Raw genomic sequence first — 512,195 nt, forward strand, 5'->3', positions numbered from 1 at the left:
TTTCTCTGGCTCTTGAGAGTCATTCCCACTACTGGCTTCACTTTGTACTGATTGTGCACGTGTTACCACTAGGGCACTCTTGACATGCTTTGTTAAGTCATTACCAATAAGAAAAGGGGTAGGGATCTCAGAAGACACCCCCACTCTCCACAATCCCTTCCACCCTTGATATTCAATTTTCAAGTCAGCTACAGGTAGTGAAACTAGTTCTGACCCAATCCCTTTCACAGATAGAGTCTGGTCAGCAATCATACAACTTTGTGGTACTATGTCTGAGTGGCATATGGAAATTTCAGAACAGGTGTCTCTCTTTTTCTAGGGCCCTTAATCTAAATTCGTGTTCCTGGGCTAATTGAATTTTCTTAATTTCTGATAACTGTTCACCATTAGCTTCTTCCTGCACTGAGGCAACTCTTCCCTCACCATTTGACTCATCCCCAGACCAGTCTGACATTGCTTGGTCTCTTTGTTCACTCACTTCTGCCATTTGACTGCGCGTGAGAGGCATTTTAATCACACAGAAGGCTCTTTTCTATTTTCAAGCCTCTGTTTAAAACGTCACTTTTTCCTTTCCTGTGCTAAGGTCTGACACTCTTCAACAGGGTATACCAACAGATATGGCTAGGCTTGTTACTGTAGTCTCTAACGGCTTCTGCCCCTTCACTGGGCCTCTTGCCAGATTTAGAGCTACTTTAATTTTCTGCCCTTGGCTCTACTTCTAAATCCACCACAGCTTCACCCTCTCTCAGGTTCTGTAGTTCACCAGAGAGATCCCAAATCTTCGCTGCCCTTGGTCTGTCTGTCCCTTCAGAGTTCTCCCAACTCTGGACTCTCAGACCAAGTCACAACAGCCTTCTACTTTGGGTCAATCTCCCTCCCAAAATGGAAAATGGACCTTCTAGAGCTCATAAGTCAGTTCCCTCACTCTGAAGTTTAGGTGCCTCTCTACTCGATCTGCTCCCCCCTGGAGACAAATCCTAGAGAGTTACCCACACCCCACTTCAGGTGCTCCTAACTGAAATCCTTTTGCTCTGGTCACACTAGCCAAGGCTTTTCTGGGCAACTGGGCAACTGGACAACTCGTATCCCACACGCTGGCACCAGTTTTGTCGCGACTGCCACCTCCTCCTACGTCACCACAAGAGATGACAGGCCACGATCCTTCACTCACACACACACAGTACTTCGCTGCCACCAACCACACATAAACCTGACACCTCAGACTATGTATGGATTTTAAAATAAAAAGAATGATTTATTGAATACAGGAATAAAATGAAAATCACTGATTAAAAGAATCACTTATTTAAACTATATTTCTCAGACCTTCACCCTGCACAGTTCTTTATTTCTTAACACACAGTTTCTAAATCACCTAACCTATATCTAACCCTGTCACTCTCCAATTCCCCAACAACCACTCCCTCAACAACCTTCTCTCTCCTTGTACACCCCCCTTATATACACAAGCTCCACCCCTATAAGACCCACCTCCTGCCTTGCCATAGGCCAGGAAACTCCAGCCTTAGCCAAGACAGGCAGGTGACGTCATGGCACACGTCACAGACTCCAACTCCACTTCTCCACGTCAGCTCTCTTAACGATGGACTTCCCCCCAAATATATATACAGTACAGCTCCTCCCCCCTGATGTCCCGCCTTCCACTCCCCATAGGATGGAACTTTCCCTCCAAACCCATGACAGACAGGTACCATCAGTGCTGTATGTGACAATGTGAAATTCTGATATGGAATACATATTTGCATAGATTGTAAACTGAAGCCAATATAGTGTTAGGAGATCATTTTGCATCTATATAAAGACACTAAGCACATATGAAATATAATATGATTTAAGTAGCCAATATTAGATATATTACGTATTTTGTGGTATTGCTCTGTTTTGTCTTTCGTATGGTATTGTTCGTTGTTGAAATGAGGTTTTTTCATGATGGTAGTATGGATATTCTGAGGAATAAATTGGAAGCCAAGGATGTGAGAGAAATAATTATTAGAATTAGTACAACTTTTAGGATGGATCATATCTGGAATTTTTATAGAGCAATAAGGTTGATGCAGTCAGACTTCTAAGAATGGATAATATTGTATGGAAATGCTTCCCCCCGGCCTATATATGTGGGGTTTTCTTTTGTTCTTGTTTTTGATTTTGATATTTTTAGTATTGTTTTTGTTTTTTGGGTTTTTTATGTGTGTATGCTTTGTGTGTAGAAAATAAAATAAAATTATTTTTAAAAAATAAAAAAAATGGGAGAGACCATGATGTACCGCCTACTTCCAGGCTGAATGCTCAGATTTTTATTATTATTTATTTTATTTATATCCCGTCTATCTGGTCGGTTAAGACCACTCTAGGTGGCTAACAACATAAAATAACACAATAAATATATGTAAAAACAGTTTTTACGTAGTAGAAAGCATTTGAACAAGATGGGAGCAAACAATGGGAGAGGAAGAAAAAAGGGCATCATGAATTGACTGGAGGGAAAGCCTGCCGAAACATCCATGTTTTTAATTGATTTTTAAAGATACCCAACGAGGGAGCCGCACGAATCTCAGGAGGTAGGTTGTTTCAGAGGCGAGGAGCCACCGCCAAGAAGGCCTGATTTCTTGTCTTATCCTTCTGGGCCTCCCTCGGCATTAGGCTCCTCAGCCTCACCTCCTGGCTTGCATGAGTGACATGGGTAGATCAGATGTCAAGGTTTCTCATCTGTTGAGGTCTATTCCTAAGGCCTTCAGATCCTGCTTGCAGATCTCCTTGTATCGCAGCTGAGGTCTACCCCTGGGGTGCTTTCCCTGCACTACAGTAATTCTCCATACAGGAGATCTTTTGGAATGTGACCATCAGCCATTCTCACAACATGCCCAAGCCAATGCAGACGTCGCTGTTTCAATAATGTATACATGCTAAATGTATACATGCTAAAAATTCCATCTCATTCTAGGACTAATCTGTTGGGAACTTTGTCCTGTCAGGTGATACCAAAAATGCATCGGAGACAAAGCATTAAGCTTCCTCTCCTGCCATGCACAAATGTTCCAGGATTCACTGCAGTGCAGGAGTGTGCTCAGGACACAGGCTCCATAGACCTGGATCTTGGTATATGCTGTCAGCTTCTTATTAAGCCATACTCTCTTTGCGAGTCTAGAGAACATGGTAGCTGCTTTGCCAATGCATTTATCCAGCTCGACATCTAGGGAGAGAGTGTCAGAGATCATTGAACCAACGTACACAAAGTCATGAACAACCTCCAATTCTTGTGTGGAGATGGTAATAGAGGGAGGTGAGTTCACACCCTGGCCCATGACTTGTGTTTTCTTCAGGCTGATTGTTAGTCCAAAGTCTTGGCAGGCCTTGCTGAAATGATTCATGAGTTGTTGGAGGTCTTCAGCAGAGTGGGCAACAATGGCTGCATCATCAGCGAAGAGGAGGTCCCGCATGAATTTCAATTGGACTTTGGTCTTCGCTCTCAATCTAGAGAGATTAAAGAGTTTTCTATCTGATTTTGTCCAGAGATAGGCACCTTCTGCTGCAGTTCCGAAAGCATGCCTCAGCATGACAGCAAAAAAGATCCCAAACAGGGTTGGTGTGAGGACACAGCCCTGTTTTTGGATGTCAAAGGGATCTGATGTTGAGTCATCAAAAACTACAGTGCCCTTCATTTCCTCATGAAAGGACCTGATGATGTTAAGGAGTCGAGGTGGACATCCAATCTTGGGAAGTATTTTAAAAAGGCCATCCCTGCTAACCAAATCAAAGGCCTTTGTGAGATCTATGAAAGCCACAAAGAGTGGCTGTTGTTGTTCCCTACATTTCTCCTGCAACTGTCTGAGGGAGAATACCATGTCTGTGGTGGATCTGTTAGCTCAAAATCCACACTGTGATTCTGGATAGACTGTGTCTTCAAGTACCTGGACTCTCTTCAGCACAACACGGGCAAGCAACTTCCTTACAATGCTGAGAATAGTGATGTCACGGTAGTTATTGCAGTCGCCCCGTCTCCTTTGTTCTCATACAATTTGATGATGTTTGCATCCTTCATGTCCTGTGGTACTCCACCTTCCCTCCAGCAAAGACAAAAGATTTCATACAACTCAGTGGTGATGATCTTTTTACGGCACTTCAGCAGGGGTGTTATCCTTCCCAGGTGCCTTGCTGGAGGCGAGGGAAGCTGCTTAACAATCTTGAGAAAGGGAAAGTTTCTTTGCTGCTCACTTTTAGTGAGGAAGAATAAGGAAATTGTTGCTAACACATCAGTGATGTTTTGAAAATGCTTTTATTTTTAAAGATAGCCCTTTGAAAGCATCACTGATGTGCAACCACTAAAAAGAAATAGAAAACTTCCTCTCCCTTTGCTTTCATATGTGAGCAGCAAGAACTCTCTCCATTGCTCAGGATTGTTAAGCAGCTTAAGGAAAGCAGAGCAGAGCAGAGGACACAGAAGGGGGATGTGTTGTTGTCTTGGCTGCTTCTGTTCATCTAAGAACGCTTCAAATGTTCCCTGGGAGGCAGAGAGGTGCCACGGAGGCATTCACATATTCCAAAACAATTCAAATCAAATTGATTTTACAAGTGAGTTAAAATAAATGACCTTCTTACCATCAGTAAAATAATTTGTTTTGCTTTCCAATCAAGAGCATGATTTCCAAGGGAAAAAAGTCTGAACTTCTATGTGCATTGCGTAGTCACCTTTTTTTAAAAAAATCAATTTAAAACATGCAACCCAATTCAAATGTTTTTTCCAAGTCTAAGTACACTCTTAGCTTAAAATTCCAGCCTAGCAGTTGTGTCCTTTCCCCAACATATGCAATCCCATTCCATCCTAGTCTTAGACAAGGTCAGGACCAAGTCAGTCATTCAAAAACCTGTTAAGCTTGGTGATATGCTGTAATATTACCCCACTGGAGCCTGGATATTTTACTTTTTGGGACTACTGCTCCCAGAGTTCATAGCCCGCGTGGCCATTCAGGCTGGGGATTCAGGGGAAAATAACATTTCCAAGCTCTTCACCCCTTCTGTGCATTATGCCACCATAGTAGCTGGAAAGATCTGAAGCAGAAATATAGTTGCACTCCACTGAATAAGACTGCAACACTCCTCACTCTTTGGAATGCTGACATACCAGGATTACAATTGCTCGTGCAACTGGAATAGATCAACAATGTGGTTCACTGCTTTGGCAAAGAATACATAGTTGGTTTCTTGATTAAAAGAATGTATGCTTTGGTTTGGTGTGTGTCTTTCTCATGGGACAGGAGCAAACCAAACAGTGGAAAGCATTCAGATTCAGATAGCATGCAAAACAAGCTACAAAGCAAAGCAGCTATCTTCTATTTTATTTACCTACTCCCGCTACTAATAGAGGCAATCAAGCAAAGCACACCAGCACACTGTGTGCATACACAGCAAGTTGGGTGTTCTATCAGTTCCCTGGTGTGTCATGTTGTCTAAATCCAGCTTGTAGATTGACTGGGGCAGTGTTTGCTCTTGCTGCTGTTATTTTACTTGTGTCATTCTCTCACCATCAACTTCACAAAGTTGCTCTCGGTGCAGATAGTTGGTTTAAAAACAGGCTTTCAAATTACATAATAAGGCAACCAAAAGAGATTGACCCCCTACCTCGGAATAAAGACACGAGACCAGAATTAGGGATTAAACACAGGCCACACTTTATTGAAAACAATCAATGTTGCCAATCCTTTGGGAAAGGGGGGTCCTGCGGTAGTGCAGACTCAGCTTTGAACACATGGGTCTAAACAGACCCTTTAACAAGCAAACAACTGAGCAAGTCCCTGGTCCAAGTTTTTGCAGCTGTGAAGACCACGATAAACCCAGCCGGCCAAAATTTGACTACCCCCGGACCTCAAGCCACCCTCTGCCTGTTGACTGTTGGTCCGGGTATGACCCCAACGCATCTTACCCTCCCCCCAAGTGCTGGGAGTTCAAATGAGCTATAGTTATCTGATACTGCTATGGGACTCACCAAAATACTTGTTTAGTCCACACTACCCACCACAGCATAGGGACTAGCCAAGTCCCATGCCTGCCATCAAGCTCACCAAGCTTCAGCCAGCAGCAGACCCTCCCCCCTTGATGTCTTCCAGGAAGACATCCAAACTTCATTTGGATAGACGTACGCCATCTGACTGAAAAAACTCTGGCCTATTCATATGGATACTTTGGTGACTAATCACTGATTCTAGGCTGCTACAGACAGCTCTGCAGTCTTCCCTGTTAACACTCTTTCAGGCAGTGTTTATGGGCAAAAAAATAAAATAAATCCTGCATCCCTCCATACCAGCCAAGGGATGATGTCTGACCAAACAATATGCATAACTGGGTATGTGGCCCCAACCAGGTGAAATCATGAATCACACCGATGATCAGGGCCTTTCCACTGTGCCTGGTCAAATCATTACCACCCAGGTTTATCACCAACACCTCTGGGGGTTGATGACCGAAGGTGGCCACATGGTGAATCTGGTTCCACAGCACCCCTTGGTGCCCTCTCCACTCGATAAGGGCCCTTGCTTCGAGTCCAACACAACTCCCCCATGGGGACATGGCAGCATAACGTGCTGCCCAAAAAATATAACTGTGGCCCACAATCACAATGTGTCTTCTGGCCACCACTCTGGTACCTGTAAGACATAAACAAACCCAGGCCCCTGCCTAGACATTAGGAAGTACCCTAACATACCTGCAATAAGAGGACGAAGCCCACCATCCTATTTGTTTGATATCCCCTGGGAGTAATCAAAGGCCGCCGTCGTAGATGCCGCACCAGTTCTAAACGAGTGCATCCCAAATCTCAGTCCTTGAACTCCTTAATTTATGTAGAGCTAAATCAGTTAACTTCCAAAAACTCAGAGGGGAACCATCCTCACGTATAAAGATATATCCTGGGCTTGGTCTTCTAAGGATCAAGTATGCTTCAATGGCCTTCACTGGACAAATTGGTTCAGTGTGACAATGTGACGGGGTGATACCTGCTCCTTTGCTCCACTGATCAGCCTTGGCTCGTCGGACACAAATCTGCATCATCTCATCCACTGCCCTGACATCCTGCCATTATAAAGTTACCCTGGTTTCATCCCCCTTCCCTGAGGCAACTACTTCGCTAATCCTAAGGGCTCCAAAGAATGTTAATAAGGATGCTGCCCTGAATAAAGCAGCTTTGTAATCGTCCCTACAGAGAACCTCCCACTGCTCACAAATACCTTATAACAGTTCTGGTGATATGGGAGCTCTAGTGACCTTTACTCTGCCTCTTTCCTTAGACCAGCCTTCGATCATTTTTCTAAGGCAGTAGTCTGATGAATATCCCTGGTACCCATTGATTTTCGCATAGAAGGTTGATAGCTACTCTGTATAGCTCCTGGTGCCAAACCTTTCCTGTTTAGATACACTATAAACTGCTGCAGATGTTCAACTGGGGCAGGCCACTTTGGGTCCAAGCCCACCAGGCTTCTAAATTCCTGAAAATCCATACTCACAGCAGAGTATCCCTTTCATGTCCTTGGTGCCAGGGCCAGGCCTATTGCCCTTTCTGCATCATCACACCAATTTGCCAGACCTCTGGGGGAAGAGTCTCCGGGAGTTCCTGGAGCTAACTCTCTTAACCACTTGATCTGTTGGCATGATAATGCATCTGCTAAGCTATTGTCTACACCCGGGACATGCCTGGCCTGCACCAGAATATTAAATGTCAGGGTGTGCAGTGTGAAAGCCCTGACCAGAGTCATGACCCTTTCCAAATGTGAAGTCAGGTTGTTTGCAATATACCGTATTTGCCGGCGTATAAGATGACTGGGCGTATAAGACAACCCCAACATTTCCACTCAAAATATAGAGTTTGTTATATACTCGCTATATAAGACTACCCCCTCCCTCTGCCTTTTACCCCCCCTCCCCCCATAGCGAGGCATGCCATGGATTGGGGCCCAAGTGACAGTAGGGCTTACCTGAGGTGGGGGGAAGGTCTTAAAGGACGCGGATAGATGGCGGCGGGGTGGACCGACAGGGCAAGCCCACTTTTCATACGATCCTCCACCCTCAGTCACAGCAGCCGAAGATTCACCCGACGAGGGTTCGGAGGCTGGGAGGGGCAAACGCTGCTGTGGCAGGGCAGGCTGGCCATGGCAGCCGTGCCTGAGCAACCCCAGATGGCTTGTGTTGGTTGGAAGGAGGGGTAGAGAGATGAAGCCTTGCCCCGGGGCACCCGAAGCTGGCGTTAACATGCCCAACTGGACAAACAGGTGAGAAGAAAGTTGAGGGGGGAAGAATAGCTTTGCAAACTCTTCCGATCACCCCACAAATGCCACGACAGTGCTTGATCACTGCAAACTGTTCAGGTAATGTAGTTCTCAGCTTTCAGCTTCGCTGAGCCTTCTGGGTAACGTAGTCGGCCAAAGGAAAAGGATGAAGGAAGTAAGGAGCGCACCTGGCGTATAAGATGACCCCCCCCACTTGAAGGCATGTTTTTCAGGGCAAAGAAGTCATCTTATATGCCAGCAAATATGGTAAACCACCACCTGGTTGTCTCACCAGAAACGTACCACAGAATTGCCCCATTCGCCTGCCCAAAGCCACAATGTGCCAACTAGTGGGAAAAAACACCAAAAATGTCAGGTCTATAGTGACCCCAGCGTGGTGCTATTCCTCCGGCCACTTGTCAGTGCACCATCGGCCTCTAAAATATATTCTGAACCCCAAGGAGCCTGCAGCATCTGACTGGACCTAAAACTCCATGCTAAGCATCCTCTCTCCTCTCCAAAATGAAATGCAATTGAATTCAGCTAGAAACTGCCTCCAAACTTTCAAATCCTCTCTCATGCCTTGAGTAACCCTGATCCTATGAAAAGGACGATTGAGCCCCTGCATTGTGGTACAAAGCCTATGCAGAAAGGTGTGACCAGGCACCACCACTCTGCAGGCAAAATTTACCATCTCCTGTAGCTCCCTCAGGGTCACCTTCTTCTTTTGTAGCACCGAAGCTACCCTCGTTTTTAGGTCAGCTAATTTTTCCTCTGGAAACGCAGACGTTTGCTGAACTGTGTCTAATTCAATACCCAAAAACATCAGGGCTGTAGTTGGCCCTTTTGTTTTTTCCTCAGCCAAAGGCAGACCCAATTCGTCTGCCATGGAACGGAAGATGTCTAGTATAAATTTACACTTCCCAGTGTTCCTTTCCCCACAAAAAAAGTCATCTAGGTAATGGGCGATACTCTTACATTCCACTGTACTCCTAAGCTTCCACTCAAGGAAGGAACTGAACTGTTCAAATACTGCTCATGAAACTGAGCATCCCATAGGCAACACTCTCTCTATATAAAAAAACCTTGAAAGCAAAATCCTAAAAGGTCAAAATCTCTTGGGTGAACTGGCAGAATCCGAAATGCTGATTTTATTTCACATTTTGCCAATTCTGCATACAGTACCATGTTAACTGCGTCATGAAACGAGGTATAACGCACAGCGCAAATTTCCTAAGGGGTAGCATTGTTAACCAAGCTCCCTTCAGGTAAGACAGATAGTGGATCAATCTGAACTCACCTTATGCCTTCTTTGGTACTATTCTTAAAGGTGAGGCCTCCAAGGTCTCCAAAAGAGCCATTGGAAACAGACCCTGCACTCTCCCTTCCCGTACCTCCTTGGCTATCTTGTCTTTAACCACTGCCTCCATGCCATGTACCAATCTGAGGTTTTGGGCAATCTGAGGTTTTGGGCAAAGAATGCTGTGCACTCCCCTAATGCTTGGATCCTAAAACCTTCCTTAAAACCTTCAAGCAAATAACTGGCATCATCTCAAAAGGGATAATCGTGCAACCATAATTCTAAAATTCTAACCTTAATTGGGCTGGGTCCCTTTTCCAGGGTTATCCCTGCCCCCATTAGGTTTCTTCCCACCTCCGGGGCCCTTATTTTGACTTGTGGCACTGGCCAGGAAGCATGTGGTACTGGGATGCTGCCCCCTGCACACCGTACACTTGTGCCTGAACCTGCAGGGTTTCTTGGTGGACTCACCCCTGGAGTTGTACTCCCAGCAGTGCAGGCGGGGTTGACACAGGGAGACAAATTCAGAGCAATCTTCCTAATCAGGTGCCCACTATCAGTTCTGTCACCTAGACTGGGCCTGGCCAGAGTCATAACCTGCAGCCAGAGACCTGGTAACAACATAAATTTGGGTGAATCACACTCCTCATATGGAAGGATTCATCATAGGAAAGCCATGCCTGCCCTGCAGAGTCCACATAAGCCCTATAGATGAGATCCAAATATTGAAATAAGGATTGAGCCCACCAAGGCTGTGCCTTTACTATCATCCCTGCATATATTAGGAATCCGGGTAGCCAATTTGCCCAATTCCTGTCAGGTCTCTTCCTTCTATGTCTCTCTTTAACGTTCTCATCCTCCTTATCCAGGTCTTTCTTTTCTATATTGCTGTTCATTAAATCAAATAAATCTACATAATTATCAGTCCAATTTTTTTTCTTTCATTCAGGGGTGAGGTGGTCACCCAGGGGCATTGCATGATCCCCAAATGGCAATGCTTGCAATGGCACGATATTATAAGGGTATGGCCAGACACCTACACCGGCAGCCAGAGTTACCAGGGCTGGAAATGTAGGTTGTCGGCATGACGTGGCCCAGCCACTAAACTGGGCGCTCATACAAGGCCACGTAGGACCCGACTCCCCAAAGTTCTGAATAATATATGGGATATAGCATGGTAAATTAAATTTCCCACTGCCTGGCCAAGGCCACACAGGAGACTGAGGATGTTCTGGGTGCAGTGGTTTATCCACTGCCTGAACAAGGCCAGGCTGGGAATGGTGGAGTGGTGTCAGAATTCATAGTCTGAGGCAGGGAACTGTGAAGAGATGTCCAGTGTGATGGGTGACTCACCAGGCAAAGGCATGTTGACAGTTTCCTCCCTGCTGTGCATGGTATCCATTCCAACCTCCTCCAGTGCCTCCTGCACACCTAGAGCAAACATGCTGGACACTGCCACGAGTGTGATATCCCTCAATTCATCTGAACCCATTTGCAATGCAGTTACCATTGCCTCATTTGCTTTCTTCCTGGCTGTTCCCTCTGCTTGTTGCTCCACTTCAAAAACAGTAAACCTGTGCATTAGGTTCCCTGCCAGAGCTTTAAACTTAGCACTTCAATGGCTTATAGAAGCCCTAACTGACCAGCATGGCTGCGCCTCACTGGACTGAGGTGTTCCTTTTGCTGTTCTTGCAGTTTCAAAAGCTGCCATTTTATCCTGGAACTACTGCCATATGGGCCACGACTCCTCATCTGAAGAGGACTGGGGTGGTGACACCCAAGGCGCTGGATGCTTCTTGGCCAGCTGTTTCCCTTTTTTATTACCTTGCCCCTTCTTTGAGGCCATTGTACCCCTCTATTCAAGCTGAATTACAAAAGAACAGCCCCAGGATTCCTGCCCCTTCAAACAGTCAGAAATGCCTTAATTATGATTAATTAAAGAAAACTATCATCAATTAATGAAAACTATGTTTACTCAAATATAATAAATGAACAAATTACCCATTACTTATATGTGCAATCGATTTTTAATTACCCCTATGCAAATTAACTAATTAATTATCCCTATATTCACATTTAATTGGGTTATTTCCACACAATCACCTCTCCTATGTATTAACAATTAATTAAACTAATCAATCCATTGTAAAACACTAATAATTAATCATTTGTAAACCCCTAATGAATTACCCCCTTAATATTTGAATACAATCACCCCTACTATATTACAGCAATTAATTAGGTTATTCAATCAAATATAATCACTAATGAGTTAATTAATATTCAAGTACAATAAGCACTACTCTAATGAATAAGCTAATTATAATATTCTACCTAATGAATTAATTTATTCAAATGATCCCTGTAGAGTAAGCAGCCAGTCCATTATAACACAATCACCCCCAAATTCTTTGTGCTGCCTGGTGTAAGAATGGTAGCTAATTAAATAAGCCTGCTAAAATAACTGGTCTCAATATCAAGTGCCTTCCAGTATAGGCGTGCCTAGCCGACTGCCTGGAAACCTCCACACTTCAATTCAAACGAGTCCATGGGGGAAACAGTGCAACAAACTTGAGGCGCCGAACAGCCAAGCCATGCAGTAGCAAGTGTCTTCCAGAATAGGCGTGCCTGGCTGAGTGCCTAGCACCCTCTACAATTCAATGACAAGCACATGGGGGGGGGAATGGCGTGACAAACCTCAGAGGCCCAGAATGGCCGAGCCACGCAGTAGCTGGCTTAAACAGTAAAGCTCCAACAAACAAGGAACCGAGCAAGTAACGCTCACTATTTAAATACTACTGTGAAATAATTAATTATCAGGCTAGGTAAGAGTTCCAAAGTGTATAGCCTTTGTATATTAATTTTTAAAATGAAGCGTAGCTAACGCCACAGCTCACCTCGTGCGAGTTGTGCAATCACACCCCCACCCCTCTTGGACTGTGTCTATTTTAACTGAACGAACTGGAAAAACAACCAACTCAACAGTTATATATCCTAATGAACATTGTCAAATGCCAGGCAAACCAAGGGAGGTAGCCCCCAAATCCGAGTGCTGAGAGGCCTAAAAAAACAGCTACGCAGCTAGTAAAAGAGCTGAACAGCAGGAGCCCTCCTTTGACCATTGCCATCATAGGAAGAGGAAGAGGAGGGGGGAGCGGCCCTTAAATAACCTACCGTTCCCCTCTCTCCCTCGACTTACTCACACAAGAATGTGAGGTCTCTCCTCATCCGGGGAAGAAGGCAAAGGTAAGCTGCGCTGCCGAAACATGGTTCTGCAGTGGCTTCATCAGAAGTCTCCCTAGCTGCAGCCACAAATCCCCAATATATAAAAAGCTGCAGGAATAGTTATGGGACTTGTAGGAGGGGTGAGAGCTCCCCATGTTTCCTCTCATCTTGTTAACTGGTCAAGGGGGAGTAGGAGAACATTATGCCTTCATAGAGCTTATCTTGTTGAGAGAGATAAAATATGTTCTCAGCAGTGAATTATGACATTAAAGTGTCTTTTACTAATGAATTTGTGACCTTCCCTCTCTAAAATGACATGGAAAGGTCCTTTGATGATTTCTACTGAAAAGGTGCATACCCATTCCAGGGTAAGTGCTGTGTGAGATGCATCCCACACACCCATTATCTAAAGCAATCTCTGGCCTCTATTTGTTAACAATACTTTTTAAAAATTGCATTGACAAGCCAGAGCCAATACTCCCTTGACCCAAGTAATTAACTAGAAAGCCAACCTCCATGCAAAAACACAAACTCCTGACATTTCTTTTCTCCTCTCAACATAAGCCTGCCTACTCCAAAGCCATGTCCCACTGAAAACAAGAATACAAACACAAAATGCTGGCTTCGTGGTTGCAAATAGCTGTAAAAGAATCTCCCATGCCACTGCTTGACATTAAGCATTCTAAACATAAAACTCATTATGGCAAGCCATGTTTCAGACAATTGAGTGCTTCGATGGGCTGGCAGCTGTTTAAACATTTCTCGAATGTGATGGTTGCTGCTTCCTAGCGGTTGCTCTCATGACACTCTATCCCATGTGGCGAAGATGGATCACATACATCTTCATAGCACTCTGAACACGTGTAATCTGATTTCAAAGGCTGAACAGGACAAGGGAGCCCACCAGAGAATGCCAAGGATCTCCTGCCATGGCTTAGAGGGAATTCTGCCTCAGATGCTAGAAAGCTGCTGTCAGTCAGAGTAGACAATAAAGGACTAGATAGACTAAAATGGTCTGACTCGATAGAAGGCAGCTTCCTATGTTCCCCAGTGCCAGGGACAGCCCCATCTCTGCTGCTCTGTTAGGCAAGTATTAAGTGTCCCACCACTGTCACCATCACTGTTACTGCTTTTGCTTGACCCTGGAGATGAAAGTGGTCCCTCCACAGGGAGAAAACATTGGTTTAACACACTTCCTTGTATACTGCCAACACAGAATATAAAGGCATGCAGTGTGCTATGGCAACTGGTTTTCATGTGAGCCTGCCAGTAGGAACAGAAGGAGGACAGGGGTAGTTGTGGTGATGTAGATGTTGATTATGATGGTGGGGATGATGATGATTGTGAAGAGATTAAGGTCTTGGGGAACATGAAAAATGAAAAAACACTGAAGGTACCTGTGAAGGCATGGAAATGCAAACTTTTACATCTGGGGCAATGTACCCTCTAGCTTTCAGCTCCACTGGGCAGGGCTCCACCTCTCACTTGCACAACTTTGCCCCTGCCCATGCATGTCACTCCACTACCCCTGCACAGGGTTCCATCGCAACTGGAACCTAACACAATTACTGCACAGAGGAGGAAAACAGTTAAGCCTCATGGTGCAGTGGTCAAACCGCTGTACTGCAGCCAAAACTGTGCTCATGACCTGGGGTCAATCCCAGGTAGCAGGCTCAAGGTTGACTCAGCCTTCTATCCTTCCAAGGTTGGTAAAATGAATACCCAGCTCGCTGGGGTGGGGGACAATATGTAGCCTGCATAATTAACTTGTAAACCGCCCAGAGAGTGCTTGAAGCGCTATGGGGCGGTATATAAGCAGCACGCTTTGCTTTGCTTTAAGTGAAGGGAGGCAGAGGCATGCAAACACACATGCGCTCCCAGCTTAGAGGGAATCCTGATCTGGAGATAACTTGTTTACACCTCTTCCCTATCTCCTATTCCTGTATTCCTGTCCTGGGTCATTTCAAAGAAGGATTGAGATCAAGAGGACTTGAAAAGCCTGAATCTAACACCTCAAACATTGTATATCAACGTAGTCACCGATTCCTTGTCTCTGTGAGACAGGAACCAGCTTGCTTCCTTGTCCAAGGGTTATGCAGATTTTGAAGCAAGGAAAGAGGCATGTAAGAATGATCAAAGTAGATTAAGAGTAATTGTGTGATTTGTGTTTTCAAAGGCTTTCATGGCTGGGTTCCAATGGCTGTTGTAGGTTTTTTGGGCTGTTTGGCCGTGTTCTGGAGGTTTTTCTTCCTAACATTTTACCAGTCTCTGTGGCCGGCATCTTCAGAGGACAGCAGCTAGAACTGTGAAATGATAGCCATGAAAGCCTTTGAGAACACATTGAATGCCTCTATGGAGAGGAAGCAGCCAGACAGTCCTGAAGACTGGAAACACTCCGAAGCAAAAGAGCACACTTACTATGTTCCTTAACATTTCTACAGAACACAGACAGAGTTCTAGCTCCTGTCCTCTGAAGATGCCGGCCACAGAGACTGGCAAAACGTTATGAACAAAAATCTTCAGAACACAGCCAAATAGCCCGAAAAACCTGCAACGACAATTATGTGATTGTTGGCTGAGATGTTAATGGCCCATATATTTGTATAAATGGGAACTGAGAATCTGAGCCTTTTGAAAGTTTAGGGAGGACCATACTTTGCTTCTTGGTAACACTGTTACTCACAAGGAGACATCTTCATATCATACATGGAGCCAAGGAACACATGGAGTGTCTCCCCACATTTACATACTGTATAGGGTAACTTAGTGCTATTATTTTCTGATGTGCTTCTGCTTTTGAATGCTGCAGTCCTAAAATCACATTTGCTTTTGTATCTGGAAATGTTTGGGGTTTTTTAAATTGTCCTCCCACTGACCTTTTTATTTTCGTTTTTAAAACAAGCTATACAAATCCTTTCAAGCCATTGTTTGGAAAGCGACTGAAGGAAGGTGTGGTGCTTTCTAGCCAGTCCTTAACCATGTTTGAGCTATGGAAAGTGTTGATATTATTTTTATCACAGCTGGTGGCAGCCTATTGTGGTTTTGTGTATTGAACCCCTTAGACCAGCGGTTCCCAACCTTGGGCCTCCAGATGTTCTTGGACTTCAACTCCCAGAAATCCTGGCCAGCAGAGGTGGTGGTGAAGGCTTCTGGGAGTTGTAGTCCAAGAACATCTGGAGGCCCAACGTTGAGGACCACTGCCTTAGACCATGCATTGCATCACAAGGTGAAGGTGTGTTGGGAGTGGAAGGACATATAGCTTTCCACATGCCTGCTCTCTTAGGGCACTCTCACTCAGAGAAAAGCAGGGGGCAGCTTAGTAAAGTGGCCCTAGTGAGGAGTCTGGCCTATGAGTCCCATGAAAATGATGATGATGCCTGGCTCCAAATGGTCCTTTTGGGTTCAAGGCAGATAGGAGGGATGTCCAGAGAAGTTACTTGAAAACAGCACAGGCAATTTATACGGAGATCTCTTTTATCTGCCTTGATATGTACCGAGAGGAGTCATAGAACCCAATCCCTCTATTTAATCCCTCCCATTAAGCCAGCTGTGATGAGAGTGAGTTGCCACACTACCTGCCTTTTCCTTCTCTGAGGGAGATGTGCAGGAAAGCATGTGGAGGCACCATCAAATTCCCCTGGATGGGGGCTAGACACTTCCATTTTCAGAAGTGGGCAGTTTTCTCAAATGATAGGACGTGGCACATTTGCAGCCTTAGCACTCCATCACTTGAGGGAAATGTTTCAGGGCCATTAATCACAGATTGCATAGTACATAAACCCAAACCTCATGGGGCAGGCACATAAAAGGGCAACCCATGATAAAGCACCCCTGTTGAAATTCCTTCTTTATGGAACTGTTAAAGATATAAAAGCCCTGTCCTTCTTTTTTATGCAGCCACCATCATGACATCATATCTCAGTGGCAGGCCCCAAGATTGATTCCAAGTATTTCTAAGACTTGACCCAATGTTGAAGACCTGCCTGCATGTTGTTGTTGTAGTATGCCCCAGTCTTTAGTCAAAAACACTTCCAGTGTGGCTTGCAAGATAAGGATAAGAAGATAATGGTAAGTTACATATCCTACTAATGTGTCAAGTGAATACTGAAATAATGTATACGGGATGTTCTCAACAATGTCAGATATGTGCTGTTGTTATCTGTCAACAGATGGAACAACCCTGAATTTTATAAAGGGACAAAAAGGCAGTGTTCTAGTAGTTGTGTACTAGCATTTGCCTAAGATGAAAGAACTAAAACAAAATTCATTTATTTCTCACCTTCTGTCCTAAACAAGTGAAAGAAAGAGCAGATTTTCAGACTAACACATCTGTTTAACTCTTTTGAGAATAGCCACTTTTTTGGTTTCAAAAGAGGAAACAAGCTGTTTTGCCATTTTTAACCATCTGGAAATCTTAAATATTGCAGTCCAGTTGTGTTGGGTTCCAAGTTCAAAACAAGGGTTTGGCGTGTATATTACGTCAGCAAAGTGCTTTTTGAACAACAGTCTCTGTCTGTGTCTGTCTGCCTGCCTGCTTGCCTACCTGCCAAAGCCCTCGTTTTTTTGTTTTTAAAAAACAAGCTCACATGCTTAATTTAACATAGAGAGGAATCAACACAGTAAACATTTGTTTTGAACTTGGAATCCAACACTGCTGGACAGCACTATTTCAGATTTCCAGGAGTTAAAAAATTCATTCATAAAAAAATGAACTACATATGCTGCAATTTTTAAGGAAGCAAAGACAGAATACAGTGTTTGTTGGGCCTAGAAGTTTGAAAACAACATCCAAATCCCTGCTCAGTCTAATCTGGATTTAAGCAAAATGTTATCTTTCAGCCTCTAACATCCAGCTGCACAACTAAAAATGAGGATAATTTGCTACACACAAACAAGAATGAGAGCCATTTCATCCCTCTGTTAACAACTAACCTTTCTTCTTCTGGTCAAGGTAAAACATGCCAGCCAGTCAGCGATAGAAAACACACACCAAAAATTAAAATAAAAACAAAAGCAAAATATCATAAACATTATCTGCTGTTTCTGTCTGTGCATAAGATACTGTTGCCTAGCAACTGTTGAAAACTGGTGGTGATTTAACATCCCTTGCCTCTTCTGCTTCCATGTACCCTCCATGTAACATATATCAGAAAGGCTGGGTGTCTCATAGAAAAAAGCACCAACATGTTCCCAGGCCATTTGCACAAGCTTACAATATAAATGCTTTGCTATTATTTTCTGACACCAAAGGGGATGAACATTCTGCCTCTCGTGGTTATAGAAGAACAGCCTTCTCTATAGGTTACAATCACAGAGTTAATTAATTCTATAGGAATTTGCATGGCGTACCTACTGTGACATAGTCACCTGCTGTGGTGTATGCATCATATAACCCTTTTACCTTGTCCATTACCAAATTCACAAAATATTCAGAATAGAAAGAACATAAAACCAGAACAAATTAAATATGAGGGAAACAGAAAGCAACACATTTGTCTATCCCAATCCATGACTAATAGTGCTTAACTGGGTTTGAATCCCTGTGTTTTTGCCTTTCTAGTGGTGAATTGGAATTTGTACCTCCTCATTTTCCTGAGAATTGTCTTGAACAGCTATTGGGCAGCCCAGCACAACAGGGTCATCTCCATCTTCCATCTTTTGGAAGACAATTTCATTTCAGTTCATTCTGGAAGAAATTGGCTAAACTGAAATATTGCATATCTTGAAAAACAAGGATTTAAAATTTATAAATTTTGAACACAAGAAAAATTATTGCTGAATCTTACACAAGTGGATCAATGTTTTTAGAAGAAAGATATTTTTAAAAGGGTCTTTTTTTTGTAGATATGGATAGACAATGGTCTTACTGAATGATTTTTACTGACGTACATTATTTACAGTATTTATATTCCACCTTTCTGCCAATGAAAGGACTCAAGGCTGCATGCAATGGCTGAAAAGGTATACATATACCTGTATTTAAAATCACAATAAATTAGAATATTTGTATTGAAATATAATTAAACCTATAACAATATTATGTGGGGCTCCCTTTGAGATTGATGCGGAAGCTTCAAATGGTGCAGAATGCGGCAGCCAGACTTCTCACTAGGGTGAGAAAGTATCAGCATATTTTCCCCACTCTGGCTGCCCTGCATTAACTGCCCGTTCATTTCCACATTGATTCAAAGTGTTAATGATGACATATAAAACCCTAAACGTTTTAAGACCTCAAGATCTAGCGGAACACCTCCTTCCACCTAGATCTACCCAAATCACTCATTCTAGCCAAGATGAACAGCTGGGGGGCCTAACGCTGAGGGAGAACAAGAAACTGGGCCTTCTTGGCAATGGCCCCTCGCCTCTGGAACAGTCTGCCCTCAGAGGTCTGTCTGGCTCCCTCGCTGGGTGTTTTTAAGAGCAAACTTAAGACCTGGCTCTTTAGGCAGGCTTTCCCTCCTGTCAATACTTGATTACTTTTGCCATCTTGAATTATATTATTACTATTGTCTTTATTTTATTATATTGTTTTTACTTTTATGTATTATTGTTAGCTGCCCAGAGTAGACTTCAGTCTAGATGGGCTGGGTATAAATAAATAAATAAATAAATAAATAAATAAATAAATAAATAAATAAATCACCAGCCCAAAACAAATAAAAAATTAAAACACATGATAAAAATAAAATATGCTGCACACACACACCAAGAATTTCAGTTCTGCTAAGGCATTCACAATGGAAAAAACAGATTAAACAGGAAAATTTTCACTTGAAAACAGAAGAACAATAAGGAGGAGGCCAACCTAGCCTTGAATGCATGGAGATTTAAAAGATTGGGAGCAGACACTGAAAATGCTCTCTAGAAAGCTGGGGAATTCTGACTTAGGATCAGACAATATTATATGTTTCTCATGGATTTTGCACAGGTTCTGTACTGGAGGAAGAAAGATATATTTTGCTATAACATGATTTTCTTCATGTACATCCCTTGTATTCCAGCATGCTTTGTTTTGTGATTGGTCACTGGAAGGTAAACACATTATCAAATCTTATGGCTGAGGCATAGTTTCTCTAAAGTAATCTCACTGTTTATTTACATTACAGTCCAATGCAAAGAGGAATGTTCAGAGCTCTACATTAGAGAAACTAAACAGCCATAAACAAGAGAATGGCCCAGCACAGAAGGGGCAATGGCTCAGGACCTCCATCAGCAGTGTGCCTTCATTTGAAAGACAAAGGACAGTTATTTTATGACCAAGATATAATCATTTTGGACCAAGAAGATAGGTGGTTTGAGAGAGGGGTCAGGGAGGCCATACATGTGCATCTAGAAAATCCCTCACTCAACAGGGGTGGAGGGATTCAATCTGCCTCCTATTTATCATGCTGCCCTTTCATTCATCACCAGAAAGATTAGGACTACACCCACCAGAAAGACTACTGTTAATGACTAACAACTCATGACAATGGATGGAGAAGAACTGCAGAAGTAGGATTTTCACTCACTCCCCCATCCTTTGTCCATCTAATGAGCCTATTCATATCAGGGGGAAGTGAAACCAATGTGGAGAATATATCAGGGGTCTCCTGCCAACTCTCCTCAGACTGAAGAAGCTACTTGGATGAGTACCAAAATGTTTCAACCTAACAAGAAAGACGTCCAGTTGCCATGACTCAACTTCCAGACTCACTGTGAGAGGGGAAATGGTTTAATCAAAGAAAATACACATTTGCCTTAACACCTAGCTTGAAATTCACTATTTATGTCATTATTCTTTTTGGAAGTATATTTTTAAAATGTGTTGGGAAAGTATGATTGTGTATAAATACACTTTAATAGAAGTGGCTTTGTGTATGTGGAATCCAAATTAGACATTTGGAGTGAAATGCCTCCAAAAGCAGCATTTTGTTCTCTTCAAACAGCAGAATTAGAATTATTGAGCTCATGTCATGGCAGTCCATACACCCTTGCTTCCATTTTATATTGTTACCTGTCCGTAGCCTGAGATGAGAAAAAAATGAAATGCAGACTGTTGGAGTTATTGAGAAACAGGATAATGTGACCTTAACTACACATTCAATAGAATAATGGAATAAAAGCCTGACAGTAACAGAAAGATATATGTGAATTTTCCTCCTTCTGAACAAAACTAGAGCAGGATCTGCAGGAAGTGTGGCAGGAAAGCTGAGGGAGCAGGGCATCAAACCACAGAACACCTATTCATCCATCCGCCGAACAGGTGGTTCATGCCATCTGTACTCCTTACATGTAAATGCATATTTTATACATCAGGATATAAATAGGTAATAAGAACCACAGCTCATTAAAGATTTTTCTGGATACGTGTTGCAACCAACAGGCTTGTTATAGAAGTCACTGAGAATTTAGTTGTTTTAAAAGATAAGGAGGATATCAGGAACTGCAACCATTCCCCAAGTAGTGTGGTGGTAGCAACAGTGAACACGGCAGTGTCGCGACCACTACTGCTCACAAAAAAACGCACACCTCAGCCTTACCCACTACCATCCACACCTGTGAAATACATGCATTAAAACAGACATGTTTCACATGGTTTTGCTCCAGTCTGCAGATAACCCACTGTAAACCCATTGCAGATTATCTACAAACATATTGTTCTTGCCAAGAAAATGTAAGATGTCATATAAGGAGGAGCACTGAACATAAGTGTATGGCTGTCATTTTCATTGTCTATTGAACATCCCACAGACTCACTGGGGACCACTGCCTCACTTGGTGGGCAATCTGGGAGGGGTCGGAACAGGGCAGATTGGAAGCGAGGGGGGAGGGGTTGCAATAGTTTACAGAGACTCTATACATGCCAGTAAGACTGGCTCGCTTTTGAGCCTGAGTATTTGCACTTGATTGTGGGGCACAGGGATTGATTTGGAATGGTGTTGGCATACTGTTCTCCCTGCAACCCAGCAGTATCCCTGCCAGGGCTGGCCAAGTTCATATTGGCTGCGATGTTGAGGTCACCCAGACTATTGATAGCTGGGGACTTCAACATCCATGCCAAATTAGAACTATCTGGCCCGGCTCTGGAGTTCATGGATGCCATGACAGCCATAAACCTATCCCAACATGTCCACTCTGGGGATTAGTTGGTGCCATCTGTGTTTTTTAAAGGGTTATTGCTATTGGTTTTAATATTTCTATTTTCGTTTTTTATTTTATGAGTTGTAACCCACCCAGTATAGTGCTGTGACATTGATGGGAGTGGGATACAAATTGAATGAATGAATGAATGAATGAATGAATGAATGAATGAATGAATGAATGCCCTTATGCTGAACCATGAATTTGCCACCATAAAAGCAGCAACCCCCTCAATTTCTCTCTAAATCTAGGTGCACGGAAATACTTTGGCTTGCAAACAAGATGGAGATTCCCACCTCATTTGTTTTGAAGGAGGTTGCAGGAGAAGGTGCTGCTATTACCATAGCAAATTCAGTGGTGGTTAGACTGAGATCTAAAATTGGGGAGGGGCCTGTGTATATCTCATAGTTACATGTTATGTTACGGGCTGTCAAGTTGAGATCAATTTATAGCAATTCTAGTAGGGCTTTCAAGGCAAGGGAGGTGAGTAAGGACTGGTTTTAAGAGTACCAATCCCCAATCAGTTTCCATGGTCAAATGGGGAATTGAACCCAGTCCACCAGACTGTCCACTGCACTGCACCAGATACCCCAATATACATGTTATCTACCCAGATTTGGGGTTGGAGGCATTTAAATTAGGTCTAAAATTAATTCCAATAAGGTCCAAATATGAACCACCCTATATACTAGTAGTGAAACTCAGTACTTGGGACTGCCTGCCCAAAATTTCTGCAAAAGGACATCTGCTGAAAAGGATCACAGAACAGTCAGATGAGAGCTGTTGTTGTTGTTTAGTCATTAAGACATGTCCGACTCTTCATGACCCCATGGACCAGAGCACGCCAGGCCCTCCTGTCTTCTACTGCCACCTGGAGTTTGGTCAAATTCATGTTGGTAGCTTCAATGACACTGTCAGCAAGGTTATGTCTTTGCTCTTTAAGATGCTGTCTAGGTTTGTCATCGCTTTCCTCCCAAGAAGCAGGTGTCTGTTAATGTTGTGGCTGCTGTCACCATCTGCAGTGATCATGGAGCCCAAGAAGGTAAAATCTGTCACTGCCCCCATATCTTCCCCTTCTATTTGTCAGGAGGTGATGGGACCAGTGGCCATGATTTTGGTTTCTTTGATGTTGAGCTTCAGACCATTTTTGGAGATCTCCTCTTCCACCCTCATTAAGCGATTCTTTAAGTCTTCTGCACTTTCTGCCATCAGAGTGGTATCATCTGCAAATTGGAGGTTGTTGATATTTCTTACGGCAATCTTAATTGTGGCTTGGGATTCATCCAGTCCTGCCTCTTGCATGATGTATTCTGCATATAAGTTAATTAAGCAAGGGGACAATATACAGCCTTGTCGTACTCCTTTAGCAATTTTGAACCCATCAGTTGTTCCATATCCAGTTCTAACTGTTGCTTCCTGTCCCACATATAGATTTCTCAGGATATAGATAAGGTGGTCAGCCACTCCCATTTCTTGAAGAACTTGCCATAGTTTGCTGTGGTCCACACAGTCAAAGGCTTTTGCGTAGTCAATGAAGCAGAAGTAGATATTTTTCTGGAACTCTGGCTTTCTCCATAATCCAGCGCATGTTAGCAATTTGGTCTCTAGTTCCTCTGCCCCTTTGCAATTCAGCGTGTACTTCTGGGAGTTCTCGGTCCACATACTGCTGAACTCTACCTTGTAGGATTTTGAGCATAACCTTGCTAGCGTGAGAAAGTGCAATTGTACAGTAGTTGGGGCATTCTTTGGCACTGCCCTTCTTTGAGATTGGGATGTAGAATGATCTTTTCCAATCCTCTGGCCACTGCTGAGTTTCCCAATTTGCTGGCATATTGAGTGTAGCACCTTAACAGTGTCATATTTTAAGATTTTAAACAGCTCGACTGGAATGCCACCACCTCCACTGGCCTTGTTGTTAGCCATGCTTTGTAAGGTCCACTTCACTCTCCAGGATGTCTGTCTGAAGGTCAGCAACCACCCTATCTGGGTTGTCCAGCACAGCCAGATGTTTCTGGTATAATTCCTCTATTCTTGCTGACTACTGGAGTTGGGGGATAATAGAAACCTGGATGTTGAGAAAGGAGAGGGGGAATGTAATAGAGTGGCTTGCATTGTAAGCAGACATTTTGATGCTGGTCTCATTGCAATCTAGAAACGATTAACTGTGAGTTACTGAGAGGAAACCCTCAAACAAAATTGGAATTCAATTAAATTGCCCTTGAGTAAACATTTTGTGGATTATGGCCTTAATATATTTCAATATCTAGGAAACAAAGAGGGAAATATGCTCCCAACAGAAGCAGGATTATTATCACCAGATGTAGAACTATCACTTGCATTAATTGGCTCAATAGAAGAATTAACAGAAAGACCAGACTTAGCAGAAGGTGATGATGAGAAAGAAACTGATATTCCAAATACCACAGAAATATCAATAAAACACTTTATAACTTCCTCTATCACACAAGTAAGGCGATTGTGACAAATACTCTCCAAGCAATTCAGCAAATAACCCTCTTTTCCTTTGAAAATGGTATTCTATGGGAAAAATCACGCTCTTAAAATTAATTACAAAAATAATTTAGCTGACTGAGATGGGGTGGGTGAGAAACAGACTATAAAACAATCCTTTCAAGATTTTTTTCCTAGTTAATCATAGATCAGTATGATTTTGCTAAATAGCAATTAGTGGAGACAGTCAGCTAATAAAAGTGATTGTTGATTGCCACTGAGAGAGATCAGTTTGCCCATAACAGAATTAAATTCCTCAAAAACAAAACAAAACAACAACCCCCCCAAAAAACCCTCCTGTTTATGAATGTGGTATATTGTGCTTCTGTATCCATAACTCAAAACTCCAGGAAATGGCCCAAGATTGCTGCAGAATATTGCGCCCACATGGCCAATAGGAAAAAGGATAGCAAAGGGTAGCCTGAATATTGATAACACCAATGGCATCATTCAAGATGATCTACAGCAGGGGTCCCCAACCCGTGGTCCGTGGCCTCTTACCAGGCTGTGGTCTTGGCAGGACTGGGCCACAGAGACAGATCTCCCACCTCCCCACATGCACTCCCCCCATGCATGCCCATCTGCATGCACGGCCTGCCCACCCACATGCACAGGTGCCCCACTCATCCATACATGGATGCGAGCACATCCCACTCACCCATGAGCACCCACCCACACATTTGTGCGAACACTCCCCACTAAACTGTGAGTGTGGGGTGTCCCCCCTGCACACAGACCACACCCCCACAGTCCGCAATTTAGAAAAAGTTGGGGACCACTGATCTACAGGATACCCTCTTGTGCTCACTATAATTCACAAAGTGACACCAAACAAGGGAAAATTCCAGAAGCTGTCCACTGTGCCCCACTGAGCCATGTTAATGCCTCTCAGTGCTTTGCTCCACCCTGGGGTTGCCTAGGAAATTCACAAATACCCCGATTCAGTTTGAATATATACATTTTCCCAAAGACAGTGCATATCCCTAATCTATATCAAGAAAAAATCTGCATACCTTAACATTACAACTTGAAAGAAATATCAGAGCTTGTGAAAGTTACAATTTTGGATTGCACTTCTCCAAATAGCCAAGCTAGAATGACCACTAGCCGTACTGACTGTGGTATTCTATTTATCCAGAAAAGAAATGTTTTGAAGGTATGTGTTATATAAATGTGATAATCAGATATATCTCATATGCATCTATCACTTTACTCATTGGTTCTACATGATTTGATGGTAGGAAATTGCAGAATGCTAAGACTACATTGATCCAGCTCATCCAGAGATGTTTACTCTGGCTGGCAAAACCATTCTAAGTTCTGAGGCAGAGATCTTTCCAAGGCTGTTGCTGCCTATGCTCCTGTAAAATGGATCTGCCATATGGAATGTTCATATGCCCACAAGACCAGATTGCCATCTTGAAAATATGTTGCTCAGAATTAATTGTATAATTGCATTTTATATGCTATTTTAACGTGTTTTAACTTATGTAAGCTGCCCCGAGTAGGTGTTGTCTAGAGGGGCAGGGTAAAAATCAAATAATAAATAAATAAATAAATAAATAAATAAATAAATAAATAAATAAATAAATAAATAAATAAATAAATAAATAAATACATTTAAAAGCTATGGTACAGTGAGATCAAAACAATGCCCATCACTGTAGATTTTTGGCAGCAGAATTTCTCCAGCATCTCAAGCCACCCTTCTTTATAAATGTACTCTCCTCACCTGGAGATACAAAAGATTGAATCTGGGGCTTTCATTAGGGAGTAAGGTGGCCATTTTTGAATTAATAAAAAATTGGGCATGTATCACAATAAAAAGGACAAAAGGAAGCAGACATGACCACTTAGATGCTCATTAAAAATACTGTATTTTTAAAAAAATTACAGTTTATCTGTAATTCTGCTCAATACTACAGAGTAGAAGGATGTAACTAGGTGAGCTTGGCAGGCCAGCTCAAGACACTTAGTTCTATAAGGCAGAGAACAAGGCCATAGAATGAGAAGCCTCTGTTTCAGAATGGGGCCTGTTTCACATCAGCCAGATTTCTGACATTGAATTCACACTGTGACAAAAACCCAAGGAGCACACAATATTGTCCGTTGTCTTGTTTTTAAAGGTCTTTGAAATTCCTGTTTTCATTCAAGCGTGACAAATATTTGTAGCCAAAGCCGTTTCAGTATTTGAAATTATATGAACCAACCATGTTTTTCCTTGCCAAATGACTAATACTGAAAAGTATGAGAGAGAGGACAACAAAGACATAAATAAAACAAATATCTGAACAAATCATAAAAGGGAGACCAAAAAATTTTAAGAACAGTATCTCTCTTGGAAGGATGGCATTGAACGTTCAAAATATTTTCCTGTAGTGCATTTTTTTAAAAGACAAGGGTTCTTTTCCACCTCACAGACCAATGCTGTATCCCAAACTGCTTTGAAAACTCCTCAGTTTCAACAGCATTTTCTTAGTGCTGTAATCATATGTGAGATAACCAGAAATGGTTGCTTTTCTTTCCTATTGAAGTTCATCCACCGGTGTGAGTAAGCTTATGAATGTAAAGATGCTTCACTGGACCAGTCCATACAGTGGCAGTGGTTAGAGTGCCTAACTAGGTCTCAGGAGGCAAGAAGGCCCTTACTCACATACTATGTAAGTCAAATCCCCACTCTACCATGAAACTCACTGGGTGAATTTGGGCCAGTCAGACTCTATCAGCCTGACTGACTTTATAGGCTTCTGGTAAGAATAAAATGAAGAAAGAGGCAGCCACATAATGCAGTTTAAAGCTCCTGGAGGCAAACGCAGACCTAGATGTACTGCAGGGAAAAGAGATAAATCACCTCATACTATTTTCTAGCAACAGCCAACTAGATGCTCCTGGGTACTCAAAAGTGAGACATGGAAATCTTTTGTTATTGTTTCCCTTCAGCATCTGGGATTGAGAGATCTGCTGTCTTTTTACATGGAATCCGATATAACAGTGGTGAGCAATCTACAATCTACTGTTTCCATCAACCTCAGCGAGCATAGTCAATAGTGCAGGAGGCACAGAGCTGCAGTCCAGGAACATCTGCAGGATGACAGAATTGCCCACAATCCCTGCTCTGTAAACTTTCTAATCCAGCATCTGTTCTTCTCCCTTGCAAGCTGGGTGAAAGCTCCTACCTGCCCTGTATTTGATCCAATCTAAATTGACTGTGTTAAGTGCCGTCTCCTTGTAAACATTACAGCCCATTCAGGAGACATCTGTGGAAAATTACAGTCAAATCAGCTTAGATCTACAGGTCATGTGGAGTGACAGCAGGATTTGTATTTTAGCCCAGAGCTCAAGTAATTCAAGTTAATCGTCCGCTTGAAAAGCTACTTATTGTTTTAGAATAACAGAAGTCAAATAAGAGGGGAAATAACTGTCCTTCTTAAAATCCCACGTGACAGGCCTAAACTAATCCAATATTATTCTATTCTGTTTTAGAGAAATTGCCCCCTTCCCACAGGAGGTTACTAAATTGTGGACTTATGCTAGTGCAGGGGAGAGGAACCTGCCCCTGGCCATATGCTGGCACATATCTGCTTCAGTTTCTCTTCAGGCAAACTTTCCCTTACTGACGGGCAATCTGAGAGGGCTTTTTAGTGGATTGTTGTGTTTTGCTGTTGATTTGTTTACTGCTTTTTAGTTTGGTATTTATTTGATCCTTTAAAAATATTTGTATATTTACCGTTTTTAGCTTTAAATATTGTCTGAATGAATGAATGAATGAATGAATGAATGAATGAATGAATGAATGAATGAATGGATGGATGGATGGATGGATGGATGGATGGATGGATGGATGGATGAATGAATGAATGAATGAATGAATGAATGAATGAATGAATGAATGAATGAATGATTATGGGAGGAGATGTTCATCAACATCCCCAAACAAGTCTTACACTGGAATAAATTGTAGCTGTGACGGCACTCGAGTATGGAAATCAAACTGCAAACTTTTTTAAAAAAATCCTTTTAATACATTACAGTTCCTTTTATTCCATTATTTATGTGTTTATTTAAAAGTGTTTCACTACGATATAACGTAACTGCTTTTTCAAAGAATGCAGGTTACGACTCCATAAAAACTATTGCACTTGTGATGCTGTGCAAACCAGGGATTCATCATCAGTTTTACCACAGTGAGTTAGTTGGGGATATTAATCACATCATCATGCTTGAAGCTTCCACAAGATGAAAAGTTGGATTTGGAATGGCAGAGTCTAGATTCAGTTTCCTGCTTGGACATGAACCTCTTTTCTAAGCTCAAGTTGTACTAATGCAGCTGTTTTGAGGATATAGTGGCACAGTGAGTAATGGTGGGCTATGTAGTAACCATGGGTCGATAATTCTAATGGGTGAATGCTCTCCATACTTGGACATATTAGATGGGCTAGTGGTACAACCCATGCTAGAACTGAGCTTCAACAGCTGAACAAATAGAGCTCACAGCACTTCATCACCAGAAATCCACTTTCGCATACATGGCAATATTGTCTGGCCAGTCATATAACTCACATATATTCCAGACATCTCTTGTTGCTCTGGGTGATGTGACTCAGTCCCAGGGATCAGTTCATTCCATCCAACTGGCAGGCTGAAAATGAGGCTCACCTGAATAGTTGCAGAGCTTGCTATGGTGCCCATCTGCACCTCAATTGGTTATCCATTATTCAATGGCTTTGTCATACGGTAATTGAGGGAAAGCTCTGACTTCTGAAACTAATTCAGATGGTGAAGTCCCTTATTTGGTCCATGGACAACTGCGAGAAAATCTTGTCCTCCCTTTGGAATGCTCCTCTCCTCTAATTACTACCCACCAAGGATAACTTGAACAAAAGTCCCATATGGTTGTTGTGGGTTTTTTGAGCTCTTTGGCCATGTTCTGAACATTGTTCTTCCCGATTTTTTGTCAGTCTCTGTGGCCGGCATCTTCAGAGGACTGGAGTAGGAACTCTGTCCATGCTCTGTTGCTGTTTGTTGGATAGTTGAGTATTTATAGCTGTGGGAACAGCTTTTGTCCTTATCAGGAGATAGGGTGATCAGCATGTTTTTGTTGTGGATGTATTGTTATGATAAGTGGGAGAGATTATCTGTCACTATGGTTGATGGGTGTCTTTAGCTGGTCTTTTTTGTGCAATAATCCCTGGTCCTTGTGGCTGGGTAGGGTTTGTTGACCTTCTGCAGGCTGTATTTTCCAGTGCTGGAAGCCAGGCCTTGTTCAGTTTCAGACTTTCTTCTTTTTTGTTGAAGCTATGCTGATGTTTATGGATTTCAATAGCTTCCCTGTGCAGTCTAACATAATGATTGCTGGTGTTGTCCAGTACTTCAATATTTTCAAATAGAATTTCATGTCCAGCTTGTTTTAGGGCATGTTCACCTACTGCTGATTTTTCCGGTTGTTTTAGTCTGAAACTGAACAAGACCTTGCACAAAAAAGGACAAAAGCTGTTCCCACAGCCAGAGACTGGCGAAACGTCAGGAAGAACAACCTTCAGAACACGGCCAAATAACCCAAAAAAACCACAACAACCATCAGATCCTGGCCGTGAAAGCCTTCAGGAATACAAAATTCCCATACCTCTAGTCAGAGATAATAGGAATTTCCTTCCTGGTTTTGTTCCTCCTCCCTCTGCCTTTGCCCAAAGGTGAACAAGAGAGAAGCAAAAAGTGGGGTTACTTACCTGTAACCATGGTTCTTCAAGTGGTCATTCTGTGAATTCACACAAAAGGGTTAAATCAGCGCCAGCGATGATCCTCTCGGAATGTTCTAGAGCTAAAAGAAACAAAGTTGTAGATTAGGTACACTGCGCATGCTCCTCCCACCCAGCCTCAGTTCCATTTATCCGCCACCAGAAACAGCCATAAGGCTGAGCGAGAGAATCATAAAAATCAGTGACGGACAGTGGGGAGGCAGGGTGGGATTGTGTGAATTCACAGAATGACCACTTGAAGAACCATGGTTACAGGTAAGTAACCCCACTTTCTTCATCGTGGTCTTCTGTGAATGCACACAAAAGGGTGACTAGCTAGCTGACTCACCGGATGGAGGGACGTCACTGAAGAACAGATGTCAGCACCGCTCTCCCGAAGGAAGCCTCCTTCTTAGCTCTCACATCCAATCTGTAGTGGTCGACGAACGTAGAGATGTTAGACCATGTGGCCGTTCTACAGATATCGGGTACATCAATGCCACGTAAGAGAGCTGTAGATGAGGCAACTGCCCTGGTGGAATGGGCTCTGAGTCCTTCAGGAGGGTCTTTATGCATGAGCTCATAGGCCAGTGAGATGGTAGACACAAGCCATCTCGATAGGGTCGATGGTGACGCTGGTAACCCTTTCTTACAACCAAAGTAGCACAAAAAGAGTCTGTTAGATAAGCGGTACTCCTTAGATCTGAAGACATAAAAGGCAAGTGCCCGCCGAACGTCCAGAGTATGGAGCATGCGCTCCGTGTCATTAGAAGGATTCGGGAACAACGTCGGTAGAATAATAGGTTGATTGAGGTGGAATTGGGACACCACCTTGGGAAGAAAGGAGACATCGGTATGGAGGACCACCTTCTCTCTGAAAAATTGTAGAAAGGGCTGGTCCACTCTGAGAGCAGCCAGTTCACTAGCACGCCGCGCAGAGGTAATAGCCACTAGAAAAAGGGTTTTAAGTGCCAGAAGCTTCAAGTCACAGTGCGCCATGGGTTCAAAGGGCGGTCGCGTGAGGGCGCGAAGAACCAACTGCAAAGACCACTGGGGAACAGGAGGTCGAACAGGTGGTCGTAAATTTGCCAAACCCTTCAGAAATGCTTTAACAGTCGGGTGAGAAAAAAGGCGGGAAGCCGATGAACCACGAGGTTGAAATGAAACAACCGCTGCTATGTAAACCTTCAAAGTGGGAATAGAGAGGTTGAAGTCAAAGAGATAACGCAGAAATTGGAGCAGGGTAGATAAGGTTGTCGGAGACGAAACTAACCCTCGAGAGGCCGTAAATTTCAGGAAACTTTGCCATTTGTAGGTGTACAGCTTCATGGTCGATGGTTTCTTAGACATGGCCAATACCTCCTGGATTTGCGGGATATCCTCCACGCGTGGAGATGCAGCTTGTCCAGATCCGGATGGAGCATCTTGCCTGCATGTTGTGTCAGAAGCTCCGGAAAGAGAGGAAGTGGGAGAGCATCTGTGGACATCCGCGACAATGTGTGGAACCACGGTTGACGGGGCCAAAGGGGTGCTATCAGAATGGCCTCCACCGCCTCGTCCCTGATCTTGACTAATGTTCTTTGAATAAGAGGAAAGGGTGGAAACAGGTATACGAGACCGACGTCCCAGCTGACCATGAACGCGTCTCCCAACGACCCCGCACCCCTGCCCGCTCTGGAGGCGTAAGCAGGACACTTGCGGTTGTGCATTGTTGCAAAAACATCCATGACTGGAGTGCCCCAACGGTGGCAGATGCGTTGGAAGATCCTGTTGTCTAGTTGCCACTCGTGCATCTGGCTGGTACGGCGGCTGAGATTGTCCGCCATTGTGTTGTCCTCCGAGGCAATATGTATCGCCACGGGGAAGACATGATGGCGGTAGCACCACTCCCAAAACATCACGGTGATGAGAAGTAGCGACTGTGAATGCGTGCCCCCTTGCTTGTTCACATAGTACAAGGCCGTGGTGTTGTCCGTGACTACTTGGACACCCCGACCTTGTACCAGAGGTAGAAACGTCTTGAAGGCTTTGAAAATGGCTAGGATTTCCAAGTGGTTGATGTGCAGTATCTTCTCCTGCGCTGTCCACAGGGAATGTATCTTGTGAGGACCACAGTGCGCACCCCAGCCGATAGGGCTCGCATCTGTGGTCACCTGTACCGACAGCCGGAGCGGTCGAAATGGGCGTCCTATTGCCAAATGCGGAATGAAACCCCACCATCGGAGTTGTCGAGCTAACTCCCTGGTGACTGGAAGCCGTTTGTGCTGACAGTCCGTCTCTGGGTTGAATTGTGACAGAAACCAAGCTTGCAGGGACCTGAGTTTCAATCTGGCATGAGCCAATCCTGGTGTCGTCGAGGCCATCAGACCGAGGAGATGCTGGGCGTGTTTCGCTGTGACTGTTGCCCCGGGTTGAAACTGCCGGATTGCTTGGCGTATTTTTTGTATGCGCTCTGGTGGTAGAAAGATGCGTCCTTTTCTGGCATCTATCCTCGCCCCGATGTAGTTGACGACCCGAGATGGGACTAGGTGAGACTTTTTGATGTTCACGGTAAGACCTAGGCCGCGTAGAACATGTAGCACATACGTTTTGTCTTTCAGAGCACGGCGTCTGGATGCGGAGACTATTAACCAATCGTCTATGTACGGGAATACTTGAACACCGTTTAGACGTAAGAACGCTGCTACGGGCGCCATACATTTGGTAAAGGTTCTGGGAGCTGTGGCCAGGCCGAAGGGGAGGGCCAGATACTGGTAAATGGTGTCGTGAAAAAGGAATCTGAGGTACTTGCGATGGAAGGGATGTATCGTTATATGAAAATAGGCATCCTTTAAGTCTATGACGAGAAACCAACTGTCCTTTTTCAACAGGTGGATTATCGATTCCAAGGTGACCATGCGGAACCTTCGCGGATGGAGGTAAGTATTTAGTTTTCTCAAGTCCAAGATTGGTCTGATGCCTTTGTCCTTCTTGGGGACGGCGAAATATCTTGAATAAAAGCCGTCTTTGATGTCTGAAACGGGAACTCTTTGAATAGCATTTTTCCGTAGCAGAGAAAAAACCTCTTCTTCTAGGACAGGATCTGATGATGTAGAGAGAACCTGCCCTAGAGGAGGCGATTTTATAAACTCCAAAAGATAACCGAATTGAACGATGTTTAATACCCAAGAGTCTCCTGTAATAGCTAACCAATTCTGGAGATAAGGAGAAAGTCTTGTTCCGTGTTGTGTTGGGACTGAGATGACTGGGTCAAAGGTACTGTTTTGATTTTTTTGCAGGTTGTTTGAATCCCTGACGACGCTGAGAATGCTGAGGACGGTAAGTATTGGAGGATGAAGCGGCAGTGGCAGACCTAGTTTGAGCCTGTCCCTTGAATTGCTTGTACTGCGAGCCTTGGAAGTACTGATTGTAAGGCTTCTTCCAGTGGTATCTGTTATATTTAGGCTGAGGCTGTATATAGTATGACTTGGCAGTCTTTTTTGCTTTATGCAGTTCCTCAAGGTATAGATCAGTTTTGTCACTGAAAAGTCCCGAAGCGTCAAAGGGCAGATTTTCTACTTTCGCCTTGACATCATCTAGTATGTTGGCTTCTCTAAGCCAAGCATGACGACGAAGAGTGACAGCAGACATCAAAATCCTAGCCGCAGCCTCGACAGAATGTTTTGTAGCTATACGCAGATGCTTAGAGACAGTTTGAGCCTCTTCATAAGTGTTGAGAAAGTCCTGTCTAGCGTCCTCAGGTACCATCCGCAGCCCAGGCAAGACTTTAAGCCAGAGCTGCTTCTGATACGCCCCTAATGCAGTCTGGTAGTTGGCAACTCGTAAAATAAAGGCGATAAGCGAATAAACTTTCCTGCCAAGCACCTCCAGTTTTTTGCCTTCCTTATTAGTGGGAGTGACGTGTGATCTCCCCGTCGGTTTAGTGCAACTAGTTTCCACTATTAAGGAATTGGGAATAGGATGTTTAAGGAGGAACCTGGTGTCTTCTCCTGAAATCCTATAAAGATTATCAGTACGTCGAGATAAAGAGGGAGTGTTAGATGGTTGCTCCCAGAATTCTTTAATTATATTGGTCAGAGCAGAAAGGTAAGACAAAGTAGGTGGAGGGGAGCGCTCACTATTGATGTCTCCAAATATGAGGTCCTCTTCAACTATAGAGGGCGCATCCACCTGAAGCTTGAGCACCTTAGCCAACCTGGAAAGCATCTGTGAATATGAAGAGAAATCCTCTGACGGTGAGGAGGCATGAGGGTCACCAGTGTCAGAGCCTACCTCCTCACCCATTGGCAGCTCCCCTTTATCATCCGGAGGGTGAGGCTCGTCCTCAGACTCAGAGCAAGTATCAGAAAAGAGATCATCGTCCTCGGAGGAGGGGGAACGCCTCCGTTTTCGTGGTGGTGGTTGAGGTCGCGAGGGCTCCCTAACTGGTTGCTGAGGAGTAAGTGGTGCAGAAGAAATAAGAGCCGAGGCATCCTTAATCTGCTCTGTAAGATTAGATGGTAACGGGGGTGGTTCGGCGTCGAGACGATGTCGACATCGATGCCGCCGCGGAGGAGGTGAAGAGGATGAGGACGACGAAGTATAAGCGTGCCTTGCCCTCCTTCGACGTCGACGCCTGTCCTGTGATGTCGAGGACAAGGTAGAGGTGTACCTCCGACGATGTCGACGTCGACGCCTCCTCGGCGGGGAAGAGGAAGACGAGGAATCCTCCGAAGAGGATCTCCGTCGACGTCGAGAACGCCTGTCGGGAGACCGACACCGGCGTTTCGAAATGTGCTTCCTCTTGCGCGAGCGCTTCCTCGGCGACGACCTCCGTGTCGATGCCGATGAGGAGGAATGAGCCAACGACGCCCGCCCGGTGGATACAGGGCTATGGCGCGGAGACACCAAGCTTGCGGTAGCACAAGCAAGCTGGCGAGGCGTCGGGGACAAAGCCCGAGGAACATCCAGTGGCTCAGCCTGTCTAGGAGGTAGCGAGATCGGTACCTCCGACAGGGATTCTCTGTCTCTTAGAGACTCCTCCAAAATAGGGGACGGAATAGGAGCAGGAGCAGATAGCAATTGCTCGGTTGCCCCCAGCTCTTTAACCGCCTTTTTCTTCGGTTGTTTCGCAGGTTTGGACGCCGCGGTTTTGGAGGATGGTGCCTTTTTCTTTGAAGGTTTGTCCCCAAGCTTATTTTGAGCCTTGGTGCAGGATTGACCCAGGCTGGTAGAAGTCGATGGGGTAGCGGCGGAGGTGGGGAGCTCCATAGATGACGGTTGTGAAGCAGCCAGGGCAGCGTCCCAAAGATGGTATTTCAAACGCTGCTGGCGTGCACGAAGGGCAGGTTTTGTGAACGCCCTACAGTGCTTGCAATCCTGGGGGGAATGCGCCTCCCCCAAACAAAAAAGGCACTTTTCGTGTCTGTCCTGAAAGGGGAGCTTGCGATTGCAGTCCACGCAGCGACTAAACGGGCCAGACGGGGACATAAGCTGCAAAGCGAAATCCGCCGCACCCAGGAGACCGTTGGTTAAGGCGGGAAAAACCCGGATTCGCCACAACCAGGGAAAAACCAGTGCCAAGTCCGAATAAACAGTCCGTGTCAGGATAGGAGAGGTTAGAATAGCCGAAAACCGTACAGGGTCAAAAAACCGAAGGACAAATAGCCGAAAAAAGTCCAAGAATAAGAAATATATCAGAGCTCTAGCCGAAAGGAACCACTTCGCAGAGCAGAGAAATGGAACTGAGGCTGGGTGGGAGGAGCATGCGCAGTGTACCTAATCTACAACTTTGTTTCTTTTAGCTCTAGAACATTCCGAGAGGATCATCGCTGGCGCTGATTTAACCCTTTTGTGTGCATTCACAGAAGACCACGATGAAGAACCAACCACTCTCAGCTGACATTTGCAAGACCTGCCTGGGAGTGCTTCATTCTAAAAGATCTATTGACATTTGGTCTGCCAATGCTCTGACTCATTTACATAGACTCCTAGAGACATTTGATGTGCTTAGCTAGAAGCAGTGTTCATTGCTGGGAAAATCATTCCCTTTTTTCTGTTGATCCTGCTGAGAGCACTGTTGCTTCAATAGCCGACATGTCACCGGCCATGCACAAGGGGGATGTATCAGCATAAATATCAAGAAAACTTAAGGGAGAAAAACACTGAAGCCAGGGAGCAGCAAATTTGGCAGTTCTGGGGGGACCATCACCCTCCAGAAATCTTGAAAACGCCTTTTAAATAAAACAGGTTTAGAAGAGATGGCTCTGTTCGCCTGTGCTAGTGTAACAGGTAAAAACAAAATAAATATAAAAAACAAAGAAGACAAAAATGTGGCACCTCAAAGACTAGCTGCTAAATTTGAACGTGAGCTTTTGTAGACAAGTCCACTTCAGAAGTGGACTTGTCCACAAAAGCTCACACTAAAATATAGCAGTTAATTGTTAAAGTGCCACAACGTTTTTGTCTTCTTTATTTTTTATATTTCTTTTTATATTTCTTTTAAAATAATGTTATCACTGAAGTAGAATGGACCAGAGGAGAACTTCATTTCCGTTGAGGTAACAACAGAAAAATAGAATAAGGTAATGTTGGGAGCATCAAAGAAGCCATGTATAGTTACAGCGGCTTGAGGTGACTGTGGTAACAAAAAGACAGACTGCTTTTACTCACAGAGTTCCCTGGTCATATTACTTTATCCTGGTGTAATGTCACTGTAAGTCATGCGTATATAATTAAAAGAAAACAAAGAAATTAAAGCAGCCTCTTTCTTTGAAAAAAAAGAGCACTACAGTAATGTGAACTCAGTCACAACTCAGGTAGACTTCCAAGTGTGGTTTCACACAGTAAAACAACAGTGGCCCTCAACAAAATGTAGTTTTCTTCTAATTATCTAATATTCAATATTGTATCTGTTTCATTTCTCTGCTCTCCCATTACCTTGTTTTTCAGCATTCCTTGGCCACTCAGCATGCTCAGTTGCCCCCTGAGCTATTTTCAGGGATTTCTTTCCCTTTTGGTCAACATGTACCCCAATGCGGTTTGCGTCTCAACAGACACCCCTTCCCTTTCCAGCAAAAAAGGTGAATAGCCATTCCTGAAAGTTTCCTCACTTTCCTGATTTTTCTTTCTTGCCTCAGTGGACTGCCAAAAATGCTGCTCCAAACTGACCTGCATGCGAGCAATGTCTACTCCTGGACATTTGAAAGAAGGATACCTGGGGAGTACTGAGCAGTGCAGAGGAGGCCTGTGGCATATTTGAAAGGCGAATCGCCAATCATGCAATCAACTTTGCATTGCTAGGCATTTCAAAACAGGAGGGGCTTCTTTGATTTGTTTTCTACTAATTATCTGTGTATGATATCTAGTGAAATAACACCAAGAGAAAGTCGCATGGCCAGGGAACTCTGTCTGTCTTGGTGTTTCAGATAATGGGAAACTCTGCCTTCGCATTCCATAATCTTCAGATCTCAAAGTGCTGCAAAAGTAACTACAAAGTCTACTACTAAAATAAATTGCCTCAAGCAATTGCGAACATGTATGGCTCCTTTGATGCTCCCAACACCTTTTTATATTCCATTTCTCTTTTGATAACTCAGTGGGAAGGCACTTCATCTCTGGTCGTTTGTGCTTTTAGTTACCACTGATTTTACAGAAGTCTTCAAGGCTGCTGTCTAACTCAGTCTCTGGGTTGCCAATTGTGCTCAATGTTCCAGCAGAACATCAAAGCTCTGGCAGCAGAATGCTGGCTACTGAGGATCAGCTCGTGTGTCAAGTAGAACCCACACCTATATTGTGCTCATTTAAGCCGTATTAACATCAGGAGGAGCAGTCAGGCCAAGTTTAACTTTCTCCCATTGTAATCAACAGGACTTCAACACGCACAGGTTTGTATGCATTGCACACTTAAGTTCTTCAGCCAATCTTGTAGGGCTACAGAGCAACTCTGAAATAGTAAGCTTCCGTCAGTCTATTTGGGACGCCTCATCCTATCTCTGTGTATTAGTTAACTGGAACTGTTGAAAAATAAATGGAAAATAAATCATGGCTAAAATGCCATTAACTACAATTGAATCATGCAGTAGACTGAGTGGCTGGTGCCAAAGGAGAAGCTAAGTGACAGTTGAACCCGCCACCAGAAATCAAGCCCAAGATCTCACCTAGACCCCCCCCCCAATCATGGAGGCATTAGGGAGAGCCCAGATCGAGATCATCACGTAGTTATATATACCCCTGCAAGCAGCCCTGCAAACCGTTGGAATGGAAACCTTTAGGAGGTTTGGATGGGAGGACGCTGGGTGAATATCCATCACTTGGGGAAGCCAGAGATTTCCCTCTCCACCTGTTTCTTTTTCCTGGCCTTTTTTTTTAAAACTCAGTCAGGATTCTGTGAAGGTTAGTTTATTATTATTTAGCAATGTCAGGGTTCTGAATTAGGTTATGGTAATGTCAGTGTTCTGAGTGTTTATGGAAGCAGTCAGTTAGTGAAGCAAACAATAAGCTAATCAATAGAAATATTATACTACATAATGAGTGAATATGTTTTGTTTGTATTCTGATATGATTTTTGAAAGCAAAAAAAGAAACGTTTTTATTCTTTCTTAACACCACAGTCTCTGACTGAATATATTGAGACTGTTATGCCAGTTAAAGTTGTTGTTGTTTAGTAGTTAAGTCATGTACGACTCTTTGTGACCCCATGGACCAGAGCATGCCAGGCCCGCCTGTCTTCCACTGCCTCCTGGAGCTGGGTCAAATTCATGTTGGTAGCTTTGGTGACACTGTCCAACCATCTTGTCATCTGTCGTCCCCTTCTCCTCTTGCCTTCACACTTTCGCAACATCAGGGGCTTTTCCTGGGAGTCTTCTCTTCTCATGAGAGGGCCAAAGTATTGGAGCTGCAGCTTCAGGATCTGCCCTTCATGGATTGCTGCCTTGTTGTGGCAAAGGGGCTTGAGTAATTCAGAGAAGCTATGGGCTATGCCATGCAGGGACACCCAAGACGGACAGGTCATAGTGGAGAGTTCTCACTCAACACGATCCACCTGGAGCAGGAACTAGCAAGCTACTCTAGTATGTTTGCCAAGAAAACCCCATGAACGGAAACAAAAGGCCAGTTAAAGTAAATTGAGGTAAATCTGACTAAAACTAACTATACAATAAAGGGTGAGGTATTTGAGGGAGGCTTATAAATATGCTGATCTGCTCTGTAGGTCTCGATCTGGACTTTTCGCTGCTATGAAGCTGAAGGCATTTTAAATACAGTGGTGCCTCACTGAATCCGTTCCAGAAAAAACATTGCTAAGTGATTTCATTGCTAAGCGATTTTAAAGTGCCTCTACAGTGAGGCAAAACAGCGGCGGCCATTTTTTGTGGCAGCCATTTTGGAACCGCCAATCAGGTGTTTAAAAAAGTTCGCTTTGCCATGATCGCTTCCCCGCAATCATTGCAAAGCGAATTTTAGCCATAGAGGACATTGCTAAGCGATCGCTCCAGTGATGGCCAAAATTCCATCACAAAGCGATTTCATCGCTCAACAGAGCAATCGCTAAGCGAGGCACCACTGTAATCAATTTCCCACATACTCTGTCTGATGCAAACTGTTTTCAGAGCTATATGCTGGTGACAACCAAGTCTTTTTTTATATACTTTTTTTGCATTCTGGAACATTTTTTAAATTTGTTCTCTTATTCAACTCAGTTGAACAAACCTAAACTTAGTAGGGTTGTGGAAGTATGTTAAAAGTTTTGAGCGGATTAGTCACACAAAATTAGGATATTACAGAACTCTCTAAGTCATAGATGTTTGCATTCCCTCCCTCAACTGCACAGGATTATATATAAAGCAGGGAAGCTCCAATATACATGCCATTTATTGGGTTACAGAGTGGTCAAGTGTTTCAGCAATCCCTAACTTCTACTTAGTCATTCACAAGCTCTGATGTTTTCACTGTTTAGGTTTTTAAAAAAAAGGTTTAGTTGTTTTTCGTGCCCTGACCCCTTATGTCCTCTTTTGTTTTTTGTTTGGTTTTTAATGTACCTGTCCTTTTCATTGCATTTTTAGCAGCCTTGAGTGTTCTTGGTAGGCAGACAAGGTATAAATTGAAATAAAGAATGATATATTTTGGCCGTGACCCAAACTCAGGAAGGTTACCCTTGTTGTACACAACATAAAAATCACACCAGCATTTGTGACTTTATGTATGTTTTATACATAAATATTAAAAGCAATTCAATAAACTGTCCTCTGTTCTCTCTCTACATCTATTTCTTCCTTGTCCTCCTCAAATACTATGTCCCCCCCCTTTTCTATACATGCTGCTGGTACAAGCCCACGATTGCTCATCACTGCCAATTTGAAGGTAGTTGAAATGCTGGCGGGTTCGGCCCTATATGAAAATAAGACTATATGAACCAAACTTAATTTACTTTTTGATTAGAGGAAAAGCCATGTCACATTTTAGTATCTATTTCTTACTTTAATCTGTACCAAAGTACCAGCTCTTCCCAAGTAAATACATGTGTCCTTAATTTAGAAGGCATATAATTGTGACAGTTCTAAATTATCTGTTTGTCCACACTGTTTTTTTTATTAATTCTTGGGACAACCTGCATTTCTTTACCTCCATTCCACACAGTGAAATAGTGATCATCAAATTTATCCCAAGACCATTACAATCTTAAAAGACAGAGTGGTGCAGTGGTTAGAGTGTTTTACTAAGACTCAGGAGACCAGGATTCAAATCTTGCCTTAGCCATAAAAATTCAATTGGTGGTGGCAAAAGTTAACCACTTCTGCAATATCTCATATTCCTTGATAACCCATTTAGGTTGCCGTAAGTTGGAGGTTTCTTGATGGCTCATACCAACAACTGAAATCTTACATATTGGGCAAAATCCTGTTGGTGTAACTTTGTACAAAGTAATCCAGATCAGGTGCCGGAAGCATTTAATTTATAATCATTAAAACTTCCCTTCCCCTTCCTTTTATGTTCTGAGGCTCTCTGAAGGAGCAACAACAAACAAACAAACAAACAAAAACCCACAAAAACCTACAAATCCACTGCTGGTTAACTGCATTAAAAGCTATCAAAAGCGTCTCCCCATCCGTCACAGGTCTCCCAAAGGCTTCCCAAGGGCAAAAGAAGGTCCTTAGGGACCTTGAAACCTAAAAGGAGGGGAATAGGAAGCTTTTAATTACTTTAAATTAAATGCATCTGTTACCCAATCTAGGTTTCACAAAAAGTTATGCAACCAGATTTTGCCCCTTATAAGCCATGATAAGACAAGTAGATCTAAAATCTTATAATGTGAAATTATTCATGGTTTTCTACAGACTACAAGGAATTCAGTTGATTATATAGTTTCAAAAATGGCATGATAAATACAAAGCTAGGCACATTGTTTTAATTTTTCTCCTCATAGTAAATAGGGTTGGGAAAGATACTTCTTCTGGACTACAGTTCTCAGAAATCCCAAATTAGCATGGCCCCTTTGAAATACTAATTTAGTACCTTCTTACTAAACTATAAACCCCAAGATTCCTTATAATGGAGCCTTGGTAGTTTATGTAATATGAAATAGATATATAACTGTATAGTCCAGATACATTTTTATGTCTTTTTATATGAAACCTGGGAATCCAAGCCAGCTAATTGTTTAAAGAAGTAACAGGTAGCATGGTTAAACTCAGAAAACTGGGCACAATGGCAACATGCCATCCATTCTTTTTCTTTCTCACTAGATTCTCTTTCTCACCAACAGTTCTAGCCCAATCAAAAACCAGGTGCAAAAATTTGGATCCTTGCTCTTACTCTTGAGGAACCCTACTGCTGCTGAGGAGCCTGGAATTTGCCATCTAGTTACTGAAGTGGCATTGGAGGATAGAGAGTTGGTAATTAATTAAAACTAATTAATCAGTTTTGAAACAATATGTCTGAAAATATACACCTCCACAGTCTCTTTCGTTTGCATACAATGTCTCAGATATCTAGGTTTCATGATGTTGCAGGTATGGCAATTTTTATATTTAAGTGGTCCAAAATGACCAATAACCTTTCATATAGAAAACAGCACCAAACTGTAGAAGAAAAACAGCCACCCACAAATGAAGTATTTCTGCCATACATCAAAGGGGTCACGGACCGCATGGGGAAACTTTTGAAAAAACACAACCTACAAACAGTATTCAAGCCCACCACAAAAATACAACAAATGTTACGGTCAGCAAAGGACAGAAGGGACCCCCTCACCACCACAGGAGTATACCGGATACCTTGCAGTTGTGGCCAGGTATATATTGGAACCACAAAATGAAGCATCCACACCAGAATCAAAGAACATGAGAGACACTGCAGACTAAAAGAACCAGAAAAATCTGCAGTAGCTGAATATGCCTTGAAACAAACTGAACATGAAATTCTATTTCAAAATACTGAAATACTGGACAAAACCAGCAATCATTACGTCAGACTGCACAGGGAAGCCATTGAAATCCACAAGCACCAGCACAGTTTCAACAAAAAAGAGGAAAGTATGAAGCTCAACAAAACTTGGCTCCCAGCTATCAAACATACTACGTGCAAAAGGTCAATGAACTCTACCCACCCACAAGGACAGGGGATCACTACACACAAAAGACCAGCTAATGACACCCATCAACCACAGGAACAGATAATCTTTTCCCCTTAGCACAACAATACACCCACAACAATACACACTAATCACCCATCTACAGGAAAAGACAAAAGCCTATCTCACAGCCATAAATACTGCACTCTCAAGCCAACTACACCAGAGTACAGGTTGCTGTCCTCTGAAGATGCCGGCCACAGAGACTGGCAAAACATCAGGAAGAACAACCTTCAGAACATGGCCAAAGAGCCCGAAAAACCCAGAACAACCTTTCATATCTTTATTCAATTCTGAAAGAAGCAAGCTGAGAGAAAATTAAGAAGAAAATATTAAATATGGATAAAGCAATGTATTGCATGACTTTGATAATTTATGTGTCAGAGATTAAGTATATAATGACTGGAATCCTGTTTCTTCGTATTGTAAGTGGAAACCATAAAGAAGCCCATTTGAATCAACGAAGCTTACAGAGGAGTTGACTCAACAAATCCTAGCTGATTCAATGACTTACTATACTAAGCAATAGGATTTCAGCCATTATTTTATTTAATTTTGCATTAAAAAGATATCAATTAATTAGGATTACTTGGAGTTGTGCTCATTTGTAATTATTACTGTAACAGTTTGAGCATCCTGAAAGTTGACTCCGAGCAAACATGGGAATACTGCTTGCCAACAGTGGTTTCTTGTGAGTGTAGGTTTTGCTTTACTAAACATATTCCATTTCTTCAGAGTACAGATTGCTCATTACAGACAGAAGGAATCTACATGGAGGTCTACATTATGCACACAAAACTATCTGGATCAAATTGGTGGAATTTAAGAAAGATTCATTCCCATGTTTCTCCCCATTATCTTGTGCAAGATCAAATGTTTCCAAGGTCCTTCAGGCAAAAAAGAAGACTTCACCCAAACTAAGTGGCCAAGGGAAAACTCTAATAATCAAGGATGCCTCCATCTTTCAATGAAACTTACAGTGTTCATTAAGATGTGACTCAAACAGCCAGACTTTGACAAACCTAGTATCTGATTTACATGGCATATTGCTGCACTGATGATTGCCACCAGCATGCTGAGCGAACTTTAACCTTCTAGGCCAACAATTCCCCCAGGCAGGAGTGTTAAATTTTTCATGAATACATTGCTTTAATAAAGTGCTTGGCATTAGTTATGACTCCTGAATTAAAATGAGTACAACCTCACCACATTAAATTTTAAAATCACCATCTAAAGCCATTAATTTTGGCTAGCTTCTGTTTTGTACAGAGAATGTTAGCAAGCGCTACCAAATGAAGGCATATTTCACTGGGCCGGAGACTCAGAAGCTGTACCAATAAAACAGCTTCACAGACTCCACAGAGAATAAGCAGTGTGTTTTATGCATCGATTGAACTGAAAACAAATGTCAAAAATAAAGCTGACATTCACATAAACTGTCTATCTAGTGTCAGTGGCAGCAGCCTTGAACAACACATTAATGCTCCTTATGGACTTCCAAAATACCCATCATGTACGTCTCCACATCCTTAATAGAAATAAAAGCTTTACCAATCTAACTAGCGCTGTCCCGAGAATTGTAGTGCTGGTTTCTCTGAACAAAAACAGAATGGATTGAGAATGTTATTTTTAATCCAGCAAGCTTGTTGTTGTTGTTTAGTTGTTAAGTCATGTCCAACTCTTTGTGACCCCATGGACCAGAGCACGCCAGGCCCTCCTGTCTTCTACTGCCTCCTGGAGTTTGGTCAAATTCATGTTGGTAGCTTCGATGACACTGTCCAACCATCTCGTCCTCTGTCGTCCCCTTCTCCTCTTACCTTCACTCTTTCCCAACATCAGGTTCTTTTCCAGGGAATCTTCTCTTCTCATGAGATGGCCAAAGTACTGGAGCCTCAGCTTCAGGATCTGTCCTTCCAGTGAGCACTCAGGGTTGATTTCCTTCAAAATGGATAGGTTTGTTCTCTTTGCAGTCCAGGGGGGTCTCTCAAGAGTCTCCTCCAGCATTACAATTCAAAAGCATCAATTCTTTGGCGGTCAGCCTTCTTTATGGTCTAGCTCTCACTTTCATACATCACTACTGGAAAAACCATAGCTTTGACTATGTGGATCTTCGTCATCAAGGTGATGTCTCTGCTTTTTAAGATGCTCTCTAGGTTTGTCATCCCTTTCCTCCAATTTGCTTAAACAGATCTCAGGTTTTTCCCTTTCTATTATTTTCCTCTATATCTTTGCATTGTTCATTTAAGAAGGCCCTCTTGTCTCTCCTTGCTATTCTTTGGCAGTCTGCATTTCATTTTCTGTAACTTTCCCTATCTCCCTTGCATTTTGTTTCCCTTCTCTTCTCTGCTACAGTGGTGCCTCGACTTATGACCGTCCCTACTTGCGACCATTTCGAGTTATGACCAGCTCTGGCTGCAAAATTTTGCTGCGACTTATGGCCGGAGCTTCCACTTAGGACCAGATAAAGGGAGGGGAAAGGGGTGGGAAATTCAAATCTACTAACCGTTGGTGGTGAAGAGTCTGCTCCTCAGCCTCGGCACAGGGGCGGAGGGCCCCCCGATCCTGGGTCCTGGAGGAAGTGTCCTCCTGCGCCACTGCCCCTGGCATGGCGGGGCCACACTCAACCCTTGGCCCTGCGGGGGCAGCTCCCCTTCACCAGCGGGCGGCTCCTGAGCAGCAGATGGCTCACCCACTGTTGATGCCCGACGCCATCTCCCACTCCGCCACCAGCTCCAGCGGCTGCTCACCAAGGTGTCTGCTTTGGGCCTTGGTGCTCCTCGCCACCCTCCATGGGACCGCTGCTGCTGCTGCTACTGCTACTGAGTCCCTGTGCAGCAAATGGCTCACCCGCCAGGGGTGCCCAACGCCACTTCCTGCTCTGGTACCGGCACCGGCTCCAGCAGCTGCTCGCTTGGGCGGCCACATTGGACCGAGGCGCTCCTCGCCTCTCCTCAGTGCGGGATGGAGGAGGCCCTCATCCCAGCTCCCAGAGGCGCTGCCAAAGGAAGCCTGCTAAGATGCTGCTTTTTGCTTTTTAAAAACTGTTCTGGTTGAGTTTTGCAGGGTGGTCTTGGGCTGGGGGGTTATGTTTTTGTTCTGTGTTGTTTATTTTTAGGTGATTTTTTTGCAGTTCCAGTGTGTGACTTGTTCTGTTTATTTTTGGGTGGTTTTTAAATTTTAATTTAATGTAATTTTTATTTTTTAGCAGCCCCAGGGCGTTCCTATGGGGCTTGCAGTGTTTTATTTTTATTTTATTTTGGGTTGGTTCTTTTTGCCGGAATGGATTAATCACATTCAAATGCTTCGACTGATGACTATTTCGAGTTACGTCCATCTTCTGGAACGGATTACAGTTGTAGGTCAATGCACCACTGTATTTGTAAGACCTCATTGGACAGCCACTTTGCTTTCTTGCATTTCCTTTTCTTTAGGATGGTATTTGTTGCTGCTTCCTCTACAATGTTACACACCTCTATCCAAAGTTTTTCAGGCACTCTGTCCACCAAATCGAGTTCCTTAAATCTGTTCTTTACTTCCACTGCATATTCATAAGGGATTTGGTTTAGATTATACCTGACTAACCCAGTGGTTTTTCCTACTTTCTTCAGTTTAAGCTTGAATTTTGCTATAAGAAGCTGATGATCAGAGCCACAATCAGCTCCAGGTCTTGTTTTTGCTGACTGTATAGAGCTTCTCCATCTTTGGCTGCAGAGAATATAATCAATCTGATTTTGGTATTGCCCATCTGGTGATTCCCATGTGTACAGTCGCCTCTTGTGTTGTTGGAAAAGAGTGTTTGTGATGACCAGCTTCTTCTCTTGACAAAACTCTATTAGCCTTTGCCCTGCTTCATTTTGAACGCCAAGGCCAAACTTTCCTGTTGTTCCTTTTAGCTCTTGACTCCCTACTTTAGCATTCCAGTCCCCTATAAAGAGAAAACCATCCTTCTTTGGTGTCAGTTCTAGAAGTTTTTGCAATTCTTCATAGAATTGGTCAATTTCAGTCTCCTCAGCATTGTTGGTTGGTGCATAAACTTGGATTATTGTGACGTTGAAAGGTCTGCCTTGGATTTGTATTGAAATCATTCTTTCATGCTTGAGATTATATCCCATTACAGCCTTTCCCACTCTTTTGTTGACTATGAGGGCTACTCCATTCATTCTACGGGCTTCTTGCCTACAATAGTAGATATGATAATTGTCTGATTTGAATTTGCCTATTCCCATCCATTTTAGTTCACTGACACCCAGGATGTCAATGTTGATTCTTGCCATCTCCTGTTTGACCACATCCAGCTTACCAAGGTTCGTAGATCTTACATTCCAGGTTCCTATGCAGTATGTTTCTTTGCAGCCTCAGACTTCCCTTTTACTTCCAGGTGCGTCCGCAGCTGAGCGTCCTTTTGGCTTTGGCCCAGCCACTTCATTAGCTGTGGAGCTACTTGTCCTCCGCTCTTCCTCAGTACCATGTTGGACGTCTTCCAACCTGAGGGTCCCATCTTCCAGCGTCATATCTTTTAGCCTTTTGTTTCTGTCCATGGAGTTTTCTTGGCAAAGATACTGGAATGGCTTGCCAATTCCTACTCCAGGTGGATTGCGTTTAGTCGGAACTCTCCACTATGACCTGTCCATCTTGGGTGTCCCTGCACAGCATAGCCCATAGCTTCTCTGAGTTGCTCAAGCCCCTTCGCTATGACAAGGCAGCAATCCATGAATTGGATCTTCAAAATTACAAGTGCTTAAATTGAATGTTTCTATTACATAGGTATGCCCAGCGCGCCACTTGAAGTTATTTATTTATTATTTATTGATTTGATTTATATAGAGTTGTAGGTGTGTGGCAGCCTGAGGTAGTTATGCTTGAATTTGGTGCCCACTTAAAAACAACTGGCTTACTGCAAGGAATTGTAATAACTCTAGCTACACAGTTGTATGCCATGTGAACACCCACATGGGTGGCTGTGTATATAAAAGTTGGACTACATAATTTGATCTAGGAGGTGGTTGAAACCACTATCTGTTCCCAGAGGAATATGAGCAGTACTTGAAAAGTGAAGTGGGTGCCAGCAACGTGAAACCATGCATGTTTTTCAAGAACTGTGTCACTATAAAGTCTATCTTACTGATTTGCCTCCCTCTGATTTTATTCAGCTGAAACACAAGGACATAGCATGTAATGCAAAAGAAGTGGTGATCCCTCTGTCATCCAGTGTTAAAAATTATTGTGGCTCTTGAGGTCTGATTACACGGCAAGCAATCTCCTCCCACAGTGGTGCATAGCACTGCATGTTATCACGGATTTGATACATGATCAGAAGACTGTCCCAGATTAGAGCAAGGCCCAGATATTGAACCAGCTGGGTTCTTTTGGTAAACCCACAGAATAGCACTAATATCTTCTATTCAGAGACACACCATGTCTGGTGTGGGAGACAGCCATCCTGGTTATATCAACCAGTAACAAACCTATTAATTTTGTAAACTGAGGTATTATTGTATTTAATTATTTAAGAATGCACCCACTTCAGAAACAAAGCAGCTCAAATATGTTATGAATAAGAATTTTGCATTTTCAGGGCTACAAATACCATAATTCTCCATTCTGGGAGCTCCATCCATGTTATTGTAGGCATCCTTCAGTCTCGAAAGACTATGGTAGCGTGCTCTGTATGGAGGACTTGGAACAGCGTCTAGTGTGGCTGAGGAGGCCAATTCGAGAGTTACAATCTCTTCCACACTGAAGACAAATCCAATCTGTCCCCTGTCCAGCTCCCTGGTTTTGCTTCCTTTGTGACTTCCTCTTTACCTCGGCCTGCTGGACAAGGGTCTCTTCAAATTGGGAGAGGCCGTGATGTACCGCCTGCCTCCAGGCTGAACGATCAGATGTCAGAGTTTCCCATCTGTTGAGGTCTATTCCTAAGGCCTTCAGATCCCGCTTGCAGATATCCTTGTATCGCAGCTGTGGTCTCCCTCTGGGGCGATTTCCCTGAACTAATTCTCCATATAGGAGATCCTTTGGAATCCGACCATCAGCCATTCTCACAACGTGCCCAAGCCAGCGTAGACGTCGCTGTTTCAGTAATGTATGCATGCTGAAAATTCCAGCTCGTTCTAGGACTACTCTATTTGGAAGAAAGGTGTAAATTAAAAGGCTTACCTTGGTCAAGCTTCCTGTTCTGCCAAGTCCTATCTGGGAGCATTCATTTTAAGCAAGAAGCTTGGGGGCAGAGCTAGGCCTAGCTAAGCCTCAAAGTCTTCTAATTTAGGCCTTTCCCCAGGTGCATTACATTTATTACATGATCCTCTAGGCAGTCACTCTAAGGAAGGTCAAGAAATCCCGCACTAGACGTAGGGCTTTCTTTACTGTATCTCCAATACTATGGAATCAACTGACAGTGGAACTGTGCCTGGCCCCTTCCTTCCCAGCCTTTAAAAGATCTTTGAAAACACTGCTTTGCAGAGGCTTTTTTTAAGCAATCCTGATTGATTTGTTCCTTGTTCATCTATATGTTTACATGCCTCATGCCACATTTTATTTTGATATTTCTGCCTCCTGATGTGTTATTTTGTGTTTTATTTTTGCATATGTTTTGTTTTAGTTGACTGTAAACCTCCCAGAGTGGCACATCTGTACTAATGGGGTGGTATACAAATTAATTAATTAAACAAACAAACAAACAAACAAATCAATTCAGGTATTTGTAAGTTGCCTCTAATGTTTGTAGAACTTCCAGAATGGAGAATTGTGATACTTGTAGTTAAAAAAAAAAAAAATCTTACCTCTGGTTACAACAGATTATTACATAAATTCTGATTCTTCTTTTCTGTAGGTTAGATGCATTCAACTTCCACTGTTCCTCATGGAGCTCCATGAGGTTTCCATAATCTTTGATGCCTTCCTCTGGGCATATTGCAGCTTTTTTGTGTGGAAGGCCATGTGTCTTCATCCACCTAGATTTAGTTTGAACACTAACCATCTTCCACTGTGTCCTTTACATTGACAGATTCTGTCCCCCCCCCACCATACTTTTTCAATCATATAAGGCTCAGTTCCCAAGGAACTGAGAAAAAGAAAGACAGTTTCCTGCATACCACTGCCTCATTTAGTGCTAATTTGCTGTAGCATGTGTGCTCCAATAGACATTCTGTCATGTTCAATATGGGCCTGGTCCACCTAAAGGGGGATTTATTCATTTATTTATTGGACTGAATTTTTATACCACCCCTTCAGGGTACTGCACCATTCTGGGAAGCTTATAGACAGGTAGGCTATGCCTTTGGGAGACCTGGGCCCTGGTTTACCTGCTCCCCACCAGTTTGTTAAAATTATCTCATTTATTTGGAACATATCAGAAGCACTAAGTAGAGTATTACAGTTGTGCCCCGCTTAGCGATTGCCCCACATTACGACAAATCCGCTTTACGATTATCTTTTTGCAATTGCAATTGCGATCTCAAAACAATGGTCTAAATGGGGGAATTTCGCTTAGCGGTGATCGGTTCCCTGCTTCGGGAACCAATTTTGGCTTTACGATGATCAAAAACAGCTGATCGTCGGGTTTTTAAAATGGCCACCGGGTGCTTAAAATGGCTCCCTGCTGTGCTTAGGGACAGATTCCTCACTATACAGGCAGTGAAAATGGCCACTGTATGGAGGATCTTCGCTGGACGGTGAGTTTTTACCCCATTGGAACACATTGAATGGGTTTCAATGCGTTTCAATGGGGTTTTTAATTTCGCTTTACGATGTTTTCACTTAACGGTGATTTTCCTGGAACGGATTATCATCATTAAGCGAGGCACCACTGTACTTCATTTATAAATTTGCACATTTCTACTCAAAATAATCTGTCAGACTGTGATGGTAGCGATGATGTCATCCACCTGTCATTGCTGTGGCTGGAGTTCATCTGCCTATAGCATGACGGGAGGTGGGACTTCAGAGGGTGGAGCCATGGTATTTAAGGGGGGAGTGAATGAGGTAGGGTTTAAATAGGGACTTGGTTGGGGTCTGGTTAGGGACTTAGGGAGTTAGGGCTTATACCCGTCATGTAGTACTGTGCTATATTTTGAGAGAAGGTCTGAAAGAGAGTGTGTGTGTGATACTTTATATTGATTGCCTTATTATTTCGTTGATACAGTGATTTACCATTTCTTCTGTTATTCTAAATAAACACAAGTTTTTATTTTAAAAGTCATTTATTTGCCTGAAGAGTCTCAGATGAAGGAATGGTTGGTGGCAGCGTGAACAAAGTGTGTGTATGTAAGAGTGACATGGCACCTCCTTTGTGATGTGAGAGGAGGCCGTCACACAGACAAATATGGCCATGTTATTAATCACAGTTCTGAAAAAAATTAAAATCTTCAAATTGTGTAGAATTCTTCTTTCATTATTGAAACACACATGTCATAATTATTCTGCACAATAAAAGAACCACAGCACCTCTGGTTCTTCATAATATTAAATAAAAGTGTTGGAAGAGTTAGTGTTACAAGAGAATTCTAAAATTCCTTTTATTTTCAAAGTATGTTCCATTCCTGATTTAGATCCTCTGTTTAGTTCTGTTGTGATATTTTGTCGAAAATATTATCAGTGTCAATTCTTCACACGTTATGGGGAAAAAAGTAACACTAAGAAAAACTGACTCCTGCTCTAACTACGACAAAATAGAAATTACAGCCTCAAAACATCTGAAATATGAAAAGAAATATCCTGACTGAAAGTCAATTCGATACCAGTAAAATCTTGAGAAGGAGATAGTAAGAAAACCATTCACATTTCATTAGGAATTATAAAACATAGAAAATGAGAAAGCAAAATTAAGGAGGAATATGCAGAATATTTTACATCTGTAAGACTTCAGATGCTCAGCATAAAAACATGGTTCTGGATCTGAAAAAAAGTTTCATCCCAAATAACTTTATGAAAGTGAATGTTTAGGATCATTTTCTTTACCCACTGTTTTGCGGCATTCAGCTTTATTCTAAAATAAAAATGTCACAGAAATACCAGTACTATTAATTTTTGCCTCATGTATTATCATTAGAGATGGGAACAAATATAAAAACAGATCAGTTTTTCTGATGAATATAGCCAATTTGTCATATATTCGTTGATCCATATTTGTAAAATTTTAAATCAGGATGAATATGGCGTGACGAATATTTCCTTGGTTTTATTTGTCGATCCGTTCATATTCATCTATATTCTAGGTTCCCAACCTTTGTTACTCGGATGTTTTTGAACTGCAACTCCCAGAAACCCCAGCCAGCAGTTGGTGGTGAAGGCTTCTGGGAGTTGCAGTCCACAACTCCTGAGTAAGCCAAGGTTGAGAACCAGTGATCTATATTACCCCTTTTGGGGACTTCTCTGAGCTTGTTGGCGCCAATTCAAAGCTCTGGCCAATCAGGACAGAGATCCTGGATTGGCATGTCTAGCAGCCAATAGTGCTGCTGAAAGGTGTATCTCCACTTCTGTTCATGTTATCCAGAGTGAGAACAGTTGCTGCTCGCTGGCTTGCTGGTGCCCTTGTGGTTTTGCTTTTGCGGCAGCAAAGCAAAGACTTATATTTTTCTTTTTCATCATCATTCATCAACCATCATCAACTTTACTGGGAATTTGGGGAGGGATTTCAGGTAGCTTAGGCTACTTCTTTGGAAAGGCATTATTTTCTTTCAATTTCAAATCAATCAAACCTTTTTCCCCCTGGAGGCTTGTGTGTGTGTGCGTGTGTGCGTGCGTGTGTGTGTGTGTGTGAGAGAGAGAGAGAGACTTAGCTGGCAGGGCTTTTCTTTTTGGACTTTTTTGGTTTCTCTGCCACAATGGGTCGGGGGAATTTTCCTAATTACATTGTACTGAGGGGGGAGCTTTGTTTAGGCAAGCAAGTCACATTTTAGTAAAAGAATTACACTACCATCATTCTAAAAATAAAATTTATACACACTCTCTGACCCTCTATTAGTTTCCTTCCTCATTCTCCATTGCTTTATTTGTTTAGTTGGTTTGTTAGGCAAGCAGTAGAAAATGAAGGGATTTCTTCAGGCGCAAATCAGGGGGAAGAAGGCTGTGAAGCTACGCAGGCTAGGTAGCAGCACTGTCATCAGAACCACCATGTGCACAACCATGTCTACAATAACCAGTGCCACTGTCCCTCTTTCAATGGCCTTGCAAGCAAGCATGGAACCAAAGCTTCTAGAGGTGCCAAAAGAACTGCTGCTCCTCTTCCTAGAAGGATCTGAGGAGTTACTGGTTTCTGAAGATCCCCAGTCCGATTCGGAACCAATAACAGCAGGTCAGGCTTCACAGGCCCCCCACACCCCTGTCCCCAGAGTCATCTGTTCCCTCCTCTCAGACCAGCAGCACCCCTGGGACACAGAACTCTTCCCAGGCCAGCAGTCAGGGGCAGGCATTGGATCCTTGTTTGGGCAAACATGGCAGAGGGACCATGTGGGATCATTTCACGGTGCTCAGCAATGACCCACAGCTGGCATGCTGAAATACCTGCCTTGGGGTGGTCCAGAGGGGGTCAGACCCCAGGCATCTGTTCTCCACCCCCTTCTGCCAACATCTGTAGAGGCACCACCTAAGGCTCCTGTCCAGGGAAGGCATTTTGTCCACACCATATGGGAGAGGGAAAAAAGCAGCTCCAGGAGAGGCAGGAGGAGATGCCTCCTTTCAAAAGGGCAGCCACAGGGGTTTCTGGGGCCAGGAGCATGAGGCAGACCATGTTCCATGAAGTGACACCCGTTGGGTATGCCATGACCCTCAGCTGGTGGTCAAAGGGCAAGGCCCAGCAGCCGGCCACTTGTCTTGTCGCTGAGATGATTGCCCTGCTTGGATTTCCACTGTCCATCGTGGAATCCCAAGCCTTCTGCCGGTTGCTGCATTTTTTTTTTTGCCCCCTGCTATGACCTCCCCTCATGGAGAACTCTCAGTTCTAGAGTGCTGCCTCATTCTATGGCTTTGTGAGGGAGGTGGTCTTTGACCATTTTTCACGGCTACAGGGGCACAAGGTGCACTTCACAGCAGATCTGTGGAGCGGAGGTCAGCGTGGCTACCTCTTTCTCCCAGCCCACTGGTGGCAACCAGAGGACTTGAGTAGTGGCAGGGCATTGGCGACAGGGCTGCAGGGGGAGGCCCTTGCCCTGTCCCCAGGCTACAGGTCTGTTCTGCTGTAGGCGTGGCACATGGAGCCTCAGGCAATGGGGAGGAACATCACCAATGAGTTCTTGTCCATGTTGCAGGAGTGGGCACCGGGGGGGAAGTTGACCCATGGCCACATGGTCAGAGATGCTGGGCAGATCATGTTGGTGGCATTGAACACTGTGGACTTTGAGGGCATCATATGCATGGCACACAAATTACACCTTGTGGTGCGCGATGCCCTTGGCCTGGGCAGCCATGTCAAGCCCGAGTGGGATGCAGGCATCTGGGAGACGCGGGCACACCTGGAACAATGCTGCCAACTGATGGGCCACTTCTCCTGTAGCCTGAAAGCCACCCGCCAGCTGTGTGAGAGGCAGGAAGAGTTGGGTCAGGAGACCCATGTTCTCCTGACAGACCTGCCCACCAGGTGGAACTCCACCTACACCATGGTGTCCCACCTGGTGGAGCAGAAGGCCATTTGGGAGGACATCATGTCCTCCATGCCCATTCTGCTCGGGGGGGAGGAGAGATGGGCATCAGTGCCATGGATTGGCTGGCCCTCTCCTAGATGGTGGAGGTGCTCAAGCCTTTTCTGGAAACCACAGACATCTTGTGTGGTTATACGGCAAGCCTGGGGCAGGTCATCCCCCTGATTCATGCCCTCGATCGGTCCCTAGAGACTGCTATGGCACCAGGATCCTCCCTCCTTCTATGGACCAGGGCTTTGGTGAAGAGGTTGCAAGCAGGCGTGCAGAAGCGACTCCATCCTGTCTACAGCAACAGAGCTTACTGCATGGCCTGCCCGTGTGATCCTCAAATAAGGGGGGGGGCTTGGGAGCACACACCTCAGACCTCAAGGAGTGGAGAATGGAGCTCTCCACTGAGGTCTGCAGGGCGTTGGGGGCACAATGCTTGTATGGGGCAAAGGGAACATCAGGCCACAAAAGGGCAGGGTGGTTTGCTCAAACCACAGGGAAGGACTTCACCTGGTGAAGGCTCTATTCACCACCACCATTACTGGAGCTCTGTGGTGACCTTGGCACTTGCCTCAGAGGAAAGACAGCCAGCTGAGGAGGATTCGGCAGAGATAATGGTGCAGGAATATCTGGCTGGGCCCTCTCAGCCTCACCAGTCAGATCTCCTCAATTACTGGGCTACGAAACTAGTCATATGGCTGGAGTTGTCCAATGTGGCCGTGGACCTCCTTTCCATCCCCCCCCACCAGTGTCCCGAGCAAGCGTGTGTTTTCTCATCTCGGAGACATGCTCTGACCACGCCGTTTGCATCTGGATCCTGTTACTGTGGGCTGTCCTTCATCAAGGTGAACCTTTCCTTTTTGGGCTTCCCCTCACTGAACCCAAAGAGGTAGGGTTCCAATGACAGTCTCTCCCTTAACACACTGCCTGCACCTGCCTGCCTGCCCACCTTCCAGTCCTCTTGAAAAAAAATATACCTGCCTACTTGTCTGCTGACCTGTAAACCTGCCCCTCAGTCAAAAGTCCAGCTGCCGATTCCAGTCGCCTCCTTGGGCCAAGTTCCAACTAAGTCCTGCCTGCCTGCCGGGTCACGTCAGCCCATTGGGCCAATTTTTGTTGAACTCCTGCCTGCTGCTGTTTCCAGGCATTTCACTGGGATAACTGCTGCCTGCTGGGTCACATTGGCCCAGCAAGCCAATTTTTGTAGAACTCCTGCCTGCTATTGTTTCCGTTCCACCTTCTGCCTCCCTGTCTACTTGCTGGGTTATGTAATCTCAGTGGGCTAAGTTTGTTCCACCTTCTGCCTCCCTGCTGGGTTATGTAGTCCCGGAGGGCTAAATTTTGCAGAACTCCTGCCTGGCACAGATTAAACATCAACTCTGCAATCTGAAGCTGGGCAACAGGGTGATGGGGTGATGCACAGACAGCCTTTGGGCGGGGCAGAGCCAAGCCGGCCCTCTTGGCATCCAAGCCTAAATCTCTCTTGGCACACCCAGAGCCTGTCCCGGCACCCCCGGACGTGACTAGAGTGCTAGCCAACCCTCTCTTGGTACCCATCTCCGAACGTGGCAAGAGGCCCAGCCAAGCCTCTTGGCAGCTGGCACACCCAAAGCCGGTCCTGCCATCCCAAACATCCCAAGAGGGCCAGCCTGTTTCAGACCCCCCAAACCTCTGAGGGCTATCTTTATCATATCCAGGTGGTCTCAGCAGCCAAGTTGCAATCCCCTGCTTTCTAGTTCTAAGCGAGCATTTGTTTCTTTGAAGGTTGTCAGCAAGTCTAGTTAGACGATGGTGGTGACATGTGAGTTTCCTAGGCCTGTCTCAGATCCACCCAAAGCCTGTCTGGGTGTCACCCCATCGCCCAGCTTCAGATTGCAGAGGATGTTTCCGACAGCCCTGTGGCCCTGTGGATTACAGTTGTGTTCAAAATTATTCAACCCCCACTGAAATTGAATGTTTTGGCCATTTTGACATTGATTTTGATCATTCAGTCATCTTGCTTACATTTACATGAAAGAGGTACTTGTAGGTCAGAGAAATATAACCTTAAGTTTATAATGAAATAACCACAAATGTCTTTTCTGTGCTCACATCATTATTAGTTTTTATTCAACCCCCAAGTGACATTCAATCTTAGTACTTAGTACAACATCCTTTTACAGTTATAACAGCTTTTAAACGTGAAGCATAGCTTGACACAGGTGTCTTGCAGCGATCTACAGGTATCTTCGCCCATTCTTCATGGGCAAAAGCCTCCAGTTCAGTCAAATTCTTAGGCTTGCGCACTGCAACTGCTTTCTTTAAGTCCCACCAGAGGTTCTCAATCGGATTTAAGTCTGGTGACTGCGATGGCCACTCCAAAATGTTCCAGCCTTTCCTCTGCAACCATGCTCTAGTGGACTTGGAGGTAAGCTTGGGATCATTGTCCTGTTGAAAGGTCCAATGTCTCCCAAGCCTCAGGTGTGTGAAGGACTGCATCTCATTTTCATCCAATATCTCCTGGTACTGAAGAGAATTCATGGTACCTTGTACACGCTGAAGCTTCCCTGTACCTGCAGAAGCAAAACAGCCCCAAAGCATTATTGACCCTCCGCCATGCTTCACAGTAGGCAAGGTGTTCTTTTCGTCATATGCCTTGTTCTTCCTCCTCCAAACATAGCGTTGATCCATGGGCCCAAACAGTTCTAATTTTGTTTCATCAGTCCACAGAACACTATCCCACAACTTTTGTGGTTTGCCCACATGACTTTTGGCATTCTGCAGTCGACTCTTCTTATTCTTGGGAGACAGCAAGGGGGTGCGCCTGGAGGTTCTGGCATGGAGACCTTCATTACGCAGTGTGCACCTTATTGTCTGAGCTGAAACTTCTATACCCACATCTGACAAATCTTTTTTCAGTTCCTCAGCAGTCACACGGGGACTTTTCACCACTCTACGCTTCAGGTAGCGCACAGCAGTCGAAGTCAGCATCTTCTTTCTTCCACGACCAGGTAGCATTTCAACAGTGCCCTTTGCCTTGAATTTGCGAATGATGCTTCCTATGGTGTCTCTTGGTATGTTTAACTTCTTTGCAATCTTCTTATAGCCATTGCCTTTCCTGTGAAGACAAATCACCTCTTCTCTTGTCTTCCTGGACCATTCTCTTGACTTCACCATGTTTGCAACCACACCAGTAAATGTCTAGAAGGAGCTGAGTATCACAGTCATTTTAAAGCTGCCTAATTGGTGCTTATTATGCTTGATTGGTGCTCGGTGACATCCACAGGTGTTTTCAATGCCTGATCGAAAACACCTGAATGAACCTCTCTTCTTCAGAGTGGTAGTCTTTAAGGGGTTGAATAATTGTGGCAATGAAGAAACCACAAAAGAAACATTTACTACTGTATTACATAAACAATTGATGTTATTTTAGTTGCATTTGGTTCTTTAAAACGTCCTTGTAGGATTTCATTCTGAATACAATTCCAAATGTACACTATAGTCCCTAAACCCCTTTACAGCATTGGGGGTTGAATAATTTTGAACACAACTGTAACTGCCATTTGTAGCACTTTGTGCCCTTTTCTCCTGTTGTTGCTGATTCTCTGAGAGCCGGGCTCTGCCCCCCCCCCGTGAAGCCTGCCCGGGCATCCCTGGTACCACGACGGACAACAACAGGAGCAGCACCTATAACAAGCCCAGTGTCTCAGCAGCACTGCAATTTAACCTGCAGCGGCACTGTCTACCTTGCTTGCAACTTCCTCAGTGTCCAATGGGTCCAAAAGTCTACATTGCTGGCTACATGACAACTTTCAGTCCTGCAGCTCCTTCCACTTCCAAAAGGCCTGCATGCTCGTTCCAACTTCCTCCGGTTTGATTCTCAACTGCTGCTTGCTGACTTCAGTGTCCTACCCTCCTCAGGTGTCCTTGTGCCAAGAGGGCCAGGTTCAGCCCCACCCAAACCTGACCAATGTGCTCCCTCCTGAGATGTGCTGTGTGTGACACATCCCTCCCTATCTCCAGGATCGGTATCCACTTATTCATTTATTCTGAAAAATCTTGGAAATGCATATTTATATATATTGCATGATTCCAGCCTCCTTGGATTTCATTCCAGTTATTCATGCCTATTCATTCCGGGTTCCTAGCCTTCTCTACTGCCCCAGAAGGCTGGCAGAAGTTGGGTGAAAAGCAACAGGACCTAGCTCATCCTGTTGCACGGATACAAACTGCACTGCCGATCTTCTGATGGACAAGCCCAGTGGCTCAGCAGTTTAACCCACAGTGCCACAGTCTATGTTCCTGCTATGTGCAACCTGTGCAGGCGTTCCCCCCCCCACCTCACCGGGCATCACTTCCAGCCTCCTTGAGCCATGTTGCCCCAAAATCCTGCATCCCTCTCCAGCTGCCTTGGGCTTGGGTGAAGTTGGCTCATCGGACCATGTTCTTTCCGGCCTGCCTGCCTGCTCATTCAAAGAGCTACATTAGTGCTCCAAAGTCCACTTGGGCTTCATTCCTAATTCCTGTCTGTTCATTCCAGCTTCCTACAGCCGCAGGTAGGCACAACCTGGAACAAACTATGGGAGCTCAGCTCACCCTGTTGCATGGATTTGATCTTCCATTTGAGAAGCCCAGTGGCCCCTTGGATTAACCACCATTACGTTAGTAGCACCACCCTATTAATCTGTTGTTGTTGTTGTTGTTGTTGTTGTTGTTGTTGTTTTGCAACCTCAGTTGCCTCCTGGGGGCAAACTTAACTATGCAGGCAAATGTCATGTTCCTAAAGAAGGTAACAATCTGCTTTCAAACCTGTCTGGGCATCCAAGCGCCAACCAGGCCTGTCTCAAGCCCCCCCCCGCCTGTCCCCTGTGCCGAAAAGGGCCTGTCTCAGGCCCACCCAAAAGTGGCAGGCTGTTCATTCCAGCTACCTAGCTATTCTACAGCCTCAGTAGGTAGGCAGAATTTAGAACAAACTATGGGAGATCAGCTCACCAGCAGCCCTGTGGATTAACCACCGTTACATTAATAGCACCTTGGACCCTATTCATCTGCTGTTATTGTTGCAGTTGTGCAACCTCAGTTGCCTCCTGGGGGCAAACTGAACTACCTTTGCACTGAAGAAGAGTCTTCTTTCCTTTTGCTTCCTTCCTTTTACCTCTGCCTCTTCCTTCTCCTTTGCCTCCCCCAAGCCTGTCTGGGCATTCCCATGCCAAGAGGGCCAGGCTTTGCCCCACCCAATGCCTGTCTGGCCGTCCCATTCCAACATGGTGCTCCAAACTCCACTTGGGCTACTGCAGAATCAGGTTGGCAGAATCTGGGACAAGCCACAGGAGCTCATGGATTCAAACTGCTGTGTTGATCTTCCAATCAACAAGCCTAGTGGCACAGCAGCAGTTTAACCCAGTAGGTAGGCAGAAGCAGGAAGAAGGGACAAGGGACCCATTGCATGGATTCAAACTGCTGATCTTCTGCTCAAGAAGCCCAGCGGCCACCCTGATTGACCACCGTTAGTAGCACCTTGCAGTTGGATCCTATTCTCTTGCTGTTGCTGCTTTGACAACCTCAATTGCCTCCTGGAGACAAACTTAAGTAATTTTGCAGGCAAATGTGATGTTGCAGACCAGAGTCTCCTATGACTGCCTTTTGCCTCAGGGCCCCAATGGAGCCAAAAAGCCTGCTTTCTGGCTGTAAACTTCCTCAGTGCCTGATGGGGCAAAAAGTCAACTATGTTGCTGGCTATTTGAACAATCTCCTAATCCTGCAGCTCCTTCCACTTGGGCTATATTCCAAAAGGTCTGTCTGCTCTGCCCCACCCCAAGCCTGTCCGGGCGTGGCCCATCGCCCAGTTTAAGACGGCAGAGCTCATCTGGTTTTCAACATGTGCTAAGGGGGCCGGCCTGTCTAAGCCCTCCCAAAAACCTCCAAGGGCTATGTTGATCATATATGGGCAGTCTCAGCAGCCAAGTTGCAAGCAAGCCCCAGCTTTCTAATTCTAAATGAGCATCTTTGTCACCCCATCAATCGGCTTCAGATTGCAGAACTGATCTGTTTCCGAAAGCCCCATGGATTAACCGCTGTTAGTAGCACCGACCCTATTCATCTGCTGATGTTGCTGGAAGTTGCAAGCAACCTGTTACCTCCTGGGGGCAAAAACCTTTCATTTGCAAGCAAATCTGATATTGCTGAAGATCGGAGTCTGTTCTGCTGCCTTTTGCCTCAGTGCCCCAATGGGGCCCAAAAACACTTTCCGGCTGACAACTACCTCAGTGCCCGATGGGGCGCCAAAGCCTGCTTTCCAGCTGTCATGTGTCTGAGTGTCAGATAGGGCAACACACTCTACTTTGCTGCTGCCACCTTACCCGGCCCAAACGTCTACTTTCTGGCTGGCATGTGCCTGATGGGGCAACACACTCTACTTTGTTGCTGCCAACTTACCTCAGTGTCCTGATGGGGACCAAAAGCCTGCTTTCCAGCTGCTAACTACCTCAGTGCCCTACGGACCGCCATTACTAGTACCTATGAGGTGGTACCTATTTATCCACTTGCAGTTATATGCTTTCAGATGGGTTCTGGCTCAGCACCCCAACCTGACATGTCCCGGCATGGAAGCGTCAACCAGCACCACCCAAAGTCTGTCCAGGTGTTGCCCCATCGCACAGTTTGAGACTGCAGAGTTTATCCTGTGCCAACCACCACCACCATCCCTTTTCTTCACCAATAACAAAATATTGGACTTCCGGCTTGACGTCGCGACGAGACAGCAGGAGGAGGACAGAGCTCTGTCCCCTGGGCTGAATTCTGACCCGTTTTGGGACACCGTAGGGTGTCGGAACCACCCTGGAGGGGTGGTGAACTGGGGGAGAAAGCCTGTTGATCACGGGGGCGGCAGCCACCCCGGCTCGATCCAGGAAACTCCCTAATCAGCCAATGGGCAGAAATAAGCAGCTTCGGCTAGCTTCCAAGTCACTGGCAGCCGTCTGAGAGAAGCAAGGAACAGCACCTGGCATCGCTGTTTTTCCATTGGGTGAGAATTCTTTTGCAACTAATTGCCTACGTACCCCTACATATGGAAAAAAAAGAATTGCTATCTTATCTCAGTAGCTTTCTAAAGTGGCAGAAAATCTGGTGAGAGGGATAGCTGAAGAAAGTAACTTTTTTAAACTATACTTTAAGAATATTTACAACCTGGCATTATAAGCTTAAGAGACCTTCATGCAAATTAAGTGTGGACATTGTTTTGTCTATCTAAAGTGTTTAGAATGATTCCCAGAAGAGGTGGCCTTGGACATTCTGTTGTTGCTTAAGGCTGAAAAACTATTTATCTCCTCGTGAGCTTCTCTTTGCATTTGGCCGGAATTAACCTAAAGTGGACTTTTCAAAAACTGTACCTTGGGTCGAATTTGGTTCAACTCTACATAGCCAAAGCGGAACTCCTGAAATGACTCTGGAAATTTGGAATATCTGTTTATAAGCATCTAGGCAGCAGAAACAGAATGGCACAACAAGGACAATTTTGGAATGAAATAAATCCATGCTTCAAAAAATATTAACGACCGTGACATCTCATTATGAAGAGGCAAAATTATCCAATCAACATAAGGACTATAGTCCACAAGCAACTGAAAACAACAAGGAAGGAAATGGGAGTATCACAGATGATGCATGCCAAACCAAGCAGCAGCTTGAGAAAGTTAATCTAAGAGAAACATCAGTTTTGGACCAGAGGAGAGTACCAAGGGAAGCCAAAGGGAAAAAAACAGCAAAATTAACCAAAAAAAAGCCTGGAAGCCTCATTGAAGATAGACCAAGTACAAAAAATGGACATAAATCAGATCTACAAAATGGTTTTAGAGGACATGAAAGATGACAGCATGTTTAGAGATATAGCAGGGAATGAAAAAAGAGGAACCAGAGAGGGAATTACCTAGAAAGATGAAAAAAGGGAAAACAAGGAAGGGCCCCTTAATATTGGAAACATGTTTATATTTATCATCTGGATCTGTAAAAGGGTATATTCTATATATTAAAAGGAGAACTAAATTGAAATAAGGGAGCCCGAATCAGGGTAAAGATGTAATATGGTGACTTTTTATTTTAGGCAAACTAAACTAGATATAAAGCTGGGTCATGGATCTGGAACCACTTTCAATAAAAATGTTATTAGAAGATCTTGAGAACTTTATATAATATGAGAGTAATATTATGATAGTAGCTATACTATATACTAAAATCTGTATATGAATGGTTTGAAAGAAGGTCGGAATTTGGGGGGGGATAATCGAGAAGACACTGAGATGTAAAAAACAAATAATTGTAAGCAAGTATGTAACACGATGTCTGATAAGCACAAACAATGTAGATAGATTGGAAAATTAATTTAAAAAAGTTAAAAAACAAAACAAAACACCATTGCATGGCTTCAGATTCAGACTTCAGAGCTGATCATCTGTTTTTCCAAAGCTGTCCTCCTGGCTTCCCCATGCCAAGAGGGCTTGGCCGACCCAAGCCTTTCCTGGTAGTCAAAAACAGCATACTTGATTAAATAATTATTTCTGGAGGCTTGTGTTTTATATGCCACCTTGATGGCAAACGCCCTCCTCTTGCTCATCAATGTTGAAGGTTTCTGCCACTACACACCCGATGGGCAAAGCCTACTTTGCTGCCAATTGCCTTGGTGCCTGATGCCTATTATGACATGCTTTCATGCCTACTTTGGCGCCAACTACCTCAGTGCCTGATGTGGCAACACACTCTACGTTGCTGCTGCCCACTACCACAGTGCCTGATGAGGCAACGTACTCGGCTTTCAGTCCCATGCCAACTCAGAAGGTAGGCGGAAGTTGGAACAAACTACCCAAGCAAATTAGCTCAGCTCACCAGTGGCCCCGCAGATTAATTGCTGTAGTAGCAGCGTGGCCGGGCTTTGCCCCACCCAAAGCCTGTCTGCACATCACCTGAACATGCCAAGAGGGGCATCTAACCCTCTTGGCTGGCACACCCAAAGCTGGTCCTGGCACCTCCAAACAAGCAAAGAGGGCCGTCCAGCTGTCCTGGCAGACCCAGACTGAGCAGTAAGAAAAATGAATAAATAGTTCCTCTTGTACAACTAGAGTGTACAAGAGCAAAGTGTTGGGTGACACCCATAATGTGCCAGGACAAAGGGCTGCCTGGCCATGTTGGCACACCCAAAGCTGGGCTCTGCCCCATCCAAGCCTGTCCAGGCGTCACCCCATTGCCCCATCACATGGCTTCAGATTGCAGACCTGATCTACTGTAGTTTTTAAACCCATGCCAAGAGAGCCAGCTGGTCCAAGCCCCCCAAAAGCTCTGAGGGCTGTCAACACGTTGTCAACACAATCTACATTGCTGCTGCCAACTTCCTTATGTGGCAAGCATGACTAGACATGGAACGCCAACACCGTTAGTAGTACCTTCCCAATGAGGTGGAGCAATTCATCTGATGGTGTTGTTGCTGCTAATAAGTGTTGCTTGGCTCCTTTCATTTTCAAAAACAAACAACACATCTCCACGACCACCTTTTGCTAATCCCCAACCAGGCCTGTCCCTGCCCCACCCAAAGCTTGTCCAGGAGTCCTCGTGCCAAAGGGGCTGGCCTGTCTAAGCCCCCTCCCAACTTCTGAGGGCTATCTTTATCATATCCGCGGGGTCTCAGCAGTCAAGTTGCAATCCCCAGCTTTCTAGTTCTAAATGAGCATCTTTGTCACCACATCACCCAGCTTCAGATTGCAGAGCTGATCTGTTTCCGACAGCCCTGCGGCCCTGTGGATTAACCACTGTTAGTAGCACCAATCCTGTTGGTAGTGCTGGTGCTGTTGGAAGTTGCAAGCAACCTCAGTTGCCTCCTTGGGGCAAAAACCTTTCCTTTGCAGGCAAATCTGATGTTCCTGAAGAGAACAGAGGCTGCTCTGTTGCCTTTTGCCTCAGTGCCCCGATGGGGCAAGACACAGTACTTTGCTGCTGCCTCAGTACTGGATACAGCCAAAAAAGCCTGCTTTCCTGCTGTTTTTCCTCAGTGCCCAATGGAGCCAAAAAAGCCTGCCATGCTACCAAATACCTCACCTCCTGTAATGTGCTGAGCTGAAGACAAACTCAATGCCTCATGCATGCCTCTGCCAAAGGGACCTCTCATTCTGCTGGGGCTAAATATAACTCTCTCAATGCCATGGGCTTCTGTGCTGTGTGGTAAACTCTCCTGGGGGGACCCAATTCGTGGGTGAATAAAAAGAGGTTACTTACCTGCAACTCTAGTTCTTTGAGTGGTCCTCTGTGAATTCACACTAATGGGTTAACTCTGTGCATGCGGAGAGGCCTCAGAAGATTCTGCAGCTGAGAAAAAATGCTCTAGGACTCCCCCCGGAGCCCACGTGGTCCGCCCGTCCTCGCGGTTACCTTAGTTCCTCAATTCTGCTACGCCTCAAAGAGGAGGCTGACATGATGGAAGAGGGGAGGATGGGCAGAAAGTGTGACTTCACAGAGGACCACTTGAAGAACTAGAGTTACAGGTAAGTAACTTCTTTTTCTTCTTTGTGGCCTCTGTGAATGCACACTAATGGGTGAATAACAAGCTTACCTTGACTATAGGTGGAGGAACGTCATGGCAGCATGGATGATAAGACCACACATCCAAATCTGGTCTCCTCCTTAGGCCGGACGTCAAGCCTGTAGTGCGAGGCAAAGGTAGAAGGAGTAGCCCATATAGCAGCCTTGCAGATGTCCTGAATAGGGACGCCTCTAAGGAAAGCCGTGGAGGTTGACATAGCTCGAGTAGAATGAGCCCCGATTGATCCAGGCAAGGGCTTGTGAGTGAGGTTGTATGCCATGCGGATAGTGCTGACCACCCATCTGGAGATCGTCTGCGAGGATACATGATATGCTCTATGAGGTGGATGGGTAGAGATGAAAAGATTATTGGATTGTCGGAAGGCAGTGGTCCGATGGATATAAAGGGAGTGCCCTCCGAACATTAAAAGGTGCAGAAACTGCTCAACAGGAGTCGCAGGGTGTGGAAAAAAGGTCGGAAGGATGATAGGCTGATTGAGATGGAAATCAGAGGATACCTTGGAGAGGAAACACACGTCCGGGTGAAGGGTCACCTTGTCTGGATGGAACTGAAGAAAAGGGGGATCAATGCGAAGCACTGAAAGTTCAGATGCTCTCTAAGCTGAAGTAATGGTGACCAAGATTGCTATCTTATAGGAAAGGAGCTGTTCAGATGCAGAGGCTAGAGGCTCAAACAGAGGACATGTTAGCCGATTCAGAATGGTATGGAGGGACCACTGTGGGGTTGGCGGTAGACGAGATGGATTAAGATTTGCTATCCCATGCAGGAACCTTTTCATCTTAGGATGGCAGAACAGATGGGTAGTGTCAGAGTCAGGTGGCTGGTGTGCGATTATGGCCGACAGGTACACCTTGATAGTGGACAGAGTTAAGTGACTGTCAAAAAGGTGTGAAAATTGCAGGACCGCATCCATAGAGGTCAGTGAAAGGGGAAGACCATGTAGATCAGTATATTTTTGAACACCTGCCATTTGTCAGCACAGGTAGCTTTGGTCGAAGGCTTCCATGAATGAGAGAGAATAGTCTACTGATGTACTATTCTCCAGCTGGTGAGATGAAGAGATGGCACATCTGGGTGGTAAATGCTCGTGTTGTTCTGGGTAAGAAGGTGTGAAATGATTGGCAGCTTCACAGAGTTGACAGCCAAAGACGTCAGCATGGTGAACCACGGTTGTCGTGGCCACAAAGGAGCTACAAGAATCGCATCGGCGTTGTCCTGCTGTATCTTGACAAGTGTGTGACACTAGAGGGATCGGTGGAAACATGTACAAGAGTCCGTGGTTCCAGGGCTCCATGAGAGCAACGCCCTGGGATCCCACGCCAATGCCCACTCTGGAGAAATACATCACACACTTGCTGTTTTGTTTGGTTGCACAGTTGTAAGAAAACCATGTGCTCGAGAGACCATTCGTGCATGTTGGTTGTCATTCTGCTGAGATCGTCCACTACAACATTGTCGTGAGTCGATATATGTATCGCTGAAGGAAAGATATGGTGAGCCAGACACCACTCCCAGAGCTGATTGGTGAAATATAGGAGAGGAAGGGAGTGCCTCCCTCCTTGTTTATATAGAACATTGTTGTCGTATTGTTGGTAACTCTCTGAACGGCTTTGCCGGAGATGACTGGGAGAAAAGCGCGACAAACCTTGAACACTGCTAGTAACTCTTAAGTTGTTGATGTGCATTCTTCTCTCCCTTGTGGACCACAGAGCATGGATGTGGGATCCTTCGTAATGAGCTTCCCAGCCCAAAGGACTGGCATCGGTGGTGAGACGAGCCGTAAGTCAAAGTGGCGCAAAGGGTCGACCCATGATGAGGTTGCTGGGGTCTACCCACCAAAGAAGCTGTTGCGTGAATTCTGGGGAGACTAACAACCAGGAGTTGGGAGGATCCTCCAGGGGGTAGAAGAGCGAGAGGAACCACACCTGGAGGGACCTCATCTTGAGTCTGGCAAGAGGGAGGACAGACGTGGTGGATGCCATCAGTCCTAACAACTTCTGAGAACGATGAGCTGTGACCATGCTCAGAGGCCGGAAGTGTGACATCAAAGACTGGATCTTGAGGGCACACTCGGGTGGGAGAAATGCTCGTGCTTCTGTGGCATCCAGAACTGCGCCGATGTAGGACACAAGTTGAGATGGAGTCAGCATGGACTTTTCATAATTGACTTGCAGTCTGAGAGTTTGAAGTAGTAACAGAGTGGTGTTTCTGGACAAACCACTTCTTCTTTGTGAGCCACCAAAAGCCAGTCGTTTATATAGGGATATACAGCTATGCCCCTTGAACTGCCAGATCCAGAGCAGTAGCTATGCGCTGAATGAGATTGGAATAGGAAGCAAAGTCAGCAGCTGGGGGGGGGTAGGGTTCCCATTAGGAGGTGACTCCACAGGTAGGTCAGATTCTGAATTTTCATAGTCAGATGCCACAGTCAGAAACGGATGAAAAACGGCAGGGCTCACGCAGTGTCTGCCACGCTTAGGCATTTTTGTGTAAGGCTGATTCGGTGATGGAGACCTTTTACAGCGCTTGGTACTGAGCCCGGTACCGATGATACTGTCTATAGGTACCGAGATCTTAGCTGACAGTACCATATTTCGAGATTTGTTGTTGCGATCCTTAGTTTTGCCGAGCGTCGGTACCAAGTGGTCCGTTTTGCTTTTATTTTTAGGTACCGCCACGGTATGGTGACAACTATGCCTCTTGCGCTTCACGGTACTGGATGAATCCTCAGACTAAGATGACTCTGCCAAAGAGCAATCAGTATCGACAGACGATACCGACGAGGAGTCGAACCCGAAAAACATCAGTGGGTCACAGAGACACTTCATTTCCTTCTTCCATTGACAGTATTGTTTCAGTCTGTAAGCCTTTGAAGATTTTAGGCTTTTAGAGCGCTTGGACATGCTCCCGGGATCGAGAGCGTTTGGAGACCTTCAGCCTTGATTTATTTGAAAACTGGGAATCTCCCTGAACTGGCATGTCAGTATGTTTAGTTTTTGACTTCTTAACCGTGGGCGGATCCTACAGACACGGGGACCCTGAACCTGAGGATGGCATTAAATCAGGCTGAGAAATAGGGCTAGCTGGTAAAGATGAAGCTGGAGATAGAATGTCTGGTTCAGCATCCGCCAAAGACGCGGCAAGAAGCAAAGAGGGCTCCCCACGAATAGTAGAAATAATGGTGATGTCTCCAGAGCCAGTCTCAGGAGGACACTGAGTTGCAGTCTGTTGCCGCGGGGGAGACCTTGTTTTGTGGCCGAAGTTTTAGACTTGGGCTTAGATCCCCCAGAAGCTACGGCCGTCTTAGGTTTGGACGATTTAGGCTGAGTGGACAGAGGAGACGCCATGGACGATGCTAAAGGTCTTGAGGGAGGCGAGGCAGACTCCATTTCCGGGGGCTCAAGGGATTTTTGCCACAGAGAAGCCCGCAAATGTTGTTCTCTGAACTTGAGTGCTTGTCTCGTAAAAGTTTTGCAGTGAGGGCAAGAGTGGGGCTGATGTGATTCGCCCGAGCACAGCTTGTGTCCGTCAGTAGTGAGGATCTTTTTGTGACAGGACATGCAACTCTTAAAGGAAACCTTAGGGGCCATAAAAAACAGGGAAAGGGCATTGAGGGGGAACAAGAACTGACTGGTCTCTTAATCTTATCTCTTATAGCAAAGAAATCCCAAAGGTCCTGCACAAAGCTCTGAAGAGACCTCTCAACACAGCGGAAAGAAAGGAACTAAGGTAACCGCTAGGACAGGCAGACCATGTGGGCTCCGGGGGGAGGTCAAGTGCATTTTTTCTCAGCCCCAGAATTTTCTGAGGCCTCCGCACATGTGCAGAATTAACCCATTAGTGTGCATTTAAAGAGGCCACGAAGAAGAACTAGGAGTTCCGATATCCAATCTTCACCAAAATTGGCAGGCATGTTGGAGAAAGACATAGGAAGTTCTGTTGTGATTCTGGAGTCTCTCAGTACCTGGGGGGAGATTTCCTGGGAGTCCTCTTTGTGACTTTATAACTTGGAGGTCCATGATCCAATATTCACCAACCTTTCCGAAGTTGTAGAAAAACATCGGAGGAAGCTTCCCTGCAAATTTGGTGTCTCTAGGTCATTGGGGTCCAGTGTTATAGCCATTTAAAGTGCAGACAAATTGACAGATTGATTCATTGATTCGTTGAAGAGTATTCGTATATTTGTATTCGTTGAGCCATTAACCTTGATGAATAATGGATCAAAACAAATTGCCATTTTTTTATTCGTCCCCATCTCTAATTATAATTCTCAATAAAATAAACATGTTCTTTGGTTACCAAAAAGTTTGTATCTCAAGGGAATGCAGAAAAATTGACCTAACTAGCTATAATAGGAACCTGAATGCATTTCAGTTTCCTATATCACTGAGACTGGGTTCCTATCTTATCTTGGCAGTATTCAATAAGACCCCCTCCCACGTTACCCACAGAGAGAGCACTGCACCAGCTTTAAACTTGTAAATCTGAATTAAGGGTGACCTGAAGTGTAGGAAAAGTGAGGAGGATGAGCTCCTCTCTATGGACAGCTTTGGTTCCCAGACTGCCAAGGTAATGTAAGAACACATCAAAGAATACAATGATCTAAAGTCTACTGGGAAAAGAAGAACTGTTTTCCATGACTGCATTCTGCCAATTCTAATTTTACAAAATCCTTAATGCCCCAAATGTCTGTTATATTTTTGTGTATACAAACTTCAATGTGGGGACATATGCACACACAATTTAAAATCAAACACTTTCCATGAAGAATGTTATAACTCAAATGTATTCATAATGATTCTTTTTACAGTTTTGGTAAACTATCATCATAACAAAAGAAACAATTTTGCATATTATTTCCATCCCTTTTCCAAAGACTGAAAGAATATACAGTACATATACAGGCTGACAATTTGATTTATCTAAAGCAGTCTTCACTTTGCTCAGTTCCTAGAGTTCTTTAGACTAAAAGATAATACCAACTGAAACAAAAGGTTTTTCACAAGTGAAACAGTAAAGCAAAGAACCAAGAACTATATTCAAAAGTGAAGTGGTTTAGAACATCTATCTCTCTCTCTCTACACACACACATACACACACACGTTCATAACCTTCCAGGAAAATCAACCTATATTCTATTGAAGAACAAAAAAGTTATTGTAAAAACATTTCTAATTTAACAAAATGGGGGGAAATGGCTGCTATCAAAATATACAATTTGAATTGCAGGCTAGGTTTATGCTCTTAAAAATAGTTTTAAGCAAAATTCCTCGCTTGTAAGAATGACTACTCGCCAGGTCAGTCACTGCAACATGGTAATCCCACAAGATTTAGTAAAAGATTAAACAATGACTCCCTTCGTTATCTGTATAATGTTCTTGAAAAATGTAGACAGGCAGAATTTTCCTCTCTAGACCGGAGTAGGTTTCAAAGTCCTCGATCCAAGGTTTATGAAAACAGAATGGAAGTCAAGAATTCAGAATCTCAAGTGGGATTTGTGCTTTACCATATACCTGTAATGTAAAGGAATAAATCATTATTGTAATATCTTGTGTTACACATTAGGGCACACATCTTCACATGGGCAATGACATTAACAGTCAAGGAGGCCAGAACTCATGCAAAGAAAATGGCAAGATCAAGAAGATCTTCATTGCATCTGCAACTAAATACTGTTGTTTGATTTTGTCCTCCACAGATTGCCTACCAACGATATATCAATTAAACCTGCCAGAGAATTTTTAATCAAATAGTTTTTAAATGTAAAACGTTCAGTGTGAGAAAAAGTTCAAAAGTCTTTGCAATCAAGACAGCCTGGAGTGCTATCTTTTAGTGAATAAGCAGAGTATAAACTCAACTTCAGAAGAGGGAAGATAGCATGAATTGCAGTAGCAGTTCTAATGGGGCATTTATTTATTTAGAATGTATCAGGAATTCTTAAACAACCATAGTAGTTTACAAATTGAACTATGAGATGGCAGATTTAACAGGTCACTAAAAATTCAGCATAAAATAAACACAAAAATAAAATGTGTTAGTAAAAAAGAAATTGTGTAAGATCTCCAATGACAACTACATAAACGAGATACTACAACAGAAAAGGCTGTCTCTGGTCACTATACACTTTACTTCAGATGGTGGGAGATATGGATAAGAAACTCTGATATAATCTTACTGGCTCAGCAGATTGATGATGAAGAGAGGATTTTTGAGTTAATCCAAATTTGAAAGAATTTGGTAGGCTTGACATGTTTTCCAAAAGAGGTATAAAAGGTTTATTATGATTAGACCAAAGTAACATCCATGCCATGTATTTTGCAAGACATTCTGTAAATCTCTAATAATATCTAAAAAAACACCCCAATATAAATGTGCATAATAATATAATAGTAATCATGTGGAGTCAAGTCAATAATATAAACAAATACACTGTGCAGCTTGCCCATGGCCACACAGGCTGGTTCTACTAACAGGAGACACAATGGGGAATCAAATTCCCAACCTCTGGCTCCATAGATATCTAAAAATGCAGCGCAGCCAGTAGTACTTTGATTGCAAAATATTTTCTGGACCTTTAAGCTACAGAGTTTGCTTACAAGATTCAACAAACTGCTCTTGAACCTCAAATAAAAACACAAAGGTAAATTTTCTCTTCCAGTTTGATATTTACCTGTCCAATGTTTCCCAGAAACGTAGGAACACTGGTCTGTCCAAATGCCTCTTGTGATAACTGAGTTCTAACACTGTTACATCCCATTTCTGGACATTTGGATCTAGACGAACTTCGTCGTATTTAAGATGGAAAGCTTTAACTAAAATGTGGAGAGAAGTGGTGCAACAATTAAACTGAAACTCCTAAAATCCAAATGCATTATAGACAAGACAAAAAAGAAGAAGAAAAGACAAAGTCCTCACATGGTGAATCCCAGTTGCTCCAGGAGTGTGTGTGTATATCATGAGACAGAAAGCCAGTATGGTGCAGTGAATCCATCTATTTAAACTGGTAACTCCCTGGCTATCCCAATAGCTGTGATGGCAAACTGATTTCCATCACTGTGGGAACAGTGTTGCTAACAGGCCACGACTGTTTTCAGAGAGGATTCGGAGGCAATTAAGTACACTAATGGAATGAAGGCCAAATATTTTATTAACAAATGACAAATATTTTAGTCCTGACACCTCTTACGCTGTCTGGAATTCCTCAGAAAGCATCAATGAATTACACTGATTGCAGGCTGGTTGTAGAACAACATAAGCGATAAAGAAAGGTTACTTACCTGTAACCATGGTTCTTCGAGTGGACCTCTGTGAATTCACACATATGGGTTTAGTCTGCGCCTGCGCTGACATTCTCGGAGCATTCTAGAGCTAAAAGTAACAATTTTATGGTGTGATCCCCCATGAGGCACAAGCTCCTCCCACCCAAGATTCCCCTCAGTTCCTGCAATTTGTCCGCCGGGCATGAGAGTTATACAACAATAAGATACCCGTGACGACAGAGGGGAGGATGGGTGGGTAGTGTGAATTCACAGAGGTCCACTCGAAGAACCATGGTTACAGGTAAGTAACCTTTCTTTCTTCTTCGTGGCCTCTGTGAATACACACATATGGGTGACTGGCAAGCTTACTTATTGGCAGGTGGGATGTCACGGTAGGAAGGATGCCAACACATTTCTGCCAAATCCAGTGTTACTGCGTGTACCTACATGTAGCCAGTATTGCTTTGCAAAGGTAGATGCCATGGATCATATTGGTGCACGGTAGATGTCAAGAGTCTCGATTCTACTCTGGATGCAGCCGAGGTAGACAGCACTCCGTGGAGCGAGGCTAAAGCTAATTAGACGCTGACTCGTCTGACCGCTGGCAAGCCATAGATACAGCCTGGACCATCGATCTAGAGATGGATAGGAAGAAACTGGACTTTTGAAATGAAAAGAATGAAAGCATCAAAAGAGCCTGTCATCTGTTTAGAAGCTCTGGTAGTGTCCAGAGAAAATGCTGGTGAGCATCTTACATAAATATTGTGGAGCATGTGCTCTAAAGGAGATGATGGTGATCTGAAGAATGATGGTAAGATGAAGCATAGATAAACATGAAAATTAGTCGAATACGTCAGGAATGAGACATTAAAGTAGGAAGTCACTTTATCAGGAAAATTGAATAACAGGTGGATCGAATCACAATCCAGCTATTTCGCGTGTTCCCTTGGCAGATATGACAGCCACTAGGAAGGCTGTTCAAAGTAAGTAATTTGGCATTTGAAGAGAAAATGGACTCGAATGGCGGGCACATGAGTGAATTTAGAAATCTATAGACCATTGAGGAACAATGCGTTTACATGGAGGACGGGTGGTACTGAGTCCTGTGAAAAGATGTTTGACCCTAGAGTGAGACAAAAGTCCTACCTACCAGAATAATCTGGTTAATGGGCAACAATAGCAGATATATAACATTTTAAAGCATAAACAGAAAGCCAAGTAGGCAACAGTTTCTAAGAAAGTTGGTAAGGTAGCTCTTTGTTTCAATATATTTAATAAAGATTTATTTATTTACACATCGACATCGAGTTCATGGTTTTTGAGCTCAATCAAGCACTGATGCCAAAGTGGGAGTATTTCCCAGGTTGCCAAGTTCATGGAAGTTAGGAGGTGAGGAACCAGAGGGAACTGACATGTGTCTCTCTATATCGATCTGAGACAGGCGAACTAGAACCAAGTACCTCAAGGAGGTATTTGGATCGCATTTGATTAGGAATGATGGTGATGGAAGATTCTCCGTAGAATGAAATGTATCGGAGGGAAGAGTTATGGCAAATTCCCTGTCCACTGCCATATGAATATGTCCTCGACAGTGTTTCCGTCCGCACCTGCACAGGAGCAATAAAACCTGTAGTTGGCGTACGGACCCCAGTGAACACATTGAAGGTCGATACTTTCCAATGGTGATAGAACCAAACTTGCAGTTACTTGGATTAGGGATCCTCTAGTTGGTCAAAAAGAAAAGATACCACTATTGGAGTGGTTCGAGGCTGAGTCTGGATTGCTTTAGCACTGAAGCCGTGGAGGTCATGAATTTGGGGAGATGATTGCTAGTAATTTTTTTTTTTTTTTTTTTAGAAAAACATACACTATAGTACCAGTACAGGTAGATGTCCATATCTCGCAGGGGAAGGTTATTATCAAACTGATGTCCTGTACCATCTGAAAGACCTTGCAAATGTTGAAAAACTGAATGGCATGAAACCTTAGGAATTACTGATTAGATAATAGTGTTGAGGCTGGAATCTGAAACTTACGGTAGAATACACATGAAAAAATTTCTGAGACCAAGGATGGGACGGATGCCTCCGTCCTTTCTATGTATATAATAGCACAGAAGTAGAAGCCATGCATAAGCCAGATGTAGGAACTTGGATTATGGCATGTTTGCCCAGGAGGCAGAGGTCTCCTCCTGGAGGATATAGACAAAAAGAGTGAGTCTAACGTTACTCAAAGGGGAACAAAGACAATTATATAACGTAACCTTGAGAGATGTGGTGACATTCTTGTATGAACCGAAATGTCTGGGAGGCTGAAACTCCAGATATGATTGAAAGGACTATGGGTAGAACTGAAAGAGGGATGAAAGGGCTGTCAGCCCATATATAATTTAGCTGTTTTCCTATTCTGTGTAAATAATAATAATATTTCTAGTGTCACCAGTCTAAGACTGAAGAGACTGGTACCATGTAATGGAAGACATTCAATTCTGTCCTATGTGTCCTTGATGAGCCAGTGGATCGTGACTAGGTGAGCCTTCTATAGATACTAAGGATGCGACAGTAGTTGAAGCCCTTTGCATGTCAAGCAGCAATCCTGTGTTGCTTTGCTAGAGTCGTGGTCTCAGAGCAAGAATTTCTAAGCTCTGTCTTAATGGATTTTAAGAGAGGTAGAATTTGAGACCAAAATTGCTCCAGGTAGGCGCCTATTGTGATTGATAGTTGGCCACATGGAGCAGAAGTGAATGAAGGGAATAAGTCTCCCTGCCAAAGACATCAATGTTTCCGTATTCTTATTAGTAGGGTTCAGGGAAATCATTTCTCGTTTTGGATAAATTTGTTCTATGATGATAGAAATGGAACTGGAGTCATCCCAAAATTTCTGTGTCATTTCCTCGTACCTTGTACCTGTGATACATTCTTCCTAGATCTTTAAGAGGAAGTGGCTTGGTGCAAGCATCCTTTATTAGCTTCAGCATAGTTAGTGTAAGTGCTCAGCTAAGTGATGGCTGGGTCTGGAAAAGGCGGTTCCTCCAATCCCAATAGACGGGATGCGGTGAACCGAGAAGTGAGCTGTGCAAATGAAAAGAAGCACACTGAAGGTGACAGAGAATGATAATGGATCACATCATATTGGAGGGAGATTCGTTCAAGGAGTGAGATCCGAGCTTATGTCCAGAATTGGCAGATTCGAAGCCAGGACCGGTCGCGCTCGATCATAATGTGCCTTGACACGAGATGGATTGGAATTTGGAAAGCATCTTTTCCTGCCAAAGTGTTGTATGGTAGAGAAAAAGAACAAAGTTTTTTCCATGTTGAGGTCGATCCTAATGGATTCAACGTACATCGAAGATAGTGGCAAAGCTGGTAGCTACGATAAAAAGAAGTCAAACGGACTGACTGGTCAACAGCAGAGAAGTAAAGAGCCCGCTCAGTTTGCAGTCCTACCAGCAATTCTGCCAGTCAAGGTACTGCCTCCCCACATGTCTAGGGGCGGCGGCTGGTAACTTTGGGGTTGAGGCTTTTAACGTTCCTGGAATGGCATAGGCTGATGGGAACATCTTTAGGCACTTGCAGATGTTACAGCACAATGAATGTGTCACCTTCTAGAGCCTGAGCAGGTTATCAAAAATAACAACCTTTTTCTGGCTAAAAAGCCATACACCAACAAATGGCAGGTCCTAACCTGTCAGTTGCTTAGACACTGGTTTTTAGGCGTATCGAGCAGCAGTGCGCTCGTGATGCACCTGCAACAGTGCCTCCCAGTGATGTGGAAGGCCTGAACTGGAAGCGTGCACATGAGCTACCTGCAGGGTGGGCAGAACCAAACTCCATAAGTGGTGATAAGCCCTCATGGCAGAGGAGTACGTGGCTACACGGCGACTAAAAACAAATAACGCCGACCAAAGAACTCATCTGTTGACAGTAAAGGAGTGTGACCATCTGCGACAACTGAGAGGGGTGTAGGAAGATTGGTTGGAAACTCTTCCACCCCCCAGCGACTCATGTGAGTCTCAAACCTGAATGGGTTAACAGCAGGTTTGATCAAGGCTCCAAACATTATGATGCCGGAGCTGGGTTCGAGGGAGCACTACATCTGTAAAGCGCATGTGGAGGCATAAAGTACTCCATAGCCCATGGCTCAGAACGATGCCAGGTAGAGCGGGATGGTGATGGTGGCCGAGAGCTCATAGCTCCTATCCCAAACAAAAGGGACTGGTCCTACGCAACCTTGTCAGTGTGACAGGACCTACCTGAGGAAAATTCTCCAGACTTACCAGACAGCGGCAGGGTTCTCGGGTGGACCCTTGTGAGTCCTTTCCTTATGAGCCTATGCAGGCACTGGCACCTGAGACAGGGCCGCAGGCTACTTTGTGAGCGAGCCCATTGATAAAGAGGGCTGTTTTGTGCCAAATTAACAGCCACCTGCAGGTGCTACCCCAGGCAGGAATATCACCGACTAGCAGGGCTAGTGGTGGGAGTTGCTGCAGCCCCCCCTTCCAGAGGCAAACTAGGGCTGTCAAATGCTGCCAGAAAGCTTTCGCCTCGGCACTTGGTTTTGGAAATAGCAGCCACGTGAACAAGGCCTCTGATAAATCAGGCCCAACACACCAAACACCCAAGGGCGTTACCCCAGACAGGGAAAGCACTGACATGCAGGGCTAGCCGCAGGAGCTGAAGGGGCCCATTGCATCCCCAAAGGGAAAACCCAAGCCTTACCATATGTCGCAGGCACATCTACAGCCTCGGTGTGCAGCTCCCTCCAGAAGTCGCAGCTACCTGAGCAGGCGCACGAAGGAGGGTTGGTGTGTGGCACTCACACACAGAGGCGCTTCCCATGTCAGGAGGAATCACTGACAGTCAGGGAAGGAGACCAGGGCAACAGGAGGCCCTTCTTCTCCTAGGGACAGGGCCACAGAGCCCTAACTCCTGCAGGGTCCCTTGAACAAGCCCCTTGAAACAATCATCCATCGATGATTCACCAGTCTCTCTCATGGTTGCTCAGAGAGAGGGTGTGGTGAGACATGCCTCCTTTTCACTCTCTTCTCCTCATGAGATAGAGAGACTTAAGCTCCAACTCTGGAACATCAAATGCCCGCCCTCACGTAGGGCTAAAAAGGGCCACGGCCGGACTGGACGGTAGCGCAGTCACTAAATGGCCAGTTGGAGCAGAGGCTATCAGGCGATCCCAGTCTGTGCAGGTAGAGCTGGCACGTCGTCTCCTCAGAGGCAAATTCGCTGGCCTCCGGCAAGGATTCCTCTGTTGATGTAGACTTAGATTTTAAGGACTCCTTGGCATTGTCGGGTCCCCTACTGCGGCCTGCACCTATCTGGGTAAGATGTAGCTTACTCAGGCAGAAAATCATTAATGTGCCTGAGAGTCAAAATGAGTAGGCCGAAAAAGGCGGGAAAGGAGAAAGAAGCAAACAGTTGAAGTGTGTGTGTGTGTGTGGGGGGGGGTAAGCCAAATAGTGGCAAGCAAAAAAGAAAACAACTCACGGGGGATCATAGATTAGATAATTGAGAAGGGAAAGAATCCAATTTAGAGGGAATTGATCAATAAGCTAAGGGGAAAAACCCTGTGGAAATAGCTCTATGCTCTGTAGAACTTTACAGCACGGCGGAAAAAAGGAACTGAGGGGAATCTTGGGTGGGAGGAGCTTGTGCCTCATGGGGGATCACACCATAAAATTGTTACTTTTAGCTCTAGAATGCTCCGAGAATGTCAGCGCAGGCGCAGACTAAACCCATATGTGTGTATTCACAGAGGCCACGAAGAAGATAAACGTTTGTCACTTGCTAACAGAAAAAAAGAGCAAAAGTGTGCTGCTTAAGTCTTCTTTAGTCTTCCCCTATTAGTGTGCATATAGACTCCCAATCCTCTTAAAAAAGACCCCTTGCCTGTTGACAACACAGGCAGCCTCTTATACACTACAAATTACAGAAGTTAAATCATCTGAAGTTAAAGGAATTTTCACATGAAGCCAATTGTGAGCTCACTGACATCTCCACATCTCCCATGGCTCTAGAGCTGACATGTTATAGAGGGTGTTTATCATAGACTGAGGAAATGCAGGTTCAAGTCCTCACTCATACTTTAAGATCACTAGGTGATCTCTTGGACAGATCAATTGATCTTATACAAGACTGTGCAGGGGGAGAGGGAAAGAGAAACTTCTTGCAAACTATCCTCAAACCTTTGGAAGGAACTGCATGTATGCCTCAGAGTATACAGATAAATGCAGCCACACAACCAGCAAATCTGAACACTTTCAACTAGGAAAAAATAAGCCAACATTTGTTCTATCTTCTGTGTGATTGTGTGGATACATAGCCTTGTCGTTGCAGGGAAATTTTTATTCAAGCTAAAGGCATTAGCTTCACGAGTGCTGCGGAGGTCAAGTAAGTTATAAAAATGAAAAATCCTACACTAGTACACTTTGGGGCTTCTTAAACAGATTGACAATGAGGTGAATGGTGCAATTATCTTAGATCAGAGGACAGTTTGTCATGTTGCTTTTCATGTTGTAAGAGTTTATCTTCATCCAGGTCTACTTTTCAAAGTACATCAAGCATGCCCTAAAATTTTTAGGGAGACAAGGAGACACAGATTCAATTCATACAGAATAAGAAAGCAGGAGAGCTGAAAGGACTCCGAGTGCCATCACATTCAACCCTGTGGAAGCAGGAAATCTACAGTAGAAATATTCCTTGAAAGTGCTGTTTTTAACTGCTGCAATTTAACTGCTGTTTAAAAAATTTCCAGGGAAGGAGTTCACCATCTACCAAGGCACTTCATCCCACTATCAAATCGATATTACTATTAAAAAGTTGTCCCAATTGCTTTTGTAAGTTTTCCTTTCTTAAATTTTATTTGTTTTCACACATCTTGCTTGGAGCATACTTGAAAACCCCCCTCTTTTGTTTTTAACCTCTCTTGCAACTCTGGGTTTTTGGTTTTACCTTAACAAATACTGGCTACTTGTTTGTACTTCTCCTTGGTGACTTGCCCATCTTAGCTCATCTGAAAACTCTTTCTCTGAGTACCTCCTCAAATGTTACCCACCAATCTGTAAGTTGCTGTTAATTACCTACAGACTGGAGATCCTTGGTTTGTATACAGTACAAAAATAGATTGTAAAGGACTGGCAACAGGTACTGTAAGTTGCCCACAGGTAGAATTTTGATTTATAACTTTTTTGCACTGACAAGATTTCTTTCTGTTGAGTATATCAACTGTATGTATCAAGGACATTGAGAGCATTTCTAATAAAATACTAATCTCTGAATATGTTAAGCCAATTTTTCTTTTTAAAGGAAGCACAAGAGGTATATCTATCAAGGATGTATGCATTTACAAAGAAATCTATGAATGTCAAACAGATCCTTTGAGTTAGGAGCAAAAAGTATTGAACAAGAATCAATTCACTAAAAATGACCTTCAAGTTCAATAGACTTGCATTAACATGCAATTGCAAGTAGACCTTTAAAATGGCATTCGGATAAAATATTCAGGTTGGTTAAAATGCCAAAATTCCAAACTTTCCATTGAAAGTGCCTGCTTTCTTACAGATATCTCTGAAAGGAAGGGATAAAAGAAATTATTCTCTACAGAAGCCACAGGCATAAAGTCCACAGATAAACAAATTATTTCACAGGAGGTCAAGAGCTGTAGATTGGAAAAACAGAGGATAAAGAGAGTACTATTTTAAGCTTTGTTCAAGTGACTTTATGGGATTTTAGCCAGCATAAAGTGATATTGTGAGATACTGAGAGATAGTCTGATGTGCTCTAGATGGAGTTTAATCCAGGATTTGCATGATATGTTTAGATGTCTTCTTGAATTTTATTGCAATCCGCTTTTTTCCTTTCAGAAATTTCAATCTACAGTAACCAGCTTTAAATCTTTCTTAATCTTCACTGCTGTAGAAGCTGGCTTGCCTGTACTAACGTCTGTTCATTTTTGAAGGCCAGTAGCTACATACTTCTTTCAGCATCTAACAAAGATCTGTAAAGGTACACTATCTACACTATCATCTTTCAAATGTAAGCTTGAGCTTGTATTTCTTCTTGAGATATATGTCAAAGAGTAAAATAATGTACCTCTAAGAGATTGGTGATTTCTCATGTTTTTACAGTTTACTACATTCTTTTACTTTTCTACTACACCGTGTTGTCTCCTTCATATTTTGGGCCTATTAATAATGCTTAAAATTTATATAATATTTTTGTGGATTCAGAACATTTCATATACATTATGTTGCTCTTGGACCATCTTACCAAGGCAAGTCAGTGTATTATTCTCATACTGCAGAATGGAAACTAAGGATAAGAGAGAAAGCAACTGACCTTATTAACTTTCTACAGCACTATATGTGTTAGTAGTGGCTTCAGTCCATACAATTAATGTTCAAGTCAACTAAGCAACAGTTACCATTATTTTATAAGACATGTAGAATCAAGGCCCTCTGCTCGTCCTCTGGGTTTGTGTTCCCAACCTGGACCTTCCTGCTACAAAGGTAGCTCATCTATATTCCTGACAACAAAGGAAAATAACCTGATTTCTCCCTCTGCACTATTAAAATTGTAGGCCAGTGGTTCCTAACCTTCCCCAGGTATTCTTGGACTACAACTCCCAAAAACTTTCACTAAATGGTTGTGCTGACATGGGTTTCTGGGAGTTTTAGTCCAAGAACATCTAGGGACCCAAGATTGAAAACCACTGTTGTAGGCCACTTTACATTTAATACTGAATGAGTTTTCTTCCTATTCTTCTCTACTTGTACTCAGTCTCTCTCCACCCAGACTACCCACTTTGGTGTCACAAATTACAGATCAATATAAATATACTAGATTTCATTTTAACTCAGTGAAACTGAACAGGAAGCCTGAAGCTTGAAAAAGAGATAAGGTCATTCATTTGGTGGAGAGGATGGAAATGCAACTTATGTTCTAATGCCTAAAACTTAGTGTTCAGCCTGAAACAGTGCAACAGTATAAAAATTTTAAGAGAAGATGGCACTAAATGGTCTTATAATGGGTTGTTGATGAACTTCTATAAAGAAGGGGTAGTGATGGCGGTATCTGAACCTCAACATGGACTCTGTGTTTTCCCTGCAAACTCAAATTTTTCACAGCTGCATTCTTTTGTTACTTCCAGCTTCCCAAGCCTGGCCAGACAAAATCTGCTGGGGAAAAGAAGGGCCTTCACCCACTTGCTCATGATTTTCATTAAATTACTTCTCCCTCCTAGTTTTATTGAGATTTGCCATGGCTGGCATTCTAATGGATTGTGCTGCTACAAGTGGTGTTTTTTTTTGGAACAAATGATATGTGCAAGGCAGGGAAGCCCAGCTAAAAGTGATGAATTGAATTTATGTTTAACTAGCTATGAGAGTTATTTAAAAACTGTTCTAAATAACTCAGGAAATGCATAAGCTATAAGCAAACATTCTTCAATCCACTTCTACTCTTCATTCATACAAGCAGGGAAAGTAACTATAAAGGTACTAATTAACCATTACAAGTATATCAGGTATCTGGTAACAGTTCACAAACAAACCAGGATTCTGTAAACCAGCTCTAAATTGCATCTTGAAGTTGGCTTACAAATTCTGGCTTGTTTGGAATCATGATTCTTGGTCTGTATGTCACAAGCAGTGGTGGTTAACTGTAGTTTTCTGATTAGTTCCCCTGTATGCACAAAAGGAACACCTCCTAACATAACACACTGCACAAACAAGTAGGTACCTGCAGCTCAAGAACTAGCTAATTAAATTGGTATGTGGGATTCAGTACTCATATGTTACTTTCTGGCGTACTATCCCCTTAGGATAAGTGGGATGTGGTGGTGCTGCGGGTTGAACCACAGAAGCCTCTGTGCTGCAAGGTCAGAAGACCAGCAGTCATACTGAATCCACACAACGGAGTGATCTCCCATCGCTTGTCCCAGCTCCTGCCAACCTAGCAGTTCGAAAGCACGTAAATGTGAGTAGATAAATAGGTACCACCACGGTGGGAAGGTAACATCGTTCTGTGTCTAGTCGCGCTAGCCTCGTGACCACGGAAACTGTCTACAGAAAAACGCTGGCTCTACAGCTTGGACATGGGGATATGCTCCGTGCCCTAGAGTGAGACACGATTGATCTAAATGTCAGGGGGAACCTTTACTTTTACATTTATCCCCTTAGGACTGGAAACTCAGTAAGTTACAGTGACATCTGTTGCCACATCTGGGAAAAGTCTGTTATCAGGAACGGGGCTTAAACCATAGGAGGAGGAATTGTGGTCCTCTAGGCTTCGTTAGATCACTGGTAACTGGTCATGCTGGCTGCGCTACAATTTGTTTAGTGCTCTGAGCAACTGAACATTCTAAGCCACTAGTCTAACTTGCTAGTGTCAGAAGAGGCTTTATTTCCATATGCACAATACATTAATTTACTCTACTGTGAACACATAACAGAAAATTATCTGTAAGTGGGGGAAAAGCTCACTTTTTGCAAAAATATCAACAGGTGATCCATCAGGTAGCAACCACGGCCAGCCTTTGAACTGCCAAGCAGGACCCTGTACAAACACAGCCACAACACGGTCCCTAGAAAACAGAAAGGGACACAAATACTGAATCCCTCATACACAAAACGTTCACAGCATAATGAGAGGAAAAGCTAAGGTGCTTTTCTGAACACATTCATATCTTAATTCCTATAAGAGTTCACTCAGGATAATGCTATAATTCAGCTGTTTTCTCTACAACACAAGGAAACCTGAATATATCCATATGTACACCAGTTTTGTTAAGGCCTTAACGTACTTAGAAGGTAAGGAACCTGTTTGCAAATGTAACAACAAACACAAATAATTGGAAACTTGGATTGCATTTATAATCTCAATTCACACGGGATGATGAATAATGTTGCTGAATGGTTTTAATCATAAACTGCACTCACCAGTTGCCGCTAGCACTGGACATCCACTGGCAGAACATTGAGCACCCCTAAAACCAGATCTAGAAGGTTGTGAACCACCCCTGAAGGTTGTTTGGGGGGCACAGATATGAAAAGAGATGGATTTAGGCTTTGAAAAAGCTTAACCTTGAAAAATAGTATAAACGTAAAATACTTTAAAGAAAAATCATGAAGTGAAAACAGTAACTATGACATGAGGTTAAATGATAATTGAAGAATTGTTTGGGAAGTGGTTGTCAAATTCTGATAGACGTTACAGATGTAAAATTGGAAATGTATCCTTGATACATATGATTTGGGCTTGTCCAGTAAACTATTTATTTTTGACTGAAATTGTAACCTATATTAATGCAGTATTTGGGAAATCTTTGATATTTCTGGATATTTCTGTTCTCTTAAAATTATATTCCTGTTCTATGGGTTTAACAAAGGGAAAATGAAACTGTCCTTATGGTGGCTACGAAATTTATATTCCAAGTCTGGAAGAATAAACATTCACCATCTACTACACAATGCTGAGAGACTCTGTTAGCACTAGCGTCATTTGATCATACAAACATCTTTTTCACAAGGTCATTTATCTAGATATCTGGAAGGCCTGCACTGATTTATACATGTAATAAAAACATATGCAATGTAACTATATTGCAAATTTATAATGGTAGTTTGCAGTGAGTACTAACATTACTGTATTTACCATTTTTGTTCTGTTTTTCATTTTTTTCTTTGTTTTTGCTACTCTGAATTTCACTGTGGCTTATTAAAGGCAACACCAAGAGCAACAAACTGTCCTCCTTACCAGTCTTGAGGCATAAGTTTTAGAGGCTGGTCAACCACACGATATGGCACTGTAACACTGACTGTAGTTCCACCAGGCTGCATCTGGTCTTTCCTTCTTTGTATTAAAGTTTCATTTTCTCGCTGGCAGCCTTGTTTTTTCTTCTCATCAGATGGAACAAACCTTAAATACATAGATGGTGGGAGAATTAATAGACTGTTACTAATTGATTTTGTACAATCAAAGTAAAAACATGCATTACACAGTTTAGAGATTAATCAAAAATTGGACAGGATCACAATGAAGCATTGAACAATAAATAAATAAAAGCTAATACTGCTTATAAACTGATCAAACCACTTCAGAAAATCCCCAGACCACTACAAAGGAAGAGAAATATATCATTTAAACAGATGTTTACATTAAAAACTATGTAACTAGAAATAAATCCCAGATAGGTAGCAGCATTTGTCTTTTTAAGCCCAAGCAAAGATGTCTCATAAGGTATGACCTGGGGTTCAATCCCAGGTAGCGTCTCAAGGCTGACTCAGCCTTCTATCCTTCTGAGGTCGGTAAAATGAGTACCCAGCTCGCTGGGGGAGGGGCAATGTGTAGCCTGCATAATTAACTTGTAAACCGCCTAGAGAGTGCTTGAAGCACTATGGGGCGGTATATAAGCAGCACACTTTGCTTTTTGCTTTTGCTTTAAAAGGACTAACATTTATTGCAACATTATCTTCCGTGGCCCAGATCTAGATGGAGTGTATGGATGTGTGATGTGGCCTGCAAAAGTTTACATCACAAATTTTTTTGACAGGACACTGCTTCCAATTTCTGGCTTATAAGATAATGAAGTTGTTATAGTTCTACAGCAGGACATACCCAGAAGACTAATCCTAGGAACCTTACTGGCTGAAAGTTTTCAGGGTGGCTTGTATTAACTACTGTGTCTTTCTGAGAAAGAAAATGTCTCTGCTGATAAATATGCATTATTTACTTTAGATATATTTGAATTCATTATTGTCCACAGAAGTCATAGTAGTTACAACAGTTCAAGTGATTGCCTGCATTTCAACCCTTCATGCAAAATCTGTTGAGATTTGAAATTCAATTTTGGGGAAGGTACAGATATTTACAGTGGCAAGGAAAATAACAATTCTAAGTAAGAGGAAATCTTGATTAGAAAAATGAGTCCCTGTTGAATCTGAGCCTACAGACTCCACCTCCAAAGATGTGTATTCCAATTGGTTTGTTCAGCATCAATTGATGTCAGTTCCATAAGGTTTGTGATTGGAGGAAGCTAAGTCTCCTGAATTGAAACTGAAGGAAGCCTGTTTACAGACGCAGGTATGTGCCATTTTGTTCTCTTCTCATCTATCTCAGCTTACTTCCATGTAAAAGACACCCCTTAATTTTTAGTGTAATGATTTTAGGAAAAAGTAGAATTTTAAACATGGAAAAATATGGTAAACTGATAGTTATGTCTATAACCTTTTGATCACCAAGTATTTAATATTCTATTCAGCTCCCAATCAAATTAAGTTCTATTTGCCTATATATACAAGTAGTCTTATTACTATTTATTTATTTATTTATTTATTTATTTATTTATTTATTTATTTATTTATTTATTTATTTATTTATTTATTTATTTATTTATTTATTTATTTAGGTTTAACATTAAGGTTTATATTAGTTTCAGGGAAAAGGCATATATGATGCAAATAAAACTAGGCTCCTGTAATAAAAATAAAAAAGATTCAATTATTAAAAAAAACTTCCAGTTTACTAATGTGAAATGAACTGTTGGATAGCTCAGTGGTTTAGGTATCTAGTTGCAGAACCAGAGGTAGGGAGTTCAGTTCCACACTGTGACTCCTTGACATTCGTTCACCACTTTTCACCTAAACACAAAGCAATTCTCAAGACTGTTATGTCATCTCACATTTGAAAGTCCTTTTTCTTTTTGAGATCTAGTATTTCAGCCCCAATAATCTGGATTCTTTCCAAATAAAGATGTGGGGACAACAATCTCTTTCAAGATAAGCACAATTGGTATTTTCAATTTAAGTGAGTTTTTAAAAATCTGGGATAGTTTGGGGGTTGCCTATTTCAGAGTGGAGTGTTTTACTTTAAAAAATTGCAGTCATGTTAAATAGAAAGTACACCCTCATTTTGGCTTTGTTTCTGTTTAATAAATAATGACATGTTATAATAAGTTATGTCTTGTTGTTCATTTGAGGTTGTATTTACCTAATTTTCAGACCTGCCAAGGACCAGATGATTTCTATTATGTCCTGATACCTAAAACCATAGAATTCAAAGAGGCTGTACTTCCCCCCCCCCCACATGACTGTACAGTGGTGCCTTGGCTTACAAACTTAATTGGTTCCGGAACTCCGGTCGTAACTTGAAATGGTCGTAAATCAGAGCATCATTTCCTATAGGAAATGTTCCGGCCGAAGAAAAAAATCAACCCCCACTCCCCCAAAAAATACTGCAAGACCCACTGGAAACACAATTAATCCATTCTGGCAGAAGGAAAAAGAAAGAAAGAAAAGCAAACAAACCGTGCAAGACCCTTTAGAAATGCAAAAAAGAAAAAGAAAAGCAAAAAAGAAATAAACTGTGCAAGACCCTTTGGAAATGCAAAAAAAAAAAAAAAGCAGAAATCAAACAAACCGTGCAAGATGCTTCGGAAATGCGATTGATCTATTCTGGCCAAAGGGGGTGGGGAAAGAAAAGCATAAAAACCATGCAAGACCCTTCGGAAACATGAATAATCTAGCCTGGCCGAAGGGGGGGGGGGGGAGAAAAGCATACAAACCGTGCAAGACCCTTCAAAAATGCAAAAAACAACAAACAAACAAACAAACAAAATAAACAAACAAATCATGCAAGACCACTGGAAATGGGAACCCCCCCTCAAAAAGCAAACAAACCTAGAAGACCCATCACAGCATAGAAACATAATCCCACCACCCAGCCCAAAACCATGCTACAAAACCCACCCAGAACAGTTTTTAAAAAGTAGAAAGCAGCACCTTACCTTACCAGGCAGTCTGACGCCTCCAATCGCACACTCTCTAACTGCTGGGGTGAAAGAGCTACAAAGAAGCAGCCTCTTCGCCACCAACGGTTAGCAATTTGAATTCCCTGCCCTTTTCCCCCTGCCTTTTTTCTGGTTGTAACTCGAAGCTCCGGTCACAAGTAGAAGTAAAATTTTGTGGCCGGAGCTGGTTGTAACTCGAAACGGTCGTATGTCAAGACGTTTGTAAGTCAAGGCAATACTATATACTCTAAAAACTTTTTTGCCCAAACTTTCCGAAATTTGGCATTGAGCAAAAGACAGTCTGCCACAACTGATGCTGATCTGAAGTCCACTTCAAAAGTCATAATTTTGTATTTGGACTGCTGAAATTCCTTTACTTTTAAGAAATTTCAGTGGCATCTTCTTAAAAATGCAATTTTATTTATTTATTTTTATACCTCCCATCCAATGAAAAGCCACTGTCATGGCCAGTTTACAATAATGTTAAAGACACAAGCCAATCATAAACCATACAACTGAATTTTATATATTCTATATATAAAATCTTATATATTTGCATATATTTTGCTCAGTACTGCCTGAAAGCAATTCATGCAGAAGCCATGGAATGTTTCCAACATGGGCAATAAGCACAATATCTCACATTCATAAAATTGATGTTTTTTAAGAATTGAATTTGTGACATCTGGAGTAACAGGGTTTTTCAAACAGGATCAATGTGCTCTGTTGCTTTAAATGTTTTTAGTATTGATTTTATTTATTGTCTTTAATATAATACTTGTGTACTTATTGTTTTAAGCTTTTATATATTGTCCTTTTAATGATGTAATCCACCTTGGTTCCTTTTAAGGAGAAAAGTGGGATAAATATTTTAAATATATGAATAAACAGGTTCTTATAAAGCACAAAATCACTTCGGTTTTTTTTTTCTTCCTAACTAGATTACACTATTTCCAATTTTCATTAAAAAAAAATTAAAATCCAGTTGTCACAAAAGAACATGGACTGTTTCAAGAATAAATCAACCACTTCAGCTACATCTCTTTATTGAAGTCAATCCTTCATGAACTGTATTTTAATCAGTTACTTACTTCAGATCCTGCAGAAGATCTTTTGCATTAAGCATAGTTATTAACGAGGTTGTGGCTGCTGGAATAATGATTATGGGTGTTCGAGATCCTGCAGAGAGATTTTTAAAATATAAGTAGCAGATACAATTCAACAAATTGCAATTATCATTATCCTTTGCCTTATTGACCTCCCCCGAAAAGCCAAAACTAATTACGCATCCACAACTGGAATTTGCTATGTAAGATATGAACTTTATAGTTCTATGAAGGGCCTATAAAATTAGTAGCAACTCACCTTTTTTCTGATTTGGAGGTGGCCTTGCTTGGGAGACTGTGAGACAAAAAAAGATACCACAAAATAACTGCTTCATGGAACTCATTTGTTTCCGAATGAGATTATTCACATTTACCTGGGATCTATTAACATGAATAAAAAAACCCCAGTGGCTAACAAATAAAACTACAAATCAGAAAGTCCCTGGTTTGAATTCTGCTTCTAACAAAAAATTATTAGATGTTCTTAGACAAGCCACTTTTGCTTAGCCTCAGACCTCAAAGTACAAACTGGAGATATTGACTTACCTTACATGGTTATTGTATGGACAGCAAGAAGACTGTGGATATAAAGCATTCTATGTCTTTGAAATTGCTATATGCTATTATTTTATTTATGTGACTACATCACTAATTGGAAACAGAAATGGATGTACATGGAAAAGTCCCGTGATTAATTATAGCCCTTAATATATCATGAGTAACTGCATGTAAACAACAAGTGCCACAGTCTGCTTTTCAGAGGAATCCAGAAAGTGTCCTGTTCTTTTACTGTGCTCACCTGGGTGTGTGCATAAAGGCTCTCACCTACCAGAGGCAAGTAAGAACAAGCCATGCCTGTTTCTGCAGTGCCTAGCTGGAGGTACTGTAATGCCTTCAGCTACTTATTAAAAATAAAGTAAGGCAAGTATGAAAGCAAGCAGCATCAATGGTTATTTGTTCTGGCTCTTTTTTTCTAGAAGAAGTGGTGCTCGACTTATAAACATCCCCACTTATGAACATTTTGACTTAAAAACAGCCCTGTTCGCAAAATTTTGCTTTGACTTGCGAACAGAGCTTTGCCTTATGAATGGGAAAAAAAAAAAAAAAAAAAACCAACAACACGGGGAGTGAGGAAAGTGCAAAATTTGAACTTTCAATTAATCGTTGGCCAGAGAAGAGGCTGCTTGTCTGCTACCTCGCGTGTCCCAGTGGTTAAGTGAGTGGATATGGAGAGAGACTTTGGACTGCCTGCTACTGCCTGGTATTGCCTGGGACTATACTGCCTGGTACTGTACTGTACAGACTGTAATTTTTTGGCTTTTTTTTCAAAACTGATTTTTGACTTTCTTTTTTAAAACAGAGAGACTGCCTGTTCTGGGTGAGTACACTGTGCAGTCCAGGTTTTTTGCAGCTTGGGGGGGTAGGGCTAGGTGGGGGTTATGTTTCTGTGCTCTGATGGATCTTGCAGTGTGGATTTAAAATGTGAAATTTAGACTGTAATATTAAATTAAAATTAAATGTGAAATTTAGACGGCACAGTAATTTTAAAATGTAAAATTTATTTATTTATTTTTGCATTCTGTGGCTTCTAGGGTTTGTGTACTGTGACCTCTCTTTTGTTTTAAAATGTGTGGGTTTAAAATGTGGCTCCAAAGTCTGTCTGTTTTAAAATCAGAAAATATTCTGTGAGTGGCTGTCCTGGCTGTTGATGGAGGCAGGCTGTAAAATGGAGTTTAGACTCCAAAGTTTTTTTTTCTTAAAATCAAAAAATATTCTGTGAGGGGCTGTGCTGGTTGGTTTGCTCAAAAATGCAGTTTAGACTCAAGTTCCTCCCCCCCGCCCCCCCAATTGTCTTATCTCTCTCTCTCTCTCTCTCTGTGCTCTCTTTTTGTGCTGAGGGGGGTCTGTTTGCTGGAATAATAGTTGCTGGTTATTGATGCAGGTAGGCTGTAAAATGCAGTTTAGACTCAAGTCTCTCCCCCCCACTGCCTTCTCTCTCTCTCTCTCTGCTCTCTTTTTGTGCTGAGGGGTTCTGTTTACTGGAATAATGGTTGCTGGATTCTGTGGCTCCTAGGGTTTGTGTACTTTGGTGTGCTGAACAGTACTCATGGCTCCAAAGAAAGAACAGAGCAAAGGCAAGAAGAATATCATACCCATTGAAACAAAAAAGGACATCATAAAAAAGCATGAAGATGGCATGCATGTGACTGAACTGGCAGCCGAATACAAGATGGCAAAGTCAACCATCTGCACCATATTAAAGAAGAAAGATGTCTTGAAAGACATTGATGTGGCAAAAGGACTCTTAATCCTAACAAAGCACAGGTCACCCTGATAGAAGTGGAAAAACTTTTACTGATGTGGATGAATGAGAAACAGCTGAAAGGGGAAAGCATCAGTGAAGCCATTATCTGTGAAAAAGTGAAGAAGCTGCATAGTGATTTAATGGAAAGAAACCCCTCCGGAAGTGCAGCGCAAGAAGAATTCAAAGCCAGCACGGGGTGGTTTCAAAAGTTGAAAAAGAGAAGTGGCATCCACAGTATTGTAAGACATGCGGAGACTACAAGTTCTGACCATGATATTGCAGAAGCCTTCAAGTTGGACTTTGCCCAATTCATCAAGGAAGAAGACTACCTCCCCCAGCAAGTCTTCAACTGCGATGAGACAGGGCTGTTGTGGAAGAAGATGCCCAGGGGAACCTTCATAACTCAGGAAGAAGAGAAAGTGCTGGGCCACAAACCCATGAAGGACAGATTGACCCTTTTGCTGTGTGCCAACGCCACCGTTGATCTGAAGATCAAGTCTCTGCTGGTGCACCACTCCCAGACTCCTCGCCCATTCCACCAAGAGAAAGTTAACAAGACCACACTGCCTTTCATGTGGAGGGCCAACTCAAGAGCTTGGATGACAAGACAGCTGTTTATGGAATGGCTCTATGAAGTGTTTGCACCCACTGTCAAGAAATATCTTTCCGACAACCAGCTTCCTGAAAGGTGCCTTCTGCTGATGGACAATGCCCCGGCACACACACCCCATCCTTGGTGGATCATCTCGACGAGGATTTCATCAGGATCAAGTTCCCCCCCCAACACCTCTTCTGCAGCCAATGGACCAGCAAGTGATCAGCAACTTCAAGAAGCTGTACATAAAGGCACTCTTCACCAGGTGCTTCAATATCATCAATGAGATGTCCTTGACCCTGAAACAGTTCTGGAAGACACATTTCAATGTCCTCCACTGCGTCAGACTCATTAACAAGGCCTGACAAGATGTCATAACTCGGACCTTGAACTCAGCCTGGAGGAAATTATGGCCAGAATGTGTCACAGACAGTGGCACTGAGGTGACTGATGAGCAGGTGGTGAGGGACATTGTCTCCATAGATGAAGACATAGGTCTGGATGTCAGCAAGGAGGATGTAGAGGAGTTGGTTAAAGACCACGAAGAGGAGTTGATGACAGAAGAACTTGCAGAACTGCAAACTGAGGAGCAGAAGGTTTTTGTGGAGGAGCTTTCCATTGAGGAAGAGACACCGCATGCTAGCAGTGAGGAGATAAAATCCATCTGCAAGAAATGGACTGAGTGCCAGGACTTCTTTGAGAGGCACCACCCAAACAGGACTGTTACAGGAAGAGTTATGGACATGGTGAACAACAACGTGGTCAGACATTTCAGAAAGATTCTGCAGCGCAGGATGAAGCAGACAAAATTGGACAGATTTTTCACCAGGATGGAGCCTGCAGCCAAGAGACAGCAACAGGGAACCCCTGGAAAAGATGAGCCAAAGGAGGGGACCTCTACGTTGCAGTGATGACCATCTCACCACCCACCCACCTGTACTCCAGCCAGAAGTCACCGTGATGTCCTCCAGAAGACACCGAAAGCTAAGTGACCTCTCTTTTGTTTTGTTTTTTAAGATTTTTTAAAAATTTTTTTAACATAAGGGGTGACAAACGAAAAAGGGAATTGGGATTTGTGAGGAAGAGGGGAGACAATGACATACTAATATCCAATCTATATCTATTGCCATATCAAATTTTGAATAATTCTATTTACTCTTTTCTGCCTTGTATATAAAGTTCTCATTTCAATATATATGTTCAGCTACTGCCTGTTGATTCAGTCCATTTATTAAATAAGTCCCATCTTTCTGTTGCCTTTTGCAGGGGTTGATCTTTCATGACTTCTGATAAGATATCCATTTCGGCTATTTCCCATATCTTTTCAATAAGATCTTCTTGTTCCGGTACCGTTGGACTTTTCCAGTTTCTAGCATACATAATTCTGGCTGCCGTAATAATGTATGTAACTATGTGTTCCCTTGACTTATCTATATTATCGGGTATCATACTTAGTAAAAATAATTCTGGGATTAGTGGCACTTTACAGAGCAAAATTTGTTGTAACATAGCATGTACTCTTTTCCAATATTTTTTCGCTACTCCACATGACCACCACATATGATAATAACTTCCCATTTGTGTTTCACATTTCCAACACTTATTTGATACATCAGTATACATCTTTGACAGTTTTTCTGGGGTCATATGCCACCTATAAAACATCTTATATATATTCTCTTTAAACCTCTCTTTTGTTTTAAAAGGTGTTGGTGGGTGGGTTTAAAAGGTGCTTGGTTTGTTTTAAAATGTGTTTTGTTTAAAAGTTGCTTGGTTTGCTTTAAAATGTGCTTTGTTTAAAAGTTGCTTGGTTTAAAATGTGTTGTAAAATGTGTTGGTTTAAAATGTGTTTTGTTTAAAATGCATTTTAGACTCCAAACTCCCCCCCCCCAATTATCTCCTCTCTCTCTGTCTTCTCTCTTTTTGTGCTTTAAAAAAATATTTGTCTGAGGGGTCTGTGTGCCCCAGTGATGACCTTTTTTCTTTCTTTCCTGTTTTCCCCATTGTTCCCTCCCTCCCTGCCTTCCTCCTTTCCTGCCCTTTTTTAAACCGAAGTCATCTTAGGTTAAAAAAAGAAAAAATCTCCCCTAGTGGTAGAGGATGGATTAACCGGTTTTGCATTAGTTCCTATGGGAACTAATGCTTCGACTTACAAACCGTGCCTCTACATAAGAACAAAAAACAGCCGGAATGGATTAATCGGTTTTCAATGCATTCCTATGGGAAATGCTGATTTGAATTACGAACATTTCAACTTAAGAACATTTTCTGGGACGGATCATAAGTCGAGGCACCACTGTAATAACTTGGAGGTATGTTCCTTTGTTCCGTCATATATAACACTATGTATGACTAAACAGAAGTGGTCCAATTTCACAGTTTACTAAAAATTGGAGGTGGGCACTTACTGCACTTTGGTGAAGTGGGCTCACAGGTGCTTTGTGGGCACCCCAGATTCTGCACCGTCTCCTAATGTGAGTGCTTCATAGGAAGCAGCAGTACAGACTTCCCTGCTCCACCTCCTCCTCTGAGTGGGCACCTATAGGAGGATGCAGGGCATGGAATCCTTGGCACCTGTGTAATACCTGTAGGTCCAATCTGTAAACAGTGCTGAACCGTGGTAAGTGCCCATCTCTACTAAAACCATACACTGTTCCAACTCTGATATGAAGTTGGTGAACAAGGATATAAGCTGAAATTCTGTTTGTGCAAGTTCCATAGTGTATGTCTGACAATGTTCTCAGCAAGGGCAAGGGTAAACACTCAGTCTTTTTCTGAGGCCCAACAGGTCCTGAGCAATTCCTTTCATTGCCAAGAATATTTGAAGGCCAAGAAAGAGGAGTGGGAAGTCTTTACTTACCAAAAATCCAGTAAAGTCACCATAAAACCATCCCAGTGGTGACATGTGTTACATACAGCACTGATGTTACCTGTCTGTCATGGGTTTGGAGGGAAAGTTCCATCCTATGGAGAGTGGAAGGCGGGACATCAGGAGGAGGGGCTGTACTGTATATATATGTGAAGCCTGTGTGGTGAAAAGGAGACGCTGGGATGTGAAGAAGCAGCAGCTGGGAAGAAGAAGCTGGTGTGGGAGTCTGTGTGTCAGACAGGGTACTACTGTGTGTCAGAGTACCAACCTGATAGGTTCAGGTGTCTGGTGGTCAGCCAGAACTGATAGGTTCAGGGTCTGTGCTTCAAGTTAAGGGTTCTGTGTGAACCAAACTGTATGCATGTATGAATGAGAATAAGCCACGTTACTTTATCTTATTCACCTGATCATTTTATTTTCCTGTGTGTTGTATTTAAATAAACCTTATTCTTTTATTGGTTAAAAATCCATCCCTGGTCTGTGTGACTTCTTACAGGGAATGGTTGGTGGCAGCTTAGTTAACGTGTGGCAGATCCCAGTAGGTCTGGGTTTGTCACATTGATTGGTGTCCAGCGTGTGGGATACGACTGGTCCAGTTGTCCAGCGGTCCAGCAAAGCCTTGGCAAGTGTGCCCAGAGCAAGGGGGGTCTAGTCAGGGACAATCTGAGGCGCGTAGGTAATCTTCTAGGTGTACCTCACGGGGAGGTGTGCTAGTAGAAGAACGTGCCAACTGGGGAGACTAGATTAGGGTGCTCTGAGGCAGCCTGTTTTGGCGGGAAAAAGCTGAGGCAAAACTGTGAAATAGCAGTGAGCTAGCTTGTCTGCTGAGGCCCAGCAGAGGGGGGTAGACTCAAACTCGCTACTGTTGCAAGTTAAGTGCTGAAGAACAGCAGCAATCTATAGAAAGCTGGTTCTGAGGCAAAAGAAAAAAAAAGTGGTCATTTTATTTTGAGGCTTGACTTTTTAAAGCAGCCTGTTCTGAGGGGGGATTATGCCCTTGACTCGAAGCCAGATGGCAGAAATGGGTGAAGTGAAAGACCCCCAGGTTGACCAAGGTTCTGAGGATGAATTTGGCTCAGTGCAGGGTGACAGCACAGGAGAACAGAACCCAGAACTCAGAAAAATGCTCCTAGCCCAACAGCATGAACTGAGGGTGAGGGAAATGGAAATCAGAAGAAAAGAAAGAGCTGAAATCAGTCAGGCAGAGGCAGATGCCAAGAAAAGGGGAATGGACATGAGGATCAAACAGATGGAACTGAAACTCCAAATTAGAATGGTACAATTAGAATTGAAGTTCCTAAATAAGTTTATTAACAATTTATCAGTGGAAGAAATGCCAAAGAAAGAAAAGTATGAGGCTCAGGCCAGACAAAGTGAGCAAGATCTTGAAAAATATAATCAGCAAAAAGACATTAAATTAAAGGAAATCAGAGATAAGACTGAAGAAAAAGTGAAAGAGATAAAAGCTAGGGCTGAGGAAGAAATTTTACAGATCAGGGCTGAGTTTGAGGCTAAGCAAAAGGAGCTAGAAAAGAAACCAAAAGAAGGCACACAGGTTAAGGCACAACAAAACCTGAATTATTCTGAAGAAAACATGAGGGAAACATGGGACCCTAAGTACTCCAAAGGGTTAGTTCAGAGCCCGCCAAAAATGGGAGGCCATTTTGTTGATAAAACTTCTGGGCAGAGCCAGTCCAGGAACCAGATTTTGGAGGGAAAACCAAAACCAGATGAGAAGGACTCCAAGTACAGCAGAAAATGTTATTTCTGTCAGGGAAAGGGCCATCTAATCTCAGAGTGTGAGAAATTAAAGCAGCTAAAAGGAATTGTGCCTCAGGATTCGAGTGGAACCAAGCCAAAAGCTGTGTTCTGTGTCCAGAAAGAGCAAGGCTCATTGTCACTGAGGGAGCCTGTTGCCATGGCTACTCAATCTGGAACAGCTACATCTGCTGATCAGGCTGAGGAAAATGGTCCTCTTGTAGAGGTCAGGCGCTGCCTACTGGTGAGAACAGATTCTCAGTTGTTTGAAACAGCAGGGGTGGACGTAGGAATACTTGACCGTCAGTATCGGGGGCTGCGGGACACTTGTTCCCAGGTGACCCTGTGCCATCCAGATATTATTCCGAGGGAATATGTAATCCCAAATGAGAGCATAAAGGTGGCAGGGATTGAGGGGCAGATAATCTCACTACCAGTCGCGGAGGTACCTGTCAACTTTCAAGGCTGGAGGGGAGTTTGGCGGCTAGCGATTTCATCGACTCTGCCAGCAGCCGTGCTCGTGGGAAATGACCTGGCTGAACATGTGAAACGGGTGCTAGTGATTACACGCTCACAAGCCACCACGGGGACAGTTCAGGGGGGTAATGATGAGCCAGAGACGGAAGCAGGTGGGGGGAGTTCAGAAGCTGTGGTGGAAACCTTGACCACAGACAGCAGATTTGGACAAGAGCAAAAGGCAGACGCCACTCTCCAAAAGTGTTTTGAACAGGTGACTGACGCCCAGCTAACACCTGAAACCCCAGTGAGATTTCTGGAGAAAAAGGGGGTTTTATATAGAGAGACCCTGAGGAATATCTCAAAAGGGGGAGATGGGATCAGAAGTCAGCTAGTGGTACCTGAAAAGTATCGCCCCATGATCTTACAAAGGGGACACTCTGACATGTTTGCTGCACACTTAGGGGTGAACAAAACACAGCAGAGAATCACACAGAATTTTTACTGGCCTGACATAGGGAAGCAGATCAGGGAGTTCTGTAAACAATGTGATGTGTGTCAAAGGCAGGGGAATAACCGCGACAGGACCAAAGCAAAGTTGTGCCCTTTGCCTGTGATTGACACTCCGTTCAAATGCATAGGGGTGGATATTGTGGGACCTTTGCCCAAGGCCACAAAGAGGGGGAACAGGTTCATTCTCACCATTGTGGACCATGCCACAAGGTACCCTGAAGCCATTCCCTTGACTAACATTGAAACTAACACAGTGGCAGATGCCTTGGTGGGGTATATGTCCAGGATGGGATTTGCCTCAGAAATAATCACAGATTTGGGAGCATCGTTCACATCAAAGCTCATGAAACGCTTATGGCAAATCTGTGGAATTAAGCACAAGGAAACCACTGCCTATCATCCTGAAAGTAATGGGTTAACTGAGAAGTTCAATGGGACTCTAATGCGCATGATTAGGGCTTACTTGGCAGAGAATCCAAACAATTGGGACCAGAAGCTGCAATCCCTTTTGTTTGCTTATCGATCAGTGCCACAAGCCAGTACCGGGTTCAGTCCATTTGAACTTTTATTTGGGAGAAGGGTGAAAGGGCCCCTTGATTTGATCAAACAAAATTGGGAGCAGATCACCCAGGATGACCCACAAGACGTTGTGACATACATAGACACCTTGATGAATGACCTAAAGAGAAATCTAGAGCTGGCAGCAGAAAACCTGCAAGCTCAGAAGGTCAGACAGAAAACATGGTATGACCACAAAGCTAGAGAGAGGCACTTTGACCCAGGGGAGGAAGTGCTTTGGCTTAGGCCCTGCAGGGAGAATAAACTGCAGCTCAAATGGGCAGGACCATATAGGGTCATTTCCAAGATGTCAGACCTGAACTACCTTATAGAGCAGGAGGAGAACCAAGCAAGGAGGGTGGTTCATGTGAATGCCCTAAAACCCTACTACCGAGGGGAACAGAGGGTTTTATTCGCGATAAAAGCAGCTGAGAGTGAGGAAGCTGAATTACCCTTCTGGGAGGGTAGAGGGGAAGTAAAATATAACCCAGAGGAGGTAAAGATCAGTCCTGCACTCACCCAAGACCAGCAGCAAGAACTAAAAATGCTGCTTAGTAAATATCAACAGGTGTTTTCCAACAAGCCGGGGATAGTGAAGGGAGTGATGCATCGGATCCACACAGGGGATGCACCCCCGCAGGCAGTATCCCCATACCGAGTAACGGGACCCTATAGGGACAAGGTGCGAAAGGAGCTGGACGAGATGCTTAGGGAGAACATAATCGTCCCCTCGTCTAGTCCTTGGTCCTCTCCGATAGTCCTTGTGGACAAGCCTGATGGGAGCATTAGGTTTTGTGTCGATTACAGGAAATTAAACCATGTAACCACTTCTGATGCCTACCCAATGCCCAGGCTAGACAACCTGATTGAAACCATAGGGGGTTGTCGGTTCATCTCATCATTGGACCTGGTAAAGGGATATTGGCAATTAAGAATTGATCCCAGGGATCAAGAAAAGACTGCCTTTTGCAGCCCTTTTGGTCTCTATGAGTTTCGAGTCCTGAGCTTTGGTCTCAGAAATGCACCAGCCACATTCCAAAGGCTGATGGACCAGACCTTGGCAGGGCTCAGTGACTTTACAGTGGCCTACATTGACGACATAGGGATCTTCAGTAATACCTGGGAAGATCACCTGATACACCTGGAGTTAGTGCTGCAGAGGTTAAGTGCAGCAGGGCTAACAGTAAAGGCCAGCAAGTGTCAGCTGGGTAGCCCAGAAATAAAATACTTGGGTCACATGGTAGGGGGAGGAGTGATAAAACCCCTGGAGGCCAAAATAGAAGCGGTTCGTGATTGGCCCAGACCCGACACCAAGAAAAAAGTCAAATCATTTCTTGGGTTGGTGGGCTACTACAGAAAGTTCATCCCGAGGTTTAGCGAGATTGCGGCTCCGCTGACCGATCTGACGAGGAAGAAGGCTGATGACCGCATCCCGTGGACCAGCGACTGTGAGGAGGCGTTCCAGAGGTTGAAGCAGGCGCTCATCAACTATCCAGTCCTGCGGGCTCCAGACTTCGACCGGGAGTTCATCATCTACACCGATGCGTCTAACAGCGGGGTAGGAGCAGTTCTGTGCCAGGAGGCTGAGAATGGTGACCAGCATCCAGTGTCCTACCTGAGTAGGAAACTTCAAAAAGGTGAGAGACATTTGGCAACCGTGGAGAAGGAGTGTTTGGCCATAGTCTACGCGATCCAGAAGGCCAAGCCTTACATCTGGGGAAGACATTTTGTTCTGTGCACTGACCATTCACCATTGCAATGGTTAAAGACAATGAAAACCCACAATAGCAAACTTATGAGGTGGGCTTTAAACCTACAGGACTATGACTTTGAAGTGAAGGTGGTCAGAGGGTCAGTGAACTGTGTTGCTGACGCCTTGTCAAGAAGACCTGAAGAATGAAGACGGCGAAAGAACATGGACTATGTATATATGTTGACAAAAAGTTAAATGTACCTGTTTTTTGAACTTGGTTTGTATGAATAAAGGTAAATTGATGTAATGTATATGGTAAATGTTTAAATGCCTAATTGCTATGGTTAACTTAGAATGTAAGTATAAGTAAGTATGATATGGTATGTATAACTGTTGTTGTGTGTTTTATCCAGGTTGTTTTTTTGGGAAAAAGCACCTTAGCTTTCCCCCTACAAAACAACTTATAAAGAGGGGAGGTGTTACATACAGCACTGATGTTACCTGTCTGTCATGGGTTTGGAGGGAAAGTTCCATCCTATGGAGAGTGGAAGGCGGGACATCAGGAGGAGGCGCTGTACTGTATATATATGTGAAGCCTGTGTGGTGAAAAGGAGACGCTGGGATGTGAAGAAGCAGCAGCTGGGAAGAAGAAGCTGGTGTGGGAGTCTGTGTGTCAGACAGGGTACTACTGTGTGTCAGAGTACCAACCTGATAGGTTCAGGTGTCTGGTGGTCAGCCAGAACTGATAGGTTCAGGGTCTGTGCTTCAAGTTAAGGGTTCTGTGTGAACCAAACTGTATGCATGTATGAATGAGAATAAGCCACGTTACTTTATCTTATTCACCTGATCATTTTATTTTCCTGTGTGTTGTATTTAAATAAACCTTATTCTTTTATTGGTTAAAAATCCATCCCTGGTCTGTGTGACTTCTTACAGGGAATGGTTGGTGGCAGCTTAGTTAACGTGTGGCAGATCCCAGTAGGTCTGGGTTTGTCACAACTTGCCCCTCTCATCTCTCGGCAACCATGGGTTCCCAGCTATTAAAAGGATTACTTGGGACCCATAAGGGCTTAATGACAGAAGGGAGCAATAAACAGGCTGCCTACCTGTAACTATTTTTTTCAAGTTGTCATCTATGGCAGTCAAACAGAAGGGCTTCTCTGCCAGCACAGACTGTTCTGGAACCTTTCAAAGCTGATTAGTAAAGTTTTAGGTGGGGCCCCACAATATACACTGCAGAAGCCCATAGCATGCCCTATGCTCCCACAATTCCATATCCACCAAGCCCTGGCAGAAACAGATATCCATGATGGGAGGACATGTTATACAAGTGCAACAAATGACCACTTGAAGAAACTCAGTCACAAGTAAGCAATCTTTCTTGCAAATATGAGGGACCAGCAAGCTTATTTTGGAGGCAGGATGTGTGTCAGTGCACAATATAGAACAATAGGTCCAACCAAAACTTGTGTCTTAATGGAGTCTGGCATCTATTCTATAATGTGTCATGAATGTGGAGAGTTGCTGTGGTGGCTCAGCAAACATAGGGGAGCAGAATACCTCAGAGAAAGTTGAGTAATTTAAGAATCTATATTTAAGTTGAAACAATAATTGGCTGAGCTTGTAGCATTTTTAGGATTGGGTGAGTGGATGCATGACCACATACTGTTTGCACTTATAGGTATAATCTTTAACATGAGTTGAATAAATTTAGAAAGCAATATATAGCCAATTCAAGAGTATATCTTATGTTGCAGACAGAAATATATATACAATTATGTTCCCCAAGATATAGGAATCTCTAAGTATTTAAAAGATTGCATTTATACAGTATGCCTTGACAGGCAATATCTTTTTGTGTGATTTTGTTCCTATTAACTTCTTTTTATGTGTATTTGGATTGCCAGTAATACCACTCTTCTGCTATAACAGTATAAAAAAACCCCCTACCTATAAAAGTATGTTGCCCTGAATTGGGACAATGCCATGGGATGTGTGTGAGTGAGCAGTATTGAAGATTTATGGTATCTATAACACAGAAATTATAGTTATCAGTGTCGATATCAGAAGATTTGAAAATAAAGAAGTATGGAATAAAATTGCTACTCCACATGGTTAGTTTCCTGGAATACAATATGGTGATCAAACATGCAATTATTAATAACATGATTCACTTTTTTCTTTTGATGGATCTCCTATAAAAATAGAAGATCTGTGCTTTTTGAGTCTTAGGGTGAGACTACATTTGTAGCCTGTTGTAGGCATCTTTCAGTCTCAAGAGACTATGGTAACGTGCTCTGAATAGAGGTCTTGGAACAGTGTCTGGTGTGACTGAGAAGGCCAATATGAGAGTGACAATCCCTTCCACACTGAAGACAAATACAGTCTGTCCCCTGTCCAGCTCCCTGATTTTGCTAGTTTTGGGACTGCCTCTTTGCCTCGGCCTGCTGAACAAGTGCCTCTTTAAATTAGGGGAGGCCATGTTGCACTGTCTGCCTCCAGACTGAATGCTCAGATGTCAAAGTTCCCTATCTGTTGAGGTCCATTCCTAAGGCCTTCTTATCCCGCTTGTAAATGAATAGGCAAATGGGATGTTCTCAGACCACACAGAGTTGAGGGCAGTGATTCTGTTTGAAATTGTAATCAGTGCTCACACAAGGGCTATGGATTGATTCAGTTCACCATTCATACTGGATGTGGCACAAGTCACATTCCAGTCCACAATCCCCCTCCCACGTTCCTAACTTGCTCTGATTATGCCTCTGCTGACTCTTTTGTGGTTCACTGTGAAGCCATTTTCTCATTTAAAGCTTTAGACTACATTTCTCAAAAACATTTCTGTAGAAAAATAACATGAAAAGGTACTTAAAAGTGCAAGAGTACAGAATATCAAAGGCCTGAACAGTAATTTTGCAAAATACATCATAATTTACATTTCAGAATTACTCCATAACAAGGAATTCCACCTTCCTCTCCTATCTGTTTACCATCTTCGCTTACTTCAAAATGATGCATGCAGGAATTACTTCATCTCTGGTCAGTTTAGTATGTCAATAGTTTAAAACTAGAGATGGGCACAGACTGCAGTTCAGTGGTTTGGCCCAGTTTGGCATGACACCGGCATAGGTGTTCTGCGGGCACCCTCCTCTCCCCTCTCCCATCTCCTCTGAATGCTTGCCCATTCCCAGGGTGAAATGCAGTTCTCTCCCTGCCTCCTGAGCACGTCTGCCTACTCACCGATCACAGCAAACACTTCCCTCCTCCAGCTCTTCTGGTAGCTGCCCACTCAGATGAGGAAGTGAGGCAGGGAAGCCCACAGTGCTGCCTTTGGGGGGTTGGCCATTTGAGGACACAGAGATGTGTGTGCTGCGACTGGTGAGTGAGCAGTTGTGCTGAGGAGGCGGGAACGGAAACACGCTTTGCCCAGGAGATGGGCAAGTGCACAGAAGAGGCAGGAAACCAAAATGTGTGGTGCCTGTGGAACACCTGTGCGGGTGCCACACCAAACTGCTGTTCATGCCCATCTCTATTAAAAACCATAAGCTCCCCACTGTTGAAATCTTCTCCTCATCATAGTATCATGAACAGAAGGTGAGTGGTAGGGACATGATTGCCCAACACAGGTATGTCTGAGCTTTGCTGACCAAACCAACCATGTTTTAAGAAAAAGCTGTAACCATGTAATTACTTAACCTGCTGTATGGTTTCATCATCACATCCACACCAGCTTCAAGCAGTGTAATGCCTATGAAATTTTGTGAAGACATCACAAGCATTTATGACTCTCTATAAACAAACACCTCTACTGAAGACATTAAACCATTTTTTCTGCTAAAATCATGAGGGAATATTTTATGGCATTCTCTTTATTTCTTTGTACCTTGCAATATGGAAGGTCAATCATGATATGGGTCAGTTTTTGTACTGATGAAGGCCTGTATAGGCCTTTCAGTTAATGTGTGTGAAATCGCATCTGGCAATGTGACCCCATGTGTGACGGTTTATCCAGATGTATTTCTGCTCTTGCTATTTCTACCCTTTTCATATCATTGCCTGTCAGCTCCAAACACATTCTTATTCTCAACAATCCTGGTGAGATAAATATGACAGGCAGTATGACCTTTCTAAGCACAGGTGCACAACTACAGAGATAACAAAACTAGTACAGAATCCCAACACCATGCTGCTCTAAATACATTAACATTTTATCCTGAAACATATTTTAAATAAACCTTATTTAATAGAAAAAACAATTGTTTTACACTTGATAAAAAGAGAGGAAATAAAATTATTTAGCACTGGTCACTTAAAGAGTGGTTTTCCATTATCACTGAGAAAAAGCATTCCTGCTGGATCTGGAAAAGCTGAGAAGGCTATATTTCCCACTGGGAAGGCAACAGGCACTGTTCTGACTGAAATGCCATTCAAACTATCTAATTAATGTAGAAAACCTACACACACTAGTCATCATTCTATTTTCTTCAGGCTTCTCTGTACCATATTGCTCTTTAGTGACCAAAATCTTCTTGTGTAGCTATGCAAATGGTGTATCTTTCAGAGGCAAATTGTCCCAAGTTAAGAAATCACATAACTCTGTGCAATAAAATCTACAGTGATTGCTTAATGTAAGAAAATTTCCTACTCATAGTTAAACTGTGTTACAGTAGCATAACTAGACAAGAAAACTTGCACTATTTTTTCCACAAACTATTGGCATGACACGAACCAGACCTCATGGCTATTTAGGACTTCGTAATCTTAAATGTCCCAATAGCATTTGTGTGACATTCACTTACAATATAATCAAAGGATAGCGGCTGTTCTAAATCAGCACATACTGAGTATTTTTGAGAAAACTCATACAATAAGCCTTTTTCAGCCTAGAGTGGTCAACAAGCCTAGTTCAGGGGACATCAACATCATCAACCTGAATTAGCTACAATACCATACTTCCAAGTTTTAGGTATTATAATTTTCCTGGAGTACTGAAATTTAACAGTGATCCCAATCCTCCTTTTTATGGAACTATATTAATTTTTATTAGTAACAATATTTGCAGAAGTGGATTTTGATCCACAGAAGCTCATGCTGAAACAAATTTGTTAGTTTTTAAAGTTTCACAATATTTTGTCACAGTTTTCTTCTCCCCCCCACTTTAATTTTGCCAACTTACTATTAAAGTATCCCTGAATTCTTATAACCAAGGTACCAGTCAATGAATCATCAAGTTCGTATTTATACACTCCTATAGTTTCACAAAGGAATGTGTAAATTATAGCAAATGTAATTTCCACAATTGATGTATAATAAAATCATTCAAAATCTGAAGACCAGCTAAGCAGGCTCAATATACTGTTTAAAAATAAAAGGTTAGTCTACTATGATGCATTAATGATTAAAACATTTTATACCTGGCCTTGTAACAGGCTGTGCTGCTGGGGTTTGAGTCTTCCGTGCTGAAGCTCCTTCCTTTAGAGAGAGAAGATAAAATCAGCTTTTAATATAATGTAACTTTTGTTCATGTACATATGTATGTTCATGCGTGTGTAGCAAAACAGAGAAAGAAAAATCTTTTAGTTTCTGCTTCTTCTTTTTATAGCAACCAGTTATTTTATTTTATATTTTTTACTTACAGGCGTTCTAAAATATATTAAGATTTCACTTTTCTTAACACATTTGTCTAGAGCAAGTTTATCTTAGAATCTAAGAACTGCAGAAATGGAAACCTGTTGCCCTCCAATCTGTTAGATTACAACTCCTATCACTCTAACACTGAAGTGGAACAACATTTGTGTTACTTCTTACTGAAGCTAGGCAAGATCCATGATGCATGAAACTCTTCATCCATCCATGGATTTAATTCTCCACTGCAGTAAGCTAGTTAGAAGTTGTTTAAAAAATACACAGAGTCTCTAAAGGGAACTAAAGAAGAAAAATATTTACTACCCTACTTTCCGATGTGCAACTCTGCTGGAAATTTGCGGATTAAATGAAGAAAACAGCAGTTGTAAGCTGGAGTTCTACACTGAAGATGTGGTATATAAAGACTATAGTAACTGACGGAAATTCTTTTATGTTGTTAGAATCACAGATACGCTGTTGCTGTGACAGCTATATTGGACTTCCCTTACACTGGTTGAACACTCTTTTGGGTGATGATGTACTGTACCAACAAAACAGTCAAAATACAGTATAGTGGGAAGCACAGAGTAGAAGAATGGGTGTTAAGGCAAATAATCCTTCAATAACTGGAAGCCTCCAACTAGAGTGCAATTTCAAACGACCTCCAGCTTTATACAAAGGATCCCTCCTCATATGGTGACAATCACTGCACCAAAGTCACAAGTTTGGCCCATGGCCATAGTACCGTTTCCCTGAAAAATAAGGCCTACCCTGAAAATAAGCCCTATTATGATTTTTCAGGATGCTCATAATATAAGCCCTACTCCAAAAATAAGCCCCAGTTAAGTGAAACCCCGCCCTCTACCATCGTGCTGCATTGTGCAGCAACCAGAAGATGACAGGACTGTAAAATTAAACATCCCTGAAAATAAGCTCTAATGCATTTTTGGAGCACAAATTAATATAAGACCCTGTCTTGTTTCCGGGAAACACGGTATATTTCTATGCTGAACCACAGCACAATACCACCACTGTATTAATCTCACATAGTTTAGAAGATGTGGCATTGTGATGAAGTCAAACTTTATCTACTCTTTCATTCTAGGATATGCTTAGATTTGCACAGAACCTAACTACAAATGTACAGGCAGCAAAACAAGTATTAATGATATCCCACACTACATCTCCCCTTTTAAATAACACCATGAGCCAGCCACAGTCAAACAAGTAAATGCACATCTGAGCAAATAAGGTGTGTGGGGGGGGGGGGAAGCAAAAAAATAAAATGATTATTGGCACTAGCTGCAAACCTTTCTGGCCTTCCACAGGCTTTTAAGCACATACAGTGGTGCCTCACAGGACGAAAGTAATTCATTCCGCAAGCAGCACTGTCTTGCAAAATTTTCATTTTGCAAAAAGCGTTTTCCCATAGGAATGCATTGCAATGCCTTCCTATGGGAACCTCGCAAGACAAATGAATTATTTTCATCTTGCGAGGCATAGGTCTTTCGGGAAAAAATCATCTTGTGAAGCACGGCCATAGAAGAAGCTGTCTTGTGAGGCACCAAAACCAACCAACCAATCAGATTTTTTTTTAAATGGAAGGATCATGAAGCTTCAGTTACAAAAAAATGAATAAATAAAAAAAATAAAAATGAGGTATGGACTCCAACTCTCAGAATTTTCTAAGAATTCCACAGTACAAGCCCACAGACACTTACATTTCACTCACCTGGGCTCAGACCTAGCTTCTTGTGCAAAAAGGAAATTGCCCCAATACTTCCCGGGAAGGCTAGGTCTTTCTGTAGTCTTGCTGTCAATTAGGCTCAATAGAATGTCCTCCTACAAGGAACTGCACATCCCACAAAGACCTAGGCTTCCTAAGAAGCACTGGCAGTTTCCTTTTTGAATAGGAAGCAAAGCCCGAGACAAAAAGTACCGTAAGTCTGAGTTAGGTCTTACTCCATGTGAGAGAAACATAAATGTTTCTGGATGTGTCTGTCTGTGGCTAGAACTCTCAGAATTCTGCCAGGGGATTTCTAGGAGAAGTCTGGAATCAAAGCAAAGCAAAACAAAAAAATGGCACAACCTTAGTTCCACAGACTAACATATCACATATTCTAGAGTCCAGCTAATATGATCTAATACGCCACCAAGATATTATTTGTTTACTTGAATGTAAGTTATACTTTGTTCAGATTTGTTTCCAAACCAAGGTACACATGATTGAAACTTTAGCCCCTGGTAACTGATTCTGCATAATAGCCATCATTGTCAACAGGCAGACATAATTTTACAGTGCTGAAAGCTCTGTGGACTGGATGGCCAAGTACTTAGAATATAGTTTTCTGGGAAGCAACAAGAAAAGACTCTTTCTCATAGCCCGCTTGTGAGCTTCTGACAGACAGTGGTTGGCCACAATGGGAAATTGAATGCTAGACAATGTACATCCTATTCAGGTGTTAATGAATCCAGTTTCTGTTGTTGCGTTCTTCACATGATTAATCTGAAGTCAAGAAGAGCGCAGTTTCTAGATGTGAACAAGAACTAAGGTTTTCCAGAATTTTATTTATATACAAAGTTTCCATGTGAGCAAGAACTTCTCCTTTGCAAACTCCACATTGATTGCATGAAGAAAAAGACAAAAGCAGGGGTGATCTAGGTGCTCCCCTCTAATTGTGTTTAAGAAACCAAATTCGACAATGACTGAATAAGAGTTGCAGCTTGTTTTCTGATCCAGATGACTCTTACATTGGCTCTTCAAAACTAAGACAGAGGAATTTCTACTTTGGATAAACAAAAAACAAAATCTAAAGCAGCCATTAACCACATGCAATGTTCCTGCCTTCATTCACTTGTGAAATTCTACAGGCTAAATTAGTACTGCTGATACCAATTCAAGTTTCCATGCTGAAGCAACAAATCTCTTGTCAGCCATGAGAACAATCTCCTAATACATGTGAGCCAAGAAGATGATTCAAAAATTAGCTATGAGAAAGCAGGTAAACCATTTCAACAGCACCAAAACTGACTGACAAGAACCACACACACTACTATACTGAATCAATATGTAAAAGTAATGGGAAAGCAAGGAGCATTTCACACATATCCTCCACCAACCAACAAAGATTATCTGCTTGCACACCATGACATGAAAATCATACAATCTAAATCAGCATGATTTCCTGTTCAGAACACAACATTCACAATAGAACAAATGAGGGTAGCTATGGCAAGTGAAGCAGTTTTATTTCACACAAATATTACCTGAATTTAAGGAAAATGTCACTAAGGAAAAAGGACACAGACTCTTGATGGTTCCCAACCTTGGACTCCAGATGTTTTTGGACTACAACTCCCAGAAACAATGGCCAGCACAACTAGTTGCGAAGTCTTCTGGGAGTTTTAGTCCAAGAACACCTGGGGAACCAAGGTTGGGAACTACTGATATAATATATAGACAAACATTGATAATAATAATCGAATTAATTGCTTGCTTAATTTCAAAGAACTATGTCGTGTAGGTTTGCTGTTGCAGAACTTGTATCAGTTCAGTGGTTCAGGCATCTGGTCGTGGAGCAGGAAGTTGGGAGTTCAATTCCCCACTGTACCCCCTTGACATGAGCTGGACGTGATGATCCATAGCATCCTTTCGAGCTCTGAAGTTCAAAGATTCATGATACTAGAACTTTATTAGTGTCCTTATAATTGTGTACTTGCCCCTTCATGCAGGCTTTTATTAACACTCTCCATATAGCCAACTCTCAGGTATGGAGTTCCATAACACTCCACTTGATTTAACTTAATAAGATTTAATTACAATAATAGTGTCCAAATGATGTTACTTAATCCTAGATTTAAAATTCATACAACACAGTTCTTCATTCTATTACTGTATCTCTCTTCCCTCAAACTCCCAGCTCTTTTATTAAAAACCAGCTTCTACCAGATTTTTCCAGCCAATCTGAACCATTCTGACTAAAACCCCATGTTCACACTAACCACCTCCCATCACATACTTACCAAACGAATACATTTCAGAACAATACAATTACCATTATTACATAGACAACACATTTAAACATAATCAGACATCTCAGCAGAAGACAATACCCATTAAACCTCTAAAATGAGCAGAAACTGAACAGGAGCTGTTGACTGCCACTTTTTTTTTAATTGTTAGGTACTGCAACATAAAGTGAAAAATAGTGCTCATTGACCTAAATAGTATTAATCCTACTTAGAGTAGACCCATTGTCATTAGTATGCTAGCCTAGTACAAAGAAGCACAGGAATCTGCTGTTCTGAACAGCATGCTATTGCACAACATGATTCTGAAAAGTGTGAGGACTCCCCCCCAGTTCTAAAATAACACATATCCCATTTGCCACAGTTTTGTGAATTAAAGGTAGTGAGGCATTGGCCAAGTTCTGCTGCCTTGTGCAAACTGTTACTCTGGAAGATATATGACCCCTACTGGTTGCCTGGACATATGTACAGACTTGGCTACGGTGGGATGCATGTAAGATGAAACCCCCACCCATGCTGATAGGCAAGGTTATTATTGGTCACAGGACCTCTATAAGCATACTCGACTGAATGCACTTATAAACCAATGTCCCAATCTCTGCAGTCAACAGATTTCTCATTGACTTTGGGGTGGCTTACTTGCTCATTTTTAAGACAATTATAGATTCAGAACACTTATTCAGGTTTACAAAAGATACATTCATAATCCACAGAAAACTGCCACATGCTATGATGCTTTATTCAGTGATGAGCTGTCAAGTATTGAGTAATGAGAAATCATGGGATGTCCTGTGTGAATGACCTTGACAGAAGGGGGCATTGTGTATACTGGCTTCTAAAATACACAAGAATACTGTACTGTAGTTGCTGTATCTTGCCCGACACATGAACAAGATTATATTGGGCAATAGTAGCATGGTTGGGTAAAGACAACAAAAATGCAGCGGTCCATCACTTTCTCAAACCAATGCACAAGGTTTCCCCTGAAATAAACATGTAACTCAGAAAACTAGAGTGTTCTATCATATCTGTCTCCAAAAGCATAATAACAATAACTAATCTAACAAATAATATTACCAACATACTTTGAACAAGACCAAAGGAGCAATACTGGAAGCTAAACAACTCCCCCTCCCCAATTTCTGTACAGTACTTTAAGAATACTCAATATGATATGCTTCCAGCTACTAGCTATACACAACAGGTACTAATTTTATCTATTCTAAAGTTTGCACACTTACTAAGAGACTCTCCTTTGCACTGCCCAATTGAAACAGGTAAATTCATGGGCCAGTGAGAATATTTCTGATTGTCTTTGCAGAACTGTACCTATGTGGAGTTTTCAATGCTTCCAGTAAGAAGGAAGATGTTCTAGAACAGTGGTGTCGAACTGTGGCCCTCCAGATGTTCTTGGCCTTCAACTCCCAGAAATCCTGGCCAGCAGAGGTGATGGTGAAGGCTTCTGGGAGTTGAAGTCCAAGAACATCTGGAGGGCCACAGTTCGACATCACTGTTCTAGAACTTAGGGACTTTTCCTGGCAATTCTTGCAAAGCTATCAATGGCCTGATAAAGTGGTGATGTCAGAAAATACCCAATATAGTTGTAAGTACCATATTCATTCATCTGCGTTTTGGCTGTCCAAAGAACACCCACTGCTCCATGGACCAAACAGGTCCTATTACAGACAGCATCATTTTCAGAAGCATTACTTGCAGTTCTATGACAAATATAAGGCCAACTTCATCATCAGAGACATGGATGAAAACTAAATGATATATTTTCAGATGGGAGAATGTCTCCAAGTCAATGACAATGAGAAAAACTTCTATATGAATCGACTTTAAGGGCCCAATTATACATGCACATATACAGTATTCTTATTTTTATTCTGGGTGTTCAGGAGGATAAAGCTATTATTACCCAGAATTATTTTTATTCTAATTAAATATATTTAAAGCACTTGCATACAACAAATACTGGCTAACCACAAAAACTATCCACAATAGATGAAACAGTGAAAACAATGTGAAAATATCCATACACATGGGAAGAGATCCTTGAGATAACTTGCTCCCAGGCCATTAAGGAAGTTAAACATCAGAACCACTGAACTGAACTGGAAACGGAACAGCAAATGATAAACATTAGCACTCAACAATGTTCAAATCACCCTACTTTTACTTTACTTTTATTGAATTTATACCCCACCCCTCTAGACAAAGTCTACTTGTGGCGGCTTAAATGAGTAATAAAACAGGATAAAATAGGATACATAATAAATCCTAAAAACAAGTGTCTATATACATATAAACATTATCAAGATGGGAATAGTTGAGAAACAGCAACAGAGAATAAGTTAACTGACTGGAGGGAAGGCCTGCCTAAAAAGTCAAGTTTTAAAATGGCTTTTAAAACACCCAGCGAGGGAGCCAGACGGATTTCTGTTCGAAGGGTATTCCACAGCTGAGGGGCCACAGCAGAGAAGGCCCGGTTTCTTGTTCTTTCCTTCTGCACCTCTCTCGAATTGAAGCCCCTCAACCATCCCTGCTGGCTTTGTCCAGTCCTCAATAATCTAATCCTTTTCTGGATTAAGTACTCAAAAGAGTTACACTCCCTTTGTTTCTTTTTGACCAAAGTCATACTAAAGCGCAACAAGGCATATCTAAAACCCAAACGAAATGGATCTAGGAAGATAATTTAATCCAACAGCACATGATCTGCTGAGCGATGGGGGGAAGTGAGTGGAGTACTGCTGGTTTAAGAGCCACTATGGAACTGGCCACTCCTATCTGAGATTTACAGCAAGTAGGACTAGCCCCAAAACTTCTGATTTTCTGTTTCTGTGTATCTCCTGGGAAACTTTGTCAAAACAAAAGACACACATGACATAGAAATTGTCAGATGAAATATGTAAGATGCTTCACAAAGCTTTCTTCTGGTAGCTTTTTCCGTCTGAGACTCGTGTTGAACTGTTCATTAAACAGAAAAGACTAAAAACCTGCAGAACCTGCAGGAAACAAAAGAACTATAATGTACCTTGCAAGGAACAGTATCCTGCACAAGAGTTCTGTACATTTTAATTGTAGGTCCAATGTAAGAAACTGCTAAAACTAAGTATAGCAAATTTTGGTGCCCATGTTTTACTTATAGTAGAGCCTATAAATTACAATAAGCAGAAACTCCAAAAAGATTTCTACATCTATAAAGTATACAAATCTTTCAAAAGAAGAACAATAACAGCTCAGTGTAGTTCATAACCAATTTTTGTCACTTTGCTTGAAATATTATACCAAGTAAAACTACCACTAAAAATATAGCATACCGAAATTCAAATCATATTACTGTGTTCTTCTGGGATTTAATATATCTTTAATGACTGCCACCATTTATTAATGAATTATGTATAATAAATACAATGGACAATTTACAAGCTTGAAGTAGAAAAGCAAATATGACTGCAATTCTTTTTTGTTAAAGAAGCAGATAACGAGATCCTATCTTCATATGGTCAAAATATGGATAAAGGAAAAGAAGCTGAAAACCATCAATAATTCGGTTTATAAATAATTTTCAATTCATTTGCAGGAAGTGGTCTTTCTTGCCATCTACTGGTTAGGAGAAGATTTTCAGTTTTGTACCTGAGAGGTGCATGTAAAGAACCTGAATATCTGATATGACTGATAACACTTTATGTTACATGGAAAGTTATTTATGACCCATCACAGTGAAAAGAGAAATTCAGTCTCAGTAGATGGAAAACATTTTAGTTGCAGTGGTTTTTTTACAAAAATGTAGGCCATTTTCACATGTTTGGTTCCCAAAACTGTAGTGTGACACAAATGAACAAGAGTAAGTTATAGCCAGCTTTTGCTTCACATACTCCACCCTCTTTCCCAATTACTGCAACAGTGAGAAGTTTGGAAGCATCTGCCTTTTAAAGAACAGCTTTCAATGCCCATCCAGATTTGCTTCCATGGTTAATCTTAACTATGGTTAGTTAAAACTAGCTAGCTTCTGTAACTATGGTCCGAGATTGGCTTTTTTAAACCTTACTAGCATGTTGGCCTAGTAAGCCACAGTTAAGCAAACATTAAAGCTCATGAACACCTCCTCCTGGATGTCCAAGAGGAGAGAAGTAGACAAGTTTGTAAGCTTGAGATTTCCTGGGGCTTGTTCAACATAACTTGTGAACACAGGCAACATGTGAAGCAGCCACAGCAGAGAAAACTAATTAAGGTTTCTTTCTGTTTTGAACCCCTCAGATAAAAGCAGGAAATAGGCAAACATAAAGTATAAAGTGAACAAATGCTCTGCACTTTGGTTCTAGCTAGCTGGACTTAAATTTTGCTCCGCCCTGAAAACAGCAGTTACTTACTAGAAGCTGTGATTTCTTACTCTTCTCCAGCACAGGAGAAGAGTAAGAAAGGAAAGCAGTGTGGTGAGTGGGATCCAGTGGAAGCTAGTGGAACAGTAGGGAAGAGAGACATCAAGCTATTACACATCCTGAGTGATGCCAAGAGAACCACAGGCTTTGATTTAAATCTTTAATGTCAAAAAGAAAGGGCAGAAAAATAATTCAGATGGAAAAAAGGAAAATAAAATGAAGATGGACTCACTTTTAACAGCATGTTGACAACTCCCCAACAGGGATGAATGCTTTCATAAGTGGAAACTCAAGTTATCATTAGTTTGAGCTTCATTTCTGAGTACTGTTTGTACACATGCTCTCATCATTCTTCCTAACTAAGTCCAGTTAATGCATAGACAGAACTGGGGAAACTCTCCATCAGAAAGCCATTAACAATCAATCACTTAACAGAAATATAAGGGGGTCTCTTTTCATACACAGTAATCAACAATGTTGCCTCTACGTTACCAGTAACATGAGGTGAGATCAACTGTTGTACACTTTTCTTGTGTTAACCTTCGTATCTTCTCATTACACTAGTGCAGACTATTCAGAAAAAAAGATCTATGCTTAAGTTGTGATAGTGAAGCAAAAGAAAAAGTTAATCCATATAAAACGCATATACATAAAATGTATTTGGCTTTTGGTGAGCAAGTGCTCTTTTACTAAACTATAAGATTCCTTTCCACAAGATTTCGACTTATGATAGGCCAAGTGGTCCAAAACTTATGGGAATACAGGGCCACTCAAAGAACATACTGCAGTTGCCAGTACTTGACAAAAAGAAGGTAATATTCAAATATAATTGCTTCAGAAATCTACTTAAATTTAGAAATAGCTGCCCAGGTCAAAATGTTTCTCATCTTTAAAACAACAACACTCCTTCAAGGAACAATGAAGTGTGGAATGAGAGCAAGGAAAAGAAGCAAAACTGCTACAATGTTAAGTCATGAAGTTTATGGCTTTGATATCATAAGAAAAACTTCTGAAGAACTGCAGATATATTGGGGTGCATATCAGGTTCTAAGAGATTTCAGTTGCATCAAGACTGCTAGAATTTAAAAAAACAATTATGGCAGATGTTCCACTCTTACATTGTAAAGGTCTATGGCCAGAAACAATAAAGTTTATATGTATGTATGATTACACTCTTACATACATAGTGTACAGTGGTGCCCCACATAGCAACGATAATCCGTTCTGAAAAAATCATCGCTATGTGGATTCGTCGCTATGCGGGGCAAAAAAGCCCATAGGAATGCATTAAAACACGTTTAATGTGTTCCTATGGGCAAAAAACTCACTGTTATGCGGAAATCCTCCATGTGGCTGCCATTTTCGCTGCCCGGTAAATGAGGAAAAGGCGCGAAAACACAGCGGGCGGCCATTTTCTTTACCTGGCGGCCATTTTGGAACCGCCGATCAGCTGTTGGAAAAACATCGTTATGCAATCGCTTTTGCGATTGCAAAAACTCAATCGCTATGCGGATTTGTCATTAAATGAAGCACTCATTATGCGGGGCACCACTGTACTTGTTACTTGAGTTCATACCCAGCTAGAAAATGAACACCTCTCATATCCTGATGAACATCTCATCTTCTTTGCGCATGAAAGGATAATCATATATATTCATATTCACCCCCAAATATTACAAATGACACCTTCTGGAACCAGAATTGTTGCATCTGCTGAGATGGGTTCCCAACATATATTTATTTTCATTGCATATCTGTACTTTCTAGGTAAATGAATAGAATAATGCATTGTTGCAATCCAAGATGGGATAGAGACCTCCATTCTTTTTCATTACTATAAAATACGAGTCAGAACTGGTTATTTGCTCCAATATAAGTGTAGTGGCATAAACTGTAGTGGTGGGTTGCTGCTAGTATTCCTCATCATGCATCAGTTATATTATGTGGCATGCAACAAGAAATATGTGGCAATTCCTTAATTAGAACAATTTGCTACTGTGATTTACATCACTGCACTTATGCCAATATAAACAGCCAATAGAATTCTGGCCAGCGAGAATAAAAGCCAGTATGGTCTTCTGATGGAGGAAGAGCCTGTACAGTATCTTTCTGCAAACTGTTGCAATTTCTTCCTGAAAAACTGAAGAGGAAGAAATGGAATAAAATCCTCTGAGTGGTGGTTAGCAGTTGAATTCTAAGGGCGCACTGAAGATAGTAAGAAATCGTGAACTGGTGGTGAAAAGAATTTAGGGGACCAAGATGTGTTATATGGCTCTGATCTTATTGCAGAAAAGGGGAAGGGGGCTTCATGCAGAGAGTTAAAGATGCTGCTTAGCATTCTCAGAAGCCTTTTTGATAGAAGTTAAGGATGGCTAATACAGTCAACTCTCGACTTACAAATATTGACTCGATTTACGAACTTAGATTCGAGTTATGAACCAAAAAAGTGTCTTGGCTTGTCTTGATTGAAAAGGTCATTTTCAAGGTGTTCTATTGTCTGAAAGGTGTTTGGTTTTTCCCAAAAGGTGCTTGTCTTGGCTGAAAAGGTGCTTTTCAAGGTGTTCTGTTGAAAAGGTGTCTGTTCCCTCCTTCCCTCTCTCTTTTCTTTCCTTTTTTAAAAACCTAAGTCATCTTAGGTTAAAAGGAAAAAAAAAACTCTGCCCCTAGTGGTAGGAATGGATTAACCAGCTTTGCATTAGTTCCTATGGGAACTAATGATTCAAGTTACAACCTGCCCCTCAACCTAAGAACCAAAAACAACCGGAACAGATTACTTGGTTTTCAGTGCATTCCTATGGGAAATGCTGATTCGGCTTACAAACTTTTCGACTTACAAACTTCCTTCCGGAACGGATTAAGTTTGTAAGTCGAGGGTTGACTGTACTTAGATAACTTCGTTGCTACTTCTTGCCAGAAGACTATGAGTGATGCAAATGGGACTTCTTTGCATAGGATTGCCTTTTCCAGACAAACTTAAACAGTTTAGTTGGAAAGACTGAGGACCAATTCCATTCCCCCCCTCCAGACCTCATTCTGAAGAGGTGATTTATGATCTCATAGGTTGCTGAATTTAAAAGTCCATTGCCATCAAATGGGAGATCCATTCTGGCCCTAGTATCTTCCATTTTCTCAGCAGAAGAAAGTCAGGTGCATCTCCTAAAATCAATGTAGGCAGGCATGGCTGAGTTTGTCAGAAAAACATATCTGTCATGCCACATAGGTAAGGGTTCTTGCTGAAACAGTGCAGCAATGTTTTTATAGTCATCTGGAACAGCTGCAGTGAAAGGCTTCAACTTCTTTCATACAAACTGCTGATATGAGGACAAAGCTGCTTAGCAGTAGCTCATCTTGACAATGAGGACTGGGTACAAGTAAAAGCCCCTACTCATCAAATCTAGCTTTCTCCCTTGGAGTAAATGTTCTCTTTTCCCTTAGTCTGATGACTTCCACAACAATAGAATTTTGGCCCAGGTAATGGAAAAGAAAACCAGTCTCTTCCTCTTGTACTGTATTTTATATGTTTTCAATGCAACTTGATGTCACTGACATCAAAAATCGTTCCAACCAGAATTTTTTTAAAAAAAATCGGAGAATTTTTTGAACTCTGTTGAAGACAAGCTCCAACAACAGAGGTTGGGAATTCTGAATTTCCAAATATAGTGATCTGGCCATAAGGAAATTTTGAACAACATAAGCACAGATAGTCTCAGAAAGGGACAGAAACATAACATTGTCAACTATCAGATCCAGGATTGACGGGGTTGGTAAAAGAGAACTTGGCAAATATATAGAGCCACTAGGGTCTGAGATTGAGACCTACATATGAATAATAAAAGCTTCTTCCTCTGGTATCTCAAAGCCCACGGTAGACAGAATCAAAAGGAGGGACTGTATATCCAATGCTGATACAGGAATCAATACAGCTCATGTTGAAACTGGAACAAAGCTCATGACTGATGCCAGAACTAAAAGGGCTGGTGTAAAAACCAGAGTGGCAGAAGGTAAGGCTGATGAACAGGACACCTGATAAAATGGCAAGGGGCAGTTAGTGTATAATGCCAATGTTGATAACAAAATAGTCTTCTGATGACAGGTTAAACAGAAATGGATAGCTCAGGCTGAGAGATCACAGCAGATGGTCAACATTGACAGCTGTAAGCCAATATACAGGGAGACTGCTCCCAATATAGCATCAGTGTTGGTGATCTACTCCTGTATCTGTAGTGTCATGATGGGGAGTATCACTAATACTCTCAAAAATCCAAATGCAAAGAATGGCCAGTTTCAATGTCTTCGAGATCAATAATGCCATGGAGAGTTTCAACGTAAGTCATAACATGCAGGAGAACAACAGTCAGCACAAAAAGGTGATCTTGATGGTCACTGGTGTTCATAATACAAATATTACTGAGAATGAGACTGCGTCTAGGAATCAGGAGACAGACTGGACAACTGTGAGTAATTAAGATAAGACCAATGATAGTACATCCCTTGGAGGTACTATGTCAAAGTTCCTCTTTCAAAACAGAAACCCTGCACACAATGTCATTTGATGAAAACTGCTGAACTTCCAACTAAGCTTGCCCAACATGAATGGGAGTCTCCAAGGTCACTTGAGAAGGAGGAGGAGTTTTGTTCAGGACATTGTGGCTTTAAAGTAGCTGGCTGCAGAAAGCAATCTAGTACAATAGGTGTGACTGAGGAAGTTGCCTCTCAAACTACTTTTATGTATGTATGTATGTATGTATGTATGTATGTATGTATGTATGTATGTATGTATGTATGTATGTATGTATGTATGTATGTATGTATGTATGTATGTATGTATGTATGTATTTATTTATTTATTTATTTATTTATTTGCAGCTTGTGTCCTTCAATATGGAAGATTTAGAACCTGTTCACTTTTAAGCGACGTCCATGGTCAATGCCAAAACTGAAAATGGAACCAAAGGTACCTTCAGTGGCAAGATAATTGATACTAATGGGATCAAAACAGTTGGAGATGACTCTGCAGATTTGTTGATGGTAGCCATCAGAAACTGCTTGAAGGGAACTTTCTAAAAAGAATGCAAAACAGCATACAGCAGCTTGTTATTAGCTACTAAGTCCGCCACTTGAAAAGACTGCTTTCAATGGCACATTCCACCAAGATTTATGACTTCTCAATCCAATTTTAATGAAACCTCCACAAATTGGAAAAAAACTATGATGAGGTATCTCCAATCAAATAAAGATATAAATAAATAAAAGTAATAAAAAGGCAGTCTGCATCTGAAGAGCAATTTTTGCACCACACTCAGTATATTTAAGGAACAAGGCTGAAAATGCTATCAATGAAAAATATCTAACCAATGAAGGAAATCAAAAATTAACAAGAGTAACAGGAAAAATACTCAGATGGTGAGAAAAATTGTGAAGATTCTCAGTCATCCAGGCGAGGTTATTTGGAAGTTGTGTCATGGCAACTGGAGTTCTTTCTTATTAGTTTGAAATGTTTCACTACTTATCCAAGTAGCTTCTTCAGTCTGACAAGAGTTGGTAGGAGACCCCTGATAAATTCTCCATGTTGGTTTCACTTCCCCCTGGTCTGAACAGGCTCATCAGATGGGCACAGGAGGATGGCTGAGTAGTTTGATAGGTGGTTTGAGAAAGGGGTCAGGGAGGCCATACATGTGCATATAGAAAATCCCTCACTCAACGGGGGTGGAGGCCTTAAACACAATCTGTCTCCTATTTATCATGCTGACCTTTCATCTGTCCCCAGAAAGACCACTGTTAACGACTCTTAACGGCCCATGACAATGGGTGGAGAAGGACTACAGAAGTGGGATTTTCATTCATCCCTCCCACCCTTTGTCCATCTAACAAGCCTATTCAGACCAGGAGGAAGCTACCTGGATGAGTAGTGAAACATTTCAACCTAATAAGAAGTCTGGTTGCCATAACTCCACCTGATTCTCTCTCTCTCTCTCTCTCTCTCTCTCTCTCTCTCTCTCTCTCTCTCTCTCTCTCTCTCACACACACACACACACACACACACACACACACACACACACACACACACACACACACACACACACACACACACACACACACACACACACACACACACACACACACACACACACACACACACACACACACACACACACACACACACACACACACAGTGTGCTTGGACATGCTTGCTTGGAAATAGTAGGATTCCTTCCAAAAGAACTACTTAGATCTAAAAAGTTCTAAATGGGGCGCTGAGCAGGTGTTAAAATTATATATGTGAGCAACAAGGATCAAAAAGAAAAAATAATCTGTGAAACAAGGATGTCCATGTTGATCTGTTCAAACAGCTGCACATAACTGGGAAACACAATAAATTCAACCAATGTTCAAGACCTTCGTATTTACATGAATCAGTCAACAATTAAAAGTCATGAGAGAAAGGAATCTGGGGAGAAAAATATTGATGGTAATTAAAGAAAGAGGCTATCATTGTCATCTCTCAGTGGTCACTGCAATCCTTACCCATACTTCTGTATTTCCAGCAAAAACTGGCAGTATATTTCTGGGTTCTCTGTTACCACAGGAATTAATCCATAGTTTAAACAAAATAAAAGAGACAGATTAGGATTAGAAATGGGGGTGTTTGTGTTTGTTTACGAATACCCCCACACAGCTGGATGTAACAAGACTCTTGCCCCCTGGAGCCGGAATGTCCATTCACACTTCCGTTGCTGCCGCCGGCTTTGCTCTCCCTTCCAGTTGCTCTGGAGCTCACAGTCGACTATCCACTCCTGGCAGAAGGAGGGAAGACAAGTCTCCCTGCCAGCCTGACTAGTGGATAGCCAACCGCAAGCTCCGGAGTGATTGGGAGGGAGAGCAGAGCTGGTGACAGCAGTGGACGCATGAGTGAACGGTCCAGTCCTACGGGGCCAGACCCTAGTTATGTTCAGCTGTGTGGGCGTATTCGTATATGAATGCAAATGCCCCCATCTCTAATTAGGATTCTTCTCAGTTACAATATATATTGTTTCACACACTCTCATGCTAGAACCAGCAGTAAATTCTTCAAGACACTCACACCTACTGCCAATTTTTTTCCTATATTCTTTGCATACTTAGGTGTTCAAAGGACATGAATCCAGCCTCTCCAACCACTGTCTAATATTAATTCTAGCTTAAGAAGTCTCATGTATAGAGTGGTAGAGGGGAGAAAAACCTTTCAATAATGAACAGTACATTTTATGAAGGGCATATGCGCTTCAATGTCACTTCCTGTGCACATGGGTTCAGATTTAGAATGAGTCAGAAAAATAAAGCCATACTGTTTCCTGCTGTCATTAGGCTTTCAGTGTCTGTTCCTGGCACTACTCACAGCAGTCTAGCTCCATCTTCCTTGTCCTTCCCTGGTACTAGCAGAGAGGGTGAAGGGAAGGACAGGGAGAATGGAACCCGAGGCTGTTCTCTCGGTCAGTACTCCATGAGCTGAATGAGGTGACAAGTGAGTGCTTCTAATCTAGACAGAAGCTTATGCCAGCAGCAAAGAAGAGAATCACAGGCATGAACACAGAGAAATATGGATTAAATGCAGAAATGAAACACAAGGCATAGCTAAAGAGCAGAATTACTTCTGTATAAATATTCATTAGACTTCACTGATCTACCCTTTGTGTAACTCAGAAATCATGATACTGTACTACAACATGACTGGCCCCAAACTCCCCAAAACAAACAAATGAACATATGCATTATTACTCTTAGCAGGATAAAAATTTGACAGATGTATGCTCTGGCAACCCATACTCCACCACTGCAGCAATCCCTGTTACTAAATTTTTACATTACAATATCATTTGTTTTATTTGAATCTTCTCAGTCCTGTGCAAATAGGAAGAGTTCCTATAGTGGGAATGACACTGCCTATAATTCTGTTGAGTCAAAGATGGGAAAAGCATCTCCATTCTAAGAATAATCATGTGCTGTCAAGTCAATTCTGACTTATGGCAACCCCTTTCATGGTTTTCCCAGTAGAGAGTACTCAGAAGTGGTTTATCATTCCGTTCTTCTTGGGGAGCCCTGGGACTGTGCAGCTTGCTCAAGGCCACATAGGTTGGCTCTACTCACAGGAGGCACAGCGTGGAATCAACTCTCAACCTCTGGCTGGCCTCTTCCATGAACCAAGGGGAAATGCAGCACAAACACAATTGCTCTTCACAAGCATTGTATTTACTGACTCTGCAGGAAAACTGCAAAACGATGAAAGTATCTTAATAGAGCCTCACAGTCAGTGCCATGGAACACTGATGGAGGTGGTGGAGGAATGACACTGGGTGAGGGGTAGAATGGAATGGAATCTTAATCTTAGATCTGGAACTGGAAGAGACCCTTTGGATCACTGAGTCTAGCTCGTTAAGGAGGCACAATGAGGATGAAACTCCCAACTTCTAACTCTGCAGCCTGATACCTAAACCACTGAGCTGGAATATAACAAGGTTTTCATACGTAAAATGGACAGAGAATTGTCTTATTATCTAGGTAACACTTGTTCACACTGGCAAGCTACTTCTCCAAGAAATGGAAGTGTTTCCCAAAAATATCAGAAGAGAAAACAAAGATTATAATTAGAGATGGGGATATGTGTATTCGTAAATTGGTGGACTTTGTAAATCATAATTCGTAAACTGGTGGGCTTCAGCATTGTTTCCAGGAATGCTATGGTAAATGAATATACATATCCTCTTCCCAGTCGGACCTAATGAGGGTCCAGCTCCTGGGACTAGAAGGTAGCACTGTTCCCGACAATGGTGCCCGGAGCTCCTATGTCTTCCTGCTTGGCTGGCTACTCAGCATCGCTGCAGGGAGACTCATCCTCCCGACCTCTACCTGGAGTGGCCAGCCGACCAGAAAGACAGTGGAGCTCTGGGCGCAACAGGTGGAAAGACCAGGACCTTCGCAGAGCTGGGGTGCGTAAGTGGGGCTGGACCCTAATTAAGTCTAGCTGGGACAGGGATGTTCATATTTGTTTATGAATATGAATATCCCAGTCTCTAATTATAATGTAGCTCATACTGGATACAGGTATGTCCACCTCCCAGCACCAAAATAAAATTAAAACAAAGCAAAACACCTGAGAGACCCTTCCACCCCACCCAATGAAAAGAGAATGCTCAGTGAGCTTTTCAAAACATTTTGTTGCAGGATCTCACTTGTACAAGAGAATCTCTATTTAGCAGCTCATACAATACTTATGGCTCTGCTCAAGGATCTATTTATTTCTTTTTTGGAAAGATGTGTGTGCTTTGAAAAGACAGACAAGATTCAAATCCCAGAGAGACAGTAAACATCATTGAGAACATTTGTGTGTTTTTGTGTGTTTCAAAGACTTGTGGGACAAAACAGTAAAAGCATGGAAGGATTTCTAATTTTAGAACATGCCAAGAAAGCATTTTTTTAAAAAAACAATATCTTTTCTTAACTACCCAATACCTATGAGTCAAACAACCAATCCTTCTTGCACAGGGAACTGGGGTGGAAGGTGTGTGTGTCTCAGTATACCTCTCCCATTTTACACCTTTTGCCTGTTTTCATAGAACATGATAAATAATTTTCTCTTGATACACAGTTTCATGTTAAAAACTAAAACGTGATAAATTATTTCAATATTTAAAAATAAACAGATACAAAATTAAAAATTAGATTAAGAACAGTTTAGATTAAACACACATACACTAGCTGTGTCTTTAGGAACTCCATCTTAGCCAGTCAGTTATTGAGAAAAAGGATGCCTAAAGAAAAAGCTCTTTGCTTGTGGAATCAGAACAAAGAGAGGGCCAGGCTGGCCTCCTATGGGAGGAAATTGGGAAATTTAACATACTTTTTCTCACCATCTGGAAGTTGAGTCTTGGCAACTGGACTTCTTTCTTATTAGGTTGAAACGTTTTGCTACTCATCCAGGTAGCTTCCTCCTGGTCTGAACAGGCCTGGTAGATGGGCAAAGGATGGATGGATGGATGGATGGATGGATGGATGGATGGATGGATGGATGGATGGATGGATGGATGGATGGAGTGTGTGTGTGTGTGTGTGTGTGTGTGTGTGTGTGTGAAAATCCCACTTCTGTAGTCCTTCTCCACCCATTGTCATGGGTCATTAACAGTGGTCTTTCTGAGGTATGTCACAGTTTCATTCCAAAAAGAAATATACACTGTATATGATAATATATAGGATTTATCAATCTCTAAACCTAAAAATAAGATTTAAAAATGATGTGCAACAAATTAAAGCTTATCCCATATATATATGGGCTTGAGGAAAATAACTACAGTATATGGGAAAAAAAGGGAATGAATTTTCAGTTACCGAGTTCTCCAGATTTACTTAATGGTCAAAATCCTCTTGGTTTAGCTACATGAATGGCCTACCTTTGGAGGTAAATTGCTTATAGTAAAGTAATCACTGTACAGTATATATGATCCTAGTGTGCAATTAATAATGTCTATCGTTATTGCTCACTGGAAGGACAGATCCTGAAGCTGAGGCTCCATTACTCTGGCCATCTCATGAGAAGAGAAGACTCCCTGGAAAAGACCCTGATGTTGGGAAAGTGTGAAGGCAAGAGGAGACGGCGATGACAGAGGACAAGATGGTTGGACAGTGTCACCGAAGCTACCAACACGAATTTGACCAAACTCCGGGAGGTAGTGGATGACAGGAGGGCCTGGCGTGCTCTGGTCCATGGGCTCACGAAGAGTCAGACACGACTTACTGACTAAACAAGAACAATGGTTATTTCTTAAGTTAGGGCAATTTACTTCCGAAAGTTGCAGCATATGTGCTATGTCAACATAACTAGATAAGAGGATTTGGGACATTATCTTATACCTGCACTGAGAGAGTGGACACTATTTATTTTAATCTCATGATTAATGTGAACATGGTATCCTTCTGGGATAGAATCTGGAAGCACTGTCCTTCCTGGAGGAAAGAATGTAGAAAGTGGTAGTTCAACACCCTGTCTTGTGGCATCCCTCAGGGTTCTATTCCTTCCTCCATGCTATTTAACATATATATGAAACTGCTGGGAGAAGCTGTCCAGACTTTTTGAGTTCAGTGTCATCATTAGTATGTGAATGACACCCAACTCTTATCTTTCCTTTTTATTTAATGCCAAGGAAGTTGCTCTGGTTCTAAAACCATGTCTGGTGTCAGCAATGGACTGTATAAGGGTGAATAAAAGCTTAATCCAGACAAGGCAGAGGTGATCCTAGATAGTCAGTGGGCAGATCAGAGAATAGAGTTTCAGCCAGGACTGCAAGAAGTTATAGGTAAAGGTAAAGGTTCCCCTTGACAATTTTTGTCCAGTCGTGTTCGACTCTAGGGGGTGGTGCTCATCCCCGTTTCCAAGCCACAGAGCCAGCGTTTGTCCGAAGACAATCTTCCGTGGTCACATGGAACGCTGTTACCTTCCCACCGAGGTGGTCCCTATTTATCTACTTGCATTTGCATGCTTTTGAACCACTAGGTTGGCGGGAGGCAAGAAGTTATACTTCCCCTGAAAACACAGGTTCACATCTTGGGTGTGCTCTTGGCAGAGCCTGGATGCCCAGGTGTCTCCGGTGGCCAGGAGTGCATCTTCACAATTAAAATTGGAGCACCAGCTGCACCAGTTCCTGGAGATGTCCCATCTGGCCACAGTGATACATGCCTTAGTTACTGTACATCCCATTTGGATTACTGTATCATGTTCAATGTGTGACTGCCTTTGGAAACTTCAAGAAGTTCAAAATGTTGCTACCAGATTGTTAAATGGGGCCAATTCCAGGGATCATATAACTCTGCTACAAAAGCTCCAGTGGCTGCTGGTCTGTTTCTTGGCACAATTCAAAGTGGTGGTTTTGATCTATAAAGCCTTAAATGATTTTGAGCCAAGCCATATGAACCATTACATATCCCTTTATGAGCATGCCCTGGTTTTAAAATAATCAGCAGGCCTTTGTCCTGGGATTCTCACAGCTACACCTGGTGAGGATAGAAGAGAGAGTTTTCCCCGTTGTTACCCCAATCTATACAATTTCCTCCCATGGGAGGCCAGCCTGACCCTGTCTTTGTTGTCCTTCCACAAACAAAGACCTTTCTCTTTAGGCATGTTTTTTCTCAATAACTGACTGCCTAAAATGGAGTTCCTAAAATGCAGCTGGTGCATGTGTGTGTTTAATCTAAACTGCTTTTAATCTAATTTTTAATTTGGTATCTGTTTATTTCTTTGTAAATATTTAAATAATTTATCACTTTTTAGTTTTTAACATTGTTTGTTTTAATATTATAAGTTCCCTTGAGTCCTCAGTAAATAATATTTAAGATATATGGATGTACGAGAAGCCCACTCTCAGTCTCATCCTGGATGCAAAAAGGTGCTTGAATGAGCACATAGTAAGAGTTTTCTCTTACAGTAATACAACAGGAGACATGCTGATTTGTAGGCAGCTGAAGAACACACAGCGGCTAATGATATTGAATGATAGTGGCAAAACATTTCCTGTAGGAGTATTGTTCATGCAGATGGCTCACCATACATGAGAATGGGAAATAAATCCCTCTTATTCACTCAGGGTCATACAAGCACTGTCCCTACTTGGCATTTGATTGCTTGGTCTATAACTAGTACATCCTATTTGTTGCTTATGGCATTCTATAGTGTAAACTCCGTAGGCTGCTTCTGGAAAGATTTGCCATTTAAAAGTGACGACAATGGCCTGGTGCAGATACAACATTCTCATTTATAACATACTATGGAGATCCAGCTTCCTCAGAAACAAACCATCTCTTCACTTTTCAGAGCTAACAACTACGCAGCACCGCCTCTATAACAATGTTAAAACCAGCTATAACAATGCTCAAGCCACAGTTTCAAGTGGATTTAAGAACACAGTGAAGTTAATCATATTTAGGGTTAACATGGGATAGCTTAAGAAGGGCAAATCTGTCTGTGACAGGAATGCACAACCCTATGGAAATCTCTTACCAAAGGTTTAAAAAGATCACAAATAACTTAATCTGCACTAAAACTATGAGGGATTCCTTAGGTGTAATGAAACTTGTCATCTGGGGTTTCAGAAGGATAATTCTGGCTGTCCTCCTGTGGTGCTGCAGACTTCAAGTTGGCCATGAAAAAGGGATACATGACAGTTTGAAGAGAAAACTGAAAGATCATTCAATGAACAGAATTCACACATCATTAAAGATAGGACAAAGGACTATGCTTCCAACAGGAAAACGATGCATGAATGTTGTGTTTTAATCCAGATGAATATTTTAAAAGGCACTAAAGAATGAGAAAGAATAGCACATGGAGTCATAACAACCAATGAAAGACTGCACTACTTACACAAGGAAAACATTACTGTATTGCTTGTAGAAGTGTTTACACAAAATGGAACACACAAGATCCTTTCACTATAATTAATAACTTCACTGATCAAAGCCCACTTTGAAGTTTTTGGTCACCATTCTATTTCAAAAAATCCCACCAATGCTGCTATCCCTTATGTTATCAAGCAATGTACGCAAGTGTGGCATATAAACCATCACACGGCTGAATAAGAGTTTAATTTTCTCTCACTTTGAAATGTTCAGTGCTGCAACCGGTTAGCCTCCTCTCCCCTGCTGTGCTGAATCAAAGCTTCATAAAGTCACAGTTCCTTTTAGAATGTGAGAGAAGCATTCGTGACAAGCATGAAGCACTATTACTAGGACTGATACTATACATTTGGTGGGGAAAGTGTGTCTAAACCACAATGCTGCAGAATCTGAAGGAAGCTTTCCTTCCCTAATATAACAATTAATTTACATAAACCAGAGTAAGACCCTGAAGGGATAACTAAGTGGAATAGAATTTCTATAATTCTGTTATAAATCACAAATGAATCCAAACAATTCTGTTATACCAAATCCACAGATAAATTCAAACAATTCTAGCGTTGAGATGGAGGTGGTGAATCCAGATATCGTAACTCACAGTGTTATCAGATGGCCCCAAAACTTAATAGAGGGAAAAGGAAGAGGGATGGTAAAGAATTAGACACCACTAAGAAACTGAGCTTTTTTACTATCGAAAGATATATGCAGCTTAAACTGGCATTAGTGTGGGGAAGTCATACAGTTGTTTTAAAAACAACAACACCTGAGCTACCTACAAAAGTGAAAGAAGGAAAGTCATCATCTCTGCAGGTTGTGATCTAAATCAGTGGTTCTTAACCTTTGTTACTCAGGTGTTTTTTAACTGCAACTCCCAGAAACCCCAGCCAGCACAGCTGACAGTGAAGGCTTCTGGGAGTTGCAGTCCAAAAACATTTGAGTAACAAAGGTTAAGAACCAGTGATCTAAATAACCAAAAATAACCAGGGTAATTCCATGAACAAACTTAATATTTTTAGAAAGTCCAAAAAAGTTATTATCCTATATATAATTTAGTTAGCATTTTTTTTGCTTAAAAAAAAAAGCAGGGAGAGAACCATCTTTGCTAAAATGATTATTCCATAAAAACAACCATTTAAAAGTCTGTGGTGCTGAGCAAGAAAAAAAAATATCTTCTGCTTTAAAGCATAAGGAAACCTTTTAAGAGCAATATTACCTAAATAATGTGAAATGTCAAAACGGTTCCAAAATGGCCACACTCACTCTCACACACATACCACAGTGTAACATCTTTATTGTCACAGCATGATAAATTTAAAAATGAAAAACCTGAAGAAACAGTACACTGTGTGACTTAAAAACAAGGTTGTTCGTTCTCTTTCTCCTCCCCATTAAAGAAATATACCTCATTTTATTTAGTACAGCAATAATGACAGAATGAGGAAACCTCACATGGGAGCAAGGAGGAACCTGAAGATCTGAAAACAAAAGATTCAGCTGATCTTTGATCCTTTGTTGCTCAACACCACAGCACTAAATCTCACAGTAAATAATAATAAATGGCATTTTATGCCATTTCTTCACAACTGCAAATGTGAACAATACATTAATGTGATGCAGTTTGGTGAGAAGGAGATTAAGGAAGGCAACAGCGACACTTGTGGCTATCTTTAGATTCTCATTGTGTGGTGGTATTTCTTTCCTCTAATTTTTCATGCAGTTCAGAAAATCCTTAGCAATTAAAAAACACTAAAGACATCTCTTGCAAATATTGAATATTCTCAACATGCAATATACACACATACACCTCTGTTAAACTATCACAGTGAGTGAAATAAAGGCACTCAAGAGAGTAAGTGATGTAGTAGTTTTAAATGCTGAGTACTGCTTTACTGTACTTTAAAATCTCACATATAAAAAGTACCAAAGTGCAAATGATACATGGATGGCACCACTGCTTTTGAATGGGTCATATGGCTATAAAATGATTGGGTTTCAGTGCAATAAACATACAGACACAGATCCCCAGATTTTCCAAACTGCTAATTTCATGCTTACTGTGGTTGTAATCAATACTGCTGGCTTTTTACAATTTAATGCAAGTATAATGCACCTGTGTTTAAAAAATGAATCCATTCTGTGTTGAAAATGATTCTCTGACACAAAAGAACTGTCTTGGAGTCAAAGCTGCACTACAAATACTGTATTACAAGCAGTGGTTGGCCTCAGAGTCAACCACTGCTTGTGGGTTGATTTTTTGGGCTCGTAACAAAAAAAGAGTTGTCCTGCCTGAATGAGTTTGCTATCTATGTTACAATCTGTCTCAGTTTTTTTAAACAATTACTCTGTTCAAGCAGGGGCATTTCTGTACTTTTTAAGTCTTATGCCATGAAGGCCTAATCTTGAGAGGTCAGTGTTCACTTTAGTTCTTGGAATCACATATGTGTCAAACTTCCTCCTCCTAGACTCAAGTTGGATGTAGAAAGGCAAATGCTTTGCTATCTATTGCTATGAGCTAAGTGTTGCTATAACTGACCTAGTTCAAGAAGAGTGCCAAGTCAAGATTCTGCCTCCTCAGGAATGGACTGGTTTGGACACCAGAAGTAATCACTGTGATCTAGCTTTTGTTGCTCCAGTGAAAGGGACTTTCTCATTCATCTTCCTGATTCTGAGGGGAAAAAATCCAACTGTCCCAGCTTGTCAAATATATCACACTCTATTGATGTTTAGGATGATTCTCTTTCCCTGGAAAACTGAATATTCAAGGTGAGGAAAAGGGATGCTATACCTGTACTTTCTTGGCTGCAACTACAGTGGGGTCTCTACTTAAGAACTTAATCCGTATTGGAAGGTGGTTCTCAAGTTGAAAAGTTCTTATGTTGAATCTGCATTTCCCATAGGAATGCATTGAAAACCATTTAATCCGTATCTGCTCTTTTCCGTCCATAGAAACTACAGTGGAACCTCTACTTAAGAACTTAATCCGTTTTGGAATGGTGTTCTTAAGTTGAAACGTTCTTAAGCTGAAGCAAAATTTCCCATAGGAATGGACTGAAAACCAATTAATCCGTTCTGGCTGTTTTTTTGTTATGTAGAGGTGCGTTCGTACATTGAAGCCAAAGCTAGTTAATACGTACTCTACCACTAGGGGGAGATTTTTTTTTTAACCTAAGATGACCTAAGGTTAAAAAAAGAGCAGGAAAGTTTTTTTTTCCTGTTCTTATCTTGGATTTCTGTTCCCAAGTAGAAGCAAAATTTAGCAAATGGAGCTGTTCTTAAGTTGGATTGTTCTAAAGTAGGGACGTTCTTAAGTAGAGACCCACTGTATACAAACGACTTCAGGGATATGCTTCTCAGAGAATAGGAAGATGGATCCAATTTTTGTGGGAAAGTCAGGATAAAAACAAAATGAAATTTCTCAGAATTATACAGAGGTGTGTGGTATTGCAGCTATCCCTACTTTACAGGTAGAGACTTCACAAACAAGCCTCTATGGGGAAAAACACACAGAGAGACAAGCACTGAGACAGGAGAGACAGCCAAAACAAATGCATCATCTAGAACCTAGGTTCTTAACCTTTGTTACTCGGATGTTTTTGAACTGCAACTCCCAGAAACCCCAGCCAGCACAGTTGGTGGTGAAGGCTTCTGGGAGTTGCAGTCCAAAACTCCTGAGTAACCCAAGGTTAAGAACCAGTGATCTAGAACAGTGTTTCTCAACCTTGGATCCCCAGATGTTCTTGAACTAAAACTCCCAGAAATCTTCACCACTAGCTGTGCTAGGATTTCTGGGAGTTGTAATCCAAGAACATCTGGGGATCCAAGATTGGGAACCACTGAGCTAGAGTAACCAAGAGTATGTTAGCACTGCAAGAAAAACTGAGATGGTAAGATATACTGTAGATCCAAGCTCTCCATAGGTATCAGAGAGCCATTGCTTGCTTCTCTGTATAGCATGTATCTCGGTACATGTCCTTCTCAAAGTACAGTGGTGCCTCGCTAGACATTTACCCCGCAAGACAATTTTTTCACTAGACATTGACTTTTTGTGATCGCTATAGCGATTCGCAAAACAGTGATTCCTATGGGGGAATTTCGCTGGACAATGTTTGGTCCCTGCTTCTCAAACCAATTTTCGCTAGACAACGATTTTGACAGCTTCCTCCACTCTCGCAAAACAGGTGTTTTCGGAACCTAAGCTTCACAAGACAGTGATTTAAACAGCTGATCGGCAGTTCGCAAAGCGGCTTTCCTATGGACGATCTTCGCTAGACAACAATGATTCTTCCCCATTGGAACACATTAAACAGTTCCAATGCATTCCGATGGGGAAATGCTTTTCGCTAGACAATGATTTCGCTAAACAGCTATCTCAGTGGAATGGATTATCATCGTCTAGCGAGGCACCACTGTATTGGACTTATGGATGTCACTCCATGCTCAGATTGTTATCTCTACATTTAGGAGTATGATGTGTGGAATGGGGTCATAAGATGGAGCTGTATGTGTAATTAACGAAGAACTGAAATTTTTGTACCCTTCATGATTCAGTCAATTTAGTGAAGTTAGACACCAATGAGAAATGATGGGTTGCAGCTGCAACTGTGGTTCTTTAAGTTGTTACCTTTATTTACAATATTTCCACAGTGCTGTTCAAACAATAAATTATCAAAAGGGTTTTACATAGTAAAATGACTTGAAAATTTATCTCTATTTTTTCCCCAGTCTCATTACAGAAGGTTCTCTAGTGCAGTGGGTCCCACACTTGAGTCCCCATTCTTGGACTGCAACTCCCAGAAGCCCCTGCCAACACAGCTAGTTGGGAAGGCTTCTACAAAATGCTGACAGGTGTGCTGACTTTCTAAAGAAGTCGTGGAGTGGATAAGCCTGTTAATAATTGTGATGTAGGCAAAATAAGCTTTCTGTTAAGAAAGACTGAGCTTTATAGGAAAGGAAATGAAGAAATCCTGTTCTCTCTATGGGAAAACAAGCCAAGCCCAAATCTCTGTAAGAATCAAATTATATTTCTAGAAAACTGGAGTACCAAATGTACCTGCTCTTCAGTTCTTAAAGTTCACATAAAGTATGGTTGGTAGTGAGATGTGTGCATTGTTGGGATGGCTAAGTTTCCAGATAATGAACATAAGTGAGTGAGATACCATTATTCCATGTTTTTCGGCGGATATAATAGCTGATCTCAGCTACCAGTATTTTCTTTGTGTAGTTTGCCATTAATGGTAATTCACCATTGTACTGAAGATTGGTTGTTAGATTTTCAAATGAATGGTACCATTTCTGTGGTGTGAAGTTTTAGTTGATGAACTAATCTTTTTCTCTTCACTGACTTTCCTGTGTACACATTTATAGATAATGAACATGAATACTGGAATTCTAGAAGTGAAAATATAGAAGAGAAGCAGAGAATGTTAACTGGTGGGATAGGATGTGGCTGGAGGAGACAACACTTAATCTCAGTATTTGGAAGAAGTCCTGTGAGTGGTTTCTGGAGGGAAAAGTTCCAGGTCCAATGCGATGTTGCCAGAAGGTGAGAAGTGTTAGAAACCTGCTTTACTCTGTCTGCCTCCTCCACTGCACGGGCAGCTTTGCAAATGGCCTAAGAGCAACATTTTCATGTGTTTGTTTTCATGTGTTTATTTCCTGAAGGACCGCCTCCTTCCATATGAACCTACCCGGCAGTTAAGATCTAACCAGGGGGCCCTTTTGAAAGAGCCATCCCTTAAGGAGATAAGAGGGAGGGCTTGTAGAGAAAGGGCCTTTTCGGCAGCTGCCCCCAGACTATGGAATGCCCTCCCAACTGAGATTCGTCTGGCGCCAACGCTGATGACATTTCAGCGTCAGGTCAAAACCTTCCTGTTCCAAATGGCTTTTAACTTAAATAATATCAGCTGTAGGTCTGATGGCAATTTTTAGAATATAGATTTTAATTGCATTTTAATTATTTTGCCCTTTTATTTTGCCTTTTTATTGTATTTTAAATGCTGTAAGCCGCCCAGAGACCTTCGGGTAGTGTGGGCGGCATATAAGTTAAATAAATAAATAAATAAATAAATAAATAAATAAATAAATAAATAAAATGATTTTCATATCATTTTGAGTTTATATTGATCTGAATTCATTTGCCTAAATATCAAACTTATGCATGTTTGTTGTGTGATATATAATATTCCTACTGCTTTTAATGAACATCTCCAAAGACTGTTGTGGTCAATATATGCCCTACTTAAGTTGTTCATTAAAAAAGAGAGATACAATTGGCACTTAATGAATATAAAACAGTGAAATCAAAATTCAATGTTTTATGACACAGGTTATAATATAGGCTTGGTATCTAGTATTTCATTAACTTCCAGTGTAAATTTCTGTGTACTTTTATGGCCTGAATTCATGTGTTTTTATTGAGTAGACAAATGAACAAAGCAAAAACACTCAAAAACACTGAACTGGATGGTATTGGACTCCATCAACCTTCAGTTGTAGAGGAATATCGAATCCTGTGGCAGGTTGCAGGTGCTGGGAAGATTATTTTATGTTTTTAATCATTATGGAAAGTGTGTGTGATCCCAAATATGTCAGAGAGTGGTTCCCAACCTTGGGTCCCCAGATGATCTTGAACTTCAACTCCCAGAAGTGAGGAGTGGTAGCTGAATTGACCTTCAGCAGTATGTAAATGAGAATCAACATTTAAGAAAGCAGCATATTTTGATTATAATCTGCTAGTATTATAATACTGAGAAGCAACAGCTCTCTTCCTTAACTTACCAACAGATTATATGAAAAGCATGAGAGATGGATAGATTGGCTTACTTCAGTACTGTATATACTTCAGTGCTGTATTTTGAAATTATAGACAGGTATTATTACTATCACAATTATCACAATTATTAACAAGCTTACCCATTCCACGACTTCTTTAAAAAGTCAGCACACCTCCTGTCAGCATTTTGTAAATAAATAGTGCAAACCACAAATTAAGCACATTGTGAAGTGCATTTGTAACGTACAATTTTAGTCCCCAAAAGCACACATTTAGAATTCAACTGATAAACCCCAAATATGGCATAGCATACTATATACTGTATATATTTTCAATATAGACTTCATGAGCTTTTACATAAAAAGAGGCGTTTCCTCAGATAATGTAGGAAGAGCTGCATGAACAGCATACAAGTAAATTGGAATACTTACTAAGGAATAAGAGATGAGAAACCAGACAATTCACTTACAGTATTTTGAATTTGTAGTGCTGAACTTTGTGATATCGATTCATCATAAATCAAAATGTGATGAGATATCAAGCTGCCAGGAACAGCCTGGACTCGTCTAACACCATAAACTTCCACATCACCAATTAGGGTGGAAGGTATATGGGAACTAATACAACACAAAACTATCCACAAAATGAAAAGCAAGTGCTTTTGGAGAATGCTACAACCTAGCATAATAAATAGCCTGTAGCACTTAAGCAGTGCCAAGGGGCACTTGGATTATGGTAAGCTAATATCAATGCTGAAACATGTTTACAGAGTGCTAAACTACAGTAGCAAAATAAAGGAAGGCAATTGGGGGGAAAGACTCAACAATTTGATCATCATCATGACCATCCTCTCTCTTTTTACTCTTCCAGTGCTGCACTGGCTCTGGATGTGTATCCTCGATCAAACAGAAGCAAAAGCACTAAGCTCTCTGGCTGCCTTCAGATTTAGCCCAAATGAATGCAAACCATCACGTGGGACTCAGCCAAGCAGTGACGTGGAATTCTGCTCTGTCAGAAGACAGCATCTGTCAAAGTCCACATTTAAACTGCTGCTTGCCTGTGCAGCAGCTGAAGAACTATGGATTGGATTTTGCGGAACAAAACCTTCAACTAAAATCCCCCCACTCGCCAGCTTTCAAGTCATCCCTTTTGGTTACTGCCTAGCAACAATGAAGGAAGAAGGGTAAATCCTATTATCAAATGCAAGCGAACAGCTCCAGATTCTAGCTCTTGCTGCTTTGCCTGGCATCGCCACTAGAAATATGGATACTGAAGAGAGAACACAGCACTGCATTGTCCAACAAGGGAAACACCAAGTGTAAAAGCTTCAATGCTTCCATTGTCAACATCAGACAATGCCAGCCAGAATGGAAGCGAGAAGGGCTGCTTCTGTCTCTTGAAAGACGACCAGAGAAAAAGCAAGACGAGCATGCCGGTAAGCAGGGAAGGTAGCAGAGCAGGAAGCATACAGATGGACACACTGGATACCTTGAAAAGCAGTCGCAGGCAGAAGACTACTGGAAGGAAGATGTGCGCATGGCCGATAGAATCTTTTTGGCTGAAGGGATGGCATGCCAAAACTACTATTGCGGCGAGCATAATCCTGTCACCACAAATAGCTTGACCAAGGAAGGTATGTCAGATCATTGCATGATATTTCGTTAGACTGCATGTGCTGTTAGCAACACAGAGAGCACTGTCACTGAACACCTCCTCCCCCATCTACAGAAGCTGGAGCTAATGCTTCTGTGAATGATGAAAAGGAAAAAAATAGGAAGGCTCTTTGTGCTCAGCTGAGAAGAATGCCGTTGCCTTTACATTTCTGTTAATAAATCTGTCACTTACACTCAAATGTGAAGGCGAGGACTTGGGGGAAAAAAGGAGAAGTGGGTTAATAGAGACTATGTTGCTATCAGTAGAAATGGTAAAGTCTGGAGAAATTTAACTTTACAGCCTCTTCTTTTAAAAATTAAAAATAGTTAATCAGTTCAGGTCAGATCTAAACCTTACCTGCTATGATCTCAAAACATCAATAACCTAGCCTTGGCACAACACACACTGAGACTCTTTAACACAAACCAGCCAGCCTTAGTTTAGTACCACCTTCAAAGCTTTCAGCATCTTCTTTATTCCCTTAACCCCAACACACAAGCAAACTATCATCTGATTATTATCAGCCACACCTGGTTTCCTACAACATCCTTCTCCCCAAAAAGAGCTCCAAAAAGAATCATATTGACTTGGGCTATGGGCAGCATAATCATCCAGACACTATAAATAGTACTGATATCCACCAGAATCTCTGAAGGGAGTCTCAATAGGTTATTTTCTTTAAGATGGGGTGTAGACTCCACCACCCAAAGTTCTTTCTAGCATGTGATCTTTCCATTGCTTAAACAGTGAAAAGCGGTTGGCTATCACAAGTAAATTAACATTATTTCTAATCATTTATGCCTGTTTGGAATGGTTAAATAAATAAATAAATAAATAAATAAATAAATAAATAAATAAATAAATAAATAATGACAGGAAATGCAGGTTACTTACCTGCAGTAAAAATTTAAGACCTCACTCTATAGCAGTTTAATAGTCCTTTAATGCCAGAGTGCTCCTGCTCAAAAATCTCTATAATAAACAATGCTAAATCATAAAAATACTGTTAAGCATAAATGTGCTTTCTTTGCCTAAGGCCAAACTAACGTGCAATGAAAGTACTGTACTATAAATGAAGAGGGAGCATGATTCCAGAATACCCTGCTCCAAAAACTAAATAAGAAAGAGAGAGATGCATTTTAGCTGGATGAAAACTGCACATAAATATGTTTATATAAAACTGCACATAAACATTAATTATATAAAACAAATGTGTGCAATTACTTAAAAATATCATTCAAAAACACACAATGGGCTTTTTATGCAATATCAAAACAGATGTTATGATTTTAAAATACAGTATCTAATACATATTTGTTTCCTTTATGGTAAAGTACTTAAGCAGATATATTAAGACTTGCAGCAGGCCCTTCATCATAGTTATACTCATCTTATGTCAGCTCATTTTGCTACAATAGCTTTCCTTCTTAATTTTTTCCTTCAAAATTTAAATCTCACACATTGAAGAAAATATAACCACCCAAAATAGAAGCTTACTCCCAAAACCAAGCAATTTCAATGTTGGTGTAAGAACTGAAATTCTAGAAGGTGTCTGGTATGCAAGTTTATCTTTTTAAATATATGCCAAGATTCAAAAAGGTCAATTTCAGAAACACAATCATTCAGACCTGAATTTGTAATAGTTCTGAATTATGCGAACAACAAAACTTTGAACTTACTTATGTCAACCTATATCTCATCATGCAACATTCCAAATGCACGATGGATACATAAAATATTATGATAAATTAAGCTCCACACAGTCATTGATCTGAAGTAGTAGTGTAACATACTCAAGACACTAAATTATTGCTATCCTAGCACTAAAGCTCGATCACGATCAGAATACTCTTCAATACTTTAGGTCTATGACTTAAAAAAAAATACACTACCAGAAATATTAAATGCCTTCACTGCAATATAACCAGATAACACAGTTAAGTCAACAATGACCATCAATATTAGCCTTTTGTGCAATTCTAACTCTACTGATTCTAATTGCACAATAAAACACTTTTTGTAAACAGACTCCTCAATGGAGAGAAAACACCATTGTGAGATGAGTACTATATTTTAGAGATTAAACCACTCTCTGCAACATACTATGCACTTCCAATATCCTATTACTTCATCTCAATGCACTATTAACAGTTGTGCATAAAGTGTTTAATCTAGTTTTGCAGCTATATATACACATAGCCAACTGAATAAGATATATGACCAACAGAACAAAGTTTAATCTGTCATCACATAATCAGAAATTTTTAGAACACTATATCTGACTAGGGATTCAGCTCATTTTAAAAGAACACACATAATTTATGCAGGCAGATAATTCTCTTTAAATAAAAACTCACAGCTTATTTATAGATTCAGTGATAACAATACTGAAGACCTAAATGCATAGTTCAAAAACTGTGTACCAGGGTATGCTACAAGTCAAATCTAACCCTCCACTTGCTCCTCCTAGTGGCGGTTAGTAAGATGAACTATTACAGCTTTTGTTCTGAATGACAGATAATGTTACCTTCAGGATACTCAAATATTTGCAGTGTGTCCTATACTGTATTGTGAATGCTTTAATTATGTCTACTTGAAAATAAAAAAATATATTAAATTCCCTCCCCACTTATTTTAATGTAAGCATTTTTGCTACATGTATATTTTTTAGGTTTCATATTCATAAATATACGTTTGCATGGACATCCATCTTTATAATTCATTGTTAATTATCTGCTTCAGTGTCAGTTTTTCCCTCTCAAATTCAGAATCTACATGAAAATGTCATCAGCCATTAACTTTTAAATAGATATATTTTAAAAACCTTACTGCAAATACTGGCTTTGAGAAATAGCCAAGTACTTAAATTATATATTCGTATTAAAAAGGGCAGCATTGTTTTGGGTAGTTCATTCTTATTCTTGCTCAGAATTCCAAAGTTTTAAAATAAATTAGAACAAAGGGGAGGATAGTCACAAATCAATGCATAAGGAGCTCATCTGAAAGACAATGTGATTGGGTTGTAATATGCAGTAATATTACAAAACTGTCACATTCACTCTGCTCTTGAATAGCAAAAGGGAGTAACAAAGGAAAATGTTTATAAAGTTAAGATCATAGTTTCAATGTGCAGCAAGTCTACTAACTACCGCTTCTAAGTGAGGGGTTGGGGAGAGAAAGGTTGATTCCTATTTGTATGTACATATTTAAAATTTCAATTAAATTGCAAAAGCTATACATTTTAAAATTCATTTAAAATAAAATGCTACTATACTTGAACACAATAAAACTAAACTATTTTCCACACTAAAGAGAAAGTCAAAGAGTACTCAGGGTGAATTAAAGTTTTTAGTATCTGTTAATGTATAATGATACTACAATGAGGTAACAGTATCCTGGAAATTAATTTTGACAGGTGCATCTTCTCACTGACTTTCTAAACACAGCAGGGGCCAGTGGAAACAAGCCAAGCACTGTACTGTGACTAACAGAATTCTGCTACAATCAACCTTCCACCGTCTGTCCCACTACCAATACATGATCTTTTTTGGGGGGGAAAAGGGCCTCCAACTGTGAGCCATAGTATCTACTGCATATCATATGAGTTTTAATTAGTACCAATAAACCTTCCATCTGGTACAAAGACCTTTACACTCTGCCTTCCCAAGACTCATGTATTTGCTATTCATTAGTGTGATTCAAGTAATTCTTGTCTTTGTAAACTATGCAAGTTTTCTTAAAATCAAACCAACAACACGCTGGAATTGTAAGGCGCCTAATATTAAAAAAAGAGAAACATTCATAGGCGGAAAAACAGGAGACACAGAGATGTTTCCTCAAGCCAGACAACTTGAAAGCCACACAACTTGAAAGCCACAGTGGGGGAAAAAGTTTTACATACCGGTAATAATCTTACTCCTCACTTGTAGAATTTTACTCTTTGCACTGACAAACGTTAAATGCCAGAACAGCAAACTTCATAAAAAGTTGGAAAGTGAAACATGGGTTAGTATTCCACCCCCCCCCCCGCTAAGAACCTATAAAATGGCTTGGGATGTGTGTCCAACTCAAGATCCTTTTCCTAGTTGTTAAAAAGACTACTTAGGTGTTACACAATTGAATATAGATTGTGAAGTATTTGGAACTCGAAAATGTTATTAACAATGACATAGTTAAATGGGAAAGGTAAATTTTAAAAGCTTCTCCACTAAACTTTTTCTAATTTTTGCAGTGCTAGTCATTTGCTAACCATCTGCCTACAACAGAAGATGGATTCCAAGAAATAGCATTGGATTTTTCTGAAATCAAGAACACATTTCCTTCAGTCATCCTCTCATCCCATTACTGGATAATTACAACATGCTTCAGTGGAGGAGGCGGCATTGCTGCTTTGCCAAAATGTCCTGGAATACCAAAAGGTCTCTGTTTCGCACCCACTTCCTTGGCTTACTCTCTCTTGTATTTCTTTTTGCTATATTTCTGTTTTGTAACCACCATGACTGGCTACCTGGCAGAGCTGGATTCAAAGAAAACCCTGTGGCTTACACAACACGAGGATTTAGGTCAACAAGAAGTGAAACAAACCACAGCTCTTTGAGGACCATTTGGAAGGATGCAGTCCCCCAGACCCTCAGGCCACCAACTATTACTAATTCTAACAATACAGAATTGTCACCTCAAGGAGTTACTGGTTTAGAGAACACTCTAAGTGCCAATGGGAGTATTTATACTGCAAGAGGTACTGGACACCCAACTTTATATCATTTTAGGTATATCATAAATGAGCCTGAAAAATGCCAGGAGAAAAGCCCCTTTTTAATACTACTTATAGCTGCAGAACCAGGCCAAGTGGAAGCTCGACAAGCTATCAGACAAACATGGGGGAATGAGAGCCTGGCACCTGGGATCCAAATTGTTCGGATTTTTTTGCTTGGTTTAAGTATTAAACTAAATGGATATCGTCAACGAGCCATCGCAGAGGAAAGCCGACAATACCATGATATTATCCAACAAGAGTACTTAGATACTTACTACAACTTAACAATCAAAACACTTATGGGGATGAACTGGGTTGCCACGTACTGCCCAAATGTTCCATATGTGATGAAAACAGACAGTGACATGTTTGTCAACACCGAGTATTTAATACATAAGCTTTTGAAACCAGAATTGCCTCCCCGGCATAAATACTTTACAGGCTATCTAATGAGGGGATACGCTCCCAACCGGAACAAAGACAGCAAATGGTATATGCCACCTGATCTTTATCCAAGTGAACGTTACCCTGTATTCTGCTCTGGCACTGGCTATGTATTTTCTGGAGATTTAGCAGAAAAAATATTTAAGGTCTCACTGGGTATCAGACGTTTGCACCTAGAGGATGTGTATGTGGGCATTTGTCTTGCAAAGTTACGAATTGACCCAATGCCCCCACCCAATGAGTTTGTCTTCAATCACTGGCGGGTTTCTTATTCCAGCTGTAAATACAGTCACCTAATTACCTCCCATCAGTTCCAGCCTAGTGAACTGATCAAATACTGGAATCATTTACAACAGAATAAGCACAATGCCTGTGCAAATACAGCAAAAGAAAAATCAGGCAAGTATCGTCATCGTAAACTGCACTAGAAGGGACCTCCTTCTAGAAACATTCCATGTGCAATTTGTAAAAAAAAAAAAAATGGCTGAAAGCATGTACAGTAGGGGAAATGCTGTGCTTAAGCAGGACAATATTTAAGACCAAGCACTTACTAATGTTTGAAAATTATTTTTTTAATTTAAAGGGGAAAATAATTCTTGAAAATAATATTATGATTGAAATATTAACCAAAAGATTTTCAAAACAGAAGAAAAGAGTAAGATGGTATGAAGACATTTGGTATTAATGTGCAATAATAAGCATGCACAGTTTGGTGGTACAATTGCTATTTTATGTGCCAATAAAATTAACTGCGCAAATGTTCCATACTAATTTTGTTTTTTTTAAAACAAACTTACTCTCAGTTTTTCAACAATGAACTCTTCTTTTAGTATTCAGAATGTAATAACACACATTTCACTCTCAAAAGTACTATCTACACAAATTAGTTTCTTCCCATGGACTCTAGAGCTCTTAACCAAGTACACAGTTTTTTCCTTTATGCATTTATGAGATCAATAATAAGATGGGGTTTAAAGGGGCTCCCTGTTTTTAAGTGCAGGTTTAGAGTTGGTGTAAGAAAACTTTCAGTCTAGAATGCAACATTTTGTGTTGATCATAACCTGGCTCATTAAACTGTTCTTACTGAAGAGCTACATTTGAGAACAAAACTCACCATTACTGCCTTACAGCATATTGTCATGTGGCTGCTTTACCTTTCAGTTTACTAATGTATTACTGGACTGTCAAAATAATGGGTGGAGAACTCAGTGGAAGAGCATGCACTCTGAGCTCACAGGGCCCAGTTACAGCTCTTGTCCATGCAATACACACAATCTGAATAATTTAAAAAATCTATTATACATACACAGTGTTTCTCTAAAGCCATCTATCTATGTATTTCACAAACTAGGAACAATATCCACTCACTAGTGATCAATCTGGCTGTCTAATATAGTGTTAAAAAATCTTATCATACACTCCACGATGTAATTTTGTAACAGTTGAATCAACAACTCAGGTCCTCTGTGTACTGACTTTTCAAGTGGATGGAAAAGTCGCCAGTGCTTTTGTGCTATCTTTCTGCAATACAAATCACCAGCTGCAAGACATATTCCCTGAATCACAGAATAATAGAATCATTGAAAAGTGAAGTTGGAAGGCGCCTACAAGGCCATCACAACCACGCCCCCCCTCAATGCAGGAATACAATCAAAGAATATCTGCCAAGTGATTATCTAAGTTTTTCTTGAATGCCTCCAGTGTCGGAACACTCACCAACTCCCGAGGTAACTGGTTCCGCTGTTGTACTGCTCTAACAGCTAGGACGTTTTCCCTGATATTCAACCAAAATCTGGCTTCCTTCAACTAGAGCCCATTGTTGTGTGTTGATGATTTGAGATGATCAAGGCTTTATGCCACATTTGGTGGTTATAGAGTGATTTCTGAGTATGTCACCATAACTCTAAAACTCCATTTTTCATGGGTAAGGGCATTTTACTATTTAACAACTGCACATAAAGAAAGCTATATAACAGCTGTTTTACAATGGAAGGTGGACCCCTCAAGTCTAACTTAGCAAAAGCCAAAACAAAACCCTAGTCATTTTCTCATAACCACATTTCGTTCGTATATATGAATCAATGTATCATACAAGGTACAGTACTTGGTTTTTTTTAAAAAAGCTTCCTTTGTATTGTTAACAAATATTTCAAGGAATTCTATCTAGCAGGTCACATAAATCTAACAACAATAAGTATACTAATACTAAAAAGGGTCAAAACAATACCATACAAAGAAACAGAAACAACACCAAAATTATTCAGATGATATCCTTAGGCCTCATTACAAATATGTTCAAAATTCCTTCTAATACACTGTATTCATACATGGGATGAAGCCAAAGTATCAACTAACCTTTGATCAAATTAATATGACTATCTATCACAGTAGTACAGTATAATCTTTCTCAAAAGGTGCAGAACATTTCATGAAAAATCATGAAAATCACTCTATTTCAGAATATGGATTGAACACAAGGTTCTCAGCCTTGAATTAAAAAAACCCAGTTGTATATATAAAGAGATGTGTATACAATTAATTGCTGCCTCAGTGTCCATTACCAAATGCAGATACATTTTACTGGAATAAAGCAAGGAAAGAATAGCCTGCCCATTCAGCACTGGAATTCTATCACTGAGCTGAAATTGTCATGTTGGTCCATACAGCTCAATGGATATGCTCATGTTGTAGCATCTGTATCTGAGCGTTCATGTCACAAGAGAGCAGTACACTGCATTTACATAAGTCAAATAATCTGAATATGTTTTCTTTTTCTATACCAGTTTACAGAAGTACAAAGATGGTGTTTTGTTCTTACAAAGACTGATTTTTTTAACTATCACCAAATCAGGTTGTATGCATTTTTCAAATTCTGCTTTTCAGCCTGGAGTCTTAGAATATTATCGTTACAAACAGAATCTCATTATTTAGAAGATGTATACCACAATATGGCAACCAGAATACAGGAAGAACTAAAGAAGACTGAGTTAATCTACTGTACTCACAAGGCTTTCAGATTAACTGATATGTATACATCATTTTTCTTAGGAGATCCTGCTACAATCCATTATTGTGTGTCTGCCCAAACTCAAATCTAGTTATGTATGTCTGTAGATTTCTTATTACCTGAGGAGAATCTAAATGAAAAAATCACAATGTTGTGCCCAGCTTGTGAGCAAATTATTTCACTGGTTTGAGTTGAGCATTTGTGATTCTGAATGATGAGCCTGTCAAAAGTGGCCTTGAAGTTTTTTCCCCTTAAAAACAACAACAACAACTTCAGTGTAGAAGTACTAACAGTCATTACACTGATGCAGATAAGGACCTACCTGGGAGTAAGGCTTGGTGCTACAATTGAACAGTACACTGATAAGAAACTATCTGAAACCAAATTTCCCTTTCCTTCATCATCCAAATTATAGAGACTCTCCTTCTAGTATACAAGTTATGTCCTTGAAGATGCCTAGCCACCATCTTGCTAGCTTCCATTAAAAAGAACAGTCTGTTTCTGTTTGCAACTAGACATTTCCAAAGTCTTCATGGACACCAGATTGCATAGTAAATAAAACAACATTTTGCAAGCTTACTTACAGCAAAACTGATTTTCATATATTAAAAAATCTAATGAAATATAACTGAAAACTAAGTGAATGTATTTCTAGTAACCAACCTAATGTAGCCTGCCAGACCTCTTTTAATAGCAAAAACAAAAACAAAACTAAAAAACCAAAAACAACCTCCCCCCACAAAAAAACCCAAACCTAGTAACAGTTTGGTTACAAGAGTGTTTTCATTCTAACTGTAAACTGTCCTACATGTGAAATAATACAATGGCAAAAAATAAGAAAAGAAAGAATATGTGTGGGATAACTACAAACAGAAAGAAGGCATACAGAAGCTACTGCTCTTTGGTTACAGGAAATGATATGCTACTAGAGATGGGGATAATCGTATTTGTATAAGAATACAAATCCCATACTGTAGCTTCTAGACAATGTCTACTCAGGGCGGGTCACAATAAAATCATTCATAAAAACAGTTAAAAGAATAAATTAAATTGACATATTAATGTTGATCAAGATGGGAAAACAGACAAAGAAAACTAAGTAAAAATAAAAGTCAAGTATTGACAAGAGGGAAGGCCTGCCTAAAGAGCCAAGTCTTTAATTGGCTCTTAAAAACATTAAAACATCATTGTTAATGATGACAGGCCATCAAGTCTTTAACCTATGACAGCTCTTTCCAGGGTTTTCTAGATATGAGGTATTCAGAAGTTATTTGCCAGTCCCTCCAATGATTAAATTGTCCCATTAGTTTCAGTGAGACCTAAGACCAATCTTGATCCTGACCGACTGAGAACAGTAGCATATAGAGATGGGGGTATTCAAATTCATATAAGGATACCCCCGCACAGGTGGACATAACGAGGGTCTGGCCCCCAGGGGCTGACTGTCCACTCACGCTTCCGCTGCTGCTGTGGGCTCCATGCTCCCTTCCAATCGCTCTGGAGCCAGGTTGAAGAGTGGCTCGCTGACCAGGTGCAAAGACAAAATTGCTCTGATCCACCCTGACTTTGATACTGTAGTTGAGACAGGTGACTGTATGTATGTATGTATGTATGTATGTATGTATGTATGTATGTATGTATGTATGTATGTATGTATGTATGTATGTATGTATGTACGTACGTACGTACGTATGTATGTATGTATGTATGTATGTACGTACGTACCCTGTTTCCCCAAAAATAAGACCAAACCTGAAAGTAAGCCCTAATATGATTTTTCAGGATGCTTGCAATATCAGTCCCAAAAATGTCCCAGTTAAGTGAAACCCCACCCTTCACCATTGTGCAGTAACCAGAAGAAGAAGACATGCCTGTATTTGAATAAATGTAGATTGTTGTACATGAAAAAAAGACACCCCCTGAAAATAAGCCCAAACGAGTTTTTTGGAACAAAAATTAATATAAGACCCTGTCTTGTTTTCAGGGAAACACTCCCTGAAAATAAGACAGGGTCTTATATTAATTTATGCCCCCAAAACACATTAGGCCTTATTTTCAGGAGATGTCTTATTTTATTCATGTACAACAATCTACATTTATTCAAATATTTTTGGGGTAGGGCTTATATTACGAGCATCCTGAAAAATCATACTAGGGCTATTTTTCAGAAAAACAGGGTATTAGAGATGGGGGATCCTCGCACAGCTGGAATAAACAAGGGTCCGGCCCCTGGACCGTCCACTCACATGTCTGTTGCCGCCAGTGGCACTGCCATCCTTCCAGTTGCTCCAGAGTGCCGTTATCTTCCCGGTCGTCTAGCCACTCCTGGCAGAGGGAGGGAGGAGTCGTCTCCGTGCAAGGCTACTGAGTAGTTAGCCAAGTGGTGCTCCAGAGCAAGTGGAAGGAAGAGAAGGGTCGCCACACGAGTGAGTGGGCCGTCTTGCCCCCTTGTTAACTCCAGCTGTGTGGCGATATTCATATATGCATAATATTTTTATTCCACTCTTGGAGAGGTGAGGCCTACCACATGCCTGCTGGACCCTTGATTTTCTAATTTATAAATGCTGCAGAATGGGAATGGTTGAGTGGGTAGAAGGAGTGGTGAATGCCTCCTTGCAACAGGGTAGGATCCCACCATGCTTAAAGGAGGCAAATGTAAGAATGCAGTTGAAAAAGCCCTCCTTAGATTCTGCAATGCTGAATAATTCTGACCAGTCTAAAATATTACATTCTTTGGCAAGGTGCTGGAGTGGGTTGCAGCTTCTCAGCTTCAGGGACTCATGGATAAGATGTATTATCCAGACCTATTTTACTCTGACTTCAGGCCTGATTATGGGACAAAAAGTGCTTTGGAATTGAACAGAAGAAGTGTGCCCCTGTTGGTTCTGTTGGACCTCTCAATGGTGTTTGATACCATCACCCATGGTATCCTTTTGGCTTGTCTCTCTGGAATGGGCCTTTGAAGCACTTTTTTAACAATACCTTTATTCTTTCCTGGAGGACAGAACTTGGAAGGAGATACTGGGGGACTCTTATTTGACACCACGGCCTGTGGAGTCCCTCAGGATTCTCTTTTGTCTCCTAGGCTGTTTAACATCTACATGAAACTGCTGGGAGAGTTTATTCAGAGTTTTGCAGTACAATGTTACCAATATGCAAATGACACCTCCTTGCCATCTAAATCCAAGAAAGCTGTTACAGCTCTAGATCAGTGTCTTATGTCAGTAATTGAGTGGATGAGAGTAAACAAACTGAAACCGATTCCAGACAAGACAGATATGTTCCTGGTCAGTCGAAGGCAGATCAGGAAAAAGGGATGTAGCTGTGCTGGATGATATTCCCCTCTCTCTAAAAATACACGTACACAATTTGGGGGTGATCCTGGATTAGTCTCTGAACCTGGATGCCCAGGTTTCAGCGGTGGCCAGGAATGTGCCAGCTGTGACCCCTTCCTGGAGAGATCTGGTCTGGCCACAGTGACAGATGCCTTAGTTACATCCTAATTAGATTACTGTAACATGTTATATATGGAGTTCCTCTGAAATGTATTCGGAAACTTCAATGAATTCAAAATGCAGCAGCCAGATTACCAACTGGGACTGGTCACAGGGCTCACATGCCCCCCCCCCCCCCCCGGTTAAGACAGTTCCACTGGCTCCCAAACAATTTTCAGGAATGAGTCAAAGTGCTAGTTCTAACTGATAAAGTCCTAAACAGCTGATATAATAGATAGGACCCAAAATGAATTAGAAGAATTGGAATGAAAGACTGTGAAACAAATAAACATGTATCATGTGCTACATCCAAAAAGTGATGTGGACAGATTATATTCATCACAAAAAATCAGAGGTTGTGAATTACGACAAATATAGCAGGTAGTAGAGTAGGAAAAAAGAAGTCTGATTATTTTAGTACAAGTAGAGGAAAATTACTTAAGGTGGTGAAAATGCAGAATAAGATGAAAACAACAGAAAAAGATACTTAGGCTTTTTGGTTAAAACTTGTATCTGTTATATAATACCAGTCAATGTCTTTATAATTGTAATTGACTGTGCCTGATATTCTGAATAAAAATTGACTTTAATTCTTGTGGATAAATTGAAATTCCAAGCACATGAAATAATTAATATGACACACCAATACAAAACACCACATGAGAATGAAAGCTAGAAAATGACGTGAATATAGTTTGTACAAAATTGTACTTCATTAAAAACAAGTTGGGTGGAAAAAAAGGGGAGCATGTTATAATCATGTAATTATAATCAATGAGAAAGCTGGTGCTGCATTTCACTTACAAGCCTTGTTATATCGGGCTTAATAGCTGAAACTTGTATTCTGAGTTCGGACTACTTTTTTCAAATAGTTTCTATATTAATTTTTAAAGATAAACAAGAGCAGAGAATGATTTTTCACACAAATATGTCGTTACAAAAGGCATAAATACTTTCACAGCCCTCTTGTATTGTTCTGGAAAATCTGCTTTTCTGCCCAGAAATGTGGAAGGGACTTTTGCTTGAACTACAATTTCAGAGCACCATCAATGGATATTTCTAGTTCATACACATTAACTGAAAAGGTATCTCTAATTCAGTTTTTGCTTGAATTAGGAACAGGAAAATATTCACAGAAGCTATGCTGCAAATATTCCAAAGGTTGTGCAACACATGATGTGTCCTCCTCAAATAACTCTTTGTCAGAGGAACCAAGAAAATTTGTGAGGTTTGGAAATTTCTCATAATTTTGGTTCAACAGGTGATGATGCCACAATTTCAACTTTTTTATCATTGCTTTGATCTTGTCTTCAACTTGATAAACTGTAACTTCTTCTCCTTGAAGAGTTACATCGAGCATATTTAAATGGGAGAAGATATCTGAAAAATATACTGATTTGACTAACCAGGAAAAAATCTATCAAACGATCACTGAGATGAAGTTGCTTCTTCATGAAGCAACTCCATGCTTCTCCAATCATTTTATCTTGTCTCTCAATTCCCAAAAACAAGGGGGGAAAAACTTACCTCATGATAGCCAACAAACTTCACAGTGTAGCGAAAGTTGGTGGTGTTCACTGTCTGTATCTTTGCAAAGATGTTCAAAAAGTCTTGAACTCAAGTGATCTGCTTTTTACAAAATGGACATTTTTACTGATTCATTTAATGTCTGTTTTAGTTTTTCTGGTATACTCTTAGCAACCAGAGCTTCCCTAAGTATGTAGCAATGGTACCGAGTCACCTCTGGTATGATTTCCTTAATCCATGGTACAAGTCCAGTAAGCTTTCCAGACACTGCTTGTGCCTCATCTGTGCTAATTCCAATACATTTCAACCAATCCATGTCATGAGATGTTATGAACTTGTTGAAGCTGTTAAATACTTATTCAGCTGCAGTGCGTACCAATGAGGAGATGAACAATACCTCTTCGAAAACATTTCTCTCATGCTCATATCTAATATAGCACAGTAAGACTGCTTTGTTTTTCGTCTGTGCTTTCATCCAATTGCAGTGCAAAGTAGGCGGGGCATGTGAATTCTTTCTAATAATTGATCCTTGACATAGGCTGACAAACCATCAATTCACTTCTTAACTGTGTCATTTGACAAAGGTATTAAAGAAAAGTCCTTGGCAGCTTTCTCATTGATCAATGTAGAAACCATGATTTTTGCAGAAGGTAATATAAGTTTTTCAGCTTTTATGTGCGGTTTTCCAGTTTTTGCTATTAATTGAAAAACTTCAAATGGGGCCTTCACCGCATTATCATTGTTACAACCAGTTGCAATCTCCCCCCATTTTCTTTTTTTCCTGAAGCTCATGCTCCTTCTAAAAAAAATCAGTGTTCCTTGTGGCATGTTCTTTATATTTAATATTGAGATGTCTTTGCAATTTTGACAATTTGCAATTTTGCCCACCCCAGACTCTTTCCCACCCCCGACAGGCTCCCCTTGTGACGGGGAGTCTGGAGCAGCGCCCGTTGCCGAAGGAGACATCGCAGGGCAGTTTACCCAGGTGATGGGCAAAGGTGAGGGCACTGGGTCAGGAGGGCACTTAGAGCCCTGTGAACTGCAGCACAAGGACCCCCCTCTCAATAGGGCACCTTTCTGATCTTTTAAGTGGGTGGTCATGCTGGCAAGCTAGAGCCTTATTTATTGTTGGTGTATTCTTAATAGCTGGGTAGGTGGGGCTCGTCAGCCCTGGTAGGCAGCCCATCTAGGAGAAGGAAAACTCCAACTTTAAACCTCCACTGCCCTGTGGCTATATCCACTTATGGAAAGGGCTTCAGGAGATAACCTCGAGGCAAAATCCGGAGCCGGAGTCCCTGAGGCAGTTTGTGTCATTTTGCCAACTCCTGCAACATCACTGGAACCAGTTGTACTGGCTCCTGCCTTTCCACTGGACTATTTCAGCGACGTGGAGAGGGTGGATCTGCTGCTTGTGTAACAGCCTATCCTCCATATTATTTTACCCAGGCTTTGTGCTCTGGAGAGGACACTCCAGCTTCGCATACAGCGTCGAAACAAAACGGGAAGTAGCAGTTACCAGTTATAAGTCCTTGCTCAATTGGCGTAGAGCAGTGGTTCTTAACCTTTGTTACTTGGATGCTTTTGAACTGCAACTCCCAGAAACCCCAGTCAGACAACTGGTGGTGAAGGCTTCTGGGAGTTGCAGTCCAAAACTCCTGAGTAACCCAAGGTTAAGAACCAGTGGCGTAGAGCATGATGCCAGGGGCTACTTCTGACGGTGGGAGAGGTCATTGCACCTCACTAGGTAGATACCGCCCGCCTTAAGCTGGGCAGCCCCCAGCCAGTAAGGTGCTACCTCGCCACGGTCTGTTAACTTCATGGGGTGCGTGGGGTTTGGGGTCAAACCCGACAAGCAGATCGATAACCGTGCACCATGCAACAATCGTAAGAAAACTTCTGCCCTAAAGCTGGGCACCTGGAATGTACGGACAATGACCCCTGGCTTTCCTAACGACCTGCAAGAGATAGATGATGTGCGCAAGATAGCTGTCATTGACATGGAACTGAGTAGACTGCAGATGGACATTGTTGCCCTGCAAGAGACAAGACTGCCAGACTCAAAGAAAAAAACTTCTCATTCTTCTGGCAGGGAAAACCATCGAATGAGACCAGGGAATATGGTGTCGGCTTTGCAGTCAGAAATACTCTCCTGAGATGCATTGTTCCACCTACTGTGGGGAGTGAAAGAATCCTGTCTCTGCAGCTCCACTCACCAGCAGGACCAGTAACCCTCATTAGTGCATATGCACCAACACTGTCATCCACTCCAGATGTGAACGACAAATTCTATGACGATCTGGCAGCTGCTATCAAAAAAGTCCCTGAAAGAGAGGCACTGTTCATTCTTGGAGACTTTAACGCTAGAGTTGGTGCTGATCATAATTCTTGGCCCACTTGTCTAGGCCGTTTCGGCGTTGGAAAGATGAATGAAAATGGCCAATGCTTGCTGGAGCTTTGCTGCTATTATGGCCTTTGTGTCAGCAACACATTCTTTAATACGAAGCCGCAACACAGAGTCTCCTGGAGACATCCAAGATCCAAGCACTGGCATCAGCTCGATCTAATCCTCACTAGACGTTCTAGCCTTCCTAGTATTACGATCACACGCAGTTACCAGAGTGCTGATTGTGATACTGATCGCTCCCTGGTGTGTAGTAGAGTAAAATTGTGAACAAAGAGAGTATATCACATGAAAAAGGAAGGAAGACCACGTATTGACATCAGCAGGACTCGTGATCCAAGAAAAGTGAAGGAATTTGCTCTTGAGTAAGCCCTTCCAGGACCGGCTAATGCAAATGCACCTGAACGAGGGGAACACTTCAAGAACAGTCTATAACACCGCCCTGTCCACCTTTGGCAAAAAGACCAAAAAGATGGCTGACTGGTTCGAAGCCCATTCAGAGGAGTTAATGCCAGCCATCGAGGATAAGAGAAGAGCTCTAGCAGCATACAAAGCCTGTCCTAGCAAGTACAACTTGCAAGCTCTTCGAGCTGCTCGTAGCCAAGTCCAACAGACTTCCAGGAGATGCTCCAATGATTATTGGCTCCAGCTCTGCTCTCAGATACAGATAGCAGTGGACACAGGTAACATCAAAGGAATGTATGACGGTATCAAGCAGGCCTTAGGTCCAATACAGAAGAAATCTGCTCCCTTGAAGTCTACTACAGGTGTGCTCCTCCAGAACCGAGCACAGCAGATGGAACGCTGGGTACAGCACTACTCTGAGCTATATTCCAGAGAGAATGTAGTAACCGAAGAAGCATTAAATAACATTGAGTGCCTGCCTGTCTTGGAAGAGCTGGACAGCGAACCAACCTTAGCAAAAATAAAAGCAGCCTTGGATTCCCTCACCTCCGGCAAGGCACCTGGAAAGGATAACATCCCTGCTGAAGTGCTGAAATGCTGTAAGGAGATAATCACCACTGAACTGTATGAAGTCTCTTGTCTCTGCTGGAGGGAAGGTGGAGTACCACAGGACATGAAGGATGCAAACATCGTCACATTGTACAAGAACAAAGGAGACAGGGGCGACTGCAATAACTACCGTGGCATCTCTCTTGCCCGTGTTGTGCTGAAGAGGCTCCAGGTGCTTGCAGACAGAGTATGTCCAGAATCACAGTGTGGATTTCGAGCTAATAGATCCACCACTGACATGGTATTCTCCCTCCGACAGCTGCAGGAGAAATGCAGGGAACAACAACAGCCACTCCTAGTGGCCTTCATAGACCTTACAAAAGCATTTGATCTGGTTAGCAGGGATGGCCTTTTTAAAATACTTCCCAAGATTGGATGTCCACCTCGTCTCCTTAAGATCATTAGATCTTTCCATGAGGGAATGAAAGGCACTGTAGTTTTTGACGGTTCAACATCAGACCCCTTTGACATCCGAAGTGGAGTGAAACAGGGCTGTGTCCTCGCACCAACACTTTTTGGGATCTTTTTTGCTGTCATGCTGAAGCATGCCTTCGGAACTGCAACCGAGGGTGTCTATCTCCGGACTAGACCAGACGGAAAGCTCTTTAATCTCTCTAGATTGAGAGCGAAGACCAAAGTCCAACTGAAATGCATGCAGGATTTCCTCTTCGCAGATGATGCAGCCATTGTTGCCCACTCTGCTGAAGACCTCCAATAACTAATGAATCGTTTCAGCAAGGCCTGCCAAGACTTTGGACTAACAATCAGCCTGAAGAAAACACAAGTCATGGGCCAGGGCGTGGACTCACCTCCTTCTATTACCATCTCCACACAAGAATTGGAGGTTGTTCATGACTTTGTGTACCTTGGCTCAACCATCTCTGACACCCTCTCTCTGGATGTCGAGCTGGATAAACACATTGGCAAAGCAGCCACCATGTTCTCTAGACTCACAAAGAGAGTATGGCTCAATAAGAAGCTGACGACACATACGAAAATCCAGGTCTATAGAGCCTGTGTCCTAAGCACACTCCTGTACTGCAGTGAGTCCTGGACCCTTTGTGCACGGCAGGAGAGGAAGCTGAAGACGTTCCATATCCGTTGCCTCCGATGGATTTTTGGTATCACCTGGCAGGACAAAGTTCCAAACAGAGTAGTCCTAGAACGAGCTGGAATTTTCATCATGAATACATTACTGAAACAGCGACGACTACGTTGGCTTGGGCACGTCGTGAGAATGGCTGATGGTTGGATTCCAAAGGATCTCCTGTATGGAGAATTAGTACAGGGAAATCGCCCCAGAGGGAGAACACAGCTGTGATACAAGGACATCTGCAAGCGAGATCTGAAGGCCTTAAGAACAGACCTCAACAGATGGGAAACCCTCTCTCAGGCACTGCATCACGGCCTCTCCCAATTTGAAGAGACCCTTGCCCAGCAGGCTGAGGCAAAGAGGAAGTCACAAAAGCAGCAAAATCAGGGAGCCGGACAGGGGACAGATTGAACTTGTCTTCAGTGTGGAAGGGATTGTCACTCTCGAATTGGCCTCAGCCACACTAGACGCTGCACCAAGTCCCCCATACAGAGCACATTACCATAGTCTTTCGAGACTGAAGGATGCCTAACTGTATGGCCTTACTGGATAATATCTCGTAACACAAAACACATTGTGGTAGTTGCTTGTCTTCAGGACCTCTACATACTAAGTCAATCGACTGATATTCCTTTTTAAGATGACTTCATTTTGCTTTCAACAAGATGCATCCTCATCAACATCACCAATTCTTTTATGCTTCAAATTCACCCAGCAATCCATTTTGAGGTTCAGCCAAAATGTGTTATGAAATTCACTGCGACAATATCAAAGTCACTTTACCCAACCATGACAAAAAAAGCAGAAATCAAAAAAGAAACATGATCATGAAGTCAGTCTGGATTCTCACTCACACTGACTGACTCAAATTTTCTCTTCCCATGGCTTCTGATTGTCTGCGCAGTAGCGAGAAATGTCACATGCTGTTTCTCAGTCACTCAGTGCCACTCACTTGTATGTTGTCAACATGTGCAGAAATATCAAACAGTTATTTGCTATCAAACAGCTATTTTCATAAGTGATTTTTACTTGTCTGTTTTTAATGGGGGTAGTAGATTAGAGAAGTCAAATTTTACACAAACAAGCAAAGGAAATTAAGATTTCTTTCTTTCTTAACTGCAAAGTATCATAACATTTCTTCAAGCCTTCAGCGACATCCTGTGAGGACATCACAGTCCCCTGGGGTCTGGGGGCCATAGATTAAGGACCTAGGCTCCAGATGATTTGGAGTACAAATTCCATAACTCCTTATCACAGGACATATGGCTAGAGCTCATTGTAGGTCAAAATTGCAAGAGCACACCAGGCTGCCAACTAGACAAAAGTGTTTTACGTTAGTAGTTGTCATACAGATATACAGGATTACCAGGAGGCTGACAATAAAACTATTCCCCTATATTTTCAACTGAGCAATTACTAAATGTACAACTAAGATGCAAATCTAAATGTGCATAAGCTCAATGAAGCTGGTTCTTCAACAAGATGGAAATAATGATAAACAGTGGACCTCAGAAGGCGCTTAGTATGTCCGTCATGGAGAGGTCTCAGTCTACAGTTAAATTAATCAAGGTTGCAGCCTTATAGTTATCATTTCATAATGAGCCGAGTTTAATATGCATTAGAAATTTTAGAATCGGTCTGCTTTTTTACAGCTTTTTGAAATAGACCATGGGTGCCTTTGTCATGACAGCATCAGCACACCAACCCAATAAGCAGAAACATCCACAGAGTTAACTCCCGTTTAATCCATTTTTAAAAAATGTTTTGCCACTACTGTGGCTTTCAAAAATTTCATTCTTGACGAGATTTCATAGAACAAATGAGGATAATTCTTAAGACCTACCAAGGTATTTCCCCCCCCCCCTTTTCTAACCCAAAATTAAGAACTCAATATTTTAAACATAAAACAGAACACATTTTTATTTAGTCATCAGGTAACATTTACATATCAGTACTGTCATATTATGCATCACACTTAGCTTTGAGTATAGCATTTTATTCAGCCTCTGGGCTCAGAACGCTCCAACATTATCAGTCCCTGTTGCATCTGAGCACTGCCTACATGTTCCACCTCCAATGAGGTGTGCTCCAATTGGTTTGTTCAGCATCAGCTGATGACAGTTACATAAAGCTCGTAACTGGAGGAAACTAAGTCTCCTCTCAAGGGACGTGGTGGCGCTGTGGGCTAAACCGCAGAAGCCTGTGCTGCAGGGTCAGAAGACCAAGCAGTCGTAAGATTGAATCCACGTGATGGAGTGAGCGCCCGTCATTTGTCCCAGCTCCCGCCAACCTAGCGGTTCGAGAGCATGCAAATGCGAGTAGGGACCACCTCGGTGGGAAGGTAACAGTGTTCCGTGTCTAAGTCGCACTGGCCATGTGACCACGGAAGACTGTCTTCGGACAAAACGCTGGCTCTATGGCTTGGAAATGGGGATGAGCACCGGCCCCTAGAGTCGAACACGACTGGACAAAAATTGTCAAGGGGAACCTTTACCTTTACCTAAGTCTCCTGACTGTAGAAAGCTAAGCCTCATGACTGAAGGAAGTAGAGGAAAGGTATGGGCAGTTTTGCAATCGTGCAGTTCTCTCCTTGGCTTACTTCTGTGTATAAGATGACCATCAATTTTTAGTCTAAAGATTTTAGACAAAAGTATCATCTTATACATGGAAAAATACGGTATTTTGGCTATCATTTTAAACTGGATGAAACTGGATAAGAACATTTAAAGAGATTTCCAAAGCAGTAGTCTTTTTAGTCTACTTCAACGTGACCAGGAGATGACACACAACAGACAAAGTAATAATGCATTTTTAACTAAGGAATGGGACTGTTAATGTATTAATTACTAGGAACTGCAGCCTCAATCCTGCATTAACAATGTATTTTCACCTTGTCTACTGTCTATATTCTCACCTGGTCATGACCCTAGCACCAAAGGGAAATGTATAAATATAGAGGACATGGTATTGGCACACCTTGTGTATAAACAAGTAGATTTACTATCCACCCTATTGCTACGCAGGAAGGGGGAGGCAATACATCTAAATAAGCAGATTTAAGTCTAACCAAGTAAAGACTGCAGAAGAACATAGAGTACATTATGTGGTATTCCCTGAATACACAATCAATATAATTACATGAGTACAATTAGACGACTGACCAGACAGAAGAACTTAGAACTTTCCATCCTTAAACTTTCTTTCTTTGTAAGAAAACAACAACTTTACATTAACAGAAAATAACTGACTGTTGGATCTGTATTTCATCCCTAAGTTCAGAAGCCTAATGTAAAAAAAAGTGGTCTTCTTGGTAAGAACTCTAAAAAGGATTATATTCTAATTTATACTTTCATATCACAACTCATCTGAATATGTATCCAATGCTATGAAACAAAATTTTAAAATCTAAGTATTATACCACAAACAGGTTAATGAGATTGTGCAAGCTTTCATGAGTAAAAAAAGCCAAGAGGACATTACTCAGTGGAACAGCATATATCTCACACAAAGAAGATTCAAGATTTGATAGAAATCAAGTGGCTAGGTAGGAAAAGACTTTTATTGAGATTTTCAAGAGTTTCTGGAAGCAAGATTAAACAAAACGAACCAATCTTCTGACTCAGTTTGAGGCATCATCCTATTTTAATATGTTCTCTCAAATTATTTACAACATGAGTAAGAGACAGGCATGTTAAAAAACTAAAAGTACTCTGCAAATATTTAGCATGGATTTTTGAAGAAATTTCACACAAGTAAAATAAAAAATAAAATCCTTACTTTTAGAAAGAGAAGATAAAGCCATATGTTGGTGATCCTTCACAGTATACAGAATGCAACTGCACATTTTATTCTTAATCCATCATTAAACTATGAAAGCTAATGTCGTATGATGGGCAGGGCATTAGACTATGGTTAGATATATTGTTTTCTGTCATGATTTAACTAGATGTGAACCCACTGGCCATTCCAACATTGGGTGAGGCCATAGCAAACTTTGGAAAATGCACAATACAGTATATACAGATTAACCATACAAAGAGAGAAACAAACATGGGTACCCAGAAAGATTACATCTAAAGATACTTTAAGAGTAGTATTTTGTAGCTGGCTTTATGAATGAATGTATGGCTGTGTGTACCTAATTGTAACACCTTTGTCTCTCTATGGAGAGACAAAGAGAAGATGAATTTGCGTAAGCATGTGCACACCTAACCATGAAGAACAGTGGTGAGACAGTCATTCAGAAAACTAGCCACACAGCACAACAGCTAATACAGCGGTGCCTCGCAAGACGATTGCCTCGCAGGACGATTAATCCGCAAGACAATTGTTTTTTGCGATTGCTATTGCGCTTCGCAAGACGATGTTTTCTATGGACGATTTTCACAAGACGACGATTCCCCCCCAATGGAACACATTAAATAGTTTCAATGCATTCCAATGGGGAACCGCGTTTCACAAGACAATGTTTTCGCAAGACAGCGTTTTTCGTGGAACGAATTAACATCGTCTTGCAAGGCTCCACTGTATACTTAGTTCTCTAAATGCTAGAGCTACATATTTATTTATTTATTTATTTATTTATTTATTTATTTATTTATATACCACCCCATTAGTGTCAGAGCACTATCCTAGGTGGTTTACAAGCAGTTAAAACTAGAGTAATAGACATTAAACACTAGCAATAATATAAAACCAATGGCATCAAAACAAATTTTCACAGTAAAGCAAAGTGGAGGCAAGAAATTCATCCATGTTTGGAGTAAAAGGTCTCCCTGAAAAGTAACACTTTCAACTGCCTCCTGAATGAGTGCAGGGAGGGAGCCAGGCACAAATACTCCAGAAGCTTATTTCACAGAATTGTTGCCACCACAGAGGCAACAATTTCCTACCTTTCTCAGGATGGCTACATGGAGGAGCCTGGCCTGTGAAGATCTGGTGGGCTGTGCAGATGACATTAGGGAAAGATGCTCTATCATGATCCCAAACCATGAAGGACTTCATATGTGAATGTCAAAACCTTGAACCTGATCTGGGACACATTGGGTAACTAGTGGAAATTATCCAGAACTTGAATGATGTGATCACACCAGCCACCAATCTGGCCACCATGTTCTGGACCTGATGCAGTCACCAGGGCAGCCTTGAGGGCAGCCCCACATACAGGGGGCCAATGGTTGGCTTTCTAAGCTCCCAAATACAGTGGTGCCTCACAAGACGAGCCCGTTTAACGTCGAAATCGCATTACGATGAACGTTTTGTGATTGCAAAATGGTGTTTCCTATGGGGGAACCGATTCTCGCAAAACGACAATTTTTGGCCAGCTGATCGGTGGTTTCAAAATGGCCGCTCCCCACTCTTTTCTGGGATGGATTCCTCGCTGCACGGGCAGCGAAAATGGCTGCGCTATGGAGGATCTTCGCTGGACGGTGAGTTTCAAGCCCATAGGACTGCATTAATCAGGTTTTAATGAGTTTCTGTGGGCTTTTTTATTTCGCCTTATGACGCTTTCATTCTATAGCGATTTCGCTGGAACGAATTAACGTTGTAATGCGAGGCACCACTGTACACCAGCCATCCAGGCTTCTATTTCTTTCTCATTTCTTTATAGAAGGGGTAGTCATGTTGGTCTGTGCAAACATTATAGGTAAAAGCAAAACAGAAATTAAAAAGTAAAAAAAAAAAGACAAAAATATGGTCGCACATTAAAGACTTGCATCTTCTAATGTGCACTTTCATGGACAGGTCATTTCTTTGCATCTGCAGAAAAGAATGAAAGAGAAAACATACACATACAAATGAATGTAACTTAGGAAAAGCACTGCAGTCCAACAACTGGACCACATTCTAGGGGGTCTTCTAGATCTGTGCTAGACTCTAGTTGGCTATTTTGTCAACAGATCTACTGGTACAAGGGTCATCTCATCACTCAGTAGTTGATTTTGGGCAAGTCTCTATGAATAAGAAGGGGAGAAGGCACTCTACTTCATTGGTACTTTGAAGATAAACACCTGTGAAGCACACTGCTGTTTAGTGGAATTAACTGAATTACAAAAATGTATCCTATAATAACTTAAACAAGTACATAATACTTCCTTAACATTAATCTTTCCTTAACTTTGATATGATGTTTCAAAAGGTCTTTTCATTTGTCCAATCAGGCAAGAGACATAAAAAAGCACACTGGAAAGAAAGGCGGACGTCCATTTCCTCAACAAAATCTAAAATGGCTATGCAATTATCCTGATTGCAGGCATACTTAAATCTAGCCATAGTAGAGGTACTATCAGTGGAGGAAACTGACATGAAAGTATAATAGTAGGTTGATAATTTCAAAACAAATCTATACAGAAATCAGCCAATGAATATTAAACAGAAAAAAGGCAAAAACACAGCAAACTTTTATTTAATGCTGAAGTACACTTCCATTTACAAGGTAAATGTTAATCGCTGCTACAGTTTATTGTGGTCAAACTCAAAGAGATGTAACCTGGTTGTAGAGAGTGCCATATTTTCATAGTTAAATGACTATAAAAGGATCTGGCCAAATACTGATAGAGATGAAACTACCATGTTGCCTTCATGCTATCACCATGGCAACAGTTGTAAGAGCTCTCCTAAGTATTTAAAATCTGACAGCTTCACGATAACACTATCTGAATGATGGTAAGGCCATAGCTGACTTTAGGAGCTAACTGATCTGTAACTCAAAATTGCTGCATATTAACCATTCCCCTCAGGCTACAGTGGGAGTTAACAACATAGCAATCATGAATGCCTTTAAAATAGAATACAGTTAAAATTAAAGGAAAATGAAGAAGAAAAAAACCTTAAAGCCAATAGATTCTGTTGGTCCTAATTAATATTCATTAAAGCTAAGTGAAATAAAGTTGTCTTTAAAACAACAACAACACGTTTCCAGATCTTTCTACATTTTCTTGAGTTTAGGTAACATCTTGGCTAAAAGGGTGGATGGAAAAAACAAGGGCATATTGACCCCCAAAATGCAAACCGTGAAGTCATATAGGAATTCCTTCATTACATATATAAAAATAACAATTTTAAAAGAACAACTCAGTATGAATGAAGTGAATGCAATTTCACCAGTAATTCTTAATAGGATAATTCCAAAAGGTTTCTCACCCTGTCTTCTTTTGTAGGGCTTTATATTCATTTAATAGGTAAAGAAAAGCTTTAGCTGACAAAGCAAAATAAAAGAGAAATGTATAAAGAATGGCAGCTGTCCTTCTCTCTCATTAAAAGTTTAAAATTCTTTTATCAAAATCCCTGTATTAGATTTTGCCATATTGTAACTCATGCTCCTTAATATACAGCACATTTCTAGTCCATCCAAAAGGAGGGGGGAATCCACTGATCATGCTGTGTTCAGTGCTGATTAAACTCTCAATTATTGACTTAGCAGCACTTTCCCACCAGAAACCTTTTGTTTTAGTTTGCAAAAGAGCTCTGTATCCTTTCTCTGTCAGAAGAATGGGTAAATTACGTTAATGACTTAGTAGAGTTGCACTTAGGGAATGAGTGAGGCCAGGAGAGAAAAAGGGGAATGAACTCTGTTGATTCTTCTCAACTGTGACATCTTCTCAACAAGCTGTCTAGATGGTAAACTGGAAGCATGGTTTTGTGATGGTTCCACTCCACCCTGTTCCACTCCAGAAGCAGTTACTGAGAAACTGCCACTCAACTCACTGACACTTCTGGTATGGTAACTTACTGAGTAAACTCCTATTGCATAAGTATATGACCTGGAATGGGCATCGGAAATATTTAGTTTATACTAATTGAAAGCTTCCTAATCCAACCCCCTTTCAAGTCTTGAGGCTTCTTGGGGCTCCCTTTTGCCTTAGGAAAGTGATCTGCAGTGATTTTTGACTATTAAAAGCTCCCCCCCCTCTATCACAGGGCTCCCAAAGGCTTCCCCAGTGCAAAAAGGAGCCCTAAGGAGCCTTGGAATCTGAAAGCAGAGAGGGAAAAGTTAGAAAATAGAAAATAGGAAGCTTTCCATTAGTTTAAACTAAATATTTCCAACACCCAGTTCAGATTATGCCAGCACAGATTTATGCCAACAGGATTTTGCCTATCAGGTTCTATCCTATGCCATATGCTTACATGGAATCATTAAGAGATGTTATTATGGGTTTCATAGTAAGGTGTAATGAATACGCAGACAATATTCAACTCTTTCTTCTTCATTTAATTTGGGTGAAGCAGTGGAAGAGCTAAACTCATGGCTGGGCAGGGTAAAAGAATGAATGAAGATCAATAAGAATGAGGGTCAAACCAGAGGTTGGCAGAAGGATAAAAAGGAGGGGACCAATCCAACCTCCTAATAACAGCATTCTCTCACCTGGGAGCTGAAACAAAGAAGGCGTTATCCCATGTTAGGAACCTTTAGTGCATAATCTCTGAGCTCTGAAGCCATTACTTTCTGCACCATTGTACAGTTTTATTATGTGTCTGAAAGTATACTGAGGCACACATAAGATCTCTGAAAGTATACTGCTTTCCTTACAACACTCTTTATAGAATTTAGAAAATTCCGTAAATTGTGATCTACCTTTCACAGATGATTTCCCTTCAAAGATCAAAATACTAATCTCCTTTCCAGCCAGAATTTAATTGCAAAGACTGTGGCTGCAAACACAACTGTTGTGTCTGAATTCTATTAAAGTCAGGAGCCAAAATCAAGGAAAGGGAAAGCTTAAATATAACTAGCAGGTTTTAAATTGGATTAGAGGAACTGTTTTCCTGTTCAGCAGGAACAACACGCATAGGACAATCACATTTTCCATTCTTGTTTGTTCCTTAAAATCTGCTCTGTCATTCACAGGCAAGTGACTGCAATAATTTGTTTTCGCAATTCTATGTTGCTATATCAGAAATTGAGGAAACCTGCACAAAAATCTGACATCAAACCCTTTTTCAATCAAACCTCGGTCACTACAGATACCATACATGGTTCACAAATTATCAGCACAGTAAATTGTTAGGATGCAAGGCACATATACTTCTCAGAAAAGTTGCCTTGTGACAGACTTGTAATACTGTACTTAAACATCAACAGCTGAAAATTATTTTTTCCACTACTATAATAATAATAATCTTGCAGAGTTGGCTTGGTTATTTCCAGCAGTATTTCTCAACCTTTTTTTAAAGTTCAATCCACTTTTATAATAGCCAAGTAATCTGCAACCCCTACCACATTTGCATAAAAAGGCATTTTTATAGGATAAAGAAAACATGCCTCAATGTATTATTAAAAGAGAAGAAATCATAAATCCTGGACTGGCTTAACCTAAAACTTTCCAGCTCCTCTGTGATCTCACCATCCACAAACATAATTATATAAGTACGAATAAGGAAGGCTCCACCGCCACTGCAGTTTACCTTTCTTTGGAATCTCAATTTCTACCCCCTTCACATAGACCTGACAGAAATGGTCTGCAGGCAAAAGAGTACATATGCTGAAGATGGGAAACACAAACACGTCTTTGATTTGCTTAATTCAACCCCGTATTTCCTTTCTTCTTCTCGAGCTCTTTACTTCGTTCTTCTACAGCAGACCTGAGCAAAGTGTGGCCCGAGAGCCACATAAGGACTGCGAGTCGCTCCTGTCTGGCCCACCAGTCATCGCTCCAGTCTGGTGCTCAAGCACTTGTTCAAGCCCAAGACAGACTGGATTTCTCTCACTGAACAAGTTGAACATCAAAACCATTTATAGCTTTTTGTGTAAAGTTGATCAGTTGCTTATCTTTAACATACCGCAAAAAACTCTTTAGTATTTGTGAAGATTAACAAGTTTAAAATAAAAACAATCATAACATCACTGTTTCATTTTATTTATAAGTAAAGTTGATTTGGCCCCTGAACACAGTTCAGATTTTTCATGTGGCCCCCGAGAGAAATTAATTGCTCACCCCTGCTCTACAGTCAATTAGCTGCCCAAAATTCCCTTTGTGTGCCTCAATTCCAACCCAGCTGCTCCGAACTCTGCACTCACCTCAGGTGTAGCTCAGCTACCTCATTCAGAATATGGAAACTATCAATTCCTGTGGAACTGGAGGGGGAGGACAACCTTTCAGACACTGCTTAAGCCCTGGAAGACTTTCTAGGGGTGAAATAATTGTATTGTCTTTCTCTTTGAGTCACTTTCACAGAAAGGTGGATTTTTCAAAAGCTCTGGCAAATAAAATTACCTTGGGCATTCCCTTCCTATTTGTGAAGGTGGTCTGGCCCCTTGGTTTGTTAGGAGAATGCATCAAGTTGTTTGAGAAAAGGGGAAATGGAAGGATAAACTTTCTCCAGCCCACCTCTTCTTTCTTAAGGAAAGTGAACTCACCTAGGTATGGATTAGGCATATGGATAGAAATCCCTGGTTTGTTTAAACCTGATTATTCCCCCAGAAAACACTTTGCAATCCCCTTGGGGGTCACAACTCACAGGCTGGGAACCCGCGGTTTGCAGTCTACTAGTTCTCTTCCCTGGACATTAATGAAAGCTCCAGCCAAAGTCTACAGTAAAATATGGCATCTATATTCAAAGCATATTAATCAACTAAGGTTAAGGAACAAACTCCAGAATGACAGCATGAGAAATTTTTCCAAAGCAAAAGGACATTTGGAGACACCAGTTGCAGAACATCTATATGTTAACAATACATTTAACTTGTATTGTTTGCAACTTTGCGATATCAGGCTAAAACTACTGTATTTTTCACTCCATAAGACAGTTCCCCCCAAAAAGTGGGGGGAAAAGTATGTGCGTCTTATGGAGTGAATACTGTAAAAAAGGGTTCAGCCACCACCACCCAGAAGCCTCCCACCGCCATCCTGGGAGGCCTCTGAACTAGCACCAGAGGCTGCTTGCCATGGCAGCCACACTGGACCTCACCACTCTGCCATCTGCACTGCTGGCATTCCAGGATCTGCCTCCTGAAGCCCACCTGGAAAGCCAGCAGGGCCAACAGACCTATGGCAGCTAATTTAAATGGCAGAGAGCAGTGAAAACAGCCAAGGACTGAAGGGAAAAGACTGATTCTAAAAAGACCAGGGGAAACCACGAATGCAGTCCCCTACCACCACAAATTAGGAAGCTGATTTTCCCGGATTTGGGGAAATCACAGGGATCACACACCCGAAGTGCAATGGATGAGCCTTACCCTGGGAAAACCACTTTCATGATTATGGTATCTGCCCTGCCAGGTATGAGTTGGAGTGGCCCCTGCACCTCCTGCCCCTTCTGCGCCCTGCCCCCCCAAGGCATGGTGACCCCCCCAGCTGCACCTCCTGCTCAGAACAGGGTTGTACAGCCCCAGTCCCGCCAGAGGCCAAGAGAGCTCCTCATTGTTTTGGGGTGCCCCACGGGACCCCCATCAGGGGCTGGGTGTTCGTCCCACAATCCTCCAGTGCACAAATATTAGCATACCTCATGCGTGAGGAAGGCAGGGAAAGCAGGAAATTCAAACTTTCAGTTAGCGAAGAGACTGCTTGTCTGCTTCCTCGCTTGTCCAAGCAGTTAAAGAGCTGGGAGAGAGACCTGGGACTGCCTGGTATTATTGTCTTTTTCAAATGGAAAATTTAGTTTAAAAGCTGCTTGTTTGGGGTTAATGCCTGGGTGAAAAGGTACTCTGAGTTGAAACCTGCTTATGTAGAAACATGCATATTTGCTTCAAAAGCTGCTAGTTTTGCTTTAAAAGCTGCCTGGGAAGCCTTTCAGACCAGCGCCGATCAGCTGTTAGGTGGGGAGAGGGAAGGAGCGGAGAAGAGCACAAAATGGCTGCCTGCTGCCTGCTGGGTTCCAGCTTTTAGCTGTTTGGTGCTCTTTTCGGCTGTTGGGGGGGGGCTACCAAGGCACCGTGAAGAGCCGGGCTCAGTCTACAGTACCTGGTAAGAGACTTTTAATTTTTAAAAAGTTTCTGACCTTTTTTCCCCATAGGAATGCATTAATTAATTTTCAATGCATTCCTATGGGAAATTTGGATTCGACTTGCAAACTTTTCAACTAGTTCTGGGCATCTAATAGAGAATGCATTTCCAAAGGGTGTTGCAGCAAGGAAACTAACCATGCTTTATGAGCCAGAACACAAACTTGGCTGCTGATTACAAATTAACCCTGTATACATGGGAAAGCAAAATTCAGTCTTACTTTTAGTTGTTTCCAAGTCCTTATGGTTGTGCTATCTCTTTGATGTATCTAAATCAGAACACAGCCAGGAAGTCTGAGAGACGGCATAGTCATTTGGTTAGTGTTTTTGGAACAGAGTTCTTGCCTGTAGCACATACTACATTTGCTGATACAGTAGTTTGAAAATTAAGAAAGTCAAAATTCTTCGTGACTTCTAACTGGATTACAGTACCTGTTTCCTGATTTCAGCTACTATAGTTTGTATTCAGTTTTTTGTTTTGTTTTTTTGCTCACCAAGAACATTGTTCCTGGCTTTGTGTTGCCTAACCTGTTGTGCCTTGCATGCTATAAACGTTCAATTATGTCAGAATACTGAGATTTGGTCTTATGCTGGGCATGTGCTACTGCTGGTGAATGGGATCAGGTTAAGCTTTGTGTTGTTCTTTTGCATAACCTAAAGTAAATAAGGAAAACCAGCTGTTAAATAGGTTAATTCCACTATTTATCCTCCACACAACTAAAAGGGGCCTCTCAATGCAGTGCCAAATCAGACAAACCATTTCTAACTTAATACAGGCTTGAGCTGTAGCTGGGCAGAGTTGCACAACAATCTCATCTGTTGGCTCTTGTGGGTTTTTCAGGCTCTTTGGCCATGTTCTGAAGTTTGTTCTTCCTAACGTTTCACCAGTCTCTGTGGCCAGCATCTTCAGAGGACAGAGGAGTGCTGTCCTCTGAAGATGCCGGCCACAGAGACTGGCAAAACGTTAGGAAGAACAAACTTCAGAACACGGCCAAAGAGCCCGAAAAACCCACAACCACCATTAGATCCTGGCCGCAAAAGCCTTCACAAATACATCATTCTCATCTGTCACTGAGACATTTCTATAAGCATGGGGAGGAAGTGGATGAAAGGACATGTAAAATATAGGTAGTGTGGTATAGGTCTTATCACTGGCTGATAATGGTCTATATGTACTTGACTTAAATTTATGGTACACAAATTTATGGTATATAAACTAGAGTACACAAACCTTTAAGTCTCTCCATTTGTTAATGACAGTGGTAATGGTTCTTAAAGCCACTGTTGACTGCTGTTCACTTTACATGGTTCAAACGTTATCCTGTTAGAGTTTATTAAATGTTGGAGGATTTTGAGCATAACCTTGCTAGCGTGCGAAATGAGTGCAACTGTATGGTAGTTGGAGCATTCTTTGGCACTGCCCTTCTTTGGGATTGGGATGTAGACTGATCTTTTCCAATCCTCTGCCCACTGCTGAGTTTTCCAAACTTGCTGGCATATTGAGTGTAGCACCTTAACAGCGTTATATTTTAAGATTTTAAATAGTTCCACTGGAACTGGCCATGTTGTTAGCCATGCTTTCTAAGGCCCACTTGACTTCACCCTCCAGGATGTCCGGCTCAAGCTCAGCAACCATACTATCTGGGTTGTCTGGTATGTCCAGATCTTTCTGGTGTAAATCTTCTGTGTATTCTTGCCACCTCTTGCCCTGTAAAGCCAGCAAATTGTGGGAGGGCTTGAAAAGAAAGGCAAAACCATCTGAATGCATGAATATGTGTGTGCATATCCCCAAAACACAATTTCATAAAAATCTCTCTTGGTTCCTCCCAGGATACCCTAGTACTCAGATTATCTGAATTTTAATTCTATCACTGTGGCTGGGATGATTTCAAAGCAAAGTGAAAATTCCTATCAACTACCAACATGTCCACTTAATATCTGAACCTCTGGGCCCTAGAAATATCAAGGCAACTAGCGTCAGATGACACTGACAACTATAAGCCCATTGCCAATGTTTCCTTCCTGAGCAAAGTGGTAGAGAGGGTGGTAGTTGACCAGCTCCAGCTGCTTTTGGAGGCCCTAGATCCATTCCAGTTGGGCTTCAGACCACACCATGGCACAGAAATGGCAGTGGTCGCCCTGTTTGATGACCTATTGAGGGAGGCTGACAGAGGCAAAACGTCTCTGTTGGTCCTCCCCGATATCTCAGCTGCCTTCAATACCGTTGACCACGGTATCCTCCTGGGGAGGCTCTCTGACTTGGGAATCAGTGGTTTGGTGCTTGCCTGGCTCTGATTCTTCTTGGAGGACCATCCTCAGAGAGTACAGCTTGGGGAGAGTGTATCGGCCCCATGGAGTCTCAATTGTGGGGTTCCTCAGGGATCAATTATTTCCCCAATGCTGTTTAATATCTACATGAGGCTGCTGGGTAGGGTCATCAGGGTGTGTCATGCTTCGTGTCATCAGCACACTGATGACTACCTGCTCTACATCTCCTTTTTTCCAACAACAGTGGATGCTGTTCCATCCCTTCAGCGCTGCCTGGAGGCTGCACTGCAATGGATGCAAGAGAATGGACTGAGGCTTAATCCGGACAAGACAGAGGTCTGAGGGTGGGTGGCCCTGCCATCATTGGTTTGGGAAATTCCCTCTCTTTGAGGGGAGTGATTCTCACCACGAAGAGTGAGGTTTGCAGCTTAGGGGTCCATCTGGATCCGACGCTCACCATGGAAACCCAAGTAGCGTCAGTGGTCCGCTCCGCCTATTTCCAACTCTGGTAGATTGCCCAGCTGCGGCCCTATCTTGATGCTGGAGTGCTCACCACTCTGGTCCATGTGCTTGTAATCTCAATATTAGATTACTGTAATGCGCTCTACATGGGGCTCCCTTTGAGATTGATGCGGAAGGTACAAATGGTGCAGAATGCAGCAGCCAGAACTCTCAATGGGGTGAGAAATTATCAGCATGTTTCCCCCACTCTGGCTGCCATGCATTAGCTGCCCGTTTGTTTCCACATTGATTTCAAAGTGTTAATGATGACATATAAAGCCCTAAATGGTTTAGGACCTCGATATCTAGCAGAACGCCCCCTCCCACCTAGATCTACCCAAATCACTCACTCTAGCCAAGAAGGGTGGCTGAAGGGCCTAACGCCAAGGGAGTCCCGGAGAGAAAGAACAAGAAACTGGGCCTTCTTGGCAGTGGCCCCTCGCCCCTGGAACAGTCTGCCCTTAGAGATCTGTCTGGCTCCCTCGCTGGGTCTTTTTAAGAGCAAACTTAAAACCTGGCTCTTTAGGCAGGCTTTTCCTCCTGACATCATCTAATTACTTTTTCCATCTTGAATTATTTTATTATTGTTGTCTTTATTTTATATTTTTTTTACTTTTATCCATTATTGTTAGCCTCCCAGAGTAGACTTTGGTCTAGATGGGAGATATATAAATTAATTAATTAATTAATTAATTAATTAAATAAAATATAGCAGAACTCTACTTTTTAACACCATCAACGTGTTAAGAATTCAAGGGAACAGTTTGGGATTTGAATACACCTGAAGTTATGACCAAGCTGATTCTGCCAATGAGCATTTGACCACAACAGTTTTCACAGATCTCAATGGCACAGGACCATGGCTATGCTATTTTTAATTAATGGCATCAAACCCAATAAAGCTGTCAGATATCTCCAGCATTAATTCTGAATTATACCTAAAGCAACTATTCAGAATATCAGCTGATGGCTTGAGAAAATGTAAATTCTAATTAGCTTTGCTGGAGCAAAAAGCAGAGGGAAAGGATGACATGGGGAGGCCAGTGCATCAGGGAAGGAACAATATTTGATTGGTTCACTTTAGCTGCAAAAGCGCTGTTGCGTGTTACACAGCACACATGTACTGTGTCCACTTTGCCACACCCTCCTATTGTTCTCACAGCTTTAAAGGAATGGAAAGCACACAGGTCAACATTTATCTAAGTTTCATTGATTCAACTGGTCTACACTTGTTCAGATGACTAGAAACAGGCAATTATATATATATATTAAATTTATTTATTTATTTATATATTATTTCAACTACCAACACATATCTAAACCTACATTACAAACATCCCAGACCCTCCCCCCCTTTGAGGACAGGGGTCCAGACCTCATTACATTCCAGCTTTCCCAAACCTCAGAGAGTATTGAAAAAAAGAAAAAACTAAACAGAAAACAAAACCCATCAATCATTTTACCCTATCTTCAGGTCTGACCCTGGGCCCAAGCATGTATTAAGTTCCAACTTTGGAAACAGGCAATTATATTTAATGCCTTGTCTTCTTATAACATTATGTGCACCACTGACATTAATATAATGATAGAAATTGGATTTTTTTGCCTAAAGCAACCAGAATACTAGCTGGAGATTTCCCACTGAATTCTGGTACTTGTAGTGGAAAAAGACCCAAAACTTCCATGCCTGTTTGGCATGTCTTAAAATATTTATGTGTTCTAAGAAAATCAATTTCCAAAGAAAACTCTGAATGTACTAGAATATAATTTTAAAATCATATTTAGTAAACTTTATGAAGTAGTATTCTGTCAAATATTACATTTTGGAGTACAGGGAAAGCTGTTAAAACATTTATAGGACATCAAGATTACGTTACTAAACATAAATCAAATAAATGTTTGAAATCTAACCTTCTTCCACATTACAAGCCAAGCCAACATATAGCTGCTTGGGCTGATCTTTCTAGAACATTAGGCTGTGACTTGTGATTGCTGATTTTATTCAGTACTTTTCTTCACACAGATAATCATAACATAGCCGGTATATTATGAAGAAAAGAAAAAGCTCTTACTAAACTACCACTAGATGTCACTGAATTCCCTATTTTCAAACTTCTATCTTCAAAGCATGCAACAGCACCAATTGAAGGAGATTTTTATCAAGTCTCAAGAACAGTAGCTCCAACCACACAATGGAATTAGTAGACTTAGAAAGAGGTGGCATCTCTCTCATTAGAGCTTTTTAATCAGCTCCTAGCAATCTTTAACAGAAGACTGCCACCACAGGCAGGCACTTAGACAAGCTGACATCTACATTTCCGCTCTACAATTCTATCATTATTAGAATGCTCTCAGACTACTGAGTCTGAAGGCTGCAGGATTAGTCAAAACTAATCAGCTTGTTTCTCTTAGTCCTTTGTTTTGTAAAAAGAGAAATACAAATAAGCCAAGAATTGCAAAAGGATTAATAATATAATGAGAAGTACTGTACTAAATTTTAGGATTAAGGAAGGGAAATATCAGCCTGAAATAAAGCCACTGTGAATAAATAAAAATCAACTTTGAAAACCAAATGTTACTTCACATATATGTTGAGGAAACCATTCTTTAAAACACCTTTCATTTTTTGAACACTACTGGTTTTGAACACTACTAGTTTATCAATGTGTATGTATGGCAAAAATAATGCCTATTTCACATCTTACACAGTGGAGAAGACAGTATGGTTAATGGTAAAAGTGTCCAGAGTCAAGGGACAAAAACCCATTTTTTTTTAAATTATAATTTACAATTTTAATCTTTTTACTTTTTTATTTAAAACATATTTTTAGTTTTTTATTTTTAAAACCTTTCATGATAATAGGATTAATTTTAAAATTTTATAGTTCAAGGATCTCATTATGGAATAGGGATTATATAGTCTATAGATGGGGGTATTCGTATTCCTATACGAACATCCCCGCATAGGTGGAAATAACAAGGGGCTGGACTGTCCACTCATGATTTCACTGCTGCCGCCAGCTCCATAGAGGCTTCCTATCGTGCCGTTCTCCACAACAGATTGTCATCCCGCCTCCTGCTAGGGCTGGGTAATCGACTGCAGACAACAGTGCGATAGGAAGGCTCCGCGGAGCTGGTGGCAGTGGCAAAACCATGAGTGGACAGTCCGGCCCTCGTTATTTCCACCTCTGCAGGGATATTTGCATTTGTATATGAATACCACCATCTCTAATTCTAACTCTATATTATGAAATATTGGCTGAAATCTTCTTATGAAGTGTTCATGTGCTGTCAAGTCAATTCTGACTTATAGCAATTCTGACTTATTACCAACGGGTAATATTTTCAGGGTTTTCCAGGTACCGAATACACAGTAATTGTTTATCATTCCCTTCCTCTGGAGGTACCCTGAGCCTGCAAAGCTGGCCCAAAGCCATACAAGCTGGCTGTACTTGTAGGAGGCACAGTGCAGAATCGAACTCCCAAACTCTGGCTTTGCAGCCAGAAACCTACACCACTGAGCTATCCAGCCAGCTTTATTACACCAGTATAAAATGGTGAAACTTCTAGAAGTGAATTCAATTGTAAGACAGGAGGCGAGTTGGAATGCCCACTCGCTGAAGCGCCGTCCCTTCTCATCAAAGAGACAGAGGATGGAGGGAAAAGAGAATCCCAATCGACTCTTGTGAAAATAACTGAGGAGTCTCTACAGAGTGCAGTAATAGAGGCAGTAGAGGAAGAGTTAAGGGGAATGGAAATAAAGGAAGAACTGTTAGAAAAGGCAGTAGAATGACGTGAAAGGAGAAAGGAGATTGAAGCGGGGATAGGAGAAGTGAGAGGGGGGAGAGACGAGTTACCTCCAGGTTGGGAATGGATCTGGTTGCAAGATCCGTGGACCCAGAGGTAGGAGAGGCTGAGAGTACCTAGGGAAGAGGCAGATTACAGACAATGGTCAGTGAAACCCCCTCGACCCTCTTATCGGGGAGAGGCTAAAACAAGAGAGTGGAAGAGGAAGTTGAAAGAAGAGAAAGAATGAGTAGAAAGGTGAGAAAGAACTGAATGGAGAGCACGGGAGATGAGGAGGCTAGCAGAAGGAGAACAGATTGGGAGACTGTGGAATCCAAGAGAAGTACCCAATGGGAAGGTCCCAATGAAGATGAGGTCATGCCCTTTTTACCTGTGCCGACGGGGAAGACCCTGAAAGGATGGACGTCACCTGAGTTACCAGGACCCTGGTACACTAATTATAGCAACCCTTTTGTATTTGACGGTTGGAAACCCCTTCTTAACCCATTGAAGGAAGGCGACAAGGAATGCTCAAAAGCTCAGGACAACTGTTTACTTCTTGGTTCTAAAATAAATGTTCCATAGTTTCCACTGAAATCAGTCTCGTCTGAATTTATTGGAGAAAAGAAGGATCCTACAGTCGAGCCTTCACATACATCAGTTACAAAATCATTGTGAACATTATCTGCTGCATTCTCTGAGTGGGCAACGGGTAATATTTTCAGCAATTTATTAACTTGAGGAAATTTTTCTCTTTCACAATTTTGCTGTTAACTCAACCGTGACATAGCTATGCAAGAAGATTTAAAATACAACAGATATTTAATTGGGGCCTGAAATTCAGGGGTTTCATAGGCTTCTGTATAGAATACTAGTACAGTGGTGCCTCGCAAGACGGGTGCTCCGTTTAACGACGAATCTGCATTACGATGAGGTTTTTGTGATTGCAAAAGTGATCCCAAAACGATGTTCTGAATGGGGGAATTTCGCTGTGCGATGATCGGTTCCGTGTTTCGGGAACCGATTTTCACTTCCTGACAATCAAAACAGCTGATTGTCGGGTTTTCAAAATGGGCACCGGGTGCTCAAAATGGCTCCCTGCTGTGTTTAGGAGCCATTTTTCTATGCACAGGCACCCGAAAATGGCTGCTCCTATGGAGGATCTTCGCCGGACGGTGAGTTCTTAGCCAAATGGAACACATTAACCAGGTTTTAATGCATTTCAATGGCTTTTTTATTTTCACTTTACGACGTTTTTGTTATACAGCGATTTTGCTGGAACGAATTAACATCGTAATGCGAGGCACCACTGTATTAGTATAGATTAGTATAGATAGAGTAATCTTAGTATCTCTCCAGACATTAAGTCTAGTACTCTGTTTAGCAGATATATGGATTCCTCGCCCGCCCGCCCCCCCCCCGTTCTCATACTTGCTTTTCATCTGCAGAGATGCATGTCTTTTAACAGAACAGACATGGGTATGAGAAGTAACAGACCAAATCAGGTCTATTTCTAACTCTGACTGCAGTTTTAACCCTGGAGTCTCTCACGCCATCCCCCAATATGATATAATGCTGGAAGCCCCATTAACATATCCAGAACTGTTTTCAATAATTTCTTTGGGTAACATTGATTCCTTTAGGGTGGCAACACTAGCTACTGGCCCTCTGCAACTTCGTTTACAAATAAATTTTATCTCAAAACATGTACAAGTGAAATGTTTAACTAAATTTTCAAAAAATCCACATGCTTGTAAAATAGTGTGTATTTACCAATGAAAAACAAAAATCCATCACACAATGTTGTTTTACTTAAATAGTTTTAATGTCTATGCGTACAGTAGTTAATCGTTACAATAGAGTAAGAAAGTCCTCTGAGTTGCCAAAATTAAGCTATTTAATTGTGCACCTTCCCAGGCCATTACAATTATCTGTTTCAGCGGACTTGGCCACTAAGCAGATTTAAAAAAACACACAACAACAACAACAACAAAAACAGAACTGCAAAAGTAATTTAAATGTTCCTAAATCATTTTTTAAAATGTTTTGAGCCACCTTGGGTCACCTATAAGGAAAAAGCTGGCATATGAATAAAATAAAATAAAGTAAGATTTCAAATCATAATTTTATTCACAGGTTTAAATCACATCCACCCTGCAGGAGTCACAATGGGCAGAAATAGGTTTCTGGGCACATCATACTTTCAAAGCATAAGTCTGATCCATATGACAGGACAGAAAATGAGTAATCTGAACTATATTTTTGTACCCTGACAATAACCCACGGCATGGAAAAAGCAAGCTGAAACTACTCAGAAAGAGAAACTCAACTTTTTTAAAGAACTGAAAGTACTTCTTTAAAAATGCAAAAATCAATCTGTGTGGTATATGGGATTCCCAGGACACCATTCCTCATTCAAGTTCCCACACCTCCTACCACATAAAGTTAGAATAACTAGAAAATGGAGAGAGAAATGAAAAAAATTATGATCTGAATTCAAACAACAAAAATTGTACAAGGATAAAGTATGAGGCGTATATTTAGCCAAAGACCATCACAATAAAAGACATAAAGTAATGGGAACTGGAGGAATATATGGGCAACAATTTTAGACTGGATGATGCAGTAAACAATGTGTACTAGGCTCTCAATTAGCTGGCACCATAGAGCAGAAAACAATCGATATTCTTCAGGAAATAAACGGATGAAAGAAGGATCTTTTACCAAAAGTGCAAGCATAAATCAGCTGCTGGAATTAATTAAAGATATGATTCAGCAACAACAACAAAATAATTAAAACATCCATTCATTGTATGATAACTAAGCATGTCAGTGAAGTACAAACTACTCCAGAGACAAACAAGCGAATCTTCAATGACAATACTTCAAAAAAGTCCACCCTTCGCCATCTGTTCTACAGAAAGTATAAAGAGATCTACAGGAGCTCATCACTGATAACAGAACGGAAAACAAACACAAGCAAATATTTTTTGAAAGAACTGTATTTTTTACTACAGTACATTTGAAGCTTGAGTTAATAATGAGCCATGTTTTCTCCAATTTCCCATCACTCAAACCAAAATAATTTTAAAATTCATTGAAACAAGTCATGTAAAACTGCACAACAGGAGTGGAGTCAGGACAAATCAGAAGAATGAGGAGGCCCAATGGCCTTAAATTGGCAATTGCATTCTCAGTTCATTTCTGTGCTAAACTGTCTTCTAGAAAAGGACAAAAACTTCTCCAGTCTCCGCAGTCAATGAAGACAGCTTGTTTCACCTAGGCTTGGGGCACCAGAATAATATAGAAAAGCTGTAATGATTCCTACCAGACCTTCTACCAAGGAGTGTGCAAACACTTCAGGACACCCTTTCACAAAGCTAGAGATCTATTCTACACTATCAACAGCATCTTCAAGAAACATAATGATATTACAAATTCTCTGGAGGCTGGCACTCATAACATAGGAGGAGTTGGGTATCCTGCTCTGTAGTACAGATAGTACTAGCTGCAAATACACTACTCAAACTACCCTGTTTTCCCAAAAAGAAGACCTAACCTGAACATAAGCCCTAGTATGATTTTTCAGGATGTTCATAATACAGTGGTGCCTCGCACAGCGAGGTTAATCCGTCCCAGATTAACCCTGGCTGTGTGAAACATCGCTGAGTGGTAAGAAAAAACCCATTGGAACACATTAAACATGGTTTAATGCGTTCCAATTGGGCCGAATACTCACTGTTCAGCGATGCTTCCCTATGGCCGGCAGCCATTTTCGCACCCTCCCCTCGCTGAACAAGGGCGCGAAAATGGCTGCAGTCAGCTGTCCGGCGGGTCCAAAATGGCCGCTGGAACAGCCGAAATGGCCGGCCGCAGTGTTTTCGCGCCCTTGGTAAGCGAGGGGAGGGTGCGAAAACGCTGCGCGCAGCCATTTCGGATGTTCTGACAGCATTTTCGCGCCCTCCCCTTGCTTACCAAGGGCGTGAAAATGCTGCACCCGGCCATTTCGGCTGTTCCGGTGGCCATTTTGAAGTATCGGAACAGCTGATCGGCGGGTCGCAAAGCGAAGGTCGGTAAGCGAACCGCTTACCGACCTTCGCTCTGCGATTTTCGCCCATTGGGGGCATCGCTCTGCAATCACAAAAGCGTCACCGCAGAGCGAATTCATCGCTCTACGGGGCGCTCATTCTGCGAGGCACCACTGTATAAGCCCTACCACAAAAATAAGCCCCAGTTACCAGTAAGTGAAACTCTGCCCTCCACCATTGTGCAGCAACCAGAAGAAGATGACACTATTAGAATAAATGTAGATTGTTGTACATGAAAAAACGAAATATCTCCTGAAAATAAGCCGTAATGCATTTTTGGAGCAAAAAATAATATAAGACCTTTCTTATTTTCGGGGAAACACAGTAGTTCACAAGTCTGTACTGTACATGGTTTGCTATGCAAACAGTAGTTTATTACATCAGCTGCTTAAATTTTGTAACGTTGTTTCCTTTTGGCCATACCTGACATAACAATGAGCAGGCAGGGAGGATAATAAATACATCAGAAGAAAAACTTCTCATGGATGCTTATCTGGAGGGTAGAAAAACTGGAGTATTTATTGCATATGATGAGCAGGCGGTACTAGCTGAGAAACTGAGTTTTTATGTAGCACATGAACTCACTCTATGTGAGCTGAGGAGTAAAAATCAATTGCCAAACTCATTAGCCATCTCCTCAGACAAGCTGTTGGTTTCATACACTAGGAAAACTTGGTCTGCAAAGAAAGATTCATAGTGTGCCATGATAATCTTTCAAAAAATATGTATCTGAAAATGAAGCAATATTATTTCATCTTATTTCAATTCAAGGGTTCTGTTTTGTACCGACAAAATACAAGCAAAACACATTCCTGGTGATAATAGGAATGTATTAAGCCCATTCCGAACACTAGAATGTTGATGCAATTCTCTCACAGCAACCAATACTATTAAAAAAAAAGACTCTTGATGTTTGCATATTTGTGACATCTACAAACACTCGCAGTTGGTATCTCTAACAATATGCAGATTTAACCCCAAACTAACTGCTTTAAAATTAAGTCCACCAACTGATGCACAGAATGTTTGGAAAGTGATAGTAAAGCCAGGAAAGTGATAGTAAAAACTTCAAGAACAATTTTATTGAAAAGAGGAAAGTTTAAACAAGTTAGGTCTAATTGGCTTTAAGACGTTTACATTCCAGGCATTATTTTATGTTCAAATTAGGAGAGCAAACTAGAAGTAGGTGCACAGATTTTTGGAGACTGTTTAGTGCCATCTATTCATCAGATTTATATAGGCTTACAGATGGCAAAAGTCTTTAATGAGGCTTCTATACTAGTTCTGCAGCATCTGCCCTACTTGCAGGCAAATCAAAACAGCATTTGTTTGCGAACGCTCAACCCACTTCCATAAAAACAGACAATTTAAAACAGGCACAGGCTGAAACATTTTTTAAGAGACACTCTGCTTTTCAGCTGCCTGGGAAACTATCTGCATAAAAATGAACCATCAAAACATTTGGAAGGGATGGTCTTCCCCCTTCTTTATTTCATACGCAAGTGTTTTATTCAACCTGAATGCTTGCCATAGGGCAAGGTATACATAAAAATTAAATTGATATAAATTTTATCATTCCAGAAATAGCAGTATTTGAAAGAGCTAGAAACTGAAACAGTATCAAAGGAAGAAGAATTCAGAATACATGCCTGGCATGGACTGGGAATTACTTTTGTTTGCTTCCATGCAATCCAATAAAAATTCTCAATGTGGGGAACAAAAACAAAAAGGAAAGGAAAGCTTATATGAAACATTTAGATTATCATATATAGCATTGCAACAAATCTTTTTCCAACTTACTGTTACAGATTTCAAAGTCATTCCGTGATAGGTGCCTGTCGTGTCAATCTTGAAACCTTCCGTCTCTGTAGAATAAAAAATTCCATGTCTCTTGTAAGCAATCCTGTATACTAATTTTAGGACAGTCAGATAACAAACAAAAGATACCAGGAAAGTGCCATCTGCTATGAGTCACTTTCAGCTTAAGAAAAACTGTTTGTATAAAAATTAAATTCAAACAATGATAAAACTTCACACACAGAATAATACAGAAGATATAGTATCTCAGTCATTAGACGACCCTTAATTTACTGCATTATATCACATTTCTTTACATAAAACAGTCTTGGAACTCCATGAGTTAACCACCATAGTACATTATTTACAATCATTCAAGTCTGTTTTCACCATTCAATGTAGATCTCTGAATGTAAATAAGAAAAATGAAAAGGACTCCAGGAATTACAATGTGTTGCAATCTACAACAGTTGTTCTTTGTCTTTAGTATCTTCTGTCCCAGTACTGTATTCAGACTATCAAACACACTGGCTGAAATCTAGTAAGAAGTCACAATTGGAGGAGGCCCATTGAATCAATGGGACTTACAGAAGAGCTGACTCACCAAATCCCCACTGAACATATTTTTTAATATTTTTACAATCAGACACAGAATACTTACGCAAGCAGAAATTCCTGTTTGGCAGGAACAAGTTAATAGTTCAAATGGATCCAGACTGTTAGGCATCCTTCAGTTTCGAAAGACTATGGTAACGTGCTCTGTATGGAGGACTTGGAACAGCATCTAGTGTGGCTGAGGAGGCCAATTCGAGAGTGACAATCTCTTCCACACTGAAGACAAATCCAGTCCATCCCCTGTCCAGCTCCCTGGTTTTGCTGCTTTTGTGACTTCCTCTTTGCCTCGGCCTGCTGGACAAAGGTCTCTTCAAATTGGGAGAGGCCGTGATGCAACACTTCCCTCCAGGCTGAGATTTCCTGAGACATGGAACTGATTTCCCGTTTGAAAACTTGTGTCAAGAGCTTGGTGTCAGAAATCCTGAGAGAATGCTTACTGAAAGCATGCAGGGTTGGGACAAACACAACTGCTCTGTGCTTTTGTATTGAAGAAATCTTTGGAATACACCTTGCAAAATTGTATTCTAATTCCCTGAAGATACATGGCAAAATGTTCCCCTTTCTAGAGAACTGTCACTACATTACTTTCTTTAAAGCATCCTCCCCCCCTTTTTTTTTTACTTCTTCCATAATAGCTGTGAATTTTTATTGACCTGTATTTCTCTCTAGTTCATATGACATTTCATATGCCTGGCAATCCTATATCACATCCTCAGTTCATATCAAAATCACTGATTTTTGCACTTGAAAGGCCTCTTTCGAGGATCATTATTTCAGCCCCTGCAACCTGGATTCTTTCAAATAAAAAAGTGGGTGGGGACAACCATTATTTTTCAAGATAAGCAAGATGAGTGTTTTTTTAAGATGCACTGTTTTAAATCTACGGATACTTAGGATCACAGATTTCTCAACAGAGAGTGATAGTATAAAACACTTCTACTTTTTTAAAAGCCTAACTAAAAACATTTTGCCCAAAGTTCTCCAAATTTGGCACAGAAAAAGAGCAGACCTGTGCCAAATTTGGCACTGATCCATGTGAGGATATGGGTTTTGTAGTACTCATTTCCCAGGATTTACACGTGTTCATTGTGCCTGGAGAGTTTCCTGTGAAGGTGAGCCAAGGTTGTTTCTCAGGACTGATAACCAAAACATTCCTTGCTAATGGTGTACCATCGTACCAGTCTGGGATGAGAGAAGGAGCTGTGGAAAGTTACAAGTTGGGTTTGGAGTTGCGGACAAAGGACTGTGTGCTGACTGGATACCATCATGGGACAGAGACTTTAAGTTATGGAAAAGGGGGGGTTAAGGATGTTGGTGTGTGAGCGTAAGCTGGAGAAGGAGAAGATGGAGCTGGAGCACAGGTTTACAGCCTTTGATGATGGATTGGAGACTTAGCTATGGCAACTTAGAATAGCCTGCATTTAAGTAATAAAGCCGTTAGCTAGTAATTATTTTATTGTTTTATGGGAAAGGCTTGCAGAAGCTTACTTAATACCTAGATGCTTTGCATTTAACAAGTACAATTGTAACTTTTTATATTTTCTTTCTTTTAAAACTTTTTCCTCCTTTTAAATAAATATTCTATATTTTTCCCCAGTGTGATTCTTGGGGGCAAGGGTGAGAGTGCCTAAGCGAAGTGCCTTGGCCACAAGGGCTTAATTTGGTATTTTTGGTTATTTGTGTGTCCTACCTGGTAAGGCTGGTGTGCAAGGACCAAAGTACACAGCTAAAAGTTTTCAGCTCAAATAAGTGAGTAATTGGAAATCTAGGGTCAGATGCTTGCCCATAGTTGCCCACACATGCACCTACTAGATCTCACCCAGTCTAGGTTGCAAAAGTGGTGGATGCTGGGAACTACAGTCTGGCTCCTTCCCCTAGTGGAATGCCTTCTCCAAGGAGACATATTCCTGACAATCTGTGATGAGATGGGTTTTTGAGTTAAAGTCTTTTAAGGAATATGGGTTTTGTAATTAAGAAATGAGCCAGAGAGGTTCCATCTTGTTTCTTTGTATAAAGTATCTTTGCTATGCTGACAGGTTGTTTTCTTAGCGAACGGAGAGAATGTTATTCTGATAGCCTGAGAAAAGGACTCGGTGTGATTAGATGGGAATTGCTGTGACTCTTTGCGAAACCACAGTAAACCCAAATAACATCTGGTGTGTATGGGAAAGAAGTCATGTGGTGCAACAGGACTGTTTGCCTAGTAACGAACTCTGATTGGATGACATCGTGGGAAGGTGCGATAAGCCCTTGCCAGTTACTCTTGAAAAAGGAACTTTTTGCCTATGGACATTGTCATTCAAGACCGACTCTTCATTCATTCGCGACACATGGGACTAACCTTTACTATACTGGATTATCCTTGGACTTATGGGCTTTTTCCTAAGGACTAAGCATGGACTATTTCCTATGGACTGTTACCTATGGAATATCCTTTATGGACTTCTTTTCTTGAAATGCTTCATATGGACTATACTCTTGGACTTTTCTAAGGACAATGGGACTTTTACTGAATTTTTCTTTTTAGTACAGGATTCATGTTCTATAGGATCACTGAGGACTATAGCCTTTTTATAACCTACTTGGATTATTTTGTTTTTACTAATGAATTATTGGACTGGAACTGTTTTTATTCTTTTCAATGGCTTTTTGTATTTTTGTAAGGTTTTTGAACACTTCTCTATTTTTCATATTTTCTTTGCCTCACTACAGAGTTGTAAATAACTAACCAGCACAATGCTAGTTTATTTGCTTTGGTTTAATTTGGCTTTGATACTTAGAAACATGCTTATTCTTTAATAAAATAAAGATTATAAAACTCAATTGGTTTTCTGAACAGTACACTTGTCTTAGGGTCATCTGAGAGTGCTGCCTCAGCCTAGCTTACTTAGAGTCCTGCCTGTGGTGCAAGATAAGTCTCAGGACTACAAAGCCCACATGGTTTTATTTCAGCAATAGAGAAAGGGCACAAGGGCATCTTATGTGGGCAGACTTGTAAGAGGGAGTGTTGTAGCATGGCTAGCTGAGTTTGGACTCACTCAGCCCATTTTAGCATGTGCAAACTCCTGATTGCTCTCTGTCCAGGCTTACACGTGTGTTTTCGAACCCGTGTTTGCTGACACATATTAAAAGTTATAATTTTTTGTTTGCACTGCCCCCATTTTTAGAAATGTCTTGTAGAATGTTAATTTGTTCTGCAACACAATTAGATTTTATTTTTTTTTGGACTTATATACCGCCCCATAGCGCTACAAGCACTCTCCGGGCGGTTTACAATTTAATTATACAGGCTACACATTGCCCCCCCAGCAAGCTGGGTACTCATTTTACCGACCTCGGAAGGATAGAAGGCTGAGTAAAACTTGAGCCGGCTACCTGGGATTTGAACCCCAGGTCGTGAGCACAGTTTTAGCTGCAGTACAGCGGTTTAACCACTGCGCCACGAGGCAGTGATTCAAATTCTAAGTACATTCACATTAGCAAGAATTAAAATAGAAATGGAAGAAAATTAATTGTGATGTTTAAAGGACATCATTGTACCTATAATGAAGATTAAATCTGGTTTTCTGGAATTTTTCATATTGTTAGCCTAAACAGATAGAATATAATTTTCTGCAGTACTGAAACAGACACCCCAAGTAATTGTTGTCTAGAAGCCATTTGAGATTCAGTGGTGCCCCACTTGACGACATTAATCTGTTCCACAAAAATCACTGTTAAATGAAATCGTCAAGCGAAAAAACCCCATTGGAATGCATTGAGAACTGGTTAATGCGTTCCAGTGGGGAAATACCTCATTGTCCAGTGAAGATCGCCCATAGAGAACTGCCGATCAGCTGTTTAAAATCGCTGTCTTCCAAAGCAGGGGTCCGGAAAACAGCCATTTTGCGAAGGGAAGCCAGCCATTTTGCAAAGGGAAGCCATTTTGCAGAGCCGGGAAAAACATCGTTTTGCAAACAAATGGTTCACGAAGCAGGGTCCTAATCAACGGCAAGTCAAAAAACCCCATAGGAACCATCGTTTTGCAATCGCAATAGCAATAAACTCATCGTTAAGTGATTTCATCGTCAAGCAGGGTTGTCGTCAAGCAGGGCACCACTGTAATCCACTAATCCACAGTGTTTGGAAAACATTATGATTGAACTACTAAAGTAGTCACAGGACGGGACACACTTTACCCTGAGTCACAGTACATAATATAATTTGAAAAGTTTAGAAATATATTCATTTGATTGAACTCACTTTAAATGCAGCAGGTATTTTTTCTTGAAACTTTAGTGCATCCACAAATAAATATTCAAAAACATCTATACATGCATAATATGGTTAGATGCAGCTAAAAGATTTCCCTACAGCTTTCTTTCTAAAAATAAATTTGAAAAAACACCCATCCCATTAAAGTAAAGTAAAAGCATAATGCCAGCTCTGACATTTACTAGAGTTAACCAGAGGAGAGGTCTCATTGAACCATCTCTGGTTAGCCCTGATTTAAAGTGTCGTTGGTTATCCTCAACTATAGTCAGTATTAGTGATGAGATTTTCCTTGCTCCCCATGAAGCTGTGCATGGGTGAATTTGATTCAGGAAAGAAAAAAAAAGGAAAGAATCTATAGGGAAGGAGCATGGAATTCAGAATCCAATCCTAATATCTGTATCATCATGCTGACCCGATTATAACACTGGTTATAACATTAGTTGAGCTAAACATGCAAGAATCGAGAAAAAAAATCTGAACACCATTTTCCATTATGGTTTGTAGAAATGTTACAACTTGCATGGGCTATACATTACCAAGTTCAGAACTTACAACAAACTATAGTGTGATGAAAACCCTGATATCAAGGAGAGAATCAGAATATATGGACTATGGTGGAGCATGTGAGCCCAGTAATCAAACTACTGTATAATCTGACTACTTTGCCAGAACTGGACAACAGAGTTCTCTGAAGAAATTTTGAGCCAGATTTTACAAGATCTTCAGTAAAGTGTACTTTTGTCTACACCAGAAATAGTTGGCAAACAGAAGGGGAAGATATGGAGGCAGTGGCAGATTTTACCTTCTTGGGCTCCATGATCACTGCAGATGGTGACAGTAGCCACAACATTAACAGACACCTGCTTCTTGGGAGGAAAGCGATGACAAACCTAGACAGCATCTTAAAAAGCAGAGACATCACCTTGCCGACAAAAGTCCAAATAGACAAAGCTATGGTTTTTCCAGTAGTGATGTATGAAAGTGAGAGTTGGACCATAAAGAAGGCTGACCACCAAAGAACTGATGCTTCTGAATTGTGGTGCTGGAGGAGACTCTTGAGAATCCCCTGGACTTCAAGGAGAACAAACCTATCCATTTTGAAGGAAATCAACCCTGAGTGCTCACTGGAAGGACAGATCCTGAAGCTGAGGCTCCAATATGTACTTTGGCCATCTCGTGAGAAGAGAAGACTCCCTGGAAAAGACCCTGATGTTGGGAAAGTGTGAAGGCAAGAGGAGAAGGGGACGACAGAGGATGAGATGGTTGGACAGTGTCATCAAAGTGACCAACATGAATTTGACCTAACTCCGAGAGGCAGTGGAAGACAGGAGGGCCTGGCGTGCTCTGGTCCATGGGGTCACGAAGAGTCGGACATGACTAAACAGCAACATTAATAAATTACTTTTGCTGGTGTAGTAACTTGGAGGAATTTGGCACACAGCTAAATAAATTACAATTACTTCAATACCTTTTAAATACAATTATCAGTTTATATACATGTTGAACTATCAGTCATTAAAGAGATTCTTTTGCAAGGTGGTGTTATTGTACATTACCCTTGCTTCCAGACTTGGCTGGAGTTGGGTGATTATTTTACAGAGACTTTTTAATAAATTGCTGTTCAAACCTCATTTTAAAAGTACAATATACGTTTTCAGGACTGAATTTTCTACAGTCTCCTTAATTATTTTAGTATTCTATACATTCAAAGTCTCACATTTTGGCATAAAGACACCACCTAGTTTGACCAATTTGGAAACAAACTCTTTCAGCATGAATGAGACATACACAATATAATTACTCACTCCCACTGAATTTTCTCTTTCAATTTCACAAGGTATTCCCTTTGTGTAAGGGTGAAGCAACAGGAAAGCAAACACTTGTTTTCAATTGGATTCATAGGAGTTCTGTTCGGCATTGTCGTATATTTTTAAAAAAGCTTTTATCAATTTCATTAGAGCTCCGTCTATTTGTTTTTGCAGTAATGAGATTACTTTGTGCATATGTAATCAATGTGTTGCATATCTCTGCAATTTGCTTTTTCATTTAGCTATACTATTCTAGTGCCTCTATGCATACAAATTAAGCAATGAGGGAAGCTGATTTTGAACTCTGGTGATAAACAAGCATCAGAACTACACAATTTTCCCCCCTCTGTTTTTGTATAAAAGTAACAACTGAAGATAATTTGTAGAGTATTCTTTATAAGAAGTTAACCTTAGTCAACAGTAAAATTGCTTCTTATTCTGCACTATTTCTTCATCCAGCCTTTGTGTGTTTATCTCTTTTCTTTCACCTTCCTAAAATACTCAAGCTCTCCATAGCCACCTACAACAATTTTTATGTCCCTGGGGCCAACATGGAGGACTTTCCCCAGCCCCTTTTCATTTCCTCTAAGAAGCTAGAACACCTTCAGTATTGTATTGCTCACAACCATCTCATGATACCACTTAGCCAATCACTGTTAGGGGTTCTGCTGATTGCAAACAAAATCTATTCACACATTGTAACAGTGATTGTAGGCAAATGTTAAAGAATGTGGATAGCTGGCTGAAATCCAATTGTAAGTTGCAGCTACAGTAAACCCACCGAGTCAGTGGAACACACCAAGTAATTAGCTCATCAAATATCCACTGTTTCAATGGGCCTATTCTAATTGTGGCTTACTACTGGATTTCAATCATTGTGTTCTTCTGCACCTTAAGCAGACTAGTATCCACAGATCTCAAGATAAGTTCCTCTATACACAAAACTATTTAATTGTGTATCTTACCTACAGCAGATATCAAATTCATTTCCCTGACAACAATGACATGAGAACCTACTACCATTTAAATTTAACTTTTAGTTAGACACCATAGAAAGTAATCCATCATTGTGGTGGAATGCCCACATCACTCCTGTCCATCATATGGAGCTCAAGTGCAGAAGCCTATGATAGGACAGGAGGGGCGGAGTTAGAGGGACAGTTAGAGAGGGAGAAAGAGAGAGGGGGGGATTGAAGTGAGAGAGTCAGGACTTTGAGTTGAGTTAAGACAGAGATTGGAAAGTTGGGAGTGTTATAGAGAATAGTAAAGAGTTAAAAAGAATGAAGAATATATAGTCAATGAATATTGTTAAAGTGATTATTGTCAATAAAAGTACATACAAGCAAACGTGTAATCAAATCCAATTTAATGAATGATCCTCAACAACTGTGATTTACATCTGTGATTTACATCCCAACTAAATGATCAATAAAACCTGTTGTATTGGTAGCACGTGTCTGAGATATATTTGGTATATTGTGGACTAGGTCCACTGGTAGCAGTGTAACAAGAGGAAATACATCCAGAGGGTGGACCAGTATTTGGGGAGAACAAAAAAGGGACACTGGGGGGATGCGACAATCATTTTTACATCTTTTTGGCTGAAATCCTATTGAGTAGCTATGCTTGCATCACTTGACGTTACGTAAGTGGTAGCTGTACTATCACCAAGGTAAAAGTGCTATTTAAGAAGCATTTGCACAGGTGCATTGCAGAATTGGTTGCGACAGGAACCACACAACTTACTGCACACAGTTGACTCACATAATCCTTGTCAGAATGTCTTACCAAATTACACTTGTATAACTTCATGTTCCATGCTAACATTTAGAATTCTGATCTGTGTTTGATAACTTCTGTGGTCTTTTTAATGTTGAATAATATATTGAAATTGGATGTATTATGCTCCTTATTGTTAACCAATAGATCTGTGAACGTATGAAATACCAATGGAGATATTGTATACTCTACTTGAACCAGCTTTCTGAAATTCTAGAAAACAGAAGTTGCATCATATTCAGAGTTGAAGAAAAAGTTTTTTATTGTGCACTTCTCACTCCTCAACAATTTCAAGTGTTTCTTCCATCATCCATCTAGGCTTTTCTTTTCACAACAGTTATAGCATTTTTGCATTCTTCCCTGATAAAATCTTTGGTTTCAATCCACAGTTCTTTTAGTTCAGTCAATTGAGTTTAGTAATGCAAATAAGTTCCTTATGAGGACTTTATAAAAAGTGTTAATTACATTATATTTAGGCACCACGATTCTCCTACTGCTCCTTTTCAGCTTCCTCCAATCTTTGATATTAACAATTCATGCTCAGTACCACAATTGGCTTTCCATCTTGTTTTGGCAGACAGAGTATTTCCAATTATGTAATCTACCTGTGTTCCACTTTGGCCATTCAGAACACATTTATAGTAGACTATTGGGCTGCCTGAAGCACTTGTTAGCAATAAACAGAATGTTTGCTTCAAATAATTATATGAGTTGTTTTCCTGCTTGGTTTCTGGCTCCTAGGGCAATTTTTTTCAACAACATTTACTTTAATCCCTACTTTTGCATTCTCTTGGATACTTGCACAAATTCTTTGATTTTCATCTTCTTCAGCACTGGTTGGAGCACAGACATGAATGATGATTATATGGAAAGACTTTCCAAAATGTCTGATTGAGATTGAGTCAGACATTACATTACAGCTTCAAACTGCTTGTGCTACATCTTTTCTCAGTTTCAAAGCCACTCCATTTCTTTTGAGTTTGTCATTTCTAGAATAAAACACCTTGCACGTGACTGAAAATGTTCTATTACAGTCCACTTTGGTCATACCAAATACTGCAATGTTTAAACATTTAATTTCTTTAAGGTTTCCAGTTTACCTGAGTTCATATTTGCAGCATCTGACTTTTTTTCTCACCTTTTTACATGTCAGCCATTAGATGTCCTTTCAGCTTTAATCCAGTTAAACTATTAATGACAGCACTATTCTTACTTGTCCTTTCCTCTTCTCCAATAACTGACTGTCTTCCAATCTGGGATGCTCATCTTTCAGCACTATTTCTTGTTTCATTTTGGACTGTCTCATCATGGGGTTTTCAAAGCAAGAAATATTCATCAGTGCTTTAACACTGCAGACTTCTATGCAATACTAGTAAAAGTTATCTTGAGTGCCACTGCTGTTGCCTATGAAAGATGCTGCCCAGTAGTGGCCCTCCACGAGTTTCTCCAGCCCCCCATCACACTGGAGCTGTCCATTCTTTTCTGCTGGTGTAAGTTAATCCTTAGTCTGGTGTCTCCACTTTGACCATTCCACACTGGGTGGCCTTTTCACGAGTTCACACTAGTAATTGAGTCTACTCTCCTGATGGCATTGCTCACAATCTGAAACACTCATACTTCCTCACCACATTAAGGTGCACACCCAAAAGGGGACAATGACATTCTCAAACTTCTTAGAGAATGAATCTCTGTGAAAAATGAATAAATCCTTGATTGTTGGGAAGATACCAGCAACAGGGTAGCTCAACAGATGCACAACAGGAAAGATGAGAAGCTTCCCATGGCATCAAAGAGGCCAGTACCGATGCAGAAACACTGCCTTTATTCAGAAGCAATAAGTGGATGGTTCTAAATGGTGATATCCATGAAGAATTTTACTGTAAACACAACTTTCCAGTTTCATTAAGGCTGCAGGACTGTGGGCAGCAACGATGGTTTCAAAAGGTGTTATCACATCTCAATGTAAGAAAGAAAACCCATTATAGTCCCGTGATTTCTCTAAGTTTCTGAGCAGCTTTTCAAGGGCAACCTCAGGAAGACAGAATTGCAACAGAAATTTTAGACACACTTTCCTTCAACCAAAAAGAAATTAAGTTTTGGACTACCTTGAGAAAAAAGGTGAGATCCACATGACAGCCAAACAAGAATCTTCTGGCAGAATGTTAGGGCTAAGTGTTGTGAAACATCACTGTTCCAAATGAGCATACAGTGATTCTCTCCAAGAGAATTTTTGCCTTTGATCTGTGCTTCAAGGAAATATATTTAATAAATCATCTGTGAACGAGGGACCTCAAGATTTTAACTCATATTCAAGGCAGAAAGGAAACAAAATTTTCTTGAAGTGCCAGAACTACTGTGACCTCTCACTACAGTGGTGCCTTGCTTAGCGATCGCTCCGTTGAGCGATGAAATTGCTTTGCGATGGACTTTTGGCCATCGCTGGAGCGATCGCTTAACGATGTCCTCTATGGCTAAAATGCACTTTGCGATGATCGTGGGGGAGCGATCACGGCAAAGCAAACTTTTTTAAACAGCTGATCGGCGGTTCCAAAATGGCCGCTGCAAAAACAAAATGGCCACCGCTGTTTTGCCTTGCTGTTGAGGCACCCAAAATGGCTGCCGCTGTGGAGGAATTTAGCTTTAAGGTATGTTTTTAGCCCATAGGAACATATTTAACGCATTTTAATATGTTCCTATGGGCTTTTTAAAATTGCTTAGCAATTAAATCACTTAGCGATGTTTTTTCCAGAATGGATTAACATCACTAAGTGAGGCACCACTGTATTAACCTGGATACAAATCTACTCCGTGCCTTCTCTTCTCTTGAAAATAACTTTAATTACAAATACAGTGGTGCCTCGCTAGACGATGATAATCCGTTCCACTGAAATCGCTGTTTAGCGAAATCATTGTCTAGCGAAAAGCATTTCCCAACTGGAATGCATTGAAATCTGTTTAATGCATTCCAATGGGGAAGAATCGTCGTTGTCTAGCGAAGATCGGCCATAGGAAAGCCGCTTTGCGAACCGTCAATCAGCTTTTTAAATCCCTGTCTTGCGAAGCTTAGGTCCCGAAAACACCTATTTTGTGAGCGCGGAGGAAGCTGTCAAAATCGTCATCTAGTGAAAATCGGTTTGCGAAGCAGGGACGAAACATCGTCCAGCGAAATTCTCCCATAGGAACCACTGTTTTGCGAATCACTACAGCGATCGCAAAAAGTCAATGTCTAGTGAAAAAACTGTCATGCAGGGTAACTGTCTAGCAAGGCACCACTGTAAATAAATAAATAAATACAGTGGTGCCTTGCTTGACGAGGATAATTCGCTTCGTTCAAATTGCTGTCAAGCGAAATGAAAAAGCCCATTGAAATGCATTGAAAACTGGTTCAATGCGTTCCAATGGGTGAAATACCTCAGCATCCAGTGAAGATCCTCCATAGGGCGGCCATTTTCCGGTGCCTGTAACGCGAGGAATCCGTCCTAAAGCACAGCGGGGAGCCATTTTGCACAGCGGGCGGCCATTCTGAAACCCGACAATCAGCTGTTTTTGATCGTCATTAAGCGAAAAATCGGTTCCCGAAACAGGGAACCGATCGTCATAAAACGGAAAACCCCATTGAACCATTGTTTAGCGATCACAATAGCAATCGCAAAAAACTAATTGTCAAGCAATTTCCTCATCTAATGAGGTAATCATCAAGTGAGGCACCACTGTATTTTTTCTCTCAGACAACAGAAACAGAACCCTAATTATCATGACTGTAGCAACAGCACTGACACAGGGACTAACATGGTACTTCTGGACATCTAGATGACTTAACGCTTTACAAATGAATGTATTTGATAGACAGTTTTTTAACAGGAAATTTTCAATTATGCTATCACAGAAGCATCAGCCCTCTGAGAGAAATATGGCAAAATCATCCTGTACATTGAAGTGTTATATAAATTATCTCTAGATACAAGCAAATTCACAACTTTCTATTAGACACCAATGTAACTAAGAAAATACAATTCAGAATAAACCTACAAAAATAGCTTTAGGCAAGGTCACTAGGAATAAAAAGCAAGTGTAACCCCACCCTGATGATGCACTGATTGCAGCCATTTGCTTTCTCTTGCATTATGAGAACACTTTCTATTTTCTTCTAGACAGAAACATAAAGTTCTACATTACTGAAACCTGTTGGAGTAAGTAAAAAAAAAGCTCTGCATTTTTCACACCTGACACAGAAGTGTTTTGATCATGCTGACGAAGATCTTGCAATGAATTGAAAACTGCTGACAGACAATGATCACATTATACATATGCATATGTATGTGTATGGAGGCACACACATCCAAATTCATGTAGACACACAGGATCTTACAGTGCATTATCTCTCCTTCCCTTTCCCATACAGCCACACATCACAGTGTTACTTTATATGATTATGTGCAGTAAATTTAAAAATACAGTGCTCTATTCCCCCAATGTCCAAAATCCTGTTCTATAAATTATACTTGTGTAAGGGTGATAATGTGATCTAGTGGGGGAGATACTGTCTCAAGGCTCCTGCAGCTTGTATGCAGTAAAACTGATTACACACAAGTTGAACAAACCATGGGACAGAAGTAGCTCATTAATTCCTGACAATCTCCCTCTGTCAGTAGTGCCATCATCCTTATGCAGGCATACCTTTAGCAATAGGAATTTGGACACTGCCTGTGAACACCCATCCAGGTGACATGAGGTTGATATTCAATTTCTGACAGAAAAATGTGGAATTTCTTATTCCATTTCCACTTTTTCTGTCTTTGCATTCATTAAAATATTTAGTATCTTGGTTTCATCACGCAACTTCAATCATAAAATGAATAATTCAATAAAAATATAAATGGATACGAAAATTAGGTTTCAACATGAAAACAAATTTTAAAGCAGCTTAAAAAAATTAACCATCAGAAGTAGGTTGTGTGAAATCAGAGAATCATAGCTTTTAAAAAGCTTTAAAACAGGGGTGTCCAACCTTTCACCTTCCCTGGGCCATATTAGAAGATGAAAATTTGGTTTGGGCTGCACATACATTTGGTTTGGGCCGCATGGGGGGGCAGCCCTAACTGTCCTCCGCAGCCCTGCTCCAAACGCGCTTACCGGCAGCTGTGATCTCAGAGGCTGCCAGGTTCGACTCCGGCGGCTTTATGGGGCCGGGAGGGGCTCCACCTATTGACGGGGACGGCGCAATGCAGTCACGCAGCCCCCCGTCCCCTCCCCTCCCCCTCCTTCTTTCCTTCCCTCTCTCCCCTCTACTGTTGTGACATGACATGCCCCGGCCACATTCTGTCCACAAGTACCGGCAGTGTAACTGGGAACTTTGGAATTTCTTTAAAAATTAAAAAATTGCACTGGGCCACATTACGAGCTGACCTGGGCCGCAGGTTGGACAAGCCTGCTTTAAAATGAAGCAAAGCTACAAGAGCTGGGTAATACTGAGAAAATTTTGAAAACTCCTCCTTCCCCTGAAAAAAAGACTAAGGACAGGAGATATCTAGTGATGACACTTAAGTTCTTACTGATTTTGGATTTTAATCCCATTTTCTACTTCAATGTTTGGTGTGTCAGAAAGTAAGAGTTACAATGATCAGACAGTAATACTTTCAAAAAACCAACAACACAAAAAGACTTGAATTCTGTCAAAGGCTGGTGCATTCTGCTTAAAGATCTGCCACTGTTTATTACCATGTTCTGTTAAATTCACAGGGCTTTTCATGCAGAAGATATGAAACTGCAACTTGGTTCTCATAATCTTTGAGGACATCAAATTGCTTAGAAAAGCTGTGAATATTCCTTAACAAAACTATTACCAGCTGTGGGGAAAATATACTGTGCAATCCAATCGCTACTATTTTCTTGCATCTACGGGGAAACAAAATAGCACCACCTAATAGAAAGCCTCAGAAATACACAATAGTCTGATGGCATGGCATTACAGTGGTGCCTCGCTTAACGAGTGCTTCGTTTAACAATGAATTCACTTAGTGATGACTTTTTCAGAACGTCTTTGGGCTCCGTTTAACGATGGTCCCTATGGGCGATTTTCACTTAGCGATGTTGGGACCACGCTTCGCATAGCGATTAAATTTTTGGGTCCCCTGTTTCGCTTAATGATGGTTTAAACAGCCTCATGTTTGCTGTTTTTTAAATGTTATAAAGTTAAAGTTTACTGTTTAAAATGTTTGAAATCATAAAGTGCATTTAATAAACCCTTTGTTAATCAAATTTGACTGTGTTCTGACTCTTTTTTAATTTGTTGTTGAATTTCCCCCCCATTGAGATGCACTGAATAGGTTTCAATGCATTTCAATTGGGGAACTGCGTTTCGCTTAGCGAGGTTTCCTATGGCAATTTTCGCTTAAGGACGGCAACTCGTTCCTATTGGAACGGATTATCCGGTTTTCAATGCATTTCAATGGGAACCAATTAAAATCATTAAGCGAGGCACCACTGTATGTGGATTGCCGTTTCAGAACAAGACATGGGTAAAGCAGTACCACAGACAGACATCAACCACAAATACAAAATGATCTGTGGCTTCCTGAACAAGAACTGTACACAAGCATTACTGGGAGGATATTGTGCTTCTCCCATTATCCTGGAGCAACATGCACCTTTGGCTCAGTTCTGTACCTTCTGAAGATGTGGAATTGCTATATGAGGCAGCAAGATCAAATTGTTCACAAAGTGGGTAGAACAACAGGTTTATTCTGTTTTAGAACACATCTATATCACTTTTTAAAGAAGTCCTAAAGTGGTTCAAAACAAATTTGTTACACTGGAACCATCTTCTCATATTAAGCATTACTAAGAGACTAAAATTGGGAAATTGGGAAAGGAGTACGACAAGGCTGTATATTGTCCCCCAGCTTATTCAACTTATATGCAGAATACATCATGTGGACGGCTGGACTGGAGGAATCCCAAACCGGAATTAAGATTGCCGGAAGAAAGATCAACAACCTCCGATATGCAGATGATACCACTCTGATGGCAGAAAGTGAGGAGGAATTAAAGAACCTTGTACTGAGGGTGAAAGAGGAGAGTGCAAAAAACAGCCTGAAACTCAACATCAAAAAAAACTAAGATCATGGCCACTGGTCCCATCACCTCCTGGGACATTGAAGGGGAGGATATGGAGGCAGTGACAGATTTTACTTTCTTGGGCTCCATGATCACTGCAGATGTAGACAGCAGCCACGAAATTAAAAGACGCCTTCTTCTTGGGAGGAAAGCGATGACAAATCTTGACAGCATCTTAAAAAGCAGAGACATCAACTTGCCAACAAAAGTTCGAATAGTCAAAGCTATGGTTTTTCCTGTCATGATGTATGGTCGTGAAAGCTGGACCATAAAGAAAGCAGACCGTGGAAGAATTGATGCTTTTGAATTGTGGTGCTGGAGGAGGCTCTTGAGAGGAGAACAAACCTATCCATTCTAAAGGAAATCAACCCTGAGTGCTCATTGGAAGGACAGATCCTGAAGCTGAGGCTCCAGTACTTTGGCCATCTGATGAGAAGAGAAGACTGCTTGGAAAAGACCTTGATGTTAGGAAAGTGTGGTGGCAAGAGGAGAAGGGGACAACAGAGGATGAGATGGCTGGACAGTGTCTGCGAAGCAACCAACATGAAATTGACACAACTACGGGAAGCAGTGGAAGATAGGAGGGCCTGGCGTACTCTGGTCCATGGGGTCACGAAGAGTCGGACACGACTAAACGAATGAAGAGACTAAAACTTGTATGCTTCTTTTAAAAATGAGGTCACTTACAAGGAAAATGGCTTCTCTTCAAAACATTAAAAAAAATGCTCAGCAAAAACAAACCTCTTTTGCTGTTCTCTCTAGCCTTTTTGACACCACAAACTGGTAGGGGAAGGACAGGTCCCATGCGTGGGAAAGGTGCCCCTCCCCGCACTCAAGCGCATACGCAAAGGGGTGAGGATGCTTGCATGCATGCACGAAGGAGTGCTCATGCAAGGAGGTGCACTCGCACACATGCGGGAAGGGGTGGGATGCACCCGTAGGCACAAAGGGGCTGTGCAAGGGGGTGCATGCAGGGTGTGGATGGGAGATCTGTTTCCGCAGCCCAGTCCAGGCCATGGACCGGGGATTGGGGACCCCTGCTCTAGCACACATATTTGCTCACAATGATTGATGTTCCTTCTGTGTTTTAGCACATAACACTCATGGTTGTTCACAATGGTTCCTTCCATGTCAACCAACAGTATGTCTAAAGTTAAGAAGGGAGTAAACATTAACCAAGTTCACTGTTTATTTAAATGTTGGCTGAAATTCTGTTCCATAAATTATATTGTATATGGTTAATTCCATGTTTACACAATGCCATTAGTCATGGTAATTTTTCTGAAATAAAGCATTTCTGATTCCCCACCCCTCAAAGGTCTCAAGACTCCCATGGAATCCCTTTCATAGTTGGGAAACCACTGGGGGGGGGGCTGTAGGACTAGGAACATCTTTAATAATTGAAAAGCACTGCCATTAGGATAACTTTATAGGTGGTAGTGCTTTTCAGTAATTAAAGACTCCCTCCCGTCCCACAGCCAATCACTTTCCAATGATGGAGCCTCAGGACCTTCAGAGGACGGGGGGATTGGAAATGTTTTATTTCCAGAAAATCACTGCAGCTGATGATATCATTGGCCTTATGTGGCATACATTACAGTCAACATTTTTCACATTTTTAATTTGTAAGATCGAATCCACGTGATGGACTGAGCCCCCATCGCTTGTCCCAGCTCCCGCCAACCTAGTGGGGTTCGAAAACATGAAAAATGCAAAAATGCGAGTAGATAAATAGGTACCACCTTGGTGGGAAGATAAATGGTGTTCCATGTCTAGTCGCACTGGCCACGTGACCATGGAGGATTGTCTGCAGACAAATGCTAACTCTATGGGTTGGAAACGGAGATGAGCACTGCTACCTAAAGTTGGACACGACTGGACAAATTGTCAAGGGGAACCTTTATCTTTAACTAATTTTAGAAAACTGTAGCACTGTACAAAGACTACAGTGGAGTCTCGACTTACGTACTGTGCCACTTACGTACTTTTCGACCTCCATAATTCTCCGGCCGCCAAGTTTCACTTCAACTTGCGGCCAGAGAATCGACCTAAGGATCAGAAGAGGGAGGAGGGGAAAGTGCCAAATTCAAATTTGGTGTTTTCCCTGCCTCCCCCCTTCCATTCTGTAGGCTGCGGACCTGCCTCTGGATGCTTTCCAGGGCTTCTCCGCCGCCATGGGAGGCATCTCAGAGGTCCCCCGTCATCGCCGATAGTGCCTCCCATGGCGGAGAAGCCCTGAAAGGCATCTGGAGGTCCCCTGCTGCCGCTGGGAGCTGAGTCGCGCCGGGGGATTCCGGTCATGCTCAGACTCCTGGACTTCCCCTGCCGCTGCCCTCTGAGATGCCTCAGACGGTGGCGGGGAAGGCCTCCGGGGGTTCCCCCCACTGGCGATGGCGGCGGCGGGGAACCTCCGAGAGGCACAAAGCCCTCAGAGGCCTCCGGCAGCGGCGATGGCGGATACCTGGAAGGCTTCGGAAAGGTAAGGTTTAATTTTTTACATTTTATTTTAATTTTGTGGGGGGGGGTTTCTTGGGCAGGTTATGGATCACAGGGTTTTCAATACATTCCTATGGGAGATGCATTTTCGACCTACGGACTTTTCGACCTACGGACACCATTCCAATATGGATTAATTCTGTAGGTCGATGGTCCACTGTATAAAATTAGGACTGTTGATTGATGATACAAGTGGTGATACTTTCTACATCGGGGTGGGCAAAGTGTAGCCCCCAAAGGCTCAAATGCATTCTTACCTCCACCCTTCAAAATGTTTACTTTAAAAAGAGGTCAGAAAATCCTTTGTATCAGCAAACATACCTCCCACCACCAAAATGTTAAATAAAATATGTGTATATTTAATCATGTGGGCACAATGAGACTTTTTCAGTTAAAAAGCCTTTTAAAAGTAAATATAGTTTTGGACAGGTTGGGCTTTGCACTCCCAAGGTCAAGTATTTGTACCCTCGGGTCTTTGGAAACTGCATATTCTTGTTTTATATTAACACACATAACTTTTTATCATAAACCATTAAGCAGATGAGACAAATATAATATTTTTACCAAGGTTGGGGAATACTTCAAAGAAAAAGGGCTCAAAATGCATAATTATTGATATAAAAATTCTCATAGGCTTTTAACAGGGTTAAAATCCTTTTCTATTGAATTTACAAGGATCCGACCCTAATACTGAATGAACAGTGATTACAGGCTTTCTATGGCATGACTAATGAAAACTGTAAATACTGTATTACTCTGTGGAAAGTGCTGATAATAATAAAAGAAAGATGTTGCTAGACTGTACTTTTCCTCTCCCCCCCCCCCCATGCTGCAGTTCAAAACAAAATATTGATACATGCTATAATCTGAAAAGTTCATTTCAGCAAGAATTGAACCACCTGTGAGGCAAGCAAATCTTTCTGGAATAAATGCTGACAATCTAATTCCATGTTTACAAAACCTCAGCTGGACTGGAGTTCCCTCCTACGCACTTATATTTATATCCTCCTCTTCTATTTAAAGCACCACTTTGCTATAGAACAAATTAAGAAAAGCTAATGTTCTATGATAAAATGTTGAAACAGCAAGGGAGGAAACTAACACATATTTTATCACAACAGTAGGCATCAAGATTAAATTTTAAGTATTTTATAAACAGGTCTATTTTGAGAGCAACTAGTTTTTTTCCTTCTATACTTTTTAGGGAGACTATTCTTGAGTAATAAACTTTTTGACTTTTTGAGTTTTACCAAGGGCATCACACTTCCCAAACAATGGTCTCAAGATAAGAATAGAAAGCTGTGCTCTTATCTCGTATAAATATAGAAAAGGAAAGATGACAGTACACATGACTGAGATTTTTTTTTATTCTTACCATTTCAAAAAGAGAAACAACTATTTCCACTAACATATTAGTTAATAAAGATACTCTGGGGATATTATTTATGAGGAAACCAGGCTTTTCTTTTAAAGGAAAGGAGGAGCAAAAATAATTAATGCATTTTTTCAAGTTAGTTGATACAAAATTGATTAAGTACTAACACAATCGACTAGTAGGTAAGTGCCCTCAGCAAAGGCCAAGTATGCAGATGCACATATTAAGAACCAGAATATTGAAATTTAAGCATTTTGTATAAAAGCATTTGGTGCAAGTCAGCTATAATTTTTATAAAAGATTGATGAAGTGGAACAGACTTGCAATATGGGCAAAACAGCTGAGATACCATTTGCTTTTCAATCATCACCTATTTCTTATTTCATATTGTTTTCCTTTAATTAATTTATAATTACAGTTTATAATTTTCTGGATTAAGTCCTTGATCCCTATTGCCTACTCTGCAGAGCTATAAATTTATCTTCATTTAATGGCCATGTATGACTTATTTCTCTCCTTCACGGATTGTGCCTTGTCATGGTGAAGGGCCTTGAGTAATTCAGAGAAACTATGGGCTATGCCATGCAGGGACACCCAAGATGGACAGGTCATAGTGGAGAGTTCTGACTAAACGCAATCCACCTGGAGTAGGAATTGGCAAGCCACTCCAGTATCTTTGCCAAGAAAATTCTATGGACAGAAACAAAAGGCTAAAAGATATGACACTGGAAGATGAGCCGCTCAGGTCGGAAGGCGTCCAACATGCTACTGAGGAAGAGGGAAGGACAAGGACAAGTGGCTCCAGTGCTAATGAAGTGGTTGGGCCAAAGCCAAAAGGACGCTCAGCTGCAGATGTGCTTGGAAGTGAAAGGAAAGTCTGATGCTGCAAAGAAAAATACTGCATAGGAACCCGGAATGTAAGATCTATGAACCTTGGTAGGCTGGATGTGATCAAACAGGAGAGGGCAAGAATAAACATTGACATCCTGGGCATCACTGAACTAAAATGGATACGAAAGGGTGAATTCAATTCAGACAATTATCATATCTACTATTGTGGGCAAGAATCCCGAAGAAGAAATGGAGTAACCCTCATAGTCAACAAAAGAGTGAGAAAAGCTGTACTGTGATACAATCTCAAAAATGATAGAATGATTTCAATATGAATCCAAGGCAGACCTATCAACATCACAGTAATGCAAGTTTATGCATCAACCACCGATGCTGAAGAGGCTGAAATAGACAAAGTCTATGAAGACTTACAACACCTTCTAGAACTGACACCAAAGAAAGATATTCCTCTCATTATAGGGGACTAGAATGTTAAAGTAGGGAGTCAGGTGATAAAAGGAACAACAGGTAAGTTTGGTCATGGAATTCAAAATGAAACAGGGCAAAGGCTAATAGAGTTTTGTCAAGATAACAAGCTGGTCCTCACAAACACTTTTTTCCAACAACGCAAAATGCGACTCTATACATGGACATTACCAGATGGCCAATACCAAAATCAGATTGATTATGTTCTCTTCCGCCAAAGATGGAGAAGCTCTATACAGTCAGAAAAATCAAGACCTGGAGCTGATTGTGGCTCTGATCATCAGCTTCATATAGCAAAAAAGAAGGTTACTTACCTGTAACCATAGTTCTTCGAGTGGTCCTCTGTGAATGCACACATATGGGTATTGTCCGCACCTGCGTCGACGATCTCAGAAGATTCTAGAGCTAAAAGTAACAATTTTATGTCATGATCTCCCATGAGGCAATGCTCCTCCCCTTTGCCTCCCCTCTCAGTTCCTAGGATATGTCCGCTGGGCAAAGTTATGGAATTGTTAAATTAATAAATTGCCGTGGTGGACAGAGGGGGGGATGGGTGGGTAGTGTGACTTCACAGAGGACCACTCGAAGAACTATGGTTATAGGTAAGTAACCTTTTTTCTTCATCATGGCCTCTGTGAATGCACACATATGGGTGACTAGCAAGCTTCACTTACCGGCAGGTGGGACGTCACGGTAAGAAGGATGCTAAGACAGCTCTGCCAAAATCAGCATCAGTGTATGCTCTGACATCTAGCCGGTAGTGCTTGACAAAGGTTGACGGTGTGGACCAGGCTGCAGCACGACAGATATCTGGAATGTCTGTATCACGTTGGAAGGCAATTGACGTGGAAAGTGCTCTGGTGGAATGTCCCTTGAGTTGGTCAGGTGGAGGTTTTCCTGACAATTGGTAAGCAAAGGATATAGCTTGCACTATCCATCTAGAGCTAGATTGTGAAGATGCTGGGCTTCCCTTGTTGGGACCATGGAAACAAATAATCTGTTTGAGATCCTGAAGTCCTTGGTTCTATTCAAACTGAATGCCAGGGAATGTCTAACGTCAATTTTGTGGAACATAAGTTCTAAAGATGATAGAGATTTGAAAAAGGAGGGCAAAATGATTGGTTGGTTTTTGTAGAAATCAGTCACAATCTTTGGAAGAAAAGGCACAACAAAATGAAGAGTCACTTTTTCAGGATGAAATTGAAGGAAGGGAGGGTCCGACCGGAGGACAGAGAGCTCACTGGCTCTCTTGGCTGAAGTGATAGCCACCAGAAATGCTGTTTTCAAGGTAAGTAACTTAAGGTCAGATGTGGCCATGGGTTCGAAGGCTGGATGCATCAGGGCATTAAGGACAATCTGTAATGACCATTGAGGAGTAATACGTCGAGGTGGGGAACGGGTATTATTAAGTCCTTTGAGAAACTTTTTCAAAGCTGGATGAGAAAAAATTCTTGCAGAGGGTGAGTCATCAGGTTGGTGTGCGACTATTGCTGCGATATAAACTCTGAGGGTTGAGATAAACAAGCCCAAAATGAAGAGATGGAGAAGGTAGGTGAGCAAGGTTTTAATAGAAACTGGTATTGCAATAAAGTCATTGTCTTTCGTGTATTTGAGAAAAGACTTCAATTTGTTCTCATACAGGAGTCTTGCCAAGGTTGGGGACCACTGTTGTAGATGGCTTTCGAGCCCAATCTATGACTGACTGAATGTCGGGCTCACCCTCCAAACCATCCCGTTGTTTATCGTTAGGAGATCGGGGAGCAGAGAGAGTCGGAACGTATCCGTCGACATCGACCGGAGGTAAGCGAACTGGTCCTCTTGACCAGTTGACCATAAAAGTATCCCCAATGGAGTTGGCATCGGTTCCAGCTCGAGTGCAATAAGTCTTGCATTTTGCGTTTGATCTCAAGGCAAAGACATCAATGTCTGGTGTTCCCAGACAAAGGAGATGGAAGATCACTGTCTTGAGGGACCACTCGTGCAATCTCGATGTTAGGTGGCTTAGATTGTCCGCCAGGTAGTTCTCCTCTGTGGAGATGTGTACCACCATCAGGAAAATATGGTGCTGGTAGCACCATTCCCAGAGGTCTATTGCTAGGTGCAAGAGGGAGGAAGAGTGGGTGCCCCCCTGTTTGTTGATGTAGAAAAGGGCAGTGGTGTTGTCTGTTGCTAGTTGGACTGCATGGCCTTGGATGATTGGTAGAAAAGTGTGGAAGGCCTTTATAACTGCTATGAGTTCTAGATGGTTTATTTGTAGTCTCGATTCTGATCTCGTCCAGAGACCATGAATCTTGTACTGCAGGCAATGAGCACCCCATCCCAAAAGACTGGCATCGGTCGTGACTTGCACAGTGGGCTGAAGAAGACGGAATGGGAGACCAACAATGAGCATGCTCCACCAGGTGAGTTGGTATGAGAGTTCTGGTGTTACTCAAAGTTGTTTGGACTGGTTGTCTGTCTGTGGGTTGAATTGTGCGAGCAACCATGCTTGAAGAGGTCTGAGTTTGAATCTTGCATGTAGGATGACCGAAGTTGTCAAGGACATGAATCGGAACAGATGTTGGGCATGTTGAGCCGTGACCAATGCTTGGGGTTGAAACAACACTATGGCATGCTTTAGTTTTGCAATTCTTTCCTGCGGAATGAACTTATATAGAATCGAGGCGAGCTCCGATGAATGCAGCCGTCTGGGATGATTCCAGGTGGGATTTGGCATGGTTGACCTGAGGACCAAGGTTTTGTAGCGTGAGCAAGGTTGTGTGCATGGCGTTGAGATGAAGGTGTGCCACAATGAGCCAATCGTTGATGTAAGGGTAAATGTGGATACCCTGAAGATGAAGAAAGGCAGCAACCGGAGCCATGCACTTTATAAAAGTCCATGGGGTCGTAGAGAGTCCGAATGGAAGGGAACAGAATTGGTAAGCTGAATTGTTGAAGTGGAAACGGAGATACTTGTGGTGAGATGGATGGATATATGAAAGTACACATCCTTGAGGTCGATCAGGATGAACCAGTCTCCCTGTGAAAGAAGGGGGATAACGGTGTCAAGTATGAGCATTCAAAATTTTCGGGGTCGAATGTAGGCATTGAGGTGTCTGAGACCGAAGATTGGACGGAGACCTCTGTTTTTCTTCGGCACCATGAAATATTTGGAATAGAAGCCATAAAGGGCATCACTAGATGGAACTAACGTAATGGCTTGTTTGTCTAGTAGAGAGGAAACAGCCTCTTGAAAAGTGTCAGAGTAAGGAGTAAATTCAAGGTTGCCCAAGGGAGGTAGGGACTGGAACTCAATCCGGTAACCAAAAGAAATAATATTAAGGACCCACTTATCATTTGTGATATGTTCCCAGAATGGGAGAAAAGGTCACAGTCATGGGGAAAAAGGTTGAATTGAATTTAGATTTGCCTGGATAGGGGTATCAATATTGTCGCTAGTCCTTATCCTTCCTTTGCACCCTTGCCATAGGCTGTCGTTGCTGCTGCTGGTTCCGAGCACCGGCGGTCGAGGTCGATGGTCCCTGGGCCGAGAGGGTCTGTCAGCTTGCTGTTGACCAAAGGGACGATATGTCTGGTATCTCTGGAAAGGTTGGAATGGTTGTTGGAAATATTGAGACGATCTGTAATTTGGTTTGTAGGGACAAAAGGAAGATTGGTTCATATAAGTCTTGGCTGTTTTGCGCATCTTGTGAACGGTTTCCATTGTCTTGTCTGTTTTTTGATGGAAGAGACCAATGCCATCAAATGGTAGCTTCTCGATTCTATGCTTCGCATTGTCCGTGAGGGATGTGGATCTGAGCCACGTGGGTCTGTGGATTGCTATGGAAGATGCCAAAGATTTAGAGGCGGCTTCGGCAGCATTTCTGGCAGCTATTTTCTGTTGTCTTGCTATGGAGGTCACTTCAGAATGGGCGTTCATAAGGTCTGTCTTGATAGATTCAAGGGTAGACTCAAGAAGGGGCAGGATTTTTGCCCAGAGATGCCGTTGGTAGGAGTCCATTGCTGCCTGGTAGTTAGCAGGTCTCAGTAAGAAGGACTGCAATGAATAGATTCTACGAGCTATGACACAGAGTTTTCTTCTTTCTTTATTAGTTGATGAAGTGGACGGCTCACCCCTGGACTTTAGTAAGTTGAATTCGACTATGATCCAATTGGGAATTGGATGTTTTGCTAGAAATTCCATGTCGGGATCATAGGTTCTGTACATGATGTCCGTGTGTCTGGACATTTTCAAGTCCGTAGGAGGTGTGCCTCATGCTTCTTTGATGATTCATTTCATGGCCGGGATGTATGCCAGGCTGAGAGGCTGTGACTTTTCAGTGTGGATATTGTCGAAAATGATATCCGTCTCAGAAGGACGTTCCTCAACTTTAAGTTTGAGTGCAGTGGCCATACGAGAAACCAGATTGGAGTAGGAAGTGAAGTCCTTTGATGGAGAAGATGGCCTCGGATCAATAGGGTCGGAATCAGGTGTAGGGATATTTGGAGGAGACTCTGATGACAACTCCTCTTTGGTGTAATGATCTGAAGGTGGTGAAGTAGGCGATGAATCATAATCGGAGTGAGAAATTGTCTGAGACCCCTTAAAAGGAGCAGTTCTCAAAGTCGTAGTTGGTGTAACATGATGATCCTTCGAAGAATGCTTAGACTGCTTAGATGGCAGGGCAGTCAAAGGGTGTGAGTGTCTTTTTTTTCACGTGGAAAGGGATGTCGATGTCAAGATTAGTTCAGTAGGTCTGGATGTCACTGTAGGTGGTGGAACCTGCGGGTACTGTTGAGGAGATTTGTGACGGAATCTTTTCGCTGGCATCGCTTGTGAAAAGCCCTGGTAAGCTTCCATCTGGAATTGATTTTCAAAGGGAAAAAGATTGTCCATGCCGAGCTGCTGGAAGGCGAGCTGTTGATAAGTAGGAAAAAATGGGAACTGGTAACATTGACCAAATTGAGGCATTGACGGTGGTGGTTCCACATGCTTCCTCTTCTCCTTATGTTTCTTTGGAGATCGAGGATGAGTTTTTGGGTTCAGACGGCTTGGTGTCAAAAGCCCGCCTTAAATTCGGGCTCGAATGGGCAGTGGTCGGACTGAATGGAGGCTCAGTCCCAACATGGCCAGTGGAGCAAGAGAAGCTACCAGTAAGGCCTGGAGCTTGACCTGGCACCGAAATATCATCAGTGTCAGCGCCAGACGAATTTCAGTCAGGAGGGCGTTCCATAGTCTGGGGGCAGCTGCCGAGAAGGCCCTTTGTCTACAAGCCATCCCTCTTACCTCCTTGAGGGATGGCTCTTTCAAAAGGGCCCCCTGGCTAGATCTTAACGGCCAGGTAGGCTCATATGGAAGGAGGTGGTCCTTCAAGTATCCAGGGCCCAAGCCGTTTAGGGCTTTATATGTCAAAACAAGCACTTTGAATTGGGCCCGGGCAGCAACTGGTAACCAATGTAAATTAAACAGAATCGGCTTGATGTGCTCTCTAGCGGCCCCACCACTCACCAGCCGCGCAGCTCGATTCTGGACCAGTTGCAGTCACCAGACTGTCTTCAAAGGCAGCCCCACATAGAGCGCATTGCAATAATCTATACGAGATGTTACCTGTGTGTGTAACTGTCATGAGACTCCGCTCGTCCAGGTAGGGCCGTAGCTGGTATAATTTCCGCAGCTGAAGGAAGGCACCCCTGGCCACTGAGTCCACCTGGGCTTCCAAAGTTAGACTGGGGTCCAGGAGCACCCCCAGGCTGCGGACCCTGTCCCTTAGGGGGAGTGTAACCCCATTCAGGGCAGGGAAATGGCCCTCCAACCTGTCCGGCGAACCACCCACTTGTAACAGCACTTCCGTCTTGTCTGGATTGAGTTTCAATTTATTAACCCTCATCCAGTCCATTATCAGGTCCAGACACGAGTTCAGCACAGAAACCGCCTCACCTGCATTGCTGGAAAACGAGAGGTAGAGCTGAGTGTCGTCAGCATATTGCTGACTCCTCAGCCCAAACCTCCTGATGACCTCTCCCAGCGGTTTCATGTAGATGTTAAACAGCATGGGGGACAGTATCGAGCCCTGAGGAACCCCATGACATAAATGCCATGGGGCAGAGCAACTGTCTCCCAGCACCACCCTCTAAAACACGGTCAGCTAGGAAGGAGCAGAACCACCATAAAACAGTGCCCCCAACTCCCAACCCAGCCAGCCTATCCAGAAGGACACCATGGTCGATGGTGTCGAAAGCCGCTGAGAGGTCCAGGAGTATCAACAGGGTCACACTCCCCCTGTCTCTCTCCCGGCAAAGGTCATCGTACAGGGCGACCAAGGCAGTCTCTGTACCAAAACCTGGCCTGAAACCTGATTGAAATGGATCCAGAAAATCCGTTTCATCCAGCAGCGCCTGGAGTTGCACGGCTACAACCCGCTCCAACACTTTGCCCAAATAAGGGAGGTTCGCCACTGGTCTGTAGTTGACCACCAGCCTTGGGTTCAGGTTAGGCTTTTTAAGGAGTGGTCGAATTACTGCCTCTTTCAAGGCAGTAGGGACCACTCCCTCTCTCAAAGAGGCGTTCACGGCCTCCTGGACCCAAGTGCAACCCCCCCTGGCAGATCTTCCAATTAGCCAAGATGGGCAAGGGTTGAGCGGAGTGGTGGTAGAACGGACAGATACAAGCACCCTGTCCACATCCTCGTGTCTCAACAATTGAAACTCATCCATTAAAGTTTGACCTAAGCACAGCACACTGGACACATCTTCCAATTTTACAGTAACAGTGGAGTCCAGCCCACTGTGAATCTGAGCAATTTTTCCTCAAAATGAATAGCAAACTCATCACAGCGAGCTGATGAGCAATCTGGGACTTCCACCAGATTTCCCGGTTGAAGAAGATCCCAGACCACCCGAAACAGCTCTGCTGGACGACATTCTGAGGAAGCAATACGGCTGGAGAAATATTGCCGTTTCGCCAGCTGTATTGCCACGAAATAGGCCCGATAATGGGCTCTAAGTCGTGTTCGATCGGACTCCCAGCGGGGCTTCCTCCACCTGCGCTCCAGCCGTCTCCCCTCTCGCTTCATCGCCCGCAGTTCAGAAGTATACCAAGGAGCTGTCTGGGCTCGGCGAGCAGGGAGAGGGTGCTTAGGCGCAATCGTGTCAACCGCCCGGGTCATCTCCCTATACCATAGGGTGACCTGAGCTTCGACAGAAGCGCCGACCATATCGGATGGATAATCCCCCAGAGCATTCAGAAAACCATCCGGATTCATTAGTCTCCGGGGGCGGATCATCTTAATAGATCCCCCACCCTTGCAGAGGGAAGAAGAAGCTAATAGACTAAACTTGACCAGGAAGTGGTCTGGCCATGACAATGGGATCACGACTAGCCCCTTCACATCCAAACCACCAACTTCCAGTCCCGTTGAGAAAACCAGGTCCAAGGTGTGGCCCTTCTCATGTATCGGGCCGATGACACATTGAGACAGCCCCATGGTTGTCATGGCGGCCATGAAGTCCTGAGCCACCTCAGTCTCAGCATGGATGTTGAGGTCCCCCAGCACCAACAGCCTGGGAGTCCTCAACACCAGGTCTGAGACTACCTCCGTCAGCTCAGGTAGGGAGACTTTTGGTACGCAGCAGGGTGGGCGGTACACCAACAGCATCCCTAATCTGTCTCGCAGGCCCAACACACAATACAGCCCCTCAAGACCTCCTCTCAAAGGGATAGGAAGCCTGGTCAAGGAGATAGAACTCCGATAGACTATAGCAACTCCCCCTCCCCAACCCTCTGAGCGACACTGGTGCTGGACCGAGTACCCAGGTGGACACAGCTGGAAGAGGGGGACACCACCTTCCTCTCCCACCCAGGTCTCAGTAATGCACGCCAGGTCAGCACCCTCATCCAGAATTATATCATGGATGAGGGCAGTCTTCTTTTGTACTGACCTGGCGTTCATCAACAGCACCGTGTGGCTCGAGGGTTTGCTGACATGGTCACCTGATACCATCTGGTTGGGGGCAGGACTAGAAGAGGGGATAGATGTAAGGTATCTAACCTCTCTTCTCCTACGCAGGCATGTTCTACCCCACCGCCATTCCTTCCCTTACCCAGCACCACCTCAATGGCTGCCCCCTCCAATGCCCTCGAAGTATCAGAGCCCATTTTGGAATGGAGCGAAGGAGTAGAATGCCCCGGAGTGGTAGCTGAGACTTGTTCTGGTAGGTCTGTTGCTGAGTGGGGGATCTTAGCAGGAGCCGCAGCACTGGGATTCATGGTGGCTTCCCAAAGATGAGACCTCAATCTCTGGAGTCTGTGTTTTAGCAACAGCTTGGTAAAACTTTTACAAGCTGCGCATGACTGCGCATGATGTTTCTCGCCCAAGCAAAATAAGCACTTGTCGTGGCCGCCTGAAGATGGAATTTTGCTATTGCAGCCGATAGTACTTGAAAAGGGCTGAAGAGGCCATAAAGGGCAGGGAAAAAAATGGATGGGAGTCCAAGGGGAAGGGGAAGGTGGCTTGAGGTAAAAATGGCGATCGAAGAGAAAAATCAACTCATGGGAGATCAAAATAAGAAGCTGTTGATTGCAGATTAAAGTGTGTAATTCGTAATCATCAAGTATATAGTAGCACAAAGGCCTAATAATTGCTCTCTTTCTTCCGCAGAACCTTCCAGCACGGCGGAAAAAAGGAACTGAGAGGGGAGGCGAAGGGGAGGAGCATTGCCTCATGGGAGATCATACAATAAAATTGTTACTTTTAGCTCTAGAATCTTCCGAGATCGTCGGCGCGGGCGTGGACAATACCCATATGTGTGCATTCACAGAGGTCATGATGAAGAACTCAAGCTTAAATTGAAGAAAGTATATAATCTAAACCAAATCCGTTATGAATACACAATGGAAGTAATGAACAGATTTAAGAAACTAGAATTGGTGGACAGAGAGTCTGAAGAACTATGGATGGAAGCTCGTAACATTGTACAGAAGGCAGCAATAAAAACCATCCCAAAGAAAAGAAAATGCAAGAAAGCAAAGTGACTGTCCAGTGAGGCCTTACAAATAGCACAGAAGGGAAACAAAATGCAAGGAAGATAGGGAAAGCTACAAAAATTGAATGCAGACTTCCAAAGTATAGCAAGGAGAGACAAGAGGGCCTTCTTAAATGAACAGTGCAAATAAATAGAGGTAAATAATAGAAAGGGAAAAACCAGAGATCTGTTCCAGAAAATTGTAGATGTTAAAGGAACCTTTCATGCAAAGATGGACAAGATAAAGGACAAAAATTGGAGGGACCTAACAGAAGCAGAAGATATCAAGAATTATACAACAAAGATCTGGATGCCCTATACAACCCAGATAATGTCGTTGCTGACCTTGAGCCAGACATCCTGGAGAGTGACATCAAGTGGGCCTTACAAAGCATGGCTAACAACAAGGCCAGTGGAGGTGATGGCATTCGAGTCGAACTATTTAAAATCTTAAAAGATGGTGCTGTTAAGGTGCTACACTCAATATGCCAGCAAGTTTGCAAAACTCAACAGTGGCCAGAGGATTGGAAAAATCAGTCTACATCCCAATCCCAAAGAAGGGCAGTGCCAAAGAATGCTCCAACTACCGTACAATTGCACTCATTTCGCACGCTAGCAAGGTTATGCTCAAAATCCTCCAAGGTAGGCTTCAGCAGTAGGTGGACTGAGAATTCCCAGAAGTACAAGCTGGATTTTGAAGGGGCAGAGGAACTAGAGACCAAATTACTAACATGCACTGGATTATGGAGAAAGCCAGAGAATTCCAGAAAAACATCTACTTCTGCTTCATTGACTATGCAAAAGCCGTTGACTGTGTGGACCACAGCAAACAATGGCAAGTCCTTAAAGAAATGGGAATGATTGTTTCAAAATTGGGAAAGGAGTACGACAAGGTTTTATACTGTCTCCCTGCTTATTTAACTTGTATGCAGAATACATCATGTGAAAGGCTGGGCTGGAGGAATCCCAAACCGGAATTAAGATTGCCGTAAGAAATATCAGTAACTTCAGATATGCAGATGATACCACTCTGATGGCAGAAAGTGAGGAGAAATTAAAGAACCTCTCAATGAGGGTGAAAGAGGAGAGTGCCAAAAATGGTCTGAAGCTCAACATCAAAAAAACTAAGATCATGGCCACTGGTCCCATCACCTCCTGGCAAATAGAAGGGGAAGATATGGAGGTAGTAACAGATTTTACTTTATTGGGCTCCATGATCACTGCAGATGGTGACAGCAGCCACAAAATTGAAAGACGCCTGCTTCTTGGGAGCAATGACAAACCTAGATAGACAGCATCTTAAAAAGCAGAGACATCACCTTGCTGACAAAAGCCCGCATAGTCAAAGCTATGGTTTTTCCAGTAGTGATGTATGAAACTGAGAGCTGGACCATAAAGGCTGACCGCCGAAGAAATGAAGCTTTTGAATTGTGGTGCTGGATGAGACTCTTGAGAGTCCCCTGCACTGCAAGGAGATCAAAGCTATCCATTCTGAAGGAAATCAACCCTGAGTGCTCACTGGAAGGACAGATCCCGAAGATGAGGCTCCAATACTTTGCCCATCTCATGAGAAGAGAAGACTCCCTGGAAAAGACCCTGATGTTGAGAAAATGTGAAGGCAAGAAGAGAAGGCGACGACAGGACCAGATGGTTGGACAGTGTCATCGAAGCTACCAACATGAATTTGACCAAACTCCGGGAGGCAATGGAAGACTCTGGTCCATGGGGTCACAAAGAGTTGGACACGACTTAACGACTAAACAACAACAATGACTTATTTCTAGCCAGTATGATTTAAAACAAGACAACAGCTAATGTATCTATACTCACCTTCTGTAACTCTAAACCTTTCTTGATCGTATCTGTTGTATGCAGCTGGAATAGGCTGCTTGTTCCTTGAAGTGGGATCCTGGAAAGAAAAAAGGAAAAGACTTGTGGCATTTTTTAATAAAATGTTTACATCTAGATTTTTGGATAGCAGCTTAATTTAACTAGTAAAGTAATTTATACACGTCTTTTTTCTTTCAATTAAAAAGGGTTTAACTTGTATTGTAGAACTAGTCTTACCACTAGCGCAGTATTAGGTGCTGGTCGTTGTTCAGGTGCACGCCCCTCTTCTCTAGCTTTCACTGACTGAAGAATTGCAAAAATGTTCTTGGCAAAGTTCTGGAAAACAGGAAATAATTACTTTTAGTGTTGCTTTATTAACATTGTATTCTGCTTTATTTACATTCATGTATAGCTTTATTTACACTCATGTATAACCTGGTTACTTCCTATAGCTAACTGTAGCTACTGTATTTTTCCGTGTATAAGACACTCCCATGTATAAGACACTCTCCATTTTTCTAATCCAAAATTAAGAAATCTAAGTGGGGTTTAGCAAGTGCAGGGGGAAAGGGATCAAAGTGCTGCACTTTGGGATCAAAGACCTCAATTTTTGGTCTAAAGATTTTAGAAAAAAGTATAGTCTTATATACAGAAAAATATGGTACTTGATAAGGTAGCTGGATGCATCTTGCTTCCACACCTGTGCCTGACTTTACAACCCAGTTGTTCTCTGTCATCTCATCATTAGCCACAATTAGCCATGGCACCTTACATAAATCTTAAATGAACACAAACAGGATTCTGGAAACTATGTAATAGAACGTAGTAGACATAATTAAAACAAGCATCAGAGGTTGCCTTTTTGAGACTGATATGCATCTTTAAAATGCCTATAACATTTTTTACCTACCCCATCTCACTATTTGCACAATAGTTTGTTATATGCTATCAAGTTGAACTCAACTTTTAGCGACCCTAATAGGGCTTTCAAGATAAGTGAGGTATTTAAAGAGTGGTTTAACCGAAGGGGACCATATCTCCCAATATGTACCTTCTCAGTGATTAAGATCAGCAGAGGAGGCCCTCCTCTTGGTCTCATTGCCAGCACAAGCACAGCTGATGGGGACACGGGAGAGGGCCTTCTTTGTGGCAGTTCCTAGGCTATGGAATGCTCTCCCTCAGGAGATTAGGATGGCCCCTTCCCTCTTATCCTTCCAAACAAACAAACAAACAAACAAACAAACAAACAAACTAAAGACCCATCTCTCTAGGCAGGCTTTTAACAATTACAACTGAATCCCTGAACCCCATTTTAACAGATAATTTTAATCTTTGCCATGTTTTCATGTTTTAATCTTTTAATTTTATTTTAAAAGCAAAAGCGTGCTGCTTATATACCGCCCCATAGCGCTTCAAGCACTCTCTGGGCGGTTTACAAGTTAATTATGCAGGCTACACATTGCCCCCCCAGCGAGCTGGGTACTCATTTTACTGACCTCAGAAGGATAGAAGGCTGAGTCAACCTTGAGCTGGCTACCTGGGATTTGAACCCCAGGTCGTGAGCACAGTTTTAGCTGCAGTATAGTGATTTAACCACTGCGCCACGAGGCAAATAAATCATATATTGTTTAATTTATCTTTAAATATTTAAGTTATTGTGTTTTAATTGTGTGAATTTTAATGCTGCGAGCCGCCTTGGGTTCCTTTGTTGGGAGAAATGTGGCATACAAGTAAAACTAACCCTAATTATGATGATGATGATTGGCTTAATGAATTCCACATTCCCACTGAGTTTTAATGGCTAAGCGGGGATTGGAATCCTGGTCTCCAGAGTCCTAGTCCTCCAGTCTATCCACTACAACTTACTGGGTATCCATTTGCACACTACAATTTGTATATTAGTTATTTTTATTGTACATTCAGAAGCCAAAAGTAGTAAATTGGATATTAAATAATTTGTTGAAATTATATGCTGTGCTTCTAACATAATGCACACTCCATCATAATCCTCTTGCTCCTCATCGCCCACAAAAAAGTAACAGTTAATGGCATCTTTTTTGGCAGCTAACATACATAGATGAAAACACATGTACAAAGTTCAATCAGCGACCCACCTATGTGCACACATACACATGGGCATACATATACAATGATCAGTCCAATGACTTTCTATGAATGTCACTCAATAATACTATAGTAGCCGGTAAGTTATTTGGCCATTCGAAACAACTTATCATATTTTTCTGTGTATAAGATGTTACTTTTTCCTAAAATCATTATACAAAAAATTGAGGGGCATCTTTAACATGGAAGTAAGCTGACAACACAGAGAGAACAAAACTGCCCATACCTTGCCTCGGTAAACAGGGTTCCTTCAATCACAAGGCTTAGCTTCGTACCGTCAGGAGACTTAGCTTCCTCCAATCACAAGCCTTATGGAACTGACATCAGCTAATGCTGAACAAACCAATTGGAACACTGCTCATTGGAGGTGGAGCCTGCAGGCTCAGATGCAACAGGGACTTGTAATGTCCAAGCATTCTGAGCCCTGAGACTGAATACTCAAAGCTATGTTTTCTTAATTTGGGGGGCTAGAAAAGTGTGGGTGTGTCTTATAAGCAGAAAAATATGGTAACTGAAATTTGTTTATTTCAAAACTGTATAAATAGGTGAATGCCCACAAATGGACATACTGGAGTCACAATTATTAGTCAACACAGTGTTGTCACCTGAGGGTATTCAGGAAACTGCCATTACCAACAAAATAACCCTGCCAATCAGAAGTGTTCAGGTGAGGCAGATTTAATTCTAATTCAAAAATTCAGAAAACAAATACAACACAACTTTCCCTATTTCATCCAGCATATGCCTATAAATAGAGAGGTTACTGCTACACCTAGCAGATATAGGGTTATGGATCTCCGCAGCACCTGTGGTGCCGATATTCTTATTTATATCCCCAAGGATACAAATAGCCCAAGTCTAGCACAATGGTACCTCGACTTACGAACTGGATCCGTATTGGAACAGTGTTCGTACATCGAAAAGTTCGTAAGTCGAGGCAAACTTTTCCATAGGAATGCACTGAAAACCATTTAATCCGTACCTGCTGTTTTTCATTCTTAAGTCGAGGCGCTGTTCTTAAGTCGAAGCATTAGTTCTCATAGGAACTAATGCAAAGCCGGTTAATCCGTATCTACCACTAGGGGGTGAATTCTTTTTTATTTTTTCTTCTTTTGACCTAACGTGAACCTAGGTCAAAAAAAGCGCAGGAAAGTTTTTTTTTTCTTTTTTTGGTTCGTAAGTCATGGCTCCATTCGCAAGTTGAAGCAACTTTGCAAACGGAACCATTCGTAACTCGAATCGTTCACAAGTGGAGATGTTTGTACGTCGAGGTACCACTGTGTCTATATACACACAGGATCATTTCAATGCGCTTTGTACTTATTTAATACACTTTACACACCACATCATAAAAACAACAACCCTGAGAGCTTTATTCAATTTAGGTCCATAAAATCATCTGCAGAAGATGGAATAAACGGCAAAGACAATGAAAGAGAACTCCTTATGTAAAACTTCTACACAATATTCATAAGCTCCTAATGAATATGATATTACTCTTTACAAAAGTTGATACTCTGCAAAGTTCAGTTAATGAAACAAAGAGCCATCTAAGGCAGTGGTCCTCAACCTTGGTCCTCCAGATGTTCTTGGACTTCTGTGACAAACCCAGACCTACTGGGATCTATCACACAGTTACTAAGCTGCCACCAACCATTCCCTATAATAAGTCACACAGACCAGGGATGGATTTTTAAACAATAAAAGAATAAGGTTTATTTTAAATACAAACAGGGTAAATAAAACAATCAGGTGAATAAAATAAAGTAACGTGGCTTATTCTCACACACACAAGCATACAGTTTGATTCACCTAGAACCTTTAACTTAAAGCACAGACCCTGAACCCATCAGTTCTGGCTAACCCACAGACACCTGAACTTATCAGGTTGGTACTCTGACACACAGTAGTACCCTGTCAGACACCCAGACTCCCACAACAGCTTCTTCTTCCCCAGCTGCTGCTTCGTCCCAACCCAGTGTCTCACAGTCTGTCTCAGCATCATCTCTTCACCACACAGGCATCACATATTTATACAGTACAGCCCCTCCTCCTGATGTCCCGCCTTCCACTCCCCATAGGATGGAACTTTCCCTCCAAACCCATGACAGACAGGTAACATCAGTGCTGTTATGTAACACCTCCCCTCTTTAAAAGTTGTTTTGTAGGGGGAAAGCTAAGGTGCTTTTCACCAAAAAACAACCTGTATAAAATACACAAAAACAGTTATACATACCATATTATACTTACTCATACTTACACTCCAAGTTAACCATAGCAAATATGCATTTAAACATTTTACCATATACAGTACATCAATTTACCTTTATTAATACCAACCAAATTCAAAACCAGGTACATTTTAACTTTTTGTTTTCATTATATACATATAGTCCATGTTCTTTCGCCGTCTTCAGTCTTCAGGTCTTCTTGATAAGGCGTCAGCAACACAGTTCACTGACCCTCTGACCACCTTCACTTCAAAGTCATAGTCCTGTAAGTTCAAAGCCCACCTCATAAGTTTGCTATTGTGGGTTTTCATCGTCTTTAACCATTGCAATGGTGAATGGTCAGTACACAGAATAAAATGTCTTCCCCAGATGTAAGGCTTGGCCTTCTGGATCGCGTAGACTATGGCCAAACACTCCTTCTCCACGGTTGCCAAATGTCTCTCACCTTTTTGAAGTTTCCTACTCAGGTAGGACACTGGATGCTGGTCACCATTCTCATCCTCCTGGCACAGAACTGCTCCTACCCCGCTGTTAGACGCATCGGTGTAGATGATGAACTCCCGGTCGAAGTCTGGAGCACGCAGGACAGGATAGTTGATTAACGCCTCCTTCAACCTCTGGAACGCCGCCTCACAGTCGCTGGTCCACGGGATGCGGTCATCAGCCTTCTTCCTCGTCAGATCGGTCAGCGGAGCCGCAATCTCGCTAAACCTCGAGATGAACTTTCTGTAGTAGCCCACCAACCCAAGAAATGATTTGACCTTTTTCTTGGTGTTAGGTCTGGGCCAATCACGAACAGCTTCTATTTTGGCCTCCAGGGGTTTTATCATTCCTCCCCCTACCATGTGACCCAAGTATTTTCTTTCTGGGATACCCAGCTGCAGTTTGCTCTCTCTGCAGAGCCTAGGCCAAAGCACTTCCTCCCCTGGGTTAAAGCGCCTCTCCCTGCCTTCCTGGTCATCCCAAGCTTTCTTTCTGACCTTTTGAGCTGGCAGGGTCTCTGCTGCTAGCTCTAGGTTTCTCCTTAGGTCATTCATCAAGGTGTCTATGTAAGTCACAACGTCTTGTGGGTCACCCTGGGCGATCTGCCCCCAACCCTGCTCGATCAAATCAAGGGGCCCCTTCACCCCTTTCCCAAATAAAAGTTCAAATGGACTGAACCCGGTACTGGCTTGTGGCACTGATCGATAAGCAACCAAAAGGGATTGCAGCTTCTGGTCCCAATTGTTTGGATTCTCTGCCAAGAAAGCCCTAATCATGCGCATTAGAGTCCCATTGAACTTCTCAGTTACCCCATCACTTTCAGGATGATAGGCAGTGGCTTCCCTGAGCTTAATTCCACAGATTTGCCATAAGCGTTTCATGAGCTTTGACGTGAACGATGTGCCCAAATCTGTGATTATCTCTGAGGCAAATCCCATCCTGGACATGTACCCCACCAAAGCATCGGCCACTGTGTTAGTTTCGATGTTTGTCAAGGGTATGGCTTCAGGATACCTTGTGGCATGGTCCACAATTGTTAGAATGAACCTATTCCCCCTCTTTGTGGCCTTGGGCAAAGGTCCCACAATATCCACCCCTATGCATTTGAACGGAGTGTCAATCACAGGCAAAGGGCACAACTTTGCTTTGGTCCTGTCGCGGTTATTCCCCTGCCTTTGACACACATCACATTGTTTACAGAACTCCCTGATCTGCTTCCCTATGTCAGGCCAGTAGAAATTCTGTGTGATTCTCTGCTGTGTTTTGTTCACTCCTAAGTGTGCAGCAAACATGTCAGAGTGACCCCTTTGTAAGATCATGGGGCGATACTTTTCAGGTACCACTAGCTGACTCCTGATCCCATCTCCCCCTTTTGAGATATTCCTCAGGGTCTCTCTATACAGAATCCCCTTTTTCTCCAGAAATCTCACTGGGGTTTCAGGTGTTAGCTGGGCGTCAGTCACCTGTTCAAAACACTTTTGGAGAGTGGCGTCTGCCTTCTGCTCCTGTCCAAATCTGCTGTCTGTGGTTAAGGTTTCCACCACAGCTTCTGAACTCCCCTCTGCTTCCGTCTCTGGCTCATCATTACCCCCCTGAACTGTCCCCGTGGTGGCTTGTGAGCGTGTAATCACTAGCACCCGTTTCACATGTTCAGCCAGGTCATTTCCCACGAGCACGGCTGCTGGCAGAGTTGATGAAATCGCTATCCGCCAATCTCCCCTCCAGCCTTGAAAGTTGACAGGTACCTCTGCTACTGGCAGAGAGATAACCTGCCCCTCAATCCCTGCCACCTTCATGCTCTCATTTGGGATTATAAACTCCCTAGGGATGATATCTGGATGGCACAGGGTTACCTGGGAACAAGTGTCCCGCAGCCCCCTATACTGACGGTCAAGTATTCCTACGTCCACCCCTGCTGTCTCAAACAACTGAGAATCTGTTTTTATCAGCAAGCAGCGCTTTACCTCCACCAGAGGACCATTTTCCTCAGCCTGATCAGCAGAGGTAGCTGTTCCAGACTGAGTAGCTATGGCAACAGGCTCCCTCTGTGACACTGAGCCTTGCTCTTTCTGGACACAGAACACAGCTTTTGGCTTGGTCCCACTAGAATTCTGAGGCACCATTCCTTTTAGCTGCTTCAATTTCTCACACTCTGAGATCAGATGACCCTTTCCCTGACAGAAATAGCATTTTCTGGTGTATTTTGATTCTCTCTCCTCTTGTTTGGGTTTTCCCTCCAAATTCTGAGGGCTTGGTTTCATGCCTGAGGGCTTCCCTTCACCATGGGCCCCTCCCCCTTGCTGGCTTTTCCCTGGTCCCTGAGAGTACTTGCTGTAGGTTTCTTTGGGTTTACCTACAGATTTCCCCTCACCCAAGGGCTTTCTTATTTGGGAGATAAAATCCGCGATTTCTGCGGCTGCTGCCACAGATTTCGGTTTCCTTTCCCTCACCTGGAATTTCAATTCCCCATGCAGAACTGAATAGAACTGTTCCAGGGCTATCAAGTCTTTAAGCTGTTCATAGGTCTCTGTTCCCTCCTGCGACAGCCATTTCTCAAGCAGCCTCACCAATTGGGCCCCCACTTGGGTAAAAGTCTGTTCTGGCTTCTTGGTGAGGGACCTGAACCTTTGTCTCAGCTGCTCTGCATTTATCCCATGTCTTGCGAACACCAGTTTTTTAAACTCTGCAAAATCTTTCATCCGTTCCTCAGGCATCTCGGCATAAACCTCAGCCAGGCTACCACTGATTAAAGAACGCATGATGGTCATCTTCTCAGTTTCCCTCACTGAGAAGTCCACAAACGCTCTTTCCACTAAGGAAAAGAACACCTCAGGACAATCTCCCTTGTGGTACACAGGGAATTTCTTCAGGTCAGCCTTAGACAGTTGGCCTCCCTCAGAATCCCTATTATTATTATTGTTCTGGTTCATCATTTCCAGTTTTCTTAATTCAAACGCCATTCTTTCTTTCTCCAGAGCAATTTTCTCTCTCTCTCTCTCTATTTCAAATTGCCGCTGTTTCTCTCTTTCCCTTTCCTCCATTTCCCTCACCCTCAGTTCATGCTGTTGGGCTAGGAGTAATTTTCTGAGTTCTGGGTCCTGCTCTCCTGTGCTGTCACCTTGCACTGAGCCAAATTCATCCTCAGAACCTTGGTCAATCTGGGGGTCTTTCACTTCACCCATGTCTGTTACTTGACTTCGAGTCAAGGGCATAATCCCCCCTCAGAACAGGCTGCTTTAAAAAGTCAAGCCTCAAAATAAAACGACCACTTTTTTCCTTCTTGCCTCAGAACCAGCTCTCCTAGAGATTGCTGCTGTTCTTCAGCACTAAATTTGCAACAGTATCGAGTCAGAGCCTACCCCCCTCTGCTGGGCCTCTCAGCTGGCAAGCTAGCTCACTGTTGCTACGCAGTTTTGCCTCAGCGTTTTCCCGCCAAAATCAGGCTGCCTCAGAGCACCTTAATCTAAGTCTCCCCAGTTGGCACGTTCTTCTACTAGTGCACCTCCCCGTGAGGTACACCTAGAAGATTACCTACGCGCCTCAGACTGTCCCTGACTAGACCCCCCTTGCTCTGGGCACACTTGCCAAGGCTTTGCTGGACCGCTGGACAACTGGACCAGTCGTATCCCACACGCTGGACACCAATCAATGTGACAAACCCAGACCTACTGGGATCTATCACACAGTTACTAAGCTGCCACCAACCATTCCCTATAATAAGTCACACAGACCAGGGATGGATTTTTAAACAATAAAAGAATAAGGTTTATTTTAAATACAAACAGGGTAAATAAAACAATCAGGTGAATAAAATAAAGTAACGTGGCTTATTCTCACACACACAAGCATACAGTTTGATTCACCTAGAACCTTTAACTTAAAGCACAGACCCTGAACCCATCAGTTCTGGCTAACCCACAGACACCTGAACTTATCAGGTTGGTACTCTGACACACAGTAGTACCCTGTCAGACACCCAGACTCCCACAACAGCTTCTTCTTCCCCAGCTGCTGCTTCGTCCCAACCCAGTGTCTCACAGTCTGTCTCAGCATCATCTCTTCACCACACAGGCATCACATATTTATACAGTACAGCCCCTCCTCCTGATGTCCCGCCTTCCACTCCCCATAGGATGGAACTTTCCCTCCAAACCCATGACAGACAGGTAACATCAGTGCTGTTATGTAACAACTTCAACTCCCAGAAATCCTGTCCAGAAGAGGTGGTGGTATAGGCTTCTGGGAGTTGTAATCCAGGAACAGCTGGAGGCCCAAGGTTGGGGACCACTGATCTAAGGAATGCATACTCCATTTCCTTCCTTGATACTAATTTACCCTTCCTGTTAATCATGGTTAAGCAATTTGTTGCCACTGGCATTAACTCCAACAGACATTGACCATACATTCTCCAAGTCTATGTCTGAACAAGGCTCCCCTTAAAAGGAAACCCTCAGAATGCATATTTATTTTATTTATTTTATTTTTTTATTGGATTTATACCCCACACTATCTGGCAACCAGGCCACTTTGGGCAGCTAACAACAAGACAAACAATACAATGTCAAAACATGATAAAAATAAGATAATACAAGCATTCAACAGATACAATAACTAGTAGGATAATTTTTTTACTTCTCTTGACTTTTCATTATTTTTAAATGAAAAGCTTGACTTTCTATCAGATTACCTTTGATGTTCTGCATTTATTGCAAGTGCTCCAAGAGTGTAAGCTCCAAACAGACCACAAACTGTCCACTACTGTTTTATTCCTTACTTTAATCAGGTGTTGTGAGAGCTCAGCAGCATATGTCATAAATCCTGGCTGCTACTCCAAAGTAGCAGACAACAGTTTTTTTTAAAAAAAAGCATTTTCGTCCAAATTCCAAGATTGACAGCATTCACATCTCCCATTTAAAAAAATAAATAAACCAAATACACAGTTCCAATATATGTCACCACATTAGCATTAAAATTTTGTCCATAGAAATGTAAAGGCTCAGGTGGTGGAGAGAATGCTTTTTTAAGATTCATGACTTCTGGATTCAGTCTTCTAGGTTCTCCTGTTAACATTTCCTCACTAACCATCACTGATAATTGCTAATGAAACCTGTCTACTTGGATCCTACACTGTTCCTAATAATGGTAATTTGGCTTTTAAAATATGTCTTTTAACGACTCTTTAGCAAAGAAGAACAAGTGGTTCTTCTGGGCATCCATTTAAAATTTCATGAAAGGAAAAGTCATACAATGGCACAGTTGCATCGGTAATTAGAAAAAAAGCAAAAATTAATCTTGAGGAGAGGGTTTAGGAAAGGAAAATATGCAGTCATCTCTGCTTAATCTCAGATCTAGTGTCTTTGATGTTTAGTTATTCATACACATCAAACACGGAGTTCATAAACAAGTCTTCAAACCTGAGTGACAACACATTCACCCCTGCACTTCAGAAACAGTTCAATGGGGCCAAATCACATTAAGGATAAAGTACAAACATCTAAAGATCTTATGTTTCATTATTAACAGCATCAAATTCTCTCCTTCGGCTTTGAGGTACTTTGTTTTCATTCTTCCATCCACTTTCTTAACAAACAACATTGTCCCATTCTCACTGATATCCAAAGCAGGTACTGTACTATGACTAACAACTTCTAAATAGGCCAGACTTTGAAATCCACTATGGCTTCCTAATCTAGTTTGTTTGGAGACCACCAATTACACTTGTTTCCTGCTCTGAATACAACAGTAAGCTCTGGTTAGCTATAGCCTTCTGACATGACTGTGTGCCTTCCTCAAGAAAGCAGGAGTATAGATATGCAAAGAATGTGCACATCCTGGCGTTCTAAACCAAGACCCAGGTGTCCAAATCAAGTGACAGTTTTCTCTAAGTAACTGGAAATGAGTAGATTCTAGCCCTCCATGGCTTGAATAGTTCTTAGCAGGCTTCCATGTGCTCTACATATGGTGAAAAGCCACTACATGCATTTATTCAGCTGTATACACTACTGTAAAATTATCCCACATGGACTACAAATATCTGTTATGTCTCAATCTTTTTTTTATGTATAGGAAATGACTAACAGCTCCAGACATTTTAACTAAAAAGATGATGCTCAGTAAGAGTGTGTAGATGCATAGCAACATATGACCCAAGCATATCAGCTTATATGACACAATGCATTTAAAAATTAACCTGTCAGGACCAGTCTCCCATTAGGGAACACTGCTCCTTCAGTCAGAGAGCTTCTAGGTACAGTGGTGCCTCGCACAACGATTGCTTCATACAACGATGAATTCACACAGCGATGGGTTTTTTTGAGGAATTTCCCCCATCGTTTAACAATGTTCTCTATGGGGGAATTTCACTTAAAGATGTCCCTTTTTGCTCATTTAAAAGTGTCTTAAAATGTTTGAAACCTGTTTTAAATGCTTGGATTCCATAGTGCACCTTGTGAAACATGTGCAAACTTAATGTGGTTTTGTTCTGAGTCTTCATTAATTTTTGGTGATTTTTTTATTTTCCCCATTTAAATCAATTGAATGGACAGTTCAATGCATTTAAATAGGGAAAACAAAAAATCACCAAAAATTAACGAAGACTCAGAACAACACCAAATTAAGTTTGCATAGGGTTCAGGAGGTGCGCTAACAATTGCAAGCATTTATAACCTGTTCCAAACATTGTAAGGCACTTTTAAATGAGCGAAAACGGACATCGGAAAGGGCTCTTTGATCTCCGTTTTCCTGCTTTTGAAGCTCTTTCCGATGTCCGTTTTCGCTCATTTAAAAGTGCCTTACAATGTTTGGAACAGGTTTTAAATGCTTGCAATCGTTAGCCCACCTCCTGAACCCTATGCAAACTTAATTTGGTGTTGTTCTGAGTCATCCTTAATTTTTGGTGATTTTTTGAATTTTCTCTCATTGGAATGCATTGAACTTTCCGTCCAATACATTCCAATGAGAGAAAATTCAAAAAATCACCAAAAATTAAAGACGACTCAGAACAACACCAAATTAAGTTTGCATAGGGTTCAGGAGGTGGGCTAACGATTGCAAGCATTTAAAACCTGTTCCAAACATTGTAAGGCACTTTTACAGGAGCGAAAAAGGACTTCGCAAAGCCATTGAAATGTATTGAGTCAGCTTCAATACATTCCAATGGAGGAAACATTGTTTCACTCAGCGATGTTTCCTATGGGTTTTTTTCACTTAAAGACGGCAATCCGTTCCAATTGGAACGGATTAACCGGTTTTCAATGCATTCCTATGGGAAATGGTGTTTCACAGAACGATGTTTCACACAACGCTGATTTTTTTTGAACCAATTAACATCGTTGTGTGAGGCACCACTGTATTTATTTACCTCCTTTCAGATGGGCCGAGTCCTATCAAACACCAGCAAAAGTGTAGCATAAATCCTTTCCAGCAACTCTGACCTAAAAGAACACTCCTGTGCTCACTTGATACTAGCAAGTACAGACACCTGGCCTTTGTAGTCCCTTAAGACACACTAAAGCTCAGTGAGGTAGGACTCTGTCTAGTAGCAATCATGTGGCCTCACAAGAGACCAATCCTCAAGATTTTTAAGATTAATTTTTTATTGGAAAAATAAAGTTTTCATAGAAAATTCAGTTTGATGCATAAGCATAGCATAAAGTACATTTCCAAACATTACAGTGGTGCCCAGCTTAACGATTACCCCACTCCATGATGAATCCACTTAACGATTAAGCGATCGCAAAACGATGTTTAGATAGGAAAAAAACGCTTTACGATGATCGATTTCCTGCTTCAGGAACCGATTTTTTGCTTAATGACGATCAAAACAGCTGATTGTCGGGTTTCCAAAATAGCCGCCCACTGTGCAAAATGGTTCCTTGCTGTGTTAGGGACAGATTCTTCGCTCTACAGGGAGCAGAAAATGGCTGCCCTATGGAGGATCTTCACTGAATGAGCAGGTATTTCACCCATTGGAACACAGTGAATGGTTTTCAATGCATTTCAATGGACTTTTTTATTTCACTTGATGACGATTTCGCTCTACAGCGATTTTGCTGGAATGGATTAACGTCGTCAAGCAAGGCACCACTGTATTGCAGTTAAATAAAAAAAAACACTAATTCCCAGTTGAGTAAAAACGTCTAAAATCTGTAAAAAGTTTTCTTCAGGGTAGGCAAAGGGAAGTAAGGCCACCTCTTCATTTTCTTGTTCCCTACATTCTTACTCCCTCATTCTAGCATAAGGAAAGAGGTAAAAAGTTAGCAAGGCCCCTTCTGACTAACGAACTCTTCACATAGCACAATCTCCATTTTTCTACTTTCTAAACTCCTCCCTTCTTCTCCATCTTCCGAGATGTTAAACGGTTATAATTTAGGGGCTGTAAAATCTCTCTCCATCCATCTTTCTCATGAGAATGCAGGTGGTGTTTTCTTTCTTCCAATTAGGCTAGAATGTTGCGTCTTCTCTCCTTATCTGGTCCTTCATGGTACCAGGCTGCAGAAAACATTCTCACAGCTCCTCACAGCTCCTTCAGAAAAAAATTCCCAGGTGCTTAAAATCATCCTTACACAGAAGCATTCTGACTCCATGTTACATTTCTCATGACTACATAAACCATTCAAATCACATGTTTTAAACCACATAACTCCTGATCATGACACGCCTCCCCTTGGAGTACAAAAATCTGAGACTGATATTTTAGCCTCCATTTTTCTTTACAACTACATTACTTCAAAGCAAAATCTGATTACATAGTTGTGCTTAGTAAGTAACTTAACTCTATGTTAAGGAGTGTCCAGCTCTACCAAGCTGGCACTTCTGCTGCTATATGGTTGTTAGAGGCCTTTTGTGAACCTGCCACCTACTACTTACCATATTTTTCCATGTATGATTTTAGACAAATGTATGACTATACTTTTGTCTAAAATTTTTAGACTACAAATTGAGGGTTGTCTTATACACGAAGTAAGCCCCATTTAGATTTCCTAATTTTGGGTTAGAAAAGTGTGGGGGCGTCTTATACACATAAAAATACGGAATATGTAGACAGTGACATCATCCAAAGGTGAAGGGGGAAAATGTGCCAGCATTTATTATTGCAATATCTACTATGACTGACAGCTGTAAAATAATCCAGATATATACAGTTCAACTCCCTGGTCTTAAATGACTAAGCCAACAGGTCACTAGAAGGAAGAATGGGTTCAAATGTAATGAATGTGATAAATAAAATACAACTGTTATTTTAAGAGAGGATATCAAGCTTGCTGAAGCGCACAGCCACTATTAATGTAAAACAATGAAGCAAGGCATAGGAACATATGAAGTTAACTTATACCAACTGAAACCATTTAAGCTCCTTATTGCCTACACGATCACTAGCAGTTGATTTGACACAACAAAGGCTCTATGAATTCCACATTAAAGGTGGGCCACAGACTAATGTAAAACCTGACATTTTGCTAAATCTTTCCTATAACTATTTTTGCGTTCAAACTAAGGACATACTGGTTGTTGTGGGTTTTTCGGGCTCTTTGACCGTGTTCTGAAGGTTGTTGTGATAAAGAGGACCTTATCACAACAATACACCCACAAGAAGACATACTAATCACCCATCTCCTGAAAAGGACAAAAGCCTATCTCGCAGCCATAAATACTCAACTCCCAAGCAAACTACACCAGAGCACAGAGTGCTGTCCTCTGAAGATGCCGGCCACAGAGACTGGCGAAACGTTAGGAAGAACAACCTTCAGAACATGGCCAAAGAGCCCAAAAAACCCACAACAACCATTAGATCCCGGCCGTGAAAGCCTTCGCGAATACATTAAAGACAAACTCCTTTGCTAAACTTGCACAATACACTTCATGTGTGAGGGTGGGATGGGAATCTCGAACTTCAAAAAAGTGACTGGTTTACTGAATTTCATCTGAAACCAGTGTTCGATACAAGCCTGATTTCATGAAGGAAGGGGGGGTAGTGGTATTTGGGATACTATTGTAATTTATCACTGAAAGTCAAAATACTAATAACATCTATGAAGATAAATATTTCTATACAAAATTGCTGAAAAAGCCAAACATACATATAGCTAATAAGTGCAGAACTAAGAAACTTCTCAATCATAGGCCTACACAAGCGGTGATATACTGTAGTAAACACAGTGTGTTATTCAAGAATTATGGATTGATCAGAACTTGGAAAAGCTGCTTATTTAAGCTACAGCTTCTAAACTCTTCTACCTACTGATCCTACTATCTGGGAGATTCCTGGAGGTACAATACCAAAAATGCAATTTGAATTCTACAACTTTCATTAAATAAAGATACACAATATGCTCCCCTGCACACCCCACCCAAAAGTGCAAAGCACCACACTGAAGCCTTGCTTCCTCACCTCTGGAAGTAAAGGCTTCTAAGAAACTGATGCTTGTAACCTAAAGAGTATTTCACACTTCTTTTGTTCTTGTGAATTGCAACACATCCTTTTTCTGTCCTCTTGCAGGGTCATCAGATCTGTGACCAACCTTGCAACATCACATAAAAAGTGGTTTTCAAGGTACATGAGAAGTTTGAGGAATTGTTTACTGTTTTCACTCCCACTGAGTTTCCATGAGTGAGTAAAGATTTTAACCCAGGTCTCCTGAGTTTTAGTCCAACACTATACCCATTATACAACAAATGCCAAAAACAAAACAAAACATGCAAAACAAAAAGTGCCAAATGTCCCATATTAACTTTAAATTCAGAAGGGAAGCACATCAAATAGGCCTTTAAACTTGAGACTTTTAAGATCCAATTAAAAGGATTGATACTCATGCTGTGATATGTAAATCAGTTATTTCTCAATTCATTTTATCCATTTTGAAAATAAAATAATAAAGCATAGATCCTTTCTACTCTCACAGCAAGTGTTCCATTTGTTATGCAGCACAGCTAGCCCATTAGAGTGAGTTCAAAACTCAGGAGAAGCAAAAATTTGGATTATTTAAACCAGAACTTAGTGATACTTTATATACCTACTCATAGGAGACCTGCACTGGGTTGCTATATGTGGGGTTTATTACATGGCATTTCACTGCAAATATAAATATAGAGAAGGGGACAGAATGCCAGACTAGGACTCAGAAAACCTGTGTTCAAATTCATGCTTAGCCACAGAAACCCAATGAGAGGTAACCACAGTAAAGCTACTACAGTGGTGCCTCGCATTACGAGTGCTCCATTTTACAACGAAATCGCTTTATGTTGAAGGTTTTGCAATCGCAAAAGCGATCGCAAAACGATGTTTCCTATGGGGGAATTTTGCTTTGTGATGATCGGTTCCCTGCTTCGGGAACCGATTCTCGCAAAGCAATGATTTTCGGCCAGCTGATTGGAGGTTTCAAAATGGCCACTGGGTAAAAAACATGGCTCCCTGCTCTTTTCTGGGACGGATTCCTTGCTGCACAGGCAGCGAAAATGGCCGTGCTATGGAGGATCTTCGCTGGACGTTGAGTTTCAAGCCCCTAGGAACGCATTAATCGGGTTTTAGTGCATTTCTATGGGCTTTTTAATTTTGCATTACGACGTTTTCATTCTACAGCAATTTCGCTGGAACAAATTAACGTCGTAATGCGACACACCACTGTACTTTAATATCTCACATACCTTGGAAAGCCTTCTGGGTAAGTTGGAATTGATTTAGCGGCACATAAAAACATATCATATGGCATTTCAGTGTAGAATTCATGTGCGTTGAGGTTTGGGGAACAAATAACATCACACAGGGACACACAATGGTTGAAACGCAGTAATGTAAAGTTACACTGTGTAAGTCTAATGGCATCATCAGTTGTGGCCATATTTTGATAATTAAAAGTTCCCTTTACCCTCTCAAAGTTCCTGGGCTTCATTAGGATCCTTTTGGTCCTAGAGAAGCCTTTGGGGACAGCAGGACAGGGGGGAATCTTAAATGATTGGAAATCACCACTACAGCCACTGGGACTGGTGGCTGCAATTTTCATAAATTTTAGAATTCCCACCCTGTCCCACTGCCACCCCTAAAGGATTTTAAGGGAGCCTAGGAACTTGAGGGGGTGGGCAGTGAGGTAGCAAACTTTACTGGACTTCAGTTAATGTGTTCATTACCAGCAGCCATGCCAAACACTCTTACAAACCTAAAGACAGGAGCTGCCAGTAACTGGTAACTGGTCTTGAATAGTGTGTTCGTGACCAGGTACAAGTAATTACCACAACTTAATTTTACATTTTCATTTGTAAAATGTCACAACTCCCAAAGTCAAAGTATTGTAAGTCAATCACTAGACTTACATGACAAAGAAGTTGAAAAGGAATTAAAGTAAACTTCACTTGCAGTATAAAATCATTCACAGATAGCTATCCTTATTTCTAGTGCATTCTGGAATGTTACTCTAAGAACTTTGGTTCAAAGATTTTTTAGATTCAAACAACCTGATCAAAAGCACAAAAGAAGAATACCATTCGTAAACTGAATATTTGATTTAATTTTCATGCGCGTTAGCAAACTTCCATCAACAGAATCTGTGGTCCATTCTTGCAGAAAACTAACAGATTTCTCCAGGACCACAATGTACTACACCACTGGTTCTTAACCTTGGGTTATTCAGGAGTTTTGGACTGCAACTCCCAGAAGCCTTCACCACCAGCTGTCCTGACTGGGGTTTCTGGGAGTTGCAGTTCAAAAGCATCCGAGTAACAAAAGTTAAGAACCACTGTACTACACAGACATAGGAACTGACACTAAAACTTTTCAGATTATGTTTCTTAGAACAAATTTCATGCCTCATTTATTCTGTATTATTACATTTTACTGTACTAGTCTTTTTAGATTAAAAATATTGCATATAAAGCCATTTGAAGTTCTCAGTCAGAAATAGAAGGCCAATTAATTGAGCAGTTTCAAATGAATATAAATACTTTAATATACCTAAAAGTATCAGGAAAAACAACATTGTAAAAAGATGTGGATGTGTTTCTTATGTTTCACGCACACTTACTACAGTGGACCCTTGACTTACAGACGGCTTGACTTACAGACTTTTTGAGTTACAGACTTCTCTGGCCGCAAAATTTAGGTTTGACTTGCAGACTGAGATTTGACTTACAGACCAGAAAAAAACCAAAATGGAACAAAAATAGAATAAAAACTGCCAGTTATGGGATTAATCGGTTTTCAATGCACTGTAGGTCAATGCAGACTTGACTTACAGACTTTTTGACTTGAGAACCGCCTTCCAATACGGATTAAGTTCTCAAGTCAAGACCCCACTGTATAGGCTAATATTTTAAAATAGGATACTTCTTGATATTTACTGTAACAATGTATTTTAAACTTACTAACTTAATAGCCTCGTGGCGCAGTGCTTAAACCGCTGTACTGCAGCTAAAACTGTGCTCACGACCTAGGGTTCAAATCCCAGGTAGCCGGCTCAAGGTTGACTCAGCCTTCTATCCTTCTAGGTCGGTAAAATGAGTACCCAGCTTGCTTGGGGGGGGGGGGGCAATGTGTAGCCTGCATAATTAAATTATAAACCGCCCAGAGAGTGCTTGAAGTGCTATGGGGCGGTATATAAGCAGCACACTTTTTGCTTTAATATCTAAAACTATGCACAATGAATAAGGAGGCATCTTAAACTAAATTAAGCAGACAACATCATTCTACAAGAAAACCATAGTATGTACAAAACAAAGTCCTCTGTCTAACTGGCCAGAATTTTATTAGAGGAAGGAATATAGGCTCACAAATCAATCTCTGCCCTGTTATGACTTATTCTAAAGAATCCTGAATGTTACAGATATATGACAGCATTCAGAACATTCTGCAACAAGATCCTTTGTCTCTTCACTGCACTGTATTTTTTTTGCTCCACCTACATAGTGGAAGGTTTTGCAGGTATGTATTATAAGCATGCAGAATGGGAAACAGGTTGGAGGATGACATGTTCTTTGTAGTTCTGAGAAAAAAATAAACTCCCTTTCACTTACCCATCTTAGTTTTCCTTAACCTTAGTTGGCATGAAGAAAGATTATGCGTATTTTACGACTTGTTTCCTCTCTTTCCCAGTTACAAATAGTGTGAATGCTGTTATAACCTTTGCCCAATTTACTAACAAGGGGAAAGAAAAACATGCAATTGAAGATTCTTGTGTTAATAGTCACAGCATTAACCAAAGACTCCTCTTTCATGTTCCAGGAAAGAGAGGCAGGAGCTTAGACATTGAAATAATTCCCCTTGTTTCTCTCTTTCTACTGTTGTTATTCTATCAAATTTGGTATGGAATAAGGTGATGGGAGCAATCTCAAAAATGACTGAATGATTTCAATAAGAATCCAAGGCAGACCTTTCAACATCACAGTAATCCAAGTTTATGTACCAACCACCCATGCTGAAGAGGCTGAAACTGACCAATTCTATGAAGACTTACAGCACCTTCTAGAACTGACACCAAAGAAAGATGTTCTTCTCATTACAGGGGACTGGAATGTTAAAGTAGGGAGTCAAGAGATAAAAGGAACAACAGGCAAGTTTGGTCTTGGAGTTCAAAATGAAGCAGGGCAAAGGCTAATAGAGGTAAGTGGGATGGGAGTTTGAGCTTATCCATCTGTATGCAGCATGGGATATAGTTCTGTGCCCCTATGAGCTCCTTTATTTGAGAACCAGGCTCTATCCCTAGGCAATCATTTATTTCCAGCCACCAAGGAATAGATATGGAAAGAAAAATAGACTGACATCATCAGCCTGCTGAATCAGGATGCTGACAAAAAGCAGGGGGGGGAGAGATAAGTCTAGATGGCAGACATTTAATCACATGTGGGACAACTGGCTTTCCAGGTCCTTCATAGATGCAGGTGTAAGAGTGCAAGCTCAACCATGGCAGACCCAATCTTCATTCCGGTACATGGACCTGATTTAAAAGATCTATGCTGACTTTGCTGTGCCAGCTTAGCTCCTTTACAAAGAAACATTTAAAATGGGGGCAGTCATTAACCCCTCACTATGTTGAAATGATGCCTCAAAGACCCACCCACAATGATACATCACAGTGGCTGTAATGACAGTGGTCAATGTCCCACATCCAAGTAGGGCAGAGTGCTTTGATGGAATTACAAGAAGTGCATAACATGTGGCCTTCTAAGTACCGCCATGATTACTGAATCTGTAATAGGACCCTCTCAGTCACAGTGTGCCTTAAAGGAAGAGCTGGAAAGTTTGGTGTCAAGGAGGCCTCAGGAACACAGAAGACACAGGGTGGTGGACTGCTACCTGCAAAAGGGGCCCAGCCTAATTAAGCTGGATACACTAACAAGACAGATCTAACAAGTATTAGCATATCCAGCCACAAGAAGGCTGACAGGAAAAAAATTGACATGTTTGAAATATTGTGCTGGAGGACAGCATCACCGATACCCTGGACTATCAGAAAGACAAACAAGTGGGTCCTAGAGCAAATCAAGTCTGAGCTATCTCTAGAGGCAAAGTAAAGAATCTGAGACTGGAACAGGCAACACAGTAATGCTAAGAAAGATTGAATGTGCTCCCATAATGCAGAGAAAGGAGCAGGACTGTTTGGGATAGGACATTTTGGAGATCACTTGTTCATAGAGTCACCATAAGTCAGAGGTGACTTGACAACACATAATAATGCTAACAAGCTAACCTAAAAGCCATCCATGGAGATGGGACATTGAGGACTTGTCCAGCTTTAGTTTTGGTCTTCATATTCCTTTTGTTGATTAACATAGTTTCAGATCAGTTGGGGCAAGGGGCTTAGATAACAGGTAGTTCTGCTCCTGTGACAAGTAGCACAGAAAGAGAGGGATTATAACGGTGCACTCCTGATTGGCAGTTTCAGGTACAACAGCATTCACCAATTCAGCAGATCTCAGGATTTAGGTACTGTGTTCTGGAATGCATGTGGAGGATCAATACGCGCCATGATCCGATAGAGGTTTTGGGGACTGGGTGAAAACTGGCTGAAGTTGAGCAGACATGACAGCAGGGCTTTGAGGCTCAGGGTTCACTTTGATAGGTAAGGAGAGGTGGCATGGATACCCCTGCTCCTTTCTCCACATTATGGGAGAACCTACCGCAGAAAGTGAGAAGTTAAACTTAATCTGCTAAATAAAGTTGGGGTCCTAGTTAAACCTATCACTTATGTCTTGCTGCTTTATTATAGGTTGGGGGAAAACTAGTTTTATTATATCTTTTTAAATGGCAAATTGCTTTCACAATTTTCAAAATTTTCAAAATTAAAAACTGGTTTTAATGTCTTATTAAAGAAAATATAATATTTACTACTGTGTAACTAGAAACAGTTGAAATTCAGTAGTTCATCTTTTCATGAGTAAAAAGAATAAAGTGGACATCTACCATACCACAGATACATTTCTGGTGCAGTATTAAATAATACATAGGCAGCAAGATTCCATAAATGTAAAATTACTTGCACTAACAAATGTGACTCTCTCCTACTTCATCTCATCCCTGACTGAAACAAATGAGTAGATCAATGAAGATCTGGTTTTGAAATGTCTGGATGATATTTATTCGTATCACAGTATGGCACAATTTAAAATTATGGGTGCATATGAAATATAAGAAAAATTTAAAACAAAATTTTATATATATACAGTGGTGCCTCGCATAACGTTTTTAATTGGTTCCAAAAAAAAAACCTTATGCGAAAAAAACTTTATGCGAAACACCATTTCCCATAGAGATGCATTGGAAACCGGTTAATCCGTTCCATTAGGCACGGATTGCCGTCCTTAAGCGAAAAAACCCATAGGAAACATCGTTAAATGATACAATGTATCCTCCATTGGAATGTATTGTAGCTGACTCAATAGGTTTCAATGGCTTTGCGAAGTCAATTTTTGCAAAATTAAGTGTGTCATAAAAGGGTCAAAAATGGTTTTAAATGCTTGGATTAGCTTCTGCACCCTCTAAAACGGATGCAAAAGTTAATTTGGCTTTGATCTGACTTTTCGTTAATTAATGGTGAATTTTTTCCCCCCAACTTTTGACAGCTGTCAAAATCTGACAGCTCCATTATTTCCTATGGGGGAAGAAAAAATTCACAAAAAATTAATGAAGACTCAGCAACTGTTCTAAATTCTTGGGTTCGTTAGAGGACCCCCTAAGTTGTGTGCAAACCTGATTTGGCTTTGATCTGAACTTTCGTTAATTTTTTGTAAATTGTTTTCTCCCCCATAGGAAAGCATGGAGCTGTCAGATTTTGACAGGTCCATTGGTTCCTATGGGCCAAAAAACAAAAATTCACAAAAAATTAACGAAACGTCAGATCAAAGCCAAATCAGGTTTGCACATGACTTAAGGGTCCTCTAATGAATCCAAGCATTTAGAACCGTTTTGGACCCTTCTAAGACACTTTTTAAATTGAAAACAAAAAAAACGTTAAGCAAAGCAGGGGACCTAAAACCAAAAACGTTAAGCGAAGCATGGTCCCAAAAACGCTATGCGAAAATCGCCCATAGGGAAAAACGTTATACAAAGCACAATCTGCCTCTGAAAAAATAAACGTTAAGCGAAAAAAACGTTAAACGAAGCAAACGTTAAGCGAGGCACCACTGTAATTAGATTATCTTTTTACCAGAAACAGGCCACATCAATAGTGTTATTTCAGTAATTTGCTATATCTTCTACTGTACACATGATGAGGCACGCACTTAAGTGATGCATTTATTGAATTTTTCCACAGTCACAGAAAAGTTTGTCCTGTATCTAATTACTCTTTGATCCTTCTAACTTTGCATCAAAGTCTTAAGTGACTTCCAGATGGTCCAACTAGAGCACATGCATCAAACTCAAGGCCCACAGGCCGAATTTGGCCCGCCAGGCCGTTTCATGTGGCCCTCGCAGTGTTGTCTGCTACTGTGCAACATACAATGCACAGGCACTTAGTCACCCATAATGCTCTGCAAAGATGGCCCAGCAGGACTTCTAATCCCAGCATTCCAAGCAATGAAGAGTCAGAAAATGCAGCTGTTTGGGAGCATACAGCACCTTGGGAAATGCAGTCCTCGCTATTGCTCACTCCCATTCTTATGGCTCCCAGCTAGGACTATTTGATGGCATCACCTAGCAGTGGCCACCTCCGCCTCCTTTCCTGGATCGACTACGGAAGTAAGTGAGAAACCAGGTGATAACAAGGGCTGAGGCAAGTGCGAGGGAAAGGTGGGAGACTTCCATGAAAAATTAACAAAACAAACAAACAGGTGGGGCTGTGGAGTGGGCGTCAACGGATGTTACTCAAACTAAGTTTTCAATAAATTGTACATTAGTTGTACACTTGAATATCTGCCTGCCATTATTTCTAGACTTTGATCATAGACTTTTACTTTCAGAGCTAGTTATTACTTATGTTATTACTAAAACTAGTAATAATTGAATGAGAAAGATTATATTTAATATGATAAAGAGTAGATACATTTATACAGTCTTACAGATACAACCAGCCCTTTGAGGGCAACCATAATGCCGATGCGGTCCAAGATGAAATTGAGTATGACACCTCTGAGCTAGAGTCTTGTCCTGGTGGGATAAACTGCTACAGCCTCTGAGAACATGACACATTCAGTTTGGATGATAACAAGTGTGCAGCAATCAGTTTGAAAGATCACTGAAAATGAGGTGGGAATGAATTATCATTATCAATCAGGACTGGAAGATAAAAATGAAAGGGGCCACCATCCCACTGGGCAGAGGTCCTTTATTTTTTGCTACAAGTTTTCATGTTACTATTCAAGCCTGGACACTTCAAATTTGAAAGTTTCAAACAACTATCCTATTATAAAAGATTAAATGAATGAATGAATGTAGGTACCTACATTTAGTCACATACAGTAGTCACATACAGTAAGACCAGTGGGAAGTGGATTTCCCTACAGCTGCTGCTACAGCCCCTGAGAACACTACATAGAAAACTAAACCAACTTCAGCTTCAAGGAAAAAAAACAGCTAGCTACAACAGACAGACAGAAATTGCAGGATCCCTCAATTACAGTCTTAATTGGAATAGTAACTATATAAATTTACAAATCTATGTTTTAATAGTTTCAACAACCAACTTATAAGCACTTTTGATAAGGCAATGTATAAATTAGAGTGTGGGAAACTGAATTTAAATCACTGTGAACAATCAACTGAAACTAAAATATCCTACCACTTTCAGACCAGCTACATAGTGGGGTGTTTCAATTTAAACTGATTGTTCCCAGTCAGTTACAAGCTGATCTCCTGGTTCTCAATTTAAATGCTCCACATTTTTTCCTGGTGCTCCATATATCCTTGATTCAAATATTTCTGAAACTCCTGATTCATAATCTTGGCCAGTTTTAAAAGCCTGTTAAAATCTGAGTATGAATGATCCAAAAGATGCAACTGCCTTAATATTGTACATGAGCATGGTTCTCACATCACTAGGCTAAAAATTTCACAGAACTAGACCACCACCTAGTGGTCAGACAGAAAACAGCTGGGAAGAGTTTGAATTTTACATTCTTTAGCAGTTCTGGGTTGCAGATATACGAAACAGATTTAAAAGAGCCCAGCATCTTAAAAGGCAGTACCCAGTACCTTCATGATAAAGCATGACCTGTCTTCAGAATGAAGATGCCTTTGAACAACCTACCACTCCAAGGAAACATGTTTACAGTAGCATACATTAAAAAATATTGTTCACTCACCCATTAAAGGTCACTTTGTGTATTCAAAAATACTGTAGAAGAATAGTATTAATATTCAAAAGTAAGAAGAGTGCAAAGGAGAACTTCCTAAAGAGCCATGGATAATGTCTAGCAATCTTAGCTTCTTTCACTTCACTATTCATACCTATAGATGGGGTATAATTCATTCACGAGGGGGGGAGGGGAAGATAGCAATGTAGTTGCTTTCATGTACATTCTAATTGAAGGAAGCAAGAAAAGATTGTGTATAAGAAACTTGAGAAATTAGTTATAAAGGGCAAATATCCATATTCAAAGGCATCAGAATGATACATTAAAAAAGAAAAGACAGTCTTAATCTCAGTTCTCCAAGATAAATATTCAAAGTGGAGAAACTAGGAAGAAAAAGAAAAAAACACTGTACAGGGCAAGATGAATTTTTAAAAAAGCACCGTACAAGATGAGATAAATAAAAAGAAAGGAAACGTTAACAATAATTCCCAACCGTGGATGAAATTCATATAATATTGAAGTTCTCTTGCAACTTGCTGATTTCCAGGTATTTTAAACATCAACTCACCTTAAATATCAACTCATAGTGTAAACAGAATTGCCAATGGTCAAAATTCAGGAATTACAGCCCAGTTGTAATCTAAAAACATGTGAGCCCAGCAGACCAAGAAGAGCTGCAATACTGTCTCCTTGTTTTATGGTCATGAATGCTAGATTATGTATCCCTTTTCTTGCTCATATCATAACATACCGTATTTTTTGCACCATAAGACACACTTTTTTTCTCTCCAAAGGGGGGGTAGAAAGTCTGTGAGTCTTATGGTGCGAAGGTGGTGACTTCGCCCCCACTGGCCCCGTGGGGGGGAGCATCGCAAGGGTCCGAGGGAGCCTTCCAGGACCCTTGCGATGCTCCCCCCCCCCGGGGCCAGCACGGGTGAAATAGCGACCTTCCAGGACCTTTTGAGAGGCTTGAAAGCCTCTCAGAAGATCCTGGAAGGTCGCTATTTTGCCCGCGCTGGCCCCATGGGGGGGGTGGGGAGAGTGTGGCAAGGGTCTGGAAGGCTCCCTTGGACCCTTGCCACGCTTCCCCCACCCCCCCACGGGTCCAGGGGGGGCAAAATTGCCAGCTCCCAGGACCTTTTGAGAGGCTTGAAAGCTTCTCAAAAAGTCCTGGAAGATCGCTATTTCGCCTGCGCTGGCCCCGTGGGGGGAGTGTGACAAGGGTCTGGAAGGCTCCCTTGGCCCCTTGCCATGCTTCCCCCACGGGTCCAGGGGGGGCAAAATCGCCACCTTCTGGGGCTCTTTTGAAGCTTCCCAAGCCTTAAAAGAGCCCCAGAAGGTGGCGATTTTGACCCCTCTGGCCCCCGGGGGGACAGGGTGAGTCTCTAAAGGGTCCTGGAACACACTCTAGGACCCTTTGGAGGCTCACACTTCCCCCCCCCCGCCAGTCTAGAGCGGGCGAAATTACCATTTTCTGAGGCTCTTCTGAAACTTCCCAAGCCTTAAAAGAGCTCCAGAAGGTGGCAATTTTGGCCCCTCTGACCCCCGGGGGGCAGGGTGAGTCTCTAAAGGGTCCTGGAACACACTCTAGGACCCTTTGGAGGCTCACCCTGCCCCCCAACAGGCTAGAGGGGGCGAAATTGCCAACCTCTGGGGCTCTTCTGAAGCTTTCCAAGCCTCAAAAGAGCCCCAGAAGGTGGTGATTTTGCCCCATCTGGCCTTCAGGGGGGGCTGGGTGAGCCTCCAAATGGTCCTAGGTTGTGTTCCATAAGACGGACCTCTCCATAAGGCTCACCAATGTTTAGGAGAAGAAAACAGATTTTTTTCCTGTTTTCTTCTCCTAAAAATTTGGTGTGTCTTACGGAGAGGTGCGTCTTATGGAGCGAAAAATACGGTAATTCCTTTTACCAAAGGCTGCCTGCATATTTCACCTGAGACACACCTCCCACACAATGTCTCTTCCCCTAGGATTGCATGCAAGACCATCTGAGACTGTCTGTTTTATCAACAGATTCTATGAGACATTTAAAGCTCATTTAAATCACAGATATATTTGATTACCTAAAAACATCTGGCAAAAACTATATGTAAGTGTATATAGGAGCTGCACCTTGCATCCATCCATCCTAGTTTTAATCCTCTTATTTCCAATAGCAATCTTCTGTTATTTAAAAGATTTCTCCCTCCACCCATCTCAAGTATCCCAAAGGCTTCCCAAGGAGAAAGGAAAGAAGGAAGCCTCATAATCTGAAGTGGAAGATGGGTATTTTTAATTTTTTCAAAAAATTAAAAATGTCCTATCACCAGATGATGATGTCATCCAGTTCACACAGTGTAAATTCATACAACAAAAAGATATCAGTCAGTATTTCTGCATGCTTTTCAGAAACAAGTTTTTGAACCTAGATTAGATTTAGTACCAAAAGTTGCACCAGGACAGGAAGTGACCTCCTTATACAGTGGTGCCTCGCATAGCGAGGTTAATCCATTCCAGATTAACCTTCGCTATGCGAAAACATCGCTAAACGGGAATAAAAAAGCCATAGAAACGCATTGAACTTTGTTCAATGCATTCCTATAGCTTTAAAACTCACTGTTAAGCGATGTTCTTCCATAGCGCCGCCATTTTCGCGCCCTCGGTAAGCGAGGGCAGGGCGCGAAAATGCGGCGCGGACCTTCCGGCGGCCATTTTGGAACCGCCGATCAGCTGTTCTCCCGGCTTCGTTATGCGATATTCACTAAGTGAAACGCTTAGCGAATATCGCAAAGCGAAAAATCCCCATAGGGGCCATCGCTGAGCGAATGCTCCAGCGATGGCCCAGAGCGCCTCGTTAAGCGATTTCATCGCTCAGCGAGGCGCTCGTTAAGCAAGGCACCACTGTACTGTATTTCCTTGGTTCTAAGCACAGGTGCTATTTAGCACACATTTTCACACACATTTCTTACTTCCACGTTTTCATGATGGCAAGGACGATACTATATTAATAATAATAATAATAATAATAATAATAATAATAATAATAATAATAATAATAATAATAATAATAATAATAATAATAATAATAATAATAATAATAAAATTTTATTGTCATTGTAAGTATATACACAGTATACCATACAACGAAATTGTACGATATTGCTAGATTGACTCAAAATTTGACTTTTTCTTGATATTAGAAAAGAGAAACAACTTCTGGATCTTCATATAGGCTATCTTAAGACCTCATAGCCTGAACCTGGAAGACAACACGTGGCATCATTCATCTGTTTTGGAATACTGTGCTCTCTAAGTTCTATACCTGCCACCTAGGAAGGCAGGAGCTGAAATGATTTGCTCTAATGAGAGATTTTTTTTCTGTGCTTCTATATATGAGGTGGGGTTTAGCAACAGGATAATACATGCACTTCTCCCTCCAATCTTGTACATCACAACCACACATTCAGGAGGCAGATGGCTCTAAAAAGCAGTGAGAACTCTCCAGAGCACTAAGATTTGCCCCTTCCCCTCAGTCTCATGATAGGGCCCACCTATTAGATTTTGTCTATAGTAGGCGGTGCTGGCAGGTTGGAAGGGTATGAAATTTGCTGTCAAGAGTAGAAAAAATAAAACTCATCAGCTATACTGAAATTTTTGTAGGGACAAACAAACACGAAGTAGTGCTGAAGCAGCGGGAATTGGGCAGAAGGAATAGACAGGCAGGAACCCTAGGCAAGTGTTAAGACTATGGGGCTACCCCACTGGCAATCTCAAACTACAGATCAACTATCCATCACAACCGTCACAAAATAAAGATGATTCTGACGAAGTAAGAAGGAGAAATATTAGTAATACAGTGGGGTCTCTACTTAAGAACGTCCCTACTTAAGAACAATCCAACTTACGTAAGAACAGCTCCATTTGCTAAATTTTGCTTCTACTTGAGAACAGAAATCCAAGATAAGAACAGGAAAAAAACCTTTCCTGCTCTTTTTTTAACCTTAGGTCATCTTAGGTTAAAAAAAAATTCTCCCCCTAGTGGTAGAGTACGTATTAACCAGCTTTGCATTAGTTCCTACGGGAACTAATGCTTCAATGTACGAACGCACCTCTACATAACAAAAAAACAGCCAGAACGGATTAATTGGTTTTCAGTCCATTCCTATGGGAAATTTTGCTTCAACTTAAGAACGTTTCAACTTAAGAACACCATTCCAAAACCGATTAAGTTCTTAAGTAGAGGTTCCACTGTAGTTTCTATGGACGGAAAAGAGCAGATACGGATTAAATGGTTTTCAATGCATTCCTATGGGAAATGCAGATTCAACATAAGAACTTTTCAACTTGAGAACCACCTTCCAATACGGATTAAGTTCTTAAGTAGAGACCCCACTGTACTCAAGATCCTTGAGATACTGAAAAATACAATAAAATGAAAAACATGCTCCTGTAGGAAAGACTACCAATCATTTTTTTAATATACAACTGCCAATTCCTGTATGTTCAGGGTAAAGCAATCTATACAGTGGAGTCTCGACTTACGTCAGGCTCCACTTACGAACTTTTCGACTTACGGAATTCTCCAGCTGCAAAATTCCACTTCGACTTGCGGCCAGAGAAATTTGGCGCTTTCCCCACCTCCCCCTTCCAGGCCGTAGGCCATAGGTCGTGCCTCTGGATGCATTCCAGGGCTTCTCCGCCACCATGGGAGGCATCTTGGAGGTCCCCCCCACCGCCAATAGTGCTTTGGAGCCACTATTGGCGGTGGAGGGGGACCTCCAAGATGCCTCCCATGGCGGCGGAGAAGCCCTGGAAGGTATCTCGGAGGTCTCCCCTGCCGCCGCCTGCAGGGAGCCGAGCCGCGCGATCTCAGCCATGCTCAGACTCCCAGGAGGAGAAGCAAAGTCCCCTGGGAGGAGGAGGGTAGGTCAGGTCCCTCATGACTGCTTCCCCTCCCTCCATCGTTGCCTCTTTACAGGGAGCCCCTTTCCCTCCATGCCCACCCATGCCTCCCCTGCCATCTCCTCTCTCCCCCTCACCTGCACCCGGGCAAGGAATCTGGCCGCCGCTGCTACAGGGAGCCAAGCCACGCGATCACAGCCATGCTCGGACTCCCTCCTCCCGGGAGTCCCCTGGGAGGAGGAGGAGGAGGGTAGGTCAGGTCTTTTGTGGCTGCTTCCCCTCCCTCTATCGCTGCATCAGGGAGCCCCTTTCCCTCCATGCCCACCCATGCCTTGCCTGACTTTCCTCCCCTCCCCTGCCCTCTCCTCTCTCCCCCTCACCTGCACCCGGGCAAGGAATCTGGCCGCCGCCACCACCGAGTGCTGGAGCAAAGTCCCCCCGGCAAATCAGGTCCAAACTGCAACAAGAGACCAGCTCAAAGGTAGGAGAGACTGGCACGAGGGAGTGGGGAGGAAGGACTGAGACTGGGAGGACTTTTCTAGGCAGAGAGAGATGTGGTGTTTGTTCTGGAAGGCAGGCATTTTTGTGCTGGAGGAATAGTTGCTGGATTCTGTGTCTTGCTGTGTGTAGGGGGGTTAAAGTTCCCTCCCTCCTTTGCTTCCCCCCCTTTTCCCCAAAAGGTGCTTGGCTTGGCTTGTTTGAAAAGTGCTTTTCAAGGTGTTCTGTTGTTGAAAGGTGCTTGGCTTAAAATGTGTTCCCTCCCTCCTTTGCTCCCCCTTTTCCCCCTTGTCTTGGCTTGTCTTGGCTGAAACGGTGCTTCAAAGTGAAAAAACAATTTCAAACGTGCTTTTAAAACTGTTCCCTGCCTCCCCCCTGTCCTTTCCTGAATTTTTCTTGACCTAAGAAAATGGTTTAAAAATATCCCCCTCTAGTGGTAGAATGCAGAATAGCAGCTTCCTATTAGTTTCTATGGACGGAAAAAAGCAGATACGGATTAAATGGTTTTCAATGCATTCCTATGGGAAATGCAGATTCGACCTGCGAACTTTTCGACCTACAGACCGCCTTCCAATACGGATTAATTACTTAAGTTTAGACCCCACTGTATACAAAAATAACTGGGATATGGACTGTGTGCAAACTGGGATGAATACATTTGTATCTTATAGTGAAGTTATGCAAATTAATTGACTTACAGAGGTTTATCTAAACTAGGGAGTTTGCAAATGATTTTGGATTACTAGAAAGATAATACACTGATGGGAGAAGAAAAAAATTTAAGTCCAATGAAGGATTAAAGCAACAGGGACAAAATTGTAATCAGAGCACAAACTACACAGTCCTTTTTATTTTTATGGCCATCTTTATAACTTATCATTCTCTCCCATTTCCTCAATTATCTGTTGAGGAAATACTCAGAAGGGCAGAAGTTCACAATCAACTTGTAGTTATAGATCTGGTACAAATTTTAACACTGGCTACTACCCACAGTAAAATCAGGATCCAATTTCAGAAATTCAGACATACTCCCCTTCTCATAGCAAGCTTTCCACAGCACATACCAAGCAAGCTTGAAGTCTCTCAGTACTGTATAGTCACCCAATACAGAGGGAAGATTAAAACAGGGTACCTCTTAACCAGGACTTCAAAACACTGCAAACAAGGTCTCAAGATCCAGGCTGCACAGGAACACTGAAAGGGATGTACTCAAGGTTTGGAAACTACTGTCACCTTTTCACAACCTTGATATCGTTAGAGAAGAGAGACACTATTGACCCTGCTGCAATTCTGTTAACTATCAAGGGCAGTGGACAAACATTTCCACTGAAACAGAAGATCAGCATCTCCTAAAGAACAGAATGGCAGTCATTTATTTACTAACAGTGAAAACATGGGAGGCGGTGCTAAAAACTCTCCCCAGTGTGTAGTGGTCTGTCATTAAAAGTTTAGCCTTTTGCCATCCGCATCATTCCAGCCAGGGCTGGTTCTTCACCAAATTAGAAACAAACACAATAGAATGCTATATACTGGTTTTATAGTTGCACAGTTATAGGTGCTACCAGCTTCTATCTTCTCCTCCCAAATACCATATGAAAGGCAAAATGAGCTAGAATCTTTATACAATTGTGGAGGTAAAATTTTGAAGGCAGAATTATTTATTCAGTATCACATGGGGGTGTGCGGTAATCCTTTTGTGGCAGAAATATTTCTTCATTCAAAACACATAGGGGGCAATTCTTCCACTGACCCTCATTGTCCTCTCATAATCTAGTTTGGAGCACTGGGGAACCTTGGGAACTGATATTCAGGCAACGGTGGAAAGTGCAGAAAAACTCCAATAGTACACTGATTTCACACACCCAGGTTTTTTGTTTGTCTGTTGAAACCATACATGCTATTACATAATCTCTGGTCTCCACTTTATCCTACCCTAAATTAAAGAGAGATAGCCCAAATAAAAAATGATAGAATGATTTTAATATGAATCCAAGGCAGACCTTTCAACATCACAATAATCCAAGTTTATGCACCAACCACCAATGCTGAGGAGACTGGAATTGACCAATTCTATGAAGATTTACAACACCTTCTAGAACTAAGACCAAAGAAAGTTGTTCTCATTCTAAGGGATTGGAATGCTAAAGTAGGGAGTCAAGAGATAAAAGGAACAACAGGTAGGTTTGGCCTTGGAGTTCAAAATGAAGCAGGGCAAAGGCTAACAAAGTTTTGTCAAGCGAACAAGCTGATCATTACAAACACTCTTTTTCAACAACACAAGAGGTGACTCTACACATGGAAATCACCAGATGGGCAATACCAAAATCAGATTGATTATATTCTCTGCAGCCAATGATGGAGAAACTCTATACAGTCAGCAAAAACAAGACAAATAGTAGAGAAGAGAAGAGAAACAAAATGCAAAGGAGATAGGGAAACTTACAGAAAATTGAATGCAGACTTCCAAAGAATAGCAAGGAGAGACAATAGAGCCTTCTTAAATGAACAGTGCAAAGAAACAGAGGAAAATATTAGAAATGGAAAAACCAGAGATTTGTTCAGGAAAATCGGATATATTAAAGGAACATTTTGTGCAAAGATAAACATGATAAAGGATAAAAATAGGAGGGACCTAACAGAAGCAGAAGACATCAAGAAGAGGTGGCAAGAATACACAGAGGAATTATACCTGAAAGATTTGGATGTCCCTGACCTTGAGCCAGACATCTTGGAGAGTGAAGTCAAGTGGACCTTGAAAAGCTTGTCTAACAACAAGGCCAGTGGAGGTGATGGCATTCCAGTGGAACTATTTAAAATCTTAAAAGATGACAATGTTAAGGTGCTACATTCAATATTCCAGCAAGTCTGGAAAACTCTGGAGTGGCCAGAAGACTGGAAAAGATCAGTCTACATCCCAATCCCAAAGAAGGGGAGTGCCAAAGAATGCTCCAACTACCGTACAATTGCACTCATTTCACACGCTAGCAAGGTGATGCTCAGAATCCTACAAGGTAGGCTTCAGCAGTATATGGACTGAGAACTCCCAGAAGTACAAGCTGGATTCGAAGGGGCAGAGGAACTAGAGACCAAATTGCTAATGTGCACTGGATTATGGAGAAAGCCAGAGAGTTCCAGAAAAACATCTACTTCTGCTTCATTGACTATGCAAAAGCCTTTGACTGTGTGGACCACAGCAAACTATGGCAAGTCCTTAAAGAAATGGGAGTGCCTGATCACCTTATCTATCTCCTGAGAAACTTATACAAGGGACAGGAAGCAACAGTTAGAACTGGATATGGAACAATTGATTGGTTCAAAATTGGGAAAGGAGTACAACAAGGCTGTATATTGTTCCCTGGCTTATTTAACTTATATGCAGAATACATCATGCGAAAGGCAGGACTGGAGGAATCCCGAGCCGGAATTAAGATTTCCGTAAGAAATATCAACAACCTCAGATATGCAGATGATACCACTCTGATGGCAGAAAGTGTGGAAGACTTGCCAACCGAAGTCTGAATAGTCAAAGCTGTGGTTTTTCCTCTAGTGATAGCTAGACCATAAAGAAAGCTGACTGCCGAAGAATTGATGCTTTTGAATTGTGGTGCTGGAGGAGGATCTTTGAGAGTCCCCTGGACTGCAAGGAGATCAAACCTATCCATTCTAAAGGAAATCAACCCTGAGTGCTCACTGGAAGGACAGATCCTGAAGCTGAGGCTCCAATATGTACTTTGGCCGTCTTGTGAGAAGAGAAGACTCCCTGGAAAAGACCCTGATGTTGGGAAAGTGTTAAGGCAGGAGGAGAGGACGACATGGTTGGACAGTGTCATTGAAGCGACCAACATGAATTTGACCCAACTCCAGGAGGCAGTGGAAAACAGGAGGGCCTGGCGTGCTCTGGTCCATGGGGTCATGAAGAGTCGGACACGACTAAACAACAACAACAAAATTAAAGAGTAGCTAGAAAGAATAGGGGAAGGACTGATTCCACAGAAGTTACATTTCTGATAACTTCCTATTGTGCTGCCTACCTAGAACTTTGAATAACTGCATAATCCACATGATGGTGCCAGGAACCTTCATAAAGAGTTGCTTGAACTGAAAAGTGGCTTTGGAACAGGAGAATGTGACAAAGATTGATTCCAGTTGTCCAGTGGTATCCACCATTGTTCAAATGGTGGATACAGAACTTCTCAACAAATTCGAGTTGAGCTGCAGACACAGGGTACAATAGTGTCAACTCGCACTGTTACCATCTGAATGAAAAGGGACGCTATGGTCGGAGACCTAGGAGGACACCACTGCTAACACAAAGGCATAAAAAAGTACAATTGGAGCATACCAAAACCTATGTGACAAAACCACAATCCTTCTGGGAGAACCGACTATGGACAGATGATATTTTCGGCCATGAATGTAAATCTACAAAAAAAGAGTGTGTGTTGTCTGTGTTCCAGAGGAAAACATCAAGACCATGAATCATAGATACTTGGAACTTAGCATGAATACTGAAGGGGCACTAATGAAGTCCATGCATCTTTTAACTTGGTTATGTAAAGTAATAAATTAAGTAATAAATTATTTTTAGTATATTTAAATAAGTGTCTGTGTTCCATATCTGCAGAATCATGTTCAATACGTAGGTGGCAGACTTTCTAACTAGTGCATAATTTTACACTGGTGATAGGCAGAAATAGTCTGTGGAACAGTTACTGAACCATCCCTGTCTTACTGCTCTGTGACAGCCCGCTCCAAAATACTAAGGCAACATACACCTTCCTCAGGGGAACGCAAGGTCCACCAGGACAGGATATGTAGCTACAGGTCTAAATAGATATGGCTTAACTTAGACAGGGTGGGCTTCATATACACAACTCTTACCACTGCATAAATTAATGTAGGAAACCAAGGACTATTTCCAACCAATGGAAAATTCACTAGTTTCATTAGTAAATAAATAATAAAAAAATACCAAGTCACAGGTGATCAATAAGCAAGGGTGAATACTAAAAGTCATAAAGCTGCAAAGTTGCACACATTTTCTAGGATAAGCTGCACTGAACATGGGAATACCTATTTTTAAGGATACATACAAAGGAGAACGCTCTTATATGTGCTATGGTATATATGTTAGCACTGTTCCTGTCAAACTCTAAAGTAATTAAAGTAGACAGTGCATTAACTTGCTTACTGGACATGAATTAGATAAAAGAAGGTCTTACCTTGCCTGTGCTTTGTAAAATAGTAGTTCTTGTCCTCCACACTCTTTCCCTGCTGACAATGTCTCTAGTTACATCAACCTCTGCATCAACAAAACTTCGTTGTTTAAGGGCAGTTATGTCATCATCCAAATCAGTTTTAATAGTAGACCTTTTCTTGGCCATAATTTTGGCTTTGATAGCAGCAATCTTTTCCACAGACATGGCTTCAGATAAGGATCTAGAAAAGAATGCGTTAGAAGATTGAGCAATGTTACAAATCACCATTTGGCTACCCTTGACATTTAGTCCAGTCGTGTCGGACTCTAGAGGGCAGTGCTCATCCCTGTCTCCAAGCAGTAGAGCCAGAGTTTGTCAGTAGGCAGTTTCCATGGTCATGTGGCCAGCGCCACCATTTGGTCACACAACAATGCAAAATGAATGTTTCTATGGTAAACTACAAAGACTCTGCAAGGTTGAAAAATCATGCTTAGTTCTCCAGTAAATATCAAACTGTCAATATTTAGAGACAAAGCAAAAGATAAATTTAATTTATAACCATTCTACTCGTTTTAGGATGGCACTGTGAGCATTTGCCAGAGCCTTTGGACTTCATGAAAGCTCAAATCTGTTACATCCCCCCATTAAAAATGTTCTCCAACTTTCATTCACTGTTGTGTGGACCACCCACAACCCTGGCTGCTCTCCAACTTTTCTGTTGAGCACGTACTTACTCCTGTTCCTGAACTGGATGAGGATCTTCAGCTGCATTGCATATTTTTAAGAACAAAGAGAAAGCCAGTATCGCACGTAATGCATTTAGTGGATAACTAGGTTTTTAGAGAAAGTACTGCTGGAGGCTTGGGCTTGTTGCAAGGCAGCAGCTAGTCCTTCCCACTTGCGAGAGGCAGCAGCCTGCCCGAAAGACCAATACAGCCCCACTCCTGTCCTCTGCACTATTACCCCATGCACAATGCCTCTCGCAAAACTGATGGTAAGGTGACATCTAAGCACCCTGTATTGCAGTTAAGCTCTAATTTATACACCTTGACCAGGATCCTACAATTACTTCTTTCTAACTGCAAGTTATCTAGTGCTGTGTATTCGCGAAGGCTTTCATGGCTGGGATCTAATGGTTGTGCTGCTCTGCTATTCCTGTCCTCTGAAGATGCCGGCCACAGAGACTGGCAAAACGTTAGGAACAGCAACCTTCAGAACACAACCAAAGAGCCCAAAAAACCCACAACAACTATCTAGTGCTGCTTTAATTAAAATTATCATTACCAAAGAATATATTTTAAATTCTTTCTGTTTACCTTGTGTCTGCTTCAGAAAGACAAGTGCACAACTAAAGTTGAGAAGGTTAGCTGAACAAGACAACCAAAACTCCCTGCGACACAGCAATTACATGACAGGCTGCAATCATATACTAATTTGTGTGAATAATTTTCATCAGTAAAAAAAAAAAGAAATTACAGCATTATGTTCAATTCAGGCCTATAGGAACAGGCTGCACATCCAGCAACAGCAAATTTGAAAACATCAAGGTTTTCATGCACCATATCTAACATTCACATGGCTTTTCAACACATTTTTATTTTATTTAAAATGCTTATATGCTCACCAACTGGCATTGCCCTAGCAAGTTTATAAACACATACATTCTAAAAATCCAATTTTTTCAATATTTTCAAGAAACTTCTCCAAATGAATTTCATATTATTCCTCTACCATCATTACAGGGATAGAGATTTTCAACAAATAGTCATTTCTGGCAAGATAAATCCTATGAAGGCCTGTCTATTGAAAACATGTTCTCAATTTTTAAACTAGCAATATATCAAAGAAGCTAGACTTGCCTGATCTGCTCTGTTTGCACAATGCCTTCCTTATGACCCTCCAGCCGTGCTGCCAGCCGTTCCTTGTCAAGACGTACACATTCTTCATCCTAGTGAGAACAACAGTTCGTTAGAAGACCATGGACTGAATCCACAAGGTATAACATAACATTAGCCAAAGAAAGCAGTACATTGTGCCACCAATTATGCTACCACATGTAACAATAATTTTAAAATACATTAGATTCTTCCCTCCTATACAGTTCAAAACTTAGACCATGGTATATAGACACTTAGGATGGCAAAACTATAGCACTTCATAATTCCCTACCTTTATTTCCCATAGGGATATATAATTAAGGTCCAACAGCCAGTGAAACTAAATTGTTCGGGCACAAGTTGTCCCTCACATGTTTTTTCACTACACCTGTCCAAACCATATAGTTTTACTTGAACCATTTGATAATATAAGTTCAGTTTAACGTCTAAGGCAATGGTTCCCAACCTTGAATAACCAACACAGTTGGTGGTGAAGGCTTCCGGGAATTGCAGTCCAAGAACGCCTGGGTTAACCAAAATTACAAACCAATGGTCTAAGGCAGGGGTCCCCAACCTCCCGGGCTGTGGACTGGTCCTGGTCTGTTGTCTTGGAAGGTCCGGGCCACCAAGACATGTTTTCGAGGGCCGAAGGAATTTGCGTATATATGCGTATGTGTGCATGTGTTTACTCCCACCCACCCGCACGGACAGTCCTGCATGTATGTGTGTGCGTGCGCGCACACACACACACACACACACACACACACACACACACACACACACACACACGGACAGACAGACAGACAGACAGACAGACAGACAGACAGACAGACAGATGCCACCCCCCTGGTCCTTGGGAGAATGATCTTCAACTAAGCCGGTCCCTGGTGTCAAAAAGGTTGAGACCCACTGGTCTAAGGTATAACTCTGTCAAAACACTGCTTAAAAAGCTCTTAATGTACTCTCCTTGACATAGTGTATAACTCACTCGTGACCTTTCTTTAAGGGTGTTTTACATAAGACTCTCATAAGTCTTATGTAAAACACCCCGTACGCAAAGTATTATGTGGAAGAAAAAACTAATTTCATAAGATTAAGCAAACTTTAAAATTTAGTTTCTGCATCCTCCTATCCAGCTGCATCCTCCTGTGGCAAACCCAGACCTACTGGGATATGCCACACGTTAACTAAGCTGCCACCAACCATTCCCTATAAGAAGTCACACAGACCAGGGATGGATTTTCAACAAATAAAAGAATAAGGTTTATTTAAAACAACACACAGGGAAAATAAAATGATCAAGTGGATAAGATATAGTAACGTGGCTTAGTCTCACTCATACATACACACAGTTTGGTTCACACAGAACACTTAACTTGAAGCACAGACCCTGAACCTATCAGTTCTGGCTAACCAACAGACACCTGAACCTATCAGGTTGGTACTGACTGACACACAGTAGTACCCTGTCTGACACACAGACTCCCACACCAGCTTCTTCTTCCCAGCTGCTGCTTCTTCTCTAGCATCTAAACTTCTCCACACACGCTCCACATATATATACAGTACAGCCCCTCCTCCTGATGTCCCGCCTTCCACTCCCCATAGGATGGAACTTTCCCTCCAAACCCATGACAGACAGGTAACATCAGTGCTGTATGTAACACCTCCCCTCTTTATAAGTTGTTTTGTAGGGGGAAAGCTAAGGTGCTTTTCACCAAAAAACAACCTGGATAAAACACACAAAAACAGTAATACATACAATATCATACTTACTTATACTTACACTCTAAGTTAAACATTTACCATTTACAATACATCAATTTACCTTTATTCATACAAACCAAATTCAAAAAAAAAAACAGGTACATTTAACCTTTGGTCACCAACATATATACATAGTCCATGTTTCTTTCGCCATCTTCATTCTTCAGGTCTTCTTGACAAGGCGTCAGCAACACAGTTCACTGACCCTCTGACCACCTTCACTTCAAAGTCATAGTCTTGCAGGTTTAAAGCCCACCTCATAAGTTTACTATTGTGGGTTTTCATTGTCTTTAACCATTGCAGTGGTGAATGGTCCGTGCACAGAACAAAATGTCTTCCCCAGATGTAAGGCTTGGCCTTCTGAATCGCGTAGACTATTGCCAGACACTCCTTCTCCACGGTTGCCAAATGTCTCTCACCTTTCTGGAGTTTCCTACTCAGGTAGGACACTGGATGCTGGTCACCATTCTCATCCTCCTGGCAAAGAACTGCTCCTACCCCGCTGTTAGACGCATCGGTGTAGATGATGAACTCCCGGTCGAAGTCTGGAGCACGCAGCACTGGATAGTTGATGAGTGCCTGCTTCAACCTCTGGAACGCCTCCTCACAGTCGCTGGTCAACGGGATGCGGTCATCAGCCTTCTTCCTCGTCAGATCGGTCAGCGGAGCCGCAATCTCGCTAAACCTCGGGATGAACTTTCTGTAGTAGCCCACCAACCCAAGAAATGATTTGACTTTTCTCTTGGTGTTGGGTCTAGGCCAATCACGAACTGCTTCTATCTTGGCCTCGAGGGGTTTTATCACTCCTCCCCCTACTATGTGACCCAAGTATTTTATTTCTGGGCTACCCAGGTGCAGTTTGTTCTCTTTGCAGGGCCTGGGCCAAAGCACTTCCTCCCCTGGGTCAAAGCGCCTCTCCCCGGCTCTCTGGACACCCCAGGCTTTCTTTCTGACCTTTTGAGCTTGCAGGGTCTCTGCTGCTAGCTCTAGGTTTCTCCTTAGGTCATTCCTTAAAGAGTCAATGTATGTCACAACGTCTTGTGGGTCATCCTGGGTGATCTGCTCCCAATTTTGTTTGATCAAATCAAGGGGCCCTTTCACCCTTCTCCCAAATAAAAGTTCAAATGGACTGAACCCGATACTGGCTTGTGGCACTGATCGATAAGCAAACAAAAGGGATTGCAGCTTCTGGTCCCAATTGTTTGGATTCTCTGCCAAGTAAGCCCTAATCATGCGCATTAGAGTCCCATTGAACTTCTCAGTTAACCCATTACTTTCAGGGTGATAGGCAGTGGTTTCCTTGTGTTTAATTCCACAGATTTGCCATAAGCGTTTCATGAGCTTCGATGTGAACGATGTGCCCAAATCTGTGATTATTTCTGAGGCAAATCCCATCCTGGACATATACCCCACCAAGGCATCTGCCACTGTGTTAGTTTCAATGTTAGTCAAGGGAATGGCTTCAGGGTACCTCGTGGCATGGTCCACAATGGTGAGAATGAACCTGTTCCCCCTCTTTGTGGCCTTGGGCAAAGGTCCCACAATATCCACCCCTATGCATTTGAACGGAGTGTCAATCACAGGCAAAGGGCACAACTTTGCTTTGGTCCTGTCGCGGCTATTCCCCTGCCTTTGACACACATCACATTGTTTACAGAACTCCCTGATCTGCTTCCCTATGTCAGGCCAGTAAAAATTCTGTGTGATTCTCTGCTGTGTTTTGTTCACCCCTAAGTGCGCAGCAAACATGTCAGAGTGCCCCCTTTGTAAGATCATGGGGCGATACTTTTCAGGTACCACTAGCTGACTTCGGATCCTGTCTCCCCCTTTTGAGATATTCCTCAGGGTCTCTCTATACAAAATCCCCTTTTTCTCTAGAAATCTCACTGGGGTTTCAGGTGTTAGCTGGGCGTCAGTCACCTGTTCAAAACACTTTTGGAGAGTGGCGTCTGCCTTTTGCTCTTGGCCAAATCGGCTGTCTGTGGTTAAAGTTTCCACCACAGCTTCTGAACTCCCCTCTGCTTCCGTCTCCTGGCTCATCATTACCCCCCTGAACTGTCCCCGTGGTGGCTTGTGAACGTGTAATCACTAGCACCCGTTTCGCATGTTCAGCCAGGTCATTTCCCACGAGCACGGCTGCTGGCAGAGTCGATGAAATCGCTAGCCGCCAAACTCCCCTCCAGCCTTGAAAGTTCACAGGTATCTCTGCTACTGGCAGTGAGATCACCTGCCCCTCAATCCCTGCCACCTTCATGCTCTCATTTGGGATTACATACTCCCTAGGAATAATATCTGGATGGCACAGGGTCACCTGGGAACAAGTGTCCCGCAGCCCCCGATACTGATGGTCAAGTATTCCTACGTCCACCCCTGCTGTTTCAAACAACTGAGAATCTGTTCTCACGAGCAAGCATCGCTTGACCTCCACAAGAGGACCATTTTCCTCAGCCTGATCAGCAGATGTAACTGTTCCAGATTGAGTAGCCATGGCAACAGGCTCCCTCAGTGACAATGAGCCTTGCTCTTTCTGGACACAGAACACAGCTTTTGGCTTGGTTCCACTCGAATCCTGAGGCACAATTCCTTTTAGCTGCTTTAATTTCTCACACTCTGAGATTAGATGGCCCTTTCCCTGACAGAAATAACATTTTCTGCTATATTTTGAGTCTTTTTCATCTTGTTTTGGTTTTCCCTCCAAAATCTGAGGTCTTGGTTTCATGTCTGAGGGCTTCCCTTCACCATGGGCCCCTCCCCCTTGCTGGCTTTTCCCTGGTCCCTGAGAGTACTTGCGGTAGGTTTCTTTAGGTTTCCCCATCGATTTCCCCTCACCCAAGGGCTTTCTTATTTGGGAAATAAAATCTGCGATCTCGGCTGCTTCTGCCACAGATTTCGGTTTCCTTTCCCTCACCTGGAATTTCAGTTCCCCATGCAGGACTGAATAGAACTGTTCCAGCGCTATCAAGTCTTTGAGCTGCTGAAAGGTCTCTGTCCCCTCCTGAGATAGCCATTTCTCTAGCAGCCTCACCAATTGGGCCCCCACTTGGGTAAAAGTCTGCTCTGGTTTCTTGGTGATTGACCTGAATCTTTGCCTCAGCTGTTCCGCATTTATCCCATGTCTTGCAAACACCAGTTTTTTAAACTCTGCAAAATCTTTCATCAGTTCCTCTGGCATCTCTGAATAGACTTCGGCCAGGCTACCACTGATTAAAGATCGCATAATGGTCATCTTCTCAGTTTCCCTCACTGAGAAGTCCACAAACGCTCTTTCCACTAAGGAAAAGAACACCTCAGGACAATCTCCCTTGTGGTACACAGGGAATTTCTTCAGGTCAGCTTTAGACAACTGGCCTCCCTCAGAATCCCTATTGTTATTATTGTTCTGATTCATCAGTTCCAATTTCCTTAACTCAAACGCCATTTTCTCTCTCTCCAATCTTTCTTCTCTTTCCATTCTCTCAATCTCAAATTGCCTTCTTTCTCTCTCTAATCTTTCCTCCTTTTCCATTCTCTCTCTCTCTAATCTTTCCTCCATTTCCCTCACCCTCAGTTCATGCTGTTGGGCTAGGAGTATTTTCCTGAGTTCTGGGTTCTGTTCTCCCGTGCTGTCACCCTGCACTGAGCCAAATTCATCCTCAGAACCTTGGTCTACCTGGGGGTCTTTCACTTCACCCATTTCTGCCATTTGGCTTCGAGTCAAGGGCATAATCCCCCCCCCAGAACAGGCTGCTTTCAAAAGTCAAGCCTCAAAATAAAGCGACCACTTTTTTTTTTCCTTTTTGCCTCAGAACCAGCTTTCTCTATAGATTGCTGCTGTCCTTCAGCACTAACTTGCAACAGTTGCGAGCTAGAGTCTACCCCCCTCTGCTGGGCCTCTCAGCAGACAAGCTAGCTCACTGCTATTTCACAGTTTTGCCTCAGCTTTTTTCCCGCCAAAACCAGGTTGCCTCAGAGCTCCCTAATCTAGCCCCCAATCTGAGGTTACACGTTCTTCTACTAGTGCACCTCCCCGTGAGGCACACCTAGAAGATTACCTACGCGCTCTCAGATTGTCCCTGACTAGACCCCCCTTGCTCTGGGCACACTTGCCAAGGCTTTGCTGTACCACTGGACAACTGGACCAGTCGTATCCCACACGCTGGACACCAATCAATGTGGCAAACCCAGACCTACTGGGATATGCCACACGTTAACTAAGCTGCCACCAACCATTCCCTATAAGAAGTCACACAGACCAGGGATGGATTTTCAACAAATAAAAGAATAAGGTTTATTTAAAACAACACACAGGGAAAATAAAATGATCAAGTGGATAAGATATAGTAACGTGGCTTAGTCTCACTCATACATACACACAGTTTGGTTCACACAGAACACTTAACTTGAAGCACAGACCCTGAACCTATCAGTTCTGGCTAACCAACAGACACCTGAACCTATCAGGTTGGTACTGACTGACACACAGTAGTACCCTGTCTGACACACAGACTCCCACACCAGCTTCTTCTTCCCAGCTGCTGCTTCTTCTCTAGCATCTAAACTTCTCCACACACGCTCCACATATATATACAGTACAGCCCCTCCTCCTGATGTCCCGCCTTCCACTCCCCATAGGATGGAACTTTCCCTCCAAACCCATGACAGACAGGTAACATCAGTGCTGTATGTAACACCTCCTATCCAGTGCCACCTGGTAAGCTACTTCAAAGGAAATTCCAAAATGTATAGCATGGCATGGGATACATCATTCAAAAAACCCAAAAAACTTATGTACAAGCCTGGGGGCAAAATATTGTTGTTTATCACCACTAACTCAAGAATGCAGAATATATGCATATAAATGGGACATATACAGCTATGGAAGGCACTATGAGAACACAAGGATAAATAAAATGTATCTTAATCTTCTAAAGGGAATACAGTAAACCCACTCCAACCCACAACAGATTACAAAAAATAATAATAACATACCTCTATTCTTGGTTTTTTGGCTTCTGCTAATATTTCATCAGCTGCTCTTTTAACTGTGAGAAGAAAAATAAGTCAACATTCATTAATGGGCATCTTTAGCAAAGTGCTAGATAAAAATATCTAATAATTAAACTATACCTTGAGTGGATCGCTGAAGGCCTATTTCTAGTGGTGCACTTCTGTCTATACTCGATGACGTTGCTAGTAGAGACACAAAGAATAAAATATGAGTAATTTTTAAAAGAAATTGACAAATACAAAGCAGTCAAAAGAACAGAGAGGGGCATTAAAGGTACTTTCTCTATGCTAAAGTGGTCTACAAATATGCCCCTTCCTAAACAACTACTGTATGTTTACAGCAAAAAAAAGTAACCTTGAAATAAATTCCATGGACACCTCCTCAATCAATAACTCTTGTTAACATTCTTTTTACTGAGGTGTTCTTAGCTATCTTTTTTTTATCATGCAGTATACCTTGCAAGGAAAGAATGCTCCACAAGAACATATGAAAGGAAAGACTGTCACCCAACTTTGCTGTTACTGCTCCCTGTTGCCCCCTAGAGCCTGAAAACTATAAGCCATGACTGTATCTCCTTGTAGGACAAGGCTTCTAGGCTGTGTGACTTAGCATTTCAGCACCAGAAAGGCTGAATCCACTCCTATCCCCAGTTTGCATTACTGCTTTAGAGCTCAGGGATATAACGTGAGCTCCTTGTGGGCGGGGAAGCAGTGCTGAAGAGAGCAACATCCAAAAAGGTATCATCATTTTGTGGAGAATAACTTCAATGGGACATTGAGGGAAAATAGTCCCCCTATTTGAAAAAAGGATAGACTCTATTGCTGCTTCTGTGCATGCTTTTTTGTATGTAACAATTACAGCAATATAAGGTTCCTGCCCACTGGTGGAGGAATGTGTTACCAGAAGGCAGAGGGGAATGAAGTGAACTTGGGACTTTGCATTAAAGCTAGGCTGGGCAGAAGGAAGATATGGAAGTGGGCAGCACCACCAGAGAGAGGATGCAGATGGCCTCCATTTCACATAGGCTGGACAGCCTTCGCAGCAGGTCTCTGGGCTAAATACCATGTCAGTGAATGACATGTCATTAATTCAAGACCTCATTTTGAATGAACTAATGTCTTGTATTACAGGAACCTGGCTGGATGATGCTGACGGGGTTAATCTCTCTCAGTTGTGTCCATCAGCTTTCTCTGTGCGGCATCAGGGAAGACCAGTGGGAGACAGGAAAGTGGAGTTGCAGCTATTTATGACAATTCCATCCCCCTTAATAGGTGCTCTCTCCCACAATCTACTGGGTCTGAGTGTGCATAAATGAAGATTGGTGCCTGGAACAGATTAGCCCTGCTGCATCACAGTCTTGCTTCCTGACCTGAATTCGTCAAGGTGATGTTGCCAGTGGAATCATTTCAGCTTCTAGTGCTAGGGAACTTCAGCTTTCACACTGAGGGCAAGCTCTTGGTTGGGGAGTTCCATGTCATTTACAACAACAAAGGGCCTGTCCCAAACAGTATTCAAAAACACACATGCTGCAGGACAGATTCTGGGCTTGGTCTTCTGTGATAGACAGGATGATGGGAATTTGGGCATGGAGGAGCTCTGTACAGAGATGGGAGTTTCCAATAGAGCACAGCATCACAAGTGTTGCTGAGCCCCATCCCCCTTCCCCTCAGGCTGTCTGATCCACTTACCAGCCTCTGCATCCTGCTGGGGTCCTTCTTTAGAAGCAGCGCTCTAATCCAGGCAGGAGCCCAGCCATTCTTTTCCTGCCTCCTCAGACAGACAACCACTCATCAGTTGTACATGGAGACTCCCTGTCCTGCCTCTTCACCAGAGTGGTTGGCTGCCTGAGGCAGAGGTGGAGAGAGAGGTGGAGCCATGCCCAATGAGGCTAAAAATTAGAGGGTAAGGTGGCTTGGATGCATTGCTCTATTCATCCCTGAGTCTGGATGCTCAGGTTCTGGTGGTGGCCAGGAATGCATTTACACAGTTAAAGCTAGTGAAGCAGCTATATTCATTCATAAAGATGTCTGACATGCTAGAGTGCCACACGTCTTATTTGCATCTCGGCTGAACAAGTGTAGCATAGTCTACATAGAGCTCCATTTGAAAAATATTCAGAAGCTTTGTGAGATCTAAAACACTACAGCCAGATTACTTATTATGGCCAGTAATTTCCTTTCTACAACAGTTTCACTGTCACTTTTCTGCATGTCAAAGTACAGATAATGACCTATAAAGCTATATACAACTTGGATCCATGCCATATGAAGGACTGCTCAGTTATTTCCAGGTTACAGAAAATTTTCAAAATGTCCATTTGAAAAACAGAAACTTTATACAGATTGATCTATACTTGAATGTTGGAGACACTGTTTACAATTTTTCACAGATTGCTTATACTGCAAGTCCTGTGTGGATTCTGCAACAAAATGTTATTCTGGGTGACTAAAGTGTACCATGCATGTACACCTTAAAACGTCAGATTTAAGAACAATATTCATTTTGGAAAAATACATTAGTACTACTTCACTTTCACATCTGAATCTCTGATTTCCTAACTGCATTTCTAGGCAGAGATAAAATCCTGTATCTACTGAAAATACAAAACAATTGAACTCCCTTTACTCACAATTTTCTCCATTTAAATAGGCAAGGAGATCTTTTCGGTCAGGTCTTCTCACAACAGGAATGTTTTCAGTCTTAAAAGAATCAAAAACTGATCTTAGATACAGAGCAACACAAAACAGGTTATAAAAATGTGTAAACCCATAGCAGCAGCACATATGAAGTTCGATGTGAAATTATCTCCCTTTATCTCAGATATAGATTCCACATACATTATCCATAAATTGACAAAAAAGTAAAGAGTTTTTCATGATTTTAAGAGCAGGCTCAGAACCACATTATCATATATTTGATGTAACTATTTTGTTAGGACAAACTGAATGCAGTGATGTGGGGTGAAAACTTTCCCCATGTTTAATTTTTCCACATAAAATCTTCCATTTATTTTCCCTCCCCACTAAATAACTGTTACAGAAAATGTTTTACGAATAATGAATAGGAACCAATATAACAAATGGTTAGGATTTTCAAAGATGTTACTAATATTTTTCATCTGACTATTCCTAGAAGCTTGTGAGAGACTACCTATATAAGTTTTAAACACTGGAGTTAAGAAGTGTAAAATAAAGCAATCAAGTAACAAGATTGGAATTCACCTTTTAGCTAGGCAGCTCAAACCAAAGCCAAAACTAAAACTACGATTAATTTTTGTTTCACTTTTAATAAACATACAGAACAATGTATATTTATTTTCATGAACTTAAGAAGCTGGATGTGTCTTTGATCCTATTATAAGCATTTTGTTACTCTTAAGTAATGATAATAATGCATAATCAGAAAAAAAGTATGTAAACTAAGTAGGACAAGTGATTCCAGAGACAGTGAAACAACAACAGATAGCCCTATAGACTCAGAAGATACCTAAACTATGATAGAAGCAGATGAACAGATAACCATAGCATAGTGCACAGTTGTGAGTCTCTTTCCTGCTGTTCTGACTATTCTAGTTTGTTTCCTCATCTATTTCAGTATTTATCTGCTTCAGTATATTATGCAGTTCACTAGTGTGCTATTTTGTCCAATTTATTCATATACAATAGTTAGAATGCTACAATTGTTAATTTTTTTAAAAATGCAGTGCTAGTACACTAGATCAAAACTTAAATCCAATATAAGTATCGCAGAGGAAATGATATTAGCGAAGTTATATTATGCTCTTGACCTGTGCATGTACTGCATCTATTCTGGTGGCTCCTAGGCTGAGAATCCATTTCTTACGCACAATCAGCAATTAGGGGTTTCCATGCTGAACATCATGTGTCCTAGCAGAATGATATCATTAAATAGTGGTCTACTGGAACAACCAGTAAAAATTGTTTTCTGCCCTTCATAATCATCCCTTCCTCTTTTCTCTTTCACAGATGAATCAAAACAAGTCCTAGCCAGTAACCCATATGGTCCAATTATTCTACAAATGTGACAAAATAGCATCAACAGTTCACAGCAGAGGAACAGGACCTTACTGGATGCTGCCAGCCTGTTTCTCAAGCTGTTGTGACAGTTTACACTAGCTGCTGAGGCATTATTGCCCATTACTGAACTGCAACTGAACCATTTATTCTCTCCTGATTCAAGCAATAATCAGGGGTTACCAAGAGAGTGATACAACGTGCTGAGTTGCACAAAGTTATGGCTTGAACCCTACATCATTAATAACAGAACAATGAACTAGATATTGGGTGCAAATCTACTATCTACTTTTTCTCTAAGGAAAGCAGCTTTAAGAATGAGTATCTTTAAGTATAAATATGTGAACAGATATAACACTTAACCCTTCTCTTTCAAACATGCATCTGGAATTCAGCACAGAGAGAAGAGAACTGCTAATTGGGAGCTACATGCAAGAGATGAAGACAGAAATAAATATAAGATACTTAGCAACACTCTTGAAACAACATTGTAAAGATATTCCACTTGTTTAGGCTCTCAGTGCCAAACAATATGTAGTTACAAGTGCAGTGAGGCCTTTTCTCATTATTCCACTGCCATTTTTCTTTTAATAAAGACAGCTCAAGTCACTGTTTGCTTCTTATGCCTCACTAAACTCCTATAGTGAAGTGATTATTCCAGACGGATACAGTGCCACAAGCACACCAATCTTTACAGTGCAGTATTTAGCTAGGCTCTGTTGCTTTAAGTTTTCCCTTTCTTTAAAAAAAAGAAGACAAGGGATGAGACAAACAGTGAAATAAGCAAATACTACAGGCTAGAACAGTGGTTCTTAACCTGGGCGATAATGCCCCCCAGGGGGCAATTTCATTTTTCAGGGGGGCGGTAGAACGAAAAGGGGCGGCATGGGGGCGCTGGAGCAGAAGGGGGGCGCTGGAGCAAGCCAAACCTGTGAAGATGGCTGCAGCCTTTTTACAATGTGCATGAATATATATTTTCCTCCTATCTTAATTTAGTTTCAGACTTTTTGTCTTAAAATTTTTAGTTCCTGCATTTTATGCCCTTTTTATATTTCTTTTTGAGTCTTAAAATTCGCTTGCAACTAAATCATTAAATGTTACTTTTTGGGGGCATTTCATTTTCTTGGAATTGAATTTTGTTTTCAGGGGTCATTGGATTTAAGTGTCTTAAACAAACAAACAAACAAACAAACAATAAATAAATAAATAAGATTAAATAAGAAATAACAGGGGGGCGATGATAACTTCCTCAATGGCTCAAGGGGGCGTTTCTTTCAAAAAGGTTAAGAACCACTGGGCTAGAAGACTAAACCAACTTATGCCAAGGATGCTTAGCACCATCACAGTACAAAGCAATAGACTTTTATTGTCTAAGATAGGTGCCATTGTACTGTAAGGTTGTTGCAATTATCTAAACATAAAACTAGCAAGAAGATGTTTATCAACAGCAGAGGTGTGTAACTGTCTTATTCAGATGATTGCACTGCTCTCTCTCTGGGCCAAAAAAGACTGAATAGGCGGGCCTGTGTTAAGAAGGGTACACCAGCCTTCTTAACCTGAAATAGTTCAACAAGATTTGCATCTAACATCTAGTTCATCAAGAAGATGCACACCATCGTCAGACAACTGAACGTGGACTACAGAATTCTGAGTTCTGGTCTCCTAAGTTCTTGTAAGTAACATGCTGGAATCTGGGAATCCAAAATACTTTCAGTTCTGCTTAAAGTTTAAGCCTAACCCACAGAGCACTTCTTGAGGAATGGAAAGCAGACAGCAGTAAAGTCATCTTATTGAGATGTGTGCCATGTTTGAAAAGAGAGGTCATAAAATAATAAATCTAGGAGGCTACACATGCTACACTAAAATGGGTGCTACTTAAACGACATGATACAGGTATAAGGTTGTTTCCTGACATGAGGAAATTATGAATAAGCCTTAGGACAACATGTTCTCCCACCATTCCTTTCTAAAGTACATATGGTACCTCAGCTGCAAGCAACAATTTATCAGTAAACATCATGAATAATGATTAAAGCCTCTGAAGATTACGCTTAGCATAGGACCTCAATACCACTTCCAACTAGTGTGGATCTATTTTTAAAAATTTAAATCATGATTTAAATCACTATTATTTAATTCACTATTTAAATAAAACTGATTTAAATCATGATTTAAATTTTTGAAAATGGATTTTCTGACAATTTAAATTAAAAAATGTTTTTTACCCACATTGCTTCCAACTAGTTTCAGGTTCTGTGATAATGTTAACCAGAGCTAATATAATTCTGGCAATCAGAAGGGCTACTTGTAGGGAGAGTAGTGTACAAAGCTGGCTCCCAACTTCTAAATATCATTGGCAGAGAATCAGAGTTAAGTCTGCAGTGGCCCACTGCAAGATACTGGTATATAAAAAGTAGAGCATACCATACCTCTTGTGCACATATTCTGAATAGTTAAATGCATCCAGAAAATACTCGCCAGTCTCTCTGTTGAGACACCACAGCTATCACTAATGTCTCCTTATTATTATACTTTTATTCCACCCAATTTTTTATTCCTTTTTTTCCTGGTTCTTATTTAAAAAATAATATAACATTCCACAAATACAACAGCTACTAATCATAGATGTTTCAACGCACTGATGCAAATGTATTCAACCGAACCAGTGTGTTGCAGAATCATTGTTTGCACTTATTGAAATTGAAATTTTCCCAAGACAGAAGTTCATACTTCCCAATTATTGAAATGTTCAATTGACAAGAAGGCAGTTTAAATATTTCTATAACCATAATTAGGTTGCATATTTAGGAAATATACTTACTGCAGCACGACGGACATAGACAGGATGTGAAAGATGCACGTTATTCAACAGAAACAAAATTGAATCCAAAGTATAGTATTCCCTTGGCTGGCCTTCTTTTCCTGTCCTGTAAATGATAGAAAGCAAGAATGATTTAGATTTGAAGAAAGCACATACTGTACTGTCTATTATTCAGTTCACGAAAAACTGCCATCATGGACTGATGATACAGAACCATGTATCAATTTGAATTCTACGACATTTCGTTTGGTGTGTTGTCATGGACTACAGTTCATGGAAACATGTGCTAAAATGTGTGGGGGGGGCACACACATGCAGTAACTGTTATTCTTTAAGGTTTCATAAAACTCTTTGTTATTGTGTTCAACAAACACAAATCCTCCACCTGACATTGTTGAACTGATGACAAAAACAAGCAACATATATAGCAAAACGGCTTTGCAATAGTTGACCATCAGGGTGCTTAGCTCTTCCGTCATTTCATCCCTCAGAACTGCTTGTTCTTCCTTTCCCTGCAACATACCAGCATCGGAGTACTTTTTTCAGAGCCCGCAAGACAATGAGTATAACCCTGAAAATCCAATCCAAAAGGTCAGCAACACAATATTTTCATCTTAATTTATCTCTTCAACATAGAGAAAGTAGATTTTACCACTACTTTCATGTTCGACCATTTCTATTAAGGGTGATCTTCACAAGGATGCAAATATTCTCTTTCAAACTGGCGTTATAATTCAACACAGTAAACTCAGTATGAGAAAACATGAGGTAGCAATGCAAACACTTGTGGCAATGGCAGTCAGAAGGAAATATATCCTGCAAAACTGTTCTCAACCACAAACCAATATGTACTTTAACAGCTTCCATATTTTCACTGTAAAGAGCTGAAAGGCAAGCAACAATGGTTTCAACACAACTACTTACTCCTGCATAAAGTAAGGAACAAGCAAGATGTCCTCTCTTTAATGCAGCCTTCCCCAAGCTCATGGCCTCTATACAGTAGTTAGTACACTATAACTCACCAGCCGCAACCAACGCAGCCAATGGTGAGGGATCAAGAACACTTAAATTCAAAATATCTGGGAAGGACAAGATTGAAGAAAGCTGTCTTAGAAACATGCTATGTGCATGGACAAAACTAGGAAGACAGGATTGAATAGTTACAGAACAATTTCTTACATATGTAAGAAATTTTGATAGACATACTGCTCCTGGTCACAGTAATGAAACTGAATTTAGCTTTCCCCACCCTGGTGCCTTCCAGATCTCTTTGCTGATGGCCTGGAGAAACAGCTAAACTACAGAATAAGTAAATATATCTGTGAAAGCCCTAGCTGCTATTTACACCGGGAACCCAACTACTGGAGAGTTTTCTGCCTGGATTTATTTGAACAGAAAAAAAGAGAGATTGTGGTGCCACAGCTGGGATCTCAGTAGAAAGCTCCTAAAAGCCAGAATGAGCCAGAGGGCCGTATCTGATGTGCCAATTTGATCACCAATGTTTGAACAAGCCAAAATATATTTCTTGCTATGATATTTTGCAACATCTATTCATAGTCCTAATACAGTAAATACCTTGTTTAGTACTCAGGATGTATTCAAAGAACGTAGAGTACTAAATGAACCAGTGCAAAACAGGACATTTTAACATTGTGCCTTATGGCGGAAGATCCAGAAGCTAGTGTACTTGTGGCACAGATTGTCCCTGAAGCCACAACTGCTTTAGGCAGACAGAGTCCCTGTCAAGCATCCCAAAGTGGCATGTGTGTTATATTGAACCAGTACAGTGGACCCTCAACTTACGGAATTAATCCATATTGGAACGGTGGCTGCAGGTCGAAAAGTCTGTAGGTCGAGTCTCCATTGACCTACAATGCATTGAAAACTAATTAATCCGTAACCAGCTGTTTTTGTTCCATTTTTGTTCCATTTTGGTTTTTTTCAGGTCTGTAAGTCAATTCTCTGGCTGCAAGTCAAACCTAAATTTTGCATCCAGAGAAGTCTGTAACTCGAAAAGTCTGTAAGTTGAGCCATCTGTAAGTCGAGGGCCCACTGTAATATGCAGGTCTGTGTTATCTGGTGTATTACTATACTTTTATGCATAAATGTATCTCCCACCCTTTCTGAAGTTGCCCATAATGCTATTCACAGAATTCCATTCAACATCAAGTTCATGAAAGTTGTCTAAGATCTCCACTAAGAGCAGCCTAACAATGTAGGCAAATGTTTCTCCAAGGCCATCATTTGAAAACAATTATTTTGACTCTTTCATTCTTCTGCTATTAAAAGAATGGGGGGGGCACCTTATTATTCAGCCGTAGGGTTTTCTTCCTGACCACACTCTTCACCACAAACATGTTTCCACGACACTGTTACTCATGAAAAACCTACAAATAATATGATTTAAAAATTCAAACAAATACAAAATCAGAATAAAGCCACTACTTCTGATCAAAGTTATTTTCTGGCTCCTGCTACCTATGTCTCCACCAGTTTATATACTGAGCCACTGCACTTGCAGTGTAGGGAAAGGAGCACTGATCTTGCAGGTGACACATATGCAAAATTATTTTCAGTGGATCATACCCTCAAGTAAGTGTGCATAGGATTACAATCTTGACTTAGATCTAGTCTGTGTAGTTCAACAGGAATTTCCTCTATTTGCTGTAAAAAATTACTGCATTTCCTTGGTTTTGCACCAAGGAAGAATCTACCTTTTACATGTTCCTTACATTTTATTTTACAGATGGATTAAGAACACTTTTACTCCAACAAATACTACAACACAAAGAAACTGCATAAGGAATGTGGGATTTTTCTTTCAGGGGCCTTGTGGTGCAATGGTTAAACTGCTGTACTGCAGCCAAAACTCTGCTCATGACCGGGGCTCAATCCCAGGTAGCCAGCTCAAGGTTGACTCAGCCTTCTATCCTTCCGAGGTCGGTAAAATTAGTACCCAGCTCGCTGGGGGACAATATATAGCCTGCATAATTAACTTGTAAACTGGCCAAAAGGTGCTTTGAGCACTATGGGGCGGTATATAAGCAACACACTTTGTTTTGTTTTTTACCAATAAACCCATTACTGTATGATCCCCATATCCACAATTTACCATAAATACCTAAACATCAGACAGTAGCAAATCCTATACAACATACAAGGAGGTGGGACAATGGCTACAAGGCCTTCCCTCTTGTATGCTGTATACAGGGCTGCAGTAAATCATGTATAATCGAAACCACAGATACTGATTTTGCAGATATGGGCTTCAACTGTAATTTTGACAGCAAAACCTTAGGTATATTGACTACCACTGCCTCAACTTTTACTGTTGAGCCCCAGTCACAATGCAAAATAGCAAACTTTTTATTCATAAAAAATACAATCCGTATTACATGAGTAGGAAGAGTTTGCTTTTCTAAGGTGCTTAGATAGTTTCTCCATTTTCATCTAACAGAGAGCATAATGAAAAACATGACAGTCTTTAATGTGGACTTGCACAGCACATTCATTTTCAAAAAACTCAAACTTCAGAATATAGAAAGATTAGAATAACATTATAATATGCACTTGTAGTTCTTTATACATAGGCATGGCCATGCAGAGGTAGAACTGCACACTAACAAGACACATGAAGAGTGCTATAACTAATCTATACTATGTAATTGTTCTTAGTGATTAGTTTTTTTCAAATCCCAGAGCATTCTCTCAGTATTTGTTCCACCGTACTCCGATTTTCCTTCGTTCTTTAAGGTTTCCTACCATTTTTACAGAATATAAAATAAAACCAACAACTGTCTGGGGACAGGTGTGGGACCAAGAAAAACCTGATACACATAGATTCCAGTCCTTTATCTTTCAGTCAATGAGACAAAAACTAGAACCATTTCCTTTTCTCCCCTTTTTCTCTCTTTGTCCCCCTCCACTTTCTTTTTCTTTTTCCTATAGATCCACCGTGGTGCTAATAATCTTGTTGGTCCTATTCCACAGTCAAACAAAGAGGAAAAAGGAGAAGGAAGAAGAAGAACCATTTACAAATTCAGATGTAAATGTGAAATTTTGATCAAGCACCATTTGGCAAGGAACTTCAGTCCTTTTACATTTCATCCCCTCATTTAATCCAGAACAGCCTACATTTCTCACACTGGCCTAGCACAGAAAATAGGAACAAATCCTGCTCTCTGTTTCTTTCTAGTGGAGCTTTTAGCTTCTCTATGTAACTCTTGATCAAATTGCACTGACAAAAGAGGAATGTATTTACTTGGATTAACTCAGGGATGGGGAAGAAAGTCTTCAGATGTCATCAGACAGCAACTTCCATCATTCCTAGAATGGGAACTGCAGCCCAACAGCACCTAGATTACTACATATTCCAACCCAATGTCTTAATTACAGATGTTCAATGAGAAATTACAGTAAAAATATAAACTGAACTGTACTTTTATATTATTTATTCTGTGTTGCGAACAAACACAAGAAGCTGCATGGAACCCAGGCAGGGCTTTGTCCATTTAGTCATTTAAATACTCAGAGTCTTCAACCTGATCTTTTGGGAATTTCCCTCAGAATTCTGCTTAGTCATAAAGTGTACTACAGTCTTGGGACAGACTCGATCTTTATGACTACACAGCCATTAGACTGCTGGAAGGATGAAAGAGATTTGCCAACACACTCCTCTTGGAGGAAAAATAAATAACAAATAATTATAGGTGATGTTTACACAGTGCAAAGCACCCAGGTACTTTGCCTTAAAGCAGCTTCATAAACTAAGTTGGCATTATTACACTGCTTCTTACGATGAAATGGAGCTAGGATAGGGATGAGATGTCTAAGATCAGTCAATAGGTTCATTGCAGAGTCTAGAAAAGCCAAATCCCACCAATTCAGCAATACAAAAAGAAAAGATGCTAATCAGCTGTTAATACTACATTTAATTACCATGACTAAAGAAGTCAAAATAAACAATACTTATAGTATATATTCTGGTACGTGCACTCCCTGCAATATGTATTTATATTAGAAGCCACAGAAAGAACATGAGAGCAGCAGGGTACAGGTCTGAGCAACATGCCTCTCCAGCAAAATCCATGTGGCAAGCTGTGGTCCCAGTCAGAGACAGGAAGTCACGTCTCAACAAGAAATTCTGTAACACAGAACCTCCACATCTCTTTCTCCACATTATGTTTAGAGAAATTTATGCCAATGACTCTTTCAAGCCCAACTTTCAATTTGCTCCAACTCCACAGAACAAAAGTTGTGAGAAGGGTAGGGCAAGGAAGGGAAGGCACAAGAATCACCCTGCTGCCCTCCCTCTTTATTTTCTCATACAGTAGTACACAGAAGGAGACGTAACTGGTTCACGACACAAAAGATGCACAACATGCCACCTAGCAAAGGGAGAAGCCCACAAAGGATTTCATAGATTTATTCTCTCCCATATAGGATGTCAAGTTATCCATTTTTCTTCTCCTTCCTCACCCCCCAAAAAACACAGAGTTCCAAATAAACTCAACCACTCAAAATGATCCCTACAATCCCTCTATCCCAAGTTTCCCAAATAATTATTTCTTATACATAGAGCAATTCCTTCTTACACACTTCTGCAGCCAGAAACAAGGTTGGTTAAGTGCTGGGTCATCTGTCCAGTCGTGCAGAAAACAGACTATGTATTCTACAGAAGTGGAAGCACATAAAAGCCAAGCAATGCAAATGTTTCTACCTGCACAACCCTAGAGCACTAATATGAAAAAAGTGGAAGAACAACTCCTATATCCCACTCAAAGAACTCTTAGAAGTAAGCTTCAATATCCATTACAAAGAAGTATCTTTCTGGACTCTTGTATTTATCCCAAAGCATGTGAACTTATTCTCAGATCTGACTTCCAACAGGTGTACTTCCTGTACCTCTTACAAGCAGAAACTCTTTTTAAGATGGGGTTCCAAAGTGAGAAAAGAATTGTCTCCGACCTTAACTCTTCCATATTTGCCTGCTGCTAAAGACTCACAGACTGGATAGCTCAGTGGCTCAAGTATCTGACTATGGAGCCACAGGTTGGGTGTTGGATTTCCTGCTACACCACAGTAGAGCCAGCTAGTGTGGCCTTGGACAAGCTCCATCGTCCCAGGATGCCTCCAGAAGAAGCAAATAATAAACTGTTTCTGATTACTCTCTACTCAGAAAACCGTGAAAAGGGTCACCATAAGCGAGGACTGACCTGACAACGCACACCTCCCAAACAGACAATCTTATGACCTTTCGCTGGTTATCGGATGCAGATGTACTGCATCCGAAAAAGCTTAACTACAAACACCCTCCCAGCTCTTAAAGATATCAGTCCGCACACTCCTCCCAAGCGTTCACGACAAAAAAAAAAACTCAGCATGTTTTTACGGCACCCCTTCCTTCCCGATGTGTCAACAGCCTCTGGCTTTAAAGGTGGGGCTGAATAAACGCACTGAAAAGTGGCAGGTCAACGGCTATTGGCCACCTAAACTCTATAAGACCCCCCACACACACACACAAACACACACCACGTTCAGAGACAGTGTACTCTTCGCGGGACAATAACAGGTGCTCCTTTCACGCCCTTGTTTCCCCCGAACCAGCTGGCCGCCCACTCCAGGAGCGCCTGAGGCGAGACCAGCCCGGCCCCTGGTTGCTAACCGGGCTCTCCTTCCCACTTTTCCCCCTCTCTCCTCCACAGTTCCACAGACACTCTCCGCCGCCCCCATTCCCGGCCCTTCCGCTCCCACCGGGGGCCCTCCTGGCGCGCCCTCCTCGCCCCACGGAGACTCACCCCCAGATGACATAGTTGGTCTTGACATTCTTGGGCCAAGAGAACTCGCCGAAGATCACTTCGTCCCCTTTCACCACAATCTCCTTCTTCTGGGTGTTGTATTGGCGCAGCACGCTCAGGACGTCCGCCATCGCCTCAGCCTCGCTCGCTCCCTGGCTGGCCTCGAGACCGGACCCCGCGCGCGCGCGCTCCTCTCACCCTTCCCGCAAGCCTGCCGGCGCAGCCCCCCTCCTCCTCACGCGCTCCCCGGCCTCTTCGCCGACGCGGCCAACCACCCCGCTCGGCGACTGACAGGCAGGCAGGCAGGCAAACAAACCGACCGTCTCGCCGACCCGACTGGCCCCCAGACGCCACCGACGACAACGACCGAGGCGCCCCGCGCGCGCGCGCGCAGAAGCGGGCGACGAGGACCCCTGTGGGCGGACTGCCCCGGCGTGCGCCTGCGCGCGACTGAAAACCCGAACCTCCGCCTAGAGCTGTCCTTCCTTCCCTTTCAGAACTCGCGAGGGAAACCAAATACGCTTCCTCAGTCGGAGTTCTGGGCCCACCTAACCCTTCCTTCCCCAGCTGGCCTTCCCCGCTCGCCGTTGGGAGGAGGGACGCAAACGTGACTGACAGCAGAAGAAACCCCTCACAAAGCGACAAAGCCACGTAAGACCGATTTGGGGGAAAGGAACAGAGAGAACAGGCAATGTATTAGATAACCCCGGCGAGCGGGGTCCTTGGGAGGGAGGCAGCTTCCTGAGGGGGTGGGGCGAGGGCTGCCCTCCGTGGTTCCTTCCTTGCCCCATGGCGCTGAGGGCGCTGCGGAGACTCAGGGTGTCGGGATCGGGGCTCAGGTCGGTGGATTTTTGCATGGTTCCTCCGCCCTTGGGAATCGCTTGCCCTCTGATGGTCCGTAAGAAAAGGAAAGCAGAAGCTGTTCTGTTCCGTAGGCTGAAGAGGGTCCGGCACACCGGTGGGGACCGCTGGGCGCCCGTTTGGGTGCACGCGGAGGTTTTGCTGCTGGGTGTCTCCTAGCATCATCAATCGGCGTTAATTTACTTAATTTGGAAGTAAACGTCGGTACTTTGTCCGGTCGTTTTTACTGAATAAAGATTATTGATGTTATGTGTCTCTGGGATCCTCATGTAAAAGCTTTCGATATCATCATCTTCAACATTGGGTTAATAAGGATCAATCTCTTTTAGGTATGCCTGTGAACCTTGATACTTTCTTTGGCAGCAGCGGGCAGGACGGGAGTGTGGCCCATATTTTTATTTAGCCATAGAAATTGGTTGCAGGGACGCTCGCCTTGAACAGGGTAGAACCGAACACACTGTGTGTGGAGAGCATTTTTTTAAAATTATGTGTAAAGGTTCCCCTTGACAATTTTTGTCCAGTCGTGTTCAATTCTGGGGGGCGGTGCTCATCCCCATTTCCAAGCCATAGAGCCAGCGTTTTGTCCGAAGACAATCTTCCGTGGACACATGGCCAGTGCGACTTAGACACGGAACGCTGTTACCTTCCCACTGAGGTGGTCCCTATTTATCTACTTGCATTTGCTAGGTGGGCGGGAGCTGGGACAAGCGATGGGAGCTCACTCCGTCACGTGGATTCGATCTTATGACTGCTTGGTCTTCTGACCCTGCAGCACAGGCTTCTGCGGTTTAGCCCGCAGCGCCACCACATCCCTGCTTAATAAAGCCAATTCCTAACTAAATCATATTTGGGATAAGGAGTTCCAGAAAACATTAAACAATTGTATATCTAGGTTGCTTTTTAATATCTTTTGCTCTTTTTAAAAATGACAGTAATAATAATAAAGATGTAATGAACTATCTAGATCTTTTTTTCTTTTAACTGCCTAGCATCATGGCATGTTCCAGAAGGCTTTTAACTGAAATAATATCATCTGTGGGTCTGATGGCAATTTTTAGAATATATATTTTAATTGCATTTTAATTATTTTACCCTTTTATTTTGCCTTTTTATTGTATTTTAAATGTTGTAAGCCGCCCAGAGAACTTCGGGTAATGTGGGCGGCATATAAGTTAAATAAATAAATAAATAAATGTCTAATAAATAAATAAATTATATGAAACATTTATAATCCACCCATCATCTGAACAGGCTTCTAGATCTGTTTACAAAAAAGGTCCCTGGCCTTAGGTTTCAAAATCCTTATTTAAGACATGATGACACACAAGGAACAAAGTTTGAGAATAGGGGAAGCAAGTTGAAGCCCTGTAATGACAAGCTGAATGTAAACATTTCAACTCTGCTGTGTTAAATGAAGAAATCTATAACTGTGTGGCACTTGCTAGGTGATGCTTTATGATCTAAACGTAATCAGCCTGAGGACCTTTTGATTTCTGTTGGTGAAGGTCTGATATATGTCGAATTATGTCCCTGAAATTCAGTACAGTATTCCAATCCCGTTAACCAATTGGCATTCAGTCATTCAATTGCTAATCACACTAGCACTCCACCTGTAGATATCAGTTGTTCAGGCATACAATGATATTGTTGGAAAAACTTGTTATAGTTCATTATAGGAATATAAATACATGGAGAGTTTAAGAAAGGAAAGAATAATTTCCTGTCTAATTAAAAGTAAGTTCTGTTGATCCTATGGCTCTCAATCCCACAAAAACTAATAGAGAATTGTACCTGTGCTATTCTTGTATCAGAATAGTCTGATCTACTCAAAACTATATTTTGCAAAATATGGTTGTAATGTACAGTACATTTTGCTTAATTTATTCTAGAATGGGAAACAGTACATCCACTTCAACAGATCTATCGAGTACTGCTGCAGCTAACCAAATAAAGGTGAGTCACTTGAATATTATCTTCTCAGTATTTCATATGCAATTAGTCTTTATCATTTATTATTAGGTATTCATAAGTCTGAACTTTTAAAAATGCACATTTTCAATGCGTTCTCCACTGGCAAAAGCGAGCTCTGTTTGATACAAGTAAACCATAGGGTTCTAAGCAAGAAGAAAGCGCATCCATTCATAGTTAGAAAGCCACTGTTTGCATATGTGTCTTGCAGCCCTTCCTTTGCAACTGTGCATTTTATACTTCAGAACTGCTTTTTAATACAGTGGTGCCTCGTAAGACAAATGCCTTGCAGGACAAAAACTCGCAAGACAAATGGTTTTGGCAATGGGGTTGATGACTCACAAGACAAATGTTCCTATGGCCGTGCTTCGCAAGCTGAATGTTTTCCATTTTTTGTTCCTGCCTCATGTTTGCTGATTTTTAAATGTTTTTCTATGATGTTTAAAAAGTTAAAGTTTTTTGATTGAGATTTTTAAAATCATTTGCACAATATGTATGGCTTTAAAGACTACTTAATAAACCCTTTGTAAACCAAATTTGACTTTGTTCTGACTTTTTTTGCCCATAGGAACACATTAATTAGATTTCAATGTATTCCTATGGGAAAATGTGTTTCGCAAGACAAATTTTTCACAAGACAACATTAACTGCGGAACGAATTAAATTCGTCTTGCGAGGCACCACTGTATTTATCATCAGCAAAGCTGAAATCCTATACCCACTTAGCTGGGAAGAAGTTTAATTGAACCTGGTGTAGCTTACGTCTAAACCAAAGTGGAAGAAGTTCAGTCCTCCAAGTCCTATCAGCCCCAGCCAGGGAGTGCTGGATTGTATAAAAAGAGGTTACCTACCTGTAACTCTGGTTCTTCGAGTAGTCATCTGTGAATTCACACTAATGGGTTAATCTGTGCCTGTGCAGAGCAGCCTCAGAATCTTCTAGAGCTCAGGCACATGGTGCTAGGACCTCCCACATGCTTGCTATAACCCTGCCCCCAGCACCGAGTGCCTCCGTTCCATGGAACTGTCTGTCATTGCATAGCATGCCATATAGCACGTGTGACATACAGCGGGGAGGAAGGGCGGCAAGTGTGAATTCACAGATGAACACTCAAAGAACCAGAGTTGCAGTTAGGTAACCTCTTTTTCTTCTTTGTGGTCTCTGTGAATGCACACTAATGGGTGACTAGCAAGTGGACTTACCAGGTAGAGGGACATCACGAAAGAACAGATGTCAAGATATCCCGTCCAACAGCAGCCTCCAGTTTGACCCAAACATCAAGGTGGTAGCGGGTCGCAAAGATAAGTGGCATGGACCATGTAGCGGCCTTGCAGATATCTGCTAGGTCTACCCCTCGGAGAAAGGCTGTGGAGGAGGCGATTGTTCTAGTAGAATGGGGCCAAACCATAGTCAGCAAAAGAGCATCAGCCAGTTCGTATGCTAGGCGGATTGTAGTAACTATCCACTGGGAAATTGTATGTGCCGACACCAGGAGACCCTTTCACTGCCCTTGGAAGGACACAAACAGTCTCTGTGAGGAACGAAAGGACACAGAACGGGAGACATAATAGGAAAGTGCTCTTTTGACATCCAAGGAGTGGAGATCTCCCTATGAGGAGATTGAGACGGAAGGCCCACCAGGCCAGCTGCGCTGCCGGCTCTGCTATAACTGTCAGCAGTTTGGAAGGAGGGTCAGCAGAGGATCGTATAGTGACAGGTACCAGGCCTGAAACGATCTCATTTTCAGCCTGGCGTGCTGAACTACTACGGTGGTGGAAGCCATGAGATCGAATAGCCGCTGAGGAGCCTGCACTCTGGCTCCTGGAGTGAAGTGTTCCAGTATCGACTGGATCTTTACAATTCTGTCTTTGGGAAGAAATGCTTGTCCCAAGGTGGCGTCTAACACTGCCCCAGTATAGGAGACTCTCTGAGTAGGGCATAAATTGGATTTTTCCTGGTTTACCTATAGCCCAAGATCAGATAAAAGGGACAAAATAAATGAACTATTTTGAAGCAGTGAAGTATGCAAAGGCACCACCAGCAACTAATCATCTAGGTACAGAAATACTGCTAAGCCAGGCAAATGCCGGGACTAAACATTTCGTGAACACCCGTGGCACCGTGGCCAAACCAAAGGGAAGAGCCTTGAATTCATAGATTACTCCATCGAGCGAGAATCTCAGAAAACGACAATGCTGTTTTCAAATACTGATATGGAAAAAAGCATCTTTGAGGTCTATGACGGCAAACCAGTCACCTTGTCTCAATATCTGGATAGTGCTCTCCAGCGAGACCATTCGAAAATGTCGAGGTGTAACATAAGAATTCAAGAGGTGAAGGTCGAGGATGAGGCAAAGTCCTCCGTCCTTCTTAGGAATGATAAAGTAATGAGAGAAAAAACCACGTGCAATATCCGGGATGTAAACCATGGTAATGGCATCCTTTAGAAGAAGTGTATCTACCTCCTGTTGTAGTATGAGGGAGGGAGCATTGTCTCTAAGCAGCCCCGTGCAAGGTGTAGAGTCAAATTCAGTTGGATATTGTGTGGCTATGATCGTGAGAACCCATGAGTCGGAAGTGATAGACTCCCAAGTGTGAAGAAAGGGTGCAAAGCGGGTTAAGTTGCAAGATCTTGCTGGTGGGCCAACAGCGTTAAAGGTTCTGCCTAGGCTTACGGTCTTGACGGCAGGCTTGTTGACAAGGCCGCTGCCTAGCAGATTGTTGCTGGGACTAACCTACAAAACTAGATGTTTGTGTTCTTTGGTGGTCAGGGTAAGAACGATATAAGGTCTGCTCTAGGAATTTCTTGGACGGGATTGAGCATTGTAGGATCTCACCATCTTACGGAGTTTCAAGAGATTATTGAAAATCTCATCCGTTTCCCTTTGAAAACACCAACCCCATCAAAGGGCAGGTCCTCAATTCTGGCCCTGGCGTTATCAGAAATGCCAGCTGAATGCAACCAAGTATGCTGATGTAAAGTGATGGCTGTAGTAATTTGTTTAGTAGCAGCGTCCACAACATGCCTGGCGGCAATTCTTTCCTGTCTCGCCAGGGTCATGGCCTCCTGATGGCAGGTGAGGCTAGACGCCCTAAGCTCTTCAGGGGTGGCCTGCAGTGCCGGCAAGACAATATTCCATAAATGGCAGTGATAAGCACCCATCACTGCCATGTAATTGACCACACAAAGTATGAAGGACGCTAGGGAATAAACCCTACGTCCAAGCACATCCAGTTTCCTCCCCTCCTTATTGTTGGGCGTGGTCGCAGATCTATTCCTAGCCCTATTTTGCGTGGCGTCCACGACAAAGGAATTGGGCAGGGGATGCTTGGAAAGGAAATCGGTGTCCTTGCTGTGAGTTTTATAAAAGTTCTCAACCCTTCTGGGGATTTGATGGGATGTTGATGGTTTGTCCCAAGGTTCTTTAACGAGGTTGAGAAGGGAAGGTATAAAGGCCTAACAAAGAGGAGGGACCTGATCCTTTGTGATATCATCATAAACCTTGTCCACTTGTTCAGCAATTTTTTTGATCAGGTGGGAATACACTGTATAATCCTCGGAGGGGGACAGTGGATGACTCTCCACGACATCGGAACCCAGAGTCAGAATGTTTTGAAGAGTCCTTCTCAATCTGTTCATCAGATTCGCCTGACTCGGACTCGAAGTCATAGATATGGTAGGGAGAAAGCCGATTGGGCTTGAGCCGATCCATACCGGTCGGGGTGGATAGCTGAGTCTTCAACAGCTTCCACCTCTGGCTCCTGAGAAGCTGTGCCTGGCAACACCGGCGGTGGAGGAGCCGGCTCCAAACAGGTTTGAGGGATCGAGGTTGGTCCTAGGGTGCAAAGATTATAGAAGCTCCTGAGGCGTTGGCTGGTAAGCTGCCCTACAAGGCATAGGTTGAAATCAACAGTAAAAATAGTCATCGAGCCACCTTCGATACCAAAGGATATCCTCCATAATATGGTGGCCACTGGCAAGCCCAAAAATACAAGCCCGAATCGTAGTGTGTCGGCAGCCAACGAGCATTGGGGTTGTAGCTCCTGGGATCATAGTAGTCTCTGGGATCCTCCCAGGGCGGTCTCCAAAAGTCTCCATAAGGAGGGTACCCCTCGGGCGGTAGTGGATGCCGAACCTGCTCAGGGTCCAGGTGTCTGGTCTTCTGCTTCTTTTTCCAAAGTGCATCCACGACCAGAGAAACAGGCGGAGAAGGCGACACTTGCCCTGACACCAAGCTTGGCAGTGACAAAGGACTGGCTCGCATCTCCACTGAGATATCGGCCCAATCCAAAGAAAGACTTATGTGCTGGGAAGGCGCTACCTCCCACCTCAAGGGAGGAATATAATCATCTTGCGACGGTGTGCTCAAACATACCGTCTCATGCCAGGCATGGGTCACAGGCAATGATGGCAAAGGCTCGGTCAGGGGCCTAGAGGCCTTAGAGGATGGTTTCTTCCTTTTCTTCAGCATCGAAGCTGAAGGAGGCTTTGATACCGACACTGGAACAGTCAACCTTGAGCCTGATTATGACGATCTATCTGGATCTATCTGTCTTGTGAGCAGGTTTAGGCGAATGAGTCACAGTGGAAGAGGTCTTGGATGGGGGAGCTTGCGGCGGTTCCATGGCCGAGGCTTCTGCTGAGCAAAGTGACTTCTCCCACAAGTAGGAACGAAGTCGCTGGAGCCTCTGCTACAGGGCAGGCTTAGTAAAAGCTTTACAGACAGTACACAAAGCAGGCTGATGCTCTTCCCCAAGACAGAACATGCATTGTGAATGACCATCCAAAAGCGGGACTTTGTTAGAACAAGACGAGCAGCGCTTGAAGGGGCCCAAAGCAGCCATAAGCCCACAGAAAAACACTTGAATAACACAGTTCTAGTCTTAATGTTAGACTCATGAATCCAGAAGAATGGTGAAACAAGCTGAGTCGAAAAGCTGGGAGGTCCAAGAATGATTTAATGAGGTTGAAGGAAGAAAAAACAAACATGAAGCTCTGAACCGAGAAGTTGCAGTAGCGGCAGCAGAAATGGAACTGAGGAACTTGGTGCCGGGGGCAGGGTTATAGCCAGCATGTGGGAGGTCCCGGAACCATGTGCCTGAGCTCTAGAAGATTCCGAGGCTGCTCTGCGCAGTCTCAGATTAACCCATTAGTGTGCATTCATAGAGACCACGAAGAACATAAATTCATTGTTGATTCTCTCCTGAATTTGGCAGAACTTCTCATTTTCCTTTCTTCACATTGTTTAAGGTAGAGAGTTGTCAGTTAAATATGAGGAAAGTTTAAGATGAGGAATGTGGACCTGAAGGTTCACTTTTGGAGTTCAGATTGTGGGGCAGACTCTTGCAAGTTAAACTTCTGTTGAATATTTATCAAAGATCATTGAGGACCAAAGTAAAACTTTGTAAAAAGTGAGTAGCATTTGTTTTTGAGTTGTTGAACTATAACTTTTAAACATATTGACAGTTAAAAGTCACTGTTTTCCATCATTGTGTGTTTCTGAAGATAGGCTGTGGGGTTCAAAATGCAAATACTCTTACTGTTGGTGAAAACATAATTTGGTGCTGGTGCTATTTTAAAACCATTACTTAAAGTATGTCCTTTAAAATTGAAGAGTGTGACACAAGTATTCATTTAAACACATAGGAAACTATCTCAGACAATTGTGTTGTGATCTTCTCAAAAACATCATGTTCTTACTGTAAAATGGCCAAGAAGCTGTTTCAAGATATGAATGTGAATTATACTGCTATTGAATTGGACATGTATGAAAATGGAAGTCAGTTTCAAGATATTCTTCATCAGATGACTGGTGGCAGGACTGTGAGTACTTTTTTTCTCAAATATAGTTAATTTGAATAAAGGTACGGAACTCCAGACAGTGATCAGTCAGAACTCCTGTGATATAACCTAATAATAATAATCTTAGAACTGCAGAGCTGAAAGGGAACCTATGGATCATCAAGTCCAGCTCCTGTCAAGGAGGCGCAGTGAGGAATCGAACCCCCAACCTTTGGCTTCAAAGCCAGACCTAAGCCATTGAACTATTCAGCAGTTCTTCATTTGTATGAGTATTGATGTTGGATTCTTCAGCATAGCAGGTTGCCACCCTGCTTTTATAAATATAGCATTTCTACTTTTATCTACGAAAGTATGTTGAAAGGGATTATACAGTGTTGTACAATGCATGTGTAACTGCCAGTACTTGGCAGAAGATTTATCCTTGAGTTGTACTCTTGAATCCTTGTCTAAATCTCTGATCCATTCTTTTGCAGTTTTAAAACTGCAAAATCATACCCAAATCAGAAAAAACTGATATCAGGTTCATACTAAAGTTTGTAAATTACTCAATCTGTTTGGTACATGTCACAAGTTAATTTGTCTAATAAATTACAATAGCCTGTGCTGTGGAATTCAAATTTTGTGGTGCAGGACATCAAGCTATCAAACCATGTGTTTGTGTGTGCTGTACCTTCAATCTCCATATTAGACTATAATCTTTCATGAATATACTAAAAAGTATGCAGCATACATTTTATATTATCTCTGCAAGTGATAACTTTGATCTTCTTTATATTTTACAGGTTCCCAGAATATTTATCAATGGAACCTTTGTTGGAGGTGCTTCGGACACTCAGAGACTTCATCGGGAGGGCAGGCTGCTTCCATTAGTTTATCAGTGTCAAATCCCAAGAGAAGGGAACCCTGGACAGCCGTACAGTCTGCATTAGCCTTAATAGATTACCATTATGAAGGAACATGAAGACTGTATATTTAATTCCATTCATCCAACTTAATTTAATTCATCCAATATCCAACACAGATATTTTGACTTTATTTTTCTACATAAGTACTTCTAACGCATATAGATGTGTGCTAACAGCTTTGAAAAAGCCATATACTTTATTATGATCTAGTAGAGCATTCCCCAACTAGGAGCTCTCCAGTTGTGTTGGATTTCCACTGCTACCATCCCCTAGCAACATAGCCATGCTATTGGATACTGATTCAAGATGTGGAGGATATCCAGTTGAGGATGGTAGATCTTAAATGTCTTGTATTCAGGCTGCAGGATGGGAGTAAATTCATTGGAAAGAATGGGGCTTGTTTCAGTAGACATGTAGAGGATCCCAGAACACATATCTCACACCACCCTGTAATTATAGGTTCTACTTTGATAAAATCCTGAACTTGGCAATTCAGGCTATACAGGCTATAGGTTTTTAGCTGCACTTACACTGCTTTGAAATCAATGTAAAGCATTAGTCAAGATTTAATTCCTGCTTATAACAGTGAGAATTAGATGCAATTAACTTATCTTGGGTAACAAACTTTGTACAGTATTTGAATTTTCTGTAGCATAGTATTTTTTTCAAGTATTTATAAGAGGTGGCAGTTGTAGGACACTAGTATACAGTAAAGAAAGGCCAACAGTCCCTCTTATTTTGCCTCACCTCCTACAAGGGTTTACGTGTTTTCCCTGCCTTGTCACAGCTCCTTATTTTCTGTTTGGCTCTGGATGTTCCCGGCCCTAGTTTCCCCAGCCTCCTCACCAAGTGAGGTCAGCTTCACTAGGCTCCCCAGGGGCTGGGCTGGGGTCAGCCTGCCTGCTGGGGTGCCTCTGTCAACAACCCGTCACAGCCAGGCTAATAAAGGTTTCAATTTTGGAAGGAGGAAACAGAAACCTGGGCAGCAAAAAAAATAGCAGCCAGAGAAGAATACTGGACATAAATAAGTTGGAGCCCCACAGCAAGCAGGCAAATCAGTGTTTCTGCTCATCATCTTTTTTCCATTAATTTTTGTGGGTGTGATTGGGTTCGATTAAAGGGAGTGGCAGTTCCTCTTTTTGAGCGGGAAATAACCAAGAAGAGTCATTTGAAACTTTAACATGTTTATTGAAATTAACATCAGGAGATTCAACTATTACTTCAACTGGATCCAAACAGCTTAAATCTGGTAACTGTCTGTATGAAGTAGGTAACATTCCAACTGGAGAACTATTTGGGTTCATTGTGGTGCTGGTCCGAAGCATACTCTGTCAGGTGGCTTCTTCAATGGAGCGGCACAGATCGTACCACAACATGGATGTCGGGCCCAGTCCCCTTCAATCAGAGGTTGGTTATATGTGGTGGCCGGCTGGATCACCCTCCTCCAATGACCCTGTCCTCTCGAGAAAACTACTATCCATTCCTGGGTTTCAGTAATTCTGACCTTTTTCTTCTTAGAATCAAGGTTGGGTAATAGTCCTCCCACCTTCAGGTTGGGGAAATCCTATAACAAATCCTGCACTTTTTTAATATTCAGCCTTTCCTCCTTTTCTTATTTCTTCCCTTGGCACTCTAAACTGTCTCATGCCTTCCTTCCTTTCATCTTCCTCCCACAGGGTAAGGTTAACTCCTCCCCTCCTTTTCCCTTTACTTCTTGCACTAAACAAACTTCCACTTTTACCTCTTCTTCTTTTTCTTTTATAATCAGCCCTTCTGCTTATTCCCTCTCTTAATGACTCTAATTTTGGTAGACAGCGCACTCTCAGCACTTCCCTTCTGACCTATTTCTCCTTCACAGTGGGTCATTTGCTTCATGAGCTTTTTCTTTCTCTGCTTATCACTCCCTTCAAGGGGGAAGTGCATGGAAGCAGTCCTGGTTGGAGTGGGGGCTAAAATTATAGACCCTTTGTACTTTGTTTTTTATGAGGCCTAAAAAGGAAATGCTGGCTTATCTTCCCAAACCAAACTCATAAGGCACAGAGAATTGTAGACAAATGTGAAAAATTACCAGCAGGACAAAACTGATTTTGTCCTGCAGGTAGTTTTGCAGTGGGTTATAATGAGGAGTCCTAGGGTAGGAATGTTAAAGGAGAATCACAGTTAACATCTTTACTCTCTGTCACAAATGAGCAAACAAGTTAAAAAGAATGTCTGGGGGACGAGTTCATGAGACCTTGGAGTGACATGAATATATTTTGTGCCAAGAAATCCACCAACATTTCACAATTGTGTTTTGTGGTAAAATGGATGCTATAGACATATGCTTTTTAATTAACTAGATTTGTAATCCAGACATTTGTATCCAGTCTTTAGATAGCCTATTGCTTGAATGTATGCCACCAGTGTTCCAAGCTTTAAAACTGTTGCAGATTGGAATGAAAATCCCTATTCCATAGTCGGGGAGGGGGGGGTGGCAGCGGGGGGAAATCATCCAACATTAGTTTTCCATAAGAAATTACACCAAGTTATCCTTTGAAATATTGACAGAAACAAATGGCTTTCAGTTTCTCATTTTAAATCAAGGTTCTGTTTCTCATCGGTAATAATAAAAAGGACTTTATAAGTGTCTGTCTCAACCAGAAGTCCAAGACTGAAATGCCTATATGTGAAACTTTCTGGACACCATTAATGGTACATTTACCCGAAACAAATCTTGGGTTCCCTATGTCTTACTTGCTGCCTTCTTTTTCCTACACTGGTTGGCAAACTGGTGCTCTCAAAAAACTCATAGCAGGGAGAATAAGATGTTTCCAAATGGCAACAAATGAAGCTAGAGTGGCACAAGGAGGGATACATTATTTGATAGTGAAACTAAGCCTGTGAAACTTATAAGACTATATACTTTCAGCCACACCTACATAAAATGAAGCTTTGGGAGCCATTCGATTGAAACCCCTCCTCATTTTTGTCTCATCTGTCTGCATGCTTAGGAAACACCTGCAAAAAAAAACTGCTATGCTTAAATAGCCTACAAATTAAAAGAGAAAATGGAAGATGTGGGCATGCGGAACTGACAACATCAGCATATCTATTCCTGCCATTTGGTTGATGTAATCCAAGTAAAATTCAGTAATGACAGTTTATGACGAGTAGTTGACCCTTTGTGCATAATTCAGAACTGACCAGGCAACATGTAACAAGCCAATGAGAAAACTTCCACAAATAATAGGCATAGAATTTATTTTTTACTTGTCATGTTCTACAAATTATCAATCAGATTAGGAACATTTCATTTGCAATAAATGTGTAAAAACAGTCATTTAGTTTATTCAAAGACGAGGTGACTGATAAAGAACAAACCCCTGCCCTCTGACAGAGCAATGCCTACCTTTCTTAAGATGACCCAAGCTTGAGTGAAAGGCGCACTGCTTGCATTTTTTAAAAAAAAATAAGGTTGCAGTAGACTACCAAACACCAAGATTCTAAGATGTTTTATATGTTACAGTAAAAGGTACTCTGTGTGTGTAATAAAAGAATACCATCAGGAGATTCTGAAAGAAGGAAAAGACTCCCTGCAACATTTCCAAACAAAGTAACACAAAACATGGGTAAGGGGGAGGGTGGGGGTGTGATTTGGACTCTTAAAAAGCAATTAATGGCATGAACATAATTCAATTTATATCAGGCCTCTCCTAAAGCTGATAGCTTATATGGGAAGTGATTGGCTGGGTCTGTAACATAATTTGCTCTAGCAGAAGGCAGGTTTTGCCTCTTTCAAGAGACAGGCAGCAACTTCTAACACAGTAGAAGCCAAACACAGAAAGATATTTATGTTTCTGTCTGATAAATTTTCAAAGGCATTTTCATTTTTTCCCTAGCAGCCTACTTCCTTGTTTTGAAAAGGGTAGCACATGTTTAAAATATATAAATGATGAGAGTATGCTTTGAAAATACATGAAAAAATAATTATCTAGATAATTTCACTTTTTTTCCTGCTGTTGCAGAAGTTGCCATGTTTTCAAAGTTCTTTATGAGCCTGTTAATTTCTACCTGCCAAATTAATTTACAAATATACATTTCATGTTAAATATGCCATATTTTTTAAAATACATATCTTCCACAAATGCTGGTAAATATTCTTATTTCAGCATTTCTGAAAGATCAACACAGACCTCAGCTGAAAGCTGATCTATCTTTCCACAGTATTAATAAAATAAATTAATCTGACATATGGTTGTAGTGATAAAACAGGCTTTTGAATACAGTATTTTTCAACAGTGTAATATAATCCAATCAAATAAATGCAAAAATGAAAATGTACTAAGCCACTAGTGTGTCTAGGCTATTTTAATAAAACCACAGCAACATGGAGATTATTTTATTTTTAAATTGTTGCAATTTTTAGTCTTGTTACACACAGAACTATTCCCATCCCCCCTACTCTTTCCCAGCTGGTCAAGTCACACTCAATTTCAGGATGTTGTTAATTAAGGCTCAATTATTTAGGAGGATAATTGCACATCTACAGATTCAAATGAATGTTCACTTGTTATGGCTTTCTGAACATTAATAATGATGCTCCTTATCAAATTAATGTGTGCCTGAGCTGTACCATTTCACATGAGAGCTCACAATGTTGAATGCCCTTACATATACACTATTTCCTCCTCATATAAAATTAAGTAAGATTTTATCCAAGGTTTCCTCTTGATATATTAACTGTCCAGGAGGAAATGGGAAGGCATTCAGTCAAATGACCTCCTGCCCCTACATAATTTGTTACTCTAGTAAAAATAAGGCCTAAAAGAACAATTGTACCTATTGTGCTTAATATATATTACACTAGAATTTAATGTTATTTCTAGACTCCAGATATGCCTCTAGATTCACATTGATCTGAAAACAAAAATGAAAAACCCTCTGCAGCATTAAAACTACACTTGCATGCAAGAACATTCAGAGTCTCACAATATCACTGAACTTTCAATTGTTCTGTGAACCATATGCAGCACTTTCCAATATGCAGTGTTGTTTCAAACCTTGGAAAAATCTATCCAAACCTTCTGTGGTGATCTGATCCAAAGATAATTTTAATTTTAAAGTCATACTGGAAGCACTGTACTGAACGCGAACACTGCAAATCTCCAGTTCATTAGTATCTACTTCTTCACTAAGCAATCACTAATAAATAAAAACTACAATGCTTCTTCCACAAGCAGGATACATAGTTCTTGTATCTGACTTCCCCTATGCAAATAATAAACACTCATACCTGGCATCAACTCTAGTATAGCCTTCATCAAGTGTCTGCCAGATGTTTTGGCCTATAACTCCCATCAGGAGCAGGCAATATGACCATAGTCAAGGACTAGGGGTGTTGTCGTTTGAGATGTCTGCTGGGTAAAGTCTGCTGTAGTGAAACCATATCACCTGGATGTACAGTATTTGGTGCTATAATTAAAATAACCAGACACAAACCCTCATTAAGTATCACATGCAAAACATTTCTGTAAAACCATCACAACTCCTGTGCTCATGTATCAACGGATTAGGGCACCATGGGTGAGTGCATGGTAATATTTTCTGACCTCATAACCACAGTTGCAGAATTTGGAGTTAGCTATATGATTACGTATTCACATCACTCCAGGGCCATGAACAAGCATTCTGTTGGCACAAACACAGATCATGAGAAGCAGTGAGAAGTGTGTGAGCAAAATGTGAAATCAGAAGCAGATTAAACATCCTGATGCATTCCAATTAGCAATAGCCATGGTCAATACTGCCAATGGCTCTCAAACATGATTTTGGACAATGGGAGAGGGCAGGGAGAATGCTGAGTATTATAAACAATCTGACAGCCCACTCTCTTAACAATTTCACAGAAATTTAGTTGTGAATGTAACAGTTTAATTATTGTATGCAACAGAAGGGAATGTAATGATAGGTTCTGAAGCAAGAAAAACATAATATGCATAATGGAAAAGGAACAAAGGTGTGACTAGCAACAAAATCTATACCTGAAAATGGCAAGCCCGAGAGATACAAGTCATCAAAAGGCGGGGGGGGGGGGGGGTAAGAGGAGAATTAGGTTGACTTTTAAAATCATAGTTAAAGGAAAAGCCACAGGGTTAAAGCAATGGTAGACAGTCACCAGAAGTCAGAGTGCTCCTGCTGCAACCCACATTCTTACCAAAAATTTCCTACAAAAAAATGGGTGGTATTTTTCCCAACTGAGAAACTCTTGTGCCCCCTAGTGACCCTTAAAATTTTAAGGGGATGAGTGTAGGAAATTCCTTAAAACAGGACTAAATTTCCCCACACATCCACTAAACAGAATCAGAGACTTTCAGCTCACCTTAAAAAAAAATCAATTGGGGGATCGTGTGGCCCCATGGTAACAAGCAGCTGTATGTGGCCAATCCATTCAGCAATTTCATACATTTCTGTAAAAGACATACAGAAAAAATGATGAAAAATAAGCAGCACCTGTGTTTTTCAATTGCACATAAATATGTTCAAAAACGTAACACGTGCAAGCAAAAAAAGTGAATTTTGTAACCATAAAGAACTTCAAACTATTTACAGCTCACGAATCATATGAGGGATGTGTAGTGTTCATTCAAGTCTTTAAATTTGATTTGCAGTAATGGGATACCCACAACAGAGGGCATAATGGAAGAGGGAAGAAAACCAGTGGGTTGGACCAATAATTTCCTCACTTATAGAAACCAAAAGCCCATCTTGGGTGCACAATTTAAAATGCGGCAATGGAGTTTTAGCGTGTCAGAGAAGCCAAGAGCAATGCTGCCACTAAACCAGACTCAATTACTAGCCTGGACTCCTAGAAGGGGTACCAAAAGCTGAGGCACCAGACTAAGATGCATCTACCCTCTTCTGGAGTAACAGCCATACCAGCAGAAGACAATAGATAGCTCCAATGGTGATGACAGCAGAGAAATTCTGGAGGGCAGGAGCAACAGTGAAATGCTAGTGGAGGATCTTTCACAGACAATGGCAGTGACACTCAAACTAATTTTTATTAGCATTGTGCAGAAGGCAATGATAAACCACTGCTCAACTTATCCTGAAAAACCTATGATGAGATGCTGAAAAATGAAACCAGAGATACTGCTGGAAGATGAGATCCCCAGGTCAGAAGGTACTCAGTCTGCTACTGGGGAGAAGCAAAGACAAGCGCAAATAGCACTATCACTAATGATGCAACAAAATTAAATCCAAATGAATATCTGGAGGTTGATGTGTAGAGACGTGAAAGGAAAGTCCAATCCTGCATAATACATGTAATTCGAACATGGAATGTGACAAGTATGAATAACAGCAAACTGAAAATTGTAAAGCAAGAAATGGAATATTTAAACACTGCAGTGCTTGGTGTCAGTGAAATAAAGTGGACTTGAATGGGACATTTTCAGCCAGACAACAAAAGACTATTATAATGACCAGAGCAAAGGAACAGAAGAGAACAACAAGAGGGAAAACAAGAGATGTCTTCCAGAAGATCCAAGAAATAAAAGGGAAAGTTAAAACAGTACACTGAAGACCTATAAAAAAAGAGATAAAAGGATAACAGATTCGTTTGAACAGGAATCCTATGATGAAGAACCATTATTCTAATTTCCCATATAAGCAAAGTGATGGTCAAGGTGAACAAAGGCTTTTACCATATATAGAAAAGCAAGAAATGTCTGATGTTCAAGCTGGATTCTGAAAAGAGGCACTCAAGATCATATTGCAAATATCCACTAGCTGCTGAATCACACCATAGATTTTCATAAGATCAGTATGTCCTTCATAGACTACAGCAAAGTCCTTGATTTTGAAAAGCAATGGCTTATTATAAAAGAAATGGGTGTCCTTCAGCATTTGATTGTTCTGATGTGTAACTTGTCATGTGGACAAGAAGCTATTTTTAGGACAGAATACAGAGACACAGAATGGTTTACGTACTATAGGCAATGGTATCAGACAACTATTTAATTTACTGTCTTATCTGTTCAAACTGTACGCAGAATATATATGAAAACCTGGACTCAATTCAAATGCAGGAGGAGTGAAAACTGGTGAAAGAAACATCAATAATTTAAAATATATAGATGACACAATCTTATTGACAGCAATGACTTGAAACTACTGATAGGGAAAGTAAAAGAAGAAAGTGTCAAAGCAGGATTGTAGTTGAACATGATGAAGACAAAAATATGACTACAGAATAACTACGTAACTTTAATGTTAACAATAAGGAAACTGAAGTTGTTAAAGATTCTGTATACCTTAGCTCAATCATCAATGAAAATGGAGCTCGCAGTGAAGAAATCAGAAGAAGACTGAGACTTGGAAGGGCCACAATGAATTAAAAAAGATCATCAAGTGTAAAGATGTGTAATTGGAGACCAAGAACAAGATTATCCACATTCTTGTATCCCCAATCACTATATATGGGTTTGAAAGCCAGACAGTGAAGCTGACAGGAAAAAAATTGACTCACTTGAAATATGGTGCTGGAGGAGAGCTTTGTGGATAACCTGGGCTGCCAGAAAGATGAACATGTCTGAACTATCTAAAGAAGCAAAAATGATGAAACTGAGGCTGTCATACTTTCAACACATCATGAGAAGGTAAGATTCACTAGAAAAAAACAATAATTTTGGGAAAATTAAAGGAAAAAAACGAAGACCTAATACAAGATGGATTGACTTCAAGAAACCACAGTCTTGTGTATATGAGAGGTGGGCAGGGATGGTGAGGACAAGACATTTGGATATTGCTCATTCATAGGGTTATCATAAGTCACAGGTGACTTTATAGCACTTAACAACAACAGAAACTGTATGTCTACTTATCCCTTCCCCCACTTTTCCTTCTCTAAACTCCACTCGCAACAGGTTCCCTCAGCCTATTTCCAAACAATACCTGTGACGGACAGGTCAGGGACCACTCCTGTCCATCACAATAGAACCTTGACAGATCAACCAATGGGTGAACAGAAGAGGAGGAACTAAGGATATTTAAGAGAATGGATGACAATTAGTGAGCAATTAGAGATATGAGAGTTAGAGAGGACTTCAGTCAGGGATGAAGCAGAGACCTCAGTTAAAGAGAAGAAGTTAGGCAGTTAGGACCAGTCTTGTGTTAGTGAAGAGTAATAGAGAGAGAGGGAAAGAAATGAATAAATGAATAAATAAATGAATAAATGAATAAATACTTGTATCAACGTGATTCTGCGTAAGCAAATATAACTGTTACTAAAGCACAGTTGATTGATTAAATGAAATAAGTCCATCCATGATTTACTTTATATGATTTACTTATGAACACTTTAATAAACTTTGTTTGATTGAATAACACTGATTTAAGAATCATATCTGATGCATCGAGGAGAGACTGCTCTGGTGGAAGCGGAAAGGGTTGAAAATTAAATGTCACACCTGAAAGTGAACCTGGGTTGTGGAGAGAAACAAACAGGGGAACTGGGTTCGTGACAATACCTCAGCCTCCTGAGCTTCAATCCATCCCGCTTAGGAGGGTTTCCATTTCTGGTAGAGGTTCTTCAGCCTGGTATGGGGAGAAAGAGGGTGCTGCCCACTACCAAATGGCAGATCTTTTAAATAAATCAATAGCATATAGAAATGAGAAATATTTAAGATGAAAATAGGGAGAAGGTCAGGGAAAAAGTCCGAAAAGGGAATCAACCAATGATCTAAAAAGAGTTTCCGAAGGGAGTAATGTGCTGGACATCTAAATACAGTAAATATGATCTAATGTATCAGGCAGCAAGTGACAGAAAAGGTGATTTAGGATATTTGTTTTGACAAATTTAACTCTGAATTTAGTTTGGCAGTCAGATCAGAAATATTATCTGTATTTTTTCAATGTTATTTTTAATGGTAAGAGTGTGAAACAGAATCAGCACTGACAGTCTAGTTAAAAGAGAAAATAGACAACACAAAATAACAGTCTTGGAACCACTATTTTGCATTATAAATCATTGGGCAAAATGCTATTGGCATAACTTTTGCTTTTAGGGATTTTGGAGAAGCGGCCATAATGCATGGCCAACAGGAAGATGTTAAACCGGGCTAGCATAAAAGCCCTCCGCAGTGTAGAATTAACCAGTAGGTTGAAATAATTTGAAGGATATTCTAAAGAAGGGGATAAACCAGAACAATTTGGAGAGCAAGAGGGATTGAGAAGATATTTTAGGTGTCCATACTCCCATTGATATAGCTTGGCCTTAATATGAGAGTGGGCAACAGATAATTCCAAATCAAAAAGTGATTCTAATGGGATATCTATAGATAACAATTTAGAATGGATAAGTTGTATCCATTTAGGGGAGTAAAGATCTTTTAACAAAGCATATAGTAACGGATCCGGGAATCTAGTTAAAAACAAGCGAAGCCAATATTTAAAAGTAACAGTCCAAGCCAGAGTTGAAGGGAGATGAGTCCCTAATTCAAGTAGAATAGAGGCAAGTCGTATGGAATTTGGGGGACCAAGTAGCCTCCTAAAGAAGGAGGCCGCTAAGCGGTCGAGGTCAGAGTGGGCAGATGCAATCCAAACAGGAACTTCACATAATAATTGTGAGAGAATTTTAGTTTGGAATATATGGAGAGCAGCTGGAACAAACTGATTGCCAGCAGAAAAGTGGAACTTGGTGATTGCCTTTGAAATGTGGATTGCCTCATTGCCTCTGAGATGTGGATGAAATGACAGCTTTTTTATGAGGCAACCAGTTTAATTGGTAATTTGGAGGAGTCCTAAATACTTAAAGGTTTGTACTTGATGATAGGAGTGGGGGCCAACTGACCAGAGAGAGGGGGACCAACGTTTAGAGAAAACCATAATTTTTGTTTTGTCTGAATTGATAGTAAGATAATTTAACAAACGGATTGTTGTAAATACTGTGAAGTCTCGACTTACGTGTGGCTCCACTTACAAACTTTTATACCTATGGACCTCTCTGGCCGCAAAGTTTCACTTCGACTTGCGGCTGGAAAATTGACCAACGGACCAATAGGGGGAGGCAGGGAATTCAAATTTGGCGCTTTCCCCACCTCCCCCTTCCAGTCTGTAGGCTGCAGGTCATGCCCGCTGTCACCTTTGAGCTTTCTAAGCCCCGAAAGCCAAAGCTGACAGCGGGCGCAGAGCGGCTTTCGGCTTTCCGGCTTCCAAAGCTGCAAGCCAAAAGCCGCTCTGCGCCTACTGTCAGCTTTCAGGGCTTAGAAAGCTGGACCCACTGGCCTCTTGCCTCCTGTCCCCGGTGCCCTCTGGGAAAAGGCGCTCTGCGCCCGGCGGGCATGGGAAGCAGAGGACAGCGGGGACAGAAGGCAGAGGGCAGCGGGTGCATCTTTGGAAGCCCTGGATTTTTTTTCTCTTTGGCTGGAATGAATTAAATGATTTTCAATGCATTCCTATGAGAAATGGCCCCTCAAACTATGGAATTTTTGACCTGTGGCCACAGTTCCAATACGGATTAATTCCGTAAGTCGAGGGTCCACTGTAGGTAAGGGAACAACATAAACCTAATTTAGTAAGATAAAGTAAAGCCATATCATCAGCATAAAGGAGGACAGGAAGAGGAGCCCTGAAGGGCTGGAAGAGAATTATCAGGGTTTAAAAGAAAAGAAGGGAAATCAGCTAGGAAAAGGTTGAAAAGTAAGGGGGCAAGGATACAACCTTGATGTACCCCATTTAAAAGAGGAATCCTATCAGTTAGAATGTGTGAATTGGGGAGGCGGACTTGGCTGAAGTTAAAAGTATGAAGACGTGTGAAGGTGTCACAGAGGAGAGTGTGCCATCCCCAGAAGATAAGGAAAGGAGAGAGGAGAGAAAGCAGAGGGTGAGCAGGAACAGGAGGACCAGAGAGAGAATGTGGCGGCAAAGGATAAAGGGGAAAAAGTGGGAAATTCAAAGTGAGTTTAGTAGAAGAGCGCGAGGGTAAGAAAGGGGTGGAGCAAGAGTTGTCCGTTTGGCAGGAAAGTATAAGTAGCCAAGGGGAGCGTCGGTTTGAGGTGGAACTGGAGTTGTGAAAAAGGAAGAGGGAGCTGGAGAGGTTAAAAGAATATGAAAGAGTAAAGACTCAGGAGCTGCTAAGGGACTTCCCCAAGCTGAAGATTGGAGGGCTGCTGCCAGACCCAGTACCGAAGGAGAGTGGAGAGGTGAAGTACGAGACTCTAGAGTGGTTGATGGTAGTCTTCCCTAAGAATAAGGGGCACGGCCGGCAGGTTATAAGACCCAATTCATGTTACAATACTCCCCCTCCTGAGGGAGACTGGGCAAGACACCCATGCTGTGGCACCATTTGCACAGTAAGGAGCGCTCCCCTCCGGAAGCCAACAGATGCTGAGAGGTTTGGTCCAGCACACCTCTAAGTTCAATGCATGGAGGACAAGACTACGGGGTGGACAGTTATAGCTTGTTGCCTGAATTGAGTTTTTTTGATCCCATCATGAACAATGTTGATTTACTGGTTATCAATAAAGACAAAGTTGTTGAAGTTAAGAAGACATCTCCTATAGTATTTCCCGCGCAAAGTGAGAAGTTGTGAAAATTTGAAACTGAACCCATTCACAAGATGGCAAAGCAAAAACAGAAGATGAGGTTTGATTCCCCATTTGGAGAGCTTTTCTCATAATAAACTTCTGTTAATGGAATCGAAAGCGCCCTTAAGATCAAGAAAGGCAACATAAAGATTGGAATGATGATAGGTGGAATATTTTTCAGCTAAAAAAGATAGTAGAAAAACATGATCAGTAGTGGACGCACCAGCACAAAAGCTGATTTGTTCCATTCCATGGAGATTTTGAAACTGCGCCCAAGATAGAAGTTTGCTAAGAAGGAGTTTGGAATATAGTTTACCAATATTAGAAAGCAGACTTATCAACCTGTAATTGTCAGGTTGGGAGGCGTCACTTTTTTTGTAAATGGGAATTATGACAGAAGGTAGCCAGGTTTCAGGGAATTTGCCAATGCTGTTAACTAGCATAAAAAGATTAGCAAGGGGCTCAGCCCACCAGTGGGGGTTGGAAGTCAAGATCACAGAGAAAAAACTGTTTGGGCCCGGAGCTTTATCAGATTTCAGAGTATTGATGAGATCTATAATTTGATTGGTGGTGACAGGGGGCCAGTCAGCGAGATTGAGGGGATTCGGTGAAAGGGAAGGGAGGGGAAGGGAACTTGTAAATAGCCCTGTAAAATGATCAATCCAGGTTTCAGCGGGGATAGAAGTAAATGAATTTGAGGGGAGGGGCGGTGAAATGGAACAAGACACTACAGACCAGAAGGACATCTGGTTGTGAGAGACAAATGCCTGATGTAAGAGGCGCCATTTGTGTTGCGCAAATTGTTTTTTATATATATATCAAACAAGTCAGAACAGAACTGCCTAATTACGTACACTGAGGGAAGACTCTGACTTCTTTTGATTTCCTCATTCTCTTTCCCAGGTCAAAACCACCATTTGAATCTAAAGGAAGTCTCAGAAAGATGGAGAATTGGGTGGAAGAATGCAGAAACAACCACATGACACACCCACATCTTTGACCTCACCTAATTCACTCAGGAGTAAGAAGCTAAGGTAATCCCTCCTGTTTCAATACAAGCCTCAAGTCTTCACCTCGCAAAAAGAGAAAGAAATTACAGATATAACTGTATCTGTGCCAAAGTAACATAAGATTGATTCAATCAAATTTTATTTATATAATTAGCTTATTTTTGTTTACCTGTAGCAAGTTTACAGGATTAGCAGCAATGTTCTATTATGTCGTTTACCATTTTCTGTGTTTTAGAAATTAACACGAGCAGTGCTAACTATATTTCAACCATGTAAATATACCATTGTGAACAACTCTCTACAGGAAGAGGCATAATAATTATAAGATGTTTATTCTTTTTTATAATTAAGTAGGAAATGCCTCCAAACTTCTCTTCAAAAATATGAGAGCTAACTCAGAACAAATATAATCCAAGATAGCAGAACAGCAGTCTAGCATTTTAAAAGCATTTTCAGACACTGAAGAATTACTTACTAAAGATTGTTTGCAAACAGAAGTCTGTGCAGGTTGAAGTTCTTTAAATAGCATAACGTAGCTGCTTCTGCACACTTGTGACTTCTCTAGAGGACAGGAAGATAGTTACACATCTAGAAATTTACAGAAACCACCCCACCTACTCAAACTGTGCCAAATCTCAATCACTGTTCTGAAGATGTTACATTAAAACATTTCTAAGACAGTACTCGCCTTCTATCATTCATGTCTCTATTTTGACCTACACATATGTACATTCTCTGGTGCCTTCAAGAGCAGATGGAAGAAATTGCCCTCTTCCTGTTTTACTTACAGAAGCTGTTTGTTGACAGTGGGATACCCAATGGATTTAATCCCACATTATTACTTTAAAATATGTTTCTCAATTATCTGTGTGCCTTTTTGATACAAGTTTAATGAATTACTCTTCTATTTACACAGTGTTTGATTCTAAAATACACACCCTGCAACAATTTGTTTTACTCTTTAGGTACTAGTAAAAAAAAAGAAATTGGGGTAAATTCTCTAGGCATTTTCATCATTTGTTTTTCAAAAAACTGCAAGCAATGTTCTAGAGGTGTGGGGAAAAAAATGAAAGCATTTAAGTAGATACTTCAGAATGCAGTGCAAAAACATCTGAGATACAAAGCTCACAGTTGCTGGAGTCTTGGTCATTACCACTCTAAGCAAATAGTTACTAGGTTAAGTACCATAAAAACAAAGCCTACAGTATGAGTAGATTGTATTTTGTCATTACTTGGTTACAAGTACACTTATTCTTGGTTTTCAAATACACTTGAAAGATATCTGGCAATCTGAATCAATAATATCATTACACTAGCACAAGGCCATTCTAGACTAGAGCAATATTTCTCTGCCTGGATGTGAGAAATTCCCACACCCACCCTGAACTCCCATATTCCATAACCTCCATTGTTCAGGAAGTCTCTTGACCTCCAGAAGAGTGTTTCAGAGGAGTGCAGAAGATGGACAGAAAGATATGTGACACTAACAATTTTCCACTCAAACTACCAATGAATGTGACCAAGCCATTACAATTTTACTAGACATTTCCTCCTTAAAATATATTAGTGTTTGTATCTCATCAAGGTTATATGGTCTAACACATTTCAATATGTATTTCTTTTGTTAGGTCTATGACCATACAATAAAGATTAATTAATTGATTGAATAAATATTTCTCCTCATACATTAGACATAAAAATGCCAAGATTGGTTCTTGAGTTTTGTGTACTACTATTTTACTGCTGCTTTGAGGTCCCTGTTACATGCTTCTCACTAGCTTCTACAACATTTAAAGTATCCTGTTCATGGATCACCTATATGGAGGGCAGGCCTAAAGCAGTATTTCTGTCCAAACTCCTAAAATCAGATTCCCAAGTTAGACTCACCCTCTTCCAAAGCACAGCAGTCTAGATAGGGATGCCATGTATGAGCAGCTGCTGACATTTACAAGCCCCACATTGTCTGGATAGCACATACAGTAACTAGGTGTCCCAACTGTTGGTAGTCCCTACATACATAAAACTGGTCTCTCACCCAGGCTCCTTTGTAAACATATGGAACCAAAATGTGATGCAGGGCAGTATTAGAAGCATGGCTGCACTCCTACCTCACACTAGAACTACCTGACAAACAAACAAAAAATAATAATGTGTAACTAAGGCTATAGCTTTATTCATATCACCTGCTTCTGTTTACCATATAAATATGCATGTGGACAGCACACTTAGGAATTTTGTCATCATACTCTTCTCTGTTACCAACCCCATACTCGTTTAGCTCCTTGCTGCAAAAAACAAAGGCAAACTTAATTCACCTTTAAGAAAACAGGAAAACACACTCAAATTTCCTTGATGAGCCCTCATAGTCAACATGTGAGAAAACAACATAAAAATGGAAAAGATGTCTAATTATAAATCCATAATATGTGGCTACAAAATAGTTTAATTTTTCCTAGACTAATTTTAAAACAGGAAATGATTTAGGAGACGGTTGAAGACCACCCACCCCATCTTTTCAGACAAACCAGTTGTCCCAAAACACTGCAATACCTATACACACAGAATCCCCAAGGAATACAAGGAACACTGCAAGCAGCAGGTTGCTGGATATAAATATGCTGTAAGCTATGCAAAGCAATGTGCAATGATAAAAGTAAGGTAACTGTAGTGCAGGTCTGGCATCACTTTTCTTCTTCAATACAATGAATAACAACTACTCAAGGAAACAGTGATTATTCCAACACAATACTGCCCAAACTTGGAATAAAAAGTAAAATTATTCTTTGAAAATAAAATCTACAATGGTGGACTCACTTTTTTAAAGTAAGCTAGTATAAGAAAAATAAGCATACACTTTTTCCATAGTTATTTCTAAAGGCTGTTATTTTAAACTACGTACAACAGATGTAAACAATCTCCCCAGAAGTGATTTTGCCTCTTCTTCATCCCCTTTAAAAATGTTAAACATTCCAATTGATGCAGCAAACTTGGCCATGAGTTAATACAATCAGTCAATCCAACTGGTAGGTCCCAGGTCAAAGTCTTCAGGTGGTACCAGCTTCAGAAAAGAAGGTGCTCACAGCACCTTTAAATCAAATCCAAAGTGAAATTTCGAATGACATCTGGTGCTCCTGCATCAAAGCCACATATATCTAACATGCCCCTGTCATCTGGGTCTGCAATGGTAAAGCTGCTGGATGTCATTCCACAAACTATAAGTTTGGATGGAATACCCATTTTCTAAAGGCAAAGAGAAAGAGAGGGAAAGGGAAAGGGAGAGATAAAGAAATGTGTGGTTTTTTTCTAGTGTAATCACAATATTAATTACATCATGTCAAGTCAAGTTTGATTTATTGTAACCCTTTTGAGTTAGAGAATACTCAGAAAAAGTTTACCATTTTCTTCTTATATTGTCACACAATTTGTGAACAAACAATAGAAGCCAAATCTTGCAGTCTTTATTGGGAGAAGTACAAGGATCTGGGTATTGCTTGGTCTTCTGTCCCCAACCATGGAGGACACTAACTTGGATCAGCAATTTTGCTTTAAATAAATACAGGCCAAATCAGGATTGTACACGTCACAAAACAAACTTCATAAAGTTATGTGTGAAGAACTGTTTCCAGTCTGTGGCCCCCTTCAAATGTGTCAGGGCCATATGGCCCCCACTGAAAATGGCTGCTTTAGAGCAATATACAGGATTGCATCCGCACTAGCTATGTCCAGATATCTGACATAGAAGTTAGGCCCTAAACTGAGGGGAAATGCCCTGGCTTTCATGTTGTCATTATCTCTGTTCCATGCAAAGTAATCCTTTTCCTTTCATTGGCCTCCATGCACTGGGAGAGACTTTTATTGAGCACTGATATAACCTGACATCTTTATTGCTGATTTCACAACTACTTGAGTTGTTTAACCACAACTACTTAAAATTAAAATATAGATACAGATACATACACCTGCACAATGTTTACTTAAAAACAGTGCTAACAAGATGAAAATACAAATATGAATATTGGGTTAAAAACAAAAGTGCACACAAATGAAAAATATAAACAATTTCAAAAAAAAATTAAGTCTTTATAATTAACAATATGCCTTTAAAAATTCTCCTCAGACTTTGGGCAGCCGCTTCAAATCTTGCTGCTCTATCTGTTACAACATTATTAAAATCAGACAACAAACATGATTTTATTTGAGTCACTTTTATCCAGAATAGCAAATTTGAAATGCATATTGCTCTCAGTTGAAATATAGAGAAACATATCCTTGACCAAAAAACAGAACACTCCTCTCCAGGCTGGTTATCCTCTTCCATCAAGCATACAGGTTTAGGAAGGACACACGTGAAGTAATGAGAGAGGGAGGAGATAGCCGCCTGGATAGCCAAATCACTCAAATCAACCCTAGCAATCCATGGAGTAACATGTTGCAAACAGATCAGTCTCATGTCTAGAATATAAAGACTTTTATGGTAAATAATGTTGTAAATCGTCCACTACGTCAGCTCTGCATATGTAAAGATACTGCAGTATTGAGGTTTCTATGAACCATTGTGGCATGCATTGTAACATTCATGGATCATGGATACACTCCAAGAATATGTCTAGATGAACTGGATTGTATAGTAAAAAAAAGTTAATTTGTATTTGGACTTTTTATGAAGCATGTACAACCATTAGTACTGCAGTGACTACCACCCCACATACCGTATTTTTCCGTGTATAACTTTTCTAACCCAAAATTAAGAAATCGAAGTGGGGCTTAGCAAGTGTAGGGGCAAAGCGATCAAAGTGCTGCAGGATTGCTTTGATCTCTGCTTTCTCCCTTCGTGCTAAGCCCCGTGGGACTTACCAAAAGGAAGGGGAAAGGAATCAAAGCAATCCCGCAAATGCACAATCATTTTGATCCCTTTCCCCCTTATACAGCCACAGGATTGCTTTGATTCTATCCCCCCTCCTTTTGTTAAGCTCCATGGGAGGGGAAAGCAGGAATCAAAGCAATCCTCCAGGGCTTTGATCCCTGCTTTCCCCTCCACTTGCTAATCCTTAGCAAAAGGAAAGCAGGGATCAAAGCCCTGCAGGAACAATATGATCCCTGCTTTCCCCTCCACTTTTTTTGTACTCTCCTCAGCTTACTTCTGTATATAAGACAACCCTCAATTTTTAGTCTAAAATTTTTCCATCTTATACATGGAAAAATACAGTAACCATTTCTAAGGATTTTTATTCTTCCTGAAATATAATGTCCCTATGTGGAAAGCTGGAAACCATTTAAAAATCAAATATTGGGGGGTGGTGTTTAATTATAGCATTACATCAAGACCATTTACCTTCCTGTACTGCCTCAAGGCTGTGGCAGGATGAATTTCTCCAGCGACTGTCTCATTATCCGTGAATACAATAAAAACATCAACTGCTACACCTGCCTTTTCAGCCCATAACACTGGAAAAGAACAATCGGTGGCACCCATTGGAATCTAGGATTTAAAAAAGATATACATATATATATTAAATAGAACAAGTCTACACATTCCATCACTGAGGGGAAAAAATGACATGCCAGTCATCCTTCCAGAACAAGTGTGATTTTAAGTGAGAGACAGCAATGTGAAAATAAACAGAAGTCTAAAATACATTACAACAATATTTCCTTGAGTGCATCACATTATATTGCATAAACAACTGCTTTCAAATTGGATGTCAAAATATTTTTATCTATCTAGCCTGGCACTGTCTACTCTCCTTGGCAACACCTCTGCACAGCCTCAGGCAGATGCCTTCTGTAACACCAAGCACCTTAGTCTTTTCAATGAAAATACCACAGACTAACTTCATAGCAAGGCAATTTACAAAATAACCATAGAATTGCAGAAAACCTTGCTCCTAAAAGTGAGTAGATTTTTTTCCTCTCAGCTCAATGTTGACAGTGGCCTCCCTACAGCCTTACAAGGGCTGCATAGCAAATCCAAACCAGACAGGGCCAGTTTCAGCGGGAACATCACATATACAGGTCATCCACGAGCAACATGGAGGGAAGACAGGAAAACAAAAGCAAAAAAAGATGTCATAGCACCTTAAAGACTAACACAGCAGTTAGTTTTTAAGGAAGAGATTCGCACACATAGAGTGTATGCTAAATTTTCATGGGAAAAGCCACCAATTGAGGCTTTTCATCCCAATGGACTTTGGTTATCCATGCCTCTCTTTTCCTTCCCCTTCCTTTTCTCAGAAATGTATATTTCAGGACAGAATCCTGTAGAGATTGTGCACTGCAAACTGACAATCATGTAAGCAGTGCGTGTGATCTTATCTGCTGCCTATCATGTGCTTAGGGATTGAGAGTTATGCCTGACTGCTGGATAAATGTGAAAATCACTTGTGCAGTTCACCTCACATGCATGGTACTTCACAATAAGAATTTGGCCAGAGAGATTAAGAAAAATAGTTTAGGTACCTCAGCCATTTTCTGTAACACTTGAGGTAAAGTCATGTCCTCAGTCACTGGACAAGGAATCATTTCATGAGAAAAGGCAACAATATGGGAATCTTTTTCAGTACGTGCAACAACCTAAAAAAGTTATGCAAAAAAGAACATAGTTATTAGATTATTTCCATTTCCCCCCTCTTTCTTGCACTACTGTTCCCCTTTTATTGCTGCTGAAGTTTGAGGAGGAAATGCCTAATCAAATGCAAAAGCGCCAAGCCTGGCACATGGGAGAAGAGAGAAAATAGTGGAAGATTGACATGAATGAAATGGAACAAGGAAGAATAAAACAAGCACTGTCCTCACCACTCCAAAATACTCCTAAGCACCGAAGCATTTATGTTCTAGCAACCCGAGTTCAGAACATACATGCAGTTTTTGAAGCAGTGGCTGTTAGTCTGTGCAAGCATATCAGACAAGAAAAACAAAACAAAAATAACGAAGACAAAAACTTTGTGGCAACTTAAGAACTAGCTGCTATATTTTAATATGAGTTTAAAATATAGCAGTTAATCTTTAAGGTGCCACATTTTTGTCATCTTGATTTTATTTTGTTCCCTGTCAGAACATACATGTAAACCTTAAACATGTGGGGATACCAGGGGGACTTTCGCCTGTCACTGTATTTTGAAAAACTTTGATAGATTCTTCCTTGAAAACATAAAATTATCTACACAAAGAGTTCTATTTTGACATAATACAGTGAAAACATTTCTCAGAGCTTTTGCTTTGAATTTTGTATTTTCCAAATCTGTTTTTATCTGCCAAAGACATCTTTTTATAAACTAACAGGTAAGACCTTCTAAAGTGACACATTTTCCTCCCTCACTTCACCACCACCACCATAATTTTCAAGTTTGACTTGATCAGGCCTTAAGGCAGAGTGCATGTTTAGGCATGAAATGGCACCTCTGTATTCATGTGGGCCCAAGGAATCTGGTAAGCCAGGGACCTCTCTTACCATACACATTGCTGCAGCAACTGTGCTAGCACTCAGCACACTGCCCAAAACCTTTTGGAACATAGAATCACTGACATCAACTGCAAGCAGGAAACGCTTTTCTGTTGGCTCCACTGTCTAAAGAAAGAAAGGAGGGGAAAGTCAGCAAACTTAATGTTTTGTTTTTTAATTACCACTGATTTTATGATACAAAAGTGCTTGCAAAATTAAGAGTGCTAATTAATGAATTTGCTGACATGTAAAAGCAGAACAAAATACTCAATGCAGAACAAACATTCCAAATATATGCTATATTCTTTGTGAGCCATCTCTTTCCTAACTAAATAAACAGCCTTATAGAACTAATTACAGAAGGAGATGGCCTCAGCAGCATAATCAACAAAACAGCTCTCACTGGTTCTGAGACTAGAGATGAAATGAAGCAGCAAACTTGGCTGAGGAGATAGGAATGCTATTGTATCAGGACACAGCCTTTATTTTCAAAGTTCTTGCAAAATGTAAATATCCTGTCTTTCAGACTTTGCTATCAAAGTCCAATATATATTTAAATAAAGATTGGGAATATTTTAAAAGAACTTTGAATGAAGATTCTGCTAAAATTAGTGTAAATTTCTTAACTTGCACATTCACAGCACTTACCTTAAAGGTCTTGTAAAATGAAGCATCAAGAGCATCCAAAATATCCTTGTCGGGTTGCCAACGAAGTTTTCTTTGGTAACTACGTTCTCCTTTGTAGGTTTCCAGTGCTGCCAAAATATGGAAAGGATGTATTCGAGCCTAAAAAGAGAATATAAAATATACTTTTGCTAATATATTTATTCAATATACATTTTAAATGTTTAAAATATTTTAAATTATTTAAAATAAAACACTCTTGTCATCCCCTCACTCCTCCATTCTCTTTTCAAGAAAGATGACACCCCACATTTTCTTCAGTTAATCAGTCCTAGCAAAACATGGGGGAAATATTAAGGCAGAAAATTACACAGAACTCTGTATCTGACTATTCTACTGTGTGACGTAATTCAAAACACATTTGGAGATGGATCTTCCATGCTTATATCCTTTGCAGATCCAATACTTCCCATTTATCAAGAATACAGTTCAAAACTGTCAAAAATTCTTGATTAACCTGAAATGCAACATCAGCGGCAACATTCATTTTCTATTAATGGGCCTACACAAGGAGCACTGGTGGATGGAACACATTAAATTATAAAACAAATTATTACCTTTTTAAGAAGTTTTTCATTTCTCAGTCTTTCACAAACTATTGCAACTTCTGGGCTCCCCGGTTCAAGAACAGAATTTGCTGTCATCTTTCCTAGATTCCGCAGCATTGCTGTTATGGGCATTTCCACTAGCAAGGCTTTCCATACCTTGTAAAATGTGAGATTAAAGAAGAAATAGGAAAAATGTCAAGTCATGATGTTAAATATGGCTATCCACTATACATAATAGTTTAAAAAGCAACCATAAGGAAAGATCCATCATCAAGTTAACTACATGCAACAAAGTTTTAATAGGGATAGAAAACTTCAGCAGAGTGCACAAAATGGGTAAGGTATATGTAACACCAATGAGAATAATCAATGCTTAGATACTTTACTCACCTCTTTAGATTTTAAATGACTTGTCAGAAGGTGTTCTCTAACTAGATTATATTCTTCTATCAAATGAATCACTTCCAATTCATCCTTTGTATGCTTCACCCTTTCCACTGCTTCCAAATATTTCAACAGCTTTTCCATCTCAGGAGAAAGTTTGTTATCTTTATATGCCTCTTGGACTTCCTTCCACCCCTTCATAACATACTTAGTGACTATGGCAAGGCCTGTTGAAAGACAAATAATTCTATATATTAATAATTTTTATCAGCTTCTTAATATGATGTTTTCAGAGGCATATTCCTCAAAAGTGATGACTTTACAGCCCTGCATAAATACATTTTGCTGCACAATGTATTTTCTCTTAATATAATAAATTGTAGTATCTCACAGAAAAGTCTCTCTCTCACACACACACAAGTTTTACTGTGCAGCTAAATAAATGAGCAAAGCCTTTTCACAAATTATATTTGCCTTAGAATCTCCTGGATTACCAGGAAAAATGGGGATCCTTTCTTATCTTGATGATTCTCCCTGGCTTTCATTTTTTGCAGCAGACAAAAGGCCAGCAGACAATAAGCAAGATCTTACACTACACATTTTTATTGAAAACAAAATACATGAAAAGCCTTGGAATTCTCATCTGGCAATTACAGATGTATTAACCATAGAAAACAGATTGTAACAATCCAATTTGCATATTCATGAGCATTACCTGACACTTTTATGCTGTCAGTTTTTCAATGTGCCAGGGGAAAAAAGACCAGCTATCTGGATCTCATTACAAAAGTATCAAAAATGCAGCACAGTACATTGTCATGCCGAAGACTGAATATTCTCATACCTGAAGTAAATGCTTACTATACATCTGAAGAAGTGGACTACAGTCCACGAAAGCTTATGCCAAATAAAACTCAGTCTTTAAGGTGCCACAAGACTCCTTGTTGTTTCTGCTGAAGTAAGTGATGCATCATGAATGTCCACAAGAAAGAGAGAGGAAAGAGATAAGACAAAAGGAAAAGGAAAAGAAGTGCAGAAAGTGCAATAAACCCATTGTCTCCAGGATTTTAAAACAGATTTCTGCTATTACACAATGATACATTGAGGCTGTAATCTCATATGTGCTTAACTATCCATAAAGCTTATTCAACTCAATCAGATTTATTTCTTGGTTGGTATACAGCAGAGATAGGAAACTTCTGGCCTGTTAAGTCAGATGAAGCCTGTAACAGTTCCCCACCTGACCTACAATCTTATCCCGCTGTTCTCTCTTCAGAGCAGCTACAAGGGACTCTAAAAACGTGCAATGAATTGAGATGGCCTCTACAAGCATGAAAACCGTTGCAATGGAGGTAGCACAGAATTAAATTGAGTTTTGTCTTATAATTCATAACCAGACAGTTGGGTGGCACTGGCTGTTAAGATTTCTTCCTAGTCATTCTCTCGGACCTGTCTTTGCAGACCTCAGCAGACAAGTCCTTCCTGGACAAAGGCACACAGGGATTATTCTGGGAAAAGGTATATGTGGCCATGAAGAAGAACCAGAGAAAGAAGAAGAAACATAGGTGAGAAAGAATTCTTATGAAATCAGTGGACCATCATGAACTCAGAGGGGTAGCAAAGGCCTCAGCTCTTGACCAATGAGTTAGTGTGCTGTGCCTGGGGTGAAGAGACGACCATGGTTTGATTTAAGTTAGTGTAGGCAGCTACTGTTGCTTTAGTTTTTGTTTCAAGTAATGCCTGGAACAGTCTCCTCCAACCACCCTTTAGTAAAGATAGGAGAAAATCTTTATACATTTTGCTGGGGAGTTTGGGGTGTAGATAGAAAGAAAGTTGTCTTGAAGAACAACTTATATTTGGTGAGAGATGAGGGAAATTACTTTTGGAAAACTGATGGGGTGTTTTAGTTTTCATTTATAAAAAGTGAAATGCATGGACTGAGAGGTTCAAAAAGGCATCTCTATTCCTCCTGTAGGCCTTTGTGTTCAATGTTGGATGGAGAGAGAAAAAGAGAAGTAGTAAGCAGGAAAAGCTACTTTCATTCAGGGGAAATTAGTCAGCCAGGGACCTAGAAAAATCTCTAATATCACTCCTGCAAGAGATCATCATCCAGGTCAAATTTGCATAAATCACCCTTAAACATCATATTTGAATGTGTGGTTTCACTCTTCATCTAACAGTACCAGGCTTTCAAAAGAACCATACTTCCAGGCACTGTATCTATGTATTCTAACCCTCTGATTTGGACACTGGGAAGGAATATCCATTTCAGGCTATTTTGGGCCTTCTTTAGAGGGCAGCAACAGTTGCCGTTTCCACTTGCTGCTTTGCTGCTCCTATCATGGAGGAAGGAACTAGCCCCAAGAGAGTGTGTTTACTGCCATGTCAGCTGCTCCCCACAACAGCAATCTAAAATAACCATGGTGAACTCCTCCTCTCCAGAAAAAACTTTGCAAATCCATTGGGGGTCACAACCCACAAGTTGGAAAAAACAAGGCCTGTTATTTATTTACGTAAAATATTTTAACCCAGGATTTCTCCTTAAAAGGAACCAGAATGCTTACAACAAGGTAGTCTACAGGCATCTCTTTCTAGTTTCTGTTTGTACAGTAAGACTCCTGGTAATCCACGGTTTCACTTATCCTTAGACTGAAAATATTAACAGTAAAAGAAAAAAATCTATACAGTAAATATGTATTTTCATGATGTACAGTTAGGTTTGAAAATAATTGGACACTGACACAATTTTCATAATTCTGTCTCTGTACATCTCCACAATGGATTTGCAATGAAATAACCAAGATGCAATTGAAGTGCACTTTCATATTTAATTCAATGAGTTGAATAAAAATATTGTATGAAAAATTTAGGAATTGCAACCATTTTCATACACAGTCACCTTATTTCAGGGGCTTAAATGCAACTGGACAAATTAACACAATCATAAATTAAAATGTTCACTTCCAATACTTTGTCAAAAATCTATTGCATGGACTTCACCAAACACTGTTTTTTTTCCTTTGTGATGCTTTGCCAGGCCTTTACTGCAGCTGATTTCAGTTGTTTGTTCATAGGTCTTTCTTCCTTGTTTTGTCTTCAACAAGTGACATACATGCTCAATCAGACTGAAATCAGGTGATTGACTCAGCCATTACAGAATAGCCCACTTCTTTGCCTTAAAAAAATTCCTCGGTTGCTTTCGCAGTATGTTTTGTGGGTCACTGTACATCTGTAAAGTGAAGTGCCATCCAATCAACTTCACTGAATTTGGCTGAATCTGAGCAGACAATATATCCCTATACACTTCAGAATTTATCCAGCTGCTTCTTTTCTGTCACATCACTAATAAACACTACTGCCCTACTGACCCAGTGCCATTGGAAGCCATGCATGTCATCACGCTGCCTCCACCATGTTTTACGGATTTTATGGTATGCTTTGGATCATGAGCTATTCTAAGCCTCCTCCATACTTCTTTCTTTCCATCATTCTGGTACAGATTGGTTTTAGTTTCATCTGTCCAAAAATGTTCGAGAAATGGGCTGACTTTTAAATATTTTTTTGAAAAAGTCTAATCTGGCTTTTCTATTCCTGAGGTTTATGAATGGTTTGCATCTTGTGCTGAACCCTCTGTATTTGCTCTGATAAAGTGTTCTCTTTACAGTAGGACTTGGTGTGATCTGGTGTAATTCCCTTTTCTCCTTTATCTGGATCTTGATGGATGGATGACTCAGGGACATCAGACGTTTCTAACAAAAATCCTTTATTCTTTGACAATCTGTTCAATTAAACATTAACAACAGACTCTGTCTCTTGCTTCAGGGATGCTGTGCCTTTTCCTTTTTCATTGAACCATAATAAATCCTCCTCTGATTGCAGGGATAGAAGCCAAGTCTCTATAACGCCATCTCTGTGGAACACCCGATCTATCAGGTACATCTCCCCTTATTGAGGGGGGTGGAAAACCCAGCCCACCTGTGCTTCCCATACTTTCTTGCTTGGGTTTTGTCATTCTCAGTTGGAATGGGCTCGTCCCACGGAGTTTCCTAGGATGGTCTGGACATGGCTTGTTCTCCCTTCTATGTGCCTCCCGCTGTTGCCTCTCCCTGAACTTTCTCCTGTGTTCTTTCTTCTGTCTCGCCCCAGTAAGGTGCCTTTCTATAGGTTTTTCTTCTCCATTCCTTCTCAGAATACTCCCTTGGACCTTTAAACTCCATACACTCCCCTGTCCAGGGGTCCTCTTGTACTATCTCTACCCAGTCCCTTTTTCTCTCCTCCTCCTCTTCCTCTACCCTGCTCTTCCAAATACAGTCCCTTTAGGTTCTCCTCCAGGGTGGGCATCTGTCCCTCAGTGTCTTCAGCTGAGGAGGCAGACGGTATTCTCTGAGAAGTGCCCCTTGGGGTACTCCCAGCTTCACACTTGAATAATTATATGCCTACCTTCTGGAGAAAATTCTTCACTTGGCTGGATGCTGTAAAGGGGTTTTTCTTTACCATGGAAAGGATCCTACAATCATGTACCACTGTTGTCTTGCATGCACATCAAGGCCTTTTTTGTGTTGCAGAGCTCACCAGTTCATTCTTTTTATCTCAGAATGTACCAAACTGTTGATCTGGCCACTCCTAATGTTTCTACTATCCCTCTGATGGATTTCTTTTTTTCTTTCTTTTTTGCAGTCTGATGGCCTGTTTCACTTGCATTGAAAGCGCCTTTGAACATATGTTGTTGGTTCAAAACAACAGCATCCAAATGTGAATGCCACCCCTAGAATCAACTCTAGACCTTTTATCCACTTAATTAAGAAATTACAAAGATATGGCCCACACCTGTCCATGAAACACCTTTTCAGTCAATTATCCAATTACTTTTGGTCCCCTGAAAAAGAGGGGGGAAATATGAAAGAGCTGTAATTCCTAAACCCTTCCTCCAATCTAGATGTGAAGGTCCTCAAATTAAAGCTGAGTGACTGCACTTTAAGCCCATATTCATTATTTAACTGTAACTTAAATTATTTTAGTAAACAGCCAAAATAACAAAATCTTTGTCAGTGTCCAATTATTTCCGGACCAACTGTATTTACCACTAGAGGAAGCCAAAGACCATGCTATGTATTCTTGTTGTTGAAGAATACCTAACATAGTCTCCTTCTAGTGGCCGTTTCAGATCATGCACAGTGGAAATACTTCTTTTCTGATTTTTCTTCTTTTATCATGCTATGTATAGCATTCTCTATTATCTGTGGTTTTCAGCATCGGGGGGGGGGGCTTAGAACCAATCCCCTTCAGATATGAGGGCCCTACAGGTAGCTGCATGGTGTGGACACAAGCTTCCAGTACATTTTATCCACAGGCCTCCTGTTTCTCACTCTATACTTGCAACTTAAGGAACAGGCATCAAAACAAAAACAGATCAAACAATCAAGTTTGATAGTGTGGAAGTATGCTAAGATAACAAAGGGACTATTTATTCTTCAGCTCAAAAAAGTAAACACTAGCAGTAGTACTGCAGAATCATCACCAGGAAATTAAAAACAGAGACAAAACCAGATTTAATTGGGTTATCTGTTATTGACTCTGGCACCTGACCAGTTCTGATGTGCATCAACTGTCACTGTTATAAATGCCGCACATAGAAAAGCCACATGTAAAATAAAATTAATACATTCTCTATGACCCTTAGTCATTTCCAACCCTACAATTCCATAATTGTATAATTCTTATAAAGCAAACACTGGTTACTAATTCAATTCAAAGTTCATAAAAACGTATTCCTGTTTTTCCGCCAATATGATGTGTGCATGTTTCAAAAACAAACAAATAAGAGCCTGCTTCTTTCAATAACAAAATAATTTCAGCTTAATTACTGTCCATTTACTGCTTGTGGAAAAGCATCAAAATCATGATCAAAGAACAAATGAAATAAGAGCTAGACATTTAAAACATTGCACACTGATTTATAAACTTCAAAACTGCAAGTCAAATCATAGAGCCACATTTCTTAAGACACCAGATCTGAAAAAATATCTACAGTATGAGATTTTTAAAAACTATGTTTATATATATATATATATATATACATATATATACTTAAAGGCCAGTGTAGCTTCCGAAAAGTACGACCATTGCAGCAGTGTCTGAATGACCCAGTCAACAATAACCACTCAGCTTTACGTAGGCTTCCTCTCTTCTATTCAAACTTTCACACAGAAAGGGTTAACTGCAGTCAACTATATCACTACATTCCTAGTTATCATTACCTTCATTTGCAGGCTTCAAGTGAGACAATCTGAGCAGATCCTTATGACACCAACCATTTCTTTTCTTGTATTTTGTCACTGCTAAGGCAATAGCCATGTCATTCTTTTCATTGTACCAATCTGCAACAGCTTTTCTCAGAGCACGACCCCACATGCCACATTTCATTCCTTCCTTCAGATCCTTTTTAAATTGGATGAAAGTGAAGAGATGGGTTGGTATGCGACAGACATCAGGGACAGCTTTATAAGCGGCTTGCTTTGTTTTTGCATCAGAACACTGTGAGCAAATTGCAAGTGCAAACAAGACAGGCTCCTGTTTTGCTGCCCTGCCTTCTTGGCTAAACGTTTTTATTTCCTGTACCACTTCGCAACCTCTGCCATCTTCAATAAGCCTCAGCAGAGCATCAACATTTTCAAAACCCAGTTTTTGCTCCTTGATGTAGTAAGTACCTCCTTCAGAACCAAAACACAAGAAACGACGCAACCGATTCATGTCAGTAACCTGCCATACATCTTCCGAGGTCTGCATCTGCTTTTCACTGCAAGATTGCATCTGACTGGCTCCTTCTTCCATTTCTTGACAATGTTAAGAGGCCTCCTGAAGAAAAAGCAAACAACACAACCATTTCAAAATATGTTTTTCCCCCTTCCCTATTCAAGTCAAAAACTGTCTTGAAAGTTCTCATTTCAATGACTATGCCAAAATTCTGAGATATTCAGCAGCCATCCAGAGATTAAATCTGAAGTTACCAATATTCTAAGGTGTAAAAATGAAAATACATGCAAAAAATTTACAATAACAAGCCTATAACAAAAATTTAAGCCAATCAATTCTGAAATACTAAAATATTTTGAACAGCAAAGTTGTCCAAACATTACTAAGCTGAACAGCTGCTCTTTGGGTCACTGAAAAGAGATTCCTGACAATCCACAACTATTATTTACTAAGACAACATAAATGTGTGCAGTATTCGGTTTATTACTATGATTTCATTTGTATCTCATCTTCCTTCCAATTTGGTCAAGATGATATACATAAATTTACACAATTTTATATGCATAACAAAGTGGTGGGGCAGATTATCCAGGTACAACAAGTTTCCAATCATACCCAGTAAGTTTTGTGCTAAGTTCCACCCTATCTCTTTCCATCATCTTGGGCTGAGCTGAAGCATTTAACAATGACAGTCTGCTGCCAAAGGCAGCCTGAGTGCTGCCTTTGACAAAATGCAAAACAACAGGGAGTGCCTATTAGAATATGCACAGTACCTATATACTTTCCTCAACCAATGAGATCAAATTACAGCCAACCCCTAGTATTAAGATGCAGAGAGCTCTTAAACAGCCACTCACTGGCAGAGAATCAGAATCCAACCCAAGCAAGAAAACTCCCATAAACTGAACAGTTGTATTTTTGAAATAAAACACTCAGGAGATTAGTGATAGTGTGTAATGCATACCGGACAGAAAATGTCTGTGAGCACCAATTACTGCACACCTTCATGAGGCATGATGAAAAATGTAATTAAAGCAAGGATTGTACAGATTGTTCATAATGTACATAGTCTCCAGATCTTAAGAAACATGCACAAACGGATGGCTGCATCCGCTAGATAAATTATAGGATCCCCAGCCACGTTCTTGCTGTGGATATGAATTACACGCTCCGTGAAACTTAATAAGCACGTTGGCCACTGTGAATGCAGTTTTAATTCGGCCCAGTTTAACCTCAGCAGAAATATCACAAACAACACTGGGGTTGCACAGACCTGGGAAGCATCTCCCCTCCCCTCCCCTCCCCTTCCCGGAGTTAACACAGCTGTTACAGGCGTAGAAACCCGAGCGGGGAGCCTGTGGTCCTTCATAGGTTAGGCTGCACTCCCCATCATAGCTAAGCATCTGGAACGTCGGCTGGGGCTGATGGGAACTGGAGTCGAAAGTAAGGGGTGGGGGATGCACAACCACGCGTTGCCTATTTCTGTCCCGTAACGTCAACCATAACACCGGGTTTTTAATCTCCGCCCGGGGAGAATGGGATTCGCTCTCGGACGCGTTAACAGCTGGAGAACGAGGGACGCAGCTTCGCCACCGTTCGCAGGCCCAAACTCAGTCCCTCGTCATGAGCGGGGAGTCCAGAGAGTTTCTTTTCCCCTCCCGACAAGCCCGGGCCAGGCAGTCTCGGTCCTTACGGTTAGGAGCGGCGACAGAAGCGGGTTTCGACAAGCCTTCTTCACGGGGCGATGGCAACTTGCAGCTTTCGGAGTACAGCAAAAGGGCACCGGGCTAGAGATGGGTGAAGCGCCCGGAGGCTTTCGTTTCTCCTCACGACTCCCTCCTCCTCACCCCGCCAAGACTCCCTGACAACTTCCCTCACAGAGACGGGGAAGGACCCGGATGGAAGCAACTCGGCATTGTGGGACCCCCCCCCCCTCGCCGCGAACGGGACTCCCAAAGCCCCGGATGTGTGTCGCGCACGCGCGCGGCCATCCACGCGCCCCCCCCCCCCATCGCCTCGCTCGCTCTTTCGTTTGGCCCTCAATCCCAGACGTCAAAGGCGCCCCGCGAAGAGTCGGCTAAGTATGAGACACCCGCTGTCTCCCCCTCCGCTTGGCCCCCCCCGTTTCCACGTGACAATAGCCCGGGAAGGAACGGTCTCAACTGACTAAGAGAGGCAGCCCCCTTCCACTTTCTCCTGTGATGGAAAATCCACGAAGAGATGGGTGTGACTGGCGATTCGCAGGTAGCTTTAGAAGGCGATAGGAAAATTACGCGGGAGGTGTTCTCCGTATTACACCAGACTGGGCTCCGATTGTCCATTGGTAAATAAAAGAGACTTATGTACCCCTGTATCTCTAAATAAAAAGTCTTAGCTATTTGACATGGCAAGTTACAGGGAATTTCCCGTGTGTATTTACTCATACTTGCCTCTCGCTGAATTCAGCTGGACTTACTCCCCAGGTAACTGTGTACAGGCTCACAGCTGCGACTTAACAGTCTTACTGGGAGTAAGACACACTTAATACCAAGTAAACACCCATAGGACGTTGCGCTGCCGACTGACAACCGGGTCGTCTTGCGCGGGGAATCGTTAATCCCATAAAACTCCGGAGGCAAAACGCACGCCACAGCAAGAGCGCTCCGGGCCACGACCTTCTGTGGAAACTATGGAAGGGCCGGGATTTCAAGGATGCGTCCTGTGATCTGGGTGCAACAAAAACCACCGCTTCCAAGTCATTTGAGAGCTTCAGCTCAAAGGGTCTTGCGCAGGCGCGCTAAAACAGAAACACCGGCTCCTGAAAACACGCGGAACAGCCGGGGCCACTCAGGGAGGGCGCAACGGGGAAGTCAGGAGTCGGACGGGCCAATGAGCTTCCGCTGAACGTGCGTGCGCAGGCGCTCCTGGTTCCCTGAGGGGGAAAGCCAAATACACGATTCGCACGATAGAGATTTCAAGTGTAGAGCGGCTCACTGTTTTGCTGTGTCTTTTAAACCGGGATTTAAGCCGTTCCTCCCGCTCCATGGGAGCGAGCACGTCGTCTCCTCTCTCTGGTTCGGTGGCTCTCGCTGTCTCTTTACCATAGAGAGGGCGAGAGGGGCTGAAAGCGGCCGGCCGCGGGGCCTGTCGGGAAAGGAGCGTCGCGCCTTTGCGTCGCGTGCGTCGGCCGGGTGGGCAAAGGCTTCGCGGGCAGCGGGAGGCTGCCGGCGGCGGGTGAGGGAAAAGGGAGAGGCGGCGTCGGGCGAGCGGGAGTCCGCCGCTACTGCGGCTTGAACGTCATGGCGGGAGGCGGCAGCGCCGGCGAGTGGTGCCTCATGGAGAGCGACCCCGGTGTCTTCACGGAGCTCATCAAGGGGTTCGGTACGGTTTCCAATGGGGGCCAGGGAACCGGGTCGGTAAGGCTGCCTCCCTCAGAGGTGGCGGAGCGGGGGGGGGGGGAAGGCGAACTAACGAGGGCGAAGGAAGCGGCTGCGGCGGGCCATCCTTGACCCTCAGGAGTGTGTCAGACTTCCCCCCGGCTTCCACCCCTGCCTCAAAGGTTTCAGTCTTTGGAGGAGAAAAGGACCTCTAGCCATGTGCAGAGGACCTTTGTTTTGCTCCTTTTTTAAAATCCTAAACGTGGTAGTTTTAACGGATGGGCAGAGGGCCTTTTATCTGTGGTGCAGAGTAGATTTGCATTTAAGTCAGTCTCAAAGCACACCTTTTAAAGTGATGGAAATTGCAAAATGTCAAACACTCGAGTGTGGTCGTTTCTTTGCAGCAGATCTAAATCTCATGATTAACAACTCTAGTTGGTGAAAGGTGTGGCATGATTTGCTCATTTGCCCCCTTATTTTTGTGGGCTTAGTGGCTAAACATTAGATGCAGGTATGAGCCAAGCTGCCCAGTAGAGCTTCACACACTAATGTTGAGGTAGGATTGTATGTATGTATGCCTGAGGACTATTTCATGTGTTATATACAGTACATGGCAGATTTGTCACCAAGCTGCATTTTTTGAAAAAGAGCTGCAGCCACTTCTCCTGATAGGACATATGTTCCTGTGCTTTGGAGTACATTTGATACATCATAGATGTATTATATGCTTAAATAATGATGATTTTTTAAAGGAACTGGAAATCTTTAAAAAGAAAACCATGTAGAGGTATAATACATCAAAAGGTTGTGAATGTGTCATTTTTTTTTGCTTTTTTTTAAAGGGGCTAGAAATAGCTGTGAGTCCTAAGTTTTATACTTGTATCAATGGAGTTTTGTCACTGAATGAGCAAAATAATCCGGGATGACTATATTTCAGATTATGTCTCTTACTCAAAGCTTTCCAAAATACTTGCTATAAGGCTAAGCATCCATCTGAAGGAAAAGAAGGGGTAGGACTTAACAAAATAGTATCTAAGGGATAAACAACAGCAGCTGCATATCTGGTAGGTATAGTGTCCTGTTACTCCAGTTCTGCAACTGGGAAAGCTAAGTCACCAGACACGTTGCCAACACACACTGGTAAAAAGGACTCTCTTTAGGGTTCTGCACTAATCCCAAAATGATTTATAATTGAATAAATCCTTCAGAGTGCTTAATGCAGATAGTTCACTTGTACACATTTCTTGATCGTATATTCTCCATCTATAACAAATACAGTATATCTCAACAAAATAACACTTACCAGAACATCTTGACCCATTTTAGTTGGACTTTTGATTCAGAGATGTGGTTTGGTCACCTTGGTAGATTATGTATGCTGTGGAATGGATAAAGGAAGCGTAGTTCTATTATTTTTTCTGTATCTTTGAGTATTGCAGTGGTTCAAATATTTTGTGTCAGGATGTATTCAAAAGATGGCTTTGGGGGAGCGCTGCTTAACATCATGGCCTTTGGTGTCTGGTTACCCTCTGAGCTCAATTCTATCACCTATCGTATTCAACATTTACATGACACCACTAAGAAAGGTCATTTGAAGCTTTGAAGTGAGTTGCCACCACATACTGATGACATCCTGTCCTATCACTTCTTGTCGCCAAAAATAATGGACTTGATAACGTGCATGACTCCACCTCTTTCCGCTGAGCTTTCTCCCTGCTCCACACAGCGATCATGTTTAACTTCTTTGGTTCTGGTTATGACAGAACCCTGTGAAGGGGTTGGAATCACGTGGACATGCAGGGGCAAAGTCGCGTACATGGGAGGTGGAGCGCCACCCAGCAGCAATGGAAATTAGAGCATACATTGCCTGACAAGATGAAAATGCTTCTGGTTCATGGAAGATAGGCTTGGGGATTTGAATTCAGCCTGTTCTGAAAAGGACCCAGTCACCCTTCAGTAGGTCAGGTTGATAGTCTGGGCATAGTCTTTGATTCTGTGCTATATTCCCAGGTGGCACCAGAGACAACAAGCATCTTTACATTCTGCCAGATGCATCATCTATAATCACCACCCTGAATTAAATTTACCAGACTTTGCAGAAGTCACCCATGCCTTAGTTACATTCCATTTGGATTACTGCAATAAACTCTATGGGAGGCTACTTTTGAAAAGTGTCTGGGATGAAGAGTAGGTGCAAAATGCAGCAGCTAGACTGGAAACTGGTACGTGGCATTGAGATCATAGGATTCTAATAATGAAATACATATGCTGGTTGCCTATTGCTTGCTGAGGCTAATCAAAGTAGTGTAGTGGGTTTCACTTTCAATGTTCTCAACAATGTGTGGCCAAGATACAAAAGGGGCTGCCTTTTTATAAACCTGCCTACATATATAGGTGCTAAGGACTTCAGAAGTGGCCCTTTTGATAGTGCCAGCAATTACAGGGGCCTGCTTGCCAGGCACATGAGAGTGGGCTTTCTCCTGCTTGGCTGTCAGACTGTAATACACTGCCCCAGAGTGGCAGTAACCTGCTGCATTTAGGAAGGGTTTGAAAGCATATCTCTCTAGATTGGCCAGTTTGGAGAGACACTTGGTATGGTGGACAAAATGTCAGAGTAGGACTTAAATGACCTGGTTACAAATCTGTTCAGTTATGGAAACTCATTAGAGGTTGGCATTGGTAAAATCTGAATTTAATCAGTTAGATTTAATTCATTTTAATGGTCTTTTAAAGTCACGTTTAGTTTTATTGCAATGATTTTGTAATTTTTTAATTTAATATTACTGTTATTGTGTTGCATGGTAATTGAAAGCCACCATGAGCACTCCCTAGGAGTGGAGGAGGGGTAGAAATCTAATAAATAAATCATAATCAACAGGTGTTATTTGGCATAACGTTTCAACTACTGTAGCCCATTTTCCTACAGTTGACTATGCAGCATCCCTGTAAATGCAAAACTCTTCTTTCAGTAATGCAGAAGTACGATTTTTATTAAGTGATTTAGAAAACATTTCTTGCTACCAGTAATCTATTTTGGTACAAAAACAAAGCATATTACACACTAGAATGGCTGATCTCAAGTTCAGTTCTTCCTATGAGTTTCTGATTAACATTCATTTTTCTTGATCTGAGGCAACTGTCTTTCTAATACTCCAGAGCTCTGCGCGGAGGCTCCACCCCCTGTGCACATATTTCCAGCTACAAACAGGCGGGTACATGCACTCAGCTCTGTGTGCCTGCGCAATTTAGAGGGAAAGTTGATCTGAGAGTTAACCGCTCTTACCACGTGAATGCTTGCAAGCCAACCAGATATTTTTCAGATGTTGGCATCTGTTCTTCATTCAAGTCAGAAACAATCCAATGATACTTTAGGAGTTGATGAATCAGCCTTCAGGGTCCTGTCATTGCACAGGAGCTGCCCAAATGTGTTCACAGTCCTCACATTTTTCAGAAAGGCTCCTTCTATGATTACAGAGCTTCTAGTATTTCAGATTCACAGAGATGCAAAATTCAGAACACCACCACAATAGCACTTTTCCCTTTAACTTTGTGAGAATACAGCTTTCATTACAGTCTGGATAAACAAACAGAGATGCAAAATTCAGAACACCACCATAATAGCACTTTTCCTTTTAGCTTTGTGAGAATACAGCTTTCATTACAGTCTGGATAAACATTATAACTAATTTTGTAGTGAATTGATGCGCAGTAAGAGGGATAGTAATTGTTATTTTATTGATAGAAACAATTGCAATTTGGTTAGAAAAATATTTCTGATTTTAGTTCTTGTTTCTCCCATAAAGCTAACTTTTAAAGTAGGAATAATTACAATCAAAAATACGTTTTATTTTTCAGGTTGTAGAGGTGCACAGGTTGAAGAAATATGGAGTTTGGAGCCAGAAAACTTTGAAAAATTAAAGTAAGTATGATTTTTAAAGAATTCTATTTCCTTTCTTACTTTTAATACCTAGTAACACAGTAGGATCTTCTTTTCCATGGGACCATTATCCACTGATTCACATATCCACAGTCTGAAAATATAAAAATATCTTTTTTAAAATCCTTTAAAAAATACTATTTTCAAATGTATTACCAGAACCAGCCACAGGACAGCCAGAGACTGCTATGAATACTTGATAGTGAATGCATAGCATTGTCTCTGGTGCCCTCTTGTGGAGAGAGTTCAGTATTATCCGTGGTTTTCAGTATCTGTGGGGGCTTGGAACCAATTCCCAGTGGATATGGGGTTTCTACTGTACTGCAATTTATTTACTTTCCTTAAAACAAGGGAGCATCCTGTGGAAAGGATTTCTTTATTGGAGCATTTCGGGTGGTGGAAGAGTGCTCAAAGCAATTTTTATAGGTTCCTAACTCTCCTTGCAGTCCCTTATACACTTTCCAAATTCTGATCAGACCTTGGGGAGCCCTTGTGAACAGTATGGAAGTGCAGCTGAAGGCTTCAGGGGATGTGGCATTTGGAAGAATATGTCTCTCTTCTGTTTCTGCCTCTGTTCCACCAGCAGGACAATTCTGAACAGAATTCCGTCAGAAGGAAAATCTTAAGTCAGCCCAATAGTTTTATAATTAAACTATTAAAACTTTTTCTAGAAGTGTGAATTTGAAGAATGGATATACCTGTTATAAAGATATGCACTTTAGCTGTTATGTTGCTCAGTTACAAAGCTACATGTTCAACATAGATATGCATATATTAGGCAATAACAAGAACAGCTGGGAGCAGCATTCTACAAGTTTTTCAAAAAGTCATAGTTTTTCCTTTCACTAATGTTGTCACACTCACTGTTATGCTGGGTAGTTCATAGTAGCTGATTTAGGTATCATGATTGTTTTCCATGTAGTAGATTTATTGAATTTGTTTCCAATAATCATTTTTAGTGTTGCAGTTAGAGATACAATGCTTCACTATTTTTCTATGTTGTTTTCTATAGACCAGTTCATGGATTGATTTTTCTGTTCAAGTGGCAACCAGGGGAAGAACCAGCAGGCTCTGTTGTTCAGGATTCCAGATTAGATACAATATTCTTTGCTAAACAGGTATAGTAAATTGGATGGATCTTTACATATAATGTAGGATAGTTTGTAATGAAAACAGCTAGCAAATAGTACAGTTCTGAAGTACTAGGGTAGAGTATAAATATAAGATCTAGAAGCCAGATAAAAATCATCATATGTAAGACTCCCAGAGGTGTTTTGTATGATACCTAATATATTGCTATAATTATTAAAACTTAAGTGTTGATCTTCTGTAATTTTAGGCAGGTGTAGTCCTCGGGTCTACAAAACCATGCAGACTTATACTGGCAAATGATCTCCTTGGTCGCAGTCCCAGTTACCTCTGAGTAAAATATACATGAGATTTCTCTGTAAGATACCTTTTTGAATTGGGAGAAAGCAAATCTTTGCAAGAAGTGTTGAAATTTTATGAAACTGGATATCCACAACTCTTCAGTATTTGCTAAATAAATGCTTATTATTGTTCTTTAAAGTTAAAATAAGGCCACAAGGGAAAAAAAACAGTCTTGTGTAATGCCAAGCAGCATGTGTCTTCCATTTATTTGATTTGCTAGAATTAACTGCTTCCTAGAAAGATCTAACTGTATAAATTTTTTGGACTTCACAGAAAAGAGTGGTTGCAGTACTGTATGTACCTAAATTCACCTGTTTGGGGAGAAGTGGATTTTATGTTTTAATTCATTGAAACTTGGTAGAACCTGAGATAAAATGGCACTAGAGATGGACACTTTATATTAGTATCTTGGAGATACAAATATGAACTTTGACACCATAGGTGCTGCGGGAGCCCAGTTCCCTCCCCTAGAACCAGCTGACCCGCTCACTGGGTTCCACGTAGCGCTGTGATCCTCCTTTGGCGACGACACACCAATACCGGCAGGACACCAACTGGCTCTTTCATGCCTCCCTGCACAGCGGGGAGACTCCCCATCCCACTTCCAAGCTGAAGTGGTCTGTTGCATGAGAGGGGGGACGGGGAAGGGCCAACCGGGCTCCTGCTGGAATTGGTGTGCTGCTGCCAAAGGAGGACTGCCGCACCGCACGGAACCTGGTGAGTGGACTGGCCAGTTGTAGGGGAGGGAATTGGGCCCCCACAGCACCTATGGTACCATAGTTCATATTCATATCCCTGAGATAGAAATACAAAGTATCCATCTCTAAATGGCACTATAACAATGACAAGGGCAACGGAATTTTGGCAGCAACAATAGTTTGGGCCTTCCACTGCAATCCCATCAACTTTTTCATAGGAGATCTCTGTATTCCATTGTTCTTGCCTTTACTTATTACAAGTGCACAGAATGTGAAGTGTAGCAGCACAAACCAATATTGTCCATTCAGAGTTCTTTATGTTTCTGTTAAAAATAGATCATAACTTATTTTCCTGGGCAAACCTGAAAATAATATCTTTTGGTCGGTTCTTTTTTTATTTTGGTTTTTTTAGGAAGTTAAATTTCAGTTATTTTTCAATGGAACTGAAAAAATGTTCTGATGGGAATGAATGAGTTGGAACTACTTTTATTTAGTGGGAGTCTTTATTGCAGGCGGCTGGTGACAAAATAACCCTTACTCAAAGAAGATTGCGGTTTCTACTGGGTTACTATAAAGGTTTAGTTTTAAGAAACACTTAAAATTGGACAGGACAGGCAAGAAGCAAAGGTAAAAGGTGACAGAGAGAGATAGGAACAGAACACTGAATGCAGTTTTTCAGCAATTGTCACATAGAAATAAAGACAACTACTACAAGTGTACTCTTTCATGGATTGCTGACTTGTCGTGGCAAAGGGGCTTGAGTAATTCAGAGAAGCTATGGGCTATGCTGTGCAGGGACACCCAAGATGGGCAGGTCATAGTGGAGAGTTCTGACTAAATGCGATCCACCTGGAGCAGGAACTGGCAAGCCGCTCCAGTATCTTTGCCAAGAAAACCCCATGAAAAGAAACAAAAGATATGCTGGAAGATGACCCCTCAGGTCAGAAGGTGGCCAACATGCTACTAAGGAAGAGCAAAAGGCAAGTACAAGTGGCTCCAGAGCTAATGAAGTGGTTGGGCCAAAGCCGAAAGGACGCTCAGCTGCAGACGTGCTTGGAAGTGAAAGGAAAGTCCAGTGCTGCAGACAAAAATACTGCATAGGAACCTGGAATGTAAGATCTATGAACCTTGGTAAGCTGGATGTGGTCAAGCAGGAGATGGCAAAAATCAACATTGACATCCTGGGCATCAGTGAAGTAGGGAAATTAACAAAAGAAGCCTAAACACGTTTGTCTTAAAACAGCCTTTGATGAAAAGATTTTTCTGCCCTCTGCACCATTTGAAATATTTAAATATCTAATATTTTATTATGTGATTATTTAATTGTCATTATATTTTATGATGTTTTATATGTTGAATTTTTTTTATACTTGTAATTATGTTTTTTGTTTGATTGTGTTGTGAATCACCCAAAATAGCCTGGCTAGATGGCTAGCATACTAAAGGAAGGAAGGAAGTAACTTTTAATTTGGCAGCAATACTCAAGATTTGAAAAATTATAGTGCTATAGAAATATATCAGAAATATATCATTAGAGCTTCATCATATGTTATGGGATAGAGCTCTGCAATCCTGTAATGTTACACTTCTAAAATGGCAGTGCTATCCATGTTTATACAAGCGTAAGTCCCTTGTAGTCAATGGTGGTTAATCCCAGGGTATTTATGGGAAGACACGCTTGATAAATGATTATTCATTAATCTTTCTGGATTTTTAAAGGACGAACTAACAGCATGAGTACTTGATCCATTCATTGGTTAAGTGTAACATTCAGAATGACTCCACCTATCTTTAATTGAATTCAGTTATGCCATTTATCAGATTCCTTAGGTGATCTTCATTAAGATACTGGTTAGATCCCGATCATCTGAGGCTTCAGCAAAGTCCCCAGACTCTGTTTTTGATTCCCAGGGTCCCCAGACTAGGAACATTGAGAAACGCTGCCATGATAGATGTGACCTCTGTAAAACAAACTGGTGAGGTGAAAACAAAAGTAAAACCTTTCTAAGAAATGCATACAACAGAGATGGGGGTTGAGCTATAAAAAACACTACTCTTCAGGGAGGCTTTTCAATCCAACCCTGTCCGAGCACCTCCCATCTGGTCCTCTTTATTGTGGAAAATTTGTTGGTGCCATTGGCTTTTATGGTTTTGATTTGTTATTGCTGTTTCTGTTATATTTTAGTGTCCATAGTTTGTTTGACCTGGTTTGTAATTGTCTGTAAGCCACCCAGAATAGTGCCTTGGGACCAATGAGGTGGTATATAAATTAAATACAAATAAATAAAAATAAAACCATGAAAAAAGGAACCTTCCAAAGGTCATCTGCACTGCATTTAGCTCTGCAATTTTTGCTGAGAATAGTAAGTATGGTATTTCAAGATTCTGTTTAGAGTCTAAATTGGACTGGGCAGAACTGGAATATTTAGCAGATTCTCACTGATAGCAAACACCTAGTAAAAGATAACCAACACACCTGGGACTAGATTTCTGAAGTGTGTAGCAATCACGTTTCTCTGTTTCTCATCCCCCAAGCAGGCAAAAGTATCATAGTTTATTCCCCAAATCTGAAACCCAGTCTCTCTGCTACTGGTCCTACTTTGACTGCAACACCAAACAAAAGGTCTTACTAAAAGAAGACTGGCTTTCTTCATTGAGTCAATCCATCTCATGTGCAGTCTTCCTCTTTTCCTATTGCATTGCACTTTTTCCTACATTGCTGCCTTTTCCAGTGACCTTGTCTTCTCATGATGCCACTGTAGTACAATACCCTTTGCTTGGTTATTTTAGCTTCTAGTGAGAGTCCACTGTTAATTTGTTTTACTTACCTTTCTGACAAGTCATGATATCTGTAAATCTCTTTTCCAACGCTATATTTCAAACAAGTGAAATGTGTGTACATATTACACTTTGTGTAGTGCATAAAATGTAGGTATACACTTAAAAAAATTGCACTCCTATATATAGCTGCTTTTCTGAGGGTAGCTTACTTTGGAGGAAACAAGTTCAGGATGTCAATGTACTTAATAAGCTTTATAAATAGGGTGCATTTAATTCAGTGTAGCATTTTGCATTTGACGTTTTTCTAAAAGAGCTGTCAGTTGGAGGAATCAATAAAGAACCAGACAGACAAACGTGTAAATGACATGAGTTGTCATCAAGTATTCAGTATTCAGGTTTAATTGCAGTGTTGGCACTTCAAAATAAATAATTTGGTTTTGTGTTGCCGTTTGGGCACTCGGGTTCAAAAAGGTTTCCCATCACTGTCCTAGGGGAAATGAAACCTCAGCTATCTGGAGGCAAAAACTGTGAAACTAAGGCTGTTATATCATGAAAAGGCAGGATTCGTTTGAAGAGACAGTGATGGGAAGGGCTGAAGACAGCAAGAAAAGAGGAAGACTAAATATAAGATGGATTAATTCCCTAAAGGAGACCATAGGCTTAAGTTCGCAAGGGCTATTGATGAAAAACATTTTGGAGAGGTTCACCTGAAATCAGAGGTGACTTGATTGCACAGAACAGTAACAAAACAGGCTTTTCTCTCAGTCCCACCACCTTCGCAGGTGTGTTGGGAGACAGGAGAGGACCTTCTCTCTCGCTGCTCCCAGACTCTTAAAACTCCCTTCCACAGGAGGCCAGGCTGGCCCCATCTTTCCTGCCCTTCCACAAGCAGGCGCAGACCTTTCTCTTCAGGCAGTGACTGACCGCTTGGAGACAATAAATGGGGTGGTTGCTTCTAAAATGGTTTTTAGTTAATACTTTTATTTAACATTTTAATGTGTTGATATTTTTAATTGAATAATTACTGATTTTGCGTTATTGCAATATATTTTTAATTATATAAGCCACCTTGGTTCTTTTTTTTTAGCAGAAAGGTGGCGTAAAAATATCTTAAATCAATAAATAAAGGCATTGTGAAATATACTGTATTGCAGAAGACTCTTAAACATGAAGTTAATGAAAGATATTGTATTGCATTAACATAGGGGAGAGTTCCGACTAAACGCAATCCACCTGGAGTAGGAAATGGCAAGCCACTCCAGTATCTTTGCCAAGAACGCCCCATGATCAGAAACAAAAGGCTAAAAGATATGACGCTGGAAGATGGGCCCCTCAGGTCGGAAGGCATCCAACATGCTACTGAGGAAGAGTGGAGGACAAGTACAAGTAGCTCCAGAGCTAATGAAGTGGTTGGGCCAAAGCCGAAAGGACGCTCAGCTGTGGACGTGCCTGGAAGTGAAAGGAAAATCCAATGCTGCAAAGAAGAATACTGCATAGGAACCTGGAATGTAAGATCTATGAACGTTGGGAAGCTGGAGGTGGTCAAACAGGAGATGGCAAGAATAAACATCGACATCCTGGGCATCAGTGAACTAAAATGGACAGGAATGGGCGAATTCAGCTCAGATGATTATCATATCTACTATTGTGGGCAAGAATCCCATAGAAGGAATGGAGTAGCCTTCATAGTCAACAAAAGAGTGGGAAAAGCTGTAATGGGATACAATCTCAAAAATGATAGAATGATGTCAATACGAATCCAAGGCAGACCATTCAACATCACAATAATCCAAGTTTATGCACCAACCAGCATTGCTGAGGAGACTGAAATTGAACAATTCTATGAAGATTTACAACACCTTCTAGAACTGACACCAAAGAAAGATGTTCTTCTCATTCTAGGGGACTGGAATGCTAAAGTAGGGAGCCAAGAGATAAAAGGAACAACAGGGAAGTTTGGCCTTGGAGTTCAGAATGAAGCAGGACAAAGGCTAATAGAGTTTTGTCAAGAGAATAAGCTGGTCATCACAAACACTCTTTTCCAACAACACAAGAGGCGACTCTATACATGGAAATCACCAGATGGGCAATATCGAAATCAGATTGATTATATTCTCTGCAGCCAAAGATGGAGAAGCTCTATACAGTCAGCAAAAACAAGACCTGGAGCTGACTGCGGTTCTGATCATCAGCTTCTCATAGCAAAATTCAAGCTTAGACTGAAGAGATTAGGAAAAACCACTGGGCCACTCAGGTATAATCTAAACCAAATCCCTTATGAATACACAGTGGAAGTAAAGAACAGATTTAAGGAACTAGATTTGGTGGACAGAGTGCCTGAAGAACTTTGGATAGAGGCTCGTAACATTGTCCAGGAGGCAGCAACGAAAACCATCCCAAAGAAAAGGAAATGCAAGAAAGCAAAGTGGCTGTCCAACGAGGCCTTAGAAATAGCAGAGAGGAGAAGGGAAGCAAAATGCAAGGGAGATAGGGAAAGTTACAGAAACTTGAATGCAGACTTCCAAAGAATAGCAAGGAGAGACAAGAGGGCCTTCTTAAATGAACAATGCAAAGAAATAGAGGAAGATAACAGAAAAGGAAAGACCAGAGATCTGTTCAGGAAAATTGGACATATTAGAGGAACATTTTGCGCAAAGATGAACATGATAAAAGACAAAAATGGGAAGGACCTAACAGAAGCAGAAGACGTCAAGACGAGGTGGCAAGAATACACAGAGGAATTATATCAGAAAGATTTGGATATCCCGGACAACCCAGACAATGTAGTTGCTGACCTTGAGCCAGACATCCTGGAGAGCGAAGTCAAGTGGGCCTTAGAAAGCCTGGCTAACAACAAGGCCAGTGGAGGTGAGGGCATTCCAGTTGAACTATTTAAAATCTTGAAAGATGATGCTGTTAAGGTGCTACATTCAATATGCCAGCAAGTTTGGAAAACTCAACAGTGGCCAGAGGATTGGAAAAGATCAGTCTACATCCCAATCCCAAAGAAAGGCAGTGCCAAAGAATGCTCCAACTACCGTACAATTGCACTCATTTCACACGCTAGCAAGGTTATGCTCAAAATCCTACAAGGTAGGCTTCAGCAGTATGTGGACCGAGAACTCCCAGAAGTACAAGCTGGATTCCGAAGAGGCAGAGGAACTCGAGACCAAATTGCTAACTTGCGCTGGATTATGGAGAAAGCCAGAGAGTTCCAGAAAAATATCTACTTCTGCTTCATTGACTATGCGAAAGCCTTTGACTGTGTGGACCACAGCAAACTATGGCAAGTTCTTAAAGAAATGGGAGTGCCTGACCACTTTATCTGTCTCCTGAGAAACCTATATGTGGGACAGGAAGCAACAGTTAGAACTGGTCATGGAACAACTGAGTGGTTCAAAATTGGGAAAGGAGTACGGCAAGGCTGTATATTGTCCCCCAGCTTATTTAACTTATATGCAGAATACATCATGCGGAAGGCTGGACTGGAAGAAACCCAAGCCGGAATTAAGATTGCCGGAAGAAATATCAACAACCTCCGATATGCAGATGATACCACTCTGATGGCAGAAAGTGAGGAGGAATTAAAGAACCTTGTAATGAGAGTGAAAGAGGAGAGTGCAAAAAACGGTCTGAAACTCAACATCAAAAAAACTAAGATCATGGCCACTGGTCCCATCACCTCCTGGGAAATAGAAGGGGAAGATATGGAGGCAGTGTCAAATTTTATCTTCCTGGGCTCCATGATCACTGCAGATGGAGACAGCAGCCCTGAAATTAAAAGGCGCCTTCTTCTTGGGAGGAAAGCGATGACAAATCTTGACAGCATCTTGAAAAGCAGAGACATCACCTTGCCAACAAAAGTCCGAATAGTCAAAGCTATGGTTTTTCCTGTCGTGATGTATGGAAGTGAGAGCTGGACCATAAAGAAAGCAGACCGCCGAAGAATTGATGCCTTTGAATTGTGGTGCTGGAGGAGGCTCTTGAGAATCCCCTGGACTGCAAGGAGAACAAACCTATCAGTTCTAAAGGAAATCAACCCTGAATGCTCACTTGAAGGACAGATCCTGAAGCTGAGGCTCCAGTACTTTGGCCATCTCATGAGAAGAAAAGAGTCCTTGGAAAAAACCTTGATGTTAGGAAGGTGTGATGGCAAGAGGAGAAGGGGACGACCGAGGATGAGATGGCTGGACAGTGTCTGCGAAGCAACCAACATGAACCTGACACAACTCCGGGAGGCAGTAGAAGACAGGAGGGCCTGGCGTGCTCTGGTCCATGGGGTCACGAAGAGTCGGACACGACTAAACGACTAAACACAAACACACAACATGAAGTTAATGAAAGATACTGTATTGCAGAAGCAATTCACAAAATTGACACTTGATGGCAGTAAAACTGTTGGAAAAGAGATTTTCCAGAGGCATAGGAGAGTACTGAAAAGGAGGTTTCTTCTGGTTTCCTCTGCGTTCTATGCTACATTGTATAAAGCACAAGTGCTATTGTGCTCATAGTAACAGACTGGATTCTGCCATTCATGTATTTTGTTAAGGTTTATTTTGGGATAACCAGTTTCTGAAGTATCATTTGTCTTTTTTAAAAAAAATTGAGTTCCATATGTTGATCTTACAAAATGTGTTTCTGGTTTTAGTTAACTGGGTCATTCTATCAGAGGTCCTCAAGACTGTTCACAGTGACAAAAAATGTGCAGAATATTGTTTGTGCTGTTAAATTGTAATAATTAAACCTGCTGACTATTTTCAAATATAGCACTGATAGACATCAACACAACCATGTTTGAAAGTTAATTACAGTACTGAATTTTATAAACTAGTCTTCCTTGTTTGACATGTTGGCTGTGTCTCTTACAGTTTGACAGCCATGTAGATGTCATTTGTGTCAAGTTTAAAATGCTGATGTATCTGTTACCTCCTTGAAGGTTCTGCCTATGTAGGCATTTGAATGTGTTATCAAAAAGCTATGTTTGCAGTTTAGTGAAAGAGCACATACTTTTCATGCAGGAAATAATTGGTTCATTCTGTGGCATCTCATATAGGCTTGGGAGGGACCCTTATGAAACTCTGAAAATCTAATGTGAAGTCAGTGTAAATAATACTGAGTTATGTAGATTGATTAGTGGCCTAATAGTATAAGGCATGTTCTTATGTTCACTCTTGAATATGGGGTATTAGAACAGTGTTCACAACCAGTCTGAAATCGTGTTATAACATTGTGATTATCATCCATATTGAACTTTCCTTTATTTAAAATATAGGTCAATTTAAATTTCATACAAGAGTTTGAAACAATTCATTGGCTGAAATCCAGTACAGTTACAGTGGTACCTCGCAGGACGATTACCCTGCAAAACGACGAATCCGCATGGTGATGAGGTTTTGTGATCACCATTGCACTTCACAAAACAGTGTTTCCTATGGGCGATTTTCGCTGGATGATGTTTCGGTCCGTGCTTCGCAAGACGGGTTTTTTTTCCCCCGGGACCGATGCTTCGCAAGACGAGGATTTCTGCAGCTGATCGGCGGCTCCGCAAAATGGCTTCCCTATGGGCGATCTTCACAAAACTGGTGTTTTCGGGACTGATGCTTCACAAGACAGCGATTTCTACACCTGATAGGTGGCTCCGCAAAATGGCTTCCCTATGGGCGATCTTCGCAAGACAATGACTATTTTTCCCATTGAAATGCATTAAACAGATTTCAATGCATTCCAATGGGGAAATGCTTTTCGCAAGATGATGTTTTCGCTAAACAGCAATTTCAATGGAACGGATTAACATCATCTTGTGGGGCACCACTGTAGTGAGTTGCAACTAGAGTTGACCTATTGAATCAATGGTATTTTGGTGAGTCAACATGTATGTAAGTTCCGTTAATTCAGCAGACCTGTTTTGATTGCAATTTACTACTAGATTTCAGCCATTGATGTGTTTATGTTTAAATGTTAAAATGATAGCTAAGCAGTTCGTGCAACTTTTGATCACTAGTAGCTTGCCTGTTATTAGTGCCTGAAGATCTTGAGCATTTCTTTGGCAATCACACTATAAAGTTATGTGCATGTTTATTAATAGAGTCACCTTTGTATGCCTTTTTAAAAATTAGTACATATTCTTAATTCTGGTTCAATATAATATGGTGTTATACAGTATTTGAGAATCCAGAACCCTGAGTCACCATGCTTGAGCTAGTATGCCTTGGTGCATTAGAAGTGCAACCCACATACCCTCTAATTTCCAGCACCGCTGGATGGGACTCCACCTGTGTTGTGCACAACTTCACTCCTGCATGCACGAGCTACTGTGGCCCCACCCACCCATGCGCAGGGTTTCATCACAACCAGAACCAAAGGAGTTAGACATGATTGCTGCACAGAGGAGGAAGAAAGCTGCACAGAGGGAGGTGGAGTCGTGCTTGCCCTTGTTAAAGGAAACCTTGGGTGCAACTGTAGCCCTAAATTCTCTAGTTTTGGTGACTTGTCAAACAAGATTTGTTGTTGTTTTGACTTATCTACTGCCCCACAGTCCTTGGAGCACTCTCTGGGTGGTTGATTCCCTCCTCCCCCCATATGCCATACATAATTACTAGCAAAATTTCTTACTGAATTCTTATGATTTTTTTCTCAGCTAAGTCATATTTAGTGAGACTTGCTCAGACTAAATTTGTATAGAACTGCAGGTGACTTCCTACATTTTGATGGACCACTATGTATTTATAAGAGCATTAGCATCTATATAATCATTTTTAGACCCATAAAAACATTTGAATGTTATATGGGTTCATACCTTTCTGTATGTTTTGCTAATTTCATTTTCCTCATTTTTTTTCATTCTTGATCAACTGTAGATTACTAATTAAAAATTAACACTGCAATCCAAAGTCAAAGATACACTACGTGTAGTGGAATGAGAAGCCTTTTGTATGAGCAGAATATTCTTGTGCTGACTGATCTGAGATCTGTTGGCACAAGTAGCATTACTAGCAATAGTTCTTACTGGATCTGCTGGCATAACTGCTGTGCAGTCTGAGATCAGCTAGCAGAATTGACAAGGAAGGAAAGTAACACAGAAAGAGCTGACTTAAACCAGATCCAGATCCTCTCAGCTCTGACTCATAGTCACTATGCAGTGGCTTAAAGGTACAAAGGTAGTCTAGAATCAGGATATGATAGATAATATACAACATTCCTAAGTTGGGATGGATTTACTGGCCTGTTTTCTGCTCAGCCATCCCCAGCCTTTTGGCTAGAGAGGATTACAACAATTAACTATTATGAAATAGTCTTCACAAGATGCCCTATCAATCAAGGTTCCCGCTAAGCGGGGCATGCACATGGGTGGGTGTGACTCTGTTTCCCTCTGTTCAGCTGCTTTCCTCCTCTACACAGCAATCAGGGTTGCAGTGAAACCCAGCACGTGAGGGGGTGGAGTAATGTGCGCACACAGGGGCAGAGCTGTGTGTGTGCGTGTGTGTGTGTGAGAGAGAGAGAGGTGGAGCCCCACCCAGTGGGGCTAAAAATTAGAGGGTATGTTGCTATCAATTCAAGTGGGTTGTTAGACCACATACATCACTTAGCAGAGAGTGGGGTAGTATAATGGCCAGAGTATGATATTGACCTGAGCTATTGATCTCAGCTTTAAAACACAGAGGAAGTTTGCCTGTGGCTCCTTTGTGTCCTCCTTATTCAGTGTCTGTATTTTCCTTATAAAGGAGGTGTTCTCCAAATCGTACTAACTAGTTTGGTTTGTGGGCCTCTTGTTGGAAACTTCAAATGATGCTTCTTATGCTGCATTAAGTCATTTTCTGATCAACTGATTGACCTGCATAGAATTCTGTGTGAAATTCCATTATATTTTAATGTTCTTTTTAATTTGCTGCTGTTTAGTATGAGGAAAGGAACAAGGTGTAGGTGAATATGTTAATAAAATGTAAATAAAAGGAGTTTCTAAAATTTATATTTTCCAGAGGGTAAACCTATAAATAGTAATTTGACTAGCAAAGCTATTAACCCAAAGTTGTAACTGATTTTGTTATACTGAGCAATTAGAGGAGTTTGATCAGCAATGTTGATCAGAATCAGTGTTTTTTGTAGCAGAAAATGATTCTGTTTCTAAGTCTTTATTGGTCAGTAGCAAATAACAAAGAAATATTTTGTGTAATGCCAGCATTTATCTTTACTTTCACTTACTAGCTGTAGATCTTCTCACATCTGTCTTCCTGGGATTCAGTGTTCTCCTACTTGTTTGGTAACTTAAGAAATCAAATGCTTTGTTTGGAACATGTCTATGTCACTTTATTCTTACCAGTATTCTAAGACCTTCTTTTTCCTTCATAGAATGTTTCTTAGAAGGCCTACATACCTTCTCTCTTACTTGTTCCCTTTATGATCTTTCAAACTATACCTTTTGCTTTCTTTTCCCATTTTAAATGAATACATTTTCTGCTGCTACTTTGGACTATTATATATTTAGGCTGCATTCTGTTTTTCATTTGAGAATACATTCATCTGAACTCTGTGCGGCATACCTATGCATAGTGTAAAATACAAAAATGTGGTCCCACCTTCTCTTGTATTGTTTAACTACTGTCAATGTCCAAAAACATTATCTAAAGAACTCCATTAGGTGCTCCAAATTACTCCTTGAAAGCTGTGGCTAGAACCTCACTGTTGTTGATTTTTCTTTTCTTGGTCAGTTTAACTAGAGTAAATAGAATAGGAAGGATAAATGAGTCACTTAACTCTTTAAATATCAATACATTATATTTGCCTAGAGTGTAGCAGGAATTAAATTTCTTATGTTTATGCAAATAGGATACCTGATGCAATAAAATTGTATTGGAGTTATGTCAGTATAATTTTTGTAAACTGTTCTGTAATATTCCATGTGTTCTTGTAGCATATTCCAGGGTCAGAGTATCAAATTGACAGAATCAACAAAACTACAGAGTAAACTGTTGGCAAAAACCCTGTTGCTTGGTTCAGTAATTCTCACTAGAGTAGACCCATTAAGACATTTAGTGAGTCAATTCCTAAGTAAGTTCCTTTGATTCAAATAGGCCCGTTCTGGTTGTGAGTAACTTATGTTAAAATGAGTCACAACTGGAGATGGGCACAAACTGGTGGTTTGTTTCAGATTGTATTTTTGGCCAAGCAGGTGTTCAGTACTTCCCAGTACGTCTCCTCCAGTGGATACCTACTCAGAGGCAGCACCCTGGCTTCCCTGGCTGCCTCCTCTAGGCACTACCCCTGAATGGGCATCTGCCCAAGGAAGTGGAGCTGGGAAGTGCCAAACACCTGTTTGTCTGAAAACCAATCCAGCACAAACTGCCAGTTCATGCCCAATTCTAGGTACAACCGCAGAGGGCCCATCTGAATTAATTGAACTTATAGAGGGGTTAACTCACTAAATCCCCACTGAGTCAGTGGGCCTGCTATAGTACAATTTGCTACTCTAAGCAGCAGGATTTCAGCCATTGCATACCAAATGTGTTTATGTATACATACAAACAGTTACAGTAGTTTTTCTGCAGAGGAGCAAAGAACTATGGAGGGGTTCTCCTGTTTTACACTTTAATATTTGAAGCATTGTTGGGTGAACATGAAGTTAATGAAACTTAATAATTTGACTGTCCTAAACTATTTCTTTTACTCCACTTTGCAGGTTATAAATAATGCTTGTGCAACCCAAGCCATAGTCAGTGTGCTGTTAAACTGTACCCATCAAGATGTTCATTTAGGAGAAACACTATCAGAATTTAAAGAATTCTCACAAAGCTTTGATGCAGCGGTATGTGCAGTTCTTTTGTCCCCTTCATTCTCTCTTTTTCAAACTTGCACATAAGTAGTTGAATGAATTTCTCATTTGATTTTAGATGAAAGGCCTGGCATTAAGTAACTCAGAAGTAATTCGGCAAGTCCACAACAGTTTTGCCAGGTAATTAGAAACTAAATGTGTTTCAAGTATACAGTTTCTAGAGATGCTTTCTTTTAAATTTCATTTTTCTCTTTCATTTGCCTTTAGACAACAGATGTTTGAGTTTGATGCAAAGTCAACAGCAAAAGAAGAAGATGCTTTTCACTTTGTTAGCTATGTCCCTGTAAATGGAAGGTTATATGAATTGGATGGTCTGAGGGAAGGCCCAATAGATTTAGGTAAAGTTTTCTTCTTACCTTTGTTGCAAACTTTCTGGATCTCCTGCAGGGTTTATGGTTGGGTTTGTGTGTGCTTTCTTCAGTGTTTATAAAGTATGCAATATAGTGTATTAATACATTGTGGTGCTTTTCTAAGAAGAAAAGCCCTTTGTTTTAAACATACAGAATGATTTAAAAAAATTATACGCAGCATGTTTAGATAATTTAATTTTTAAAAAATTCAGATGTAGAAACTTTCTCATGTAACACGGTGTTAGTACTTCTTTTTAATCTGTCAGTTCATGTACTTTTTACCTACAGAAATACCATGAGAAGTTAAAACATCTGCACTTTTGAATATTTTAATAGCTTTAAAGTAGCATGCAACTACATGCTAAACAGATTACTATATGCATACTCTGCTTAGAAACACTAGTCCAAATCCTGTTGGCACTTTTTGTATGTGTAAGTGAAACTGTGTAAGTCACAGTAGTGAAATCTAATGAGATGCTGGTTTCATTTCTGGTTGCGACCCAGCAAGCTAAGGGGAACACTACTGGCAGTTCATCGCTACAGCTTAACATGTTTTCATTGATGAGTGCTTAAAGTGTCAATAGGACTCTGGCTACCTAATCATTAAAATGGTTTTTCTAGAACCAAAGAAAGGTATTTAAGCCAACAATAAAAAGGGTATATTTAGAAGATTGTATAGTACATTCATAATATACTTAAAGAATTATGAATATTATCTTGTACTACTTTACTTTCCATTTAGGAGTGTGCAATCAAGATGACTGGATCAGTGCTGTGAGGCCTGTCATAGAAAAAAGAATACAAAAGTAAGGATCCATATCTTTGTGAATTTGAACTGTTTAGATCATGAAAATAGAACAAGTATATTTTAGATTTAATTATTAGAATGGTACTTGAAATGAATTGAACTTGGCCTTCAACTTTAAAAAGCTCTAACTCTCATTCATTTAGGCAAATGGAGTGTGGGCATTTTAGTCACATTTTCTGGCAGGCAAATGGTACCCCAGCCTTAACATAGACTGAGTGCTTGGAATCATACCACAGTATATTTAAATAAGATATGCATGTTGTATATGTTGACACATCAAACCTCATCCACTGTGATTTAAAAAAAAAAACATTGAGGGAGTTTTAGAGTGGCTGGAACTCGTAGTTTTTCTTTATAGCAGTGTAGATCACCATGTCACAGAATTCTAAGTGTGATTCTGAGAACAAAAATTGAGTCTGGAGGATTAACCTATCCCATTATAATGTAGGGGGTGAAATTGACAGTGTTGTTTTTCCTGTGTTTTCCCTGCTTGATCATTACATTTGCTTTTGATAAAAGGACATAGGATGGCATTTAATTGGCATTTTGAATGTTTTTGTAATGATGTGTGATAGCATCAGAAGACAACTAATATGTGTGAGGCTCATCCCACAGTGATGGCACTATGTGACAAATCTGTTCTTGTTTTGTAGATACAGTGAAGGTGAAATAAGATTTAACTTGATGGCAATAGTATCTGACAGAAAAATGATATATGAACAGAAAATTGCACAACTGCAGAGACAGCTTGCTGAGGTATTCTATGAATCAATATTTTTTTAAAAGTATAAAATAGTTTGTAAGGCCACTGTAATGAGTGCTGTAACATCTGTTGGTAAAGCATTTCTGAAGATAATCAGGTGTGAACATAACCAGCCTCTTCATTATAAAGCAGCTAGGAGCCTGTATAGGAGAGAAGTGTAATACTGTACTAACAGATAATTTACGCTTGGGCAATGTGAATAGCTCCTTTCCTTTATTTACCCTTCTCTTTGAACATTCTGTGTATAGCTACTTCTTCTGAACTCTTGAAAATCCAAGCTTTATTTTCCTTGGCTTTTTGAAGTTGGCATCGGGTCTTCAGGCCTGTAGTGATAAGCAGTAGCAATGAACCCACAAACAAAAAGTTGTGATGATTGATGCCTCCTTCTCCGGCTGGGAGGAGGTAACAAGTGGGGTACCCCAAGGATCAGTCCTGGACCCTGTGCCCTTCATCATTTTTATTAATGACTTGGATGAGGAAGTGCAGGGAATGCTTGTCAAATTTGTGGATGATACAACATTGGGTGGAATAGCTAATACCCTGGAAGACAGAAACAAAATTCTAAATGATCTTGATAGGCTGGAGCACTGGACTGAAAACAACAAAATGAAATTCAGCAGGGATAAGTGTGAAGTACTGCATCTCAGAAAAAGAAACCAAATGCACAGTTACAAGATGGGGGGTACCTGGCTCAACAATACTACAAGGAAGAAGAATCTTGTATTTGTTGTAAATCATAAGCTGAATATGAGCCAACAATGTGGTGTGGCTACAAAGAAGACAAATGCTATTTTAGGCAGCATTAACAGAAGTTAACAGAAATCCTGTGAGGTGCTAGTTCCCCTCCATTCAGCACTGGTTAGGCCTTATCTTGGGTGTTGCATCCATTTCTGGACATCATACTTCAAAATGGGGTGCTGACAAATTGGAACATGTTCAGAGGAGGGCAACAAGGATGATTGGGTTGGAAATCAAGCCCTGTGAGGAAAGACTGAAAGAATTGGGCATGTTCAGCCTTGAGAAAAGAAGACAGACTGGTGATACGACACTACTTTTCAAATACAGTGGTACCTCGCTAGACGGTTACCCCGCTTGACGACGGAATCATTTTATGATGGGTTTTTTGCGATCGCTATAGCGATTGCAAAACGATGTTTATATTTCGCTTGACAATGAATAATTCCCTGCTTTGGGAACCGTTTTATCGCTAGACGACGATTAGAAACAGTTGATCGGGGGTTGCAAAATGGCTCCCCACTGTTTTCAGGACCGATTCTTCACTTTACAGGCATAGCAAAATAGCTGACCTATGGAGAATCTTCGCTGCACGATCAGGTATTTCCCCCATTGGAACGCATTGACCGGTTTTCAATGCATTTCATTTGGGGGGGTTTCACTTGATGACGATTTCGCTGTACAGCGATTTTGCTGGAATGGATTATTGTCGTCAAGCGGAGCACCACTGTACTTGTAAAGATGTCATACAGAGGAGGGACAGGATCTTTTCCTGATCATCCCAGAGTGCAAGACACACAACAATGGGCTCACGTTACAGGAAGCCAGATTTTAGTTGAATATCAGGAAAAACAAACTAACTGTTAGAGCAGTATGACAGTGGAACCATTTACCTCGAGAGGTGGTGAGTGCTCCAACACTGGAGGAATTCAAGAGAAACTTAAGACAACCACTTGGCAGATACCTTTTGATTTGTATTCCTGCATTGAGCAGGGGATTGGACGTGATGGCCTTATAGGCCCCTTCCAACTTCAGTACTCTATAATTCTATGAATATGAAATAATGTTGTAATTGATCTGGAGCTAATTGATTTGGACAAGAGGCTTTTGGGCAACATTGCAGAACTCTAGTCTTAACCATTTCTCTTATGCTAAAATATAGTTACTGAGATGCTAGTAAGCTACAAGAATGTCTAAAAACACCGACTCAGATATTTGTCAGGTACTCAGTAAGATCATTGCAGCACTGCTAAAATGTTTAAATCCCCCCTTTTCCCCAAAAAAAGCTTACTGAGAAGACTGACAAATTTAGTGCAACTTCACACTTGGTATTCTATTGCATTTCCAGCAATATCCTTTTTCAAAGTAGGTACTTCTAGGCAACCTGCTTTAGCAACACAGCATAATGAATTAGCCATACATGGCTTTGATTCTTTGTACCAGGAAAAATACACAAAGCATTGCATTAGTAGATAATGGCACTTTAACAAACATGTAAAGCAAGTATTAGCAGGCAGCAGTGGGAATCATACCTTGGAATACAGCATGCTGCAGTTCTTACTGTACATGTTTTTAAAGTTGAGATCTCAGTGCCCTTTTGAACACCTTGCAAGTTTAGATTTGGAGTCTGTTTTATGTACATGCATCTTAAAGTGTGGTGTTTAAAACGCTAACACACAAGTTGATGTTTTTCCCAAAAGGAAGAGCCTATGGATACAGACCAGAGTAGCAATATACTAAGTTCTATTCAATCGGAAGTTGCAAAATATCAGATGCTGATTGACGAAGAAAACCAAAAATTGAAAAGGTACAAGGTATGTAGTGTTTCTGTACTGAATGGTAAAAAAATTGCTAATCATATGTTTGGAATGCTGTACTCCATGGCAGCGTTGGTGCCACAGAGCGTGAGGCAACTATGTGAAAATGTAGATACGGAAACTTACCAAGTTATTAGCTCCTCATTTGGTGTGGGGAGCAAAACTAATCTTAAACTATGTTAAGATTAGTACAAGGAAGATCTAGCTGCCTCTTAAAACAGTGGATCACTGATAATGTACAGAAAGCTCTGCTTTGCCTGGAGGAGTTTTATGCTTCTTTTTGCAAAAGCAAAATTTGGACATTTTGTTTGAGAGTCTCAGAAGATCTTGAGCATAGCCAGTTTGCAGGGACTATTGGCCTTACATTGTTGGGCCACAAGCTTGTCCAACATCTGGCATATTCTGTGTCTGCATTTCAGGAGCATACTAGTAGTGATGAGCAAGAAGATAAAGTTTACCGTTGCACCTAACCTCCACACTGAGGAGCTCCTGAACTCCAGGGTTCCTCAAAGCACAGTCTGGAAACATCTAGTAACATCAGAAAAGGAAAACATGGGTTCTGGAAAACTGGAATCATAACCCTGTTAATAAAAAGAAATCATATTCTTTCCTGTGTTTCAAGGCAGGTTTGAGATTCTTTTACACAGTTTTCAGATATAAAAGAAAGATTAAGTGTTACAATCTGATATTCCTTGCCTTGATTGATATTGAGCTAGTAGAGTTGACTGTCTTGAAAGTATGATGGGGTTAGAAGGAAGGTGACTCCAAAGTCTTGGATCACTGTTCAGTTCCATAGTATTCAACCCGAATTGACCTTTTATAAATTTACCTCCAGTTCTCTTTACCAAATGATTTAACATTAGTCTGTATGAAGTGTATTCTGCCTTAGAAAGGACCTGTCAAGCCTAGTGATACTGAAAATGGAAAATAGCCTTGCAGTCTTGCGTTCTTTATATTTCATGGCTGGTTTTACTCCCGCCACCCCCATGATTTGTTGAAATTTCTTTTCTACCTTAATTCTAGGGGGCTGTGCAACCTGATCCCTCCGTCAAGGTCAGATGGCTTGTAATCCTGATTCATTTGGTTCCTATTATAACATTCCTTGTGTTTCAGTTGGCTTCCATATTATACCCACACACGCACACACTATAGGAAAGGTATCTGCTCTGCTTTGTGGTCTCTGATCTGTGGGACCAATATAGCTTGCTACACAAACTGGTTGCAGGTGTTCATGCAGCCAGTTAAATGCTAATGTACACATTTTGGAACACTTAAACTCACACAGGAGTTATTCTCTTAACAATAACATTGTAACTTGCAGTTGTCTATGGACAGCCCTTGGTGATTTGGATTGACCTTGGCCATCAATTTAACATTGCTCATGCAGAGGTTTCACTTCAGCAGTTATTTGCTAGGCAGCTGCCTGCTGACCTAGTTACTTCAAATCATACTTGTTACAACTGATCTTGCAATATGGACTTATAGATGCACACTCCTGCTCTGAAAGAAGAGGCATTCAGCTATATTAGTAAAGTTGCAAGGTATTATGTTGCTCAACACAGTGGACATCCTGGAGTCCTTTTTCTCCAGACCACAACCATCCAAGTTGCAGATATTTGTAGCCACAAAAAAACTTATCTAGTTGGTTGTCTATTGCATTAAGAACTTGGAAAATTGTGATATGAGCTCAAAGAAATATTTGAAACATAATCTTTAGGACAGTATATAATTTTTCAGTTTACTGAATGGAGCACTTTAAAATGTAGCTGTACAACCATAAGGACTAGATGCTTTTGCCTAAAAAGAATAAATGATGAGAATGAATAGCCACTTTATCAGCATTGTTTTGCAAAGAATGTTGCCTTTCCCTGGCTTAAGTATCTAATTTGTTTATATAGCTTATTTTGACATCCGAAGTTATAAATTATTAGGTGACATTTTATTGATGTTTGCATATGTTTTGCATAATATCTCATGGCTCATCAGTAAGGGACCAGGCTACATCTCATTTGTGTAGTTGGGTGCATAAACAAGCACACAGCTAAGCTGTACTCTGGTGTCTTATCTGACATCTGCAACAAGTTATGCAAACCTGCCATGAACACCAATGGGATTCCATCTGTTAGAGGTTATTGCTTCTATGTACCAACATGGACATTGATAACGATTATGTTAGGTTGTTAAAGACGATCGTCTGAAGTTGGTGGCATGTGGCTTTGGCCTTCCTATCACAGTTTTGTAATTTCTCTTGATTTCACTGGAAAACAACTTCCCTAGAGTTTAATGGAACCTTGCACCCAGGGTACACTGGATTGTAATATGAAATTGTTCTTCATATAAGACTGTGATCCAAAAGTAAGCTTTTTTTTTTTTTTTTTTGCTAGAATAGCTTTTGGTTTCTTTCAGAATTTTAAAGTTCTTTATTTTAACAGAACCCATTTGTAAATCCTGGTTTTCCTCTTGGTTGAACTCAAGATTTCAGTAAGGCAGAGGTTTTAATGTATGCTTTTTGTTTTCTGCTGTGATCATATTTTGACACTCTATGGATGCATTTCTACTTCTGCACTAAGAACAATACTGTTAGTCACATACCAACAGCAGATAAATTTAATTGCATATCAAGATATACCCACTGAAGTTGTTGCCTGTCTGCTTTCTTTGGCAACATAAATGGCTACACAGTTTTATTAGTGACTTGGAGCAGGATCCAATTCCTTCTCATCATTTATGCAGTAGTCTTTCACTCAAAACATTGGTCTTTTTCAGCTTTTGTTCAGGGTGGTCCCCAGGACTGCTTTGTGCAAATATAAGTCCAGTTTGCTGGAACTGGGCCATCTCTACCCTTCACATTGGCAAGTCAGCGATCATAAATCAGTGTGGATGCAGTGCAGTACTCTGCTTATGCTGTATGAACAGGATATTGACCTTTGTAAAGAAAGAAAGCAGCTACAGAATCCAGAGAGGTAGGGAATAGATACATGCATCCATTTTTATTAGGACTCTCAGTCCTAGAATTCTCCATTCTGGTTCTGCCAGACAGATTGTGCTCACCTGGAAGAAGGTGGAAGGCATCATGGGCCATGGTAGGTGGAGCTTGGACCTAGTTTGCTATTAGAAAAGGAAGTTGCCCTGTTGGTTGCTAGGAGATTCCAGGAACTGCTGGTGGCTGCTTTCTTTCCTGCAGCAAACTAGCCTGTGAATTCTTCCAGTTGAGCATAATTTAAGTGTTTGTCTGACAGGTAGACTTCCATGAATGGAAAATTCTAGGACTTAAAACTGAAACAGAAAGAAATACATGTGCCTAGTAGGGAACTGTAGAAATATTCATCTTGCCTCTTAAAATGTTTCCATAAGTAACCTGTGTGTTCTTGATCACATTAGGCTAGAAGTCTAATAGCCTGAGCTACATGGCTAGATTGCTCATGTACAGTCATTGATTCAGTATGCTGCCAATCTAGGTCCTAACATCTTGCAAGTACTACATATACCTGAACAGATCAGAGGTGCGACTAATTCTCTAATATTGGATCATCAGCACAGTTAGAATAGGGCACTTAAGCTATCACCCATTTGTCAGGCTGCTCATGTGAACAGTGCTGAACCTAAAGAGGAAGGATTCCTGCATGTCTGTAAGCTCTACACATGAATGGAATCCTCATCCCTTCAGATTCTTTGCTGCTTGTGTCAGCAGAGCATTGAGGGAGAAGGGAGGCCTAGTTGTTTCCCTCTAGCAGTGTTCATGATCCTGGATTAGAGAACAAGTGAATAAAGGTTCTACTCAGTTAAAATGTTTTACTCGCTGGCCCAGAGGGATTTAAAAAGGCAAGGTGAATGGGAACCATGCATTGTGTTACATTTTGTAACCATAACTTTGTTTCTACTCCCTTCACGTCCTGAAAAATCAGTTTTAGGGGTTTGCACAAAAGAGGCAGTGCTTTTCTTCCAATGTTTACTTTGCAGACTTTATCCAGTGCTCTTGCTCATGTAAGAAGCTGAATACTTGGTGTTATGTGGGATAGCAGAATCTAATGGTAATTCATTTAATGTGTGCTCTGTGCTTGCAGATTGAAAACATTAGAAGGAAACATAATTACCTGCCGTTCATAATGGAATTGCTAAAGACTTTAGCAGAGCACCAACAGTTAATCCCACTTGTAGAAAAGGTATGTTGTGGGCTGTTATTTGGATTATTTTGTTGAATATTAGCGAGAAATGGTGAAGTCATAAATCAAAGTAGGCTGTTTCCTGTTTTGAATGAAAGAGATGAATATCTGAACTTCTCTGTAAGGACATCAATCTGTGTGTCACTGGGAACACTAGATGGCAAATTCACAGCATGGATATATTCCTTCAGCACACAGTGTTTAATAGATTTCCACTTCTGTTGGATTTTTGCTGATTATATTGACTTGCTAGTGTTTTGCTGTTTCCTCAGTGCTCTAGTTCCAGTTGAGACATTGATTGGCTGATATGGCTTGCTTCCAGACACGTTTAGTGAAAGTAACGTGCTCAGCCTCTCCCAGAAGGCTGTTAAACTGTTCGGTGCTTGAGCTGACCTGATTTGAATTGTCCTGAAATTGCCTTGCACATGTCTTTCCCACGTGCTCTAGATATAAAATGCAGCATCCTAATGCTCACAAGATCAATGTAAGTCAAAGTACTAATTCAGATTGACAATAGTAGGTAACATCAGGGCCTTCAGTTTGGAATAAACTACAATAATAATTTTAGAGTTTCAGCATGTACGTATACGTCCATAGACATATTTGGAGCTTTGATTTTTGTTGTCTATGTATATATCTGTATACATACATAATATATATAGATACATATGTGTACACATCTACTTGAAGCTAAATCCTAGTGATCTGTATGGTTTGGATCCACATATCAGTATGTAGAGTAGGTCCATAGAAATTGGTCAAATGTAGTCATGATTTGACTTCAGTCTTCATGGTTTAATTCCTTACCTACAGCAATTGCTAGCTGGTACTAGTTTGTTACCAAGCCTGACAATCTGCAAGATGACAGACTTAAATAGCTCTTTAATCAAATGGAGGGCCACTTTTCCACTATACCAAATATAATAATACAATAATCTAGAACACACAGAGGACAACATGAAGGTTATAGCTACTTTTCAGAATTTCCCACCATATTTCAAAATTGTTCTTTATACATGCCAAACACAGAGGGAGCGTGCATGCGCTAGAAGTCTAAATCTTTGGAAATGTTTACATTCTAATTCTTCAGTAAATCATTTTGTCACCATGATTTGAATTTGCCTAGGTAACTAGAAATTTCCCTTCTGCAAGTGAGGGGAACGTCTGCTGCAAATCATACTGAGGCAAAAGTTTAATAATGATTATTGCACCAGTATGTGAGTGATTTAGACCAGTGGTTCTTAACCTTTGTTACTCAGATGTTTTTGAACTGCAACTCCCAGAAACCCCAGCCAGCACAGTTGGTGGTGAAGGCTTCTGGGAGTTGCAGTCCAAAGCTCCTGAGTAACCCAAGGTTAAGAACCAGTGCTTTAGACTAACAATGAATAGAACTTTTTTTAAAAAAATGAGCTGCATGAAAGCCAAGATCTGAAACTCCTAGAGAAATAAAGGTTTTCTGCTGGTATTAAAAGCAGATGTTTTATCACGAAAGTTTTTGTGTTGGGACGCCAACACAAAGGGGTCTTACCATATTGTCTTACCTCTAGTATTCAGATGAAAAAGGACAAGGAGTATGGTCTCAAGTTCTGTTCTTCATTTCACTCAATTCAATTAGTATTTAACCTCTGCTGAATCTACATTCCACCCATGAATGGAAAGAGACAAGTTGTTTGCAGAGAGGCTCTTGTACTGAAGTAGGAAGTTTTTTTATGGATCATCAGCATGCTCAGGTGGCTCAAAGATATTCTGGGATGGTATAGCAGACTGATATAATCATTGTGTATTAAATATTCCAAGAAGTTCTGTTCATTGTTACTGTAAACCACAGACCTCTCTCTCTCTTTGGTATATTTTTCATATAGAAAACGATATATTTTGAATTACCAGGGAAGCTGTTATTACAACAGTGCAATATGTTATCTCTGTCTGCCTTTATCTTCCAGGCAAAAGAAAAGCAGAATGCAAAGAAGGTTCAAGAGGCCAAATGAAGACTGATGCCCTTTTCTTTTTGAGGGTTTCTTTTTTGCTTGAAAGGGGAAATGTTTTTCTGCATCAAAGTAACTCTGCAAGACATCCTGTGAAGTTTGAATTTGTCCAGCGCACGTTTGCCAATTTGTAACAGTTTGTCCTGTCTCATTTGCACGGGGTCTACAAATCCTTCCTTTTGCCCTGCATCATGTGCATGTACTAGCACTCAGTAATGGTTTTTAGAGTTTTTGTCAAATTCCAGTATTGAACAGTGATATCTGACTGATTCTTCATATTTAATCAGAAAATGCCACTTCAATTTGTATAGACCCAGATGTGTGCAAGTAATGTACATCTTTTTACTATAATGAACATATTTAAATACCTTGCCTCCCAGTGAAGTCTTGGGGATATAATTACATGAATATGGTTTGACTTATTGTTATGAATGTTCATCTGTCTGCTTATCACCACAAGCTGTCTTGGTCTCTTGAGTCTTTCAGTGGCTTGCTCTGTGTTCTTGTTTATATGGAATTGTGTCTAAATTTTCTACAGAGCTGGAAGTAAAAACAAAATGATAGAATCATTTACAAAGACCAGAGAAGCTTAAGAGTTTATTGCTTTTAGTAGGAAAAATAATAATAATAAATATTCCCATTTTTATTTTGGCAAATCGTGTATGTTGTATTCTTATTGTTTCTTTAAGCCATTTATGCAACACCAAAATTACAAAAGGGTTTGGAAACTGTTTTGGCATTGGTGGAGATGCTTACTTGCAAAAGGGAGTTTTATAGAGTTTGGTGGAGAATTTACATCTTACTCTGCTGTGGTATAGATCACTAGGTGTCTATTTTCTTCATATTCTGAATTAAACAAATGCTCTTATTTTTATCCTTTAACATTTTAGGCAGAAAGGTATGTTTTAAGGTCATTGAAGTTCTGAGTGGGTGGTAAGTGTGATTGAGCCTCTTACCTGGAATACACAGCTGCTGCTCTCTTAGAACTGGAAACCAGTTTGTGGCTAGGAAATACTTGCAGTCCATGGCACAATCTCAGTACTCTGCTGATCGGTCATGCATGTGCACTGTAGTTAGTGTACAGCCATAATTCATGATGTTCATTGATCTTGTAATTGTGTTAATTCTCCATATGCCTAAGTGCAGTAGACTTTTAACCTTGTTCCAAAGCCCTACTGAGGAGCACAATCAATTTTGCTGCCCAGATTGCAAAGCTATAGTTTTTGGCAAAATCAGCAATGAGGCAACTACAGTGGTACCTTGACTTGCGAACTTAATCCATATTGGAATGGTGATTGTAAGTCCAAATGTTCGTAAGTCGAAGCACCATTTCCCATTGAAATGCATGGGAACGGGATTAATCCGTTCCAGCATTTCAAAAAAAATACCAAAAATAAAAATACAAAAGAGCAAGTTCCAGGCTGGGACTGCAAAACACACACACACACACACACAAATCCAAAAACGACAACACAGCACAGAAACATAACCCCCCCCGTCCAAACCCATCCAGAACAGAATCTACCAGGCTTTCCCAGAGGGTAAACCAGGCCTACGAGGTAAAGCCCTCCCCTGGTAGGCCCAGTCTATCCCCCGGGAAAGCCTGAAGGTGGTGATCGGCGCTGGCGGGGGACCCCCAGGAGGTCTCCGATGGCGACATGGAAGCCTTGGGAGACCTGGGGGTCTGATCGTAGTGGCGGAAAAGTGCGGGAAATTTAAAATTGCTCCCCTGCCACCATGATCAGACCCCCAGGAGTCCTTCGGAGACCTCCAAAGGCGCCGATCGCGGTGGTGGGGGACCGTCAGGAGGTCTCTGGAGGCGGGAAAGCCCCGGGAGACCTGGGGGTCTGATCGTGGTGGTGGAAAAGTGCGATCAATTTAAAATTGCTCCCCCACCACCACGATCAGACCCCCAGGAGTCCTTCGGAGACCTCCAAAGACACCAATTGCAGTGGTGGAGGACCGCCAGGAGGTCTCCGATGGCAGCGGGGAAGCCTTGGAAGACCTCCCGGGGTCCCCCACCACCATCAGAGACCTCCTGGAGGTCCCTTTTCCTAACTGTTGGGGTGAGAGAGCGACCTCTTTGCCACCAACAGTTTAAATGGAACGAAAAAAAGGCAGGGGAAATATGAATTTCCCGTCCTTTTCCCCTGCCTTTTTTCATTCATAGGTTGAGGCTCCACTCGCAAGTCAATGCAAATTTTTGCGAACTGAGCCGTTCGTAGGTCGAAATGTTTGTACGTAGGGATGTTCATAAGTCGAGGTTCCACTGTATACTGTATATGTTTTGCCTTTAGGAGAAAGAAGTATTAACTTTCTTAGAAGAAAGAAGTCTGTCACAATCTTACTCATACTGGATTTTCAGTGCCCTCTTACTAGTGGAGAAGTTTGCAACAAACCTCTCTTGTCAGCTAGTGACCACTTCTTTGGGCTGGTGAACTGACCCAGCTTAAAAGGCAAGGACTGAACTAGGTTAATCCAGAAATATCACTAAATCAGTGATATTAAAAATATTAATATCCTGACTGTTTTGTATTGGGGATTTAAAACTATTATCAATAATAGTTTACAACACAGAAAAACAAGGAAAACTGCAGCAACAGATTTTTAAGTCATGCTGTATACAACCCAAAGAAGGGACTAAGAGGCCTAATGTCTGTTGAGAGAAAAATGCTGCAGCACCAATTAACAGAGGAGCAGCTTACTGGGGAAGGGAATTTCTACCAGCTGGGAGTGTTGGTGGTAAAGCCTCTGCTGATGGTTGGATGCAGGACTCACAAGATGACAGAAATTGGTTCATATGAGAGGAAAGTCTTTTAACTGTCCTGTTATCAAGGTATTCAGGTCAGCAACTAACACTTTCAATTCCCTGTTTACAGGCCCAGTGAATTTTTATAGTTACAGTCATTTGCTCCAAACAGCTCAAGCCAGCAGTTTCTGTGTTGTGTTTCGCTTCAGCTGAAGACTTCACAGTCATTCATATAGATATGTTATTACAATAAGCTAACTTCATGTCTGCAAAGTAGTTTGTGCTGTTTGTTGGTGTGTCTGTATTTCCAGCACTTTGATACGGGACAAACTACAAGACACCCTTTGTTTAGTCTTCACAGATAATCCAGCTATCATGACATGCTTTTCAAGTAACTCATATCCTGGATTCACAGGAACCCAAGTTTATGTGTTTATGGAAATGGATCAGCTGCTTTTCATGTGTGTGTTTTTTTAACATGATTTGGTTGTGGCCAAATGTATGTGAAGCCAACACGTAAACAAGAGTCCAGTCAACTCCAGTTTTCAGTTCAGTACATTTACCAGTGAATCTACTTTATAATAGTTCAAAACTACTTAGTTGCTTTTAAAATCAAGGAAACCATTAGTCCAGAACTAATGGTTTCCTTGATTTTAAAAGTAAACCGGGCTGCGGATACAGATTCCCCCCCCCCACGCACGGCATGCCCACCCACACGCATGGGTGTCCTGCACACCCGCCTGTGCGTACACGTGTATCCTGCCCATCTGCACAAGCACACCCCACCCACCCATGAGTGCAGGGGGTGCCCTGCCCCCACACGCATAGACCCCGCTCCCCCACCCAGTCTGTGGTTCGAAAAAGCTTGGGAGCCACTGCATTAGACAATCAAACTGAGGGTGCTTCTGGAAACAACTCCCCACTATTAGCTTTCTGTAGCTTTTATGACATACGGTAGCTCTTTGGCTGTTCTTGTCAGCTAGGCTATATGTTGGTGGTAGTATCCTGTAGTATCTACATGTCCTTTGTCCAAAACCATTTCTGAAATGTTGGCGGTACAAGTAGTAGAATGATCATGTAAACAACACTTCTGGCCTCTACTCCTGCCTGTTAACTCTGGAAATACTCCCAAACTGGAGGGAGCATGCATTTCCAATGGAAAAAGTTCAAATCACTATTGGTTCATCAGCAGTCCTGCACAGGAATACTTCTGTCTTGTTTGGACTGACTGTGAATTCGCTGGCACATCATCTAATCTATCAATGATCTCAGGTACTTGTTAAAGAGTTCCAGGTTCACCCTGAAATATGGTGGCAAGGAGAGAGAGAAGAATAGCCCATCCAGGAGACAGTAAATCCCAAATCAGGAGCACCAAGTGAAGATGTCTGTCCTACTTAGGAAAAGAAGATTGTGGCCTGCAAAAACAACACAAGCCAATGTTGCCCAGGGTTGGCTTTCAACGTCTAGAAGGGCACACATTTCTCTTCCCTGAAGTAAAGACTTCCTAGGAATTAATTCACATCCTCCTGCCTAGGAATGATATATGAAGATGCAAGCACACCTTTCTATGTCCTGGGCATACATGGTTGCATTTGTGTTTCCCATGTATTTAGTTGGTAGGGTTCTTTCCTGCTCCCAACACAGGGCAAAGAAAGGACATACAGATTAGGTCAATCTCCAAGTTAAATAAATACATGTATATGCTAGAAGGATAGTTCTAAGTATAGACTTTTGATCTTCAAATACTGGTGGAAGACAACTCCAGCCAATATGGTCAATAGGCAAGGATTCTTGGAAGATGTAATCCAACAACACCTGAGAGCCCAGATTTGGCAACCACTGTCCTTGGAACCTGCAAGCCCACTTCTTCCCCTTTTGGCAATGGGCATTTGAATCGGCGATTGAAGCAAGACATTTGACTCAAGGGATGTGCTTTTTCTTGCTATAAACATTAACTAATGAGCAATTGTACCAGCGCTTGAGATATTTAGAAAAACTTCCATCTCTTTATTACTTGAAAAAAAGCTGTGTGTTGCATCACGATTGGCCTCATTTTGCCTCCAGGAAGACAGCACAAGAGGCAGAACTTGTTTGGTAAAAGAGTCATGGTATATAAATAGAAATACTACCCTCCAAGAGTTAACCTGTACAATTCTGCTTCCATTCCAAGAATTACAAACATCGGCAAACAGTTGCATTCTTAGTGAAAAAAATAAATGTTTATGAATTAGTAGGGAAGAAGTAAATTGGTAGTAGGCAGCACACTGTGCGAGAAGATTGACCACTTATGTGTGTTGTCTTGTTTTCTTCATTACTGCATCCTAATTTAGAAAGCAAGGTCATGGAGGAAAATGGATTGTTATGAATTGAGATGCTGCCTTGCCATGATAACATCTACTTAAACTTGCTGCTGAAGATGACATCCCTCTGACAAATTCCCCTCCATGATGTTTTGCTGTACTTCCATGTCATGTGGTATCCTCACAATGTGCATTTCCCCGTTATACCCGAAATGTCTCTGTAATTAGGACAAACCATATGGAGAGTGTAGCTTAGCCTGCTAGGGAAATCACATCTTTGCTGCCTTCTGTAGGTTTTCTGCCTTCCCAAGGAATAACGCCCAACATGCAGTCCTGTAGATGACCTTATCACTTGGTCAGGTCTGCTTTCAGGATAAGAAAACAATGCACTCTGCTGTAGCAGAAATACTTCAGATTCTTGGGACCTAGCCCTGTGTAAAGTTGTAAATATAGCTCAAGTTCTTAGGGACTGATTTCACAGCATTAGACATGAAACTTCTCATCCCCCCCCCCCCCGCCCCAGTCCTGACAGCAAAGTAACAGAAGCATGCTTTAGGTTTATCTTCAGATATGAATACAGGAGATACTGTGGCTTTGATATAGTAGCTGTCTTTGTTTCCACAAGCACCACCTCTCAGCCTCATAAGAATCTCATTTTCCATTACTTCATCTGAAACCATGAGGCGTGAAGACAAGCAGGAGCCTGGAGATTCTTCCAGGGGCTTTTGGGAAGATGCAGAAGAGGGAAAAAATAATTTACTTCCCAATTCGAACAAAGAGACTGAGTGTTTCTAGATCACTTAAACTTGCACAGCTGTTGACTGAGATACTTGGACTCTGTAAGTTTACAGCAAGCCCCAATGGTGTTCCAGAAAATGTTCTCTTGCTAAGCAACTGCGCTAGCAGTATTGTGTGTTGAAACCTCTGAACAAACAGCCCATGGTTGGCTTGACAAGACTGTGTGTAATGTGTGTCACAGGCCCTGTATTCTAGACTGAAGCAAAGTAAACTGAGAAATATTATTGTTGGATTTTCAGATGATGCAGACTATCTAAGTGAAGAGAAGGCATAGGCCCTTTCAGATTTCTAGCTGATACGACTCTGTGTGATTTGGACAAAAATCTCCCACAACCTTCTGGCCAGCCTGGGGTTGTTCTGGGAATTATAATTTGTATTCCAAAACAGCAACATCCCATAGCCTCCCTTATATCACCGAATATTTACCAATCAATATGGTCTGGAAAATAAATAATGGAATTTAGAAAGTGTTCTTTATATTTATTATTTATTTTATTCATTAGACTTCTTACCCCACCCATCTAGACCAAAGGTTGCTAAATGTCTGTGTGTAGCAGTACTAGAGACAAATTATAGTCTCAAGGGGAGTAAATGCTATGGAATGCATAGCTCTCCAGATAAATTCAGCCAGCCCAAATGACAGGCAGCTTGCTAGTAATTTAATAATGGCCATTCTGCCACACAGACAGGAAAACATTTGGCTGCGTCCTTCAGACCACGTGCCGCAAGCACAGCCCAAGGATTTCACGTGCCCTGCACGCACTAGTCCGTTGTCGCAATCCCTGAGAACTAGATCTAGAAAACCATTTTCGGAGGTCCTTTGTCACGTTTTCGGATAGAAGGCAGTCAACCAGGCAACAGCCATCCAGATTTTTGGCAGATATTGCTTTGTGGTTTTGGAAAGTGACAGCTTTCCTCCCTCTCTTCCCCATTTATAGACACAAAGCTTTTAAAGCAACGTATGAAGGGGGAGAAAACTGTGTCCAAACGTATGAGGCAACTATGAGCCAAAAGACCACAGAACTGGGTGTATTTTGGGACTCTAATTCTCACATGGGCAGCTTGCTGGGGACCAATTATGCCCCCAATATTATCTACACAGACATGAAACTAGTAAAACCACTCCTTGCCATATAGCCAAAGGGGGGTTGAACTCAGGAGGGGTGCTGTTTTGGTTCTCTTGAGTTTTATCTTTTTGTTTATTTTTTATTTCATTCATTTTTTTGTTTTGGTGTATAACTTTTCAGCAGTCTGAAACATCCAGAGCCCCCCCCCCCCCCCCCGACAGCTATCAAAAGCCAATTCTGGAGGTTGCCACTTTGCCACATTTTAGTGAGGGTGGCTAGTTGTCCCCCCCTTTTTTTTAACAAAAGTCTGATTTTTATTTTTAAGGGCCTTTAAAAAGGAAGTCAATGTGTTTGTTCCTAGTGAGCACATGAACGCATTCAGCAGGCGTACTGGTCGAAACCTTCCCTTTTCAGGTTGAGATCTGCTGTACCTCTTCTTAGATTACATTACAAAATAGTTTCTAGTTTTTGCACCTGTAGATATAAATTCACACCTCCAGTTTTAGGCAAGGCGGTGCCTTTTGGATACCTTCCTCCTTTCAAACCCAATTGTAACATAAATTCAGGGAATGGTTGTATCCACAAGATTGCTTGGTATACTGATTTATCCAATACATTCTATGAGAAGGTTAGTGGGTTACCATTGGAAGGAGACCAAAACCTTTTTCTTCTGATTATGACACCTGAGCTAAAATCCAGTAGTATATTACAACTAGAGCAGGCCCATTGTATCAATTGAACTTACATAGGTGTTGACCCACCAAATCCTATTGACTCAATGGGCTTACTCTAGTTGTATCTTACTACTGGAGTTCTGCCACTGAGCAATTACAAACTCAATCTCCAAATGGATCTTTGTTTAATCAAAATAGCATGATCCACAAGGATAGCAGAAGGTCTGCCACGAAATGCTGACTCTTTCTCTCTTTGTGTAAACAATACATTGTGGAATATCCTGGAAGAGGTCATGGTTAACTGGAATACTGAATGGAGGTTATTAGAATTTTCCCCATTCAGACTCCAGTGTGTATTATATGTGATGCCTCATTTCCCCCCATTCACTTTAATTAAACTTAATGACTAAACAACAACAACAAATCATCACAACATCCTTTTAGTGACTGCCTAGTTTAAAACAAAAATTCAAGAGAAATAAGAACACTGCAGTTTCAATGATGCACACACATTTGGAGAGAGAGAGAGAGAGAGAGAGAGAGAGAGAGAGAGAGTAGTGTAGTAGACAGAAGGTCAGACAAGAACCCAAGAGACTTGCACTCAAATCCCACTCAGCTGTGGAAACTCACTGGTGAGGCAAAACTAGTAAAACCACTCTTCGAACATATGCTATACCTTGAAAACCCTATTAGCAGAAATGCATAAATCAGTACAAATAGGAACAATCGGTTAAGTGATAAAGTTTTACTTATTTTATGCCCCTTTGGGACCAACTGTAGTCCCAAGTGCATGTAGGAATTAGAAATTCCCCAATATCTATATATGAAAGGGAGAGTGACTGGTTGCAGGCCGTCTTCATACCAGATTCGAAAGCATAAAGTACAGCATCTTTTCACAAAGAGGCATGGAAGTACGAGTTCCCGAGCCATGAAAAACACATTTATCACAATATTTTTAGCCTGCAAAGACAAATGTCATCTCTACAATTGCCACAAATATAAACACAGGCAATCAAAAGCAGAAGTATAATATATATTTCCACTAAGCAGCTGTTATGACACAGTCATTAACTTCTACAGCAATTCTGACCTATAAGCTTTAACTCCTTCTGTTTACTTTGTTTTGAGCTGTTGTGGGCAATAAACCATATGGCAAATAGGGAAATATTGAATTAGCTGGTATAAGATTGCACGTTTTCAAGCTAGATAACAATGTGATATAAAGGAAGGACACAGGGGTTGTAGGCTATAGATATGTATTCAGGTGCCTTTTGGGGCACGTGTCATTGCGGAGAGCACAGGAAATTAACAATAACCAGAATTGTGGCTCAAGCCAGAAACTGTTGTGGCTAGAAAAATTAATTCACATGCAAATAGAAATATGGCCACAATATGAGGTTTATAGGCAAGCAAGGATTGTTAGTTTAATATCTTTGTTGGTCCTCCTCGACATCTCGGCAGCCTTCGATACCGTCGACCACAGTATCCTCCTGGGGAGGCTCTCTGAGTTGGGTATCGGTGGCTGGCTCTGGCCTGGTTCCATTCCTTCTTGGAGGACCGTCCCCCAGAGAGTGCAGCTTGGGGAGAGTATTTCGGCCCCGTGGAGTCTCAGTTGTGGGGTTCCACAGGGGTCGATCCTTTCCCCAATGTTGTTTAATATCTATATGAGGCCGCTGGGTGGGGTCATCAGGGGGTGTGGAGCATCGTGTTATCAATATGCTGATGACACCCAGCTCTACATTTCCTTTTCACCAACTGCAGGTGATGCCGTCCTGTCCCTCCAGCGCTGCCTGGGGGCCGTACAGAAATGGATGCAGGAGAACGGGCTGAAGCTGAACCCGGACAAGACGGAAGTTCTGAGGGTGGGTGACCCTGTGGATGGTGGCTTGGGAAACTCCCTCATGTTTGGGGGGGTGGCCCTGGCCGCGAAGAGTGGGGTCCGCAGCCTGGGGGTACACCTGGACTCGATGCTCATCATGGAAACGCAAGTGGCGTCGGTTGTCCGCACCGCCTTTTTCCACCTTTGGCGGATTGCCTGGCTGCGACCTTACCTAGACATGGGGGCGCTCACTACCTTAGTACATGCGCTCATAATTTCTAGATTAGACTACTGTAACGCGCTCTACGTGGGGCTTCCTTTGAAGCTGATGCCGAAACTTCAAGTGGTGCAGAATGCGGCAGCCAGACTCCTTACTGGAATGAGAAAATATCAACATATCTCTCCTACTCTGGCCATGCTGCACTGGCTGCCCATCTGTTTCCGCATTGACTTCAAAGTGTAATGCTTACATATAAAGCCCTAAACGGTTTAGGACCTCGATACTTGATGGAACGCTTACTCCCAACTAGCTCTACCCGTGTCACCCACGTGAGCCAGGAGGTGAGGCTGAGGAGCCTGACGCCGAGGGAGGCCCGGAAGGAAAGAACTAGAAACCGGGCCTTCTTGGCGGTGTCTCCTCACCTTTGGAATAACCTACCTCCGGAGATTCGCGCTGTACCCTCACTGGGTACTTTTAAGAACCAATTAAAAACGTGGATGTATAGGCAGGCCTTCCCTTCCAGTTAATTCCCGTCCTCTTTCCTTTTTTTTCCTCTTTATTTGATTTATTTTGTATTTTTCCCATTGCAAAATCATTTAATTAATTAATTGTTATAAATTTTTCTTGAACTTGTCATGTTTTATGTTGTAAGCCGCCTAGAGTGGTCGAAATGACTAGATAGGCGGGGTATAAATACAACAACAACAACAACAACAACAACAACAACAACAACAACAACAACAACAACAACAACAACAACAACAACAACAACAACGATAACGATAACGATAACGATAATGATAATGATAATGATAATGATAATGATAATGATAATAATAATAGTTTCAGGCTTGTTAAGCACAACAATCTCTTATCTTGGCTTGCTAGGTGTGCAGATAGGTTTAAGACCAAGCTGAGGACTGGTTGAGTGCTGACTGATGTGACAAAAGCTCTCTAACCAACACAATATTGTGATCCACCAAGCCAAATGCTGACTCTAGTGTTCCATGGTGTAAAACTGTGAAGATCTAAATGGATGGTGGAGACCCAGGAATATGTATAAGCCCCAAGTGAATGTCAGGAAGACTTTCACAAGCAAAGAAAGCTGCAAGCATGTTCAGTTGTAAGTGACACAGACAGGCTTCGCTTGAGACCTCTGTAGTTATCTTGCAAAAATCTGAGAAATTTGAGGGAGCAGAGAGATGGCTTACATGCACACCCCCCCATCCCTATTAACCATTTAGTCCTTTATAGTTTCAGGTGTAATGCCTGAATGGGGTTCACATGTCCTTGAGATAGCTGGAGGTCTTCTTCTTCGTCATTATCAACAAGAATACAAAAAATAAAAGGGAGGGGTGAAAAAGAAAGAAAAATGGGAAATAGGTTTGGTCCGATATGTGGTATGCCATTCGGTGTTATCCTCACATTCAAATGGTGTGCGGAACCTCAAGCAACCCAGTTGGGTCCACTGCAGCCTGCTGTCAATTTGTCAATATGGTCACGGGGCTTAATAAGACAGCCACTTCAGAATGCTGGCAAATTAATCACTTCTCAACTCCATTGAGGGCAAAGAAATTGTTTTCTTGTTGTTTTTTATGTACTCGGGTAGCAAATATGTGCTGCATCACTTTAAAATTTGAAGACAAAAGGAAAGCTTCCTCCTCAAAACTTTTGTTTGCTTTTCTCTTAAAGGTCAGGCTGAGAGCCTGCCTGTACACAAATCAGACAAGCTCTTGAATGGACCTTTAAAATAAAAGTTTTAAAAAAAGAAAAAGAACTTTGAGAAGGAAGCTATCCTTTTGTCTTTATTTTTTTTAAGTGATGTAGCAGCATATTTGCTGCTCTAATACATGCTTTTTTTTAAAAAAAAATCACTTCTTCAGCTGCTCCATGGAGCTGAGGAAATAATCAATTTGCCAACATCCTGAAGTGGTTATCTTATTAAGCCACTTCACAGTATTGACAAATTAGAGGAAGGTTCATTTTTGCTCCTTTCCCAACAATCACATATGTAGGAAACAGACCAAGCCAGAATGATTTTACCTGCACCAAGAATGTAGAATCGCATGGAAGATACGGATAGGAACATTCTGGGGATGATTTTGTTTGCTCCACTGATTGCATTATATGATTGCTGTCAAAAGGAATGAACCAACCGATTCCGGCAGTGATCCAAACAGTAGGTTAAATGCCCATCTGATTGCACCCTTTGTGGATGGGAACCCTGACAACATTCCCCCACCAAATAATATCACTCTCACACACACCATATTTATCACTATTCTCTTTTCTGTTGTAATAAACTGCTTTTCCCTCCATTTGCGACTTCCACTTTCTAATAGAGGAAGAGAGGCTGAACTAGCCTTAAAGATTATTACAAAATCATTCTAAATATTTGGAAGTGCAGCTTGTTAAGAAACTCCAAGCCCCTCCACCAGAACTATACTTCCCAGCATGCCTTGCAGAGATCCAATGCTAGATCTAGAAATACAGAAAACTTGCAGGGTAGAAAATGATATCTGGGCCGATATATCACATTGGGTTAAAATTTTAGCCAGGGTCCATTGTATTGCTTTTGGAAGGAAGTGTGGGTGAATATTCAGGACATGCCATTTCAAGGCTCAAATAAACCACGGAGAGGCTGAAAAACATTGCGTTATTACAGCAAAATAATCACCAGATGACCAGCAGAAGGCACAGAAAATGCCTTCAGTATTATATGTTATTACTGAAAGGGAGAGAGATTATCCAGATCAGACAAAAAGGCTCCACACTGAAATTAAGTTTGGATAATAACTGAGAATATTATATATAAAACAGAAAATCTCCTTGAATTACACAGATGACCTAATGCAACAAACAAACCTAGCAATGGAAATTACTTTCCCAGCATTAATACAATCATGTAAAGGTTAAAATGTCAAATTAGGAATGGAGAGATTTGGGTTCAAAAGTTCTGCACTGGCATGGAGATAACTGGGTGACGTTGGACCAGTTGCTGTCAGACTAACCTACCACACAGATTTGTTGCAAGGTTAAAAAAATGAAATAAAATGTGTAACATCTTGATTTCCTTGGAATAAAGGTGTGGTACAAATACAATGAACAAACCATTCAGCCAGATAGCTGCAGGGTAATTGCATGTGGCCAACATGAGAAAATGTATCACTAAAAAGAGTGAAAGGTTAGTAAAATGTTTGTGTATGCTGATCTGAATGGACGGATGCATGGATGGATGGGCAAAGAGCAAATTTAGAAAATGATAGTTATTTTAAGAAGATTGTGGCCAAGTGACTATATGTGTGTTCAATTTGCTGCTCAAGTACCAAATTTTGGGAGTACATCATGAGGGACCCTAATTCTCCTTCTGAAGGTTCTTCATCTTTAAACTGGACTTTAATTGGACAGGTCTTCCAACAGGAGGACTTTGTAGAGAAGACTGTTATGACTCCATGTTTCAAACAGCTCTCTTCTGAAAAGCAGGATACATGTCTACCCTCTACTCACTTCTGCTTACTGAAACCCTACGTGGAATGTAGTTGCCACCTGCTTTGATAAGACAAAGAACTATTACTTTTTTTGGGGGGGGCAAAGAGTTAAGGAGGTATATTTTCTTCTCCTCAGCCATAACACTATTGCCATTTAAATCAATAGGGATATTATTAGGATGTTTTCTAGGAAAACCATTACATCTTTGAGGAAGGATTGAGAGAAGCCTGTGCATGCTTCCATAATATTTGCCCATTAGGAACAGGATGGTTCTCTTTTCCACTGAATGCCCCACATTGCTCTCCAACAAATCCTTCAGAATTTGGGAGGCTGCTGTATGGAACTTTGGAGAACACTGCACACTCAAGAAAGGACTACCCCTGGCCTTGAAGTACTCGTAGTTCAAAAAGTACTTTTGAAAGTGATACTAGAGTGTGGAAAGGACACATGACAAGCAGAGCTGTAACTAAGGTGGAGTAACTGAGGCTTTAATCCAAGGCACTGACATTTAGAGAGCGTAAAAATTGGCTGGTAGCCGTGCCTAAACCTGCCCATGGGTATTAGCTGCTGGAAAGGTGTGAATTAAAGAACCAAAAACTCATATCCTGCTTCCAGTAGTTCCTCCTACAAAACAGGAGAGCTCAGAAGAGAACCAAAACAGTTGTTGTATGCTCAGGGCCAAGAGGTCCTTACTGCTCCTCCATCCTCTCCCTGTGTTCGCCGATCTCACTTAATGTACTGTAGCTTAAATCCATATGACTGCAAAACCCTATGCACCAACATAGCTAGTTACAGCTCTATCTACAAGTGCTGCTGTTGCCTTTAATACATTCCTTTTTTAGAGTAATGGCAGCATAATTAAGTTATATATGAGATGTAATGAAGTGGCCTGTAATGAAGCAAAGTCAAAGCAATGAAAGAATCACAGCAGTACAAGTAGCAAACTAAAAGCCCTTCTAAGAAATGTCTTCACATGGATCCTGAAGTTAAGCCAAGTAAGGTCAGAAGGCTTTCTCTGAGACTCTTGATTCTCAGGCAATTACTACAGAATTCCAGCAGTTAATCTCTGCAGAACGTTCGCTATCTTGTGCACTAGAGTGGCATCTTAGTCTAATCAACTAAGGGCAGCCAGTGTGTATTGATACAGAATCCAATTCTGAAGTGCAGGTGGTCACCCTAATGCCCTCAGGCCTACAGTGTCCCGAAATGCAAGTGGTGGCACTGACCCTTATACAGCTTTGATCCCATCCAGAGCCCGTGATCTGTGTACATTTAATGGGCCTTAATCCTCCATTCAAGACCAAGCCATTCTCAAAGTATTTTATATTTCAGCAGGAATAACTCACAATTTATCCCCCATTCCAAAAAGCGGCTCTTCTGAAGATTGCAGCTAAGCACAAAGAGGAAGGGAAAGTCTGAGGGGTTGACAGATGGCATAATTGTCCCTATTAATGTAAAAACCCTTGGCTCCGGTGCACCACTAGCAAAACGCATTGAGGTTTTGAACCCTCTTCAGGGGCAGAATGGAAGTGGATGCAGGCATTATTTCAGTGGATAACTTTCAACTGCTAAAGAGAGAATAATGAATGCAGAACTTTCTATGGATCTCAGAAGAATGCAGTGTAATATGACTCATCATGCATTCACATCTGAGGTTTTATGCTGAGAGAAGGAAAATCATTTCAACAGACCCACAGAAATAATACAGTACACTCATATCTGTTTCCTGCTATTGCTTTCAACTCTTGGTTTAGATTAACGAGGTTCATTCAGCCTTTCAGCTTGATGGATATGCTGTCTTAAACTACTGTTAGTCACTATTCCATGACTTAGAGGTACCACAGATCACCAGTAAGACAAATGAATAAGTTCTGGATCAAGTCAACTGTGTACTCTCACCAGAAGCTAGAATTACTGAATTGAGGCTAGTGCCCTTTGGAAGGCAAAACTCACTGGGTAAGCCAATAATGCTGGCAAAAGTGGAAAGCTATACTAGAAGAGGAAGACTTAATATGAGATTGGTTGACTCAATAAAGGAAGCCACCATCTTTAGATTGCATGACCCAAGCAGGGCTGATAATGACGGAGATAATTAATTCTCTGGGTCTTTGTGAACTGGAAATGACTGGGTGGCACATAACAACAAATTCTGTGTTTCTTAATTAATTTTTAAAAGCTCTCAGATTGGACAATTACCTCAGAGGATGTTGTTTTCATGTCAAATTATGTATATTGTTGTTGTTTTCGCAACAATATAGCTCTTGTCTCTCCTCTTTCCTTCCACCGGGAAGTTGGAACTAATTATAACTGCAGCGAATTGCTGCACAGAGCCAGAAGCTTGTCAGTTTAAACAAGGAATGGATTGTTGATAGAAAGCTCTGAAATAGCTATTGTCTTTCAGAGAGAGAGAGAGAGAGAGAGAGAAGGGTGGTGGTGGTGGGGAGAGAATTCAAACTTATTTTTGCCTCAAGCCTTTTCTTCAGATAATCAGTTCCAGAGGGGTCCTATGGTTGTTAAGTAAATATTCTTATTTCCTCAGGGTTTATAATGGTCCTCTGTTGACAACGTCAAAACTCAAAAGCCACAATTGGCGTCTTCTTGATTATATATGGTTTTCAGAGCAATGCCACTAAGCCTTCTCATGGGACAAAATATAGAACAAAAGAAATGGGCACCACAAGGGGGGGGTGGAGACTTTGCAGCAGGAAGTTTTGAGGCAGAGGAGGTGCCCTTGCCCACTTTAAGAGTATTTCCCAAGCCTGGTTTAAGCGATGAGCCCTAGACTATTCCAGCTCCCTCTGAATTATTCTCTAGCACAAATAATTGCTCACTATATTATAATCTCCGCTTATCTGTATGCCGTAGGGAATTCCAATTATATGAAGTGCTATCCTTTGACATGATTTGCTTTCCCATGCTTCACACCCATTTCTCTAGCCAATTTCCCTCTGTCCTCTTTGCTTTTGGATTACTTAGGCACTGGGACTGGGTTCAACAGCTTCCTGAGTTTCAAAATATGACTTGACTCAAGGATAGCAGACAGATAGACAGAAACCTTTATTGGCATACTGTACAAAATTAAAACACACCAAGATGCAAATAAAACATTCAGCAGCTAACGTGGCAGGGAACAGCCAAATAACAGGGTTTAGCACTCAGCGACAGCACAATGCGCATCTGACTGTTGTCAGGGTGAGTTCCTTAATAATGCCACCTAGGAGGTGTCGAATTTTTCTCGGGTTGTCCCATGCAGAATGGGAGGAAAGTGCTCAGATAAGACAGGTGGATATCCTTATACAAGATACAGTAAAACAACATATGCTGCAAAGATTCAACCACTCCCTGACCACAAAGGCAGACTCTCAGTTCGGTGGGTAAACCCGTATATCTGCCCTGTGCTAAGTTCAAAGGTACATTATTGCACCCGGTAAGGGTGAATGCCCATCGGTCTTGGGGATGGTCTGCATTCTGGCATGGTTTGGGAGTAGCTCTGTAGCGGACAAAAAAGCTCTACAGAGAACCATTAAAATTGCCCAGAATATCATTGGGCTCCAGCTACCAACCCTGGATGACATCTTCACATCCTGCTGTCTGAGGAAGTCACACAGCATCCTGAGAGACTCTTCCCATCCTGCTTATAACTTTTTTGAACTGTTGCCGTCTGGCAGAAGATATAGAACAATGACGACTCAGACCACAAGTTTTCTGAATAGTTTTTATCCCAGAGCTATAATTGCACTTAATAATGAGCTTAAAGACCACCAGTAGTGAATAGTTAGTTGGACTGTGTTACTTGGCCTGTGGTGTAGATGTTTGTATTTATAGTGGGGACTTTTAGTGGGTGGGGAGTGTTGGGGGATTTTTTAGTGGGAGGGGAGTGTTTGGGGAATTTTATGTCTGTGCATGTGTCTGGTCTCTGGGTGTCTGTAAATTTCATTGTATGTGTATACTGTGTATATACTTACAATGACAATCAATCAATCAATCAATCAATCAATCAATCAATCAATCAATTAATAAATAAATAAATAAATAAAAATCTATTGGCATAAATTGCAAGAGAAAATTGCTGCCAGTTAATTGATAGGCAGAGACATTTGTTATCACATGTCAAGTCACAGAATGGTATATGACACCAAATGTCTACACCAACTTTTCAACTAGCAGCAGTTCACTGTTGATATTTATGCTGATGGACCTAACATGGATAGATATTTGCAATGGGATTTTGGCTTTGGTAACTTAGCCAGCTGATAGAGAATGTTTGGATCTGCTATCACATACTGACTTCAATCTGTTTTTTAAAGTAGTTTTATTCCATTGTAAATTGCTCTGGTATCCCTGCTAGGCAAGCAATAAACACATGATTTAAATAGACTAAGTAAAATAAACCCTGTGTGAGCTGTTATATTAGAAGCCATACTATTTTTGGTTTGAAACGGTTAAGGTTCTGCCAGTGGGGTTCCATTCCATTGTCAAAGAGATAGGAAGGGGGAATTGGAAGGGTGAGATGGGATCATATCCAAATGCCGATGTGGATGACAGTAGGAACATTAGGTGTGGAAGGCAAAATAAAACACCAGTTCTCAGTTCTTCCTTTTGAAGAGAGGGAAAGATGGAGTACACAGCCATCTGAAGCACAGAATGCTAGGGAGTGCTGGGGGTAGTTTAGGACACCCATATTTACTATTCCTTTTGAGCTCCCTATTGGAAGAAAACTTATGTGTGTTGTATCACCTCACCTGAATATCTATCAGCCCTCAAATGTTGTGGAGCATTCTCAGGTCCCCAGATATTCTTGGACTACAATTCCCAGAAATCCAGCACAGCTAGTGGCTGAAGGTTTCTGGGAGTATTAGTTGAAGAACGTCTTGGGACCAAAAGCTGATAACGACTGTTGGGGAGGATATTTTCCACTCACCAGTGCTATCCCTTTCCCTTTCTGTCTCCTGGTGCTGAAAGAATGAAGGACTTACAGGTGGGATTGCTCAATTTTGGTTCAGTTCTAGTATGTGTGATAACTGGCATCAAACTAAAATAGATAGCTTAAGCTGTCCCTTTGGTTAAACCACTTAACAGTATTAAGAAATGGAAAGCTTCCTTCCTAGTACTGTGTGGATGGGAATGGAGAAGAAACCTACCTTTCTTTTTTTTTTAAAGCCCTTTCAGTCCATTGCAGATGTGCTGGGCTAGTTAGCAACAATTTAAAAGAAATGTTACGCTTCATCTCTCTTCCCCTTGAGAGATGAGCAGAAAGGAAGATTTCCATTTCTAAAGATTGTTAAGCAGCTTAAGGAAAGCACAGAGGATGAGATAGGAAAGGGGAAAAAGGAGTAATGGATAGGTCTTATTCTTGCTAAACAGGATTGCCCAAGATGCAGTGTAGTTCATCCTTGAATGTGGATGCAAAGATCACCTCAAATGACACACCTCAACTCAAAGCAACTCTGTTTAATACGATCTACTAAATTGAACCAGGAATGATTGGACCATCTGATTGCACCCTAAGTAATTCTAAAGATGGACAGTGGAATAGATCTTAGAGATAATAAAATGTCAGAAACATATCCAGTACTTTCTTTTCCTGATGGGAAAAGAATGTGTTGATAAAAGGGAAAAAAAACTTAGAGGGCTAATAGTTAGGCCAACATGTTTTTTAAAAAGATCTCTTAAAAGCGGGGGGGGGGGGGGGTTTGAATCAGGTCTGTACCATTGGGGGATGGCATGTTCCCTACCTCTGCCCATTTTCCTACTAAAAATTGCCCACTCCAACCAAATTTCTCCATGAGATGGAAAAAAAGAACATATAAAACATAGCCTTAAAAAGATTCGGATATTTGTACTCACTAATTATATTGAGAGTTGCTTAGTTGACTTCAATTTTAAAAATAACTATCCTGTTCTGAACCATTCCCTGCCCATCCCTCCACCCCACTTGTGTTTACCTCTTTAAAATGAATATTTACCCACTGAGTAGCTCTTTGTTTACACAGGAGATTCTTTGTTTAGTTGACTGATACCAAAAATAGCATTGTGACATCACGAATCATAAGGCTAAAGGCTTTCTGTCAATGTTTCAATTGCTGTGCGGAGTTTGGGGGGCCTTCCCGGTGAGGGCAGGATGGCGATGGATTGTTTGTGACTTCCTCTCTTAATATTTAGTTTGTGCGTAATGTATTATTGCACAGCCAGCGACTGCTGGAGTGCTTGATTTCTTTTCTCTTCTCATTCTGCATGGGCATATTTGAAAGAAATTTGGACGTTTCTTCCAGTGCTTTCAAGTTTTGTTGAAAAGGACCATGTGTTGTCCCAAAAATAGCTGTGTGGCATCACAAGTCATAAGACAGAAGGACTTGTGTCTGTTGGTATTCTCAACAGCTTTGAAGAAATGGGAGGAAGGGGGACAGGAAATATTTTCATTTAGGAGCCTCCTTACTTTCTAGCTTGTACATAATCTGTTAATGTGGAAATGAATGATGGAACAGCATCATAATCCTCCCCCCCCCGCCAACAAAAATCTAGACAGACATGTGCCAAAACAATCCAGAAATGTCTTCAACTGTTTTCGAGTGTACACTAAAAGAACCATCCATGACTCAAAACCAGCTGCTTGCCGTGGCCGTGGCAGGAATATGACCACTCATTGCAAGACTTGCAGCTTAAAGCCCCCTGTGTCATGGCTTTGAGCTGGAAAAGGCAGTGTCCAAGTGAGAGAAGTTCCTGCCCTTCTGATAATTCAAAAGCAGAATGTAGATCTCCTGGGACCAGATGGGACTGGCCGAAGCTATTTTGCTATCTGTGGTGAATGATCACATGATGATCCCTCTCATCCAGCAACAGAGCAGAGTGATAATTACATCCTGATTCAATATTGCCATCAGGATAGTATCCTCCACCACACATACAAGCAGAGGAAACTTGCTTGAGAGTACAGGATAGACATCATACCTGCTGTTGCGTTGTCTGCCAATGCCTCACTGCTGCCCTGCACCTCTAGCAATTGCCATATGAAAGGGGGGAAATCACTTTACCTAATGGTGGACCAGTCTAGATTGCACATGTGGCCAATCCAGAAATGTAACATGACCCGACAAATGCCGAGACTGATGTCACACACTCAGATTCTTGTTCCGTAAGAAAAGCTGCAAAGCCTGATGGAGCATCCACAGCCTGTAACAGTTCTCTACTATGGATAACAAGCACTACAGACCTGCTGGTTAGGGTTGCCAGATTAGCAGAGTCCCATTCATGGTCAAAAACTCAGGTGGTGCCAGGATGGCGATGGATTGCTTGTGATATCACAGAGTCAGGGCATGCAAGGTTTAGAGGGGACACCTGAGCTATTTCCAGGTCAGCTGGTTTTGGAAAAGATGAGAAGGGCAATCTGGACAAAAGGGTCCAGAATCTGAGCAAAAGCCAGATAACAAGATAACATAACAACCCAGAGCAGCTAACTCATGACAACATGTTCTCTCCCCCAGCAGCACCATACCTGCTAGGGCTCACATCCATGTGACTTTACCTACTTTTAAATTGTGAAGAAAAGCACTTGGCAACAAGCTAAGCTTCCAGTCAAAGAAAATGGAAATCAAAGAGTCAGTAATGTTGGGAGCTCTTCTGTAGATACAGTTTTCCTAAAGAAACACGTTCTCTTTAACTGCAGTTCCACAGATCATGCTACAACCAGTTACATATGTGAAACATGGGGAAATTTCCTAGGTTTACCACCAGATCATGGGGAGTAGGCTTTTTGTTTTAAATATCCCTAGGCCCTGTGCTACTCAGTCAGATTGTGGGCCTTCCTTTCTCTGTTTTGGTCCAAATGGGGCAATAGGCTAGGGTTGCCAGATGTCAGGCAAAAGGAGGACATGTCCTCCTTTTTAGCCCAATATCCTCCGTCAGGCTATAGACAGGCAAAGATAAAAATCTTTAAAATGTCAGGCTTTTGTATATTTTATGTTATAATTTTGGATGGGAGGGGGAGAGTTGGAAGGACCCCCTTCCCCCTGGCTTTCCCCACCCCCACCTGCCCGCCCACTCCCGGTATTTTGAAAAAAAAAGCCACCATTGAATTTATTTTTATTTTTTAACATGACTGTTTCTTGGTCGGTTCACTAAGAGACATTTATTGGCAGCTATTGTAATAAAATTGTATTGATTGTGGGTTTAATCTGGGATGATTCAAATGAAACATTCAATATGTCCTCCTTTGTCCTCCTTTTTGTCTTTCTATGTCCTCCTTTTAGTACCCGTGTATCTGGCAACCCTACAATAGGCCCAAGTGCATTCATCAACTGGCTTTCTCCCCAGATCTTGCCCTTTGGTCTCCATTTTTCTGCTGCACCAACAATGTGAAAGTGCAATAAAAACAGCAATACTTTTGTAGTGATCCAGTGAGCCCTGCTAGAAGCTGGGGATGTGCAGAAATGGGTGTCCAGACCTGGAGCAAGTTAGCAATTCTTAGGTACTTCAGCCAGTGCCCTGATCCCAACAACCCTACAGCGTTTGTGGTTCCATGACAGGACTCATAACATTGTGCAGTTGCTGAAGGCACACAAGTGACCATACGCACCAATCTACATAATGTATGTGAGCTCCAGCTGACCCATGGCAGCCACTGTCCATAGTCACTATAACTCAGCTTTCAACCTTTCTTTGATGAGTCAGGAAGGCTCACCAGCAAAAAAATGGGTGGACAAAGTATGGCCTGTACCCCATTTGTGGCCTGGAAATGTGTGTCTCACAGGCCTACCAGATTCCCTCCAACCCCCAATAAAATATTTTAGTTACAAAGTAAAATCTCTAAATCATCTTTCTCCAAATAGTGCCATCCTGACATGTTGGAATATATCTGTCACCAGGGGATGATAGGAACTATAGTCCAATGCATCTGGAGACTACTATATTGAAGAAGCCCATTCTAAATATCTACACCTTTGTAAGTTAAAAGACAGAGAGTTAATTGACTAAGTGTTCTTAGTTTGTCAAGAGCCTAAAATGCAGTCATAAGAACATATGGGGAGTCCTGGTGGACCACGATAGAACTGTATTTAGTCCAACATCCTGCGTGTCCAAGACACCCACAAACAGAGTGTGAAGGTAATACTTTCCCTGTTTGCTCAATACCTGATATTCAGAGATGCTTTGCTTCTGAACATGGTGGTCCAGTTGAGTTGTGTTCACTTCTGGATGGTTGCACATCACTTATCCATGCATGAAGTTGGACATAGATTGATTATTCAAGGTCTGGCTTTCATCTGTTATTAAAAATAACAAACTGGGAAAAATTAACAGCTTGAGGTGGGGGAATACCTTTTGTATTACAAGTCCCAGAATCCCCTGACCATGCTGGCTGGTAAATTTTAGGGGCTGTAATACACAAAATACCTTTTCCAAACTCTTGAAACCACATAAACCACTCTATTGATTAAGAACTGGACAGCTGAATCTCATATACACGTACTTAGAGGGCAAGTGTGTGTTTTAATGCACTGATGAGTATCAAGTTCAACTCCCTTCCCATACATGATGTGCTGAGGAGAGTTCTTTTATCAGATGTCAAAAAACTATTTTACTGACCTCAAACACAAGTTCATCAGATATAAAGAATGACTTATGTTAAGTCCACTACGGAATACTTTGGTTGGGAAACAACAGTTGGCTTCCATACCACCATATCACTTTAATAGCAGATGGCTTCAGAAGGAATAGCCAGGAATTTCTTTAGGACAGACAAGCACAAGGAACCCATCAAGGCCAACATATTCTGTCAGACATGCATGGCAATTTACCAATAGCTTGGTAAAAATGTTTGTTAAAGAGATTTATTCATTGAGTAGAGCAGTGACTTCCAACCTTGGGTCCCCAAATGTTCTTGCACTACAATTCCCAGAAATCCTAGCTAACACAGCTCATTGCAAAGGCTTCAGGGAGTTTTACTCCAAGAACATCTGGGGACCCAAGGTTGGGAACCACTGGACTGGCAGAAATGATGGGTTTGAATTTTACCTTGGTGAGTCACAAGTTTGTGTGGACTTCAGGGCTGGTCCTGTTGTTAGACTGAGTGAAGTGGCTACCTTTGGCATATCCTGGTGGGCAGCAACAGCAGCCTGCCAGTTGTTGTTCTAAGCCCCATGTTCTCCTCTCTTTTGGAAAGCAGGTCTATGTGTGCAACTTAAACCTATAGTTTGAAAAAAGTTACTTTTTTGGATCACAGCTCCCAGTGTCTTCCAACCAGCATGACCAGTGGCAGTTGTAGTCGAAACAAGTAGCTCTCCTTAGAGTAGCCTGTTGCTCTGAGATGTGATGGTGGATGCAGTACCATTGATGAGAATTGAAGTAATATTCAACTGTCCATTCAGTCAACTTCAGTTCACTAAGCTGGAGTGTACGCACATGCATACAAGGCATCTTACTGTTCACCTCAGGCAAAAAGACATTTTGTGCCAGCCCTGATAAATATTGTATAGTTCATATCTGAATTAAAAATCTAAATTTGTTCAGTCCTTCAGTTTAAATTCTTTGAAGAGGCCGGCTTCCCTGAAATGAGATTCTCAGCATCTGTACCGCTGAAACACTCTGCACTTTGTTCCTGGAGGAGAGATGGGATACTCAAACCAGTTCATGACTGGTTTGTGTTTATAGTTTAGAGCCATAACCTTAACGTCATCACTTGCTCTCAGAAAGCCAACACAAGGTCACTGAACAGTACAAAATGTGAGATGTATCTTAATGTGTTTTTCTTCTTCTGTTTCAGCAGCACTTTACTTGTACAACAGGTGACAAGTTTAAAACTCAACCAAAGACATATTTCCCCACAAAACCTTTTCTTTCCATCCAGGTGAATTCTGTTGTAAAATATTCCAGACTCTTTAATCACAGATAATATAATGAATGCAACACAAGACAAATTAGGCCATATAGATGTTCATCCTGTGCAAGGACCCACATGGTGGTGCTGGGAAATGATGTTTCTAGACGAATCAGCACTACTGAAGGTATTTTTAAAGCCTCTATTGTGAATATGTTCAGAAGTAAGAGTGTAGTCCTGTGACTGCCTCCACTGCCACGTTGTCCTTGTTTTCAGTTCCCAGTCTAAAGAGAAGCAGTTCCTCATCTACATGTAAGAAGGAACTCGGGTTCTCTATATGTGAGAAAGAATATCTAGGTTCAACATGCAAGCAAGAATGCTGGAGACCCTCAGGTTTTCCATTATTCTTGTTCACATGTAGAACCTACATGTGAGCTGGAACATAATCACTTTAAGCTGGGCACTGGCAGTGACAGAATGAAAGGGAGTGAAGGAGGGAGGGGTGGCATTGAATGCTGCATGTCAGATAAAAGATTCACTATGACCTACAGTGGAATTGTAGAGATGGCTGCAATCCCATTGGCTCACCATCCCAGAGACTATCTAGATTATTGGGCAGAAAAGCTTCATTTGTGGATGGTCTGGCCCTGAAGACCAATCAGGTAGGGGAACAGAGATATTGTCAGGTATAAAGATTGGTCAACCTCTTTCCGGGGACTGTTTGGAAAACCATGAAAAATAATTAAAGTCAACTATTTCTTGAAGATATACCTTCCACAATATGAGCCATGTCTTTTCAGCTGTTAGTCACAAATGGCAAAATCCTACTCAAGAAACAGAGAGCAAAATACTATCTCCAGCTTGCAGTTAAGTTAGCTAAAGCTCATCCCATTGAAAGCATTAGGGTTTCAGCTTGTGTAAGGGGATAGAGAATAGCTTATTGTGCAAATACAGGAGAGAGAAAAAGCACATGTGCAATGGGTCATTGAACACCCTTTGAAAACAATGAGGAATCTGCCCCAAATATATAACAACTCCCTCTCACCCAGGATTTCATCTCAGTGTATGGGCAGAGTAAACTCTATATAACTAATTCCTAAATCCAGAAACAGACATCAGAGATAGTGTGTGATGGGAAGAGGGAAATTCTTACCTCATATGAATGCAGATCACAACAAGAACTTCACTCACCTCTGATGTTATGCAAATTAGCCTGCTTTATTTGATGGTTAATCTTCAGGATTTATGCACAGGAATCCTTTAAAGCCTGATTGTAAAGAAGCCTAAAATAGGATCTGTCTAGTAGTTATTTCTGGCCCAGGATGCCTAGATAGTTATCAAATATATCTCTGCTACTGTTAAAACTTTATTGACAATCCTTGGAAAAAAACAAAAAACAGTAAAAGAGATTATAATATAAAAGCTATAATCCAATTATCCTTACAATCACATACACACCAATATCTGTATGAGTAAGACAGTCCATGAAGTCAGCCATGGGTTATCTCATGCAAAGAGGTTGTTGGTAACAGGTCACTTATAGATTTGTTTGCTTGTACGATGCATATTCTACTTTTCCTCTAGAGTCCTCCCCTGCGCCAAACTTTTTAAAAAAATCCTCATAACAGAGGTGGGTTAGGCTGAGAGGGAGATTCTGGGTCAATGTCACCTAGTGAGCTTTATGGCTGTTTCGAGAGTAGAAACAGCCATAAAGCTGTTATAGGGTAACTCCTGTCCTAGTTCACTGCAATGACCACTACATCGAGCTGTCTCTCACATTGCCAAATGGCAGACTATAGCACAGAGCTGTATACACTACAGCAGATAAGTCTTCTATTGTTTGACTTCTAACACCATTAAAAACTTGTATTCAGAAGCTCAGTTGTGTGCAAGGATCTTTATACAATCATCCACTAAGAAGGTGGTTGCCAATATCTTTCAGAGGTCATGGAACTGGAGTCTGGGAAGACATTCTCCTTCCCTGCCCCACTGCTCATAAAGTCTGAGACAGCGAGATAGGACCTCATGTTGGTTTTGGTGCCTATATTAGCAGGTGAGTGAGAAACAGACTTGGTTTGGGACAGTGGCACACTGAAAAAGGATTATATTGGGAAGGGATCATTAGTCTTTCACACTTCTAGACTGATAGGAGTTTTTGGGGGGGGAGTCAAATGTTCATTATTTCTGGATTAAAATACTTTGGAAATCACATGCTGAAGCCCTCTGTTACTGAGTAGTGATAGGATAGTGCTCTGGGACCTACTACCACTGCTTATTTATGGAAAATATTCAATTCATTCTTCTTAAAAGCAACTTTCTGAACTCTATTAAAAGCCTTCTTTCCATGCACCATGGTCCAAATTCAACATAAGCACAAGGGGGGGAGAGGAAATGAGAGACAGAGACATAGGGCCACTCACAGCTAGCTTGACCTACATTCTAAAAGGGCAGCAGCAACAATATATTGCAAGAAAATTGGGAAGGGCCATGTGTGACACTTTAAACAACAACAACACACTTCTGATGGAATCCATATCCCTGAGAATGTGAAAGCAGCAGAATAGGACTTTGGCTGGAGATAGATAATAGCAAGCATTCCTCTTTGAAAAGACCTTCCATTCTCTGAGATGTCATCTGCCCACTGATATCAATGGAACCAAAGTCATGATGACATTTCCCTGGATTGTTCTTTTGGCTTTGCACACATCCTCCTCTCCAGGACACAGAAGATGTTGTAATTTCCTCCTTTGCAGAACATATCTTCACCCCCAGAGCATTTTGTGTGCAATGATTGACCTGAACTAAATTTGGGAGCAAATACATCCCTGATGTTTTACAACTTGACCCGGATAAGAGTCACACACAAGCAGAGGAAGGTTTCAGTGTGCTGTTGTTTTAGCGGCAAATAATTAACACCCGTGTTCTTTGTCATTGCTCCATTTTCATTGCAAGAGAGGGAGATCCAGCATTATTTTATTCCTCCCACTGCCTCTAGCAAATACGGCACCATCTGAGCTAGTTCTTCACAAGCACGAGGTGCTATTCATGTGTTGCCACCACTCAACCCACAGTAGGGAAGCCTCCGGAAATAGAATTTAACAACTTTAAAAGTGTACTCGAGTCTTTCTCCAAGAAGGAGTACAGAAAATACAAATGCAAGTGCCAAGCATTAAGGCAAGAAATTAGAAGTATGCAGAAGCAAGAGCAGGCCATCTTCCTTCCCACAATAATTTCAGCAACCAGAGGCACTCCAAAATCTTTGGTTAGCAATATCAAACAATTTCAAATAGCTGCTAAATTGTTTCTTGAAATCCAAAATCAGTGACTTTTGTTCATCTGCAAAATTTTAGGACATCTTAATTTTAAAGATTAATTCCAAGACGAGCAATACTGAGAAACAAAAAGTATAGCAATAATAATGCCTTAATTCGATTTTGACTCATGGCAGCCTTTTCCAGGATTTCTAGATAGAGAGAATTCAGAAGTGGTTTACCATTCCCTTCTTCCAATGGTCTCTGGGACCATGTAGCTTTCCCAAGCACATGCAAGCTGTTTTTTCTTCGGGAGGCATAATGGAGAATCAAACTAGACCTAACTCATGGTGCCTGCCTGCCTGCCTGCCAGCCAGCCAGCCAGCCAGCCACCGAGCTCTCCTAGCTATTTTTTCTCAAATTCTTTCTTTTGTTGGGGACAGGGGGAAAAGTTGGAAAAAGCAGTGGAAAAATACAGGTTACAGGTGATAGATGACATCATCTGGAGAACAGTACCATGAAAGTTTTGTCTAGTACATAGCTTGGGTCCCCCCCCCCCCACGCCGCATATGGGGCAGCAAAGGTGAAAGGGAGGAGCTGGGATATCCTCACAAGGGAGGAATGAAGAAGAATTCTCACTTTTCAGAATAACACAAGAACAAAGAGTATGAAGGCTCAAAACAGTTGATGAGGCAATTCTGGCATGGAAAAAGAGATGTCCAGCATATGTGGCAGGAGTTGCTACAGAAGAGGCTGAGCTGGGTTGGTATAGGTTTGTGCTATAAGCAGCACCCATTAGATCCATAGCTAGACCTTCAAGGATTGTTCATAAATGCAGGGACTTCAGTTGATCCTTATGAGCAAACCAGTTATCATCTCCATTTGGAACAGTTTTTTGTTTTACCGTATTTTTTGTTTTGGTAAAGCTAACAGGCCCTAGCTGTCGATTCAAGATCAAGCCCCACCTCTCGGTTGCACACTCTTATTTTGGATCATAACAGAAATAGCTCATAAAAATTCAATAGATTTTTGCTGGAAAAAAATCTATTTCTCTCCCAGCTGTTGTGAGGATTGCTGTCAAGCGTGGAGGAACAAAGGGATCTGTAAGTGTCTGTAAGTGATGTCATCGCCTTCGCAAATCCACACATTTTGAACAGCATTTTGGCTCTGTGAGAAGTAGCTCCACAATGCTACTGGGATGGACCCAATGTCACCAGAATGGAAAGAATAAGAGACTCTCTTTGGGAAATGGGGATCCCTGGTCCTCAACCTTTGTATTTGAGTGGAGCTTCCCCTCATTTACTTATTGTCTTGCTCTTCTTCAGTATTTTCACTTGTCTTTGTGAAAGAAATGACTGTATGATTCTCTTCTCTCTGGTGTGGAGCAGCAATTGATACTGGGGAAGAACTATCTGATAGAATTTGCTGCACAGATAGAGTCCAACTTGTCTATGAATCTTTTAGTGTCTGACATTGCAGCAGGAAATAGTAGGTCTAATTTTAGAGTCAAGCACCATTCATTATACAGAGGTGGGGTGAAGGAGGGCAGAGAGAGAAAAAGAGAGAGAGAGAGAGAGAGAAGCATGAGAAGATCTAGTTTTGAAACCTCATTAATAAGGGAAGCTCTGATCTGGTAGAATGTTTCCTGGCCACTTGCTGAAAAGCAAATGGTAAAGAATACTCATGCTGCAAGCTGACAGATGCTCCCACAGCATGAATATCCAAGAAATTAAACTCTGGTGCAAAAGGCACAGAAGGTACAGAGTCCAAACAACAATATTCTGAGTGGAAAATCAGAGAAAAGAAAGCACTGTTAGGACATATTTTTTGCAAAACACGAAAGGGTGGAAGTGCTGTTCAGTGCATGTTCTGTTCTCACAGCGGAGACTGGTGTGCAGTGAGAGGCATATCAAATTCCACTTAATGATGAGAGGAACAAAGGCCCTCTTATAATATTGAATAAGCTGCATCAAGGCTATTGTTCAAACTCTCCACCTTACAATATGTTCCCGTTTAATATTAGCAATCTGCCCCCCCCACCAATTGTTGCTCTTTTGTCGAACTTCTTTGTGAATTCAGCCTTCAAGTATATTTCCCTCTAATATTTCCCTCTGCAAGTTCCTTGATTGTGGGCATTTCATACATGCAAGGTAAAACTGGTTTTGCTGTGAAATTGGCATGTTTACCTGTATGCTTCCAGAGATAATGTTTATCGCCAAGACATGTTTGTATCTTTGATTTCATAGATGTACCTTTGAGAAATTTCAAGTATACGCCTACACGTAGAACACATTAAGAAGCCACAAGGCTGGTCCAAGTCATTTTGCTGCCAATGGCAGAAAATGCAAGAGCACTTTCTTCCATTCCAGTACAAAAGCTGAATCAACTAGCAACTGACTCTTTCTTCAACACTTGCAGCTTTACAGGATCCTCCACTCCACCTGAAGGCAGCATCCAAGATTTAGAGAGGCCACATGATATACTGTTATTTCCTCTTCCAGCAATTGTCACTTCAGGAGATGACCTCATTTTCTCTAATGGTAGAGATGATCCTGAGAAACTCTTGACTTCCACATGTTTGAATTACGCTTCCTCAGTCCAAAAGCCTGTCCTTAATTTACTACCATTATTTAGTGTGATAATTTGTTTATTTAAAATATTTCCATCCTGCCGTTCTCCCCAAAAGGACCCAATGTGTCTTACATCATTAAAACAGTATTTAAAAACTAAAAACAGAAAGTATACACATATTTTTTAAAAAATTAAACAAGTATTGTATTAAAATGGTAGCCAAGATCAATATTAAAACACATTTAAAAGAACAGAGGACAACAATTCATTTAAAACCCCTCTCAGACTACAAGACGTTAAGGAAAAGCCTGTCCGAAGAGAAAGGACAGCAAAGATGGGGTCAGCCTAGCTTCCCATGGGAGGGGGTTCCAGAGTCTGAAACCAGCAGCAGAGAAGGCCCTCTCCCATGTGCCCATCAAATGTACCTGTGAGAGCAGTGGGACCAAGAGAAAGGTTCCTCCTGACAATCTTAATGCCCAGGCAGGCTCATAGAGGGAGATGTGTTCTTTTAGGTAGCTTGGACCCAAGCTGTTTAGGGGTTTATAGGTGAAAACCAGTACTTTGAATTGTTCCTGAAAATGGATTGCCAGCCAGTGGAGCTGCTGTAACAGAGGAGTTGTATGTTCTCTGTAACAAGCCTCAGTTAATAATCTGGTTGCAACATTTTGGACCCTTGGGAGTTTCTGAACACTTTCCAAAGGCAGCCCCATGTAGAGTGTGTTACATGATCCAGCCAAGAGGTAACTAGAGAATGTATCACTGTGGCCTGGTCAGACCTCTTAAGGTTCTCCCTCAGCTATGGAAGGTTTCTGAGTGTCTGTAATGATCAAATGGGAGCACCAGCCATTGCAATATCACAAATCTAGTATGGCGATGTCTATTCCAGTCACTCCTTGTCTATGCAAAATAGCAGGATCAGAATGGAGTTCCCATCATGCCCATGAGAAGTATCTCCTAGAATCCCTGACAAAATAAGCATGTCTTTAAGAATATATAAAGGACCCTGCTAGATCAGACCAAAGACCTATCTAGATCAGCACCTGATTCTCACAGTGGCCAAGCAGAACCCTATGGGCAATTCACATATTAGGCATTAGGATGATAGGTACCTTCAGAGGGAACCGTTATTTTATATTGATTGTTTTTTATCACGTGTTTGTGAGCCGCCCAGAGTAGACTATGTCTAAATGGGCAGCATATAAGTTCGTTCAATCAATCAATCAATCAATCAATCAATCAATCAATCAATCAATCAATCAATCAATCAATCAATCAATTCTGTTCCCTGAATCTTTAATAAGATCCTTTTTCTTGCCACACCCATTTACTTGTCCCCATTGGAATGACATGGGTGATGATTGTCAACTTAATGTCACATCCAGAACTGGCTGAATCATTGTTTGTGTCAGATATCTGCCCCAGTTATTCTTGCTTTTAAGCTAAGATGCACCTTAACTTCTGTTGCCTTTGAGTTTTCTCTCTCCACTACTGACTGCTTTCCTTGATCTCCTTTCTCACTCAGCTGGTGTGGATTGTAAACACTGAAGACAGTAGTATTATAACCTCCATGCTCTTTAAGATGGCAGTTGGTAAAGTCCCATCTAGGATGGTGGAAAGCAAACTTGAGGCACCACAGCTGCAGCACTAGGGGGCAGTACAGCACTTTGAGGGATTTCTCATTTCAGTGTTGCTGAGCTTTTAACTCCATGTATTCTGGAATATAGAATGATGCCTTGTACATCCTTGGAACTATTACTTTGATCTATAATAGTTCATTCACACTTGCAAGATTCCACATTATGGTGAAATCATCCAACAAATTAAATGTATGTGTGAATCAGATGTGTGCAGAGAGTGTAGGTTCCTGCAAAGAACAGAGGAATTGACATACGTAGGTGCCTGCCATCTCCTCTAACACCATTCTGCCAACTCACCACCAAATGTAGAGTTCATCTGTGTCTCTTTCAGTTCAATTCTAGAGTGCTATTTTCTCTTACCTATATTCTGAGATTTTAACAAGAATTAAACTCTGCACTGAAGCACCAGCGAAAAGGAGAAGGATAATGCAAGACCCTCCTAAAGGAAAAGAAAAGTTATATTTCCAGAAGAATAAAGCCAGGGGTGGTCATGTTACTAGTTACTGGAATACGGTAAAATAATGGAATACAGCCGCATCTCAAAAAAGACGTCTTGGAACTGGAAAAGATGAAGAAGAGAGCAACTAAAATGATGACTGGGCTGGGGTACCTCCCTTATGAGGAAAGCCTATAGCATTTGGGGCTGTTTAGTCTAGGAGAGTGCAAAAAACAGTCTGAAGCTCAACATCAAAAAAAAACTAAGATTATGGCCACTGGTCCCATCACCTCCTGGCAAATAGAAGGGGAAGATATGAGACAGTGACAGATTTCACTTTCTTGGGCTCCATGATCACTTCAGATGGGGACAGCAGCCACAAAATTAAAAGACGTCTGCTTCTTGGGAGGAAAGCAATGAAAAACCTCAACAACTTATTAAAAAGCAGAGACCTCACCTTGCCAACAAAAGTCCGAATAGCCAAAGCTATGGTTTTTCCTGTAGTGATGTATGGAAGTGAGAGCTGGACCATAAAGAAGGCTGACCGCCGATGAATTGATGCTTTTGAATTGTGGTGCTGGGGGAGGCCCTTGAGAGCCCCCTGGACTGCAAGGAGAACAAACTTATCCATTCTAAAGGAAATCAACCCTGAGTGCTCACTGGAAGGACAGATTCTGAAGCTGAGGCTCCAATACTTGGCCATCTTATGAGAAGAGAAGACTCCCTGGAAAAGCCCCTGATGTTAGGAAAGTGTGAAGGCAAGAGGAGAAGGGGATGACAGAGGAAGAGATGGTTGGACAGTGTCATCAAAGAGACCAACATGAATTTGACCGAACTCCGGAAGGCAGTGGAAGACTGCAGGGCCTGGTGTGCTCTGGTCCATGGGGTCACGAAGAGTCGGACACGACTAAATGACTAAACAACAGTCTAGAGAAAAGGTGCCTGAGGGGAGACATGACTGAAAAATATAGAATTATGCAGAGGATGGATAAAGTGGATAGAGGGAATCTCTTTTTCCTCTCACACAATACTAGAACCAGGGGACATCCACTCCAATTGAATGTTGGGAGAGTGAGAGCAGACAAAAAAAATATTTCTTTAACCAGTATGCTGTTACTTTGTGGAACTCTTTGCCACAGGATGTAGTGATGGCATCTGGTCTAGGTGCCTTTAAAAGGGGATTGGCCAGATTCCTGGAGGAAAAGGCCATTGCAGGTTAGAAGCCATGATGGCGATATATAATCTCCAGGATTAAAAGGAAGGTACCTCGAAATGCCAGAGGCAGGAGAGGTGTATCAGGAAATAGGGATATAGTGGTTTCGTGTGCTTCCAGAGGCATCTGGCAGGGCCCCTGTGAGATACAGGAAGCTGGACTAGATGGGCCCTTGGCCTGATCCAGCAGGGCTCTTCTTATGCTCTTATGTTCTTACTGGCATACTTACAGTACATGAATCTAGATTCTGGCACTCTGGAGTGAAGCCCTAATTGTCCCGTCCTAGTTATAGCCCTGCCGAATGGTCACTTCTCGTGTGGTGCTTAGTGAACTGTACAGCTTTTCCTTTGCTCTTGAAATCTATAACTTTGGGCTGGTTATTTCTACTTAAATTCAAAGTGGGAGGTTGGTGTCCTATGTGAGGAAGCAGATACTGATTTAGCAGCATCAGCATCACCACAATGCCAACCTGTACACATCTACAGAATGAGAACCACTGCATTTAGTGACCTAACTGAGGTAAAGGGCCTGAGATTACAATCATAAGAAGTCCGGGAAGGAGAAAGCAGGGGCTGACTTTCCCCTTCCTCCAACATGCCTTTCTCTGTGGTCCTACTGTGAAACTTTCAGCAGATCTTCTTATCAGGAACAGATAACAGAAATGTGTTTCTTTTGTACTTCTAGCCTTCTAGTAATCATAAGAGGGAAACGGCCAAGGGAAGCCTGCATAAAACATGTCAGAAGTGTAAAATATCTTGTAAGATTAGAAAAAAACTTTCTGAAATGATTTTGTCTCCACGGGAATAACAACTAATGATAAAGAAATCCAGGCACCACTATTCCCCCTGCTGTTATAATCTACTTAGAATACACTGAAGGAACAAAACAAAACAAAAAACTAAGCCAAACAAAACCAGCACTTTCCAGGGTGCAACCGTTTGGTGGGCTTGGAAGTGCAGCTATTGAGCACAGATGGCGTGGAAAGAAGCAGAAGCCATAATGCATGTGTTCACTTGCTCACGTGCTCTCTCCCTCACACACATACAAAAGACCAGCACCTCTTTAAGGCCCAGTTTGCATAGCCTAGGAACAAACTACACATTGTACTGCAACTGTATGTAATACTAATCCAACAACACCTCTTATCCAAAGGAATGAGTGTTTTTTTTTCCTTCAAAAAGGGAAACAGCTGAGATAATTGGGAGTGTTTAGTCTTTCCCTGCCGGCTGCTTCTACAGGCCTCCATCACTTAAGGTCAGGAACTTGTAACTGTGAATGAAACAGAAGTCTAGAATATTGGTTTTTAAGAGGCGGTGGGGGAAAGGGGTGAGGGAAGTCTCAGATAAAAATAATTCTCAAGGGAAGAAATAAGCATCCCACATGCCCCTCCTGTGCTTCCAAACACTCCCTCCCATGATTGCTTTGCCATAGAGAAGGGGCTGCTGGGCTGGTATTATGAGGAGTGTATGCATAATATGGTTAATCCTTAGTTGAGGATGGTGGAGCAAACCTTTTTAGGAGCCTGTACAAGTTGTTCTCCAGCATTTTTTTCCTCAGGGCTGATGCATTCACAACATTCTGTTTACATAGCTACCCCTTGTTAACCCAATCTTCTTTCAGGGCGTACATGACAGTATTTATGAAAAATAATGCTTCCTTTTAAATCCTACCAATGACCATGTAAACCCCACAAAAACTAACAGGTACAAAAACAAAATGGAAAGTACTGTGGCACTTTTTTTTTTTGGACTTATATACCACCCCATAGCGCTACAAGCACTCTCCGGGCGGTTTACAATTTAATTATACAAGCTGCACATTGCCCCCCCCCCCCCAGCAAGCTAGGTACACATTTTAATGACCTCGGAAGGATAGAAGGCTGAGTCAACCTTGAGCCGGCTACCTGGGATTTGAACCCCAGGTCGTGAGCACAGTTTTAGCTGCAGTACAGCGGTTTAACCACTGCGCCATGAGGCTCTTTCAAGACTAATACATTTATTTCATCACCAGTTTTTGTAAATTGCAGTAAAGTTCCTCAGACTTGTGTCTGAAGAAGTAAATTGTAATCCACAAAAGCTCATGTAGAATAAATTCGTTAGTCTTAAGTCTTAAACAATACTTGTTTTATCTGGTTCTGTTTTTGGTTTTGCTAAAATAGACTAACATGATTACCTCTCTGAAAACTGCTACACATATGGTTACTTAAGCTGAAAGGCAATGGTTGGTTTAAGAGTGACCCAATCAGATTCCTTGCACTTAAGACTCATTCCAGATCCAGTACCAACAGAGCAGTTCTAAACATAGCCATTCAGAGGAAAGGCTTAAAAAAATTAAATAGGATATTCCTAGGTAAATGTACTGTATATAGAATTATGGCCACAACTTATTATCCTACTTTGGTTTACTCTTAGAGGTGTGTTTTCTTTTCTTTTGTTCTTTTAGTCTGCAACCCTCAAACTTCATCAAGTAGCACGTTCCAGAGTTGGACTGCAATTCCAAGAATTCTGCCTGGGAAATTCTAGGAAAATTCTGGGAGGTGCTGCCTGTGGTAGCAATCCAGCAAACGGAAACAGAATATTTGCATATACTATTGTGGCTAGAAGACTTCCAAGGGGAGGGTCTTCCTTGGCTGATGTTACAGTAATTCCACTATAGTCTCTTTCAATTGGGTGGACTACAGGTATTAACTTAGTGGCTTTCATCTCTATTGCACTTAAAAGATAGAAACAAGTATTGTGAATGCTCTTATTGAAAGGCTTAATTCACCTCAGAGGACTGACAGTTGTAAGCCTTTCATGTGACTAAATGCTATTCCATACAAATACTGTAAATAGATCCTCCCCAAACATGAGGGAGGGAGGGAGACTCCCCCCACTTCTGACCCACAGCTACCTTTGGCCCAGTTTTAGATCAGTGAGAATGAAACATAGGCCTTCATTTCCTGGGTGGGGAAAGGGCAAGGATGTGAATGGGGTTCAATGGCTGAAATCCTGTTTGTGTTTTCCATGCATGCTTATACTTGATTAACCAACAGCGTAGGCAATAAACTAATTTTAGATTTGCTCCCTTTGCATCAAATTAAATGCTTGCCAAAGTCAGCCTTGAGTCACTAAAAAATCACTGAGGGTGGTACGGAATTGCAAATAAAGATGAATGAATGAAGAGCATATGGGAGGAACTCCACGTGACATACCTCTTAAGTCTCAGCATCAATAGCCTATTCATAAATGTTGTTGAATGAGTAGTTGTGAACTAGAAACTAGTTCTAAGATGTTAGTGTGTGTATGTGGGGGGAATATTTCAAACAAGAAATCCTGTATATATATATATATATTCCTTTGGTGCCTGCTAAAAGTAGACAGTTAGAAAAATCAATGAATAAAGTAACAATTGTTTTCTGTGTTTATAGCACTTTACCTCTGGGAAGGACAGAGGAAAATGTTGCATGAAGCATCATTACAAAGATGGATAATCTTCACTTCTTGCACGGTTTGTGTCTTGTGTGTGCAACATATTTGCGTGTGTTTGCACCCGAGCTCCCTTTAATAGTGGGCCATCTTGCACTATAATCTGTAGATCTAAGCTGGATCTATGGAATGTTCTTGCTCTGATATTCATGTCTGTGCCCTGTAGGGCTATAACATGCATGATTCTGTGCAAGTGGAGGGGCTTATAGGTGCAATGAGCAGTAGCTTCTCAGCTCTGAATCTAACTGCTAGTGCTAGCCAAAGCAGATTTATCAAATGGTGATTGCTCAATGGTGAGTCAGCAGTTAAATAAATCTCACTGATTCACTGGATCTGCTCTGTTTGGGGACTACCAACTACCCTGACTCCCTGGACTATGGAATGAAATTAATGCTTTAGAATAGTTGTTCTCAACTTCAGAACCCAGATGTTATGGGACTTTGACATCCACAAGGCATAGGCAGCAGAACCATTGGGCAGCAATCATGGGACGTATAGTTAAAAACATCTGGTGAGCTAGAATGGTGACAACCATGATTCTAGAAAATTATCTGCATTTTCTTCCAGTGCTCTCCTTGAGGAAGTACATCATTTTTCTATATTTATTCATTTTCAGGGCATATATCTTTCATAGCAGATTATCAAATGTATTAAAACAAGCCCCCATAAGACACTAACTAAGGAGAGATGGAAATGTGAGGCATTCTATACATATGGCAATGGTTCTCAACCTTGGGTCACCAGATGTCCTTGGACAAAGATTCCTAAAAGCCTTCATGGCTAGTTGTGCTGGCCAGGATTTCTGGAATTTGTCATCTAAGACAGTGGTTCCCAAACTTTTTTCACTCATGGCTCCCCTGAGCTGTGGCAGTGGTGAAGCAGGAAGAGCTGTGAGGGGTGTGTGGCATACCAGGAAATAAAGAAGCATGAAGGACCTGGAGTGGAAGAGAAGCAGCAGCGCTGCTGCTGGGTGGCTCAGGGAAAAAAAAACAAAAACAAGAAGAGTTTCCATGTTGCTCCTGGCTGGTTTGGTGGAGCACTAGGAAGTGTCCCTTTGCCAATGGCTTCAAAATATTGAAGTACTGGACAACACCAGCAATCATTATGTTAGACTTCACAGGGAAGCCACTGAAATCCATAAACATCAACAGAACTTCAACAAAAAAGAAGGCCTAAAACTAAACACTGCCTGGCTCCCAGCACTGAAAAATACAGCCTGCAAAAGGTCAACAAACTCTACCCAGCCACAAGGACCAGAGATCATTGCACAAAAAAGACCAGCTAACATCAACCATCAATCACAGTGACAGATAATCTCTCCCCCCTTATCACAACAAAAACACACTGATCTTCCTATCTCCTGAAAAGGACAAAAGCTGTTCCCACAGCTATAAATACTCAACTATCCAATAAACAGCAACAGAGCATGGACAGAGTTCCTACTCAAGTCCTCTGAAGATACCGGCCACAGAGACTGGCAAAACGTCAGGAAGAACAACCTTCAGAACATGGCGAAAGAGCCCGAAAAACCCACAACTACCATTGTTGTGAGCCACCCAGTGTAGACTATGCCTAGATAAATGCAATCAATCAAATCAATCAATTAATCAATCAATCAATCTCAAGGAATTGATTCGTATCTCCAAGCACAGAGAACAATCTGCGGATGAACAATGATGGAGGAAGATAAATTTTGCCTTTTTGTGTCTGAGGTGACTTTCAAATCTGGACAACTGACCCCACCCACTCCAGCTAGTACAAGAACTCAGTGGCTCATAATGAAGCTCTGTGTGTTGTTCCACCAAGTAACACAGTGTTCCAAGTCCATGCTCTCATCAGTCCCTTTCTCTTGCTTCTGGCCTTTTAGGGTACAAACGTAGGGGCCATTGTGTCATTTGGAGCAAGACAGGGAGTAAAACATCAGCACTGCAGCTCATAAGACCTCCTGTTGCACACGCCTTGGAAGAAATGGCACGGACACTGAAAAGGAACCAACCAACAGGCAAACTCTTCCTCCTATTGTTTTCTTCACCTCAGTAATTTTCCAAAGGCCCACTTTTGTAAAATCAGGTTTAGGCCCTGAAATCTCAGGGCACTGGATGCTGGTGACCTCACAATTTTCACAAACCTTAGCCACAGGGGTGGACATGGGACAGATTGTATTTGTCTTCAGTGTGGAAGGGATTGTCACTCCTGAATTGGCCTTCTCAGCCACACTAGACACTGTTCCAAATCCTCCATACAGAGCACGTTGCCATAGTCTCTTGAGACTGAAGGATGCCTACTCTAGCCAGAAGTATCTAACACAGGCTTGTCCAACCTGTGGCCCAAGGTCAGCTCGTAATGCGGCCCAGTGCAATTTTTTATTTTTAAAGAAATTCAAAAGTTTCAAGTTACACTGCTGGCGCTTGTGGCCGGAATGTGGCTGGGGCAAGTCACAACAGTAGAGGGGGAGAGAGGGAAGGAAGGAGTGGGAGGGCAGGGGATGGGGGGCTGCGTGACTGCATTGCGCCATCCCCATCAATAGGTGGACCCCCTCCCGGCCCCATAAAGCAGCCGGAGTTGAAGCTGGCAGCCTCTGCTGTCTGAGATTGCAGCTGCCGGTAAACGTGCTTGGAGCGGGGCTGTGGAGGACGGCTAGGGCTGCCCCCCCCCGTGCGGCCCAAACCAAATGTATGTGCGACCCAAACCAAATTTTCATCTAATGTGGCCCAGGGAAGGTGAAAGGTTGGACACCCCTGATCTAACCGCACCCTGAAACTCTCCAGGTGATTCCTTCCACCTTCCTGATCCCAGAATGGAGGAAAGTGGCTGTGGTTTTGATTGTTCAGAACAGATGTGGGCAAACGTGGACCTCTAGACATTTTTTTAAAATCACCATCCCTCATCACTGGCGATGCTGGCAAAGACAGATGGAAACTGCAGCCACAACACATCTGGTAAGTGATATAAAGTTTGCCACCCCTGATTTGGAAGTGGCTTCTTCTGGTGTCTTTATGTTTTCTTTGAGGACAGGTAACAGCTTTAGAGGAGGATATCAAATGGGCAAAGGCCATGAAAGAAAAGAGTCAGCACTCCCTCTCTTCCTAATCTGCAGTTGCAAACCATGTCATATTCTCCATTTCTGTTTCTAAATTTAGGAACAAAGTCCAGGAGGCACTGTTCACAGATATCCCTCACCTAGGTAAAACATGCCCTTAGTTTAACACCACAGTTGGTACAGCTTAGGTTCCTAATGTGGAATATCTGCTGAATCTGTTTGGTAGAGACAGCTGGAATTTTCCATAAGCAGCAGACATCTGTGTATTCTCTGACATAAAATATGCCTCAGGCTGCTGCGTCTTAATTTTACAGCATCTATGTATAAAAAGTGGCACAATGCATTCCACACATTTAATAACACAAGGATATCTTGTATATTAATTGTGCTTTTTGGCATTTGATAGGCTAAAAATAGTACTTTGGAATAGGTTCATCTCACAGTCTACAAACCTGCTGCATATTCTTACAACTTCTTGCTCCTGTTTTTAAGAATACCAAGAAAAGCATTTTTAGAAGAATAAATGCAGGGAGAAAAACTTTGTTTTTTTAATTAATAACCTTTTCTAAAAAGATAAGAAATGTTAAATCAGAAAAGAATATGCTGTTTAAGAGGACATGTAACCCAGGGTGTGATGAGACAGTGAGAAAAGTATGCATTTGACTGCACCAGAAAGGACCACTTTGCATGGAGCAATCTCCACTTTCTGTCTGTCAGAGAATCCCTCCGGCCTAACCCCCAAAAGCAGTAGCCCTTCAGCTGGACCCAAAGGTCCAGCTTGGGCATGGCTCAAGGTTGAGCTGGAGCCCAATTCCCCATATATCGCGTGACTGCCAAGAAATAGATTGCTTTGGATGGCTCCACAAGTGCAATCTGTTTCCCTGTGCGATCACATCCTGCTTCTGCTGCAACCATGATTCAAAGTCATGCTGGAATTATTTCACTTTTCAGGACAGTAGACAACAGCAGCCAAGCCAGCTACACCAGCAGCCCAATTACTGGGGTACTTCAAATCAATATGTAAACTTCAGCTTTCGATTCACTGACCAAGCTCCTGTTGCTTACCATAGTAAGTCATGCTAGAGTAGGTCCATTAAATCAGTGTGAATTTGGTGAGACAATTCCTCCATAAGTTCTATTGATTCAAATATCTCTGCTCTAGTTGTGACTTACTTTAGCACAGTAAATCACAATTAGAGTAGGCCCATTTGAATCAATAGAACTCATGGAGGAGTTAAGGCAATAAACCTCAGTAATTTTAAATGCTTACTCTTGTTCAATTTCCTATGCTAAGCAACAGGATTTGAGCCACAGGGATTTTGGCCCAGTACCCGCTCAGCACAGGCTATGGCCGTGGTGTCGAACTGTGGCCCTCCAGATGTTTTTGGCCTTCAACTCCCAGAAATCCTGGCCAGCAGAGGTGGTGGTGAAGGCTTCTGGGAGTTGAAGTCCAAGAACATCTGGAGGGCCACAGTTCGACACTGCTGGGCTATGGGATGATTCCAGTAGGTCGCTGGAGGAGTGCCAAATGCACTTCCAGCTCTAGGATCATTGTTTGCCCTAATGAGCAATAAAAACAAAGTGACATCCAGGCAGGAGTTGATAAAATAATATCCATCCACCAGCTAGCCGGGGCATGTTTTGTTTTAGACATCTCTTGAACTAGCCTGATAAAGTTCTGGATTTGTGTGTTTAGTCGTGTCCGACTCTTCGTGACCCCATGGACCAGAGCACGCCAGGCCCTCCTGTCTTCCACTGCCTCCCGGAGTTGTGTCAGGTTCATGTTGGTTGCTTCGCAGACACTGTCCAGCCATCTCATCCTCGGTCGTCCCCTTCTCCTCTTGCCATCACACCTTCCTAACATCAAAGTTTTTTCCAAGGACTCTTTTCTTCTCATGAGATGGCCAAAGTACTGGAGCCTCAGCTTCAGGATCTGTCCCTCAAGTGAGCATTCAGGGTTGATTTCCTTTAGAACTAATAGGTTTGTTCTCCTTGCAGTCCAGGGGACTCTCAAGAGCCTCCTCCAGCACCACAACTCAAAGGCATCAATTCTTTGGCGGTCTGCTTTCTTTATGGTCCAGCTCTCACTTCCATACATCATGACAGGAAAAACCATAGCTTTGACTATTCGGACTTTTGTTGGCAAGGTGATGTCTCTGCTTTTCAAGATGCTGTCAAGATTTGTCATCGCTTTCCTCCCAAGAAGAAGGTGCCTTTTAATTTCAGGGCTGCTGTCTCCATCTGCAGTGATCATGGAGCCCAGGAAGATAAAATTTGACACTGCCTCCATATCTTCCCCTTCTATTTCCCAGGAGGTGATGGGACCAGTGGCCATGATCTTAGTTTTTTTGATGTTGAGTTTCAGACCATTTTTTGCACTCTCCTCTTTCACTCTCATTACAAGGTTCTTTAATTCCTCCTCACTTTCTGCCATCAGAGTGGTATCATCTGCATATCGGAGGTTGTTGATATTTCTTCCGGCAATCTTAATTCCGGCTTGGGTTTCTTCCAGTCCAGCCTTCCGCATGATGTATTCTGCATATAAGTTAAATAAGCTGGGGGACAATATACAGCCTTGCCGTACTCCTTTCCCAATTTTGAACCACTCAGTTGTTCCATGACCAGTTCTAACTGTTGCTTCCTGTCCCACATATAGGTTTCTCAGGAGACAGATAAAGTGGTCAGGCACTCCCATTTCTTTAAGGACTTGCCATAGTTTGCTGTGGTCCACACAGTCAAAGGCTTTCGCATAGTCAATGAAGCAGAAGTAGATATTTTTCTGGAACTCTCTGGCTTTCTCCATAATCCAGCGCAAGTTAGCAATTTGGTCTCGAGTTCCTCTGCCTCTTCGGAATCCAGCTTGTACTTCTGGGAGTTCTCGGTCCACATACTGCTGAAGCCTACCTTGTAGGATTTTGAGCATAACCTTGCTAGCGTGTGAAATGAGTGCAATTGTACGGTAGTTGGAGCATTCTTTGGCACTGCCTTTCTTTGGGATTGGGACGTAGACTGATCTTTTCCAATCCTCTGGCCACTGTTGAGTTTTCCAAACTTGCTGGCATATTGAATGTAGCACCTTAACAGCATCATCTTTCAAGATTTTAAATAGTTCAACTGGAATGCCATCACCTCCACTGGCCTTGTTGTTAGCCAGGCTTTCTAAGGCCCACTTGACTTCGCTCTCCAGGATGTCTGGCTCAAGGTCAGCAACTACATTGTCTGGTTTGTCCGGGATATCCAAATCTTTCTGATATAATTCCTCTGTGTATTCTTGCCACCTCTTCTTGACGTCTTCTGCTTCTGTTAGGTCCCTCCCATATTTGTCTTTTATCATGTTCATCTTTGCGCAAAATGTTCCTCTAATATGTCCAATTTTCCTGAACAGATCTCTGGTCTTTCCTTTTCTGTTATCTTCCTCTATTTCTTTGCATTGTTCATTTAAGAAGGCCCTCTTGTCTCTCCTTGCTATTCTTTGGAGTCTGCATTCAAGTTTCTGTAACTTTCCCTATCTCCCTTGCATTTTGCTTCCCTTCTCCTCTCTGCTATTTCTAAGGCCTCGTTGGACAGCCACTTTGCTTTCTTGCATTTCCTTTTCTTTGGGATGGTTTTCGTTCCTGCCTCCTGGACAATGTTACGAGCCTCTATCCAAAGTTCTTCAGGCACTCTGTCCACCAAATCTAGTTCCTTAAATCTGTTCTTTACTTCCACTGTGTATTCATAAGGGATTTGGTTTAGATTATACCTGAGTGGCCCAGTGGTTTTTCCTAATCTCTTCAGTCTAAGCTTGAATTTTGCTATGAGAAGCTGATGATCAGAACCGCAGTCAGCTCCAGGTCTTGTTTTTGCTGACTGTATAGAGCTTCTCCATCTTTGGCTGCAGAGAATATAATCAATCTGATTTCGATATTGCCCATCTGGTGATTTCCATGTATAGAGTCGCCTCTTGTGTTGTTGGAAAAGAGTGTTTGTGATGACCAGCTTATTCTCTTGACAAAACTCTATTAGCCTTTGTCCTGCTTCGTTCTGAACTCCAAGGCCAAACTTCCCTGTTGTTCCTTTTATCCCTTGGCTCCCTACTTTAGCATTCCAGTCCCCTAGAATGAGAACATCTTTCTTTGGTGTCAGTTCTAGAAGGTGTTGTAAATCTTCATAGAATTGTTCAATTTCAGTCTCCTCAGCAATGCTGGTTGGTGCATAAACTTGGATTATTGTGATGTTGAATGGTCTGCCTTGGATTCGTATTGACATCATTCTATCATTTTTGAGATTGTATCACAGTACAGCTTTTCTCACTCTTTTGTTGACTATGAAGGCTACTCCATTCCTTCTACGGGATTCTTGCCCACAGTAGTAGATATGATAATCATCTGAGCTGAATTCGCCCATTCCTGTCCATTTTAGTTCACTGATGCCCAGGATGTCGATGTTTATTCTTGCCATCTCCTGTTTGACCACCTCCAGCTTCCCAACGTTCATAGATCTTACATTCCAGGTTCCTATGCAGTATTTTTCTTTGCAGCATTGGATTTTCCTTTCACTTCCAGGCACGTCCACAGATGAGCGTCCTTTCGGCTTTGGCCCAACCACTTCATTAGCTCTGGAGCTACTTGTACTTGTCCTCCGCTCTTCCTGAGGAGCATGTTGGACGCCTTCCGACCTGAGGGGCCCATCTTCCAGCGTCATATCTTTTAGCCTTTTGTTTCTGATCATGGGGTGTTCTTGGCAAAGATACTGGAGTGGCTTGCCATTTCCTACTCCAGGTGGATTGCGTTTAGTCGGAACTCTCCACTATGTCCTGTCCGTCTTGGGTGTCCCTGCACGGCATAGCCCATAGCTTCTCTGAGTTACTCAAGCCCCTTCGCCACGACAAGGCAGCAATCCATGAAGGAGTCTGGATTTGGCATTTGTCTAATTTTAAAGTAAGGCTCCTCTAGAATGGACCAGCTCCAAACCTTTATATTGCTGTTTAGATTTAGAAGGTCAGAAGGTTACAGTTATGTTACAAATATTACAAAGGTCGGTTAGGCCAGTGGTTCTTAACCTTTGTTACTCAGATGATTTTGAACTGCAACTCCCAGAAACCCCAGTCAGGACAGCTGGTGGTGAAGGCTTCTGGGAGTTGCAGTCCAAAACTCCTGAGTAACCCAAGGTTAAGAACCAGTGGGTTAGGCTACAGAAGACTGCAGCCTAAATCTAAATGTTAGCCCCAGCTAGGGTCGACTCACTGAACGGATAGAACTAACACAAGTGTGGACTTAACAAATACTCATTGATTCAATGGTCAAACTCCTGTTGCTTAGTGTAGTAAGTTGGAACTAGAGTAGGCCCATCAACTGAATCAACTGAATGTATGGAGGAGATGACCCACCAGATCCCCAGTTATCCAGTGAGACTACTCTAATTGTAATTGACTACAATAAGCGGACTAACAATTGGATTTAAGCCAATGTCTTCAAAATGGATACATCCTTGTAGTGGCTGCTTTGGGTAAAATTCAACCTTGGGTAGTCATTACTTACCTGGTTCTTGATAATACGCAATCAGACAAGAATCTAGCCCCTTGGAACACCATTGTTGCTCTCTTCAAATAAGTAATGATAAGAGGTTCCTGCCTACATGTAGACTGCCTGTATAAAGCAAAAGCCCTGAAAAACTGTGGTTCTTGTTCGTGTGGTGAATCTATATGCAAATAAAAAACTCTCCTTTGTAGACATGTGACTCTCCATAAGCAATGATGGAAAGGGATAGAGCCTTGTTTCTAAGACAAGGCTTTCCTAAATGTCTTTTGAAACATGGCAGATTTGAAACTTGCAGAAGTGGTAGTTATCTTTACAGCTTTCATCCAGTTCTACCAGGAAATTTAAAAAGTAGTTGACACCTATCTTTTTTTAAAAGAATGATAAGGAGAAATAGAGTAGAACAGCCCTTTCCCACATCCATCTGTCTAAAACTTGGCAGGCATAACTCACCAGAAATAGCTAATATTCCGGTACATTTCAAACTCTTCTGAAAACATAAAAATAAGTACACACTGTCTTCCAGGGATAGGCAGAGGGAGGCATAAAGATTTGAATTTTTGAAACAACCTTCAGGAAAATAGGAATTTAATTGGACAACTGTCAAATTGGTTTAAGAGGCATCAGGCTGTTTTCTGAATAATAAGTCTTGTGGTCAGTGGAACCCTTATCACACATTTTCTTTTTTTGAGGAGATTCTCTCTTCCCTTTCTGTTACATTCTGGCAATATTACAGGAAGCTGTTACCTGGATGTACCATAGATGAGGTACTTTTGTAGTTATTACAGAAGACTAGATAAAGGTTTCTTTATGCCACCATAGACAAAATAGGCCTTTACAGCCCAGTAGAAAGTCAGCTCTGCATGGGTTTACTTTCATTGCTAATGCTGTCAAAACATGAAAGCAGCCACCTCATAAGTCAAATTTAATTGGTTTGTACCTCTTGAATGCATAGTAAGGTTTGACTTCACTTTTATTTATTTATTTTTGTATTTCAGTCTGATTGGCTGAGTCTGTTTAAACTTCTCATGTAGACACTGTCCACTTGATTGAATATCTCTGCTCAGCTAATCTTTGCACATGCTCAGATCCTGATTTCTGTAGCTTTGGTTCCTGAAGGAAATGAAAAAGAGAGAGAGTCCTCTTTTTGTAGTACGTGTGGGTGCTGAATAGCTTTGCTTTAACCATTTATTTAATCTGTTCTAAAGCAGTAAGTTAAAAACAAAGCAAAAAATACCATTGCAACCAATTATATTAGAATAGTTACGTACAGCTGAATCTTCTTCAGGTGTAGTGTTTCTTACTTGTGGCTAGCTATTCTTTTCATGTTCCAGCTGAGTCCTGCTCAATGTATCTCTTAAATTTTATCTTCCTTTTAAGGTAGGTTCAGTTGGGTGCTGAGTGGCAGTGTGGGGGGATAGTAGAATGGCAAAGACCATTGGCTGAACTTGAATATTTCAATTATCATCATGGCATGAGTGATTTGCAGTACTAAGTGGCATTCTACATTGGTGGAGAAAATATTAGCTTTCCTTTGCATTCCTACAGTATATGATGGTACATTCAGTCTTCTTGATTGTGGCACTCATACAACTCCTCTACTCCGTATCTGCCACCATCCAAATGTTAACCACTAAGGCTTGGGTTTGTTTGAACTTGTGAAGAAGGACTCCTTCTCTTGGTTTGTCCCTGCTACCAACCAAGGCCAACAACCAGTGCTCCTTTTTACAATGCTACCTTTACTGTGCCAGAGCTACAGCTCGTAAGGACTGACTTCACATTCCCCCTTTTTAAAAGGTAGAATTATTTTTGATGAAACACAACTTTGTTTACTTTGGTGACACTGTGTAAATCATGTACGTATCTGCTACATATTAAAACAACATGTAAGGCTTAAAACAAATAAAAGTCTCATTAAAAACAAAATATAAGAACAATATTTAAGCTATCAGTTTCTTCAAAATAAAATCATAAGCCTTTACTTTTCTTCTTTAGAACTTAGACACTTGTTTTAAAACAAGTGCTAAACAGGAACCATTCTTATTCACAATCTCTTCTCAAACAAGCCAGACTCCCTCTCTGAGGGCTTGTCTATAAGGCTCAATTGGAGTGGCTTGGATTGGACTAAATAGGGTAGCATTCTGGTGTGCCATCTGGTGCAATCCTTGCATCCATACAGCATCCACACTTTACATAATTCTACTTGGTCCTCCTCCCTTTAAAAGACAACAAAACCAACAATAAAAAAAATCCTTTTCCTTGCCCCTTTCTCTTCCTCCTTTTGGGAGGAAGATTTCAATTTTCATTTTTTTCCCTAAACGGTATTTCACATCAGTGTTGTCCTAACAGACTTAAGAAAAAACACCTTTGAATTCCACAGAGAAGCATAGGAAGTGTTTCCCAATATTGTGAAGTGGTTAAGCTGTCTTCTTAACCACTTAGCACATTTAATGATATTGGGAAATTAAAAGTGAAAGGGAAATATAAAGCTGCAAGCCTCACTTTGGTTTGATCCTAGCAATCACATATAGTGGAAATGAACCAAAATGAAACAGTCTTACCCCTACCAAAACAAACAAACAAACAAACAAACAAACAAACAAACAAACAAACAAACAAAACACAGTAACCTTTGATAGGGACCCAGAAAGATGCAGCTCGGAACACTCTGGGAATGATCTGTGTTGCTCTAGCAAATATGTCTTCTGTTCACTAGCAAAAAGGAGCAAACAAGTCCATTCCCACAGTGGACCAAACAGCAGGACAAATGCCCATCTGATTGCACCCCAAGCAACTCCTGAATTTTGACAGGACAAACTCTAAATAAAACAATAGTTCTCACTCTCTCCTTCAAGCACCCCTTATATACAAAGCGGATTCTCTCCAGGAACCATACAGACCAAACATCTGGCAGTTACTTTCATATCAAGTTTTTCACACTTCTTAATTCTCAGTCGTGGCACATATCCCACATACAACTGTCAATCAACCCCAATCACTTACTATGCAAGCGACTACAAGCCTGTACATACAAACATAAACAGTGCAAAATTACCACTGATCTGTTGGATGTTCCTGATGTTGAGAGTATTCTCCATTGTATTTTCTGTTTACTTGTCTACTCTCCTCTTTATTAAATAATAGGCTGGCTGGACTGTCACAGTTCAGATGGCATGCAGTTATTTTTATGTATGAAATTGGGGTGACTATATAGTGGATCAAGCAGTCTGTTTCTGTAAACAAAGCAAATGTGATAAAAGCCAATCAGGGAAGGATGTGTTCTGATAAAGTCGATCACGAGATGTAGGGAGGTAAGAAAGGCCACATTACTTAGGATGTGTTCTCAAAACAGTTTTTGGAGTTGTGCTGATGCCAAACTTAATCTGAAATATAATCTGAATCCAAAGCATTAGATTAATTACTCAGTGGGCAAATTGCATATTATGATGAGAAACATGTGCACAGCATCACAGTTATGCACAGAATCCCCTCATTCAATTTGGATGTTGATTTTACTTCCCCAAACTAAGTTCAAACCTATCTGGCATTGCCAGTTCAACTTCTGGCCCAATTGAGAGATGGATTTCTGAATATCTGGAATGTTCTCATTTGTTTCAGTGGAGACACACAGCTATAACTCTGAGGCAGTTTTCCATGGTGGCATGATACATGTCAAAGGGGAGGATTCACAATGCCAAACTGCAAACATGTTTTTTCGGGGCTGGAACCAACCTCCTTCAAAGCTACTTATGTTGTCCTTTCCCATCACCACTGCTTGTACCCACTCACCCAATCCTTTTCTGGTAGCTCTTAAAAGCCAGGAAGGGCAAGGGTCCAGCAGATATGTGGTAGCCTTCACCTCTCCAAGAGTCCTTTCCACATTATCAGGCTGCAAAAACTAAAACTTACTGATTAATACAGGACAAGCAGGGGCCATAGTTGCATAGTTATGCACATTACTTTTGTGCTCCCCTTTCTCTGCTTATGAAAACATCATCCCCCCCATTTAGTATTTTTAAATCTTCAAATGTTGAATTTTTCCCATGAAATTCAAGATGATCTCAATCTGAACAGGAACCAAGTAAGAATAGCTTCTTTCAATTTGGGACATCTCTTAATCTATACGAATACTGCCATTTTGATCCAGAATGTGGCATGCTTCTGAAGTTGATTCACAACCTTGCTTTTAATCAGCTCTTCTTGAATTAAATGTTGAACTGCTTTTTACATAATTTATTTTCAGCTCCCACCTCTGTTGCTATCTCTCCTTCTCCATGCCCTCCCCTTGGCTTTCACTCTGTCTATGTGTGTGTTGGGCTGCAGGGAAACCTGTTTAAATTTTTTTCTATCAGTTAATTCTGTTTTAGCACTATTCCAGGTTGCAAGAAATGAAAAAAAGAATTACAAATTAGTAAAAATAACAGCACAGCAGCAGCCAGTGACTGTGGCAGACAACCAGTGTGAGGTTGGGTGGATGCAGGATAAAGCCTCAAATAAAAAAAATTCTAAAAAAACCCTGTACCTCCCTTGAACAATATACAACACAACTTAAAGCCAGATTAATTTTCCCCCCAAAGGGGACACAGAAACCAACACAAAAACCACATGAATGTTATGTGACTTTAAACCAAATTCAAAAACACCAATCCATCATTCAATTTATTTCATTAGTGTAGCCGTGCCCTTAGGCAAGCTCACAATATAACAGATAGACTTTTTCTTTAAAGCATGAGATATTTCTGGATATGGAAATACTATTATGTCTCTGTATTTTCCATCTTTGAAGTCAGGGTGTGATCACACGGGGAAATAGATTGCAATTTGGATTGCTGGTAGTACAGTCTGATTTGAGTTATTTCCTAATGATCATATGACATATGGGGACTTGCCCTCCACCCTGACTCTGATCTGTGCCCAAGCTGAGCCTTTGTGATCTAGTAGTAGGGCTACTACTTTTTAAAACCAGGCTGAGGTTCTTCCCAGACAGATGGGATGGTTGCTTTAAGGGAGATAAGTGTGATCAGACAAGCACTTTTTTCACTATCTGATCACACCCTGCAGAGGCTTTTTAATATGAAAATGATGTATTGTTTTAAATTTTGTTTTGTTTCAGTAAGAGAGAGCATTCTTAGATATATTCCAGTTTAAACTGTGGGTGGGGTAAGCAAGTAGGCAAGGGAGAAAGCATAATGCAGTCTTGTGTTTGCTGATATTAACTTTATCAGTGCTATTTGTTCCAATCAAAGAAATTCTGAATGTGTATGTATGTATGTAGAGGTTTTCGTTCTTAGTCTCTATATAGTTTTGTGTCATGAGTTCAGCTGAAGATCTGGAACCTGAGGGGTTAACTGTAGCTGAGAAGAATGCTGAGCGATTAGAAGCACAGACAGCTGAATCGCCAACAGGTTCTCCTCCCCCAGTAGCCAGGGTAAGGGCTAGGTTTCGGGGCAAAGACTTATGATGCAAAGGGCAGAGGATCGCCTGAAAGCTGCCCGTAGAAACATCCAGTCTTGAGTTTTGACAGGATGAAAAGGCTTCCAGCAGTTCAATGACTGTTTTGCTATATAATCAGCTCCCAGATGGCTGGGAAGCTCGTGGAAGCAACAAGTCAGTTCCTCTGGCTTGTATCCACCCTCCTGCTCATTTTGGACCTTGTCTTCTGGACCCTCGGCTTTGGACTCTGACTTCTGACTACAGTTTGTGTTTTGGCTCTGGCATCTTGGTATCTGTTTTGCATCTAGTGGACTACTGATACTGGACTGGTTTATTGGACTTTTGCCAGTTAAAACCCCTGGAAACGTGACATTTTGTGTTATGGACATGCCTCTGTAGAGAGTTTTATTCCCCATTGTGTGTTCTAGGAGAAGAGCTTGTCTATATGGTCTTTGAGAAGCACCCTGAGACTGACAAACCACTTCTCGGTACTTTACCTGTAGTCTTTCAGTACGATACCATAGTCTTTCGAGACTGAAGGATGCCATGGTCACCTGTAGGAAATCCTGGTCATCATAAATTGGAATTAAGTTGATGGCACATTATTATTATTATTATTATTATTATTATTATTATTATTATTATTATTATTATTATTATTATTATTATTATTATTATTATTATTATTATTATTATTATTATTATTATTATTATTATTATTGTTGTTGTTGTTATTGTTATTGTTATTGTTATTGTTATTGTTATTGTTATTATTGTTATTGTTATTGTTATTATTGTTATTATTGATTGATCTTCAGTATCTGAAATAGATACATCATCCAGAAATACAGATTTGCCTGAAGAAGAATAAAGTGGGATCTGAAACATGGGGTGGCGTGAGGGAGGTACTCATATTTTCTGAATGACTCAACAGGGTAAGTATATGAGGGCAATATTATTTCCCTTTTCTTTAATGTGTGTAGAGGCTGATCTTTTTTTGTTACATTTTTCTCACACTGTTTTTTTTTTTCCCTTTTTCCAAACACAAGTTACTGTTTTTGTCACGAAGCAGAAAGAAGTACACTGGTGCCTCGCATAACGGGCGCCCCATTTAATGACAAATCCTCATAGCGACAGTGTTTTTGCGATCGCTTTTGCGATCACATAACGATGTTTCCTATGGGGGAAAATCCTTTGTGATGATCGGTAAGCTGTTTCGCTTACCGATTTTCACATAGCGATGTTTTTTCCCCCAGCTGATCGGCGGTTCCAAAATCACTGCCAGGTAAAACAGGGACGGATTCCTCACTTACCAGGCAGCTAAAATGGCCACCGTATGGAGGATTTTTACTTAAAAGGTAAGTTTTAAGCCCATAAGAACGCACTGAAGGGGTTTCAATGCATTCCTATGGGCTTTTAAATTTCGCATAGCGACGAATTCGTATAGTGACGATTTTTGCTGCACAGATTATCATCGCTATGCGGGGCACCACCGTACTTAGTATCTTCCCATAATCTGCTTTCATGTAACTCAGCAGTTAACACATTGATATGGATACATATATCATTCTTTAAGATTTCATAAGCATTGTGGAAGTACTTTTAACTTCTTTCATATGAACCTACCCAGCAGTTAAGATCTGGCTAGGGGGCCCTTTTGAAAGAGACATCCCTCAAGGAGGTAAGAGGGATGGCTTGTAGACAAAGGGTCTTTTCAGCAGCTGCCCCCAGACTATGGAACACCACCCCAACTGAGCTTCGTCTGGCGCCAACATTGATGACATTTCGGTGCCAGGTCAAAACCTTCCTGTTCCAGAAGAATTTTAATTGAAATATCAACTGTGGGTCCTGATGGCAATTTGTAGAGTACAGTGGTGCCCCGCATAGCGATGTTAATCCGTTCCGGATTAATCGTCGCTATCCGGAAACATCGCTAAACGGAATTAAAAACCCCCATAGGAACGCATTAAACTCACCGTTCAGTGAAGATCCTCCATAGCGCCACCATTTTCGCCGCCTCGGTAAGCGTGGAAACTGCGCGAAAATGCTTGCGGTAGCCATTTTGGGCACTCGACGGCCATTTTGGAACTGCCGATTAGCTGTTCTAAAAACATCGCAATGCGAAGATCGGTAAGCGAACGCTTACCGATCATCGCAATGTGATGTTTTCCCATTCAAAACATTGCAATGCGATCGCATTAGCGATCACAAAAAATAGATTGCTATGCAGATTCGTCGTTAAATGGTACACTCGTAATGCGAGGCACCACTGTATATATTTTTAATTTATTTTAATTGTATTATCTTTTTTACTGCATTTAAATTGTTGTAAGCTGCCCAGAGACCTTTGGGTAGTGTGGGCGGCATATGTTAAATTAATTAATTAATTAATTAATTAAGTCAAATTTGGTGTAAATTGCGCAATGTTTTGTTTTAGCTTTTTGTGTGACGACCAAGTGTTCGAAAGCCAGTAGACTTTAATTATCAGAGGGCTACAGGGACGTGGTAGCGCTGCGGGTTAAACAGCTGAAGCCTCTGTGCTGCAAGGTCAGAAGACCTGCAGTCGTAAGATCGAATCCATGCGACGGAGTGAGCCCCCATCGCTTGTCCCAGCTCCTGCCAACCTAGCAGTCCGAAAGCACGCAAAATGCAAAAATGCGAGTAGATAAATAGATACCACCTCAGTGGGAAGGTAAACGGCATTCCATGTCTAGTCACGCTGGCCACATGACCACAGAGGATTGTCTGCGAACAAAACACTAGCTCTATGGGTTGGAAACGGAGATGAGCACTGCTGCCTAGAGTTGGACACAACTGGACAAATTGTCAAGGGAAACCTTTACCTTTACAATATTCTTTAGTTGCTTTCTGCCAGTCTTGCCCTTTGTACTATCATCTCTCCTTTTTCATGATCTCCTCACAGGCACCCAAATGTTGGGAGCCTCTCTGTAAAATGTTTTTCATTTTTGATGTCACTTCATAAGTTATGGTTGTAAGGTGTTGCACAGTTAAGATCTTAAGGGTAAATACATGCCAGGAAAACCAGAACGTTTTTCAGTCTTGTGAGAGAATATAAAGAGGTATTTGGAAACATGTGGTCAGCCAGGGTTAGCTCTGGTTCTCAACTGAGTTAACACCCTGCAGCAAGTTCAGTTTCTTTTGTACAGTAATGTGTAAAATAACCAAGGCTGCATTGAGGGATTTGAACTATACAATAGGTCAGTGTTCAGGGAACAATTCAGGTTTTCCCTCACTTTGAGTCTAGCACTAATCGTTATAGCATTGTGATGGGATTTTTGCTTGCCATTTTCCATGGACAATTTTTGTGAATGTAAGACTTGATTTTTTCCCATCATTGCTTGGGATTATATAACATGTCTATGGCGCACCAGACGTCAACAGTGGAAATGTGGAAAATTAATAGACATGGGAAATTAATACTGGAAAAATACTCAGTGGTTTCAACATCTTCCCATGCTCTTTTTTTCTGATTAATTTATCTCTTGAAGACAGCATCTTGTGATCCAGTGGCTAGGGCTAGGCAAGCTTTACAAATGGCAACTTAGTTTAAGAAATACTAGTGTGTAGATAATCTACGACATTTAGTTTGCAATGCTATACTTGTTTCCCTGGCAATAAGCTTAATTGAATATAGTTAGACTTACTTTTGAGTAGACATTTATAAGCTTTTATTGGCAATACCTTATAACCTTGTCAGCAAAGAATATGTTTTAGAATAGTAAGCAAAACCCACCAGTCTGTAAAAAATTAATGACTCTATGTCTCTTCTCAAGTCCCAACATTTCACCAATTGAAACAGTGATCTTCACACAAAGATTTGCTGCTATAATTCCCCTCTCCATTTTATAATTTTGGGGTGCCCCCCCCAAATATGGTTCAGTAGAGAGCACAGCTGCAATAGCTAAAGGGTGTCATGTGGAGACACCAGGAAACCGTCAATAAAGCCATTTGTAAAAGCTTTTGTAAAACCCTTTTCTATTTTATGAGTTGTGACCCACACAGAGTAGTGCTATGACACTAATGGGAGCAGGATACAAAATAAATAAATAAATATAAAGAAATAAACTTCTAGAGAGTAGCCAAAGGTATGGTTTCCTGCTGCTTGCTTCCAACTGCTTATTCGGAAGAGATGTTCTCAAAGGATATAAGGACAGAGGGGTTAGCTTAAGAAGAATTTGAATCTAACTGGAAGTGGTCTTTCTCACAGTCAGATAGATCTATGCTCTCACACACCCTGGCTCTACATTGTCTTGCCTGTTCACTATCTAGCCACCTTTTGTTTTAGAATCATATTGGGATATATTTTAGAATTATCATATTCCTATGTAATGTATTCCTTGTTTTGAAAATGATACCTCATGTTCTTCTGTCCCCTTCCTTTTTTTTGGGACTTTTGTAGTGTGTGCATCTATTACTTTTATAAAGTGCCCTTATAAAGTGCCCCAGAATTTGCCATGGAACACAGCTGCTGAACACATGCTTCTGTGGGGTACAGGATGGGATTGAGAACCTTGCTAGGGACATTTGCCCCCGATTTGCCTCAGAAACTATGTGTGTTTCTGTCAGTTCAGGGAATACTTTGTGGGTGGTGATGTAGGAGAGGAGGGTGCCTCACTTCAAAATTTCAGATCAAAGCACCCCCCTCAGGTCCAGTCATAAGCTGCCTATGCTTTCAGTTCTTATAACTACAGTACCATCAATGAAGGGTTTTCGTTTCTCTCTCACCATATGATGCTTGAGGGAAAGGAAAAAGTGGCAGTCTCCCATGGGACAAAGAACTAAAAAAGTGGGAAAGGTCAGTTCAATTTTTAAAAAAATTGTTCATAATAAAACAAGGTTTGAAGGGAGTATAGCTTATTTTACGGTAGACTTGTCATCCTCCATATTGGATGGAAATCTGCAGTATAAAGCACATTTGTACACTATTTCATGGATGTCATGCCATCAGCCTAGTGGAAGCCATGGGCGTAGACAGAAGCTACATATCTCATCCTGTACTTACAAACTTGGTGTTTTACAAGATAAGAGTAGCTTAACTTATCAAAGTGATAGCATGCTGGCCTGGTTAGAGAAGCAATTGGTGGCACTCAACACTTAACCGTTTCTTCCCTCCCTTGGAAAGAGATTACGTTTCATTCTTCCCTGACAGTTTCAACAGAGGAAGGCTATGTTATAAAGAAACTTTGGTTGTTCAGGTCGGGTAATAGCCTGTTTGCCACAGGAAGGAAGATGCACCATCCATGAGGCACCAGGTGCCAGCATACTAGAACCAAAGTGGCTCCCCAGCGAATCAGGGCATGGCTCTATTTCCTTTTGCTACATTGTACCAGGCTACATTCCTGTCATCCTCCGACTGCATTAGTGGCTGTCTGTTTTTCCCGGGTTTCAAGGAACTTTGTCCAGAATCCCGAATACATCTGTCTGGGACCTTCTGGGTTCATGATTCTCCCATTATACATTCCCCCAAGTATGGAGGTTGGGGTTCAGGAGTGCAAAAAATGGTGGGGGAGTCGCCTGCAGTCTGTAGGTCTTGCTGTTTTTCACCCTTGGTATAGATGCTCATTATGAACCTTGTTTTTTTGTGAGTGACTTTATCTGTGGGGAAAAAAAACTCTGTGCTTGGGATGCTCTCTGGAGGAAATTATTGAGAAGACATATTACTCCTTCCTACTATAGCTTACAAGTTTGCTTAGAGAGTAAATAGTGCTTTTTGTGCTATGTTTCTCACTGTGCCATTCTATATTTATTTCATCAACTGCACAATGTTAGAGCGAATCATGAGTAGATCTGATCTTTTGGCATGAGTATGTGGTATATTTTGTTCAGTCCGCAGGGCCTTCTGCAGACCCACACCATACCCAAATTGGTGCATCATCAATGATGTCATCTGGACCTGCTCAGCAACTGCCTCAAAGGACCTACATAAAAACAACGCAAAATAATGCAACTGGGAACATTAGTAAAGAAAGAAAGAAAGAAAGAAAGAAAGAAAGAAAGAAAGAAAGAAAGAAAGAAAGAAAGAAAGAAAGAAAGAAAGAAAGAAAGAAAGAAAGAAAGAAAACAAACAAACAAACAAACAAACAAACAAACAAACAAACAAACAAACAAAAATCCCCCAAGCCCTGCTGGCTGAACAAAATACCGTGTGTCAATTGTAGTTTTAAAAAGATTTCCCCACCTACTAGTTCAGCACCAAGAGACATGAAATTCATACAGCACTAACACAAAGGTTTACCATGTCTTGATACTTCAGCGCTCTTTCACGTGATAAACATTAAAAGAGGGGGATTGAAAGCTGGTGAAGGGGTTAGGCTAGAAGGCAGCAATAGTGGCAGATAAGAGTGAAAGGAAAGGGGGAACATGTGTGGACACTTGAAACACACCTTCCTCAGATAATGGAACATTTCTCTGTGAACTGCAACAGGGATTTAAAGGCTAGATTATAGAGAAATTTGTTTTCAACCGAGGATAAACTTTTCTGTGTTCATGTCCTTAGTTGCAAATAAATCTTGAACAATGTATCATTTTTTAATTGTGACCATTACGTTTGCTTGTTTCAGGGGCAAGCAAAGAAGACCTCATTGCTGGCAGTCTATGCTAGATTTTGTTAGCAGGCAGAAGTATCGGAAGCCCCCATCATTATCTCTGAATAGAAGACAATCTGTTTCAGTTCAATGTCTATATTTCTTGCAGGTGAGATATTGCTTTGAGTCCCAGGATCTTTATTAACCTGTGTGAGTTCACAACATTACCATGTACTTTTATTTCTCATATTCAGAATTGACTGCTATAATTAAGGTTGGCTTTTATTTATTATTCATATTTTTGTTTTTATCATGGTCAAGGAGTGTCTTTGCAGTCCTAGACGGGGAAATGATTCAGTCTAATTCTAGGAATCTGATATTTTTCACCATCGTCTCAAGTTAAATTAAATGGCAGCCTTGAAATTTGAGTAAGACATTTTTACTTTGAAAACTCATTGCTTCCATTCAAACCCATGATTTGCACAGTCACTCGAAGGTAAGGCCGCTAAAAGATACTATAGGTTAAGTGAGCTGTTAATCCCAGAAACCAGATGCAAACTTGGTCAATATATAACATGTTTATTTGGGGATTAAACCAACCATCACTGCATCTAAGAGGAGTCATTTACCTGAGTGAGCACAGGTTCCCTAGAAAAGGGTAGACAGACATTAAATTATGCTTCTAATTTTAACCTCCATGGTAATTCTAAACGTAACAATTTAAATGATGCATTAGATGTGCAACTGGAGAACATAAGCAAAAACCTTCATTCTGAGCTCAGAATCCATGGGTGCCATTTACCTTTGAAGATGATGAAAAGATGAGTCCATTCTGAATCTCGTTCACAATCCGCTCCAAACTGACTAGCTCTCTTGAGTTGCAAAGAACACTGAGTTCCAGTGTGCATATAATGTTTAACTAAGATTAACAACCATGGCTTCTTAATTTAGTTGTATAGTTTGTCAATGAACCAATTACTTAGCTAAACTCTGCTGATGGGAACATAGGGGATGTAGGAATGGGCCTCATCCCGAGTTAGCCCATTGGCCCATCTACCCATTGTTCTCAAATCTGACCCACAACAACTGTCCAAAATTGCAGGGAGGATTGTTTCCTGGCCCTTTCTGGGGTCTTTGCCATTCCTTGGTTGTGTCACACACAACTACTACCAAGACCTATCTCTGGTCAGTTTTCAAAATCTAGGAAGATTAAGTGTGTGCTTACAGTGCTAAAGTAGACAAGGAATCCCCAGGAGAAAATCAATAAGGTTACCTTGGGGAAGGGGGGGAGAGGATGCTCAGAACTGCTTCCTCAGTGTCTCGAGCATTTCATATGTTGCTGTTTGCTTTCAACAAAGAATGAAGCAGACACAATATAAAACAAAGTCCTTTATTTGAACAAGCTTGCATTCAGCTCCTTCCTGTTGCCCTTTGTCTTGATCTGTTTCCTGTCCTGTACTATTGTGCTGGCTCACTTCCTGACAGCTATGGCTTTAACCTATGACTTTCACTGCAGTCACAATTTTCTCTTCAGGTCTATTGTCCTAAGCCTCCTACCTAGATTCAAATATATTGACATACCTGGCAGACAATCCAGACCTTGATTCCAACCTTATGAGCTAATAAAGTAAACAGTGGGAAGAAAGAACCAGCCCCTGGAAGGCTTGCCCAACTTAGAGCACCTCCTTTCAAGGGCAGGCATGTGCAAGATAGATGGGTGGGTGGAGCTGCTCCCTTTTTCTCCAACGACTCGGTGTGTGCTGGAAGGAGATACACCAGGCCAGCAACCTGTGTGGCGGGCATATTCTTTCTCACTCCCAATGTACATCCCTACATGGGTACACTGAGTGGTCTGGAAATGCTTCTTAAATCTTACTTACGTTTGTTCCAGTGATCCTAGGCTGATATACATGACTCACCTCTTTCCCCACTTATTTTAACAACAGCCCCATGAAGTAGGTCTGGCTGAGAGACAAAAACTGACCCAAAGTCACCCAGAATTTCATGGCCCATATTTTTTGGACTAGACACTGGGTCTGCCAAGTCTCAGTCGAGTACTCTAACCACAGCACTTTATTCACTCTGTGTTATTCAGAGTTGGTCCAAGATACTTTGTGTCCTTAGGTGAAGAACAAGATGGCACCCCTTCCCCCATTCTGGACTGGTAAATGAATGTTATGTGAACATTGGTAATATTTCCTCTACTATATCAGAAGCAATAGGGAACCAAAGACAGGTTTTGTAGTGTAAGCTACAGTATACTGTCTTCCAACAAAGAGAAAAAGCTAGATTGTCAGTTACCCTGCAACATCTGTTTCAGAGTTTTAATTTTCTGATAAAATTCTCCTTTTTGGTACACAGTAGAAGTACAGAAATCCACAGAGGAACAAATCTATACGTTCCCAAGAGTCCATCCCCATCTCATTTACTGGCACTTAACATTTGTAAGAGAAAGAATAAAAGAAGTATTTTTGCTTGTAGTTGCTTGAAATCACAGTCTTGTGTATACTACTTTCTTTACTGATCACATTCTAGCAGCCAACCAATGAGATCAATAGCAACTAACAACTGCTGTCACCCAATGAAAGAGAGGGGAAGAGATACCCAGCGGAGGAGTGGGTCTCTCTTTGAATTTCCACATCTGGAAGGAATGATTGGTTAGTGCTGGCTAGATAGACACTCTCTCAGCCCAGAAAAATCCCTCCCAGACACTCATACTGCAGACAGCATACAAGGTTGTAAATAAAACTCCAACAGCATCTAACACGGAGACCACTGCCTCACCATGCTTAATAGCATTTCTACCTCTTGTGTTATAATACTGGCAGCGACATCTACATTGGCTTGGGCATGCTGTGATTCCAAAAGATCTCCTGTATGGAGAATTAGTGCAGGGAAATCGTCCCAGAGGGAGACCACATCTGCAATACATGGATATCTTCAAGCAGGTTCTGAAGGCCTTGGGAATGGACATCAACAGATGGGAAACCCTGCCATCTGAGCATTCAGCCTGGAGGCAGGCGGTGCATCACGGCCTCTCCCAATTTGAAGAGACCTTTGTCCAGCAGGCTGAGGAAAAGAGACAGTCACGAAAGCAGCAAAATCAGGGAGCTGGAGAGAGGACAAGTTGTCTTTGTCTTCAGTGTGGAAGGGACTGTCACTCTCAAATTGGCCTTCTTAGCCACATTAGATGCTGTTCCAAGTCCTCCATACAGAGCACGTTACCATAGTCTCTCGAGACTGAAGGATGCCTAATAAAATCGATGTAGTTAAGCAGACATGTTCCTGGTTAGCACTGTTGCCACACATCTGCGTCACAGGCAGCTATGGCAAATACATCCATCAAATTGAAACAGACAGTGGCAATGTACTGTAGGTCAATACGTTTTATGGAATGGTGGTTGTGACATTCTACAGAGAATCCCAGTTCCAACATGTGAAGCTAGGGATTCCCATTAATCCTGACTTACCGTGGTCAAGCAATATGATAGTGTATACTGTTGCACAATTTGTTTATAGAGTTGTACCCTCCAGCAGACAACAGCTTCCCTTCTCTGGTTGTTTACTTCCAAGAAGCTAGAGGGTATGCATTGTGCACTGTTGTAATCTAAAGACAATACATAAGAAATACCAGGTCCCTAGTCCATTCTTCTTCCGAGGACAATGGGGCTGGGACAAGTGTCCCTAGAATTTCTTTTAGCTTAGTGGAAGGAAACAGCATAAATCAATATGAACAGAGGAAGCTGCTGCTTGTTTTAAATTCATTTAAAGATGGATATAGCTTGAGTTTGCTCTAGTGCAAGGCCTAAATCAATATTTTATTCTGGTTATAAATCAATGAAGATAAGGGGTAGAGGAGTAACTAGAAGAAATCTTGTAAAGCAGAATAATCAAATGTCAGGGGTCATTTTCCATTGTACATTCTGATGGAAAGATAGTGTTGTTCAAGTTTTGCTTACTTATGTTTCAAAATAGATTCTTTTTATTAGTTATTAAACTGCTGCTGAAAATTATTAATGCTTACCATTAGTGACTGAAATAACATGTCTGAAATCCTGCTCTGTATGTTATGCCCTGTGAGGCTGATGATGTCATCAGCCTTGGTGATATTTCAGAAATGAAATTTTTTCAATCCCCACCCCCTAAGATCTTGAGGTTCCCATGAAATGCGCTTCATCACAGGGAAGCTACTGGGGACCATAGGAGGGAAAGTGTTTACTTTCTGAAAATTATTGCCACTTTGATGACTTTACTGGTGGCAACAGTTTTTGGAAATGAAAGACCTTCCCCCAGTTCTGTGACACCGCCCCCAGCATCCCCAGAATGAAAAGGATGCCATGGGGTCCGTGGTATCTTTGAGGGAACTGGAAATCCCACCTCTGAAAATTCTCCACCATCATCAGCCTTATGTGGCATAGCAGTGCAAACAGGATTTCAGCTACTGGCTAAAGTTTAGAAATAATAAAAAGGAAGAAGTGATCTTTATGCACATCCATTTTGTAAACTGAGGACAAATGGGGGCCATGTATATGAATAAGGCCAGAGATCAGGGAGTTTATCAATGGCCAGCGGTAGAGCAATCAAACTTTCCTGGCACTAATATGCTTATTGTTTAGTGAGTGGGGACTTGAGGAAGAGATCCCACAGCTCCAAATGAATGCCATTTCCTGAGCTTCACAGATTTTCTGCAGTTCCCATTCCTCTGGAGGTGCCCACCACTATGGCCTTTTGTGTCTTGTTTAATATTTTGTGGAACTGGCAGTTCCTTCAGCTCTTGTCCAGAGCTTGTCTTCAGCCTTAAGAACTTCATGCATTTTCAGCTGTGCATCCAAAGATGTGCCCATCTATGGGGACATTCTCCTTCACGGATTGCTGCCTTGTTGTGGTGAAGGGGCTTGAGTAATTCAGAGTATCTATGGGCTATGCCGTGCAGGGACACCCAAGATGGACAGGTCATAATGGAGTGTTCTGACTAAATGCAATCCTATTGGAACAGGAACTGGCAAGCCGCTCCAGTACCTTTGCGAAGAAAACTCCATGAAAAAAAACAAAAGGCTAAAAGATATGACGCTGGAAGATGAGCCTCTCAGGTCGGAAGACGTCCAACATACTAGTGAGGAAGAGCAGAGGACAAGTACAAGTAGCTCCAGAGCTAATGAAGTGGTTGGACCAAAGCCGAAAGGACGCTCAGCTGTGGACGTGCCTGGAAGTGAAAGGAAGGTCCAATGCTGCAAAGAAAAATACTGCATAGGAACCTCGAATGTAAGATCTATGAACCTTGGTAAGCTGGATGTGGTCAAACAGGAGATGGCAAGAATAAACATTGACATCCTGGGCGTCAGTGAAGTCAAATGGATGGGAATGAGAGAATTCAATTCAGACAATTATAATATCTACTGTTGTGGGCAAGAATCCCGTATAAGAAATGGAGTAGCCCTCATAGTCAACAAAAGAGTGGGAAAAGCTGTACTGGGATACAATCTTAAAAATGAGAGAATGATTACAATACGAATCCAAGGCAGACCTTTCAACATCACAGTAATCCAAGTTTAGTACCAACCACCAATGCTGAAGTGGCTGAAATTGGCCAATTCTACGAATACTCACAACACCTTCTAGAACTGACACCAAAGAAAGATATTCTCGTCATTATAGGGGACTGGAATACTAAAGTAGGGAATCAAGAGATAAAAGGAACAACAGGGAAGTTTGGCCTTGGAGTTCAAAATGAAGCAGGGCAAAGGCTAATTGAGTTTTGTCAAGAGAACACACTGGTCATCACAAACACTCTTTTCTAAAAACACAAGAGGTGATTCTACACATGGACATCACCAGATGGGAAATACCGAAATCGGATTGATTATGCTCTCTGCAGCCAAAGATGAATACGCTCTATACAGTCAGCAAAAACAAGACCTGGAGCTGATTGTGACTCTGATGATCAGCTTCTTATAGCAAAGGTCAAGCATAAACTGAAGAAATAGGAAAAACCACTGGGCTAGTCAGGTATAATCTAAACCAAATCCCTTATGAATACATAGTGGAAGTGAAGAACAGATTTAGGGAACTAGATGACCAATTAGAAACCATTTTGGCTAATCTATCAGGTGGTAAATGCCATCTATAAAACATTTTTTATAATTTTTTTTATAAGATTATGTTACAGATAAAATATTTAAAGCTAAAAACAGAGTACACAAAGGCAGCTTACATCATTAAAACACAATATTTAAAGCTAAAAAGAATAAGAATGTAAATACTAAAAAGGATCAAACAAATACCACTCCGAGAAATGGTAAACAAAAGCAATACTAAAACAATTTACAAAGCAGTAACGCATAACAATCAATTTAAAAATTCTATTCAGGCAGCCAGTTACTGAGGGGCGATTTACCTAAATAGTAAGGTCTTTGGTTTTGGAAGGATAGCAAAGATGGGACCAGCCTGGCCTCCTGTAGGAGGGAGTTCCAAAGTCTGAGAGCAGCAACAGAGAAGGCCCTCTCCTGTGTCCCCAGCAAACACACCTGTGAAGGTGGGGTGGACTTTGTCTTCCAGCCCTGTCGCATAATAACCCCTCAAACCTGCTAGAAGAAACAACATGCTCAGATTGCAAGGCAGCCAGTGAGAAGAGAATGGCTGATAACACAACACAACCTGTGGTAGAGGTGGGGAAGAAGGAATCATGGCCTTTATATCTCTCCCAACATAACAAGACAAAACAAAGCAAACAAAACCCACTCAGAACACAGCCAAAGAGCCCGAAAAACCCACAACAGCCACAAGACCCACTCACCCCAGCAGCTTAATGCTGGGTCTTAAATTAAGTAGAATGAGGTAGCTGTTTTAGGCTGCAGATTGTGGATACTGTGCAAAGGCAGCAAAAAGTTACATACTGCTATATTACTGTTGTGTGTTTACTACCAAGGAGATGGGGGAAGGTACTTACAGAATTTTCTGCTTCAGGTACTGTGGCCGCTGCCACTCTCACCCAGGGACAGGATGGTCAGGTGGGTTTCCTCGACCATAGGCCCCATGGATTCTGGTCACTTGGATAAGTCGCAACTCGTCTTTATTACAGTAGGGAAGCAGGTTAGACTTTCAGTTCAGACCCTTGGTTTCTCCAGTCCTTGAGTCCACAGAGTGGCTTAGTTTCTGCCAATAGCCCTCCATTGCCCAGTGTCCATGGCTGGGGCTGACTTGCATTTCCAAAGCTTGGAGCTGGGATCAAGTTTTAAGCACTGATCCCAGCCACCTGACACCCCTCATTGAGGGCCAGTAGTGTTGGGGTGATGCAAGTCCTCGGGATGGAGTAGCATGTCCCACCCTGGACCAGATGGAGTAGCTGAACTGGGCTGACAGAACAGTCCCATTGATGTTCAGCCGTAGCCTCTGATCATACTCTTTATATACAAAAGAACACTTCAGAGTGGTCCATCTCAGGCACCACAAAAGCCCATTTCCCTGTGTTTAGGAATGCATGTAATGAGCTACATGTCTTTTTTAAACAGCTGACTGACAAGATAATTGATGGATTCATTGCACTATATAGAAAACACTGGAAATCAGCTATATTTAGTTCTGTAACTTTTAAGTGTATCAGCACGTGTCTACGCAACCAAATTGGCTAAGATCAGGTGGACATCTTAATATGATTTAATAGATGATTTACAGATGTGCGTAATGTTGTTCCAAAAGTAGTCATCTGTGCCCCCTCCCATTTTGCTTTCTCTTCTGGCTTGGGTTTCTTTATTTGGGCTGGCTTCAGGCCAACCCTCTGGTCTCCTAATATCATGAGTTAGAAATAGATTAGAACATTTCCCTAGTGGGGGTTCATTTTTCCTTGTTGACCCAGCACTGTTTTCCCAGTTTCCCTTTTCAATCCCCAGAGGTAGAATGTCGGAATCCTCTGGAAAACACTGTTGGTTTCCTTCAGACCTCCACACATTTTATAGCCATACGCTATGAAAGCAAGGCTTTCCTGAGGTAAACAATATGTTGCAAAGGACGGAAAGAGACAGGTCACCGGGAAGACGTTGTCAGCTAGAAAAGCATCTGTGCTACAGATTTAAATTGGCTTTAACAGTTAATCCCCAAGCCTGGAACTCTGTCAACTATCTTTCTAAGCAGTCTGACATGGTGGAAGAGGTAAAACAATTCTCAATGCCTTTGCAAAGATAAAACAACAAATAGCAAAAAAAAAAAAAAAAAAAAAGGTACCCTATCTGTTTGGATAATTGCAGATTTCCTACCTATTTGGTGAGAAAGAAATACAAGAGCTAGATGGCATGACTATCAGAAAAATATACCAATCTTGACTTCTCAAGTTATTTCTACATATGGGATGTCATTTGGAGCTCATTTTTTGAGTTATTGTTTTATTTATATTACTACAAATGATACATTGCTTTAAGAGTGCAAAGAAACTGATGGTCAAATACTGCAGGAATTGTTCTGCTCATAAAACAGGTGAATCTGAAGCATTTTTTACTGTTGGAATGATGTACAAGGCTGACTTGAATCGGTCCAGCCATTTCACTGCCAAAGTGGCTTTTTTCCCTTCGCCTGGCTTAGGCTATCTGGCTGTGGAGTCAAAGGTTGAAATTTCAGTTCCCCATTGTGCCTCCTGCATGTAGAGCCAGCCTGTGTGGCCTTGAGCACAGTCCCAGGATGCCCCCAGAAGAAGGGAATGGTAAACTATTTCCATGCATTATCTATCTTGAAAACCCTAGAAAGGGTTACCATAAACCAGAATTGACTTGATGGTGTGCATGACACACACAGCTTCAACTTTTTCATGTCAGGAGGATTCAATCAGACTTCCCCCCCCCCCGCAGACATTGTTGTAAAATGGGAGGGGGGATATCTGCAGCATTCACCTTTCTCCATAAATCCTCTCCTCCTCCAAGCTACTACTACTTCTTTTAAAAACAGCTTCCCGTCCAGTTGGGCTTGATGTGCAGGATTAGAGGGCATGCAAAAGCAAAACACCATGAGTATGGCTTGCTCTGAAGCTCATTTAAAGGTTCCCATCTGCTACATTTCTGAAAAAACTTTTCCATAGAAATATGAAAAGAACATGGAAAAGGTACTTCATAGTCTCAGCATACAGAACATCAAAAGTTCGAACAGTAATTTTGTAAAATACATCATGATTCACAACTCAAAATTATTTCACTCAGGTTCACTTCCTTCCCTTACTTTCAAGTAACTCATGTAGGAATTACTAATTTCTGGTGACATATAGTTTAAAAACTACAAGACACTAAGGCATCCTCCCCTGTAATATGACAGCACTACGTATTACATGACAGGATGCCAAAACACTTGCACAAGACCAATATGCTACATAGCATGGAAGTGGATAATCAGATAGTTTAAACAAGTTAGTTTATGTTCCTAGAAATCAGTAGTTACATGTTCTTTTTTTATTGCTATAGAAACGTTTTTCAGAAATGCTGTAGCCATAAGTTTGAGTGGGGAGGATCCCAAGAGAGAATACTTGGCTGAGAGCCGCAGAAATTCTAACTGTCTTGTCCACAAACAATGTCTGGTACATTTGCGCTGGCACATGCCCCCCTCCTTGGGTCCTCCTGAACCATATCAGGGGACAAAATCTTCTCCCCACCCCTGCCAGTATTCTGGGTTCCAATCAACATATCTATCAGCCCCTCCTATGGCTGTTTCCTGGCTGAACATTTAAGAATTCTACCCCAACTGGGGGATTTATGAGACTATTCAGCTGGGGTTTCAGCTGCTTCACGCTGACCCCCAGGCAAAGTCTCACTGCACTGCGTGGGTGTCTTTTCCTTGGCACTTGACTGCTGCCTCCTCCTGCTCAGGGGTACAGGACTCCTCTGGGCTGCAAACCATCAAATCATCAGCAGAAGCAGAACCAGGAAAAAAAGGAATCGCAGGGGGAGGGCTTTGGGCTGGAATGTGGCTTTCATAGCAACCAGCATGAACAGTGAACTCCCAAATCAATCTGCAGCCCCTGTGTGAGCACTGTGTACAATTTCATAGGTAATAGTCTGCAAATCAAATCACAGCAAAGCTCTCCAATGCAGCCACACTCTTAATATGTTCCAACAAAGGAACATATAGTGTGGATGAGTTATGTGCCATCAAGTTCCATCTACCTTTCAAGATATGTGAGAAACATAAAGGATGGTTGTATCAGGGCCCTCTTTCAGGGAGTTTCCATGTCCAAGCTGGGATTTGAACCCACATTTCCTGAGTCCTAGTCTTTCAGCTCTCTTGACTACAACATACTAGCTCTCAAGATAATGCTTTCTTTGAGGTAATGTCTGTTACATAACAGCACTGATGTTACCTGTCTGTCATGGGTTTGGAGGGAAAGTTCCATCCTATGGGGAGTGGAAGGCGGGACATCAGGAGGAGGGGCTGTACTGTATAAATATGTGATGCCTGTGTGGTGAGAGAGAAGTTTGGGAGACACTGGGTTGTGACGAAGCAGCAGCTGGGGAAGAAGAAGCTGTTGTGGGAGTCTGTGTGTCAGACAGGGTACTACTGTGTGTCAGAGTACCAACCTGATAAGTTCAGGTGTCTGTGGGTTAGCCAGAACTGATGGGTTCAGGGTCTGTGCTTTAAGTTAAAGGTTCTAGGTGAACCAAACTGTATGCTTGTGTGTGTGAGAATAAGCCACGTTACTTTATTTTATTCACCTGATTGTTTTATTTACCCTGTTTGTATTTAAAATAAACCTTATTCTTTTGTTGTTTAAAAATCCATCCCTGGTCTGTGTGACTTATTATAGGGAATGGTTGGTGGCAGCTTAGTGTAACTGTGTGACATATCCCAGTAGGTCTGGGTTTGTCACGTTGATTGGTGTTCAGCGTGTGGGATACGACTGGTCCAGTTGTCCAGTGGTCCAGCAAAGCCTTGGCAGGTGTGCCCAGAGCAAGGGGGTCTAGTCAGGGACAGTCTGAGGCGCGTAGGTAATCTTCTAGGTGTACCTCACGGGGAGGTGCGCTAGTAGAAGAACGTGCCAACTGGGGAGACTTAGATTAAGGTGCTCTGAGGCAGCCTAGTTTTGGCGGGAAAACGCTGAGGCAAAACTGCGTAGCAACAGCGAGCTAGCGTGCCAGCTGAGAGGCCCAGCAGAGGGGGGTAGGCTCTGACTCGATACTGTTGCAAATTTAGTGCTGAAGAACAGCAGCAATCTCTAGGAGAGCTGGTTCTGAGGCAAGAAGGAAAAAAGTGGTCGTTTTATTTTGAGGCTTGACTTTTAAAGCAGCCTGTTCTGAGGGGGGGTTATGCCCTTGACTCGAAGCCAAGTAGCAGAAATGAGTGAAGTGAGAGACCCCCAGATTGACCAAGGTTCTGAGGATGAATTTGGCTCAGTGCAGGGTGACAGCACAGGAGAGCAGAACCCAGAACTTAGAAAAATACTCATAGCCCAACAGCATGAACTGAGGGTGAGGGAAATGGAGGAAAGGGAAAGAGAGAAACAGCGGCAATTTGAATTAGAGAGAGAGAGAATGGAGAGGGAGGAAAGATTGGAGAGAGAGAGAATGGCGTTTGAATTAAGAAAACTGGAAATGATAAACCAGAACAATAATAACAATAGGGATTCTGAGGGAGGCCAACTGTCTAAAGCTGACCTGAAGAAATTCCCTGTGTACCACAAGGGAGATTGTCCTGAGGTGTTCTTTTCCTTAGTGGAAAGAGCGTTTGTGGACTTCTCAGTGAGGGAAACTGAGAAGATGACCATCATGCGATCTTTAATCAGTGGTAGCCTGGCTGAGGTTTATGCCGAGATGCCTGAGGAATTGATGAAAGATTTTGCAGAGTTTAAAAAACTGGTGTTTGCAAGACATGGGATAAATGCAGAGCAGCTGAGACAAAGATTCAGGTCCCTCACTAAAAAACCAGAACAGACTTTTACCCAAGTGGGGGCCCAATTGGTGAGGCTGCTTGAGAAATGGCTATCGCAGGAGGGAATAGAGACCTATGAGCAGCTTAAAGACTTGATAGCCCTGGAACAGTTCTATTCAGTCCTGCAGGGGGAATTGAAATTCCAGGTGAGGGAAAGGAAACCGAAATCTGTGGCAGCAGCCGCAGAGATCGCAGATTTTATCTCCCAAATAAGAAAGCCCTTGGGTGAGGGGAAATCTGTAGGTAAACCCAAAGAAACCTACAGCAAGTACTCTCAGGGACCAGGGAAAAGCCAGCAAGGGGGAGGGGCCCATGGTGAAGGGAAGCCCTCAGGCATGAAACCAAGCCCTCAGAATTTGGAGGGAAAACCGAAACAAGAGGAGAGGGAATCCAAATGCACTAGAAAATGCTATTTCTGTCAGGGAAAGGGTCATCTGATCTCAGAGTGTGAGAAATTGAAGCAGCTAAAAGGAATGGTGCCTCAGAATTCTAGTGGGACCAAGCCAAAAGCTGTGTTCTGTGTCCAGAAAGAGCAAAGCTCATTGTCACAGAGGGAGCCTGTTGCCATGACTACTCAGTCTGGAACAGCTACCTATGCTGATCAGGCTGAGGAAAATGGTCCTCTTCTGGAGGTAAAGCGCTGCTTGCTGATAAAAACAGATTCTCAGTTGTTTGAGACAGCAGGGGTGGACGTAGGAGTACTTGACCGTCAGTATAGGGGGCTGCGGGACACTTGTTCCCAGATAACCCTGTGCCATCCAGATATTATTCCTAGGGAGTTTATAATCCCAAATGAGAGCATGAAGGTGGCAGGGATTGAGGGGCAGATAATCTCTCTGCCAGTAGCAGAGGTACCTGTCAACTTTCAAGGCTGGAGGGGAGATTGGCGGATAGCGATTTCATCGACTCTGCCAGCAGCCGTGCTCGTGGGAAATGACCTGGCTGAACATGTGAAACGGGTGCTAGTGATTACACGCTCACAAGCCACCACAGGGACAGTTCAGGGGGGTAATGATGAGCCAGAGACGGAAGCAGAGGGGAGTTCAGAAGCTGTGGTGGAAACCTTAACCACAGACAGCAGATTTGGACAGGAGCAAAAGGCAGACGCCACTCTCCAAAAGTGTTTTGAACAGGTGACTGACGCCCAGCTAACACCTGAGACCCCAGTGAGATTTCTGGAGAAAAAGGGGATTTTATATAGAGAAACCCTGAGGAATATCTCAAAAGGGGGAGATGGGATCAGAAGTCAGCTGGTGGTACCTGAAAAGTATCGCCCCATGATCTTACAAAGGGGGCACTCTGACATGTTTGCTGCACACTTAGGAGTGAACAAAACACAGCAGAGAATCACACAGAATTTCTACTGGCCTGACATAGGGAAGCAGATCAGGGAGTTCTGTAAACAATGTGATGTGTGTCAAAGGCAGGGGAATAACCGCGACAGGACTAAAGCAAAGTTGTGCCCTTTGCCTGTGATTGACACTCCGTTCAAATGCATAGGGGTGGATATTGTGGGACCTTTGCCCAAGGCCACAAAGAGGGGGAACAGGTTCATTCTAACAATTGTGGACCATGCCACAAGGTATCCTGAAGCCATACCCTTGACTAACATTGAAACTAACACAGTGGCCGATGCTTTGGTGGGGTATATGTCCAGGATGGGATTTGCCTCAGAGATAATCACAGATTTGGGCGCATCGTTCACATCAAAGCTCATGAAACGCTTATGGCAGATCTGTGGAATTAAGCACAAGGAAACCACTGCTTATCATCCTGAAAGCAATGGGTTAACTGAGAAGTTCAATGGGACTCTAATGCGCATGATTAGGGCTTACTTGGCAGAGAATCCAAACAATTGGGACCAGAAGCTGCAATCCCTTTTGTTTGCTTATCGATCAGTGCCACAAGCCAGTACCGGGTTTAGTCCATTTGAACTTCTATTTGGGAGACGGGTGAAAGGGCCCCTTGATTTGATCAAACAAAATTGGGAGCAGATCACCCAGGATGACCCACAAGACGTTGTGACTTACATAGACACCTTGATGAATGACCTAAAGCGAAATCTAGAGCTGGCAGCAGAAAACCTGCAAGCGCAGAAGGTCAAACAGAAAACATGGTATGACCGCAAAGCTAGAGAGAGGCACTTTGACCCAGGGGAGGAAGTGCTCTGGCTTAGGCCCTGCAGAGAGAATAAACTGCAGCTCAAATGGGCAGGACCATATAGGGTCATTTCCAAGATGTCAGACCTGAACTACCTAATAGAGCAGGAGGAGAACCAAGCAAGGAGGGTGGTTCATGTGAATGCCCTAAAACCCTACTACAGAGGGGAACAGAGGGTTTTATTCGCGATAAAATCAGCTGAGAGTGAGGAAGCTGAATTACCCTTCTGGGAGGGTAGAGGGGAAGTAAAATACAACCCAGAGGAGGTAAAGATCAGTCCTGCACTCACCCAAGACCAGCAGCAAGAACTAAAAATGCTGCTTAGTAAATATCAACAGGTGTTTTCTAACAAGCCGGGGATAGTGAAGGGAGTGATGCATCGGATCCACACAGGGGATGCACCCCCGCAGGCAGTATCCCCATACCGAGTAACGGGACCCTATAGGGACAAGGTGCGGAAGGAGCTGGACGAAATGCTGAGGGAGAACATAATCGTCCCCTCTTCTAGTCCTTGGTCCTCTCCGATAGTCCTTGTGGACAAGCCTGATGGGAGCATTAGGTTTTGTGTCGATTACAGGAAATTAAACCGTGTAACCACTCCTGATGCCTACCCAATGCCCAGGCTAGACAACCTGATTGAAACCATAGGGGGTTGTCGGTTCATCTCATCATTGGACCTGGTAAAGGGATATTGGCAATTAAGAATTGATCCCAGGGATCAAGAAAAGACTGCCTTTTGCAGCCCTTTTGGTCTCTATGAGTTTCGAGTCCTGAGCTTTGGTCTCAGAAATGCACCAGCCACATTCCAAAGGCTGATGGACCAGACCTTGGCAGGGCTCAGTGACTTTACAGTGGCCTACATTGATGACATAGGGATCTTCAGTAATACCTGGGAAGATCACCTGATACACCTGGAGTTAGTGCTGCAGAGGTTAAGTGCAGCAGGGCTAACAGTAAAGGCCAGCAAGTGTCAGCTGGGTAGCCCAGAAATAAAATACTTAGGTCACATGGTAGGGGGAGGAATGATAAAACCCCTGGAGGCCAAAATAGAAGCTGTTCGAGATTGGCCTAGACCCACCACCAAGAGAAAAGTCAAATCATTTCTTGGGTTGGTGGGCTACTACAGAAAGTTCATCCCGAGGTTTAGCGAGATTGCGGCTCCGCTGACCGATCTGACGAGGAAGAAGACTGATGACCGCATCCCGTGGACCAGCGACTGTGAGGCGGCGTTCCAGAGGTTGAAGAAGGCGTTAATCAACTATCCTGTCCTGCGTGCTCCAGACTTCGACCGGGAGTTCATCATCTACACCGATGCGTCTAACAGCGGGGTAGGAGCAGTTCTGTGCCAGGAGGATGAGAATGGTGACCAGCATCCAGTGTCCTACCTGAGTAGGAAACTTCAAAAAGGTGAGAGACATTTGGCAACCGTGGAGAAGGAGTGTTTGGCCATAGTCTACGCGATCCAGAAGGCCAAGCCTTACATCTGGGGAAGACATTTTATTCTGTGTACTGACCATTCACCATTGCAATGGTTAAAGACAATGAAAACCCCCAATAGCAAACTTATGAGGTGGGCTTTAAACCTACAGGACTATGACTTTGAAGTGAAGGTGGTCAGAGGGTCAGTGAACTGTGTTGCTGACGCCTTATCAAGAAGACCTGAAGATTGAAGACGGCGAAAGAACATGGACTATATGTATATAATGAAAACAAAAAGTTAAAATGTACCTGGTTTTGAATTTGGTTGGTATTAATAAAGGTAAATTGATGTACTGTATATGGTAAAATGTTTAAATGCATATTTGCTATGGTTAACTTGGAGTGTAAGTATATGTAAGTATTATATGGTATGTATAAATGTTGTTGTGTATTTTATGCAGGTTGTTTTTTTTGGTGAAAAGCACTTTTAGCTTTCCCCCTACAAAACAACTTATAAAGAGGGGAGGTGTTACATAACAGCACTGATGTTACCTGTCTGTCATGGGTTTGGAGGGAAAGTTCCATCCTATGGGGAGTGGAAGGCGGGACATCAGGAGGAGGGGCTGTACTGTATAAATATGTGATGCCTGTGTGGTGAGAGAGAAGTTTGGGAGACACTGGGTTGTGACGAAGCAGCAGCTGGGGAAGAAGAAGCTGTTGTGGGAGTCTGTGTGTCAGACAGGGTACTACTGTGTGTCAGAGTACCAACCTGATAAGTTCAGGTGTCTGTGGGTTAGCCAGAACTGATGGGTTCAGGGTCTGTGCTTTAAGTTAAAGGTTCTAGGTGAACCAAACTGTATGCTTGTGTGTGTGAGAATAAGCCACGTTACTTTATTTTATTCACCTGATTGTTTTATTTACCCTGTTTGTATTTAAAATAAACCTTATTCTTTTGTTGTTTAAAAATCCATCCCTGGTCTGTGTGACTTATTATAGGGAATGGTTGGTGGCAGCTTAGGGAGTTTCCATGTCCAAGCTGGGATTTGAACCCACATTTCCTGAGTCCTAGTCTTTCAGCTCTCTTGACTACAACATACTAGCTCTCAAGATAATGCTTTCTTTGAGGTAATGTCTTTGCTTTTTGGTTCTGCAACTATCCATTAATACAAATAATTCATCAACAACAATACATGCCTGTAGTTACATGGAATAAAATGAATTTCATAGTATGAAAAAAAGATAATGAAATATAATAGATTTCTGAAAGAACTCCAAAGAAAAGAAATATAAAAAAGTCACATTGTACTGATTAACACTCCCTTCCAAAAGTCACTACGTCTGTCAAAAAAAGTCTTTCCCCTATCTTAGGATGACCAAATGAAAAAATGGGAGAGGGCTCCTGTGCTTTTAACAGTTTTGGTGAAGCATGAAACCTTGCATTTCCTCTTCTAAGCAATTATTGGTGGTACAGAACCTTCCTTCCTTCCTTCCTTCCTTCCTTCCTTCCTTCCTTCCTTCCTTCCTTCCTTCCTTCCTATGGTACCAACCCCATCATGTCCATATAAAACTGCCCAATAACAACAAAAATGAAAATGGCCAGTCCTATTTCTGAGCCTCTAAGGGTAGTCTGATCTGTAGAAAGCAGCAGGTGAAGGTTTCACGGATTACCATCTGCAAATGTCTGTCCGTTAATTGTTTAAAAGTCAGAGCTTACAATAACATTTTTAAAAAGGTTTATAGCAGCGGTCCCCACCCTTTTTCAGTCCTTGGACTGGCTGGGGAAGGCGGGGCACCCCCTTACTCACGCAGATGTGCAAACAAACATGCACACTCTCTCTTGTGGGCGCGCTTGTGCACATGCGCAAACGGCAGCATGACACTTGTCTGGGCACGTGCACACTTTTGTGCATGTTCAAATGGTGGCACGGCGCTTGCACGGGGGTGCTGGAGTGCGTGTGCAGTCGCAAACGGGCTGTGCAGGGGTAAGTGCATGCAAAGTGGGTGGGTGGAAGGTCTGCCTTGGTGGCCCAGTTCAGCTCAGGCCATGGACCGGCACCAGGCCGCAGACTGGGGGTTGGGGACCTCTGGTCTATAGCTTTAGTCTATAGCTTTTTTCACTACACAGGCACAGAGCAGGTGACAAAAGTATTTTAAATACTTGCAAACAGGTTAAGGCGGCAATTGTTTTTCTTACAGAGACGGGGTGTGTGTGTGTGTGTGTGTGTGTGTGTGTGTGTGTGTGTGTGTGTGTGTGTTACCTCTGCATAAACACAGCAAGATTCCAGGGGATTCTGAATGAGTTTTCCAGTAACGTTGTCTTGTGCTTGTTGCATGTTTGTATTTTCCCACCATTTCTTCCATCTTTATTCCCCCACAACAGTCCCTTGAGGAAAAGAGAGAGAAAGCTGCACAGTGTCCTTCATGCAGTCAGCTCTTCTTGGCAAAAGCTTCACCAGCTGAACTTTGATACCTCTGACATTAAAAGTATAGCAGCCCTGCCAGATAATATTGGCAGCCTTGAAAACAGATCATGCTGGTAGAGCTGCTAATTTCCCAGCTGTACAGTGTAGTTGTGCCTTTTAATAGCAGTGCAATCTGCACACATTCACTTCACTTGCTCCTTTCTGCACTTCTGACTTTTGTCAAAGATCAGAACAGGGCATTTTCTGTTCAGTAGATGATGTTAATTTATAACTAACTTTACATCCAGGTGTTCAAGAAGGAAAAGCATAAGTGAAACATATATGCTGTCTTTGAAAATGCATTTGAAAATGCATTTGAAAATGCAAAATCTTTCCATAAACATACCTTTCCATAAAAGGTAACACAGTCAACTTTTAAACCAGTTTTAAGCGATATTTCTATTAACAATAGCTTGCTCTGAGGAAGATGATAAATGGTTAAGCAGCTAAAAGCATCCTCTCTTAAGTCTTGATTATGCAGTTTCTATTAAATGGCTTATGAGGTCATCTGGAAAGGTGGCAACTTTAGTGTCAGCACTAAGTGTGCTACAATCAATACACTGAGATGTATTATAACTGTTGTATGATGATACAAGAAGTCCAAGGGAAGTCAAAGTTGTACCACATATTCTATTCATCATTATAGGAAAATATTTCAACACCTCATGGTCAGCAGTTTTGTTCCAGCATGAAACCTAGCCTACATCTGTTCTTCCATCAGTACTTTGACAGCTCTACTGAAATTTTAAGCATGTTAATGGAAAATGCTAGGTTTTTTTAAAAAAAATATGTTTTCCATACAGGAAAAGCTGTGCCTCTAAGTAAAACAATCTCTTTATTTCCAAAGCAACACACTATTTGTGCTTCAGAAACATTAGAGTTGACATTAAAAGAATAATAATAACATTAACACTTCAGTTTCCTTCTTGTTGTTCACTTTGGTCACAGGGTGAAAAGTAAGCCGAAGTACATGTGGTCTTAACCAGAAAAGAGCAACGTAAAACAGCATCGTTTGTCTGATATTATTTACTATTTGTCTTGGCAACCTCAAGAATATAAGTGCTTTTATACATATCGTGCTTCTGGAAAAAAAAGGACTGGCAAAAACGTGTTGTTGTGAAAGTATGAGGTGGAAAAAGATGTTAAGGTACAGAGGATAGTGATCAGAAGGTACACTCTGTCGTGACCAGCTAAAAATAAATTAACAACAATGTGCTATCAATTCCAATTTATGGTGATTCTTCTCAGGGTATTCTAGGTACAGTGTGTACAGAGGTAGTTTCCCACTTCCTTCTTCTGGGACGACGTAGCTTGCCCAAGGCCACACAGGTTGGCTCTTATTGCAGGAGGCATAGTGGGAACCAAACTTCTGACCTATGGCTCCACTACCAGGTACTCAATCCACTTAGCTATCCAGCCAGCTACAATGAAATGGGGACTCTAATGCCCTTAACGTACCAAAGAATGAATTTTGTCGGGTGTGGATTATTATACATTGTGTGTGTGTATGTGTGTGGGGTTTTTCTAATGTTAAGCAGTATCTGTGTCATTTATCACAACCAAAGTTTCTATCTTTACCTCAGATGTTGAGGCTTGATCAAGACATTCAGTAGAAAAGGAAAAAGTTGGGAAATAGGTGAGGGAATGTACTCGTATCCCTTCCAACTATAGACAATGGAACCAATTTTTGAATACTGTATTCCCTTGTGTGACAAACTCTCTGTAAACATAAAACAAGCACAACAAATTAATAGGCTGGAGGAGATTTTACAGTCTACTCACCAATTCCAGTAAGGGCAGTGGCAGCTCCTTCTCAGGGGCAGCCTAGGCTCTCCTACTCAAACACACATATGTGCACACTCACACCCACAACCAGCAGCAACAGTTTGCCATGCTGCACCTGGGTACTGAAGCTTGACAGCTGACTGTTCCATGCTTCCCTTTGCTATAGGCCTGGAAGGAAAAAGGAGAAATACAACAGGCCTGGAGTTGGTGTTCACTGCACTCTCACACAGTGCTAGAGGAGACAAAACAGAAAACAATCTGTCCTGCAATTTTGTTGGTCACCTTGAGAGCTTCTCCTTTGCTTGTGTCTGAAGCAGTTAAGTGTTTTTTCCAGAGTGGAAGAATCAGTTGACAGGGTGCTGTCATTGCTCAGAGGACACAATAAATTGTTCACAGTCCTCGCCTCATTTGGGGAGGCTTCTTCGGTGTCCCCTACCTTGACAGCTAAAAAAAGGGGAAAGAGGGTGGCACAGGTGATTTTTTTAACCTTTCCCCATAGACTGTGAGGATGTCTTCCGTCTGGTGTTGTGTGGAGGTCCTGCTGCTCTTAATTCACTCCATCACTACTATTTTTCTTCTCCTCATCTTGTGACAAAAAGGAGGGTGTGAGTGATCCAGGAATCCAGAAAAAGAAGGCTAGTGGCAGCTAGCCCCTCACAGCAGGGTCCACCTCTGGTGATATTACATAGCAGTGTATTTGAGACTTCCAGTGCTCTGCCATTAATGGCAGGACTGCTCCTGCTCATTTTGTTTCATGTGTAACTATGGCTTTGGTTGTTGAGAACTCTGGAGCTCTGTAAAGAAAAGTAGGGAGCAGGGGGAATCCTACAGGAGATAGGAAATGCTTGCCAGCTTGTGTGATTCTGCGTTAGGTGCTGATTGTGAAGTTGCCGGACCTCTCTCATTTACATTTCATGTCATATCCACACAAAGTTGTCAGCAGAGCTTGGAAAGGTTTGTTGTTCTGCACCATACATATATTACTCATCCATTAAAGGAACCCGACTTTATTTTTTGATTTATCAGATTGAAAGTAGCGGAGTCTTCCATCACTCAGGCTGAGGGCTTGTAGTCCAAAAAAAGTAATATTTCTAGGTACAGAACATCATTTTGAATTCTTACATGTTTTCTATTAGCTTCATTCTTTGTTTTTTTAAAGCACCAGATTTTCTTTACAGAAAAGTAATGCAATTTATGCAGGTATAGGGAGTCTTAATACTACTGTCCCCATATTTTTGAAGAAAGAAGTTTTGACATCGGTAGGGATGTATTGATCAGGCAAATCTATCACAGCCTAAGCACATATTCACTATATTGTTTAGTTAGTTAATCATGTGCTGACAAGACTCTCCACTGTCTTAATCTGTCACTCTGTCCACTACACCACACTAGATACCCATGGTATTTAGTGCCATTTTATAAACATGTTGATTTTTTAAAAAAATCAGAATTTTAACTATTACTGAATGCCTTTGCAACATAAATATCAGGAAAACACTGCTAAAATCAGAGCTGGGGAATCTCGTCCTTTAGATATTGTCAGATACCAAAACTAATCAACCCTAGGCATTGTCACTTGTGGTAAAATATGGTGAGAGGTGTAGTTCCACATCTGAAGAAATACAGGTTTTCCAGGCCTGACTTAGATGGAAGAGGATTACTGAGACATAACAGGAAACAAAATAAAGTCTATTGTTTTCTTTTTCTTTTTAGTATTTATTTAAGAACAGGGTAGGGTATACAAAAAGTAAGGGGGAATAGGGAAAAGGGAGAAAGGGTTAGGGGGATAGGAGAGCACAGAGTATACAATCATCTGATCAATTCATATTACAATAACAAATCAACTTTTTGTTTTTTCACAGTTTGATTACCCTCCTGCTTTCATCTTATAATTTAATTTTAGTTTAATTCTATGTTACTCCAACACTATCTGATAACTGCAGCCATTTATACAATACATCCCATCGTTCAATTTCCTTTTGAACTGAACAGTCTTTCAGCCCATCTGACAGGATATACATTTTTGTCACTTCCCATATTTTCACAATAAGTTTCTCTTGTTTCAGTATCTGTGCTTTCTTAAGATTTTTAACATAAGCCTTTTTAATTTTGGAAGCTGCATAGGTCGCTGGATAACCATCTATGTTACTTGGTGTCACACCCAATAAAGACGGTTCTAAAGTTTGTGCAACTTCATTTAACTGTTGTTTGGCATCTAATGTCCCCTCTTTCATCACTTTCATCAGATCTTCTATTTTGCTAAGACCTTCATTCACTTGCTGAAATCCTGTCATTATTGTCTTTTGCATAGTAATCTGCCATTCCTTTTCTATTTCTTGTACAACTATTCCAAAACTTTGAGATTGAACAAACCAAGTCCCCATTTGATGTCTTAAATTTTTAGAGGCCATCTCAGGCTTTCCAATGAGTGGGGTTGTACAGATGATACTATGTCCTTAACCACAATGATCGCCCCTTAAATATCCTTCAACAGTTTCTACAATTTTACCAACAATCCAAACCCCTAATCATAAACCTCCCCTTAGATCTCCCTCCAATCTTTATCTAAATATTATAACATAAAAATCAACTTTTAACGCAGCAAATTCAAATTCAAATAGAACTGTGGCACAATTATTTCTTCTTCTTCCGAGTCTAGCAAGCTACTATTAGACTCACACGCAGTCCGAAAAACCAAACAGTCACAGAGGTTCAGACTGTCCAGTAGTTGTTCTTGAAGCCCGTCTTATGATCTTTCCATTAACCCATTGATACTCCTCAGTCCAGTCGACCACGTCAGCTCCTTTCTTCTCCAGAAAACCACCAGATTCTATTATCAAAAGTTCACAGAGTCCAGGAAAGGGAAAAGAAAAATACATCCAAGCCAAACTGCATTCACAAAACTCGAGTCTCTTGAATCCTGTCCGGTGGGATTACCGTCTGGGATTTTTTTCCAGAAACACAAGATTTATTTTTTCGTCTCACTCTCTCAGCTTTGAAACCAGCCTGCTGTATTAAGTGTTAGTTTTGCTTTTGAAGCAGACTGATAAGATAGGTTCGCCTCTGCTTTTCTTCTTTCAGCCAAATATTTTCATTCTTATTTTCAGCTTAATGGGGCTGTTTCATAAATCAAACACTTCAGCTTACTTAGTTGTTATATATTTTAACATTATATTGGTTGTTCTCTTCTCCTCCGGTAAAGGGTTACTCATGGCTGAGTGCCAATATGGCTCCCCGCCTCCAATCCGTGCTTGCTGATTTCTTCAGAGGGAAGAAGTCTGGGTTTGCATCCCTTTCTTTTCCTTCTGCTGCTCACCAACTGCTTCAGAGATAATTCTCCTAGACTCTCCTTCAATCCCCATTTGAAAAAGGGGATCCCGGACTGAACGGTTCCAGTTTTTCCAGAGAGCTCTTCTCTGGAGCTACTGGCCCCGCCTCATCAAGTCTAATTTTTAAAAGTCATTTCAATTATTGCCTTTTCAGCAGTATAGTTTTTTACGTAATTACATTCTTCAAGTATGCATGGTAGTGTAAAAATAGTTAATAGGCAATCATAGCTAAATTAGGAGGTACTTAATGCCATTTCTTAAGGATCTCTCATTTAATTAGATAGCCATCTGTAGCAGCTAGAGGAAGTAGAGAAAGACAATAAGCTGTATCTAGCCTGACACCTCAAGCTGATTCTTGTAGCACCTGTTTTTCACACTGAATTCAAACCTGATGAAGTAGTGTTTTATCCATGAAACCTCATTTATTGCATGATGATTTTTAGTGGTCTATAAAGGTATCACCTATTTTTGTATTTGCATTTTTTGTGTGTGGACCACATAGCTACACTTTACTGCAATGAAACTGAGGATATCAAGAAATAGTACCAACAAGAAGACATAGTGGTTGCAGCACAGCAGAACTGCAACCACTAGATAATATCATTTTGGCTTTAATCTGACCCCAATTGACTAAACCTATTGAGTTTACTAAATTATCACCCCATTTCTCAGATGGAAGACTCAGGTTTTCTGTGTTGACACCTCCCCCCCAAGCATAAACAGATCTGTTTTGAACAAAGGCCAAATTGAGAGGTGTGTCTGTGTGTCTTTCTTTGGAGAACAGGGTTGTTACACTCAGTCCACAGCTGCCTAAGCTGTAACCATAAAACAGCATCCAGACTCCTGACTTCCATCTAAGAGACAAGCCTGGCAAAGCCCACCTTGCCATGAACTACGGGATAGAACATCTAAGAGAAACTCTCCTGGCAAAAACCCCTCTTTCCATGTTTGTTTAGACTTTAACTTTTGGACTTCAAGTTCTTTACACTGGTACAAACCTGATGAAGTGGTGTTTTATTTACGAAAGCTCATTTATTGTATGATGATTTTTTAAAGTAGTGCTGTAAAAGTATTGTCTATTTTTGCATTTGGATTTAATCTGTTTTGAAGTTCACTGTAAGCAAGAGAGCCTGGCCATAACCTTCCAAAGATTATCTGGGGGACTACAGGAAATTCTCAATTTCCTGCCCTGTTCTCTACTCCCACAAGCTTAATAGTTTCCAGGTTGATGAAGAATCCTGCTGCACTTCAACACCAGATTGTGTTTGTTTTTGTCATTTTAGTACTCTAATAAAGGTTTCACCCATCCGTATTTTTGTACTTTGTACTGGGACTACACAGCTTCTCCTCCCCCTTTTGTGTTATCGCAACAATATGAGACTTGCACTAGTTGTCTGGAGTGGGCTCTTGTACAAGCTGGATGACCAGATACCATTCAGGGGTGGAGAATACACAATACTGTTGACATGACAGTGTGGAAAGTCAACTATAGTTCCACTTGTCTAGCTTACAATGGGAACAGCCATGATTTATTAATGCTAGGAGCCAGCCTTCTGGAAACAGCCTCTGGCTTTGTTTTTCTCTGCTTGTCTTATCTTCCCTTTAGCAGCCAATTGTCATTCAGGCCTGAGCTGGGTAGCCGGACAAGGACAATTAGCTGTCCAAAGTAATTTATGACTATTTCATTACATTTCTCTAAAGGTTGACAATGCCCGTCTCTCTTCCCCCCCCCCCCCCCATCTTTCCTGTGGGGGTAGCTGAGAGACTGTGAAAGTTTTTCCCCTGTGGAAATTCATGTGTAATTTGTTTCTCAGTTTTAATGCACACATTTTTTTTTGGGTGCATTCAGCAAACTTACATATTTCCACCATTCACTAGAATGAGTTTGTGTGTATTTGCCCCCCCAGCAGTGTGCAAGTTAGTTGTGCATCATCTTGTGTTCAATTTATGTCTTGGAAAAAACAATGTCTCACAAATGTGCGAATTCTTAAGGTGAATTGTATTTCTCCCCCCTCAGAAACAGATTCTGAAGAGGTTGGGGTTTGAGTGCTCTTTCAGTAGAATGCTATTTGTGTGGAATCTAATACCAGTCTTTCCTATTTCTATTGATGACTCCTTCTTGCCAATGTGTTTGCCCAGATTCCCCTCTAGCTTTTTCTGTCAGTCTTGGTGGGAGTTTAAAAGTGTACAACAGTACTAGTAGCTGCTTTTGCCATTATAAATATAATTTGCATTCAATCTCAGGGCTACCCCCCCACTGTTGCCGCCCCCTGTTTTCAGAACTGAAAGAGTGTGAAAGAGGGCTGTGTGCAATTATATAATGTTTTTCACTTCATCTCTGTCTTTTGCATTATGCAGGTAGATAGGTGTGTATGTATATATGTACGTAATGCATGTGCCACCCACCATTAAAGGTATGCTCAGGGCAATTTATGCAGTAACAACTAAAACAAATATTTTAAAAGCATATGAACACAAGATTAAAAGTCATAAAATAGCAGACAGGATTTAGCAGCAATAAAATGATTGCATCAGTAACAATTTCCAGATATTTTAAGTGCTTAAAAAAAAAAAGACATGCCACGCTAGTTTACAGCTGCTAGAAGCAAAGGGCTGTTCCATACATTGGATGGCACAAGTCAGTTTGTTGCCTGAAATCCAAAGGGTTACACCCAAAACATACTATACAGAAACTTTCCTAATTCTTTTGACACTTTCCTGACTAGTGAACAGAATGTCACTTTGGGATAATCTTAAATGACAAATATCCTTCTTGCAATCATGATGGCCAAAACCCAGAACTGTATTAACAGGGCAATCCTAAACATGTTTACTGATTCTGTAATTTAACATAATTTAGTCGGCCATCTTGTGAACTTGATATTATCACCCCTCTGAGAGTTAAAGAAGGAGCAGCAATTTTGAGGGAGGGGGGTCTAATATGATCAATTGCTTTACCTCCCAGTTTTGGAAGAAAGGCAAGACGTGACTCTAGTATATATAATAACAAAAGGGGAATCCACCATGGAAAGATCCACATTTCTTACGAGGGCTCCAGTGCTCGGTGAGACAAAAAGTAGGTAGATTGGGAAGACCCAGGAGAGAGCCAGGATAGTGTGGCCTGTGTGTGTGTGTGTAGATTCCATTGAGCCATAGAACTTACTGGACAACTCTGGGCCACTCTTTCTCTCACAGGTAGCCCATTGGAAGAGAGGTAATACGTGAGAAACAGACAAACAAATAAAGCTGTCATAACTTTCCAGTAAAAACCCCACATGGGGGCACTGGAGCTGGTCTCAAAATGTTTTGCTCCCATCATTCATAGGTTTATTGTTTGTTTCTTGTGTTTATATTCAGCCTTCCCTCTCCTGAGCTCAGGGTAGTGCAGAGGGCTCTGTTCCTTCCTTCCCACTTCACCCTCACAATGATCCTCTGAGGTAGGTTCAACTGTGAGAAATTGACTGCCAGTGAATTTCATGGCCTAGTGGGAAGGGAAACTCCCCCCCTGCAAGAAACAATGGGAGTAGCGTGGCACCATAGCACTTTTGTTTACTAGTGGTGGTATGCAGAAAAAAATTATTGTGATAATTGTGATCACTTCCTTTCAATTTGCTAGAAAAAAAAGCCTTTTAAAAGAATTTCAGAGGAGGAAAAAATTCTGAGAAATTCTAACAGGTGAATCTTAGGGTTCTTGACCTGACTTTGCCTTTCTGAAAGAACTGAGAAAGCCCTGTTGTTGATCCTCTAATAATTTGTGTGAGAGCTGGCAGCCTTCTTAGTTTTCCACACTTCACTGAAAAAAAAAATCCTAACATAACTCTTTCTAATGGACTTTTCGAAGTCAGCAAGTGTGGACAACCAGAAAAGTTGCAGGTTGATGAAGAGAAGTCAAATAGAAAGGGAGGAAAATGCAACACCTGGGGCCATGTTAAGAGAAGTTCAAAGTTATAACCTGCAGAAACGCCGAAAGAACTTGAGGATAAGAGATAAAAATGTTGAGGTAGAAATATCCAGTCTGTTCTTATTGTGAAATTAGGTATTGCTGAAACTGGAGGGCAGGTTAGGACACAGCACTAGCCTCTTTATTTCTGTGGAGCTGAACACAAAGTTGACCTTGCCAATGTGTGCTGCATGGCTAACAGGGAAGATGTCTTACAAGAAATATCTGCAGCACAGATAAAATGCACCTACAATGACCTTTTCAAAAGGTAACATTTTGGAGGCCTGAGGAAGGCGTTGAATTCAGAAGCATGATGTGTGTTGAGCTAAAAGTTCTCAGAAAGTACATTTTTCTAAGAAATGATATTTTTCTCCCTCTCTTTGTCTCACTTTGCTAGCAACACCCACTTCACAGGAGGTGTTCTAAAAATGTCTTCACCTTTTTTTTGGTGTCTCCCTCCTCACCACCACAATGCCCTAGTAGTTCCCAACATTGGGTAACCCAGGTGTTCTTGAACTGCAACGCCCAGAAGCTGTCACCACTAGCTGTGCTGGCTGGGGTTACTGGGAGCTGCAGTCCAAGAACACCTGGGTTACCCAAGGTTGGGAAAACACTGCCCTAGAATGATACTAGATAGAAGTCATGGTAGAGGAAGCAAAATGGTGGCCAGTCTGCCAACCCAGCTGCCATTGTGGCCTCTTGCTGTGGCAATGCAAAAACCAAATATGTATGAGGGAGGGGGAGGGAGAAAAAATCTGTGTTGCCACTACTGCTTATGTTTAGCCCCACCTCTGAGAAACTGCAGGAGAAATCTGGAGAAAAGGGTATTTCCAGTTCCCATGCCCACCAATAGGACAACACATTTTTAAATGTCATTTGTGCACATATATATCCAGCAGTAGGAGTGCCATGCTCCTCTCCAGTTCTGGTGCAGTCATTCAGGGATGTAGCCTAAATACTCTTTACATCATCTGCCAAATTCTCTAAAGAAAATGGGATGGAGAGGCATTAGTAAACATTTGATCTCGCACAGTAGGTAAAGGGCTATTTTGTTAAATTTACATATGCCATTCAGCTAAAGAAAGAACTTGGATTTTTGTCTAATTGCTCAGCCTTTCAAGAGATGAGAAGTTATGACCTAGAATCCTGATAACTCTGATCAAAGGTAGCATATCCACAGTAATGAAAATGGGAATGGCATTTTAAAAATAGAATGGAACTCTTCCTTGCCAAGTGTGTGAAGGCCAGCCTCAAAGACCGGACTCTGACTTTTTGGCACTGATTGCGTGTGTTCATTTAAACAAAGGTAAAGGGCATACTATTTTATGGCAAGATGTTTTCTTTGTTCCCATTTCCCTTAACACAGCTCTGTGCTTCCTTCATATATTTCAAAGTCCACTGCATATATCTCCTCAAGATGGGCTGCGATTAATAGGATTGGGAAGACAGAATGTTCCCTTTATGCCCAGTCAGACTCTTTATCCATCTTATCAACTGTCTGAGAGAAGCTCTCAAGGGTCCCAAGCCAGTGGTCTTCATGGGTCCATGTCATTTGAGAATAAAGCAGGTGTTCTATCATTGATCTGCATTCTGAAGTCCTGTGTATAGTCTGGAAAGGCAGACAAATCCAGATATTTCAATCTAGGTCAGTGGTTTCCAACCTTCGGTCCCCAGATGTTCTTGGACTAAAACTCCCAGAGGTTTTCACAACTAACTATGCTGAATTTCTGGCAGCTGTAGTCTAAGAACATCTGGGGACCCAAGGTTGGGAACCACTGGTCTAGGTAAAACTAGATCAAACTAATGGTGTTGTTGTTGTTTAGTCATTGTCATGTCCGACTCCATGGACCAGAGCACGCCAGGCCCTCCTGTCTTCCACTGCCTTCCGGAGTTGGGTCAAATTCATGTTGGTACCTTCGATGACACTGTCCAACCATCTCGTCCTCTGTCGTCCCCTTCTCCTCTTGCCTTCACATTTTCCTAACATCAGGGTTTTTTCCAGGGACTTTTCTCATGAGATGGCCAAAGTATTGGAGCCTCAGGTTCAGGATCTGTCCTTCCAGTGAGCACTCAGGGTTGATTTCCTTTAGAATTGATAGGTTTGTTCTCCTTGCAGTCCAGGGGACTCTCAAGAGTTTCCTCCAGCACAACAATTCAAAAGCATCAATTCTTCAGCGATCAGCCTTCTTTATGGTCCAGCTCTCACTTCCATACATTGCTACTGGAAAAACCATAGCTTTGACTGCGGACCTTTGTCAGCAAGGTGATGTCTCTGCTTTTTAAGATGCTGTCTAGATTTGTCATCACTTCCCTCCCAAGAAGCAGGCGTCTTTTAATTTCATGGCTGCTGTCCCATCTGCAGTGATCATGGAGACCAAGAAAGTAAAATCTGTCACTGCCTCCATACCTTCCCCTTCTATTTGCCAGGAGGTGACAGGACCAGTGGCCATGACGTTAGTTTTTTGGGGGTTGAACTTCAGACCATTTTTGTGCTTTCCTCTTTCACCCTCATTCAGAGGTTCTTTAATTCCTCCTCACTTTCTTCCATCAGAGCGGCATCATCTGCATATCTGAGGTTGTTGATATTTCTTCCGGTAATTTTAATTCTGTTTTGGGATTCATCCAGTCCTACCTTTTGCATGATGTATTCTGCATATAAGTTAAATAGGCAGGGGGACAATATACAGCCTTGTCATACTCCTTTCCCAATTTTGAACCAATCAGTTGTTCCATATCCAGTTCTATCTCTTGCTTCTGTCCCACATATAGATTTTTCAGGAGGCAGATAAGGTGGACAGGCACTCCCATTTCTTTAAGAACTTGCCATACTTTGTTGTGTTCCACACAGTCAAAAAGGCTTCTGCGTAGTCAATGAAGCAGAAGTAGATGTTTTTCTGGAACTCTCTGGCTTTCTCCATAATCCAGCACATGTTAGCAATTTGGTCTCTAGTTCCTCTGCCCCTTCAGAATCCAGCTTGTATTTCTGGGAGTTCTCAGTCCACATACTCCTGAAGCCTACCTTGTAGGATTTTGAGCATTACCTTGCTAGTGTGTGAAATGAAAGCCTCTTCACGGATTGCTGCCTTCTTGTGGTGAAGGGGCTTGAGTAATTCAGAGAAGCTATGGGCTATGCCGTGCAGGGACATCCAAGATGGACAGGTCATAGTGGAGAGTTCTGACTAAATGCAATCCATCTGGAGCAGGAACTGGCAAGCCACTCCAGTATCTTTGCCAAGCAAACCCCATGAACAGAAACAAACTAATGGTGTGGCTACATTAAAATATAATGTGGGAAATGCTTTGAGACTGAGTTAGTCTAATTTGCATTATTTTCTATTGACTACATTATGTGCAAGTCAATGTGACTCTGCTCAGAATTCCCACCCCCATTTTTCTTTCATCTCTGCACCCCTACATTTCTGGAACCAAATGCCTTTGCATACAGGCAGTGTGATCGCATCAGCTGATGTGGAGAAGTCTATAGTCATTGTATCTGAGGCCATTCCAGCTGGCTACAGCAGCAGTGAGAGAGGCAGGGCAATGGGGAAACCAGCTGCCATTTGAATCATTTCCTTAGCAGACCTTGTGCCTGCATCTACCTTCATCTTTCTTTTCTTTTCTTTTCTTTTCTTTTCTTTTCTTTTCTTTTCTTTTCTTTTCTTTTCTTTTCTTTCTTTCTTTCTTTCTTTCTTTCTTTCTTTCTTTCTTTCTTTCTTTCTTTCTTTCTTTCTTTCTTTCTTTCTTTCTTTCTTTCTTTCTTTCTTTCTTTCTTTCTTTCACTTCCCTTTCTTTCTTTGGCTTGATAATTTAGTACTAGAGCAGTTAGGAGAAACAAAGGGGAGGGGGGATGATGAGGAACCAGCAGAGAGAGGGGAGGAAACGGGCACTCAGCCTTATTTCTAGCTTTTTAAGGCAACTCTCCTCTAACCAAACCTCCTGCAAATTTGGATGGCCAGAGCAAAGCACAGCTATCTTAACAAGCTGCAAACAAGGCTTTTTAATGCTAATTTCCTATCATCTCTCTGCAGACTCCTGTGTAGTGGACTGAAGTGAATTCACCCAAGGAAGCCTGACTTCTTGGGTGCAGTTTCACAGAGGATCCACTCAGATTTTTTTCTGATGTAGTCATACCCTAAGTCCTATTCAAAGCTCAGGCTGGAAACAGACATTAGAGATAAGTGCTGAATGAAACAGAGAGATTCTTAATTAATGAAAAGCTTCTGGCATCTCTTGAATTAAGCATGGAATTCCTTTGAAGTCTGACACAACAACCTTTAACTTAGCCAACCCATAATAATTTTTTCCCCAAAAGATATTTCCTCAAAATCTTTACTTTAAATGGTTCACCTTTAAAAAAATGCATGGTGGCAAATAACAGGAGGAGCAATCAACAAAAAATACATGGCAGCAAATAACAGCAGGAGCAATCAACATTTGTATATCATTTTCAAATGAGATGTGTAAGGAACATTGGTATTGTAAGTCACCTCTCTCTCTCAATTTCTCTGTGAAGGATAATACTGGTTGTTGATGTCAGTGGGCTACATCAGCTATCCATGATGTGTTTTGCTTGACATGCCTTTTCAATTCTTGTTCCTCTGCTATCCATTGCAAAAATGAAAATATTAAAAATGTATAAACATAGAAAAAGGAGAGCAGCTTGCAGATGCTGGCCTGCTATCATCTTCTCTTAGTGGAGTGCAGCATGACTCGGATGCATGCAAAAAAGGAATAGATTTTGAAAAGCGTATGCATCAACTTCAGTGTGAACAACAAAGATTTGCCCTCCAACCCACTCTGTACCTAAATGTTATAGGTTTCATTTAAAAATAAAAGAGCAAATTCATAACAGACAATAATTTCTGTGTTCTAACAGGAATCTTGTCAGTTTCATGTGGATACAGTACAGTGTTAAATTGCTTTGGTTCAGGACAGAGCAACTGGTGATGCTTCAGGTTTTGTGGGACTACAGCTCCTGTAATCCTTGGCAGCTAGCCCTGATGTTTGCTTGGCCTGATGGATGCTGGAGTTCACTATCATGTCCAAAGCAGCACAGATTATCCAAAGACATACAGTTGCTCTCAAAATACTTGGTTTCAGTCAAGCTTCACCTATTACGAGCAGGGAAATAAAACTGTCTACCAAATAGTCAAGAAAAGGACAGATCATAAAATATTTGGCTCACTGAAGCCCCACAAATGGCAATTCTAGTTTCTAAGACACTATGTGAGGAAGTGAAGAGAAAGAGACAAAGGCCTAACTGTGGAGAAACTCCAAAATCCAAATTCTGCATCAGATTGGTATCTGCACTAGGCCGATTTTTCAGAGAAATACAAAATTGTGTGCAAGCTTTTGGGGTTATATTACTCCTAAAATGAGCATGGTGTCCCAAAAAACAAGGAACAGCAGAAAGACAAGAAAAAAGAATGGCCAAAAGAGCAAAAACTGGCTACATTTTAACATCTTTATGTACCCACCCTGTCTCTGTTGTGTGAGGGAAGGTGAGAGACAGCAGATACACAAATATGGCTCTCCTTGGTGTTGTGTTGCTGCTGCTGAATTGCAGCAGGAATTAACCATTCTTCTGGTGGGGAACAAAGACAAGAAGAGAATTTATATCCTTCGTTACTATAAAAATTAAGTTCAGCTGTGATTCTGGCCTGTTTGAAGCTCATGGCTCCTTATTAGGTAGAGTTTAGATATCCCAGCAGGCAGACTCCATATCAGTAAGATCATTTGGAATTTATTTTAAAATTCAATAGGTCAAATTGGGTAGTATTGTTCAGTTGAGGTCTCTGTATTGTGGGTGGTACAGCTCTTTCCCAGTTTCTAGCAATGGTAGGGTAATCTTGTCTTAAGGAGAACTCCTGCCATTGCCAGTTGGAGGAGGTGCCACCTTGTTGACCTTTTTTGTCATTATGTATAGCCTAATTTGTATTTCTGGCTCTTGATGGAGAGTTCTGTAAGTGTGGAGGCACTGCCAATACATCCCTAGCAATGGTAGGGAGGGTCTGTCCTCCAGATTTCCTCCATAAATTAGTTGTTTGTCGATGGTCTGCTGCTGAAGCAGAAGTCCCATCCAAACCAGTCCCTCAGACATGACAGACTGGACAAATTGACTCCTGTTCCCTTTTGCTATGTCATAATTTTCTCAAACACTACCCCACTTTGCCCATTCCCCCGCCTATTTGTCCTCCATTATCTATGGCAACAGCCTGTAATCTGCCCAGGTTATGAAAGGGAGCTGCTGGAAAGGGAGGAGCCAGGATGGCAATGGAAGTCCTAGGGAAGTGTCCCAAGGAAGTGGTGGAAATTTGATGTCACATCATGGCTGCCAGCTACTGGTGTGTGGGAACCTATTACCTATATGAAGCCATGGCCATGGTGGTTCCACCATGATCTCTAGCAAAAGAGGCAGAAGCTCTTTGCTGATTGAAGGCTATCACTGTCATAATATGGCAGCAGTGTTTAAACTGGTTACCTCAGGCAACTGGAGAGCATAGGCTGCCCATGCCCAAGTTCACACCTACTGAAATATCCTCTTTCACACAACTATTGAAAGTGCAGGATTTCAGCCCCTTTAAATATTCTTCCAGGAGTAATCCAATTGGCTTCTGGTTCATTGGGAACTGAATTACTCCCAGGTCTCTCTTCTACATTTTAACTATTATGTCGGCTCCTAGGTGCCCCAGCCAACATAGCCAAAAGGGAAGATGTCCAAACAACATGTAGAGGGCCATAAATCTTCTGGTTTAGAAGCAAGACACAGATGGAGGACAAAGGAACTAATTTAGTGAGCCCTAAATGCATTCATCCTGTTCAAAACACATTCAAAAGTTAGACTATGCTACTATGATTCACAACCTGGACAACATGTCAAAGATATTTCAGTGGAGGAACTGACAGGCTCTCAATAAAGGGACTTGGTGAGTCACCAGTTGTGTAATCTTTTTCAGGTCAAGTAGAGATGTGTCAGCCAGATTTTTAAATCCCTTTTTGGACCCACTTCCCAGAATTCTCCATTCTGAGAGTTTTGCCTCACAGACTCACACCTATACACATTTAAATTTTATTTACCTGGAGAAAGACAGTTTCATGGCCTAGCTCCAGCCTAGTTTACTATTACAAAAGGAAGCTACCCTGCAGGAAGCAGAAATAATTCTGAGAGTAGGAGTCCGAAAAATCCAAATGGGCATACCTAGAAGTAATCCCCAAAGAGAAGGTAACGGCATTCCATGTCTAGTCACACTGGCCACATGACCACGGAAACTGTCTACGGACAAACGCTGGCTCTACGGCTTGGAGACAGGGCTTTCTGCTAGATAAGTGAACTATTTGCATTGTAAGGCTGAAACAAAAAAGGAAGGTATCTGGGCAATGCATCTAAAGTATTACACTAGCAAAATTGCAGCAGCTGTTGCCTAAATTGATTTGACATTAATTACCCACTTAATTTGTTGTTGTTAGAATAAGCTAATTTCACTGCAAAATCTTGAGCATTCCTTTCCTGATAAATTATATTTTAAGCTCTTTTCTTCATACAAATCTCTTTTGGGAGCTCTTTTTTCAACTGTCTTGTTCAGTTGTGAAGACAGGTTGTGCAGGCAATTGGAGCAGTGTTCATTGTTTGTTTTAAACAAGGATTGCACAATAATATTACAACAAGAGAAAAGGTCACAAGGCATATATACCAAGGCTGGCCAGATACAAAAGAAAAGAACAGAAAGGCCAAGCCTTCTACTCTTCATAGCCACATGAAAGAGGGAATTTTTGTATGAAAGCTACATTAATGAAATGTCATTTTCTCCAAGGTGCAGGAGCTGTCTCTGATTTTGCATCTGGACACACGAAGAAGGAAAATACAGATACTTTTAGCCAAAATGGAAACTTGGATGGTTTAATCGTGTATTTAAAAATTCAATCTGTTACGGCTAATGTTATTTTGCAACTTTTTAAACAGGTTATGCTTTTGAAAAGGAGAGGGTAAAGAACAGATCCATCTAACCCAACAGCAACAGACTGCCTTCCTATGTGTAAAGTTGGAGAAGTATCTGCCCTGTACCAGGGTAGGAGGATGGGGGTAAATGACACTTTTATTAAAGGCATGTTTTTTAAAAAATCAGGGACGTGGTGGCGGTGCAGGTTAAACTGCAGAAGCCTCTGTGCTGCAAGGTCAGAAGACCAATCAGTCGTAAGATTGAATCTACGCGATGGAGTGAACTTCCATCGCTTGTCCCAGCTCCTGCCAAATTAGCAGTTCAAAAGCATGCAAATGCAAGTAGGTAAATAGGTACCACCACGATGGGAAGGTAACGGCATTCCATGTCTAGTCACACTGGCCACATGACCACGGAAACTGTCTACGGACAAACGCTGGCTCTACGGCTTGGAGACAGGGATGAGCACCGTGCCCTAGAGTCAGACACGACTGGACTAAACGTCAAGGGGAACCTTTACCTTTACTTTCCTTTTTAAAAAAAGGAACACAGGAGTCCCTACATCTCCACACTCTTCAGAAATCAACATGTTGTTTGTTTGCTTGCTTCTTTTCTTTCTTGTTCAGCGTTAAATAAAACAATTGCTTGCAGACGACTACGGTTCCAATTATAAAAAATGTTGAATACAGCATTAAAAACCGTGCCAGGGCTTTAGAAAAACTGACAGCAGTTGCAGGAGGGAAGTTTTTAGAGGACCTGTGATGTGGAGGCAGGAAAGGATTAACTGCTCCTTCCCCACCATGTTCTTGATGAAAATCCCTTGTTCCACCGGGTGCCTTAGAAAATGTTCTCCAGAGGATTAAAACTCCATTGCTGTGCACTGACCTAACAAAAAACTTGCCACTAGCAAATAGCTGTAGCCTACCCCACTCAGCAATGGTGTTCAGGGTCTTATCAAAATTGTAATCCAACACCTGGAGGGCCATACATTCCCCAGCCATTGTAGATCTGGTTCTTCTCCAGCACTCTGTATTAGTGCAGCCACCTTGTGAGAGAGGTTAGGACTGAGTGAAAATAAGTGGCCCAAGGAGGTATGCTTCTTTGGCGTTAAGTATAAATTTAAATCCAGATTGTCTAAATCCAACGATTCTGGGGTAATAATCCCCACTCTATAGGGGACTGCAGTATAGCAGGGTTTTCCAACCTAGGGGTCATGACCCCCAAGGGGGGTTACAAAATGTTTTCTGGGGTGTTCAGAGGTCACCTTCTATACGTTGTACCCCTTGTTAAATAATTACTTCCTTGACCTATGAGAGTGGGATATGAAAGTTAGCAGGTACAGTATGTGTATGTTTGAGAAACAGGCCCCTTGGGGGAAAAAAGAAGCCTCTAATTTCTGAGAAGGGATGACTTCACCCTATTAAAAATGCCATTTTATGCAAACATGGTGGGGAGGGTGTGTTGCAGGTTACTTGGCTATTATAAAAGCAGGTCCTGGCTTGAAAAAGGTCGGGAAGCCCTTCAGTATGAGAGAGAAAGAAAAATAAGCTCACTCTCCCCAGCCTCGGCTTGATCAGCAAACCTGCAATCGGAAGTAGTGCTGGGGCAGGAAAGAGTTCTAGTACAGTTTTCACAACCCAGATGCTGTCACAGCAGTTCTTGCTGCCCACTGTGATGCATGGTTGCATAACAAAGATGGAAGTTAATGTCGTAAGGGCTGTTGAAAGTGGCTGGATATGTGTAATTAACGCCGAGATGGACGTAAAAGGTTTTTCCAGTACATTTTCTGTATTTCTGTTTTCCCAAGCCAGGGCAAGAGCTAGGGTGAGAATGATACAAATTCATAACTTCAGAGGGGTTGAGCTGTTCTAGCTACGAGTTCTAATTACATCATCATATAAACATCTCCTCAGATAACATTCTCATTCTGAGAGGGTAGGAGGCTTCCAAAGGTTCATGAGATCAGCAGTCTGTACTTTATGTTTGCCCTCTGTTTTATTTAGCATTAATTCAATTAAATGAAATTAGTTTTCGTCTGGTTATATCATTGTAAAATAACAGCTGATAAGCCACTAGAAAAATATCTGCCAGCTCTTATTTATCTATTTATTTAAAATAGTTCTGTCCTACCTTTTGAGGCAAAGCTATCTTGAGCTGGCGAGCAAGCTAAATAGTAAGCCAGTCAAGTATAATGAACTAAGATAGCAAGAGAAAATATTTATTAACCAAAAAAACCTCCAACTGTAAAAAAAAACCTAGATTTATAAAACAGCCTTCTGTTGGTTTAAAAGCGCACCAATCATTTCAGTCTCTATGGCCTCTTTTAAAACAGTAATGGTGGAACATTTGTTATGTGGAAAATCTATCTATGCAATGCTATGCCTGTTTGGTAAGAAGAAACCTCAATGATTTCATAGAGGTTTACTCCCAGCTTAATGTCCATGTGACATCAGCAGTGGGAGTTAACCGCACAGTGGAACTTCTGTGTATATGTACAGATGATTGTGCTCTTAATATTTCTGACTAGGTTGTTGATCAAAGCCCTTCCAATCCATTCATTGGGATGGGGAAACTTTAAACATGCAACATGAAAGAGTTGAAAAAGATATTATAATCACATCATGACATGATCCAGTATTTATTGTGTAATTCAATCTAATGAATGTCTTATCACTACTGAACGTTACATTTAGAGCAGTGCTTCCCAAATCTGGCGCTCCAGATATTCTTGGACTACAGCTTGTAAAAACCCTAGCCCACATAATGGTCAAGACTTCTGGGCCAAGAATATCTGTAACCCAAAGTTGTATCCTATGGGAAGCAACTTCAGCAAGTGCTGAATTAGAGGGTGAAACACCAGCCATTACCTCCTTTTAATTTTAGTAGCAGTATTCTATTGACTCATGTTTCAGAAGAGCATAGAACAAGATTATTACCACAGATCTTGCTATCTCCTTTCATTGTCTGGCTTGTGATGGGCAATCTGTGGCTCTAGGAACACATTTGGCCCTTAGCCACATTTCTTATGGCTCTCTCAAAGAAGATGAGAATAATAATCTGTCATTGTCTTGGCAATCCACTGAATGGGGAGGAAGGTGTGGCACTGAGAGAGAAGGGGGCATATTCAGGCCTGTAACTAGTAGTTTTGAAGCCTGAGGCTTTGCTGCCCCATTGGGTGTGTTGAGTTATATGAGACTGCCATATGCTGAGAGAAGATTCAGATAGATAGATAGATAGATAGATAGATAGATAGATAGAGAGATAGAGAGAGAGAGAGAGAGAGAGAGAGAGAGAGAGAGAGAGAGAGAGAGAGATAGATAGATAGATAGATAGAGAGAGAGAGAGAGAGAGAGAGAGAGAGAGATAAAATATCTCACCCTGACCACTGCATTAGGACCAGAATCACTGCCATGCTGTACACCCCATCATGCACAGAAGAGGCACTGACACTGGCTCTCAGATGTTGCCCAAAGCAGTCCTGGTTTTAGTCTCCAGTTGTTTTCATGTGCTGGTGGCTTCTTGAATAACTCCTGACTAGAAGGGGTCCTTGCAGCCAGGTAGCTGTCAGTCAAGTTCCTGCCCTGCCCCCCCAAAAAAGAAAAAAAGAACAGGTTATTTGGTGGGTGGCAACCTTTAACAGTGCCAAGACTGTTGTTCCTTCTCTTTCTCTGCTTCTTTTGATGGAATGGGGGAAATAGTAGATAGTCCACTCTTAATATTTTGTCTCCTGAGGTGACTACCTCAGTTTGGCCAATGGTAGCTCTGGTCAGACATGGGGGATTTTCTGTCTCACTGCCAAAATAACTTGGCTGTCTTTCAGTACTGTGCACCTTGAGCTGGAAGTGAGTTGGAGGTGGGGTTTGTCATAATTTTATGCTCTTTCTTCAGGTAGAAAAATAGCCCAGACAGTCCTACCTTAGCTCTGCGGTAAGGAAAGACAACATGGTGACATATGTGTGACAAACCCAGACCTACTGGGATATGCCACACGTTAACTAAGCTGCCACCAACCATTCCCTATAAGAAGTCACACAGACCAGGGATGGATTTTCAACAAATAAAAGAATAAGGTTTATTTAAAACAACACACAGGGAAAATAAAATGATCAGGTGAATAAGATATAGTAACGTGGCTTAGTCTCATTCATACATGCACACAGTTTGGTTCACACAGAACACTTAACTCGAAGCACAGACCCTGAACCTATCAGTTCTGGCTAACCATCAGACACCTGAACCTATCAAGTTGGTACTGACTGACACACAGTAGTACCCTGTCTGACACACAGACTCCCACACCAGCTTCTTCTTCCCAGCTGCTGCCTCTTCTTCTCTTCTGAACTTCACCACACAGGCTTCACATATTTATACAGTACAGCCCCTCCTCCTGATGTCCCGCCTTCCACTCCCCATAGGATGGAACTTTCCCTCCAAACCCATGACAGACAGGTAACATCAGTGCTGTATGTAACACCTCCCCTCTTTATAAGTTGTTTTGTAGGGGGAAAGCTAAGGTGCTTTTCTCCAAAAAACAACCTGGTTAAAACACACAAAACCAGTTATACATTCAATATCATACTTACTTATACTTACATTCTAAGTTAACCATATCAATTAGGCATTTAAACATTTACCACATACATTACATCAAGTTACCTTTATTCATACAAACCAAGTTCAAAAAAAACAGGTACATTTAACCTTTTGTCATCAAAATATATACATAGTCCATGTTTGTTTCGCCGTCTTCATTCTTCAGGTCTTCTTGACAAGGCGTCAGCAACACAGTTCACTGACCCTCTGACCACCTTCACTTCAAAGTCATAGTCTTGCAGGTTTAAAGCCCACCTCATAAGTTTACTATTGTGGGTTTTCATTGTCTTTAACCATTGCAGTGGTGAATGGTCAGTGCACAGAATAAAATGTCTTCCCCAGATGTAAGGCTTGGCCTTCTGGATCGCGTAGACTGTTGCCAGGCACTCCTTCTCCACGGTTGCCAAATGTCTCTCACCTTTCTGGAGTTTCCTACTCAGGTAGGACACTGGATGCTGGTCACCATTCTCATCCTCCTGGCAAAGAATTGCTCCTACCCCGCTGTTAGACGCATCGGTGTAGATGATGAACTCCCGGTCGAAGTCTGGAGCCCGCAGCACTGGATAGTTGATTAGCGCCTGCTTCAACCTCTGGAACGCCGCCTCACAGTCGCTGGTCCACGGGATGCGGTCATCAGCCTTCTTCTTCGTCAGATCGGTCAGCGGAGCCGCAATCTCACTAAACCTCGGGATGAACTTTCTGTAGTAGCCCACCAACCCAAGAAATGATTTGACTTTTTTCTTGGTGTTGGGTCTAGGCCAATCACGAACTGCTCCTATTTTGGCCTCCAGGGGTTTTATCACTCCTCCCCCTACCATGTGACCCAAGTATTTTATCTCTGGGCTACCCAGCTGCAGTTTGTTCTCTTTGCAGAGCCTAGGCCAAAGCACTTCCTCCCCTGGGTCAAAGTGCCTCTCCCTGGCCTTCTGGTAATCCCAAGCTTTCTTTCTGACCTTTTGAGCTTGCAGGGTCTCTGCTGCTAGCTCTAGGTTTCTCTTTAGGTCATTCCTTAAAGAGTCTATATACGTCACAACGTCCTGTGGGTCATCCTGGGTGATCTGCTCCCAATTTTGTTTGATCAAATCAAGGGGCCCTTTCACCCTTCTCCCAAATAAAAGTTCAAATGGACTGAACCCGGTACTGGCTTGTGGCACTGATCGATAAGCAAACAAAAGGGATTGCAGCTTCTGGTCCCAATTGTTTGGATTCTCTGCCAAGTAAGCCCTAATCATGCGCATTAGAGTCCCATTGAACTTCTCAGTTAACCCATTACTTTCAGGGTGATAGGCAGTGGTTTCCTTGTGCTTAATTCCACAGATTTGCCATAAGCGTTTCATGAGCTTCGATGTAAATGATGCTCCCAAATCTGTGATTATTTCTGAGGCAAATCCCATCCTGGACATATACCCCACCAAGGCATCTGCCACTGTGTTAGTTTCAATGTTAGTCAAGGGTATGGCTTCAGGGTACCTCGTGGCATGGTCCACAATGGTGAGAATGAACCTGTTCCCCCTCTTTGTGGCCTTGGGCAAAGGTCCCACAATATCCACCCCTATGCATTTGAACGGAGTGTCAATCACAGGCAAAGGGCACAACTTTGCTTTGGTCCTGTCGCGGCTATTCCCCTGCCTTTGACACACATCACATTGTTTACAGAACTCCCTGATCTGCTTCCCTATGTCAGGCCAGTAAAAATTCTGTGTGATTCTCTGCTGTGTTTTGTTCACCCCTAAGTGCGCAGCAAACATGTCAGAGTGCCCCCTTTGTAAGATCATGGGGCGATACTTTTCAGGTACCACTAGCTGACTTCGGATCCCATCTCCCCCTTTTGAGATATTCCTCAGGGTCTCTCTATACAAAATCCCCTTTTTCTCTAGAAATCTCACTGGGGTTTCAGGTGTTAGCTGGGCGTCAGTCACCTGTTCAAAACACTTTTGGAGAGTGGCGTCTGCCTTTTGCTCTTGTCCAAATCTGCTGTCTGTGGTTAAGGTTTCCACCACAGCTTCTGAACTCCCCCCACCTGCTTCCGTCTCGGGCTCATCATTACCCCCCTGAACTGTCCCCGTGGTGGCTTGTGAACGTGTAATCACCAGCACCCGTTTCACATGTTCAGCCAGGTCATTTCCCACGAGCACGGCTGCTGGCAGAGTCGATGAAACCGCTAGCCGCCAAACTCCCCTCCAGCCTTGAAAGTTCACAGGTACCTCCGCTACTGGCAGTGAGATCACCTGCCCCTCAATCCCTGCCACCTTCATGCTCTCATTTGGGATTACATATTCCCTAGGAATAATATCTGGATGGCACAGGGTCACCTGAGAACAAGTGTCCCGCAGCCCCCGATACTGATGGCCAAGTATTCCTACGTCCACCCCTGCTGTTTCAAACAACTGAGAATCTGTTCTCACCAGTAGGCATCGCTTGACCTCCACCAGAGGACCATTTTCCTCAGCCTGATCAGCAGATGTCACTGTTCCAGATTGAGTCACCATGGCAACAGGCTCCCTCAGTGACAAGGAGCTTTGCTCTTTCTGGACACAGAACACAGCTTTTGGCTTGGTTCCACTCAAATCCTGAGGCACAACTCCTTTTAGCTGCTTTAATTTCTCACACTCTGAGATTAGATGGCCCTTTCCCTGACAGAAATAACATTTTCTGCTATATTTTGAGTCTTTCTCATCTTGTTTTGGTTTTCCCTCCAAAATCTGAGGTCTTGGTTTCATGTCTGAGGGCTTCCCTTCACCATGGGCCCCTCCCCCTTGCTGGCTTTTCCCTGGTCCCTGAGAGTACTTGCTGTAGGTTTCTTTAGGTTTCCCCATCACTTTCCCCTCACCCAAGGGCTTTCTTATTTGGGAAATAAAATCTGCGATCTCGGCTGCCTCTGCCACAGATTTCGGTTTCCTTTCCCTCACCTGGAATTTCAGTTCCCCATGCAGGACTGAATAGAACTGTTCCAGTGCTATCAAGTCTTTGAGCTGCTGAAAGGTCTCTGTCCCCTCCTGAGATAGCCATTTCTCTAGCAGCCTCACCAATTGGGCCCCCACTTGGGTAAAAGTCTGCTCTGGTTTCTTGGTGATTGACCTGAATCTTTGCCTCAGCTGTTCCGCATTTATCCCATGTCTTGCAAACACCAGTTTTTTAAACTCTGCAAAATCTTTCATCAGTTCCTGTGGCATCTCTGAATAAACTTCAGCAAGGCTACCACTGATTAAAGATCGCATGATGGTCATCTTCTCAGTTTCCCTTACTGAGAAGTCCACAAACGCTCTTTCCACTAGGGAAAAGAACACCTCAGGACAATCTCCCTTGTGGTACACAGGGAATTTCTTCAGGTCAGCTTTAGACAATTGGCCTCCCTCAGAATCCCTATTGTTATTATTGTTCTGGTTCATCATTTCCAATTTTCTTAATTCAAACGCCATTTTCTCTCTCTCCAATCTTTCTGCTCTTTCCATTTTCTCTATTTCAAATTGCCTTTGTTTCTCTCTTTCCCTTTCCTCCATTTTTTCTCTCTCTAATCTTTCCTCCATTTCAAATTGCCTCATCCTCAGTTCATGCTGTTGGGCTATGAGCAATTTTCTGAGTTCTGGGTTCTGTTCTCCCGTGCTGTCACCTTGCACTGAGCCAAATTCATCCTCAGAACCTTGGTCAACCTGGGGGTCTTTCACTTCACCCATTTCTGCCATTTGGCTTCGAGTCAAGGGCATAATCCCCCCCCCACAGAACAGGCTGCTTTCAAAAGTCAAGCCTCAAAATAAAGCGACCACTTTTTTTTTTGCCTCAGAACCAGCTTTCTCTATAGATTGCTGCTGTCCTTCAGCACTAACTTGCAACAGTTGCGAGCTAGAGTCTACCCCCCTCTGCTAGGCCTCGCAGCAGGCAGGCTAAATCACTGTTACTTTACAGTTTTGCCTCAGCTTTTTTCCCGCCAAAAACAGGTTGCCTCAGAGCTCCCTAATCTAGCCCCCAATCTGAGGTTACACGTTCTTCTACTAGCTTACCCCCCCGTGAGGTAAGCCTAGAAGATTACCTACGCGCTCTCAGATTGTCCCTGACTAGACCCCCCTTGCTCTGGGCACACTTGCCAAGGCTTTGCTGGACCGCTGGACAACTGGACCAGTCGTATCCCACACGCTGGACACCAATCAATGTGACAAACCCAGACCTACTGGGATATGCCACACGTTAACTAAGCTGCCACCAACCATTCCCTATAAGAAGTCACACAGACCAGGGATGGATTTTCAACAAATAAAAGAATAAGGTTTATTTAAAACAACACACAGGGAAAATAAAATGATCAAGTGAATAAGATATAGTAACGTGGCTTAGTCTCATTCATACATGCACACAGTTTGGTTCACACAGAACACTTAACTCGAAGCACAGACCCTGAACCTATCAGTTCTGGCTAACCATCAGACACCTGAACCTATCAGGTTGGTACTGACTGACACACAGTAGTACCCTGTCTGACACACAGACTCCCACACCAGCTTCTTCTTCCCAGCTGCTGCCTCTTCTTCTCTTCTGAACTTCACCACACAGGCTTCACATATTTATACAGTACAGCCCCTCCTCCTGATGTCCCGCCTTCCACTCCCCATAGGATGGAACTTTCCCTCCAAACCCATGACAGACAGGTAACATCAGAAAAAAAGAACAGGTTATTTGGTGGGTGGCAACCTTTAACAGTGCCAAGACTGTTGTTCCTTCTCTTTCTCTGCTTCTTTTGATGGAATGGGGGAAATAGTAGATAGTCCACTCTTAATATTTTGTCTCCTGAGGTGACTACCTCAGTTTGGCCAATGGTAGCTCTGGTCAGACATGGGGGATTTTCTGTCTCACTGCCAAAATAACTTGGCTGTCTTTCAGTACTGTGCACCTTGAGCTGGAAGTGAGTTGGAGGTGGGGTTTGTCATAATTTTATGCTCTTTCTTCAGGTAGAAAAATAGCCCAGACAGTCCTACCTTAGCTCTGCGGTAAGGAAAGACAACATGGTGACATATGAATTTTGGTATCAAATATTGAGATAAGTTCCCATGAAAGATTAAAAGTGGTCATATGCCCAGTGGAATATGTATGCATTTCAGAGAGCATTTGATATCACAGTCTTTGAAAGAGAAAATTATGGAAAAGCTTTTTTCTCCCAAACAGATTAATTTCAGTCGTACGTATCTATAACAGTAAATGAAAATAACTGAAGGGACTTCAATACAAGAGCAGAACACTGTGTTCTAACCATAATGAGCAAGCTGAAGCTGGTTGTGACACATGAAATATTTCCCTGTCCAAATAATGTTATCAGATCGGAATAGCTGACCAATAATAAATTCATTGCTTCCTCATTTTATGTGCATGAAGTGACACGACCTTATGGATTTTATTTTAAAAAGTTATTTTGATATAACTTGCAGCATATCATGTGGCAGGGGAGATAGAGAGAAAGCAACATTTCCCATCAGAATGTGGAGATATTATAAGAGTTAAGAAAAAATAAAGTTGAGAAGGGGAAAAAAAACTCTGGCAAAGCTGCCTGCATTTCTAAATGTGTACAGCCCGGTGTTATCTTCTAAGTGTCCGGAACAACTGCAGACGCCAGAGAAATATTTACAAAATACACAAGAGGGTACAAAAAAGAACAAGAAAATAAAAGTGGAGAGAGTGGGAGAAAGAACAGGTGGATTGCTCAGTTGTCATCCAAGGAAATCAGAACAAGACGTCATTTGAATGTCAGTTTGATGTTTAGTATTATGCTACTTCTGCCAAATAAGCAGTGAAAATCTCATTGAAACCCAAGAGTCAGAGTTTGGAAAAATTACTGTTTTTGAACTGCTAGCTCTAAAATCCTCACAGACAGTATGGCTGGTTGGAGGTTTCCGGGAGCTGTAATTTGGGGGAAAAAAGTGTAAGTTTTCCAAAATGGCCAGCTGTTTTTCTCTTGCTCCTCACACACCGATCACAAGGTATTTCTATTTGTTCCCAGCTTCTAGTATTAAGCCCTTGTGACGGACAGCTCTCAGCTCACTCCTGTCAGGACAGCCATAGATTGCCTTTTATCTGAAGGACTCATTTAACTCTCACAAATATCAGTTGGTGTGATAATAGTAATAATCACTTGTCGTCAAGTCAGTTCTGGCTTACGGCAACACTTTTTAGGGTTTTCCAGGTAGAGAATATTTAGAAGTGGTTTACTGTTCTCTTCTTCCAGTGGTGCCCTAGGATTGTGCATCCTTGCTGAAGACCAAACAGGCTGGTTCTTCTCCCTGGGGGCACAGTGTGGAATTGAACTCCCAACTATGTGGGGCAATGTGTAGCCTGTATAATTAAAATTGTAAACCGCCCGGAGAGTGCTTGTAGCGCTATGGGGCGGTATATAAGTCCAATAAATAAATAAATAAATAAATAAAAATAAATAAACTACTGGCTCTGCAGCTCTCCAGTCAGCTAGATGTGGATACATTCTCCATTAATTTTCCTAGTTCATTGAAAAAAAGGGAAGAGAAACCTAGTAGGATTGCGATCACTGAACTTTCAGCTTTCAGAGTTCCCACCAGTTAGTCTTTCTTTATAGAGAAAGCAAGCTTTTCCCTTTCTTATTTTGGATATGAATCAAACTCAATATATATACTATATTCATACTACACTATATAGTATGAATATAGCATATATTCATAGTATACTATAGTTATACTATAACTGAATCAGAGTTTTGAAAGTTTATCTGTTAATGTTAAATGAACATTAAATGAGCTTTTGCTCTTAATATTTAAATGTGAAAGCATTTCATTTGTTTAATTAGCCCTATTCATTCATTAATTAGCCCATATATTTTGCAATAAGAGGTGGGCTTTGAAGAGAATGGCATATATGTCATTGCTAGAGAAGCGTATGAACCACCAGTCTGGCAGCTCATGCAGGTTCATTTTTTCAACTGACCAGGTGTTTGGCTTTTCCCGACCCCACTTCCTCTAGCAAACACCAATTCAGAGGCAGCACCCAGAAGAGGCAGGGTAAGGAAGTTGGGGCATTGCCTCTGAGTGGTTGCCCACTGGAGGAGGAGGGGTCAGAAAGCATCAAAGAGCTGTTTGGTAAAAAAATGAACTGGCACAAACCATCAAATCAGCAGTTCATGCCCATCTCCAGATGGCCATTGACCCCTAGAGAAGTATGTGTCTCTGGTTGGGTCCAACATGCCTGAAACTGCACTCTTTTCTCTTTATCTCAGAGGAAGAGGCACAAAACTCTAACACAATGCACTTATTTTACAAGATACTATAAAAGTTATTCCTGAAAAGGTAGTATTAAGGAAATTTCTTCAGCTCCCCCACCATGCTTTCCTGCAGGTCACAACAGTTTATTTCCTACCACCACCCCTTTGACAGAGAATTCATGCAATTGGAAACTACTGACTTCCAGTGTCCCATACAAAATTTAGTTTGAGAAAACATCTAAAAGATTTTATTTGCAGTAAAACCAAGGCTCTGGCCTCAAGCAGAAAATTAAAGTGCAATGACTTCCATTTCCCCTCCCCTAAATTATTTCTGGAGAATATTTGAAAGCAATGACTCAGCTGTTACAATGTACCCCTGTTGTAGCAAAGAACAGAATTCTGGGTGGTTTTAAAGACTAACAATAACAGACTCATTAAAACAAAAATTTGGAATTCGTTTGATCTTGATGTCATGAAGTAGGTCTATTATACCATGGGAATATTTGTCAGGCTGCGATCCCAGGTATTATTGCTAGAGTGTAAACATGCACATATGTATTTGAGACATACTTCTTTTGCTGCTGGATTTCCTTTTATTGGAAGTTCTTTTTCTCCTGTTATGCTTTTAAGTAAGTTTTTTTTTAAAAAGCCTTTAATTCAGTGCTTGTTCTAAAGTGCCAATTTTGGGAACCACTGGTCTAGATCCAATCATCTGTGGACGTCTTGCTCTTTGGCTGTTTGAGTGGAGAAGTGTGCAGTATGTCCCCTTTATAGAGGACAAAATATTGTTTAACAGTGTCTAATGGATGAAATCATGTTACTTTCATGAAGTTATTTTTACAAGTTTAAAATCTGCATATTTTTTTCCAAGCTCTGAACTGAATAAACCAGTTATAAAAACCAGAAAGAACTACATCATGAAATTCTAGTCCTATCCTTGTTGATACTTTCCTCTGCAATAAAAGTGAGCTACATTGTGAAAAACCAGTATTCCTGCCCCTTCATTACTGCTCTTTCTTCATTCCTGGTCTTTCTTCAATGTTCCAGTGTACTGGTCAACCAGCCATGCCTTTTTTGTCTCCTCTTTTAAACCATGCTGCGTTCTAAGTCTCCCTCCTTAAATGGCAGCAATTATAGGGAAAAAAGGAGGAAGAACAAAATTAAAAGGAGGATGGAAAAAAGGAGAGTGAGCAGGTATTCCTCTTGTCATTAAACAAGGCATAAAGGGATGGAATATACCTCAAGGTGACCATAATGATTACAAAGCACTTATTAAATCACAAGGTCTATGGAGATACCTGTTCCATCACTTGCAGTTTGTCCATGTGAAGCATTTGTTCTGGTAGAAGTATCTACACTAATTTCATGGGCATTTTCCTTGCTTTCCACATGAGCTAAATCTTGCCTTCATTAGTCCAGTGGCTTTTCCTAGGTCTTTTCATTCTTACCTGCATTGTGCTAACAAGGAAATGTGTTTTAATAATGACAGGATCCTGGTTAAGTTGAATTACATGTATAAAAGAGAATCACATGTGAGTTGATGCCACTTTGAGTAGCAGGACTACATTTTTAATATAAACAAAGTTTAGCCTTAATGTAAGTTTCATGCTTTAAGCATAAATGTTTGGCCACATGTCCTCATCTACAAATAGACACATACCAGAGCAGCTTGTGATCTGGGGCATCAGAGGCTTGTTCCTCTGCAGAATATGTGTGTTTTAAGGTGTATCCTCCACCATAGCTCAGCCAGATTATCCTGTGGAGTTTTTAATTTTTTTTAAAAAAACACCTAATGTTTCCAAGCCCTGGACATGTGAACAGGAAGCTGGAAGTTGTGTGGGTTGTTCCTTACAAATTAGGATTATTAGGCACTATTTTCTCACATAATGCCTTTCTGAGAGTTTAGACAAGGACTGTGATGAGGGCAAGCAGAACCCTTTTGTGTCAATTGAGCCGTCTTTGCTTTGATTATTGCTGACCAAAATAGAAACTGGATCGGATCCCGCTAGTTGTTAGGGGCATTATTGAAATAGTGGCGAGGCTACATGTGTCCTCTCTTTCTTGGTTAATACAAACTGCTATCCTGTTTTGCACATAGTGAAATATTCTATTTATTTATTTACAAGATTTTTTTTTTTTAGCCACACCATTACCAATGGTCTCTGAGCGGCATACAACAATATTAAAACTTTAAAAACATTAAAACCATTAAAAATAGGCAATATTATAATTACACCCTATATTAAAAACAGTCATTAAAACATTAATATTAATAAATCCTGCTGCTCATATGGCCAGCTAAAGGATACTATTTAATTAAAATGCTGGCTAAACAAAAAGGTCTTTGCCTGGTGCTGAAAACCCAAAAGTGTTGGAGCCAGGTGGATCTCTACAGGGACAGCGTTCCAAAGTTGGGGGGCAACAGCCGAGAAGTCCCAATTTTGGCATGCCATCTCCCTCACCTCTTTCAGGGATGGCACCTTCAGATGGGCCTCCTGGCCTAATCTTAGAGGACGGGCACGTTCGTATGGAAGAAGGTGGTCCGTTAGGTAACCAGGTCCTAAGCCATTTAGGGCTTTATATGTTAAAGTAAGCACTTTGAATTGGGCCCAAACAGCAACTGACAGCCAGTGTAAATTTTTCAGAACCGGCGTGATATGAGTCTGTGTGGTGGCACCACTTATTTATTTATTTATTTATTTATTTATTTATTTATTTATTTATTTATTTATTTATTTATTTATTTATTTATTCAATTAATTAATTAATTAATTAATTAATTAATTAATTAATTAATTAATTAATTAATTAATACCCCACCTATCTGGTCGGTGAGGACCACTCAAGTCGCGCAGCCCCATTCTGTGCCAGTTGCTGTTGCCAGACTGTCTTCAAAGGCTGTCCCACGTATAGTGCATTGCAGTACTCCAGTCTGGTTGTTATCAGTGCATGTGTGACTGTTGCCAGGCTCTGTGCATACAGGTAAGGGCGAAGTTGATATATTCTCTGCAGCTGTAAGAAGGCACCCCTGGACACTGAGTCCACCTGGGCTTCCAAGGTCAGACCCAGGTCAAGGGGCATCCCCAAGCTGTGGACCCTGTCCTTTAGGGGGAGTGTAATCCTGTCTAAGGCAGGGAAATGGCCCTTTAACCTATGTGGTGGAGCACCTACCAGCAGCACTTCCAACTTGTCTGGATTGAGCCTCAGTTTATTGACCCTCATCCAGTCCATTATCGAGTCCAGGCATGAGTTCAGAACAGTGACTGCCACACCTGGATTGGTACAAAATGAAAGACAGAGCTGGGTGTCGTCAGCATATTGCTGACTCCTCAGCCTAAACCTCCTAAATACCTCCCCCAGCAGTTTCATGTAGATATTGAATAGCATGGGGGACAGTATAGAGCCCTGAGGAACCCCATGACACCACCACCATGGATCAGAGCTACTGTACCCCAGCACCACCTTCTGGACTTGATTAGGCAGGTAGGAGTGAAATCACTGTAAAACAGCACCTCCCATTCCCATCCCAGCCAATCTGCCCAGAAGGACCCCATGGTCGATGGTGTCAAAAGCCACTGAGATGTCCAGAAGAATCAACAGAGACACATTCCCCATGTCTCTCTCCCAGCAAAGGTCGTCAGACAGGGTGACAAAGGCAGTCTCCATCCCATCTCAGCCTGAAACCCAATTGAAATGGATCTAGATAATCCATTTCATCCAGGAGAGCCTGGAACTGCTCAGCTGCCACATGTTCTAACACTTTGCCCAGAAAAGGGAGGTTCACCACTGATTGGTAGTTGATCACTAGACCTGGGTCCAGATTAGGCATTTGCCTCCTTTAATGGGGTGGGTACCACTTCCTCTCTTAATGAGTTGATGACTTCCAGGATCCAGGTGCGAACACCCGTGGCAGATTCCTTCATTAGCCATGCTGGGCAAGGTTCAAGTTGCGTAGTGCTGGCATGAACCAATCCAAGCACCCTGTCCACATCCTCGGGTCATAACAACTGAAACTCATCCAATAAATTATGACATAATTCTGGGGCACTGGACACAACCATAGGCTCTGTGTCAACAGTGGAGTCCAACGCTTTGCGAAAATTTTCCCCTCAAAGTGTGTAAGAAATTTGTTACAGCAAGCCACTGAGCAGTCCAGGACCTTTACCGAACCATTAGGCTGAGGAAGGCCCCAGACCACTCGAAATAGCTCTGCTGGATGACACTCCAAGGAAGCAATACGTCAAAATGCTGACATTTCACCAGCCATATTGCCACAGAGTAGATGATAATAGGCTCTAAGCTGTGTTTGGCCATTTTGTGATGTGTTCCTGTGCAATTAGTAGCTGTTCAGGCCTGCTGTTTGAGTGCACACCTGTTTTCCTGAATGCTGAAGCTTTACAGACTTTAGTGAAAACCTTTGCAGGAAGCTCCATGGAAAACATTTCCCAGCCTCATATGACATTCCAGACTGAATTCCATAGATAGTAAAAGTTCAGATTCCCCCTTCTAGGGAAACAAGTTAGTGGAGCGGATAGAGTGAACAACTACATTCAGATTCTCATTTTGTCATGGAGTTTCTCTGACTGGGAGACAAAATAGCCCATTACAACTTATGTTTAGAACCTGTGTCCTGAGCACACCCCTGTACTGCAGTGAGTCCTGGACCCTTTGTGCACGGCAGGAGAGGAAGCTGAACACCTTCCATATGCGTTGCCTCCAATGGATTTTTGGTATCACCTGGCAGGACAAAGTTCCAAATAGAGTACTCCTAGAACGATCTGGAATTTTTAGCACATATACATTACTGAAACAGCGATGTCTACGTTGGCTTGGGCATGTCGTGAGAATGGCTGATAGTCAGATTCCAAAGGATCTCCTGTATGGAGAATTAGTGCAAGGAAATCGCCCCAGAGGGAGACCACAGCTGCGATACAAGGACATCTGCAAGTGGGATCTGATCTCCCATTTTGAAGAGACCCTTGTCCAGCAGGCCGAGGCAAAGAGGAAGACACAAAAGCAGCAAAATCAGGGAGCTGGACAGGGGACAGATTGGATTTGTCTTCGGTGTGGAAGGGACTGTCACTCTCGAATCACCTCCTCAGCCACACTAGATGCTGTTCCAAGTCCTCCATGCAGAGCACATTACCAAAGTCTTTCCAGACTGAAGGATGCCTAACTAACTAACTTAGGAAAAGAAGGAAGAAGGACCTGCTGTTCAATGGGAGGGTGTGATGTAATTAAACATAATATGGCAGGTAACATTGCTGCTGTGCTCAGTGGCTGCATCTGTAAATGATGCTGCACTAAGTTAAAAATGAACAAGATGGTGCTAATATTGTCAAATCCAGAGGCTGACATGCATTCAAGTGTGTTAATATTCATGCTGCTTTAATGTCTCGTGGTTTCTATTTTGCATGTTTTAGACTATTTTTAACCCTTCCTGGTTGACAGGATGTCAAAAATACTGTATTATCATGGTGCTGGGATGTTTTAATGCTGAATTCTTTTTGCTTGGAAATAATGTCATCCTCCTCAGGGTCAGGATGCTCCAAGCTATTCCCATGGGGTTGGAAGCAAAATGCTGTGTTGTAGTGGCAGCAGTGGTATACCTTCTGCATTCATGCACAATGCAGCAGCTGGCTCTTCACCCAAGAAAAAGGAAGTGTGCATGCAGGGTATTCCATCTTCACTCACTCAAGAAGGACAGATGACTATGCAAATGTGACAATCACTTCTACTTACAGTGGTGCCTCGCAAGACGAGTGCCCCGTTTAACGATGAAACCGCATTACGACGAACTTTTTGCGATTGCAAAAGTGATCGCTTTATGATGGTTTCAGTGGGGGAATTTTGCTTTGCAATGATCGGTTACCTGCTTCGGGAACCGATTCTCACAAAACGACGATTTTCGGCCAGCTGCTCGGCGGTTTCAAAATGCCCACTTTGTAAAAAAATGGCTCCCTGCTCTTTTCTGGGATGGATTCCTCACTGCACGGGCAGCAAAAATGGCCGCGCTATGGAGGATCTTCACTGGACAGTGAGTTTCAAGCCCATAGGAACGCATTAATCGGGTTTTAATGCGTTTCTATGGGCTTTTAAATTTCGCATTACGACATTTTCGTTCTACAGCGATTTCGCTGGAACGAATTAATGTCATAATGCGAGGCACCACTGTACCTACCTGCCACCAAATGGGAATGGCATAGTACACTGTCATGATTCCATGTGGCCCCTGTTTATTTCACCAAAGGAGCCCATGCTACATGCACCAGTTGATTTCATCAACAATACCTATTATTAATAATCAAAGTCCAGACTGTATGTCATTTTAAAAGAACCAAACAGAAATTGTTTATTGATACAGTTGTTGACAGAAGAAGCAATGTTACTAAATCTTAACCAAACATTTTCCTTTATACCTCTCAACCACCACCCTCCTACCCAAACTCCAAAACTCTCTCTCAATCTCTCTCTCTCTCTCTCTCCAAATCCCTATCTCCCTATCTAAACTCCTCTTCCTGCTGCTGAGTCTCGTATACCTTGTGACTCCGCCCCTCCAGCACTCACATTGGTCTATGCAAACAGCATATGAATATTCATGACCTGGGCAAATGCCACACACACTCACACCCATCTAACCACAAAGGCATTGGTGACAACAACAGGGACATTGTTGTGGTGGAGATCCAGAGGTAACTTTTCTCCGCAAGAAGAAGATGGCATTTTTATTGCTACAACCTGCTCTGGAAAGTTGCCTATAGGAGCACAATCTCTCCAGAATAGCACTAGACTTTTCAGGACAGCAATGAAGGAAGCAGTGAATTTGCCACTCCCACCACCAGCACCATCAGCTAAGGCAATCACATAATTGACAATAATAATGTATTTTGTTCGGCTGGCAGAGCTTGTGTTCTTCTGTAGTTTTTCCAGTTGCATTGTTTCATCTTCCTTTTGGCTTGTGTGATTGCCTATACTGGTCTTTTGGGCCAACTGCTGAGCACTGTTCTCCAGATGCCATCATTTGTGATGTGCAGAATGTACTGAATGGCATGTGATATGGGAGTGAACCATTCTAAACATAGAAGTATAGCACTGAACTGATACAACACTATTTTAGATGCATACCATGTCTTGTCAGTTTGGCATTATTATACTTTCTACGTGACATGGTATCCCGGTCAAGCCTTCCTCCTTACAGTCACTCAACCACACTACTTTTGCTCCTCCTCAGGTGGGAGCACTCAGAGAGAGTCAGATGTGGTGAAAACTGTGGATGTTTGATGGGAACCATCTTACTCCCAACACCTGTTTAGTCTTGCAGACTTCAAGGTCCTCCAGGAAGTTGAACAGAAAAAGGAAATGCCCAAGGCTAGGCACTCAGAATGTGTGTGCCAACCTTCCAAGATAGCTGCCCCCATTTCCACACACAAATGCTGCAAAAAATCCCAATAGCTAGGTTATGCTAGAACTGGTTTTAGTGCCATTAACCCTCTCAGTCATAATCCAGACAACTGTGTGAAATGGATTTTTGTAGTTTATTAAAAAGAAAGAAAGAAGTACAGGAGAAAAGTGTAGCCAGATTTGAAGCATTCAGGCAGAAACACACCAAACAATAATAAAGATAATCTATCCTATCTATGCTCATACCTTAGAAGAAAACATAGAATAGCTCTGGGGGCATACACAGAGTGTATCCTCTGGTGCAGCTTCACAGGACAGCAAACAGATTCAGATTTCCTTGTGAGTCAGGCAGAATTCTTTACCAGGAGCAAGTTATCATTTCCACAGAGACATGCCAGCTCACTAAATAGTTTCCCTAATCCTCTTTTTATACAAATGAACCAGTCATCAAGCACCTTTTGTCAAGCCATCTTACGTCTCTTTTATGTTCCACCAGGAAAGAGGGCAGCTTCTTGACTTGATGCCATTTTCATTGCCAAATGTGTATACAGTCATGTGGTGGTGGTGGGGAAAGTACACCGTATTTCAATTCTATGGACATAATAAAAATCATCTCTTTCTTAGCAGGTCTAAAAATTAGGTAAATACACTCGGATGAACAACAACTCATGACACATTACATTGTGTCATGATTTATATAACAAAACAGAAGCCAAAATGGAGAAGCCATGTGTGAAAAACTAAGTAAATCCTTTCTGCTTTCATAGGAATGAAGAGCCTAAGTAGCAGCCATCTGCTGCTCACCAAATGCCCTTGTGTAACTGACCATGAGCAAGTATGAACACCTCTATAAAAGCTGAAGTTCCAGTAGTTTGCTGGTCTGAAACATTCAGGTGTGGGTTAATATAACACCAAGGAGGAAACATATAAGTAATGGTTGTAGAGAAGCAATTGTTACTGCCCATCAGTCTGAGAAGGTTTATGTATAATACCATTTCCAAACAATTTAAAGTTTATCATTCTACAGTGAGGAAGATTATTTACAAATGGAAAACATTAAAGACAGTTGCCAGTCTTTCTAGGTATGGATGGCCAAAGAAATTCACCCCAAGGTCAGACTGTGCAATGCTCAGATAAATTGCAAAAAACCCAAAAGTTACATCTCAGACTCTACAGGCTACAGTTAGCATGTGAAACATTACAAGTTCATGACAGTATAGTTAAAAAAAAGATAGAACAAGTATAGTTGGTTTGGAAGGGTTGCCAGGAGAAAGCATCTTATCTCTAAAAAGGACATGACAGCATGGCTTAGGTTTGCTAAGTTGCATCTGAATAAACCACAAGACTTCTTGTACAATGTCCTTTGCACAGACAAGGCTGAAGTGGAGATGTTTGGCCATAATGTACAGTGCTACATTTGATGAAAACCAAACACAACATTTCAGCACAAACACCTCATACCAACTATCAAGCACGGTGGTGGAGGGGTCATGATTTGGGGTTATTTTGCAGCCACAGGACCTGGGCATCTTGCAGTTATTGAGTCAACCATGACCTCCTCTGTATGCCAAAGTGTTCTAGATTCAAATGCTAGGCCATCTGTCCAACAGCTAGAACTGGGCTGAAATTGGGTCACACCACAGGACAATGATCCCAAGCACAACAGCAAATCTACAACAGAAAGGCTGAAAAAGAAAAGAATCAAGGTGTTGCAATGGCCCAGTCAAAGTCCAGACCTCAACCCAACTGAAATGCTGTGGCAGGATCTTAAGAGAGCTGTGCATTAACGAATGCCCACAAACCTCAACGAAGTGAAGCAACATTGTAAACATTATGAGAGACTGATAAAGTCATACAGAAGAGGTCTCCTTCTAGTTATTGCTGATAAAGGTGGGTCTTCAAGTTATGAAATCATAAGGTGTACTTAGTTTTTCACACATGGCTTCTCCATGTTGGCTTTATTTTTGTTAAATAAATCATGACAGTGTAAAATGCCATGTGTTGTTCATCCGAGGTTTTATTTACCTAATTTTCAGATCTGTTAAGGACCAGATTATTTTTATTATGCCCTGATAGGTAAAACCCTAGAATTTAAAGAGGATGGACTTTCTTTTTCACATGAGTTTAACTTTCTGGGATTTAAGTACTCTGTTTCCCCGAAAATGAGATCTAACCTAAAAATAAGCCCTAGTATGATTTTTCAGGATGCTTGTAATATAAGCCCTACCCCCCAAAATAAGCCCCAGTTAAGTGAAACCCCACCCTCCACCTTGTGCAGCATTGTGCAGCAACCAGAAGATGACATGACTATAAAATAAAACATCCCCTGAAAATAAGCCCTAATGTGTTTTTTGGAGTAAAAATTAATATAAGACCCTGTCTTATTTTCAGGGAAACATGGTAGGATGAGACCTTTCAAATCAATGGTGATAGAAAGGCTGCTTTGATATGTCTGATGAAGATAAGCATGGAAGCATCTGCATCCTTGTGCAGTCCTTCATTTAAAGAATTCATTAGCAGGAGATGAGCGTGAACTGTCCATTTCCACCCTAACCTCTGCCTGTGAAGACAGCTTCCCAGCCACTCACAGAGGAATAGAAGAGTCCAGCAACTGAATTTCATATTTCATACACTCCAAATTCTCAATGTCTTCAATCATTCATATCATTACATTTTTCTGTTTGAACTGCAGCAGCAATTTAAATGTTGAAATGGAGTACAGACAAGTTCATTTCAATGCAGAACAATCTTCTCTATGGTCATGCCATTTTCCTATATTTTTCATATTTCTTCTTATTTGAGACAGAAAGAATGTGAGATTTTAAAAACAGAATGTGGGGAAAATCCAGACTAAAAAAAATTTGCCCGTGAAGCCCACGGTTTTGACTTTAATTCTTAAATTATTGGTTTTGTATTCTTCCATATTCAACCATATTATTGCTGAATCAAGATTACTACCTCTTTTTCTCAGAACTTTTCATCTTTCAACAGATAAGTAGTATGACTTTTTCCATGCTGGAAATAGCTGAACTAGCTGAGTAGAATTAGATGAAAATAAAGGAGGATTTCAGTTTCATTCTTTTTGGAAGAATGTACCAAATGCACAAATTTGTATTGAATGTTCCTGAAAATCTGAATGTTGGAAACAGCCAAATGGACAGCTTTCCCTATCTTTGTTTCCACCATGGCTGACCAAATCCTTTTGTGGGTTCACAAGAAAATATGAAGGTCATGACCTTTGCTGACTCCCCCTCCCTCCCTACCCACCATCTGATACTAAGAGATCTCTATTTACATACAGATACTCACTTCACCTCAGTTGTGAGGTAGTAATACACACAAAGTTACCATATACAGGAGTACCACATAAGGGTTCTAGCAAGGCAGTTACTTCTGGGCAATATGATCAAATGAGGAAAGCAATCTCCTCTGACTTTGACCTCTAACAATGTTCTGTTTGGGGGCTGGAATTCCTAATTCTATTGGGATCAACTGGCTGGTTTTCTTGAATGGAATGGTCCTTTGCTCTGGATCTTCCAATCAAGCATTTAAAATGCCTGGCTTCCACATTTGGAACACAGCGTGTTCAATCGACTAGGTTTAAGAAGCTTGCTGATGCAATTACTGGGCAGCTAGCTACCTGTAAAAAAACGTACAGTCCAGCCTGATAACTGGTGTGGGTTTAGGAGGTGAAAAAACCTAAAGCAACTTTTTAAAAAATAATAAAGACAGTAGTGTTCAGAAAACCTAATTTCACACGTGGAAGGGTTGTATGAGAGACAACTGGTTGATGTGCATAGCTGTGTAGTATTTCTCTGTTGGGTCTGTTGATTCAGAACCACCCTCATGTGTAACAGTATGTGTTTACATTAGTTACATACACTGTACAGGTATTACCAATGAGGAGATTGGCATCATAGGATGGAATTAGTCTACATAGTCATGAAGCTCCCACTTTTTCATGAAACCTCTAATCTGAGTCCTCCCTCTCCCTTTCCCTCTATCTCACACACTGAACTTCCGTGTTGGATAAGAAGACAGCTAACAGAACCATTGTATGTATTTTCATTGCTTGGTAGAAAGACTAAATGGCATTCTTCCTCAAACAGAGTTCCTTGAAATACATTTGACTATTGCTCCCATCATCCTAGGCAATGTGGTTGGAATTTTAGATGATGGGAGTTCTAATTTGGCTTGTTTGAAGGTCCCCAGCTTTGAGGAGGCTGATGGAATGGATCTCGCATGTCATTATGGTAAGAGGGAGAGATAGAGAGCCAAACATTTTCTTAGTCCTAAAGCCCACATTCAGCCCAGCTAGGTAAGTGAGATCTTAACTAACAGGTAGTGCCAATAGCAACTGGATATGAAAGTGTGTCTCAATGCTCTACTGAATTTAACTCAACTAAAACCTGATGGATGAGGCTCACATATGGATGAGAAGCATATCCACATATAAGGCAAGGCAACAATGCTGAATTACTTATCAGATGCCTTGAGATCTGGGTCTGTCAGTCTTTCTCTGTCTTCTCTGCCTAACAGAAATAAATAGCTTGGCATTTCCCTCTCTTAAACTGCACGTTTTCCTAGAATAACAGGAGAAACAATTCTGAAATTTTCTAATTTCTAATTTGCATTCTCCTGCATCTTAATGGATAAGCAACAGAACAATAGAAAGTTTAAGGAACAATAACAACAAAAAAAGATACTGAAATTAGGGTTGTGCAACTAATTTGGTCAATCCCATATTGCTCTGAAGGAAATGGGGTCAATTTGGAATTGGATGTGATCAATCCAAATCACTTTGAACCTATTCAAAGAAAGAATGCCAGGGAGACTATACCCCTCTCTATTTTTCATTCCAGAAACATGCTACTGTTTGCTTACCTCTTACCATTATTTTCATCACTGTAAGAAAGCAAAAATCTCATTATATATTTTTTAAAATGAAAATAGAAGTGAACCGGGAATAATTTCATTTTTCTTTCAACGTAGCAAAATCTTTGAATTGAACATCAAAATTTAGAATCTGAAAGGGGGTGGTGTGATCTGATCACATATGTTAATATGTGAATCAAAAGACATACAAATTAGGATTGGATTTTTTAAAAAAGGTTCTAGCTCATCCTTGACCATCACAATGGAACAACCCTTGCCTACACAAATTAGCTTACTTTAAATAAAACATTTTCATTGCCTACTACCAGTTTCTGTCAGATTCGTCTGACAGTCACAAATAAATGAATGCAGGAAATCTCCCTGGAGCAGGTATGTGTTGGTGTCTTACTCTGTTATATGCTTTTTTTTTTTGCATAACTTGCCTCTTCTACCGTAAAACTATAAACATGACCTGAAACCACCTTTTGTACCTTTTCATTCTTCTCCAAACAAACTTTCATTGAATTAGATTTTTTTAAAAAAAATATTTGAGACAGACAACTCATCTAAGTCAACCAACCAGTTTCTGGATTTTGCTGTACTCAGAAGTGAGCTAGTTTTACTCTTGTGAAAAAGCAAGGAAAGGCTGCTACTAAGGGCACCCGGAGGAGAAAGGAACACAAAGGAAAGAGATTTGCTTTTATTAACAACTAAAATTGTTGTTATGTACCATCAAGTCATTTTGAACTTATGATGACCCTCATATGATTTCTGAGGTTATGTGAGATGTTCAGGAAGTGGTTTATCATTGCTTCCCCTCACATGAATTTTCATGGCCAAACTGGGATTTGAGCCCCAATTTCTTAAATCCTAGGCTGACACTATGTTCACCATACCTTACAGGCTATTGAAGTTAAAGTAGAATCCATGAAAATGTTAGTTAATATAGGTGCAGTCAAACTAGGAGGGAAGCCAGTATCTTTGAATATATAAAATCAGGTGTCAAAAACAGATGTACTCTAGAGAAGCTTTGGGAGAAACTGGAGAAGGAGAATGAAAGGGATGGACCTAGTGGGCCTGACTGGGATGTATGGAAAAGAAACATGAAAGTGGCCATCAGCAAGACTCAAGGTATAATTGTTTCCTTTGGCCAAACTGTCTGAAGCTTCTGGGAGTTGGTATTTGCAACATCTGGTGTGTATATGTGTGTGTATGCTCACATCAGAGATGGAAAATTGGTGGTCCTTTAAACAGTGTCATTGGCTTCTAATTCTCATCAGCTATAGCCAATATGACAAGTGGGCAGGGACATCAGAAATTATAGTCCAACAACATCTGGAAGATCACAGGATTCTTCCTTACATAGACAGTACAGGGTATGGGTAGCAGGAGAAGATGAGCACAGCCCCTTTCTCTCTCTATGCCATTATATCATGTTGCGGGAACTGCCTCCCCAAGGTTCATGGGTTGGTTAATTTAGGACATGAATGCATCAGATTGTCTCTCTGTGACAATATTCTTTTTTGTCTTGGCTTGCCCATTTGTGTTCATGAGCTTCTTTGTGCCAGTGTGAACAATACCACCATGCAGGCTGCAATAACAAAGAGTGAAAGTCACTCTAATTAATCATGAGCAGATATAGCAGTATATGATTTTTTAAAAGTCACAATATGCCTATCTGGTTTCTGTGGGAGGCAGCACAATGCCTCAAGAACTTTGCAAGAGATACTGCAATGGAAATTATCGACTTTTAAATAAGATTCCTTCTCCCCCACACAGCAATGCAACGTGAAGTAGGACACTATCCAACTGCATAATTCTGCATGAGAGTTATATTTCAGGAATACATTTTCTGACATCTATAATGCAAAAATACCTGAAATCAGATCTCAGTGGCATTTTGCGCTGTGTGGAAAACTTAAATGTGATCCTAAATGCCAGGTTTCTTTCTGAAAATCATTCTGAAATGTGACATGAAACATTTCCACAGTCCAGCCCACGCCTAGCAGAGAGATCAGCAGCTAAGGTTTTTCTTGTTGCCTTTCCTGGCCCTAAAATATTCCATAAAACACTTTTTTTCCACTGATGCCTCAGGAAACAAAATGAACATTGGCCACAGAGTCAAATTGGAGGGCTCTCAGGAGCTTATTTATAGTCCATTAATCACATTAGCATGTGTTCCAAAGGAGTAATTGCAAGCCCTCCAAATGTTTAAGGAAAATATGACAACAGTGTAAGTGATGTTCATGGTTAATAGCTCTCCCGCTCAAGGTTGCTTATAAATAACCCTTTGTCTTGTTGGTGCTTGCTAAGTGTAAGGTTGGCAGGTTGTTTTTCCCCTCGTTTCTAGGATTGCTTGAATCAGGTCCTGTGGAGAGACATTTCTTCTGGATTTCTAAAGAGGCATTTTCAGACATGAAACTGAACTGATGAAAATATTGTGTACTTAGTTGTCTTATTTTTCTTCTTGTTCCTCTTCCACAGAAGTGTGGGCAACATCATGGTTCCTCCAACCCTGGATGCAGCCACTCTAAATAATGATGCTGTGTTGCATCCAAACAGTTCTCTGTTTGTTTTTAGGCAAAAAGATCTACTTCCTGTACTTCTTTTCCCATTTATTTTACCTTGGATGGCCAGCTGTAACAATCTGTACTCTTTATTTTTCATTGTGTGACCAAATTATTTTGACTTCCTGCATCTTACATGATTTACTATTTCTTGGACTTTATTCATTCACTACCTCCTTCCTGGATGCTCATCTTAACATGATGAAAGGGTTTCAATATGTCAGTGAAGTTGACAGCAATAGTGTCAGGAGGCCAGACTCCATTACAGGCCTGTAAGAAGGGTCACCTAAAGTGGAATAAACACAGCCAAGAAGCCAGACTAAGAAGCATCCACACTCTTGAAGAGTAACTGCTGCATCAGCAGAAGAGAATGTATCATTTCAGTGGTGACACTGGTGTATGAGGCAACTCCAGTAATGCTCAAGCTAAGTTTTGCTAATACTGTACAGAAGGTGCCAATGGTAAACCACTGCCAAATATTTTGTACTTTGAAAGGAGGCGGCAATGGTAAACCACAACTGAACTTTTCTTACCTTGAAAACCTTTGATGAGACAGTCCAAAATGAAACAAGAGATAGTCCTGGAAGGTTGAAAAGCACCCAGTCATCTATTGAGGAAAACCAAAAGACAAGTACTGTTGCTAATGATGCAACTAGACTGAAGCAAAAAGAACATCTAATGGCTGACGTGCACAAAAGTGAGAGGAAAGTCTGATGCTTTAGAACACATACAATAGGAACATTCAACATGAGAAACAAGAAATAGAACACACAAACATTACAGTACTTGGTTTCAGTGAACTAAAGGGAACTAAAGTGGGATAACAAGGGGAACAAAGTGTTCTACTGTGGAAATGACACAGAAGAAATGGAGTGGCTCTAATACTAGGCAAGAGGCAGTAGAGACGGTTGGGGCCACAATGCATGTTTTGACTGAATAATATCCATCAGACTTCTGGAAAAAAAAACAATCAAGTCTATGCTTCAACTACAGATGCAGTAGAGGATGAAGTTGTGCAAGCATCCAGTAGGAAACTGATTACACACCAAAATAAGACATGTTTATAAGAAACAAAGCGAAATCAAACATTGTTTGAAAATCTGATATAGGGGACTGAAACACAGCAGAAGAATGACTCATAGACTTCCATGATGTCAACAATCTGTTTATTGTAAATACATGTTTCAAGCAACCGAACAGGTGACTGTACACATGGACACCATAAGATGGTCAATATAGAAATCAAAAAGATGATGTAATTAGAAGCAGGGGATGGAGACTTATATCTTCTTTTTAAAACCAATACCAGGAGCAGGCTGTGATACTGACCATGAACTGCTAATATCCAATATTAAAGCTGAAAAAATTCCAATGGTAAAATATAATGTAAACAACATTCCTGATGAATTTAAAGTCTACATAAAGAACAGATTTCCAATACTAAACTCAATTCACCATGAACCAGAAGAACTGTGGATTGAAACCAGAGATATAATTAGGGAAGAATGCAGAAAGACAATTCCTGCAGTAAAAAGAAAAGAAAAACCTAGCTGGACTGTGTAAGAAACACTTAAAATTGTAAAGGACAGATGGAAAGGAAAAGGAAAAGGTGACAGAGGTAGGATCAGAAGCCTGAATGCTGGTTTTCATCAACTGTGAACACATATAACCAATATTAATATTATAAACACATATAATATTAATATTAATATTACACTAGCCTATCTAACCCATAAAACTCTGGCCACTAGCTCCAAGAATCACCCCAGCTATAGTGTAGCTAATGAGATATACAGAATGGACCTTCAGATTACATAGTCATCATCCTTAAACTGGTAAACATCCTGGCAACACTATGTGGTTAGTGGACTAAAGTTACTCAAATGTGTAGAATATGCTTTTTGTAAGTTTGCAGTTAGATAAAATAAAGTAAGAGTTCTTAAGGGGAACCCCCCCCCATCACATTCCTTTAGTTGTAGGGGACACACCCATGTGCAAAATAGGAAGGAGAGATGTCTCTTTGCCTGCCTATTGAATTTTTCAGCATCACATAGTAAGGAAACAACACTCAGGGTTGGGTGACATCTTTCTTTGGCACAGGCTTCCATGGAGGGTAGCCCACTAAATTTTTTTGGTTTGTTTTTGCTGCAACCTACAGGCTGGCTCTTCTCCCAAGAGGCACAGTGGGGAAACAAACTCCCAACCTCTGGCTCAGCAGCCAGATACCTAAACCACTGAGTTAGCCAGTCAGCCCAATGCACTACAGACCATATCATACAATCAAAACCAGTTTTTTTTTTTTTTTTAGTAAGCAATGCATCTGGTTGACCTGAATAGTTTTCCTTCAGTTTTCCTCCCTTCCCCATCTTATATTTGTCCCCTGAGAAATCAACCCAAATGTCAACTCATCTTTGTTTTTCCACATACATGTTTGGTTGCTTTTCAGACACCAGCAGGGAAGTGTCTCCTGTGTAAGGTCTCCTTCTTTTCAATCTGGTGTAAATGCATCTGTTTGCCTACAGGCATTATAATACTCTTTTTCTACCTCACAAAGGCAGACTGGTGACTAATTTCAGGCTGTTGGTACCCTTTCAAAAGTTGATGACCTGCTTGGAACCCCGGCAAAATAAGCAAACCTCCCTCATAATGTACTCCAGAAATGTCCAGTCATAAGCTTCAGAGGGAGTGAGATTATTGGGTGACATTTGAAAAAGCTTCATAAAAAAACCAAAACAAAACAAAACCTGGGGGTGGAACCTGGCTGTCACCTCTGGCATTGATCTTAAAAGCCAACTAGAGAGGCAATGGTGCTAAAGGGATGTTTTTTTCCTTTTCATAATCAATTGGCAAACATTGGCCAACATGTTTTTTTTTTAATTTATATTGGCTGAATTACCAGGCTTCTGCTACTCTCTGACTCCCCTGCTCTTTTGACAAAATTATTCAGAATCAGTGTGGCGTAGGAGCTAGAGCTTTAGACTTGATCTTGAAGGTCCAGGTTCCAGTACCCCCTGCCCCATTAGGGTACATCTCTCTTCCTCTCTTAGCCTGACCTTCCTCACAGGTCATCATAAAAACCAGGTCTGAAAATTAGATAAATACAACCTAAGAAGAACAACACATGGCATATTACACTGTGTCATTATTTATTTAACAAAAAATAAAGCTAACATGGAGAAGCCATGTGTGAAAAACAAAGTACAACCTCGCTGCTTCCATAGGAATGAAGAGCCTACTGTAAGTAAAGTCCATGTGCTGCTCACCAAATGCCCTTGAGTAACTGACCATCAACAAGTGTGAACACCTCCATAACAGCTGATGTTTTAATAGTTTGCTAATCTGGAACATTCAGGTGTGTGTTAACACAATGCCAAGGAGGAAACACATCAGTAACGATTGTAGAGAAGCAATTGTTGCTGCCCATCAATTTGGGAAGGGTTATAAGGCCATTTCCAGACTATTTAAATCCCATCATTCTACAGATTATTCAGAAGTGGAAAACATTAAAAATGGTTGCCAATCTTCCCAAGAGTGGACATCCAAGCAAATTCAGCCCAAGATCAGACTGTGCAATGCTGAAAATGGCAAAAAAACCCCAAGAGTTACATCTCAGACTCTATAGGCCACAGTTAGCATGTGAAATATTAAAGATCATGACAATATAGTTCGAAAAAGACTGAACAATTAGAATGGAAAGGTTGCCATTAAAAAAGCCTCTTCTCTCTAAAAAAGACATGGCAGCATGGCTTAGATTTGCTAAGTTGCCTGTGGACAAACCACAGTACATCTCAAACAATCTACTTTGGACAGATAAGACCGAAATGGATATGTTTGCCCAAAATGCCACATTTGGCAAAAAACAAAGCATTTCAGCATGAACACCTCATACCAACTGCCATGCATGGTGATTGGTGGGTTGTTTTGCAACCACAGAACATGAGCATCTTGCAGTCACTGAGTCAACCATGACCTCCTCTGTATACCAAAGCATTCTAGATTCAAATGTGAGGCCATCTGTCCAACAGCTAGAGGTGGGCTGAAATTGGGTCACACCGCAGGACAATGATCCTAAGCACAACAGCAAATCTACAACAGAAAGGCTGAAAAAGAAAAGAATCAAGGCCCAGTCAAAGTCCAGACCTCAACCCAACTGAAATGCTGTGGCAGGATCTTAAGACAGCTGTGCATAAACGAATGCCCACAAACCTCAATGAAGTGAAGCAACATTGTAAAGAGTAGTGGACCAAAAGTCCTCCACAACAATATGAGAAACTGATAAAGTCATACAGAAGAGGCCTCCTTCTAGTTATTGCTGCTAAAGGTGGGTCTATTGAGTCGTAATGTGTACTTATGTCCTGACACATAAAAACATAGACCTTAAAGAATGTGTACTTTCTTTTTCATATGACTGTAATACGAGAAAGCATTTGGATAAATGCCCTCAAATAATACTCAGAGATATCTGGTCAACCATGAGATGAATGAAAATTCCAGAGTACTTTATGAACTTGAATTTGGTGTCTCTGATCCGGCAGTGCCCTTTTGATCATCTTGTTTGTATGCGATAACTGCAGTGGAAAGTAGAAAAGACACTCATTTTGAATAATGAATCACAAATTAACTGCTAATCTAGACGGAGATCAGTTCCCTATTCAAAACAAATTATTTTCTGAAAGTCCAAGCTCCCCTACTGCTGGAGACAAGAAATAAAATGCTGTACTCAATACTGCACAGCCATGGTGGAAGTAGCACATCACCACACCTGCATCCATGACACAGTGGAATATTTGCATGCACCATTGGCAGCACCCGATGGGGTGCACTCCTTGCCTCATGTTCAATATACAGTATCCAGTTCAATATTACATGCTTTGAATTCCAAGTGAGGAAGGTGCTACAGCAGTCTGATGAGGTGCTGGTCATGTGTCTGCTTATGTGTAAGCAGCAACTTGTCAGATTGCCATAGCAATTTTGATAGCTGGAATTCTGCAAGCACATAAATATTGAAGAGGATACTGACCTATTGGCAAACATTGAGAGTGAGCAGCTTCTCCTTGCATAAATATAAATGGTCCATAAGATGGAAAATGAAAAATGATATAAGAGGGGCACAAAATATTTCTTAGAATATGGATGTGCAGCAGTGAATATAAATTTGGCAGTATAAGAAAAAGATAGTTAAGATGTTTTATAGATGATCAAAAGATGGAAGTGTGAAATTTAAGAAGGCATTTTGTGGTGTAATAATATATGATAAAACAGACACAAACTAATGGCTATAATATTAGAGCAATAGATATAAACTTGGCAGAATAATATCAAATCTATAAAATTCTAAGAAAATGGAAAATTAGTAATGATAGATATCTTGGAAAATTGCTATAATGGTTTTTTTTCTTTATATGATTTCCATTTTTAATGCAGCTGTATAAACGGATGTAAGAATAGGTGTTGCAGGTTTTTCGAGCTATTTGGCCAAAAACCTACAACAACCATTGGATCCCAGTTGTGAAAGTCTTTAAGGGTGTAAGAATACTTTTCACTCTCTGGAATTTTACCCTTTCCTACCCCCCCTCTTTTATCTGGTCCCCCTATTTGTACCATAACCCTCTATGCCTATGAAAATTAATATATATTTTTTAAAAATATAGGAATATCTGTCAAAATTGAAATTAGAGTAGATGAAAATAGGGGAAGGGGATTCTCCATCATCCCTTTCAGTGCCACAACCCACCAAATATGTCACAGGGTTGTCACCTCAGATAACACTACCCAAAGCTTTAATTTGATGTAAACTAACTCTCCACCTGGGCTACAGAACATGATAATTAGGAGGACCCTGAATCCTGCCAAAATTCAGAGTCCTCCTAACTATCATGTTCTGTAGTTCTAGCACTATGCCAAAAAAGACCAGGGCAGCTCTAAAAGGGGGTAGGATGGATCATTCTAAGTCAAAACACGTGCGGATGCTGTAATTTGATTCAAACTAAGCAGTACCAAAAGCAATCCAAATAGCTAGCTATATACCTGTCTGGATGTGCTCCCAGATGCAACTGAATGATCCAACAGACATACATATGAGGATTATATAATGGGAGTGGAACTGCTTTTAACAAAGATCACTGATTAGTTTCAGGTTGAAGATCAGCTATTCCCATCACAAAGCTATCACCTATTTGGCCACTAAATATTTATAAACAATAAATCCCTATGCAGGAGTTCTGAAACTGTGATTTTTCTTTTCAGCACAATTAGAAATGCTGTAGATTTGGTGGTGCATGAAATGGATCAACTCTGATCCATACTAGGTGACCTGACAACAGTTCAACAGTTGTTGACCAAGCCCTTAGACCAGGGGTGGGGAAACCTCAGGCTTGTAGGATCTACCACTTTTTTTCCAATAGAAAAAAAAATCAGGTTCAGAATCAAAACAGTGCAAAGAATTAAACACCATCATGCCACTCAGAACATGTTCATCCCAGAAATTGATAGTCATTTACTGAAACCAAATGCATTCATTCTTCCATGAAAAAAAATCCATTGGTATTTTTATCTCTCTAAATGTTCTTTCTCAGCAGCCCATTGCAAGGTCAAACAGTCTTTTTAGTTGGTGCTGTTGTTAAAGCAACTGGGAGTGAGAAAACATAGCTGACTTACTTCAAATTAACCAGACATTTAATGGCAGATCTCAATGCATGCTCTGTATGGACCTGTCTTAACATGATGGTATAGATAGGATATCAAGGTAACAAATAAATGTTATCATTTAGTTAGTTTACTGAGTAGGGTCTTGGTTTGGGATTTTGGAGAGTGAGGTTCAATTCCTACAGAGCCATGAAACTCAGCTGAAAATCCTGAGCCAGTCACTCTCTATGTGATCACATGGACAAATAGATTGTAATTTGGACCACTTGCAGACCTATTGACCTATTAAACATGAGGATTACAAGGTTTACTGAGACAAACTACTCAGAAAATGCAACACTGAAGCTATGGAACGGTTCTTGTGACAGTGATTCATTTCTGCCAGGGTAAACTTCAGAAGTAAATAAGATAAGAGTTCCCAAGTGACTGTGACTTGAGGAGAGGACGTGCACCCATGCATCTGTTGTTATCCTAAGTGAGAAAAGATTGCAACAGCAAGATACTTTAAACCAGCTGTTACCTGACCTGATCAACCAGGGCCTGGGCTATCTATTCGCTTTCCCCAGGAATTAATGAGATTCTTTTGACACCCCTCAGGCAGAACTCTTTCTCCTCTTTAATGAGGATAATGAGTATACACTAAAGAAAATCTGGGCACCACTTTCAGTCTCACACTCAAGGGAGGAAGATGGCCAAAGAAATACTACCAGTTTTCTCCTTTTCCTTCCAGTTATTGCTAGAGCTGCTTGTCTAGGAATTGAAGCAGAACAGAGCAGAGGAGGACTGAGGACCTGATTCTGAGATAGCATTCCACCCTCATAAATATATATATAGTTTTATATCGCCTTAGCACACAAATAAATATGGACAGGTCATAGTGGAGACTTCTAACTAAACGCAATCCACATGGAGCAGGCTTTGGCAAGCCACTCCCGTATCTTTGACAAGAAAACCCCATGAACAGAAACAAAAGACAAAAAGATATGACGCTGAAAGATGGGGCCCCTCAGGTCGGAAGGCGTCCAACATGATACTGAGGAAAAGCGGAGAACAAGTACAAGCAGCTCCAGAGCTAATGAAGTGGTTGGGCCAAAGCCGAAAGGACGCTCAGCTGTGGACATGCCTGGAAGTGAAAGGAAAGTCTGATGCTGCAAAGAAAAATACTGCATAGGTGCCTGGAATGTAAGATCTATGAACCTTGGTAAACTGGATGTCAAACAGGAGATGGCAAGAATCAACATTGACAACCTGGGCGTCAGTGAACTAAAATGGATGGGAGTGGGCAAAATTAATTCAGACGATTATCATATCTACTATTGTGGGCACAAATCCTGTAGAAGAAATGGAGTACACCTCATAGTCAACAAAAGAGTGGGAAAAGCTGTAATGGGATATAATCCCAAAAATGATAGAAGGCAGACCTTTCAACGTCACAGTAATCCAAGTTTATGCACCAACCACGGATGCTGAAGGGGCTGAAACTGACCAATTAAGACTTACAACACCCTCTAGAACTGACACCAAAGAAAGATGTTCTTCTCATTCTAGGGGATTGGAATGCTAAAGTAGGGAGTCAAGAGATAAAAAGAACAACAGGGAAGTTTGGCCTTGGAATTCAAAACAAAGCAGGGCAAAGACTAATAGAGTTTTGTCAAGAGAACAAGCTGGTCATCACAAACATTCTTTTCCAACAAAACAAGAGGTGACTCTAGACATGGACATCACCAGAAGGGCAATACCAAAATCAGATTGATTATATTCTCTGCAGCCAAAGGTGGAGAACCTCTATACAGTCAGCAAAAACAAGACCTAGGGTGGATTGTGGCTCTGATCATCAGCTTCTTATAGTAAAACACAAGTTTAAACTGAAGAGAGTAGGAAAAAACACTGGGCTAGTCAGGTATAATTTAAACCAAATCCCTTATGAATACACAGTGGAAGAACAGATTTAAGGAACTCGCTTTGGTGGACAGAGTGCCTGAAGAACTTTGGATGGAGGCTCGTAACATTGTACAGGAGGCAGCAACAAAAACCATCCCAAAGAAGAGGAAATGCAAGAAAGCAAAGTGGCTGTCCAATGAGGCCTTACAAATAGCAGAGAAGAGAAGGGAAACAAAATGCAAGGGAGAGAGGGAAAGTTACAGAAAATTGAATGCTGACTTCCAAGAAATAGCAAGAAGAGACAAGAGGGCTTTCTTAAACAAACAGTGCAAAGAAATAGAGGAAAATAATAGAAAGGGAAAAACCAGAAATCTGGTTTATACGAAGGTTATGCTAAAAAACCTACAAGGTAGGCTTGAGCAGGATGTGGACCGAGAACTCCCAGAAGTACAAGCTGGATTTCAAAGGGGAAGAGGAACTCGAGACCAAATTTCTAACATGCGCTGGATTATGGAGAAAGCCAGAGAGTTCCAGAAAAACATCTACTTCTGCTTTATTGACTAGGCAAAAGCCTTTGACTGTGTAGATCACAACAAAATATGACGAGTTCTTCAAGAAATTGGAGTGCCTGACCATCTTATCTATCTCCTGAGAAATCTATATGTGGGACAGGAAACAACAATTAGAACTGGATATGGAACAACTGATTGGTTCAAAATTAGGAAAGGCATACGACAAGGCTGTATATTGTCCTCCAGCTTATTTAACTTACATGCAGAATACATCAGGCGAAAGACAGGACTGGATGAATCCCAAAATGGAAATAAGATTACCAGAAGAAATATCAACAACCTCCGATATGCTGATGATACCACTCTGATGGCAGAAAGTGAAGAGGAATTGAAGAACCTCTTAATGAGGGTGAAAGAGGACAATGCAAAAATGGTCTGAAGCTCAACATCAAAAAAACTAAGATCATAGCAACTGGTCCCATCAGCTCCCAGCAAATATAAGGGGAAGATATGGAGGCAGTGACAGATTTTACTTTCTTGGGCTCCATTATCACTGCAGATGGTTGTTACATACAGCACTGATGTTACCTGTCTGTCATGGGTTTGGAGGGAAAGTTCCATCCTATGGGGAGTGGAAGGCGGGACATCAGGAGGAGGGGCTGTACTGTATATATATGTGGAGCGTGTGGAGAAGCTGGAGAAGAGCTGAGAGAAGAAGCTTGAGTGGGAGTCTGTGTGTCAGACAGGGTACTACTGTGTGTCAGTCAGTACCAACCTGATAGGTTCAGGTGTCTGTATGGTTAGCCAGAACTGATAGGTTCAGGGTCTGTGCTTCAAGTTAAGTGTTCTGTGTGAACCAAACTGTGTGTATGTATGTTTGAGACTAAGCCACGTTACTGTATCTTATTCACTTGATCCTTTTATTTTTCCCTGTGTGTTATTTAATAAACCTTGTTCTTTTATTTGTTAAAAATCCATCCCTGGTCTGGGTGACTTCTTATAGGGAATGGTTGGTGGCAGCTTAGTGAAACTGTGGCATATCCCAGTAGGTCTGGGGTTGTCACATTGATTGGTGTCCAGCGTGTGGGATACGACTGGTCCAGTTGTCCAGTGGTCCAGCAAAGCCTTGGCAAGAGTGCCCAGAGCAAGGGGGGTCTAGTCAGGGACAATCTGAGAGCACGTAGGTAATCTTCTAGGTGTACCTCACGGGGAGGTGCGCTAGTAGAAGAACGTGTAACCTCAGATTGGGGACTAGATTAGGGAGCTCTGAGGCAACTTGTTTTGGCGGGAAAAAAGCTGAGGCAAAACTGTGTAGTAGCAGTGATTTAGCCTGCCTGCTGAGAGGCCTAGCAGAGGGGGGTAGACTCTGGCTCGCAACTGTTGCAAGTTAGTGCTGAAGAACAGCAGTAATCTATAGAAAGCTGGTTCTGAGGCAAAAGAAAAAAAAAAGTGGTCGCTTTATTTTGAGGCTTGACTTTTGAAAGCAGCCTGTTCTGGGGGGGGGGATTATGCCCTTGACTCGAAGCCAAATGGCAGAAATGGGTGAAGTGAAAGACCCCCAGGTTGACCAAGGTTCTGAGGATGAATTTGGCTCAGTGCAGGGTGACAGCACGGGAGAACAGAACCCAGAACTCAGAAAATTACTCCTAGCCCAACAGCATGAACTGAGGGTGAGGGAAATGGAGGAAAGGGAAAGAGAGAAACAAAGGCAATTTGAATTAGAGAGAGAGAGAATGGAAAGAGCAGAAAGATTGGAGAGAGAGAAAATGGCGTTTGAGTTGAGAAAATTGGAACTGATGAATCAGAACAATAATAACAATAGGGATTCTGAGGGAGGCCAATTGTCTAAAGCTGACCTGAAGAAATTCCCTGTGTACCACAAGGGAGATTGTCCTGAAGTGTTCTTTTCCCTAGTGGAAAGAGCGTTTGTGGACTTCTCAGTAAGGGAAACTGAGAAGATGACCATCATGCGATCTTTAATCAGTGGCAGCCTTGCAGAAGTCTATGCAGAGATGCCAGAGGAACTGATGAAAGATTTTGCAGAGTTTAAAAAACTGGTGTTTGCCAGACATGGGATAAATGCGGAACAGCTGAGGCAAAGATTCAGGTCAATCACCAAGAAACCAGAGCAGACTTTTACCCAAGTGGGGGCCCAATTGGTGAGGCTGCTAGAGAAATGGCTATCTCAGGAGGGGACAGAGACCTTCCAGCAGCTCAAAGACTTGATAGCGCTGGAACAGTTCTATTCAGTCCTGCATGGGGAACTGAAATTCCAGGTGAGGGAAAGGAAACCTAGATCTGTGGCAGAAGCGGCCGAGATCGCAGATTTTATTTACCAGATAAGAAAGCCCTTAGGTGAGGAGAAATCTGTAGGAAAACCCAAAGAAACCTACAGCAAGTACTCTCAGGGACCAGGGAAAAGCCAGCAAGTGGGAGGGGCCCATGGTGAAGGGAAGCCCTCAGACATGAAACCAAGACCTCAGATTTTGGAGGGAAAACCAAAACAAGATGAGAAAGACTCAAAATATAGCAGAAAATGTTATTTCTGTCAGGGAAAGGGCCATCTAATCTCAGAGTGTGAGAAATTAAAGCAGCTAAAAGGAATTGTGCCTCAGGATTCGAGTGGAACCAAGCCAAAAGCTGGGTTCTGTGTCCAGAAAGAGCAAAGCTCCTTGTCACTGAGGGAGCCTGTTGCCATGGCTACTCAATCTGGAACAGTTACATCTGCTGATCAGGCTGAGGAAAATGGTCCTCTTGTGGAGGTCAAGCGCTGCTTGCTCGTGAGAACAGATTCTCAGTTGTTTGAAACAGCAGGGGTGGACGTAGGAATACTTGACCATCAGTATCGGGGGCTGAGGGACACTTGTTCCCAGGTGACCCTGTGCCATCCAGATATTATTCCTAGGGAATATATAATCCCAAATGAGAGCATGAAGGTGGCAGGGATTGAGGGGCAGGTGATCTCACTGCCAGTAGCGGAGGTACCTGTGAACTTTCAAGGCTGGAGGGGAGTTTGGCGGCTAGCGATTTCATCGACTCTGCCAGCAGCCGTGCTCGTGGGAAATGACCTGGCTGAACATGTGAAACGGGTGCTAGTGATTACACGTTCACAAGCCACCGCGGGGACAGTTCAGGGGGGTACTGATGAGCCAGAGACGGAAGCAGAGGGGAGTTCAGAAGCTGTGGTGGAAACCTTAACCACAGACAGCCGATTTGGCCAAGAGCAAAAGGCAGACGCCACTCTCCAAAAGTGTTTTGAACAGGTGACAGATGCCCAGCTAACACCTGAAACCCCAGTGAGATTTCGGGAGAAAAAGGGAATTTTGTATAGAGAGACCCTGAGGAATATCTCAAAAGGGGGAGATGGGATCCGAAGTCAGCTAGTGGTACCTGAAAAGTATCACCCCATGATCTTACAAAGGGGGCACTCTGACATGTTTGCTGCGCACTTAGGGGTGAACAAAACACAGCAGAGAATCACACAGAATTTTTACTGGCCTGACATAGGGAAGCAGATCAGGGAGTTCTGTAAACAATGTGATGTGTGTCAAAGGCAGGGGAATAGCCGCGACAGGACCAAAGCAAAGTTGTGCCCTTTGCCTGTGATTGACACTCCGTTCAAATGCATAGGGGTGGATATTGTGGGACCTTTGCCCAAGGCCACAAAGAGGGGGAACAGGTTCATTCTCACCATTGTGGACCATGCCACGAGGTACCCTGAAGCCATACCCTTGACTAACATTGAAACTAACACAGTGGCAGATGCCTTGGTGGGGTATATGTCCAGGATGGGATTTGCCTCAGAAATAATCACAGATTTGGGCGCATCGTTTACATCGAAGCTCATGAAACGCTTATGGCAAATCTGTGGAATTAAGCACAAGGAAACCACTGCCTATCACCCTGAAAGTAATGGGTTAACTGAGAAGTTCAATGGGACTCTAATGCGCATGATTAGGGCTTACTTGGCAGAGAATCCAAACAATTGGGACCAGAAGCTGCAATCCCTTTTGTTTGCTTATCGATCAGTGCCACAAGCCAGTACCGGGTTCAGTCCGTTTGAACTTTTATTTGGGAGAAGGGTGAAAGGGCCCCTTGATTTGATCAAACAAAATTGGGAGCAGATCACCCAGGATGACCCACAAGACGTTGTGACATACATAGACTCTTTAAGGAATGACCTAAAGAGAAACCTAGAGCTAGTAGCAGAGACCCTGCAAACTCAAAAGGTCAGAAAGAAAGCCTGGTGTGTCCAGAGAGCCGGGGAGAGGCGCTTTGACCCAGGGGAGGAAGTGTTTTGGCCTAGGCTCTGTAAAGAGAACAAACTGCAGCTGGGTAGCCCAGAAATAAAATACTTGGGTCACATAGTAGGGGGAGGAGTGATAAAACCCCTCGAGGCCAAGATAGAAGCAGTTCGTGATTGGCCCAGACCCAACACCAAGAAAAAAGTCAAATCATTTCTTGGGTTGGTGGGCTACTACAGAAAGTTCATCCCGAGGTTTAGCGAGATTGCGGCTCCGCTGACCGATCTGACGAGGAAGAAGGCTGATGACCGCATCCCGTGGACCAGCGACTGTGAGGAGGCGTTCCGGAGGTTGAAGGAGGCGCTCATCAACTATCCAGTGCTGCGTGCTCCAGACTTCGACCGGGAGTTCATCATCTACACCGATGCGTCTAACAGCGGGGTAGGAGCAGTTCTTTGCCAGGAGGATGAAAATGGTGACCAGCATCCAGTGTCCTACCTGAGTAGGAAACTCCAGAAAGGTGAGAGACATTTGGCAACCGTGGAGAAGGAGTGTCTAGCCATAGTCTACGCGATCCAGAAGGCCAAGCCTTACATCTGGGGAAGACATTTTATTCTGTGCACTGACCATTCACCATTGCAATGGTTAAAGACAATGAAAACCCACAATAGTAAACTTATGAGGTGGGCTTTAAACCTGCAAGACTATGACTTTGAAGTGAAGGTGGTCAGAGGGTCAGTGAACTGTGTTGCTGACGCCTTGTCAAGAAGACCTGAAGAATGAAGACGGCGAAAGAAACATGGACTATGTATATATTTTGATGACAAAAAGTCAAATGTGTCTGTTTATTAAACATGTTGGTTTGTATGAATAAAGGTAACTTGATGTATTGTTAATGGTTAACTTAGAGTGTAAGTATAAGTAAGTATGGTATTGTATGTTATTATATGACTGTTTTTGTTTGTTTTGGGTCCAGGTTGTTTTTTGGTGAAAAGCACCTTAGCTTTCCCCCTACAAAACAACTTATAAAGAGGGGAGGTGTTACATACAGCACTGATGTTACCTGTCTGTCATGGGTTTGGAGGGAAAGTTCCATCCTATGGGGAGTGGAAGGCGGGACATCAGGAGGAGGGGCTGTACTGTATGTATATGTGGAGCGTGTGGAGAAGCTGGAGAAGAGCTGAGAGAAGAAGCTTGAGTGGGAGTCTGTGTGTCAGACAGGGTACTACTGTGTGTCAGTCAGTACCAACCTGATAGGTTCAGGTGTCTGTATGGTTAGCCAGAACTGATAGGTTCAGGGTCTGTGCTTCAAGTTAAGTGTTCTGTGTGAACCAAACTGTGTGTATGTATGTTTGAGACTAAGCCACGTTACTGTATCTTATTCACTTGATCCTTTTATTTTTCCCTGTGTGTTATTTAATAAACCTTGTTCTTTTATTTGTTAAAAATCCATCCCTGGTCTGGGTGACTTCTTATAGGGAATGGTTGGTGGCAGCTTAGTGAAACTGTGGCATATCCCAGTAGGTCTGGGGTTGTCACAATGGTGACAGCAGCTACGAAATTAAAAGACACCTGCTTCTTGAGAGTAAAGTGATGACAAACCTAGACAGCATCTTAAAAAGCAGAGACCTCACCTTGCCGACAAAGGTCCGCATAGTCAAAGCTATGGTTTTTCCAGTAGTGATGTATGGAAGTGAGAGCTGGACCATAAAGAAGGCTGACCGCCGAAGAATTGGTGCTTTTGAATTGTGGTGCTGGAGGAGGCTCTTGAGAGTCCCCTGGATGGCAAGGAGATCAAACTTATCCATTCTGAAGGAAATCAACCCTCACTGGAAGGACAGATCCTGAAGCTGAGGCTCCAGTACTGAAGACTCCCTGGAAAAGACGCTGATGTTGGGAAAGTGTGAAGGCAAGAGGATAAGGGGATGATAGAGGATGAGATGGTTGGACAGTGTCACCGAAGCAACCAACATGAATTTGACCCAACTCTGGGAGGCAGTGGAAGACAGGAGGGCCTGGCGTGCTCTGGTCCATGGGGTCACGTAGAGTTGGACACGACTTAAAGGCTAAAAAACAAAAATATAAATAAATGAACTCTTTCTCAAACTATGGGTCCTACAAAATAAAAAGTTGGAATATAGATAAATAATATAAACAAACACAATGAAAGCTTGATTGCAACTCAGTCAGTCGCTGTATATATGTAGGCAAGTACTAATGATGGTTATATATTGCCTCTTCTCCAGGCAGCGCAGGGAGCTTACAAAACTGTCTTTCTTCTCACAACAACCCTGTGAGGTAGGCCAGCTGAGAAGGAGGCATAGACCTAAGGTTATCCAGTGAGGTTTTGTGCCTTGTTGAAGCTTACAACTCATATATCCCAAGTCCTAGTCCAACATCAATGTCAAATAATATTTGCTATAATTTATCTTACATAGATTGTGTTGCTTGAGCAGAGACTGATTTTAGTCAAAACAAAAACAACCACACTGTTGTGGCACCTCAAAGGCTAACAAATGCATTGTGGCATAAACATTGGTGGATTTGAGCCAGCCTCATCAGAAAAAGAAAATGTGAGCGTAAGCTGCAAGTTTATGTAAACATGATTATTTGGAGAGATAAACATTAATGTCAGTGGGAAATGGAATACACAAAGTACAAAAAGTGCCAATAACATTGTTAGCAGTGGAGATTGAAAAACTTGCTTTCTGGGACTACAGTTTCCAGAATGCCCCAAGTGATACAGATATAGATTTAAATAGCCGTTTTTTTCCAAGGTCTGATTGGCACTTCCTATTCTGAAGACAACTGTACAAATACCCTAGAGCTGAGTAAATCAATTAATGAGCCCAATTTGAGTGGAGGCCTTTAGCATGTTTCAAGACATTTTTATCCATATCTTAGCATGTGGAAGCAGATTGACCATGCCAAATCCTGAAATGATCCTGAAATAATCTACTCTTTTTCTTTTGTTTCATCTGAGGCAGCTTGGTAACATCTAATTAATTATGTATCATCAAGCTGTTTCTCATTTATGGTAACGCCTCTAGGTTTTTCTAGCACTCGCAGAAGTATGCAGAAGTTATTTATTTACCTACCCCTTCTTCTGGGGCTACACTTTGCAGCTTGTTCAAGCCCAAACAGGTGGCAGGGCAGTTAACCCCATCAGACTTGTACACTCCAGGTAATCCTGTCTGGCCCTTCCCCAAGGAGGCACAGTGGGGATGAAAACTCCCAGTCCCTGGTTTTTACTATTATAGAATTTACTACGAAAACACACAAAAATGTGCATGTGTAATCAGACTGAGCTTGAGCAAGGGATGGGTTCTTGTGAAAAGCTTGCTTCAGAAATGTTTAGTATTTTTAACAGGAAATGGTTATGCAACAGTGAATAGAGATACTGGAGAGAAAAAACGTCTGAAGAGCAGTTGTTTCAGTGGCATGATGGAATTATAAAACGGAACCAATACATTTCTCTAGTGTAGTTTTTAAATTGTGAGGTGGGGAGAGATTTTATTTCTGTGAAGATAGCTAAATTGTTTAGCAGCTGACAGGTAAATTGTGGAGGTGTCCTGCAGAAGAGACGGCTTTCTTGCATACACAAAATGAAATGTATATCTATGTATGCATTCATGGAAGTGTACACATATTTGTATACATGTGAGTGTTATAAAATAGTTGAAGAATTCTGAGCTGGAGGAGGTTTGCTATCCAAGAGATAACGGAGAGTGATTCCTCACGTCACCGGTCAGTTTACATAATGATATGGGGAATCATGTGAGAAGTAGGTAATTTGTTAATCGGGGCTGCTCTAACTGTAAAGGAAAATAAAGGACCATGTTTATGGAGGAGTGATCTGAGAAAGTCTGGCACATGTAAAGTACTTCCCAAGTAAAAAAGGGGGAAAGCTTCCAAAAACTATGGTCAATGTCTGTGAAACCAGCTGCTTTATTATACTGTAGAAGCATAAAATGAAACTGCGTTCTTTGGTAAAGGTGGAGTATCATCAAGGATGCCAGATCAGGAGTTGAATCCAAAACAGTGCTGGCACTATGACCTCCACATAAGGAGAATCTCCCACTTGTTCTTCAGCTATGATCCTGTGCCTCTCCTCTTCCTAGCCGTAACCATTTATAGCTGGGAAGGACCATTTACTCTTCCTTCTCAAGCAGTGAAATGTCTTGGGCTGACATTCATTCATGCACTATGGAAATTATTTTATTAAGAACACTTGAAAAGAAGAAGGCCACACATTGCTTTAGAGAATAGCAAACTTTTTCCTCTGCACCCATTTGATTGTCGTGGCTAAAAACTCTCCAGGCTTCTTCTCTCTACATTTTGAGAGAGAGTCTCAGGGTATTCATTATCTCAGAGACACATCTCAAATCCTCATTGCTATCCTTGTGACCTCCCTTATGTACAGGCGAAGGAACACACGTGTTTCCTAAGAAAAGCAAGAGTTCTCTCGGCTTTTATTTATTGGCTAATGACTTGATAGTCAGCCTGAGTCATTTCCTCTTTGTCAATGGAAAAAAGAAAAAAAAAAGAAAGAAAGTGAAGGGATTAGTTCACACTTCACAGTTGATAATCTATCTAAGAGGCAGCTCACAGTTGAACATAATTTACTGATGTCAGGGCCTGTGTGTTTGAGCTCTGCAAACCTGCCATGGAAAGCCCTATAAATTAAATTAAAGACAGTCACTACAATAATAGCTTGTTTCAGGACATAGTCTGTGCAGCATAGTCAGCTTCCTGCTCCTTTTACAGGACTCCCATTTGGCTAGCCCTGATTCATCACTAAAAGGGATGTGGTGGTGCTGCGGGTTAAACCACTGAAGCCTCTGTGCTGCAAGGTCAGAAGACCTGCAGTTGTAAGATCAAATCCATGCAATGGAGTGAGCCCCCATCACTTGTCCCAGCTCCTGCCAACCTAGCGGTTTGAAAGCATGCAAAATGCAAAAATGCGAGTAGATAAATATGTAGCACCTCAGTGGGAAGGTAAATGGCGTTCCATGTCTAGTCACGCTGGCCACGTGACCATGGAAGATTGTCTGCGGACAAACACTGGCTCTATGGGTTGGAAACGGAGATGAGCACCGCCCCCTAGAGTTGGACACAACTGAAAAAATTGTCAAGGGGAACCTTTTACCTTTAATTCATCACCAAAAAATAAAACATGGAGGACCCAAATCACTTAAAAGGAGGACACATTTTTACTTGACATTGGTACAAGCTGATTTTAAATCCTCTATGCAAAATAGCCTTGTTTCTTGGTTTGTTTACACACACACACACTCTCTTTTGCAGGATCCTTGCAGCTTACCATATATTTTTAGTGTAGAGAAATGGCCTCATCACTAGTTGGGCAGGATAAAAATATAATTAAATAAAAATTAATAAAATAAAAATTAAAAATAATGAAGGTAAAAATCCAAAATAAATTACAATATTAAAACAATATTAAATATATTAACAGACTAAAACAAATACACAATTAATGCATTTTAAAACCCCAGCACAACGGCAAAACACCTGTCAGTTAGACATAAGTGCTATAATATGAGAAGAAATACTCTACTGGAATCCTTTATTTTTTTATGGTTTCACCAGAAGCAAAACATAGAATGTCAGATTTGTTAACATGAGAACCTTGCAGCAAGAGTAGCAGCCACAGCTCTAGCACACACAAGCTAACAAAAAGATCTTCTGAACATATTCAAACAGACTTTTGTAATTTCTAAGTAACCTCCATCACCCAGATGGAATAAGAAAGCATAATTTCCAATTCCAGGCGGCCTTGAACTTGAGAAAATTAATGGAGCCATATACCTTTAACCTGTACTTGGAAGCAGGAATGGCTTGGCTTCAAAATCCTGGTCTCAGATCCAAATGGGTAGGGGTGGATTTTGTCAGTGCTTTCTCTGAAGAAAGAAGTCCCATCTCCTCCCACCTCCATTTCATGTTCTGACAATCACATTCACAGGACTAGGACGGGATTCAAAACTCCACATTGCCATCAGCAGGTTTCCACCTGGTCCGAACGCCACAAAGTCTGAACCAAATGTAGGACAAGTTTCAGAATGGAGAGTAGTCTGACCAAAGTTTGGACAAGTACCCACCTTGGGCTGTTGCCTTTGAAACTGGTGGAATGAAGGGAAATGTTTCACATCACTGTAGGCTCTCCTTCAATGTATCTTTGATGTTTAAAACTTTTCTTTTCTTTTTTCTTTCCTTTTTTTGAAGACTTTGAAATAATGTTTTAAATCTAGTTTTAAAGAATGTTTAATATCTGGTCATTTAAAATGATTCAAAGACCTGGTCTGCAAAAAATGCCATAAATAAATAGGAATAAAATACTATACAAATGTGATGTTCTGTACTAGGTTAGGATTCTTATGGCAGATGATGGATTTAGGACTGGAGTGCTCCCAGAATGAGGGCTCCTAATGTTTACAAATAAATACACTGTGTTGTGCAGCTACGAGGGGGTGCTGATAAGTACTGACCCAGAAAAAATTGAGCTAGGAAGCTATAAATTGCAGGGTGAATTGGCCAATTTGTCTGTATTCAGTGGTGCAAAAATCAACTGCCTATGATTTTAACTTATCTTTCATGTTCAGGCCCAAAGCGAACATGGCAGCACCTCCAGAAAAGTTCAGTATGGAAGAGGATAGGACCATAATCAAGTTCCTGTTTCTCCAAGGAAAAAGTGAGAAACCCAGTGGAAGGCCTGTTTCTGTCTCTGTGCCTGCAAATGTGAAAGCCATCCATGACATGATCGTGGAGAACCACCGAATATCAGCCAAAAGTATTGCTATATATCTGAGAATATCACACGAGAGAGTTGGTGCCATTATCCACAACGACTTGGAAATGAGAAAGCTGGCAGCAAAGTGGATCCCCAAACTTTTGACAACTTAACAAAAGAGGAAATGTGTGGAGTCATTGGTGGCTGTTTTGGAACATTTTGCAAGAAATGAGTCAGATTTCCTGGGCAAACTGGTAACTGGTGATGAGACATGGATCTACTGTTATGATCCTGAGGCAAAGGAACAGTCTAAGGAATGGAGGCACAGTGGTTCCCCCAGGCCAAAGAAGTTCCGAGTGCAAAGGTCGGTGCAGAAGCAAATGGCAACAGTTTTTTTGGAATAAGAAGCGAGTTCTGCTGGTGGTCTACCTCCAACAGGGTTCAGCCATCAATGCAAAATATTACTGTGATTTATTGATGAAGTTGAGGCAAAACATCAAGGGAAAAACATTGAGGAAAGCTCTCCAAAGGTGTCATCCTGTTGAATGACAATGCCTCATCACACACTGCAGGTGAAACAGTGGCAAAACTGACCTCCTTAGGCTTTCAAGTGATGCCCCATCCACCCTATTCTCCCAACCTGGCTCCTTCTGACTATTATCAGTTCCCCAAACTCAAAAAACACCTAAAGGAAAAACGATTTGGGAGTGTTCTGGAGGCAACTAATGCTGCAAATGAGTGGTTACACCAGCAGTCAGAAGAATTTTATTTGCAGGGACTTAAGAAGCTGCAGGACAGATGTTGCAAGTGCATTGACGTCCTGAGGGAATATGACAGTTACAGCTTCCTAGCTCATTTTTTTCTGGGAAAGCCTCAGTACTTACCAGAACCCCCTCATACCCCTTTCCACATGAATAATGGAAGGAAGAAAAGGAAAACAGAGGGAAGGTTGCAAACTGAAGACTATTGTGTAGATAGTCTGCAGACAACAATTAATGAGTCATTCAGAGTCCAAGCTGAAAATGCAGGTTAGAAGCTCCCTCAGAGAAAGGGACATGTTTAAAATCAACTAGTACATAAGCAATTTTCATACTGAAGACTTCCTGATTTGCTGTCTCTGGTGCTGTCATATGGAGGGCTCTTGGCACCATCAGTCAAATGAGATTGTGCAGCTATTCTTCTAGCCCTATTCAGGCATTGTCAAAGGCAACAAAGATCTCACACAGTGAGGGATGCATGCTAGTTCTGCACCCCTCTGTTACTGTGTCAAGTCAGGGATTCTGAGGTCTGAACATCTCCCCAAGAGCGCTACAGAACTTTATAGACCTCCAGGAAAAATAATAATCAGTGCCTTCAGTACAGCTGGCATTTGTCCAAGTTAAGGGTTAATTCCAGAATGAAATCAGACAATCATTTCGAATCATTCATTTGAGTATCAAGGTATAAATGTTTTCACTGTTGCAATAATTCCAGGCAACATCAACGTCTTTAATTTTACAAGCTTTATTTATACTTTGCCTCTATGTTCCGTAAACACGAAATACTTCAAAGTTGTGTACAAATACAAACATGTTACAGCTGTGGACAAACTGTAGGCCCTCTGACAGGTCAGGGATTCTAATGCCTGAATACGACTTTATAGACCTCTAAGGAAAACATCAGGAGCCTGTGTTCATCACAGGTATTTATGCCAGTTAACAGTTAACTTCAGAATGAAACCAGACAATCATTGACAATTGTATCAAAACTCATCAGAGTATCAAGTTTTTTTCAATAATTCCAGGCAACATTAGCTTGTCTATTTCTGCAGGTTTTATTTATCTACATTGTTTCTATGTTCCATAAGCACAAAATACTTCAATAAGAAACAAGTTAGCATGCATTGAAAACATTCTTACAGTTATGAAAACTGTAGGCACAAATACTTTCCAAAAGTGTTACAACTATGAAAAGCTGCAAATAAGAAATAATCCAAAAATAAAACTGAAGTTGTAAGCAGAAATGAAGTCATATTTGAATTCAAAAATAAAGAAATTGATAGCTTACAAGAAGCACATTGAACAAGCAGAGACTATTTCTCTGAAACACATCACTAAAAAGTAAAAAGCATTGTAACTTTAAATCATAGCTTTAAGCATATTATTATTACTAGTGTTGTGATTGTTATTGTTCATTTGATATCATGGATAGGCAGCTATTTATGATAAAATCAAATAAAAAATACAGATAAAACATAAAACAGATTAGAAACACAGTTAATTGAAAACATACCAGAAACCACAGCAGCCATCCAGTTAAAAGGTCCTTCTACATATTAACCTTACATGCTGCAACACTGATTATTGCTAGTAATGTTAGTAGTAATGGTGATACAAACCAACACTAGATAGACAGAGGGAAATTGAGTCAAGGATAAGCAGTGGGAAAATATGTGAGCCTTGCTGTCACAGCTTGTTAGCTGCAATCCTTACTCACTTGCCTGTGAGTAAACCCTGTTGAATGGAATTTTTTCTGAGTAAACATGAACTGTTTGTTGTATAGTGTGAAACTATGCTACGGTATCTTTCAAAACTAACTTGCCTCTTCATCACAGAGAGTTGGTGGGAATGGGTGTGTGTGTGATGTCCTAAATCCATTTATTCCCTACCAGCCACAGTAGCTCTATCCCTCGCAGATAAACCTCTAGCTTTACGGCTTGCTGACGCATGCTACCTGTACAAATAGTCATTCATAGAATCATTTTGCACCTTTGTGATATTTCAAATAGCATCTGACTAGGTACAGCCTGTGAACTTTTAACATAGTCATGACCTCGTCATGGGCATCCATGGGGTGGTGGTGACAAGGCTCCTCCCCTCCCCTCTGGAATCCTCACTTTGTATTCCTTGAAATGTACGTGGGTAAAAACTACAACCAGGTCAATACTCCATAGGTATCATTAATAAATAGACTTTGCCCCTCTTTTCAGGAAAAATTTTTGTGGACCACCTTGCACCTCATCCTCTGCATGGTCTACTTAGAAATGTTCCACCATGTTAAGTGGCCTTTTTCCTAAGATACAGTTTTTGATTTTTAAATTAATATTACTGATACTACTTATGTGGTTTTGGAAGGCGAGGCTAGTACCCTTTAAAAGTAATGTCAGGGTATAATTACTACAGCTAATGCCATTTTCAAAATGCATTTTTTTTAAAAAAATGTACTTTAACTTCAAAGATTCTTTTAATATCACATTTAGCTTTGCCTCACGACTGAGTCAAGACTCAGGAATTCCAGCGTCAGAGCAGCTACAAACTCACCATTCTCAACAATCTTTCCTTCGTATGGGAATAATAACATTAGCTTATCTTACAGGATAACTTCTATGGATTGTGGACATCGTGTACAGTGAGGCAGTACTAGAGACTGCTCAATATTATTCTTATTTGTTGGGGTAGCCTTCTGGAGGAATGGTAGATTTGAAAGAGGCACACTTGTTGACCTTGCTTCCGTTTTCTGCTCCTACCTCTGTTGTCTCTTTTGTGTTTCTTTAAAGCTGGGCCATCGCTACCGCTGGGGAGAGTAAGGCAGCAGATGACAAGCTCTTAGCTATTCCTCATGAAGTCTTCAGTTGTCTCTTTCCATTGAAGGGGAGATCATTAGATTTGGTACTGACAAACTCTGAAATTTGGGACTCCTACTCAAAACCTATGTGAAAGTACTGCAAGGGTTTTGTAGCAAGAACTCCATTTATAGTTTTCCCTAGAAATGTAACTGATAGAGCAAATCAAAGTTCCTAATTAACAAGCTCAAATGAAACACTGTCTCTTTTGCTCAAAGACTATGCCTTTTTGTCCTTTTTTTAATGTGTTGTGGTGGCTGGATAGCTCAGTGGTTTAGGTATCCCCATTGTGTCTCCTGGGAGAAGAGCCAGCCTGTGTAGCCTTGGGCAAGCTGCACAGTCCCAGGGTGTCCCCAGAACAAGGGAATGTTAAACCCTTTTTAGTATTGTCCACCTAGAAAACTTTATTATTATTATTATTATTATTATTATTATTATTATTATTATTATTATTATTATTATTATTATTATTATTATTATTATTATTATTATCATCATCATCATCATCATCATCATCATCATCATCATCATCATTAATGTGTTTGTAAGCAACCCTAGTGGCCCCCTCAATAACAGCATCAGGACGTGCTCCAAAATAACATGTTTTATTAACAAAATAGAATTAAACAAGCTTAGCCAGCAGGGCTTAGCTTAACTATGCATCAACTGGATGCTTCAAAGTTCATGTTAAAATTCTTGTTGTTTCCCATAAGTCTCTGGTAGGCAATTCTGCTGTGGGTAATGGAGAGCCTTTTCCTTCACTGGTTCCAGCTCTCTTTAAAGGTGAGCCCAGTAAGAGGTGCTACGACAGGGATGTTGTACGAAGGCAGTGATCTGTCCTTGCAGGTGGGTAGTGTGGGGAGTGCCCCCCAGCCGGTACTCCTGGTCTGTAGGTTAGGAAGGTCTTGGTGGTAGCATGACCAAACATCAGCTGGCTCCATATGGGATGTGGGGTAGAGAGAGTGAATGCCAGTTGGCTACAGGGCTGGCTTGGGGCCTGGCTTCATTGATGTAATTGCCGAGCTTGGTGTTGGTTCTCCACTCAATAGGTTTCACAGTTCCAGGCTTCATCTCAGTGCACCCAGGCAGCCTTCTTGGGCAGATTGAGCAAGGCCACCCTGGACTGCAAGGGGAACAAACCTATCCATTCTGAAGGAAATCAACCCTGAGTGCTCACTGGAAGGACAGATCCTCAAACTGAGGCTCCAGTACTTTGGCCATCTCATGAGAAGAGAAGACTCCCAGGAAAAGACCCTGATGTTGGGAAAGTGTGATGGCAAGAGGAGAAGGGGATGACAGAGGATGCGATGGCTGGACAGTGTCATCAAAGCTACCAGCATGAATTTGACCAAACTCCAGGAAGCAGTGGAAGATAGGAGGGCCTGGCATGCTTTGGTCCATGAGGTCATGAAGAGTCGGACATCACCTAACAACTAAACAACAAAAAATTGAGGGGATCCCAAATTTTGGAGTTTGGAATTTGAAGCTAAAGAAGCAAAAAGCAGGATTGCCACACAATCTATCTCCCATCATCCCATCCAGGAAATTAGCCTGTTCCCTCAGGTGTAGTGGAGTGTAGAACTGCTGGATATCTCAGTGGTTTAAGCATCTGGATGTGGAACGAGAGGTTGGGAATTCAATTCCCCACTGTGCCTCCATCATATGAGCTGGCCTTGATGATCCATTGGGTCCCTTCCAGCTCTACAGTTGTAAGATGAACATGCTATTCTCAAGGGAGAAATAAGATTAAACTGTGAATCCAGTGAGTTTTGCATATGGATATGGAAAGAACCAAATCATTTGGCTCAGAAAGCAAAATGTCTTGGTTGGCCTTTCCCTCATTCTTTATAAAATGCCAACTGCATAAATGGCAATATCTATGACAGTAATGCCTCCATAAATGAGTTTATAAAAATAAATAAATCCTTTTAATTGAAAAGCAACACGTGAAGCGTTATAGAAAATAAAATGTTCCAGAAATGTTGTTCCCGGAAAAGTCTCACACAATACTTTGAACAAGGGTGCTTAGCAAGGTAAAAACAAGCATTTCTGTTTTCAGTTTATCAAATGATTGTGTTCTGCAGTATTCAATAGTTTCCTGTATCTGTTTTTTTCTTGGTTTAGATCCCACATGAGCATTTTGCAATAGGTCTTGTTTCATATGAGTTTGCTGATTATTTTTTTTTTATTCTTGGAATTTACTTGAGCTCCAGTCCAAGATATGGAAATGAACTGCTAAGCCGAGGCAAACTTAGCAAGGCAGTGCTGTGGAGAGAGTATTGTTTTCAGGAGAAAGTCAAGGCACTTATTTTGGAAAGTCGCCTGATATTTTTGAAAGAAATATTTTTAATCTGTGTTGCTGTTCTTATTAAAAGGGCCTCTGAAACATGGCCACAGCCCAAATGAATTTGCTGCAAAGGTACACAGTCTATTTTTATCATTTTTAAATCAAAAGGGCTTTATTCCCTTTTCAAACAGTTTTACGACAGTTTTAAAAACACCTTAATCTGAACCCCAGGAAAATAAATCATCAACTTTCCATTTGCGTCAAAGAAGTATTTTGATTGGCATTTGTTCTTACTGGGGGAGAAATGTTAGAAGGCGCCATTCATTTCCCCCCAATTCTATATAACAACAACAAGAACAACAACAACAGAGAAACAACAACAACAGGTACACTCATGTGATTCCATTTCAGTGGAGGAGAGTTGAAAGAGTGCTTTGTTTTCCTTGTGAGATAAATTGGGACAAGCATACTTCATGTTCACTGATGTGTACCTGTAATTTGAAAGTTTCAGTATCGGATGTACAGAGTAGGGCTGCCAATTAGAAGGGGGGGGGAGACCTGTGCCAATCAAGGTCCTCTCTCCCACCACACTCCTGTTACCTACTTCCTTCCTGTCAGCTCTTCCCCTTCCCCTCACTCAGAGTAAGGTACATGTTGTCCTGCTAGCATCTCTAGAGAGCCAAAGTAGCTACTTTGCAGCATTTCCCACTGCAGGACTGTAGACAGTAGGGCTGTGCAGAGATCTCACTGCCACACAGTGCCTCCCTCTTTAAGGAGTCTTAAGAACAAGCTCCCAGCTCCTCGTCAACCTAGCAGTTCGAAAGCATGCAAATGCGAGTAGATAAATAGGTACCATCTCGGTGGGAAGGTAAAACGGCGTTCCCTAGTCACGCTGGCCATGTGGCAACGGAAACTGTCTTTGGGCAAGCGCTGGCTCTATGGCTTGCAAATGGGATGAGCACCGCCCCCTAGAGTCGGACACGACTGGACAAAAAAAATGTCAAGGGGAACCTTTACCTTTACCTAAGAACAAGGCACCGGACAGGCAGCTACTCTGAAGAGACATGGGGTTGAGGAACAGGGTGGTACTGAATCCTAAGTGATTGGCTGGCAAATCATGCTTTGGATGCTTGATCAATTAGAGACTTGGGTTGCCATGGGAACAGGACAGTAGGCAGATGGCTATTAAGGACAAACAAATCACTAAATAGGATGCTTCTCTCCCTTCCTTTCTATGGAATGTTGTAATATAGCTGCCTATGATTTCTGGTAGAGGCAGTGAGACTGACACTAGAGTAAACAACCAGCTGAAAAAAGCAACAAAACATAGAATTGGCCTCTGCAAGATACAGGAAAAAGTTACTTTTTGGGACTACAACTCCTTGAATGGGCATGCAGGCTGGCACATTTTGGGCTCCAATCCAAAAAAGTTACTTATTCAAACTCTCAGAATCTCAGGGTGCTGCTACTCTCTTTCAATTCCATAAAAGAAAACACTGAACTTTAGGACATTTGTCAGAGGGTTTAAAGCGCTACCTCCACCTATGCTTACTCTGCATATTTACCAGCAAAGAAGCATTACAAAACAGCATAAGCACCTTTTGATCATCCCAGTGAAACTAAACCTTGGTAAGCACTGACCCTCTGAAACCTTTCCAGGAACTGAGGTGTGTATAACAGTCGAAGGTCACACTTTAAAGGAAAAACACATCACCATTAATTTTAAAGGAAGCAATAGGCCATTGCTCCATGGGTCTTGTTTAATAAAAATTATGTGAAAGTCTTCTTGCTGTTGTTGCAGCAGATTTCTTAAAACTCAACAATGTTTGATGTCATTGAACCTCTACACTGAACTTTTAATGTAATATAATCTGGATAATCAAACATATTAAAATATCTGATCCTCAGTCTGAATCTAGCTAGAGTTGTTCAGAAGAATGCTCAATACATTTCAGTGGGATTTGCTAACATGTTTGTATTCTTAAGAAGTATTCCTGGGAAGTTTTTCATTTTTTCTTGACTTTTAGCATTGGTTAAAGGAACTTTGGCTTATGTCACAGAGACAAGGACAAGACTGGGTTGGGCAAGAGATCTCTCTAGAGGGAACTCAAAACTTAGGTAGAGATTTGGAGATCAGAGGAAGGGGAAAGTCTGAAATGATGGCTGTCTCCTCCATGTTGGAGTGAATAGGAAGTGTTCATGGACTCAGGAAATCCTTTTTGGTTGCATTATATCACTGCACTCTCATATATAAGCAGATCTCATCATGGTTTGTACCTGGATAGCAAACTGACACATAAGGTGTTCACTGGACTTGGGGCACAGTATTATGGGAACAAAGTGCTTTAATCTCCGAACCTCTGCCCCATCCAAAGTCCTGCCTCATCTACGTTTTGCTAGAAGCATCCACTTTCTTTCTATTCTTCCACTTCTTTATGGAGGGGGGCTTTGTTTCATCTCCGGAGGACTTTCAAAAAGCCTCCAATGCAAATGATGGGAGGAAAATATTGTACTACTTCTGAGTTAGGTCTAGCCATGGTGGAGTTCACTCAGGGGTTGAGTGTCTGGGGATCCAGTGGATCCACATTTTCTCCATCCACATCTTCTCCATGCCATCCTGCTCATCCCATATTACACAAGTGGAAATTCTGATTGCAGAAGGAAGCCAGTGTAAAAACCCCCATGGTCATTAGAGAGAGCTTGGAGAGGGGAGACATGATTCTAGCTTTCCTTGGGTCACACTATCTGAAGGATCTCAGAAAGGGATTTCTGATACATCCTGTAGTCCCAGGAATGTGAATCTGTGACTATAAAATTGTAACCTTAAATTGATTTAACAATAATTTCTTCTCCTCAGGGAATTCTGGGACAGTGTCTCAACATACAGGGCTGCAGTGTCTTGAGCAACAATTTCCAAAATTCTTTCTACAAAAGTCATGATAGGAAGGGAACTGTGTAGTATGGAAATAGCCAAACAACCTTCTTAGGCTTTGTTGTAAGTCTCCAGATTTCAGATTGTGAAGCTAGATTCATGGCAAGGAGGTTTATGTCTGGTTTACTGAGAAAAACAAAACAATCTGTTTCAGCCATTGGATCTGGCATATAAAATATAGGAAAGCATAATGTCTTTAAGGTATTCATTCCCATTAATGTCCTTACTGCACACCAAATAATTGTCTCCGCCAAAGCAACTCCATGCTACGTGCACTCAAGGAGGAGAAGCACAGCTGGTGCCAAGGAGGGATTTGTTAATGTAAATCATGTTCGCCCACTGTGAGTTTTGGAAAAGTCTTGCTGTCATTACCACCTGCATTTTGGAGCTGAAAACTCACATCTGTTCTTCTTCTCCACTTTCAGCCTTGACTCACTTATGCCATTTTGTTTTTACCCTCTGCTTGCACTGGTGAGCTCCAAATTTTGTCCAGGCCAGTCTAGCCATGGTCTCTACACAAAATAGTTGGCAACAAGGGGTTGTGCAGCTTTTGTATTAACAGAAATAAAAGTGCTGGCTGGAAATATGTTGAGCTTGCCAAGCACTTGTAGGATACCTTGTGTTGGGTGCTGTTTCATGGGATGCTTGACAGCCACCTGCCAGGAATGCTGAATGGGAACCATATGTCAGTCATCAGAAAGCTGGAGGTGATTATAAAATATGTATAAAAGCCTGTCATAAATACTCCATTCCACACTATCAGAGTTCTAAGGCTGTCTGGACCAGATCTTTGAAAGTTATATGTTTGGAGTAAACTCCACATTATTCCTGCAGCCAGTATGGAAACTGGGAGTTCCAGGAGTTCTAATGCAAAGATATAACTTTCCCAAGATTTGAGGAGATGGAGCTGCAAATGTACATCATATATCTTCAACACTAAACCACCATCTGGATGTGTCCCCCAGCAGCTGCACATTTATTACCAATATGAAAGGGGGCCAACTTATGTATGTTTGTATAAGTGTTGGCCTCTTTTCATGGTCATCTTGAATATGTAGCTGCTGAGAGTGGTGTGACAGATGGTTTAGTAGTGTCTGAGAGGTATGGCTTGTAGGGACTATGCTGAATATGTGGAAGCATTTGTCTGTCAAAAGCTTGTTTCTCCTATATGAATATGTGGCTGCACCCATGAATTCAAAGATACTTGTTTCTCCACTATCTATTTCCAGCTATAGACGTACAGGTTCTTCCATATGTACCTTCTGGCTGTCACGATTGCCTGATCATGCATAATACTGTCTGTGATTTAACGCTACACATGCAAGTTTTAGAATTTCAGAACCACTGCCTTCATCTTGTAGTGTCGAAGAGGAGATTAGATGCTTTTGCTCGTTTTCAGCTAACTGTAGTGGCTCATTGTGGATGAACCTGGAGAAACTGTGGTTGATTATTATTAAAGCCCACAAGCCAGCTTCAAACTATGATTTGTGCTGGTGTGCTTGGCTTATTTCCCATGAATATTAGTTTGGGGAAAAAAGTGACTCCTAAGCAGAAGCTTCCAGTCTCCTCTTTGTGGTTACACAACAAGTGGAAGGGTCCATAAGTTCAAGGATCACTCAGGGCTCATTCTCACTTTGCTAAACTGTGGTTTACTTTTATGTCTTATGTAGTAAGTGACAGACATTTTACTAGACTAACAACAACAACAACAACAACAACAACAACAACAACAACAACAACAACAACAACAACAACAACAACAACAATAATAATAATAATAATAATAATAATAATAATAATAATAATAATAATAATAATAATAATAATAATAATAATAATAATAATAATAATAATAATAATTTTTAACCCTCTTGGAGCCAGGGTTCTGTACAGAAATCAGATTCTGTGATTGAGGCCTTGGTTAAATAAATTGGCACATTGCAACATTTCTTTTTAAGTTTCTTATACAAGAGAGGAAGTTTAGAAGGAGTTATTAGTCCAGTGGAGATTCACCAATGGAAAATTGCAAGCCTGGCAAATAGAGAAGTAATTTTCAGGAACTGGTGTTTGTACATTTTGAGGGAAAATATGTCAAGACACTTCTCATTAACCAATGTTTAGTCAACTGAGCTGGCTTGATGGGAATTCCTAATGCTAATAACCTAAAGAGGTCTTAATGCTCATGACCCCAACTATTACAATCTAGTGAAACTGATGAGGTCAAGCTGTCTGCGGGAGTGGAACTTGTCTTATGATGTCTGCATTTATTAGATCAGCCATTCTGTCTGGTGCGTTCTAAGGTTTCCCACCACAGCTCACAAACAGTGCAGTTCATTCATTGGTTGTTCTTCTGACCACATAAGTTCTGAGCCAGACTAAATGAGACCTCAGCTTCATAATCAATAATAATCATGTGCGATCACATCAGTTTTGACTGATGGCAACCCTTTTCAGAGTTTTTCATCTAGAGAGTACTCAGAGGTGGTTTACTATTCCTTTCTTCTGGGGGCATTTTGGGACTATGCAGCTTGCCCAAGGCCACACAGGTTGGCTGTTCCACATATTCATAATTAGAAGATGATAAAACATCATGTCTCCAGAGACTGTTCTTTCAAAGGTGCCATTCCTACTTAATTAACTTCTAAATGAAGCTTTTTTTTAAACCCACACAACTCCATATGATCAAACACAAAAGCATGCTCCTTTTTAATTTCTGGAGTGGCAAGAACTTCCTGTTACGATGATTAAAAATCCCTTATTTCTGAATGAAGCTGTGCTTTTAGTCAGAATGGTGGTATCTTGAGTAGTATAATCCTGGAATAAGGGTGAAGACAGGGATAACATTTTAAAAGTGAGGAAGATGGTCCTTTGCTTCTCTTAAAACAGTGGTTCTTAACCTTGGTTATTCAGGTGTTTTTGAACTGCAACTCCCAGAAACCCCAGCCAGCACAGCTGGTGGTGAAGGCTTCTGGGAGTTGCAGTCCAAAAACACCTGAGTAACCCAAGGTTAAGAACCACTGTACAAAGAGCCATTTCTGTTCTGTGATACATTTATGGGGGTGGTTCTGCAGATTTTCAATGGTTCAGAATCTGGTTGAATCAGGAGGAACAGGCTGTGATGGTTGCTTACTGGTTAAAAGTACTCATGACACATGACACACCACCTCCTGGAACAATTTTGTAATAAATAAAAAAAATCTATATGAATGATTCTATTTTTAGAAAGTGAAGATTTTTCTTTTCTGTTTTTAAAAGAAAAGCAGACAACCTTCATAATGCAAGAAGGGGGGAGAGGCAAGACTGTAGCAGTGTTCAATTAATTTTATTACATATCTCTTCTAAAGATTGGGGTATTTATATTCATATATGAATACCCCCACACAGCTGGATGTAATGAGGGTCCATTCTTGTGTCTGCTGCTGCCACTGGCTCCACTATCCTTCCAATTGCTTCAGAGCTCACGGTAAACTATCCACTCCTGGCAGAAAGAGGGAAGACAAGTCTCCCTGCCAGGCTGATGAGTGGATAGCCGACTGTGAGCTCTGGAGCGATTGAAAAGAGAGTGGAGCCAGTGGCAGCAGTGGACAGTGAGTGGACCCTTGTTACGTCCAGCTATGCAGAGGTAGTCATATTCATATATGAATACCCCCATCTCTAACCTGTTCCCTACAGTGAGCTGAAAGTTGCATCTTTCACTCTCTTCCTACCAGATTTGTCCTCACAATTGGCTGTACTTCTGGGAGATGCAGTCCAAAACCACCTGAGGTCCTGTTCTCTGCCCTAGAATAATAATAGGTAAAGGTTGTTGGAGAAGCAAAATGGCGGCTGTACTGCCAACACAGTTGATCTTACTGCCAGTTGGGGGTAGTGATACAAACATTTGCAGAGAAAAGAGAAGAACATTGTACTCCTTTGCTAATGTGCTGTTGACAGTGAAAAACTATCTGAGAAATTCTTCTCCCCCTGAAAAAAGTTATTGAAATGATCCCCCATTTCTCTGCTTACTGTTAGGGTGGAGAATTTTGAAAGAATGTTTGTACATAGCTATTTTCCAAATTCATATCAATAAGCTCCCCTTACTGTCCTGCTGCACTCTACTGTGATCGTGCTACTTGTCATCTACCTCCCTTTTTTCTATTTTGCCCAAAGAAGAATTCATCACACCCAATTCTTCTAATAAAACTGGTTTATTGTTTAACATGGCTTCTTTGATTTTTTTTGGTATTGTTTGTCATCATCGAACTTCAACAACAAATCATACGTCTTTACATTGTTAAAACTGGGTATCTCTTCACGGTAAGACAACGGGGAATAACTGTTAACTTCTTGGGTCCATTTGGGTCTGGCACCCATCAACTCTGGTGTGTTCTCAGCCCACTTCAACTTTGTAAATGGGACGTCGTAGTTCCCTGCAGTCCCCCATTTGTCAAGCCACGTATCTTTCTCTGTCAGGATTTGAAGGGGCTGGGCCCATGGGATTTCTCGGGAATCACTATGCATTTTTGCCTTTCTCTCCTTTGTTCTTCTCTCTTCACCCATGCCCTATATTCTTCCTTTGCTTTCACTCCTCAGTCTCCCCCCAGTATGGTGGCTTTCTATACATTTGTCACCTCCATTCCCTTTTGATGTACTCATGAGGTACCTTGAGCTCTACCCACTCTCCTGTCCAAGGATTTTCCTTGATCAACTCTACTAACTCTTCCTTTTCCTCTCCTTTCTCCTCTCTTCCTCAACATGCTTCTGCCTCCTCCCCTCCTTCTCCCTCCTTCTTATCCTCTTCCTTTCCCACCCGATTTGCACCCCCTTTAGCCTCTTCTTTTATTTCTAGTTTACTTAATTCCTTTTCTGTCACTCCTGTATCTTATGCTTCTTCCTTTACTTGAGAGGCAGACGGTACACTCTCCTGATCCTGGTTGAGGTGGCTTGTCAGTTCACATCTACTGACATAATTACACATATATCAGCAACTACTTTTATGTGGAGCTTTCCTACATGGTGGCAATATAATCATGTACTTGAGACAAAGAGCAGAAGGGGGTTGTCACTTTTCTGTTTTTGGTGTGCCTGTGATTTCTGGAAAGATTATATAAAACTCGATAGATCAGGAGTGAGGAACTGTTGACCCTCCACATGTTCTGTACTTTAAGTGCCACAGTTCCTTGTAATTGTCCCTGCTGGCTAGGCCACATATGAGAGCAAAAGTCAAACAACAACAAAGGAACAAAATTTTCCTCATCCCTATCATAGATCTTGATAGGGTGTCTATACACTCAGCTTCCCTCCTGCCCCAAATCTATGTCTGGTACTGCTGGAAAATCACATCTAAATGTGGTTTATGTTTGAAAAAGGAGCACTTCCCACTCATTTTCTGTTAATCCTTCCCTCCTCCTTCTTTTGGGCATCCTTTTTTGTTTTAATTATTTGGCTTTTCCTTTGACGTCTGTGGCTGTCTCCTAAATGCACCAGCTAAATAAACACACCACTCCACTCCTAAGTGCATTTTCCATATGGTCAGTTGACTTTCTGAAACCCTTGAAAGTTTCAAATTAACATGGCAAGCCTGAAATCAGGACCAGATCCAAAATCCACATCATATCATCTGGCTTTAAAGTTGCAGTGCTGAAAACAAAACAAAACAAAAGCACACACCTCTTCCCAAAATATTCCAACAAAGCTCAGAACGGTTTGTGCCCATTATTACTAACTTATAATTAGCAGACTGTTTAATTTTTCAATAACTGAATCATTGTGATTCACTTGTACTTTGTAACCTGTTGAAACTTTGATCCACATTATGTGTTTCTCTTTAGGATAACAGGCTTTTGAAGCCTATAAACATGATTTCAACTTGAAGTTTCAAGTGGCGCCTTGGAAGGGCTGGGCTTGGAAAGCAGAGAAGTAGTCTGAGAGAAAGCTTAAAACCTAATATGGCATCCACTGTCCTACTGGTAGTCAGAAGAACCAGGATTGTTTCTAGGTATTTTACCCCTGTGGGGGATTATTACTTCTGTATGCTTCCCACCACCATGGTGTGCTAGTACATTTGAACTATTCAGAAGTAGATGAGCCATGGGAAAGCAGTGGGAAATCTTTCATTAATACAAATTTCCACATCATTACACTTCTTCAGGTCAAGTTACATCAACAAGATTTCAGCCAGAGAATGTAAAATGCTGCTGCTGCTGATGACGACGACAACAACAGCAATAACAACAAAACAACTGTTCCATTTTTTTGCAGATAAGAAATATAGATTGGAAATGTAAAATAATATTTGTGAGCCATCAAGTGTATTTTGACTTGCAGTGACCATTCTTAGAGTTCCTTAGATGTAAAGTACTCTGAGGTAATTACCAGCTCCTTCAACTGGAGGGCCTCTGGGATTGTACAACTTGTCCAATGCCATGGATGCTAGCTCTCTTTCTGAGAGGCACAGTGGGGAATGAAATCTCTGGTGCCACAGCCACATGCCCCAACTCAGCCAGACTGGAAGTGTTTCATGGGAAACAGTAGGTTTGTTAAAAATTTGGTGCCCAGATATGTTGCTAGTTCATTTAAAAGAAATTTTCTATTGTAGTACAAGCACATACTTTTACTTAAGAAGTAGTTAACTAATGTATTTTTAAACTGTAGCCAGAGAAGTATATCAGCAATAATAAAAAAAACAAAGCAAAACCAACTACTGAGTTATAAAAGAGAACTTAGGCCTTGGCTACATGACTTGGCTGGAGTGAGCTGGTACAGTCTAAGCAGGGTTGCTTAAGGTTGGTGGCAATCATATTTGGTGCGTGGTGCGATCTTTGCATCCACATGGCACAGCGGCCCTATTTGATGCACTGTACCTTTTAGAGATTAAAAAAAAATGAAGGCTTCCTCCCAGAAGTGGAAGGAGACAAAAGGAGGCAAGGAGGGAGATCGTTCTTTTTTTTATATCCTGAGAAACCTTTGCCAGGGATAGAAAAACTGTAAAGAAAGCTTCCTCTTGTCTCCCACTTTTGAGAGGAAGGCTTCAATTGGAAAAAAATGTTTCTCTAAAAGGCAGAATGCATCAACACTTCTCTAATGTACTTTTTCTTTGTTTGTTTCCTACATCTGCTCTATGAGGAGAGGAAGTTTTTAATTTTCCAGTTATCTCATATCATCAGGTGGTTAAACTATCTGTATAAACCAATAATAAAAATGGGAAATTGAAAATCAGCCAGAAAATTGAAATAGGAAGCTTCAGTTTGCCAGCTTACTTTAGTTCATTTCCAGTGATTGCACATGCTGGAAATGAAGCAAAATAGCGCACTTCTAACCACACCAAAAAGATAGACGCCCCTGACAGGATTCAGAAAAATGCAGATAGAAATGTTATGGGGGTATGCTGATTTGCTCTAGCAAATATTTGTAGCTGCAGTGGAACAGATAAGAGACTGAATGCCCATGTAGTCACCCCCAATGTTTGTAGTGAATATGTGCTAAGCTATGACATGTTCACCTGCCCAACACATGATCGGTGGCAAAATGTTGCCTCCCAAAAGATACAAAGGGTTAACACAAAGAGCTTCTGTATGTGCGGAGGTTATTCTAGTCTTCTGCCTTCTCAAAACAGTTGGCTTTTTTGTGTTTCAAAAAAGTCAATATAAAATACCAGAAAATTGCAAACAATTGACCAGGACACTCTGAAATGTCATTGATCTGTCATGCACTACAGTTCCACCTTAACTGTCAAGTGTTGAAGTATGTTCTGGACAAAGGCTCAAAAACCCCCCAGAAAGAAAGCAGAGTTCTCTACAGTATTTTATTCCACACATGAGGCTTACTGGCACAGAACTGAACCAGAAAGAGTGGAGGCAGGGAGAGGGGGCCTGGGTTATAATTTCAAGTCTGGCAAAGAAAAGAAAACAGTCAAAGTTGTGTGAGGTTCCTTTCCCTTGATATTTTGGAAGAAATTGGTCACAGATTATGCAACAAATGAAACAATGCAATTGCTCCAAGATGAGGAGTTGGTGGGAACTCAGAATAAGGGCAGTAACATCTGGCAAGGAATTACTGTGTGCATCATCCTCATATTTATGCAAATGCAAGGCATGTGGCTTGTGACTATCAAAGATGGTGAAAGTTAGGTTTCTAGAAATCCCCTGATAGCAATTTTCTCTTTTTGGAATTTATACACTGAAATTCCTCATCAGAGTAGTTTACTAATAAAAAGATTATTTTTAAATCCATTATTCTGTGTTTCCCTATGTCTTAACTACTTCTCAGTTTCCAAATCTACTTCAATATTCTAAACAGAATTCTGCATCAGCTTTCAGTATAGGGAAGGGGTCAATCCAACATTAATACGAATAAGTCCTAGCACTAAGGGTCTACGGTAAGTAGGATCTGCACTGGATTTAGCCCTGATTCTTTTTCGTGATGCACTGTTTCCTGTATTATAGTTGTTTTAGGTGAGGGAGCATTCAAATATTCTCTTTAAGGAGAATTTGACTGTGTGACTTTTCTGAACATGTAGGCTGAAAGAGTCATATATGTGGGGACTCATATACAATTCCAAGAAAACCCAGAGACATCGACTTGTCTCACTCTGGAAAAGTGATATAGTGACCAGGAGTAGATATTCAAGGAAGTGAAACAATCTGCCTTGATTGTGATTTAGGTCTGCAGTTAGCATTGTTTCCAACCTGGCTTTTGCTCATACTTTTCTCAACCAGATGTTATCTCTTCTCAACCAAATGTTACATCTTCCATCTCTTCCACTCCCGTGACTCATGTTCAGCTGCAAAGTGCCAGAAATGTATAATAGGGGTTAGCAGAATTTCATACTTACAAAGTTTGCTGCTTTTTAAAAAACTTGAATTCTGAGGTCTGCTGGCCAGAGACAGGCACTACACGGAGATGGAGAAAGTAATTAAGTAACAGGAGGCTTCTGAACACATGTCCAGACTAGGAATTTGTATTCAACATTAGAAGTGAAATCACAATCCTGTGACACCAAAGTCCATTCCTCATCCTCCCACTAAATTTTCTGACATCTCTATAATTTTCTCTGAAGGGAAGAGGGGAATGCTCTTTCTGTTCTTGTTATTGGAAGTACACTTGGACTGATACACTGCAAATTAGCTAGAGATTTATCACTTGATCCCAGTCTACTCTTTACCTACTCCTAAATTATACAAGAGTTCACTTCCTTGCAATGCTTTCTTCTGTGGAAAAGCTGAATTCTCAAATGGTTATCTTCAATCACTGATCAGATATAACAGCAAATGGAGCAACAGGCTAGATGAAGAATATCTCCAGGTAATTTCAGGCCCCCAGGCCAAATTTTTGTTCCCCTTGCCTATAGACTACTTCATACTGCATTTGACATGAGGCAGGGTATGTTTGACCCATGGTACATGTATACACGGAGATGGAGAGAGAGAGAAATAGAAAGACCAAGACCAAGAGTGCATATGCTGAGATATTCCATGACTGTGTGGCTGGTTACCAACATAAAATGTCCACTTAAGGTCTTAATCTTCATTGTTACATACAAGAGGTCAGCTTTCATTACTTCCTCATTGTTGCCTTCAGAGAGGGAGGTGTGTTTAGCTGTAGCCCTCGAGCAGTTACAGATGGAACAAGCAATTTGTAATTATAATGTTTCTGACAACTGATGGCAAAAAAACAAATGAAGTGAATGTCCAAATGTTCAGAACATAGTACTAGATTTATTTTTCCTAATGACAAAGGTAAGCAAAACAATTTATTAAGAGTTTTCAAATTATTATGGTTATGTGCCATAAAAAATTTGGAATGACCTTCTAGTACAAATTTTATTTAGATTTCTTACGGATTGTGTATTCAGAATTAATAATACTTCTGTTATGCTTCCCCATAATAACAGCTACCATCGTGAACCTGCCTCCGTTAAATTTGCTCTGGATGGAACTGGGCAAAGCAAATGTTTTGATAAAGGTAAAGGTAAAGGTTCCCCTTGACAATTTTTGTTCAGTCGTGTTCGACTCTAGGGGGCGGTGCTCATCCCCGTTTCCAAGCCATAGAGCCAGCGTTTTGTCCGAAGACAATCTTCCGTGGTCACATGGCCAGTACGACTTAGACATGGAACGCTGTTACCTTCCCACCAAGGTGGTACCTATTTATCTACTCGCATTTACATGCTTTCAAACCGCTAGGTTGGCGGGAGCTGGGACAAGCGACGGGCACTCACTCCATCGCATGGATTCGATCTTACGACTGCTTGATCTTCTGACCCTGCAGCACAGGCTTCTGCGGTTTAGCCCACAGCGCCACCACGTCCCCATAATGTTTTGATACTGCAGTCCATATGTGTTATTCTCCATTAATGTCTATGGCTGCTTACAGGGCTACAACAAAACTGAATGAATGAAAAATCAATGAAACGTGCCAATAGTAGAATAGTCTTTCATAAAGCCAGGTGTTTATAATGTCAAGTTGCAGCTCCAAATGGGTAAGCTAGATAAAACTGAGGTCCATTCATATAGGTGACTAATATGATTGTAGGTTGAATTAATTAAAATATATTTTCCAAGGTTGTAGTCTCAAGCATAGTTGAGTTCAGCTCTACTAGAATGAACACTGATTATGTATGTATAGGTAAGGTGAGTAGAATTGGTCTGCAAGATACATCACGTAAATTATTCTACTTATTCTGTTTATCACAAGTAACATACTCAGTTCTGGGCATCTCTATTCAAGAAGGGTAAGCCACAAAATGGACAGGGACTGTTAAATCTTTGACTTTAAAAAGGGCCAGACCAAGACATTGTGTTGCCTGAGATACATCAGGAAAGGATAATCTCATGACCCCCCCCCCCTTCCCCAAGTGAAGGTGCATAGTAACCAAATCAGCCAATTTATTTTGATGCAGAAAGTCCCAGCCCTCTTACCAGAGTTTGCTGCCATCTCATGATATCCAAAGTCTGCTGTCACAGGTGATTGCTTCACTCCCCTTCATTGTAGGGCTGACCTTAAAACAAGTGGCTTGGGCCAAAAACCAGTGGCATTCCTGCCACTTCTCCTTCTTCAATAGGTTTTCTTTTTAGTGAAGGAGAAGGGGGGATGGAATAGGGTGAATAGGATGCCAAGGATGTTAGAAGAGTAGGAGAAAGAGCAGCTTGGCAACAAACAATTAAAATACCAATGCCATGTAACTGAGCAGTTGCTGTTGGGGCCTTATCTGAAAAATTGGAAGGCTAATGCATAAAATAAAGATGGGTCTGGAAAACTGGTCTTCATTTGGTAGAACATTCCTGGACAATGGCTGGTTGCTCCAGGGCACCAACATCATTTTCTGCTTTCAGGAATGCATTTTGAAAGAAGGCAAAATATGGAGGAGGGGGAAAGGAGGTAAAAAGAAGCAAGGAAGATTAACTTCTACAAGGGAAAATTATATTTGACATTTGATATCATTTTGATCTCCACCTGGACCATTTAAACCTATTCCTGCTAGCTTCTTAATAGTTAAAACTACTCCTCTGTTCTAAAGGATTCCCATGAAAATTCTGATCTTTATCATTTCATTCCTTTCAAAAAGTATTTCACACAGAGAAATGTCAGAAACAAGAAGTGGGAACCCCCTTCCATATGTGGTGGAAATGTGAATATATAATTACATTTTAGAAATGTTGGTATTCAAAAAAATAAGTGAAATATTAAATTTAAATCTAAGAATATGTCTAAAATAGCACTTTTACTTTTGTTTGAGAGGGAAAAGTGGAAGTTGATAACGAAAGAATTGATTATAAATTTAGCAACTGTGGCTAAATTAACAAGAGCAAGGAATTGGAAGGTTAAGTGTGATCTTCAATAAAATGAATGGTATAAAGAAGTGTGGAATATAGCTATTCATGATAGATTAATATGCAAAATTAGAGTAAGAAAAGGAATGTTAATTAAGAATGAGTTTGGAGATATATGGGGAGAATTTATCAATTTTATATTAACAAAGGGGAATACATTAAAAATATTAAAAAATAAATATCAGAAAAATTCTCACAGGTGAGGTTTCATAATTTCTGTGCTTATAGTCCTGAGTGCCACTCCACAGTCATTTCTGTGGCAGGTAGCAGCTCGCCACTGCTCTGAGCTCCATTTAAAGATATAATGGATAACTCTTCCAATGGAGGCATTTCAGATTATGAAGGGTGGGCAGCTAGATAAGCTGCCAGTTAATTAATGAGATTTGGAACAAAGCAAAACCCCAAGTGCATCACCTTTGGCCTCTTGGCATGTGAAAGTGAACCATACTGAAAAGACATTCCAAAGGGTTCTGCGAATGAAGCGGGGTGGGGGGAGATTGCTTCTTTTATAGGGAAATAAAACATAGAGGACTATTTACAGCACAATACTAGTTCTGCTTTCTCCAGGAGGGAGACACATCTTTACCTTCCCCTCATATATACTATAGGCAGTGTATTATAAGCCTCTGGAGTAGAAAGAAAATATATCTGCATTGTACCACTGACATTTAGGAGGTGTGGTGAAAAATGCTGAACCCTGAAGAATGTTAAGCAAAAATTTCTCAGAACATTTTCTGACACAGTTATTTTTCTTGTTCTTATACTTGAGTGCCTCAGAAGACCACTGTGAAGATCTTTCCCACAAAATTTCTCCACAATTGTTTGCTCCTACCATTGCCTCTACGATGCTTTTAGAGTAATATATTGTAGAAACAAAAACAGCAGCCAGGCTGTCCATATAGTGGCCACTTATACCACTTGCAATGACCTTGGAAAGCACAAAAGTATTGAAGGTAAAAGACGAAAGCTGTGATGCAAGCATTGCTGATTGTTAGCCCCACCTTTCAGGAGCTAAACACGAATTACTCCTTCCCCTTGAGAAATGTGCTGAAATGGTCTCCCCGGGCTCTCATCCCATGAATGGGATGGAGAATTTCAAAAAGTCACTTACACCCAGATATAGTGAAAAGACATAACATCTCACTACAAGCTAACCCTATTATTAGGCAAGGAGACACCTTCCCTAGGTAGGTGATTTGAGATGACGTGAAACCACAGTAAATCTTTAAGTTAACTACCATTGCATGTTCCTGTCAGGGAGACATTATGGGGTTTCTAGTGCCAACATAAATTAGCCAGCCTTGCATATTATGAGCCTGCATATTATGGCTTGGGAGTTCAGGCAGAAAAGTATATTTGTTCAGTTATTAGTCTACAGTTGGAGGGTATCATCAAAATGTAGTAGCAGTGAAACATGAATAGAGGAAAGCCTTTAAAAAAAATCCCTTGTTGGATCACATCTAGGGGATCAGGCTGTGACCAACTATTCCATTCGTGTCCCCTGATAACGTGCAAGTTAGGTCACGAGTTCGAAGTACTCCCACTCTTTGTTCTGTTCCATCCGCTGGATAGAAATGCTGCGTTCATGAGAGACGACAAATTTAGCTTCTTTGTTTTTCCTAGGCAGAAATAGATTTATGGCTTTTCAAAGTGGCAGTACTCAGTAGAGGTGCTACCCCTTATCAGGCCTGCTTGTTCGGTACAACCTGCCAAACATAGTTGCTAGGCAACTGCATTCACGTTGACAGGCCTCTTATATTGAAAGGAATGGCAGTTATGAGACCAGCAGTTTTAAAACTATACTGGTTACCTTTGAAGATTTATGGCAGGTGCTAAAAATGGGCTCATTTCATTTCTTTCCATTACCATGCATCACATCAGATTTGTCTTGGCAAGAACGTTGCGACTATCAAATGCTGATGTTTTCGTAGAGAGACTGGAAAGGATAAAGCCTGCTAGTTTTGGCTTTGTGGGAGATTATCACAACACACTCACTATGAAGACCTCTTTGGTCATTCACACGCCTCCTATAAAAAAAGCCCTCCGCAATTTCATTATTTAATTGCAGGCACAGGAATGGCCATCAGTGCAAAAATGTACGGAGTATTCTTAATGTCAGCTTATAGTTCAAATGTGAATGCAGATTCACAAAGTGTATTATGAAGGCAGCTTTTTCTTGATACAGGATGAGAACTAATGTTCCTAAGGCAGGCAGTTTTTTGCCCTTATATGGAACCAGTCACTAAGAAAATTAGCAATGTTAAGTAGTCATTATCTTTCCTGTCTCCATTAAGACAATAGGGTAGCAAAGGAACCACTGGAGCAAGGGACCAACTGGCTGCACAATCTCACAGGGCATTTTAAAGACAGACACCTTAACTGTCTCTCCTTACTCCCCGCCAATAAGAGCCTCTTTGACTCTTCCATCCAAAGAATTCTTGTGACTTTGAATTTGCTACCCTCACAAGTATAATTTTTGCCACAGTAGATTAACTTGGCTACCTTTTCTAGAAGACTATTATTGGAGATCCCAAAATATTTAAAAAGAGTGGGCAACTTGCAGTTCTCTGGAAACTGGTCTGCAAGTTCTCTCATCCCTTACCACCAGCTGTTCTTGTTAGGGCTGATGTGAGCTGTGGTGAGAAACAGCTAAAACACCCAAAGCTGCCCAGGTTTCAAACAGCCCCTCTTCCATCTTCTTTTCTTTTAACCTTGCCCCCCCCCCCAAGTAAAAGGAACATAAGCTATGTTCTATTAAAATAAAAATAATTTATTAAATTTTTTCAAAAAGACAACTTCACTGAAGTTTGTCCTCAAGTCAGTACATTCAGCATGGAAAGGAGTGTCCAACATAATCAGAGTCTATACAAACATACACACACAATATACATGGCTCTCATTTGAAGTTCTGCTTCAACTGCATCTCAACACAGCCAGAACTTGATCCTAGCCAATAAACAGTCAGCACGCTCTGTTTTCTTAGGTCACTCCATCCCGTTTATCTTTCTGCATCTAATTTAGTGACACTGAATTTTTATGTCTACTGGTTGTGTGGAGGTCTCCTACATCAGGGCCCAATAGTAAAATCTGCAAAGAACAGAACTTGTGTAAGGAAGTCCTAGAGACCCATGATGTCAATTATAGGCTGCCAATTGTTCAAGGGAAAACAGAAGCGGCGAATTATTCAGAAGAACATTTTTCACATCCCAGAAGGGGTCAATGTGCATGAGGTTAAGTCCAGAGCTTGTTTACTCTTTGCAGAGGAGGCTTAAATCTGATCTGGCTTGGAGTGGCAGCAGATCCACGTTGATATATGTAGTTGGATAACCCATGGTAGGCAGACATTCCTTCCCAATACATCGTTTTCATATGAAAATGAATGTGTCTTAGCAACTGGCCAGCAGTTTTGCTTGTGTTTTCCTTCTAAGACTTTTACACTGCAGTTAATCATAGAAACTGAAAACTGCCAGAGTCAATATGCCCATCCATTTGAAAACCTGGAATTGCATTTGGGCAAGTCTCCTGTACATTCAGTTCATCAAGTTCACCAAGACTGCAGCGACCAACAGCCTTCCTCCTCTCCAGACACGATGGTTCTTTGGCTTCTTTTTCCTGGTACACTTCGGAGTTCATGTTCCCTGAGGCTCTCTGCTCACTGGCGATTTTTTACACAGCTCCTGGTAGAATTCAGATTCCAGGAACCGTGGGTAAGCATTATTCTCCATCAAGCTGTATACTCGCTTCTGAGCTGTATTGAAGCACGTGTGTGTGGCATCATTTAGATTCTGGGCTATAGTGTTCTTGGTTTGAAAGTCTATGTTGATCTGAAATAAAAAAAAGGAAACAATCTGTCATCACACATGCTCTTAAGAACATAGCCTATCTCAGAGAAGGTAAAAAATTTAGTTTAGTACTCTCTTCCAAAAAAGAAAGAAAGAAAATCCATAGGAGTGTCAAAATGATAAAAGACAATCCTGCATTGTTTACTCCAAACACCTCATAATCAAAAGGTAACCTGTGTCTGAATATAGAGACTGCATTTTTCCAACTGTGACTAACAGTAAATGATCGCCCTCTTAATAAATTTGCCAGGGCTAGGCTTTCTAGATGTTCCGAACTATGGTTCTTTTCACTGCCAGACAGTTTGGTTATGACTTCTGAATTGCATTTCAGAACATCTGGAGCAGACAAGGTTGTCCACTCACTTTGCAAGAAATGGTGAAGTGCAAGTAAACAATAAGGAGATGTACTGGATAGCTTTGATGCTTAGGGACTACCTTTTTTTCTCCTGGGCTGTTTGTTTTTAGATCCTAGCAGCTCTGCATACAGAATTGTGTACAGAGCCCAATATATCAGAATTGCTGATCTATGTGGCTGTCTTCAAATACAACCTGGATCACGAGCAGCAGCAGTTGGTAGCATCTGTTCACAGATTAAACATTCAGGATGGGTTCTCAGTACCAATGTATCCTTTCCTGAGTGGATCTGTCCCTAGGCATAACATCTAAAGCCTATAATTAATGGGAATCAATATTCAAACTAACAATCTAGATTCTTCCTATTGTGCAGCAATTAACAGACTTTTTTGGAGGTGGGGATCTGCTTACCTCTTTAGGAGCCTCCTTTTCAATAAAGTCATTGTAAATCTTCTTTGCCTTGGCAGTCAGCTTCTGTGGCGACTTTATTTTCTTAAAATCTTCACAAGCCAGCCAGAAATCAATGTTCTCTTCACAAAATTCTGATTTCAGAAAAGCCCTGAAAGCTGTCAGACCATCTGCAAAAAAAAGGTGAAAGAGAAGGATTAGCTCAAACCATCCCAGGAATGCTGTGTATACAGCAATATACATACTTCTTTCCCATTCTCATGCCCCTGATCTTGTTCTGTCTGTATCTTGTCTGGCTTGTTTAAACACTATGTACCAGAACATTTTTTTCCTTTTTTGAAAAGAACTGGTGTGAGAAGTCTCAAAATTCTGTCTACACATATTTAAATGTTAAAAAATCTGCAATTACTTTCAATCAGCCAAGAATCTTTAAATTAAAGGGAATGGGGGGGGGGGGGAAGAAAATCCATATACATTTGCTTCACTTTGCAATTGCATGTTAGCCTGGAGCAGACATTTATGGCAGAGCTATAAATGTCTTGGAGACAACGGCAATGGAAAGGGTGACTCAAAGTCCACTCGGCTGCAAACACACTATATTTAATGAGCTTTCTTTTTTTTCATTCACTGAGCAAGTGTTTTGTTTTTTTACTGCATAAATTCTCAGTGCACTGGACTTAGCCAGAACAGACAATGGTGATGAATTATGTGAGTTGCAGTCCAACAATATCTGGGGGTTTGCACTGTGCCCACTCCAAGCTCAGAAAAGGCTTGGGAAGCTTTGCAGTGAGCATCAAAAAGAGCTGATAACTTTGAATTAGATTTGGAATGGGCATTTTGCAGAGGCATGTTTTATATGCAGTCAAATTACTTTAGATGCTCAGTCCAGGGTCAGCTTGACACAGCTATTTTACCTTCCTATAGGAATGCCATCTGCAACACTGTTTAAACAAGCACAGTTGTGAATACCTCCCTGCACACTGCTCTGACACATGCAAGAAGTAAAGGAGAAACAGCTTTCTCTACCGCTGCAGCTGTACACCGCAGCTTACATCGTGCCAAAGGAATGCAAGGCTAGCTAAAAATACAGACTAACTACAGGGACTGAAGCACAAAAGCATCTGTTTCATAGGCCAGCTTTTGCCATGGGAAGGGCCTCCCAGTTATGCTCAAACAGGAGCATGCTTGCTATGAATGGGGACCTCAAGAAGTCGTTACCCTGAGCTAAAACTCCAGCTACACGGATTGATCAGAATTCGGATGTGCAAACAATCTGCAACATTCAGGAAAGGACAAAGACACCCCTGTGTTTCAAATGTAGGAATCTTGCTTGTTAAAGCAACTTACATTTGCTAGAAAGAAGTTCATCGAAAGCTTCTGACCACAGCTGAGCTTCCTCGGGAGAAGGCCTGCATAAAGGAGACAGGGAAAATATACATTAAAACACACACAAAGAGAGCTTTGGGGGCTTATATGATAAATCAAGCCAAATAGTGGTGGAATCCAGTGATTCACTGGTGTTAGCAATGAAATACATACCTAAAACATGACTTTTGCTGTCCTTTCTTGTTTGCCTTTGCATTGGTAGAATTGGAAGAGTTCTGCAGAAAGTAACTCAACCTGGATTTCCAATCTTTTATGCTAAAATGAGAAGGAAAAAAAAGAAACACATTAAGTTCAACAACCAGAACTTTCCTTTAAAGAAGTGTCAAAAAATCTGAACCTACAGTTAATCTGAAGTGAAGTTGCATTTGCTGCCCAAATTTCTAAATGACCAAGAGCTGAATGTGTCAACCTATGCTGCCAAAGATCCATACTGATACAAGGTGCTCCCTGCCTATTTATTACTCAGTAACATCTATGCTTCAAAAATTACTTGGGACTCAGTATGTTGGCAGACTGAAAACCTTAATGCAACATGATTCGTGCTTGTGGGATACTTCTTTCCTACATAATGTTAAATTTTCAAGAACTGGCCTGAAATACCCAAGTCCCTATCAGTAAAATGGTGGGACATATCTAGAATTTATGAAATCTTATAGGCATTTCTTCATTAAAAATTCCCACTCTATTCTGTGACCTTACGTCTTAAAAAACATGCACTGTATCTGGTTGCATTACATATTATTATTTTGTAGTCCTTGGAGATCTCTTGTTTATCAATCCTACAACATAGCTGCATGGTGAAGGCTGATCACATTACTGTGAAACTGCTGGACTAAAGTTTTGCAGAAGACAGCCAGCAAAGTCACCTTTACCAGTCCTGTCCTGCAACTAGAAGCCAACAAATGATAAAGTATATGCACATCACTTATTTGCAGGTTTGGGGCATATGCATAGTTCCTGCAATATTTCAAAGAGGTAACTGGTTTCTTAAAGGGTTTCTCTGCAAAAGAAAACCAGAACTTGTGGAACTTCTACCTTTCACCCTAATGGAAAAACTATCCACTTTAAGTATTATCTACACTAGGACAGTAAATTGCACTGGAACAAAAGAAGATTCCTAACAAAGGATCACATTTATCTCCAAAGAGTTCCAGTCGTTAATTAGGATATTTGCAGATCAGAATCTGCAAGAGTTTTCTTTTTTGGAAAAAACTTCCAAAGTAATTGCTCCCAAAGAAACTGACTGCTGCGTTAGATGCACCCAATTACATAATAACCATTTGGATCTGAGACAGATCTAGGATTTTGAATGGTTGCCGGAAGTAAGACATGACCAGGGCATAGCTGAGCACTTGCGATATCAGCAGGAGGAACTCATCCTGCAACCCTACACTCACTGCTCACCGACCTTTCGGGGCGCAGGGATCCTAAACGCATTTCCGACATCTCAGTATCAGATGGCATAATCCTGCACTCTAGGGCTTTCACAAAAGAAAGAAAAAAAGTAAACGCCTCCTCACCGCCCGTGGTTCCTAAAACACTACCCTTGACCCAAAAGCATTACAGCTTCCCCAGCTCTGAATCACACCTGTAACCTTTGCACTTCAACGATTAGATGTTGGGCGTTATTTTTTTCCTGTCTCGACTCAAGCCTCTGGGGCGCACAGGACGCTTCGTTACGAAGTCCGGCGCCCAATTCCTAGCCTGTAAGAACACGCAGGAGGACCCAAACCTGACAGCACCCTTCGCCAAAAAACCATTAACTCCTAAGATCCGAGTAAGGGTCCCAATACTGTAACGCCCGCCTATTTCCACCAGGAGAAAAAAAAAGCCCATCAAGCCTTTCTCACTGAGCTCGAAAACTTTTCTATGCCTTGCAAACAGACAAAAACCACCAAACTAAAAAGCGGAGACACTCACAGTGTTTTCTTCATTTTTCCCTTTTTCTCCTCTTTGTTCTGGCAGTGGCTGGCGTTTTTTTCCATGGGACTGCAGTTGTGCTGGAGAGCCAGAAACATTGCACTCTGCATGCTCCTTCCAAACGAAGCGCTCCCCTCAGACTTTATTCGCAAGCTATTGAGAGACTGGCCCGCCTAAACCTGGCCTTTTATAGGGCAAGGACGAGGCGGGGACGGCGACGAAGGACGCGTCGCGAGCTCACGCCCGCCGCCCGCTGATTGGCTGAGCGGGCGGGATCCGGCGCGAGACGCCTCCCGCACAAGGCGTTCGCCAGCAAGGCGGGCCTCCGAGCACATCTCTGACGCAGGGAGCTGTCGCCTATCTTGTTTAATTGTTGCAAGCCTAGCACTCTCTCTCTCTCCCCCCCCCCCCCGTGGTATCATTTTCCTTTTCAGTCAGTGCTTTTTCGGCACTTGGGGTTTAGACGAAAAATAGATATCACGACGTGTCGTCTGCAGCGCGCTGGGGACGGGGTTGCAAAAAGACTTTTCTGTGTGCAATCTTTTTGTCTGTGCCATCAGGTTCAATGACAAAGGCCATATATGGTGCTTCGTGCTATTTTCACGGGGTTATAATTTTTATGGATGGGGCTTGAATGCAAGCTACTAAATGAGTGGGGATTGCACCCCCTCCACCCTGCGCAAAACAGCAAGACCTATTAAAGCGAGTGAGATTCCCCCAACGCTGTGGGACTTTCAAGGGGTAGGATGCGCAGATTTGGAGAAAATCGCCCTGGACTCGAACGGGCGTAAAGATCTAAACAGCCGCGAAAAGGGTTAAAGCGTGCTTATTCCCTTTCTGCTTCCCCCGCCCCGAACTGTGTGTGATAAGCATTTGCCAGAATGGATCTCTGCATGTGAGAGAACATTTAGAGCCATTCCCTTGTAGAAATGCAGAGCTTTTTAAAAAGCATTTGAACGATGCAGACCTTTTTCTTTTTTAAGCATTTGAACGTTGCTCCCCGTCTTTTTATCTATTGGACGGTTTTGTATAACTCCTGCTTATCCTTACGCTGTGTTAATATGTGTACAGGTGATGGACATGAGAAAGAGGTCTTTACGGTGCACAGAAACGTGGGTTTCATGCTCACTTTGATTTTTGTAAGGCATAAATTTAATGGGAGGCTAATTTCTTTGAACTGAATCGAAGTCAAGGGGCAGCTGTTCTTTTGTTAGCCAAAGTACAACGACAGATCACTCCACTGCCACATCTGCAGACTCAAGAATTAATATATTCTTGACTTCAAACCATAATAAGTGTATGGGGGAACTGAAATGTTTCTTGTTGACACTTTTCCTCATTGCATAGAGTGCATTTCACAGACAGAACACATTCATGAGTCTGGACCACAATCCCTTGGCTCTTACTAAGGTGAAAGAAATACTAATAACTTGCCAGATATTATTTTCCCAAAGAAAACATCTTAACTCTCAGCCAGGAACATCCTGAGATACTTCTCTGCCTGAGGCAGAGCATTAAATGTTACTGTCTGACCCCCCCCCCCCAAGGTTCAGATGCTTGTCAATTTGTTTTGGCCCTTGAGGCAGAAAATCCAACAAATGCTTCTCCTTCCTGGGCAGAATTTACACCTAACAATTGTTCGCTGCATTTTTGTGACAACAAAAGTCTGCTTCCTGTGGCCAGTCCTGCGTAATGGTACAGCTGACCCTGCTGTCAGTCAATACCAGGTTGCAGGAAGAGTGCTATGGAAACAACCTGCTGTGAAGATGGGTGCGGTGTGTGTGAGTCAGATAGGTCAGTATTGGACATAGAGCTGGAATGCGTTCACATTCTGTCATGGCCCAAATGTTAATTAGCAGCTTACTTCTGCCATGCATTTTCTAACCCCTACATTCTGATTTGTACAAGAGAAACAAGTAACCCCTGCAACAAAATGCTACAGTGTCCTGTTCAATGTGCCTGCCAGTTAGTCAGCTGTCCTGGCTTTCAGTATAGTATTCTACTCCACCTCCCCTCCCAAGGGGCACCTTCCATGGCCACTAAGTCCATTTGGGCCCTCAGGGTTTCATAGTAACCTGTAACAGGGCTTTCAAAGTGAGTGAGATATTTAAAGAGTGGTTTTACACACACACACACACACACACACACACACACACACACACACACACACACACACACACACACAGAGAGAGAGAGAGAGAGAGAGAGAGAGAGAGAGAGGTGTATATGTGTGTAAACCACTCCTTAAACATCTCACTTATTTTAAAAGCTCTGTTATGGGTTACTATAAGTCGATCCCAACTTGACAACACAGAACAATAACATACAGCAGGGGTCTCAAACGCAATTTACCTGGGGGCCGCTGGAGGCAGAGGCTGGGTGAGGCTGGGCCGCATCAGATTTTCCGCCAAGCGGAGCAAGAGCCCAAGGAAGCCGCCCAAAACTTTCCTTACCCCGGCTGGGGCTCCAAGGAGGAGGAGGAGGAGGGGTGCGCGAGCCCTCATTGCCAGCCATGACCCCCTCCGGCTCCTTTTTCACTACCACCACCACCATCACCAGCAGCAGGATGGAGAAGGGAGGGAGCGCCAACGACCACCTAGCCAGGGGGTGATGACATAATTTTTTTTAAAAATCCTAACAGAATCGCTTTGCCAAAGGAAAAAAAAACCATTGGTACCTGTGAAATTAAACAGAACAGGGCGGGGGCCCCGCAGGTGTGTGTGTGTGTGTGTGTGTGTGTGTGTGTGTGTCTGTGTTTGTGTGTGTGCGCGCCAGGGGAGCAAACTTTGCGAGCTGAGCCCAGGCAGCCTCCAGAGCCAAGGCGGCTGAAGCACAACGAGGAGGAGGAGGAAGCACTGCTGGGTGCTGAAGTGGCCACTGTCCAGGCTGGTGCTGGGGGTGCCGAGAGAGAAAGAGAGCCAGAGAGCCGCTTCCCTGGAAGAGGCGGCGGTGGCGGCAGCTGCTATTGGCGGCGCTGTTGGAGGCACTCTTCGAGGATGGGCTGGAAGCGAGCTCCACTCTCAGGCATTGCTCAGTGGCGGCTTGGGGAAAAGGGCTGGCAGTGTGCCTCGCTTGCTGGCTCTCCCCCCAAGACAGTGCCTCTTGCACCCTCCATCCAGAACTGTAGCCTGCCAGCTGGCAGGCTGGCTGCAGTTCCGGATGGAGGGTGCAAGAGGCACTGTCTTGGGGGGAGAGCCGGCGAGCGAGGTGAGGCTTTTTTTTTTTTACTCTTGACAGCAGAGGACACGTGGGCGCTTTGGGGGGGCAGGCAAGGCAGGGGCCACAAACTGTCATCTGGTGCGCCACAAATGGCCCCCGGGCCGCATGTTTGAGACCCCTGACATACAGTATATTTAAATGTTTGCAAAGGTTATATAAGACTAATGCTACTTACTCTTTAATGTGAAGAAATAAACAACATAAGGGTTGGCATATTAAGAATTAATTTGGCCTTAAAATTAATAGTTTACAGAAAGCCTCCATAACATTTCTAATTCATTATAAAACCCCTTCCCGTCACATTACTTTTGTTTCCCATAAACTTCATGGAGCCATTGAGTAATAAAATCTAGAGGAGTATCAATATTTTTAAAAAGAGTGTGAGAGGAGATTCATGCACAACATAAAATGCTTTTAAATTTCAGTCATCTGTGTTTATGCTTTGCGCTCTGCACATAATTTGAGAGTTAGTTCCTGTTATACAGATTGTTGGCCAGTAGGGTCTGATCTGGGACTTTCTGTATAATACTGTACTGTATTACTTGGACATGTAACAATCACTACTCTCTTCCATAGTTTGTTCTGAATGGGTTCAAAGCATATGTGGAGATAAAGAAATGCATGGAAATGTTTGCTGTTGGAATGATTACAAGCTATAAAACTACATGAATGTTCAAGCTGAAGCTTCCAGGGAGGTGGTAACATTGCACTGTTGCTTTACACTGCTGCTTTCTCTGCAGATAAAGTCTAGAAAACATTGTATCAGAATTCAACTGCAATTGAAAGTTTGATCGGATTTAAGCAAGGGGGATTAGATACTGGGTTGATTCCAGATTTAGTAATTCATCAAGTAGATCCACGGAGATCTATAATACTTAAGATAACCATGACTAAAGTAATGTCCACTGGTTTCAGTGGCTTCACTCAAAGTGTGGCTAAACTTGGGACCAAATCATTTGTTTATTTTTATTTATCTAAAATATTTTACCCCACCTTCCTCCTTAAGAAGGACCCAAAGCAGCTTACATCATTGAAAGACAATATTTAAAACTTAAAACATTACGTATCAAAATACTAAAAAGGATCAAATACCACATTAAAATATGATAAATCGTAGTGACATAAAAAACATATTCAAAGCAGTGAGGCACAACAATCCATCCAGGCAACCATAATAGGAAACCCTATCAATATCATATTTCAGGCTCAATAATCCCTTAGGTAAACATTCATTGTTTTAGAGGATCCTCTTTAACATTATAAGCAACTACTGCTTAGTTCAGTGCTCAAAATTAAGTACAAAAACATGATCCAGACTGGTATCTTGGGGATGTGAGATTTAGTTCTTGCCCTTCCACTAGGTTCTGAAGGAGCTCAAGTCTCCCAAGCCTGCAATCTGCATTACTGAAAAATGATCTATAAGAGTGAGTTATAGATAGTCCCTGTAGTATAGGAGGATCATGTGCACACAGTTGGTGTGCTAGACACAGAAGAAATGCCTCTCAAGGTCAAAGGTCAGTTTGGCCTGGAAATGACTTTGAAGGCAATCTTCTAGGAAGGGTTGAGCAACTTTATGAACTTGTCTAACTGGCACAATGTGAGGAAGTGAGAACAATCACCCACTTATTAGGAGCAGCCAAACCAGTTGGGCTTAAAATAGGAACAACCTGAAACCTAGCTGTAAGCCTTCATCAAAATAGAACCAATGGAAGGGCTAGGATTCCATGCACGTAACTAAATACAACTTTCTGTCATTCCAGCTTCCTGTTCTCCTAACACAGTGTACACATATGCTGTTATGTTTAGTTGCTTCTCTCGCTCTCTACCCTCCTGTGCTATTCAGGGTCTTTTCAATTCGATTTTTCCTTCTGCCCCCCACTTGCCTTTCTGAAGTTCCTCAGGGCTGATTAATATTGAGAGACTGATTTTGAAAATGTGGCTCAGCTTTGTGGGATACAGATTTAATGCCAAAGTTCTGAGCGGCATTCAATTCCGTGGGACATATTGCAGAGTTAATTTGTGACCACATGGGAAAATACAGCAAGGTAAGTCCACCAGGCCCCACTGATAGAGTGGAACATCATGAAGAGAATGCTATGAGAAGCTGGCCCTTCTTATTTGTCTATGTGTCACACTTCAGAGTAACAAACACAGGGTGCTCACGATCAGCGGGCAGAAGACAGGCCATACCTGGCACTCCCTAGCTGCTTTTGCATCCCTCTCGCCACTGCAGAAACTTGCCTTTTCTTCCTCCTCTCCAGAAGGGAAAGGATTGCTCTTCTGTGTCATTCTGTGAAGCAGTTCTGGAGCAGAGGTTTGTCCTGGCACCTTTCTGCTGCTGCAGTTGCTAGAAAATTTTGGCAACAATGTCAGTGGTATAAGCTCTTCAGTGGTAGCTGAAAAATGTTGATGGCCATAGTAGGTTTTCAGTAGGTTGGGAGGATCCAGTGCAGTTTTCTGTCTTATATGGGGTGGGGGAGGGAGGAGGAGAGGGAGATCCATAAAGGTAACAATGGAGAAGTGCAAGTAAATTCAACCCCCAAGCCATTGTTCAGCCTTCATATGAAGCTCATGCAATGTCCATTGTAAAACCTTTCTTTTCAAAAGAATGATTATAACTGAGCAAGGATGATGCTTTGGGTTACACAGCATCATCCTGAGACTGCTCATTATGGATGACTTCAATTTCCCACTTCGGCCAGGTTTAATTTTAGTGACCCTTAAGGTTCCTTCTATGTCTTTAGTTCTATGATTTAGCATGCCATTGTATTCTCTCTTCTTAGAATGTCATTATATTTATTCTTTATTCTTTATTCTTTATTCCAAACCCTGTCCCCTAATTTACAGAAATGTTGTGACACTCTTGTGTGTCACCCTAGTTATCTTGGAGCATGACATGATACACTGTGCAAGATAAATACATGTTACATATAAAGAAATCACTACTGACATTAAAATACTAAAAAGAATGACATTTTATCTTGCTTCGGTCATGCCGAGTTATGAAAATGGATCATCATCGTCATCAGAACACACCGAACAGAGATAAATGTGGAATTCATGAACTTTCTGGAAGCAAGTCTTTTGAAACCCCTACATGATAACAATGTTAGAAACGAGTGGAAAATAAAGATCTGGCTATGTGCCTTTGGCATTTTTTTATTTTTTATTTTGTGGTGAATGGAAAACTCTCACAGTGCCTCATACATTTATCCTGTCTTTTAATTATTGTTATTATAACCTTTTCTTTTATTGCTTTCTTTCAATTAACCACTGAATTGTGAAGGAACCTTTTTGCCAACTTTTTACAAGCTTTAAACAGGGGAATAGCAAACATACACAGCAGTGGAGTCCACTGAAAATAGAAACTTAAATATGTTTTCATAGGCTAAGTCTGTTTTAACACAGCTGCCTGCATTGATTAAAATTGGAATATATGTGGTCTCCTCCTACTGAGAGCTTTCAAATTAAAATGATATGACAATAAAATGGCTTGTTATAAGTAGGATACTGCAGTTTTGTTTTGTACTGCAGAAAATGTATGTTTCCTGCAGTCCCTTGGCATTGGTTATAGCAAATGTATATGTATTGATTTATTTTAAATATCTTGTTCATTTGGGATGGAAAACATCTGCTGCATTTTGGCAAAAGAAGGCATGTGCATATAGCGCCCAATGCAATCTGATGCAGGATGACTCAGACGTCCATTCTATTATTTTGAACAGGTTTTACTGCCAGTGTGTAAAGAATAGGCAGCATATATACTTGAGAGTAAGTTCTAGTGAACTTACTGTGGATTCCTTCTGAGCCGTCATGTGCAGGATATGCTGTTATGAGTTAGAAAGTACTGTTTTGTGTAATTATAGTATTATTCCTGTGAAAACAATTTACCAAATTTAAAGTAAAATGTGTATGTTTTATGTCAGCTAGAAGGACTTGTTTTCAGGCTAAAATATAAAATATAATATAAAATATAAAATCCACCAATATATAAAAGCAGGAATAATGCCAGTAGCATTCAGGTGGTGAATAGAAAAGGCAGAAATAGAAAATCTCTTAAAAATTCAATAAATTATAATATATTCAACCCAATGGCTTTCAATTAAAATCATTCTCAGGAACATTTTTGAACCAAAGACTATCATGTGTCTCACCACATGCTGTTATAATGCCCTTTATAATGCCCTTTATATTGTTTAGCAGTGCCATTAGTTAACTCCAGACTCACAGTGCCATTAGTTAACTCCGGACTCACAGTGCCATTAGTTAACTCCGGACTAGATCAGATAGAAAACTCTTTAATCTCTTTAGATTGAGAGCGAAGACCAAAGTCCAATTTAAATGCATACAGGACCTCCTCTTCACTGATGATGCAG

General features: G+C 41.6%; 6 protein-coding genes, 2 long non-coding RNA genes and 1 other non-coding gene across 21 annotated transcripts; 4 read left to right on the forward strand and 5 right to left on the reverse strand.

The window, feature by feature from the left end:
* Positions 1-69,721: 69,721 nt before the first annotated feature.
* Positions 69,722-266,135, reverse strand: CDC73 (cell division cycle 73). 2 transcript variants are annotated; one of them, XM_072998097.2, is made up of 17 exons: positions 265,858-266,135; positions 259,061-259,166; positions 254,835-254,904; positions 252,325-252,387; positions 252,187-252,239; positions 245,434-245,522; positions 243,599-243,815; positions 208,683-208,781; positions 208,446-208,524; positions 176,859-176,923; positions 104,273-104,330; positions 88,374-88,409; positions 88,100-88,187; positions 83,978-84,139; positions 82,705-82,805; positions 71,624-71,765; positions 69,722-70,466 (listed from the first exon to the last, which is right to left on the reverse strand). In XM_072998097.2, exons 1-17 carry the CDS (start codon positions 265,986-265,988, stop codon positions 70,430-70,432), a joined length of 1,596 nt encoding a protein of 531 aa, XP_072854198.1. In that variant the 5' UTR covers positions 265,989-266,135; the 3' UTR covers positions 69,722-70,429. The 2 variants fall into 2 exon arrangements, with proteins under 2 accessions (XP_072854198.1, XP_072854199.1); XM_072998098.2 differs by lacking the exons at positions 69,722-70,466; positions 71,624-71,765 and adding an exon at positions 79,080-80,747.
* B3GALT2 (beta-1,3-galactosyltransferase 2) lies at positions 133,962-140,696 on the forward strand. The gene is made up of 2 exons (XM_020790454.3): positions 133,962-134,718; positions 138,970-140,696. The coding sequence occupies exon 2, from the start codon at positions 139,098-139,100 to the stop codon at positions 140,364-140,366; it is 1,269 nt and encodes a 422-aa protein (XP_020646113.1). The 5' UTR covers positions 133,962-134,718; positions 138,970-139,097; the 3' UTR covers positions 140,367-140,696.
* Positions 163,539-163,701, reverse strand: LOC140707261 (U1 spliceosomal RNA). The gene has a single exon (XR_012087181.2). It is a non-coding gene; the product is annotated as a U1 spliceosomal RNA (small nuclear RNA).
* Positions 266,136-266,288: 153 nt separating the features above from the next.
* On the forward strand, positions 266,289-278,028 carry GLRX2 (glutaredoxin 2). Of its 5 annotated transcripts, none has more exons than XM_020790458.3 (4): positions 266,289-266,508; positions 268,608-268,671; positions 274,332-274,508; positions 275,270-278,028. In XM_020790458.3, the coding sequence occupies exons 2-4, from the start codon at positions 268,609-268,611 to the stop codon at positions 275,414-275,416; spliced, it is 387 nt and encodes a 128-aa protein (XP_020646117.1). In that variant the 5' UTR covers positions 266,289-266,508; position 268,608; the 3' UTR covers positions 275,417-278,028. The 5 variants fall into 5 exon arrangements, with proteins under 5 accessions (XP_020646117.1, XP_020646116.1, XP_072854202.1 ...); XM_020790457.3 differs by lacking the exon at positions 266,289-266,508 and adding an exon at positions 266,556-266,696; XM_072998101.2 differs by lacking the exon at positions 266,289-266,508 and adding an exon at positions 266,638-266,751.
* A 589-nt stretch (positions 278,029-278,617) lies between these two features.
* Positions 278,618-289,577, reverse strand: LOC144588841 (uncharacterized). Its single transcript, XR_013544574.1, has 3 exons — positions 289,444-289,577; positions 281,751-281,838; positions 278,618-281,059 (listed from the first exon to the last, which is right to left on the reverse strand). It is a non-coding gene; the product is annotated as an uncharacterized LOC144588841 (long non-coding RNA).
* Positions 289,578-289,838: 261 nt separating this feature from the next.
* RO60 (Ro60, Y RNA binding protein) lies at positions 289,839-306,675 on the reverse strand. 2 transcript variants are annotated; one of them, XM_020790448.3, is made up of 9 exons: positions 306,469-306,675; positions 304,280-304,877; positions 298,029-298,249; positions 297,648-297,794; positions 297,055-297,192; positions 296,416-296,532; positions 295,425-295,538; positions 294,301-294,447; positions 289,839-292,208 (listed from the first exon to the last, which is right to left on the reverse strand). In XM_020790448.3, the coding sequence occupies exons 2-9, from the start codon at positions 304,851-304,853 to the stop codon at positions 292,056-292,058; spliced, it is 1,611 nt and encodes a 536-aa protein (XP_020646107.3). In that variant the 5' UTR covers positions 304,854-304,877; positions 306,469-306,675; the 3' UTR covers positions 289,839-292,055. The 2 variants fall into 2 exon arrangements, with proteins under 2 accessions (XP_020646107.3, XP_072854197.2); XM_072998096.2 differs by lacking the exon at positions 289,839-292,208 and adding an exon at positions 292,965-293,120 and having other exon boundaries at positions 306,469-306,674.
* Positions 299,299-299,633, forward strand: LOC144588843 (uncharacterized). Its single transcript, XR_013544577.1, has 2 exons — positions 299,299-299,374; positions 299,484-299,633. It is a non-coding gene; the product is annotated as an uncharacterized LOC144588843 (long non-coding RNA).
* A 102-nt stretch (positions 306,676-306,777) lies between the features above and the next one.
* UCHL5 (ubiquitin C-terminal hydrolase L5) lies at positions 306,778-338,081 on the forward strand. Of its 7 annotated transcripts, none has more exons than XM_072998099.2 (12): positions 306,778-307,019; positions 311,987-312,050; positions 313,081-313,186; positions 326,652-326,777; positions 326,863-326,924; positions 327,012-327,142; positions 327,897-327,960; positions 328,616-328,718; positions 331,161-331,274; positions 332,301-332,330; positions 335,342-335,440; positions 337,384-338,081. In XM_072998099.2, the coding sequence occupies exons 1-12, from the start codon at positions 306,977-306,979 to the stop codon at positions 337,426-337,428; spliced, it is 987 nt and encodes a 328-aa protein (XP_072854200.2). In that variant the 5' UTR covers positions 306,778-306,976; the 3' UTR covers positions 337,429-338,081. The 7 variants fall into 7 exon arrangements, 5 of the variants coding, with proteins under 5 accessions (XP_072854200.2, XP_078248438.1, XP_020646114.1 ...); XM_020790455.3 differs by lacking the exon at positions 306,778-307,019 and adding an exon at positions 307,896-308,135; XR_013544572.1 differs by lacking the exon at positions 306,778-307,019 and adding an exon at positions 307,916-308,135 and having other exon boundaries at positions 335,342-335,924.
* A 161,358-nt stretch (positions 338,082-499,439) lies between these two features.
* RGS2 (regulator of G protein signaling 2) lies at positions 499,440-504,780 on the reverse strand. Its single transcript, XM_020790476.3, has 5 exons — positions 504,601-504,780; positions 502,834-502,935; positions 502,642-502,703; positions 501,298-501,464; positions 499,440-500,514 (listed from the first exon to the last, which is right to left on the reverse strand). Exons 1-5 carry the CDS (start codon positions 504,708-504,710, stop codon positions 500,320-500,322), a joined length of 636 nt encoding a protein of 211 aa, XP_020646135.1. The 5' UTR covers positions 504,711-504,780; the 3' UTR covers positions 499,440-500,319.
* Between the last annotated feature and the right edge of the window lie 7,415 nt (positions 504,781-512,195).

The sequence above is a fragment of the Pogona vitticeps genome, chromosome 4 (assembly GCF_051106095.1).
Source record: "Pogona vitticeps strain Pit_001003342236 chromosome 4, PviZW2.1, whole genome shotgun sequence".
NCBI lineage: Eukaryota > Metazoa > Chordata > Lepidosauria > Squamata > Agamidae > Pogona > Pogona vitticeps.

Excerpts from the sequence above, each read along its gene's own strand:
- B3GALT2 (XM_020790454.3), top strand. The coding sequence starts at position 139,098 with ATGCTTCAGTGGAGGAGGCGGCATTGCTGCTTTGCCAAAATGTCCTGG.
- CDC73 (XM_072998097.2), bottom strand. The coding sequence starts at position 265,988 with ATGGCGGACGTCCTGAGCGTGCTGCGCCAATACAACACCCAGAAGAAG. Across the intron at positions 252,388-254,834 it reads CTATTTAAATGGAGAAAATT|CAACGTCATCGAGTATAGAC; the intron begins GTGAGTAAAGGG and ends TGTCTCTACTAG. Across the intron at positions 104,331-176,858 it reads TGACTTTGAAATCTGTAACA|GAAGGAGCTTCAGCACGGAA; the intron begins GTAAGTTGGAAA and ends CTCTCTCTAAAG.
- GLRX2 (XM_020790457.3), top strand. The coding sequence starts at position 266,647 with ATGGCGCTGAGGGCGCTGCGGAGACTCAGGGTGTCGGGATCGGGGCTC. Across the intron at positions 268,672-274,331 it reads CTGCAGCTAACCAAATAAAG|GAAACTATCTCAGACAATTG; the intron begins GTGAGTCACTTG and ends TTAAACACATAG. Across the intron at positions 274,509-275,269 it reads AGATGACTGGTGGCAGGACT|GTTCCCAGAATATTTATCAA; the intron begins GTGAGTACTTTT and ends TATATTTTACAG.
- RO60 (XM_020790448.3), bottom strand. The coding sequence starts at position 304,853 with ATGGAAGAAGGAGCCAGTCAGATGCAATCTTGCAGTGAAAAGCAGATG. Across the intron at positions 294,448-295,424 it reads TGTTACAGAAAATGGCTGAG|ATTCCAATGGGTGCCACCGA; the intron begins GTACCTAAACTA and ends TTTAAATCCTAG. Across the intron at positions 292,209-294,300 it reads CCTTGAGGCAGTACAGGAAG|AAAATGGGTATTCCATCCAA; the intron begins GTAAATGGTCTT and ends CTTTGCCTTTAG.
- UCHL5 (XM_020790455.3), top strand. The coding sequence starts at position 308,054 with ATGGCGGGAGGCGGCAGCGCCGGCGAGTGGTGCCTCATGGAGAGCGAC. Across the intron at positions 312,051-313,080 it reads GAAAACTTTGAAAAATTAAA|ACCAGTTCATGGATTGATTT; the intron begins GTAAGTATGATT and ends TGTTTTCTATAG. Across the intron at positions 335,441-337,383 it reads TAATCCCACTTGTAGAAAAG|GCAAAAGAAAAGCAGAATGC; the intron begins GTATGTTGTGGG and ends TTTATCTTCCAG.
- RGS2 (XM_020790476.3), bottom strand. The coding sequence starts at position 504,710 with ATGCAGAGTGCAATGTTTCTGGCTCTCCAGCACAACTGCAGTCCCATG. Across the intron at positions 502,936-504,600 it reads GGAAAAATGAAGAAAACACT|CATAAAAGATTGGAAATCCA; the intron begins GTGAGTGTCTCC and ends TTCTCATTTTAG. Across the intron at positions 500,515-501,297 it reads AAAAGGAGGCTCCTAAAGAG|ATCAACATAGACTTTCAAAC; the intron begins GTAAGCAGATCC and ends TTTTTATTTCAG.